The sequence below is a fragment of the Mesocricetus auratus genome, unplaced genomic scaffold (genome assembly GCF_017639785.1).
Source record: "Mesocricetus auratus isolate SY011 unplaced genomic scaffold, BCM_Maur_2.0 Super-Scaffold_4256, whole genome shotgun sequence".
NCBI lineage: Eukaryota > Metazoa > Chordata > Mammalia > Rodentia > Cricetidae > Mesocricetus > Mesocricetus auratus.
This window is the reverse complement of record NW_024429182.1, coordinates 76,405,838-76,960,192: the sequence shown is the minus strand read 5'-3', so window position 1 is coordinate 76,960,192 and position 554,355 is coordinate 76,405,838. Positions and strand designations below refer to the sequence as shown.

General features: G+C 44.4%; 3 protein-coding genes and 1 pseudogene across 6 annotated transcripts; all 4 read left to right on the top strand.

The window, feature by feature from the left end:
* The first annotated feature begins 8,873 nt into the window (after positions 1-8,873).
* Chp2 (calcineurin like EF-hand protein 2) lies at positions 8,874-12,482 on the top strand. 2 transcript variants are annotated; one of them, XM_021229194.2, is made up of 7 exons: positions 8,874-9,140; positions 9,819-9,891; positions 9,995-10,075; positions 10,179-10,309; positions 10,459-10,520; positions 11,282-11,404; positions 11,979-12,482. In XM_021229194.2, the coding sequence occupies exons 1-7, from the start codon at positions 9,074-9,076 to the stop codon at positions 12,063-12,065; spliced, it is 624 nt and encodes a 207-aa protein (XP_021084853.1). In that variant the 5' UTR covers positions 8,874-9,073; the 3' UTR covers positions 12,066-12,482. The 2 variants fall into 2 exon arrangements, with proteins under 2 accessions (XP_021084853.1, XP_005064513.1); XM_005064456.4 differs by having other exon boundaries at positions 8,878-9,140; positions 11,581-12,482.
* Positions 12,483-42,764: 30,282 nt separating this feature from the next.
* Positions 42,765-43,513, top strand: LOC101828680 (annotated as a pseudogene).
* Positions 43,514-93,466: 49,953 nt separating this feature from the next.
* On the top strand, positions 93,467-417,965 carry Prkcb (protein kinase C beta). 2 transcript variants are annotated; one of them, XM_040755106.1, is made up of 17 exons: positions 93,467-93,814; positions 94,808-94,839; positions 226,443-226,525; positions 257,140-257,251; positions 257,993-258,121; positions 312,892-313,048; positions 314,169-314,303; positions 324,569-324,665; positions 331,985-332,131; positions 354,796-354,969; positions 370,122-370,213; positions 372,068-372,130; positions 377,694-377,832; positions 382,310-382,390; positions 382,669-382,776; positions 388,312-388,452; positions 411,269-416,035. In XM_040755106.1, exons 1-17 carry the CDS (start codon positions 93,642-93,644, stop codon positions 411,425-411,427), a joined length of 2,022 nt encoding a protein of 673 aa, XP_040611040.1. In that variant the 5' UTR covers positions 93,467-93,641; the 3' UTR covers positions 411,428-416,035. The 2 variants fall into 2 exon arrangements, with proteins under 2 accessions (XP_040611040.1, XP_040611051.1); XM_040755117.1 differs by lacking the exon at positions 411,269-416,035 and adding an exon at positions 417,308-417,965 and having other exon boundaries at positions 93,468-93,814.
* Positions 417,966-450,544: 32,579 nt separating this feature from the next.
* On the top strand, positions 450,545-546,173 carry Cacng3 (calcium voltage-gated channel auxiliary subunit gamma 3). 2 transcript variants are annotated; one of them, XM_005064454.4, is made up of 4 exons: positions 450,547-451,246; positions 531,420-531,503; positions 539,071-539,211; positions 545,107-546,173. In XM_005064454.4, exons 1-4 carry the CDS (start codon positions 451,036-451,038, stop codon positions 545,616-545,618), a joined length of 948 nt encoding a protein of 315 aa, XP_005064511.1. In that variant the 5' UTR covers positions 450,547-451,035; the 3' UTR covers positions 545,619-546,173. The 2 variants fall into 2 exon arrangements, with proteins under 2 accessions (XP_012972872.1, XP_005064511.1); XM_013117418.3 differs by lacking the exon at positions 539,071-539,211 and having other exon boundaries at positions 450,545-451,246.
* The last annotated feature ends 8,182 nt before the right edge of the window (positions 546,174-554,355 follow it).

Below are 554,355 nucleotides of genomic sequence, written 5' to 3'. Positions count from 1 at the left end.
GGAAGAAGAGGTGACAGGCTATGGAATGTGGGCAACCTCTAGAAGGTGAGGGAAACATGGGAGCAGGTTCTCCTCTAGATCCAGAAGGTACCCAGGCTTGCCAGCTCCTTGACTCCAGCCCAGCGGCCCTAGTACAAGGTGATAAACTTGCATTGTGAAGAACAGTCATCAACGCTGTAGTGATTGCCTTTTTAAAAAGGATTTATTTTCATATATATGTATATATGCATGCATGCCTATGTGATTGCCTCATGTGTGCAGGTGCCTGTGGAGGTCAGATGAGGCATTGATCTCCTGTATGTAGCTGGAGTTCCAAGCGGAAGTGAGCCACCTGATATGGGTGGGTTCTGGGAACTAAATTCCAGGCCTCTGCAAGAGCAGCAGGTGCTTTTAACCTCTGAGCCATCTCCTAGGTGTCTTTCCAGCCCCCAAGTCTGTGAAGATTTGTAAAGGAGACCATAGGAGATGAACTCTGTTTGTAAAGTGATTACTTATATATTTCATTTCTGTTTTTCCTCAAACCATCCACGACTTCCCGTTTCACTCTGAGTAGAAACGAAAGTCTTCAGAGGGACCTACTAGCTCATTTTCTCTCGGGGTCTCTCTGATCTGATCCCAGACCCTTCTTCATCCATTCCTTCCAATGTCTCCTAAATTCCTAACATTCCATTTAGGCAGCACATGGAGGATTTTGTACATGCACCTCAGGGTCTTTGCACACAAAGTGTTTTCTTTTCTGCCTGAAATGATTCCTCACATCTGAGTCTTTGCTGAGTTGAAGCCTGTCCTAATTTCTCTGTTAAAACTGCACATCTTCCCCAACCTTTCTATTTGGTTTATTTTTTCTCTCCTTCATATCTGCTATCACAATCTAGCCTCCATTATAATTGTGTGTGTGTGTGTGTGTGTGTGTGTGTGTGTGTGTGGTCTGTATAACCCTTCAGACTATAAGCATCATAAAGAGGAGATTGCAGTGTGTTTGCTAATAGCTGTATTCCCAGTTTTTAACACAGTATCTGGAATATGGTAGATAGTCAATAAGTCTTTGTTGGATGAATGAATGAATGAAAGAATGAACAGATTTAGTGTCTGGCTTTTCCTCATAACTCTAGGCTCTGAGTCTGTGTCTACTTTGCTCTGTTCTCTAATCTCACTGTCCAGAGATGCGTGCACAATGCGTGGATCCAAGCAAATCATTGTGAGAACTGAGTTGGGGCATTGCCATTCGAATCCACCAGAGGACAGTATATAATTGCTGATCACTGCCTGCAACACCCCCCCGTCCTGTCTCTCCCTACCAATTTTGTTTTTCCTTCTCCTTCATTTTCTCTCCCTGTCTTTTCTTCTTTAAAGAAGGTGGCACTATGTTGGATTTTAGACTTTTTCAATTGTTACTGTCTCTGGACTCTTTTTAGTTGAGCCCCTAGCATCTAGTATCTTTAAGTATTTATTCTGTAGGGGTGCTAACACGTATGTATGCGTATTGCTGTGTTTGTATGCATGTGGGTACCAGGGTGCATGTGAGACGCCAGAGGCTGTCTTTCTCAATTGCTTTTTCACTTCACTTCACTTTATTATTTTTTTTTGAGGCAGGATTTCTCCCTAAGTCTGGAGCTTACCAATTCAGCTAGGCTGGCTGGCCTTCAAGCTCCAGAGATCTGCTCATCTCTACCTCCCTTGTGCTAGGATTACAGACGTGGGCTGCCACGTGTGACTTACACAGGTGCTGAGGATTTCAAGCTCAGGTCCTCGTGTTTGTATAGCAAGCACTTTACCGAGTCAGCTTTCTCCCCAGCATCTGGTGGTTGGTTGTAAGCACCAGGAGACGATAAAACTATGCATTTCCTCGCTCTTGATGGCTTTGTGTGTGTGAGGTAGCCTCTCCACTTGATCTTAGCCAAGAGTCATTGGCAGGCTCTGCAAATGTGCTGTCAAAGGAGGTCTACTGGGAGAAGCTTCTAGAAAAGACCCATTTTGCTACGAAGCTAGTCCTATTATTTCTTCTGTTTTCAAGAGCAATTCTGGGGGAGCCACAAGAAGGGGTGTAAAGTGGCTGATCTTGGGATGAGGATTTGAAAATAGGATTGAGGGGCACTTTTTACTGACCTTTTATTGTTCGCATTTAAATCAGGAACACCTGTCACTCCCCCACGACACACACATTGCAGACATTGTCTTGCTATGTAATCCAAACTGGCTTTGAACTTGTGGGGGGGTCTTCCTGCTTCAGTGTCTATGAGGCTGGCATTGTAGCTATGTGCCACTATGCCTGCCTGTACTATGCTCTTTAGTGTGTGTGTGTGTGTGTGTGTGTGTGTGTGTGTGTGTGTGTGTGTGGTGGTAGTGGTAAGTGCATATGTGTGTTTAGAGGCCAGAGGAAAGTATCAGCAATCTTCCTGTCTCACCCCACCCCCCCGGCCCCCAAACACTGCAAAGGTTACAGGTGCGTGGGAGACCATGCCTGACTAGTTACGTGAGTGCTGGCGTCTAAACAGGTCCTTTACTTGTTCAGCAAGCACCCTTCATCACTGAGCCATCTCCCTAGCCCCTGTTACATTCTTTTAACAATCTTCCACAGTTCCCCAATCCCTCTCTAACCCTCCCTGCAGTTTTCTGAGTCTCTAAACACAGTGAGTGACCTTGAGGATGCTAAAAGCAGGGCAAGAGGCATCGGAGACAAATTGGGCCTCTTGTTTCTTGCATAACCCAATTCACAGTTCCTGCCTGGTCTCGTGCTCCTCTGCTTGGAAACTAGGGAGCAGTGAGTGTAAACATTGTGTTATTACTAGGTCACTCTGTTGACATCTGTTGTTTAGTCTGCTCAGCATCCTTTCCTTTTAGGCTAGAAAATGTTGCTGTCAGGAACTGCCTCTCCCTGTCACGGTGGCTTGTGGGTCACAAGATCCATGTTACCACCAGTGCAGGGTGAGTGAGGTCACAGCTCAGCCTTAGTGATTCTTGCAGAAGTTGGTGCGGGCTCTTTTTCAGGGTGTGTTTGGATGTTAGGAACTGTGATTTGAATGTTCTCTCTGAGCTTGTGAGTTGGGCATTTAATCTCCAGGGCAACAGTGTTGGGGTGGAGCCTAAAGAGAGGTGATTTACCTTATAAGGGTTCTGTTCCCATGAATGGGCTAGCTCTTGTTGGGAGTCTGAGAGTGTGATTGTTATAAAAGCAAAGTGCTCTGTCTCTCTCTCCCTCTCCCCTCTCTCTCTTTCTCCTTCTCGCTCTCACTTACATATCGCTACCTGACCCCCCAACTTGTCACTTGTCCTTCTGCCATGGGATGACACTGCAAGAAAGCAGAGGGTGGGCCCTTACCACAGGCTGGTGCCCCACTCATGGGCATTCCCAACCCCTAGAGCTGCAAGTTTAATACATTTCTATTGTTTATAGATTACCCAGCCCATGCTACCTGTTACAGCAACACAAAGTGGGACTAGGACACTAGGAGATCAAGGGAATTCCTACTTGATGAGTTGAGGAGCAGTTTTGTGTAGGGAAACTGTAGCTATGTGTAGGCCACCTGACAGTGAGGATCATCAGGGAGAAAGTGGCAGCACCCAATGACAAGGCTGGAATGCCTGGATGGAGCTGTATCCAAAGCATGTTCCCTTAGACATCCCTTAGGCTTTCAGCAGGTCCACTCTTTTCTTCTTAATATAGGTTCAGGTTGGTTCCTGACACTGAAAGGCAGAAATTTCCTAACTGGGAGCCACTGGTGAGATTCACTGGTTTCCAAGAGCCCTTGGGCTGCGATAGAGAGGTGCACTGGGGAGGTGAGGGGGCAAGAGGAAGAGAGAGGGTTAGGAATGTTAGGTGGTCAGCCCGATGTGGATGGCTTATAGGATAGGCTTTCTGTGTGCGATGCATCCACCCTGCTCTGAATGTTTGTGTCCCCTCAAAAATCTAAAGCCTAATCTGTGGGATATTCCTTTACATTGTGTGGCTATATTGTCACTGTGATTGGTTTAATAAAAATGTAATTGGCCAAGAGTTAGGCAGGATTTTCAGAGCTGAGAGAATGCTGGGAAGAAGTAGGGAGGCAGAGAGGTCGCCAGACAGACGTGGAAGAAGCAGCATGGAAAGTACATAGATGAGGTGAACGAGCCTCGGGGTAGTACATGGGTGAATAGAAATGGGTTAATTTAAATTATAAAAGCTAGCTAAAAACAAGCCTAAGATATTGGCCAAGCTTTCATAATTAGCGAGCCTCCATGTGGTTATTTGAAAAACTCCCCTTACACTAATCCATGGTGTGAATGTTAGCAGGAGGTAGGGCCTTTGGGAAGTACTTACATGTTCAAACCACCTATGTCTATGGTTAATACCAGACTCCCATCACTGTGACAAAACAACAGAGATGGATCAAGTCAAAGCAGGAAGAGTCCATCTTGGCTCATGGTCTCTGAGGTTACAGTCCATGGTCTAGTGACAAGGCACTGCTTCAGGGTTGGGAGCATGTGGAAGATCAAAGACTTTGTCCTCAACCTGTGGTGCCAATGGGAGATGGCAGAATTGTTAAGGCTCTGTGAAAGCAGAGACCATGGAGAACACTGCTTACTGGTTTGATCCTCATGGCTTGCTTCAAGTCATCCTCCGACCTTCATATACATGCAATGGCATGTGCACACACACAATTCCCATACTAGATAAATAATACATGTAATAAGCATGCAGTATTTGTCTTTCTGAACTTGGTTTATCTTATTGAATGTAATAATTTTCAATTCTACCCACTTTTCCACAAATGCCATGATATCATTTGTCTTATGGCTGAATAAAATTCCATTGTACACAGATACACTACATTTTCCTCATCCTCATGTGTTGATGAACACCTAAGCTGGCTCCTGTATTGACTTTTGTGAACAGAGCACCAATAACTATGGATGTGTAAGCATCTCTGTGATTAGCTGATTCAAGAATCCTCCAGGCAAAACCGCCCAGGAGGTATAGGACTGGGTTACATTGTAGTTCTATTGGCTGCTGTGCCTGCTGGCTAGTGAACACCCACTTTTCAATTATTTTCAAGGGATTATTTATCACGTGGTAGTTTTTACTAACTGAGAAATCTCAAACTTGTCCATGATGACTGCACTATTTTTCCTTGAATGAGCAATGCATGGGGTCTGATTCTCCATTTCCTCACTAAGACTTGCAAGTTTCTTTTGTTTTTGTTGGTCTTAGTCCTAGTAATTCCAGTGAGTGTGAAGTACTATCTCACTGTGGTTTGATTCTTTATCCCTTGATGGCCAGTGATGTTGAAAATCTTTTTCTGCATCTACCTGGACATTTATACATCTTCTTTGACTGTTTTGAGGCAGGGTTTCTCTGTGTAATGTTGGCTGTCCAGGAACTAGCTCTTTTAGATGAGGCTGGCCTTGAACTCAGAGATCCACCTGCCTCTGCCTCCCGAGTGCTGGCATTAAAGTTGTGTACCACCACTGCCCAGCTTATATTTTGTGTTTTAGGAGCCTCAGCGTCAGGAACTCATAGGGAGGTACCCCTGACATTAAGATTTTTCCTTCCTTCCTTTCTCCCTCCCTCCCTCCCTCCCTCCCTCCCTCCCTCCCTCCCTCCCTCCCTCCCTTCTTTCCTTTGTGTAATTTTGGCTGTCCTGAAACTCACTTTGTAGACCAGGTTGACCTTGATCTGCCTCCCTTGCTACCCGAGTGCTGGGATTAAAGGCATGTACTGCCACTGCCCATCTGTTCATGTTTTAGTTGTCATGGTCATTGAATGGTAAGAGCTTTATGCTTTCCTGAGTATTCTTGAACATTTGTTTTTGTTTTGTTTTGTTTTCTTTTTGTGTTTTGTTTTTCAAGACAGGATTTCTCTGTGTAACAGTCCTGGCTGTCCTGGAACTAGATTTGTAGACCAGGCTGGTCTTGAACTCACTGATTTCCACCTGCCTCTGCCTCCCAAGTACTGGGATTAAAGGCATGTGCCACCACCGCCCTGTGAACATTTGTTTTTCTGACTGGAACATCATCAGGCATGGTAGGTAACTTAAAAAAATTAAAACTGTATGTATGTGTCAGGGCACTGCATACATGCAGTTGTCAGAGGGACACTTCCAGGAGCCGGTTTTCTCCTTCCACCACATGGCTCTTGGTGATCAAGTGAAGGTCTTTAGGTTTGTCAGCAAGTACCTTTACTGGTTGAGCCATCTCACCTGCTGAAGTTAACAACTTTTATGGAGCTTAAAGTAGAAAAAATAAATAAAATAAAAAAATTCAGCCAAGCATGTAGCTCAGTGGTATAGCTTTTGCACATGTACAGTGGTCTGGGTTGCATCTCAGTAACACAGACACATACAGACACAGACACAGACACACACACACACACACACCACACAGAGAGAAAGAGAGAGAGAGAGAGAGAGAGAGAGAGAGAGAGAGAGAGAGAGGCACATGTGCGTTGTGGAATTGGTGTAAATACCACTTGTTTGCATGGAACAGGAATGTCTCCTGCACAGGGTTCCCTAATGCTCAGCGAATAGCTGTGTGCATGGGCTGACCATTGCACTAGAATGACTCATGAGTCCAGCACTGACTCAGAGAGCAAGACTAGAAGACCCCGTTCTCACTCTGGCTGGATGTAACTTCTACCCAGGATCAGGGACTCATTGCTTCCTGGGTTCTGGCCTGGAGAGTTGTTGAGCTTTGTGGGGGAGGAGGGTGGCTTTCCACCCTCTTTAGTCCTTGAATCAAGCATCTATTCTGTCAGTTACTTAGTCTGAAAGAGAAGCAACCACTTTTTAGATCAATATTTTCAAGTCTCTTTGGAGTCTCTTTCAGGTCTCAGGATGGAAACTAATAGACTGCTTCTCTCTCCCAAATGGATATGAACTTGAACTCTTGTAATGAAATGCCTGCACCCTCTCCATGAAAATGTACATATATACAAACAGGGTGACAATAGGGTAGTTTCAAAACTAGATGCCTATTTTTGCAGTATTGAGTACTGAACTTAAGGCCACACACACTTGCTGGGAAGCACTCTTCAAGAGTGCCACCACCCTTCACTCTGCTTATTTTACAAAAGAAAATTAAATAAAATGTGTGTGTGTGTGTGTGTGTTTGAACTCACTCATGGGTATTACACGCACATGTGGTCATGCTCAGCAGTTTTTTTGTGAATGTTAGAGATTTGAACTCAGGTCTTCACTTTTTCACGGCAAGTACTCTTACCCACTGAATCACCTCTCCAGTCTGCTACGTTTAAATCTTGAAACAGTATTTAAGTTGCCCAGCTTGGCCTTGAACCCACTCTATAGCACAGGAAAGCCTTGAACTTGTGATCCTCTTGCCTCAGCCTCCTGAGTGGCTGGGATGACAGGCCTGCCGCATCAGTCGAGGTTGGGTCTGTGACTTTGTGAGAAGAACAAGGGAGCATGGAACTGGGATGGTCTGTTGGTGTTGTCATGTGATACCCCGAACTCTGTAGGACTCTGCAGAGACATCACCATCAAGGACACTCCAGACACAGCCACCCGATCTTGACTTTCCCAGTTCAGTGCTGAATGGCCGCTTTGACTTTGATTTTCTTCTTCTTTCATTATTTTTTGAGTCAGGAGCTCACTCTGTTTCCCAGGTTGGCTTAGAACTCACTATGTAGCTCAGGCTAGCCCATAACTCTGGATAGCTCTCTTGCCCCAGCCTCCCATTTGCTGGGACTACAGGTATGTACTACTTCACACTAATTAATTAATTAGTCTTTGTGACAGGTTCTACTGTGTATACATGGTTGGCTTCAAACTTGATGTATAGAACAAGCTGGCTTTGAACTCATAGAGATCTACCTGTGTCTGCCTTCCTCTGCTAGAATTAAAGGTGTGTGACACCATACTACAACACACCTAAATTTTTGTCTTATTTTTTCTTTTTTAACTTATTTTTATGTGCATGGGTGTTCAGCCTGCATGTTTGTATGTCTGTGTACCACAAACATGCCTGGGTCCCCTAAGGTCAGAAGGAGGCATTGGGTCCTTGGTGACTACAGACAGTTGTGAACTATCTTGTGGTGCTGGGGATCAAACATAGGTCCTCTGAAAGAGCAGGTATTATAAACTGTTGAGCCATCTCTTCTGTGGTGTTCCTTTATAGCTATAGGAAATAGGGCAGTGTATGTTCACAAAACACATGCAAGTGAGAAGTCCTGCATGGGCACACTAAGTGCACCCTGATAAACCAGAGGCTTTGTTACTGTCTTTAGTATCTTAAGCCAAGTCACAGCTTCAACTTGCTAGTCCTGGGCACTGGTCAGTAGCCCAAGTCATTACACACCTGTCATTCTATTGGGGCCCACAGGGCGCACTGGGAGAAAACATGGGCTGTATGGGCACTATAACAAAGCCTCCAGTTCGAGATAACAGAACTTCTAGGAATTTTCCCAGCCCACCACAGTAGGTCAGACCCAGGACCATGAGCTTGTATGGCAGGCAATTGCTGTCCCACTGAGCTACATGACGAGTCCCAGAACTCCTGATTTCTGAGAGAAATCAGGAATCTGGATTTGGGATAAATCTTGCACATTTGCTTGTTTTGAGGCAAGTCAAACAATGAAGCCAGGCTGACTTAGAACTCATGTAGTTCAGAGTAGCCACGAATTCATGCCTAGTTTCCTGCCTCAACTTCCTAAGTGTTGGTGTCACATGGCTTCGTGGATCTTAAGAATTGGCTCAGCCACACAATAACCCTATGTAAACAAAAGAAAACACCATAGACCCAAGCATGATATGTGGGCTGGGTTTGTGTCTAGGGAGGATTGGGAGAAAACTGACTTGCCCTGGAGTGAGGAAGGCGGGGCCCTAGCGTGGCCCAGCCTCTGGCGACCTCAATCTCCGGGCTGAAACGACTGGCTGTTTTCAGCCTTCCCCTCTGACCTGCTACCCCGGGCATTGTTTTCTGTTCTCCAGGGTCGTAGGTGGCAAGCAAGGAACGCCTGGGTTTTGGCTGCGTGCCAGTCCTGTGACCTTCGGCCCTGGGGCCACTGGACTGCCGCGCCTCCTGTACAGGAGGAGAGGACTGCTCATTCCCCTGGCTGCTAGCCTCTACCGGAGGCTCCACTATGGGCTCGCGTAGCTCCCACGCTGCGCTCATTCCCGACGTGGACCACATTCGCAGAGAGACCGGCTGTGAGTGTGGGGGTAGGGACGGTCCAGAAGTCCGTGGGCGGGCACAGGAGGTTTAGTGTAGTGTAGGGGGTTCCCGGAATGGAGCTTGAGTATCCCGGATCGCAGAGACTTAGCGAACTTGGAGTCAGAGTCAGAGCCCCGGAATTCGCGTTTCTGGAGCTGGGAAACCAAGATCCCGGCGACCAGGACGGCAGGAATTTAAAGTCTTTGAGAGCCAAGTTTGAGGCGGGTTGATGGATCAGATTCGCTCAGGCATCCTGAAGCTCCAATAGAGGATGCAGGCAGAGCATATGACAGATGCAGGGGGCTGACTTCGATGAACCTGGGAACTGGGGGAACCTCTTGAGTTTCCAACATAGTGTTTCCTTGTCAAGCTTCCTCCAGCCGGGTTGACTCCCGACCTGTGCCTGGGGTGAGGGCAACGACTCTCCCTCCCTGCATCCCACCCGTCAGTCTCTTCCTAATGGGTGAAGCCTCGCTGGGGGTGGGGAAGTGGAAGACCCTGTTATACAAAGTTGATGGGTAGAAAGGGAAGTTACAGGTGAGAATAAGCCCTCTTGGTTCCCCGCCCATGTCCCCTGAGCTGGTGTTTCTGCAGCGCACCCCAATGCACATAGGATCTGGCGATAAGGATTTCGAGTCCTCCGCTGGCTCTTCCTACCTCCTTCTCTCCCACAGTCTCGCAAGCCAGCCTGCTCCGCCTCTACCACCGGTTCCAAGCCCTGGACAGGGAGGAAAAGGGCTTCTTGAGGTGAACAGAGCAGATCTAAATCATTTGCCACTGGTTTTCTGGCCCCATCCCCCTCTCTGACACCTCCTTCTGCCTCCTTTGCCTTATTGCTTTGTCTTCACAGCCGCCTAGACCTCCAACAGATCGGGGCGCTGGCTGTGAACCCCCTGGGGGACCGCATTATAGACAGCTTCTTCCCCAACGGGTGAATCTTGGCAGGCTGAGGGGAGTGGAATGTGGGAGGGAGGGAGGCTACAGATGGTGGCAGTCTAGGTGACCATTATCCTTCTCCATCCCTGCACCTACAGGAGTCAGAGAGTGGATTTCGCAGGCTTTGCCAGGGTCCTGGCTCATTTTCGACCTGTAGATGAGGATGATGCAACAATCCGAGACCCCAAGCAACCTGAACCCCTAAACAGCAGAATGAACAAACTACGCTGTGAGTGTGTGAAACCTGCTCCAGTGAGACCCCAAGATTTACCCACACCAGGGAGAGGCCCAGTAACCTCTCACTGGCCATGTGAGCCCGATGAGGACTTAAAGTTAACTCAGGGAGCCTCACCTTCCTCTTCCCCCCTCCTTTTTCAGTTGCATTTCAGCTCTATGATCTGGATCGGGATGGGAAGATCTCCAGGAATGAAATGCTACAGGTTAGGAAACCAACTGGGCAGGGCAGGATGGCTAAATGGAGTGGTGGTGGTGGTGATGGTGTGTGTGTGTGTGTGTGTGTGTGTGTGTGTGTGTGTGTGTGAGAGAGAGAGAGAGAGAGAGAGAGAGAGAGATGAGTAGGGTTGCAGATGATTGTGTGTTAGGTAAGTCATGGGACTGGATGGGGTTGGGTGTGGCTGGTTAGATGAATGGGTAGAAAGTAAGTAGATATGAGGTTGGGAGTAGAGTTCATATTCTCAACATGGGGTTAATTTGGCCTTTTGAGTGAATATTTACCAATGCCTGGAGATACTTGGTTGTCACTACTGGGAAGAAATCACACAAATGATGCTTAGTCAGAATGGGCCAGGGATACTGCTATGCATATCAAAACAGCTAGGACGATCTTCCACAACAAGGAGTTATCTAGGTCTAAATGTCAATAGTGCCAAGACCCTGGGATGGATGAAGGAGTTAGGGTGGAGGGTGAAGTGGGGTGGAATGGAGGATGGATGTCAGTTGGGCTGTAAGGTTTAGGTTTAGGCGCATTAGTTGTTGAAATGTGAGATGGAATCATGTGGAAGACTAGACAGTGACGCAGTGTGGGGCAGTGTTTGCTAGAGGCTTCAGGGAAATTGAGTTTGATGATGAAAAGTGAGTGAGCAAAGTTTGGTCATAACTTGGGGTGATGTGGGCAAGGACTGGGCTGGAGGAGCAGTCTCTGCAGCTCGTCTTTATGACTGCCTCGTCTTCTGCCCCCCAGGTTCTCCGGCTGATGGTTGGAGTTCAGGTGACAGATGAGCAGTTGGAGAGCATCACAGACCGCACAGTGCAGGAAGCTGATGAAGACGGTGATGGGGCAGTGTCTTTCATGGAGTTCACCAAGGTTAGGAAAGTGGAGGTCAGGAGCCCCTAGGATAGAAGGACATGGGAGATAAAGCTCACTGGAGGATGGGAGAGACCTGGGGCATACTGGGAGATGCTAGGACTCCAGGGGAGGAGGTGAGATGCATAGGGTTGAGATTCAAGCCTCTTGACTTGACCAAACCCATCTCTCCCCAGTCCTTAGAGAAGATGAACATCGAACAAAAAATGAGCATCCGCATCTTGAAGTGACCCCTATGCCTTTGGCTCATGCAAACCCCTATAGACTTGGGATTTATCCTCGGGGCCCCTGGAGGCAGGATCCCCATAAGGGGATCTATTGAGGACTGGGAAAGGGAGTTGGAGGGGTGTGTGCTGAAGTCTCATTTGGTTGCAGATTTGTGAATCAGCCAGTGATCATTTGGTTGCAAGTGACTGAAAATCTTACCCAAAGTGGCATGAGTTAAAAAAGTGAAAAAAATTATTACATGGGCTCATGTGATTAGACAGCTCAGAAGTAGTTGCCTTTAAATAAGCAGGATCCAAGGACAAAAATGATGTCATCAGGATTGAGTTTCGTCACCTGTGTTTCTCAGCTCAGCTACCTGCTTGCATTGGCCTCATTCTTTCCTTTGGTGGAACGGGCCACCAGCACCCCAGATCACAGCATCCTAGCTCAGTAATCAAGGGAGAAGAGACTTCTTCCTTTAAGAACACCATCCAAGCATCATCATTGAGCCAGCTGAGTCTTTTCTCTTTCTCCAGGGGAATGGAACATTCTAATTGGTCATGCATGTGTCATGTAATAATTCTGAAGCCCCAGAAATAAGGTCTGAAGAGTTAGGATAAAGTGAGAGGTGATTGTTTTAGGGAAAATGAAGTAATGCTATCAGAAAGTGTGTGTGTGTGTGTGTGTGTGTGTGTTTATGTTGTTTTTGCTCAGGCAACAAAAAACGATGCATCTGCTTACTACTTGGTTGAGCAAATGGAGGGAACCTAGAAATCTGGCCTCTGGGATGGGGTTTTCTCTGATTTCCTGGATGAATAATAACATGGTGTGAGGGAGGATGATGTACAAATAATAAATCATACATACTTTCCTAGTGTGTGTGGTGTAATTACTCTAAGTCTTGTAGAATGATTCTATTGTGTTTCATGGTAAGATGTTCAAACATTGACACTGCAGAATACAGTATAAAAGCCACATCTAGGCAAAATAGACAGGAAAAAAATTAAAGGGACATGAGAAGGGAAAGCAGACCCTCACACAAGAGACTGGTTGAAGTCTCTCAAAACCAAGTCAAGAATTCTAACACACACACACACACACACACACGAGTATAGGGGGAATAAAATGCTATCTTCTGATCTTCCCAGGTACTGCATGTATGTTGTGATCTTGCAGACAAGAGGTCACAAGCAAGTACACATAAAAAAAAGTTAAAATAGTAGTGAAACATGCTTTAGGTCTGAGCCTGTGTGACCTTCCATTGCTGTCTTACTTACTTTTTCCCAGAGAGACTGTAAACCTTTGCTTATGGTAAACACATACCCACTTCCTCTGTAGCTCCTGGGACTTAAGGTTGTACCTGACCATTTGTATCCCATGTAACTTGGGAGCCACCCTATGATTTCATTTAAGTGCCTTGTAAATCTTTTAAGGTATAACTTTCAAGCCACCAAAATGGCTGTGATAAAGATATTTAAGCATGACTTTCTTGAGAAGCCCACACCCACATCTGGACGTCCCCTTTCTTTACTTTGAATGACTCCTCAGCGTTTGGATACACCCTCCTACCTATTACTTAAACCTATGTTTTTGTTTTTTAAAATCTCTCCCAAAGGAGACTGGAACAATGGCTCAGAGGTTAAGAGCACATGCTACTCTTGTGGAGATTCTGGGTTCAGTTCCAACACCCACCTAGCGGCTCACAACTGCCATATAACTCCAGTTCCAGGGCAGCCTCCACAGGTACAAGGCATGTATGTGATGTGTATATAAACAGGCAGACTCACACACACGGATGAAGTAGATGCATCTTTAAAATTGTCTCTTCCCAATAAACTCCAACCTGCTATAAACTGGCTGATTATTTTCTATGACAAAGCTGCTTAAAATGTATATATTTGAATTTTGAAGGAAATTTCTTGTCCTATAAATGAAAACCAGCATCACTTGAGAGGGTTTTAACCAAAGAAAATTGGAAGGGCCCTGTAACTACCTCAGTTATTTCCCTGGAGCTTTGGAGAGACGGTGTGTCTGTTCTCTGGAACTGTCTAGAAGAGACTATCTGCATATCCTGAGAGGAGGTGGGAGTTCCAGAGAAAGCCCTCTTCTTTGCTTAGAAGTTTGAACCCAAAATAGTGTGTGCAGTAATCCTGGAGAGCAAGACAGGAAGAGCTGGGCACTGGTGTTGTGTAGACACGCTATGACTCTTTTTGACCCCTGAGGAGAATAGCTTGAATTCTGAACTTGACTCTCAAATAGAAGGAAGCTCAGTGCTCTCCTAAGTTCTACTCAAAGAACACTAATAAAACATCCTTGATTCCGTTCTATTTACTTATTTATTTGGTGTGTGTGTGTGTTATACAAACACACGAGTACAGGCCAGAGGAAGACGTCATGAGGTTTTTCTGTTTATTCTCTTGAGACAGGTCTCTCACTGCATCTGTAGCTGGACTGGCAGTCAGCAAACCTCAGTGAGTCTCCTGTCTCTGGCCTCATAAAGGCTGGGCTTATGGGCACTCATGACCACACCTGACCTTTCCTTTTTCCCCTTACAGTGGTTGGGTCTCCTCCTTGCACATCCAGCACATTTACCCACCTACCGAGACCCTCTCACTTACCTACTTTTTAAAAAATTTTGAGACTAGGTTTCTCTTGGTAGCCCAAGTTGGCCTCAAACTCTCAATCCTCCTGCCTCAACGTCCTGTTGGATTACAGGCCTGTATCGATTCTTAAGAGGTTATTGTCGTGAGTACAGTAAAGAATGGGAAATTAGCATGATCTGGTTAAAGTACCTTGAATTTCAGACTCTGCATTAGTTCTCTTGTTGTTGGGAAAAACACTGGCAAAAGCTACTTAGGGAAAGAAGAGTTAATTTCAGGCTCACAGCACCTGAAATCCACCATGGTGGAGGGGGCCGTGGAAGCAGCTCATGCAGCACCTGCAGTCAGGGAGGAGGGAGAGATGAATTTTGTGCTCAGGTTGTTCTCTGTTGTTTTATTCAGTCCAGAAACCCTGCCCACGGAATGATGCCAACATTCAGGGTGGGTCTTCCCACCTCAGTTAACCTAAGATAACCACTGACAGACATGCCCAGAGATTTGTTTTCCATAGCCATCTAAGTCTATTAAGCCTGTGTTTGAACCTGAGCCCCTTTCCTCATCTGCTTGAGCACCTGTCCCTAAGCATGCCTTTGCTTCTGTCATGTGGGAGGGTGCCAGAGACCAGCAGCTGCCCTGCAGGAATGCTGTGTTGCCTTCTTCAACCCTGATGTATCTCAGCTGAGTCCCTTACTTCCATCTGTGTGGTTGAACTTTGATCTGGATCATTTAGAATAGGGTTGATAACTGGCCCATGAAAATAGAGATTTATTGGTTTGGATAACTGAAAGGGAAGTCCAAAGGTGGCCCAGGCAGAGGAGTGTCCCAAAGCCTTGAGGATATCTTCAGAAATAAACCTTCTTGCTTCTTGGCTATGAGATCTTGTATTGTCTTCACTTCTGAATCAACAATCTTGTGAATGGAACACCTCCTTTTACAACTTGTTCTGCCCAAAGTCATAGAACTAACCTCATTCATAGTATGATAAGTGGAATAACCTGATTGGCCAAACATGGTCACATGGTCTCTTCAGATTCGAAGATTGCAGTCAACCCTATTTGAACTTTCAAACGCAATGAGTGTGTTGACTCTTCAAGGCCATGTCACAATGCTATTACTAGAAGAGGAAGGTGGCACTTGGTGATCTCATAGAAGAACCATGCAAGTGTTATTTTTTGCCTCAAATACAAGACTTACCAACTAGCATTGGGTTAAAGAATTAGACACTTATTTCATACTGTAAGCTGTCTCTTACTGTAGGCAAATCTAAAGTTATTGACTGACTCAAAATATAATTTTAAGGGCCAGAGATACTCTGTCCTCCCTTCTCCCAATATGTCAGCCTTTGATTGGTCCCTGACAGCTTCCGTCACTGTTCACCATCCCATACTCAGCACAGGGGGAACATGTGTAGGCTAGCCAGTTTTTTGTTGCCATGATAAATTCCTTGAGAAAATCAGTTAAAAGGAGGGAAGGTGTACGTAGCTGACAGTAACAGAGGTTTCTATCCATAGCCACCTGGTCATGCTGCTTTGGGCTTTGGGCTATGGTAGGCAGAGCACCATGGCGGGAATGAGTGTTGGAACAAAGCTGCTTATTACACAGTGGCCGGGAAACAGACAGACAGCAAAACACTGGGGGTGAGAAACACCCTTCAAGGGCATTATTCCAGTGGCCTACTTTCCCCAACCAGGCACCTCCTAAAAGTCAGTTAACTTTTGAATTTATCAGTAGATTAATCCATTGACTAGGTCAGAGTTCTGATGGTCCAATGTCTTTTCAAATGCCTATCAACTGCAGCCACTCCTTCAACATGTGAGCGGTTGGGGGCATCTATGATCCAGGCCAAACAATGTACCTAAGTGCATGGCCAGGGCAACTAAGACCCTTTTCTGTCTCTCCCTCTATTTTGATCATTGAGGGGAATCCTTTTCCTTTAACTATCATTGACAGCACAGAACAAGAACACTGGAGCTACAAGGAAGCTTGGACATGAGAATCTCTGTTTTATTTTTGAGACTGTATCATGAGAACTTTACCAAAAATGACAAAAAAAGAGGGAAACAGTAGCTGTACTGCACGTTGCCTTAGTTTGCTTTTATGGATGCAATAGACACCATGACTAAAAGAGTTCATTCCATCTTAGGTCACACTCCATCACTGAGGGAAGTCAGGGCAGGAACTTGGAAGCAGGAACATTTTCTCCAGGTTCACGTTCATTTACTTTTCTTAGACCTCCCAGGACTGCCTGTCCAGGGTGCTACCACTCACAGTGAGATGGGCCCTCTACATCAACCATTGGCCAGTAAAGTATCCCAAAGACATGCCTGCAGGCCAGCATGATAGAGACTTTTTTCAGTTAAGGTTCTTTCTTCTCAGATGACCCTGGTTCATATCAAATGGACAAAAAAACTAAATCAGCAAATACATTATTTTATCCTCATAAAATATCTACTTTACTTTTACTAATGAGTGTCTGTGTGTGGGCATGCTCATGTGTGTGGAGGAGGAGGAGGCCAGAAGAAGGTGTCAGATCCTCTGGAGCAGGCAATTGATAGCCCCTGACATGGGTACTGGGAACTGAACTCAGCTTCTCTGCAAGAGCAGCAAGTGCTCTTTGCTGGTGAGCCATCTCTCCAGCCTCTAGGTTTTGCTGAGTGTGGCAACTGCAAAACCCCCAAACACTGCACATGTCAGTGACTTCTGTAAGTTTATTTGCTGCTGAAGTGCTGTACTGTGATTATCCGTGGGCAGCTGTAACTCTGCTCTATGATGTTCCTTTGTCTTTGGAGCAGACTCACCACACCACCTGTGGTGAAGGGAAAGAACAGAAGAGAGGCTCAGGAAACACTGACTCCTCAGGTTCTCTTTGGTTAGACAAGATCCTGCCTAGCTGGTGAAAACCTAGACAAGTAAAGGTGCTGCTATTTTGTTATATGTAAGGAATTGTGGATTGAGGATTTGACAAGTGTCTTGGTTACTGTTCTGTTGCTGTGATAAGACACCATGATCGCCGGGCGTTGGTGGCGCACGCCTTTAATCCCAGCACTCGGGAGGCAGAGGCAGGCGAATCTCTGTGAGTTCGAGACCAGCCTGGACTACCAAGCGAGTTCCAGGACAGCCTCCAAAGCCACAGAGAAACCCTGTCTCGAAAAACCAAAAAAAAAAAAAAAAAAAAAAAAAAAGACACCATGATCAAGGCAACTTACAACAGAAAGCAATTAATTGGGGGCTTACTTGTAGATTCAGTGCGTGAGTCCATGACCATCGAGGCAGGGATGTCGACAGGTGGGGAGGCATGGTTCTGGGGCAGTAGCTGAGAGCTTACATCTGATCCACAAGCAGGAGGCAGGGAGAGTAAGCCTGTGCCTGGTGTGGACTTTTGAAACCTCAAAGCCCACCTCAGTTGACATACCTGCTCCAACCAGGCCACACCCCCTCCACCAATACTACACCCCCTCCAATTGTTCTTTTGTTTGTTATGAGTAGAGTAGATGGAACAGGAAACCATTTACGAGTAGATGAAAACACAATCATGAGACTCAACAAACCCATGTGGAGTTTATTGGGGGGGGTACGAAAGGAAAGGGGGAAAGGAGGGGAGGAGGGGAAGGAGAGGGTGAAGGGAGTTAGAGAGTGAACATGTGGAGGTGCTCGCTTAAAGGGAAGGTTGCACATGCGCACTGAGTCCTTACGCAGCCCCGTAACGCATAAAGTAGCCATGATGTGGCCATGAAACACTTTGAGCTGCCTAAGTATCTGCCTGAATGCTGATATGCATGTCCCACCCATTGTCAGTAGGTGGGGTCAGCATAATAATGGGTTCCAACAAAAATAAGACCACACCACCTACTCCTTCCTAAACAGTCTACAAATTGGGAACCAAGCCTTCAAGTATATGAGCCTATGGGGGCCATCCTCATTCGAAGCATCACAGCAGGGCTCAGCTGAGCATTTACTCCATATGGCATTGACTATGGTCACTGTATTATTCAGCTCGCTACTACGGAGGGCCTGGACATACCCAGTCTTAGATATTTCAATATAGTAACAGAACATAAAACACTGCACATAGTTACATATAGGGATGCACAATATTTCAAGGAAAGGAGGTAGATATTTTAATTAATTGAGTGATTGATTTATTAATGTGTATATGTACATTCTGAGTGTGGTTTTGTGCAAGTGAGTGAAGTGCCCTTGCAGGCCAGAAAAAGGCATTGGATCCCCTAGACCTGGAGTTACAGATGTTTGCAGGCCTCCTTGTGGGTACTGGGGACCAAATCAAGGTCCTCTCTGAGAGCACCATTGTTATTAACTACTGAGTTATATTTCTAGCCTGGGAGGTAATATTTTAAAAACTGAATATTGCCACGTGGTGGTGGTGCATGCCTTTAATCCCAGCATTTCAGACACAGAGGCAGGTGGATCTCTGTGAGTTCGAGGTCAGCCTTGTTTACAGAGTGAGTTCTAGGACAGTCAGGGCCATACAGAGACACCCTGTCTCAACAAGCAAACAACTAAACAAACAAACAAAAAGCAAATAAACAGAAACACTTTGAATACCAGTGTGTACTTTATCAGTTACGTTTATCATGTGGAATCAAACTAATGAAAGCTACTTGGAGATCGCTACAAATTAATCAATGAGGAAAAAATAATATATACACCTTAGACCTGAAAATCACCTCTACAATGAAATAGCAAATGGCTTAGGAAAAACGCATATGTGTACATGTTGTGGTTAATTATGACTGTCAACTTGATGGATTTAGAATCACCATGGAAACGTGTCTCTGGGCATATCTTGAGGCATTAGCTAGATCAGATTGAGGTTGGAAAATCCACCCTAAATGTGGGCAACATCATCTATGGGGTGTGGTCCCAGAGTGAGTAAAAAGGAGAAAACAGGGCTGGAGAGATGGTTTAGTGATTAAAAACACATTAATGTCTGTCTTAGCTAGGGTTTCTATCACTGTGCACGGACACAGTGACCATAGAACTCCTGTAAAGGAAAGCATTTATTTGGGGTGGCTCACTTACAGTTTAAAGGTTCAGTCCATTATCATCATGGTAGGGAACATGGTGGCATGCAGGCAGACATGGTGCTGGAGAAATAGCTGAGAGTCCTATACCTTGCAGGAAACAGAAAGTGGTCTCAATGTCACACTGAGTGAAGCTTGAGCAAAAGAGACCTCAAAGCCCACCCAACATACTACCTCCAAAAAGGCCACACCTATTAATAATGCCACTCTCTATGAGATTATACATTCAAACTACCTCAATGCTCTTCCAGAGGACTGGGGTTCAGTTTCCAGAATCCATATCAGACAGCTCACAGCTGCCAGTAATTCCAGCTCCAAGGGTTCCAACAACTTCTCTTGGACTCTAGAGGCACCTGGTTATATGTGTATATACTCATACATGGGCACACATATATACACATACATTTCAAAACAATAAAAAAAGGAGAAGAAGAGAAAGTCACCTGGGCACAAGCATTCATCACTCCTGTTTCCTTACCATATGTACTGTGAGCTGCTACCTCGTGCCCCTCCCATCATGACTTCCCCACTATGCTGGACTGAACCATGAATCAAAATAAGTCCTTCTTCAGCCCTTCCTTGCCAGACAATGAGGAAGGAAACTAAGGGAGTATAAGACACAGTTTAGTGGGATAGAGGCTTTCCATCAGCCACCCAGGAGAACAACAGTGCTAACTTTACAAAATTAAAAGTTTAAGGCAAAGGGAAATCTGAGGGGTTATTTGTGTTTTGCATATTAAATGAGGGATTGCAGGGCCGGAGGTAAGTCTTAGCGCTGAAGAGCACTGACTGCTCTTGCAGTGGACCCAGGTCCAGTTCCAGACACACACAGTAGTTCACAACCATCTGTAACTCCAGTCCTAGGGCTTCTGATGCCCTTATAGCCCCCACGGATACTGTATGCCTGTGGTGCATAGACATATATGCAGGTGGATCACTCATACACACAAAATAAAAATAAATATAGAAAAGTAACCTTCAAATAAAAGATTGAAATCTTTTGCATGTAGGTATCTCTTTTTTTTTCAGTTAGAGAAAGGTGAGCATTGAATACACAGTGACAAGAACAAAAAGCTCTAAATGACCAAAAGCCCACACCACACTCCGCCTCATTGTGGACTACGTTGTAATTAAGTCTGTGGCTCCCCTGAGGATCAGCTTGGTTTCTTGTATCTAAGCCCCTAGAAATGGGCAGGCTTTGCGCAGACTCACTCCTACGAAAGGTCCCTGAGTAATTAGTTAAGGATGTGAACAAATGGCCTGCTGGGCAGTTCATTTAAGTGTTATTTGTGGCAAAGTGGAAAACTGGAGTCAGCTGGCTATGTGCCAGCATGGGTGGGGTACTCTGGGGTGTGCCATTTCAAACTCCCTACGAGAAGGAACTTGTCTATTAGTTTCTAGACATGGCAGAGATCCGAGCTGCTGCCCCTTCAGGATCTGCCTCATTTATCACACCTCCTCTTAGGCAGCTGTAGGCAAGAATTGAGCAAGATACTGGGGCTAGTGACTGCTTGTTGTGGGTTCTCTTTGGCAGGGAAGTTTTGCTCTAGAAATCTCTTTTGGGTTGCCTGGAACTCTGTTAGATTCACATTGCTCTCTGAGATCCTCCCGGGATAGTCCTGTTCACTCCATGTTTGACTTTCAGAGTTGTTGGTTTAATAAATATCTACTCTCCTAAATGTCTTTTATATATTATGCATTTTATTATTTTACTATACACTTGCATGTTAGACCCAGAGAAAAGTGTGCATGAATATTAATGCAGTCTTGAAGTGAAATCTTTCCGACAGAGCCTAATTAAACACAATGTGTCAGAATTCAGCTGGAGTTCATATTTGTCTGTTTTCTGTTGCTGTAACAAAACACACAAAGCTGAGTATTTTATAAAGAAAAGAGATTTATCTGACTCACAGTGGGGGCTGAAAAGTCCACTGACCATGGCTGTTGTAACATGGTGGATAAACAGGAAGGGAGCTGAGTGCATTTAAGGGGAGAGAGAACAGTTATACAGAGAGACAGGAAGCCATGGACCAGGCAACCACCTCCATCTTTTCATAACTTGTTCTTACAGGAACTAACCAAGGTTTTGGGAGAATGATATCAATCCCTTTCAAATCCAGTAGTCCAACCACTTTCAATTGGGTACCACCTCTTTTTTTTTTAAGTGTCTTTTATGTGTATGCATGTGTGCCCAAGTGGGAGTATGTGCACGTGAGTGCAGGTGCTCATGGAGGCCAGAAGAGGGTATCACATTCCCTGTATCAGGAGTTAGCCACAACCGTGGTTGTGAGCCACTTGATGTGGATGTTGGGAACAGAACTCAGGTCCTTTGAAGAATGGTAGCTGATTTGAAATAGTGACCCTCATGGGACTAGTTAAAGATGAAATGATGAATTAATCAAACTTGATGGTAGTTCCTCCAAATGGTACTATAAATGAGTATTTTTGCTAAGAAGCAGGATGGGAACTGGGAAGAAAGTCCAGTGGATAAATCTCTTGCTGTGCAAGCATGAGGACCTGAAGTTTGGATCCCCAGAATCTATGTCAAAAGTGTGCTACAGCAGCCCACACCTCCCTAGTGCTGGGGAGACAGAGGTGAGAGTATTCCTGGGTCTTGCTGGCCAACCAGTCAATCTAGTTGAACTGCTGAGCTTCAGATTCAGAGAGACCCTGTCTTAAAAAATAAGGTTATTGAGAAAGACACTCAATGCTACCACTCTGACTTCCCCATGTACACACATCAACGCACACTCACAAGCACATGCACATACAAAACACGCACAACCCACACACTATACACACACATACACGTGCATGTACAAAATGGGCCATTTTGTGAAGGGACAAAGAGGAAATGTCTTTTTGTATGTTGCCAGCCTCCTGCAGCATCCAGCTTCTTCATGTACTGTTACACAAATAATAAAAACCTAGAGACAGATATTGGGGTTCAAGCTGAAGTTCAGAGAAGCAAAGCAGCCGGCCACTAGCTCTTACTCTACCTCAGACTGAAAGGATCGTTCTGTCCTCAGCATGACTGGAGAATAAATCTCTGAGACTGACTACTGACTGTCCCGCTCCTATCTTATATACCTCTCTAGAACTGGCATTAAAGGCATGGTATCCCAAATGGTGAGATCTCCTTTGTGTAAGCTGTTTCTCCTATATCCTAATGTAACCCTGGGTGGCCTTGAACTCACAGAGATACATCTGCCTTTGTCTCCTGAGTCCAGGGATTAAAGGTGTGTGCCACCACTGCCCAGCTTCTATAACTAACTAGTGTGACTGGTAGAATTAAAGATATGTATCACAATTGCCTGGCTCTATGGCTATGGCTAGGTTTGCATTTTGATCTCCAGTGACTTTATTAATCATAAATAATGTATCATCATAATGTTCCTGGGTAGGGAATCTATAATTGAATCTGGATTCAGATCTGTCTCTATCTCTTGCTCTGTCTCCAGCTATATTTTATCTCTCTCCAGCTGTATTTTCTGGCTCTGTGAGGAAACTTATCATCCAAGACAATGACAAGCAACGTTACCAGCAAGTCAGCTTCGTTCTGTGAAGTTCAATGTATTCACTGGGAAAGCTCATAAGTCTGCTGCAGCAGTGATCTTCTTAAAGTCTGGCAGAGTTGTGGGTAGCTCTGTGCATAAGGGCTTTGCCAGAGCACCAGGAAACACCCTGTTGAGGGCTTCAATTTGAAGAGTGAACAGCAGGGATCTTCCCTAAGGCTAGAAAGTTGAGAAGAGATGATGATCTTCAGGTATTAAGGAGGTGGCCCATACAAAACAGAAAATGAATTCTTTACTGAAAAGCAAAGGAGCTGAGGAACGCTGAGGGGGAGAGGATGTAGAAGCTCTGTGGAGCTGTAGGCGGGTGCAGGCCGCCATCCTGAAGATGGGCATCTGCTGCATGATGATATTGAGGATGGGGGATTCCCTGCTGGAGCTGATGGGGAGTGGGGAAAAAGAGGCTGAGGGGCCAGCAAGATGACTCGGTGGGTGAAGTCAATTGCTGCCAAGGCTGATGACCTGAGTTCAATCCCTGAGGCCCACATGGTGGAAGGAAAGCGCTAACTCTTGGAAGCTGCCCCCTGCTCTTCACATATATGCTCTGGTATGTGTGTATATGCACTCAACTCTGTGTGTGTGTGTGTGTGTGTGCATGTGCCCTTCATGAACACACACACACAAATAAATACATGAAACAAAAAATTAAAAAAGAGGTTGAACTGGGCGTTGGTGTCTCACATCTTTAATCCCAGCACTCGGGAGGCAGAGGCCAGCCTGGTCTACAGAGCGAGTTCCAGGACAGCCTCCCAAACAATACAGAGAAACCCTTCCTCGAAAAACCAAAAAAAAAAAAAAAAAAAAAAAAAAGAGGTTGATGACAGAGCCAGCACTGATAGTGAAGATGACTTTTAAACACAAAGTGAAGGGTTAGAAATCTTCCTTTATGGGCTGGATAGATGGCTAAATGATTAAGAAAACCAGGGTTCAGTTTCTAATGCCCACATGGTAGGTCCCAAGTGTTTATAACTATGGTTCTAGAGGATCGGACCCCTTCTGTTCTCTGTGGGCATTACATGAATGTGACGCACACACATACATGCAGGCTCACACTAAAATGAATACATCTAAAAAAAATCTCTCATTTCTTTTCTACTGTGTGCGTATATGTGTGTGTGTACGCGCGTGCGTGCGTGTGTGTGTGTGTGTGTGTGTGTGTGTGTGTGTGTGTGCGTGTGCGTGTGTGTGTTGCATGGTAGGCAGCAAGCCCCAGCAACCCTCCAGTTTCCATCCTACACATTGTGGGATTACAGGGTGTGTGCAGGCACAGAGATTTTTACATGGGTACTGAGGATTTGAACTCAGGGCCTTTAGGCTTGCACAGCAAGAGCTCTTGCCCACTGAGCCATCTCTCCAGGCCTTTTTCCATTATTTCTTTACCTTGGCACTTGTCCAAGGTCAGGATTACTCAAGATCCTCTCCCTGGGATGTTTTCACATTTATCCTCTTATCCGTGCAGTGTTCACTAATTCATGTCAACCCTGACCAACTTCCAATCTCACTTCCTTTGATGCTTTTAGTGATTTGTTAAGTCGTACCTTGTACCTTTGGGTTTCACTTTGATACCACTTGATGATTTAATGGTAAGATATATAATTTTTTTAATCAAGAATGGAATAAGGAAGGAAGAAAAAAAGAAGAAAGATGTTAGTCAAGTGTGATGGCCCATGCCTGTGGAGGAAGCAGGAAGACCAGAAGTTCAGGTCATCCTACGTTACATAGCCAGTTCTAGGCCAGCCTGGGCTACATATATGACTTATCCTTCTGCTACCATTTGCAGAAGCAAGAAGCAAAGTATAATTGAATTTGAAGAAAAATTTAAAAACATACAAAGGAAAACATTTGGAGATGTTGTGTCCTAATATATAACATTTTGTACAAAAATAAAAATCTAAAGTCTAATTTTGGGCTACTTTTCTCATATCAACTCTCTTTTTAAAAAGTTTTTCTTGCATTTTATTTAAAAAGTTTTATGTATATGGATGTTTTGCCTGCTTCCATGCATGTGGATCATGCATATGCCTAGTGCCTACAAAGGCCGGAAGAGGGTGTCAGAAGATTTGAGCTACAGATGATTGTTAGCTGCCATGTGGGTGCTGGAATTTGAATCTGGGTCCTCTGGAAGAACAGCCAGTGATCTTAATCAATGAGCTATCTCTCCAGGCCCTATAAACTCGAATCTATGACAATTTCATGCGTGTTTACAATTATTTTGTCATATTAACCTTCTGGTCTCTTTTCTTACCTGTCCTTCATTTCCTCTAGACCTCTTCTTCTCTAAAACCTCTCTGACTTTCATGTCTTTTTAAAAAAATGTTCCACAGAATTTACTGAGATTTCTTGCACAAGCATGGGTGTATGGTTATTTACTGGAGCACTGCCAACTTATCAGTAGCTATATGCCCCCTCCCAGCAACAGTAACTACTCATAAACTCCTTGGTTTTACTTATTTATTTATTTTGCTTTTGAAACAGTGTCTTATGGTTTCTATTGCTGTGAAGAGACACCAGGATCGTGGTAACTTTTATAAAGGAAAACATTTAGCTGAGGCTGCTTACAGTTTCAGAGGTGTAGTCCTTTATCATGATAGGAAGTATGGTGGCTTGCAGGCAGACATGATGCTGGAGAAGGAGCTAAGAGTTCTACATCTTCATCCAAAGGATACAGGAACTGCACTAAGACACTGTGCATAGCTTGAACATACATGAGACCTCAAAACCCACCCCCACAGTGACATACTTGCTCCAACAAGGCCATATCTACTCATGCCTCCTAATAATGCCACTCCCTTTGGAGGACATTTTCTTTCAAACCACCAGAGTTGTCAATTTGACTACATTTGGAATAAAGTAAAACTCAAGCAGCTGGGAACACCTGTGAGGGATATTTCTTAATTAAAGCATTTAAAATGGTAAGAACAACTTGTAATCTGGATCTTTCGAGGTGGAAGGACCCTTTATCCTGGACCATACCTTCTGCTGGCAGTCTATACAAAGGGCACAGATGAAGGAGCTTGCTCTCTCTGCTTGCCTGCTTTCTCTCTCCCTGGCAAATGATATTAGACCAGCTGAGACGTCCAGCCTTGTGGACTGAGCAATTAACTACCATATTCTTGGACCTTCCATAGGTAGACAGCCAGTGTTGGACTTGCCGAACCACAGTCTGTAAGCCATTCCAATAATCCCCTTTATAGGTATGCATTTATTCTGTAAATTCTGTTCCTCTAGAGAACCCTGGCTAGTATAGCTTCCTAGAAATAAAACTGTAGTAAAGGTTTTACTTAAGAGAAAAGAAAGTCGGGGGAGGGATCTACAGTTGGGCAGAAGTCCTTCAAGGTCTTCCTGGGTTACATGAGACACTGTCTTAAAACAAAAAGAAACTTTAAATACTATAAAACCTAAATTACTTATCAAGAAATAAAACCTCATGCATAAGGATGGAAAAGAAAACTTAATACATTATATATACATATATAAATAATTTTAATAGACTATTTAAAATGCATAATAGATGGATTGCATATGCATTGGTAATTCAAAATATACATACTCATTTTTCTATGGCAATACAGACTTAAAAAGTCACTGATTAGCTTTTGTTCTTCTACTACACAGGTCGTAACTTCATTTGCATTAGCCAAAATGCACCCATGAACAAAATGTGACAGGCTTTGCACCAGTCAGCTTCCCTACCACTGTGACAAAATACCTGAGACAATCAACTTAGCAATAGAAGAAGTTTATTGCTATGGCTTACGGCTTCAGAGGTTGCAGTCCATGGAACTGTGCTGATTTATCTCATGACAGTCAGGAAACAAAGAAAGACTCAGGAATGAATTGTACCCCAATATCCTCTTCAAGGGCATGTCCCCAGTGGCCTAATCTCCTCTCACTAGGCCCTACCTTAATTAAAGGCTCCACTACCTCCCAACAGTGCTGCAGGCTGGTGACCAAGTCCTTAAGACACAGGCCTTTGGGAACATAACCTAACTAAATTCCATCTAACGAATATGGGATCTCCACTTGTAAAACTGTTTATACCTAAGGGGCACCTGTCTTGGTTGCCATTCTAGTGCTATGAGGAGATACCACGACTAAAGCAACCTATAAATTTTTTTTTGAGACAGGGTTTCTCTGTAGTTTTGGAGACTGTCTTGGAACTGGCTCTGTAGACCAGGCTGGCCTCGAACTCACAGAGATCTGCCTGTCTCTTCCTCTCAAGTGCTGGGACTAAAGGCAAGTGCCACCATAAAATTCTTTTTTAATTCAGAGCTTGCTCACAGTGTCAGAGGGTTAGTCCATGTATCATGGTGGGGAGCATGATGGCAGGTGTTTTGCTGTAGCCGTAGCTGTAGTTGTAGCTGAGATTCCTTCTTCCCCAATGACTCTAGCTTGTGTCTCCTTGACAGAAAAACTAGCCAGCTTGACAACTTTTTGAATGTTATTCTTTATGAGCTATTGTCTTCTTCTTCTTCTTCTTCTTCTTCTTCTTCTTCTTCTTCTTCTTCTTCTTCTTCTTCTTCTTCCTCTTGTTCTTTTTAATGAGACAGTCTTTTACTGTCCTGGAACTCACTAAGTAGCCTAAGTTTGCTGACCTGTGAGCCCCAGGGATCTGCCTGTCTCTGCTTCCCCAGCATTGAGATTCAAAGCATGTGCCACCATGCCTGACTCTTTAAAATGTAGATTCTAGGTTATAACTCAGGTCCTCATGCTTGTCAGGCAATCACTTTACTGACTAAGATATCTCACCAGCCCAACTCTATAATCAATAGGAGACGTGCTTCACTTTAACTGTAGCTTTGCCCAAAACTTCCATTCACGGCACTCATTACTGTCAAGCATTCTGAATTAGGCATAGATTCTCTGACATAATAAATTGTAAATTAAAGTGAATGTTAAAGTAGGTCTTTGACACTTACAAATTGGTTTGATAAAATGAGATCCTGTGGACTTCCCATAAAACAGCAATTGGCTCAATATAAATTGAATAGGGCATGAAATGTCATATGAAACCTAAGCAACAACATCTGATTACCCCCACTTCTCTAGATGATAGTTCTATTTCTTTTACTCTCAAGCCTGAGAAAAATTGCAAGTATCTTCTAACTTGTAGAGAGAGACCTAGGCACCTGTGCTACTGACCACACCATACCAGTTGATAAGAAATATAAGCATGCACTTGATGAGGGTATAGGTGACTATTTATTGTGGGAAAGTATTACAAGAGAAACTGACAACCCAGGCTAGTCTCAGCAGAACCCTGAAAAAAGAAAGTGTGTCTCTCTTCTCACCCCTTTATTTCACACGCCCGTGCACACCTGTAGCCACTCCCAAATGTGTGTGATCAGTGGCACAGGTGCCTAGGTCTCTCCCTACATTCATTGCTATAACCTTTGTGCTATGTTTCTGTCCATCAAGGTCCCTAAACCCAACATTAATAAACCAACTGATCCTATTCAGTGAACAACTGATATGCGTTTGTTTTAAAGATCTTCTAACATAGGTGGGCGGTGGTGGTGCACGCCTTTAATCCCAGCACATGGGAAACGGAGGCAGGAGGATCTCTGTGAGTTTGAGGCCAGCCTTGTCTACAGGGCTAGTTCCAGGAGAGCCAAGGTCTCACAAATAAACCTGTCTTTAAACTCCCAACCAACCAACCAACCAACCAACCAACCAACCAACCAACCAAACAAACAAACAAACAGATCTGACAGGGTCTATCTTGTTCTTGCTGCAGTAGCTTCTCAGCCTCTCAGCTTGGAAGGGACACAATATAGCTTTTTAGGCTAGCTGTGAGGAACTACCACAGCATCATCAGCACATCCAGGCTTTGAAGAATCCTCCAGCATGATGCACCTTCTTCACGAGCATAAGCCTGATGTTACATGGGTAACATCACCTGCAAGGAAAATCCTTTGACACACTCACTGAGGATGTGTGAGTGCAAATCCATTTTTTAGGATTTTGGGCTTGAGTGGCAATGTATTTCACAAAGTTTACTTACAAATTAAAACCACCAGGCATTTCCATTACCTTCAAAAAATTCCTCCTTAGAAAGTTTAGTCATTCGCTGGAGAGATGGTCAGAGATTAAAACCTCTGGTCTGCTCTTCCAGAGGTCCTGAGTTCAATTCCAGCAACCACATGGTGGCTCACAAACATCTATAATGAGACTTGATACCCTCTTCTGGTCTGCAAGCATATGTGTTGACAGAACGCTGTATACATAATATATAAATAAACAAATAAATACATCTTAAAGGAAGTTTGGCCATCTCTTCTCACACTTCTGGAGCCTCTGAACCACTTATGGTGGCCGTTAGTCAGGTCAATATTTGGGATGCAAAAATCTGCTCCCTCAACCTCATGCTGAACACCACAAGGAAAAGAAAAGAAAAGGATGTGATACCCACAGGCTGTCCAGGAAGGAGAGGCTATCACAGGCCTGAGTCCATGATCCTTCACTCCCAGCTGTCCCCTGTGAATTGGGTCATGGAGACAACATGCCAGTAACACAGCATGGCTACCATATTAGTCACTTTTTTAGGTCACTGTGACCATGGACCTGACTGAATTAATTTAGGGGAGGAAAGATTTGTTCTGGCCTCCAGAGGGTCTCAGTGTATCACAGTGGGGAAGACATAGTGGTGACTCCTTGTGGTGGTTTGAATGTAACTGGCCCCCATAATCTCACAGGGAGTGGTGTGATTAGGTGTGTGTGGCTTTGTTGGAGTGGGTATGACCTTGTTGGAGGAAGTGTGTCACTGTGGGGGAGAGTTTTAAGGTTTCCTATGCTCAGGATACCACCCAGCATCTCAATCAACTTCTTATCACCTGCAAGATGTAGGACTCTCAGTTACTACTCCAGAACTACATCTGCCTACATGCCATCAGGCTCCCTGCCATGATGATAACGGACTGAACCTCTGTATCTCACTGTAAGTGAGCCACCCCAATTAAATGTTTTCCTTTATAAGAGTTGCTGTGGTCATGGTGTCTCATCACAGCAATAAAAACCCTGCCTAAGACACTTCTATCATGGTGGACTGGGAAACAGAGGCTGTGTTAGAGCCTTCAAAGTCCCACTCCTAATGACCTGCTTCTATCAGCCAGGCCTAACCTCTTAAAGTCTTCACAGTCCTCTAAAATAGTGCCATCAGCTGGGGAGTGAGTATTCTAAACATTAATACGTGAGGGACATTTTAGATTCAAACTAACAGTTATCAAGGTCCCCAAGTTAGGATCGGAAGTGGGGCTCCTGGCGTTTTTCATCTTTAGGAGGAGTGGGAGGGCTCCCTTATTTTCAGTCTAACACACAGATGCCAGTGTGGTAGAGGAGGTCACTTCTCTGCCAGAGCTGTTGGCTGCCTGGAAAACCCCTTGGGGTGGACTGAGTGAACAATAAAGGAGTGTATGTAGACTGTGAAAGGCACCACTGAGCACCACACCCCAGGGAACTTAGCAGGGTACTGATGACTTCCACTCCTCGGTCAGGAGGTAACTGTGTTAGATACCTACTTTGCCCATTGCTAAGATAAAATACCTGCAAAAGCAACTTGGGGAGGAGAGGGGTTGTTTCATCTTACAGGTTACCGTGCATATTGAGGAAAGTTGGGGCAGGAGCTCAAGGCAGGAACCTGGAGTAGACCCATGTTCATTGCTTGCTGGCTTGATCCTTCTGGCTTGCTCAGCTTGCTTCCTTATACAACCCAGAATCACCTCCCTAGTGGTGGCATCACCCACAATAGACTGGACCTAATCAAGTAGCAATTTAGAAATGTCTTAGCGACGTGGCCATAGGCCAACTTGATTGAGGCAATCCTTAATTTTTGGGAGGCAGGTAAGTGTAGGTGTTTTGCAGGTATGTCTCTGCACCATAAGTATGCATGGTGCCCACGGAGGCCAGAAGAGGGCTTCAGATCGCTTGGTACTGGAGTTGTAGATGGCTGTGAGCCACTGTGTGAGTACTGGGAATTGGACTTGGGTCCTCTGGAAGAACGGTCAGTGCTCTTAACCACTGTGCCACCTCTCTGGCTCTTTAGTCTCTCTTCAGAAAAATCAAATTAAAAGAACTCAGACCAAGCTCAACCCAAATGGATGTTTACTTATCTTTCATATAAAAGTTGAAGATGGGGTGCTATCTCTGCTGTGGAAGTCTATGAGCCTGCCAGGCTCCTTGCTCATTGTTGCTTTGCCATTCTGAGGAAGCTTCCCCCTCCTCCTCCTCCTCCTCCTCCTCCCCTTCCTCCTCCTCCTCCTCCTCTTTTCCTTCCCCCCTGCTCCTCCCCACTCTTCTTCTAATGTGGCCCACGATCACATACCACTTCATCTATGTCCCAGCCAATGGGAAGGAAGGGAAGGCAAAGGGAAGGGCACACACCTTCCACTGAGGTGTGCACTGCTTAAATCACTTCTTCTCACAAGCTGACTTGGCGCGTGAGAGTATGGGAGACGAAGTCTTTTCTGAAAGTTCTATATTTTAGGAAGGAGAATGAATGTAGTGGACTATGAATAGTCCATGTGCTTAAAAACTCACTCATCTAGGGGATCACTTCTGAAGATCGTCAGCTATTGGGTCCACTAGAAACCTCTTGGAGTTTTCTCAAGCAATGTAATGATGACCTTTTCTTGATGACCTTTACCAAGAGCTTGGTTTTACTAAGAGCAGAGGCCATAAATACTTTACCGAGTCTGACAGTTCCTGGTATCTAACAGCCTTTGATCAAAAGGACATAACATACATTTAAAACTTGGTTGTAAGTGATTAACAAAGTTTTCTCATAATTTCATTTCTCTAAAATTGTCATTTAAAATGTTATGTGTGGGGCTGGAGAGATTGCTCAGAGGTTAAGAGCACTGACTGCTCTTCCAGAGGTCTTGCGTTCAATTCCCAGCAACAGCATGGTGGCTCACAACCACCTATAAATGAGATATAGTGTCCTCTTCTGGCGGGCAGACAGACATGGAGGCAGGATGTTGTATTCATAATAAATAAATAAATAAATAAATAAATAAAAAACATATTGAAACATCCACCTTATTAAAAAAATAAAATGTCATGTGTGTCTATTGTGCCAACTTTAAAGACAGCAAGATGGCTACTTCTTATGAGGATTAATCTTCGACAAGTATTGTGTGTGTGTGTGTGTGTGTGTGTGAGAGAGAGAGAGAGAGAGAGAGGGAGAGAGAGAGAGAGAGAGAGCATGTGCACATGCTTGCCTGTGTGCATTTGGAGCTGGAGGTTGATGAGGGCTGTCTTCTTCAATCATTCTCCACTTTATTATTTATTTTTAGAGATTTATCTTTGTGCATGTGTGGATGCCTAGTGTGTGTGTGTGTGTGTGTGTGTGTGTGTGTGTGTGTGTGTGTGTGTGAGTATAATGTTGATAGAGGCCAGAAGAGTACATCAGATCTCCTGGAGCTAGAGTTACATGAGTGCTGGAAACTGGTTCCTCCGGAAACAAGAGTTCTCATAGAATCTGAAACTCGCTAGTTGGCTAGACAGGTTAGCTAGCAAGCCCCAGGGACCCTCCTGTTTCCTCCTGGCACTGTGATTACAAGCTCAGGCTTCTGAACCTTTTACAAAGATTCTGGGAATTGAACTCTGGTATTCATGCTTGTATGAGAACCCCTTTCCTGACTGAGCCGTCTCCTAACTTTCCCCCTTTAGCTTTTCTACTAAATATGAGCTGGGTACTTTGTATTAGCTCCATGTTCTGAATTCGAAGTAACATTCTCAAGGTCATGGATCAAGGTCAGTCATGGTGTGGGGCTTGTGTGGGGCTTACTTTTAATTATTAAGTTCTTTTGTCTGTTTGTAGAATTGCTGGTTTCCAAGCAGTCACATAAGTATTTTTTTTTCAATATAATTTTTTTTAAAATTTTAAATAGCTTGTTTTACATGTCAATCCCAGTTCCCTCTCCCTCCCCTCCTCCCGCACTCCCCTTCCACCCTCCCTCCCACCCTATTGCCAAATCCTTCCACATAGGGGATGTCTAGAGTCTATCATTTTACTCTTGGTAGGTTCAAGGCACTCCCCTAAGAGTCCAGGCTGAGAGAGCATCTCTCTTTGTGCTATAGGCACATGAAGACAGATTGTATACCAGGAATAGACACTGATCCACAGCTCAGAGCCCCATAGGTTGTCCAGGCCTTCTCACTGACACTCACATTTGGGGGGTCCAGATCAGTCCCATTCTGGCCTCCCCACTGTCGGTCTGGGGTCCAAGAGCACTCCCCTGTCCAGATCAGCTGTCTCTGCTGGTTTTGCCAGCCCATTCTTTGCCAATTTGCTCATCATTCCTCTCTCTCTGTCACTGGGTTCCTTGGGTTCAGTTCAGTGCTTAGTTGTGTGTTTGCCTCTGCTTCCATCAGTCCCAGGATGAAGGCTCCCGGATAGTTATAGACATCAAGTTCATTATCAGGAATGGGCATTCGAGGTGGTCCTTCCACTATTGCTCAGCTTGCCAATTGATGTTATACCTTTAGATCACTCGAGGTCACTCTGGTGCCTGATCTGTCTTCGATCCTATGATTCCCTCTTCCCCCTATTCTACCCCCACCCCTCAACTTCCTGTTCCCCCATGACCAACTCCCTTCCTCTTTACCCCCTCTATTCTTCCCAGGTCCCACTACCCCCCCTCGCCCTGTTCCCCATCCATTCAGAGGATCTTGTCTCCATCCTCTTCTCTTGGGTACTATGCATATATGCATATCTTTTAGGTTCTTTCCTGTTTCCCAGACTCTCTATCTGTGGAAGTGCAGACTGGCACTATCCTGATCCATATCTAAAATCCATATATGAGTGAGTACATACCATGTTTGTCTTTTTGCGACTGGGTTACCTCACTCAGGATGGTTTCTTCCAGTGCTATCCATTTCCCTGCGAATTTCAAGATTCCATTGTTTTTTTCTGCTGAGTAATACTCCATTGTGTAAATGTACCACATTTTCTCTATCCACTCTTCAGTTGAGGGGCATCTAGGTTGCTTCCAGGTTCTGGCTATTACAAACAATGCTGCTATGAACATAGTGGAGCAGATGCCCTTTTGTATGAACCTGCCTCATTTGGATAAATGCCTAAGAGTGGAATTGCTGGGTCTAGTGGTAGATTAATTCCCATTTTCCTGAGGAATCTCCATACTGATTTCCAAAGAGGCTGTATGAGTTGACATTCCCACCAGCAGTGGAGGAGTGTTCCTCTCTCTCCACATCCCCTCCAGCATAAATTGTCTTCGGTGTTTTTGATTCTAGCCATTCTGACAGGAGTAAGATGGTATCTCAGAGTTGTTTTGATTTGCATTTCCCTGATGGCTAAGGATGTTGAGCACTTTCTTAAGTGTCTCTTGGCCATTTTAGCCTCCTCTACTGAGAATTCTCTATTTAGCTCTGTACCCCACCTTTCAAGTGGATCCTTTGGTGTTTTGGAGACTTGTTTCTTGAGTTCTTTGTAAATTTTGGAGATTAGCCCTCTGTCAGATGTAGGGTTAGTGAATATCTTTTCCCATTCTGTGGCCTGCCTTTTTGTCTTTTTGATTGTGTCCTTTGCCTTACAGAAGCTTTTTAGTTTCAGAAGGTCCCATTTGTTAATTGTTGATCTCAGTGCCTGTGCCACTGGTGTTATGTTTAGGAAGTGGTCTCCTGTACCAACTCGTTGAAGAGTATCTCCCACTTTCTCTTCTAAAAGTTTCAGTGTGGCTGGATGTATGTTGAGATCTTTGATCCATTTGGACTTAAGTTTTGTACAAGGCGATAAACATGGATCTATCTGCAGTCTTCTGCATACCACTACCCAGTTATGCCAGCACCATTTGTTGAAGATGCTTTCTTTTTCCACTGTACAGTTTTAGCTTCTTTGTCAAAAATCAGGTGTTCATAGGTGTGTGGGTTAAAATTAGGGCTTTCGATTCGGTTCCATTGGTCTACCTGCCTATTTTTGTGCCAATACCAAGCTGTTTTCAGGACTATAGCTCTATAATAGAGCTTGAAGTCAGGTATGGTGATGCCTCCTGAAGTTCCTTTATTGTATAGGGATGTTTTGGCTATCCTGGGCCTTTTATTTTTCCATATAAAGTTGATTAATGTTCTTTCCAGGTCCTTGAAGAATTGTGATGGAATTTTGATAGGGATTGCATTGAATCTATAGACTGCTTTTGGCAAGATTGCCATTTTTATTATGTTGATCCTACCAATCCAAGAGCATGGGAGATCTTTCCATTTTCTGGTCTTTGAAGAAAGAAATCAAAGAAGATACACATAAGTATTTTTTAATTAAACATTTCCCCAGTTTTATATTTGAATTTCTGTAACTGCACTTCAGTGCATTCTAATTTAATATTTAAGAGGTGAGTGTGTCACTTCCTAGCACAAAAGTAATTCACAAAAGATGTTTAATTTTATAGACAGACTATCAGCTTCTCATTGAAAATTTTACCAGTCTCCTGCCTGATACTGGTATTTTTAGACTCAGTTTTGAAGGAGTGATTAATTAATTATTAATATTCTTGAGTACTTTGGCATGCAAGGTACTGAGGAAAAAGCCAGCATTCTAGAAATAAGCAAGACAGGGGGCTGGAGAGATGGCTCAGAGGTTAAGAGCACTGACTGCTCCTCCAGAGGTCCTGAGTTCAATTCCCAGCCACCACATGGTGGCTCACAGTCATCTATGGTGGGATTCAATGCTATCTTCTGGCATAAAGTCAACAGAGCATTCATACACATAAAATAAATAAATATTAAAAATCTTAAAAAAAGAAATAAGTGAGACAAATGTTCCTACCCCTATTGGCTTGTATTCTAGAGATGTGGAGAACAAATAAAAGACCAAATCAAGACAAGGTGATTTGGAAATGTGTAAATGTGTGTTGTATTTGTATTTCTTAGAGAACTTTGGAGATGTGTGTAGTGTGTATTTTGATCATGTCTTCTCCAATTCCTTCCTTCAACTCTCCTGGACCCTAATATGTCACCCTCCCAAATTCACGCCTCTTTCTTCTAGCTCACTGAGTTCCATTAGTGTTGCCTGTGTGTGCATAGGTGTGGGGTCATTGGCTGGAGCATGGACAATCTACCAGGGACCACAGCCTTTGAGGAAAACAAACTCCCCTTCTCCCTGGAGCTATCATTTACCAGTACCTCCTCAGCTAGGACATCCTGAAACAGGGCACTTTTAAAGAGAAATTGAGATAGAGTGACTCAAACTTGATCCTTCTTGCCTGGAAATTTTACATGACCTTGGGTATATGGGCATATAAAATATGTATACAAACAAAACATTTGCTGGTAAACAATCATAAAGAACTGTATTTTAAAACAACCTTTTGATGTATATGTAATCTCACCATTTATTAAAGATGGAAGCCAATTTACACACTAATGCGATTGTCTAGTACAGTAAAATCCAAATATACTAATTTTATATTTATATGATGAGGGAAGATGATAGAAAAATGTTAAAAGTTTTTGTTCCTATAGTGAAACCAATGTGTTTCTACAAGAGTGGAAACTTTGTAGAGTAGGGGTACTAAAATTCATGGTACAGGACTGGGGAGACAGCTCTGCGGGTAAGAGTGCTTGCTGTTCGTGCTGGTTAGTTTACTTGTCAAATTGACATGAGCTTGGGACATTTGGGAAGGGGGAACTTCAGTTGATTAACTTATTTCTTTGGAGTCAGGATCTCACTATGTAGCTCTGGCTATGTGGAACTTACCACATAGAACAGGCTGGTCTCCAATACAGAATCCATGGGAGCTCCAGTTCCAGAGAAGATGCCCCTATTGGATTGACTTGTAGGCCAGTCTATAGGGCATTCTTGATTAGTGATTAATGTCAGAGGGTCCAGCCCATTGCAGGTGGTTCTACTGCTAAATATGTAGTCCTGGGTAATATAAAAAAGCAGACTGAGCAAGGCAAGAGGAACAAACCAGTAAGCAGCACTTCTCCATGGCCTCTGCTTCAGTTCCTGCCTCCAGGTTCCTGCCTTGAGTTCCTGTCCTGACTTCCTTCATGTGGATTGTGATTGGAACATGTAAGTCAAATAAGCCATTTTCTTCCCAGTAACTTTTGGTCATGGTGTTTGGTTTTTATTTGTTTATTTTCTTTCTTTTAATTTTATGTGTACATTTTGTCTGTGTGAGGGTATCAGACTCCTTGGAGCTGGAGTTACAGACAGTTGGGAGCTGCCATGTGTGTGCTGGGAATTAAACTCTGTTCCTCTGGAAGAGCAGCCAGTGCTCTTAACTGCTGAGCCATCTCTCCAGCCCCTGGTTATGGTATTTTATCACACCAATACAAAGCAAAACTAAGACTCCATTGTGAGTGTGTAGAAAGCTAGGCATGGCCATGGGTATATGCAACCATAGCATTGTGTTGGGCAGAGACATGGAGGTCACTGGTTCTCATTGGCTGCCAGCCTAGCCCCAGGGACAGAGAGGGACCCTGTCTCAAGGGAGTAGGGTGGGGAGTAGAATGGGCATCAACATCCTCCCTTGGCATCCTTGGGCATGTACAAACTTGTGCACCTGCACTCCCACCCACAGCTCCTCTCACCTCTCACACACATACACTCACTCTATCTATCTATCTATCTATCTATCTATCTATCTATCTATCTATCTATCTATCTCTCACACACAGAGTAAGATAAATGACAGTCAAAGGTCTCAAGCCTGAGTGGAGATTGGGGGGCGTTTGTTGATATTGAATGCTGCAGTTGCACACACAGTACAAAGCAAATGTGTGTGTGCTTAGAACCAAGGCTGTTACGAAATTTCAGACTAGTTATGGTGCATACTACCAGAAAATACCAGGAATCCATTACACTTTTGGTTGTGCCTTCAGAAATACTTCACTGTTGCCAATTTCTTTGCACATTTGGTTTTCAATCCCTTATATGGTTTACATAAGGTGGTCAGAGAAGGGCATCTAAACAGGTGAAGCCTGAAGGCTTAGAGTAAGCCTTTCATGGAAAGTCTGGAGGAAGAGCCTTCTAGCCAGATGGAACAGCATGCATAAAGGTCCTGAGGTGGTACCAAAAGTATTTGGTAAGTAAGGAAAGGCAGTTGAGTTACATGGAGAGACCGGTGGTGAAGCCATAGTACACGGGCCAGAGTAAGGGGTTTGGGTTTTATTCTAAAGGAATTGGAGGCTATGGGAGGGGCTCAGGTTTGAAAATTTGAAAGTAATTTTAGCTGCTATGGAGAACTGAGAACAGGCATTCAGCCAAAAGCTTGTGCATGAGCACTTGCTCCAGTGCTGTTTGTAGTAGTCAAAGTTAGATGTAACTAGCCAGGTGGTGATGGCGCACACCTTTAATACCAGCCCTTGGAAGGCAGAGGCAAATGGATCTCTGTGAGTTTGAGGCTATCGTGGTCTACAGCGTGAGTTCCAGGACAGCCAGGGTTATTGAGAGAAGCCCTTTCTAGAAAAACGAAATGTAAGTTTATCTACATAATGGAATATTATCTAGTTATACAAAAGAGTAAAAACATTATTCTACAACACATCTGAGCTTTTGCCACACATGCTAACTGGAAGAAAGCGGGTATGAAGGAAGACTCATACTTTCATTTATATGCAGTGTCTGAAACACCAATAAATCAATGGCAACCAAGAGCTGATTTGTGATTAGGGTTGGGAAGAAACAGTAAGAGCAGATAAAGGCCACGGCAGCAGTTTGTGTTGGGAGGACAATGAGATGGTGTTCAGAAAGGCATGGGGCACCCTGTGGAAGCAGGGTCAGAAAGAAGACTCATGTTGGAGCATGGTGTGAGAGCAAAGAAGAACCAGCGGTGAGCTTGCATTCATAGGGAACGACGCCTGCTGTAGGTGGTGATGTCTTCTGCGGATGAAGGAGGATTCCAGGCAGGCAAGCACTAGGTTTGGGAAACGAAGAGTTTTGTGAGTACTTATGTTGCTGCTCTTTCTTGTCTGGCCTGGTCCTGCTGCCCTTCTCAGGCCCAAATAAATACACAAAGACTTATATTAATTATTAAACTGTTGGCCAAAAGCTAGGGCTTCTTATTGGCTAGCTCTGCCTTAATTATTAACCCATTGCTCTTAATCTATGTATTTCCATGTGGTCTTATCTTACTGGAGAAGGGTCCAGACCTGTTACTCCTTTGGCTGGCTACATGACAACTGTTCTGGCAGGATCACTCTGACTATCTTTCCCAGAATTCTCCTCTTCTCTTAGTTCCACCTATCTTCCTGCCTTATTGGCCAACAGTGTTTTATTCATCAAACAATAAGAAGAACATATATATATATATATATTATCTCACCCATCATACTTAGGTGAGATCATCCTTTTTTTTTTGGAGGGTACTCAATGAGGAGTCTGAGAGAGGCAGCCACCTGTTGTCCTGTATTGATAATGGAAAGCTGGTACATTCTGAGTAGCAAGGTTTTTTTTCCCCTGGTGGCCGGGCAGCTCTCTTTTTGTCTGTGTAGAAAGGTCTCTGAAGACATATGGTAAATGTGAGTAAACTTGAGCTTTGAAATCATGCAAGAACAAAAGGGATCCTGAGCCCCAGATAAGACCATGGAGCTGTCAAGTTAGTTTTGTCTTATAGATGAGAGAATAAAGTGAAACAGCTTAACCCCTCAGCATGTGTCTCTGTCACAGTAACTGGATACAATTGTGTTTCTCTGTCACAGTAACTGGTTATAGTTGTGTGTCTCTGTCACAGTAACTAGCTATAGCTGTGTGTCTCTGTCATAGTAACTGGTTGTGGTTGTATGTCTCTGTCACAGTAAATCAGTATAGTTGTGGGTCTCTGTTGCAATTGCAATCTGGCACCATGCCAATTCCAGAAATAGAAATGATTTCTAGGTCTGGAGAGACTGCTCATCAGTTATGAGTCCTCATTATGCTTCCAGAAGACACTAATTCTGTTCCCAGCACCCATGTCAGGTGGTTCACTATCACCTTTAACTCCAACTCCAGGGGAACCCAACACCCTCTTTTGTTCTCTGTAGGCAGTTGCACTCACATACATGCACAACACACACACACACACACACACACACTTTTTTTTAAATCTTAAAAAATTATTTCTTGTAACTTCCAAGCTTTCTCCTCAATTAGAACACCCCTTTCCAACCAGAGTATTGAAATCGCTCAGGAAAAGGTAATATTTTTTTTCTGTGCTGGAGATGGAGTCCAGGGCTTCAGACATGCTAGGTAAGTGCTCTTGCCCTGGGCTGCATCCCTAGATCTTCAGAGATAGTTTAAGATTGATATGCAAATCCAACATGTTAAGTATGTTTTCCTGCTTTGAACCCCACTAACCCTAACCAATATAAGCCACCAGTACATGCCAGTGGTGTAAAACAAACATTCATATCTTTAATGTGTCAGTTTTGCTCAGGCTGTCAATGTTCACTTCCAAAGCCTCAGCCCTACAATGGCTGAAGCTGATAACATTGAGGAGTTGGACATTCTCTAGGTGCCAAGAAGTCTACTGGGTTCTGTCTCACAGCTGAGAGCATAAATCCCCCAGTGCAGATGGAAACATTGTTGGAGTCTCTAGATAGTCTAGTGGGGATTGGCCAGCCAGTTGTTTCTCAGGAACTTAAAAAAAGTCCCCTTACAAAATTACAAGCACTGTGAACTCTGAGCAGTGTGAATTGATGTCAGGGGATCAGTCTTCCCCCATCCGGCTTCTCACACTGCTGGGATGATTTTGTGGTGAACAGTTTCCCCCTGGCTCTCGACAGTCCTTTCTGGCACTCACGCCCTGCCCAGCTCTCTCCAGCCTTGTCTCTTGGGTTCTTCCTGCTGATTACTGCTTACTAAGAAAGGAGGCATGCTTGCTCTGATGTTAAAGACAGTGGCTCAGACGCGCCTTTCTTTTATCTTTTTGTGTTTGTATATGTGTGTGCATGACTGATTAGAGGTTGATATCAGAGGTCCTTCCTAACAACTCTTCACCTTATCTTTTTGAGTCAAGGCCTCTCCTTAAACCTAGGATTCACCAGTGGTTGGCCAGTGGATTCCAGGGAATCTGCCTGGTGGTTGCACACCACACCCAGCTTTTCTGTGGTGCCGTGGACTCAAGCTCAGATTTTGCTACTTACAGAGCAAGCACTTTATCAACTGATCTGTCTTCCCAGCCTCTAACCTCTCACTTTGACTGAGCTCTCTGCAGTAGCCCCTGGGAGAGAGGACATTGCTGAAACACATTTTCTTGCCCTGGTGGTTGGCATCACTCTAATTCCACTGCTCGGCTTGGCCGTGAACTGCCAGGGTCCTGACTTTGAAACTGCACATAATTCATCACTTGGAAATTCTACAGTGCAGCTCCATTACTTTCCAGCTTTCCACGCTATTACCAAAAGGTCTTGTGTGTAGCTACTTTGGGATTCTTTTGTCCTTTGTACAAATTTTTAGGAGGCATTGTCATTGGTTGCTTAGTGAGCATCCTCTAGAACCTAGGTTCAAATTCCAGCTCCACTAATTGTTGGTAATGTGACTCTGGAAAGTTCATCTAGCCTCTCTGTGCAGTGGGGACAGTTACAGTACCCATCTGAATGGAGCTATTTTAACTCATTAGGCTCATAGACCATTTTTGGGAGTGTATATATCTAGAACGGAGAGCAAGTGTTGTCTGCAAGGAATGTATAGTAAATGTTTCTGGCTTTGAGAGCTATGATATTTCTGTTGGAGCTGTTCAATTCTACCTTTGTAGTGTCAAGGCCACCCTGGATCAAAAGTACATGAACGTGCACAGTAATGTTCCAAGAAAACTTTATTTAGCTGGAATCTGGAGGCACCAGCATATAATCCCAGCCATATGGGAGGCTGAGGCAGGAGGATGGGAAGTTCAAGGCCTGCTTGGGCTACAGAGTGAGTTTAAGGCAACTTAGTAAAACCTTGTCACAGTATAAAAGTTTTTTTTTTAAAGAGATATAGCTCGATGGTTAGTGTTAAGCTAATACATGCTAAAGTCCTGGGTTCAACACCCCATAAATGAAAGCCCAGCAACAAAACAAGAACTTTGTTCATTCTGTGACAGGCAAAGCTGGCACACTGCTCGCTAGTCATTGACACTTGAAGGAAAAGATCCTTTCCTCATGTGCACTGTTTTATCAGCCGCACTTGGAGGTCTGCAGACGCCCTCTAGTGGAAGCATCTAAAGTAGTGACCACAGTGAGACTCAACCAACAGTAAGTGGCAGGCTTGTGCATTGCAGGACCAATCAACTACTCAGGTGGAGCCATCTTTAACAAGGAGAGGCAGTTACCAAGCGTGTTAAGCTAGGTCACACATTTCCCAGATCGCTCTGCTTAAATCTTTGTAATATAATAATCTTAAAGATTTAATTCATGTGTGTGTATGCCACCTGTGAGCAGGTGCCCACAGAGGCCTGGAGAGAGTGTTGGAGTCCCCAGAATGGAGTTAGAGGTGGTTGTGAGTTACCTGTGTGATACAGATGTTGGGAACTAAACTATTGTCTCTGGAATAGTGGTGTATGCTCATAACACCAAGCCATCTCTCTGTACTACCTTTAGTATTTTAGTACAAATAAAACCAACAATGTACTGGGCAGTGGTGGTGCATGCCTTTAATCTCAGCACTCAGGAGGCAGAGACAGGCAGATCTCTGTAAGTTTGAGGCCAGCCTGGTCTACAGAGCGAGTTCTAGGACAGCCAGGGCAGTTACACAGAGAAGCCCCATCTCAAAAACAAACAAACAAAAAACCAGCAATGTGTACTTTTATTTATTAATGCTGTCATGTGACATGCTTGAAAGACAAGGATTAAAAGCAGCATGTGGTCCTCAAAGATCTGAGTAAGCCATTTAGATAGAAAGTTACCTGTGTCCAAGTAAAGTCTGTATGTCAATCAAATTGGTAAAAACAAACAAACCAGATATAATTAATGCTTACGATGAAATGATAACCTCTTTTACATAGTGTCAGTGGTTGACTGTGTCAAGATGAAGCTGAACATCTCTTTCCCAGCACCCACTGTTGGAAACTCATTGGATTGGACGATGAATGCAAGCTTCGTTCTTTCTGTGAGAAGCCATGACCACAGAAGTACCTGCTGATGCTTTGAGTGAAGATGGAAGGGGTATGTGTCTAAGTCAGTGGTGGGAATGACAAACAAGGTTTTGACTCACCGCAGAGTGCTCCTGCTTTTGAGTCAGGGGCATTCCTGTTATAGACCAAAGAGAACTGGAAAGAGAAAGCTCAGGTCTGGCTGAGGATGCATTGTGGGTGCCAATCTAATCAGAGTGTTCTCAACTTGGCTATTGTGTAAAAAAAAAAAAAAAAAAAGGAGGGGGGACGGATATTCCTGGACTGACAGATACTACTGTGCCTTGGCAATTGGTGCCAAAAAGAGCTATCAGAATCTGAAAGCTTTTCAATTTCTCTAAAGAAGATGGCATCCACCAATATGTAGTCAGAAAGCCCTTAAACAAAGAAGGTAGGAAGTCCAGGACCAGAGCACCCAAGATCCAGCATCCTGTTACTCCATATGTCCTGCAACACAAATGTCATTGTATTGCCCTGAAGAAACAACGCACTAAGAAAAACAAGGAGGAGGCTGCAGAATATGCTAAACTTCTGGCCAAGAGAATGAAGGAAGCCAAAGAAAAATGCTAGGAACAGATTGCCAAGAGACGTAGGCTGTCCTCGCTGACAGCGTTCTACTTCTAAGTCTGAGTTCAATCAAAAATAAGTCTTTAAGTGTAACAAGGGTACTCTGGGATCAGCAAGAGGGCTCATGGGGTAAAGGCACCTGCTGCCAAGCCTGACAATCTGAGTTCAATCCCTGAGACCCACATGGTAGGAGAGAATTAACTCCTGCACATTGTCCTTTGACCTCCACACTTGATCTCCCCACCCCATTCATACATACGTCTTGAAGGCTATCAAGAATGTTCCCTCCATTTGCTTTTTTATTTTGATTTGTTTGAGACAGGGATTTATGTAGCCTGAACCGGTCTCACACTTGCTGCATAACTGAGACTGGCCTTGAACTCCTGATCATCCTGCTTCTATCTCCCAGATGCTGAATTTACAAGCCCCCATCTTGGCCAGTCCCTCACTTTGCTTTGTATTTTTAATACATTTCTACATGACTATTTGTAGCTGTAGGAGCTTCATATGCTCCCTGAGGCCCGGTCCTGCTGGTGTATTCACCTGGAGTGAAGACCAAAGACCTACCTACTCAGCTTCTGGACCAAACCATCTCACACTATGGTCCCTTATCCACACTACAGTTCATGTTCAGGCCTCACCTGTCTCCAGCTGTCTCGGCAACACCCAGACAGAGGCCACTCATGTCTCCACCTGATGACAGTTTACCAGCAGTCATTAACATTTATCAATCAGATTTTATTTTCTTCCCTTAACATCTTCAAATGCAGGAAATCTCCTTGTAAACCCCAGAGTGAGTCAGAAGTCTTCTCTGATCAGCAGGGACCATCCCATGTCCTCAAGAGAACCACTGTAGCTAGTTTTCTGCTCATCCTTCCAGAATCATTTTCAAGATGCACTTTAGACTAATGGAGTCTTGGTACACACATGCATAATTTATAGAGCTGCTAGATAAAGGGGACTAATCTCTGGGAATTGGCTGATCACATCTGCACCTTACAAGACTCTGCAATATTTTAGCACTGGCCACTCTCTGGTGGCCCTTCTCCTCTCCTCTGAGGTCAGCTGTCACTTACTTTTCTCCTCTCATCTCTCTGGGTTCATGGAATACAGATACCATGGACCAGTGACTTATCCCATTGGTGGTGACAAATGTTCCAACAGGAGCAACTTAAAGAGGGAAGGAAGGAAGGAAGGGGAGGAGGGAGGGAGGAAGGGAGGGAAGAAGGAAGGAAGGAAAGGTTAGCTTTGATCATGGTTTGAGGGGTTGTAATTCATGGCAGGGAAGGCATGTTGGTAAAGAGAGAGGGCACATGTGTCCACAGTAGAAAGCAGAGAGAGAGAGAGAGAGAGAGAGAGAGAGAGAGAGAGAGAGAGAGAGAGAGAGAGATGAATACTTTCAGCCTTCTTATTGAGCCTGTGGGATGGTGCTGCCCACTTAGGGTGGGTGTTGCCTGCTCATTAACTTCTCTGGAAACATCCTCATGGACACATCTCTATATTTTAAATGCAGTCAGGTTGACAATGAAGGTTAGCAATCATACCACGCTGTTCTTTTCTTGGATTTACAAAGCCACATCTGAGTTAAGCCTGAGAGAACATAAAAGGTTCCTGGAAGTCCAGCTTAGGATAAAGCAAATTCTAGCTTTGCTCCAAGTGGGGTCACTACCCAAGCAGATTGTGGGCACTATTCCTATTTCTATGACTTTAGAACTACATCTGGCCAAATAAACACCTTCCACTCATTCATCACTAATAGTAATATTCACTTACCTCCATTAGTAACAGTAGGGGCTGTTGCTGCATAGGTGTCAGAAGAAAGTTCTAGAAGGTCTATGTAAGGTATAGATGGAAGCTGTGAGGAAGATGGTGGAGCATCTGCTATCCAACAAACTCCTGGGGTTTGTCTGAGTGTTTGTGCTCAGAAGAACCAAAGGGAGACACTATGGATACCATTGCACTAAGGGAGGTACTATAGACACTATAGGCACTATAGACACCATAGACACTATTGTACTAAGGGAGGCACTATAGACCTATAGGCACTATTGCACTAAGAGAGGCACTATAGACACTATAAGCACTAAGTGCATTAAGGGAGGCACTATAGGCACTATGAGAGTGTTTTGGGGGTTCTAGGGTACATAGCACATTCTATTAGTCTGCTTTTAACTGCTGGAACAAAATACCTGATAAACAACTTAACCAGCCATCCTGGTGATGCAGCTCTGTAATTCCAGCCACCTAGGAGGCTGGGGCAGGGGGGTGACAAGTACAAGGATATCCTGGGATACATAAAAAGGCCTTATCTCAAAATAAAATGTAAAAGAAGGGATAGAGATATATCTCAGTGGTGCGTGCTTGACCATCATGTTTGAGGCCTTAGGTTCAGCCCTCTGTACTGGAAACAAAACAAAACAGACTGCAAAGGAGGCCAGGTTCTTACTTTGGTGGCTTGGCTTTATTGGCTTGAGAGAGAGAGAGAGAGAGAGAGAGAGAGAGAGAGAGAGAGAGAGAGAGAGAGTGAACATTCTGACAGAGAGCATGTGGTTGGGCAGAACTACTTATCTCTCAGTGGCTAGGAAGGAGAGAGGAAGAGGGGCAGAGGAGAGAAGGAGAGGGGAGGAAAGACAAGGAGAATGGTGGTTTGAATGAAAACAGCCTTCATAGGCTCATTTGTTAAATTAATTAATTAAAAAAATATATGCATTGGTGTTTTGCCTGCATATTTCTGTAACAGTGTTAGATCACCTGACACTGGAGTTACAGACAGTTGTGAGCTGTCATGTGGGTGCTGGGAATTGAACCCAGGCCCTCTGGAAGAATAGTCAGTGTTTTTAACTGCTTAGCCATCTCTCCAGTCCCTAGGCTCATTTATTTAAATGTTTGTCCCCACTCAGAGGAAAGGATTAGGGTGTGTGGCTTTGTTGGAGAAGGTGTGCCACTGAGGACAGACTTGGAAGTTTCAAAGGCCCAAGCCCAGCCATGTCTGCTCTGTCTGCTTCCAACTCACAATGTGAGCTCTCAGCTACTGATCTAGTGCCATGCCTGCTGCCATGCTCCCTGGCGTGATTATAATGGAATCACCCTCTGAATGTGTAAGCAAGCCCCCAATTTAATGTTTCCTTCTGTAAGTTGTCTTGGCTATTGATGGGAGACGTCATTCTGTAAATCTGTTTTTCTTCTTGGTTGATGAATAAAACACTGTTGGCCAATAGGGAAGCAAGATATGCAGGTCTAGGAGATGAGGAGGATTCTGGGAAGTGTAGGCATAGTCAGTCATCATGTAGGATGCCAGAGGAGTAACATGTCTCTGGACATTTCTCCGGTAAGATAAGACGACTTGGAAATACTTGGACATAGAAATGGGTTAGTAATTGCTGTCTTGCTCCTCCACCCTCCAGTAGAGAGGTGAGTTCCAGGGGCTCTTCTAGCCCACCTTTCTCCTTTCAAGTCCCCTGACCTGCGGCTGCCAGACCCTTCCTGCCACCGAATCCCCCAGAGGGACCTGGACATAGAACAAAGCAGCCAGCATCATTGGTCACCATTCCTGTCTTGCCCCTTCACGTTCCGTAGAGGGAGACCCCACCTATACCTACTGGAAGAAGAGATGGGAAGATGACAGTATAAGAACACATTCAACAACAGAAAGAATTATATGACACCACCAGAGTCTAGGGATTCTACACCAGCAAGACCTAAACATCCTAATGCAGATGAAGCAGAAGAGAATGGCCTTAAAAACAACTTCATTAAAATGATAGAGCCTCTCAAAGAGGATATGAGAAAATCCCTTAAGGAAGTGGAAGAAAAAACAAACCAAAAAATGCAAGAAATCAACAAATGTCTTAAAGAAAGCAAGGAAAGCCAAGAAAAAACAATCAAACAGATGAAGGAAACAATCCCAACAGTTCAAGACCTGAAAGCTGAAATAGAGACAATAAAGAAAACACAAACTGAGGGAGTGCTGGAAATAGAAAAGCTGGGTAAATGATCAGGAACTACAGATGCAAGCATAAACAACAGAATACAAGAGATGGAAGAGAGAATCTCAGGTGCTGAAGACACGCTAGAGGAAATAGATTCATCAGCCAAAGAAAATCAAATCTTAAATCTAACAAATCCTTAACACAACATATCCAGGAAATATGGGACACCATGAAAAGACCAAACCTAAGAATAATAGGTATAGAAGAAGGTGAAGAAGCCCAGATCAAAGGTGCAGAAAACATATTCAGCAAAATCATAGAAGAAAACTTTCCCAAACTGAAGATGGGAAACAAAAAAACAAAAACAAAAACAAAAAACAAAAAAAAGAGTCTCCTTGCCACATAATAATCAAAACACCAAACACACAGAATAAAGAAAGAATATTAAGAACAGCAAAGGAAAAAGGCCAAGTAACATATAAAGGCAAACCTATCAGAATTAAACCTGACTTCTCCATGGAAACTCTGAGAGCCAGAAGGTCCTAGACAGATGTTCTGCAAACACTAAGAGACCACGGATGCCAGCCTAGACTACTATATCCAGCAAAACTCTCAATCACTATAGATGGAGAAAACAAGATATTTACGATAAAATCAGATTTACACAGTATATATCCACAAATCTAGCTCTGCAGAAAGTTCTGGAAGGAAAACTCCAACCCAAGGAAATTAACTACACTCACAAAAACATGGACAATAGATAATCTTACTTTTCTAAAAGCCAGAAATAGGGGAAAAACTCACACACAATACCACCACCAAAGACAAATCCAAGACAAACAAGAATCAACAATCAATGGTCATAAATATCCTTCAATACCAATGGTATTAACTCACCTATAAAAAGACACAGGCTAACAGAATGGATATGAAGGTAGACAGAATCCATCCTTTTGCTGCATACAAGAAACACATCTCGCCTTCAAAGACAGACATTACCTCAGAGTCAAGGGTTAGGAAAGGATTTTCCAATCAAATGTTCCTAAGAAACAAGCTGGTGTAAGCTATCCTAATATCTAACAAATTAGACTTCAAACTGAAATTAATCAAAAGAGATGAAGAATGTCATTTCAGATTCATCACAGGAAAAATCCATCAAGATGAAATCTCAATTCTGAGCATCTATGCACCAAATGCAAAGGTGCCTACATTCGTAAAAGAAATATTACTAAAATTCAAATCACACATTAAACCCCACACACTTAGAATGGGAGACTTCAACACCCCACTCTCACCACTGCACATGACTACCAGACAGAAACTTAACAAAGAAACAAAGGAACTAACAGAAGTTATGACCCAATTAAATTTAACAGACATCTATAGAACATTCCATCAAAACACAAAAGAATATACCTTCTTCTCAGTGCCACATGGAACCTTCTCTAAAATCAACCACATACTCCGTAATAAAGCAAACCTCAACAGATACAAAAAAAATTGGAGGTCAGGCGGTGGTGGCACATACCTTTAATCCAAGCACTCAGGAGCCAGAGGCAGTTCGAGACCAGTGTGGTTTACAAGAGCTACTTCCATGACAGCCTCCAAAGCCACAGAGAAACCCTGTATCGAAACACCTTAACCCCCTGTATCTTATCGGATCGGCATGGCTTAAAATCAGAATTCAGCAACAACACAAATTGCAGAAATAGAAGCAGTCATCAAAAGTTTCCCAACCAAAAAAATCCGAGGGCCAGATGGTTTCAGTGTAGAATTCTACCAGAAATTCAAAGAAGAGCTAATATCAAATACTCCTCAAATTGTTCCACACGATAGAAGCAGAAGGATAATTGTCAAACTCTTTTTATGAGGCTACAATTACCTTGGTACTCAAACCATACAAAGACACAACTAAGACAGAGAACTACAGACCAGTCTCCCTCATGAACATTGATGCAAAAATACTCAATAAAATACTGGCAAATCAAATCCAAGAACACATCAGAAAAACCATACACCACAATCAAGTAGGCTTCATCCCAGGGACGCAGGGATGGTTCAGATATGAAAATCCATCAATGTAATCCACCATATAAACAATCTGAAAAAGAAAAACCACAAGATCATCTCACTAGATACTGAAAAAGCCTTCAACAAAATTCAATACCCCTTCATGATAAAGGTCTTGGAGAGATCAGGGATAACAGGGACATACCTAAACATACTAAAGGCAATATACAGCAAACTGACAGTCAACATCAAACTAAATGGAGAGAAACTCAACACGATTCCTCTAAAATCAGGAACAAGACAAGGCTGTCTACTCTCTCCATATCTCTTCAATATTGTACTTGAAGTTCTTGCTAGAGCAATAAGACAACAAAAGGAGATCAAGGGGATACAAACTGGAAAGGTAGAAGTAAAACTTTATTTGTAGACGATATGATAGTTTACATAAGTGACCCGAAGAATTCTACCAGGGAACTCCTACAGTTGATAAACACCTTCAGCAAAGTGGCAGGATACAAGATTAACTCAAAAAAAAAAAAACCAAACCAGTAGCCCTACTATATACTATATATAGACAATAAAGAGACTGAGAAAGAAATCAGAGAAACATCACCCTTTACAATAGCCACAAACAACATAAAATATCTTGAGGTAATTCTAACCAAACAGGTGAAAGACCTGTATGACAAGAACTTTGAGTTACTAAAGAAAGAAATTTGGAGGCTGGAGAGATGGCTCAGCGGTTAAGAGCACTGGCTGCTCTTCCAGAGGTCCTGAGTTCACAGCCATCTGTAATGAGGTCTGGTGCCCTCTTCTAGTGCTCAAGCATACATACAGGGAAAATACTATATACATAATAAATAAATAAATTTTAAAAAGAAAGAAATTAAAGAAGATACCAGAAAATTGAAAGATCCCCCATGCTCTTGTATAGGTAGGATCAACATAGTAAAAACGGCAATTTTACCAAAAGCAATCTACAGATTCAATGCAATCCCTATCAAAATCTCAGCACAATTCTTCACAGACCTTGAAAGGACACTGCTCAACTTTATATGGAAAAACAAAAGACCCAGGATAGCCAAAACAACCTTGTACAATAAAGGAACTTCAAGTGGCATCACCATCCCTGACTTTAAGCTCTGCTACAGAGCTATAGTAATGAAAACAGCTTGATACTGGTACAAAAACAGACAGGTAGACCAATAGAATTGAATTGAACACCCTGATATCAACCCACACACCTATGAACACCTGATCTTTGACAAAGAAGCTAAAACTATACAATGTAAAAAAGAAAGCATATTCAACAAATGGTGCTGGCATAGTTCTTCTTCTTCTTCTTCTTCTTCTTCTTCTTCTTCTTCTTCTTCTTCTTCTTCTTCTTCTTCTTCTTCTTCTTCTCCTCCTCCTCCTCCTCCTCCTCCTCCCCCCTTCCTCTTCTTCATAATCGTCTTTGTCCTCTTCCTTTCCTAATCACCAGTGCTTTCTGCAGAACTGTATGGACAGGAGATAGGTGAATGATGAGGAAACCACCCAGGTAGCAATGTTTAGGCCAGATCTGCTAACCAGTGAGTCCAGGAGATTCTCTGCCTCCCAGTGCTGGGATCACAAACCTACACCACCACTTGGTCATTTTTGTTTGTTTGTTTAAATATGGGTGATTGGGACTGAACTTTGATACTCAGGCTTGAATGCCAAGCAGTTTATAGACTGAGCCAGCCTTCCTACCCCTCTTAGGTGTTTCTCGGTCTAAATGAGTTGATAAGAGAGCATGAAACATTAAGACCCTGAGACTAGTAGAAGGTGGTGGGTGGAAGGTGGTGGAGGGTGGTAGTGGGTGGAGGGTAGAGGGTGGAGGGTGGTGGGTGGAGGGTGGTGGTGGTTGGTGAGTGGAGGGTGGTGGTTGGTGGGTGGTGGGTGGTGGAGGGTGGTGGTGGTTGGTGAGTGGAGGGTGGTGGGTGGTGGGTGGTGGAGGGTGGTGGTGGTTGGTGAGTGGAGGGTGGTGGGTGGTGGGTAGTGGGTGGAGGGTGGTGGTGGTTGGTGAGTGGAGGGTGGTGTGTGGAGGGTGGTGGGTGGTGGGTAGTGGGTGGAGGGTGGTGGTGGTTGGTGAGTGGAGGGTGGTGGGTGGTGGGTGGTGGGTGGTGGAGGGTGGTGGTGGTTGGTGAGTGGAGGGTGGTGGTTGGTGGGTGGTGGGTGGTGGAGGGTGGTGGTGGTTGGTGAGTGGAGGGTGGTGGGTGGTGGGTAGTGGGTGGAGGGTGGTGGTGGTTGGTGAGTGGAGGGTGGTGTGTGGAGGGTGGTGGGTGGTGGGTAGTGGGTGGAGGGTGGTGGTGGTTGGTGAGTGGAGGGTGGTGTGTGGAGGGTGGTGGGTGGTGGGTAGTGGGTGGAGGGTGGTGGTGGTTGGTGAGTGGAGGGTGGTGGGTGGTGGGTAGTGGGTGGAGGGTGGTGGTGGTTGGTGAGTGGAGGGTGGTGTGTGGAGGGTGGTGGGTGGTGGGTGGTGGAGGGTGGTGGTGGTTGGTGAGTGGAGGGTGGTGGGTGGTGGGTGGTGGGTGGAGGGTAGTGGTGGAATGGGTGGAGGGGGTGGGCAGAAGACCTAGCTCCTGCTCCTCTATCACTGTGGTGTAGCCCTGCTTCATCAGTCACATGGCCAGAACTTGCTTCTACTTCTATTCAATTCTGAACCCACCATCTCTTTTAAATTTAAGGGAAACTCAAAAAGAACGTAGTTTTCTTGATGACTCTGAGAAAATGGAGATTGGGGAGGGAATTGAAGCAATAAAACCTCAACCCCCATTTTAGATTTGCAATTGAGCTGAGACTCTAAGCACCCCCAGAGCATTGCTTTAAAAGGAAAAAAAAAGAGGTTATGTGTAAGAAACAAAGACTGAATTTGCATTTGAATGTGGTGCCAATCATCCTTCATTAGGGGGAACACATCGCTGCACCATTAGTGAAGGGAGCTTTGCTCATTAGTTTTGTAGATTCAAGGCATTATTCTAAGGGATGCTCAGACTGTGAGGATGCATCAGTGACCACCGTGTTTCTCCCCAGAGACAGGGGCTGCTCCAGGGAGTGACTGTGTTTTCTGTCCCCTCCCTTCCTTGTTCACTCACACATTCCTCCAGGATCCTCTGTTGAATCCCCCTGGGACTGCAGGATGTTAAAGGGATGAATGAATAATAGAAACTTCTAGATTAGGACACTACTTGGGAGAAAACTATGGCTCCAAGTAGACAGAAACACAAACCAAATCATCCTAGGAGGGGAGAGAAAGACTGCTTTCTGCACTCCAGTCACTGAAGTGGAAGACTCTGGATGGGTGGAAAGATGGAGACGCACAGCAAGGTCACCATGTTGGGCCAGCTCATCAGATTAGAAATTCAAAGAGGGAATCTCTGCCAGAAAGACTGGACAACCGGAGCAGCTATAACATTGGATTGGAAGGAAGGTTACAGAGAACCAGATGGGTGTGAAAGTTTCCAGGTTTGGGGCTCAAGAGGAACGTTGGTGTAGATTGTCAATGCCATAGATCCATAGACAGACACAGGCCCACGTGATGGGGTGAGCTGACTCTCTTCTTGTGGGTTTCAGAGGAAGCAGGGAGGTTCTATGCATGTGATAATGATATGCCTCCCCAGTGAGAAATCACTATCTGTACTCAGGAAGAACAAGGAGAAAGCTCTTTATGGAAAAGCTGCTCAGCTGATGTGGCACTCTATGGCCCTAGAGTGGGAGACTTTACTAACTTGCATTCCACATACCCTGACATTCTTAGCTCTCTTCTAGAGTCCGGCCTCAGGTTACTCCTTGAACAATTTAAACAGAGACAGGAGACTGCAAGTCTGTCCACTCGGGCACATGGGAGATTTACACAACAAAGATGCTACCAGGAACATTTCTTAGTATAGCAGTGTTGTTCTTTTTGAATAGTTGTTAACCAGGTCCGTCTTGTCAACCTGGTAGAATAGTGTTTTTCCTGACAAGAGCACAGGGAACTTAATGATGCTTGTGACCCTGCACTGCCCCCTTGAGCTGCCTGTTTTTAGGAGATGGGCCTAATGGCTGGTTTTAAGTCAGTGCTGCCTCCTTTGTTGTGGGAAAAGATCCTAATGACTGGTCAACCCTGGTGAACAAACATTTACACCCTAGCATCCTACATTTCCACTTATTTGTTACAAGCCTGGTTATCTTTGGGGGTAGTTTGGAGGCAGAGCTCCTTCAGCTAAATTCCATTTGTGTGATTTAATGTCAACTAAGCAAATCTACTAGCAAATCATTTGTGAAATCAATTCTATTGCTTTGCGTTTCTTTGGCATCAATTGAAGAGTGACATATAGCAGAGGAATGCAGTCAGGCTGTTTTTTTAATCAGCCAATGAAGGCAGGGAGGGAAGAGCATCTAGAAAAACAAGTTACTTTAGCTTTGGGACCCAAATTACTGTGGTTTCAGGAGTTGTCACTTTAACCAAAATGGCGGAGCGTTACAAGATGGTGTGATTATGGTTAATAAGGTGTTATTAGTGTCTAGCAAACAACTGTGCCCAAGCTACCTGATTTAGCTTAATGGAAGAAACATTTATTTTGACTTTATGATTTTAGAATTTCAGGCAATTAAAATAGTAAGCCATGGTGGCCATGGGGACGTGAAGCAGAAGCTGTTCGTATTTCCAAGAACCAGGAAGCAGAGAGAGCACTGAAATCAGGGTGCAGGCTGTGCCCTTGAAGGGCTAGCCCTGAGTGGCTTATCTCAAAGGTCACATCTCTCAAAGAGTCCACTGCCTCCCAAAGTGGCACCACTATCTGGGGAACAAATGTTCAAACAGGAACCCTTGGTGGGCATTTCAATTCGTAGTCACTGGGATTACTGCAAACCAAGTATGGACCCTTTTATTTTATTGCATGCTGACTTTCTAATCACAACCCTTAGATGACAGCTAATGAATAGGTGGTCCATCATCCCAAAGGAGCCTTGTCCTAGTTAGAAAACAGCAATTGTAGATACAGAGAGAGACACAGAGGGATGACAATGGACAGAGATACAGAGAGAAGGCAGGTCCCACGAAGGCCGAGGACTGGAGCAACACATTCATGACCAAGAGAAGATTTCTTGGAAATTCTGAAACTATAAAGAGGCAAGCAAAGATCCCTGTACAGACTCTGCGGGTGCTGGAAAGAGTTTGGCTGGGTCAATGCTTCAGACAGCTTGTACCAACCCTCCAACCCTTGCCTTTGTTTTTTAAAGCGATTCTGTTTATGGCACTCAGAGCAGCCCTCACATGCCTGTGCACGTAATAGAGCGACAAGGGCAGGTGGCAGGCTTGGAAATTGGTCTGAGGTGGGTGAGCCACTAAGGCAAAATGAAACTATCAAACACTCAAACAGGACCCAGAAGTCGGTTTCTCCTGGAGTTTCGGGTGGCTTCCACCAGGGGGCAGAGCGGGACCTCTGAGCACAAAAAGAAAGTATGACAAACTGCCAACAAGTTAATTCCCAAGCTAACCACCCCTCAAACACTACCCTACCTCACTCCAGCCCACCCTATCCCTCAAACACTACGACACTCCCACTCCACCCTACCCTACCCTCAAAAATCACTACACCCGACCCCATCCCCAACACATCCCTACCTCCAGTCTACCTTTAAAAAAGTTCCCATTCATACCCTGCGTCCCTAAACACCACCATTCCCCACTAGGGGGAGTAGAGGGCAAAGAGACTCCCCCAGCGCCTGAGGAAAGAAGAAACAGGCTCAAAGAGATAGGCATTTAATCTCCAGTTCTCTCCACTCTGTCATGCATACTATAGGGGACAGGCCATCTGCTTTTCCTTCAAACAGATCTTGAATTCACTCTCAATTCAGCAGTATTCTGGTGGGAAGCAATTAACTTTTGTTTTATAGGAATACATCTGAGATGACTGCCCAGAACTCATGCTTTCCTGCCATTGCTTCACGGCCTCACGCCCCCGACCATAGTGGACCTCAGCGTTTTGACAGGAAGGACTGGAAATACAGACAGGAGTGTGATCCCGTGAGTCCCTTCTGGGGCTGAACTTGTGCAGCTTCGCAGTTGTTCAGCTCCTTTGGATTCTTTGCTGTACCCCAGAACCCAGCCCACACTCATTCTAACACCCTGCTCTCTTCAGAGGGGTTAGAGATAGTTCCCAGGACTTGCAAAAAGTACAAAATTTTTAAAAATCGGAATTAATATGAATTAAAATTTCCGTGGGTAGAGAAGTGTTACATGCACCACTTCACGTTATCAGGGCAAACTTAACACATAAAAAAAAAGGTGGATGTGGTGAGGCATACCTGTCATCTCAGCAATCAGACAGCCCAATTAGGAGGACCAGGATTTTGAGTCTAGCCTGGGCTAAACACAAAGACCCTGTGTCAAAAATAAAACAAAACATAAAATAAAAGTGAAACAAACCCCAAATGCACAAAACAAAATCCTCCAAGGACTATTAGAGGCCAGAAAAAGGCTATGTGCAGATTCTCGGCAAAAAAAGCCCTGGCTGGCTACAGAAATGAACTAAAAATAACACCCAATAAGCTGGTGTAGGCATGAAGGAAAGATGGGTAGGGAGAGAGGCAAGCTGCATGGCAATGGAGAGAACACGCTTTCAAGTGGCTAGCGGCAGGCAGAGAGGGGCAGCCCTGCTACGCGTAGTTGCGCACTGATGGCCAGTTAAAGCCAAGAACGCTTTCTTCAGTGTAAGGGCGCTCACATCAGACGCAGCTTCCCAAAGAGCACACATTCCTAACCCTTCAGTATCTAGCACAGGGATGCCGCCCGGCTGTTTGCAAAGGTCCAGGCAGAAGTTTGGAATGGGCCAGTTGCCGAGCAGTAGGCACACCTTACTAGTGGGGGCAGGGGCAGCACCGTTTTTCTGATGTGCAAGTAAATGCTCACAGCCTACTGAGCAGTCACTTTGTGTTTGCTGGTCTGGCAGGAGAAAATAGTACCTCATTGTAGTTTTAACTTAATTGTACGTGGGATGGGGCCTTTTCTCCTGTCTATAAGTTGTCTGTATTTCCTTTCCTGACAGCCACCTTCCCAATATCTTTACATCACAGCTCCTTAAACTGCCCATCATATAACTGAATAATTTGGCAACAGTGAATGGTTTCTAAACGTGTGGTTATCAAAAGTCGGCCCAGAGTCCCACGTGCAGGGAACTGAGGTGTCTCTGGAAGTGACATCGCATGGCTTCACTGCAGCCTTGATTTCGAACACACCCCATGCCACTCCACACTGCCTGTGCCCTCAGGCCACACCGTGCAAATGAGTGATACTGGTGCATCTGAGGAACTGCAGAAAATTTTGCTATAAATCCCCAGTTTTCTGCTCTTACATACAGAAACACAGTGACTCAATTATAGTACTCAACAAGTGACAAATCAGCACACCTTTTGAATTACACTGTGCTAAAATACTTGATTTTATAAATTGTTTTGAGTTGCTGACCCATACAGGAGCCAGAGTGATGGCTCAGTGTTTAAGAGTGTTTGCTGTTCTTTCAGAAGTTCCAAATTTTGTTCCTAGCACCCACATTAGGTAGCTCACAACTGCCTGTAACACCAGATCTGCTGAGGCCTTCTGGCCTCTATGGGCACCTGTATATGTAACACACACACACACACACACACACACACACACACACACTAATAAAACACCATCCACCGATCAACTAAAATTTACTAAAGATACTCTACATCCTGAAGTATCAAATACTTAGCCAAGATTTAAATTTTTGAATGTTTTTTGCAGCACTGGGGATTGAACCTAGGGTCTCAACACACACTAGGTGAGTGCTCCGCCATTGAACTATATCCCCAGTCCAAGACTTAGCTCTTTAAGTAAAAACAGCAAGACCATCCATTTCACTGATATGCAAATTTACTTTAATTTTTAGTAAATGTTAGGATTATATGCACACCAAAGAAGTATTCCAAAATAAATTCCTCCATAATTTAGTATCGGTAAATGTCTCGCTTGGGTAATTATTTTACATATCTATATACGCAGAGTCATATAGTGAACACTCAGCCAAGCAAGTGATGGTTGAGGGCTCAGCCCGAAGCAAGACATTGGTGCCATTCCCTCTGAGGCTCAGGGAACACTGTAGAAGAGGGAGCAGAGGTATGGAAGAATGGAAAGATGGGGTGAGGGGCTGGGGAATGCCATCCTCTAGATCCGCAGGAGCTTGGTAACTACAAACTCATACTTCAGTTCCTTACACCCAGGCCACTCAAGGCTGGCTCTTTCAACAATCAATTGTGGCTGACAAGGGGCTCTACTCCTTAATGCTGAGCTATTGGCTCTTGGTAGATTCTGTGATACAGGGGGCCATTAGCTTTAGTTGTGTGACCACTACTGTGCCTGCTGGGCTCCAAGGGATATCTCCAAACCCATGGTCACACAGATGGCCCTAGCTGGAAATTCAGTGGGTCACAAAACAAAATGAACATACAGGAACATGAGAAAAAGACTTGTAGAGAACAGGGGAGGTAAGTGGGTATTGGGGAGATCACAGAGGGTGGCCTGAGAGTGGTCACTGTGCATTAGGTTCATGTGTGAGATCATCAAAGAAAAATTTAATTAATAAAAAAGTGCTCAGGGGTGAGGAGTGGAGAAGGATTAAGAAGCCCTGCTCAACACTGATCATGTCTCCTGTTATTTGACCCTTTCTTTTTCTTATCTGGCTGCATTATTACTCAGTTTCTCTGACAAGTTTATTTTTGACCTATTTCTTGGGTTCTTTTCTCCTCTCCCCATTTCACTTGGTAGATGCCCACTATTACCTTCACACTTGAATTTGTTCTCTGTCGCGGCGCTCTGAGGATCTCAGGACACACGCAGTGTCAGTTCAGAAATACAAATGAACTGTCCTTGTCTTATTTGGTGCCTTCCGGTTTGAACCTGAGCTGTCCTTGTCTTATCTGGTGCCTTCCGGTTTGAACCTGAGCTGTCCTTGTCTTATTCGGTGCCTTCCGGTTTGAACCCCCTCTTATTCGGTGCCTTCCGGTTTGAACCCGCTCTGTCTTCACACCTTTCTAGCTCTTCAGCTAGAACTCCTGTGGGCTTAGGGTTTTTGGGGCAACAAAGTCTAAGTAGTGTTGGACAGGTCTGTTTTTCAGGTTTGCCGCAGAAATGTATTTGAAAAGAGCTTGCTTTTGTATGTGGGAGGAAGATGAGGGGGAAAAGCACATAGAAACCCGTGGGTGAAGACAGTGTGGTGGTGAGCACCTGTAGCCCCATCGCTGGGAGAGCTGGAGGCAGGAGGATGAGGAATCTGAGCATAGCCTGGGTGACATAGAGAAACCCTATCTCAAAAATCACAATAACAATCCTCCCTCCGCAGCAAAGAATGAGAGCTGAACATTCATTCAGCATTTACAGGTACACAGAAACAATTTTGGAAGACCTCAGACTGCATGCCTATCAGTGGTTAATTGGTGTGTGTCTGTGTGTTATTTAAATTTTATTGAGCTATACATTTTCCCCCCTCCCCTTTCCACTCTCCACTCTCCTCTCCCATTCTGCCCTCTCCCTGACCCCCACACTCCCAATTTACTCAGAAGATCTTGTCTTTTCCCCCTTCCTAGGTGGATCCATGTATGTATCTCTTGGGGTCCTCTTTGTTACCTAAGTTCTCTGAGTTGTGGCCTGTAGACTGGTTGTCCTTTGCTGTATGTCTAATACCCACTTATGAGTGAGTACATATTATATTTGTTTTTCTGGGTCTGGGTTACCTCACTTAGGATGTTCTAAGTTCTAGTTCTGTTTATTTGCCTGCAAATTTCAAGATGTTGTTGTTCTTACCACTGAGTAGTACACCATTGTGTAAGTGTACCACATTTTCCTTATCCATTCTTTGGTTGAGGAACAACTAGGTTGTTTCCAGGTTCTGGCTATTATGAATAATGTTGCTATGAACACAGCTGAGCAAATGTCCTTGTGGTGTGAGTATACCTCCTTTGGGTATATGCCCAAAAGTGGTATTGCTGGGTCTTGAGGTAGATTGATTCCCAATTTTCTGAGAAACTGCCATATTGATTTCCAAAGTGACTGTACAAGTTTGCACTCCCACCATCAATGGAGGAGTATTCGCCTTACACCACATCTTCTCCAGCATAAGTTGTCATCAGAGTTTTTGATCTTATCCATTCTGACAAATGTAAGATGGTATCTCAGAGTTCCTTTGATTTGTACTTCTCTGATGACTAAGGATGTTTAGCATTTCCTTAAGTGTCTTTCAGCCATTTGAGATTCTTCTGTTGAGGGTTCTCTGTTTAGATCTGTAGTGTGTGATATTTTATTTCTTAATTTGTACAGCTCATTCATTTGCAGTGCCCAGATTGGCCCCCAGGGCCTGTGCACAATAGACAAGAGCTCTGACAAGCCCCAGCTGTAGTGCGTGGGAGGTTTGGGACAGATTTTCTGCAGGTCCCCTAGCTCTGTGTGTCCCCTCCATTCTCTCACTCCATACAGAGGTTTTGCCTTTAACAGTACATCTTGGAAGGCCAAGATTGTCAAAGTCATGAGAATCCACCTCTCTTTTTAAAAGACTAAGTGACTTTCTATGGGTAAGCTCAGGGATAAAGCTAACATTTCCTCTACTTGTGGGGAAGGAACACACTTCCCTCTTGATTCGGATTTGGATATATGTTGAGGACAGAGTCTCCAAACAGTTCCTGGATCCCAAGTGTTTTTCTTTTCTTCTTCCTCATTTCTAATATCTGAGACTGTTTTGTAATTTCCTTCGGAAGAAGTTGTGCCAGTGTATGCTGATCCCAAGAATGTGTGAGGTATTTGTTTTGATATTTCCTGTTTAACCTCTGTCAGGCTTTTGAACATGTCACAGTATTTCTTGAGTTCCCAGTGAAGTCAGAAATTATCTAAGCGTTCACGAATCATTTGGGTTTCTTTTCCTGTGACAGACAGTCTCTGATTTCCTGCCAGCTTTGTTTCATTCTTGGGTTGTTGGTTTTTTGTCTTCTTCTTCTTCTTCTTTTTTTTTCTGAGACAGGGTTTCTCTGTGAATTTGGAGGCTGTCCTGGAACTAATTCTTGTAGACCAGGCTGGTCTTGAACTTATAGATATCTGCCTGCCTCTGCCTCCAAGTTCTGGGACTAAAGGTGTGCGCCACCCATGCCCAGCTTGCAAAGATCTTTTTTTTTGTTATGTTTTTTGTTTTTTTTTATTTTCCAGTTTAAATTTAGATAAGAACCGAGGTTGCTTCACAAGTCAGTTCCAGGTCCCTCTCCCATTCCCTCCCCTCCTCCCGTGCCCTCCCCCCAATCCCCCCCCCATTATCCCCTCATTCCCCCAGGGAGGGTGAGGCCCTCCATGGGGGTGTCCATAGTCTGTCATTTCATATAGGGCAGGGCCTAGACCCTTCCCCAAGAGTTCAGGGTGAGAGTGCACCTCACATTGTTCTATGGGAGTCCAAAGTCCGTGTGTATACTTGGGATGGGTACTGATCTGCTGCCCAAGGCTCAATAGATTCCCTAGGCCTCCTCACTGACACACAAATTCAGGGGGTATTGATCAGTCCCATGCTGGATTCCCAGGCTGATGCCTGGGTTTCAAGAGTTAACCTTTGTCTAGTCAGCTGTTTCTGGGGGTTAAACCAGCCCAGTCTTAATCCCTTTGATCACCAGTCCTCCCTCTCTGTTACTGGCTTTCTTGAGTTCAGCTCAGTACTTAACCAAGGGAGTCTGCCTCTTCTTAGATCAGCCGCTAAATGAAGTTTCTGTTTCCCAGACTCTCTGGCCATAGGATTGTAAACTGGCACTCCCCAGATCTATGTCTAAAATCCATATATGAGAGAGTACATGCCATGTTTCTCTTTTTGTGACTGGGTTACCTCACTCAGGATGGTTTCTTCTAGTGTCATCCATTTGCCTGCGAATCTCATGATTCCATTATTTTTTTCTGCTGAATAGTACTCCATTGTGTAGATGTACCACATTTTCTCTATCCACTCTTCGGGTGAGGGACATCTAGGTTGCTTCCAAGTTCTGGCTATTACAAATAAAGCTGCTATGAACATAGTGGAACAGACATCTTTGTTGTATGAATGGGCATCTTTTGGATATATGCCTAAGAGTGGAGTTGCTGGGTCTTGTGGTAGGTTTATTCCCATTTTTCTGAGGAATCTCCATACTGATTTCCAAAGTGGCTGAACCAGTTGGCACTCCCACCAGCAATGGAGGAGTGTTCCCCTTTCACCACATCCTCTCCAGCATAAATTGTCATTGGTGTTTTTGATTTTAGCCGTTCTGACAGGAGTGAGATGGTATCTCAGAGTTGTTTTGATTTGCATTTCCCTGATGGCTAAGGATGTTGAGCACTTTCTCAAGTGCCTCTCAGCCATTTTAGACTCCTCTATTGAAAACTCTCTATTTAGTTCTGCAGCCCACTTTTTAATTGGGTCCTAAGAAAATAAGCTCATAGTTTGATATGGGTATAGTATTTTTTCTTCTTTTGATCTTATTTTGCCCTGTGGATACTTAAAGTTCTCACCTACTGAAATTTATTTGTGTGTGTGCGTGTGTGTTTGTGTATGTGTGGTGTGTATGTGTACATATATGTGAGTGCTTTTGAGGGAAGAGGTCAGAGATTGATGTCGGATGTCTTCCACAGTCACTCTGTACTTCGTTCTTGAAGACACGGTCTCTCATTGGCTAATATGGTCTTTCCAGTTAGACTGGATGGCAGAAAACTTCAGGGATTGTCCTGTCTCCACTTCCTCAGTGCTGGGGTTATATGTGCATGCCTCTATTAAAAATAAAAAGAGTCAGGGATTTAAAATTACATTTCGTATGTGCGCACACATGCATGCTCAAGTATGTGCAAGCATGCACTTTCTATGACATGTACGTGGAGGTTAGAGGATAAATTGCAGGAGCTGGTTGTCTTTTCCAGCATTTGGATTAAACTCACCTCATCAGGCTAGGCAGCAAAGCACCTTTACAAGAGCCATCTCATGAGCCCTGTGCTTGGCTTTTTATATGAGAGCTGTGGGATCTGAGCTCAGGTCCTCATGTTTGGGTGGCAAGAATTTTATTTACTAAAACATTTCTCCAATCTTATTGAAATTTGTTTATCACTTTTTCTCACTTCTCAGATTTGTATCTCTCTCTTTTTTTTAAAAAATACTTTATTTAACTTTATTTATGTGCATTGGTGTGAGGATGCCAGATCCCCTGGAACTGGAATTACAGACAGGTGTGAGCTGCCATGTGGGTGCTGGGAATAGAAACTGGGTCCTCTGGGAGAGCAGCCAGTTCCCTTAACCACTGAGCCATTCTCCAGTCCCTGTATCTTTCTTTAAAACATCTCATTTCCAAGATTTTAAACACTTAACCCTTTGTATGTAGGGACTTAGGTAGATTCTGTTTGACTTTTACCTAGGGCTCACTGTGTAGGTCTTTTTGGCCTTGAGTTTGCTGTGGCTTAAACTGTCTCAGGCTCTGTTATTCTGAGATTACAGGCATGAGACACCCTGCTCTGTGCTTTTTCTTTCTTTGTGAATGACTGCTTTGGTCACCTAAGAGCATCTACTGATAAGTAATTGTTTCCTTGCTGATTTGAATGCTTTCAGATTCTTATACCTATATGGGCAGAAAGTCTTGGCAAGTAAACTCTGAGATACTGACCAGTTCTTCTTCTTCTTCTTCTTCTTCTTCTTCTTCTTCTTCTTCTTCTTCTTCTTCTTCTTCTTCTTCTTCTTCTTCCTCTTCTTCCTGACATTTTTGTCTTTCAGAAGGTAGAGGAAGTGTCTAGAGGAACTATCGCCTTAAGCCAAATTCTGGTTAACCAGATGGAAAAAGATGGTGGGTGGAAGTGACAAGAACTCTGGTAGAAAGTGCTTGGTCATTTTAGGAATGCTGTCTGCCTCCTACCTCTTTGGTTAACCCCTGGTTCCATCCTGCCTGGCTGAGAACAGCACCTGTGGTTAGTATCCATGGCAGTCTAGTTCTACCCAACAGTGGAAAGTTAGACAAAAAAGTCCCTCAAACCTGTCTCTTCTCTCTCCCCTCCACTTCTTTGCATACACCCCCCCTTACCCTCAAGCCACTCTCTTTTGTTTTTGTCTGGGCAACTCCTAATCCTTCACATTTCTGTTCAAGTTTATCACCAATGTCAAACTTTCCTTAGCTGCCGTAAGCTGGGTGCTTCACAGAATCTTCTAGTACATTAATAATCAAGAGATCACATAAATTACAGAGGCCTGATGGTCTGTGAAATGCACTGGGCTGGATTTTAAGTAAAAACTTCCTATCATTTGTCTTCCTGAAGATCATGATTAGATGGGTCAGTGAGATGACTCAGTTGGTAAAGAACTTGCCACAAAGCCTGAGTTCATCTCAGGAACCCACAAAGTGGAAGGAGAAAACTAATGTCTGCAAACAGACATGTTATGGGACATTTACCACTCTCCCCACATTCACCCCCCCACACACAATGAATGAATGAATGGATGAATGTACAAAAGGCCAGAGTTGAATACATAATTTATGAAGCCCAATATGAAATTAAACTGTTGGGTTTCTTTTTTGCAACAACAATGAATTTGAAGAGGAGGACAGTAGATCTCTGAACTAAGCTCAGTGCCCTTCTGAGAGCACAGTCTCTTTAGATTGCACAGGTCACAAATCTGTTGTTGTGTGCTGGATGGTGGCCTCTGAAGAGAGATAGCCAAGGCCTTCTACTCAGCCCAGGTGAATATAATCTTATTTGGAGAAAGTTCTTTGCAGAAATAACTAAGTTAAGAACCTTGAGATCAAAAGGCCATTCTAGACTATTGGAGTGGACCTAGGACATAACACACATGATAAGAGATCCAAGGACCAAGAGGTGGGAGGAGAGAAACAGACTGTGTTGGCCTCTTCCTATCACTGTGGTTACAATGCTGGAGAAAGTCAACCTAAAGGAGGAAAGTTGTTTTGACTCATGGATTCAAAAGTGGGAGCATATGAAGAAGCATGTTAGCCAGGAGAGAGAGAGACAGAGACAGAGCGCCGGAGAAAAAGAGAGGCAAGAACACAGTATTTTATTTGAAGGCATGGCCCCAGCGATCTTCCTATAACTTAGGCTTTATCTAAAGTTCCCACCACTTCCCAATATTCCATTCCAACATCGTCCCATCATTGGATTAATCCAGTGATGAGGTCAGAGTTCTCACAATCCAAAGCTCCACCCACTTCTGAACACTGCCTCATTTAACTTTCAACACGACACAACAATGAGCTGTTGGGGACATACAAGATGTAAACCACCCACAGAGACCCAGAAGGCATGTGTCGATAGGGACAGATTGGAGTGATGTGGCCACAAGCTAAGGAGTGCTGGTGGTTGTCAGAAGCCGGAAGAGGAGGCAATGACGGCTTCTTCACAATTGCCTCTCAAGGTAGTGAAGTTCTCTGCCAAGAGCCCTAGTTCAGCATTCTGCCCTGCAGAAATGAAAGAGAACAAACTTCTGCCATTTTAAGCCTCCCAATATGTGGTAACTTGTTAGAAGCCACAGGAAACTAATATACATATGAAGTCACTTTACTTGGGGTGTTTGTGGTTATTAAGTCAGTAGCATTAAGTTTGTTGTTGACAGAATCACTGTGTGGTAGAGTCTGTCTAAGGATGCACCCAAGAGGAAAAAGTAATGCCAAGAGACAGAACAAAGGTGGAGTGAAAATCATTGTGGAGACAAACCTGGATTATGCCATACCTGAAGGTAGCTAATGTCATTCATGATACCTTAGCTATTTGTATCTAAAAACATATAGTGAAAACAAACAAACCTCAATTCAGTTTAAATTCAGTTTTTGTAGGGTTGGTGTAATAGCTCACTTGTGCATGCTTGTTGTACAGGCTTGAGAACCTGAGTTTGATTCTCACTACTTACACAGAAAGCTGGGTGTGACTTGCCCCCGACCCTTCCCAGTAAATGACCTCCCTCTGCTCCAACTCCATCTTGCTCTGCCTCTAGTCCGGTGTGCCAAGACTTTCTTTGAGATCTCTCTGGCCCCAGTAAGTGACTCTGCCCCCCACACAGACCCTGGCTACATCTTCCTCAAGTTCTAGGCATCTCAGTTGCTCCACACAGTCCCTCATCTTGGTCCGGTCATGGTAGACAATTCCACAATAGGTCTGTTCTACTTTTGACCTGTGTACCACAGCTGCCCCATGTAGTTCTTCCAGCCCTAGCCTTAGTAAGTTACCCTACCCCTGTCCTATCCTGACCCTCTCAGCCTTGCCTCTATCCCCTTTGGCTCCTCTAAGCCACCCAGCTCACCACTCCACTTTGGGATTCTGGTTTGTTAGGCTGAAAAATCAGACAGCCAACATCCCAAGTCCAGATGCCTAAGACTCCTTGCTAAACCACAAACAATACAATAAACCAAGATGACATGCCTCTCCTTCTAGAACCACCAATCCTATAGTAATGTTCCACAAGGAGAACAACTCAGACAAAATTGAGACAGAACTCAAAGAACGATCATAAACGCATTCAACCAACTCAATGCATTCAAAGAGAGCACAAATAAACACCTGAAAGAACTTAAAGAGGACAAGAATAAAATGACTGACGTTTAAAGACATACAAGCAGGCAGATGAATGGAATAATGAGGACAGTTCATGACACGAATGTCACATTCAATAAAGAGATAGACATATTGAAGAAAACGCAAATTGATTATTAAGCAGGAAATGAAAAACTCAGTATAATAAAAAGCTCAATTTAAAATCTTATGCACAAAACAAATCACATAGAAGACAGAATATCAGGCTTGATCACTCAATCAAAGAAAATGATAGATTAAAAAAAACCCTGAACAGAATATTGAAATACAATGAAACCAATCTATGAATTATAGACATAGAAGAAGAATTCCAGGTCAAAGACATTATTAATATTTGCAATAAAATTATAGAAAAATCCCAGATCTAGAGAAAGGGATACATATCTGTCTAATATAGTTAAAAGTTAAAAACATAGACTAAGGAAAGGATATAAAACAGCAAGAAAAAGGTTAAGTTCCATGCAATGGCAGTCCCATCAAATCATAGCTGAGTATTGGATGGAAACTTTTTTTTTGAGTTTTTCGAGGCAGGGTTTCTTTGTGGCTTTGGAGGCTAGCTCTTGTAGACCAGGCTGGTCTCAAACTCACAGAGATCACCTGCCTCTGCTTCCCGAGTGCTGGGACTACAGGCATGCGCCACCAATGCCTGGCTGGATGGAAACTTTTAAAGCTAGAAGGTCTTGAAAAGATGTATCCCATGTTCTGAGACACCCACATAGTTATATCCATCAAAACTATCTACTAAATTTGAAGGAGAAATAAAAAACTTTCCACAATAGAGACAGACTAAAGGAATATGTAACTATAAGTCAGCTCTAGAGAGGATACAGGAAGGCATACTTTAGAATGAAGAGGGAGAGAAACATACCCAAGATGACACAGGGAATAAATAAACAATACCAGGACAATTCGTCAAAGCAAATCTAAAATCAACCAAACCAAACCCTCCCACCCTCAAAAAAAAAAATAAAAGCAAAGAATGACAACAAAATGGCAGGAATTAATACACATCTTTCAATAATAATTCTGCATATTAACGTCTCAATTCACCAATAAGAAGACACAGACTAGCAGAATGAATTAGGAAACAGGATCCATTTTTTTGACATCAGCAGGAATTACACTTCATTATCAAAAACAAATGATACTTAGGGTAAAAGGATACAGAAAGGTATTTTACTAAAATGTAACTAAAAAGCAAGCAGGTGTAGCTATTCTAACACCAGATGAAACACCCTTCAAACTACAGCTAGTCAGAAAGATAAAGAAGGGCACTTCATGCCAGTAGGAGGATATTGCAGTTCTAAACACATATGTACCGAACATAGCTGCACGCAATTTCCCCAAACAAATACTCTTGTATGTAAAGCCACAGATTAGCCCCAATATAGTAGTAGCTTGAGATTTCAATACTCTGCTCTCACTGATAGACAAGCCATCTTGGCAAAAACTAAATAGAGAAATTCTGTGAACAATCTTTGTACACTGTAAATAAGCATTACTGTCATTGGTTAATTAAAGAGCTGACTGGCCAACAGCTGGACAGACAAAAAGACAGCATGGGGAAGAAGAAGGGAGAAGTCTCAGGAGTCACCAGGAGACGTGCAGAGAAGCAAGACGAATGCGATGTGTTGAAAAAGGTACCACCATGTGGCAGAGAGTGGATAACACATACGAGTTAATATTTGTTTGTTTGTTTGTCTTTCAAGACAGGGTTTCTCTGTGGAGTAGCTCTGACTGTTCTTGAATTCACGGAGATCTGCCTGCCTCTGCCTGCTGAATGCTGGCATTAAAGGCATGCACCACTACACCCAGGCGAAATATGGGTTAATTTAAGATGTAAGAACTAGTTAGTAACAAGCCTAAGCTATCGGCTGAGCACTTATAATTAAAGATGCATCTCTGTATGGTTATTTGGGAGTAGCTGGCAGGACAGAGCTAACCAGAAGTCCCAATAAAAACCTCTACCTACAGAGAAACAGTAGAACTAAATGACATCTCCAAAAACAAATGTACCCAATAAACACCTATAGAACATTCCACCCAAATACTAAATAATACAGCTTGTGGAACTTTCTCCAAAACCAATCACATGTTGAGACACAAAGCAAACCCCAACAAATATAGTACATTTGAAGTAACATCTGCATCTTATCTGACCACAGAAGAATAGAGCTGAATATCAACAATAAGAGAAACTCAGAAAGTAAGCAGACTCGTGGAGATTAAACAATATACTATTGAATGATACATGGGCCACTGAATAAACCAAGAAGGAACTAAAGATCCTAGAATTAAATGAAAATGAAAACGCAACATATTAAAACATGAGATACAGTGAATGAAGAAGACAGCTTACAGTCCTAAATGCCTATATAAAAAAATTAGAGATTTTAAGTGAACAGCTTGATGATGCACCTTAAGTCTTCAGGAAAACCAGGACAAATCAGACACAAAGATGGGGAAAAATTATTCAGAGAAGAAATTAACCAAATGGAAACAAAATACAAAGACTTAATGAAACAAATAGTTAATCCACACCAACATTCCTGGCTAAATTCAGGGGGTCCAAAAGAAAACACACAGACATGAAAATGAGAAAGAGATTTGTAGGGAAGGTGGAGGAGGTAAAAAGTGGGAGGGGGAGGGAGGAGGCTGGTCAGCGTGCACTTACGTACATATGTGAAATGGTCAAGGAAAGAACAAATTTAATTGATACACATTTTTGTTATAAAAACAAGCTGGGTGAGATGGTATGTGCTTGCAATCTCAGTGCTGGGGAGGTGCAGAGGTGGATCCCTGGGGTTCAGCTGTCAGCCAGCCTCAACTAGTCACCTAATCAGCGAGTCCAGGGTCTCCAGTGATTCTGCCTCAAAAACAAGGTGGACTTCACTGAGAGCAGGACTGTGGATGCTTTTGAATGACCCGAGCCATCCTGTTGCATCCACACACCTAGAAAGGAAAGAAAGGAAAGCAAGCTCACCAGCCATTCTACAAAGAAAGGCCAGGAGTCATGAATGTTTCTTCCTTCTGGAGCTCCTTGTTTGAAGAACGTTCTCCACGGTTCCTCAGAAAGGCCCTTGGTTGGACTGAGCCCCAGCTGCCCAGTATCACTTCCCTTTCTTGTCCTTCCTCAGAATCACCCTCCAAATCAAACTGGCTACATGCAAATCTCCAGTCTGAGCTCTACATTTTGGGAAAGTCAAGGCAGAGACCACAGGGCTGCTCCAGTTTTTTTTTTTTCCACAATGGTTTCAGCTTCCTTTAGTTACTGCTGCTGCTCTTCTCTGAGCTGGTTCAAGCAGGCAGGGAAGAAGAGAAGGTCAGCGAAGGGTTCTGAATGGGACTTGTAGGAAGCAGGATGAGACTGGAGCCATTAGAACATAGAAAGAAAAATGCAGGGGCCAGCAAGTGAGGGCACTTACCAACAGGCCTGATGATGGTGAGGGCGCTTGCCGACAGGTCTGATGACAGGAGTTGAGTTCCAGGAGCTCATATAGTAGAGGGTAACAACACACACACACACACACACACACACACACACACACACACGAGAGAGAGAGAGAGAGAGAGAGAGAGAGAGAGAGAGAGAGAGAGAGAGAGAGAGAGAGAGAGAGAGAAAATAGAGCTCTGGGAACAAAGGATATGATTTAGGCAAGTGTTTCTTCTAGACTCTGGGGTTGGGACCCAGGACTCTGAGCCTATCAGGTGATCATACCGCCTTTGGTCATGATACTTTCATAAAAGCAATGGGAGGTTGGGAAAAATTAAACCAAAAAGTCAGCTATGATGTTTAAGAGATAAAGAAAAAAGATTTGCTTGCAGAATTTCTAGGAGAAAGGAAGGGACAGAGCTGTTTTACAGAGTGGGAGGGTCCTTGTATGGTAGACAGACCAGATTAGTGATGAAGAGAGCTAGAGAAAGTTAGAATTATCTCAAGAAAAGGATAAGCCCCATTCTCAGAGGTGGCTGGTGGCTTCCTGAGGATGATGTGTTTGCAATTACCGTACATGGCACAGCTTCCAGAAAACCAAAATCAATGGCAGCAATTTAGCTTTCCCTTTATCTATTCCACAGGAAGGTCTTCCTCACAAAGAATTGCAAAGGTTCTTGGTTACTAGCCCCTGGTATAGTCATGTTTTCTCTTGAAAGGAGATAGAGATCTCTAGCATTGTTTTCTTTTGTCAGCGTCCTTCCTGAAGTGTGGCTTCTAGAACTGGACATATCCATAGCAGCCAAATCCATCTCACGGCAGCATGCATCTAAGACCCTTGTGAATATCTTTGGGATTTTCTGATTAAGAAATAGGTTCTGGATGATTCTAGAGCAAAAGAATATATCCAGCTATAAAGTAGGGGCCAGGAACATGGTTCAGGGGATAAAAACATGTTGTGCAATGTCTTACTCTTTTGGCTCTTTTTGGGGGGCTCACCACCCAGCTCCCAAATAAATCACACACAGAGGGTTATTCTTAGTTACGAATGCCAGGCCTTAACTTGACTTGTTTCTTTCTGGCTTTTCCTAATGTAAATTATCCCATCTATCTTTGGTCTCAGGGCTTTTACCTTTCTCTATTCTTGTACATCTTTTGTCTCCTTCTTACTGTGTAGCTGGGTGTCTGGCCCCTGAAGTCCTTCTCCTTCCTCTCTTGTCCCCTGATTCTCTTTTTCCCCAGACTTTCTCCTCATATTTACCCTCTCTGCTGTCGGCCCTGCCTATTCCCCTCTCCTGCCTCACTATTGACTGTTCAGCTATTTATTAGGCCATCAGGTGTTTTAAACAGACACAGTAACACAGCTTCACAGAGTTAAACAAATACAACATAAACAAAAGTAACACACCCTAAAATAATATCCTCCAACAAAAGCATTTGCCACGAAAGTTTGATGACCTGAGTTGTGTCCTGGAACCCAGGGACCAGGAAGGGTCTAAGGATCTGGCAAGCAGGGACAGATATGTTTGGATCACATGCATCTCTCCATGTACAGATGATGTATGGAAATGTGACGTCATGTTGCAGCAGGCAAGGCCAACTGGTGGCTTGAGCCTTGCTTGCAGTTAGTTGCATATGGCCAAGGACAGCTGTGCATGGGGCATGGTGAGTTTTTTTTAAAATTTATTTTCGTGAAGTGGACTTGGTAGATGACACGTGCTAGAGTCTTCTTTACAGAGACACCAAGCCCAGAACCTCACTGGAGTAATTCCATTTCTGTTGTTGTGGCTGTTAATACATGGCAGAAAGAGCTTAAAGGAGAAAACATGTTTTTGGCTCACATTTATCTGGAGATTTCAGCCATATTATAGCAGGAAAGATTTGATGGATAAGCTCTGCCTAAGGGGTCAGAAGACAAAGGTGGCGGCTATTCTCTACTAGGGGGCTATGGCTCCAGACCAAGAGGTAGAAAATAAGCAGATCCAGGGTCAGGCTGTAGCCCTCAAAGCCTGACCCTAGTGACCCGGACTCTACCTCCTGAAGAGTCCACAGCCTCCAAGACAACCCGGCCACCTGGGTGCCAGGCACCACACATATGAGCCTGCGTGGGGCATTCTAGATTCAAACTATAATTTCACCTAAGTTCAAACCTGGATCTGCAGAGAGGGAGTTTTCTCCTGCTGTTACTGTCCTAGAGGATTTTGCACCCTTCTAGATGACTTTCCATCATTCCCGATGACAGCCCAGGCATCTTCTTGACCAAAAGAATCTCCCCTCCTAGCTCCTGGCCACATCTTGGGCAGGCCACTATCCATAGTGGCTTTGTGTGAAAGGGTTCCAGCTGCGATCACTTCCATGTCTTCCTACCTCTTTCTTGTCATCCATGCACGTCTGTCATTCCCATCTTCCTAGCAGCCACCTCCTTTATTTATCTCATCTCCACTCTTCTCCCCTGCAACCTTGCTCCAGAAGTTGGGTTTCTATGTTTTTTTTTATACCTTCCTCCATATTTGTTTATTCATTTATATCTGTGAGGTGGGGTCCTGACCAGGAGGCTGAGACAGGAAGCGCTCAGATCCAGAGCCAGCCTGGGCTGCATAGTCACTCTGTGGTTACTACAAATAAAGCTGCCATGAAATTTAGTGTGTGGGAGCGTGTGTAAGCAGAAGCTTTCATTTATTGAGCATGTTTTCCAGGAGTACAAGTACAATTTCTGGGTTTACAAAAAGAACATTATATATATATATATATATATATATATATATATATATATATATATACACATCCCTTGCTATGTAGCCTGGAATGGCCTAAAACTCACTAAGTAACTTATCATGGTCTTGAACTCACAATCTTCCCACCTTGGGCTCCTGAGTGCTGGGATTAGGTACATACACCACTATGCCTGGCTCCTAATTAAATTAATTAATTAATTGATTGATTAACTAGATTTATTGACTGAGTTGCTTTTTTTCATTCTTATGACCAAATGCTTGACTAGTCAGATGAAAGGAGACAGGGATTTCTTGGGCTCAGTGTTTGAAGGGATGCCGGCCACTGTGGCAGGGAAGGCATGGAGGCAGGGGTGGCTAGTAGCTGTGTTGGGGCTCGTTCTTTTGGCAGGTCAGGGCTTGGAGATGGGCAGGAAGTCTTTCTCTTCCTCCTCCTTGCCTCCCCTCTTCCTCCTCTTCCTCCTTCGTTCTGCTTTTAAACTCATGTGTCACTGAAATTTCTCTTGCCCAGGTGACCAGTGGTGAAATGTTATTGTCTCCTTTAGCCCTTCCTGTTCTTATCCTCTTCATCACACCTGACATTCCATAAAACCCTTTCTCCCTTGTAGTCATAAGTTATCTGTCTCAGATGTCTTTCAGGATCGTGATCCAGGGTAACATCTACTACACACCAGAGACCTCGATTCTTACCAGCAGATAGGTCAGGGCACTACATGGAGCTTAAATCTCTATATTTTTCAGGCACTCTGTATTTTGTACATCATTTCTAACTATATATGTGTACACTCCAAAACTGAATTTAAAATAATTTGATTGATTTATTGATGCAAAAAATCTGAATATATTTATGGGGTGTAGTGTGATCTTTCAATACATGTATACATGGTATAGTGTTAGAATTAGAGTGAGCATATGCAGAGCCTCAAATACTTACACAGTCCTCATGGTGGGGCATACATACATCATATTTCCTATATCTGTGTTATGAGTCTCTTTTCTTGTTCTAACAGGGTGTGAAATAACAACTTAGGAGGAAAGACTCATCTTGGCTCATGGGGTCAGGAGGGTCAGTCTACTCTGCTGGGAGACTGTGGCAGAGCAGGGAAGTTCATAGCATGGTGGCCAGGAAGCGGAGAAAAGGAACACCAAAAGGAGTCAAAATCTCACTAGATGCTGAAAATGCTTTTGACAAAATCCAGCACCCCTTCATGAGAGATCAAGGATAACAGAAACATACCTAAACATAATAAAAGCAATGTACAGCAAACGAACAGCCAACACCAAACTAAATGGAGAGAAACTTAATGTGATTCCTCTAAAATCAGGAACAAGGCAAGGCTGTCCCTTTTCTCCTGATAAACACCTTCAGCAAACTGGCAGGATACAAGATCAACTCAAAAAAAATCAGTAGCACTATTATATAAAGATGATAAAACGGCTGAGAAAGAAATCAGAGAAACATCACAAGCAACATAAAATACTTTGGGGTAACCCTAACCAAACAAGTGAAAGACCTGTATCGCAAGAACTGTGAGTCTTTAAAGAAAGAAATTAAAGAAGATACAAGAAAATGAAAGATCTTCCCATGCTCTTGGATAGGTAGGATCAACATAGTAAAAATGGCAATCTTGTCGAAAGCAATCTACCAATTCAATACAATTCCTATCAAAATCCCAGCACAATTCTTCACAGACCTTGAAAGAACAGTTCTCAACTTTATATGGAAAAATGAAAGACCCAGAATATCCAAAACAACCCTGTACAAAAAGGAACTTCAGGAGGCATCACCATCCCTGACTTTAAGCTCTATTATAGAGCTATAGTCTTAAAAACAGCTTGGTATTAGCACAAAAGTAGACAGGTAGACCAATGGAATTGAACTGAACATCTTGATATTAACCCACACACCTACAAACACCTGATTTTTGACAAAGAAGCTAACATTATACAATGGAAAAAAGAAAGCATAACTGGATGATGGCATGTAGAAGACTGCAGATAGATCCATATATATCACCATGCACAAAACTTAAGTCCAAATGGATCAAAGACCTCAACATAAATCCAGCCACATTGAACCTCTTAGAAGAGAAGGTGGGTGGTACCCTTGAACGAATTGGTAGCACAGACACTGAGACTGACAATTAATAAATGGGACCTCATGAAACTGAGACGCTTTTGTAAGGAAAACGACACAGTCAACAAAACAAAACGGCAGCTCACAGAATGGGAAAAGATATTCAGCAGTTATTTCTATTTACTTAATTATAACTTGGCATCTATTGACCAACTCCACACCCCATTGCCTTTACTCTTCCAAAACTTTGCTTCTCATATTTTAGACTTCATGAAATATTAAGAATACTTAATATTTGCATTTAAATTTTGGGTCATTGCCCCTCTTGATTGGCTCATGTTAGGATACAATGATCCAGGCCTTCTTTACAGAAAATTTAAAAATATCCAGTCAGCTGAGGATATCTGGCAGTGAGTGAGCCTCAGATGCCTGGAACTGACTTCCCCTGCAGACAAGAGCAGGTGCATTCAGGGTTGGCTGGCTGTAGACCTGACTTTTCCTGCAATGCCTCTATTAACATTCAGGAAAAATCCAGACAAACCAACCAGCCTACAATACGATATCAACCCAAGCGTGTTAAGCAGAAATGAATTATCTCATCTATTAAGAACTTCTGTGATGGCACATCTCAAGGGTTAGTTTACTCAGTGGCTCAGTGTTATCACGAAGAGTCCTTCCCATCTTTTCATCCTGTCAATTTGACTGCATCCCTCAGTGTTGCAAGACCCTAGAGTTTTAGGTATCATTGCCATAAACTGCAAAGATCACTGCACTAATTTTAGTAATGTAACCTATTCCTCATAAAAGGCTAAGCCACTGATTTGTTTTGGTCCCTGGGACCAAATAGCAGTTGCCAGACATAAAGATGCTGCATCAGAAGTAGTATCTGGCCAACCTAAAGTCACATGAAATAATAAACGCTCCTATTGTCGTGAAATTTGGGGATGATTCCTTGGGTTACAAAAGCTAGGGAACTAGATCACAGGCAGATGCAATATTACAAAGAAACAAGAGAGCAGCCATCTTGACACTATGTTGGTTTTAGCTCCTAGAATGTTTCCCTGTGTATCCTCAGCTAGAACTGAATCCCAGGTAGGTCTGCTTCTAAACCCTAGCAAAGGGAATAAAAGGAATATAATTTCTTGGGAAGGCACTGGGGTCATGCAGAGAAATAGAAATAGTCACTCTGCTGACAAAAGCAAGTTTTTGTCTTTTGGGTGGGTATTGTTGCAGACTCCCACTTGGAGGAAGATCTATCAGGGAAATGGCAATGACGTGTATTTGTTTGTTTGTTTGTTTAATAGGTCTATAATTGGTATTTGCTCTAGGTGGCTCCTAGTAATTACATTTCCTGATTCTCTTTTTCTCCTCACCTGCAGCTGTATCTAACTGGGGAAGGAATGCTGCACTGTGTGAGAACAATGAATCAGCCAGAGCTTCTCCCTGGATGTCTGGAATTCTGAGTATGTGTAGCACACATGGTGAATGAGAACACACCAGGTAGACGTGCTGTGGGAATGTGGAGAGGCCTTGACTTCCAGGCTTGCTTATTCTCAAAGGAAGGATTTCATGAATGGAGCTGAGGGAGAGGAAGTGACAGAGACACACAAGGAGATAGGAGGAGGAGAGAAGGGAGGGAAAGAAGAAAGGAGGAAGGGAGAGACAAATCTAATTAACATTTTCTGTTTTCTAGATCTTGAGGCAGGCAGCTGGTTGGTTGTTCTTGGCTTCATGAGACACCTCTGTAATTCTTATAATAATTTCCTCTGTCATTTGCTTGAATTAGCCCTAATGAGGCTCTGTCACTCACACTAAGTATTTTAAACACTGTTTTTATGAAGGGATGATCAGCCTCATTCATAATAAGATAGATGAAAATGAAATTACACAGAAATGCCATTTATCACTTATCAGGTGGGACACTTACGTTGTTTGTACACTTACCATGATAGGTGAATATAAAAGGTTGTAGCCCCTGGGGATGGCAAGCTGGCAACATGGATCACCTTTGAACACATGCTTATCCTCTGACCTAGCATCCCTAGGCCTGGGGATTTATGCTGCAGAGGTGCTGCACAGGGAGAAGTGGTGTTTGTGCAAGGTCACTGCATGTAGCATCGTTTGTGGTATCAAGAGTAAGGAAGGGACTCATGTATTTACCTACTGAGACTGTTCAGGGCTAGAGAAATGGTTCAGTTGATAGTATTTACCATATAAGCACAAGGACTTGAATTCCCCAGCATCCATGCAAGAGGACAGGTGTGTTGGTGCACACTTGTACCCGCAGTGTTGGAGAGGTAGAGACAGGAGGACTGCCCTCCTGGTGGGGGGCTCGAGACCATCAGTCTAGCTGACTGATGAACGTCAGGTTCAATGGCTGCGATAGTTTGGTTTTAATTGTCACCTGGGCTGGAAGATATACTCGAATCACCCAGGAAGAGTCTCAATGAAGGACTAGACACGCGTGCCTGTGGAGTGTCTATGGGCTGTGCGTGTCTGGATTATATTAACAGGTAGGAAAGACCTATCCAGCCCACTGTGGGTGGTACCATTCCCTGGGTTTGGGTTCTGAATTGTATAAGGCTAGGGGAACTGAGCTGAATAGTAGGCAAGCATGCATTGTTCTTGACTTCCCTGCTGTGATGAACTATAAGCTGGTGCTGTGAGATAAATAGACCCTTTCTCCCCTAAGTTGCTTTTTGTCCACCCCCACCTCAATAAAATAAGGTAAAGTGCCTTCTTTATACGAGAGTGAAGCTGTTCCCATGAAATCTCTATGATATGGTTGCCTAAATAAAACCTGTAAAATGACACCAACTGAATCCCAATGTGGATTGGGGGGGATCTCACAAGACTCCTCCTCTAGATGAATAGGTACAGTCAGTTAATGGCTCCAGAGAGAGAGAGAGGAGAGAGAGAGAGAGAGAGAGAGAGAGAGAGAGAGAGAGAGAGAGAGAGAGAGAGAGAGAGCACCAGTTTGCTCAGACCAAGCATTTCTGTGGAACATAATATCGTTGCAGTGACTGATAGAAACCTGTTCTAACATGGAAGGAACTCCAGAAAGAGTTAAGTGAGAAAATGAAGTACAGGATAATGTTCATGTTGTGGTACCTTCTGCAGGAGACAGGGAGAGATGGCCATATATTCCTGTTTCTTTATGTTGAAATAAGTAAACTTGATCAAGGGAATATAGAAAGGTGAACAAGAAACCAATAGATGAGCAAACATGTTTACTTCTAAGGGGCAGTGAGAGGGGCTGGGCTGGAAGATACACTTCTTCTTCTTCTTCTTCTTTTTTTTTTTTTTGGTTTTACGAGACAGGGTTTCTCTGTTTTGGAGGCTGTCGGTCCAGCCTGGCCTCGAACTCACAGAGATCTGCCTGCCTCTGCCTCCCGAGTGCTGGGATTAAAGGCGTGCTCCACCAACGCCCGGCAAGATACACTTCTTAATGATGACCTTTTAATTTCGTTTTGACTTTTAAAATGTGAATGCATTAACTGTTCTAAAAATGAACTGGAGTGAAAAGCTGTTACTTCAACAAGAATATGTCGTTCTGTTCTGCCCCATTGTCTGAAGAATCCAGGGCAGTGGGAAGAATGTATGCTATGCTAATACTTTAACACTTGTTTCTTAAAAAATTTTTTTAAACCCACCTGAGTCTGGACTGTACTGATAAAAATCCAAAGGCACAGAAAGCCTGCAGCAAATATTCCTTTGAGTAGAGTCTTACAAGCCGCTACAGTTGGCAACATTGTTGCTTGTTAGCATCCTCTCTCCCTGCCAGCCATGTGTCACCTGTAAGCACAGTGTTATGGATGGACATTTGGCTGGTCCAGCTAAAGATTAAACTGACTAGCCAAGAATATAAAAGAATCCCAGGACAAAAAGAGATGCTGTGTTAAAGGTTTTTTTTTTGTTTTGTTTTGTTTGCAGGGATTGGGTGGCTTCTTAGAGAAATGAGCAAATTGGTTTTCTGTTCCTCGTATGTTTTCACAATTGGTACTCATTCATTAAAAGCAGGGGTAAGCAAAGATTGCTTGGTATGTGTGTGTTGGGGCTCAGGGGAGGAATGTTGATCTGGCACCTCTTGCAAATGTGAGTGACAGGGTATTGATAGCCTGGGAATTTTGATCTCATTCAGTGCTCAGAGGCATATTCTTTAGTAGTTGAGTGACCTTGTGAACACACTTAATTCCTTTGTGCCTTGCTTTTTTAATTCGTATAAAGACATAAAGGCATTACCCATTATAGGGCTAATGTGAATACCAAATGAAGTAATGCATGGAAAAGCTTATAATGATAGTAACTCTTACTTTATTTTTATTCATTTATTTTTATGTGTGCGGGTGTTTTGCCTGTATGTATATCTGTGTACCACATTCGTGCTTGGTACCCATGAAGGACAGATGAAGGTGTTGGATTTCTTAAGACCAGAGTTAAAGACAGTTGTGAGCCACCTTGTAGATTCTGGGAATCAACTTGGGTTCTTTGGAAGGGCAGCTGGTGCTCTTAACCTCCAATCCATCTCCCCAGCTCCATAATAGTAAATATTATATGATTTCACACTAAATAGAAGAGTTGCTTCCTCTCCCTTCCTCCAACCAACTTAGTGCTATTCTGTCAAAGGCACAAAGGGACAAGTACTGGATGCAGGTTTGCATAGATCTAAGACAGTGAATCTGTCTTACCAGAAGAGCAGGCAGAGCCACAGAGCAGGCAGAGCAGGAGATAAACTAGCAAGCAAGACAGAGCTATTTTCAACCTTAAAGAGATCCTAGGCTGCCTAGAGAGATGAAGGGTGTGGGCTGAATGTGTCTCCTTTAAGTTCAGTTGTACACCCTAACCTTCAATGTTATGATAGTCAGAGTTAAAGCACTTGAAAGGCAATCAGGTTGAGGTGAGGTAGACGGTGTGTCTCCTCCTCACCGCTGTACCACCGGTTAGGGTCCTCCTAAGAGGAGGAGCTCAGAGCACTTTCTTTTTCACCCAATGATGATTTAGCAGGAAGGCAGCAACATGCCAGGGTGGAAGAGGCTGTCACCAGACAGTGGACTGTGACACTCTGACCGTAGACTCCTAGCCTCCAAAACTCTGAGAAGTTAGTGCCTGTTATTTTAAGCCAGGAAGTCTACAGTATTTTGTTACAGCAGCTCAGTTAAGAGGATGAGTAAGTTCAGAAGACATGAAACAGTGTGGGTACATTGTGTCAGTTCAGGATGACTGAGAATGACATGTGAGGGACTCTAGGCTTGTACTCCAGGAACCAGTAAAGAGCCAGAGATGGAAACTTCAGATCCCAAGTCTGCCCAGTAATGGCAGATCTCTGTCTGTGTGCCTCTGTCTGTGTGTCTCTGTCTCTCTTCTGTCTCTCTCTGTGTGTCTCTGTCTCTCTCTGTGTTTCTGTGTGTCTCTGTATGTCTCTGTCTTTCTGTTTTTCTGTATTTCTCTCTGTCTTTGGGTCTGTCTGTCTATCTCTGAGCTGGCTCTCCTGTAGCTAGCTCACTATATAGACTATGCTGACCCTAAACTCATATATGCCATCATGCCCAACCTGCCTCTTTCTTACAACAAAAACAGCAGAAACAGTAATAAGAAGGCACTAGGGCTACTTCTAGGAATGGAACTAGAACAGTAATGGTGATGGTGAAGGTAGTGATGATGACAATGGTGTTAGACAGTGGTGGTGATGATGGTCACAGTGTTGATATTGGTGGTGGTGATGGTGGTAATGGTGATGTTAACAGTGATGATAGTGGTGATGGTGATAATGTAATAGTGATGGGGATAGTTGTGATGGTGGTGATGGTGTCAGTGTTAATGATGACAATGGCTGCTTATTCTAAGTGCATTTCACACATTTGTTCACTTAATCCTAACAGTATCTCCATGTACCCACTCCACACTTACAACACATGGCCTAATTCATTTCACTCTAACCCCGATCTAATGTAAGGCATCAGATCCTATCTTTACTTAAAAAGTTGATGTTTTCCTCTTCATGTATTTCTCTCTCTCTATTTGGCACTTGTTCTGCTTTTTAAAAATATTGCATTGAAATATTATTTTTCTTGCTTATTGATTTCTTGGCACCCTGTTAAATTTTCACTCAAGGCAAGTGCCTTATTCTCCCTGAGGAATGCCAACTGTGGAAGGTTTCAACAGTGTTGTCTAGCCCTCAAGTCTAGCTGTCTGTGCAGAACACATTTATTTCAAAGTCTTCCTTTTCGGTCAGCATCGTGAGGAGAAAAGGGCAGTGGAGGGCACTCCTCATTCAAGCCTCACCAGCCCTTAGGATCCTGCCTCCCAAATGAAGTCTCTGTGGTAACTTGGGTGTTGTTTCAACACCACTCCAAAGCCCACCTGGTCTCACGAGATCTTTTCCTGATTTAGCTTGGCTCAGGTGGTCTGACAACCTGAAAGGGAAAGTCTCAGGTGGGTACTAGTGTGTTTTCTGTGTTTTTAATCTTCTACTGAGCTACATCCACAGCTCAAGATAGTACATTTAACGTTATCCGTATTATACCACAACTTCTAAAAGTCACTAAAAAAATCTAATCTGCTGTGATGAGAGCCAGAGACAGACTCAGTGTGGAGGAGGGATTTTATGGGAAAGGTTATAAAGGGTGTCTTCTTGGCAGCTAGAATTTTTCTGTATCATGACATTGTAAAAGTTGCATGGTTATACACTTATGTTAAAAACATAGTCTGCTTTACATTTAAAATTAACCACACCATATTGCTTATATGCTACATGACAACAAGTTTTTAAAATTTTATTCCTTGTCAGTTTCATACGTGCATAAGCACACTGCACTAATGCCTCTGCCTTCTCGTATCCCCTCTACCTTCATCACCTCTTACCCCCATCTTCCTCCCATCAAGTTCCTATCACACTTCGACGTCTTTTTGTTTCGCGACCCTGTGAAACTATCTATGGGAGCACAAATAACTCACCAGTGGCTATCCCATGGAGGCCAATGGCTTCTTCTACCCCAGCAGCCCTGACCTATCATTAGCTCCCCTGGGTAGGTCAAAGCTCTGTGATTATCTCTCCAATCAATGAATGTTTTTTCCTTTTCTTTTTAATTTTAGAAACACTCTTATTTACATATCCTTCCCCCCATTCCCTTGTCCTCCCATTCTCCCATGCTTCCCACTGACCCCTCAACCCACTCCTTTCCGTATCTGGGTTGCAATAGTATCCCTCCATAGGGAATGGGCTCCCAAAGTTCATTTGTGACCTAGGAATAAACACTGGCTCCACTGTTAGAGATTCCATAGACTGCCTTGGCCTCCTAGCTGGCACCCACATTCAGAAGGCTTGGTTCGGTCCATTGCTGGTTCCCCTGCTTTATGACTAGGGTCTGCGTGCTCTTCATTAGGTCAGGTCAGCTGTTTCTGCAGGTATCTCCAGCACCGTCCTGGTTCATTTGCTCTTCTTTCCTCTCTCCACAACTGGATTCTGGGAGTATGGCTCAGTGTTTAGCTGTGGGTGCCTGTTTCTGCTTTGATCAACTACTGGGTCAAGGCTCTAGGAATGGTAACCAAGGTAGTCGTCAATCTCATTATAGGGGAAGGGCGTCAAAGGTAGCTTCTCCATCACTGCCTAGATTTTTAGTTGGGGTCATCCCTGTGGATCCCCTACCATTTCCTCTGTGCCAGACCTCCACCAGCTCCCTTTATCAAGGCATCTCCTTTCTTGCCCTCCTCTATTCCTCCCCTGCCTCAGTCCTCCTGTTCTCCTCCCCTCTTTCCCCCTCTTCCTTTTCTGTCTCCCTCCTCTCTCCCCTACGTTCTCAATTTGCTCAGGGTCTTGTCCCTCTCCCCTTCTTCGGGGGCCCATGCATTCTTCTCTTGGTGTCCTCCTTGGTTCCTAGCTCCTCTGGCGGTATGGATTGTAGGCTGATAATCCTTTGCTCTATGTCTAAAAACCATATATGAGTGAGTACATACCATGTTTGTCTTTTTGTGTCTGGGTTACCACGCTCAGGATGGTTTCCTCTAGTGCCATCCATTTGTCTGCGAATTTCAAGATTCCATTGTTTTTTCTCCATTGTGCAAATATACCACATTTTCTCTATCCATTCTTCAGTGGAGGGGCATCTAGATTGATTCCAGGTTCTGGCTATTACAAACAACGCTGCTATGAACATAGTTGAACATATGTCCTTTGGGTATATGTCCAGGAGAGAAATTGCTGGATCTTGAGGTAGACTCATTCCCATTTTCCTGAGGAAACCACCATACTGATTTCCAAAGTTGCTGTACAAGTTTGCACAATCAATGAATGTGTATTGGCTCAGTTTTTCATGTGCTATGCAGGCAAGCACAGCTGTGGTGAGTTCATGAGTGTCTCAACCATGCCATACCAACAAGATAGTATTTCACAGCCCTCTTCTCTTTCATTTGACTCTTACATTCTTCACTTCCCTTCTGCTGTTTCCTGAGTTTTGGAGGGGGTGACATAGGTGTCCCTTTTATGGCTGAGCACTCCATAGTCAGTTGTTCTCAGGACCTTGAATAGTTAGAATGGTTAAGAGCTCTGGCTACAGGGTCATGAGGCTTGAGTTTTCATCTCAACAGTTTCTGACATGGAGCCTGGAAAAGTTTCTAAATCTCTTCGTGCTTCAATTTATTCATCCATGTGTAATGCAGGAATCGTGTATAGCACAGAATCTGGCTTACTGTGAGTGGTCAGTTTATATTCATTTAAAAATCTTTTATATTATTAAATTATATATGTGTAAGTCTCCCTATAAGTTATTTTAAGTGTGCTGCTCAGTGGTGTTTGATACATCCATGTTGTGTGGCCATCATGTATCTTCAGGATTCTCCATCGTACAAATGGAAACTCTACACCCACTAAATACCTTCCAACACCCTCCGCCCCCACCTTCAGGACTCAGAAAGCACCACTCAGATGTCACTCTGTTCCTGTGACTGACTGCTCTAAGTACATCAAGTAACTGGGGTGTTTTTCTGTTGATGACTAGCTTAGTTCACTTTACATAACTTCCCAACAGTTCATCCTCAGGGTGTAGCATGTTAGAACTTTATTCCTTTTGAATGCTGAATAGTATTCTATTATCTGAATATACTGCACTTTGCTTATCCTCTCATCGGCCGATGGATGCTTGGGCTGCTTTCACACCTCAGCCTCTGTGAACTCTGCTGCTCTGGACATGGGTACAAACATCTCTCCTGGACTCTTCTAATTGGTTTGCATTTTGGATTTAATATGAGTAGAGTATACAGGATGTAGTTGGGTCATAGATATTTTTCAAACTCTATTCTGTCAGTGTTTTGATTGGAGGGATTAATTGATTACTTTTAAAGTAATCATTGACCTGGAGGGACTAGCTGCTTTCATTCTGTAGCTTGTTTTCTATTGCATTACAGTTTTTCTCTCTCCTTTTCTTCATTTCTGCCTTCTTTTGTAGTTAGCTGAGTTCTCCCTCTTGGTAGTGAAATATTTTAATTCCTTTTTCATTTTCTTTTGTGTATATTCTATAGTTATTTTCTTCGTGGTTACCATGGAGATTACATTCAGTGTTTTGGAGTTAGAATATTCTAATTTGAAGTTATACTAGTGAAACTTCAATAACACACAAAAAATCTGCTCCTACAACCCATTTTCACATCTTTTAGACATGGATGTCAGAAAATTATATCTTTATACATGGTGTGTCCCCAAACATAAATTAATAATTTAAAAATTATTAATTTACTTTTTACATTCGAATCCCAGTTTCCCCTCCCTCTTCTCCTCCCAATCCTTCCCCTTTCTCCCTTCCTCCCATCTGCTCCTTGAAGAGGGTAAAGCTTCCCCTAGGAAGTCTACTAAGTCTGTCCCATCATTTTGTTGACGCAGGTCCAAGGCACCTCTCCACCCCTGATGCTCCTGTATCTAGGCTGAGCAAGGTATCTCTCCATGTAGAATGGGTTCCACTAAGTCGGTTTGTGCATGAGTGTTAGATCTTGGACCCACTGCCAGTAGCCTCTTATACTGTTCCAGTCACACCATTGTCACCTATATTAAGGAAGTCTAGTTTGGTCTTATGCAGACTCCCCATTTATCAGACCTAAGTCGGTGATCTCTCACTAGCTTGGGTCAACTGATTCTATGAGTTTCCCCATATGGTCTTGACTCCTTTGTTCATATTATCACTCTCCCTCACTTCAGTTGTACTCCAGAAGCTTGTCCCATTGGTTAGTTGAGGATTTCTGCATCTATTTCCATCTGTTTCTGGAAGAGGGTTCTAGCTTCTCTAAGGTTGTGGATTGTAGGCTGGGTATCTTTTGCTTTATGTTTGGTATCCACTTATGAGTGAGTACATACTATATTTGTCTTTCTGGTTTTGGGCTACCTCACTCAGCATTGTTTTTTTCCCTAGTTCTGTCTATTCATCTGTGAATTTTAGGATATCATTGTTTCTTACTGCTGAGCAAATATATCACATTTTCTTTATCCATTCTTCATTTGAGGGGCTTCGAGGTTGTTTTCAAGGTCTGGCTATTATGAATAATGTTGCTATGAACATAGTTGAATAAATGTCCTTGTGGTGTGAATGTGCCTCCTTTGTGTATATGCCTAACAGTGATATTGCAGGGTCTTGGGGTAGGTTGATCCCTAATTTTCTGAGAAGTTGCCATACTGATTTCCACAGTGGCTGTATAAGTTTGTACTCCCACTAGCAATGGAGGAGTGTTCCTCTTTCTCCACATACTCTCCAGCATAAGCTGCCATTGGTGTTTTTGATCTTAGTCATTCTGATTGGTATAAGATGGAATGTCAGAGTGATTTTGATTTGCATTTCCCTGATGACTAAGGATGCTGAGCATTTCCTTAAGTGTCTGCCAGACATTTGAGATTGTTCTGTTGAGAATTCTCTGTTTAGATCTGTACCCCATTTTAAAATTGGATTATTTGGTATTTTGATGTCTAGTTTATTGAGTTCTTTGTATATTTTGGAGATCATCCCTCTGTGGGATATGGGGTTGGTGAAGATCTTTCCCCATTCTGTAGGGAGTCATGTCTTGTTGACTGTGTTCTTTGCTTTACAGGAACTTCTCAGTTTCCGGAGGTCCCATTTATTAATTGTTGCTCTCAGTGTCTGTGCTACTGGTGTTCTATTTAGGAAGCAATCTCCCGTGCCTATACATTTAGATGTATTTCCCACTTTCTCTTCTACGAGTTTCAGTGTGAATGGATTTATATTGAGGTCTTTGATCCATTTGGACTTGAGTTTTGTACATTGCAATAGATATGGATCTATTTACATTTTTTTACACACTGACATTCAGTTATACCAGCAACATTTGTTGAATATGCTTTCCTTTTTCCATTTTATATTTTTAGCTTCTTTGTCAAAAATTAGGTGTTCATTGGTGTGTGGGTTGATATCGGGGTTTTGATTCTATTACATGGTCCACTTGTTTATTTTTATGCCAATATCAAGCTGTTTTCATTACTATATCTCTATAGTGGAGGTTAAAGTCAGGGATAGTGATACATGATCCTTTATTTTACAGGGTTGTTTTGGCTATCCCTGTTTTTTTTCCATATGAAGTTGAGTATTGTTCTTTCAAGGTCTGTGAAGAATTGTGCTGGAATTTTGATGGGGATTGCAATGAATCTGTAGATTACTTTTGGTAGGATTGTCATTTTTTACTGTGTTGATCCTACCTATCCAGGAACATGGGAAATCTTTCCATTTTTCTGATAATCTTCTTCAATTTATTTCTCTAAAGACTTGAAGTTCTTGTCATAAAACTAGTAATTTTTATAGTGCATTTTGTGCACTATGTCTTTTACATAATGTGGACAAGAGAAAGTAGAGTTATAAACTGTAGCAGGTTTTCTTGCACTGCCAACCCTCAAATTACAACACAGAGACATTATGAATTATGAATGCTCGACCTTAGCTTAGGCTTGTTTCTAGCTAGCTTTTTTTTTAACTTAAATTATCCAATTTCTACTAATCTATGTGCTGCCCCAAGGCTCATTTGCTACATCTATGTACAGTCCATCCTGCTTTCCTGCTTCCTTGTGTCTGGCTGGTTGCTCCCCAGCCCTCCCCCCCAGGCCCTGCTGCTCCCCTGGTTGGCTGGCTGACCTCTGGCAGGCTGGCCTCCTGCTGGCTGCACCCCTCCCCCCCCCAAGCTGGCTGGCTGGCCCTGATTTTCTTTCTGCCTACCAGCCCCCATCTATCCCTCTTCTGTCCAGCTATTGGCCATTCAGCTTTTTACCAGACCAATTAGGTGACTTAGGCAGGCAAAATGAAACAACAACACATCTTTACATAACAAGTGCAGCATAAAAAACCCACACCTTTGTATAGTTAAACAAATGCAGAATAAACAAATGCAAAACTTATTTACATAGTTAAACAAATGCAGCACATCTTTGCATAGCTAAACAAATATTCTGCAGCAACAAACCATGTAGGCAACTCTAGATTTTATAATTGCCCACATGTTTACACTTACTGATACCTTTATTTCTTCCTGTTGCTCCTCTGTGGTGTCCTTTCCTTACAGCTTGCTGAGCTCTTCTTGGTGCTTCTTACAGGGCAGGGAGAAGACATCTTATCAAGCTTGGGAAGTTTCTGGTCATTAGGTTTAATCAGTTTCTTAAATAATTCTTTCTCTTTTTTCTCTGCTTCTTACAGGTGTTTCTTACACAGTGACAAACTCTGTTAGCTATTCCTCACTGGGGCAGTCCTAATTTCCCCTTCACTTTTGAGGGACTTTTTAAAAAAATAGTTATAGGATTTTTGGTTGCCATTATTTTTTTCTTGCAATGGTTTGACTATAGCAACCTGCTACTTGTTCCTATCCAAAGTTTTTAAGGAGAAATTCTCAGATCATTTCATAGAAGTTCCCTTGTATGTGATGAAGAGCTTCTGTCTGTTTTTTTGCTTTCAGGAGTCTCTCTTTATTTTTGTTTGTTTATGTATATATGCATGTATGCATGCATGCACATGTTTGCGTGTATTATTTTTTGCAGAACTAAGTACTGAGCCTAGGGTCTGACACATGCTGGGCAGGTGTTCTGTGACTGAGTTACATCCCCAGCCTCTTCGTCTTTGAATAGTTCCATTATAATGTATCTTAGTGTGAAAAGTTGTAAAGTTTGTTGAGCTTGTTGAATGTTTAAAATATTTTAAAAGATGCATTTATTTTTATTTCATGTGTATGAGTATTTTGCCTGCATTTATATCTGTTCAGTGTGTATGTAATACTCATAGATTCCAGAAGAAGGTGTTGAATATCATGGAACTGTAGTTACTGACAATTTGTTAGCTGCATGTCAGTGTTGCAAACTAAAGCAAAGTCCTCTGCAAGAGCAGCAAGTGCTCTTAACCTCTGAGCATCTCTGGAACCTCATTCTTGGATGTTTATACTCACATCTTTTAACAAGCTTGGGGAACTTCTGGCCAGTATGTTTAATCAATATATTAAATTCCCATTCTTTTTCTCCTTCTTCATAGATTCCCACATGTGTGCTGTTTGCTTGATGGTGTCACATAGACCCCATGGATTCTATTTAGTGTAATCATTTTCTCTTTGTCCCTTAGATGCAATAGTTTCAGACATCATACATAAAATTTGTAGATTTTTCGTTTTACTTTTCAAATATGTTTTTGAGTCTTTAAGTGAATTTTCTATGTTAGTTACTGTACCTTTCACCTCAAGAATTTCTTCTTGTTTTTGATTTTAGGTTTCCTGTATCTTTACTAACATTCCCATTTTATTCATGTGTGGTTTTCTAGGCTGTATTCACATTTTTTTTGGTTCTCTGGGCTTTTTAAAGCTATTGTTTTATAGTAACTGTTGCATATACCTACAACTAACTAGTTAGCTAGCTAGCTAATAACTAATAACTAATTAAGTGTACTACAGTTACTGTCACATAAGGCAACCATCTGGTTATTCTGCATGTTTCTCTTCTGTCTGTCTGTCTGTCTTCCTTCTTTCTTCCTTCTTTCTTCCTTCCTTCCTTCCTTCCCTCCCTCCCTCCCTTTGTCTCCCTCTCTCCTTTCTTTCTTTCCTTTTCTTTTTCTTCCTCCTCCTAAAGGAGAAACATTTTATTTTCAAAGATTTTTTTTCTTTTTGTTTCTGTACATGTGAGTGTATACCACATGAGTGCATTTTCCTCAGAGTGCAGAAGGGGGCATCAGATCCTCTGGTGCTAGAAATAAAATCAGATGTGTGTTCCTTAACCAGGGTTCTAGGAACCAAATTTTGGTTCTTTGGAAGAGCAGCAAGTGGTCTTAACCACTGAGCCATCATCTCTCCAACCCTGGCACAGTTTCTTTAGGTTTACTTCTTTTTGAATTGCTCTGTCTTAGTACTAGTTTCCAATGTAGTTGGTAGTTCTACAGTGACTTTGGAAAGACACCTAACATTAGCAAGTTTTCAAATGAGAATTTGAAATTTATTAATTGAGTAAAAATCTGAGTGCTTTCTATGTGGTTTCTGAATTCTTTGAATTTCTTCTATTGAGAAATAGAGTCTTTCCTCGACTATGGGTTCTGTGACTATTTGTCCACCAGCTTGTATCAAGAATGCTGCTGTTCTGGATTCTAGGTCAGACTTCAGGAAAATGTAACCCTCTGCTTCTGGTCCTTGGGAGACCTGACTCATGGAGTTGGCCACCATACTGCCAGGAAGCCCAAGCAGCCAGTGAAGAGGCACATGTGAAGGGGAGCCGACCTCCCTGTTAAAGCCCTGGGAGAGATTTGCTGTTGACAGCTGGCAGCAACTTACTGCCAAGTGAGTGGAAATTTGAAGTTGGATACCTCAGTTTCCTGTCAGGCAACCTCTGCCGGTGCCATATGGAATAGAGGTGCTTCCAGTTTATCCATCTTTAAATTAACTTGGTCCATTCTTTAGAATAGAGCTGGGCAAAGAAATATAGTGTGATTCACATATATCATTTTACATTTTGTAGTAACCACACTGCAAAAAAATAAAAGCAATCAGACCGAATTACTTTTAGAGAGAAATTTGATTATATAAAAGTATTGGAATTCATCAATATATAAAAATGTTATAATTTCATCATGCAATGAAAATGAAAGTTATGAGCTATTTTACATTCCTTTTTATTATACATGCTTGAAATTTAGTGTGATGACTTCCATAATCATAATGGTTACATGGATGACTGTACTTAACAATCAGTTCCAACCAGCTACATTTCAAATGCTCCACAGCCACATATGGCTAGTGTTGCCTGCACTGGAGGGCACAGCTCTAGAATGAAAGAAAGAGTTGGAACACAAAATTCTCTCACAACTTGATATAGAAAGAAAACGGGATACACAGAGGGGAACTGACCTGGCTGGGGTTAGGCAATCCAGTGGTTTAAATGGTGCCCGCCCCCATATGCCCATGTCACAATTCCTGTAACCCATGAGTGTTATCTTGTCTTTTTGGTTGTGAACCTAGCCTTTAATGCCAAAGGCACCTGTCTAGACTAATCCACAAATACTATCTTATTTCTTCCTAGATGTAATTAACTCAAGGATGTTGGGTTGAAGAGATCATCCAGGTTATTGAGGTGAGCCTGAAATCCAATGACCAGTGTCTTTGTAAGGCACACACATGGGAGGTTAGACAGGAGGGAAGACAGGCTTGCTAAGGAGTAGGAATATGAAGATGGAGTAAGATGTGACACTGGGCCACCAGAAGCAGGAGAGATTTCCATCTGAGTCCTCCAGAGGGAACGTGACTCTGAGGTACACTGATTTAGAAGTTTTAAAAATGGATTTTAAAAACACAGTTTATGTGTGTGGGTGTTGTGCCTGCCTGAGTGTTATGTGCCTGATGTATGAGGAGGTCAACGATGTTGTAGGATCTGCTGACACTGGAGTTATGGATGGTTGTGAGACATCACGTGGGTGCTGGGACCTGAACCTCTACAAGAGCAAGTATGTCTAACCATTGAACCATCTTTCCGGTTTCAGATTAAGAATTTTACTCTCTGGTAAATGTAACAAGCAATATATTTCTATTTGTAGCCACCTCATTTTTGTGACTCTCTTGGGCTGCTGTGGAATTCATGTACTCAGCAGTATGAATGAAGTCTGGTCTGAGGAGACCTTGGCTCCATCACAATACAAAGCCACCTGCTTCCTAGTCACAAATGCCCATCATTTACTCCTTAAGGAGTACAAGTGACCAGAATAGTGACTCTCATGACCTGGATACACACACTAATACACTGATGTTCAGGCTTATGGGACACCATGCCGTGTTTTCCTTTTCCCTTGACTTATTTCTTTTTTTTTAAAACGGGTTTCTTTGTATACCTTTGTAGACCAGGCTGGCCTCCAACTCACAGAGATTCATCTGCCTCTGCCTCCTGAGCTCCATGGGCCACCACTGCCCACCTTGCCTCATCTTTTCAAAGGACATCTTCATTGCTCTCCCTGTTTCCATCCTTCCTTGTTTAAAGTGCATTTCCCATGTGGTACCCAGCGTGATCTGTAACCTATACTGTACCAGGCCACATCTCATTTTTTAAAAACAGCTGTTGTCTCTTTTCCATTCCAGACACAGAGACTGCCTTGCTTTTTGTCCAGCATGATGAGCTGGCTCCTGACCCAGGTCCTTCGCACTTGTTTTTTCTCTATTTAGAACATCTAGACTCAGACAGCACCATGGCTCCCCTTGACTTTACTCAAGCTTTTGCTCAGATGTCCTTAATCATAAAGGTTTTTCTTGGGCACTGACATTCTTTGTTCTTTATAATGCTTTGATTTTTTTTCTGAGACAGGGTTTCTCTCTGTTGCTCTGACTGTGCTAGAACTCTCTCTGTAGACAGACTGTCCTTGAACCTATAAAGATATACTCAAATCTATTGGTCTATAAGCTCCATGAAGGCAGAGACTTTTATCTTGCTTATTTAGTGTCTGGAACAGCATGTGCAACTGTGCAGTTGATTGTTGTTGAATGAATGAAAAAAAAATGAATGGATGAACTCAGGAATGCAAGCTCTATTTAATAATGTCTCTCCACCAAGAGAACTTAGAATTTGGATATTTAGGTGAAATACTATAATGTGAACTAGGAAGAAAGAAAGGAAGGAAGGAAAGGAAGAAAGGAAGGGGGAAGGAAGGAAGACAGAAAGAAAGAAAAAAGAAAGACAGAAAGATCACTGGGCTGGCGTAAAAAAGGTATTCAAAGGCCAAGTTTGACCTCTGACCTGTAGATATCTGGGTCCAATGGGAACCCTATCCCCCAGCCTCCCTTCACACAGCTCTTTCAGGAATGGAATGGCTTTTAGGACAGCAGCCCTTGCAGCTCCAGGCCTAGACACCGTGAGGTAGTTTGTTGTTGTAGACCAAAGTCATTCAGGGCACTTGGTTCAAAAGACAGGATGTGGGCTGTGAGCCTCCAGTCCACCGTTCAAAGGAGATTTCCTTCAGCAGCAATGCCTCCTGGGATGTTTTCCCAAGCCTCCCTGGAAGGTACGGGGCCTCTCAAAAGACTAAGAATAGACAGGCACATCCAGTTTCCCAAACATGTCAACCTTAAAAGTGAGTGCTATTTTTTCCCCTTGTTACCTTTGAATTACTATGTAGGAGAAGGATACTGTATTATAGACGCAGCTCACCATGTGGTCGTTAGATACTTAATAATGACTCCCCACTTCCTAGCTTCCAGGCAGAATTGTCAGAGAGATATGTAAGCTCTACCACTATTGAGGTCCACCCCTTTGTCACCAGTGTGCTCTGTAGTTGGGACAGCCCAGCCACCATTCCACAACAGTGAGACTGTGTGTATACTTTAATCACTCCCATCTCACTATGCTTATCCACAGAAGAATTTACCTGATCGCTATGGGTTGTTATTGGGACCGAATAAGACACTGTAAATGCTGACACTCACCCAGCACTTAATGGTTTACATTTATTTTTTTATTTTTGAACACTTGGTAGTCATGGTACAGGTTACCTTCATTTATTCTGTTACTTACTCATTCAGGCTCATTGGGCTTGTAGGAGGTGTCAGATACTAAACTTGACACCGGGTGACATGAAGGTATCATTGACAGAGTTCACTGTGTGACGCCATCCTTCATTCCCAAGGTGTTGAGCTTGACAGGGGTCGGGGATCTAGGTGCAGTACCTTATATAACACCCAATGTCATCATTGGTTACCTTCTCACCCTTTAGTTTGCATCAGGGAGAGTGTGGCATTGGATATTAGTGTGTCCCAAACACTTTGGAATCTCCTCTCCTAACAAATAAACAAAGGCTTCAGTCTTACATGACCACAGCACCTGGAGAGATTTTAACAACACAAACCTAGGTACATCCAACCGTATAGACCTTGTGTTTTAAGACACTGCACAAATATGACCAGGCTTCGTGAAGCTGGGACCAAAGTGAACGACATTTAGGGAAATATTCATTTGTTAAATTTATCTCCCCTCCTCATTAGCCTCATTTTACAGTTGAGGGAACTGAGTCCTTTTGTGGAGAGAGTTTTCTTCTAAGGGTTCAATAAAACAGAGTCAAGTCTTCCTTGTGGTGGAGTTAGATATGTATAATATAAAGCATGCTCTTCCCCTACCTCTGCAGAACGTGTGTGTGTGTGTGTGTGTGTGTGTGTGTGTGTGTGTGTGTGTGTGTGGCCACAGTCCTTTCCGGATGAGTGACAGCGAAAGCCCATCCCTTCAGGAGACGCATGGAGAATGACCAATGGGATGGATGGAGGGTGTTGGGTATCAGTCTCTGCAGAGGCTGGGGAGAAACTGGCTATGTCCAGCCTATTCCACCCTCATCTCCCTGAGCCCCTCAGGCCCTTTGGCATTTGGTTCTCATTGGGGCATCGGAGGTGCTCATCTTAATGCACTTGGGGCTGAGGATTGGGTGCCAGGGGTGCGGCTCCGGTCTGTCCAGCGTAGTCTGCGGTCCCTGCGCTGCAGCGCTGCGGCTAAGAACACTAGGTTGGGAGGCCGGCTGGCTGCAACGTGTGTGTGTGTGTGTGTGTGTGTGTGTGTGTGTGTGTGTGTGTGTGTATGCGTCTGTGTGTGTGTGTGTGTGTGTATACGTGCGCGCGCGCCCGCCTATGTGTCTGGTGCCAATATGTAAAGCAATTGGCGGCTCTGGGCGGGGCCTGGGTTCGATGCAAATGAGGGAGGCGGGGTTGCCCGGTGGCTCCGCCTCCCTCCCCCGCAGCTGGGGCCAGCGGTGCCAAGCACAGCTGGACCAGCGGCAGCAGCTGGGCGAGTGACAGCCTAGCTCCGCGCGCGCGGCCGCCGCCAGAGCCGGCGCGAAGAGGCAGCGCGGCCCCGCGGTCCCCGGGCGGCAGCAGCGACTGCCTAGTCCCGCGCCTCTTTGGGCCCGCAGCCCCGCGGTCCCGCCGCCCCGGGGCCGCCACCTCTCGGGGCTCCCCCAGTCCCCGCGCGCGCAAGATGGCTGACCCGGCTGCGGGGCCGCCGCCGAGCGAGGGCGAAGAGAGCACCGTGCGCTTCGCCCGCAAAGGCGCCCTCCGGCAGAAGAACGTGCACGAGGTGAAGAACCACAAATTCACCGCCCGCTTCTTCAAGCAGCCCACCTTCTGCAGCCACTGCACCGACTTCATCTGGTGAGAGCGCGCGGCGCGGGCCACCTGCCCGGGGCCCCGGAGGGCAGAGACAAGCGTGGGGACCCTTCTAGCCGTCCCCGGCGGGGAGGGACCGTGTGCTCGTCCCCATCCCACTGGACCCTTCTGTCCCGCTCTCTGGGTTGGCTAATCCCGCAGGTGCTGGGTCCTCTGGTCCCACACGGTTGGTAGCCAGGCGCCTCCTGCCCTCTTGCACTCTGTGGCTTGAGCACCCAGGGACAGCGCCGCAGGCGCCTTTTTGACACCTGGTTCAGGGCGCAGGGTGACTGTCCCTCCTCGGCAGGGCAGCTCCGCGGGTGTCTTTCTCGCCTGGGGTTCCCGATCTTTCTGCCTTCTTCCGGGCTCGAGGCACTCTCACCCTCACCCCTCCTTTCCGGGCAGCTCCCTGGGGTGTCCTCTAGTTCCTCGGGGCGTGGAGCATCCTTCCCTCCTCCGTGTCCCCAGAGTAGCGCCCTGGGTAATCTCTTACTGCGCCCCCAGATTCCTGAGCCCCCTTATTCCTCAGTTCTCACCCTCACGTTGCTGCAGTGCCCCTTTATTCTCCCTGCCTCTCCAGGAGTGGGACTACCTTTTCTTTCTCCTAGTCTCTCAGGGGACATCACCGCGGAGGAGTCCCTCTCATCCTCCCTCTAGAAAGGTCCTTTTTTCTTTCCCTGAGGGTACTCCCGGCATTTCCTTGGGCAGATATCCAGCCCGCCTTCCGCCCCCACCCGGACGGAAATGCACCCTCGCACCCCGCCACCTGGTGGTCGTGGTCTTGTCTGAACTGCAGGGGAGATGTGAGGGGGGAGGTAAGTGCCAAGCCCCCACAATGTACCCCACAATCCTATCCAAGGTGGAAGACTCTTGAACACTGGCCTGTAGCTAGGAGGTTGTATCTGAGATAGAGGGACAGTGAGAAGGGAGGGGGCTACTGTGTGAAACTAGCTGGTAACTGGACCCCTCAAACTGATACTCCTCCTTGTGCTTTTACAGGGGCTTCGGGAAGCAGGGATTCCAGTGTCAAGGTAGGTTCTGTGACTCTGTGGATGCTGCTGGTGGAAAGTGAGGCTAAAACAGACTTCACAGATGTGGCTGAGTTAGGAAGAGTGATGTCAGGGTGACCTCCCAGGCTAGGAATCCTTCACCACCACAGGGTCCTTTTAAGGGGTGTGTGTTTGGGCCAGTGATGCACCATCCAGGAGAGGCCAGTGGAGCTGGAAGGCCCTAAATGTCAAAAGGTGCATCCATCCCTCTGCCTTCTGAGCGTTCTCTTGGAATTGCCAGCCGTGCTTAAGTAAGGAAATGTGTTGAAGGACTCCTGTGTGTGGAGGGAACCTCTTTCTTCCTGATCTCAGCCCTTTCCTGTTCATTGCTCTTCCCCACCTCCCAGAATGAGGTTCAGCCTCTTTCCCCTGCTTTGCAGAGGTCTCAGCAGGTGGCTGCCTCCTCTGCAGATGGCGCATCCCCTAGAAAAGCAACTGTGGTTTCCCCTGGGCCTCCTCCCTTTCTGAAAGGGGTGGTTGCACATAGGGTGCCTCTCGGATCCTGCCTGAGATTGCCCTTTTTAACTTCTGAGGAGGCACAGGAAGGACTCCAAGAGACTGGTTGCCTGGGTCCTTGCATCTGGCTTGAGAGCCATGATTCCATAGGGGTGCCCTATCAGATATCAGAGACCTGGTGACCTCTTCTGCCTCTAGGGCTCATGGCTACAAATGGACTGTGGACTGGGCAGTGCAGCTCAGGAGAGTGCTTGCTTTGTGCCAGAGAGGTTCTGGAGTGTGTCACCCGAAATGGGGGAGGGGAAAAGATGGGTTTTAAATTGGATTGCCAAAGATGACTTGAGACTTGTTTAACCCTTAGAATGCCATAGTTTGTGAATTTGGTGTTAGCATCCTAGAACTGCAAGATCTCTCTCTCTCTCTCTCTCTCTCTCTCTCTCTCTCTCTCTCTCTCTCTCTCTCTCTCTCTCACACACACACACACTCATGCAAACAGCTGCAACTTGTTGAACACTGACTCTACTTTCATGCTGAAGCAATCATTTGGAACTGAGGGCATCCATTTGCCAAGACAGGGAACACATTTACCACTGTGTTTGTCCATCTAATACTGGCCTACTTCTGATCTTCTTAGCCATTTGAATTTGCTTGTTTGCCCCCTTGCCCCTTTAGGCCAGGTGTAGTTGAGTTTAGTAAGAAATGGCTCTTTGTTCCACTCTTCCCCTACTTTCCTCTCCCTTGGCCTCCCCTTCCTTGGCCTCCTTGCTCCTCCTATCTTTTCCTCTCCCCTTCTCCATCCCCTTTCCCTCTTCTCTCTCTGTTTGACTTCTGGCCCAAACTGGCTTTGATCTGGATGTTCTTCTAGCCTCCCAAATTCTGGGATTGCAGGTGTGCTCAGGGTAAATTGACATCCACTACCTTGTAAACTGGGCTTAAATCTGGAGAAGAAAGCGTAAGGGTGTGAACCCTGCAGTGTGTCTTAGTGCCCATGAGTGAGTTTTGCCTTGCAAGGTTACTCTGCAGGTAAAAATAAAAAGACCCCAGCAAGTGAACTTGGCTCTGTGATTTGCATGGAATGCTGGCCTATAGTGTATGAGCCCTGATGCCTAACGCTGCAAGTTCTTATTTGATTCTGGAGTGAGATGGGCGAAACTTCTAGACCTTTCCAACTTCCTTTGCTAAGATTTGGAGCCTCAGTTTTATGCACCACATGGAAGGACTTCCCAAGTTCCTGCTGGTGGCAACAAGTTAGGCCAGTAGCACAGTTTGGATTGTTTCTTCTAGAACTTTGTCTCATGTTCTTGAACAAAATTCTGATGGTGACTTGGTGTTGGAACTGTGTAATCTCTATGAGGTTGCCTTTCACTTCCATGAATTGGTTTCTGTTTTTGTCTCTTGCCAAGGTCAGGGGTGATTTTTTCAAGCATTGCTTCTGTGGCTCTCCTGCGCCACCTGCTCTCCTGTTATTGATGGCTGGGAAAGTCAGCTTTGGAATGTGCGGGGGATGGAGCATATGGAGCAGGAGAGCCTTTCATCCAGAGCCTAGGGGAAAAAAATCAGAATTAAAGTTTTCAAGAAGTCTGATCCACTTTGGATAAGACTTTCCAGAGCCGGGCAGAGCACTTGCCAGTGGGTTGACTCCCTGGGCTCCAGGGGACAAAAGCAAGGGTAGGAGATAGGTATTTTAAAAATCATTTCTCTTTTCATTTTTCCACCCCTTAGATCTCTGAACATCTGGTCCTCTATGCTACTGCTTTGACAGTCTATTTCATCTGAGTTGCAGTGGGTAGGAGGAAGAAGAGGGGGTGGGGTAAATTGATGGGCCCTGAACTGAGCTGCTTAGAATGAGGTACATCCCAGAAGGAGGGGAGCGAGTTTATCCCTGGTACACAGTGCTGCTTGGGACTAATGCTGGAATCATAGGCGAGCTCCTTTATCTGATTATTTTCAGTGCCTTGTGTCTGATATTTTTCCTTACAGTAAATTTACTTAAAATAGGACCAACATTTTAACAGAAAACACACAGGGTTTATTCTTTTACAGAGTCCTGGTGGTCCTTCAATCTTCTGTGCTGTCATCCTAGAGAGCAATAGTTATCTCACAGTTCAAAAAGATCCTGGATTCTCCAGTCTTCAGGCCTCCTTTCAGCCAGCAGGAAGCAGCAAAGGGGTGAAATAAGTCAAAAGACACATGTTCAGTGGCCTTTAGGGAAGTGGCCTTGAGAGACTGTTATATATAGTCTATTGGCCAGAACTTAATGCCATATCCACACCTTGTTGCAAGTGAACAGTAGTGTTTAGCACAGGTAGCACATTCCCAGCTAAGAGCTGGGGGAGGGGTGTTTCTTTCTCAAAGTGGAAGCAGAGATTGGCTAGAGAGTAAGAGGGTGTGGGAGGATCCCAAGACCTAAAAGCCCCTGCCACTGTCTCCATGCTCCTCCGGTGTGGTATCATGGAAATTGGGGGTGCAGGTCAGAGCATCTAGAAACCATGGGGAATTATGGATTTTTATAGACTCAGGAAACTTTCTTAAGAATAGATTTCTTGCTTTTGTACAGCTAAAGGACAAAGCTTAAGTTAACTATCACATAACTTCTCCACTTCTCCTCCCTCCTCTTTCTTTGATAATGCCTCTGGTGACAGAGGACTGGGGCTGAGGATCCCTTCTGAAATTGCATACGCTTTGGGTTAGAAATGGAACCCATTTCTAATGTCACAGATCAGATCTTTCTTTCTCTAAGGCATTCTTAAGAGAAACCCAGCAACCTGCATGTTATGCTTAAACTTTAATTGACACAAACCCAAAGACACAAACGATAGGGTGGAATTCAACTTTTTTTTGAAGTTGCTTCAGTAAAAATAGAGAAGCGTTAAAATGTCCAGATCTAGATTTTAAAGCATGGTTTGGAATCAGCCAGCGCTGGACTCCAATCTCTGATCTGCTATCTGCTCACTGTGTGACCTTGGGAAACCCATCTCCACACTGTAGCCTTACTCTTTCTTGGTAAAACAGGACAGCAGTGTCTGCTTTGTAGGGTTGGGGAAAAAGGCAAGGAGGTGGTTAGAGAGACGTATCCACAGTGGATGTAAAAGTTAGAGAGACGTATCCACAGTGGATGTAGAAATTAGACAGACGTATCCACAGTGGGTGTAAACAGCTCTACGAAAGGTGATCACCGTTAGTGGATCTGGTGGGAAAGTGTGTCGAAGCCGGGCCAGAACTGACTCTGAACCACATGAAATGACTGAGTCTGCCCCACATGCTCAGTTAGCGCTGTTTCTCTGTAGGCTTTGGGTAACATCAGAGTATGTGCTTCAGTGTCGGGACGCAGAGGGCAAGGCTTCCCTCATGAGAGAGATCTGAACTTGCCTTGGGCTCTCTAGAAAAACCCCATGGCACTAATATTCTGATGATAAAGAACTAGAATTGATGATTACAATGAGTAAGTCTTTTCCCCTTCCCTGAGTGAATTCTAAAACACGTGTTTTTAGCCTCTTGGTTGAATTATTTTAAAAAAGGAAGAAAGAAAACCAACTGTGAGTGTCACATGAACCCTGTCACTGTTACTTTCCCTCAGTAGGAACTTTATAGACTGCGAGTGTACTGTTGTGTGTAGTTAGCACAGACAGATTAGGGCATACATGTGGAAGAGTGTCCGCTGCCACCGATATGGACTGAGGCTGAGGTGAGGCTCAGCAGAAGAACGCTTGCTTGGTATGTGAGAGTCTCAGGTTCCATCCCCAATCTCGAAAACCAGAAAACTAAAAGGAACTATCAATCAAAAGGTAATTTTATTTTGCACACAGCTTTCTCTCTGCACTTGTATTGTTACCCTGAGCAGTCTGGGTTGAACTTTCTCAGTAAACTCAGAATCAGCAAGGCAGACTGCAAGGTGGTAGACATGGCCTGAGTTGCTGTACCCACCCCCATCCTCAGATCCCATCCCAGAGCCAAACTCCACTGACTTGCTGGCTGAGCCCAGTGATGCTCTGGGAGGTTTTCATGCCCGAGCATGAGAGGCAGAGCAGCTTCACAGTTTTGTGTTTGATGGATCCTTTTGCACCTGAAGTAGAACTGCAAGCTCAATGTCCCTATCAAAATAGGAATCTGGTAAGTGGGCTAACCGTGGGTTGAGAATGGAGGGATGATCTGTCTGAGAGGCAATATAAAATTCATTTCTGAGCAGTGGAGCCCTCTGGGGGAGCCTGAGGCTTTGTTATTGAGCAGTGGAACACCTTCCCAAGTAAATACGGAAAATATGACCTTTGGAAATCTGGTTGGTATGATATACAGGTTCTTCTTAACTAATTCAAAGATGCATTATTTCCAGTGATAGTGATCCTCCAGGCCCTGCCTAGAGCTGGTGAAGCTCACAGACAGTGCAGCTGAGCCAGTGAGGGAGACTCTTAAGAGTTGGTGACTGGTCAGAAGAGGGCTGAACATTCGAGGATAATTTGTCTGGGGCTGGAGAGGTGGCTTAGGGATTCAGAAAGTGCACTGCTCCTGCAGAGGGCCTAAGTTCAGTTCCCATCACCCACAACAGGTGACTGACTCACAGTGCAGCTCCAGGGCATCCTATGCTTCCAGTTTCTGTGGGTAACTGCATTCACACACACACCCCTTCCCCATACGTGTAAATAAAGATAATAAAAAAGAATCTTATAAAGAAAATAATTTATATCCACCTTGATATTGGAGCCAATTTTCTTTCTTTGTCTCTCCCTATTTTTCTTTCTGTCTCCGTTTTCCTCCTCACCCCACATGTGCACACACAGAAAAATAGATTCCTGAACATAAAAGATATGCATGGTACCCAAGAGAAGAGGAATGAGGCAAGATCCTCTGAACAGATGGGGAACACGGCGAGGGGTGGGGGGGAGGGGGAGCTGGGAAATAGAGAGGGGAAAAAGAGGAAGAGATAGTAAGTCATGGGGGAACAGGAAGGTTGACTGGGGGGGTAGGATAGGGGGAAGAGGGAATCATAGGTTAGAAGACAGACCAGGCACCATTGTGACCTCTAGTGATCTAAAGGGATGACACCAATTGGCAAGCTAAGCAATAGTGTAGAGACCACCCCGAATGCCCATTCCTGGTAATGAACTTGATGTCTATAACCATCCTGGAGCCTTCATCTAGTGACTGATGGAAGCAGAGTTAAACACTGAACTGAACCCAAGGAACCCAGCGACAGAGAGAGGGGAGCGATGAGCAAATTGGCAAAGAATGGGCTGGCAAAACCATCAGAGACAGCTGATCTGAACAGGGGAGAGCTCTTGGACCCCAGACCGACAGCTGGGAGGCCAGCATGGGACTGATCCAGACCCCCTGAATGTGAGAGTCAGTGAGGAGGCCTGGGCAACCTATGGGGTCCTGAGCAGTGGATCAGTGTTTATCCCTCTAACAGACATCGTGTGTTCATAACACAAAGAGGGATGCTCTCTCAGCCTGGACTCTTAGGAGAGTGCCTGGACCCTACCCTGAGTGAAATGACAGACTCTAGATATCCACTATGTGGAAGGAATTGGCAATAGGGTGGGAGGATGGGGGGGATAGTGGGGGGGTGCAGGAGGAGGGGAGGGAGAGGGAACTGGGATTGACATGTAAAATAAGCTATTTAAAATTAAAATAATGAAAATATATATAAAAAAGAAAAATAGATTCCTATGCCAGGTGGTGGTGGCACATGCCTTTAATCCCAGCACTCAGGAGGCAGGGGCAGGTGGATCTTTGTGAATTCAAGGCCAGCCTGGTCTACAAAGTGAGTTCCAGGACAGTCTGGGATATACAGAGAAACCCTATCTCAAAAAACAAACAAACAAAAAAGAGATTCATATGACATAATTTTGAGATTATGCAACTTTTCAGCCACGGAGAGAGTCAACAATCATTGGGGACCATTTCAAATTCATATCTGGTCTTCAGATTCTGCAGGTCAGTTTGCTTTTGGTAGTCAGGAGGATCAGCTACAAAGTTCACGTTCCTGGGTTGATGCTGGGACCTTGTCATTTTCCAGATTCCTTGTCATATGAGATCACTGACTTCATTCATCCAACCTCTCCAGTTGAAGTCATGCAGTCCTCCATAGACAGAATATTGGATCTTTTTTATAGAGACTACACCATCCACAGTGTTTACATATGACATTTAGAAGTGTGATGTCTGCCTGAAAGTCCTGTAAGACATTTGTCTTCTAACCACCTATATCCATTCCCCACTTTTCCACATATCCATTCATATGTACATACATGTATGCATCCATAATATACTCATCGATTGTTCTATCTATCCATGCATCCTTTTAAAAAGTATTCAGTGATTCAGTTTTATGTGTATGAAATACTTTTAGGTGACAGAACTCAATAGTGAATGCTACTGAGAAAGTTCCTGATGTGGTAGTGTAGGAAGGGGAGATATGACTTACTACAAATGAGTTTTACTAATATTTAATTTCACTTTGGTGGAAACCTATCAGATGCTACAAGATTGTTTCATGAGAAGCTAATTTACATAATGTTCCTAGGTAGAGTTGGAGTTCTTTTGTTTAAGAATTAAGAAGCCCAAATTCTCACTCTCCATTCTGAGGTAACAAGGATCTACAGCTAAAAACCTGCATTGTGATTCCTGTAAAGATATGCAAGAGGCATTATCTCAGTGACATTCTTGAATGAACCCCTGTTTTCTATTTGTACTGTGGCTGTGAGAGAGTGCTTGCACAAGAGACCTCAAGATGGGGTCTCAGTGTGACAGCCAGCTAGCCCCAGATCCTCATAGGAACTTGGACAATGAGCTGACTTCCTTTTTGTCTAGAGGTTGTGATATGAGGTGGCTGTTCCAAAGCAGAAAAGTCAGACAATGTCAGGGGTGGTAGAGTACCTCAGACCTAGGAGATAGGAACATACATGAAAAGAAAGAAGGGGACATAGTGTATACATGTCAGCTAAAATCCAGTTTCAGGGACTTGAGATTGCTCATGTTGCTCCAAATGCTCTATGGTATCAGTCCTCTGCCTTACAGTGTCTTCCTCATTTGGAAGTTTTTTTTTTCTGTCGTTTCAGCCGAAGCACATAGCACATATGGAGGCAGATCCTTTGTCAGCTCTCTTTCCATCTTTCTGATTTCATTTGGGAGAAGGTTTCACTTTGGTGTTAACATGTCTTTCATGCCTAACACAGATCTGTGTACCCAGTAAGGAGCCATCGAGTCTCCTTGATGAGAGTCTAGGGTATTTTAGTTTGTACCTGCAGAGCACCTTGCTTATTTGATGATTCATTTGTTTTCAACTATTACCCAATGTTGAGTCAGTCCTCTTCTACCTCTGGGTTTGATTTAGTATTACCTGCACTTCCTTGTAACCAGGCAAGGGGCACTTCAGTGTTTTCCTGGAAGTGACTGTGCTGCAAGGAAGCTCAGTGTTCCAGATGTCTCAGCCTTCTGCCTCCTGAATGATGGGATTACAGGCACATGCCACCATGCCTGGTTCACTTAAAATCCTGATTCTGTCTCTCCACGACTCTGTTTCCTGGGGGGCAGGTGAAGCACAATCCTAAGAAGAAAAGACTTATCCAGTCATCTGCCCAGTCATTGTTCAATACATCTACTGTCCATCTACCCATTGATTTGATAAGTGAGTATTGAGTGCCTGCCATGTATCAGTTGCTGGTCTAGGCACTGGAAGTAGAGTAAGGAACAAAGAGGGATCCCTACCTTCATGGAATTTGCATTGTAGTAGAAGGGCAAGAATGGTAAACAGTGCAGAATGAACACATGGTACACTGTTAGGTCGCAGGAGGGACTTTGAAGAGAATGAAGACGGGATTCTTACCCTAGATGATTCTTGTGAAGGAAGTGTATCACATGACCAGTTAGTTCTCATATGTAATCAAAAGTGCCCTACAAAGGGTGTAAAAACACTTTGTGTAGCATTGCTATTCCTTTGGAAGAGGTAGAGAAGTTTCCATAGATGAGGTGACATTTGAGAACAGTCTTACCATAAGAGTAGGAGTTCCCAGAGTGACAAGGGGGTGGGGACAAAAGAGAGTGCATGCAGAGATGTGGAGGAGAGGTATCAGCACCAGTGGGGAGCAGGAAGAAGGGTGTGTGAGGGCAGAGCTGGTGGGAGGTGAAGGCCACATAGTCATGCCCTAGCGTTTGGATCTGATGTAGGCAACCTGGCAACTAGGAAGTGCTTGTTGTCCTTGTCTTAAACGTGGGGTGTGTGGGGGAGTGAAGTGACCAAATGCTTAGGACCAGTGTGAGACACATTTTGAAACAATCAGAGTCATGACTCAGATCCTGAAACTCAGGCTTGTGGACCAGGAGGTCTGGCTGGCATGGCTGACATGGCTACTGAGGGGCAGTAGGGGCGTGTCAGCTGAGTGGAAAGGGACCACTGCTATTTCTTTGAGTCCTAAGGAGACATTTGGAATTTCATGTCCACCATATTGTTGACTGTTCTATTTTGGGGGGTGGTTACTAGGTTATTTTTGTGGTTCTAACAATAGGGATGCCTCTCCTCATTGCGTCCTTAGGCGCAGAGGACCATGGAAATGATTCTTCCTCTGCAAGAAATCCTCCCACTCCCGCCCTCCCCACTCTCTGTGCTGCTGTCACTCATTCTACAGCACACGTTGGTTGAGCACATGTGGTGCAATGGTGATGAGTCCGTGCTTGAGGGGGATGTGAAAGGCTTTGGTTTAGGACTGGAGAGGTGGGGCTGAGGGTAAGGAGGCTTTCTGTGCAAGTATGAGAAGCAGAGGTTGAATGTTTGTAACCATGGAGTTGTACAGGGAAGACACAAGGGGGTCTCTGAGGCTTGCTGTCTGCCAGCCCAGCTCCAGGTTCAGTGAGAGACCCTGTTTCAAGGGAATAAGGTGGAGAGTGACAGAGCAGGGCACCGGGCAGCCTCCTTTGGCTTCCGTATGCACATGGCACACACAACTGCATGTACATGTGCATCTATCCACCCCCAGAGAGGTGAAGAGTTTTGGGTTAAATCTTGGTCTCTTACTATGAACCTTGACAGCTTCTTGGGGCTTCTGTTTCCTCATGGATAAAGGGAAGTAGTAACAGGATTTTGTTTTCAGTGATCAAGTCAAATATTCCATGGGTATCTTGGTTGGCATACAGAAAACAGTTCATACATGGCAGATATTTCTGTTCTTGCTTGGGTCCTATCCTTGTACTTTCTGGGTTATAGTCTTGTGGGGGAGGTGGGGTGAATCTGCTCTGTTAGGAAGGTAACAGGGGAGATGGATTTGCTGATCCTGTCCAGGTTTGTAGCAACAACCCCAACTGATGATGGAGCTGAAAGCACAGCGTAGCAGGGGTGGTGTGAGCAGGAGTGAGCACCAAGCTTCCTGAGAAACCCCTTGCTGCCTGTTGATGCTTGAGTTTGTGGGAAAATCTCAGAAAGTTAATTTGAGACTGGCGATTGACCATCTGCTCACTTTTGAAAATGTATTGTTGGCATTTCAATGTCAAACAGATTTCTGAATTTTCACTGTTTCTATCTCACTTTTCTCTTGGTCCTTGGTGCCAGGGTTTCATGTAGTCCAGATAGACTTCCAGCTCACTGTGTAGCCAAGGCTATGTCGGAACTCACCCTTTTGTCTCCTGAGTGCTGGTATTTCTCCTTTTCAGTGGAGGTTCTCTTACCTTTCAAATGAATTCTTTTGATCTCTTGTGAGCTGAAGATACTGGCAAAGAGCATGTGTGAGCTGCAAGTTGAAATCTGTAAGACTTTGGTTTATTGTGATATTTATGGCTAGTCCTATGTTGAAAAGCTCCTGTCCTTTGTATTGGCAATCCTCTTTCTCCCCCACCCTCTGGTGTGTGTGTGTGTGTGTGTGTGTGTGTTTCAGACAGTCTCACTAAATAGCCCAGGATGTCCTTGAACTCCCCATCATCATGCCCTTCATTGCCTAAACCTTCTTGCCAGTCTGGCTTTCTTCTCTACAGGATTGTCTGTCTCCCATGTTCAGACAGTGGCAGATTGAACCCAGGATCTCTGCCTTGTAATTGTTCCTTATTTTCAATCCCCTCTCTCCCCAATAGTTCAATTTTAAGCAAGAGTATCCCTTTTAATATGGCATCTGATACAGCCCTTTGAGGCACACCAAAGGAGTGGAAAAATGTGTCTCATCTCTACTGCTAACCACCACACCAGAAAAGCCGCTGTCACACTGAAACTGCTGGCTTGGGTTTGAGGCTTGTGAGAACTGGGGGTTTGTCCTTGGGTGAGACTGTTGGTCACTTTGGACCAGGACCATATGACTCACCTTTTGTACAAAGTCTTCGATTCTTCCCCACTGCTGGGGGGAGGCACCCAAGACCCTGCTTCTTTTTTTTCCCCTCAATATATGTTTTTATTTAAATTAGAAACATGAATGTTTCACATGTCAATATCTGCTCCCTCTCCCACCCCTCCTCCCTTGTCCCTCTACTGGTCCCCCTAACCTCCCACCCAATCCCCACATCATTCCCAGGGAGGGTGAGGCCCTCCTTGGGGGGATCTCCAGAGTCTGTCATTTCATCCAGGGCAGGACCTAGGCCCTTCCCCATGTGTCCAGGCTGAGAGAGCATCCCTCTATGTGGAATGGGCTCCCAAAGATCATTCATACATCATGGTAAACACTGATCTATTACCCAAGGCCCCAGTAATTTCTGTGGCCTCCTCACTGACACTACATTCATGGAGTCTGGATCAGTCCCATGCTGGCCTCTCAGCCATCTGGGATTCAAGAGCTCCCCCTTGTCTGGTCAGCTTTCTTTGTGGGCTTCACCATCATGAAGACCCTGCTTCTTACCCCTCTGCATGGCTCACCCTTTGTCTGGCTATGCTTGGCAGTGTCTTCTGTCTTCCTGTGTGTGTGACTGATTTCCAGGGCTCTTCCAACCTGTCTCTCTTCGGGACAGAGACTACCCTTTGTGATCCCAACTCTTTTCACTTAACACATCACATGCAGGGAGCTTCCAATCAGCCATTTTACCCTGGAAGTCCTTGTTTTATTTTTTGGAGACAGGGTCTTACTAGTCCAGACTAACTTCAAGTTTGCAATCCTTCTGCCTGAGGCACGCAACAATGACACTTGGGCAAAAGACACAGGCTTCTAAGCTTCCGAGGATAGTCCTGGGAAATGTTACCTGGGGCTTTTCAGCTTTGCATACAGAAGTGACATCTGTATGGGAGACAGGCACCTTCTGGCATCACCATTGAAGGATGGTGCTGTTTGTCTTCTTAGGGGTGACATCTGCTTCCTGTTTCAATGTTGCCTATCGGCTGCAAACTATAATAAGGAAGCTAGGGCATTCTGACAATCTTCCCACCCAATAATTTAGTTCTGTTAATGCTTGGGAAACTGGAGTTCACAAACTATATTTAGAACTTAAAAATTTAAAACTCTATTAGTTAAGGTAAGTGGAAATCTCTTAAAGCTCTGCAATAGAAAAGCCTCAGTGTTTCTGAGGTTTGACAGAACATTTGCATCTCATTTGCATCAGAGACTCCCCCACCCATGCAGGTGACCCTGACTGGGTAGTCTTCATGTGGAGCACCTGAGTCTGAGTCCTCCCTCCCTGGACCAGTGGGTTGGGGAGACAGTGTGTGAGAAAGCACATTCATTCCACAACCACTCTGGTCTGGAGGGACATCTGTCACATCTGCTCACTTTCTGTGGGTCAGAACTCAGGCACAGGGCTAACCTGGCTGAAGCAGGGAGTGAGGGCAAGGGGAAGGTATGAAGAGCCGAGTGATCAGCTCTGTCTCTGGGAGTAAAAGAAAGCAGGTTTTGGCGAACATGCCCAACCCTTCCTCAGCCTCCAAAGCTATGGTTTCCTTTGGGACTGTGAATTCAGCTTTCTCTCTCACCTGGCCAGTTAAACTGCGATGGAAGCTGTACACCTCTTCACCTTTTCTGGTGCACTTTGTGAGGAGAGCGAGTTCTGTCTGTTTATTAGGAGTGAGATAAAGTAGTGTTGTTGGTTTTAGCTATTAGAACAATCTGGTTCTTGTTTAGAATTTCTGCTTCTCTCAATAAAGTGGGTCTTAAAAGTAAGATTTGTTTTATTTTTTTTTATCGTGTGTATATGTGTATGTGCATGTTCATGCAGGTGTCCGTGGAGGCCAGAGAGGGCGTCAGAATACTTGGAGCTGGTGTTGCAGGTGGCTATAAGCTACCTGGTGTCAGTGCCCATCCTCTGTTAGAGTGCTACATGCTCTCAACTGCTGGGCCACCTGTCTAGGTCCTTATTAGCTGGCATTCTTGCTTGTGGGCATCCTAAACACTCTACTCTAGTTAAGGGCTGGGCAAGAGTACCTGTAGGTTCTCTCCTTTTGTTCATTGTTCTCTTGCCCATGAGCTTGGACCTCAGTTGGGATGCTTGGGATATGGGAGTCTCACCTTAGGCACACGGTAGTGGATGAATTCCCCACACATGAGCTAAGGCTATACTCAGAAGTGTCTGTGGGACTCCTTTTAGCAGAAGGGACATGTAAGCTCATTCTAGAAATAAAGGAAGAAATGGAAGAGAGAATAGAGTCTTCCTTTTGTTGGGGAAAGCTGTGAATAATTTGGGACGCCTTTGGAATCTAGTGCACCGATTTTTAATGTGTCTCTAAAACATGTTTCAGTTTAGTGTTTGGTTTCCTGAAATGATCTTGAGCCTAGAGCAGGCCAGTGTAGATGCTTACTTCTCGTACCTGGAAATAATGGCCCTTACAGGGGAAAAGTCAAGTGAGATGCTATATGTTAAGAGTACAGCCAAAGGTAATACATTGAATACTATCACCATTACCACTGGGTTCTAAGATCAATTACCCCCAAACACTTGGCACTGCATCAAGAGTGTGAGAGTCAGAGAAAGGAGCACAATGCCTTTGCCCTTGAGGAGGGAGATATCCAAGAAAGAGATAGACATACAAGGGAATTTTCGTAGCACCCAATGGTACTGTAGAACTCTGAGGGGATGTGGGCATGGTCTCATGACACAAAGCTTATGAGCCTGGGTTTAGACCTCAGCTTCTTCACTGATCACATGCAGGGCCTTGGGTACTTATTTTAATCTTTAGGTTTTTTTGTCTGTGAAATGAAGATAATGACAGTCTACTTTTCCAGGATGCCATTGGGTTAGACGAGACAGGGGTACACGGAGAACATATGACTGCTCGTTATATCTTAGCATTGAAAAGACAGAATTGGTCTCAAAATGACCTTGTGAAGATGTCCTAACGGGCGCCAGTCTCAGCTCTCTTCCCACACCCCCTGACTGGAATCACTGATGACCATTGAATGAACCTGGTTTACTGACTTGATAACTTTTTTATCTTATTTTTTAGTTTTTGGTTTTTCAAGACAAGGTTTTCCTGTGAAAAAGTCCTGGCTATTCTGGAACTCACTCTGTAGATCAGACTGACCTCAAACTCACAGAGATCTACCTGCCTCTGCCTCCCGAGTGTTGGGATTAAAGGTGTGTGCTACCACTACCCGACTAGATAGATAACTCTTGAGGTTGACACCCATAAGGCACTGGGGAAGTAGGACAGGGAGACGGTATAGTCACTGTAGGAGACAAAGCTGGTCTCATGACTGACGTTGGAATGTTTTGTGAGATCTGAGACAGAGTATGGTGTGTGTCTGGCAGTGGCGACTGAGAATGCAGCTGAATGGTAGATTACTTACTTAGAATATAGATGATCCTGTGTTTGATCTCCAGCATCATACATCACACATATGCCCAAATGATAAATTTACCAATTATGGGGGCACATGTATATAACCTCAGACCTTGAGAAGCTGAGAAAGTAGGATCGAAAGTTTGATACCAGTCATGACTGTATAGTGTGATTCTGTTTTAAAACAAACAAACACATCTCCAAAGACCAAAGATTGTGTATGTGGAGGACAGAGGACTACCTCTCCAGTCCCAGTCAACTTTGTTTTTTTTTTTTTGAACCTAGGGCTCATTGATTAGGATGGGTTGGCTGATCAGTGAACCTTAGGGATCCATTCTGGTGTCTCTGTTTCCCTAGTGCTGGGATTACAAGAACACATCACCACACCCAAATCTTTCACATGGCACAGAGGCTTGAACTCAGGCCCTCAGGCTTGCATAAGAAGCCCTTTCCCACTGAACTGCCTCCTCAGCCCCTCTTCTACATTTGATTTTTACAACTGTGGTTCATCACTCACTGGAGGGTCATGAGATCAATTTAGTAAGTCATGTACACTATGAAAAATTAGAATAGAAAATATCAGAATGCATCAGCCTCAGGAAGAGTAAGTATGGTTTCATGAATCTTTTATTCTGTGTTTTCATATGCAGGCGTGGGTGAACTGGGTCAAATGTAAATGGTGCTTTCTGACCATGGGGATAGATAACATGGTTTGAAAATTACTGTGAAAAGCATAGAGTAGAAGCCTTGGAGGCTCATGAAGTTGGCCCCTGGGCTGTGGAGGCTTAGTTTATTTTTTAGGGATGTAAATGCATTGCTTTGAATTCTTCATAATCAGAAGTTTCCTTTTCATTTTAACATAGTGTCCCAGGATTATTTTGGTTATCTTCCTTGAGCATTAACATATCACATACGAAGTTTTTTTTCCCAAATGGAATGTTAAGTATAGTATATTGCATCTTTACATATGGAATGAGTGGTTTTGGTAGAACTGCCTGGCCTGACCTGGGGTGAAGTGTCAGATTGCTGTGTCAAGAGGTGGCCAGAGACTGCAGAGGGATGGAACTGCTTATGCGGGATAATATGTGCTGAGAGCAAAGCCTTCACAGAGGGAGGGAAGGATGGAGGGAGGGAAGGAGGTAGGGAGGGAGGAAGAGAGGGAAGGAGGGAGGGAAGAGGTGTGCCATGAGAGCACAGAGCAGTGGGGGAGATGTGGTGCCACCCTCAAGGTGGGTCAGATCCCCGTGGTGGGACTCTGCAGAGGACTGCCTCCAGCTGGGACTTCCAAGAGCTGGAATTCAGTGTGTGTTTGTAGTCTCTGCTGTCCCTGGGTAGGTGGCAGCCCAAATGACAGCTGGCCTCATTCTCTTTCCCTTCTGGCTTTCTCTGATTTGAAGCCCAAGGGCCATAGGGGGCCAGAGTGCTGCAGATGGGACAAAAAGTCAAGTCCAAGAAAAAAAAAACTGAATCAGGGTTGGGACGGTTAATGAGAAGGGAAGGCAGGGGTGGAGAGGAGAGAGTGAGAGAGAAAGAGAGGGTGGAGAGAGAGAGAGGAAAGAGTGGGAGAGACAGAGAGATAGAGAGAGACACACAGACAGAGAGTTTTTGCAGTCCCTAGAAGGGCTTCAATTTGTTAGGCAGATAAGCCAAAGGAATTTTCCATTTCCTGGACATCTTCAAGTAAGATTCCTAATGCTGCTGACTCAAGCTGACATTTACTGAGTGCTCACTATGTGCCTGGCACGGTTCTAAGTACTTTACATATATTAACTCATTTAATCAGTTTAACAGCCCCATGCAGCAGCCGCTGCTACTGTTCCCAGTACATGCTGAGAAGATGGAAGCACAAAGACTTGAGAGATTTCCCAAGCTTGTCTACGGACATGGTCCAAACACAGACTCAGGCTCAGGATTGTTTAAGAGGAAGGTAGCACTCTGAAAGCAAGGATGACAACAATGATGGTGATAATGGTTATGGTAATGATGCTGATGCTGATGATGCTGGTGATGACAGTGTTGATGGTGGTGGTGATGATGATGGTGATGATCATAGTAATGACGGTGGTGGTGAAGGTCCTAATGTTTGAGTTCTTTCAATGAGTTGATCATTTCACAAATTTTGTCCCTTTGAGTGTTCACTTTCCACTAAGATCTGCCAGTAATACTATCCCCATTCACAGATGAGGACATTGGCTTAGGGAAGATAAGAATTTCTTAAATCACCACAGATCCCAGACTGAATTCAAGTTTCTTTGAATTAGAGTCTGAGTTGCCAGCCACCAAAGTAAAATGGTGTAGGACGGCCCTGGAAGAGTGAGAAAGAGTGACATAGGCAGGCTGCAGCAGCCATTCTGAAGGCAAGAGGCAACATTTGAGGGGAAGTGGAAATGTTCTGGCGGGAACAATGTTTCCATTACATTTTACCCCGCCTGAGACAGTTTGAACACCAGTAGTTTTCAGTCTTAGTGTATGTAAGTTGTTTTCAAGTTTCTCCATATCTCAGTGACTACAGTCTGCTGAGTTCTTCATGCCTCAGTTTTATGGCTAGGAGGGTAGATAGAGGGCTATGCAAGTCCCCTAGTCATTTGGGAGGAAAGGGATTACACACAGTAGGCACTTCAGTGGAGCATAATTCCTCCCTGAAGAGCTGAGATGAATTAAATAATTCATATATCTCATTGGAGGACCACAGCACTCCAGGAGACAAGTCATTATTAGTCCTACAAAACAGTTGGGTCAAGAGGTGTTGAGTGGCCTTCTTAAGACCTCAGAGGTAAGAAGGACAGATGTTTTTGACTTACAAAGGGGTTATATCTCAATAAAGCCATGGTGAATTGAAAATACTCTGCAATTGAAAGTCAATACTATTAATCTATGAAACAGCACAGCTTAGCTAACATCATAGTGGGTTGCATGTTTCCCCAGCATCATATCTACATATTCTGGACCAAAAAAAAATCAAAGTTCATAATATGTGTTTAATGAATACACTATTGTTTTTTGTATAGACATAAAATAGAACAACCACCCTCTGTAAATTGAACAATCAATTGAGGTTGTCTGTATATGAACAGAGTGATCAACACAGGCAGTCATATTTCTAGACTCACAGGTTTACCTATTCTGCTAGTAGCTTTGGCCAGGGCGTGGGAGGTGGCATGCTAGGGTGTGGGATCTGATGCGAGAAGTCTAAGATCTTTCTTGTAACCCTCTCATAACAGCACAGGACTGGTAGCACAGGGCGGTCTATCTGTCATGCTCACCCACCTGCTGATATGATATATAGGGAGAGTAATGCACACCTCAAGCAGGCTCATGGACAGGCCCATAAGCCAGGTGTCTACAGCATAGCATGGTAGCTAGGAGGGGAGGGGCAGAGGAAAGGGCACAGCTCACTTCTGGGGGTCCCAGGGAGGCTGACATAGAGCCTAAATTGGCCCCTGGGATTTGAGGAAGAGGAGCAGTGTGAGAGAGAGGAGAAATGGTGGGCATGGCAGGAGGAGAAGCAAGGCAGAGGAAATGCTGGATGAAAGGAAGTGTCTGATGATCCGGGGAAGGCCGACCTGCAGAGAGGATTTTGATGGGTAGAGAGAAAGCAAGTAGGTAACCCTGACAAAACTTTTAGTTTCGAAGGTGAGCTCAGCTCTCCTTAAGGTTAGAGACTGAGATCTTTTTACCACATTTTAGATTTATTTATTTATTTTTGTGAGTGCCCATGTATATGCCATGACAGGCATGTGGAAGTCAGAAGGGAACTTGTGGGAGTTGTTCTCTTCTTCTACCATGTGGGACCCAGGGATCAAACACAGGACATCAGGCTTGGCAGCAAGCAACTTTACCCGCTGAGCCATCTTGCTGGCCCAGACTGAGCTTCAAGTCCCGTGAGATTGAGAAAGTAAAGGAACACAATGGGGATAGGCTTGAGGAAGGCAGAGGACAGAGTGCGGGGACAGATGTGCTGGCAAGGAGAGAGGGTGAGAAATTCTTGCCTGGGGAATCTCCTACTCCCCTGAAGCAGGAAAAAAGAAAAATTAAGTCTGAGTTAAATCTGTGACCTGATGCAGATTTCTTACCCCTGGCTTCTCTCGTGTGAATGATATGGACAGGAACAACCACACAGAGTGATGGGGATCAAACATGGAGGTGCTGTCACTGAGGCAGAGTGGCAGCCGAAGGAGCTTGACTTGGGTACTGGCTGAAGCGTGTTCTCAGCAGCTATGAAAGGAGGGGAAAGTGTGAGGAAGGGCACTGATTTCTGCATTGAGGATGCTAAATCTGAGACACCTGTGGTGTGCCCAGCTCATGTGTATCCAGAGGCAATTGGGAATATAGATAAACCAGGAAGCAACCATCTGGGAGCTAAAATACGGTTTGCCTTCCCCACCATGATGGACCGAAGTGTTCGGGAACTGTGAGCACAGATAACTTGGCTGTCTTCTGCTGGTTCTGTATGCAGGGATGCAAGTATGAAAGTAACTAACATACAAAGACATATTTAAAAACATCTAAGCCATATTCCTGGAAGTATTCAAGGATTTGAATGGAATGTGACATTAAACAACATGAGATTACATAGGATTTAATTAAATATAATTCTAGGCAGTAAGGGGTTGCCAGAGTTTAGAGTTAACATATTTTAAAGACCTCTCCTTCTCATTCTCTTCTTTCCCCCTACCTCCCTCTTTCCCTCCCTCTCTGCTTTTGTCTTTTTGAGACAAGAACTCATTATGTAGCTCAGTGTTGCTTGGAATTTTCTATCCTCCTGACTATGAGTGTTGGAGTTAGAGTCAGGGGCCCCCACACTTCCAGTGGGAATTTAATTATCATTTTCATTATTTTTTGTGCTTGTGTTCTATTTATAGAAAATATTACCAGTTCTCCAATTCTAGTGTTTTATTTTTTTCCCGTTTATTTAAGAATTCCTTGGCTGTTACTAACGAACACACCTAAACAAGCACCAGGAGGTAGTTCCTACCAGAGTCTCTGTAATCAGGTCCTTAACGGGGTCATCAGAAATTCAGGATCTTCCCAACTCTTTTCCTGCTTCGCCAATGGATCTTTTCTTGGACCCTCAAAGGCTACAATAGATATAAGACCCATATTGTTAGTGGATGAAGTACAAAGGAGAAAAGAGGGGAACTCAGGATCAAGGATTTGTTTTGAGAACTTCCTTTCATACCTATGTTAGGCACAGAGCTGTGGCAGCTGTCTGTTGTCATGAGGGACAAGGTCATGCTGAGAGGAAGTGTGGAAAGGCGGAGAAAAGCCGTCTCAAAATTTTGTTTGTTAGATAATTAATTCTCTTACAGCTTGAGTCATTTCACATGAGCTTTCTGTTACTTGTAGCTGATTGCAATGTCTTTCCTGTAATTTCAGATGGTTGCAACAATGTAATAGGAGTGAGTGCCTTTCCCTCTCCCCACGCCTTGTTTGAGTAACTGCCCCTTGAAGTTGAATTATCTACTCTTAGATATTTTTCATATGTCAAGTAATTTTAGGTTGCACACTGGATGTTATGAACATTACATTTTGGGAACTGGGTTCTGTTGTATTTCTGTCAAGAGTGTTGGTTTATTTACTCATTTATTTATTTTGAATTTCTTAGCAGGCCATTGGCTTGACTAAACAGTAGTTTGTCTCTGGAACTTCAGCTCAGATGTCAACGCTGTTGTGAGTTAATCCTAGTCTTCAGGGCTGTCTCATGAATGCATGGTTCCAGAGTTTGCTGGACTCCTGGGTAGGGTCCATGCATGCACAGTTCAGGAGTTCGCCAGACTCTTGCTTGGGTAGGTTTTGCACACAGACTTTGATACATTTTTCTTTTGGTGTTACTTTTGGATTCTCTTCTCATTCCCTAGCGGCTATTGATGACTTGGAATCTGTCTTTTTGTTCAGCATTAAAAAATTAATTGTATGTGTTCATGTGTGTGTGTTCATGTGTGTGTGTGTGTGTGTGTGTGTGTGTGTGTGTGTGTATGTGGTGTGCACATGCATGTGGATGCTAGAGGATAACCTCAGGTTTTGTTTCTCAGGTAATGTCTTCCTTGTTTTTAGAGACAGACTCTTTCCCTGGCCTGGGACTTTCTATGTAGGCTAAGCTGGTTGATCAGTGAGGCCAGGATCTGCCTCCTCTGGGCTGAACTAACAAATAAGCATCTTCAAGCCCACTTTGGGCTTTTGTGAGTGTAGAGATCAAACTCGGCCCTCATGCCCGTGTGCCACACACTTTACTCACTGAGCAATCTCCTCTGCCTAGTTGTTTTAAGTTTTATTTTTATCTTTTAAATGTGGAGCTTTAACTGCTGACTGCAGTCTGTTTTCAGGGTAAAAACTGTAAAACTGTCACTCCCTTCTTTCAAGTTTCTACATCCCCTTCAGGATTTGCTTTCTCTTGCTTCCACTTAAAAAAGAAATTGCTCACAGTTTATGTTTGTTCTCTACAGAGATGCTGGATCTGGCTGAATCTTGCTTGACCATATAAGAAACAAACTCTTTCTTGGGGAAATTGATGCCCAGATAGTTGAGTTGCTCTCCTTGTCACAAAGATAGTAAATGCAGCCTCTGCCCAGGGTCCCTGACAGTAGACGCATGGTTAAGAATCAAGGGCGGTTTGGGCTCTGTCTCATTTGGGAAGTGTCTGCTCTACCCACCATGTCAGCCAAAGCCCAGCTGAGCTGTTTCACAATGGCCTTGAGTCAAATTTTACTCCTTTCCAATGAGAACTGCTGGACAGGTATTAAATAAAGATTTATTGAAATAAACAATATTTCAGAAAGAATTCTGGATAGAAACTTGCTGTCAGCTCCAACAAGAAGGCTGGTTATTGTTTGTTGACAGTGTTTTCACCAAAGTAAAAGTCAGTAGTAAGTTGTGGTTAATAGGAGGAAGTTCAGAGGTCAGCCCCACCCCACCCCCTGCCCTTTCTATGTAAAAGAGGAAGTTGCAGCACTTATTTCGGTACCAGCCAGTCACTAATAGAGAGTATCATCACAGCTAAGCTGAAGTGCATGATAAAAGTGTCCTTTCCCACCAAAGGGCTATTGCAATGCATGGGAGTTCTAACTTGTAAACAACCCACACAGTCACAGGGCAAAGAAACCCGGTAAAATCTTAAGACTGAATGCCCCTTGGGAGCAGGAGTGGCCCTTCCAATACAGCTGTTTCTTGTCCTCTTTCCTAGACACCATCTCTATCAGTAAGCTGTATCTTCTGCCAGCCAGGCACACTGTTGGACTTCTTGCTCAATTTCAGGAGGGATTCTCATTTTCCAGGTTACAAAACACCCAGAGAGCAGTACTAGAAAAAGCACCCACTGTGTGCCAGATACCAGAGCCACTGCAGTGAGCAACTGAGGAAAAGTCCTGGTTTCTCATAAAACTTATATTCTAGGTGAGACCAGACAACAAATGTACAAGCAAACAACAACATAACTCACAAATATTGCAATGATTGCAGATTGTGAAAAGTTCAGTGGGGGTGGGGTGGGGGATTGTGAAAAATTCAGTAGGGGTGGGGGGGTGGGGTGGGAGAGGGGTGTGTGTGTGACTTCTTCAAACAGAAGCTATAATACATGAAGGCTGAATCCTTATTATTCCTCCATTGTTTAGTGGGGATGGGGCATTTCTTATAACTTGTATCTCTGAGATTTAACTTAAGAAACAGCATATGGCTTAGAATATCCTTTTTATGGGGGGGCATTGCTATATAGCCCAGGGTAGCCTCGAACCCTCAGCCTTCCCTCCCACCTCCTGAAGGTGTGCACCACCATGCTCAGCCCAGCTCAGAAAGGACTCTTGATGGATTGTTTATTGCATCATCTGGTGCCTATCAGTGGTCAGTTGCTCCCCTCTATGGCCGTAGGTAGGTCTGATTGTGTCCACCTGGACACAGATTCTGTCCTTGACACTGGAAGGAGCTGAGTGAAGGTTCTGAAAAGGTGGCTTAAGCTCAGAGTAAAGAAGGAACTGGCTTGTGCTGGCGTCCGTTTTAAACCTTGTATTCCCTCCTGCCCCTTCTTTCTGAGTTCAGAACCTCTTCCTCGCCTAGCTGCCCTAGGTTCCCTGAGTTCATGTTAGAGCCTGGAGTCCCCTCTTCCTCCATCCCCAAGACCTTTTCCTCTATTTACACCCCAGGGAAAGCAGGTGAGAGCAGCAGTTAATGTCAGTGGCTGTAAATCACCTACATTAAACATGTTAATTATCACCACTGGGAAAGAGCTTAACCTCTCCAGGCCGTTAGAACAGCCCCAAGCCAGGTGTGTCACTGGAAGAGAGAGAAATGGCCCAGAGCCACCTTGGGCTTGTGGCTGTAATCACAACCACATTTATTCCTGACTCTAGAGTTAGTTGGGCTTTGTGACCAACCATGGATGAGTTGTCTTGCTGCGTTAAAAAAAAATAAGTTTGTGAAAAATGTGTAGTATAAGCTAATTAAACTACACACCATGGCTAAGAAGAAAGGCCCTTTTACTGGCTCTTCTGATGACCCCATCTAGGCCCTTCTGTGCCCAGAAGCCACGTGCCCTGGAGTTCCTCAGAGTAGCTGTCTCCTGGGGAGGGTCACTGTCAGTGCAGCCACATTCTCAGTCCTCTCTGGGATTACACATATGTCTCACACATATGTAAGTGTTTCTCTAGTTCCTGAAAATGATTTGGCCGTGGACTATTATGATTCAGCTTTTAATAGCATTTTGCCAAATGTTCTTCAAACATGGCGTTTAATGTCAGTGAGTGTTGCCTTATCTGGCAATGAGGCTGAGCCTTCCCCTCTACCTGTGTCTTCTTCTTGGTCCACCAGCAGGTTCACTCTCTGCTTTGCTGTTTTTGCTTTAGCTTTAGTGTTGGGAATGGGGGCCAGGGCCTTGTGCATGACATGAAGCAAGCTCTCTACCACTGAGCCACACCTCCAGCCCTCCTTGTCAGTTATTTGTCTTGATTTGTCCTCATTAGCCTTGTGACACTCCAGTGCCTGGGGTGATAAAGTCCCTTCCTGTTGGTTTCTCTTTGGAAGGTTCACCAAGTGTCAGCCTATTAGTCCCATTTTCAAGGGGAGAGAGCAGAGGCTTAGTGGAATGAAGCATTTCTTGTGAAGTCGAGGGCTGACTCTGAAAGCCGGAGGACGCATAGCCACATAGAAACTGCTTGGAGTAGGGCAATTGTCGCTGTTGTTAGCCTTTCACTGTGAGCCAGATACTCGGTTCTCTAGAGAGCAGTCTGTTTAATTATTCATCATGTTTCCAAGTAATTGATGACACACCCTCCATCAGGAGGGTGGACTGAACTTGACTGCTAAAAACACCCTCCACACATGGGGATGCATCTCCACACGGTGTTACCCCTCTGGGCCTGTGTTCTGTGGGTCTCCCTGTTCACAGACACAGCCTTTTGATAGAATATCCTGTGGTGTCTGAGGGCCAGGGACGCCAACGTTCCTGTGATCCACATACATTTATTGCTTTCATCAGTTGCTATGTGGCTATGTGTCATCCGGCCTTCAGAGTCAGCCCTTGACTGCACAGGGTGGAATGCTTCATCCCACTGAGCATCTGCGATGAGCATTCTCACCTTGAAAATGGGACTAACAAACTGACACTTGTGAACCTTCCAAAGAGAAATCAACAGGAAGGGACTCATCACTTCTGGCACCGGAGTGGCACAAGGTGGATGGAAATAAACCAAGACGAACACAAGCCAGCAGGTGGGGTGGGGGTGTAGCTCAGTGGTGGGGCTCTTGCCTCTTCACTCTGTGTTTCTATATGTCCTTAAAAGAGAATTGCAAATCCTTCACTCTGCAGCTTTCCCAGAGTAACGCACTGACCCACATTCCCAGATGGAGACCAAAACTTAAATGGCAGATTTCCACAGTTAGCATAAGTGTAACCTCTGGTATCGGGTGCAAATGGGGCTTTGAGGAAGGAACTTCTGTTCTCTGATGTGTGTTTTGGCATTAGTAAGAGTTTTTAATTGTTGAGCATTTATTTGGGCCAGGCCCAAAGTTAGACCATGCAAGTACAATCTTAAATTTACCTCTTAGTTACATAGTTTACTGCCACTGCTTTGTAGATGAATAATGCAAGGATCAGAGGTTTAACTTGCTTACACGTGGTGGAGCCTTGACTTAAATTCAAGAATGTGTGTCCTCAATGGCTATGTTTCTGTTGGATGACTCATAGAACCCTTTTCCCAGTCTTTTTAGTGTCAGAACTGAGAAGTCCTTGTCCAGTAAAAATTCGTAAAGTAGTGACGGGTGGCCTAGGTCCCGAAGATACTCACCTTATGTGGACTGGGGTTTGTGTTTTGGCTGGTTTCGAGGCAACCTTCCTAACCCAGGGTAACGGGGCTACAGAATGGTAGCAAAAGGCTATGCAACGGTGGAGCAAGGCAGCACACACCACCCAAACAGGGAAAACCAACCTTGCCACAATGGTCAGGGACCAGCATGGCTGACAGACAGAGCTGTGATTGTCTTCATTCGGAGGGTATCTTTGTATTATTAACCTTGTAGAACTGGCTGTTCCCATCATGCATCTGACATCATGACAGCCCAAATTCCCACATAAGGACAGAGAAGGGGAACTTTTCCCCATAATTACTCACCCCAACTCTTTTTGGAAATTCCCCAGCGTTTCCCCTGCCTGGCTTCTGAATGACCCTCCCCTTCATTAAGCTTGACCATGACATGTGCCGCACTGATCTGGCAGATACAAGGCACTCTGAAAACACCTGCCATCTCCTTCAGCATGGACTTTCTCCGTCACAGTCTCTCCTCACCACATCCCCCCTTTCTTTTGGTCTTGTGTAACAGCCCTAGCTGCCCTGAAACTCGCTCTGTAGAACAGGCTAGCCTTGACTCACAGAGATCCACCTGCCTCTGCCCCTCTCTGGGATTAAAGGCGTGCGCCCGTACTGCTATGCTGTCTTCTTACTCTTTATCGCTCCATCTCTGAACTCTTTCTCAGATGCCGAAGGGGACCTGGGGGCACTGTGTAGAGTGTTGGGTTCTATCTCTCCCCGAGTGTCACCTCCAAACTCCTTGGCACACTTGGCCTCCTGAGGTCTTTCAAGTCTGTTTTTTGGTAACAATGAGTCTCAGAAGATGATACAAGGCAGAGAACTCCTATTTCTTGAACTTGACTTGAAGTAGCTATACCCATTTCACAGGTAGGGAAACAGAGGAGAAGTGATTTGTCCAAAGTCACTCTCGTGAATTGTCTATTGTTTCAGTTGCTTGCTCTTTTTCACACCCAATGCTATATGACTTATTGTGTCCATTTACAAGAGGGATGTGGTTTCCTGTTCCACTGCTGTGGAGCTTGGCCATTGGCATGCTTTAGACAGTGGCCCAACATGGTACACTCTGTATCAACTTGAAAGTTTTAAGAGTCATTGCTTGTTGTGGGTATTGTTCTTTTTATTTTGCTATAAGACTAAGAAAAGGCCATTTTCTGGGATGGAAAATACACATGAGCAGAGCCACGGGAAATTGCAATGACATGTGGTGTTATCAAGAACTAAGCTTTGGATATCATATATCACCAGACACCTGGGGCTACTTGTCACTGCAGCTTAACATAGCAAAGGCTAACTAATACAATCACAGAACTAATAAGGAACTTGGCTAAGCTGGAATTTGCCGGGGTGAAAATCCAAGTCCATTTCTTCCATAGATTTAAGTCTACCCTAGTATTCTGCTATTCAATGATCCTGTTCATGGACTATCTGTCTGCAATAGTCACTTTTTTGTTGCTGTGGTAAAACATCATGACCAAGGCAACTTACAGAAGGAAGTGTTTGTGTGGGCTTACAGTTCCAGAAAGTTAGATCTGTGATGGTGGAGCAAAGACATGGCATTAAGAGCAGGAAGCTGAGGGCTTACATCTTGAACCACAAACAAGAAACAGAGAGGACAAACTAAAAATGGTTTCTAGTTTCAAACTCTAAAAGACTGCCCCTAAGTGACATACTTCCTCTATTATGCCATACCTCCTAAGCCCCCACAAAACAGCACCATCAATTGGGGACCAAGAATTCAGATGTTGAGACTATGGGGGACCATCCAAACCACCATGCTGTCCTCTCTCAAAAGAGAAATCTCTTTTAAGAATGATTTCAGGGTTTACTATTCCAAAACATTTCTGAAGAAAAATTTTATCACCCACAATATCATCTTGAGTATTTAGTCACTGTAGAAGTGAATGCCTACAACCATATTATGAATTTTGTTTTTTTTTTTAGGTAGGGTTTAGCTTTAGAGGCTGTCCTGGAACTCTCTCAGTAGATCAACCAGGTAGGCCTCAAACTCACAGAGATCTGCCTGTCTCTGCCTCTTGAGTGCTGGTATTAAAGGTGTGTGCCAACACCTACTGGCCCATATTACAAAATTATGGAATTTTAGTTAGATGTTTTTAACTACAATAATCTGAGTTCCCTCCCTCCTTTTTTTCTTCCCTCCTTTTGCATCTTTTTACTTTCTTTGAGACAGTCTTACTATGTACAGCCTTGGAAGACCTGTTCCTGTCTCCTCAGTGCTGGGACAGAGTTGGGGGAAAAAAAAAACCAAAAACCAAGAAATGTTTTGGTAATCTGACAGACTTTCCCCTTAATTAGTCTCTGAGTCACTTGAGGTAAAGGACTGAATTGTGGCTGTCTTTCTGTCCATATGCTTGCCACACAAAGGCATTCAAGTAGACATAGGGGACCTGTGTTGCAGCCACTCAGTGTTCTCAGTGTTGGAGTTCACCAAGCTTTTTTGTTCCATCTCACTGTGTGTCTCCCCTCCATGGTGACACCACCTGGTTCCTTCTTCTCACTTCTTTCAGTTGAAGGTGTCCCCTCCCCAAGCCTCCCCCAGCTAACCTTCTGGAGCTCCTCAGTAACCTCACCTTCTCTTTCAATACCTGCAACCTAGTGGTCAGCGTGCCTTCCTCTTCTAGAGCATGGCTTGGGAGAGCAGAGCCCCTCCTGTCATGTTCTTTACTTTTCACTCCTGAGATGACAGCTGCCACAGAGTGGGTGTTCAACACTTGCAATTATTCAAGGGATGGGGAACCAAGACCCAAGTGCTTCATTATGGTTCTTTTTGTTGCAGGCCCTGGTACCAGTAGCCAGCAGCCCTGGTTCCAGGAAATAGTTCCTTGATGGCTAAATTAGCAGGGACTGGCAATGTGCCCACGACAGCCTCTTCCAGACAGTTGCTTTTCCCCAAGTCCGTGAGGCTTTTCTGTGTCTCAGGTGAGACATTCACAGTCATAAGTGACAGAAATTCACTTTGGTCAGCTTAACTTTTGGGAAGTGACTACCTCTTTGTGCCTCGGTCTCTTCCTGCACAAAGAGGAGTGAGTGTAAGAATACTAGTTGCCTCCTAGGGTTTTCAGTGTCTTCCGTGTTTCATGAGCAACTGGATAGAACCAGCCAACCAGCAAGTGGGTTTTCCACTTTCAGCCATGACACTAAGCTTCTTTGGTTCCCACAGGCCTGTCTGATTCCCCTTCCTGGACTTGCCATTCTTGTCAACCCTGCTGTTTCTGACCACATCCTTCACAGGTATTTCCCAAGTGGCATAGACAGCTGCTCTTGGGTTTAATTCCAAAGTTCTGGGATAAACTGATGGTTCTTCCTTGGCTCAGAGGTCCACCCCTGGAACAGTCACTTATGGCTGGGACTTGTTGATGTGGAATGACGCTAGCTGTAGGTGACAGGGTAGGTTCAGGGAACCCTGCCAGGAGTGGACACAGACTGCAAAGCATGCCAGCTACAGGTGGCAATGACCAGTCTTTCTGTTCCTCCTTCCCATTCTCTCCCATCTCCTTCTTTCTTTCTATCTCTCCTTCCCTCCAGTTCCCTTCCCTTCCCTTGCTCCTCTCTCCACTCATGTTATTCTGTTCTTCCTCCTGTCTCCTTATATATCTTAGGCTGACCATGAACCCCTCTGTCTTAGCCTGATGTCTCATGCCACACAGCCTGGCTCCCTTTGTCTGCTTTTTAATGCTGCCCAACACACTCCCACACAGTCTCATCAATATTATTATTTTTTAAATATTCCCCACTGCGTTTACTCCTAATTGCTCTAAGCTTCTTGCTTTCTGCCTCTGTAAACCACTTGGCTGTTTCCTGATCTTATATTTGGCTATCATGAATGTGGAAACTTCACAGAACCCTAGACTACTTTCCAAGTTGGAAGAGAAAACTGCTCTTCTCTGCTTGCAACAAACAAACACCTACAGCCATCCCCTCACATAGTTACTGAAATTGTATTAGGCTCAACGTTCAGTCCCATGCTTTTCTGCTCTCATCAACAGTGTCTGACTGCCATGTTGGAACACATATGCATTTCAAGAAATGGCTACGTAGAAGCCTATCACTTGATGCACCAAGAGTTCTTCAAGTCACTTTCAATTTTCCACTCTGTCCTTTCTTACGATTTGAGTGTAAAATATCCCCTTAGACACACATGTTTGAATAATTAGTCTGGGACTGGTGGTGCTATTTTGGGAGGTTTTGGTACTTTTGGGAGGTGGAACCTCATTAGAGGAAGTGGGTCTCAGGGGGTGGGACTTGTGGTTGATAGCCACATCTTACTTCCTATCCTAGCTTTGCTGCCTAATCTACCCAGATGTGATGTGAGCAAGCTCCTGCTGCCACAGCCACCACCCACTCCCATTGCTGTGCCTTCTCTGCAAGGATGGGCTATCCCCCTTACACTGTGAACTAGAATGAACCCCTCCCATAGAGACTGCCCACTGCATCCCATTGTCTAGATTAGGTGTTCAGAGCTATGTTCCTCCAGAAGCCTTGCAGCTATCTTAAGTAGATACAGGAAATACCTGAGAATAAACCTTAAGAGTGTGTCTCACTTACATAAATACATAGAGAATTGTTGATACATGCCCGCGGATAGTACAACCTTTATCTTTTCTACAGAGCTATGGCTTGTTTTCTTTTCAGTGTACTATGGCAAAAACATCATTACAAGCATCATGTGGTTTGGCAGTAGTAATCAGCTTTGGTAAAATAGAGGCAACAGGGAGTGGTGGCGACTGTGGTGAAGCCCAGGGAGCGTACCTGACTTGATAGAATGACCATCACTCAGCTCAGGCCAGCGGTTGCCCTGTGGTAATACAGGCTCAGCCCTGTCTCCCCCCCTCCCTTCCTTTGTTTTCCAGGAGAGATATGGATTGAAATATTGATGGGAAATTTCCTAATTTTATAGTGTTGTGTTGATGATTTATTTAAAAATACAAAACTAAAAATAAAAAACCAACTTGTCAGCCAGGTACAGCGTGGGCCAGTAATTTGTAATCACTGATATAGGTGAAATTCTTCAGTTCATCTGAAATCCTTAACTGTCCTTTAGCTCCTTCCTCTGCTGCCCCCTGAGGGTTTGTTTGCCCAATGGAACTCTCCCGTGATCCATAGTAATCCAAAAGAATCTGAAAGCCCCTTAGTCGGTCCCCAGGCTGGGCATGCACTCCTAGACCTCAGGCTCGCTTTAATTAAGCCCATCCTGTTACTTGAAGGAACAAACAGTCTTGTTATGCAGCCCATGCTGGCCTGGCACCCACTGTCCTCCTGCCTCCACCTCTACAGGTTGGATTATAAACACGCTCCACCAGTCCCTTGGGCGCTGTTTTGAAACTTGATTTATTTGTTCTTTCCTCCAAGTGTTCTGACAGAAGTGTACCAGGTGAGACAGGCTGGGGAGCAGTGGCCAACGCCCACCTTAAGTGGAGTTCACTAGTTAAGTGGAGTTCACTAGTTAAGTGGAGTTCACTAGTGAGTGCTCAAGAATGGAATCTTTTCAAGACATACCTGCAGAGAGTTAACATAGATTTCAAAACTTGTATTTGATAATGGGAGCTTGTCACATAAAAACCTGTATTTAGGTACCTTTTATTCATTTATTTATGATTTATCTATGTCTATTTGTGGGTATTCTGGGTACATGTTTGTGTGTTCGCATGTGTGTGGGTGCACATGTGTGTGTGGGCACATGGGTGTGAGGATGTACACGCATGTGTTGTGTATGCGGAGGCTAGGACTGAGTGTCAGGCACCTCCTTTGGTCACTTTCCCCCTGGAATGTTTTGTCTGCTCCTGGCCCAAGTGCTCTGCCTCTGCTCACCGATGTAAAACCTTTGCGTTGCCGCTGCCAGGACTCTGCCGTGGCTTTTCTGACATGACAAACGAAGTCCGTCAAAATCATGAGCTGAAATGAATCTTACCTCCCTTATCCTACCACTATGAGGAAAGGAGGCAAGATGCTTGGGATGATTTTATACACGAACTAATTTAAGAACTGGGTCCTTCATGGCCATGTTTCCCCTTCTGCATTCCCGCAGAGACCACCCCTGAGAACAGGGTCTGTTGGGGAAAGTGGTTACTGTTGCAATTTCCCTTTTTTCTCTCTCTCTCATTCTGAGGCTTAAAGTGACTGCAAAGGGTGGTGAAAAAAGAGTTCCTTTAAAAATTCTTCCTGATTAAGATCCGTGATTCTCTTGAACAAGAGTGACTTTAGCAGTGGAGAGCTGTGGGAGAAACTGGAGATGTGAACAACACAAAAGCCCTGGAGCCAAAGAAGGTCTAGGGATTTAGGAAGCACGAACCAATGGTTCATTCCTTCAAGACGCCACTGGCAGCATGGCTAAGTGTTTAAGATATGAGCTCCAGGAAGGGAACTTGTTATTGGCCTATCTTGAGTTGTGTGACTACCACAGTATTGACCACCCCATCAAGAACCTATGCGATGCTTTCCAAGAAAAACTAAGAAAAAAAAAAGGCAAAAGGCAACAACCTGATATCCGAGAGGAGTTTTGATGAGGGCCCAGCCCAGTGATGACGGTGTACCAGAAACCAGAGGCCTTGAGCCAGACCAATGGCTCATTGCAATGAACATTTTGATTGGACAAAAGAGGGAAACTTCGTGACAGACTGTAGCTCCCAGTGTCACTAGAATGAATGAAAAGGGGTTGGAAAGATGGAGGAGCTTTTTTGTTTGTTTGCTTTGTTTTTAATTAATTTGGGGGAAATATTGCAGGGGTAAGTGGAGGGTATGGAGGGACAGGAACGTGAGCGGGTTGGGGTGCATGGTGGGAAATATCCAAGGAATCAATGAAGAATTATGTTTAAAAGAAAGAAAGGAAGGAAGGGAGGCAGGAAGAAAAAGGAATAAAGAAAGAAATAAAAAGGGAGGGAAAAAGAAAGGAAGGAAGAAAGGAGGGGAAGAAGGAAGAAGGGAAGGGAGGAAGGAAGGGAGGGAGGGAGGAAGGAAAAAAGAAAGGCAAAGGAGTGGGCACTGGGCAGGCCAAACCCATGGATGCTCCCTGAAGTCTTCCTCAGCCTAAGTCAGGTATGAACTCGAACTTGTCAGTGGTGTCATTCGTGTCACACCATCAAAGCTATTTCTACATGCATTTGGCAGGCTGGCTCAATTGCCCTGCTCCTCTCAAGAAAGTGGCTCTGTGTGGGGCGTCAGTTCTCTGTGACATTGTCTCAGCCCTCCAGCTAAGAATCTGTCTAAATGGTGATGAGAAATGCCCACACAGTGCATAGTGTGCATCAAAGTGCTATCTCGGGGTCTTGGTGGCATCAGTTACTGTAACACTGCTAGCTACTTGAGCTATGATCAGTTTTTACTATCAGCAGGAGTTACTGCTACAAAGTCATTGTGAACTCTGAATGGTTTTGAACACAGTGCCACTGTGCTGGGGCATACAAAGCAGGGTCCCAGGGACTCTCTGGTCACATTTTTTTCAATAGATAAATAAGCCCACAGCCTTGTTTTACATGTATTTCTTTAGACATACCTCATTTGATACTCGTTACTGACACCAAACTCACCCCACAGCAGCAAACTCATGCTTTAGCTAACACGTTTTTGACATGCCTCCCCCTTCTTGCTCTCAGAACACTAGACAATACTTTAATAACCCCCTGGGGGAATTTTGCAGAAAAAAATCATCAATAATGCACATGAAAGCGTGAAAAGCATGGTGATGACATAACACAAGAAGAATGTTTCTTTAAAGCACGGGAGAACCTCCACAAGAAGACAGAACGTTGCCCTGTTGAAGCTTAGCGGGGAACAGGTGGGGTGGGTGCTGCTAACTCTTCTCCCCTGTGCACAGGCCTGCAAATGATCAGGGAAGCAAGGTGAGTACTGATTGGGGGAGGTGAATTGGGAGGTGGGACCTGTGAGTAGTGGTTGCTCACTATAAATGCTGTTATCAGCTTTATTTTATAGATGGGCGTTGGGTGTGTGGAGAGATTGCTGGTGTTCCATGGGTCATGAAGCCAGCTAGTGCAGGGCAGCATGGCCCATCTTCTTGGCTTTAGAGTTTAACTTGTGAGGCAGAGGAGTAGATGTATTGCAGTGGTTGGACGCAGTGTGGTTCCTGCTGATTGATACAGCTGGTTTCCATATTTTTGGAGATTTACGAGATAGTACACTGGCGACCATGGGCTGCAGGGATACAGTATGGGGTTGTTTGATTTTCATGGCTTGTGATAAGGGTCAGCCCGAGCTTTCCCTGCAGTTTCTTGACATGATATGTAAAGATATGCCATAATAATCTGGGAAATACCCTTGTGGGTGAGCTGTTAGATTTCCAAGGGCGCATACTAGTGATCCAGAACATGGACCCTGGAGCCCCAGCTTCGGGTTCAAGTCTTGGCCTTGCTATTCATCATCTGTGACCTTACACAGCCCACTTAATCTCTCAGATTGAAAATAATTTAAAAATTATTTTTATATGTGTGGGTGTTTTGCCTGCATGTGTCTGTGTACTACATGCATGCAGCGGCCGAAGAGGCCAGAAGAGGGTCTTGGATCCCCTGGGACTGGAGTTATAGATGTTTATTAGTGACCTAGTGGGTACTGGGAATTGAATTTGGGTCCTCTGGAAGAGAAGCCAGTAAGTGCTCTTTAACAACTGAGCCGTGTCTCTAGTCCCTAACCTCTCTTTTAATATGTAAACAGGAGATAATACAAATACCTTCCTATTGAATGGCTGTAATGATGAGATTGAGATGTGTATATATGTGTGTATGCATGCCTATCACACACACACACACACACACACACACCTTTCAGTTATATGTGTATAGATGTTTTTACTGTGGTTTTAGCTAACTGTAGTGACTTATGAGATATGACCTGAAAATAGTAAATGGAAAACTGTATGCATAAACAACTCACAAGTTTTAAATAGTGTGCTGTTCTTAGTGGAATGATGGAAATCTTTTGCTATCCTGCTCCATCTTATAAAGGACATGATTTAATCTCTTTCTCTAGTGTATCCATGCTGTATATGCTACCTGCCTAGAGGAAGCTTAGCTATCCGTCTTGATTATCAGATTGATGGTCTCAGTATCTCATTGCTTGTATTGAGATTAGGTACATTCTTGGTCTCAGCATCCATTGGTGTGTGGGGGTGGTCTTAGAGCAGATCCCCTGATAAAGGGGACTTCTGTAAGGCATTTAACCAGTCCCTGGTATCCAATATATGCTCTGTCAGTGCTTATTATTACTGTCATTTCTCCCTTGTGATTACTGGGAGTCACATGATTATGTGTCTCCCACCCCAGTTCAGGCTTCACTATGAAAGCTAGGTCAGGCATCAGGCCCCTGGGTCTTTACATTAAACTCTCTGCCAAAGGAACCGCCTGACTCACCTCTTATGCTCATAGAGTTGACAGGCAAATACGAGAGCTCCTTCCTTTTGGTATTAGCTTAATTATAGGGGCTCCCTAACAGGAGGAGTGGGGAATGAGTCTTGAGAACTTCTTCCCTCCCCTGCCACAAGGCCTGTGCTAGTATTAGCGAGAGGCTGAAAGCTCTCTCCTGCCTGCTGTCTTGAATGCTTTTTGTCTCTGTGATTCTGCATACTTAATCTTTCATCTCCCAGTGGGTCCTATTCTCTCTCTCTCTCTCTCTCTCTCTCTCTCTCTCTCTCTCTCTCTCTCTCTCTCTCTCTCGTGTGTGTGTGTGTGTGTGTGTGTGTGTGTGTGTGTGTGTGTTTTCTCTGCCCTGGTTTGAGTTCCCAAGGCTCTGTTTGGGTCTCTGTGGGTGGCTGGCAGCCTCTGCAGGTCATTCCAAGTTACATAAGGGAGGTTCTGTCTTTTCTGTTCTTCACTGGGGGTTCTGCCCATTCTATAATTTTTACTTTTAGTCAAAGAAACGGTACTAGAATTTTCTCTGAAATCCCTTAGGGTTTCCTAATAAACATTTTCCCTGCTGTGTTTTCTTCTTTTTCAGTGTAGAAACAAAACATGATTATAGGATGTCATCAGATGTTTCCACGAGGACACAATGCCATGGTATACACCTTCATCTCTGTCCCTCTTCATCACACAAACAAGGGTTATGGTGACATTTGAGGCTACTAGTGTTTCAGTTCACCTTTCATTGTTTTCTGCCCACGTGATGGTATCTCTACCCCTTGTCTTATCAGCCTTTACCTAAGCATTTCTCTGTGTATGGCCATCGAGGGGGCTTTCCATGTCTCACTATAAGCAGCACTCAGATTGCTGTAATTTGTATCTTAGATGTCTTTGAATGGTTCATGAGTCAAAGACTTGGTTCCCAGCGTGGCACTATTAGAAAGCTGTGATGCCTTGAAAGGTAGGGTCTATTTGGATATCTTTATGTCATTGAGAATATGCTTGAGGGGGGTTGTGGGTCCTGCTATGTCCTCTCTTCTTGCTCTGCCATTGCTCCTGTGTAGTATGTTTTATTGCCATAGGGACACAGCCACAGAGCCAATCAGATTGGAAGTTCCAAAACCACAATCTGAGATAACCTTTTAATTCTTATCAATTAATTATCTCGAGTGTTTTCTTACAGTAACACAAAGCTGCCAGGCACACTGATAACATCTTTTGTTTAAATGCCAAATTATGTTCTCAGGACAGATTTAGAGGTTTTAGGAGGGATGTGGGTGGGATGTTTGTCTTTCTTCTTGACTGTTCTGTGATATTCATGGAGCTCAGGTCTATGTCCTCGTTCCCAAAGTGAAGCTCTTAGGAATGAATAATATCAACATGGCCCTGCATCAACTCCTTGGCTCTTTCAACAATTCCAAGTGTCCCTGTTTTCTTTTAACTGGTTTAGTTATTGCTATTCCACTGTGCTATGGGGGGTAGGTGGAAATTCTTTTTAAAAAATTATTGACATTAGAATGGATTGGGGAAGGGCTCACAAGGTCCCATCCCTAGTTAAGGGGCTACAGGCAGTCCATGGCTATGGGGAGAGACAGTTTCTTTTTTTTTTTCCTTTTTTTATTTAAAGTAGAAACATGGATGCTTCAAATGTCAATCCCAGCTCCCCCCTTCTCCCTCCCAGCCCCACCCCCACCTTCCCACCCCCAGCTCAATCCCCACATCTTTCCCCAGGGAGGGTGAGGCCCTCCTTGGGGGATCTCCAGAATCTGTCATTTCATCCATGGAAGGACCTAGGCCCTTCCCCATGTGTCCAGGCTGAGAGAGCATCCCTCCATGTGGAATGGGCTCCTAAAGTTCATTTGTATGCCATGGTGAACACTAATCTACTACCCAAGGCCCCAGAGATTTCTGAGGCCTCCTCACTGACACTACATTCATGGAGTTTGGATCAGTCCCCTGTGAGAGACAGTTTCTTTAGGATTGTTTATGCCCAAGTGGTCAGTACTACACCCATATGTATAAGGCAACTCTAAGTGGACTCAATAGGATATATATATATGTATATATATATATATATATAACAATAATAATTATAGAAGACATGAATTTGAGAGGGGGAGTTTGGGGAGGGAGAGAGGGGTATAGATGGTAAAAATGCTTGATATTCATGTACGAAATTCTCAAAAGTATAAAAATTTAAAAATTATTAAAAAAACATACAGTGTGAAGTTTACTGTCTAAGCCCATATAAGTGGACAGCACATGGTTGCTCAACAAATCGTGTAAAGTGGATGCACTATTCATTGGCAATAACTTCCCAGTCCCCTTCTTACAGTCTTCACCAACCATTGTTGACTTTCTGTTTCCAAGATTTTGACTACATTAGACATGTAGAAGGGAATCATAGGAGCTTGTCAATTTGCTGTTGGCTTCCTAGCACCATATCCTTGAAGTTCATCCCCACGTTTGTATATAGCACTTGTCAGAGCTGCCTACCTCTTAGGAATAAAATAGTATTCTGTTATATGTTCAAACCACATCTTCTTGCCTCTTCATCTGTTGGTAGACATCTGTGCTGTGCCCACTTCCCGGCTACTGTGATCATGTGCCTGTGAACACATACCTTTTTGTGATCCCAGTTTCAACTCTTTGTTTTTGTTGTTGATGCTTTATTGACTTTTTAACTTTTTGAGATTATAAACACTAATATAATTATAATTTAATTCCCCCTTTCTTTTCTTCTCTCCAAGTTCTCCCATATTTTCCTCCTTGCTCTCTTTCAGTTTCATGGCCTCTTTTTCATTAATTGTTGTTACAAATGTGTATGTATATGTGTATACATATATATTTTTAAATGCAACCTTCTCTGTTCATATAAAGTTGCTTGCATGCATGTTTTCAGGGCTGACATTTTGGAATTGGATAACCAGTTGGTGTGCTCTTCGTTGGGGACGACATTTCTCCCATTCTCAGCATTTCTTACTTGCCTGTAGTTTGTCCTGTAGGGTTGAGGCATCATGGTCTTCCCACTGTCTACTTCAGCATATCTGTTGTCCTTGTTCGGTTCAAGTTTGGGCAGTTACATTCTGAGACTTTATGGGTGTAGCTTCTGACTTTATAGAAACACAGTCTTATAGCAAACCCCCCTGGTTCTTTGACTCTTAGTCTTTCTGTCCCCTCTTTTGCAATGTCCCCTGAGCCTTAGTATGGCGGTTGTTTTGGGCTCCACAACTCTGCATTTTAATTGGTTGTGGTTTTCTGTAGTGGTCTCTGTCTGATGTGAAAAGAAGTTCCTTGAAGAGGGGTGAGGACTACACTTATATGTGAGTGTAAGGACAAATATTTATGTTTTTTTTTTTCCGAGACAGGGTTTCTCTGTATTGTTTTGGAGGCTGTCGGTCCAGCCTGGCCTCGAACTCACAGAGATCTGCCTGCCTCTGCCTCCCGAGTGCTGGGATTAAAGGCATGCACCACCACCACCCGGCTAAGGACAAATATTTAAACTCTAGCTAGAGATTATGCTGGTTTAGTAACATGGTGGCGGTAGGTTCTCCTTTGGGATCCATGACTTCACTAGTCCTGGGTAGTAGGCTGGGTTTCAGTTCTTTTGGCTATTTATCCAGTAGGATTTGGGGAGAGTATTCCTCCACAGTTGCATTGGCATTCACTGGGTACCAGCGTGTAATCAGCAAGCTAGGTTGTAGGGATAGATTGCTTAGAAAGCTCCCTTCCTCATGGAGCTGATCTTCTCCCAAGAAGACAAATAACACATCAGTTTTAAAACTACTGGAGCAAAAAGAGTTCGGGTTGCGATAAATGCCATGAAGAAATTGAATGAAAAATCAGCAACAGTGTAATGTTGATTACTTCAGGTGAGAAAGGTTTTTCTAACAGCATAATATGTAGCTTAAGAACACAAGATGAGAACAAGCCAGCTATGAAGAATTTAGGAAAATACCTTTCTGGGCTCTGGGATGAGTGACGTGAAGGGCCTAAGGAGAGCACTAGGGTGACATAATCATTGTAGTTGGGGTGGGGTGGGTGTGGAAGAGTAAAGCAGATGGGTGGTGGCAGGCGGGAGGTGGGCAGGTGGGCAGGCGGGAGATGGGCAGGTGCCACATTACCTACTCAGAGGCTCCTGGAAAGTTTAGGTAAAGAGGATGGGCAGCGGTTCTCTACTTATAATGTCTCCCATTGGCTTTGAACAAAGAATAGATTGTGGGGTGGCTAGAATGGAAGTAGAGAGATGGGTCAGGGACAACTGTATGTATCCAGACCAGAGATCAAGGTGCTTCATATGCAGTAGAGGAAGTGCAGATGGAGAGAAGGGGGAAGATTTGGGAGCTGAAAGGCCTTGCTGACAGATGGTATGTCAACCGGGACATGGAATTAACATGCAACTGGATGCTTTGTATGCCTTTCATATAACATCTTTGAATTTCCTACCAAGTCTATAGTGTTATTTGTAGATCAATGCTCAATTTTGTGTTTACAGAACATCTCAATTCCAACTAGTCAAACTTCCTATATTGAGTAGCCATATGTGGCAACTAGCCATCATACTGGCAGATGAGGAGACAGAGAGTCAGAGTAAGTTACTGAAGAAGGTTCCAGCAGGGATTTGATCTCTAGTTTGACTCAGGTATTATTACACCATTCTGAAGACACAGCATCAGTCATCTCTGTATAAACAAATCTCATGGGAAATCCCATCCATTCCCTACTTAATGGGCGTGTGACTGTTCAAAGCCTTTTTGTATACTTACATTTTTTCCAAAGCAGATCAACCCTGAACTCCTCCCTGCTGCACTTTTTTTTGCCTCATCTCTTCCTCTGCCCTCTCTCCCTTCCTCTACAGGGATTTCTATATAGCCACCTAGTCTCAGAATTTTCCAGTGTCCTGCTTCAGCCTCCCAAGTACTGCAGGACTGACTGTCATTTCTTTAGGAATGGAATTTGCTGCTTATCATGGTCATCACTAACTTAACCCATTTTGCATTTCATATGCAGTTGGGAGACTCTCTGTCTCCTCTGCAGCCCTTCTGGCTCACAGTTTCTGCTCTATGCAGTCTTGCTAGTTAATGGCGTCATTGGATATGCTCTCTCTCTTTTCTTGGATCAGGCATCTTTTTTTATTTCTTTCTGAGACAGGTCTCTCTGTGTAGTCCTGGCTGTCCTGGAACTCGCTCTGTAGATCAGACTGGCCTTAAACTCACGGAGATCTGCCTGCCTCTGGCTGGATATGATCTTAATGGTATGGTGAGAAATTTTGGACACCAGGGAGCTGGTGGGAGAAAGAGTTTTTGAATTTCTTTCTAGAATCTTCACCATTCTCTGTGCCAGTATCACACTGACCTCAGAGCAATGTGGCACAGTCTTGGTCTGTTTCTTTTTGGCTCTGTGTGGGGCATTAGCTGATCCAAGAAGGAGGAGGATGCTAACAGTATCAATGGTTGCTAACTTGATGGACTGCTGCGTACTGGGATTGTGTTAATCCTGTGTTAATCAAGTAGCTTCCATTTTCTTTTTCAAACCTCAAAGCAACCTTCGAAAAAAAGTGTATGGTCACTATGTTCACGTGACTGTGGAAACAGGTTCTAAGATGTTGATAGATCTGCATAAAATCTGCCTAAGAAGTGAGACTGGACTCTAAGCCTCCCGGAAGAAGTGTCCATCACCACTAGTTCTGCTGTTTTCGGCATTCGATTGGTTCTGTTAGGGGATTCCCCACTGGTTTGTGGATGGATTAAGGTATGTTCTCTCTCTCTCTCTCTCTCCCCCCCCGTGTGTGTGTGTGTGTGTGTGTGTGTGTGTGTGTGTGTGTGTGTGTGTGTATAGATCAGAGGACAACACATGAGAAGAGTTTATTTTTTTCATTACACTATGTAGGGCCTGGGGATTGAACTCAGATCATATGGCTTGACAGCAAGCACCATTATCTGTCGAGCCATCTTGCCTGCCCAAGACCTACTCTTGATTGGCAGGGACTTTTCTTTCCAGCTTCCGATAATTTAGGGGAGGTTGCCTGTGGTCTGAGACAAACTCCGATTCAAATTTTAACCTGTGTGACCTTGGGCAAGACCCTGTATCTCATCTTCACCTCTTAAAGAGGGCTGGGATAAGGTGTGCTCAGAATTAAGCAGTTCTTGGCCTCCGCAGATGCTTATAAAGGGTTTCATTACCAGTTTCCATCCATCTCCTTCGGGGCCATGTGCCATATCTGACGGTACCCGAGGCCTTCTCCTCCCCAGCTGACTGGCTTTGCTTCTACTGCACATCACGTCATCCACACGGCTTACCCTACTCAACAGTCGGAGCTTCACAAAAGGCGGTTTTTCCTTCACTCTTGGGTCTGTGGAGCCCAGGACCATCCTTCTAACCTATCCTCTCTCCAAAGCTGGCTCTGAACCTTACTTCACGGTGGCCTGTGCTGTTTCTATGCAGCTTCCGGGCAGAACCCCATGTGAGTCTCTGGTTGGAGGTGCCAGGCCTTACAGCTGTCCCCACCTCCTTCTTCCCCTTCTCGCGCTTATTCTGGCTTAACAATGGCTTATTCTGAAACGTCCATTTACTTTCTGTGCAGACTTGGTTCACGTCTCAGCAACCAGAGAGCACCCGGGGTTTCATTCTGAGGTTCCAATTGTCTTCCTAGGCCCATCTGTCGCTGGAGTGCCCCTGAGCCCTACCTACACTTGACTGCAGGCATTTGGCTGGCTTTGCTCTCCTTTCTTTGTCATTTAGGTAGTTTCTCTTCGCATCTCCGTCTCCCAGCCTACCATGGCGAAGCCTAGCTGGAGAAGGCTATGTGTCCTCATCACTCAGTCAGTTCTCTTCCTGGGTTGACCTGGCCTTCTGGGACAGGTCCTGAGTCTGAGTGGTTTTTCAGGTGTGGAGATTATGGGGTACAGTGGAGGGTACAGACTGACTCGGCTGAGGGCAGGTCTGTGAACTCTCCTCCAGTGTCTCCGTGAGTGGAGATGAGCAGGGCCAGTCTGTGCGAGCAGGCTGCGCTGGGGTAGAATTTGCAGGGTTGCTTTCCTTGCTTCTGTGTTCTCTTTATCCAGGAAGCTGAATGTCGCCGACAGTCAGATAATGGCCTAGTGACCATTTCCCATTTTAAGCATGAGCTGGTGCCAAGGAAACCCTCAAACCCAGCTGCTTCTGACTCAGACACCGTTGGTTTCTGCCATAACCGCCACTTTGCCTCCTTTCAGCCCTACGCATGTCTGCTTTTTCTCCACCACAACCTGTCTGGGCTATCCTGAGCTGGCTTGGGTTTGACTGTTTCTGTCACTATAGAGTTCTTCCCCACCTCAAGCAGGGTTTTCTGTGTGAGCCTGAGGAAGAGGCTTGAGGTTATTAGGTGGGTGGGGGTGGGGGGGCTCTTCCTGGAGCATACTTCATGTCTGATGAAGGGCCCTGCTTGTGCTCAGAAACTCATGACAGCTTTCCTATACCAGGGGCTGTGGAGACTATCAAAGGCTGGTGGGGTGAATGTGATCTCTGTAAGCATGTGAGCCCTTTCTATCAGCAGAGCATGAGGCTAACTCTGGTTTCCTAATCGGTGACTTCGTTGACACTCAGAATGGCTGGCCACCTATCCTTCCTTCCTTCCTTCCTTCCTTCCTTCCTTCCTTCCTTCCTTCCTTCCTTCCTTCCTTCCTTCCCACCCACCATATTCAAAGCACTATAATGATGAAGAGCACAGACTCAGGCAATATCCTGCCTTGGTGTGAATCGCAGCTCTACCACGCACTGGGGTCTTTACTAAGGTTATAAGCCTTTCCATACCTCAGCTATAAAATAAGGTGTTGGAAACAGTAACAGGGCATGCTTCATAGAATCATGTGTTCTGTGTCCTCCAGTTCTCTTCCTGTTGAGCACATGCTAACAAATGTTATTTGTAGAAATAATAAAATATATAAGCAAGAGACAGGGTGCTCTCCTGTGCATTTTCCAAGGGACTTTACTCAGTATCCTGCATTGAACAAATCTGAAAGTGGTGTTAGGATTTGGCAGAGGTTATTATGTTTATGACTGTTGAGTTGAATCAGAGTCATTCTATATAGCCCAGGGTGACTTTGAATTTGAGGTCTTCCTGTCATAGTTTTCTAAGTATCACAAGTGCAGGTGTGTATCACCACATCCAGTTGTGATAATTAAAACAATCTCTACAGACTGGAGAGGTGGCTCAGTGGTTAAGAGCACTGGCTACCCTTCCAGAGGAACTGGGTCCAATTCCCAGCACCTACATGTAGCTTACAACCACTTATAACTTTAGCTGTAGGGTATCCAACATACTCTTCTGGCTTCCATGGAAACCAGGCACACATGTGGTATGCATAGGTACACACAACCAAAATACTCATGTATATTGTTTTTTTTTTTAAAGAAAAACCTCCAGTTAGACAAAGGACAAAGCAAGAGTTTTTAATTAAGAGACTCAGTCAGGTACTGGAAAGATGGCTTAGTAGGTAAGATCACTGACTACTCTTCCCCAGGACCTTGGTTCAATTTTCTAGAACACATGTGGTGGCTTATAACCATCTGCAACTCCAGTTTCTGGAGACCTGATGTCCTCTTCCAGCTTCATGTGCATGAGGCACACAAGGGGTACTCAGACATATGTGCAGGTTAAATACCTATACACATAAAATAAAATGCGTGTGTGTGGCCGTGGTAGTCAGTTGTAGTGATTTCAGCTCTAAATCCTATGCCCAGTTTTCTAAGGGGCTGTGTTGCTAAGCATTTTATGAGACTTTTGGTAGAAGAAGATGTCCTGTGTCTAGCTGTCACAGTGACCCAGGGAAGAGGATTTCACGGAAGACAGCAGAAAGTTTTCAGGCTTGGGCCAGAAGGAAATGCGTTAGTGTTTAGCTTGGCTGGCAGCCCACAACCCACCTTCTCACATAGTCAGAAGCCTTTCCAGTATAATGTGTGAAAACCTATAGCCCCCTGCCCACGGCCTCCCAGCGCTGAATCCACCAACAGCTCAGAAGTGTGTACAAATTGGGAGATGGCTGCATCCCACATCTCCCCGTGACATTTGCTGAAACAAATGCCTGTTAATAAATGGCATGAATCCCTTGGTCTCAGTGATAAAGTTGTACCTGTTACTGGGAGCTCTTGAGAGGAGACCTTTGTCGAAGGCCTTAGCACTCATTTTAATTGGTGCTAGACAGATGTGTTGGGAAAGCTCACCCCCCCATTCATCTCAGTAAGTGTGTTGTGAAATAACACCCCTTGCCCTTCTGTGCCTGGACTTTACAGACTGATGACATGGTTGGTTTAAAGCTCTGTTGCTTCAGGATGCAATGTCAGCTGATGTGGATTAACTCGTTTTAAGGTCATGAGCTTTTACTCCTACTTCAGTGAGTCTTAAACCTCACTGTGCAAAAGCCCCAGAGCTTTTGTCTTGAGGGACTGAGCATGTTATTTCTAGGACAACATCATCTACTTCATATTCATCAGAAGTTAGAATGTATAGTGACTTTGTGATATGATTTTTTTAAAGTTAATGACTCGCCCTCTCATTTGTCTTGTCTTCATGTGAAAGTCCCAGTCTCTGCTACTGGTTGGTTCTGCATGTATTTACAGTTATGCTTAACACAGTCTTAAGGGAATGTGTGGGGCCCATTTTGTTGAGGAAGAAAGGGTGGTTCAGAGAGATGGAGGAAATTTTGTAGTCTGACATCATATTAGCGCCAGCACTCCTAACCATGTGCTCTGGTCTCAGCCCAATGTGTATCTCAGGTCTAAGAGATACATGTGTATCTATGCTGTGATTGACTGGAGTCAGCTTGATAACTCCACAATGATCAGTCAGGCTCTTTTAGCAGGGTTAGGAATGTGCATTCTTGACTCAGTCTAGGGGTGAACTGGAATGGTTCCTGGGCTCACTCTTGCAACACAGGGATGATCTGGTGGGGTGTGATGTGCTGGGACATTGGATGCTCTTCAGTCTTTGCACACCATATTCCTTCTACCCGAATCCTTCCTCTTCTTCTCTAAGGGATCCAGAGAATACCCAAATCATGAGAAAATAAAGGGAAAAGTCAGAAAAAAACACAAGAAGGAGAGGCCAGAGAAGCCAGGAAATCTCCATGAACTTATGATCCCATAATCTACTGCAGCATGGAGGGCTTTCCTGGATGTTGTGGCCTGTCCAGGCCTTCTTTCTCCCCCATCATGCTGACATGTACCAAGTGCATCTTGGTTCCACAGTGATGATGCTGGAAGCATTTTCTACATGTGTGCCTGGATTGTGTGTGTGTGTGTGTGTGTGTGTGTGTGTGTGTGTGTGTGTGTGTGTGTGATTTCTGAGCAGGGGTCTCCAGTGAGCCCAGAATGATTCAGGTTCCGCTTCCCAAGCAATTCAATGACTGTAAGCTCTGACTCAGGATCAATGCAGAAAATAGGAAGAGCATAGACATGAAACAAAAGGGAAATGTTACAGTGTAGTCTCATACTACTGCTTTATAGCCTTCTTTTTTATGTAAGTGATTCGTTCTAAACATTGTTTCCCATATGGAATCTTTTTCTGGATTGTATTGTGTATCTGTGTGTGGGTAGTGTATGTATGTGTGTGAACCTGTGTGTGCAGGTTCACTCAGGTCTGTGTATGCATGCATGGAGGACAGAGGCACTTTGGTTGTCTTTTTCTATTGCTTTCTTTCTTATCTTTTCAGTGAGAGTTTCTCATTGAACCTGGAGCTGGCTGGCCAGTTCCCATTTATCTGTGTCCACCCACAGCTCCGGGGTTATAGGCACATGCCAGCATACTCGACACATGCCAGCATGCTCGACTTTTATGTAGGTGCTGGGAATCTGAATTCATACCAGTGCTCTTGTGTAGCAAGCACCCCCACAAGCCATCTCCCCAGCCCTCTTAGAATTTTTAATAGCTGTATAGGCTTTCACCAGATGCATATACCAAAATGCACTCAAGCCACTCCCATTGTAACATGCTAGTTAGCCATCTGTATGTATCTTAGGGACACCTATTTTGAATATTTGTTAAGGATCACTCCCTGTATTAGTTAGTTTTGCTGTGTAGGAAACACCCACAACTCACTTGTCAGTTCTTTGTTTGCCTCTTCGGATCTGTTATGGGTGAGGCTGTTCTTCCAGACAGGCCTGCGTATGCATTTTCAGAAAGCTGGTGGATTGCTCATGGGGTGTCAGAGCACACAGAAGACAAGACCTGAGGCCTGACCTTTGCTTATTTTGACTCACATTAAATTTTTTGCTTGCCCATTATCCACAGCATGTGATTGTATTAGGCATAGAGACTGTTTGAGAAGGTATCACTAAAAAATCTGGCTATTGGGGACCATTATTGTAGTCAACACACTAAAGTTGCTTATATTAGAATTGGGCTGAAGAGTGTGCCCAATGTTAAGGTCTGTCCAATGTCTAGTTAAACTGCTCACCAGAGAAGTTGGGATTCAATTGTATACTCAGCTAGAGTATAACTCCCAAACCCCCTGCACACCCAAGTTCTTCTATGCAGCCCAGTCTGGGGCTCACTAAGTTGCTCAGGCTGGCCTCAAACTTACATTTTTTCCTGCCTCAGTCTCCAGAGTGCTGGAATTACAAGTGTGTTCCTCCATACCTGCTTCTAAGTTTCCCCCCGTCGCTGGGTAAAGCAATTGCAGTAATTCCTTCCCAGAAAATAACCCTATTGCTTTTGACAAACACATGCCTTTGGTGCAGGAAGCCATGTTGGATGCTCTGGTCTTGGGTGAAAGCACCTGCAGATGTGAGTCTGTTTACCAAGGAGAGCTGCAGAGCCATCTGGCTGAACCCAGCCAACTCACAGGACTGAAAAAAAAGTGATTGTTACAAAAACAAACAGAAAAACAAATGAGGGCCAGGGGAGATGGGCACCAACAACCTTCTTGCTGTACAACCATGAGGACCTGAGTTTAGATCCCAGCACTCACTCAGAAAATGCAGGTATGGCCATGCAGCCTGTGCTATTGGGGTGGTGGTGGAGATGTGCGGGCCCCAGATCCACTGGGTGGCTCTACCCAACCTATGAGGGCTGGGTTCAGTGAGAGATCCTATCTCAAAGGGTAAGGTGGAGAGTGATTCAATATGACACCTGAGGTTGACCTCTGGTTCTACCTGTGTGTACACATGCATGCAAAAACAACCCCCCTCAGAGATCAGACCAAATAAACAGTATGTTTGATATAAAAACCTCTATAGTTCATGAAAGCATTATTCTTGTAATCACTGGGCCCCACACACTTAAGCCCACGCTCTACCACTGAATGACACCATAGCCACCAGCAATATTACATGTTTTGGTGTTAAATTTACTTATCTCATATTTAGAAACTTTAAGTCTATATTCATTCCTGAAATTTGTCCCTAGTTTCCTTTTGTTGTTGTTGTTTGGTCTCACTGATACATTTTTGCTATTTTCATCAGCACATCTGGGGACACAGCTATCTTTTCTTGGTTTTTACTGCTTAGGAAGTCTAAATAGCAAAAGATGTGGAATACATTTTAAAAGTTTGAGTGAATTTCCTATAACACCCAAAGAAGCTAACTGTTGGAACACAGTGCCTTTCTCACCCAATGCCTTTTCACGGGCTAGTCATTTGACAAATTTCTCAATGCAGTCCACGACCATTATTGGGATGTCCCCTGAGACTACTCATTTAATTGAGTTTCTAGTTTATTAGCACAGGATTGTACACGATTCTGTGGAGATTGGAAAGCCGCTTTGCCATCTGTGGGTCTGTCTCTTTTCTCATTCTTTGTGAGAAGTTTCTATTTTTACTTTTGAATTTGTCCTTGATCAGCTTTGCCAGAGTATTACTGTTTAAACCACCCCAAATAGCCACAGTTTAAATGCACCTCCAGTTCTTTCCTTCCTTGTGGATGCTTCACCTGTGTCCAAGTACCTTGAGCCAAATGTCTCTATACTTTTTATTATCTCCACTGTCCAAGACTAGATGGGACACTAGTCTCCTACAAAGACTGCAAGTTTTACAATTATCTTTGTATTTTTTAAAAACAAAGCTTGTTCTATGTATTTTGAATGCATTTAAAACTTTCTCTGTTTGTTTAATTATTTGTGTGTGTGGTGTGATGTGTGTGTGTGCATGTGCATGTGCACATGCGTGTGCCAGAGTGCATGCCAGCGTGCATACCTGCGCTACGGTGCACATATGGAGGTCGGAGGACAACTTGTAGGAATCAGTTCTCTCCTTCCACTGTGTGAGTCTCAGGGATGGAACTCAGGTCATCAGGCTTGGAGGCAAGTGCCTTGTTTTCTGAGTCACCTCACCAGCCCTGGTTTTTTGTGTTTTTATGCCATAGGGGCTGAAGCATAATAGTTCTTAGGTCTTCATTGTGAATCCAGACAGACATGAGCTCCAGTCTCTGCTGCTTAGCAAGCTATGAACCCATTTTAGCTTCTCTTACATGCTTTCCTAAATGTTCTTTTTTGATATTTAAAGTAAATGATAGAATCAATTTAAAGTGCCTCACAAAATGCCAGGCGTGTGGATTGCAAGTCATAACTGGCTTTGTTATAACATTATTGGTGTGCCTTTTGCGAATACAAAATACCTATTTTTGTCCTATGTCGTATTTTTACACATTAAATATGTTATGATACTAATATTTCCACTCACAACAGTGTTTCTCATTTCTTTATTTTTATTTTGTGCCATTTTGTTCTCAGCAAGTCTCTGTGAACACTATATATTTGAATTCTGGTTTTCCCCTTCAATTTATGAATCATTGTCTTTTAATGGGGCAATTTGATCCATTCATATTATTTTATAAGGCATGACATTTGGCAAAGTTTTTCTTCTCTTCTCCCAACAATTCTTCTGATTTTTTAAACATAAATTTGAGGCCAAAATTTATGGGAAAAATTAATATATTTATTGCTCGTAGATTGTGATTGTGCATGCGTATTTTCCATATGATTCTAGACATTTTGGGATGTGACTCCTAAGGCTTACTTAACTGCATTATTCTCCTGTCTTCTGACCCATTTATTGGAAATGAATGCATATTGTGTATCATGCTGTACTGTGTGTTGAGGAAAGTGTGTGAGAGAGATTGCCTGAGCCATCCCTGAACCTACACTGATAGCATGAGAGAGAAACACAAGAAGTATAAAGAGTCTAAATTAAAACAAATACAAGGAAAATAAGAAGGGGCTTGGAGAAAGAATAGTGTCACGTATGGGAGTGTCTACTTAACTTTCATGGGGGCTTCCCATGGTGGTGACATTTCCGCTGCTACCTTTAAAAAGAGAAGGCATTAGCTGTATGAAGAGAAGAGGACCACTGCAGGCAGAAAGACCAACATATGCAAATGTCCTCAGAGAGGAAATAGTCCTATTCTAATGTTATTTGCATATAAATTGTTTTGCTGTATTCAGCAACTATTTTGAATTAAGAGAATGCATGGGAATACAGTGGGTTTCTTGTAGGAGGAATAAAATGAAGAGTTGAAAAATGCTAGTGAAGGCACCTGGACCGCTCTTCCAACCTCTGTTTACCCACTCACAGGCCTATCTATCCATTAATCTTCCCCTTCCATCTATTCATCCGTGTTTCTTTCCTCCCCTTCTTCCATCTAGCCACTCCCCACCTACCCATCCATCCATCTGCCTACCCACCTGCTAATTCATCTTTCCTTTGTCCATCCACGAACACCTTTGAATGCCTACTATGTGCACCAAGTGTTGACAACAAAACAGCACAGCACCTTCTGAGGTGTGGAGCCTAGTGTCTAGAGGCTGAAGGGCCCTTGAGGATAAAGCTTGTTGCTTCTGTTGGAGTGGATGAGGCACGTGTGATGTACTCTGCAGAGCCCTGAGCAGGGAGGGGGTGTCGGGAAAGAGCTGAGAGCAACTCTTGCCAGATGGCTTCATTCTCCCCCCTGAAGGAAGTGGGGACGTCGTGCTGTGATGCGATACACAAGGACAGTGTTTCCTGTGGGCTTGCAAGGGCAGTTTGAATCTAAAGACTACAGCTTGTTGATGTGTGAAAAAGAAAAAAAAAAGCCTCTTTTTTTCCCTTTTCAGACATTGTGAAGGGATAATCATGCCAGTTTCATAGGCTCAGAAAATACAACTGACAGTGGCCAGAGCTCTAACCAGGTGCTAAGCAGACACTGATGGCTTGTTTAGCTGTCACCTGGAAGCTGGTGTACTTCTGTTTCTGAATTAACCAAGTTTTTGAAGCTTAACCAGCTTCTGATAATGGATCTTGTCTGATTTGACACTGATCTTCAGGAACATTACTGTCTTTAACTGAGAAATGAGAAGAGGATTAGATATTATATGTCTTTAAAATATAATTGCTAGCAAACATGCCCTCACTTTGTCCTGCATGCATATATATATATATATATTTATATATATATATGTACCTTCTATTCAACCAAAATTTACTGTCTGCTGTGTGCTCACCCAGTGACCAGCAAATTAGAAATAATCTCTACTGCAGGGAGGAGGTGGTGGCACACGCCTTTAATCCCAGCACGTGGAAGACAGAGGCAGGCAGATCTCTGTGAGTTCAAGGCCAGCCTGGTCTACAGAGCAAGTTCCAGGACAGGCTCCAAAAGCTACACAGAGAAACCCTGTCTTGAAAAAACAAACAAACAAACAAACAAACAAACACAAAAAGAAAGGAAAGAGTCTTTACTGCATAGGGTTTTCTCAGTAGGAAATTAAAGACAGCAAATAATTATGTAAATGATTATATAATTACAATTGTGTTAAGGACTATACCTGAAAAGAGTATAGTAGGTAAGAATCTACATTAAAGGGTCAGAGAGATGGCTCAGCACTTGAGAACACCAGCTGCTCTTCCAGAGGACCTGGGTTCAACTCCCAATTCCCAGATGGTGACACACAACCAGCTGTGATGCCAATTCTAAGGGATATGAAGCCCTCTTCTGGCCTTTGCCTGGCACCAGGTGTACATGTACATAGACATCCATTCAAGCAAAACATCCATACACATAAGATAAAAATTAAAAAAGGAAGGCATATTAAGGCAATCTGTCTTAGTTGAACATGACAGAGGTCATTCCTATCAAAGTAAGATTTAAGCAAAAGTAGGAGAAGATGAACAAAAATGCATTTGTGATAGTATGGAACATGGTGACATCAAGATGGGAAAATGCATAATAAAACAATGATGCAAGTACTTAGTGAGGACCTACTGTGTGCGAGGCACTGTGCAGCCCTTACCTGTGCGGTTTTGACAGAGTCTTTTAACTACCATGCACTTTAATCTGTGCACCTGTCATGTTATTTTCTTGATTGGTTTCTTTAAGGATCCGTTTAGTCATGACATGATGCCCAGGCCCTAGTAAGTGTTCAGAAGGTGGAAACATTGCCATTGCTGCTATGAATGGCAGGAGGAGCTCTTTTGGAGGTTCAGTGCTTGTCTTTGATTGTGTTGCAGATTTCCTTATGGGGTCACTTAGAGCGTCTGCAATAGTGGAAGTCTGCCACTGAGTGTGGTCAACCATGTGAAACAACTGTTTCTCCATCTGCTTCCATGGGAAGAAGGAGTGGTGATGCCAGCCACAGTGTGGCCTTCAAGCAGCAGGAGCCCTGGGCTTGGCTGTTGGCCTTTGTAGCATTGGCTGACATTACAGAGGGCATGGAAGGGCAAGGGAAATAATTACCAAAGGACAGGTTAGGGGAAACAGTACATCCCATTTCTTAGGTTTTAATAAGATGAATACATTTTCTGCTCATTGACTATTAGGAAGGTATCTCCCGTGACTCTACTGAGAATGGGCCAACTTTCCTGTTAGAGATACCAAATGGCAACTTGCTAGAGTAACCAAAGTTATGATTATGAAAGTCATTTTTTTCAATGCTGTGACAAAATACTTGAGAGAAATCAACCCAAGGGAGGAAGATTTATTTCAGCTCAAGGTTTCAGCCCCTGGTCACTGGGCTTTATTTTTTCTGGGCTACTGTGAGATTGAACATCATGGCTGGCAGCATATGACAAAGAGGTTGGCTGCTCACCTCAAGGCAGCCAGGAAGCAGGATGAGACATGCAGAGCAAGATGCTGAAGATGAGATAGACCTTTCAGAGGTATGCTCTCCCATGACACACTTTGCCCAACCAGGTTCCACCTTCCACAGCTTCCACCATCTCCTAATATTCATTCAATTGTGAATTCACCAATGGATTCATGACCACTCACTTCTCGAGAGTCCATCAGTTACAGTCTTAAACATGTTAGCATTTTGGGAACAATCTACACCTAAATCATAACAATAGACGTGCCTTGTCAGTATCCAAAAAGCCATCATTCATAATATGAAAGTTATATATTATTAAATATAAAGAGAAAGGAAAATAAAGAATGCATAGTTATTGCTCTTTGGGGCTCATATTCTAGCTGAGATGGTTTGTGCCTATAACACATTGCAATACTAGAGACACTTTGTTTTGACAACTTGAGGGGGTGGACATTGCTACTGGCATCTAAAAGGTAGAGACACTACTCAACACACAGTGCATAGGGCATCTTTATAACAAAGACTTGTTCAGTCCTACTGTTATAGATGAGAAGTTCCTGACCTGTGTATAATTTCTACAGTAATTTAGTTATGGGAGAATGGGGTAGGAGTGTCCATTCTTAGGTAGTGTGTGTGTGTGTGTGTGTGTGTGTGTGTGTGTGTTTGCTTGCATGATGTTGAGTGTTCTGCTCTATCACTCTCTGCCTTACATTCTTGGGATATGGTCTCTCTCTAGGCTTTTAATCAGTAATCCCCAGTGATCTTCCTGTGCCCAGAATACAGGGGTTTACAAGTGTGCATGTGGTTATCTCCAGTTTTTTACAAGTATGCTGGGGACTTGATCTCAGGTCTTCATACTTGCATAGCAATCCCCTTTGCCTACCACACCACCTCCTCTGTCTGATTATAATTTTTAATAGGGCACTTTGATCTGCGTGTATACATGGATTGTTCTAAATTGACATAGCCTCTTTTATAATCTTTACCAAGACATTTAAATCATTTATTAATGATTCAAATAATAATCTATTAATTATCGATTCAAATAGTTGGCTTTTGAACATGTCACACAAACTTTCAAGTCCTACCGGGACAGGGGGTATATATTGTCCCAGGTCTTCCATCCTGTTTTCTCCTACCAATAGCCGCTTATGTATTCCTAGAGTCAGCAGTACCTCATCCATCTCTTCCCTTACTTGATGATGTGTCCTAAAGGTGTTTCCACATGCAGCTCCTATAGAGATGTCTTATTGGATTTAACAGTGGCCCCATGATCTTTCATGTGGATGTCCTGTTGATAAGCATTTGGTTATCTCTTACCTTGTGCTGCAACAATGATGCTATGACTCTCCTTGTACATAACCATGGACACTGTCTACAAACAGCCTGTAGTCCAAAGTCCTGTTGGTGGAATTATTGCGTTCAAAAGGCACAATCAGGCCTGGGTGATAGCTCAGCTAGTAAAGGGCTTGCCTTGCAAGTATGAGAACCTGAGTTTGGTTCCCAGAATCCACATAAAAAACCCAGAAAGCCTCCCAAAACAAAAACAAACAACCCCCCACCGTCACCACTACAATAAAAAACCTGAGCATGGTGGTGGTTGCATCTCAGGTAGTCCTTGGTGTTCTCAGCCTTGCCTTTTTGTTGATTTCCAGGCCAGTGAGAGACCTCATCTCAAAAGGCAGGTGAATGGTGCCAATGAACAAAACCCAAGGATGTTCTCTGTTCCCCACAAACACGCGCATGCGCGCGCGCGCGCACACACACACACACACACACACACACACGGCCCCCGTGTACCTGTACACACTCAGTCGCATACACATGAACTTGTAACATGTGCACAGGTACACCCACCTGCGCTGACTCTACTCTCTGAGCAGCCTTCATTGGCCCCATTTTCAGTCCCTTTTGACTGGCCTCCTTTCTCTGTGAGTCACCTGAACTCTCTTTCAAGAGTCACCTATTTCTTCCCCCTATTGCAACTGCTTTCTTTTATCTACAGGATTAATTTCTTTCCTATCAAAACATAGTTCCTAAGGGTAGTATGAGAATATTAATTGTGTCTATCATTCCAAGGCTCCGAGTGTTTGGGGTATCATCTTCTCAAATTCTCATGTTTCATAGAGCATAGCAAGAGCCCCTCCCTCTGTTGCCAGTTTTTCCTGATGGATTGCACCCACCATTTCCCCCCAGTGGGCTTTCTCCCGAGAGTAAGTAGAAGGCATGAGTTCTCTTGCTCAGAAAAATTCATTAACTCAACGGGGGTGCCTGCTGCTTGATTGGGAGAATGTCAGCTTTTGGAGCCTGCTGGCTTCAATCTCACTGTGCAGACTGGAAGTTGTGGGGTGTTTTTGTCTGCAGGAAGCAGCTCTGAGAGCGGAAGAGGGGTGAGAGTAGATGAAGAGAAGAAAGTGGGAATTAGAAGAGGAGGAAGCTGGGGGAGATCTCTGCTGCCCATGCCTTGGGGGTGCCAAGGGAAATTAGAGTTGCTTCCTGGAGTAGCAAACTGTAGCCTGAACTTGCGGGGATCCCTTCTCTCAAGCCTCTTGTGGGAATAGACTGGACCCAGCATATTTTCCAGGCCTATCAGAAGGCTTCACTCTTGGGAGAAGTTTGATTTGAATTTCAGCTATTTCATAAGCAGCTGTCCATACAGAGAAAGGTCTAGTGGGAGAAATCAGGGTGTGTGACACACACTGTGTACTGCCCTATGTAGTCTTTATTTTCTGAAATTTGGATTTCTCTGCTGAAGAGTGAAAGCCCAAAGGGGCAGTGAGAAAATGTTTGCTTTCTCCTTGAAAAGTTAATCTTTTAATTCTGGACCCACCCTCCTGCCACTAATGGCAGCATCTTAGGAAGCCAAACACACACTTACCCCTAATACTTTGTCACATTGTTATAAATACTTTAAAAGTTCACTAGTCACTTCAGTTTGCATCAGTCAGTGCCTTAATGACTTTTCTTGTCCCTGTGACAAAATACCTGACAGAGCAACCTAAGGGAGAGGAGGTTTATCTTGGTGTGCAGCGTTGTAGGGCTCAGTCCCTCCTGGTAGAGGTCACGGCAGAGCAGAGTATCCGCCAGAGTGATGGCGGGAAACAGAAAAGCCCTCACAGGAAAGGGTGAAGGCAAGAAGACATGGCCTCAGAGGATGCAGGCTTCCGACAACCTAGTTCCTTCCACTGGGCACCAGCTCCCAATACTGCCCTGAGGGACTGGCCCCTTGTCCTTTAGAGCCTTGCAAAGCACTCACGGATGCAACCAGATGTGTGCTTTCCAAGTCCCCTAGCCATTTCTTACTCTTTTCAAGTTGGCAAGAAGGATTAACCATCCCCACCCCATAACTACCCCCTACCACCCCATCACCATCTTTGCCTCCTGTCACCATCCCCCCCTCACCACCACCCCCATCAGCACAATAACAGAATGGTTAAAGTATCAGAGAGCGAGGCCAACAGTTAGGTTAGTACTTACTCCATGTCAAGCATCGTCTTAGGTTCTTTTCATGCAGTAACTTATTTGGCCCTTTTGGTACTCTGTGAAATGCAGATACTATTTTAACAATTTCCATTTTACAGATGAGCAAGGTGAGGCAGAGAGGCTGCACAGTTCACCACTAGCTAGCATTTAAAACCTGAATTATGTGGCTCCAGATTATCACCATTGTTTTCTGTAAAAAATGATCATACTGTCATCTCTTGCTGGCTGTGTGTACAAGAACTAGTTAGATGTATTATCTCCAAATCTCTGTTGACTCTGAGTTGTGGTAAAAAGCACAGTGGCTCAGCAGTTAAGAGAACCGGCTGCTTTTCTAGAGGACTGGAGTTTGATTCCCAGTACCACATTGTGGCTTACAACCATCTGGCCACCAAGGGCACCAGGCACGCAGATACTATGCATACTTAAAAAAAGATCACTGATTTTGTTGGTCTCCCCCTGTGTAGACTGTCCTATGTGTGTGTGTGTGTGTGGCTTTTTTTTTTTTTCAGCATGCATTTGGACAAGCCTGTTGTCTTCATCCAGGTGTTGGTATTGTCACCTCATTTCTCTCTCAACATCAAAAATTCTTAGGGTGAGTTCAGAAGATGAACGCTCAGGAGTACTTTATTATTGGGAGTCCTAAAAGATAATGCTTCGGCTGAGCAACAGGCATGTGCCTGGAGGATAGAAGAGATTAAGTGTTTTCTGTCCTGGATCCTGGGAGAAGTCAGATTAGAGGCACATTTTGAACAGCGAGTTTGGGATTTGGAAGAGGAGAATGCTTGGCCAATCCAGCAGTGGAAGGGATCTTGGGGACGGAGAAACTGGAGCTCCTCTCCCACACAGGGTCTCTGCAGTTCCCCTTTTCTCTTCATGCTGAGCCCTTTGCAGGGGCTTTGGCTACATCCTGCCTACACTTCTTTCTGGGTACTAATAGAACAGTAACTGCCACAAGATTGGGATTTCCTGTTTAGTTGCTGAATCCTCTGATGCCCGGATGGTATTGGCCCTTATTAAATATTCATTAAATGAGTGACTGATGTTCTGTCTCAGTCTTTATTTGTGCCCTGTCCTGGAACTCAGCACCTCTGCTATTATCGTGCCACTTACCTTGAGATTTCCTTAGAAACTATAATCTCCATGAGGGTGGAGAGTGTGTCTGATTCACCACCTGGTGCCCAGAGCAGACCTGCATGTGATGAGGGGGATAGGCCCGGGAGATCCCAGATCCTCTGACTTGCCAGCTGTGTGATGGTTGCTACTTGCTGAGCCACTCTGTGCCTTAGTTCCCACATGAACACAAGAAGGAGAATAGCATCTCTCTCACGAGGTCATTAAAATAACTGGAGCCAACCCTGGTTAAGATGTTTAGAAGAACGCCAAGTATATAATAAGCACCTCATAAATGTCAGTTATTGTTAGTGCTCAAAAATATTTGGGAGTTAAAGGCTGGAGGATCTTTGTAGAGAATGTGCCTCTCCTGTTTGTGTGGTAAAATCTCTGAGTAAGAGACAGGGACAGATAGAGACGATTTGAGGGACTGAGAGATCCTGAGATGGAGGGTGCTTTAATCCCAGCATCTTTCTCTCTTTTCTTTTGGAAAAGGCCAGTTCCTAGCATGCCCAGTGTTCCTTTTCTTCCCAGACTTTTACGGTTCTCTCCACTTGAGCCCTGATTAAAAAAATCACAGTTGGGAATCTTGCTTGCTAACTTGCTGATGTAGTGTGGGATCCACTGCTTCCATTTAGAGAAGTAGCCACCCCTGGTATGCAGCTGTAGGGCTGCCAGCTAATGCTGAAGCTGGGGTGGCCAAGAATGCACTGCGCAGCTTCCTCTGAGTTGGCTCTCAGGTTCATGGGATGCCTTCTCTCGCCTTCCTCATCTATGTGAGTTTAAAGCAGGGCACAAGTGACGCACACCCAATTCCAGCTCCAAACGGTACAGTGCCTTGCTGTACACAATCGCTGGCAGAAATCTCATTCCTATGGCATTCCAGAGCCCTTTTCCCCCAGACCAACTCTGTACCCACTGTAGCCGGTAAGTTAGCAGGAGGAGTTTTGCATAAACAAGGAAAAGTTCTCAAGTATATAAGTCTGTTTATATAATATATATTGTTCATATAATATATACAATATAATATAATATTGGCTAGGCAATGGTGGTGCAAACCTTTAATCCCAATACTCAGGAGGCAGGTGGATCTCTGTGAATTCAAGGACAGCCTGGTCTACAGAATGAGTTCTAGGACAGGCTCCAAAGCACCACAGAGAAACCTTGTCTGGGAAACAAAAGATTTAATTTGTTATTTCTGTGAAATTTAGATTACACTAAAGTGTATCATAGTTTCATTTGAAAATCTGACAACTCCAGAGGCCCTGACATGACCAATTTGCTTTATTTTCTTCTATTAATTTTCCAAACACGTGTAACCCGCAGCTACCTTGATAGAGCTACTCTTGGTGGACTCCCTGACATCAGGATCTGGGCTGGGCACACCATAGGTGCGTAATAAAAGTGAGTTGAGTGAGCGGTTGACTATGCGTGCATTTCGTTTTCCACAGACACTGGGAGATATATTCTATCATTTCATGCAGGGTCTTCCTTTTGACATCTTATGAAGATTGGCACACAGAGCCTCCGATTTATTTTTAAGGGCTTCACATTATTTCTTTTTATGAATACTTGGTAATATATTTATCCAGTCCCCTCATGACAGACATTAGGGATGTAAAGAGACTTTTGCTATTCAAAGAACACTGTAATAAACATTCCCATGTACATTTGTATACATGAGTTTGCATACATTAGAATCAGTGAGCAAGTGGGCATCTTGAAATATGGATCCACATTGCCAATATGGATCCACAGTCTGGCCACACTTCACAGGTAGCCTGTCCTTACCAATGTAGACTATCTTCTTTTTATTTGACCAGCCCTGTCAGCAAAAACATGCTATCTTACAGTCTCCTTAATTTGCCTTGCTTTTTTAGCTTTTTTTCCTTTGTGAGCTATATATTCATGTCTTTTGCTCAACTTTTTCATATTTCTTATAGATTTTATTTTAAATCTATTAAAAATGTTTCTTTGGGTATGGTAGAACATATCCAAATCTTAGCACTTGGGAGGCTGAGACAGGAGGATCACAGATCGGAGGTCAGTCAGAATTACATAACAAGTCTGTTTCAAAAGAGAACAAATAAAAACATTAGCTGAGCATATATTTATTTCAATTATTATTATTATTATTACATATAATAGGTTATAGTGTTGGTTTTGGGTTAGCAAAACATTGGTTATTAGGAAATTTTATTCTGTAGACATTTAACACTTTTTAAATCATCAAATTGTGAGTCTTTCACGTGTTTTTCATTTTTGTGTCTTGCTGGTGGCCTCTTCTCAGAGAGGCGATGGAGCAATCCTCCCATCTTCTGCTGCTTTAACTTTTTTTTTTCCGCATTTGAGTCTGTAATCCATCTGGAATTTATTTTGATTTTCAGAGGGAGGTGACTCTCAAGCTTTGCTTTTTACCAGATGGCCAGCCACTTGTCCCAATACCATTTATTGAATAATCCATCGCTTCCCACAGAATTGAAATGCTGCCTTCGTCATATATTAAAATGTGGAGGAGGGATTTTGTACTCATTTGCTTGGAGTTTCCAGAGCCTGATATGAGCAGAGGGTCTTAGCTGATTGGAGACAGAAGTTTAGGTCTGAAGGGAGCCACAGTCATCCAGCCAGAAATACCCCCTGTAGGACCAGTGTGCTTTCAGGGAACTGGACTGAGGGCTGGGATTTAGAGGAGGACTTCACAGCCTAGGCACTAGTGACATTTCAGGCTGGTTGAGTCTTCCTTAGACTATCCTGTATGCTGTAGGGTGGTTAGGAAACTCGACCTCTGCCTAGTAAATGCTAGCATCATCCATAATCCTTGTGATAGTAAAATACATTTCCAGATATTGCATGTCTCTGGAGGGACACAGTTACCCTCTGTCGACATTCACTGCTTTATCAGGCCTGGGCTGGACAGAACTTTGATTAGAAGCCTGCTAGGCCCTTTGTTATTCTGAGATTCTGCCACTGGCAGTATCAGGGCTCCAGCTGTCTGGGAGCCAGAAAGGGAGATACTTTTCTGTCTGAGACAAGACTTCCCAGGTTTCCAGTGAGTGTGGTATCTGTGGGAAGGAGGGTGGGAAACCATGTAAGCTAATTCCCAAGGGAAGGAGTTTCCTCAGATCCTGCAGGAAAAATCTCCTAAAACCCATTGGGGTCCCAGGGCGAACCCTCCTCCTGCCACCCACACACCCAGGGAAAGGAGGCTTCCTTGCTTATGGATTACAGGAACAATCAGAAGTTTTGCTGTTTAACAGTATGCCACTGTATTACTTTTGGCTAAAAGCACCTCCTGGCTTATCTTTATGAGCAGCAGGAAGTACATGTATTCTAGAGATTGGAGGTGGTGGGTGGGGAGAGAAATTCCGTATAGAATAGGCCGGTGTGGGAGTGAGACAGAAGAGGAAAGAAGTCAGAGAAGTCCCTGGGGTCCTTGGGAAGGAGAAAGCAGCAAGGATCTGGCTGAGGGCTGAGCAATGGCTCTGGAGGCTAACTACTGAGAGCTGGGGGATGGGATCCTTCATGACAACCAGAGGGAGAGAGACTGTTGCTGAGTGGGGTGGCAGGTGGGAGAGTGATTTGAGACAGCCCATTGGGAAGGTGCCTTGCTGAGCACATTAGGGTCTTACAGCGTAGGCAGCGTGTGTGTGTGTGTGTGTGTGTGTGTGTGTGTGTGTGCGCGCGTGTGCGTGCGTGCGTGTGTGTGTGTGTGTGTGTTTCTAGCACGTGAACAGCTTTTGCAAAGACACCTATATGGAGCATGTTGAACCAGCAGAATCCTCACCAGGTCTGGCTTGATCCAGGGTGTAGGTTATGGTGGCAGATAGAGCTAGACTGCAGAAGGACCTTGGATGCCTGGCTAAGGGAGTTGACTTTCACTCTTCACATACTCTATATAGAAAACCCCTAAACTAGATGTGATTGAAAACAGTACTGTCACTCATCCAGTGACCGCCTCCATAGTCACCTTCCCCTTCTTTAGTAGCCCCTCAGTGTGCTCTTCTGTCCTGCCCGTCAAGAGGTACAGCCCTGAAGGTGGGTTTGCCTTGCTTCGTTCACAGCACGCAGCTGTCACTTAATGACTAGTATGGAATGGCCAAAGCCATTCTGCAAGTGTGCCACCCACTCTTGGTCCACATTCCTGAAAGGGCTTTCGCAATATTATCCCACATTACTGATGGTCCTTTTGGTCTCTCTTTGTGTTGCACTGTCCGGGTGTGGAGGCTGGAGATCAGTTGGCAGGAGTTGGTTCTCTCCTTCCACCATGTGGGTTCTGGGGCTTGAACTCAGGCCATCGGTGTTAGTAGCAAGTGCTTTTATCTGCTGAGGCATCTCTTTTAACCTTTGCAGGTATTTCTTATGGGTGGAAACCATTAGACTAAAAGCAGGCCAGGGGTTGACATGTTGGTTTCTTAGAGCAAAGTTCTCCAGTGTGCCAGGTGAGGCTATGTCAATCTAGTGGCAGGATGTTCTGACACGGATTTGCTCCGTGCAGTGTGGGTAACATCTGATGGGTCCCAGGAGAAAACCTTGGCTTAGTGTCAGTATAATATAACTATAATAACTCTGGCATGCCCAAGTCCCATGTTATCAGACAGACCAGGTCTGGGGCTCAGGCACCAGCCAGGCTGAATCTCCTCATTTTCTTTCTGTTCTGTTTCCCTTTATGGTAAACGTCTAGTTATGCTCAGAGATACTGATCTTTTTTTCATTTCATATTTTTTAGTTTTTGTTGGGATGGGATCCACCATTTTAACCATTTAAAACAGGTAACATGGAGGTCTTTAATATATTTTACAATGTTGTGCAACTATGACCACTAATTCCAGAATGTTCTCATTACCCCCTCCCCCAAAGAAACAGAACTCATTAGCAGTCACTTCCCATTCCTCTCAGTCACTGGTAACTTCTAGTCATCTTTCTGTCTGTATCTTTATTAATTGTCTTGCTCTGGACACTTTGTGAAAATGGAATGGAACAGCATGTGGTCCGTTATGACTCGCTTCTTCTCCTTAACAGTGTTTTCAAAGGCTTGTATGTGTGGTGCATTGGTGTGGTACTGTTTTTTCCTTGGGGTTGAATAAAATTCCGAATATGGAGCTACCACACTCTTTGTTCACTCACCAACTGGTATTTTGTTCTTCCCTCCCCTTGGCTGTTATAAATGCACAGGTCATTGAAAACACTTATTATTATTAGTTCTTAAAATTCCACACATGTATGCCTTGAATTTTTATCACTCATCTTCCACTTCCCTACCATCCCCTTCCATAGACCTGCCTCTTATGCTTGTGTCTATTTGTTTTGTTTTTGTGACCCACTGAGAACTCTGGGCCACCTGCTTTACTGCGGGTTTGGAACTACCCATTGAAACTGGGTGGGCTTTGCAGTGGAATCACAAACCAAAGACAATGACTCTACCTCTCCCAGAATCTATCAATAGCTAGTGCTCAGAGGTATAGAGTAGGCCCTTTAATGTGAGCCTGTCTCCTTCCTTGACTGTTGATAGAGCCGGTCTTTTGTGGGCCCTAGTACAGGAAACCACAGCTGTTGTTAGTTCATTATTGCAATGGTTGTGTTGAAAGGACGGCATTTCATAGTCCCTTGCTGTCTCTTCTGGCTCTTATATGAAGAAGGCAATTCATTGCTATGTCAGTTTAGTTAACTATCAGGACTACATGAGCTTACTACATGAGATACTTTCTACATGAGCCTACCACTTCCCCAACCTGAGTTGTTAGCCAGGCTGATAGACCCAGGCATCGGTTTGCTTCCCCTCACAGAGTGGGTCTTGAATGCAGTCGGTGCAGTTGGTTATCTTGGCTCCCAACAGTCAAGCCTCTATTACATATGCGAATTTTGTTTGTACGAACATATATTTTCAGTGTTCTTGGGCATCTTCCTACGAGTAGGATTTCTGGGTCACATGGTAGCTCTATGTTTAACTTTTTAAAGGCCACTTCCTTTTTGAAAGCCACCTTAAATTAAAAGGAACTTCAATTTAAGGAAAACCATGAGTAGTGTTGGAGATGGTATGAGGACAGGGCAGACGGCGTGAAGGTCGTTTGTAGACAGATGAATGGAGAACTGCCTGAACATTTCCCTTCCCCACCCTGTCTGCTGCTTCCCACCTGTCTCTCCAGCCTTGTGTCCCTGTGATCCCTGCAGCCACAATGCAATCTAAGCTGGCTTCTTCAGTATATTCCATGGCCTGCCCTTTTTCAAAGATGCTGTCCTTTGCCATAGTCTAGAATCTTCTGTACTCCATGCATGCTCCACCCCCAGGAGCTCTTCACAGAATATATCTTTTGCACAGGATCACAGTTTAACACGAATTGCCTTCCTCTCATGTCATTTCCTATGGCCTGACTACTGAATCTTATCCTCACTGTTTGACGGGAGGGTCTGTATTTCAGGGGTTCATTGCTCCTTTCATAGCACAGGTTCACATGACAGATGGCTGAAGACACTTGCTGAATAAACCTTCCTTGAAAGCTGTCCTCCCTCGATTTGGAGCCAACCCAATGTCCTGCTTCTTGCCTAAAACTCCATTGCTTTTGGTCTGTAGTTTTCTTTTAGTTACTTCTAGTTGTTCGGATGTCTTAGTCAGAGGTCTTCATGTCCTGGAGGATGAGAGTGGGGTATGTGTTAGTTAAGCTTTTTTGGTTGCAAGTAACAGAAACTGATTTGAGTCATAAAGCTGGGATGGGGGAATAGTATTAGCATGCAGACATTTCTTGTTCTCAATCAGAAGAAGGCCAGACTGGCAGAACAGGGAAGAAGACTGGGAACTGGGAGGCTGTCAGTCTCTCCATCTCTCACCTCTGCTTCTCTTTGTCCGCATTTGTTATTGTCACTTCTGGACCGTTGGCCCTCTTTGTTTCTTGCTCTGCACACTGTATTTAAGAAGGCCTCCCTTAATTGCCTAGTGCTATGTCTTGAACCTCAGCCCTCCTTAGCCCCAGCTTAGGTCTAAGGACCAATGAGCTGGAGTGCGGAGCAGGATTAGGTAGTACAAATGCTGTGGGTTAAAGAGTGCAGCAGACAAGGCAAAATTTCATTGGCCTGGTTTAGTCGGATGGCCAATGAACTGAAGCACCGAGTGGGTTTCCTAAGAGCCACACCATGGATGAGGAACGCAGTCATCATAGAGATGGCTGGAAGCTGAGCTTTTCAGTGATGTCCAATATTGAAGAGGCAGACCTCGAGCTAAGAACTTCAATTTCCCCCCCTTTCTCAAGGCTGTAAAAGAGAAGACAAGGCAGTCAGCTGTGAGTTCGGGAAAGAGAGCCCTGTGGCAGAAGCAGTTCTCATCGGACTTGCAACCCTTAAAAGTGCTAAATAGTAAGTCTCCAGAAGGAGAAATAAGTACAGGCATGAAGCTGCTGATACGTTCCCGTTTCTGGGAAGGGAGTTCTTCCGAGGACTTTTCCTGTTTGGTCAGGGAAGCTTGGGGCACCTCTTCAACCTTCCTCTTTCTCTTTGTTCCTCTTCTCAGGATTCCTGCTCAGAAAATGCTTGGCTTCATGTCCTGCAAAAGGAAAATGGAAAATTTTGCTGTGAATCTTCTTTTATGTGTTTGTAGCTTAAGTTGTGACCACTGTGACACCCGTTTTGGGGAACAGGATAGCCTTTCAATTCCTTCAGTTACTTAATTGTGTGAATGTGTGCTTTGATGTAGTCTGTGTATGTATGCACGGTGTGTGTGGAGGTCAGAGGTCAGCTGTGGGTGTCAGTCATAGGGTGCCTTCCACCTTTTGTTCGTTAGCCTGAAACTTCACCATGGCCCATGAGCTTCTTGTCTCCTCCAACCTGCTGTCTCTGGGGTTACAGGTGCACAGCAGCATGCCTGGCTTTTCATGTGGGTTCTGGGGATCTGAACTCAGGGCTTCATGCTTGCCAGGCTAGCACCTTACCAACAGAGCCATCCTCTCAGCCCCCGGTTACTTAATGTACAGAATGGAACTCACATACTCACCACTGACATTTGTGAAGTCGACAATTGTGACTCCTGCTCTTGGAGTGACTCAGAAGATCCTTGGCACAGGATCATGTCACTGTCTTGAAACTCCTGTGTGAATGGGTTGCTTGGCAAGATTTGGAAGAGACACGTTGATGGTGTGACCGAGATTGTGGGTTCTGGTATTAAATTTGCTTCGGAACTGGGACCTCCTATCCGGCTGCATGACCTTGTATAGATTAAGGCTTCATTGCCTTGTTTGTCTTACTTTTAAATGGAGATGGCAATAGGATCCACTTCACAGGTGGTTAGGGATCTAAATGAGAATTATGCAGCTCTTTGAATACTAAATCCTCAAAATGTGTTGGACATGGCTTCTTGTTGTTTTTTCTCACTGAGGAGGTCCCAGGGTCGAGGGGAAGGTGACAGGGCTTGCCTCTCATATTCTTTGCCTTGGTGATCCAGCCAGACTCTGTAGTAGAACACATTGGAGATACCCATCCAGCCTCAATTTGTGAACATTTAGCAGGAGAGGGCGGGGCCAACCCATGTCAAGACATTTGTTTTGGGTCTTGGATGTGTGACTTTTCTCAGTTTTTGCTTATCTTTGGCAAGGCTGTGGGACCCCTCCCGTTGGCTCTTTTGTGGCTATGCCATCCACTAGAAACCCATTTGGGGACTTCTTGCATTATTTCAGCAACAGCAGGTGCAGCTGGCAGCCCCTACCCCACCCCCGTTAGACCAGTCTCTGGGGACTCCTTAGACTAATGCAGTTTTAATGAATACACATTACTGTTTACATGGCTGAAATGAGAGCCTGGTTGCTTATTTTACACTGAGGTTTTACAGCTCTGTCTTTTGAAATCCCGTCTCCCTTGCTGCACTCTGGCCACAGGGATGCTTTCTTGGCTGCCTTTCTGCTGTCTCCCCAAATAAGGCATTCACTGAGAAGTCCTGTGGCAGTTTCTGAGCCACTGCCTTGCCTAGGAAGGAGTGAACTGAACCGAGCCAAAGCATAAAGATGGGTTCTTCTTCCTTTTTAATTGATAAAATTTAGAACTTCTCAAATGCTTGTTTATTAAAGGGCACTTATAAAATGAAACCAGAGAAGAAAACAAATCACCTCCAGTTTCCTCAACATGAACATTTTGGGTTTATGTTCTTGTGGAAGTACATACATGTACTTCATTTTTAAATTATTTTGAGACAGGGTCTCTTTATGTAACACAGAATGGCCTCACACTCATGACTCCTCTACCTTTGCCCTCTCCAGTGGTGGGATTTCAGGTTTGTAGCACCATAGTGGATTCTGATATAAACAAGTTTATTCCTGACATCTGTTTTTGTACCCTACAATTAGCACAATAAACAGCTTTCCATGCCAAGAAATGTATATCTGTGTGTTTTTCCCCCAAGCATCACTGTATTCTGTCCTCATTTAATTGCTTTAATTGCTTTAGATTTGAAGAGTTACATATAGTGTCACTGACTCAGAATTTAAAGAGTTCAAAGGGCACTACTTCAGGGTCTCTGTGCTGTTTTGGCCTTAGTTATTCAGCTTAGCTACTTAAAGGCAATTAATACCACTAGTCTCGTGGATTTTTCTGGAAATTGTTACAATGGATAAGTAAATATATGAATAATATAATTCAGTTTTCTTTTTTATAATTTATTTTTTCTTTCCTCCAATCACACAACTCAAATATTAGCTTAACATCTTCCCTCTCAACAGCATGCTTTGGACACAGTGTAGTGACACATATCTGAAATTTCAGTACTCTGAAGGTTGGCACAAGGGGACTGATGGCAAGTTTGAGGCTAGCCTGGCAGCATAGTAAGTTCCAGGTCAGCCTGGGCAACATAGTAAGCTCCTGCCTAATGCAAAGAAACAAAAATACAACAATGTGTCTTGGTGTTTGTTCTACATTAGTCAATACAGGGCATCTTTGCTCTAGCTTTGTCTTTGCTGAGGTGGAAAGTATTTACTCTGAAGCCTGTCCTGTGATCTGCCCAAACTTCTGCCCAAACACTGTGACTAGAGATAGTTAGAGTAAGGATGCCGTTGGCACTCAGGGTGCACAAGTTCAGATTGGTTTTGGCTTCCAAAGGTCTGAATGATTAAAGCAAAGCTCGTGAGCCACATGCCAGGTGGCAGACACTGGCAAAAGGCCATTTATGGCTTCTGTGTAGTTCTTCAGATGGACCATGTCTAAGACACAGGCACTGCCCTTCATTTCAGTTGGCTGAGAAAAGGTTGCATCACAGGTGTGGCTATTTCTTGTTCTTTTGGCAAAATGGACAAAGAATAAATGATGCAAAAGTGACCCAACTCAGGAAACAAACCTGAGTCTAGGTGTGTGTGTACATTTGTCTCTACGCTGAAGGCAGGTGACAAGACTAGCAGTTCCACGGTTCATTTTTGGTTCTATCTTTATGGTTTTCACTAATTAGTCCAGTATGTTTGAAATGATACCTCAAGTTAGATGGGTGAGAGGAAAATATGGGGTGTCATGAAATGGAATTCTTCAGGGAGAAGAGCCGAGGGGCTTTTGGAGCTAAGTGTGGATCACCCTTTGTTAGCAAGTGAGAACCAAGAGGGGGCAGCTTGACTTGGGAATGGGTCATTATCTGAGACTTGGAGAGAGGGAAGGAAGCAAGCAACACAATAAAAAATGGGATGGTGGTCACACAGGTGCTAAGAAGGTGTCCATGGGAAGATGCAGGGATTAACCATCTGTCCTTGATGGACTGGGTGAGGGTCACTGAAACAAAGCTAACCTTTCCCATAGGCTCCAGTCAACATCTCATGACAGGTTCGCATTCTTGGCTAGAGAGAGGTCAAGAGGAAAGACACATCCATTCATCCATCATAATGTCGCCTATTTTATGATGGATAAAGTAAAATTACTATCCACCCAAACCTGTTCACCAGTTTTGAAATACTTTCTTAAATAATGATTGGATCAAAGGTGACTGAATACTACCCTTGCAGAGACTAACAATGAAGGCTGCATTATAAAAAGCCATACTTTAAGAATACAGTGCTTTATATAAAAACAGGAGCAGCTACGTCTTGCCTTGGAGATGAGTTTGCAGCTGTGGTACTTCCATAACGGAAGGTCTGGGATGCTTTGCTCTGAGCATGTCTGGGCGATTCATTTATTCTAACAAACTGAACCTGTCACAGCACAAAAATGTGTCTGGTATTCAATCTAGGAATTTTATCCTGAGCTAGGTTTCTTTATTAAAGCTTCTAAGATGACTGTGTAGAAGGTGAAGCTTTTGTTTTATTGCTTGAATTCACATGAGTGTTTTTTCAAAGAGACACATAACTTTATTATCTATCAGACAGGCCTTGGAGAGTTCATCACAGTGGAGGTAAGGGGCGAATATTGTTGAGAGAGAGACTTTTCTGAAGGTAACTGTGGCTTTCTTTCCTCTAGAATGTGTTTGATCAAATCAAATTGAGCTACATTGCAAAGCACACTTGAGGAGGTGTTGATGGGAGGTGCTTTGAAAATGGAGCTTCATGTGAAAACAGCATCATGGGAGGAGCTCATTGGGAGCAACTTTGCCCACCCCTCAATCCAGTCCTAAACTCCTCAGAGTATTGAAGTTCCCCTTAGGTTTTAGTCTGGGTTGTAACACTTTTATCACAGGGAAAAATGCAAGTGAACTCATGCACACGCGTGCTCACACACAGTATTAAAAAAAGAAAGGATATATTTTCATATTCATGTTTTTAAAAAATGGTGGTAAGATGCATATAACACGGTTTATCATCCTGGCCCCTCTTAAGTGCACAGTCCGTGAAAAGATCTACAGACTCGTTCATCTTGAAAGAGTTCAGCTCTACCCATCAACCGACCCTCCACTCCCCACTTCCTCCAGCACTACCAACCGCTGCCTCACTGTCTGCCGGTCTGAGCTTGACTGCTGCAGGCACTCCATACAGGTGGAACTACAGTATTTGTCTCCCTGTGACTGGATTATTTCACTTCCCATGATACTCTCAAGGTTCATCCATGTTGGGTGATGTACCAGAATTCGTTTCTTTTTACAGCTAACTGATATTCTGTTGCGTGCACAGATGGTCCATTGCTTATCTATTCTCCTGCCTGTGGACACTTGGGTCGCTTCCACCTCTGGGCTACAGTGATCCTTAAGCTGCAGTGAGAGTGGCCATGAAAAAACTGCTTTCATTTCTTTCTGGATGTCGAATTGCTGGGTCACACAGTAATTTAATTTTCAGTTTTCTGAGGAAGCAACCTACTATTTCCCACAGCAGCCATTTTAATTTTTACCTTTTACCTCACCAGCACACAACTTTTTAATTTCCCCACGTCTTCACCAGCACTTGCTATTTTCTTTTGTTTATTTATTTTTGTTTGTGTTTCTTGAATGAGCGATGGCAAGCATCTTTGCAGGTGCCTATGGACCACTTGTATATCTTCTTTCAAGAAGTTTCTATTCAAGTTAACTTTCTTGATTTCATATTAACACATCTGTATTGATTCGAGCTAGTCCAACTGGACTAAATGCTTGCATTTTAGACTGATTTTTGTGACTCATTACAAATAAATTCTGCCCCCAAATAACCTTCAGCTTGCCGGAAGCAGTCAGCATGAGTACAGTTCCCCGATAATTTTCTTTAAAAAGAGAAATTTGTGAAAGTATCATGCATCTTCCCTTTTTGACACTAATGGGACAATTTAATGTAATTTCAGGGGGATGTAGGAGCGGCTTCCAAGGCTCCTGTGATGAGGGAGGGTTACCCAGTACTTTGCCACATGGTGTGTGTGGGAAGCAGAGCAGTGTTCTGTGCAGGCTCTGCTACGGAAGAGGGTGAAGCAGCCCATTGCTTGCTGCTGAGGGCTCATGAAGAGCCAGGAGAGGAGGACTGGGAGAATGGAAGTCAGCCGGGGGAAGCAGTGTGCCCAGGGGCCATTATGCATAGGAAAAGCACTCTGGGGCCTTAAGTCTTTCTAGGCCTCAGTTTCCTCATCTTTCAAAGAGGGAATACAGTGAAGGTTAAAGAAGAAAGGGAAGATGGACCTCTATGCCTTAAAACATGTATTAAGGTGCTGAGGACCTTGTCTTGCTTTCTTGGGCGTTTGTGTGAGTGACTTGCATGTGTGTGGGCACATGTCTGCATATGGGCGTGTGTGTGTGTGTGTGTGTGTGTGTGTGTGTGTGTGTGTGTGTGTGTAGAACTAGCCTCAATTACTATTCTACCTAATTCACTGAGGCAGGATCTCTCAAGCAGGACTCTGATATGAGTAGCTGGCTTGCTCCGGTTTCTTAGGCTGGAATTACAGGCAGCTCCCACGTGTACCTAGTGATCTGCGATCTGAACTTTGCTTCTATCGCTTGCACAGCAGGCACTTTCACGGCTTACCCAGGTCTCACGATCCTTTAGTCTTTATTCTAGAAAAGCCACTGGTGTCATAAAGAGTTAGCCTTGTCCTTACACAATTAGGACACAAATGAGGCGAAATCAAGGCTCAGCCATGACATGCTCTTGTGCTATGAGAACGCCAGGAAATGTATTACCTCTGAAGTATAAGCCTTGATGGACATCAAGGTAGGTACACAAGAAGGCAACTGAGTTGAATCTTGTGGGCTCACTAGAGTTGTGAAGCAGCAAGACTGCAGGGAAGGCCAGGCTGGCAAGAGAACAGTATGAGCAAAGGCTTGAAGGCAAGCTGCTTTGTGGTGAGCTATTGATCTGAATGTTTGCTGTTATGGTACATGGGGCACTTAGGTAGGGTAAATGAAAACTAAATGTTCAAAAGACTTTGGGTAATTATGATGACATGTAAATATTTATCTGTGGATGACCATGACAGTATGAAAGGCTGAAAATTAAAACAGTAAAAGAGTCATGCAGGAGACCTAAGCAATGGAAGTGGGTAGACTTGGAAGCGTTGCTGTCAATGAACCACACTGAAGTACACAATGGTGTTCTACTTGGTAAGACACTCAGTAGTGGCTTCTTTTTGTTGGAGTATGATTGTAAGGCCTCCAGCCCTTCTAGTTTTTCAAAATAAGTGAGGAATCTGGATTTTATGCAAATTTTCATTTTGGTAAAGAAAGACGTGGTATAGCCAAACAAAAGGTATCATTAAACTAAGCCCCTGTAACCCTTCATCTTTTTGAATTTTTAAAAAGAACACATGCAATTTTTATTTGTCAGGCCTGTGTGTGTAGACTGCCATGTGAGAATGGCGTGTAAGGTCTGTGTGCACTGTGTGAGCTCATCTGGAGGACACACACTGACAATGGAGGTCACCACTGTGCCATCTCTGTAGACATTTCAGCCACATGCTCTCTTTGAGGCTCTTGCTTTTCAAGTTTGCTACTTTATTTTATTGCACTTTACTTCTAAGACAGGGTCTCTCTCTATAGTGCTGGCTGACCTCAAACTTACTGAAGGTTTGAGATGCCATTTATTTGACAGTGTTGTAACATGGGTGGGGTGGTAGCTAGTGTGTATATGACCTATGTTGGCTAAAGACCATGGCAATCCACACTTTGTGAATTGTCTCATGCTCATAGGTTTCTCCTATTCTTTGGGATGGTCATTTTCCCTTCTAGCAAACTATACTTTTTAATGCTAAAGGTAGCTGGCTAATGTTGACTGCTAAAGCTTAAAATCTTAGAGTTGGAAGGAGTCTTATAATTTATCTGTTCCAACAACCCTCTGTGTGGTGCAGGAATCTTGGTTACAGGTGATAGAGAACCAAACCAGCTTAATTTAGAAGGAAGTTCATTGCTTCATTAAACAAAAATCTCAGGGGGAACTGCTTTCAGGTGAAATCTGACCCAGGACTTGTCATGTTGCCAGGATTTGAATTCTCTCATTCTAGTCATGCTTTTTATGAATTGGTTCCATGTTCAGGTCAAAGGTCTCCAGCTCTGTATGGACTGTTGACAATTATACACACATCCTTTAGGTTCAAGTCCGTGTAGGAGAGGGTGCTTTCTTCCTTCTCTTTGTATTTCACTGTGAATGAGCTACAAGGACCAACTAGAAAGCAACGCTCTGAGTAGCCAGTATTTTCTCCTCTTGAAGTTAGGGGTACTGTTAGCATTACTGGAGATCTAGAGATCAAGGGCAAGAATGGACAGTTTCACACAAGGACGTTTGGTACTGCTTCTGTCACTTATCCTGGATACTTCATACACGCAGGGAGGATGGATTTGTTTTGGTTCATGGTTTCAGAGGGTTCATACCACCATGACAGGTGGTTCTAGCAGAGCAGAATAGTTTACACAGGGAGCAGGCAGAGAAAATGCCAGTGTTTACCAAGTTTTCTTTCCTTACTCTTACCTTTTTCAAGCCCCCAGCCTACAAAATAATGCTGTCTACATTGAATGCTTCCCCTTTACTAACCCCCCTGGAATTCCTTATAGAAACTGTAAGAGGTGTGCTCTTCTCAATTCTATCAGTTTCAATCAAGACTTAACTGTGTTAGTTATATTTTTCTGATATTGTGACAAAACACCATGACCAAGGCGGCTTATAGAAGGAAGAGCTTCCTAGGTCTTCTGGTTCCAGAGGGATAAAAGTCCCTCATGGCAGGGAGGCACAACAGCAAGTAGCAGGCCTGACAGCAGGAGCAGGAAGCTAAGAGCTCATATCCGGAAACACAGACATGAAGCAGAGAGAGAAAGCTGGAGGTGGTACCAGCTTTTCCTCTCAAAGTCCCCCACCTTTCTTCCTTCAGCAAAGCTGCACCGTCTCAACTTCTCCAGACAGAGCCACTGAGAGCCAAGTCTTTAAATATCGGGGACATTTCTCATTCTAATCACCACTCTAACGATGACAGAAGCCAAGGGACTCTCCCTGTCCTGTCTAATGTCTGGATTCTTTTCCAGCTTGCCCCTGCCGACAGTCTAGTCTCCAGTTACTGGCACACTGGCCTCATACTGTGCTGATGTTGATCATAGATCCAGATGTTACTTCTAGACCCAACTGTGATTAGCATGGTTTGGTGAGGGTAAGAACACAGTCAGGGAGTATTTATTGTGGTCATGAAAATGATTTGGTCAAGAGAAATATCAACTTAAAGCCTGCTTCCTCAGTCATTGAGAGAGGACAGGGCCATGGAGAGTCATAAAGTACCTCTTGAAGCTTCTTTACAAGTATCTGTCACCACCAAGCATGTGTCATTAGCTAAAGCAAGTCAATGGCAACATCTGATTTCAAAAAGGGTTGGGTAGAGACTATGCTGCTGTGTACTCAGGAAGAAGGCAGGATTTTGACCAAGAGATCACTTCATCTTTATTTCTGTGTGCCTTTTGTTAGCCCATGTCTTTCTCCTCTGGTGACACACACAAGTAATTTTTTGAGACTTAAACACAAGATGAAATAACTACCTTTTAAAACATTTTTCTTGCATCTATCTATCTATCTTTATTAGTATTAGTAGTAGTATGGGAATGAGTGTGGTGGGTGTGGGGAAAAGGATGCATGTGCCATGGCATACAAACAGAGCTGGAGGACAACCAGTGGGAGTCAGTTCTCTCCTTCTACCATGCATTTTTCAGAGATAACACTTAGTTTGCCAGGTTGCCTGCAAATGTTCACCTGCCGAACTATCTGGAAGACCCCAAGCTCATCTCTCTCTCTCTCTCTCTCTCTCTCTCTCTCTCTCTCTCTCTCTCTCTCTCTCTCTCTCTCTCTCTCTCTCCCTCTCTCCCTCCCTCCCTCCCTCTCTCTCTCTCTCTCTCTTCCTTCCTTTCTTTCTTTTGAAACAGGGTTTCTCTGTGTAGCTTTGGAGCCTGTCCTGGAACTCTCTCTTATACATCAGGCTGGTCTCGAACTCACAGTTCCCAAGTGTTGGGATTAGAAGCATGCACCAACCCTGCTTGGTTTAAGTGATTGCTTAATTGATCAAGATATTTCTAGATTCTAGCTGTAAAATTCAAGGCCTTTATGTATCACCGTGGTTATAGATAATAATAATATATCAGATACTTGAAAATTGCTTAATGAGACCTGATTTTAAAGTGTTCTTATCACCAAAACAGTACGTTTGGTGATGGATATGTTAAAGTTTTGATTTAGCTATTCCATGATGTACACAAATACCAATACTTTGTTGTATAATAAAAATATATATGCACTTAAAATGTGGCTTCCAGCAGTAACAATATCCCCTTACCCAAGTCTCTGTTATGATTTGAACCTGAAATGTCGTCCATGGGCTCCTATTTTTGAACACTTGGTCTCCAGTTCATGGTACTGTTTTGGGAGTCTGTGGGTTCTTTTGAGACATAGGGACTTGTTGGTAGAAATAGGTCACAAGAGATGGGCCTTGATGGTTTTATCTGCCCCTGGTTCCAAACTGTAGTCTTTTCTTCAATTGGCCATGATGAAGGGAGCCTCTGCCACATGTTCCCAACACCATGCCCTTCCCACCTTGGTAGACTGAGACCCCTGAAATCATGAGTCAAGATAAATCTTTTCTCCCTCAAGTTGTTTCTATCAGGCATTTTGTAACAGGCACAAGAAAAAGTAGCTAGTGATACCTCCTTAGGCTCGCCTAAAGCATCCTGTTCATCTGTGTAACAAGTAGACCCATGGAGATTCATTGTGGATGTGTGTAAAATTGTTTAATAGGCTAGGATCAAAGAGGAGGACCCTGGTGTAATCCATTAAGTAAGACTTCTACAGAGGCATGAGAGCATTGAAGAACCGAACTCTGTTTGTCATGGTTGCAACAGAATAGCTGTGCTTTTTATCCCCACAGGGTGGGAATATAGATAGAAGTGAGATCACAGAAAAAGAAGGCAAGATTCTGATCAGTAGGGCCTCAGATGTCCCGTTAGCATCAGACTGTATTCTGAGGGGCAGAGCTGTTTCCTTGTTGAAGCATTACATGGTTGCATTTCCCATTTGGAGATATTCTGAAGCTCAAGTGAGTTTCAAGGTGTTGAGGCTGGAGGAGGATCTTGGATTAGGGGTCAGTTGTGGTGATTCAGGTAGAAGCTGAGGATGCTGAGTGCCAGTGATGAAGGGGACAGAGTATGGAAAATTTGGAAGATCTGGGAGGAAATTGAGGATGGATTTGATGGAGGGAGGAAGTAAGGAAAGGAGAGAGGGCGTGGAAGAGAGAGGGAGAGCAGAGAGAGGAGGGAGAGACAGAGACAGAGAGAAAACAAAAGCTTTCAACATGAGTATCAGGTGGGTTAATTATTGTTGCCTCTGTCAGAACCAGGACAATAGAGGCAGATGTGTTCTCTCCTTTCTAGGTACCTGGTCAATGTGCAGGCTGCACAGGGCTCTCCAGACTTGGTGTTGTAAGGATGGATCTGGGCTCAGGACAGAGACATGGAATTGGTTGTCTATGGGGGGTAACTGCAACCAGAGAGTGTGATGTAGTTTCCCAAAATGCTTACAAAGTCTCAGGGGAGAGAAGCAAGCCCTGGGCTGGGAATACAGACTTGGAAATGCTGAAACCTGTAGAAATGAAAGAAGGTATCAAAGCTTTTCAAGAAACGTCTGTTGAAGGAGAGATTGTACAAGATGGTATGGTATCCATGTGGGGGATTCTCTGATGAATGGAATTTAGGCATCACTTAATGGAGCACCTGCAACTAAGGCATGGAGCAGCCATCTCTAAATCTCTGTAACATAAGAGACAGGACTAGGGCCTAGAAATGAGTCAGGGAAAGGAGGGAGTGATGGTATGGGCTGAAACTCGCACCTCTCTTAGAGGAAGGGCTTCTTGGAGAAGGTGACTTTTCTATACAGAGTTTAAAGGCGATAATCTGTTGAGTGGAGGTGGCATTTCAGAAAGTAGGAGAAAGGGGGATGGGCGATCTGGCTGGAGCAAGGGGGAAGGGCAGTATTCTACTTTCATTCTGTGGCTGGGATACAATGGTCTGTTCAAAAGAACTTGGTGGGAAGAAAGGGTTTATTTTACCTTACAGGTTGTAGTCCATCACTGAGTGAAATCGGAGCAAGAGCTCAAGCAGAAACTTGGAACAGGAACCATGGAGAACACTGCTTGCTGTCTTACTCACAGAGTCATACTTATTTGGCTTTCTTACACAGCTCAAAACCATCTGCCAAGGGAATGATGCCACCCATGGTGGGCTGGATCTTCTACATCAATTAATAATCAAGAAAATTCCCCAAAGTCATGCCCATAGTCCAATCTGATCTGGGCAGTTCCTTCTTGGGATTCCTCAGGTGACTCTAGGAGGTGTCAAGTAGGCTTTTACTGGCAATGTAGCTGCTAAGGAATGGACTGGAAAAAGAAAATTGTGAGGAAAAAGTTTATCACAGTGGCAGGATTGAGGGGAGGGGCTAGAGGCTGTAGAATGGAAATGTAATGGAAAATAGTAGCAGGGTGTTCAGCAATATGCTGCAGGGCTAAGGGTCACTTATGGAGACACCACTGGATTATTGGGGAATTATTGAGCAGTTCGGAAGCAGAGCTTCAGGCCAGAGAGATGGCTTGGTGGTCAAGAGCATTCACAGATATTGCAGAGGCCTGGGGTGCAGTTCCCAGTGCCCACATGGCAGCTCACACAGTCTGTAACTCTAGTTCCAGGAGATCTAACACCCTTTTTCAGCCATGGGGACCAGGTATGAATGAGTGTATATGTAGGCAAATACTGATATATATACAAAATAAAAATAAATAATTCTTGAAGAAAAAGAAAGCAGAGCTTGATGTGTCCCCCAACATGCTGACTTACTTATTGCCCCCCCCAGAGCATGATGACTTACTGATGTGCTCCCCACAGCATGCTGACTTACACGGAGTCTTTGATCAGAATGACCCAGTTCCCTTTTGAACTTGCTGTTGCCCAGCTATGTAGTCCTGGGCAGGTTATTAACCCATATGAGCCTCAGTTTTCCCATCTGTTGAGTAGAAATGCAATACTTGATAGAGGTTTGTGAAGGACGAAGTAAAATAAGATGCAGAAAAGCAGTGTGGTCTCTGAAATATGGCAGTGCCCTGGTGCATGCTAGAGTAATGACACTCAATATGATCATACCAGGAACAACCTGGCGGCCATTGGATCATCTCAGCAGTACATCCTGTATCCTTACAAGTTTGGATGGTGTGCTGTATAGACTCAATGTTCATTTGTTTCCTGGATTAAATAGTGAATTGTACTAGTTTCTCTTCTAGAAGGAATCTGTCTTCTAATTGAGATTATTGGGAGAAGTACTTCAGCAGTCCACAATCCTCCTTTTCTTTTGTGGTACCTGGCTTTAATTCACTGTTGTGTGAAATACAAGAAGCATTTGGGGGTTCCCGATGTCATCCTGGAGAGAGGCAGTGAGAAGTGATGGGAGTGAGCTGAGATGTGTCTCCCCTGAAGGACCCCCTAAAATCATCAGTAATGGTTTTGGTAGTATGTATCATCTGCTAGAGTTGAAATGGGATTTACAGATTTACAGCAGGTGTGTGTGTGTGTGTGTGTGTGTGTGTGTGTGTGTGTGTGTTATATTATCCCCCTAACAACTCTGCTGGCATGAAAGGCAGCTGTGTTCCTGCCAGCTGGGATTTGGATGTGGGCAGCTTTTCATTTGGGGGACATAGTGCCTTGAGAAAAGTTGCCAGGCAGGGTGGAGAGCATTGGCAGCCCCACCCCTCTGATGCTCCATGACAGCCAGACTTGCATGGGTCAGCCCACAGGAGGTAACTTTTCTTCTGTCTGCATTTATGGAGCTGATCTTTTGAATGTCATTTCAAGGATTTGTTAGATTCTAGGAAAAAGATTAAATTTAACTTTTGGCATATACATCTTTTTCTTCTAACTTATTGTTGTTGAAATCTTCAAATGAATGTTGAGTTTTCATTAGGGGTCTAATAGATTATTGTGAATAAGTGCATATAAAGCTCTCAGGATGGCACTTGGCAGATAGGGCACATTTCACATCACCACTACCACCGCCATGCCACCACACTACCACCATACCACAACTGTACCACCACACCATCATCACTACATGACCACCACACCACCACCACTGCCCGTGTCAGCTGACTTCCTGTGTAGTGCTGAGTAAATGCTTTTACTATCTCACTGTCACAGTGTGGAGTCTGCAGCAGACAGAGGTTGGTGACTTGCTTAGGATCACTCAGAAAGCAGGCAGAAGAACTAGTTGCCATGGTGACCACTTCACAAGCATTGCTTCCCAAAGATGGACCCAATCTGGCATTGGCTGGGCCCCAGAACACTGGGAATGTTTGGTCAGAGAAGCACAGGAAACCTTTTGTTCTTGAACAATGTCCAGTTATGGGTAGGGGGTCAACAACGATGCCCTTTTATTCCCTTGAACTTTTCATCTACTTTGATGTTTCCAAAAGCCGTGAACCTAATCAAGTTGGGGCATCTTCCCTGTGAACTTAAGGAAGGCAGCCATGTTTGTTCCAAGATTCTGGCTATCATGGCAGTACTGGTACCAGAGTTTGGTTTCTGTCTTTCCAAATTCAGTTCTATTCTATCAGGAGACTATGAGGCCTCCAGACAAGACAGATGGCAGACAGCTCCAGGAGTTTAAAATAGACTGAGCTCAGTTCAGGGGTAGACATGTGTGTGGAGTAAGCTGGAAGACGGGGACCCCTGTGTGGGAAAGCATTTTGGCAAAGTGGATCCCAGTGCAGAGCTTTGAATGCTGGGGTGAGTGTAGTCGGGTGGGTGTGAGGGTGTGAGAAGGGCCCTGGGCAGCAGCCAACCTAAGCCTTACAGGAGGGAGGGAGTAGCTGGCTGGTACCATGCAGGGGCCTGGGAAGAAGTAGGCTCCCTCATCTCTAGCTGTGATCTTCCAGGCACGCTATCTGCCAGGTTGTAGGGTCAAGGTGAAGTTCAGGGAGAAGAGTGAAGCTCCTGGAAAGAGTTTGGGTAGACCCTCTCAAGGCAGTTGTGAAACCTATGTGCTCTTTACCTTGATAACCAGTGGTAAGGGATGAGCAGGTTGGAACGTTGTGATTGGGCAGACTGCCTGATGCTGATTGGACCAGGTTTGACTGACTCCACTCGGCCCTTTCTCTGGGGATCTGGATTTTGTATCTAGAGATGCCAGCTAGTGTTTGTGAATGCCAAAGTGGAAGGCCAGGCTGTTTCAGGAGGTGTGACGTCAAGAAGCTGAGAACACTCATCTGCTGAAAGAAAGATGAGGGGCAGCCTCAGAGGACCTGAAGACCAGACAGACTGGGAGGGGCTGTTTCATGCTCATGGTCCTGAGTTTGAGGTCAAATTGCTGTTCATGCTCCTGGTTCCTGCGAGATAACCTCATTTCCTAGTCTTTTTTGGCTAGAGTCAGTTTTACATGGGATTATATTACTCACAAATTCTGTAATATGAGTAAATGGCCAAGGTTGTGAAAGTAGGAAATTTGGCCACAAAGGGAACAGTATAACTGGAGTCTTCATGGAAAAGCCATTGTGGGAGTTAGCAGGGTGTGGTTCTGTTTGTCCAGTAGGGTTACAGGGATTCTGAAGTGGGGACAGTACTGTTGTAGATCCTGTTACTTGCCCATCTCACATTCCTTTTGCATTTTTAGCATTACTTCATGGCGGTGCACTCAAGGACAGAAAATGGGTATCTGTTGCAATTCCACGGCCCCTTTCAATGACTTGTTTGGGCCCAGTTTTGGCTGTGTAAAAGCAGAGAACTCTTTGTATCACCCTAACCCTGTCTTCCTGCTTGGAAGTTATTAAACTAAGAGTGACAACTTACCTGGGGGGTGGCAGTCTTGAGTCACTCATACAGGCCCAGAAAACTCTTTCTTGAAGACTTAATCTTTTTGTTGGTTGATATTTATTGATAAATCCTCTTTAGTTTGTGGGTACTTGGTTGTTCTGTTAATCTGATGCCCAGAGTATTTTAATTGGTTCAACGAAGCTTCATGATTTAGAGATTTAGAAGGGAAATGAGGGAAATTTAACTTTTAAAGCAGAAAGTGAACATTTTGTCCAGGAAGACTTTAGGGCTGTGGTGTCATAGCTTCATTTGTAGAGCCTTTGAGAGTTGTGTGAATAGGTCCCTGTGAGTCTACCTGTTGGGACATTTATTTGTTGGTCTTTTTTTCTTATGGAATGGCCTTTGTGAGTCTTTGTGGTTCTGGCTACATTCTTCTAGATACAAGTGCTATTCTTTCTCCAGTTTGGTCATATGAAGAGATAAGGGGTTAGGTTATGAAGAGGAAAAGCTCATGTACTCAAAAGGGTTTGGCCCACTTAACTTTGACCACTCAGGGCTCTGCCTTTCACAGCCTCTGGCATTCTCAAGAGACAGGTTCTCATCTAAGCCCTGGGGGAGAAAAAAGAAAACCTGTGCTCCAGGTTCAGGAACACTGAAAGTTTTTGTTGCTCCTTATTTTACTCCCTAAACCTTCCTACGATGTACTCCAAGAAAGAATGGTTTCTGGTCTGGTTTTATTGGGTAGAAAGAACCAGGCTATGTTCTCAGAGACATCTGTGGCAATTAGAAATGCTGCCCCCACCCCCCAGGAATAATTATCGTTTTAAGTGATAGTCCTACTATATGGCCCAGGCTGATCTTTGAACTCTTGATTCTCCTGCCTCAGCCTTCAGAGTGCTGGGATAATAGGTATGTGCTACCATGTCTGGACAATAGTAATTTTAATGTGAAAATTTATGTTTGCGTGTCTTAGTTAGTGTTTCTATTGCTGTGATAAAACACCATGGCAAAAATCATGCTGAGGAGGAAAGGGTTTATTTCATCATACAGCTTATAGTCCATCATCCATGGAAGTCAGAGCAGGAGCTCAAGGCAGGGACCAGGAGGCAGGAGCTGATGCAGAGGCCATGGAGGATGCTGCTTACTGGCTTGCTCTTCATGGCTTGCTTAGCCTGCTTACTTATGCTGTTCAAGAATACCAACTCAGGGGTGGCACCACCTATAGTGGGCTGCACCCTCACCACTAATCAGTTAAGAAAATGCACCAGAGGCTTGCCCCCACGCCAGTCTGGTGGGAGCATTTTCTCAATTGAGGTTCTCTCTTCTGAATCATCTAGCCTGTGTCAAGTTGACAACAAAGCAGCCAGCACATTTGGTTTCTAAGAATTGTTTTCTCTTGAGTATATAGGCTTGTTCTCATTATACAACTGATTGCCCAGAACATTTCCAATGCATAAAATTTTATGCATCTGGACTGTTGCCATTTCAAGTAAGGAGTGATACTGTGTCCCCCTTGGTTTGTTCCTGGGGTGGTGTTGAGAGCTGTACTAGTGATCCCGTGGACTGGCGCTAGTGTTAATCAGTGTGATTTGTAATTGAGGCGTTAGGGGTGGTGGAAAAGCCAGCATGAGAACTGTGTGATCCACACTCAGAAATAACCACAGTTGTTTTCATGGAGGAGATGAAGGCCTTCTTTATGAGCAAAACTAGCTTTTCTGCTCTCAGGCTGACCTCTGCAAATGTTTGAGTGCCCGAGGGACTGCAGAAGAGGAATGTCTTGGGCAGCAGATGCAGCAGGAGCCACAGGCTGTACAGCTGGCTGGACATGGCCATTTGAGACAATGTGCAGACTCAGAACCTCACCTTACGCCTGCAGAGTTGGGATGTTCTCATGGATAGCTGAGCCTTAGAGTGACCTGTGGCCTACAGCAGACTGATTGAATTGGGATATCCAACAGCAGGTCTGGAGCAGCAGCACTTATTAAAGGCTCCCCGGGTGTCTGCAATCAGCCTCCAGGCTGGAGAGCCACTTGGGGAGATAATGTGCACTTTCTATCAAGTCTAATGTAGTCAACCTTTTGAGCACAATCATTTACCGATGCAGACAAAGCAAGCTCACCCTGCCTTCGTTGCTGCGGTAAACACCTTACTAGTAGACATGCTTTGAGAATGAACAAACCACAGGCATGCTTAAAGGAAAGCAGAATTAAAATTAATCACACTATCCTTAGGCATATATATCCCTTCTTCAAAATCTTTTAAATAAAAAATTAAAGTGTTTTAAAGTACAATGCTGATTTTCTTTTTTGTCTTTTTTTTTTTTGGTGATGTGTTTTCATGATTTGGAGAAAACAAAAAAGCATTGGATCTTAAAGTCCCCTGTTCACCATACTCTTCATCCACCCACTTCCTGCATTTCCTTGGCTCTTTCCAGAAGTTTTGGTTGTTGATTTTTTTCTACCACCTTTGTTTTTCATACAAAATTGGCACATCTTTACTTGCATTTTTTCCTGCTAATATTTGACCTGTAGGCACTGGCCAGTATAATGTAAAGTCTTGCTTTTGTACTGATCCACGGGACAGGCTTGCTGATTAGCAGGGCTCACCTGCTCCCTTCTCCTTACTTCTCATACCTTAGCAATCTTTTTGTATTGGTGCTCAAAGAGCTTCCTTAAAATAGATGTAGAGTATTTCATTATATGGATTTTTCACAGTCCACTGAGCCAGTCCTCTAGTGATAGTCTAATGCTATTTCCAAGTTGGGGTCATTGCAAGCAATGCCATCAAGATGAATGTGGTTAATGGGGCATTTTGTATGTTTGGAAACCCATCTGTAGAATCAGCACAAGAGCTGTTTCTGGGCCAAAGGGCATCGCTGCAGTCTCCTTGACTGGAAATGGGAAAGTCTAAAGATGGAGTGCTTTACTCAAGGCAATGACACCAGGCAACTCTGCTTCAGCAGCATAGTTGGCACAGAGTCACATTTATCGCTTTCCATTTGTGACTCTGAGGACTTACCAGGCAGGCAGCTGAAGAGTTTGTGTATGATGGTTTTAGAGGAGACACTTGAGGTGCCAGTGTGCTCTAAGGGGTCTTCTTGGGCCACCCAAACATACCATCTGGAGTTTGTTAAAACTCATCCTCAGATCTCATCTGAGTCATTGGATAGAGCTTGGTCAGTTTGTTTGTTTGTTTTGTTTTGTTGTTCTGTTTTTCTGAAACAGCATTTCTCATGTAACAGCCCTGGCTGTCCTGGAACTTGCTCTGAAGACAAGGTTGGGCCTTGAACTCACAGAGATCCACCTGTCTCTGCCCTCTGAGGGTTGAGATTTAAAGGTGTGTGCAACCACTGCCTGATAAGCTCACCAGTTTTTAATAAGCTCCCAAAGTGAAGCTTTAAGTTTGAGAACCTCTGTTCTGGGGAGTTTTTTGTAGGGCAGTGTTCTAGGTGGAGACCTTTCCATGTGGTCAGCACAGTAGGATCATACTGCTCCATTCAGGACTTGATCTGCCACTGCCAAGGATGTTGCAAATTCTGTAATTCCAAGAAAGATAGCTTTCACCTAAGGCTGAAATGACATTTGGCTGCCCTCAGATACCTATGAGAACCGAGACTAGGAGAACATTGTCAAGAGCATGGATGCAGACAAGTCAGAAAGATATCAATGGAATCCTAGTGAAACCCTAAAAGTCTGATTTCCAAGCGATGGGAAGATTCCTCTCACTCTTTCACATCCCTACAGTGAGTGTTCCATACTTACCCTGTAGAGAACTACACTCTTCTGCTCAGGAAGGACCTTTTGAAGTGATCAGAGACCACTAGCAACCATTGCTTTTCTAGATATATCCAGAGACTTCAGAAGGTGAGGGAGACTGTTTACCTATGCTCTAGTTTGTGTAGGAAACAGTGGTGTTGTTGAGTGTGGCCTCCATAGGGAGGGTGCGTAAAAGATATGGAAGGCAGCACGTGTGAGTGTGTCATGGAGCCAGAGAACCAGACTCTGGAGGGGAGTGGAGAGTCTGTACCGAGAAAAGGTTGCTGAAGGGACCTACAGGAAGCTGGCGCTCCAGGCACTATCCTGCCCTCCATTCTTGGCTTAAGGAAAATTGTCCGTGCTAAAATGCATAGAAAGCCAGACCAAGGAAATTTCCACAACCAACTTTGTTGGCAGCACAAGGTGTCGATTATGGATTTACAGTAAGTACTGTAACATTTAAGACAATGCAGGCGCTCTGAAGTGGTTTAAATGGATTGCCTATCTTTTACATAGTCAGTTCTCATTCAAGTTATAATTCATATGTGAAAACAACATAAAGATTGTTTTTAGAGAAATAAAGAAGGTTTGGAATGTGTAGCTTCTAAAAGCCTTTTAGAATGTACTTTGAGAGAAGACCCATAATTAGAAACCTGAGGATGGAGAAGAGTTAGCATAGAGCAACTGGGATAAACAGGGCTAGTTAAATGTATTAAGGGATAAAAAGAATTGCTATAAACCTCACATTGAATTGTGTCAGGTATCAAAGATAATTTGTGAATGAAAGGCTATATAGTATATGAGATGATTTTGTAGCTTATTTGGACTTGCAATTCCAGCATTAATGAAGGCTATGGAAGTCTGGGGAGTGCAGGTAAGGGAATGGTGTAACTAAGTCTGCATTTGGAAGACTCAGTCAGAACCTACAAAATGAGTTAATAGCAGACAACTTCAGAATGAGACACGTAAGGACCTAGGATGTTTTCAGAACAACACTAATGCGCTATCTGGTTCTCATCAATGCCAGGAGGTAAGAAAAGGAAACAAAAAAGATACAAATGAGAAAGAGAAAACTAAAACAATCCCCTGTAAAGCAATATGATGGTTTCCATAGGAAATTATAAGAAATCTATGAAACAGAAGCTCAGCCAAATTCTTCTCCAATGAAGGAAGGGGTTCAGTATCACTAGAGACCAGAGACAACAAACAAAGACGAGGCTCATCCCTGTAAACTAGCATCGAACATAGCAAGGCTGGAAGAGAAAATATGCCATTTACAATTAGTTGAAATAAAGGCTAGGGTACAATTCATAGGAGGGAACACTTACCTAGCATGTGTCAGGATCTTCCTAGGCACTGCAGAAATCAATTGAGTAATTCATACAATAAAAACAAGTGCTTGAAAAGAAAAAAATCCCAAACTTCTTAGGGGCAAGTGTAACAAAATCTGTACAGGGTTTATGTACTCAAAACCACAAAATTCTGATGAAAGAAATCCAATGTTTAAATGAATGGAGAGACATAGTGTGTTCATGAACTGAAAGACAGAATCATAAAGATGTCAGCATATCCCAAAATCTTCCCAATCAAAATGACAATGGGATTGTTTTTTAGATATAAAAAGGATGTTACATAATTTATATGAAAAGGCAAATGAACTAGAGTGACTGGTATAGTTTGGGAAAGAATGAAGTGAAATGATTTAGTCTTATTGCATTGTGACTCTAGCGTAAACTGTGTGATATTGGAAGATTTGTGGGTTCGTGGATGGTACATGCACCAATGGGCAGAGTAGAGAATCCAGAAACAGACTCACAAGGATGCTCAACTGATTTTGGCAAAGGCACAGAGGCAGTTCAGGGAGAAGGTGAGCTCCTAAGTGGGACTAGGGCAATTGGACACCTGTCAAAAATAACAAAGGAACCTCAGCAGAGGTTACACTTTGCAGAAAAATTAACTCAAAGGGAAGGCATCATGAACTTAAATGTAAAATATAAAAGCACAACCTTCAGAAAAATCAAAGGAGAAAATCTTTGGCTTTTTAGGCTTAGGAAGACTTCTCAGGCTTGACACCAAAGACTCAGTCCATAAAAGGAAAAACTGACAAATTGGGCCACAACAAAGCTTGACACTTTTGCTCTATGAAAGATTAAAGATTAATCTTAAAGATGTTAAGGGGATTTTACAAAGCAAGCTATAGACTAGGCAACACAGATTTCCATACCAAATGTCCAACAAAGGACCACTGTATAGAATATATTAGAATCCCACAACACAACTGCTGAAACCCACAATCCGATTAGAAAGTAGACAAATCAATCGATATTTCAACAGAGAGGGTCTACAGATGATTATAAACACATGGAAAGATGTTTTATACCAGCCACCATTGGGGAGGTACAGAATTAAGCCACAATGACTATTGATAATAGCGTGCTAGTGTGTGTGTGTGTGTGTGTGTGTGTGTGTGTGTGTGTGTGTGTGTGTGTGTTACTTGAACCTACTCTGTAACCTAGTCAGGCCTTGAACTTGTGATCATCCTGCCTCAGCCTTCCAGTAGCTGGGATTATAGGACTGTGCCATTAGGCATAGCCTCTACTGAATGCTTTTGAAAAGCTAAAAGAAGGATGTCATCACCACAAAGAAATTATACATGTTTTAGGAGGTAGATATGCTTACCCTATATGAGCACTGCAAATAGATTATATGTGTTCAAATATCCTGTAGGATTCCATAAATATGTACAGTTTTATGTCTATTAAAAAAACTAAATAAACTATGGAACAGACACTGGGTTAGAGAGATGGCCCAGTGGTTGAGAGCACTTCCTATTCTTCTAGAGGACCTGAGTTTGAAATACAGCATCTACTTTGAGTGGCTTCACCTCCAAAGATTTGACTCCATCTTGGACACCCACTTATATGGACAAGTTCTTGTGCTCCTCCCCTCAAAACCATAAAAAATGGTACAGCCACTCTGGAAGTTTCTTTAAAAATTAAATACTCAATTACCATGTTACCCTCATTTTCTGTCCTTTATACTTATGCCAAAAATTTAAGAGTTATGGTCACACAAAGCCTTCTACACAAATATGTGTAGAAACTTTATTCATCATATCCTTAAACTGGAAGCAACTCAAATTCCCTTTAAGCTGTGCTTTGTCTATACCATACACTCCTACTTGGTAATGAAAAGGATCAAACTATTGATGCAAATGAACACCAGAGTGAATCTCCAGAAAGTTATACACAAAGGAGGACCACCAAACCCTTAAATGCTATGTGTACACAGCATTCTTGAAACTTGTATAAATAGAGAACAGACTAGCTGATGTCTAGAGGGAAGACATGATGGGGGTCAAAGGAGAGGTTGGTGTGGTTCTTAAAGGAAATAAGGATCTTTGAAAACTATCTAGTATCTTGACTGTATCATTGATGATCTCCTGACCATAGTGATTCTGTGCTATAGTGTTGCAAGCGCGGGCTCTTTCTATTGGGCTTATTATAAGGGTTTGTAAATGTATGATTAATCTACAGTTATCTTTGGAGTTTCATTTGAATCTCAAATTCATTTTAGATTACCCAGCATAGTTAATGATAGTAAACTATAGTTTACAATTTATGAGATGGGGTCAAGTCAGGTCCTAAAACTCATAGTCTTAAATGCTTTAAAAATATCAACCAGCCAAAAATGATTTTATGTTCATTAAGAATTCCACTCAAGAGGTAAGGAGGCAAACAAAACTCCCCAGAGAAAACCAAGGCGAGCATAAATAATAATACATAACTGAAGGATAACACTAGAATAAATAATATTTTGTATTTTGATGAAACAAAGCATTATAATGTGAAACAGTCATAGTGTTGAGAACAAAAGTTAGTAATCATACACACACACACACACATGATGTGTAGGTTAGGGATGAGAAATATCATATAAATACAGTGATTAAACTTTTGGGCAGTAACCCATGTTGCTGCAGTGGCATTTGGGCAGGTACTCTTCGATTTATATTGTAAATTTCCACTGCTTTCTGCTGACCTTAAGTGAGTTATTTACTCTCGGCCTCAATTTTCTCTGCTATAAAATGGAATAACAATTCAGTAGTTGTAAGTGTTCAGTGAGATCTTGTATATAAAGAGCACAGGCCAGTGCTAGGTCCCTCACAGAACTCATACAGTAGCTGGGCCCTTCATGAAAATAAGACAGTGGCTGTTGGTATTCAACTATTTGTATTAAATCTGAAAATAATATAATTGAAATTCTAAAATTACCTTCATAAAAAGAGTTTGTTTAGATGAGAAGTGAGCAAATGTTTTCCTATACGGCAGGCTTATGGGCATTCTGGAGCAGACATTACAGAATGGAAGCAGCCAGTTACAGTTTGCAAAGTGGACCTGAGTGCATCAAAAACCTTTATTTCCAAAAAGAAGTGGTTGGGTTATAGGCTGTAGCTCACTGCTCCCTGGTCTAGATCAGTAACAAAGAAGAATGTATCAAAAGTTTCAACTCCCTCAGCAGTGCCTACAGGACCAGGAATTCCTTTGTTAATCATAAACATTTCTCTTGAGGCTAGAGATATGACTCAGATGCAAACATGAGGATCTGAGTTGGATTGGCAGCACCCTTGTGAAAATGTGGGCCTGGACAGCCTGCAGTTGTAATCCCAGCACTGGGGAGAAAAAGATGAACGGACCCCTGGGGTTTTCTGGCCTGCCATTGCAGACACTTGGCAAGTCCTAAACTCCTTGACAGACTCAATTCCAAAAAATAAGGTGGAGAGTGACCCAGAAAGGCAAATGTATGCCAGCCTCTGGCCTACGCATGTTCGAGCACACGTGTACACACACCTGTGCTCACACTGTTCATACTCACATAACTCCCCTCTGCCACACAGGTACACAGACAGACAGACAGACAGACAGACACACACACACACACACACACACACACACACACACAGAGTGAGAGAGTGCACAGAAAAAGGCAGCAACTTAGTTCCTCCTCTGATGAGACATTATACTGGCATAAAAAGCCAACAAAAATGAGGAAAATAACAACAATAACAAAACCCAAACAAAAACAAAGCCACAATCTAATCTCACTTACAAACCCACAGGAAAAAAATCTAAGTAAAATCTTTTAAATTGAATCTTCTAGGATATTAAAAGAACAATGTATCAGGATTGAGGGATATTCGTTGTAGAAATGCATTGTGGTCATTGTTAGGAAACTGTTCATAAATGCAATCAATATGACAAAGGGAAAAAAGTGATCATTTTCATGAATGTCCAAACTCCACTTGTTAAAATTTCAGTATTCATTATTGGTGAAAGCAGAGAAAAAGAACTGAGAATAAAAAGGTATTTCCCCAGCATGATGAAAATTGTCCACAGCCAACCCATAGTCAAAGCTATACTTAGTGTTGTAATATTGGAGGCACTCACATTGACATTAAGAATAAATGAAAGATGATTGCTGTAAGCACTGTTGTCATTGAGGATGTTCTAGTCAATGAGACAGGAAAAGAAACAGTCATAAGCGGTAATTACACATCTGGAAAAAGAAATTCAAATTAACATTATGCATGGATTATGTTATTATTTATTTTAGAAACATCACAGAAGTCAGTGGGGGAAACTAGGACTAGGGAATTAACGAGAGAATTAGGTAAGTGGGCTGGTAACAAAACATATCCACCCAACCAATAACTTTCTTAGAGATCAGCCTTAACTAATGGATAGCATAATGAAAAAATAATCCCTTTGGTCTCCAGCTGCCACCTCTCTGCCCACCAGCTCCGTTTCCCGCCTCTGCGTGCTTGGCGGGAAGCCAGAGAAGAGGGCTGGAGCCCTCTGCTCCAGCAGGGAGTGTGAAACTTGAATATTAACTGTGTGTCAAACAGGAAGTGATTTGGGTTTTTAAAAAGTCACACTTGGTGCCAGATTCCAAATGCCATCAGAGCATCATACCAGGATGACAGGCATGGGTGGGTATAATGAATCTGGGAAAATAGTTGGTGTTTGTGTGGAGTTGGGTTGTCACCAGCAGTGTGTTCCTTCTATGGGTGTGTAACTCTGGAATTTGAAGTGTTAAGATTTAGGGAATGGTGTCATGGACAATGAAGAGGCAGTAAAGGGCTGGGGAGATGGCTTTGTGGATAGTTGTTGAGAGTGAGGACTGGAGTCAAGCTGGATGTGGTAGCCCACATCTGTAATCTGAGCGTGCCGACAGTGAGATGGAGGGAGGGGAGACAGCAAAAGGAACATTCCCAGTAGAGTGTGAATGAACTAGCTTGGTGTATGCAGTGGTGAACAGCAAGAGAACATGCCTTAAACATGGTGGGAGGTGAAGACTAACATTTGAGACTGTCCTCTGACCTCCACGAGTATGCTCTAGCATGAGTCGTACATCTCAGTCACATATGGATTATAGATATAAATGTCATTCACAAACACGCACATAAAAATGTGTTAAAAGGAAGCACCGGAAAAAATATTGACCTCCATTAGACTCAAACTCTGCTTTTACCTTGTTCTGTGCAACCAGACAAATACCTCTTCGAGCCTTGTTGCATAGCCTACATGTTGAGGGTGATCAGACTTCCTGGAACTTGGAGTATTCATTATGATGTTTTTCTTTGTGAAAGGAAGAATGTCAACAACAGCTCATTAAAATATAATGAAGTTCAAGTCTCTGCTGCCTGCCTAGGTTGGCTAATCTGCCTTTCTCTTTAAAACATCAAGAAACCCAACCTTAAGTCCTTCTGTGGAAACCAGGCTTAGATCCAGAGTTTGAGGCATCTTTTTGTGCAGCCCTACCCTGGTTCAGCTGCTGTCACTCTCTGAGCCTTGCAAAAAGAAATGGCTCACAGTGATTATTTCTTGGAGCAGTGCTGGTCTCTTCCACCTTGTTCTCTTCTCCTTCTAAAGCATCCAGGGAAATTTAGGAAATCAGCAGGTAAGCAGAGATGATCAGGGAGAGAGGGACTGACTGCAGGAAGGTGAAGGGGTTACTAAGAGTGAGAAGAGCTGTGAATATAGGCATCATAAGTGTTCCCCTTCAAGTCCTTACCCTACCACCCATTAACCTTGCTGTGGGGGAAACTTAGACATTCTCTCTGACACTTTGGAATGCTCTTAGTTATTAAGTGAGGAAAAAATGATCTCCTCTGCCTTAGGGTATTGTTGAGATGATTATACATGTGTGAATGTGGTTTTGCTTAAACATGTAAAACACACACAGAAATCCCATTTTTATTGGTAGATCTTACATCGAGATGCATCTTTCATGTGAAGGATATCATGTCAGAAACAGGCATCACATGGGGGAAAGTATTGAATGAGTGAATGATTTGAAATTTTCCCACCTGCTGTTCACCTGCATGAAATAACAAGCGTGGGCATTGTCAGCAGCTGGGATGTGGTGCTTCCTCCTACAGTTCCCAGCTTTTGCATCCCCGTCCTCATCCATACCATGAATGCCATTGAACCTAACATTATTTGTAAATTTCCTGTGTGCCATTTCCTTTGTGATGATGTTCTAGGATCTTTTAATAGAATAAATCTATTCTTCCTGCGTTCTCCCTAACCTTGTAACAGCACAGACAGGAAAAGATCACACATAAAGACATTAGTTCTCAAATCTTCCCTAGGTCATTCCTGGAAACTTCTCTGCATAGACTTATAGACTTGTGGTGGACTTTGCATCAATGTTCTTGGAGACCATCTTAGGTGAAAATTTTTGAGTTAACACTAAAACTAAAGAATCTTAACATGACCTGAATTCTTACAGAAGTGACTTTGTTTTCAAATTGCCTGAGGGAATCTTTCAGGGTCTTCACAAAACAGGATACAGGTACGGTGTCCACATAATGTGAACCATGTCTACTGTACCCAGGAAGGTGGCCTGACTCTATTGCCTCAGAATCTATATAATTAGAATTCCATGATGTCATCTTCAAGCTTTAATATAGCTTAAAATTATCCTTATGTAGGTTGTGTTTCTTTCTGAAACATTTTAAATTTAGAAAATTAACTTGTTAAACTTTTTTTAAAGTTAAATCTTTAGATTTTTATTCATCCTGCTGAGGGGGAGTTGGAATGACAAATCCTTGAGTCATCAGAGTCAAGTGTTAGGGCATGTTGGCCGCTCTGGGAACGTCAAGGCTGGCGTGGCCCTGGTGTCTAAGTCCACCTATGGGCGTGATGACCTCTGACACTTCTGTTTTGCCAACAGTTTCCTTTGGCAGGGATTAACCATGCAGGTGGGTTCCAGGGAGCATGCTCTATCTGTCTTTGGGTGCAGAGTGTAGAGGCCTGAGATGGGCCTCACTAAGTCGAATTCTAGGAGTTGGGTAATGTTCCTTCAACACACACTCACATGTTCTCCATTTTGCACTGTGGCTCTAGGTTAATCCTCTGAAATCCAGTTCACAGAATTCATATGAACTGACTTATTTCTTATCAGCATTTTAAGGAACATCTGATTTGTCTTTCTCCTCACTTCCTGCTGTTTCAAGCTGAGAAGCAACGAGAGAAGAAAATGAAGGGCAGATGCAGAGGAGACTAAGAGAATAACTGATGAGCACCAGAAGGAGAAGGGACAGAGGGGCAGAAAGGAATCTATTGGGAAGAATAAACAGAAGAAAGGGAGACCAAGAAGCATAAAAGAATGAAGAGACAGAGGGCGGGCTCTGGACACCCAGACATTATAAACCAGACAGGCGGACTGAGGAGTATGGGGTATCCACACGCTTTTTTCAATGACCAAAGTTCTGAGCAGTTATTTTCCAGAACCCCAGGGAGCATTCCAGTGATGCTAGCAGTAAGAACATGCAAGGCTTGGTCTTTCATGATGAGTGATGAGTGTGGGTGAATCAAGGGGAAGGTTATCTTCCTGTCAGGAGGTAATTTGCTGTAGCTGGGGGATGACTCGGAAGTGAGGCACATGATCCTTCTCCCGTTACTTCTGGGACTTACTAATTTCCTTCGCTCATGTATCTCATCTGTGACATCCCTTCTTTTGATGTGAGGGATGGCAGGTGCCAGGCACCTGCAGTGCTCTGGGAAGGCTAGGAGGCTGTGTGTGCCCTGATGTTCAATATGTTCTCTTTGTGATTTTAACTTGTTTTGGGGTGGGTAGAGTGTTTTTCTGACTGTCTGGAGGTGACATGCCAGAAGCTATGGAGTCTTAGTGCGTGAAAGGTCAACAGATCCACAGATTAGGGTAGGGAAACATCACCAAAGAGATAGGAATCACTGGATGTAGCCTTCAAAGGCTCAATCCTAGCAACCTACTTCTGGGTACCGCCTCCTAAAGCATCTAGAGCATCCCCAAACAGTGTCGCTGGCTAGAGAAAAAGTTTTCATAGTGGATCTGTGAAGGTGAAGGACATTGCACATCCCAACAATAGCAGTTTGCTTAGCCAGATAGCTCTTCCAAGTACAGTGACTGGCCCCGTTTCACAGATAAGAAAATCGAGGCAAGTTGGGTGCTGTAATCTACCTTTCACAATTATGCCCACTGGGTGGACTGCCACTTTATGTTCTTTGAGTGACTCCTAATATTATTTCATAAGGAAAGAGTTGCCCTTGCATGCATCCCTTCTCTAATGTTGTCCACCCCTGCTAGTTTAGTAGTCAACGTGCCCTGTGAAACTCAACCCTCGGCGTTGGACAGCCCAACAAAGACACGATGAATGGAGAAGCCACAGACCTTCTAGGCTGTTCTGCCGCTGATTTTCTCTTCAGTAGAGAACGCTTTGTTGACTTCTCTGAGCCTGTTTCCTATATAGGAAAATAAATCCTAGGTCTTGGAGCTGCTGCAGAAGAACATGAAAGGATGGTGCTGTAGACCACTAACCAGCAATGCATAAAGGCATTGGTTTTGCTTTTCACCAGAGAGCCAAATACTATGCCAACATAAATGCCTTCTTCCCATCTTGATCTATAGGTCCATGCACCCTCCAAATCCGGGGATTCTGAAGCTCCTGGACTATCATTTTCAGAATGTCAGATGGTTGTTTAGCGCCTCTTTCGTATGCCCTTGGTGCTTGACCATGCCTTCCCCCCCATGGTGAACCTTCTGAATCCATGAATCAAAGTAAATCTCCTAGGATGTCAAAAGCCATGCCCATGGGAAGCCTTGCCCAGGAAGCATCGCCATTATGGCTGCCTAAACAAGAACTGGACAAAGATTTGAGCAGTAGGCACACTATCATAGAGGGTGGGGGAAAGCCCAGGAAGCCTTGACTGTATGCAAAGAACCATGGGCAAGTGAAGCGTGCTGAGAGTGGCAGAAAGCATCTTCCTGAAGGAAGAGCATACTGACTGGTTATCCGATAGTGAATGGTCGGCCCTCTCAAAGCACATATACAAGAAGCATTATAAACACTGAGAAGGTTGTATTTACATATTTAGGGGAACATACACACGTATGTATGTAACAATAATTAAGGGGGAAAGGTCATGAATTTGAAAGAGCAAGGAGGGGGAGATAAGTGGGTGGGTTTGGTGGGAGGACAAAGAAGGGAAGAATGATATAATGTCAATTAAAAATGTTATAAAATATTTTTCTGTCTTAAACTGTTTCTGCCAGATATTGTGGTCACAGCAATGCAAAATAACTAATATTAGAATAAAGGGAAATGAAGCCAGACCTGTGATACAGACCTGTCAGTCCAGTTACTTGGGAGGCTGAGGCAGGAGAATAGTGAGTTCAAGTCCTGCCTATACTATGCAGCGAATTTAAGGTTAGACAGGACAACTTAGTGTGATCCTGTTTTAAAATTAGAAATGAAAAGAAGGCTGGGGATACAGCTCAGTGGTAGAACACTGGGCTGCCTAACCATGCACTAAGTCCTGGACTTAGTCTGCAGGATCACAGGCACAAATTGAGGCCCATGAGGTATGGGTCATATAGCTTCTGACAGGGTAGATCTGAGTGCAGGTTCTCAACAGCCTGACCTTTTCTCTTGGAACTTTCCTTGATATCAGAAGTGATAATGGACTAGGACAGCATCCATCAAGAGCCTGGGAGTCTGGTTAAGATGCAGATTCTGATTCTGTAGGTTTGGGGAGGGGACAGGAATTCTGCATTTCTAACAAGCTCCCAGATCCATACTCCTGGATCACACTCCAATAGCAAAAGGATGGGATTAATGTCCTACTGCTAGAACTTCCTGCTGTCTATCTCCATGAGCTCCAAGGGTCCTCTTCTCTAGAGGCATTGTTTTTGTTCTAGCCTGGTTCCCTGGGCAGCTGTCTGCAGTGCCCTCTGAGGCATTTTGCTATGGTGCTATGCAAATTTATTGTGGAGACCTAGGAGTTAGCTTCTTCTTCTTCTTGTTCCTTTTAATTTTCAGTTTTGATCTCTCCATGTATTAGCTTCCACTTTTTGCTGCATGATTTCCTTTCTTTAGGTTCAAGTGTGTATGTATGTGTGTATATGTGTATGCACATAGAAGCCAAATGTCAACCTTTAGTGTCATTCCTCGAGATGCTGTTCACCTTGTTTTTGGTGACAGGTCTTTCACTGACCTTGGAATTCACCCATTAAGCTAGGCTGGCCGGCCAGCTAACTCCAGGGATCCACCTGTTCGCCTCCTCAGATCAGGTATTGCAAGTACATTCCTATATGTCTGGATTTTTAATGTGGGTTCTGAGAATCAAATGAGTCCTTATGCTTGCAATGCAAGCACTTCACCTCCTGTGCTGTTTCCCAAGCCCCGGGCAAAGGGTATCAGACAGAGTGGCTTCCCAGTTGGAAGAGTAGGAAGCTCTGTTGTAAATCTATGATTCCAGGTGTCTGGTGGAATCCCCCATACAGACCATAAGGCACTTGCCTTCATTTCTAGGCTCCAGATTTTTAGTGGGCTCTCCAAAGATGCTTAGAGGGATAAAGTTAGGACTAGGGCTGGGAGGAAGAGGAGTAAAGCATCAGTGCAAACTTCCATGAAAAGAAGAGGACACTTTAGAGAATGGAGAGATGGCCAGGGCACTGAAACCTTGAGCTGGCCCCAGCTCAGTTACTTTTCTTGTTGCTGTGGGGAAATACCTGACTGACATAAGTTAATGAAGTAAAGATTCATTTTGGTTCATCTGTAAAAATGAATGAAATTATATCACTTGCAAAGGAATGAATAGAAATGCAGATAAGCTAGATCCAGAAAGACAAATGTTACATTTGTAGACTTGAATATAAAGAATGACGTGAAAGTAGAAGGGGCTATTTTATTTTGGAAAGGAGGAAGCCATTAGGAGGTAGAGGAAGAACAAGAGGCGTGGTGGGGTGTGTGTGTGTGTGTGTGTGTGTGTGTGTATGCTTGTGAATATGAACAAAGTAAATACTGTTCGCGTATGAAAATGCTATTGTACACACCCACTGTGTGCACATACCACATGTTTATCCATTCATCCATGAATGGTTATCTCAACTGACCCGATAACTTGGCTGTTGTCATTCACAGCATAGAAGGAAGAACATGGTTGGAGGGCTGAAGAGATGGCTTAGTGGTTAAGAGCACTTGCTGCTCTTGCAGAGAATCTGGTTCAACTACAGGGTGGTTCACAATCATGTGTAGCTCCAGTTTCAGGAGATCCAGTGCCCTCTAATGGCTTCAGAGGGCACCAGCCATAACATGGTGCACAGACAGACAGGCAGAACAATATTCAATATGCACACATACAGTAAAATAATAATTAAAAACATTTAAAAAGTAACAAAAGCACACACTCTTACACAACACACAGTAGGAGACCTATGGGTGTGGAAAGGTCCTTAGAGATTACTTGTTAGTTACACAAGTTTCATTAAATCTAGTGCTGGGTTAGGCATGCAGGCTGATTTTTTTTTTACTGAAAACGCAGGGTTTTATTTTGAGACATTATGACTAGTGGCAACTGTTCTTCTGACAGTGATTCAGTGAACACTTGACTTTGGAGTAGAGGCTGCCCTGTGTGAGACTGAGTTGAGGATAGTGTTGGTGCTCTCAGAGTCTGCAGGTGGATGCCAGGGAAGGACAGTGAGGAACCCAGGAGAAAGAAAACTGTCTTCTGGGGCCTCCAAGGAGAGCTGAGCTCAAGCCTAGAGACTGGTCAGAAAATCAGGCAATCAGCTGATGGCCAGTGCTTGGTTCTGTTTACTGGGGCAAAGTGGCTCAAGCTTTGGGCAATGCACCAGGCAGTGTGGTTAACCACTCAACTTTAACAGCTTCTCATGGGCACGAAGCTTACAGAGGGCTGTCTAACCTCCTCCTTCATGCCTTCCTCTTTTCATCGCTCCTTAATCTCTGCTTTTCTTCTATGGTTTGAGCACCTGCTGATTCGGCTAACACTTCTTTTTTTATCATTTTTTTATTTTAATTTTAAATAGCTTGTTTTACATGTCAATCCCAGTTCCCTCTCCCTCCCCTCCTCCCACACTCCCCTTCCCCCCCACCCTCCCACCCTATTGCCAAATCCTTCCACATAGGGGATATCTAGAGTCTGTCATTTTACTCTGGGTAGGGTCCAGGCACACCCCTAAGAGTCCAGGCTGAGAGAGCATCCCTCTTTGTGCTATAGGCGCACGAAGACTGTTTGTATACCAGGGATAGACACTGATCCACAGCTCAGGGCCCCATAGGTTGCCCAGGCCTTCTCGCAGACACTCACATTTGGGGGGTCCAGATCAGTCCCATGCTGGCCTCCCCACTGTCGGTCTGGGGTCCAAGAGCTCTCCCCTGTTCAGATCAGCTGTCTCTGATGGTTTTGCCAGCCCATTCTTTGCCAATTTGCTCATCACTCCTCTCTCTCTGTCACTGGGTTCCTTGGGTTCAGTTCAGTGATTAATTGTGTGTTTGCCTCTGCTTCCATCAGTCACAGGATGAAGGCTCCCGGATGGTTATAGACATCAAGTTCATTATCAGGAATGGGCATTCGAAGTGGTCTCTCCACTATTGCTTAGCTTGCCAATTGGTGTCATCCCTTTAGATCACTCGAGGTCGCTCTGGTGCCTGATCTGTATTCGCACTTCTTGAGCATTGGCCGTGTGCTGCATGCAGCTCTAGAGTAGTGGCGGGGGAAGGGGGACGAGTAGAGGTGGGATAGGCAGGGATGAGAGGGTTAACAGGTGGCATTTGCATCCACACTCCCCAGTCCTAATGCGATTCTCTAAGAAGAATCTGTTCTCACCCCATTTCATAGTGGAGGAAACTGGAGCAGGAGCTTGAATGCTTTGCCTGAAGTCTCTCTCACACTAAGGTCTGGATCTGTGAGAGCCAGAGAGCTGGGCTCTGTGAATCCAGGTAAATTCAGTGCTGCACTGGGCTTAGATGGTCCCTAAAACCTCTCTTTCTTCCTTATCTGGGCCTACAGACAGACCAGCTTCCTGCACTGTCCCCTGCATTGCCACCACTCTCAATTTGCCCAGGAGCCTAGCTGAGGGACGGATGTGGCCTCCCCAGCTGCTTACTTCCTTCTGGTGTTTGCCAACAGGGGCATCAGTCCCTCTGATGGGAAGTCATTTCTCTTTCCTTTGATGCTCTCTCTAGGGGAAGCAGATGTGGGTGGAGAGTGTGACTGGCACACCCACATCCCCTAAGCCCGGAAGTAGCTTAGCAAGTAGCCTAGCATTCCTCAATGTGACAATGACTCTGTTCTGAGACGCCCAGCCCATTGAAGCCCTCCGCTATGCTCCTGCTTCCCCTCCTTCTGGTCTCAGTACCCTGTTATGTAGGATACTTCTGAGACCTAGCTTCCCAGGACCAGGCTAACTAGATGCCAAGCAGTGGGGTTAAGAGTAGGGAAACGAAGAAGCAAGACTGGAGTGAGACAGCCTCAAGTTCAAATCTCAGTGCTGCTATTCACTGGCTCACCAAGTACTTTGACTCCTGAAGTCTTCTTTTACAGAGGCTGAGGTCAGTGGAGAGAGATATCTGCAGGTTTCAGTTCAGTGTCCGGCACTCAATTAATAATGTGTGTTGTTCTTGTCCACTATTGAGCAGAGTAGAAGGGGCCTCCTCATGTCTGTGAACACTTAGGGCCCAGTGCTCCTGCCTGAGGGTGTGACTGCCTCTGAGGGGCCTGCCTCCTTGCGGGTTCATTTCAGCTAAAGCTCCTTCATGCTTTGCACTTCATATCACGTCTCTCCATCTGCTTCTGCTGCCTTCTCCATGGTGGATGATCCCACAGAGCCCTGCCTTTCTCCAGTCCCTGTTGCTTGAGCAAGTCTTGTTTGCCTCTGCTGAGGGAAGAGGGGATAACCAGATCCAGGGGTGCACTCTGGTTCCCCTTTCTTACCTTGCCTCTGGCTCCCACAACTATTAGCCTACTTGCAGTTATTCTCAATCCCCCTAAGAGTCATAGCGAAGAGAGTTGGAATAATAAAACATCCCCAGTAACTCAGACATGCAGCGATGCCTTCCCCATCTGACTCAGTTCTGCCGAGGTTTGCTAAGTGACTATGATGTACTGGGTACACGGGAGAAGGCAGATAAACAAGAGTAATGGAGTGTCCATTCGCTCAATCCATGGGGCTGCACTGGGCCTTCAGCCACACATTACTCATTCCACCCACATAGCTGCCAATACTAGGAATCCTGTCTTTTCAGTTTTTACCAATCTAATAGGTGAACAGTATCTTAATTTGCATTTCCCAGATATTCATGAGGTTGGGCATATCTCCATGGATTTTTGTTATTTGTATCTCTTTTCCTGTGAATTTTTTAAATAGTGCTTTGTCCATTTCTCTGTGGTCTATCTTTTTCTTACTGATTGGTCATTTACTATGTAGATTCTGGGCACAAGTCTTGTGACCTGTGCTGCTGTTGAATTTCTTTGGTCTGTCCTGACTTTCCATAGTCTTTCCCCTCTCTTTCCCTTTTTATTGATGACTGTTTCATCTTATAGAAATTTCACAGTTTTTATATTTAGAGGATGCAGTCTCCAGATAGCTTCTGGGTTCCTTCTGGTCCTGTCATGTCCTCTCAGTACCACCCTGATTTGTGCGATCTGTTTTTCTTCCCCTCTGTTGAACTGGGAGAAACGTTACTGTAGGGCCTGTCTTTTATTCTTCTCTAGCTCTTCTGGGATGAATGCAAGGTTGGGCAAAGGCTCCCTGCTGGAATGAGTTGGGTTTTTATTTTTTCCTGGTAAACACAGGCTTTGTGCCTGAATGAGGGAGTGAATGAAAAAGCCACGTCCTGCCTTCCCTGCAGAGATGGGGGTCTGTTGTGGAGATGTAAGTGAGTCAGGGAATGAATCAGAGTTCTTCTCTCACTGACATTTCAAAAGCCTGGGCAGAGAAGCCCCCCTCATCCCAGTGTAGCCTCTTCCTCTCCAAGCAGGCACAGTGGGGCTCTGCTGATGATCCAACTCGTTCCTCACGTGTGTGTGTGTGTGTGTGTGTGTGTGTGTGTGTGTGTAAAGAGAGAGAGAGGGAAAGAAGACAGATGAGGAAGTACTGAAAATCTCCTAAATGCATTGCACTCTCTGCTGGGAGAAGGGGGTGACTGGAAGAAGGGTTCAGTAGCAACTGGGGCACCCTTGTGAGCTGAGCTTCCTGAGAGCCCTTTATCTGTGGTCACATGATACTCTAGCCTGCCCAGGAGCTTGCTGGTGTCCCTGCTGCTGAAGACACATCTGTTTTGTTCCCAGAGGCTTGGCTTCTCCATTGTCATTTTCCAAAGCAGTGGAGTGTGCCAGTTTGATTGTTAGACCCAAATAATCTGCAATGTGTGAAGAAATAGTAAATATTTACTGTACCTTTTGTAGAACAGGTTATTGCCATGGAAATGCTCTATACACGGTTCTGGATGATGAAAGGAACTGGCTGGGGAGCGAGGGGGAGTGCTTGGATCTGATGCTGCCTGCATTGGCAGGTTGAGGAGTGTGCAGTAAAACAGGGTGGGGCTGAAACACTAGCTCTCTCTCTAACCAGCCTGGTTTTATGCGTTGCTTCCCATGTGCAGAATACAGAGCTGAGCATCCTGCAGACTTTATTGCATCTAATTGTGATATCAGGTCTACAAGGTACCGTTAATCTGTTTTACTAGAGCACAGAGAGACTGAACAACTTGTGGGAGGCAACAGTAATGGATGGCAGAACCCCATATGGGGCTGTGGCTCCCCTGAGGTTGAACCATATCACCCACCATGATTTTACTGAAGAGAAAACCAACCAACTACCCACTGGAGCTTTCTTTATTCTTCAGATTGACTTTAATGCTGGCCAACGCTTTAAAAACCATAGACAATGCCCAGCTTCCTCGGAATAGTACATGGTTGACATGGGTACACCACTCTTTTTCAATGGGGGAAAAGCAGCAGACATCATACCCAGGGGCTCACTGAATTAATTGGTAATTGTCTGTTGAGTGCTCCTCACTTGGTTAGAATCACATTTAATTTAGCTATTGTTTTCATTTGTTCATTAGAGCTCTAGAGATTTTTTAAAATCTTCTGTGGTGCCCAGGAACTTTTGGGTGGGTGAGTGAAGATGTTCATGAGAAGAAAGGAAGTTGAAGCGAGGGTTGTAATGTATCACTGCATTCATTCATATTTATTGAGCATTAGGTGCTAGAAATACGATGATGTAATGAATGAGTAAGACAGCTTGTGCTATTGGGGCCTACAGTTGAAAGAAAGTAAGGTAGTAACTTGGGTGAATGCTACAAATGGACTAAGAAAATGCATGTGTCTAAGTCTTGGTGGAATATAGTCAATGCCTGGGAAGTCCACTGGGGTTGAGTTTTGTGACTATGGGCTCTGTGGCAGTTATATATGAAAGGAGCCTTGGTAACTCTTACAGAAAGGCCCCCTTTTCAGAAAGGCTCTGTGCACTTCCTGGTCTATTCAGGACCCCAGGAGGCATATTATATCAAAGCTATGGTTAGTCTTTTATCCAAGGATGTACTCTTGCTACCTCCATTGAGAGTTGGTTCTACCTGGGAAGTGAAGGAACTTGGGATCATTTTTGAGTAATATTATGACATGAGCATTAAAGTCAGAACACTTCAGTATAACCTAGCTGCCTTGTTTATTATGTAGCATTAGGTTTCCTTCTTAATTGCTCCATATCTCAGCTTACTTATCTGTAGGTTGAAAACAAAACACCTCTAACACAAAGTTATTGTAAAGGTTAAATTAGTTGATGCCAGACACTTAGGAAAGTGCCAGGCATAGGAGAAGATAGGCAAGTAGAAACTGTCAGCTATTATCTGAGTGTAGTGATTGTTGTATGATGTCTGCCCATTCTGTTTAAGGCTGGATATTCTGATAGACTGCAACAATGCCTCCCCTTGTGGCATATTTGTGACTTCTAGTCTTTTTGTCTAATTACTTCTATCCATTACTATTGCCAAGTTATCCAATTCATTATTTAATGTCTATGGGCCCTCACTCTAACCCTGCCTCCAACAAGGCTTTCTGTGTTTGGGCATTGTCTTAGGGTTTCTATTTCTGTGGAGAGACACCATGACCATGGCCACTCTTATAAAGGAAAGCATTTAATTGGGGTGGCTCACTTACAGTTTCAGAGGTTCAGTTCATTATCATCATGGCAGGGAGCATGATGGCATGTAGGCAGACATGATGCTGGAGTAGTAACTGAGATTCCTACATCTTGTAGGCAATAGGAAATTGACTGAGACACTGGGTGATATTCTAAGCACTGGAAACTTCAAAGCTTGCCCCCACACTGACACACTTCCTCTAGCAAGGCCATACCCACTCCAACAAAGCCACACTTCCTAATAGTGCCTCTCCCTATGAGATTATAGGGGTCAGTTACATTCATACTACCACAGGCATCAAATTCACAGGAGACAAGAGATGTGGGATAAGTTCTTTGGAGAGCTTTACCTCTTATCATGGACTTGTGCCTGACTCTTATTAGTAGAAAAGCACAGAAGAGATATGGTGGAGTGACACGCTTCCTCCAATAAGGGCATAACTACTCCAACAAGGCCACACATCCTAATAGTGCCACTCACCATGAGCTTATGGGGGTCAATTACATTCAAACTACCACACACCAAAAAAGCTTGTATTGTTAGGGAATATGATGATGTTTCATTGTTTGATCCGGGATGGAGACCTCTGACTTACAGACTGTAGAGCAACATTTATATGTGTTTGTCTATGCATTTTTACAAATGTAAATATGAGAATGTATCACTAGTAAACAAAGTGAATCATATTCTCTGTGTGTACATTTTGCATCTTTTCTTTTGCCTATTATATCTTGGACCCACCTCACTTCTGAGGATGCATTATAATATATCATTTAGCATTTGACCAATACTTTATTTATAGGATTTGATTTTTTTTCTTATAATAGGTGATACATCTGTGCATGTTCTTAGGCAGTGGTGAGGAGCTCTGTTAAAAAACTCTTGGGAGCAGTGTTTTTAGGGCAAAGGATATGACCATTTTCAGCTATAGTGGATATTACTAAATTGTTTTCCAAAAGGTTGTGCCAATTTATGCACCCACCAACAGTGCATGAAAGTGCCTCTTAGAAATGTCTTTTACGAAGATAAAATACCTATTGTTAAGCCATGAAACACATTTCAAGTAATTGCTGAAATTCTTCCAGCTGTGGCATAAGAGGCTAGATTCCCAAAGAGGTCTCAAAGGCCTGGGGAAACACAGGATCTTAATGTATGAAAAGGTGACATTTTAGAGCAGTGGGAGAGGCATGGTTTATTTAGTAAATGGTGTCAGCACAATTAACTATCCACATGGAAGGACACAGGGTTTGATTCTTAACTCCTGTCTCATATAAAACTAAATTACAGATGGGGTAAATTATAGATGAAGTCAAGATTTAAAAGTGAAAGTAAGTAAAGACATTGGAGGGAGTTCTTAGGAGTATGTTCGTATAACCTTGGGGGAAGGAAGCCCAGAATCCATAAAGAAAGAGGTTAATCATTTTTGATAATGTTTTAAAAAGAGCTTTAATCTCTTAAAATGAAAATTATTCATGAACTGCTTATGGAATTAAGCAGTGTACAATGGTTCCGATAAGAATAAAGCTGAAATTAATAAAGAAAAGAGGCTTTTAGGATGTATAGAGCTTTTGGTCAAGGATTATAATTCATATTCTAAATGGTGTTGAGTGGACCCCACCTTTGTAACCTCTGGAAGAGTTAAGAAAAGGGAAGGAAATGTTTTCTGTTTCTTTACTTTTTTGTTTTGAGAAAGTGGAGTACCCACCCAAAGCCTCAGGTGTCCCAAGAGGGAGGGTTAAAAAAATACACGGAAGCTGGAACTTCAGGGCTCCCTGCTGCTCAGGTCTGGCCTCCTCCTACCCCACCTCAGGTAGAGCGCCTGCCCTCACAGCATCCCTTTGTGTTGCTGGCTCTTTCTGGAGATAATTTTAGCAAACTTCTCCCTACTCTTCACCTTACCACGAATCAGCCATGAAGACAGGCTCCTCTGGGTGCTTCTTCCTTCATCCAGCCATTACCAGGTGCTATAAAAACACAATAGGGCATGGTCTCAGTCTCCCTCAACTCAAGACTCCATCATCTGCCCCTTCAGGGATCTCCCTAAACTCAAAATCCCATCATTTGCTCCTTCAGGAATCTCTGGATTAAGTTTAGCTGTGAAGGTTCTGCTTCATACCTTCCCTCCCCGGCTCTCTAACTGAAGAACCCTCACAGGTGTCCTCTTAACTGTAAATGGTAAAAGCATGGTATCATTTCCTGCACTGCTCCAAGATTTATGTTTAGTAGTAGTAGTAGTAGCAGCAATGTTTATTGTTGTTGTTGTTGTTATAGCTTAGCCCAGAACTTGACAACTTTGGAAATGCTTTTCTATTAGCTGTTGACTAATAATTATGAACTACGATTAGCCTCCCTCCCTCCCTCTCTCCCTCCATCCCTTCCTTTCTTGTCCTCTTCCTCCCCTCTTCCACATCCTTCCTACTGTCATCAGAGCCTCCTTACCAATGTGTCCAAAAATACGTTTGATCTAGTGCAGGGGTCTGGGGAGGTTCAGTTCACTCACAACCTCCTAGGTTTCAGAAGGTATTCGGAGCCAGGTGGTTCGGACCCAGCCTGTCTTCTTTGGCCAGCTATATTGTCTGTACTTGGGCAAGTTACCTAGCATCTCTGTGCCCTGGCTTCCTTATTTGTAAAAAGGGGGTTATTAATAGTACCTCCCTCGTGCTCAAGACAAAATGAATTAATATTTGTAATATAGATACAGAATTCTTGACTCCTCATAGCTGCTTTCCTCAAAATAATTACAAAATAACCTCATTTGAATATGTACCCCCATGGATTGTGTCAAGGATAAAGGGACCAGCTCATTTGAAAACCCAGATGTGACATGTGCGAATCCTGTCATGGGTATGATGTGATCATGATCACTGGCCTCAGTTTTCTGTTTTGCTTTTAGAGTCAGTCCCTGACAGCTTTAGGAAGGACTGTGGCCATTCAGAAATCAGCCCTGTGGAGTAGGGACAATTTCTGACTCTCTCTTCTCGCTCTTGATCCTCCTGAGTTTTCCCTCATGCAATTTTGGGGCATGACCAAAGATACTGAGTGAACGCTTCTTGCTGTTTCATTTTCAGCTGTGGGAGAGACACAAATGTTTTACAAAGGGCTGGGTGGAAAGACAGTACCTCCCAGGAAAGCCTTCTTGCTAAATCGAGGGCTTTTGCACACAAATAGACACAAGCTGGCTTGCTGTTTAAATAGAATATTAGCGATTATCATTTATCCAGCCAGAGTCTCCTGGGTTTGGTGCTGCCTCAAATTAGCGGTCTGCTTTCTCAGCTGTCACTTACTCTCTAGTTCTGCTTTCTATAGCCATGAGTAGAAAGCAGTCCCCAGAAGGCCACAGAGGCAAGAATAGTGGCGTCCAGTGTTCATTAGTGACAGCTCCATATGCTGACTAAGAACCTAGGCAGACCTAGCCAACTACTCCCATTTTATGGATCACTGAGGTACAGAGAAAAGAAGCAACATACTGCCATCCTGGGAATACTCCCTCTGTCACTCACCCTACCGGTCCCCCCTCACCCTCCCAGTACCTTGATTCTGAGGCTTCCCTCCTGACTTTTGAATGACTCTACCTGCGATTGCCTAAGGACTTGATCTGATCATTTATCCGTTCTGTGCTTTTGCACACTGGGGTGTGGAAGTGAATGGAGGGCATAGTTAATGCTCCCCTAAGAGCATCCTTCAAATCGACAGAGGGAGATAGATGATAAATCCCTCTGAGGATTGGATACTCTCTGCTAGAGTTGGAGTAAAATCCACTTGCCCCAAGTGACAATATACTCAACAGTGTCCTCCCCAAGACCTCCTTTATGGACTCCTTTCCAGTCTATCTTTCTCACTCTGTACTGATGTTCCATAGAGCTATCACTCAGACAAGCTGCTCAACCTTCATTCATTTCTTAGGATCTACTTCTAAGATATCATTCTAAAGACAATTGCCCAGAGTCCCTGCTGAACTCAATGGCCATACTGATGGCTATTCCTTCTTACCCCCCACCCCCATCTTGGTTTCTGTGACATCTAATAGGATTCTCTTACTAAAGCTGATGGCTCATTTCCTTTTCATTCACCACCTCCATCTTTTCTTTGGCCATTCTAATTTAGGCACCTGCATTCCCTTAATATTTCAGGAGTAAACAACAGAGAACTCAGCTAAGTGGTTTAAGCTAAGTGTAACTGGAAATCTTGGGTAGGGAGGCTTCAGGTAGGATGAGGTTAAGGCCTTCAGCAGACTGACTTTCTATATCATGAATTCCATTTCCTCAGGGTTGTAGCTGGAGGCCTTTCTATGTCCCACCCAGTCCCGCAGTTGCCTATAAAATAATCACTCAGAGGTTTGATATTAATTAATTAATATGAATTATAATTGATAGCTCAGGCTTCTGACTTGCTAGCTCTTACATATGTTTTAACCCTTTTCTATAAATCTGTGTATCACTTTGTGACCCGTGGCTTACCGGTGATGCGTGGACATCTTTCTCCTCCATCCTACCTTCTTTCTCCCTGTATTCAGTTTGGATTTCCCACCTACCTATATGTTGCCCTGCTATAGGCCAAAGCAGCTTTATTCTTCAACCAGTAAAAGCAACGCATATTCGTAGCATACAGAAGGACATCCTACATCACAGTGTTGTTGCATTCTCAGGCAGGCACGTCCTTGAAGATGTGGTGGTGGCATCTGTCAGGTTGAAGCCAGCGGGATGAGGATGCTTTTTTCCGTTGGCTTCTTTAGGTGTGTGTGTATGTGTGTGGGTACGCACATGTGTGTATGTGTTAGTCAGTTTTCTGATACTATAACAGATGTTTCTCACAGTTCTTAGGGTTGGATGTTGGTATCTGGCAAAGGTCTTCTTGCTATGTTATGACATGGTAGAAAGCGGCACATGGTAAGGGCTGCTCTGGAGAGAGAGAAATTAAGAATAACCCACCCTTCTATTAGGAACCTACTCCTGCTGGAATTAATCCACTCCCATGAAAATAACTTTTCCATTCATGAGGTTGGTACCCTTGTAATCTAAGTACCTTCCAAAGGTCCCATTTCATTATATTGTTACAATGGCAGTTGAATGTCAACATGAGTCTTTGAAAGCACATTCATCCATAGCAGCACACACTCCTAAACTAATGACAGTGAACTGTAAACTCCTCATTGCCTAGGTGGCTCACATCATCACATTTGGGAACAGGTCAGAGTCAGCTCCACCAGAGCCACCAGATCGAGCTGGGAGCAACGATTTTTCAAAGGAAAAAATCAAAGAGCTTTTTCATGAGAGAAGACATAGGACATGGAAAGCATTGGATGGCTGCATACAATGGCTCTGGGCTGAGTTCTATGCCCTTCTCTGTCTGTGAGTCATACTGTTCCCACACCCACCTGCCTGGGCAGGGCTCTGAAAGTCCCATCTCAGATCTTCCTTCACTTCTGAGTTTCAGCCTCAATTGATGGGCATTTCTATTTGCTTGTTCTCTTCCATGCTGAAACTTGATGAGCCCCAAGCCCAGCCGTTTCCGGTCTTGTTCCTCTTCCTATCATCCCATCACATCTGTAGCAGTGTTTGGGTTTCCATCTCTTCTCCCAGGCTTGTTTGCTTTGTGTTCCTAGTAGGAACATTTGCATGTGCTTTTCCATCTCGGTATCTTCTTTGTCATACTCTTTGATTATACTCAGAGGAAGTGACTTCTGAGACTCCTATTCTGATTACTCCCCTCTGTCAAGCTCAGGCCAGAGACTCTCCACCTGTGTCCCTCTAGACCTCCACTGAGTTGTGAACCACACTTCTTGTTCCATGGTATTGCTGGGATGCAGGTTATCTGTTAGAGGGTCTCATGCTGGAAGTCTGGTCCCTGGGATGATATTGAGATGGTAGAGCCTTTAAGAACTAGGGCCTAATGTGAAGTGATAAGGTCACAACTCAGGAGCAAGGTATTATTTGTGAATGTGGTTTGTCCTCATGGGAAGCTACCCCACACAGCTTTTCATGTGACTGGTTGGTTCTCTTTCTATTTCTCTACAATGTTGTGATGAAGCCCAAAGACCCTTGCTAGCATGCCGCAACATGCTGTTTCAATATACCAGCTACCAGACTCATGAAACAAATTAATCTTCCTATTTTACAAAGCACTAGGCTTTAAATATTTTTGCTACGGCAACAGAGAACAGGCTAGTGTATCCAGATCCCCATGAGCTGTCCTGTTTCCTACCATCTCCGTAAGTACAGGACGTGGATGTCTTCTTCATTTTGTCCAGATTTATGATTGTGAGTCTGAGGTGATGCCTCACAAGCCATGGTTTGAACTCAGGCCCTGTCTTTTCTGAACTGTGAGAATGTAGACCAATTTACCTCTCCAACTCCCAGTTTTCTTGTTTCTATAATGTAGATAGTGTAGTTCCCCCTTCAGTGGGCCCTTGTGAGGAGTAGATTGCAATCAGTCGTGCCAAGTGCTCAGCATAATTCCTGGTAAGCATTTAACACTGATTGCTGTTAATCACTAGCAGCAGCAGGAGCAGCAGCAGCAGCAGCGGCAGCGGCAGCATTGACACTGGGTCTCTAGGCAAGGCTTATCTTGAACCTCCTGATTCTCCTACCTCCACCTCACAAGAGCTGGGATTACAGGCGTATACCGCTATGCTCAGTTTATATGGTCCTGGAGGTTCGATGCAAGGCCTCACAGATACTAAGCAAGCACTCCATCAACTAAGCCAATCCTCATGCCCCCCAAATTATTTTAAAACCTAATGGTATTTTTATTTCATCCAGTGTCTAGCAACATAAGAAACTCAAAGTAAATGATAGTTTCCGTTATTGACCTAGAACAGAAACTGAGACTCATAGTGTGCTCTTTAGAGAGTGGAAAATTCCTTCTTGAACAATTGAACAACATAAAAAAAGGACCCTGATCCTTTCCCCTGTATATCAGTTAGGAGATCATTATTGCACTAGAGGTAAGGTAGGCAAATTCATGGGGGGGTGGATATTTTCCCTCTTGTGGTTGGGGTAGTCTCTCTGATGTCCCAGGGGTGCCCAGGTTATGTGTTGTCTGCCCTTGTGTGTCTGTTTGATCTAACAAGGTAGCCTTGCCCTTCCTGGGGAGCCTCATTAAGGTTAGTGAGGGGCTTGTTTCTGAGAACTTTCAAGGGCTGCCTGGGGCTACCACATAAGGCAGCCCTCTTGTCTCACTTTGTCTCAATTAGTTATCATTGATCTCTACATGATGTTCCTCCCTCTTACTGGCCAAGGAACAGGTTACTACTGTTAGCATGAACAGTGCCATCATCACCATTGTCATCCCTACGAATGTCAGGAACAGGATTTACTCCAATTTCTTGGGTGTCTGCTAGTGACTCTTGGGTTCCTATAAGAATTAGATAAGCCATCTATGCTATACCATGGTGAACATGTGGCAATCTTGAACTGTTTCAACTTACATTTTAAGTAGAGTTAAATAGAAAGAAACACATACCATTCCTTAGTCACAGGTGCTGTATTACATGATAGAAGTCAGTATGGCGCATCTCCTGTATTGCAGGGACCACATTAAACCATGGTGATCTGGGACCAACATTGATAAATTATGGCTCATAGAGTTACCAACTGAATTTGGAAACAAAATTTCATTGTGCCAAATCATGATTTTTGTTTTCATCTTGCATGTGCCCTCTAACCCAATATACTAAAAATATGCACGACATCACCAGGTAGTTATAACAGATTGTGTGGCATATAAAAACTAGAAAGTCTCTAATCAAATAATTTTATAAAAAACACACACATTATATATGCATGTGTGTCTCTGTGTTGTATGTGAATGTGTGAGCACTTGCACACCCATGAGTGTATAGAGGCTAGAAGAAAATGTCAAATCTTCCGCTGTATCACCTCTGCCTTATTCCTTTGAGGCATGGTCTCTCACTGCACTGGAGTTAGGTTGGCAGCCAGCAAGTCCCAGTGATTCTCCTGTCTCCATGCTCCACATAGCTGGGATATTATGTGTGCACAGCCACATCTAGGTTCTTTTCTCTATTTCCATTTTTCATGTGGATGAGTGTTGCTGTGTATGCATGTTTCATGTATGTGGAGCACACATTTACGGTATGTACATGCATGTGGAGATTGAAAACTGATGCCAGAAGTCATCTTCAATCCCTCTCTCACCTTATTCATCTATCAAACCCAGGGCTTGCCAATATGACTAGTTTCTTCTAGCTTGCTCTGGGGGTCCCATCTCTGCTTTCTCAGGCTGGAATTATAGGTGGGGTCACTACACCTACTTTGCATATAAGTAGACTCTAGAATCAGAATTCAGGAGTTCATATTCGTATAGCAAATGCTCTTACCACTGAGACATCTCTTTAGTACCTCCCTTTACCTTACCTTATAATGGTGCAAAAGTGCTGCATATTCTATAAGTGGGTGTTGAGTGTTGATTTTTTCCCCTGGGCCAATAGCATGTAGTATGATATACTCTGAAGTAATGAATAATGCAGAGCATGGAATCAGAACCTCGAGGTGACACATCAGATACTCATCCAAATCCTGTGTTGCTCAGGTGTGGTAGGGTGATGCAGTCAATGCATTTTCAGCATACAGTCCATATATCAGTGTGTAAACCTATATATGGCACAAAGCACCCGAATTAACTCTCTGGTCCTTTATGAAAATGCTGCTGACTTCTGGCCACCGAGACTGAGTGGAATTTGGAAGTGTTAAGTAACCACTTATACTTTTTTGTACTTATTAAAAATAACATAAGAATCAAGGTGTGGTGTTGCATGCATTTAATCCTAGCACTCAAGAGGTAGAGACAGGTGGCTCTCTGTGAGTTTGAAGCCACTCTTGTCTACACACAGGGAGTCCTGGGCCATTCAGGGATACGTAGTGAGAACCCTGTCTCAATCAATCAATCAATCAGTCAGCCAGTCAGTAAATAAACATACTTTTAGTCAGGCATGATGGTGCAGGTCTACAACCCTAGAACTCAGGAGGACAAGGCAGGATAACCCAAAGTTCAAGTCCATGCTGAAACACACAGAGAGACTCTGTCTCAACAACCAGAACAAAGCAAGAAAATATCTATTTAATTCATCAAATAGCCCTTCCAAGTATCTTTAATATAGGTAAGGAAATTTGGATTAGGGTTTTAGACTAAAACTTCTGTGAAGGCAAGGACCTCATCAGTTTTCATATTGCCCATTTTGGCATACGACATAATGCCCGACACATAGTAAATATACAATACATAGTTTTTGGGTCTGATGGCTCTTCTATTGGTTGTCACTTTGATACACTTGGGAAGATAGAACCTCAGTCAAGGAACTATGTCCACCAGATTGGTCTGTGGGTATGTCTGTAGGGAATTTTCTTGATTGCTAATTAATGCAGGGGAATCCAGCACATTTGGGCAGTACTATCCACAGGCAGGGGAAACTGGGCTGTATAAGAAAAGTAGCTGAATGTGAACCTGGAAGCAGCATTTCTCTGTTTCCAGTTCAAGTTACTTCCCTAACCTCCCTCAGCAGTGGGTTATAACCTAAGCATGACATAAACCCTTTCTTCCCCGATTTGCTTTTGGTCATGGTTTTTATCACAACAAGAAAGCAAACTATAACATTGATTAGCCACTTGTGGATAGATGAGTAAGTGAATGACTAGCTTTATAGATGACCATATATAAACTTTATATGCATATATACATATAAACTTTATAAATGACTATATATAAACTTTATATACAAAGTGTGAAGATTTGATTTTAATTAAGTGACATATAAACACACACACATATATATTTATATATGAAAGTGTATGTATAAGATTTTTTTTCCAGAGAGGGTTTCTAGTAACCTAGGCTGGCTTTGAACTCATATGTAGTTGAGAAATGATCTTGAATTCCTGATCCTTCTGTTTTTGTCTCCCAAGTGCCAGGAGTACAGATATCCACCACCAGGGATGAAAAAAAGCACATTCAAGGGCACCCTATAATGTTTCAATTGTGTAAAATTTGAATCAGGTTAAACGTATAATTTCCTCTAATGTTTATTGATTTTAATATTGGAATATCAGAAATCCTTTTACCTTTTTGCAATGTACAGTGCACACTTGTCTGTGGGCACTATACTGTGCAGTCTGAGGCATTCATAGGGAAACTTATGGAATACTAAAGAAAGGGGTGTTCTGCCTAGGTGTGTCTGCAGCTAGTTGTCAAAAATGGGTTCACGTAAGGGTTTAAGGAATTTGGGCTCAGAGTCAGTTTCTCTCAGAGACTTAGGCAGCATCCTAACACTTAACCAGTGGCTCCTGGGGGGGGGCGACACCCTGCAGTTTGTAATCTCAGATGACCATGGCATGCTGTATGGTCAGACAGCGTTCTCTTGGAGCTGGGGACCTCACAGATGGAGAGCAGTTCATCATGTGGCAATGGTAGCTCTGGAGGTACCTGAGCCTGGACTTCAGTGTTTCCCCTGTGTCTCTCTGAAGCCTTCACCCCATCACCACTTGTCCTGGTGGATATGGAAATGCAGCATGGAGCTGGTGACTACCCTCTCCCTCCTCAGGCTTGCTTCTCTGCTGCTCAACAGCTTGCTCTTGGTCAAGATCCTTCAGCTGTGGTGACACGCATCTCTGCCACAGAGTCCAAGTCGGTCAGCCAAATGTGATCTCGCCCTTGCCTTCTTTCTGTTTCTGTCTCCACCCTCAACTTCAGCCTGAGCTTTGAGTGGAGACTGCCCAACTTAACCCATTGTTTTACAAGATGAAGAAGGCCACCAGGTATTTTCAGCCATTAATCTATTAACCTGGAGGCTGATCTCAGTTCTTTGGAAGACAGCGAACGTGGAATTCCATCTCTGATCCCGGACATGGCTTCTTGAGGTTCAGAGACCTTGCCTGGAAGAGCCTTCAAGGCTTTGCTGTTGCCTTCTTTGCCATCTCCATCTTTCCTGGGCCATGAACCTTGGCTGCCTGGATATGAACCCACCACTTGCTAGTATGAAATCTTAGACACACACACTCTTTCCCTCTGCCTCAGTTTTCTCTTCTGTGTAATAAGTGTAATGTAGAACCTGCTGCACAGACATGATGAGGATTAAGGGTGCCAATATACAGAAGATATTTAGAGCATTATGACACCTACCACCTGCTCCGTGATTATTATATTATTTCAATATTATTGTAATTGAAGATCTCTGTTTTTGAGGAACAGGGCTTGCCTTGCCTACCTTTAAATTCCCCACTGTCAAGTTGGGGGTTTCAAACTCAAATATTTGGGAGAACCTAGTAACCCAGTGAACACTGCTGGGGGCAATGACCACTCATTTGTTCATATATACATTAGTCACTTATCACTCAGCACCAGCCAAGTGCTGTTCTGCAGATGGGAAGGTGGGAGTGAAGGGACCCGTGAAAATCCCCTGCCCTCTTGGCACCACTTTCCGGTGGACTCAGCCCCAACTGCTCTGTTACCAGATGAGAATATGGCGCCATTGTTGATAAAACTTTCAGTTCTTTTAAAGGAAGCCAGAAACCTGGATTTTTACAAACTGCAGACACTCCCACCTTAACCTGGCAAAGCTTTTGTGTTGTTTTAAAGCACAGTGTGAGCTGAGCCCAAGATCCAATTGGCAGCCCTGGCTGTAAGGCCTCCTCCAACAGCTCCCGGAGGAGGGCCGCCCGCTCTGCCAGCAAGGGCAGGCGGTCTGCTTCAAGGTCGTTGGTGTGGAGTGAGCCTCCTCCCACTCCTGCTTGGAGGTTCTTGTGGCTTTTTCTGCCCACAGAGCAGATGCTGCTGCGCTGCCAGGACTATGGGCGTTTGAATTCGAACATTCGCTCTCATCCTTCCTTTCTTCCGCGGCAGCCCTGGCTGGATTCCCAGCCCCCAGATAGCAGATTCAGAGAGGAGAGGAGCAGCTTCCGCACAGACAGGGGAAGGGGGAGGGGCCTTAGGGTTAGCGTGGCCAAGTGGGGAAGGGGAAGAGGCCTTTGAAGCTAGCTGGAGAATTAATTATCCTCTTTGCTCGACTCCTCACGCGGTGGGGAAGAAAAGGAGTTTAGGACGCTATCAGGAATGCTCCTAACAGCGTGCCCCGCCTTTGGGTAGTGAGTGGGGATCAGAGCAGAGGGACTGGGTTCAGCTGCAGTCTTCAGGATGCTTGTTTTGGCACATGGTCACTTGTGTAAGGGAGGCATGTGTTGTCTGGATTACCCCGACACCCACCTGCCTTGTCGACGCGTAGGGCTCATTTCTACTTCAGGCCTTTGTGTTCAGGCAGTGTCCTGCTAAGACGGATGAAGTGTGACAGAGGCCCCAGGACTCTGGGCTCTAGTGTCTCACCCACCTTTCACTAACTGTGTGACAGTGGGTAGGTCTTTCTGCTTTGATGTTCATGATTGTCTGTATCCCATGGGAAAGAAAACCCTTCTGTGTGGTTGCAAGGAAGAAAGTTTCTTTAAGGGATAATAGTGGCCAGGGCAAGCCTCTGGGGATTATCAGCAGGCTGGCCTCCATGGAGGAAGAAACAGGAGTCCATGCGGCCATCAGGAGCCAGAACTGAGGAAAAAGAACCCCTAGCAGGACTGTGGTCTTGAGGGCTCTGCTGCTTCCTCCTGGCAGGTTAGTGAAGAAGGGGAGGAGGAAGAAATGTCTGGCTTTCTGCTTCTCCTCTGTTGTCTACTGGTGGCACCCACTGGTTTAAGACCAACTGGAAACCTGAAAGCCAGGGGGCTGCATGATGGAGGAGGTCAGTTTCCTGGAGCTTTGATTATAGCACTCAGGTAATGAATGGACCCGGATTAAAACTAGAGCAGGCAGCACACTGATCTTCAGTCTCTTGACCTTTAAAGGGGATGGTTACAAAGCAGGCCATCCTAAAACCCGACTAAAAGGCTAGTAAGGCACTCATTCAGGGAAAGCCTGACAGGTACAGTAACTCCTCAATAAATGTCATCTCAGGGTGGTGTCACACCATTCCTCCGAATGAAAGGACCATGAAAAGCATGCTGCACCTATTTCCCTCCCTGTAGTTAGAGCACCGGCAGACAGTCCCCTCTTTCCACGGAAGGGGAGGCATGGGGCCAGTGCTTCCTCCATGGAAAGTACACAGTGGGGAATGGTTAGGAGCAGCGATTCCAGAACCAGATAGCCTGGGTTCCAATTCTGCCACTAACGGTCCAGTTACTTAAATTCTCATGCTTTATCTTCCTATTCTTAACATCTAAGGTTGTGGGGATTGAACTGAGTTATCTAGGCAAAGAGCTTAAAATTGTGTGGCACATAGTGGCAATTAGTAGATGTCATGTGTTGTTGCTGTCTCATAATTACTGTCACCACCTTTACTACTGTCAGTACCATCATCATCATCATCATCACTATTCTCACCATCACCGCCACCACCACCACTACCACCACCTCCACTACCCAGCTCCAAGCATGACTGACCTATTATCAACAGCAAAATCTGTGGACAGAGTCCATCCCACCAATGCTCTCTGGAGCTCCATCGATCACACCATTATCTTCTCACCCTCCCACAGATATGGTATTTCAGGGAGTGATTGATGGGTGTGTGTGTGTGTGTGTGTGTGTGTGTATGTGGGGAAGGGTGGGCTTGTGCTTGACTCTGGGGACAGAGCGCTTTGTTATGCAGAATAGCTCGCCTGTCATCCCACTATGGGTCCCTTTCTTGAAAAGTTCCAGGCTATTTTTGAGCCCTCATTGCTCACATGTTCCTTTCTACATCATGTCAATGCCAGCACAGAAAAAAAATGGAACCTTTTGGCAGAGAATAAAGCAAAAGAGATTTCAAAGTGCATGGAGGATGAGTGTTGCTGGAATGACAGGGTATTAAGACGTGATGAGAATGCCGAGTGTAGAGACTGTAGGCAGTGTGTGTTTGCATTTATATCTCGTTGGTTTCTTGGGATGTCGGTGGAGGTGCCCGAGGTTAAGATTAGCACTGAGAAGGCACCAATGGGTAATGACCACCCCTGGTTTTATAAATCTATATTCTGGAAGAACAGAAAAGGACAAAGGATAGAAGTGGACAGTTCCCAGGGCAAATCCTGGACCCAGAAACAGGGGAGGATATGCACCTGAAGACAAGGACGTGCCATAATGCCCAGGAGCTTTGAGGTCTCACATTCCATGCAGTCAGACACTGAGCTGTGTGTGACGTGGACATCTAAGAGTGAAGTGCTAGGCCCTCAACTTCTGTGCACTTATATTCTATTCCTGCTCTTTCCTGAAGGGCAGGGTGTGCCTGAGAACTGAGTTCAAATCTGTCCTTTTCCTCCTCCTAGCTCTTTGATTTGGTTGAGTGGCTGACTTCTTCTCTTTATTTGAAAAGAACAATCCCCCCCCACACACACACACAGGGATGTTGAGACACTTAAACATCAGGGTATTATGGGGTCCAAGGACTTGCTGGTGTTTCATGACTGACTCTTCTGACTGACTCTCACAGTAGTCTGGAGGGTGGTGTAAACCGTAGTGTTTTCATGTCACACATAAAGAAGCTGAGACACAGGGTGGCATGCCCATGACTACTCAGGAGGTTGTCTTGGAGCTGGACTGGAGTTCAAGTTCTTTAACTAGCCTCTGACGGGAGCAATCTGCATAGTGCTGTCTCAGTCAACTTTCCACTACTGTGACAAACACCAGAGGGAAGAAGTTTATGAGGAGAAAGGTTGACCTGGCTCACATTTTAAGGATTTCAGTTCATAGCCAGTTTGTTTTGGGCCTCTGGCAGAAGAAGAAGAGAGGGCAGAGTCCTAGAGTCTCCTTCAAGGACGCAGTGACCGAAAGACCTTTCACAGGGCCCTTCCCTGCAAGGCTTTACAACAGTGGGTCTCAACCTGTGGGTCTCAACCCCTTTGGCAGTTGCATATCAGATAGCCTGCATATCAGATAATTACATGACAATTTATAACAGCAGCAAAATTACAGTTACAAAGTAGCAATGAAAATAATGGTATGGTTGGGGGTCACCACAACATGAGGAACTGTATTAAAGGGTCACAGTGTTAGGAAGACTGAGAACCACCGCTCTACAGCCTCTCAGAAGTGCCTGTGTGGGGACCAAGCCTGTAGCATAAGGCCCTTGGGGGATGTATTTTGGTAGATTTTCTGGATCTCCCGTTCAGCTTTTCTCAGATGTAAAACGGGAGAAAACAATAGACTCATTATGTGTGGTTGTCTTGAGGGTTCCATGAGATCACCTTGCAAGCACTTAGCATTTGCTTGGGATGTATAAGTCTTAGCTGCCGTCTTTGATTAACATGTATGACTTGTACAAATACATGATGTGCACTGATATATCCTTATCTATTTTACTGTCACTGTTATTATCAGCAATTGCAATTATTAATTACAGTTAGTTGAAGTTCTGACCACAATAGTCAAAATAGGATTGTATCACCCAAAATTCAGGTTGGGGTTTGGTTTCTAAGTACCACCTCCAGAACATTCTAGATCATCACTTTGGTCTTTCTCTGCTTTCCTCTGAGAACAGCTATTGTGCTAGTTACCATCCATTTCATGCCTCCTTCATCCTTTGTTGCGGAGGACTGTACCTCCAAGACTCTGCTGCTGCCGTTAGTCCTAGGAAAGCCCAGGGAGGTGATAGCAAGAGACTAGAGGGCAGGAGGAGAGAGTTTGGGGTATTTTCACTCTCACCTTCCTCTGTCCCTGGCCTCTCTTCTCAAAGACGAATGTTGCTGTGTGTCCTCCTTCTAGAGTTCCAGTTACCAGTGGACTCTTGCTACATCACATCACTCAATAAATCTTCAGCCCTTTGAATGTAACATCTAGTGTTTTTAATTGTATATCTAAAGTGTTTTCTGATGAAATTGCATTGAACATAATGGCTTATTAAAAGATAATGTGCTGGGGACTGGGGCGATGGCTCAGCCAGTCAGTCGGTAAAGTATTTTGTGTGTAAGCTTGAGGACCTGAGTTTGGATTCCCAGAATGCATATAAAATCTGAGTATGTTGGTATATGTCCATAATCCCAGGGCTGGGGTCAGGGGTGGAGACAAGCAGATACTCAGGATTCTCTAGCTAGTCAATCTAGCTAAAATGTTGACTTTTAGTTTCAGTGACAGAGCCCATCTTAAATAAGGTTGATCTGGGATGACACTTGACCATGCTTTTACACATTCATGCATGGGTGAGCATACACACACACACACACACACACACACACACACACACGTGAATGCAAAAATATGGAGTTGCTTTTCTTTAAAAAAGTACAACTTTGGAGAATAGTGGCGTTTTCTTATTAGGGTAAATATAGACATAGCCTTTGACACTGAGCTCCACTTCTAAGGCTTACCCTAAAGGAGTGAGTTACATAGCAACTTCATTCATTTATTATGTATAGAGTGTTCTGCCTGCATGTACCCTTGCATGACAGAAGAGGGCACCAGATCTCATTACAGATGGTTGTGAGCCACCATGTGATTGCTGGGAATTGAACTCAGGATCTCTGGAAGAGCAAGCAGTCAATGCTCTCAACCTCTGAGCCATCTCTCCAGCCCGCAATTTAATTCATAATGCAGAATTTGGAGGTGTGCAGAAATTGGAAAAAAACCAGCATGTCTGTTGAGTGATGAATGTGTATATATGGCCTTTAGAATAGCCATGTAACAGAATATTATGCAGCTATAAAAATTAGCTGTTGAGCCAGGCAGTGGTGGCTCATGCCTTTAATCCCAGTACTTGGGAGGCAGAGGCGGGTGAATCTATGTGAGTTTGAGACCAGCTTTGCCTATAGAACGAGTGCCAGGACAGGCTCCAAAGCTACACAGAGAAACCTTATCTCAAGAAACAACAACAACAACAAAAAAGATTAGCTGTTGATGCAGAGAATTGTCTGCTGCTCAGAAACATCAGTCCATTAGTCTGACTGAAAGATGGCAGATGAAAAATGAGGCACACCTTGTGTATCTATTGGTTGATGTAGCAGAAAGTAGACTGTGGTTGCCAACAGTTAGGCGTGGGAAGATGTGACTTTGAGGACATTGGGAGTTACACCAGTGTTCTGGGTCTGAGTGTGGTGGTACTTACATGAATTTAATGCGCCTGCCAAAAGTGCATGAATCTGTGTCTAAACATGTGGCGTCTTTTCACATATGAAGGTACACGTATTGAGGATTAAACTACTAGGGATATTTGGTATTATAAAAACAAAAAAAGTTACAGCCAGAGACAACAGGCACCATCAGCATCTCACACATTTTTTTCAGTGTTTTTTTCTTTACTGTCCTGGTCAGGTTTTTTTGTTTCATTGGGTTTTTTGTTTGTTTGTTTGTTTGTTTTGCTTGCTTGTTTTTGCCAAATTGACCCAGGCTGGCATCCTCTGGTAAGAGGGACCTCATCTGAGAAAATGCTTCCTTCAGATTGGCTGTAGACAAGCCTGTGGAGCATTCTCCTGATTAATGATTGATGTGGGAAGGGCCCTGGCCACTGTGGGCTCTTCCACCCCTGGGCCGCTGGTCCTGGGTTGTATGAGAAAGCAGGCTGAATAAGTCAGGAAGAGAAGCTAGTCTGTAGTAATTTTCTGTGATTCTGCTTCAGTGCCTGACTCCAAGTTCCTGCTCTGTTTGAGTTCCTGCCTTGCCTTCCCTCTGTGGCCATGTAAGCCAAATAAACCTTTCCCTCCCGGAGTTGCTTTCCGCATGGCCACAGCAATAGAAAACGAACTAGGACGTCTTATCCTCACCCCCACAAAAGCCTACTTTGTTTATTTAGTTTTTGTTTTTAGAGATGGGGCTCACTGTGAACCCATGCCTGGTTTGAAACTCACTCTGTAGTTTATGCTGCCAGTAAAACCGTGAGGCCCCTCCTGCCTCTGCCTCCCAAGCACTGGAAAAACCAGCTAATCTAAGCAAAAAGGGAAGGAATAAGTATAAAAGAAAGCCAAAGGACAGTCTCCCATGGCAGAAATCTTTTTGCTCTGACCTTATTTTGCTTTGGAGCAGAATATATTAAGAAGAAATGAAAATATGTAGCATAGCCAAAGGAAACATAGGCATAGAGGTGGAGGAGGATGGCTCATGGCTACTGGCTTCAAATCTCAACCAACTCACAGCCAATTAAACATTAATTGACTTTGTCAGGGCATCAACGGGGAACAAATACATGTGCTCTTCTGCTTTGATAGAGGCAATAGCCTGGAAGGGAAAAAGAGGATGATGGTGATGACGATGATGGCAATGACAACAAGAGCTAATATCCATGTCAGCTTGTGCCAGTTTGGTTGTCACATCTAATCCCAGTAACTCTCTGGGTAATCATTCTTCATTCCCACTTTATTTTGAAGACAGTGAAGTATCTTAGTGATGGTGGGTCACATGGAAGCATTACAAAAGAGGAAGCAGGTTCAATGTAGATTAGTGGGTCAGAGAGCACTGTCCAAGGACTTGAAATTTAGTCTAAGATTCAGAGGACCACAGAAGGACCTTCACCTGAGACAGAGCCTTGGGGGAATTCACTGAGGAAGGGGTAGGAGAGATGAAGAGGAGCCACAGAAGCAGGACCATGCCTCCCAGGGAGACTGACTTCTGTGCAGTCAGAATGTTGTAGTGGTAGAGGTGTCTGGAAGAGAGGAGAAGGCCCTGGCTGTGGCAGTTTGCAATGAGTTTGGAGACCATTGTTTGAAGATGGCCTTGAAGGGAGGCTTACATCAACATGCAGACAAAACAGGTATCTTCTAGTTGGTTCTTTGATCGTTTGTAGGCAACATAAGCAGACCATGGTTTCCTAAAAGAACATCCGAACATCTGGGAAGAGCTAGTGCTGCACCAACATGCAGAGCCAAGCGTCAGAAAGCAGCTCTGGGCATGTGGGTGACAGGAATGGACACGTGGCCTTTGCGCGGTGATATTAGTGGGATGAATCAGCTCCAGCTGTTTCCACCCCTGTGCCTCTCGACCCCAAGTGAAATTTCAGAGAAAAAGCATGATTCACTAAATGATGGGATGTTGCAGTGTGTGCAAGGGGAGAGCTGGGCATGTTGATTGACATCCTTACAAGAACTGCGTATAATGGGAGAAGAACTACATGTAATTGGGAAATCATCATTCAAATCAACAGAGGAAGGAGTGCATGCTGGGTAGACAAAGCCAGCAGAAGCCCTCCGTGGTCTCTGTGGCCTGGTCATGATTCAGGTGTTTTGTTTTTGTTTTTTGATATTTGCTTGAAGGTGTTTAGTTGGCAATAATGACTTCCTTGCACTCAGGGCTATTGTTTCACCTGCAGACCAATAAAGCTTTCTCCATCTCCTTTCAGAAAGGGGTTGGGATTTTGTGGATTTATCTTCAGGCTCTGAACATTCTAACTCTGGAGGCAAAACTTGATGGATGTGACTCATTTTCTTGTCAAGAAAGGCATGATCTTGGGGCTGTGTGTCTTTTTTTTTTCACCAGTGAGGAGAGGGTGTTGATGGTAGCAGGAGGTGGGTGTTCCAATCCAACAGGGACTTATTGAAAGTAAGCCCCAATAGCAGGCACCCCTGGATATGGGGCACCTGTCAAATGGCGAGTCTCATGACACTTCTCACCCAAGCGGATTCCTATGTGCAGTTGTCTTCCGCGAGGGGTGTGATATCCAAAAGAATTATAGAAAGAACATCATTTGGCTCCCCATCATTGGCTGAAACAAAGACTGGTAACAAACATTTCCTCAGTAGCCGTGTTGATTCATGGGAACACATAAAGTACTGAGAAAACACGAGCCTCTCTTGTTTGACCTCCAGTTTCTCACCTTTGGTGATAGAGTCCTGTGCGCGCGCACACACACACACAGAGTGAGAGAGAGAGAGAGAGAGAGAGAGAGAGAGAGAGAGAGAGAGAGAGAGAGAGAGAGAGAGAGAGAGAGAGAGAATGCAAAATGGGAAAAACCCACAGCTTGTTTTAGGACAGGAGGACCTTAATGGTCTATAATACAAGTCTGGTTAGTTCTTTATATCTGATTGGATCTAGGTGATCATATGTGGTTAGCAGACACTTCATGGCCCATAATAGTCTCTCTGTTGGCTTCATCAGAAAATACTTACATGTGTGTATGCATGTGTGTGTGCAAAGTATTTGTGTGCATGCATGTGATGTGTGCATAGAGCAGAGGTCAACAATGGGTGTTTTCCTCAGCCACTCTCCAGCTTTTTAAAAATAGATTTATTTTATCTGTGCGAGCATTTTGTCTTCATATATGTATGTGCTTTGTGTATGTGGCCACAAAGGTCACAAGAGGGCATTGGATCCCCTGGAACTTGCGTTACAGATGATTGCGGGCTGCTGTGTAATGTGCTAGGAACTGAACCCAGGTTCTCTGGAAGAGCAACAAGTGTCCTTAAACTCTGAGTCATCTCTCTAGGCCTTCTCCAATTTAGGTTTTGAGACAGGGTCTCTCAGTGATCCCAGAGTTCTCTGCTTTAGTTGGATTGGCTGACTGGTGCTGACATCCTGTCTCACTGTCAAGGCATGAACACGAAGGAGAGGACACAGGTCAAGAATAGCCTCTAAGTGTTTCCCTGCTGCTCTCAAGGGTCTGGCTCCTCCAGAGTTATTAAACGCAGAGAACAGAGTTGGGAGCAGCCTTCTTTTCCTGGATTATTTTATTCTGGGGTCCTAATGAGGCTCATTCTTTACCTCCCATTAGCCCAGCCACTCCATTTTATAGACTTGGTAGCACTGTAAAGAAAACCATTCCTTTCTTACAGTTACTGACAGCTTCACGGTGACTGCTCCTGCTTCTGCTTCCCTCCTTAGTGCTTGGTTTTTAATAAACAATTTGCTGTCTTTCCTCCCTTTCTTACCAAGGAAATAATCCTTGACATTTTAGGAAATCCTTATATGACCGGGTAACAAAAAGGTATGAAGGGGGAAGGTGCAGCTGTGGAACAGAATGAGGCTGTTGCCTGCATAGTGAAGGGGAACGGGCCCTCGGGTGTGCTCACTTGGGAAAAGGCAGGTCGTGGAGGCATGTGCTGAGCTGTGATGCTCCACTTTCCAAGTACTTCTGAATTGCTTAGGGAGTTTCCTCGGTGTACCAACACCTGCCCTCACCTCTACCCTTACCAATTCCACTAAATCTTTATCTTTTGGACCGAACATTTTTATAAACAATTCCCCACGTGATTAAAGTGTTTAGCTATGCTGAAAACCAGGTAAAACATTAGGAATACAGATTTTTAAAAAAGAAAAAAAAGGATAGAAATATATCTCAGACCACCACACACACTTAACCTGGATATAACTGAGGACTGGTTTCAGGAATGCCCTTGAAAACCCCAAATATGTGGGTAGTTAAGACTCATCTACAAAATGGCTTTGTGTTGGCTTGCAGCGTACCCTCATCCTCCCAAATACGTAGGGATCTCTAGATTACTTTTAATACCAAATGCAATGGAAAGCCTATACAGATAGTCTTTGTGGCGCATTACTTAAAGAATAGCAGCAGGAAACAAGTTTGTTCAAGTTCAGGATGAATGCAGGTTTTTTCCCACAAATATTTTTGATAGTTGGCTGATGAAATCGTCAGATATAGAACCCTCGCATATGGAGGGCTGATTGTACACATATAGACCTACATATGGACTCGCATATGCAGAGGATGTTTCTGCAAGCTCTAGGGTTTATCTGAGGATTGTATAAGGAGCTGGAAAGAACAGTTCCCTCCGGAAACCACACAAAGCAAGTGATTCTGAATTGGCAGTGTTCGAATTCTTAAGCTGCAAGCATGGTGCACTCCTTTCAAATAGATACTGCTAACTGCATGTGGAGAACTTGCCCTATGGGCTCCAAGAGACCTCTGAACTTACATGGCTTGTCAGTGTGAGGGCAGCCTCCTGCCCTCACAGTTGCACACACAGCATCCAATTGCCCACAGCCTCAGCTGCATCCTCTTGACTCAGCTAGGATGCTTGGTTTCTGAGTGTGAAGGTAACCAAATGACGCAGTCATCATCCATCCATTCATTCATACTTTTTAAACTTAAGAATTGATATGATCCAGATACTCCTCTCACAGCCAGGTGTGACATAGATGGTCTTCTTTCCGTCCTATGCTTGGGCTATGTTAGTTCCAGTGACATATATGCCTGAGGTGGAGATACTCGAGGTAAAATAAGCAGATAAGGCAGAGTCTTTAAGCTGGCAGCATGCAAGTACATTAGGATGACTCATATAGCTCAACAAAATCCTCTCTGATATCTGCGTTCACGAACCCAGAGCCACCCTCGTCTGCAGCCAAGTGTCCTTTGGAAAGACCTGTATCCTTCAGTTCATCCCAGTCTGGCAGTGCCCCAGGCTGACTTCATTTAGCAAGAAGGTCTGGCCTTTGCAAACATCTGAGCTTGCAAACACCTGCATCAAGTTAGGAAGATGAGCAAACCGTCCCCCGTCCCTGGGATAGCGAGTGAATTGTCTTTGGACAATGTGTTGTTTCTGTTCCAGTCTGGCCTGCAGCCTGCCGCTTAAAGGCTCTACTGCCTTCTCTTTCATCTGGGGACTGCATGTGGCAGGCTGTCAGTATTGATGGGTTGATAGAACAAATACACATAATAGGGAATATATACAAGCCGTAATAACATGTGGCAGTCAGTGGCCTGGCAGGAGGTGAGGCCACAGAGCAAGAGGACAAAAGAGTTCAGCTGGACAGTAGTTACACTATGGATGGGAACCTGGTTTTAAATACTTGTGCTTTATTCTTGACTGGTTCCATCCACTAAGACTGGTACAGTAGCAGCTGCCCCTTGCATTGGTAATAGCCCAAAACAAGAGCTTCTAGCCACACGAGCTGTTAGGCACGAGACATGTAGCTAGCAAGAATGATGGGCAGATTTTAAATTTTTATTTAAATCCTTTAGGTTTGTAGAGCCTCTCTGTGGTTAGTTGCTGCCATGTTGGATGGCACAGATTTAGACAGCAGGCAGCCAGTGGATGGTCAGAGCAGGAAAGTGATGCCAAAGCTGGGTCACCGTGGGGTGAGTTTTCTACAAGTGCGTAGGCTGCGTGGAGTGGGAAGTGTGTGGGAATGATGCCGACAGTACTTGACTTTTATTAGGTAGTGACTGTGTCCACACGCTGAGTCAAGATGGACTCAGTGAACCTCGTAACAATCCTGTTTTAAGATGTGTAATTGTTGTCCATGTTTTACACACCAGGCTATTGAGAAAGAGCAATGTCAATGAGCATCTTCAAGGTTACATAACCAATAACTCGTAGTGCCTGACCCAGGCAGTTTGGCCACAGAGCTTGCACTCTGAGCCCCCACCCCCATTCTGGAAGAAAGTAAATGAGTGTCTCTTAAGAGCATATTCTGTTCTGTCCCCTGCTTCTGCACATTCACAGATGACATCTCATTTAGATTTCTCGACAATTACGTGACATTGCAGTCCTATTTCTGCTACGGTTATGGGAACTGGCTCACAGAGATGAGATATCAAGGCAGGCCGATGAAGCTCTGGGGAGCCCAGCCATGGCTTTATGACAAAAGCTCCATCTCTGAGCTGCTGAGGGCAGCTAAGGTGGAGCCGGTGGGGAATGTGCAGGAGGGTCTGTTGTAAAAGATACTGCCAAGGAAGCATCAGTGGAACTCAACCAGTGACTGAATGGCGGTGGCGAGGGGGGGGGGGCAAGGGAAGGGGGGAGTTTCTTCTGGAACAGAGAGATGAATGACAAACACAAACACACCTGCACCATGCCAGTGGGGCGTGTGGGCTCCAGAGAGGGGCAGAACAAGTTTCCGATACAAGTGTCACCAACCACTAGCTGAATGATCTTGAGCAATGACCTACGAGTAGCAGCCTTCCTGGTGATAGAATGAAGATCCCACTCTTTCTTCTCAGGGCTCCATGGACCAAGGTTCAGATTATGACATAGATCTGAAAGTCCTTTGTAGACTCAGGTTTCACAGACAGCCATGTGAAAATCAACACTCCCCACCCTTCAGACAGACGGCCTCAAACTAGAAATCTTCCTGCTCCATGCACTGGGATTCTAGATATATACCCTCACATCTGGCTCTTGAGTCCTTCTTAATGACAGTGAATATGGACCAGACTGTTGTACTTCAGTCCTGGAGAGGGAGATCTTAGGCTCTAGGGTTCATCTCTAATCTAGGAGGAAAGGGCAATCCTTCCCAGACAAAAATCAAGATTCTCAAGTGGAGCAAAACCTATGTGCCGACAGCTGCAAGCTAGATGTCCTTTCTACTAAGTTCTTGGAACACGTGCTCTCATTTGAGCTTCTTAACGGCGTTATAAGAGCGGGTATTATTACTACTTCCATTTTGGAAAAGGAATTGAGGTTCAGAGAGGTTGAGCAAGCGTATGTGTAGCTTTCAGCTTGTGGGTAGACAACTGGAAGTTCAAGCTGAGATCCACCTGGTTCCTGAGGGGTGGGCCATGTCCCCTGCCAGTGGTAGCCTCCTTACCTGAGGGCTGGCAAACTTGGGATATCCTGAGAGAGATGAGAGCCTAGGAAAGTACCCAGGGTCTCCTTTTCTCTAACCACAGGTAACTGCAGCTAGTGTTGCAATGTCTACCTTACGCTGATAGGAATTTTAGGGCAAGGATGGACACCTAAGGATTGGATGGAATTGGATGAGAACTGCATGGAAGAAGAAGGCCAAAGCCAAACCAAAAAAATATAATCGGAACCCCCTGCACCCACCTGTTCGAAGTACAATGATTGCATTGTGGTTGGGACTGAGCATTGGGAGTGGAGTAGCTGTCTCACACCTTCTGAGACAGTTACCCCACAGAGGCCCCTTGGAAGTGTTTCTGCTTTAGCTTTCTGGTGCTTATAGCATGCATCAGCCACGTGTTTCTGATCCTTAACTAGTACATTAGTTTCCTAAAGCCACTGTAACAAATTCAAAGAAACACAGGTGCCTAAAATGGCACGAAGTTAGTGTCTTACAGCTCTGGAGACCAAAAGTCTAAAAATGGATTTGTTAAGACTAAAGTCAAGGTGTCAGCTGGCTGCTTTCCTCCTGGGAGACTGGAGGGGACGTTCTGTTCCTTGTCTTTTCCAGCTGCTGTGGGCCACCCACATTCCTGGGTCAGTTCCTTCTAGCAAGAACCCCACACCAGTCTCTGCTTCCACCACCGCAGCTCATCCTATGACTGGCCCTTTCGCCTCCCTCTTAGAAGGACTCTTTTCCACTCTGATAAGTCGGTGTCATTCCCCTTTGCAGGGTCTTTAGCTTAATGACGTTTACAGAGGCCATTTTTCCTGGTAAGGTGACAGTCACAGTTCTGAGGGTCTTTTGTGTACAAGGGAGGTGTGGAGACGGATGGGGCCTGAAACCCTTTCTCATGCCTCACTGAAGCTGAGTTGCAAGTCCCCCTTACACAGGCCACACGTATACATCCTACTTTGCCCCAGGCATCCTTAGCACTCACCTAGCCCAGAGGTATTTGTGTTTGGAACCTCAGTAATCTACCCAAGTCTCTAGACTGGGTTCAGAGGGTGTCAGGTTGCAGGCTTTCCCATCCCTGACAGCCAGGAGTAATTAAATACACCATGAATCATGTAGGGATTCTTGGCTTCCTCCAGCTACCTGTGTGAAGTGGGACCTGGCACATTCAGCAGCCCTGTAAATGCCTCCTCTTTAAGAAAAGCTAGTCTGTCCCTGAATTTGCCAAACAGAAATGAGGGGGTGTTTATTTGTATCACAAAGGGATTTAGTTTGTTTCTTAAAATAGGCAGCCCTAGTCCTCTTTAAAAACGTGTTTTAGTTAATGGGGAGTTTGGTTTGCACAACTTTGCAGAAACAAAACCACTTAAAGAGTTACCTGCACCACAGCTCTTCAGCTTCCAAAATCTGTCCCCAACTGCTAGGGCGAGTGACAGGCCATTCAGGTCATTAGACCTATTGGTTCCTCCTCATAGGGCTGGATTCTTTATTTTTGTGCTAACCGGAAGGCTGCCCTAAGAGACCTTCCCATGGTGGAATGTCCCTTAGGAGCCACCTTTATCGTGGTGCACCTACATGCGCTTCTCTTCCCGTGGCTCATTCTTTTGTTCCTGCAGGCAGCAGATATTTATTTCCTGTCAGTTATGCATTACTACTAGGAGTTGTGGCAGGCACTAGGAAAGTTCAGAGTGATTGCTGTTGATTCCTGGTACCCCAACAGAACATAAGTGTGGTGACAGTCCTGACTCATGCTTTGGAAGTTTTGAAGAAAGGTTCTAGAACAGTGTTTCTTGACCTGTGAGTTGTGACCCCCTTTGGCGTCAAACAACCCTTTTACAGGGGTCATCTAAAACTATTGGAAAACACAGAGATTACATTTCATAGTAGTAGTAAAATTAGAATTATAAAGTTGCAATGGAAATAATGTTATGGTTGGGGGTCACCACAACATGAGGAACTGTATTAAAGGCTCTCGGCATTAGGAAGGTTGAGAACCACTGCTCTAGAATAAAATGACTACTTGAAAATGGAGGAATAAACTTTCCTTATTCATTCTGTGTCAAGGAAGAAATTCAGACCATGATAGGCCACTTAGAGACTTAATAATGACACTAAATATAAAGCATAAATACAGCCAAAATTGTACTTAAAAGAAGAGTTTGAGCCTGAAAACTCTTTCAATTTTTAATGAAGAAGAATGGGAATAAATTAACTGGATCGTCCATTCAAGCAGCTTGGGAGTCGGGCATGACAGGAGCTGGTATTTGGTGGTTATTTGAGGTCTTGATGGAACAGTTCTGAGGGTGGACAACACCACCATGATGTAGGAACTGCTTCTCTCGCTGCCATCTTTCAGAGAGGAAACAGAAGCACAAGGAGATCAGATAATATACTGAGCACTCTAGTTTCAAATGGGGGGCACAGACCCAGAAAACAGCTTTGAGGGTCTCCATTCCCTGTGCCTAACTAGTAGGCAGCACAGGCACGCAGTCACTAGGGAAAGCAGAGGCAGTGATGGTGGAGAAAACCCTGGCAGAACGGATGATCGAACCTACAACCTTCTTTCTGATGGTAGAACACTAGCATCAAAAATGCTCAGCCTGGTAGCAGAGGTCTGTAGCCCCAGCCAATTGGGAAACTAAGGCAGGAAGGCCTGACCAGGTGATTTAGTGAAAACTTGTCTCAAAACAAAGAGAGGTTAGGGAGATGGTTCAGTTGGTAAACTGTTGCTGCATCAGCATGAGGATTTGAGTTTAGATCACTAGCATCATGTGAAAGCCAGGCGTGGTGGTTCACATCTGTAATCCCAGCATCTGGGGTGCAGAGACAGGTGGATCCCTGCAGCATGGTAGTCCCTAACCTAGCAGAATCAGCAAGCTATCAGGTTCATTGAGGGGCTCTGTCTTAAAACAAACAAACTAACTAACTAACCAACCAACTAAGAAGTAAGGTGGAGAGCTACTGAGGAAGATACTCAACATTGACTGCTGGTCTCTACAAGCCTGTGTATGCATATCACCACACACACACACACACACACACACACACACACACACACACACAGGTAAAAAGATAGTTACATAGCTCAGTGTACAGTAGTTATCTAGCATGCAAGTGACCCTGTGTTCCATCCCTAGTACCAAAAGGAGATACATTAAAAATAAAATAACAGACAACAAAGATGAGTCATTCTAAAAATCATTCTGAGGAGTCATGGAAAACAACTTTGGTGGTTGTGAGGAACTCTTGGAGTGGGGGTGGGAAGGAGGGAGAGGGAGAGGGAGAGAGGATGCTGGCTGGAAAGGATAGCTATCAGCACTTTATTTCCTGGTGTTCTGAAAGTTCTAGATGCAGAAATACGATAAGGAGGGGGAAGGGGCATGTGTGTGTGAAAGGAGAAAAGAAAAATACGATTACTCGGAATAATGCAATTTTCTAGGTAGGATTCTAAAGGCAACTAAAAACTCAAATCAATGATTATGAGTTTGAAAAAGGCTACAAAATCTTCACACTGGGATTGCATTACTCTCCTACATGTAAACAGCCAACAGTTGGAAAACACAACAAAAAATGCGCATTAAAACAGGGATCCCTCAGATGATCCATTTTAAGAACTGCATAGGGATAGTATGGAGAGAATTAAAGGCTCTCTGGTAGATGTGAAACAAGATTTTAAAAAAACAAGGAAGCAATCAATTCCTGGGGGAGTGATTTGTTGTAAAAGTGTCAGTTATCTTGAATTTTAATTTTGAAAAGTAAGGTAGTTTAATGAAAGTCCCAATTATGTTTTATTTTATTTTTGGAGGATGGACATTAACTTATTGTGGCTCCAATAAAATTCCCATTGGTATTTTTAAACCCTTGATAAACTGCTTCTGAAGTTCACTTGGAAGAATAAGCCCGCAACAATAGCTAAGAAAATGCGGACAATAAGGATAACAAGGGAGGACTCACGGAGCTGGGGTCCAGCATGTTATAAAGGTGCTGCAGTCACCCACCACCCCACCCTCGCCTTGACAGATCAGAGGACAAAGCTGAAGGCCTGGAGAGAAGCTCGGTGTCTATGATTATTGAACACTTAATAAACTTGGCAGTAGCAATCCATGCAGAAGGACAGAATTGAATCAATCAAGGCTGCTCTGACAACTGGGTACCTATGGCGAGGTTAGATTCCCAGTGCTCACTAGATTGCAAAAAAAATTACAGAGGGCTTAAAGAGCTTGAAGTAGAGACGGCATCAAACGCAAGTATTAAAACGTCCTCACATGTGTGGTTTGGGGAATGGAGAGAGTCCCCAGTTGGTTGTTTGTCCAATTCAGAATGCTTTCTTTACACTAGTTTTCCTTACACTGCTTTGAAAGCTGCACGTGGTATTTTTATCTTATTTTCTCCTTAATTTCTCATTTTGTTATTGTTAATATTTGTAGTTTGGATGTTACACACCCTCTGCCACAAATGTGTTGGTACAGTGTGTGTGTGTGTGTGTGTGTCAGGATTCAGTTCTCTCCTACTGTGGGTTGCTGGGAGTAAGCTGAAGTTGGCAGGCCTGTGCAGCAGGTGCTTGCACCGCTGAGCCATCTCACCAGCCACCCCCATCTTAATTGTCAACACACTTAGATTAGCCGTCCATGCAGTTCATCAACATCTTGCACACTCTCTTGGGGAACATAGGCAGCGGCACATTCCGTGCTGCAGTCCCTCCTATCCTGGTGTTTTGTAACTTAGCCTCTCTCTGTTGGTTTCTGTCTCTGTCTTAAAATTTTATTTTATGGAAGAATCAAGCATATATAAAAGAAGACAGATTTCCATTAAATCCTTGCATGTCTCCCAGGAAGGTTTAATGATGAGTCATAATGATCAAGTTTCTTTCTTTCTTCTTTTTCAATATATCACCCTCCTGAGCACACCGAATTACTTTGAGTTATTTTACCCATAAAGCTTTTAAAGATGTAGCCCTCCAAGAGAAAGATGCAGCTAAAATAACCACCACACCACTACCATAGCAAAGGTATTTGTTCCCTAATATTAATAAGAATAATTGCATAGTATCATAAAAACCAGGTGAATAGATCCGTTTTCCCGATTATCCCAGTGAATTTTTAATATTGCTGTTTTATTCAAATTAGGATTCTAATGACATAGGCATAATGCCTTTAGTGAAGATGTTTCTTATACTTCTTTGGATATAGGCTTCTCCTCTTATTTTCTCCCTGTCTTTTTCTTCCCTTGTTTCTTGTTGGAGACTCTATATTGGCTTTTTGTGCAGTTGCCTATGTTCTGAGAACTTGGAAGGGGTGGGTGGGTAGTGACTGCCTACCAGTAATACCATCAAACATGTTCCTGGCATTTGTATTTTCTGTGAATTTGTAATAGAAACCTTAAGCCTATCCCTAGATAAATGTTCACAGACACTGTGCATTGTCAGTAGCTACTGATGACGATGGGCCCACACAATCACACTTCTATGAGTAGCTTGAAATTGTCTGCTCTGTTTGTTGAATGTGTGCTTTGCAAAAGCTCTGGTTGAGCCCTAACTCAATCCATCCTTTAGGAGCCCAGGAATCTAGAGGATGCAGAAGATTTGAGAAACAAAACTGAAAAATGTCCATTTTATAATGTATCTACTCACTGACTATCCCTTCCTCAAACCACTGTAGCCCTGAGATAGTGCAGTCATGTCATAGATGCATTGAGCTCACATGATTTCAAATGTATGTTCATATGGTTTTGGTTGCAAATTACAAGCAGCGTTGAAGCCTCATTGTCCTCCCTCTTCCACCTTTACACCCCTTCCTCCTTTCCCCTCCTCTTTCTTCTACCTCCCCTCTGTTTTCCTTCACCTTCTGGCCCTTTCTCCTCCTCCTCATTGTCTCCTCCTCCTCTTATCTCCTCCCTCCCCTATTTCCCCTTTATTCTGCCCTCCCTTTCATCCTCCTCCTTCCTCCCCCTGCTCCCCCCTCCTCCTCTCCATCCCAGAGTTTCCAACATGCTAAGCAGGCACTCCGCTCTTAGCTCCACACCCAGCCTGTAACCTGTTTCTTCTACTCCTACACTGACCTGACATTGATCTGGTGAGATGAACACGCCTCTGCCAATCTTGCTCACTGTTCCTCCACACCCTTCCTGTTCTAATCATCCCTCCAGGTAGGAGCCTAATGCTTAAAGACACATGTTTCTTGTGCATTATGAACATAAATAGCAGCCAACTACTTCATCTGGTACTTGCTCTAAAAAACAGCATCCTATTTCCAAACCAATAAAAGGCCAGGCACTCTTAAGAGATCTTTAACTTAGGGTGTGTGTGATTCTTAGCACATTAGTTAAATTGATTTTTCATGTGCATACAAGTGTGTATATTGTGTATATGTGTGTATTGTATGAGTGCAGGTCCCCAGTAGAGGTTCATGCGTGTGCGTGTGTGTGCGTGTGCGCATGCGTGCTGAGGCCCAAAGTTGACATATGATGTGTCCCTCAGCCGCTCTCTACTTTCTTTATCGGGGCAGGCCTCTCTCAATTTGGAGCTAGCCAGTTCCAGCTAGTCAGCTGAATAGCTGACAATGGGGATCCCTATCTCTGCCTCCTGAGAGTGGCTAGGATTACAGGGAGCCACCTTGCATGCCCAGTAGGGTCTGGGGATCAGTCACCAATCTTCACAATTATGTGCCAAGTACTTTACCCACTGAACTGTCTCCCAAGCCCCTTACTTAACTTAGACATCCAATGCCTATGCAGATGTCACATTAGGGTACCAACAAAGTCCAGGAGGTAGAAGCTAATGTTATTTTGCATGCTGTCTTCACATGGAACAACTAATGGCTTCTTCCTCCCCTTTCTCCCATGTTCCCATCCCTTCCTTTTCCCACCCCTGTTCTCTCTTTTGCAGTCTGCTGCTTTGTTGTGCACAAGCGCTGCCATGAATTTGTCACATTCTCCTGCCCTGGTGCAGATAAGGGCCCAGCCTCTGACGTGAGTACCCAATAGTAGCCAACCCTTCTTGGTTTGCAGCTACTTCAATAGTTTGCTTTCAGTGGGGAAAGTGGAGATGGGGTGTGGCTGGGCAGGACAATGGGTAGGTCTCTATTATGATCTTGGTTAGTGGCTGCCTTGGCACTGGGGCCTAGAGCACAGTGGGCATGGCTTTATCATTAGTGATTCCACAATAAGGCAGCTTTTCAATACATTTTCTACCCTTTGTCTTAATATCAGGGTCCATGGATCAGAAGAATGACTTGAGCCTGCTACTATTCATTCAAAAGTATTATCTGGGTGCAGTAAAGCGCACTATAACCCCACGCCCAGAAAGCTGAGGGTTATGAGTTACAGGTCAGCCTGGGCTACATTGTGCAGTCCTGTTTCAAACAAGCAAAACAAACAACCAAAGTACAACTACTGTTAATGGGACAGGAGATGCTTTGTAGGTAAAACAGACAAGTACTTTTCATTTAATCACTATATATTTTAGTATGTACCAAGAAAATATATTTAGTAAAATGGTCACACTTCTGGTATGGATACAAAAATTCCCATCTAAGTAAAGTTATTTAGTTTAAATAAAGTTAAGTCGACTTACAGACAATATTAAGTCACTGACATGATGATTGATATCAGGATAGGCCTGAGTGTTTTGGTGTAGTTTGTCTGAAGTTTGGGGTATTTATTGGTTCTCTACATAACAGCCATTCTCAGCGCTGACTTCCTTCCTTTGGCCAGAGGCCACCACTAGTACTAGCATTTTCACTAGATGGTGAAAATTCCTGATACCTGGCTTTTTTTAGGCTGGTAAACAAACTTATGTAACCCAGGGGTATGGGAGAGGGCTTCTAGGGAAAGACTTTTCCATTAAAGAAATACATCCCTCACCTCTTCATTGCCCTCTTGGATGTACGTGTGTGTGTGTGTGTGTGTGTGTGTGTGTGTGTGTGTGTGTGTGTGTGTGTGATGCTTAGGGTTGTGGCAGACTTTTGTGGCTAATGAAAGAGACATCTTGAGCATGGTGTCTCAGAAGAGCTGCAGGAACTTGGTATCATCAATGATGCTAATAGATGGAGTCACTTCTGAGTCTCCTCATCCTGCAGCTGGACAGGTGAGGTAAGAAGTTTGTTATTTACAATATGCAGCCCAAAATGCCTGAATTAACAGGTCTTTCCTCTGTGTAGTCTCCCATTGCCCAGGAGTCAGCTAGCTCTTGTACTGTTTCTGCTTTGCTTATCTTGGAATTTTTCTAATTTGTCTTTGTCTCCCACACCAGTCTTGTTTCCTATTTAAAATTGATGGCTAACTGGGCTGATTGTGGTGGCACATATATTTAGTCCAGAACTCAGGAGGCAGAGGCAAGCAGATCTGCATTTGAGGCCAGCCTGGTGTGCAGAGCAAGTTGCAGACAGCTAGGGCCACACAGAGACGTCCTGTATCAAAACAAAACAGCCAAAACCAAAGCAAAAACAACAACAACAACAAAAAACCCTTAAATTTTGAACTGGACAGTGGTGGCACATGCCTTAATCTCAGCAGAGGCAAGTGGATCTCTGAGTTTGAGGTCAGCCTGGTCTACAGAGTGAGTAGGTCATTCAGGGCTACATAGAAAACCCTGTCTTGAAAAACAAAACAAAGCAAAACAAAACAAAAATAATTGGTGGCTGACCTCAGCTTGCCCCATAAGAAGAAGCAGCTGCCTTCTGGCAATGAATTTCTTTGACTTCTACTTCTCTTCTGCCTGTGGTCATCCATTTGCCATTTTGCTGCAGTTCAGGAGTAGGGTGTAGTAGAGATTCAGGTGATATCTGTTGCCATAACAACAATAACAGTCTAGTCTAGAGTTTGTGTTGCTGATACATGGCTTTGGAAATGTAACGCTTATGCTTGCAGTTGAGAATTACAAGGAACAGGAACCACACACAGTTCTTTCAGGTCTGAGACAGAACGTGGTTTATATAAGATTATATGAAAGGGAAATTTTTTGGCTTCTAATATCAAAACTTCCAAGGGTAGACCTGGCATGGTAAGTCAAACTGTTTCAGTGAAATTCTTGGGAGTCTCCTTCTTCACTTCTTGGATCAGCATTCTTCAATTTGACTCATTTTAGGAAGATTTTTCCTCCTGTGAGAATACAATGGTGATGACACCTTTCCCTTTCTCTTTTATCAGCACAGCCACTCTAGCAAACATAGTGGCCAGAAGGATGGGCTGTACTAATTTACAAGCCCTGATCATGTGTTGTGATGATCTGAATGCTTTGTCTCTCTTCAAAATCATGTTCAAATTCTAACCCCCAAGTGATGATATTAGAGGCAAGACTTTTAGGAAGTGATCAGGTCAAGAACGGGGAGCCTTCATGTATGGATGATATCCATGCCTTTAGAAAAAGGACCTGAGAGATATCTCATATCCTCCACCATATGAGGTACACCAAGTGTTTTAGTTAGGGTTTCTATTGCTGTGAAGAGACACCATGACCATGGCAACTCTTATAAAGGAAAACATTTAATTGGGGGGGGCTTTCATTTTCAGAGGTTCAGTCCATTATCATCATGGTGTGACATGGTAGCATGCAGGGAGATATGGTGCTGCAGAAGTAGCTGAGTGTCCCACATCTTGCCTTGCAGGCAACAGGAAGTGAACTGACCACTGGGCAGTATCTTGGACATATATGAGAACTCAAAGCTCATCTCCATAGTGACACACTTCTTCCAACAAGACCACACCTCTTTATAGTGTAACTTCCTTTGAGAGCCATTTTCTTTCAAACCACCATACCAAAACAATAGCAATGTAAACAGAAATGGGCTCTCACCAGATACTTGGTCTGCCATTCCCTTGATCGTGGCTTCTAAAACCACGATTTTTAAAAGGATTTTTAAAGAGTTTAGTAGCCCAAACAGACTCAAACAGGAAGTTTTGTGCAAGAATGGGTTTAGATGAATAGAAATTCAGGGGTAAGATTTCCAAAGTGACTCTGAAATTTCTGAAATCTAGGCAAGGCTCTCCAGATGGCTGTAAGGATTCTCAAAATCAGCATTAGTGTATGCTGTTTCTCTGATAGCCAAGATCCTGGCACCAAGTGGTGGAAATTAGAGTGGTATCATTCACATTTATTCCTAGTGACCCATCTGCAAGCGTGTGGGTTCCTCTCTCCAAGGCACTGTCCTCTGATAGCCTCGAAACTTTGTCTCTTCTGGAGAAGAGAAAAAAAGAGACCACTAATAGTTCTACTCTGGGCTTCTTATGCCTCTGACAGGAGTAATGAACCTTGCTGAATTAAGGATGAGGGTCTCTCCTAATAGGGGAGGAAGGAAAAGTGTGCCTGGAACACAGAGCTTCTCTTAGGACACCACCATGATTAGGGTCTACAGAAAACTCCAGTAACCCAACCCAGACAGGATTACATGACCCAGACCCTTTAGGAATGGAGGTTTAGATCACTCTATTAGGCAAAGAACCACCATCCACGGAGGTATTTGATTGACAGCAGAGGGGACATAGAATGAGTAGAAGAGAGTTACAAGCAAGCACCACCTATAACCTTGCAACCAGTTATAGAAATGAAGACTGTCATTACCATGTGTGTTCTGTTATGAATACATTTTGTGTATGTATGCACCTGTATTAAACAAGTACCTATTTTCTTTCTCCTCTTAGTCTTTTGTCATGGATGTATTGACTTCATGTCAGTGCTTTACATCTTAGTATTTAATTACAGAGTATCAAGAGAAGAGTAATAAGCACCCAGAGGCTTTACCTCATTCCCAGGGGAAGAGATTAGTGTATTTGTGGTTAATGCATTAAATCATTAACGATTTAATGATATCATCAAACAGAATTATGACTTCATAGTTCTTTATTCTAAAACTAAGTATAATCCAAAGAGGCAAATACCAAGTTCAAAAAGGATGGATTTACAATGGTTGATTTTGCAAGTATCAGCTTGCATGGGCTAAGGGATGTCCCAAGAGCTGGTAAACCAATTTCTAGGTTGGTCTTTGAGGGGTTTCCAGAAGAGTTTAGTGTTCAAGTCAGGAGACAGAGTAAGGAGCATTGCCCTCCTCTGTATAGGTGGGTAGCTGTCAGTCTGTTGAAGATACAGGTAGAAGAAAAAGGCACACAAAAGGTGAATTAACTCTGTGTTTGAACTAGGGCATCTATATTTCTTCTGCCCTTCAGTATCAATACACTGAGATCTGAGATCTTCAGTTTTGGTCCAGGATGAATACCATGGCTTTTCTTCTTCTCTGGCCTTTGGACTTGTCTTTGGTGGAAATGTACTATTGGGGCTCTTGATTCTCCAGTTTGAAGATGGAAGATCATGGGATTTCTCGGCCTCCATCATCATGGAAGCTGACTCACATAGCCAATCTATATATCTATAGCTACATCTCTCCTCTTGGCTCTGTCTCTCTAATATATGTATCTGTTCCCAGAGATGAGAGTTTGTATGTTCATTCCATGGGTAAAGAGTGGGGATAGACGACCTCTTAGAGAAATCCTAGAAAATCAATATTGTGCACTGGTTAAAACTATAGACTAAAGAATAAACTATACATTCAGCCTTCTTAGATATAAACCTGAGTAACCTTGGGGTAACTATTTTAAATCTCTTAAATTCTTCAGCTGAAAAATGGGTAAAATGATAGCCCCTACCTTACAGCATTGTTATGAAAGTCAAATGAATAATTATCTATGAAAACTCTTAGAACAGTGTTTGGTACAGGCTTTATATAGATGATGATGATGATAATGTTGTTGTTGTTGTTGATGATGATGATGATGATAACAATGACTACATACGTGCATGTGGGTGGGTAGCAGGAACAGACCAAGCAAATCTAGGAAATGAACAGACTTTCTGTTGACCATCTGGCAGTCTTTCCTAAGAGTGTGAAGGCTTCATAGGCAGCATAAGGACAAACCCTTCTCTGTATGAATGGGGCAATTCAGCCATTCCTTGTTATAGGCATGGAGAGAGCAGAGAGTGTTCCCACAGTCTCCATGCATAGAATTTGGCAGCCTACCTGCAATGCCTGTCTCTCTCTGGATGCTATTCCAAGAAGGTCTTTTGGCAGCAGGAATGATGAATTGGTCCAGACTCCTGAACTGGCATGACTCGGTTCATTGACCTTTTTTTCTGCCTATGGTTGGAGACATGATTAAAGACCTGGACACACCTGCTTGTCTACCTAGACAGGCTGTCTTTGGCTGCTTCTGGTGCTCATGCAGGTCTAGAAGGGTGCCCTCCCCTCCTGTGTGACCTTGAAGGACCAAGTATGCAGCAAGTTTATGAAGCAGAAATGCATGTTTTTGTCTAGGGAAAAAATGTTCAAGGCTCCATCCTATGCTGTCTGCTATTCCAAGCACCACATGAGGTGTGATATATTCTGATCATCATTACAGGTTTATACTTGTGTGACATTGTTCTACAGGTGGAGTCACACCGTGATGTACTGAGTCAACCACTGTCCCAATGAATCTAGTCACTGATACAACCATTCAGTGCTATGAGACTAGACAATATACACAGCACTCACCAGTTGAAGGCCCCAAATTATGGCAGAGTTCATAAATGGTGTCTACTTTTCATAGGCCTCTTATTCTTTTCCTAACATTACAGATTTTTAAAAATTAATTTTTATTTTTTTACACAAGATTTATTTTATTTAATCTATTTATTTATTTCTGGTTTTTCAAGACTGGGTTTCTCTGTGTAACCCTTGCTCTCTTAGAACTTGCTATGTAGATCAGGCTGACCTTGAACTCACAAAGAACTACCTTCCTGAGTGCTGGTATTGGCATGATCATAGTCTTTCCCCTTCCCACATTCCTTCCAGGTCCTCCCTACCTCCTCACCCACCCAACTTCATGTTCTTTCTCTCTCTCAAAAAGAAAAATAAAAAAACCAGACAAACTGAAAACAACAACAAACCAATACAACAAAAATAAAAAACAGAACAAAATTTTGTTTCCTTCTTGTTCTTAGTCTCATCAGATTGAAAACTGTCATTCTTCTCTCTAGGGCATCTTAGAGTCCGTTCTCTGGATCTGCCATAACATCACTTAGGGACAGTATTAGGTTACAAAGCACCCAGAACAAGAAAGGGAGGAAATATCTTCCACGGGAGGGACTAGGGCGAGTCAAGTGAGTCATTTGCTCACAGGTCCTTATCTGTGCTTGTGATGGGTTGGCTAGAGGCTAGATGCTTGAGGATGAGCCCCCTCATGTGCCTGGCAGTGACTAGGTTGCTGGTTCAGGCACCTGGGTTCTATGGTAGTTTCAGGTTTTCATGAACACTTAGAACATTTAAAGCCTGTTTGTTGGGTTTTCTAGTGTGCCACTAAATGAAGGTCATCTCGTGCCCAAGTTCAGACTCAACAAACAGATTTGACTGTGTCATTAATCTGCCACATGTCTTTTATATTCAGAGGCCTATTGTAGACTAGAAATCTGGAGGTCATCGCTCTGGAATTTTTAGAAGATCCGTAAGTTTTGTTGTGATATAAATAGGTGTTGCTAACTTCACTGAATGAATGCAACCCACTCCTTCCCTGTCCCAGGTCCCCAACTGATTTAGGCCTTGATAGCTACAAACAAGTCATGTGGCAGTCCATTGATTATGCAGGTGATAGCCAAGATTATATACTTGGGACCCAGGCATATCTGAATCCGGAGCCTGACTCTACCCAGATTCTCACTGTGGAAATTTGGACATGTCATTTTACTTTCCTGTGTCTTAGTTTCTTTATATAAAAGAGGACATTAGTACCAACCACATGGGCTACAGGGATACTTTCTAAATGTATTGAAAATGGAAAAGGGCTAGCAAAGACAAATGGATTAACAACAAAAGCATCACAAAGCTCTTGCTTAAAAGTGTTTCACACAGTGTGTGGTGAACCTTTGATATAGTAGCCAAGGGTCTTTCTTTTGGTCTACCTCCCTCCCTACTCTGAGTATACTGAGAATCCTCCACAGTCCCTGGTCCAGAGCATACCAGCATGATATAATTACCTTTCCATTTCCATCTTCATTATTTTATATAAAAGCTCAGATTCTGTGATGCAGTGCTGGGAACTCAGTCTTTGTAGCCAGGAAGCAGTGGTATCAGATTCCCACTCTGTCACTTATTGCTCCTGTGACCCTGTTAAAATAATTCAATTTCTATAACCTTTAGCTCATATCTTTAAAATAGGGAGGATGATACCTAAATCTTAGGGTGTAGGTATCATGAGTCTTCAATGAGATCACACCTGAGATAGTATCTGTCCCAGAGCAGCACTCAATAAATGGTTTTAAAATTATTATTAATATCTAGAGGTGTCTCTACTGCTCAAGAATGAATGCAGGCCACCCTGTGACCTGCCAAAGAATAATGGTTAATAAAAATAGCACTAAGTATTGAACAGGGGCCTGGGCCAGGCAGTTCAGAAGTGGAAAAGCACTCCCTAGGTGGTTTGTCAATATTTTATAGCCTTAGAAGTAGTTTGTGATTTGAAAATGATGAAACCTAACCCTTTTGCCCTAAGGATGACAATTCTAGGAATTCTTGCTAGGGGGTTACTTAAGGATAGGTGCATCTATTTAGTTAGAATGACATTCATTGCATCAGTATTTATAGCGATTGAAATTTGGAAGTGACTCAAGTAACTACTGATGAATGCTTATGTAAGAGAAATCTATCTCATCCTCATAATGGAATCCTGGGCAGCGATTATGTATCAGTGTCTGGGGCGACAAAGCTGGTGTAGATCTTGGCTGATTCATTTCTTATGCAAGTGCGTATGCCTTCCAGAATGAATCAAAATGCATGCTTGAGGTTTATACATTATTATATGTAAATTATATTTTAATAAAAGCCATGCTGATTAAATGTTGGTGTAAGAATGCTGTCATTATTTATTTCTTTTTAAAAAGCAGATAGTTAACTTTAGAAGTATGTGAGGAATCAAAAACATGAAATTATTATATTTTTGCAGTGTTTAAAATATCATTTACAAGCCGGGTGTGGTGGTGATACACGCCTTTAATTCCAGCATTCAGGAAGTAGAGGCAGGTGGATCTTTGTGAGTTTGAGGTCAACCTGCTCTACAAAACAGGTTCCAGGACAGCTAGGGCTATTACACAGAGAAACCCTGTCTAAAAAATGTTGTATATCTATATCTATATCTATAGCTATAGCTATGTCTATATCTATATCTGAAATAGCATTTTAGATATGCACTATTTAATATTAGACATGTAATGTTTAATATATACTATGCAGTATTCTATACCCATGAAAACCAAAAGCCACATTTCCTAAACATATTTTGGTGGTGGCTGTTAACTCTGCTCACTGAGGTGGGCATGGTGGCATGTACCTATGAGCTCATCACTCAGGAGACTGAGGCAGGAGGATAGCAAGCTCAAGGCCAACATGGGCTACATAGTGAGATCCCATCTCAAAAAGTATCGGCCTACTTTCTTATTCCAGTTTTTGTATGTAGAACTGTGAAGGTCACTTGGGGATGCTCTGAGGCTGGCTCCTCCCATTTTGGTGGGAATGGTGCCATTTTCACTTCGAGCATAAACTCAGGTTCCCAGTTCTATTCAGTCAAGACTGAGCACCAGTAGACACTTGGGTGTAGCAGAAGTACTAAAGAGCGGTTTCTAGATATTCCTGGGAGCCTCTGTCATCTGCAGATGGAGTCTGTTTAGTTCCCACAAACGAGCATCTTCTGGTGTTCCTGATAATATTCTGATCAACCATATGTCATGACCTCAATTCACACGTGGCCCAACAAAGGGAGAGGAAGTCTTGACTTTGCTATGTTTGATCCCATCCATTAAAGTGTGAGTGGCAGTAGGCAAAATGGAAAAGGCTTACCATGTCCTATCTGATAATGTCCAACTTCCTCAGCTCAAAAAGCAACCTAGAAACTGCTCTCCTCTGAAAGCCTGCATCGCTCTGCTTTATGTAACACAGAGTGGGGGCATGTGAAGCTCACTTCCACTAAGGAAGCGGCAGTGAGGGCTGAGACATCCCCTCTTGACACCACCCTCACCTGGACCAGAACAGCCATGTGAGTTTCTCCATAGTGGCCATACAGTGTCTTCTTCCCTTTCTCTCCCTCCTCTCATTTATCCATTATTTATCGACATCAGAAAGTACACCATCTTGCTAAAATCACATCCTATTTATATAACACTGCAGTCTATGGCGTCTGTATTCACAGTCAAAATACTTAGTAACCACGTTGTGCATTACCAAATGCCACAAAGATGCCTTAGAGGAGTAGTGGGGGAGGTGTCTGGAGGATTGTCCTATCTAGGTCAAATATCCAAATGCTGCCATATATACAAGCTTTTTAGTCACTCTCAAGGGCAGAACTTAGATCTGAGGACCAGCTGTGTAGGATAAAGAGGAAGCTCAGACTAGTGAATTGGTTTCTGTATAGTGATTATCAACCCCCATCCCGGTGGAATGACTGACTACTGGGCATGCTCTATGGACTGCATTTATGGTGGTTACACATTTCTACTTGTGGATCCCTAAGAAGACCCACTCTGACACAGAGGCAATAGAGGGAATCTGAGGCTAAGTCACCCTTCTTCCAGGAAAGAACCAATTAACTGGCCCGCAGCTTGATTTGTATGTCATCTAGCTGTTATCTTATGCTTTTCAGTAAATTATAAGAACATTACAGACGTGGTGGGGAGAAATTAGATTCTTCCTCCCCACAAGTTCTAAATGAATCCATTTTTCTTTGTAGATTTCTGTTTCCTAATTTCTTTTGGAATCTAGGTAAACTGAAGCGTGGTGGGCTGTGACCCTAACTTTCAGCGGCAGTTCTATTACTAGTTAGTGGTGTTGGGTTGCATCCAGTCGAAAGAAACTGCCTTTAGTTATCTGAAGCGAGAAGAGTTCATGAACCAGGAGCTAGGGTGTTTCTGAGTGTTGAAAGAAAACTTGAGTGGCTGTGTCAGCTCCATCTGAGTGTAGGTCTTGTATCATTTTGACCCTAAATTCAAACTCCACAGGGAGTGAGACATTTAGTCAAGATGGTGTTCTCTAACCAGTCAGGTTGGGCTTTGAAGTAGCTCCCTCCAAGATGAGGAGCTGAGAAGGCTCTCAAAGGGAATGGAGGGCCTGCTGTGGACAAACAGAAGCAAGGCGTTGAATGCAGCCAAATATCACGTGCCCACTCTGGTTTCTGAACACTGGGCTGGAGAGATGGCTTAGCACTGGATAGTACCTACTGCTCTGCCAGAGGACCCCAGTTTCCAGCACACACACCAGGGCAGTCACAGTCACCTGTAAGTTCAACTCCAGGGCATCTGATACCTTCCTCTGGCTTTTTTCCCTGGATGGACACACACGCGCACACACGCACATACCACACCTTTCTAAATACTACTTTTAGAAATTACATCCAGTGCCCAGGATTGCTTGGGTAGTCTGTTAAAAGCCCGAGAACTGTATTTTTAAAACATTCTCAAGGAATTCTGTTAGATAGGCATTATAGGCAATATATACAGTGTTTCTAAGACCACAGTATCGGGTTTGAATTCCAGGTTTGCCTCTGACATGAGCTGGCTGCATAAACTCTCACCTCCATTTCCTATTCTGGAAAAGGGGGCAAAGAGCTCTGGTCTAGGTGGGGGATTAACTGAGAATAACCAGGGTGAGAGTCTGCCCCCCTCCCGCCACCCTGTGTGTTGCACATACTGAGTACGGTTTCCACCAATGCGCTTTTGAAGACTTAGGTGGCGAGTGTGCAGTCTTGTCTTGGGCACGACACACATCTATTCTGCTTTCCACAAAAGAGAAACCCAGAGTTCTCTCCCATGGCGCGCTTGGGAACCAGACCTTATAAAATGAGGATTTGGGGTGAATGCAGATTCTTTTGACTGTCAAGTGAATCCCACAGGAGTAAGCTCTGTGGGCCGTGGGCCGGTGGCAGTCTTTGCTGTGTAGAGTGAGCTCGCCAAGGTCAGCGTGAACTCCATCTAGACAGCTGCCTGTCCTTCCCTGCCACAGAGACAGAGCTTCATGCTGTGGGGGCAGAAGCAGCTCCACAGTGCTGGATGGGGGAGATGGGAAGCCAGCTGTGCTTGCTGCTCTCGTAGAGGAAGCCCTAGCTTATGAATGAATGATTTCCATTTCTCCTGGTTAGGGTGTGGTTGAGGGCAGAGCAGGACTTGTCTCCTAGCCTGATGAAAGCAATTCCCAGGAGCCTCTTGCCTCTTAGGCCCAGGGAAGAGGGTTAGGAGAAGTGAAAGGGCAGATGGCAGATTTCTAATATTTCTGTCTTTGACCTTGTGTGTTGCCAAGGACTCCCTCTCTTTAAGTGCTCTAGGAGTCTATTATTTAAAAAAATTAGGGGCTGGGAGATGGCTCAGCTGGTAAGTGTGCTTGCTGAGTCTGGACCGTCAGCATCCACGTAAAAAGCGGGGCACACCTGTGCATACCCTGTAACCCCAGTGCTGTTGAGGATCACTGGGGAAGCCAGGTTTGCAGAGAAAAGATGGCAAGCTCCAGGTTCAGTGAGAGACCCGATCTCACAGGCATAAGGCAGAAAGTGATAAAGCATGGCACCTGGGGTCTTTCTCTGGCTTTTACTCACAGCACAGGCAAGGGCACACACACACACACACACACACACACACGCACGCACGCACGCACACACACACACACACACGCACGCGCACACACACAGTCAGAGCCAGGATTCATTCTCATTGTTATCATCCCACATTCCACACACGAGGACACTGAGGGACTCAGGCTTGCCAAGGGATTTATCCAGAGACATACCCGACAATGAGCAAGCCCACACTCAAGCCCTGTTACCTAGCATCTTAAACTGCCTTGTACCCTTGGGCAAACCTGACTGAAGCAGCAGCCTTTTTCTTTTCGCATGTCCTGCTGAGACTCGGTGACCCATAGTCTCAGGTCCATTGAGTTCAATACACGAGTCTCTCAGCACTGGACCAACAAGATTCCTTCTCAGAGGAATTTACAATCTGGACTCAAAGACTCTGGCTTTAGGCTGGGCTGGTCACACATTTTGGAAAACTGTTTATTATATGTGAAAAGCAGCAGGCTGGATGAATTTCCACATCGAGAATTTTTCTTTGTAATCATGAGCCTCTTATGCTTCTGGTCCCTATACCTGCAACCCCATCCATCAAGTTAACCACTACCCAGGCAACCAGCAGTTTGCCTGTTTTTCCCCCAGGCAGCTATTTTATTTTGCAAAGAACATTTCATAGATTGAGCCTCTTACTAAAGCTGAAGCGTACAAGGTATTACTATTGACTGTGGGTCCCCTGTTGTGTAACAGGCCTCTAGAGCTTGTTCAGTGGGCCTGGCTGCCACTTTATGCCTATTGATTAGTAGCTACTCATTTTTCCCTCGGCCTCTGGCAACCACGATTGTACTCTTGTACTCTTTGAAGCTGTGCATTTGACTGTCGCTGGTAGTTCATGCAGCACTTGCCCTTCAGCACTTGGCTTATTTCACTTAGCATCGTGTCTTCGAGGTTCGCCTACGTTATATCACATTGCAGAATTCCCTTCCTTTTTGTGGCTGAGAAGGATTTTATTGTATGGGCTTACCACAGTTTCTTTGTCCACTTGTTTACCAAGGGACATCGATGTTTTTTCTGTTCCTTGACTATTGTGGCTAGTGTGGTAGTGCACATGGAAGTGTTGACCCCTGCATGACCTTGGTTTCAGTTCTTTAAATTTTTTATTGGATTTATTCATTTTATGTGTAGGTATTTTATCTGCATGTTTAAGTGTGCACCGTGTATGTGGTTGGTGCCCACAGAAGTCAGAAGAGTGCATCAGATTCCCTGAAGGTGGAGTTACAGGTGGTTGTAAACCACCGAGTGGGTGCTGGGAGTCGAACCCAGGTCCTCTGTAAAAGTAGCAAGTACTCTTAACCACTGTACCACCTCTTCAGTACATTAATTTCAGATATTTTGCATAAATATCCGGAATGAGATGTTGTCCCATTTGTGTCTCTCTCTGTGTACATGTGTATGTAGATTTACATCTGGAAAGTAGAGGACGCCTTCAGGTCTCATTCCTCTTCAGGCACGATCTGTCATGCTCTTTTGAGACAAGGTCTCTCACTGGCCTGGGACTCACTGGTTGGGGCTAGGCTGGGTGCTCAGCAATCTGTCTTTTTTAATCTCTCAAGCACTGGGATCGCAAATGTGCGAGCGACACCTTGCCTGTTTCTCTGTGCAGGTTCTGGGCATCGAACTTGGACTGTGACACTTGTGTGGTCAGCACTTCATGGACTGAGCTACCTCCCCAGCCCCCCATGTCATGCCATTTTTAATTTTCTGTTGAATCTCCTGTGTTTTGTGGGCTACAGGCTTGATTATACATTTCTCCAAAGAAAGTACAGAAGTGACCAACAGGCCTGCAAAAGATGTCCAAGTACAATCAACAGGGCTATTAAAATGTCACAATGAGATCCACTAATGTGTGTGATAATTCAAACAAAACTTGCAAAAAAAATTCAGCATTGCTGATCATCAGAGAAATGCCAGTCAAAACTATACTATGATGTCACTCACCCATAAAGGATTAAAAAAGATAGGTAATACTTTAAAACCCCAAAGGCTCACAGGTGAGGATGTGGAGAAGTTAGCGTTCTTGAGAAGTGTTGAAGTGGATGGGAGTATGAAACGGTATAGCCGCTTTCAGACATGTATCCAGATTGCAGTCTACCTAGTAAAATTGTACAGTAGACCTGCTGTGTGTCTGGCGGCTTTGCTCAAAGCTTTGTGTGAGGACAGGTGACTTTGTAAGGATGTATGCTATTAGTCAGAAAGACCAACTTCAAAGCCAGCAGAGGCCAGTCAGGAAAGTAAACAAGCCAAATGTGATTGTAGGAGTGTCCTCCTGGCCCATCTCACCAGTCTGGAAGCCGTCACTTAGCTCTGTCCCTCATTCTGGTTCTTTGCAGGACCACGATCTAGATTTCCCAGGTTTTCCATTGAAACCTGAAATTTCTTAGGTTTAGGTGGAGTAAACAATTTGAGAATTACCACTGCATTGTTTTTGTTTGTTTGTTTGTTTTTGACAGGGTTTCTCTGTGTAGCCCTTGCTGTCCAGGAACTCGCTCTGTAGAACAGGCTGGCCTCAAACTCAGCCTCCTGAGTGCTGGGATTAAAGGGTATGCCACCACCCCTGGCTGTTTTCTGTTTTGTAAGTCAGGGTCTTGTGTAGCCCAGGATGCTCTTGAACTTGTTCTTTAGCTAAGGATGACTTTGAACTTCAGATCCTTCTTTCTCTACCACGCTCAGTCTATGCAGTGGTAGGGACTGAACCAGGCCTTCATGCTGGCTAGGCCAACACTCCACCACCTGAGCTGCACACCCGCACTCACCGGGTGTACTTCTGAAGCACAGCTCTGGCTGGAATCATCCCTGGACCTCCACTTTACAGCTTTGGCATGTGCGGGTAGAGACTGTTAGTGGAGGATAATACCTCATGAAAAGAAGAGGAAATGCAGATTTAGTCAAGCTGGCCGCTTTTGGGTGATTGAGGGAGGTCTGTCTTCTCCCATGCCTGGGAGAATGGCCTGGGAATGGCCTGGGAATGGCCTGGGCACATTCATTTTGCTGAGGGTGGCACACAGCCAGGTGACACCTACAATAGTGCCCAAGTTGGTGGGAGCACCCTCCTTGTGTCCAGTGGGATCTACAGGAACATCCCTGGCCACTTGTTTCTTCTAAAGGCTTTGGGGGAGTATATTCACCATCTGAATATTTACTAGGTGCTTGCTTGCCTTTACTAGGGACAGCATGGGAGCCTGCTAGAACTCACCTTCCCTTCCTGCTTTCAGTCAGTTGCCTACTTTCCCAATCAGACCTTTGCACACACATTTTAAAGTTTAGTCATTTCTGTCTGTCTATCTACCATGTATCTATTGATCAGTCTGTCTGTTTTTTTAGCAGTGCTGGGATTTGAACCCTGAGTGTCAGACATGCTAGGTAATCATTCTGCCAGTGAGCTCCACCTCCAGCCCCACTCTAATTGTGTGTGTGGCACTTGTGCATGTATACGCAGACGCATACTCCTATGTATGCATGCGGAGGCCAGAGGAGGTCAGGAGTTCTCTACAACCCTCTGCCTTGTTTCCTAAACAGGGTCTCTCATGAACCTGGAGTGAGGCTGGCAGTCCTGGTTGTGGGAATTTGACATGTTCTGGCCAACAGATAGCTGAGACCAACAGGCTGTTAATCATCTCCGATTGCCAGCCTTCTGGATAGAAGAACACATTTTACATCTTCCAAGACAATCCTGTGTACTTAACATTCCTAGTTTCTCTGGGGATATGTGGCACAAGGACGTTTGTGCTGTGCTCCCAACACATAATGTTGGGTTTTGCAGGTGCTTGTGGGGCCACATCCAGTTTTTCCCCGTGTGTGTGTGTGTGTGTGTGTGTGTGTGTGTGTGTGTGTGTGTGTGTGTGAGTGTGTGTGTGTGTGTGTGTTTGAATGTGTGAGGACATGTGTAGAAGCCTGAGGTTGGTGTTGGGAGTCTTCCTTGGTTCTCCCCACCTTACATGCTGAGGCAGGTTGCTCACCTACCGACCAACCCGATTGCTCTGAGTCCCCATCTTCTCTTCCAAGAGCTGGGAGTACAGCCAGCTGTCACGACCATCATGAGTTTTCATGTCCTCTGGGGATCTGAATTCAGGCCCTCATGCTGGTACAGCAGGTACTCTTATCAACCACTTTTACAAACTTGAATTCTCTCTCTTTTAATTTGGGGTGTGGAGAGGAGAACCAGGCCCAGCTGCCCTTCTCTCAATCCCAGATTTATTATTTCTACATATCAAAGAAAGAAAGGAAGGAAGGAAGGAAGGAAGGAAGAGAAAGAAAGAAAGGAAGAAAGAAAGAAAGAAAGAAAGGAAGAAAGAAAGAGGGAAAAAGTTCTAAAAAGCTTCATGAGCTTCTGGCATTTGTTTGGCGCCTTTCCCCAACTCCTGGGCTGAAATAGATTTTCTCCTATTTTTAAACAATACCTTCTGGTACTCTCCGTGGCAGTGTGAGAATGAGGGCAGAGTGAGGTGTATGGGCTCAAGGGTGTGGTCCTGCGTGGTGAAGAAAAGTGTGCAGTCCAGAACAAGCACTTCTGGATTCGGATCTCACCTATGCAACGCAGTTTTCTCTGGTAGAGTGTGGATATTGATAGTCAACTCTTCTCTTGAAGTGCTGAGCTAGAACAGTGCCTGACTTAGAACAGTGTGGCGGGAGCTCCCTGTGCAAGCTGTTCCTGCAACAGCGACAGTTATTACCTCCCCACCTCCACTGATTCTGTAGTTCTGTGTAGGAGAATGGTTCAGGTCTGTGCTTTGATCCCTCCTAGCCAGGATTGGGATGACCTGTGGCAGCTCCAGCAGATGAGCAGAGTTGCGCCCTCCTAATGGTGTCTGAAGGATGATGACTTTCAAAGGGAAGTCTGGACCTCAGGGCCGGTGTGCACAGAGCCAGTTCCCCTCACTTAGGCTCTTGTCTAGGTGGACCTGATGGCTTGGGATCCTGGTTGCTAAGGGTCAGGATTGTGAGGATTGCTGCCTGCAGGCGCTGGAGACCCAGGGATTCCGGGGGTGGATAATGCTTCATGGCATTTGCCTTAGCAGAGTCCTTGGCAGTGCCAGGGATTCCTGCATAATTCACAAACTCTCCGTATCTTGTCCTCTCGAAGGTCATTTCTACTCTTCTAATGCAGAGACCTGGATGTTCCCTGTGCTCTTGTGTCAGAGGTGCTCCTGGAAGCCAGACACCTCCCAGTGTGCCTAGAAATCACTCTCCAGCTTCTTTGTAAGTGGAGTCACCTCTTGTCTTACATCTGGATGGTTCCCACTCAGTTGGGGACAGGGTTCAAACCGCATACCTCAGCCAGAATGTGGCATCTGGGGGAAGCTGGGTCGGGAGCAGAGATGGGCATGCATGTTTTATGGCAATGGAAGACTTATTTATAAATAGTCACACTGCAGTGTGACAAATATCCTGAAACCAGTGTGTGCTTTGAACAGTAACTGCACAGGGAGGCCTCCCCAGGAAGAGGCAGGCTCTCTGGAACAGCCTTGACCTGAGGTCAACAGAACTTACAGGGGAAAACCCAGTAGCCCCTTTGGTCTTCTGAAGGGGGAACTGAGACTGGATCTTAGAAATGAAGATCGCAGATGTCATTTGCATTAAGATAACCTGGGTTGGGTGTATGCTCCCAACTGGCCACGACACTGGACACAATAAAATTGTCATTTCATGAGCCTTCGCAGAACTAGGAAGCAAGAGCTTCTGTTTATTGCACATGGCAAACACATTGTGCCCCGTGTGTTCCAGGCACTGTGCTACACCCAGTTAATTCATAGAGTTCTCAGAAACTCATGAGGATTCCATGCTGTTACTATTATTCAAATTTAGGGGAATGAGGCAATATTTCTCTACATAACCCCACTAGCCTGAACTTGGTATGTATGTAGTCTAGGCAGGCCTCAAAGTCATGATCTTCCGGCCTCAGAGTACTAGAATCATTGATGTGTGTCCCCATGCCTAGCTTTACTATTTCAGCTTTAGAGTTGAGAAAATGGAAGCACAGAGAAGTTGGGGGGCCTGTTGCAGATCACACAGCTGTTAAGCTGTGAGTTGGGAATAAATCACAGTCTGGGCTTACTGGTCATGTCACTAAGCTACGGTGCCTGTCTACATGGCTCATCACTATGTGGAGCAAAAGCCCAATGCCAGGTGGGAAGTCACTGGGCCAATTTCAGGCACCAACTTGACAGAAAGCAGGTGGCATCTCACCCTCTATAACTTGGATGCACACTGGAAGCTGGGACTTCTGGGAAGTCACTTGAAGGTGCGGCTGAATTCATTTGGTTAGGATGGAGCCTGCTCTGCCTGCCTAGACTTCCAGAAGAAATATAATCCGTGTGTGCTGAGGAGGACTCCCACTCTCTCTGTTGCATCCTGGGCTCCCTGAATGGCCTAGCTAGCCAAAAATACTCCCTGTAAATCCCCGAGTGGACACAACGATCTTGCCTAGCCTAGAAGGACAGGTGTCCACCAGGAAGAGCCACAGGAACAGCAGTAGCACACCTATGCCAAGCAAGACCTGCTGCCTGGTTAGGACACAAACCCGTATATAACTCTCCTGCATTTTATCAGCCACCGTTTACAATAACACGACAAAAATTGCACTTTAAATTCAACAAACTAAATTCAAAAGAGAAAATACATGGTGATAAAAGAGTTTAACCCTAACGACAAAGAGTTGGGGGGTTGCTTTTCTGGAGGAACATAAAGAAAAGCTTGAATTATTTCCCAATTCATTGTCATGCTCCCGCCCTCCCCCAGGTTCTACATCCCCGACCCTGCCACTTTGCTCAGCTGTAGCGCTCAGCTCGGCAAGCTCCTTGTCCTCAGTCCTGGCCAGCTCACTCCTCTGTAAGTTGTTCAGCACGGGTGGAGAGCCTGGTTTGGATGCTCATGGTGCCACTGAGCTGGCACTGTAGTTTCAGGCTTTCTAGGGCAGTCTGGAGGGCTGCTGCATATGTGTGCAGAGTATCATGCCACTCTACAGCTAACCAGAGCTTTACAATCTAAGGAAATAAAAAGATACCCCAGGAATGCTGGGGAGGGGTGGGTGGTTAAGTATTTTGAGATGCCGAGATGTCACAAACCTATCATGTATTAAAATAGCATGTTTGGAGGTAGGAATAGAGAGATCACTGGAGCATAAGAGAAATTTAAAAGTGAACAAAAGATCCATAAGAAATTAGTACGTGGTAAAAGAGACATTTCAAACCAGCAGGGAGAAAGATGCATTCCATGTGTGTGTTGTTACGACTAGATAAATACTAAGAAAGGAATGAATGTCTTTTCTCAGAGCTCATATTAAGATCATTTTCAAGGGAAATCATAATCTTAGAATAAAAGATGGAAAATGTGTAGGGACCAGAAGGAAATATTGGGGAGGAATTTCTAATTATGACAGTAGGACAGAATTAAAAGAGAAAGGAAAAACTATGCTGTATTACACATGTGCACATATGAATACATACACACATATGCCACACCTACAATATACATACATGCAAAGCACACGTGTACATTTACACATACACACATACACCACACATACACAAACACATATATATACAAATATATGTGTACACAATAGACATACACACATACTCCTCTCCACATGATCTACATACTGAATGAAGACCATCAACTTGATTAAAAGGCAAATGGAGAACTAGGAAAATTCAATATAGTGAGTGAATAATTAGTATCCTTAATTAATGTATGGGGAAATTTGTTACAAATAATTAGAAACAAATGAACTTGAATGTAACATGGGCAAATGAGGGCTGGGGATTTAGCTCAGTGGAGAGAGTGCTTGCCTAGTGAGGGCAAGGCCCTAGATTCCATCTCTGTACCATAGAAAGGGGAGGAGTGAAGAATAGTGAAAGAAAAATTAGCAGCAGCAGTGAATACTAATTAAATGCATATTTCCAACAGTTATTGTTAGGCAGCTCCCATGAAATGTCTCAGGACATTTCCTAGGAATGTTTCCCTAGGAATTAGGATTTATTATTTTGTAAACCATTTCCAAGTGAGAAAAGGATTGAACAGTTTGCCTGGAGTGAAAGAGCTAGCTGCCAGAGGCGGGACTGAAGCTTGGAAGTGGCTATCCATTAGTCCCTGACACTGACTTTGACCGTACAGGTGCTGGGACCCAGGAATTCATCTGTAGAGTTCTACCAGGTTTCCACAGTGGAAGCTCATCCTTGAAATCGAACAACTACTTACCAGGAAGAGGGCAGTGACTAGAGCCATTCAGCAAGCCACCAGTCACCTCACCACAGTCTTTCTCACCCTCTATTGGGTTTACTCATTGTCTTCTGCAAGAGCAAAATGCTAGCTCTTCTTCCAAACATAGCGCCCCTCTGTTCCTGTGGCGTATAAGTCGAATTACAGCCTCCATTTTCCTCACATCAGTAGCACAGCAGTCTCTGTAAGGTTTCCAGGCTCTTCTGTCTTCTGAAAGTTTGAAGTTGGAGGCATGCAGGTGTTGGTGTGTTTCAGAGTGAAGCAATTCGATGGGCCCTGAAATATTCTAATTTATTTTAAAAACATTGTAAGATGGATGTCGAGACATCCACTTCATTCTTTCCCCAAGAATGAGTACTTATTGGATTTTCTTGTGTGTGTGTGTGTGTGTGTGTGTGTGTGTGTGTGTGTGTGTGTGTGTGTGATTCCAGAGTTTTATACTGGCTTGAATAATTATGAATGCCACTCCTCTTTTCTTTGTCTGATGTCTAGGCTGGCTTTATATTCCCTACATAGCTCAGTGTGTTGGTTACTTATATGTCAACTTGACACAGCTAGGTCCTGCTGGGGTGTGTCTTTGTGGGGTGTGTCCTGCTGGGGTGTGTCTTTGTGGGGTGTGTCCTGGCGGGGTGTGTCTTTGTGGGGTGTGTCCTGGCGGGGTGTGTCTTTGTGGGGTGTGTCCTGGCGGGGTGTGTCTTTGTGGGGTGTGTCCTGCTGGGGTGTGTCTTTGTGGGGTGTGTCCTGGCGGGGTGTGTCTTTGTGGGGTGTGTCCTGGCGGGGTGTGTCTTTGTGGGATGTGTCCTGGCGGGGTGTGTCTTTGTGGGGTGTGTCCTGGCGGGGTGTGTCTTTGTGGGGTGTGTCCTGGCGGGGTGTGTCTTTGTGGGGTGTGTCCTGGCGGGGTGTGTCTTTGTGGGATGTGTCCTGGCGGGGTGTGTCTTTGTGGGGTGTGTCCTGGCGGGGTGTGTCTTTGTGGGGTGTGTCCTGCTGGGGTGTGTCTTTGTGGGGTGTGTCCTGCTGGGGTGTGTCTTTGTGGGGTGTGTCCTGGCGGGGTGTGTCTTTGTGGGGTGTGTCCTGCTGGGGTGTGTCTTTGTGGGGTGTGTCCTGGCGGGGTGTGTCTTTGTGGGGTGTGTCCTGGCGGGGTGTGTCTTTGTGGGGTGTGTCCTGCTGGGGTGTGTCTTTGTGGGGTGTGTCCTGCTGGGGTGTGTCTTTGTGGGGTGTGTCCTGGCGGGGTGTGTCTTTGTGGGGTGTGTCCTGCTGGGGTGTGTCTTTGTGGGGTGTGTCCTGCTGGGGTGTGTCTTTGTGGGGTGTGTCCTGGCGGGGTGTGTCTTTGTGGGGTGTGTCCTGGCGGGGTGTGTCTTTGTGGGGTGTGTCCTGGCGGGGTGTGTCTTTGTGGGGTGTGTCCTGCTGGGGTGTGTCTTTGTGGGGTGTGTCCTGGCGGGGTGTGTCTTTGTGGGGTGTGTCTTTGTGGGGTGTGTCTTTGTGGGGTGTGTCCTGCTGGGGTGTGTCTTTGTGGGGTGTGTCCTGGCGGGGTGTGTCTTTGTGGGGTGTGTCCTGGCGGGGTGTGTCTTTGTGGGGTGTGTCCTGGCGGGGTGTGCCTTGCTGCTTTTGTCACCTCCGTGCTCGGCTTTGGCTTCTTTGCAGCTGCACCTTGACCTGAAGCCAGCAGAACACAGCTCCTGAGCGCGAAGCTGCAGGGCTACCGTTTCAGACTGGGGAAGGCTTGTTGTTAGGTTTGCACTTAGGGGGTCAAAGTTTTATTTAGTTTACTTTTTAGAGTCTCTTATCTGTGTTTTCTCCTCTTGGGCTGCCTGGGTCTGGAGTGAAATGATGTCCAGCTGCTTGAGTCATGCCTGTCCTTTGTTCCTGGAGACTTCATGTCCTTTTTAAAAAATGACTCTGATGACTTTTACTAGGATTGTGTACAGGTGGGTTGAAGATTATTTAAGGGGTATGAGCACGTTAACACTGAGGAAAATGCCTCCTGTTCCCCATAAGTCATCCACTGTGTGTAAATCCCCAGGGAGGGACAGGGCAGTCTCACTTTGTGAGGACAGTCCCAGTCCTGTGCATGGGTGGTAATCTGTGAGCAATCTGGGATCAGAACTCAGGAACCTTGGCAGCGCAGGCTCACTATGCTTAGTCTGGGCACAGAGCTCCTAACACATGAATATTAGGGAGAGTAATCCTGCCAGGATCTGGGGAAAACGTGATTTTTTAGGGTGGAAGAGGTGACTCTTCAAACCCGTTTCTCCCATCCAAGTACTAGCCAGGCCCGACCCTGCTTAGCTTCTGAGATCAGATGCCATTGGGAGTGTTCAGGATGGTATGGCCATAGACTCAAACGTGTTTCTAAAAGCATTTGGTATCATGTCCAATAGGATTATTGGGGAACTCAGTGGCTGTGTTCATACCCAAGGGCCTATGGGGGTGAAGAAGGGAATCTCACAGAACTGAGGTCTTCAGGGCCACATGTTAAAGGGGAAGAGAAAAACAAGTACAGTGGACTACAGTGGGAAGTCACAGGGACTGTGGAGAATGGGAAAGCGCAGGCAGCCAGGCAGCCGACACTCGGTGTGTAGAAATGCATGTCCTTGGTTGTCACAACTTGTAATATTTTAGTGGGATCAGGAAGTGCACACTGTACCTGACATTTTATGATTTTAAGAGAAGCAAATTCTCTCAGCTTGCTAAGAAACACCAAATGGAGTAATTACAGGTGGTTTGCAAGTTGGAGATGGCCTGTGGGCTCCAGACTGTGACCTCTGAACATAGAGGACAAGGCAGGCCAAGGATCAGACAAGTTAAAGGCATTCAACAGGGCCTGGGAAATGTGGGGAGGAGAGCAGAGAGGGAAGCTGCATCTTTGAATTAGATCAGAGACAAACTGCAGGGAGAGTTTGACTTCCAGGCTGCATCTCAGATGTATTAGTCAGAGTTCTCTAAAGGAACAGAACTGAGAGAATGTATGCATGTGTGTATGTATGTATGTATGTATGTATGTATGTATGTATGTATGTATATATGTAGAGTGACTGACAGGCTGTGGTCCAGGTAGTCCAGCAATGGCTACTGCACACTGTAAAGGCCAATAATCCAATGATTGTTCAGTCCATGAAGCTGACTGTCTCAGCAGTCACAGTCTGGCACCAAAGTCCTGGAGGATTCCCAGAGAGCTGCTGCCCATCATCTACATAAGAATCTCAGGGAAGTGGATTCTAATGTCAGCGAAGGAATGCCACAGCAGCATGAGACATGAACTCCCTGATGAGAGCAGGGCAAACAGGCAAAAGGCCAAGTTTCTTTCTTATGTGTCCTTTGACCTGGGCTGCCACCACAAGGTGTGGTCCTGATTAAGTGTGGCTCTTTATTCTTCAAATAATCTGATTAACAAACCCCTTCTCAGATGTTCCCAGTGGCCTGGGTTCATGTTGATTCCAGGTGCAGTCAAGATGATGACCAAGATTAGCCAACACACCCGGATTGTCCAAAAGTAGGATCCTAGACTGGGAAGGGAGTGTAGGTGTGGTTTAAGGGACTTACTTGTGTTAGTCTGTTTGATCATCCCTCTGACTGAATATAGGGCAACTTGAAGGAGAACAGATAATCGGCTCACAGTTTCTGAGTGCTCAGCCTGTGCACCCTTTGCCTCAAGCAGGGATTTGTGGGAGGTGAGAGCTGTTCACTGCATGGTGGACAGGAAAGGACCAGAGAAAAGGTGCCTTGAAGGATGCACCCCGAGGTAGCTACATCTTATGGCTAGTCCCCATCTCTTAGAATTCCCACCACCAGCATCTGCGGTCATGCATTCAGGACCAAGCCCATGGGGGGCATTTTGGATTCACACTTTAACCCTGAGGGCTGACATTTACTCTGGATCCACTAGCGTACCCATGCCAGTTGTGAAAATACTGGCATATTTTTAAACCAGTTGGTAAACAGCCACTGGGTCCACTGAGACACCACTTTCTCCTCCCAGGAGCCATACTGCCCCTTCATGGCCAGAGCTGCAGAGTTAACACCCAATACCCTCAGGCCTGCTGATTGGCCCACATAGTCCATTCGGACTGGTCAGTGGGAAGAGCCTGCGCCAAAGCCCACTAATTATCTTGACTCTCACCTTTGGTGGCAGGAAGCATGCCTTCTTGGACTGGCTGAAGCACAAATGGAAACTTTTAGGGGACACGGGAAGGCAGTGCAGTATACCTCTGAGGTACTGGAATCAGGCCTTCTAACCCTAGAGTCATGTGATGCCCCCACTCCCCACCTCCACCTTTGGAGAACACTTGAAAACTCTGACGTATCAGCCTGGAGCTACAAGTGTCCTGGCCTCTACCGGCCTCCAAGCTGCTCGGGAAACGTGACACTCCAACCAAAGGCTCACTTTTCTCACCAGCTTTGTCTCAGGGTGTAGATGCCTCCAACTGCAACGTGGCTGTGGGCATTGGCCCATTTTGGGGAGATAGTACTGGGATTGCTTAGACCTGGAGAGACACCCTGGAAGGTACTCCTCAGTGATGATTCACTCAAGTACCTTGAGCCTATGAGTGTAGTTTTATGCCAAGCTGTGCCACATGACAGGAGGGAAGAGGATAGAAATGATCAGAAGATGTCACAGCGTGTCTGCACAGTCTGGGGTTGTGGGGTCGGGGTGATGGTGGGGGGATCTGGTACCTAAGACTGTGAATCCTTCTGGAAGCTAAGGTGAGAGATTGAGATCAGAGATGCCTCAAACCTTCAAAGAGTCTGGTGAGATGGATCAGATAGCAGCACTTGGTGACACACTCTGTAATTTGATTCGTCACTGGAACCCGCATGGTGAATGGAAGAAAAGACTGCCCCCAAAGCTGTCCTCTGAGCTACACACACACACACACACACACACACACACACACACACACACACACACACACACACACACACACACACACAATGCATAAATGATTCTTTAAAACCATGGAGAAGGCTAGGGATACAGCTCAGTTGGTAGAACACTTGCCTAACATGCATGATGCTCTGGGCTCCACCTTCAGCATCACATAAACCAGGCATGTTAGTACACACCTGTAATCCCAGCACATGGGAAATGAAGACAGGAGTGTCAGAAACTCATCCTTGACTAAATAGCAAGTTTGAGGCCAGCCTGGGCTCTATAAACCCTGTCTCAGAAAGAAAAGAAATCATAGCAAAGTGAATTATTCTCCACAATTGGCCTAACCGCTTTCTTGTGCCCTGTCTGACTCTAATTCATCTGGCACAACCCTCTACAGGTCATTTTCCTAAAGCACATGCCCATGGCCCCAGGGTGTGGTGGCTGACAGTGATGACTACAGCCTCACCACTGCCATGGGAACTCATTCCCCTCTTGCTCTGTGCCAACCATTAGACAAAACGCGTTGCTCATGGAGGCTGGGAAGTTCTGGGCAAACCACTTTACCAATTAGTTCCCCAGACTCCTCAACTCTAAAATGGGGGAAACAAATAGCACATATCTCTAGTGATGAGGGTCAAACAAATCGGTATGTGATGAATCCCCGAGAGTGTTTGGTGGCACCTGTCCTGCTCAATAAATGCTAACTCTCGATGACTAAACATCTGTTGAACACCTTGTACATGTCAAGTATAATGCATGCCTTGGGGATATGGTAGAGGTGGTGAGAAATTCCCCTATGTTGCTTGCAGTTAAGCGTGGGTGAAATGCAATTTAAACATGCAATTACAATTCAGAGATTGAAATATTGGGTTGGGGAGATTTGGGAGGGCAGAGCAGTTTTTTATACCTCTCTGCAGTTAGGATGTGACTTCTGTGACAGTGGGCATTCTGTCTTTGCTCACAGCTGATTCCCAAAGGCTTAAGGACAATCTGATCTGGTATCTGAATGAATAAAATGCTATTTTCGCTTTTTCTGAAAGATGAAGTATTAAGGGATTGAAATTGGGGACCTAGGAGAGAAAACAAAGCACTGTCATGTGAACCCTGTCTTTGCAAGAGGCCACCTAGCTGACTTAGAAGTCACTGTGGGGCAAAGTGCTTCCTGCTCATATGTGAGGACCCGAGTTTGGTCCTCAGTGGAAGCTGAGCACAGCTGAACACAGCAGTGTATGCCTGCAATCTCATTGCTGGGGAGGTGGGGATGGGGCGGTCCTTGGACTTGCTGGCCAACCAGTCTAGCTGATCAGGGAGCACCAGGTTCAATGAGGAACTGTCTGAGTTTGGTTTTTGTTGCTGTGATAAAGATCATGACCAAAAGTAACTTGAGGGGGAAGAGTTTATTTCACTTTGGAGATTGCAGTCCGTCGTCAAGGGAAGTCAGCACAAGACCTCATGACAGGAACCTGGAGGCAAGAACTGACGCAAAGGCCACGACGGAACGATGCTTGCTGTCTTGATCCCCATGGCTAGCTCTGCCTACTTTCTTATGGATCTCAGGACCACTTGCTTAGGGGGGTGGCACTGCCCACAGTGAACTGGACCCTCCCACGTCAATCATGAATCGAGAAAATGTCCCACAGACTTGCCTACAGACGATCTGACGGAGGCATTTTCTCAATCGAGGTTCCTCTTTCTAGATCACTCTAGTTTGTATCATTGACAAAAAGCTAACCAGGACAGATAGGCTGCCTCAGAGTACAATGTGAAAAGTGATTGAGAAAGTTACCTCATTGACTACTGGCCTGCACAAGCACACCCATGCATAGGCGTGCGCACGCGAGCACACACACACACACACACACACACACACATACACACACACATTCGTGCGTGTGCTCCCTCACATGAAATTACTCTTCAATCTGGGTCCGTTTTGTTATTGCTAAAATGGGAGCAAAGAACACCTTGCATGTGGCATGTCCTGAGGACAGGAGACAGTGACAGAGGCACCCCACACGTGCACACTTTCAGTAGCCAAGTCGTCCTTTTCTGTTCCATGGGCCAGCTGCTCCTTCCTATGGTTGAAAATGTACACCCCGTCTTGATCTCACTTGTTCAGAAGTGTTTGGCTTCTCCCGGAGGTCTCATGGGAGGACATTGACGTGGAGAAAAGTGCAAAGCCAGCAGGAGCAGTTTGCAAATAATTGAGATTTACCCTCAGTCTTAAAACAGAGCCAAGGAAGCGCCTGGGGACTCCTGTTATATACACAAGGTCTAAGGAAAGTCAAACTCTAACTGGAACCTCAGTCCTGACCTTTATGAGGTCAAAATATCAAAAATCCAAGAAGGGGCCTCAAGAGCCAAGAGAAAAGAGATAGCTTGACCTTCACTTTGGGGTTCAGCTTACCTCAGTCACTCACAACGACCTTTTAAGGGCCAGATGTGGGGTCTGGACCCAGCAGCTTCCTGAGAGAGGGCTGAATTAGCTTGCAGGTTAGTCCCATGCACATGCTCCACCCACTGAGACAGGACCAATCACTGATCAGCTCAGCTCATTCCCCCACCCCCAGAGGTTAGGTAGTGAATGTTATTGCTCATGCCTAGGGGCTGCTTTTGGATGTGTTTGAAGCACTGCTTTTCCATTTTTAAGGGAGATGCTCAAGAGGGCACAGTGGGAACTATTCTAGAGAAGAGCTGGGGGATCTTCCTTAGGAATCAGTGTGGGAATAGAGACAATCTCCCAAACGTTAACCTTAGTTTTCATATGGTGATTTCCCAACCATGCATTTATTACCAGAGTACTGGCTGCTGGGATCCTTGGGCATGGTCTGGGCTCTGCTGGTCCTGCTGCTTAGAGCAAAGTGGACACAGCCTTTCAGACTTGGCTAGAGGACACTGCGAGGGTCAATGATGACAAAGGGTTGTAATGCCACAAAAAAACCCTGCAGCTCATTACAAAGATACAGGGCATAGAAACCTACATGGCTGAGGAATTTTGAATGAACCTTATTAAAATACATTTTTATATGTGAACAGATGTTTGCATGTGTGTGTGTGCTTATGGAGGCCAGAAGCTGATATCCAGTGTCTTTTTCCATCACGCTCTACTGAGGCATGGCCAGTCCTCTCCATGAACCTAGTGTTCCCCAGTTCTGCCTAATTTAGCTGGCCAGCTTGTTGCCGTGGTCCCCTGTTGCTGATCCAGGAGGTCTGATATTATAGGTGGACTGCCAATCATTTTGCTGACTTCCTGCATGCGTACTGGGGTCTGACTGCCAATCCTCAGGCTTGTGTGGCAAGTGCTTTCCCCACCTCCAAGGCATATTTTTTATGCTGCAGAATCATGTTATTATACATAATAAAATCTACCCAGTTGGTATAGCGACGGTTTCACTCACTAAAATATGTTCCCAAATGCTGCCCAGCCCTCTCCCCACACTAGGCTCTTAATAAACACTCATCTGTTTTTTGTCTCCCTAGTTTTGCTTTTCCTAGAACATCATATAAACAGGATTATATGACGTGGAGTCCTGTGTGCTTGCTCTTTCTTCACATAGCCTCTGAGACTCACGAATGATGTTGGTGGTCGGTAGTTCATTCCTTAATGCTGAGAATACTATGGGAGCCTAGCTCATTGAGATTTGCTTTAAAGCCTAACCTAGAACGCATGAAGCCCCTGGGGAGCCTTGCTTTATACACTTGACTTAGGAAAGTCAAGCCCCAACTGAAACTCACGTCTTAGTTTTTCAAGGTCAGTATATCAAAAAGCCCAGAAAGGACCGGAAGTAAAGATGCGTCATCCCTCGCCCATTCACACGCTGGAGGACGTTTGCTTATTTCTGGGGTTTGAACCATTATGAATAGAGTGATGGTGGAACTTCACTTGTGGGTTTTCTTTTCGTTTTCCTTTCTTGTTTTGGTTTTGTTTTTTGAGACAGAATTTCTCTGTGTATCCCTGGCTGTCCTAGAAATGACTCTAGACCAGGCTGGCCTTGAACTCACAGAGATCCGCCTGCCTCTGCCTCCAGATTGCTGAGATTAAGGGCATGTGCCATCCCTACCCAGCTACATATTGGTTTTTTTATTTTTTTGGTTTTATGAGACAGGGTTTCTCGGCATTGTTTTGGAGGTTGTCGGTCCAGCCTGACCTCGAACTCAAGAGATCCGCCTGCCTCTGCCTCCTGAGTGCTGGGATTAAAGGTGTGCGCCACCACCGCCCGGCTACATATGGGTTTTTAATAGACATGTTTTCATTTCAGCTGGAGCTCAGAGGTAGGTCATGTATGATGATGGTATGTTCAGCTTTGAAAGTAACTGTCAAACCCATCCCATATCGCACCCATATCGAATTTCCTTGGACAAGCCATTCACCACTTGAAAAACAACGCATACTTCTTGTATCTATTTGCTAACTTGTTCACAGTCTGTCTGTGAGTAGCATATAAAACTTAAGGAGGCACCTGCCCCTGCACCAGTAAATCATGTGATTAGATAAATGGCTGGAGGTAGAGAGGGTCATCGGGCTGCAACCACTAGGCTTTCCCATCAGTTCTGGAGTGCAATTAACTTAGTGATTCTAAGTTGAAACAGTTTTGCCCTGGATTTGGAAAGAGGGCCTTTGAGGAAGGAAGGTCATGCAGAGAGCAGAGAGTGAGGGAGGGTGTCAGGGGTGTGTGTGAATGCATTCTGAGTACTGAGAGCACACCATGCACCTCGCACTATGTGTGTGTATGAATGGGCACTACGGCCGTAACGATAGTGTGACACTAATCCTCGCTGCTTACAGTGTGTGCCAGCCGCTCTGCTCCCCACACAGGTTAATCCATTTATTCTTCCCAACAGTCTTATGCTGTAATGATAGTCTTAACACTACCATTATATACATTTTATGGACAAGGAGACTGAAGCAGAAAAAGGTGAAAACGCAGAACAGCTCTGGGTTATGCTCCGAAGTCTGGCCCTGTCTCCTCTGCATCACACTGCCAAATCGTCATGGCCATGGTTGTTAGTTAAGGGACCGTGTTAGCTGCTGTGATCAATAACTATTAATTAGTCTGTAGACCTCCACATATGGTGATCTGAGCAAGACAGAAATGAGGTTTTTCTCCCAGGTATCAACCCCAAAGGACAAAACCCAAGGCTGTTAGGCTGGCTTTGTTCTTCTCAGTATGACTCCAAGTTTGAGTTCAAGGTCATCACTTACATCTTCTCATCTTCCAGCCAGAGCGGAGGGGGAAAAGAGTCAGGAGGCATATCCATGCCCCTTCTAATGGAATGATCCGGAAGTTTAACTTCCCATTGGTCAGAGTCTAGTCCGATGGCCACACCGCGCTACGTGGGAAGGTGGCAGGCAGTCTGTTCTCTATGGCGCAGCATGTCCTCTGCTACAATTCAAGGGCTCTACTGCGAGCGAGCGAGCGGGACGGATGGAAGCCCAGCTCTCTCTGCCACAGACTGCAGACTATCCTCTGGACTTTGAAGTTTGTTCCCTAGGGGATGAGGAACTGTCAAATGACCTGTAAGTGGGAATGCTTTGCAGTTAGATCACTCTGGAAGACTGTGTGGAGAATAAAGAGATGGGAGGAGATAGGAGCAAGGGGCCTGTGGACGGCTGGGGTTTGCAGGTTGGGACTGCGAATGCCTTTTGGAGATGGAGTTTGACCAAGCGTCTGTCTTATGATATACTCAACCTTCTGACACCACCTGACACCACTAGTACTGAGTCTGCACACATTGCTCCAGCGACAGTCCCCACGGACACAGCAGGACCCTGCTCAGTCCTGATGAGGTCTCCAGTGATATTCAATGCAGGGATAGTCCTTGGCTCTCCTCACTAACAGTGCCCTCTTTTGTCTGTCTCTCTTGGTCTTAGGACCCCCGGAGCAAACACAAGTTTAAGATCCACACCTACTCCAGCCCCACCTTTTGTGACCACTGTGGGTCACTGCTGTACGGACTCATCCACCAGGGGATGAAGTGTGACAGTAAGTACTTGATCTCCTGGGGAGTGTCTGCCCACGGGGAAAGCCACAGGAAAGGCTTCTATCCTAAAGGCTTAGGGTCCGAGTCTTCACTGTGTCCTCCTGGCCCCTGGGTAGGGCTGGTACTGTTACCCACTGCCCTGTACTGAGCTCTCCTCTTCCATAACAAGGTGGACTGGACCAGCTCATCCTCCTGCAGAACACTTCCTATAAGTCACCTCCATGCTGCACCCACTTTCTAGGGAATTCAAACTACTACATGTCAATACTTTAAAATTAGGAGATGTCATGCTTACGTCTGGGTTCCTGCTTATATTAAACACGGGGCACTTGGACAACATTGTATATGCATTCCCGTAGGGTCTACTGGGGTGGGTGTGGCTGTGTCCTCCACGTGACCACATCCACATCTTCCCTCACTTATGAGTGGTGCACTGAGCATTTGAATGGGGCTTTAGAACCACCGGGGTATAGAAGTATAGAGGCACCTGCTTGGTCTTCAGGGAGGATGGCCAAGTTCAGTTTCTTTTATCCATCGGGGTTGTGAAGAAGCCATGGAGAAGTCCTTTTGATTTGATGCTGGCAAGGTGGCTTGTTCTCTGCTAGGAGCATTGGCTCTAAGGTGGAGGAACAGGAAGGTACCAGCTAGCCTAGGTACAGCTGATGCCTGAAGCTCCTAGCCTGGGCTACCCTGGGCCACCCTGGACCAGCCTGAGTCATGCCTCCTTCTCTCTGCCCTCACAGCCTGCATGATGAACGTCCATAAGCGCTGTGTGATGAACGTCCCCAGCCTCTGTGGCACTGACCACACAGAACGCCGTGGCCGCATCTACATCCAGGCTCACATCGACAGGGAGGTCCTCATCGTGGTCGGTAGGTGGCTCCCAGGCTGCTGCGCTGGTGCTGGAGTCCCTGAGTTCCTTGCGGGGAGGGGAGGGTAGTGTGCGGCAGGTTACAGGTGCCTGCATGCAGGGGCTCGGCATTGCTGCTTTGGCCCCGCCCCCAGTGCGGTCCTTTTCCACAGAGAAATCTTCGGACTGTGGACCCTCACATTCTGCACTTCCTGTGCTGGTCTCAGCTGCTGAAGGGCCCCCTGAGCTCTCCAGGCTTCTTTGTTTAAAAAATATGTGTAATTGAAATATAATAATTTAAATTTGTGTTCATAGTGTATTTTGACACATGTACAATATGTAATGACCAAAATCAAGGTAATTTTCACATATCTCTGCACCGTCTGAAGCATCTATGATTTCCTTGTATTGAGGACACTCAAAGGACTTGTAATTTCACAGATTCCGCTTTCTGTCTCCCATTTGTCTTCCCTTGTCCCCAGAACATGCAGTCCCTGTGCCCTGATTCACATAGCCAAGAAGGCACACTTGCTCCCTCCCCAGGCTTTTCTGGTGGGAACATAGAGCCTTGCTGACCAGCACCAAATTTGGGAGAATTCATGTCTTAAAGAGGAAGGGAAGGGCTGCACACTTTAGGGAACTCCGTGGAGCCTTCGATGTAGTTGAAAAACGTTTTTAACCTGGTGGGAGCTATGTTAATCACTCTAACATTCTGCATGCTTATTGTGTTTCTGAAGCATTGCATAAGAAGGAGAAACTACAATTTGCCGAGGGGCGGGTGGCATGAGGAGCAGACAGTTCTGACTTTCCGTAGTGATCATTCATGAAGCATAAACAACAAAGGAATTTGTCAGGGCTGGAGTGGCAGGTACTTACCTACTAGTCATGGTAAAACCGCATGGAGAGAGACACAATAGCATGAAAATTAGGAGAAATTGTGTCTCCCAGGCTCGTGACACAAACCTCTACCGACTTATGTAACTAATTTGTATGAACAAGGCATCTCCATTTCATCATGGAATGGGTTGATTTTGTAACTTGGCCTGTTTCTGAGGCCCTGGGATGGCTTAGCACTGATGTGCTGAAACTTGGCTTGGCTAGGGGTTTGCCTAACCATATAAAGGCTGAAACATATTCCTGCAAAATATAACTCCTTTTTGAAGGGGTCATTTAGGAAGCCCAGAGAGTTCTTAGAGAAGGCAGGTTTCATCAAGAGGCTTTTTCTTTCTAGGAGAGGAGGCAGCTGTTTCCCAGTGGGGTGCTTGTAGAGTAGGGATTGAGTGCAGAGACAGTCTTAGGGTAGATAACAAGCTCCTGGGGAGCCTGCCCCACCCCTCACCATAGATTAGCTAGCCTCCAATGCCTGAGGGACAAAACTGAGGCTCTGCTGCCACCTAGTGGTTCGAAACAGTGAGTGCGTTTAGATCCACAGCCCTTTCAATCCTGAGGACCGTCTTGCCAAGTATGTGTTATGTTCATTTTATGAATGTGACAACTGAGATAGAGAAATGATACTTCTCAGACTTCTCACCACCAGTGACACCAAAACGGTAGCTCACATGCACAGGGCTTTTGAATACTATGTAACATATTCATCATGCTGTGAGAGTGCTTACAGGCAACATCTTGTTTAAATACCACAGTACCCCAAGGAGGTGGACATTATCCTCCTACCCATCAGGAAACAGGTCCACCAGGTGCCCACTCACTTCCCAAGCTAGGTCTGTTGACTTGAAAGTATCCTTCTCTACATACCAAGTTACTGTTTTAGCTCACTTTTGCCCCCCCAACACACACACACACACACACACACACACACACACACATTTATTTCCTTTCTGGTTTAGCAATGGGATGCATCTGTGACATTTGTTTTCTCAGACCACAGCCACGGAGTGCCACAGACTTATTCTTGTGGAGTCCTGGAGGTGGGAGGTGTAGGTCCAGGATCAGTAGTGTCACTCCTTAGGCAGGGTTCCTAGGACTCTGGCCCACGCTTCTGCTGGTCACTAACGGTCTTTGGGGTTCCTTGACTCTATTGCTGTATGCGCTCTCTGTTCTGCATCTGCTGATTTAGGATGCCAGTCATTGGATTGACGCCCACCCGGCCTAGTATGACCTCATCCTCTCTTGAGCACATCCGTAAAGATCCTATACCCATATAAGGTCATGGTCACAGATGGCCAGGATGAAAGCTTCAACTTATGATTTGGAGACCACAATCCAACTCAATAATGGAAGGTAGAAAAGATGGGACTACCTTAAACTTCAGGTTGGAATTTTCCATAATTAGGGACGTGATAACATTCATTAAATAGTTGCAAGCATTTCGGTAGTGTCTTTCTTCTAATTGTGGGGCTGTGAGATTGCTCAGTAGACTAGAGTTGTTGCCTCACAGGCAAGGAGAGACTCAGACTTGGCAAAGCTGCACAGCTTGATCAATGTCACAGGCAGAGCAGGAATTCACATCTGGGCCACTGTGTCACTGTGCCCTGCTAATGTCTCTTCACAGGCCAGCTGCAGGCTGTGCTCAGCATGGCCTTGTTTGTTGATTCTAATACTAGAATTAAAGGTTTCCTTGGCCTTTCTCATCAGTCCCGCACCAGAGGTGGCCTCATGTCTCATCTCATGCAAACTCTGAAAGCATTTGTAGGGTTAGAGCTTTCCATTGGCTGCCAGCCTGGGGCACTGATGTCAGACCTGGGTGTCACATGCTATTCAGAAATCCAGCCTGGGTACACGGTTTTCTGTTTCCCTTGGCTACTGAAACTCGGAGCTGTCTACCCACTTTTGTAGGCCATGATCAGAATGGAAATCTGGCCAGTTTTTCTCTTGAATCCCACCAGTGGGTTTCCTAACATCTTCAGAACATTCAAATGTGACACAGTGGTGTCACTGCCCATCTGAGTCTCTCCAGATCTGACACAGTGGTGTCACTGTCCATCCCCAGTCTCTCCAGGAATCCTCTAGATGGTGCCTATGTATGTTTACCTCTCCCAGCATGCAACTCTTCTGCAGAGCTCACCTGATTTTAAGCCTGACCTTCCCATGCCTTAGTCACTCATGGTGCAGTGAACTGAGCGGGGACAGTCAAGGTTGTGTTGGCTTTGGTTACTCTCTGCCTTTAGCCCCACATGGGAAGAGTCTGTTTCTGGTTTGTGACACATCCCCGGCCTCTGGCAAGGTTGAGGTCACTACACACTTGTGGAATCAGAGTGCCATCAAGGATCCTGTTAGATGCGAGACCTCCACAGAAGATGCTTGCATCGGTGTCTCCTGAAGTTGAATCAGCAGATATTCTATTCTACCCCACACTATTTATTATTCCTCTAAGGAAGCTGAGCACACATAAGTCCTCGGTGTCTCAGCCAATGACAATAGCAAGTGATCATGGGATCAGGGTTCACCCCTTGGACGCATGACCACCTTGTTCTCTGGACAATGTAAAGGCGCAGAGCAGTGGGACTTGTAGAAGCATAGGAAACCTTGTTGACACTGTTGTGCCCAGTGACCTATGATAGAAGCAGCACCGCATCAGAAGATCAGAGTCATGCGATGGGCCCGAAGTTAAAAGTCCAGGTCCCGTGCACATAATGATATATTATTCAAACTCTCTGATTCATTATCTTCCTATAAACGGAAAAACTGACATCCCCATCTCGTACATTATGGCTGTATTCTTTTTTAAATTAAATTTCAGATTAGTATACAAAGCAATGAGTTGCCTTAAGTACAGCCATATTGTCTTTTAATTTGAGAATTTCATACAGGTATTTAATGTCTTTTGATTAAATTCACTCCACTCCTACCCATCCAGTTCTTCTCCTCCCTGCCACAGCTCTTAAAAAACAAAGGCAAGCCGGGTGGTGGTGGCGCACGCCTTTAATCCCAGCACTCGGGAGGCAGAGGCAGGCGGATCTCTGTGAGTTCGAGGCCGGGCTGGACCGACAGCCTCCAAAACAATACAGAGAAACCCTATGTCGTAAAAACCAAACCAAAAAAAAACCCAAAAACAAAAACAAAAAACAAAGACAACCCACCGAGTCACTTTGTGCTGCCTGCTGAAGCATTGGCAGCCTCTCCAAGGTCATATCCCTGGAGGAGCTGATCACTTGCTTGAAGCAGAGGAGAGGGAATGGGAAGTGCTGTGAAGTAAAAATCCATCTGGGTTAATATTCAATAAATGCTACCCAGCCAGGCATTAGCTTCGGGATTTTATTTTTAAAAATGACCACGAACTAGCCACTCAGGACCACAAGGGGGCAGTCTCTGATTCCAAAACCATTCCTCCATGGAGTGTTTCTTAAAAAGAGATGTTCCAGTTTGAGCCTGGCATGGTGCCTTACTCCTGTAACTCCAGCCACTTACCACATACCCTAGGGGCTATTTTATACAATGTCTTCAGTGTTTAAGCCGTGGCACCTTCCAATTGCAGCATCATGTCAGTTTTGGGCTTGGGGACACTTGGGGATGTGAGGAATAGGGGTGCTCAGCTTTTCCTAGTTTTTTGTTTCCCCCAGCATTTTATTACGAAGCATTTCTGTCAGCCAGCAGAGTCAGGAGAATTCTACAGCAGCCATCCAAGCATTCATCTCCCGTTGCCGGTGACCACACTAGCCTGATCATGTGTTCATCGGTCTTGCTTTCCATCCACCCATCCATCTTATTTTGACACATTTCAAGTAGGTTACAGACATCCATTTATTTCTTGCTGAACAATTCACCGTATTAATTACAAACTCAAAATCAGAATTTACTTTTTAACCTGTGACGTAGAATTTACATATTACCCTATACACATGTCTGAAGTGTCCATTAGCTGAGCTTTGGCAGTTGTGTATGACTCCGTCATAGCCCCTATCCATTTCATCCTTGATTGAATGACTGCTTGATTGATTGATTGATTGATTGATTGACTGATTGGCGTCACAGAGTTCACTGAGGATCTAATAAACACTGAATGTTGACCTTGGGAAAATGCTCTTGTGTGTGTTCATGCCTGTGGGGTGGGGTGTGTGTGTGTGTGTGCATGTGTATGTGTGTTGGGGGGAGGTTCTGGCCTCACCCACCCATGCACCCCCAGTGAGTCTGGGAGCTAAGGAGTCCTTGATACCTAAGACCCCTCAGACTGTCTCATACATAGCTGCTGCTATGTGAAGAGCTCACAGTGTAGCACAGTGGGCTTGTGGGAAACTTCCTGTACAGATGCCCTTGAAATAAGCCCAGCCAGGTATCATTGTCACCGGCTGGAATGCAGAAGCTGGGTCAAGTGGTATCCCCATGTCTACAGTGCTGTGTGTGCATCCTATTCAATGTGTCATAGAGAGTCGTCTGCACACCGCACGAGCCAGGGCCAGAGTCCCTCACCAGGCTTCTTTGTGGTGGAAGTTGTAGGATGTGTTGGATGTTGAAATCTCGAGGAGTTGGAGGAAGCTGGAGTTGCCCAATCTCCTCTTAGTCCCCTCTGAGTGTTCTGAGAACAACCATGGCCCCCAGCCCTAAGAGAAGACAGCACAGGCACTGCCTCTAAATGCCTGAGGAACTTCATTGAGGATGGCGCTTCCAGGACTGCCAAGCTGTGGCTTTGGGGGATTACCCAGCAATATTCATTCAAAAGCACATATGTATGGTGACTCTCAGAATCTCTGTTTGGGAATCTGTTCCACCGAAATAAACATTGGCATGCAGAAGAAACAGGTACCAAACAAGTATGTTTATTGACTGGTGAAAACTAGAATCACCGAGAGTAGAACATATCCATCTTATGGGATGTCAGGGGGTCACTAAAATGGTGGCTTGAAATAGGTTTCTATGGAGCTGGTCATATTCTGAATGGGAATTGGTTATCCAGTTGTGTTCAGTTTACAAAAATTCATCAGGTTGTGCACTTATAATCTACATACTTTCATTCAAATTTACATTGTATTTTCGTCTTTTACTTACACAACTTCAGAAGTACAAAACCTGAATAATCAAAGTCCCAGCTACAGCTATTGGCCTGTTGCAGAAGTTGGCATTATGGCCTGTGGGTCAACTATGGACCACTTCCTGCTTTTATAATGAGGCTTTATTAGCCTAAAACCATGTTCAGTTACAAGGCATTTCTCACCGCCTTTTTCAGTCAAATGGCAGAATTTATTGGATAGCTATGTGATTTGAGAAGCCTAGAATATTTGTTTCTCTTTGGCTGTTTCTGAAAAGAGCCTCATGACCTAGAGGAACATCTGTAGCCATTATTAAGAAGGCTAGATTTCATAAAATATCTGCTATGAATTCATGTTAAATAAATATGGAACCGCAGCAGGTACTGCCTGTGTGCAAAAGCATGTTTGTGTATTTTATAAGGATGGGAAGAAAGGTGGGGGAAGATGTGGACTTTGGGATCACAAAGACTTGGGAGTGGAGACCTCAGGGTAGGGCAGTATAATCTCTTCTTGTGTCTTTGTGTTTCTCTGGCTGCAACAGATAAAGTTCACTTTTTTGTGCTACTGGAGATTAAATCTTGTATATGCCAGACCAATGCTGGATTTCTGAGCCCCCTTTTGAAAACTTTATTTTGAGATAGAGGCTTGCTAAGTTATCCATGCTGGACTGGGATTGTATTGTGTGTGTGTGTGTGTGTGTGTGTGTGTGTGATATGTGTATATGGGTGGTCTATATATGTGTGTGATGTATGTGCATGTGTGTGATATGTGTATGTGTGTGGTCTATGTATGTGTGTGATGTATGTGTGTGTGTGTGTTTGTGTGTCTGTGTCCATGAGCAAGCACAGAGACCAGAAGAGGACAGATCATTCTTGGTCTAATTTCTCTCACTGAATTTGGGGCTGGGCTGGCAGCCAGCAAGCCCCAGAAATCCTCCTGCCTGTGTCACCCTATATCAATTGGTTGCAGGTGTGCACTCCTGGCTTTTAACATGGGTGCTGGGGGCCCAAACCAGGTCCTCATGCCTGTAGAGAAGGCATTCTCACCCACTGAACTATCTCCCTGGCCCTTACTTTTATACTTTTTGAGAAAAAACAGTAAGATGGAAAATTTTTTAAATAGTAGTCAAACTTGAGTGGATATTCCCATGGCAGAGCATTGGTTGTGGGCGTATGCATGGCAGAGCATTGATTGTGGGCGTATGCATGGCAGAGCATTGATTGTGGACATTCCCATGGCAGAGCATTGGTTCCTTTGAGCAGGATGTGGTCATAGGCATGGAAGAATCGGGCTTGGGTCCTGTCTGAGTATTTGAGTTTCTATTGTCATAAGCATGTATCTCCCGTGTATCCATTTCATGAGCTGGGCCTGTTCCTTGAAGTTCAGGCCCACTAGTTGTCTTCTGGCAAACTCATCACTAGCACACCCCACGCAGACTCACCTCTAGTTCAAATTCTTTTACTTAAAGAAGCCTCTGACAGTCCACTACCTCCCATCCTCATTGCTGTCTTCTGACTTGCTAATGCCACGTAGTTCCTGCTGGTGGTGCTTCTGTTTCAGAAACCACTGGCCACCCTGGTCACTCTGTAGACCAGTTGCGCCGGCAATACCTGGGAATTTGTTAGTCAGGCAGAAATCTCAGTTTCAACTCCAGGCCTGCAAATGGACATCTACATTTTAACAAAATTCTTCTGCACACAAGATTTCTGCACACAAGAATCCCAGTCACCCTGCTGCTTCATAAGAACCTCGAGGAAGCAGGAAGAGTTTGCCTTTTTGACCACTAGATGGCAGACGCTACCCACACTCTGCTTCCATGTGGGCTGGCCACAGGTGCCCATGCCTCCACTGTCTAAGCATCTTAGGCCTGGTGAAGCTTTTCAGTCCGTGCCCCTGGCCTAGAATCGCCCTTTCTGTGTTATAAATCTTATGCTTCTTGGCAAGGACCTAGTGTAGCATGAGTTCCTAGCTTGAGTTGGTGCTAGATCACCAGAGCCTTCTAGCCCACTTAGCCCTTATCTCCACCTCCAGCAAGGACTGCTCACGTGTCCAGGAGAACTCTGCAGGCTCCAGCTTCTGACTGTCCTTTCTCATGGACTCATTTTTCCTGTGAATGGGCTGCTGCAGCATTTGGTCTGAAGTCTGGGCTTGAGCGGCAGGCTTTGGTTTGAATGCTATATCGTTCACCTCAACAAGTATTTGCCAGGTGCCTCCAATGTGCATTTCCTGCTCTCCTGAGGCGGGGCCGTAGGCACATTCATGACTCTTGCCTTCTTCTTAATGATGGAGATGAACCAGGAAGGAAACAAAACGTGTCCCTAAGGCAGGCTGTAAGGAAATAAAGGAGTGTAATATGTGCCCTGCATGTCACTAGCAGAGATGGTGGCATTTATCTGAGACTACAATGGAAAGCTTGGAGAACTGGTTGCAGTTTCCAGGGAAGAGCATGACAAACAGAAGAAACGGCAGAGGCAAAAGCCGGGAGACAAGACAGTTGCAGAAACGGATTTGAGTGGGTGTGGCTGAGCCCAGAGATGCAATGACCTTGAGAAGACCCGCCCAGCTTTTGCCTGATGCTGCCATGTGGCTGGGGCTGAGTCCCAGACTGGCAAGGAGAAAAGGGAGGCAGCATTGTACTGGAGACTGGCAGGAGGCAGGAGGGGAACAGGGTAGAGAGTGAGGGAAGCCAGGGCTAATGCTTGCTGCATGCTTACCTACCATGACAAATCTGACCACTGCCAGGCTGCCTTAAGAACGGCAGGAAGAAGGTGTGGTTCCAACTTCAAAATAACCTCAGGTCCAGAGGGGTCCACTCTATCCTGTCACCTCCAACCCTTGCTGCTGACAATGCCAGGTCACTCATTGGGGGTGGGCTAGAGGCGCACTTTCCCCATGTCATCCTATGGTAACCCTATGAAGTAGTTACTAATGTTCACTCCCTTGTATAGGTGAAGAAACCGAGGGAGAGGGAGAAGAAAGACATGGAAGAAAGAGAGGGGGAGGAGAAGGAATAAGGGAGAGATTAAATAACTTGTTCAAACCATGCAGCTAAGAATGTGTGGTGCTGGGAGTGGAACCTAAGTGTTCAGCTCCAGGCAGCTGCTCATAAACTCCATCTGTGCGCTGTGCATGAGGGGGATGCTGGTGGTGCCTAGTTGTCTGCAGTCCCTTTTCTGATTCCTGCCCGTGTGCTCAGCTCATGCTCACGACTTGACCAGCAGGCTCTCCCTTCTGCTGCTGCTTCCACTCTTCTCCGACTGTGTAGGGGGCGGGGCTGAGGATCCCCTGCCTGCTGCAGATGGAGACAGGGCTCCCCCTGCCCTGTGCTTGTCTTAAGTCAGTCCTGCTGCTTTGAGAGAGTGAGAGCCCACTGTTTGCAGGACTGTGAGGAAAAGGTGGTCCCTCTTCATCAGGTCAGCCTGTCCTTCTGCAAAATGGCGGCTTCTATTGGTTGAGTCCCAACCAGAAGGCTGGGTATGAGAAATGGTTGATGAGTGGTCAGGTGGAGGAAGCCTTCTTTCACTGAACCTGGAACATTCCAGCTGGTTTGGCTGGCCAGCAAGTTTTCAGGCTCTGTGCCCCACCTACCCACCACGCACCAGGAGCTGGTTTCTAGACTCATGCTAGGCATCTGGACTTGGGTTCTCCTGTTTGTCTGGCAAGCATCTCACCAGCTGAGCTACCTCCTCTGTCCCTTCCTGACTGCCTGCCTACCAAACAAATCTTCTGTACGGTGACCTTTTAATTTCATCTCCAGGCTGGTCTATCTCAATGTGCTTTTCTGAGCCAGAAATCCAGGTCCCTGGGGCCCCATAGAGAGAGGCTAAGTTGGAACCACACCCTGAGGAAATGTTAGTGCTTGTTCATTTCCATACAGTTCTCTTCAATATAGCTGGAAATTTTATGTATTTGAAGCCAAATTTTTGAGAAAGTGAGACATCTGGAGACTGTTCTTGGCTGCAGTGCTCACTTTATGTGACCTGAGAGGTGGGATCTATATAACAGGGCACTCAAAGACCTGGCGTCTGAGCCTGTCAGTTCAAGACACTAACATTTGCCAGCACTTACAATATATCAGGTGCCTCAAGGAGATCATCTCATTGAATCCTTACCTCGACTCACATCTTTGAGGATGTACACTCAGTTTTCAGGCAAAGTGGTTGCAGTGCAGAGAGTTTATTTATAGTCATATGGTTATTAGGTTATTATATGCCCATGGAACATATAAATCCCAGGCTTTCTGACTCCAGAACGTGGGTCCTTAGACACTGCTGCCCACTTCTCCAGGTGGTCTGGGACATCTTAGGCTTAGAAAATTGAGGACATCAAGAAAGGAAGAAAGGAGGGAAGGGAAGAAGAGGAAAGGAGAGAGAGAGAGAGAGAGAGAGAGAGAGAGAGAGAGAGAGAGAGAGCACGAAAGTAGCAAGAGCATGCATGCATCAGGTTCACAGTAGTATTCAGAGAGTGTGTTCTTATGTTAAAATAAGATGATGCTCACAGAGGTCAGGTTACCCTGGGAAATACCTTACCACTGTGAATGGTGAACTTGGAGAATCCTGGGACCATTGAGAGCCATGAGCCACTCTGAGTACAATTGAATGGGCTTTACAGTAGAAGATGAATACACTAGGGGTGGGATAGTCTGGAAGAGGGTATCAGAGGAAAAGCTAGAGCCAAAGCCAACCAAGTTGCAGTCAGCAGGGAACCTAGGAAAGTGAGTTGCAAAGTAGATATTCAGAATGACTTTCCTGGAGCATTCAATAGCCCACTCCTTAGCCCATCCCGTGTAGGAGCTCTGACAGTCTCCCACTTACATTCAGAAAATCCTTTAGTGTCTTGGGATCTTTTAATTCCCACATGAGGCATCTTAGCTCCTTCAGCCTAGCTCATGCCTAACCTACAACCTCATATGCTCCTGAGAAGCCAATGTCCTCGCCAGCATACTGTCCCAGCTCTCTTCTGGAGGACACTTCATTTTGGAACATGAAGCCCAGACCAAGGGCAGAGAGATTACTGCTTTCCTTATTCGAGGTCAGTGGCTTTTAGCCTTTCCAGACCAAAGCCCACTGTGTAAGACTAGGTCTTCTAAATCACACACACACACACACACACACACACACACACACACACAGCCAAACCTGGACTATCAAGAGATAATACCCACTGCGTGCTCTCTTGTGTTTCCTCCTTAGAGCCTCCTGAGCTGACGGTTTTAAGAAGCCTTTAATGGAAATGATCTTGACTCACTGAATTGTCAGTGGTTATCTGACAAAAGTCAGGACCCACTATTGGGAAAGCAGTGCTCAGAAAACCTCTCTTTGTGCATCTAGGGTGACATTTCTCTTGGGTGGGGGCTGTTCAGGGTGGGGCCAGCACATCACACTATTTGTCTAGCTTGGGTCATAGTTGGTTAAACTTCTCAGTTTCCCACAAAATACACCAGGGTCTCTACCTTCTCCCTTTGTGCAGGTTTCTTTCTTTGTGTCCAATTTTGGGTACTAGTATTGTTGGGTTCATTCCAGGGACGGAGTACTACAGCCATTTTGTGTCGGATGTCTCTTGCTCATGAGTTTCTTGACATCATTCTCTGATCTTCCCTCATCCGTTTCCCCGTTTTGTTTATTAATGTTTTAAGTGTAGGAAAAGAGGGGACATGGCAATCTACATAGAGCCACACAAGGAAGTACCAGGGTCCCCCAGAATGCAGGGGAATCAGAAGGAGCAGGTGGGTACCAGTCTGTACCGTGGTTTCTGTGGAAGGGAATAGGTGAAGTCAGAGAAGTAGGCTAGCACGAATCATTCCAGTGGGCTCTGGAGTGTTTTCTGCTAGAGATGTCATGAACCTGGGAGAGCAGGGCCTAAAAATGAGGTGGACTGTGGTGGTTTGAATGAAAATGCCCCCCCCATGGGCTCACAGGGAGTGGCACTATTGGGAGGTGTGGCTTTGTTGGAGTAGGTGTGGCCTTGTTGGAGGAAGTGTGTCACTGGGGGTGATCTTTGAGGTTTCAAGTGCTCATCCAGGCCTAGTGTCACTCTCTCTTCCTGCTGCCTGTGGATCCAGATGTAGAACTCCATCTGCTTCTCCAGCGCCATGTCTGCCTGCACAATGCACAATGCCATGCTTCCTGCCATGACGTTAATGGACTACACTTCGGAACTGTAAGCTAGCCCCAATTAAACGGTTTCCTTTATTAGAGTTGCCTCAACTAAGACACAGACTAAAGTCTCATTCAACACCCAACTTCATTCACAGCATCAGGCAATTTATCCTCTGAGGGTTAAGAAGAGTCACCTGAGTAAAGAGTACAGTCACACGGACAAGCCACACCTGGCAAAGGCGTGCTGTCCTATAGAGCTATATGAATGACAACAGCTGAAGTAAACTCACTCCTAGCTGCTACACCTGGAAGGAGCACAAAAACACATTCTAAGAATAATTCAGTGTTTTGAAGTAACCGAGGACACAAGACTCATGTTTTGTTTTCCTAGAGTTTTTTTTTCACAAGCACGTAGAACTCATACAACTCCACTCTTGAACTGTATTCCTATGCTGGAGTGTAGGGAATGTCTCTCAACTGGTTCATGCCTAGGCCTAGAGGTTAGGATCCCATCAAGGACATGGCTGTGTGTCGTGGTGGTGGTGAGGTTTTAGGTGGCTTGATTGTCATAGGAAAGCTGCATTTACAGGTCAGTCTTTTACTATAGAAATGATGAGCCCTGGGAGGGACAGGCTCTCCAGTGCCAACAAGATCTCAAGATATCAGAGGATCTGAAAAACAGACACCTAAAGGTATTGTTAATTACACAGATGTGAGGAGAAAGATCACTGGCCCAAATTATGGCCAAATTAAAGCAAGCTTAATTTGTGTACACATCAGAGCCAAATTGGCAGAGGTCTCCCCCTAAGGTAGGATTCATGAGACCAGTCCTGAGGCAATTGCAAAAGTCCTTTTTATAGGGCAAAACGATGGGGTGAGGGATTTTGCATGTAAGTATGGTTACAGAAGGGAGACCAGCCAGTTAAGGAAAGTGGGTCACAGAACAATGGGTGTAGAACATTTCCAAGAACAGATAGCTCCAGGAGGTTGGTTTTTCAGTATATTCTATGGTTAGTGGGGTATCATGCAGCCCAGCTCCAAGAAACAGAAATTTAAGTTTTATAGTAAACAGAAAATTAACTTGGCTACAGACTCAAAATGGCTTCTAGGAAAAAAATGGAGATGGACTGGTGTCTCGGTATGATTTGTAGAAGTAATTTTTATTGGTCCATGAAATAGCTGTAGATTTAAAAACAGACCACCCAAAACCAAAGACCTGGTGGTGAAGGCAATGTCTCCCACCCCAAACCTAGTTCTACTCCTTAGAGTAGAATTTTTTCTCAAGATTTGTTTTCATTATTTATTCTATTTTTATACTTTAATTTCATGCACAGCATTCACCAGCTTATGTGTGTATGAGCCATGTGCATGTAATGCCTGGGGAGGCCAGAAGAGGGCATTTGATCCTCCATAACTGGAGTCACAGATTGTTCTGAGTCAGCATCATGTGGGTTCTGGGAACCAAACACTGTCCTCTGGAAAAGCAGCTGGTGTTTTAACTTCTGAGCTACTGTCTCCCCAGACCCTAGAGTAGTCTTCTTGAACTTGGGCTTGCATCAGAATCACCCCCAGAGTTTCCGATCACCAGGCGTGAGCTGCAGCTAGCTGAGGTTGAGCACATCAGTTTCCATTCGAGGCTGGTGTGTCACTCTCCTTTGGGAACACACTCAGAGGACCCAGCTCTTTGTGTGGTTTTTTTGTTTGTTTGTTTGTTTTGTTTTGTTTTTTTACGAGACAGGGTTTCTCTGTATTGTTTTGGAGGCTATCGGTCCATCCCAGTCTCGAACTCACAGAGATCCGCCTGCCTCTGCCTCCCGAGTGCTGGGATTAAAGGCATACGCCACCACTGCCCGGCAGGACCCAGCTCTTTGGACAACTCCTCTGTAAGCCTCTGGAACTCGTGAAAGTTCTGTTTCTGGTTTGCGCTTCCTTCCTTTGCCTCATCAACACATCTGCAGCACAGGTTTGCTAACATTTTTAGCCCCTCAATGAATAAAGTTCTCATGAGCATCTTCTAGGTCTTAGGCACTGACATAGCCACTGAGAATTTGTCCTGTCCACATGGAAGATGCAGTCCTGTACATTATTTGAGAGTCATTTGGTGTTGACAAACATTTGTGTTGTTGCCGTACCACAGTAGCTATGGGCACTGTGCAAAGGAATGGGTGGGTGTTGCTCTGTGTGACTGATAAAGCTTTGCTTTCCAACATGGGTGGTGGGTCAGGTGAGGTCATAGATTGAGGGTCTCTGCTGTAGACAATAAAGCAGAACCAATAAGGAGAGCACAGTCGGCCTCCTGGCGTCCTTGGGTCTCCCATCCAGACGCATGAAATAAAGCAGAGCCAATAAGGAGAGCACAGTCAGCCTCCTGGCGTCCTTGGGTCTCCCATCCAGACGCATGAAACCTTTCTTGAAAACATTTGTGAGAAATTGTACCTGTACAAAACATTCTTTTCTAGCTCTTATTCCCTGAAATATAGCACAACAACGAACATAGCATGTATGTTGCATTAAATATTACAAGTAATGTAGAGGTGATCTAAAGTATAGAGGAGGATTTGAGCTGGGCATGATGGTGCACACCTGTAATTCCAGACTTCAGAAAGCTGAGGCAGGGGGATTGTAAGCTTGGAAACACCCTGGGCTATGTGGAGCAACGCAGTCTCAAAAAAAAAGTATAATAAATGGGAGAAAATGCATTGATTATATACAGACACTGCAGCATTTTATATAAAGAATGTGAGTGTCCATGGAATGAGTGTCTGTGGGGCTCCTGGAACCAAATTGCCCCACAGATACTGAGGGAAAATCAGATGGTAAGTACTAAGGAGAAAACAGAAGCAGGAAAGGAGAGGGAGAAGACTCCTCAAATTTAGCTGAGGTATGAGGAATGAGCTATAAGATGGGGACATTCAGCTGAAGACTTTTGCAGGAAGTGAATGGGAAGCTGGGTGTCTCCCTGGAGTAAGACCATTCCAGGCAGAGGAACAGACCTACAAAACCCCATGGCATGGATGTGCCTGGCATGCCTGAGGCACAGCAAGGGGCTGTATTATCTGGCACAGCCAAGGAGAGCAGAGCAGCCTGCCTTGTCATCTGCCATCGGAACTGCTCTTTTTCTCTGAGTACAGTAAGAACTTGCTATCCTACGGAGACTCCAGCAGATCCCACAACTCCTTGAAGGTGTATAATTTTCATTCTAGTTCTTTTTTTCTTAACCACAGCCAGTGTCTCTTGATTTTCCATTTTGTAAGAAGCACCAGGCATTGAATGTTCCTGGTGCTTCTTACATATATATCCCCCCCCCTCCCGTTCCACAGAGGAAGAAATGGAAAGCTTTAGTAAGGGCTAACAAGATGGCTCAACCAACCAGTAAAGTATCTGTGCTCAGGTGTGAGAACCGTGGCTCAGGCCTGCAATCTCAGTGCTGGGGAGGCAGAGACAGGAGGATCCCTGGGGCTTGTTGGCAGCCAGTCCTGTCTGACTGGTGAAAGCTAGGTTTAGTGAAAGACCCTATCTCAAACTTCTCTCTCTCTCTCTCTCTCTCTCTCTCTCTCTCTCTCTCTCTCTCTCTCTCTCTCTCTCTCTCTCTCTCTCTCTCTCTCTCTCTCATGCACACACGCACACATCAAAGTTACACAGCCAGTAAATGTTAGTTGGGATTTGAACTCCTGTCTGTCTTAATACAGATCCTTAACACTTAATTATACCGTTGGACAGTGCTGTAATTCTTTAGCGATAGTGGGGACCCTGTGCCTTTTGGACCATAAAATTAAAAAACTGTTTGCCAAGCTAGGGTGTGTGCATATCAATCAAGCCAAAATGAGGCCTGCTCTGAGAACTGGGGAGGAAGGCTCTTTTCTGAGGAGTTTTGACCAAGCCACTGACAGCTCATTTATGTGATTCAGCTGCAGTTTGACATTCATAGTACAAGACTCGCATACGATTAGCCTGATCATTCTCACACAATCGCTTGGGGGGAAAAAAAAAGAAAAAGCCTTTGGAATTTTCCCTCTGTCTGGCCTTCTGCATGATGTAACCACAGCTTTATTTAGTTGGTTGTCTATCCCGGAATAGTGTGGTCTGCCGCCGTCTGCATCGCTGTGGGCTGATTGAGGTCTTGTTTTCCTGGAGGGCAAACGCTGTTGCGCAGACCTGCTCGGTGGCTCTCCTCCCGCAGGATCATTCGAGCAAACACGTTGGCAGAATTTCTTCTGTGCATGACAATGATCTCTCCAAGTGTAAGCTGGAGTCCTGTTAAATATGCAATGCAAATGAGTTGTAAATGAGGAGCCTCCTTGGCATGGGTCAGGAGATCTGAACTCTGGGGGCCTCTCCATCCCTTCTTATCACCTGGCTGATGAATCCGACACCCATTTTACAATCATCTTTTCTGCCCACCCAGGAGCTCCTAATGAGGGCAGAAGCTGCCTGCCCGTGTAACCCCTTCAGACACCTGGTGATTGGAAGCCGGAGAGGCAGTGAGCTTTAGATGCACTGTCAGATGCCCCGAGTTATCATCAGCTGCCTGTTGGGCTTTGAGAAGTGCTGGGAAGCAGTGCGAAGGTTAGGTAACTGACTGCCATTGTCTCTGCCTCCTCCTCCCATTAGGAGCTGCGTGAGGCAGCCACGGCTGACTGGATTTGGGCTCGCATGCAGCTGCCTTCTCTGACCCTCGCTGGGTGCCTGCCTCAGCTTAGAGAATGGGACTCTGCAGGGACTGGGATGAGAGCTGAGAGCCTGCTCCCTGGGTGGAGGATCAATGAGCCTTTGATTTTGTTTCTTCTTCCAGGCTAACCCACTGTCTTTGCCTAGAGCTTGAGAAACCCCAATCTAAGAGGCCTTTCACATTGGGGCAAGAAAAGTGAACTGGTCTGCAGGAAATTGTGGTTAGTAGAGAAAGACTACAAGCAGACAGAGTCTAAGAGCCAGCTGTCCCCAGGGACACCCCAGTAGCATCTTTCTGGTTCTTCCTTGTAATTATTCTTTCTTCTCCTTTTCTCCCCCTGCCTGGTGCCGAAGATGGAGCTCAGGCCTTTATGTGTGCTGGGCAGGCCCTTTAGCATTGGAGCTACCCTTGGCCTCTGCTAATTTCTTTCTTTTAGAGGCAGACACAGCACAGTTTCCTTGCTAGGAGAACCCGCTTTCTCATTCTGTAGGTAGCAGAGTGAGCAAAGTGAGTGATGTCCTGAGTAAGCATGTATTGTTGACACAGGCACAGCCTTGTCAAGGACTGCAAGGCGTTGGACCTATAAAGCCATTTTCCCATATAGACCAGGCTCCAGGGGTGACCAAGCTCTCTTGGGATGGAGTATGAGTGTTTATGGGTGATTGTTCAATGTGTGCAACTGTAATTTCTTCCTCCTTTCTGATGTATTCAGTCTGAGGCTGCCTGCATACAGAAGTTTATTACTGAGACTAGCCAACCCCAACAGCTCTGGCTGTCCTGAAATTAACTTTTTAGACCAGGCTGGCCTCGAACTCACAGAGATCTGCCTGCCTCTGCCTCCTGAGTGCTGGGATTAAAGGTGTGCTCCACCACCTTCCAACCCACTCCAGGGTTCTTGGTTGCCAGAGGTAGTAGATGTCTTAGAGAAAACATAACCCTACCCAATTCCAACTTGTGTGTGTGTGTGTACACATCTGCCCTTTCTTCATTCTCTCACTGTCTCTAGTTAGGGCTCTAGGATCCCAGCCACGTAGTACCCAGTATCTTTCTCTACCAAAAAATAAAAAGTATGTATAGCATTAGTACCAGGCGTAGTGCCTAGCTCTCTACTGTACTGGCATGTTTTTCTCTCCATTTACATATGGGGAAAGTGATGCTAAGAGGACTTTGCTGACTTACCCATAGGCATAACGGAAGTCTGATTCATGGTCTGTTGACTCTAAAGCCTGTGCCCTAGCCATTGTGCCCACATTAAGACTGTAGCAGTTGGTATGGGTATGCTTTCCCCTCAGCCTTGTAGCAAACACACAACTTCCGATTCTTTTATGCCCTGGAGTTGTCAGCTTCCCCATGGGGTTCTCCTTGGCTCTGATATGGTCTACTCACAACCTTCTTAACCATTACTCATGATGTTAGACTGACAGTCTCTTCTCATCATATCCCAAGAGACAGGTCAGGGAGCTTTCAGTTACTCTGGTTTTTCTAGAGAGACGATGAACGTGCAAATACTAGGATGTGGGTGCTTTTATGTCTAGGCTTATTCAGCAAGGGTATTGCTCTATAGGTTTCCATAGAGGGGCTCTGGCCTGAGACATGAGCCTGAAAGGTGAGGCAAAGGCTTATCTCTGTAGCCTTGTCATTGGCTAGTCTTGAACACATGATGCACTAGCTAGGACCAGGACCATCTATGTCCTACCAGGAGAGTGTGCCTCTAGAATGCTTGCTTACCATGGAAAGAGATGGAGGTGTTGGCTGCCTTGTGCCTCTGGTCTGAGCTCAACAAATACTTGCTGAACATAAGAGTTTAAACAAGAATGAGGCCAGAAAGATAGCTCAACAGTTAAGGACATTTGCTGCTGTTGCAGAGGACCTGGGTTCAGTTCCCAGCACCTACATGGCAGCTTACAACTCTCTGTCAACTCCAGTTCTTAGGAATTCGTCACCTTCTGGACTTCACAGGCAGCAGGTATGAAGGTGGTGCATACATATACATGTAGGCACACTGATGCATACAAAATAATAATAAAAATTTAATTTAAAAAAGGACAGGTCCTCATTCATAATTACTCAGTAGTCCCAGGACCATGTATTCATTGGCTTGGGCCAACCCTGCCTTTCTCCAACCAGCACACTTTTGATAACAGGCAGAAATGCGGACTCACTTCTCATCCATTGAAGAGCAGAAGGGCTTGAGTTAAATATGGGTGTGACGGACTTTCATCCTTGCTTGACAATGTCTAGCTTTCCTGAGGATTCAGACTTTTTCTCTGGCTTTATTCGCTTCATTGTTCTTCAAGTCTTTCGAGTGAGGGCGGCTATTCCCTGGACACCACGAGGGTTCACACTATTTCACACACCTACTAAGAGAGCGAGAACCGTGAATGCTCACTGTGAGAGGGGGTGCTAGTGAAGTGATGATGCCAGCTACATGCCGAGAGGTCAGTTTCCACCTTAGGGTTAGGCGTGGCCTCATAAAATCAAAGATACTGCTGGAGTATGGATGGGAGGGACTTACACTGATGGGAAGCCTGCTGGCCCCTTGCTGGGACTCCATGAGCTGCTTTGTCTATTTTATACTTTGAAAGACGAATGAAAACTTTCATGGGCTTCTGCCTTCTGAAATCCACTCTTCTACCCAGCCAGAGGGCTCTTTCTAAAATGTAAATCAGACCCCACTATTGCTCTACTGCTTCACCTAAGCCAAGACTTCTCCAGCTTTCAACTGGAGTTCACGTCCTCAAACCCACTCTCAGTGTCTGCTACAGCTGCTCTTCCCTTAGCTTGAGTTTTAAAAATCTCTCTATCTCTCCCCTCCCCATTCTCTCTCTGCACGTGCGTGCGTGCGTGCGTGCGTGCGTGCGTGCGTGTGTGTGTGTGTGTGTGTGTGTGTGTGTGTGTGTGTGTGTGTACCACAACATGCATCTAGAAGTCAGAGGACAGCCTCGGGTGTCAGTTATTGCCTTCTATCCTTGTTTGCCACTGGGAGTACCAGACTGGCTGTCCCACAAGTATCTGGGGATTTGTCTGTCTCCCATCTACAGTTGCACATGGGCTCTGCTCTAGGGATCTGAACTCAGGCTCTCATGCCTCTGTAGAAAGAGCTTTAACCGTTGAGCCATCTGTCCAGACCCCATCTCCGATGCTTCATTACCTACTTCTTACTGCTCTTGAGATGAGAATAAATGTCACCTTCTCAGAGAAACCCCAGGACGATCTAAAGAAACTCACCCTGATCAGTCTCTGCTTGATGCCTTCTTTGTATGTGTCACAGTCTTTCATTGTGTTATTTGCTTCTTGTTTGCTGTTCTCCAGTATATTTTTATTTATTTTCTTTAAATCACCATGTACGAGTGCGGTTTATAATTGACATGGGCAGTTATACAATAAGTGTTTGCTCAATACATGATTCAATAGATAAACCAGGTTGGGTGTTGGTCTGAATGAAAGCCCATGGGCATGCAAGTACATTGGGTTTGGGGTGTTGTTTGGACTGTAGAGTAGCAATGAAAGCTGATGGGTGGTAGATCACAGACAGACCTTCTCAGATGTCCTAGGGATTCTGGACATTATGCAGGCATTGGTGAGCCCCCAGAGCTGGTAATGGCCTGATCTAGATACCACGGGTGACAATTAAAAAGAAGGATTGGACATTCAAGGGACAGGAGATTTAGAGACCCATCAAGGAGCTATTGATCTCAGTAGGATGGATGAGATGAAGCACACTTGAATTAAGGCAATGACAACAGAAATGGAAGGATGGGAATAAATCGATCTATAGGACCAGGAGCGAGATAGAGAGGTGAAGGAATACCTGAGATTTCTAGCTGAGGAAGATGTGTGGGTGGTGAGCACAATGCCAGGTCTGGACAAGACTGGGGGGGCCTTGAGGGGAAAGAAGAAATTTTTGCTTGTGCACAGGTTGAGATTGAGATGTGTGGGCTCACATATGTGATGATGTATGTGAGGCAGGATGGATCTGTGGGTCCAGAGATGGAGCTGTGGGAAGAATTGAGAGGATGTAGGCAGAAGTCACGGGCACAGCAGGGGAGGAGGAAGCTATTGCATGAGGCAGGTATAAGAGAGCTGGGAGAGCAGTGTGGTTGGGACCATGGGGCATGGGTCTGCTTCAGGGGCTAAAGGGTGCCAAGGTAGGAAAGGGCAGGCTACGAACGAAGATGAAGTCACCAGTTTGGTCATTTAACTTAGAGATTTGAGCAATGATGGTTCAGTAGTGGAGAGTGTTAAGGGTCAGGATGCTGGGCATTTGAGAGAACAGGGAAGCAGAGGACTGGAAAGGGAACTATGGACAAGAGATTGTGTCCTTCAACATGTCATCATGGATGAAGGAGGTGCCACTGAAGTCCCGTTTCTTCCTGCGGAGTTTCTGTTACTGCTCATGGAATGAGGCGTTGTTTCCTTTGATAGTGTAGCCACTGGAGGATGAGCTACAAAGAAGGGATTCTGAGATGAAAGGAGATGACAGAGGATTGGTGGGTGAATATAATCACGGTGCATGGGTATACATCTACAAAATTGTCCAAAATAGAGGAAAATAAGATTGAATTGAGGTTATGAAAGAAGGGGGCCAGAGGAGACATCAGAGAAGGTTGTGCACAGAGGAACTTGAGCAGGTCTGAGGTGAGGGTGAAGGAAGAATGGCATCATGGAAGAGCTTGAGGCGAGAAGGAGAAAGGAGGGGACCAGATTTTGCTGTCAAATTGAGTGGTGTTCAAATCCAGGCTTTGTCATGCTCTAGTTGTAGGAGTTTAGGCATGTTAGTTAGTCCACCAGAGTTCCTACTTCCTCACATTACTCATAGAAGCATGTTAAGGAAGAAGCAATCTGCTGATTGGAGTTTTCCCAGCACCTAGGACACAGTGAGGTTTTAATGAGGAACCTCTTACCAAATGCTTTTTATGCTTAATTCATTATTATTATTATTATTATTATTATTATTATTATTATTATGTTTGTGTATGAGAACGTTTATGTGCATGAGCCAGGAAGCCAGAAGAGGGAATTGGATTCCATACAACTGGAGTTACAGGTGGTTGTGAGCAGCCATGTAGGTGCTGGGAATTGAATCCAGATCATTTGCAAGAACAGTGTTTGCTTTAAATTATGGAGCTGTTTATCTATCCCTTCAAAACTTTTTTTAATTAAATTTATTACATTCTGTCTTATCAAACTTTTATGTACAACATTTAGAAAACACCCCAGTGACCACACTAATCATCATTCTAAAGACGAAATGCTGCACTTGGAGGGTGAACCTGCTGTTGTGGGGCACCTGTAATGGATGCTGTCTGCAAAAGTGAACCACATGCCACAACAGCCAGCCTTCCCTAGGAACCACTCTGGAGACAGCTACAGTTTGAAGGTTATGCCACCTCTCAGGGGAAGCCCACATGCCTTGAGCTGTCAAGGGGGCTCCAGGTGGGCACAACAGCTCATTCTCTGCCTCAGTTGTAGAAGACTCAGAAAAGCTTTCTCTGGGCTGTCCCGCTGTGTCAGATCAAGTACGACATTGCTGCAATAGAGCACATTTGAACTCCTCTGGCTTTTTTGCCCTGTTCCTTGCAGGACTATTCTCAAGAGTGCTCCATGATACTCTTCAGATGCACAAATCACCTTGCTGGAGTATATTGTCATGGAGCTTAGCTTAAGAGATCTTGTGTGGTGTTTACAGCATTTTCCTGAACTGTGAGCTTCAAGAAGGCACCAGCTGTCTGTCTTCTATCAGTCAGTCTAGACACATAATATGTGCTCATTCATTATTTCATATGAGTGAACAGGTGTCCTAACCACATACAGGAGAGCACTGATGCATGTAGATTTTTCCAGAGTTGTGAATTACAGAAAAGGTGATATGAAAATGCCTTTATGGGGGTGTAGAGCCCACCCAGGCCCACCCAGCATGAAGCTATTCTTAGAAATGGCTCCACCTTTCAACAGCAATTTCCAGGTTTCTATCTGCAAACACTGACTGCAATTTATAAAATGCTCGCATGGGAACATTGGGGCTGCAGTCTACATCATTGTAGTACAGAGAGGTTGTTCCTTGGGGCCTTTAATTTTCTAGCTTTCATTATGGGAGAGTAAAATGTATCACTTGCATTCCAAAATTGATTTTTATTTCCCAAAAGAAGCCCATAAAAAATAAATAACTTCCCAGGAGGGAGAATAGAAAAGAACTCTACACAGGGCAATTTGTTAAAAGAGAAAAGAAAGCTGGAAGGACCAAAGCAATCTAAACATTTAGATTCATATTCTCTCTCTCTCTCTCTTCCTCTCTCTCTCTGTCTCTCTCTCTCTCTCCTCCCCCACTCAAAGGAGAGGGAACCCTTAACACTCACCTAGAGCAGCTTCACAGGAAGGTAACTGGATCCTTGCCTCACAGTCCTCCCTCTGGCATCAACACCCACAAACACCCATGCACACACGCTCCAATGCAGTGTTGTTAGGACAAGATGCATTGCCAGTGTCTTACTGGTTGCATCAGTAAGCATTTGCTGCATAACAAATCACCCCAAGTAAAGTGGACTTAAAATGACAAGCATTCTTTCTTTCAGTTTTGTGGGTCTGTTGCTGGAATGTTCTTTAGAGCTAGACTGTGTTGTTTGGGACTGAATGGTGAAGAATATCTCCACTGTCAGTTGATAGTTCAGTGGAATTTGGAGTGACAGGTATTGCCATTGCCTCCCACGAGCTAGCAGGCTATCTTTAGCTTGCTGATGTGGTTCTGGTCATGAGCATCCTCAGAGCAACAACATAGAATGTGTTGATGCAAGTCTTGGTTCTCTGGTTGGCAGGCACGTGTGTGTGTGTGTGTGTGTGTGTGTGTGTGTGTAGTAGTGCATGTGAATATATATGGGGACATGTGCCCATGTGTGTGTTTTTAGAGGCCAGGATGTTGGGATGTCTTTCTTCATTACTTTCCACCTATATTCTTAGCACAGATGTCTCACTGAACCAGAGTTCACCATTTGGCTAGGCTGGCTGGTCAGTGAGCTCTTGGGAACAGCTGATTTCTGGCCCCCAGTGCTACAGTTATAGGTGCACAACCACAAGCCTGGCTTCTTACGTGGGTGCTGGGGATTCAAACTTGGACCGTCATGTTCTCAAAGAAAGTGGTGAGTCATTTCCAGCCCCCTCAAGAAGCCTTAAGTCTGTACCACACTGGCTGATGTTGCTAAGGCAAATCACATGGCAGCTTAAATCAGTGGTACTCAACTTTCCTAATGCTGTGACCCTTCAATAAAATCTTCATGTCATGGTAACCCCAATCATAAGATTATTTTTGCTGCTACTTTATAAGTGTAATTTTGGTGCTGTTATGAATATTAAAGTAAATATCTGGTATTTGGGATATCTGATATGTGTCCCCTGGGAAAGGGTCTTTTGATCCCCAAAGGAGTCACAACTCACAGATTGAGAACCACTGGCCTAGATGGAGAGAAGAAGAAAAGTTCTCCTCTTTATATTGGCATGTCACATTCTCAACCACAGAGGGAGCAAGTAGGCAGGGGAGACACCAAATAATCTTATTTCACAGTGACTAGACTGGAGGTATCGACCAACTGGCCTGAACTCATCCACCAAGCCCAGAACACACTGTGTAACTAACCTGCCAAGGGTAAGTTTCTAAGTTCAATGTGTGTGGTCATGGTCTCTCCCTTCCCTCCACTCCTTCTATTGCTCTGGAAGCCAAGGACACAGGGAGACAGGTCCACGTTAGGACTGCATTGCTGGCTTTCACTTTACTCTGAATGATTTTTTTTAGATAGAATTTGACCTGGAATTCACGATCCTCCTGCCTTAGCTTCCTGAGTGCTGCAATTGCAATTATAGTTCATACCCCTCATCAGCTGATATTCTTACCAGTTAGCATCCATGCATACCTTTGCTGGGCTTTCCGATAGTCACATCCCTCACCCGCATCCACCATCTGCTCTGCTCTGTCTCAGGAAGCTGAGCCCACAGAGGACATCTCACAGATTCCCTTGCTCTTTAGCTTTCTGGTTGAGTTCATGCATTAAGGCTTGGGCAAGAGGTTAGAGGACTGTAGAAGACAGAGGATGAGGCCTTCTGTCCCGAAGCCTCTGCTCTTGGCTGTGCCAGAAGCCCCTTCTCCATAGCACCAGATCTCCCTTGACTTGTGTGGCACTGTCTCTTCAGGCTCCTCAGACCAGGAGAGACAGTGGCATCTGAGTTTCATGAGGTTTGGAGTATCATCCATTGCTTATGCCTCTAACTTGGTATCCCTGGAAGAGTTGGACCTTATGGATCAGTTTCTGTTTCCTGCTGGGCTTTGTCCTGCTACTTGTGTTACTTCTAATTTCTTCCAAAGAGGAAAGAATGACATTTGCAGCAGGAACTGGAATATCCTGCAAGGCACACCCATTCAAAGGAGGGTGTAGCCCAGTGGGGTTCCAGTATGGCTCAAGAATGTTGGAGAGCTTTAGTCTAGGGTGTGGGATTTCCCACTGTCTTGGCTCCTCCATCTGGGGAAATCTGAGGTCTCCAGGACATGCAAGGACATCCATGGTATCATTTCTGTGGTGGGCAGATGCTAATAACCTCCTGAATGCTGTTATTAGAGGGATAAATGCCTGCATGCATTGTGGTTTGTACATGCTGGGGTCTAATTGCAGTTTGAAAAGGATGAGTTCCCAACTGACTGACACATAGAGATCTACAAGATGAATTGCAGGGGTGTGGGGGGGGTGAGGAGATATGTTTGTAGTGCAGTTCGAGACATGGTTCCAGTTTTATAGAATGACCCTCCCAAACCCCTTGTTTGGTTGATTGGGCAAAGACAAAGGTGGAGGGCTAAACAGCAGATCACCAACCTTCTCAGCTCAGGGAGAGCAGGAGAGGAGGGAGAAATGACGGAGAAAGAGAGACATACAGGGGAATCTGGTAGCAAAATGGAAAACTGTACCTGTATTCAATATATTATGTTTTCCTCTAACTCTTGGCGATAAAAACATGGAAATAAATTGTATAGAAATAAATTAAGGCCACACATTTCCCTTCAAACACAACACTGCTTGACTTTTACAAAACTGAAGTGTTTTTGAGTATCTACTAGATAATATCTTCTCCTGGTGGCTTTCTTTAAAATATTATGTTTAATTTTCAAACATTTGCAGATACTCTATTTTGTTGTTGTTGTTGTTATTGATTTCTAGTTTCTTTACACCATGGTCAGAGAATATATGGAATTTCATTCCTTTGAGGTACTGGTAAATACTTCTTACACATTTGTATAGAATGCATTTTTGTAGTTACTGTAGCAATAGTTCCCATGCATTTCCTTTGTTAATTGAGTCGGTCATGTTTCCTTCACTTGTTATTTTGTTTGCTTGTTCTGTTATTAAAATTGGTGCTCAAGTCTGGTTTTTGTGGTTAAGAGCTTGTACTCCTCTTACTGAGGACTCCAACATGCACCCCCACCTCCCCCCACCCTGGCAATTCATCTTAGGGTCAGTCAGTTGGAAACTAATTCTTTCCCAACTGCACATCAGGCCTCAGCATGCGCAGACCACAATGTGTGCAATCATTCATCCCTCTAATAACAGTTATTTTGTTTGCTTGTTCTGTTATCAGAAGAGGTGCCCAAGTCCAGAGAGACAGTTTAGTGTTTAAGATCATGTACTGCTCTTACTGAGGGCCAGAGTTAGATTCTTAGCACCATGCCTGGCCATTCACAACCACCTACTAAGCGCAGCTCCAGGGGATCCAACACCTCTGATGTTCACAGGGACTTGCACTCAAATGCTCATACCCACACACAAACACACAAAATGCATAATTAAAAGTAAATCTTTTAAAAGAGAGTGTGTTCAAGTTTCTAGTTATGATCTTGGATATTTTTCTTTTGATTGTTTCAAGTTTCACTTCATGTATTTTGAAGCAATGCTGTTGTTCTAAATTATAATTGCTGTATCTCTTTGGTGGACTGGTCTTTTCATGATCCCCCCTTTTCCCATTTTCGTGTGGGTGGGCTCATGTGTGAGTAGGTGTGTTTGCAGGGGGAAGATGTATGTAGGTGACATCAGAACTCGTCCTCTGTCTCTCTTCCATCTCATTCATAGAAGTAGGCTCTCTCAGTCAAACCCAGAGAGACTAAAACAGCTACACTTGTTTGTTAGCTTGATCTGGGGTTTCTTGTCTGCCTCCCAAGGTTGGGATTACAGGTGTCATCCAGCTGACACTTACATAGATTCTGGATAATTAAATATTGTGAGCAACAAGGACTTTACAGTCTCCCCAGATCTTAAAACATGTATCTATCTTGTTAGGTTCCTTGTCTTATATTCTGTGTGATATAAAGATGCTGTTCTCCTTTTAACATTTATGATATATAGTCTTTTCATTCCCAGATCTTCTGTATCCTTCTATTTAGGGTGGATCTTCCATAATCACGATACCATTTTAAGGCACTCTGAGTATGTGATTTTTAATTTCAGCACTTAGGCTAGTCATATTTAATGCAAATGCTGATATATTTTTAAATCTATGATTTCTGTTTTTATTTTATACGTATCCAACATGATTTGTTCACCTTTTCTCTTTATTTCTGTTTGCAATCCCTAAAGTATGTATATTTCTATTAACTAGTCAGATAATTTAAAACATTGTGTGTGTGTGTGTGTGTGTGTGTGTGTGTGTCTGAGTGTGTGTGTTTTTGTTTATTTGTTTTTTGAGACAGGGTTTCTCTGTATAACAGCCCCAACTGTCCTGAAGCTCGCTTTGTAAACCAGGCTGGCCCTAAACTCACAGAGACCTACCTGCCTCTGGCTCCCAAGTGCTGGGATTAGAGGCATTCCTGCCCTGTTTGAGTTCCTGTCCTGACCTCCTTCAGTGATGAACAGCAATATGGAAGTATTTACTTTGGAAAAAATGTTTTTGCCTGATGTAGAATTCAAATTGGCAGTGATTTCTTACAATTTTTTACAGATGTGACCCTGTTGCTTTCCCATGGTTGCTGTGGCTAAGTCAGCCTCATTACTGATTCCTAGAAGACAATGTGTCCTTAATGTGGCTTTGGGGCTTCCTTTTAATCTTTGGTCTTCAATGGCTTGACTGTCTGTGTGTGTGTGTGTGTGTGTGTGTGTGTGTGTGTGTGTGTGTGTGTGTGTGTGTGTTTGTACATTCCTTGATCCTTAGGTTGATATCTGTATTGGCTGGTTTTGTGTGTCAATTTGATACAAGTTAGAGTCATCAGAGAAGAAGGAGCCTCAGTTGAGGACATGCGTCCATGAGATCTACCTGTAATGCGTTTTTTTCTCAGTTAGTGATCAATGCAGGAGGGCCCAGCCCATGGTGGGTGATGCCATTCCTGGGCTGGAGGTCCTGGGTTCTATAAGAAAGTAGGTTGAGCAAAGTCATGGAAAACAAGCCAATAAGCTGTATTTCTCCTTGACTGCTTCATCATCTCCTGCCAGGTTTCTGCCCCATTAGAGTTCCTGTCATGGTTTCCTTTGATGATGGTCTACAATGTGGAAGTGTAAGCCAAATAAGCCCTTTCCTTCCCAACTTGCTTTTGTCCAGGGTGTTTCATTGCAGCAATAGAAGCCCTGAGTAGGAGAGTGTCTTCCATCGTGTTGAACAGCTCTTGTCTGTTCACTGCTTTGATCTCCCTCTCCTTACTTTGCTGGGCTTTGACAGCCCCATGTTAGACTTCCTTCCTGCCACCCCATTTGTCCCTGACACCTTCCAACCTTTTTGTTTTCTGTGCTTTCGACTGACTGCTTTTCTCGTCTGTTTTCCAGCTCACTCATTTGTTTCCACTGCCTCCGATCTGCTGCTAAACCTATACATTGCAATTCTACTTTTATTATATTTTAATACATATTTACGTTGAGAGTAGTCATAGGCTGTAGAAAAACCCCCGTACCAATAGTATGAGGTTCTTTGAATCCTCCCTCTTTTCCCATGTTGTTAATGCCTCCCATTACAGTACATCCCTCAAAACCAATATACTTCTTTTTATAAGTATTGGGGATTGAGCTGGGTCTGAACACATGCCAATCAAGTACTTCAGAATTCAGGCATGTCTCCAATCCCTCTATTTTGCTTTGTTTTGAGAAAGAGTTCTGTTAAGTTGTTCAAGGCCAGCCTTGAACAACCTCTATAGCCCCAGTTGGAATTATGATCTTCCTGCTTCAGTCTTCAGGTGCTGTTACAGGCCTAAGATACTTGGCTCAGCTTCTATTGTTAAGTAAGCCCCAGATTCTTCTTGTATCTGACTGGTTTTGTTGAGTCGAGTTCTTGATGTGCTTTGGGGTCTAGCCCGGGAGACAAATCTCAGTTCTCCTTGCCTCCTCAGTCTCCCAGAACCTGAGAGTTACTTATGACAGTTTTGCAGTGTCCTTTGTTTTTCGTGATCTCATACAAGTTTTTGGAAATAGTCGTTGGGTCCATTGTACAATGTCCTTCAATTTGGGAACTATTGTAAGTTTTTAATTCTAAAGTTCCCATTTCTTTGTGCAGCCTGTTATTATCTGATGAAATTCTTCCTGTTTTGGTGATCTGAATCACAGCTAAGACTCTGTTCTGACGTCATGTCTCTTCCTCTGGTCTTCTGAGTGTGTTGTGTTTGGACCTTTTGTTTTCACCCCCCCACCCCACCCCATTCCTTCTTGCTAAGTTAGAGAGAGATGAATGACTCCACCCCCACTCCCACCTCCCATATTTCTCTGCTGTCAGGGATTGAAATGTCCTTAGGTCCTGAGCTCCAATTTCTGTTCATCCAGGATCTGGAAACTTCCAAGAACCCTCAGCTGGTTTCACTTTGGTGTCTCAGACTTTAAAAGTTAATTGGCAAAGCCCATCCCTGGGCTCACTCTTTGTTCTTCCAGTCTCTAGAATTTTGGCCTGTCAAGCTCCACTTTCCTGGAAGCTCTTATCCGCAGCACCAAGAGTGTGTCTGAAGTTCGTGGTTTTTCTGCTTCTCAGGGGCTACTTGGCCTCTTGCCCTGTGCCCAGAATCAGCTTATATCTCAGAGCAAAGCTCAGTACAGACAATGCTGAGCTCCACCCCACCCTCATTCCTTCACCATTCCAGCTCATGAACTGTGTTTTTTTGGTTGTCTGGTTTTTAGTATTGTTTTTAGTAGGAGTGTTTTATCATAGCTCCAAGAGGTACAATGCTAAATAATGAAAATATAGGCTTATAGTTTGATAACTATGTAAAATTGAATGCTGATTGGGATAAAGACTGGAAGGTCAATTACAAATCAAAGCAATCATTCAACTTGGAGATTGGTTGTTGCTAGGTTGACAGTAGGTTAAAAACAAACACTTGGCTTTTTAAAAGAAGGGTGGCATGAAGAATGCTTATTTCCTTGAGGCGCAGTTGTGTTCCACAGCACTCTGTGTGTGTGGAGGGAGGGGAGGCTAAGGTCACAGAGCATTCTGTGGAAGCATTATAGGATGCTGGTGCAGAATAATAGCCACTAATAACAAGATAGAACACACTGTGTTTACTATATGCCAAAGACTGTCTGAATTCACTTAATTACCACACTGTCCCAGTGAGATAACATTCTTATTATAAAGCCCCTTCTTTGGGAGGAGGGTTCTGAGTCACTGAGACTGTACGTGACTTGGGACAGAACCACTGAGTGACAGTGCATCAATTGAAGCCCAGGCTCTCCGGCTGCCTCTGTACCTCACCACATTTTATGAATTTGGTAAAGAAAGTGGCTGGAGATCAGACAAGGCTGCTTGAAATGCAGGAGACACTGCACAAGAGGACAGTTTACTCCAGCTCCCATGTCCTAGGGCAAAGGAAGCAGATGGCCTCAGAGCAGCCTGTTTTTAAATCAGCCAGGACACTGACTATTCTAAAGTGGCTGGACCTCCCAGAGAGAGGTGGAAAAAGCCTATCTGTGAAGAGCAAGGACAGTGGGGGTGGTAAACACCACACTGCTACATATGGAACACACTTAAACAGGTGTATGTAGACATTGTCATCACAGTCCTGAGCATGAGAGGCCAGAATGGATCGTGGCACCTGCAAATTCTCTTTGCATGTCGGGATCCTTTCCTTCCCCTAGGGATGCCCCTGAGGAGGTGTGATTCATGGTCATTTGCTTGGTCCTTCAGCATGTTCCTCGATGTGCTGGTCTATCAAGTCACCATGGTTCACAAAGCAAGTAAATGGATAATTTCAGTGAAGTGTGCTCTGTGTCAGACACAAATCAAGGTGTCCAAGGGGATGAGAGAAGAGAGCCATGCCACAGACATTGGGACACTACAGTGGAGAGGGGGGATCATGTTATTCACCCATGTATCAATTTCACGCTCATTCATTGGCCTCATGCTGTAGGATAGATGCTGGTACTAGGGCTGGGCACCCAAATGTGGTCACCATAGAAACAGATCCTGCTCATGTGAGGTTTTAATCTTGCAGGGAATTAGGGAATTTAATGACCTTTAACCATTTATTGAACATCTACAAAATACATACAAACGATTGTCCTAAGCATATAGAAATAAAAGGCTGTAGTCAGTATAATTCATACAATAATTTAGTGTTCGTCATAGTTCTAAGCACTCCCCCAGAATCCTATGAGTTAACTGCTGCTATTCTCATGCTACAGACGAAGAAACTGAGTCCCAGACAGCCTAAGTAACTTTCCACAGCCCCACAGCTAGAAAGCAGTATCACTGTTTGACCCATCTCGAGGCCATCTGCCTACTCAGAGCACAGTCTTCTTTCAAAACATTAGAATGTCACCGTCCCTTCTGGCGATAGCAATTAAATGTCCCCTCGGGTATGCTGAGACTGAAAGGAGCAGAGCTGGTGTGGGGTGAGGTGAGGCCTCCTTAGGGAGGAGATGGGGCAGAGACATGACGGGAAGGATAGATGGACTTCCAGCAAAGGACCACAGGAGGGAGTCCTCTGGATGAAGGACAGGCTCACTCTGAGTTCCAGGGGGAGCTCAAAGCCTCTGCTCTGCAGGCTTGGTGGGTAGATGCTGGTCAGTGCTGAGGCCTGTCTAATGCTACCAGTTCAAGAGCCTCAGCTAGAGACATCATCAGGTGGGCCTTACAGGTGGGGAGGAGGAACTCAAAGACTTTGTTGTCATGGTGCTTCCTTGCCAATTTTCTCTAGGGTTTCTGCTTAAGGCTTACTCTGCCTCAGATCTCCAAGGATGCCCAGTGGCCAGTGTAGTAGAGGGAACCTGAGCTTATTTCCTACATGTGACAGAGCATTCTCTCTGAACTGCCTTGAAAACAAGAGGACACAGGAAAGGGAATAAAAGGAGCTCAGCTGATCCCAGTGTATATGCAGAGGCAAGAATTCTTACCTAGCTGGATTCTACAGAACTGGCAAGGATTTGGTGGGCAGGCCTGAATCATTAAGGAGAATATCTGTCGTGCATATGCTTCTTTAGTTAAGATTACTATTGCTGTGAAGAGACATCATGACCAAGGCAACTCTTATAAGGGAAAACATTTAATTGGGGCCGGCTTACAGTTCAAAGATTTAGTCCATTATCATCATGGGTGGCATGCAGGCAGACAGGGTGCTAGATAAGGAGCTGAGAGTTCTACATCTTGATCCATAGGCAACCGATGTGGTACTGGAGGTAGCTTGAACACATATTTCCTCAAAGCCCACCCCCTCAACAGTGACACACTTCCTCCAACAAGGACACATATACTCCAGCAAGGCCACACATCCTAACAGTGCCTCTGGCTATGGCCAAGTGTTCAAGCACATGAGTCTAGGGGGCCATACCTATTCAAACCACGACACCCACCCTGCGCACAGCTGTCAGACAGTACCTGTGAGACATAGTCCTGCACACCAGGTTCTGTCTGTTCCTCTCTCAGAGGCAGGAGCTTGCTGAGCTCAGAGATAATGGCAAGAGGGATGAGAATTCAGGCAGGAGAGAAGAGTGAGTCAGATGGTAGTAGCTATAGCCAAGGCTTCGTGAAGCCAACATTCACAGTGGGCACATCTGGAACAGTCACAGGTATTCTCAAGCCCTGCTGCAGAATCCCCTGCCAAGGTGGTGTTATCAACCATCATGAAGATGCCCAGTTGAGCTTACTGCCATCTGTAGACCTTCTCCCTCTAGCTACACCCATCTCCTCAAATTTCCACAAAACAGTGCCACTAGCTAGGACTCTAAGCCACGGTGAGGACATCTCATGGTCAAACCATAATACCCAACAGGCAGTTAATTACTCCTCATTCCTTTCTTCCCCAGGACCTGGGAACTCTCTCTTTGCATATTTTAACACTCTCTTTTGGAGACTACTTTAAAGTGAATCTAAGGCTAGGGATGTAGCTCAGTTGGAGACTGCTTAACATAGCATGCACAAGGCTCCTGGGTTTAATCCCCAGAAGTACAAACTATAAAAATAAATAAAGAAGGAAATGAAATAATCTGTTTACTGCAAATGAGTATCTATGCAGTATTCAACTGCCTTAATAGGGCTGATGGTTAAAATATTTCTATACCATTTCTCAATTAACCAATGGCACAAATGCCTCCTGTCTCCCTGGCTTGTTATTCCCTTCTCCAATACCTTGGACATGGTCCAACCATGACAAAGTTAATGTCTAGTCTACTGGGAGACTTCCAGTATCCTTCAGGGCTTCAGCATGTACATTCTGATGGGCAAACAGCTTAATGAATATTCAGACTGTCCACTCTGTGCTGGAGGTTGAGATTAGAATTCGCCTCATTCTCGGCATCTTTTCTAAGCTAACATCTACCTCTCCCTGATCACCTGTTTGGCTCTCACCTGCCTGAACTGTCTGTATCATTTTAAAAAGGTCTCCATCCAAAGTTTAATACTTCTCCATTATGGTTTTATTTTTTTTTACACCTTGATGAACGATGTGCTGACTTCCCCTAAGATATGCCAAATATACCATCTGAGATGGAAAGATATGCTATTTTGAGGATAAATATGTTGATCTTTCCCTGGAGGAGTCTAAGACATCTGATGACAGCTTTGCTTGTTCACTGAAGAAGAGCAAGAGTATATGTGTTTAAGGGAGGCCTAGAAGCTGCTTAATAAAGGGCACAGTAAGCATCAAAACTGACCCAGGAAAGCTTACTAGGTTAGTAGGACGTCTTAGAAATAGTTGTGTAGTCACTTTTAAATTGTTACAGTTTTTGAGACTGGATCTTGCTAAGCAGACCATACTATCCTTGAACTTGAAGCCCTTTTGCTTTAATCTATGGAGTGGTGGGGCTTACAGGTGCTCACTGTCATCCTCAGGGTCTTCATGGGTTCAAATCCTGCTTTTCTGTTGTCAGCTATGGGGCATCAGAAGCATCACTGAACCTCTGCAGCTCAGTTTTCACATAGGTAAAGTGGGGAGAGAGCCATATGTACATGGTATGGTTTTGGTGGGGATTAAATGAGATTTGAATATAGCATTTAGCACAATTCTTGGCTCATAAGAGCTCACTCATTATGTATTACAATCATTTAGTCCTTTTTCTCTTATATTCTGAGATAAATCATTTTTAGTTTTATAAAAAAGAACAAAAGGAAATGGACTTCAGCTCTGTAAGGGATGGTGAGTCACCGAAGATGTTTCAGGCGCAGGAATGACATGATAAGATCTATGCTCAGAGAAGATTAATTTGTCTGCACTTCATAGGCTAACCTGCAAGAAGAGGGCACAGGTTGGGACTGTCACGCAAGAGGCTGACGCAAGACTCTCAGCTGCTCAGTACAACATGGCAGCCATAGGCCACATGGGAGCACTTAAATGGGAATCAATGAGAATTAAATGAAAATTAAAATTCAGTTCTTCCTACACAATAGCTGTCTTTCACAGCCTCAGCAGCCAGGGGCTGCTATAGGGGACAGCATATGTTCCCATTCTTCCAGTAAGTTCTGACAGACAGCACCTGTCAAAAGTGGTGGTTCTCATATATCAGGACGTCAAATAAGGTGAATGCTGTGTTACAATAAAGATCACTTAGTCTGGTCTTTGATTCAGGTCTGGGTATGGGTCTGAAGATTTGTTGCCTTGTAGCCTGCTGCTGCTCTGGGGACAACAGATGGAGGAACCACTTCTCAGCCTGTGGGGTGGGGGAAGAGGGGCTCTTTCTTCACATAGTGAAAAGTCTCATCTGTATGCTCTAGCTTAACTCCTGTCAGATTTGGATGCAGCCTCTTTCTGGGACTGAGAGCCTGGGACAAGTCCTGGGGTTTTATTCTGGGGCAAGGTGTGCGTAGGAGTTTGCTGTGGACTTTTGTTTTTGTTTTGAAACCCATGTGTTCTCCAACTTGCTCGGTAGTAAGGATAACCCTGATCTCTTGATCCTGCTGCCTCTCCCTCCCAAGTGATGGGAACATAGGCATGCACCACCACACCTGGTTCATGCTAGAGTTCAAGCCTGTACACATGCTAGTCAGACACCTTCCCAACTGGGAACGACAACTTCCCTCTGACTATGCTCTTCACCTCAGAGTCTGGGCAGCAGAGGGGCAAATCACACAACAGAAATGGATGATTGGCTTCTTGGTCTACACTCCCCTGTCATCCTGGAGTTCACTTTCCCAGTTGTGATGAAGAAGAAAGAGGAGACAGGAGCTTTAAGGACTGGGAAGTCAAGAATTTGCTGCCTTTGTTCCTCAGTCACACCTGACAGCTTTCTCCCTGAGGCAAGAGGAGATGACTCATGTCTAGCTACAGGGCCTGGGTGGCAGGAAGGGCCTCAGGGAACAAGTGACAGAATCCAGCAAAGTGGGAAGTGGGGAAACAAATCATTTCAAACTGTAAACGTATTATGGAGTCACAGTGTGCTGAAGAAAGAAACATCCCTGAGCTTACTCATGGGAGCCAGAGATGGCATCTTGGGTGGGCAGGCTCTGCAGGGCATCCCTTTCCTTCTGAGCACAGCAATCATGCAGCGGTACAGGGTGGCGTCTGTGCTAGCATTCACCTCATTTCTGCTGTGCAAGCCTTTTGACAATGGCATCAGACCAACATCAGAGTCTGGATAAAGTCAGGCATTCTTCTTGAAAATACCACCATTATTTCTCCAGATGGTAGCAAGTAGCTGTGACCTTCTTGGGGTGGCTTTTTAAAAATCCCATCCATTCTCCTGGGATGCTCCCACATCACAGACCTCCCCATAGACCAGTGTCTAAATGCCTAGATATGGCAGAGGTCCCCCAGGATCCTGTTGCAGTGTTGAGGATGACATCATGTGGCCAGCTGGTATCTTAGCTCTTAGTTTGTGCCATTTGGAAGTAGTTTGAATGGAACATGGGTATTTTTGCACATGTGTGGTTTATCTGGTGGCAAAGAATGGGGGTGGTGTGGGGAGAATTCAAAAGGTGTTATAATGAATGACTTTGAGATATGAATGGCTCAGTAAAAAGACAGTGGGAATGGCAACTTCTCTCAGACTAGGCTCTTCACCTTAATTATCCACACAGATCCTTCAACTCATCTCTCTACTCATCTCACCATCTGTCTATTGATCCACCCATCCAGTCAGCCACCTGTCCATCTCACCACCCACCCATATCCATATACTCATCCACTGACCTTTCCATCTATCCAATCACCCACCCATATCCATATACTCATCCACTTACCTTTCCATCTATCCAATCACCCACCCATATCCATATACTCATCCATTTACCTTTCCACCTATCCAATCACCCACCCATATCCATATACTCATCCACTTACCTTTCCATCTATCCAATCACCCTCCCACCCATTAATCTACCCATCCGACTATCAATTTACCTGTCGTCCAACCATTGGTTCATTCATCTGCCTACCTACCTATCCACCCAGACATCCAGCTACCCAGCTACTGGTCCACCCACCCATCCATCTATCCATCTACTCATTTACCCATCGATCCATGTACACACACACACACACACACACACACACACACACACACACACACCATCATCCATCATGAATGTATTTATGATAAATGGGTCCAGAGGGAATACTCTCCTGTTTTTCATGGATTCTGTGCTACTGAGCATGTTTGGCAGTTTATAACAGGGAGACATTTCTCTGTGGGGACTCCTTCTAACAGATCATTTCTTACCCCATCGCCTCTGTACAACAGTAGAAGAAACAGAAAACTTGTCTTCCAGTGACAGCTCTTTCCTCTCACTGCCTGGGGAACATGATTCGAGCATGTGGCTGTCAGGTTCTTAAAAATCCTTTGAATTCTGTGACTCATTGATGTGGTTAATGTGGATGGGGCTCTTCTAACAAAACAGAGAGCCCACTGAAGAAATGAGAAAATATGTACTGTTTCTTCAGAGAATGGAGGTAAGACCGCCTTCCTTGGAATTAGGGAGGGTTTTGTCCCAAGCCTCTGGAAATTAAACCCATCACTTAGTGATCACAGTGAGCAGATTGTGTGGCTTCTGGCTTTTGCTGCTTGGGCTGTGCAAAGCTACTGTGAACAGTTTTGATTGAATGTCCAAATTAAGCTGCCAAGTAGCAACTCTGCAGCTCTAGGGACCCCATGTTAGTATTTATGTCACATCTTTAGAAATAATCACATTCGAAGCAGCGCCCAAAGCCATGTCATCTGCTGCTGCAGCAGAGGGGCTGGGAGCTGCTTGCTACATCTACTTGGTACCCAGACAAAGACAGGGTCTCATGGGTGCCTCATCTTGATTTCTGCCTTGAGGATGCGAGCAAGGAAGCATTAAGCTTTGTTTGTCTCTGTTTTCCCTCAACAGGGAGCAGAAAGGAGGTGGTCTCTTAACAAGAAGAAAAGCTGAATTTTTGCCTTCCTAGAACAGATGTCCTCAGCATACAGAAAGACCCTTAGGGTTAGCCTGGGGAACAGATGTTCATGGGGAGGGGATGCTCTGATTTGCCCAAATGGGCTGACAAGTTTCTCCTCTGTCTCCATTAAGCCTTACATGCTTTGCCTTAGACACAGTGTTAAATTTTGCATCCCTAGAAGGACTGGGTCGTGGAATTACGCTCACTGCTGGGGATTTCTAGACATAAGTAGACTGAGCTTATGAGACCTTAGTTCAAGTGTTCCCTGTGGAGGGGTCAAAGTAGGTATAGAGTAACCCTGAGAACTGCAGGACCCTGAGTTATCAGGGGCACCTGTATAGAAAACAGTTAACACTAAAATGGGTGTATTGGATTATAAAACCACCCAGATTTTTCAATTGTCTGACTGTAAGGAAAAGTCAGTTATGGAACCCACAAGCTATGGGATGTTCACAGTGATGTGACTCAGAACCAGGGAGAATGAGAGTGGCTGAATCTTGGGCCTTCCAAGTTGCAATCTGACTAGTTTATTTATTATTTTTAGAAGGATTTTTATTATTGTAAAAGTATGTGTACGTGTCTGTGTGTGAGTACAGGTACAGGTGCCCGTGGAGGCCATAAGACAGATTTGGGAATCCTGGAGCTGAAGTTTGAGCAGTGGTGAGCTGCTCATCGTGGGTGCTGGGAACTGAATCCAGGTCTTCTGCAAGAATAGCAAGCACTCGACCACTGACCCATTCCTTCAGCTCCTGAATTTACTTTGTTAAAAGTAATGGACTCAGCCTGGCCTCATGTTACACAATGATTCCTTTCAGATCTGCAGTAACTTTTCTTTCCTAATTAAAAAATAATTTATACTTAACAAAGACAGTACATTTAAGGGCTCCTGCTTGTAACCCCCCCACTGAAACGGCTGTGATTAAAAATGGGAAAATTTGGTCAGAGTTACAAAGTAGAAAAATGGTGTCAATTCACTTTCTAGAACCTTGGGGGTTTCCTCGAAGACTCAATCAGACCATGCTAGCTGATCTTACATTCTCTTTCCAACATCCAAACCTCTTGTGCTTTTTTTTCACGTGGTTGTACTAGTTGTTACTTCTAGAAGGTTGTTAAGTTATAGTTGTGATGCTGGGCATTCTTAATTTGATTGTGGTCTTAATAGATATGCTTCTTGAGTTTGGCCAGGAAGCATGATGAAAACCATTGATACATTTATTATATTGAGAACAGCGCTCATCTATTCCTTTATTTCCTGAGTGTGAAAAGAGGAATTGTTACCAGATTTTTTTAAGTTGTCTTTTAAATCATTTTCAAAGATAATTGCATAGCTTTTCTCCTTTGACCTAGTTTTATACTGTAAAATATAAATAGACTTCCTAAAAACTATGAAATGTTTCTGTTTAGAGAACATATGGTCAGAGTTGAATGTTGGAAAGATCACTTTGGGGGATGGAGGATGGGGTGGATAAAGTAAGATTAGAGGTCAGAAACCAACTAGGAGGATCTTCATTTTACTAGGAGAGGAAAAACCAAGTATCAAAGCAATCAGCCTAGAAGGAACTGCTGTCTGCCAACCACTCATTCAAGCCAAGCTCAATGCCAGCCTTCAGACATGGGTTAGTGTAATGTGCATTCTTCCCGCCAGCCTGGTCCCAGAGCTGCATCAGCCCCGAATGAACACGCAGAATGCTATATTAATTATGAAGCTGTTGGCTGTTTTCTATGGTTTCTTGTTGGCTAGCTCTGACTTAATTATTAACCCATAACTGCTAATCTGAGTATTTCCACGTGGTCTTCTCTTACTGGAGAAAGGGTCGGGACCTCTTACTCCTCTGGCATCCTGCATGGTGACTGACTGTGCCTCTGTTTCCCAGAATCCTCCTCGACTCCTAGTCCTACATATCTTGCTTCTCTATTGGCCAACAGTGCTTTATTTATCAACCAGTAAGACAAACATATACACAGAAGGACTTCCTCCATCAGGTTAGGAATCACAGTTTCCCGTGATGGTTATCAACCCCGTGACACAGAAAGTCATTTGGGAAAGGAGCTTCTGGGTATGGTTGTTGGTGATTGCTTTGGTTTTGTTAATTGAGGTGACAAGACCTGCCCACTGTGGGTTGTGGGTAGTACCATTCCTTGGCTGGGATCCTGAACGCCATAGAGAAAGGGGGCTGAGCGACAGCATGCATCCCTCTCTGCTTCCTGGTTGTGAATGTGATGTCACCAGCTGGTTTCAGGTCCTGCTGCCCCAGTGGACTGTGGCTTCGACTGTGAGCTAAAGTAAACCTCTTCATTCTTAAACTGTTTTTGTCAGGGTGTTTTGTTACAGAAATAGGAAAGGAACTAAGAAGTGCCTTGTGGCATTATCACTGTTAAGTTGGAGGAGGCATTGCTCAAGCACATAAAGAGATAAAGAGATGGAACGAATGAAAAGGTTGTAATTACAGATGAAACCCACAGAAAGGGACCAGGTGGTTTCCAGATTCGCTTGCACAGTCGGGTGGATGGTTGGGCACTGCCTAAAAGTGTCATTTGAAATGAGAGAGCAGGTGCAATGGGTGTGGTGGTTTGAGTGAGAATGGCCCCCATAGACTCATATACTTGGTCTGTAGTTAGTGGAACTGTTTGGAAGGATTAGGAGGTTTGGCCTTACTGGAGAAGGGGTATCATTGTGAGTGGTCTTTGATATTTCAGAAGCCTGCACCATTCCTGTCCCCCCCCTTTTCTTTCCGCTGCTTTAGAGTCAGATGTGAGCTCTCAGCTACTGCTCCAGAGCCATGCCTTCCCTGCCATGATAGTCATGGACTCTAGGCCCCTGGAATTGTGAACCCCAAATTAAAAGCTTTCTTTTATAAGTTGCCTTGGTCATGCAGTTTTATCACAGTAATGTAAAAGTAATTATGACAGTGGGAGAGGGCAGGGAGAAGACAAATATGTTGGCCATGTTGGCTTTGATGTTTATATCCAATGTAAGCTTACCAGTGATGGCTCCATAGAAACTGGAAGATCAGCGAAGAGATGTAGCAAGGCATTGTCAGTGTTTAGATAGGAACCAAGATCACTGGAGAAAACCCTTTGAAAAATACAGAAACTTTAAGACTAACTTCTAACTAATTTTTGGTTTAACTCAAAGAGAAAACTCTCAAGGGAAATTAAAAAATATCTTGAACTGGAAGAAAATGAAAACACAATGCACTAAACTGTAGCATCCAGATAAAGAGATACTTAAGATGAAAAAAAATTGTGTTTGTGTCACAGGTAATTGTTAGTGTTTGTATGTGCATGTGTGTGTATGGTAGTATGTACTTGTTAGTGTGTGTGTGTGCCTGTGTGTGCATGCATGTGGTATGTCTGTGTTATATGTACTTGTTAGTGTGTGTTATATGTATTTGTTAGTGCATGTGTGTGTGTTATATACTTGTTAATGTGTGTACTGTGTGTGTGTTATGCATGTGTTATATGTACTTTTAGTGTGTGTATGAGTATGTGTGTGTTATGTGTACTTGTTAGTGTGTGGTATATGTATTTGTGTGTGTGTGTGTGTGTGTGCCTGTGCTATATTACTCGATAGTATATGTGTGTATGTGTGTATGCAGGTGTACATGTGTATGTGCCTTTGTGTGTGGAGCCCAGAGGTAGGTGTTGGCATCTTTCCTTGACCTTGTTCCACTTTTATGATTTTGAGACAAGGTCTCTTACTGGCTAGTCTGGCTTTAGGTATCTGCTTGTCTCACTCTGCCCCTCAGTACTGATCTGAGATGCTGTGCCCAGATTTTGAGATGTGTTCTGGGAATCCAGACTTAGGGCCTCATGCTCGCAGGCACTTTACTGACTGAGCAATCTCTTCAGACCCTGAAAATGAAATTTTTATTGGTGAATTCTACCACTTCAAGAAGTGACAACAATTCTCTGTAAGAAATAGAAGAGGACCATCTCCACTTGTTTCGTGAAGCAAGCATACTCTGATACCAATACCAGCTGAAACATTATAAGAAGCTATAAGCATGTAGCCCTTAAGAAAATAAACATAAGAGTTCAGCTAAACATTCACAAATCGAACCCAACAATCTATGTAGAATATAATGTACCCTAAGCAAGTAAGCTTTACCTTGGCACTAAACACTGGGTCAATAACGAAAAGTTATCTACTGTGATCCTCTATATCTATAATCTAAGAAAGAAAACCCAATGAATATAGCATCTGCTACAGAAAAAGCATTTGACATCATCCAATACCTATTCTCAAGGAGTGTTCTCAGCATGTTAGAAATAGAAGGGAACATCTTTGATGTTATAAAGGGATCCACCAAACACCTACCACTTTCTTAGGGATGACAGGCTTCAGGCTTTCCTGGGGGAACACAGAACGTCTGCCTTCACCCTGCTTCCGAATATGTTTGGAGATTCAGCCAGTGTGATAGGACAAGAAAAGAAGGTACACAAATTGGAAGCATAATTCCTCTGTACATGGGAAACGTGGTCATCTAAGTGCAGCCTCCCAGGAATATACAGAAACATCCCTAGAACCAAGGACTGAATGCAGCTACAGTTTCAGACTCTACTCTCACCACATGCAAAGTATGTTGTACATACTAATAATGAACAATTAGGAGCAAAACTTAAAAAAATACATCTAAAATAGCTCCAACATCAAGTGAACTATTCAAGTATAAATCAAATAACAGATGTCTGAATTGATATGCTTAAAATTATAAAAAATGGAAAGAACATTATGCAAATAAATGTTGGGTTGTACCATGTTTATGGATTGGTAGGCTCCGCAGAGTAAAGGTGCAGTCCCCAACCCCCTTTTTTTAGTTCTGGGGATCAAACCTGGGATCCTAACATAATAGGGAAGTACTCTACACCCACCGAGTGACCCCAACCCAAGACATAAACTTGTAAAGATTGATTTATAAATTTCAATCAAAATGCCATCTGGATTTTAAAATTATGACTAAGGCAGTTTTGGAATTTGTATGCTACATTTTAAAGATGAGGAATGAAGTTATAAGAGTCAAACCTTCAGCCTTGAGACTTGCTTTATGGAGCTGCACTAAGAATACTGCAGTGTTGGTGATAGGAGAGGTACAGGCACAGGAGGGCAATCTGCTGGCGCACAGAGCCAGAAACAGCCACACGAAAGTGACCTAGTGGTAGCTTACCAAAGTGCAAAGGCAGTGAAGTCAGGAAAAGCCAGGCTTTCAACAAATAATTCTGGGACGACTGGCTATCTATACATAAGATAAATAAGTAAATGAGTAAATCATAACCTCCACCTCAGGGAATGTGGGAAAATTAAGTCAAAGTGAGGGGCAGAGTTGGATGAAAAAGGTTATCATGTGAGATTTTAGAAAACACCGGGGAGGGGATTTATAACGTGGGATTAGACACAGAGGTCTCAGACACGACACCACAAATATGACTCATACAGAGAAGTAAGATGAATTAAACTTCATTAAACTGTGAAAGTGTTTGCTTTGTGAAAGACACTGATGCAGAATGAAAACAGAATTATAACCTGGAAGAAGATACTGAAAATCACGGGTGGGTGCCCAGTTGCACCCTGTTGGACTAAGGTGAGTGATATCCTAGGGTACAGTCCTCAGGAGAGAGAGGAAGGAACAGAGACAATGGTGATGATGATGAGTAAGATAAGAAGGAGGAGGAGGAGGAGGAGAAGGAGGAGGAGGAGGAGGAGGAGGGTGATTTGGTTTTAATTTTGTTGTTTGAGTTTTGGTTTGTGGCACAGGGAATAAAACTCAAGGAATGGAAACTAGGGAAACACAAACTAAAACAGAGATGAGATGCCTTTATTCACCAATTACAATATCTTAATAATAATCAATGACAGTAATACATACTATCAGTGCTGAGGGGTGGCAAAGACACAGAACAAAGAACTGCCATTCATTGTTGAACAAGAATGCAGAAGACACAGTCACTCTGGAAAGCTATTGCTGTCATACAAGGTTAAACATATGTGTAACCATACAACTCACTGATCTGTCTCCTGGGTGTTTCTCCATTGGAAACTGTTCAATTGTGTTCAACAGTCAATAGAAGAACACACCAAAGTACATCCACACAATAGAACACTACTCAGCTATGAAAAGGATTTATTCATATGCATAACAATTTGGATGACTCTCAAAGGCATCATGCTGAGTGAGAGGAGCTACTCTTGAAAGGATTCATACTGTGTGATTCTATTTATACATTTAGTTATTGAAAAGAGAATGCTGTAACGACTAAAAACAGATGAGTGGCAGCCGGAGCCTTGTGGGTGGAGAAGATGGTGACTACAGAGGGGAGGCTTGAAGGATTTCCCTGAGATGATGGAACTGATGTGGTAGCTTATTTCAATCTACCCATATGTTAAGATTCACCATACTACATAAAACAAATAAACAAAACCCCCAAAAGACCCATAGAATGCTCTGGATGGAAAGGAAAGTGGTGGGCAATGGTCTGAAATGTAAAAGAGTCTCGCTAAGAGAAAGGCAACATCAAATAAGCATGAAGGAGAGCATGATGCTAAAACTCAATCTTTTGTTGATGAGGTTGGGTACAGCGAGTGCCTGTGTGTGTTTCATCTTTCTCAGCTTGTTATGCAGTTAAGGGTGACCTTCGGCTTCTGAAAGACCTCTTTCCACTGAGTGCTGGGACCACAGGTGTGCAGCATTGGGAATTGAATCCAGGCTTCATACATGCTAGGCAAGCACTCTATCCATTGAGCTACATTTCCAGCCCTTAGAAAGTAATTTGCAACAATAAAGTAAATAGAAATGCATAGGAATGGCAAGCTGTAAGGGTGATAAATGATATGGGAACAAGGGTGCTCCTAGATAGCAAGAGATGAGGAAATAACTGTAGTCAGGAACAAAATGACAGACATGGAGAGCAAAAGGCATTTATGCATAGGGAAATGGGCACCAAATGTTCTCAGAGCAAAGGCCAGAGCAAATGGAAGATCACCTAAATTTGAAGTGGATCAAGATAATCAAGCGATGAATTGCATACAAAGAATGTTTTAGTTATGAAAGCAAATCTAAGAGTGGACCTAGGGAGAAAACATACCAGACAAAAGTTCCAGTTTTAAAGCCACTTTGCCAGTCTTTGATGGGAGGAAGAGCTTTAAAACTCTGAAAGCTAACAATATAATTAAAATGACTCTTAGTTTCCTCTGCCTTGGGCCCCAAGACCTTTAATAAAGGAATTCTCATCTTGTCTAATATCTACAGACTTGGTGATATAGTTCCCTGCTGGAGAGACCTTGTTGTATTCCACCTCCAAAGGCCCTGGAGGTCTGTTACACATTATCTGATGAAAATACAATAGAGTTAGAGCTTCATTTTCCTGTACAGTTCTGTTAGACACCCAACACAGACTATCATCAGACATACAAGATGGAGGTGGGAAACCAGTCTAGTCCTAATAATAGGAATCATGAAATGGTTCCTGGCAGAAGTGATAGAGGAAGCGAACGAGGAATCTGCAGTGTGACTGGGTGACTGGCTGTGAGAAGGCTCAGACTGTGGCTGAAGACCATAACTGCGTGATGCCTCCCCACGGAATGCTCTCTCAGGCAAAGTTCACGAGGGTCCTGCTGATCTATTCAAAGAGGATGCCGCTGCACTGCAGAGACAAGTAGGTAGAGATGCTTGTGTTCCCACCCAGAAGTGATGGGAAAGTGTCACCCTCCACAGGATTTGGAGAGAAAGAGAACCACACTAATCCCCTAGTGGGCCAGAGGAAAGGGAGCCACCAAGGAACTGGGGGCTTGGATGAGGGTTAAAATGTAAAGGGCTCAGAGAAATAAAAAATATAAACAAATCTAAAATAGCTGGAAGACAGGCTTTTGAATGTTCTTGTCACATAGGAATGAGAAATGTCTGAGATGATGAAGAACCTACCTATGTGCTTCGAGTTGATCAATACACAATATAGAAACATACTAAAGCATCACAATGTATCCTATAAAGATGTGCAATTATTCTATCAATAACATTTTTGAAGGCTATCAGGGGTTCACAGGAGATGCCATCCTAGGCAAAAGTCCAAGTCACAAAACTGGAATGGAAAGAAGCTTCTGGTAATAAGGGATGGATTTATCACATCTGACTTCAGACCGTCCATCATCATCAAGCTACCTCCTCTGCGGTTCATTTATATGAAGATCACATCGAAGGGAAGCTGTTTCAGTCCTGAAATTTATCTTGGTCACTGTACATTTCCATCATATGATTTGGTCTAAATTCTCTCTACTGGGAAAGGAAACCAGCATTTGTTAGGCTCCTGTCATGGGCTTCACCTCCTCCCTAAATACCATTATCCTAGTAACCAGGGTGATGGTGTGGTGCATACACAAAGTGTCTCTCTCCCCAAAGGGCTAATGTGTTAAAGACTGGATCCCTTGGCAGTTGGGTCTATGCTACCTTCATCAATGTGCTAACCCACCAATGAGTTCACAGCTGAATGGACTCTTAAGAAATGGGGACTAGATGGAGGGAGGTTCCTGGGGACATGACTATGAAAGGTAAACCTTATTCCTGGCATCCTCCATTAACTCATTTTGCCTACTGGATACCATGAAGTGAGCAGCATTTCCCACAGCACTCTTCTTGCTATGGACCTAAAAGCAATGGAGCTAGACAATCAGAGTCTGAAACTAATGATACCATCAGCCAAAATAAATTCCCTTTCCTTTTAGTTCATCTCTCCTAAGCATGAGTGTGTGTGTGTGTGTGTGTGTGTGTATCTATGTGTGTGTATCTGTGAGTGTGTATATGTATTTACGAGTGTGTGTGTGGTGTATGTATTTGTAAGTGTGTGAGTGTGTGTATGTGCTGTATGTATTTGTGAATGTGTGTGCATGTATATCTGTGAGTTTGAATATGTGGTATATGTATTTGTGAGTGTGTGAGCATACGTGCACACATGTGTGTGCGCTTGCCTGTGGAGGCCAGATGTTGACACTGGGTGTCTTTCTTGATCACTTGAGAGGGTGACAACTCAACCACCTATTGTTTGAGATGGGTCTCTCACTGAACCTGGAGCTCATGAATTTGGTCAATACCTTCAAAGATCAAGCATCTCCATGTTCCACTGCCATCATTGGTTTTTTTATTTGTTTGTTTGTTTTATTTTACAACAGGAAAACTGAAGTTCCAAGAAATCTCTTGATTTAAAACACCCAGTTACACGGGGGAGGGTCCAGGCCCTGCTCCAAATGATATGACAGACTTTGAAGATCCCCCATGGAATGCCTCACCCTCTCTGGGGAGCAGAAAAGGAATGGGATGGGGGACAGTGGGGAGCAGGGGAGGATGGGAGGGAGAGGGAATTTGGATTGACATGTAAAACAAGCTTGCTTTTAATTTAAATTTTAAAAAATGAAAAAAACAAAACAAAAAAAATCCCACCCAGTTATGCACATCATAGTGGAAGGGGAGATTAAGCCGGGTATGACATTCTCCAGCTCTCTACATCACCTTCCACCGTTTTTCTCACTGGCAATGGCTTGACAGGATCTTTTCTCAACAGACACTATGACAGTCCCAGCTGGAAGTTTGACTCAACACGGATAATTAGATGTGTGACAACTGTACCTCTGCCAGCAGCCCTCGGAAGCCAGCTGTGCCAGAAGCCTGTGGGGCCTTGACGTGCTCCAGATGACTCGGGTCTGCATGTAGGCTCCCTAAAACCCCACGTTTGCTTGATTTGCAATCAGGGGCACTACATGGAATGACCAGTGAAGGAGACTCAGGAATGGTCAGGGCTCACAGAGCCACAGCAACAGAGAAAGATGGGGTTAGAAATGCCCTGGGTAATAAAGAAGCAGAAATCAATGTGACATAAACATAGACTGTAGACAAAGGGAACTAAAGAAACTTCCTGTGAGGGGTCTGACAGAGTGTGGGGGGTTTTAGCTCGCTCTGCTGAACACTTTATACAAGCATTTTTCATGAATCATTTGAGAATACGTTAGGGTCACAGTTCTCACTAATCCTTAAATGTCCCATCGTACACTTCTTAAGAGCAAATACATTCTTCAGTATGTGTGCTATATGATTATCTGGATGAGGAAATACGACACACAGCTCCACAGGATTAACCAAAGGTCTAGAGAAAAGTCAGCCACCAGAAGGAACAAGAATGTATTTTCTTTGCAAGAAATTCAGACAAGGACTGCTAAGGCCAATGTTCTTCTGCTTCCCACCTCTGAACAGCATCCTTTATCCCCTCAGATGTAACCATTAGTTAAAAACAACTGTGTGCATATCCTCCTGGATATTTATGTATGCCTTCATGCAGGCCTTGTAGGGAATGTGCTTTATTGTGCCTCCCTTTGGAAGATCTGGAGGGCCCTTTAAGGAGACTTGGTTTTGATATAGTCTCAAAATGACAGAAAAGAGGCAAGGATAGCCTTGAAAACTCTTGTATTTTTTTCACCTGATTGACTAGTAGTTTATATTGTGCCTAATGTAGTCTACCATCCTCAATATTACATATTTTTAGATAAGTGCTTTTTTTTATCTAAACCATTTAAGAGTTCAGTAAGGGATTATGATCTCCATTGACCTCAGAATACTTCAGCATGTATTTCCCAAGGTCAAAGACATTCTCTCAAGTGTACAGTCTAATTATCCAAATGGGAAAATGTACCACTGACCCATTGCTATTATCTATTAACGTTGATCTCAGTTTCATTTCAGAATCACATAGACCTTTGTCTTAAACATGGGCTTTATATTGTAACAATTTCTGTTTCTTGCATCTTCAAAACCCCTGTGCAGATAGTCAGCCCAGTGTTTTCATCAGGTATGAAGTCATTCTCAGTTCAGATACGCCATAGCATGTGTAGACCTTCCCCTGTATTTACTTTCCTTATTGCAAGCATTCTCAACCTGAATGTCCATGACTGTGGCTTTAATTCACTGTTTCAACACACATCGTGAAGACTTGTGAGGACTCAGAATGCCAAGGAAATTTCCTTTAAAAAGAGTTTTAATTAAAAACAAAACAAAAAACCCATAAAACCTCTCATCATTTACATAATTCAGTATTGGGACCATAAAACACCATAACATTTAGACTTTTTCTTTTTTACAGGGGAGGAGAGTTAAACAGTTTAGGAAAGTTCTGGAAGAACAGTTCCCAGGAAAGTCGATGTCAATGCTGCCTTTTCCCTTGTGGTGTCGGGGAACTTTCACCAGACTAGAGGGGTTTCACCTGCTGGAGTTGATTTGATCCCCACCTGGCTCCATGAGCACAACAAGCCATGTTTTCTGGCCCAGCATGCTCTCCTGTGCATTTAGCAAACTTCTACCAGGGGGATGGGCACTATTTCTGCTTTGTTTGAGGCATATCCTCCCATCTGCCCTGGCTGGATTTCAGCAAAAATAGTAAAGAAACATTTATCAAAGTTGGTCTAGGCAAGAGTGGTCTAGAGAGATTTGCTTCCTCGACACATATGCAGCTTTCTCGCTGATGGGAAGCATGACTTGACTCTGAAAAGCTTCAGAGAGGACAGGCCTTTGGACATGAGCCTGCAAGGCCTGCCAGCTGCTCATGAAACAGTGGTTTCAAAGCAGCCATACTCCTGGAGACGTGAGAGTCAACAGCTCTGAATCAATTCTACTTTACTCATTCCCAGAGCCTTTTAGCCCCTTTGATGGGCAGGATAGATAACAGAGGACCAAAGTGCGAGAAAATCTAAGAGGATGTTGGGAGACATGGAACAGTGCTTCAATGAGGAATGTTTGCTGCAAGGCACAGGGAGCAGAAGGTGAAGGAAGGCTCTGGTACACAGTGCATAGCAGTCCAGCATTTGGCGGGAATCCTAAACTTAAACAGAAGGCTGCTTCCCAGTAATTGTCAATACAGTGTCGGTTCATATGACAAGGAGCCTAGGGAAATTGCCTTCCCAAAGAGAAGAGAGATGAGCTATTTCTACATGCATGTGTCTTGCCAATCATCCAGACAGACAGACTTATGGCCCTTCAGAACAAGTCAGTTCATGTTTTTATGCAGATCACTGTGTGATCCACGTGTCACTCCCCGGCGAGAAACTGGCACATGCTATTTTCCTTGGAAGACTTGAGAAATGAGAGAAAATAACAGTTGGGGATTGTGTTCTGTGGGGAAGGTGCCACTCTTCAGAGCTGTGCTACTCCATGTGTGCTCTGTGGGCCAGCAGCCTCCACCTCACCCCGAGATTCGATAGAAAAGCAAAGGCACACATCTCTCTCTAGGCCTACTGAGCCAGCATCAGTCATGGGGGTGGGTAGCAGGAATCGTGTTTTTGGCAGCTTTAGAGTTCTGCTGGGCTAAGGTTTGCAGAGTCTTCTTGGTTGGGTTTCAAATGGGAAGGTCCATTACACTGTTCCCACAAAGAAACAGTGAGCCTGGTGGCACAGGGTGTCATCCCAGCTATTCAGAAGCCAGAAGCAAGAGGGTCACAAGTTCAAGGCCAGCCTGGGAAACACAGTGAACCCCTGCCTCAAAATAAAAAAGTCAACAGAAACCTAGCACGTGTGAGGCCTTGCCTTCAACCCTCAGTACTGCAAAAATAAATAAATAAATACTGGACAAGTGAGGTCAGAGGCCCCTGACTAAAAACAATGGGGCAGCAGTGACACAGCTAACTTTTATTGAGTACTTTCTAGGTTCTTCACCAAATAGTCTTTGCCCGATTTTACAGTTACAGCAACATGTTTTATTGATCAAGAAAGCAAGGTTGAAAGTTTAGAGAAAGCTAGGTGAGATGCCGGCTCTAACCACAACGCTATGTGGCCTGTCTCCTGTCTCATCAGAGGTCAATTACACTGTTAACAGATTTGGTTTCATGTGTTCCTTGTGGACAGGATCAGCATCTTATGCTTTCTTCAGACTCCTTGGAACATAACAGAACACTTAGGGCAGGGTGGGAACCTGCTCATTGAGCTTAATGGAATCAAGGCCAGAGAAGGACATTTATTGCTTTTGGTACAAAATAAGATCTAACTTGTGGCTGAGATGGAGGATGAATTCAATCAGTCTTTTTTAAATTAAATTTATTTACTTACTTTATATCCAGACTGCAGTTTCTCCTCCCAGCTCTCTTCCCATTCCCTCACCCCACCCTCTGCCACCCCCATTCATTCCTCCTCTACTTCTCTTTAGAAGGAGGCAGGCCTCTATGGGTGTCAACAGAACATGGCATGTCAACTTGCAGTAGGACTAAGCAATGCTCCTTGTATTAAGGCTGGACAAGGCAACCCAGTATGAGGAATAGCTTCCCCAAAGCCAGCCAAAGCATTAGGGACAGTCCCTGTTCCCACTGTTAGGAGTCCCACAAGTAGACCAAGCTACACAACAGTAACATATATGTTGAGGGCCTAGGTTGACCCATGCAGGCTCCCTGGTTGTCTGTTCAGTCTCTGTGATCCCCTGTGAGCCAGGTTAGTTGATTCTGTGGGGTTTCTTGTGATGTCTTTGACATCTCTGGCTCCTATAATCCTTCCTCCCTCTCTTCAGCAGGATTCCCTGAACTTGGCCTAATGTTTGGCTGTGGGTCTCTGCATTTGTTCCCATCAGTTGCTGCATGAAAGTTCTCTGATAGCAATTGGGGTAGTCACCAGTCTGGTCACAGGGGATGGCCAGTTCAGGCTATGTATCCACTGTCGCTTGGAGTCTTAGCTGGGGTCATCCTTGTAGATTCCTGGGAGATTTCCTTGCACCAGGTTTCTACCTGACCCTGAAATGCTGGCTCCTTTCCACTCATCTCTTTCAGTAGAGATCTATCTAACCCCCACACCCAGTCCCTCAGTTCCCATCCCTACCCCTTACCCCCAGTCCACCCACAAGATCTCTTCTATTTTCCCTTCCCAGGAAGATCCATGCATTCCTCCCATAAACCCTCCTTGCTTATCATCTCTGGGTCTGTGGATTGTAGCATGGTTATCCTTTACTTCACAGCAAATATCCACTTATAAGTGAGCACATACCATGTTTGTCTTTCTGGATTTGGGTTACCTCACTCAGGATGATTTTTTTTCTAGTTCCATCCATTTGCCTTCAAATGTCATGATGCCATTGTTTTTAACAGCTGAGTAAATGCACCACATTTTCCTTATCAGTTCTTCTGTTGAGAAACATCTAGATTTTTTTCCATGTTCTGGATATTACAAATAAAGATGCTATGAACATAGTTGAACAAGTGTCCATGTGGTATGATTGGTCATCCTTTGGGTATATGTCCAAGAGTGTCAACCCATATCTTAGCAGAAGAAAACCCATCCACATCTCCTGTAATCTTGTTCATTAAGTCCTGGACCCTACTGACTGTATGACCTTAGGCAAATTCCCCTCCTTCCTGTCCTGCTTCCCTCCCACTCTCCTTCCCTTGCTCCCTCTTCTCTTCTCCTTCTGCTTGAATGTCCATACATCCTCACTCCATCTCCCCCTTTCCTCCCTCCCTCTGTCCCTTCCCTTTCTTCTCTCTTCTCAGCAGTGGTCAGCTGATTGGATGTAAGAAAATAAAGATATTTGAATTTAACTTGTGTTTTGTTAGATAAGTGAACTAGAAAGAAATTGATGGGGAAATTGAGAATGTTTTCAAGAGAACCATTATACTTCACCCTGAGGTCTATGCCACATAAATGGAGCAAAAGCAGGAGGGGATAGGGGTACAGAGAGTGTGTCTAAGCTGATGGATTGATTGGTGAGAGAACACTGGTTTCCAGGGGTAACAGAATTCATGGTATGGAAATAACGTAAGTGGTGTAAGAGTGGGACCTGCGAAGAGGGTCTGTGAACCACTATGGGAGAAGAACTGTGATTGGCTGGAAGTGAACGCTGTAGGAAATGAAGGGGTGGGAGATGTTCCAATCGTTCATTCTCTGATCTGCCATTTTTGTCATCTTGAGCTTGGAGATTCCTCTTTTTGTTGTGTTGTTGCATCTGTGCTGCATTCAAGAAAAGTGTGGAGTCATAGCTGTGGAAATTGGCATTGTTGACTCATTCCTGACTTTGGTGAGATTGCCTTTATCACAACTGTGATGCTATTATTTCAGCTAGCTGTGACCCTATTGAGAGATTTTCATTCTATTTCTAGATAACTACAGTGACCTTGTGGTTTTCTTCTCTCACTTATAAACTGATGAATATATTAATAATAAATTTGTTTAAAGGTTGAATCATCTTTGCATTTCCAGTAGGACTCATACACTCAAGCAGCTGGTTTCATTTGGTTTTGGATCGAATATATTACCTTGGATTTTTATCTCCTATAATGGTCAACACCTCCTTAAGTTGTTTAACACTATACCCTTATATTCCACACAAGCTCCTTTTCTTGGCTACATATGTGTCTACCTTTTGAACTGATGTTTGATCAGCGTTTCCTGTTCTCCAGGCAGATGCTTCCTTCTCCCTCATCTCTGTGACACATTGCATCTTTGGCGTGGATCCTTCACTTCCTTTCCTTCCATAAGCTGAGTCTATACCTCCATCTAGGAGCCTTAACCTTAGGTGGAGCCTACCTATCCTGCTGCTGATATTTCCCCAGGCTTCTCTCTGTGAACTCTCTGGGTGCTGCTGCTGAATGACCCGTGGATAGTAGATGTACCCCCATTTAGGGGGTAACTCTTCTTCCTTTTTTAGCTTTTTCTTTTTTGATGAAGGTAACATTGGCAGCATATAAAGTAACCATTCACTCGTTTAAAATATACGGTTCTCTGTACTTTACATTTACAACACTGCGGTCATTTATCTGTTCTAGTGAGTAGATCGTCTCTAAAGAAAACCCTGTGCCCATGAAGTGCCACCTCTTTGGTCTCCTTCCCTCGAATGTGGCAACAGCAAGCCCTCTGTATGTCTGTGTTGGCTGATTGCTCAGGATTAGGTTAGTCCTGCCTCATTGATGTGGCCAATAACTGAGAGAACAGCTTGAGGGAGAAAGGGTTTGTTTTGCTCATGATCTCAGTCCATCATGGTGGGAGAGTGTGACAGAGGAACTGGAATCATGAGAGACAAGAAGCAGAGCAGAGCAGTTACAGGAAATGGTCGGGACAAGATCTAGTTCTCAAGGATGTGCCCTCAGTGATGTATTTCTCCAACCAGGCTCTACCTTCCGCCATCCCACCACCTCCCGATAGTTAATTTCTATTTGGTGTTCATCAGTGGATTAGACCATTCATTCAGTCAGAGCCCTGGTGGTCCAATTATCTTTGTAAGTGCCCTAATAGACACACCCAGAAATGTACTTTCCCAATGTCCCCAGTCAGTTCCAGCCAGTTAACCGAGTCTCAGTGGAGACTGACCATCACACAGCATGTGACCGTTGTATCTGGATATATACATGTTCATAGCAGTACCATTCCTACTGCCCAGAAAGTAGATGCAACCCAGATGTGGACAAATGATGAATGTATAAACGAATATGGCAGAGCTATGGAATGGAATATTACTGAGCTTTAAAAAGGAACACTGATATTTGTCCTACCATGACACCTTGAAACTGTCATGCTAAAACTAAAGGAGACAGATTCTTGTGGGTCTTAGAGAAGGCAATTTTAGAAAAATTACAGTGTGTATTAGGAGTAAAGAGGGAGAAAGCAATAGAAGTCAGAAATCAATATTTAGGAAGGCTGAACATAAATTATGTTGTCTTAGGGTTTCTTTCTATTATTATAATAAATTACTATGACCATAAGCAAGTTGGGATGGAAAGGGTTTATTTTACCTTACAATTCCACATCATGGTCTGTTATCTAATAAAGTCAGGGCAGGGACTTAAACAGGCAGGAACCTGGAGGCAGGAACTGATGCAGAGGCCATGGACGGGTGCTACTGGCTTGCTCCTCATGGCTTGTGCAGCATGATTTCTTACAGAATCCAGACCACCAGCTCAGGGGTAGCACTGTCCACAAGTGAGCTGGGCCCTCCCCCATCAATCATCAATCAAGAAAATGCCCTACAGTATTGCCCATGGGTTAATCTGGTGAGGACATTTTCTCTAGAGGTTCCTTATTCCAAAATGACTTTAGCTTGTGTCAAGTTGACATAAAACTATATAACATGTGTTATATACAAGCATAAAAATATTGCAAGGAAACATTATTTTTGCATAATTAATATATGCTAATAAGGAAGATTTTTAAGAATAATTTTTATACAATATGGAGCCGAATCTATATCCAGTCAGGTTGCCTGGTTTACATGCCTCTCTAGCTGTTGATACTAATAAAATTCCCATCAAGCAGGTGTGATGCCCAGGACGCTGCTTAAACATTTTGGACATTACTAATATTGAAATCACATTTTGTTTTTCAGTAAGAGATGCTAAAAATCTTGTACCTATGGACCCCAATGGCTTGTCAGATCCCTACGTCAAACTGAAACTGATTCCGGATCCCAAAAGTGAGAGCAAGCAGAAGACCAGAACCATCAAGTGCTCTCTCAACCCTGAGTGGAACGAGACCTTCAGATTGTAAGTGCAAACCATGACAGCTCAGCATGGGTGACAGAGGATAGAGGTCATCAGGGACTGGGCAATCCCTCCCTTAGCCTCTATTTTCTTCCTTTTCCCTTTGCTCCCCCCCACCCTCGCCCCGCTTTCTCTTCTATCTGGATTTCAGTACTGTGAGTCAAGGGGAAATCAGATTTTTTTAATACAGTTGAGACTGTTGTTTGTGGTGTGTGGAGGCAGGCTGGATGAGATTGAGTATGTGTGCTGCTTGATGAAGGTAAATGAGCAGGGCATAGTCTCCAGATTATACTGACAAAATCTCTAGGGTTGAGTTCTCATGGCTCTGGGTTTGTAGCCTACTGGGAGAAGTATATCAACTTTGCTTTAGGGGCTTCATTGGCCAAGAAGAATATGCAGGTCCCCTTTCAATATGTCTAGGCCAATGGTCATTCATAATAACAGCTGGTATTTGCTTCTCAGGTATAATGTGTAGTCAAGCACTAATTAAATGATCTCACTAATAATTACTGGTTAATTCATTAACTATTTTAGGCATGGGGCTTTCTAAAGAAGCTCCTTGGTGCACAGAAGGTTGAGTTGGATGCTGCTTTGTATAATTTGTCACCAGAGGTCATGCTGAAGCTTCAGGCTGGCATCATGATTCTTGGGGCAGCCTCATATCCTTGCCTCTTTCTCAGGATAAAGCAAGGACTATGCGAGCCTCTCAGGGTCATGTTGCAGAACAGTTTCCACTGAGACTCCAGCAAGAGGTTTCTTCATGCAGTTTCTCTACTTCATATCCAACTCACATGTGTGAAAATGCACACACATGCATGCCCAGTGATGTCATGGGTATTGGAAATTTTCCCAGTGACTGTCCATGGGAATAAAGACAGAGACAATAGCCACAGGTAGACCCGCTTTTGTTGGAGTTAGCTGTGGTCCCCCCACATATTTGAGCAACAGGCTGTCAAAAAGAATGAGCCTCTATTCCCAGGGGAGTACAAACCAAGTGTGTCTCCTGCAGAAGGTTGTGACAGTTATGGATTTCTGTCTCAGGTTCTTATCCTCTTGTACATTTCATCTGCTTGAGGAATCACTATGGCCTCGGTTGACTGACTGACTCTCTCTCTCCCTCCAGTCAGCTGAAGGAATCAGACAAAGACAGAAGACTGTCCGTAGAGATCTGGGATTGGGACCTGACGAGCAGGAATGATTTCATGGGGTCTCTGTCATTTGGGATTTCTGAACTGCAGAAGGCTGGTGTGGACGGCTGGTAAGATGGACTCTGCATTAGAAACCGTAATACAAGTCAATCCATCATACATGGGATAAAATATATTTTCCCTTTTCTCTTAAAACTGCAATATGAAAACAAAAGCCCAAAGTGATGATGGCTAGCTTGGCTTGGCCTCATCAATGGCCTTGTTTGGCTCAGTTTACAAAACGGGAGTTAGTTGGGCTTGGTGGCCTGGGCCTTTCGTCCTAGCTACTTGATAGACTGAGGCTGGGAGGACTGCATGATGAAGGCCTGCCTGGGGAACTTTGAGCACTTGCTTCAAAATAAAGTAAAAGGATGATTGGGATGCAGCTGGGTGGTGATGCATATACCCAGAATCTGTGAATAAGACCCTACATTTAATCCCCATTGCTTAAAAAATAATTAGTTGCTAGTACTAAAAGAGATGAGGAGACAGCTTGCTGAGTCAGCAAAGTGCTTGCTATATCAGCATAAGGACTTGAATTCAGATCCCCACCTGCCATGTAAAAGTGGATGCAATAGCAGTGGCATGTATCTGTAACCCCAGCACTGGTGTGACAAGGGAAGCAGAAATTGGAGGAAGCCAAAGACAAGAAACCCTTAGAACTCACTGGCTGATGAGTCTAAACAATTGGTGAGCTTCAGGTTCAATGAAAGAACTTTCATAATGTAAAATGGAGAGTGTTTGAAAAAGGCATTCAACATCAGTGTTTCTCTTTGAGGAACACACACACACACACACACACACACACACAATCTGACATGATAAAACTATAGTTATAAAAAGCTGAGTGCCAAGACATGGTTCTCTCTTGGTCACAGTCCTTACCCGTCCCTAGTTTGTCACCAGTGCCCTAATGTACACAGCCTCATGGACATCAAAGCTGTCTTAGAAGTTTACCTGACAGATAGGAGCAATCTGTTGGCCTATCTTGACTCTTTAAGAAGGTGTGTTGTTATTGACAGTGCCTCCTGAGTCTGTCCATAGTCACCCACGTGGCTTGTTTCTGCTGGAGTTTTAGTTTTGCTCCCTTCTAATGCCAGAACAAAGCACCCTCATCTAATATCTCCAACAGGAAAGCAGGTCAGCCCCATGGGCAACCACTTCCTAGTCATCTGAATAAGAGTCAGGATCAATGGCCCAACCTGGCTTCCCAACTGTCGCATTGTGGCAAGTGGGGATTGGACCTGTTCTTAGTTCTTTAAGATTAATTGTCTTGCTTGGGACTTTTTCAGTTCCAAGTGGAAGAGAATAAAAACCAAACTGATTTCACAAGAAAGAGAATGCTCCAGCCCATACATTCCCCCATCGTCCACCTTAAGTTTCCTAGTCCCTGCTCCATCACAGCTCTTCTTCAAATGGATAGAGCTTCCTAGTCCCTCTGGGAGCATCAGAGTAGAAGACAGATGTCCACTTGTGAACTCATGGAGGTCTATGAAGAGATTAAACCCTGAATAAAAAATTACAAGAAATAACAAATCAAGGACCATCTAATGAGAGAGGTGACATGGACAGGAAGTTCAGGGGAGGTGGTATTAAAAATGCACAATTCAAGAAGTGGTTAAAACACCATCCTTGTACTGAAGAGCATGGCTGACTCTGTGGGAAGATTTGGTGGACTGATAGTTAGAAAACTGGTGTTTCCAGAGAGGTTTGCTGAAATAGCTTGGTTACATTAAATGTATGTATGCAGAAAACAATAGCGTGATGGAAGCTCAGTCTTGGGCTCTATCATCTACCAGCCTGAATCAAAAGATGGTCTTAATTCACTTTTCCAAATGTTCACATCTTTCTTTGCAGATCAGGGAACCACCTGCACACTGTGACTAAGCTTAGTGACATTACAGGAGGAAGGAGATGCTTAAGGAGGAAACACTAGTGTGCCATGAAAAGTTCAGTCATCCTTTCTTCCCCTTCGTAGTTTTGGATATTTCCCCTTGCCCTGTTCCTGTCCTCACGGACTCAGACAGGGCTTTCCTACCTCTGTAAGTCAAGTTAACAGTGGTCAAAGCAAAAATCCGTGATCCCTGGTAGGCAGAAGTGAGGCAGGAGAGAAGATAATGATAATTGTAATAAAGATAGTTACCACCAACTGGCTCTGACTGGATGCCAGGCACCGGGCTCAACACGCAGGTGCAAGAATCATAGGTACAGGAAAAACATGGCGGCTTCTTTTGTGAAAATGTCCTCAGGCTTTCTCAGACTTTTTGTGACCTTGTGGTGGCCACAGAGTAGGGTTTTGCTGGTGGTGCCTCCCAGTCTTCTCCCCTGCAGAGTAACCATTCTGAACAGCACCCCCCATACCCCAGCAGCAGGGCTGGCCCTACCTTGCTTTGAGGCTTCTCACTGACTTCCTGCTTGTGCCTCAGGTCCTGGCCTGCTGTCATCCTCTGTGTGTCTCTTACTCATAAGGCCCAAGGCATTCCAGCCCACAGCCACATCAGGCCCTCCCCCCCACCGGCCCTCCCCCCACCCCCACCCCCACCCCTCAGCATTTCTGGGACTCCTCATTTCTGAGACTCCTTCATGAAGAGATGTTAGCTCTACCCCAGGGTATCACCCCTCTTCCCTCCCAGCTGCTGTGATGGCACAGTCCTCTATAAAGGTAGGACCCTGCCAGGGCACCACCCTCCTTGTAATTCCCCAACTCCTTTCTTTCCTATGCCAATTAAACTGCACAAGGAGCTTAAGTCCATTTTCCAGAAACAAAGCTGTTTTTTTCCTGCACCTCTAGTTTTGCTATGTGCGTATCCAGCCCAGTCTGAACTACAAGCTTGAGCCTAGGTTGCACCTGCTTGTTCTACTCAATCAAACAATTTTAAATGACAACAACAAAAAACCAAGTGTTTGCTTAAAGCAGTTGTTGACTGAAACAGTTTTCTGGGGGAGAAACTTAACAAGTGCTATGCGTTTAACTCATGCAAGCAGAAAGACAATGAAAAGACGTGTGGCCTAGATATGATAATAAGATGAATTGGTTCCCTCCCCAATGCCACACAAGCTCAATATGTTGGTGACTCTCTGTAATCCCAGCTCTGGGGATGTGGAAGCAGGGGGGGATCAGAAGTTCAAGGTCATCCTTAGCTATAAAATGAGTTGAAGGCCTGCCTGGACTACATGAGACCCTTCCTCCCCGTCTGAAAATAGTAGAATTAATAATAATTAATACTTTTTGGAGGCACACTGAACTTGGAGATTCACCTAGAATATCCAGGGAAGTCCCCAGGTTCCTTCTGTCCCTGCTTTCTGGCACTGAGATTATAGGCCTGTGGTGCCACACTCTGGGTACTCTATGTAGATGCTATAGTTCCAAACTCAGGGGCCTCAGAGAGTCTCCTAACATGCTCTGATGTTGAATAAGTCACATCCCTTCTTTCAGACTCAGTTTCTCCCTCTTGTAGGAGATGGGCTCCTCCAACCATCCTGCTGTGTTATACAGTTATGTGTTGTATGATGTTGACAGTGGTCCTCTAAGTCAGTAAACATCTGGAAAAATCCTCTTGCCAAATGCTATAGTGCAGCAGGAGCCTCTGGGGTGTTCAGTGACAGGAACAAGCTGTACAAAGTTTCCTCAAAGTATATAATAGGCTAGACCCCAGAGCTCAGGTTTGCAGGGGACTCTGCCAACCTAGATTTCGGTTAACACACTCTATGATGTTCACACCCTGAGGAAGTTCACAGAGTGTGTCCTGGTGGTCCAGTGATGCCCAGCTGTGATTTAAAACCATGTGGCAGAACCCACAGAGGCAGCTGTTGAAGCCTCCAGATGTGCAGCACCTGCCCCTGGCCACTCATCTGCTTCGTATCTCCCAGCTCTGTACCTGCTGCCAAACCCTCCCCTTTGTTCCTAATTGTATCTATTTATACTTTCTCCCCGCTTCCTCCTGCTTTTGCTGGAGACTCATCTGTATTACTTGTTTGGTTTGTTTTTCTCCAAAGAATCTGCTCTGGGACTATGTCTCAGTTCTGTGTCTGTTTTCATGCCTTTGTCTGTTTATTTTGCATTTGTTTTTGAACTCGGGTTGAGTATTTTGCTATTTGTTTTTTTATTGTTACCTTGCCCAGCTCTTTAAGAGTAACAAACCCTATTGGGGGAATAGATAATTCCTTTAAGTTTTGACATGTCACCTCCTGACTTCTGTTGCTGTTTCTGGGTTCGCAGTTATGTTTTTCATTTCCATTCTTACACACTTACATGTAGGTATATGCTTTAACCTTGAGAAATAGCTTTGCATTTAAATATTTGCTCCTGGGATGAGGAGGATGGATCAGTTTTTAGGGGCACTTACTGTTCTTACGAGTTTGGCTCCCAGCCCCGACATCAGATACCTTACAATCACCTGTAACTCAGATTCCCAGGGGATCCAATACCTTCTGGCCCTCTCACCCCCCCACACACAAAGTAAGTCTTCAAGTATTTGTTTCTATGTCAAGTTGCAGTTATATGCTTTAGACAGGGAATGAGACTTCCTTGCTTTTCTTTCTTCAAAAAAGCTCCATGTATCCATTTTATTATTTTATGTGTATGAAGGTTTGCCTAGTTTCCCTGAAGATCAGAAGAGGGCTTCTGACCCTTTGGATTTGGACTTGCAGGTGGTTGTGGGAGGCCATCTGGGTGCTACGAGTCCTCTGTAAGGGCTCAGCTACTGAGCCATCTCTCTATCCCCTTGCTTTTTTCTCCCCCTTCTTCCCTTTCTTTCAACTAAACTCAGTATACATTCAGTGTCCCTAAATAATCTATAATCATTTGAATGAAAGTTGTGTTTATTGTCAGTAGGGTATGAATCTCAGCATTGATGAACTCCACGTCTTCACGGTTTGTGGACCTTGTATAACTTTATATTTTCATTTTAATTGCTTAAGCTAATTGCATAGCATTTGTCTTGGCTCTCTCAGTAAAATTGCTAGAAACCTTTTCTTTTCATTTATAGTGATTTTCCCCCATCTATGAGTGTAGCAATATCACCCCCGGTGTAACCCTTCCTGGCTTATTATCAACATGGAGTTATCATTGTTGCAGTTAATGCTTTCCCTGTGATCTCACTTCACTGGTGGCATCCATGTGGTCACCTTTGGAAATTCACAGCCCGGAACCCTCTGTGCTTAGGAGACACAAGAGAACTAAACAGATACAGATCTTCAGCCCCAGGGAGCTGTCTCTCCAGGTGGAGAAAAAGAAAAACATTTTTACATTAGGAAAAAAAGAGTATGGTGTGTTCCAGGTTGATCAACAAATGTTATCTGGAGACATACAGGAAACAGGGATGGGGAATGCTGGGAGCCGGCCTGGTATGTAGATTTCATTCGGTTTTTTCTCAGGAAAGAACTTACTTCAAGGTGACATTTACCAGGGTGTCTAAAAGCAATGGGACTGGGCCCTGTCCAGGGAGGAAGCAGCTTATGCAAAGGCCCTGAGACAAGCCTATGCCTGGTGAACTGCAGGCATCTGGAAGCATCTTGGGAAACATGGGTCAGCCAGGAGGGAGAACTGGTGGTGTGTGTTCTGAGTGAGGAAGCTAAGGAGACCTAATTTCCTCTTGTCCCTTCTTAATCCCTCCACCTCTGTGTATGCCTGCAAAATAAAAATAAAATCTCACGGTGTATTACGAACCTGTTTCCATCACTCAGTAACCTTGGAAACACCATTTTTTAAATGTCTGTGTATGGGTGTTGTACACACATGTTCATTTGTGTGAGTACTCGTGTGGGATCGGTGTTTGTGTACCATAGCATGCACCTGGAGGGGAGAGGTCAGTCTCTGATGCTGGACCTTATCTTCCAGTTTGTGTGAGGTCGAGTCTGGTTCATCGTCGGGTACACCAAGTTAGGTGACCTGTGTGTGAGCTTCAAGGAAGGTAGGGTGACAGGTGCATGTGGTGGGACCTGCCTGTGCTCGGGTCCTAGGGCTCCCAACTCCATCCTCTTGGTTGACCGGCAAGCTCTTTGTCCTCTGAGCTTTCTGAGCTGCTGTTAGACATCATTTCTTATATGTGACCCGTGCTGGATCTGCTTCTGTCAGACAGTCATTGTTATTTGTTTGGTTGATTGGTTTGGTTTGGTTTATGTTGCTGCTGTTGCTTTTTGTTTGTTTGTTTGGTTTTCAATACAGGGTTTCTCTGGGACCTGTCATCGAATTCGCTCTATAGACCAGGATAGAAAAACAATTCGTTTTAAAAAGATTTATTTATTTATTATTTATATAGTGTTCTGCCTGCATGTATGTCTTCACACCAGAAGAGGGCACTAGACCTCATTATAAATGGTTGTGAGCCACCATGTGTTTCTGGGAACTGAACTCAGGACCTCTGGAAGAGCAGTCAGTATTCTTAACCTTTCTGCCATCTCTTCAGCCCTCAACAGTTGTTTATTCTAAGGTGGGAAATGCATATCTATAAAAAATAACTCCATGACAACAAGCTGGCAGCTCAACGCTTTTGTGTACAGCTTTAATTACTTCCTAATAAATCCACAATACTGAAATGTATGGCTCTGAGAACGTGTGTGTGTGTCAATAAAATGTTTGCCAACACATCCTGTATTAAAAAAATCTTCATCTGATGAATGTGTGAGAGTATTATTTCACCCTCAGTTGTCAATTCTTAGTATTGTATATGTCAAATACTCAATGCAAGGATCATACACATTCTTTATTTCTAATTATGCCAAGCATCATCATTTGCAGATTGCCATTTGTTTACACTTATGAATGACAGCCCTGGTTTGGCAGTTTTCTCATTGATTCCTAAGAGCTTTTTATAGGGTGGTCGCTCAGTGTAGACCACTTGCTCAGCAAGCATAAAGGCCTGGGTTGGTCTCCAGCACCTTGGAGAAAAAGCTCTCCCTACTGAGGATATTGGTGTTTTCCCACATGTATGTTATGCAGTTCTTCCCACTCATGTCAGATGCTGCTTTCCTTCATATGTGTTTTTCTTAGTGTGCAGAGGGCATTTGTGTAACTCTAACTTAATGTGATAAATATCAAGGCGATTGCCAGAGACATTTCCCTGCTCTGTTTTGTGATTCCCCAATTGTCTGAATTACCCATCTTGTGTTCACTGTCTCCAGTGGATTTTGAAATTTGGTGATTGGATTTTTCTTGTGAAACAATCTTTCCTAATTTCAAATTGTTCCCTTTGCTTTACTGTCTTTGAAAATAGGAATTAGACATTCTCTAGGACTTTCCTTCAGCTGCTGTGTTCCTGGGTTGGCCTGATCCACTGCTTCTATGTGTCTTTCCTTCTGATGGCTGTGTGTCTGTGTGTCCTGCTGCCCCGTCTCTGTTGGAAGGAGGATGGGCACAGCAGTGATGGTTGTCCTGCCCTAGTCCTCAGATCCAAGAGCCAGGAGCCTTTTGTAAGCTCTGGGAATTCTATTTTGTGCAGACCAGGTATCCCGTTCCCTGGAAGGGGACCACAACTAGAGGCAGCAGACAAGCATCCGCCCTGATAGAGAAGTGTCCTTTTTACACTGGCTCTGGAGTCCCCTGTTCTTTTCTTCTAGGCATGCATAGCCCGGGTCCAGAAAGTCATCGCACACTCTTCTCACACTGCTTGTGGCAGGCCTGCTCCAGGAGCTGGTCCTTCCCCCAGCTTCCCAGATGTGGGGACATGGGACCCTCACTTATACCTTGCTCATCTGATCCAGGCTTGGCTGGGGTTCCTAGTACCTATGAAAGCCGGTGAACTGTATTTTCTGAATTATGAGACCCAGTATGACTTTGGATACTAGTAGTCAGAGTGTGACTTATACTGACTTGTTTACTCTGTTCTTAGTACTGCAAAGAAGAGGTTCTAGGGGGCTACGGGCAGATGCCCCATCTGCAAAGTGGGGAGGGCTTAGGCTAGACTATGGGAGCAGCTAAACTCTTTGAACTAAACAGAATGTCAAGGATGAAGATTAATTTTGGCTCACCATTTCAGAAATTCCAGTCTGCAGTTGATTGGTCTTATGTGCTTAAGCTGAGCATCATGGTGGCTGAGCATGAGGAGGAGGCCAGCTGTCCATACCCTAGTGGGATAGGGATGCGAAGAATGTGGCAGGAACTAAGGGCTGGGTAGACCCTCCAGAGATGATGCTTCTGGGGACCTACTTCCCCCAGCTGGGTTTCATGTACGAAATGTTCCACAGCTTCTGAACAGAGTACTGCCATGTGGGACCGAGCCTTCAAATTCAAAACACGAGTCTGTGAAGGGCATTTCATATTCAAACCACAACACTGCCCCCACCCCCAGAGTGTGTGTGTGTGTGTGTGTGTGTGTGTGTGTGTGTGTGTGCTGTTTGCCCATGAGTGCACATGTGGAAGCCCAGAGGCTGATCTTGTATCTTTCTCAATCACTGCTCTCCACCTTACGGTTTGAGACGGACTCTCATTGAGCCTGGAACTCACCAGTTGGCTAAGAGTCCCTGAGATCCTCCCGTTTCTACCTCCCAGTGCTAGAATTAAATGGACCCATCTCTGTTCTTTTGTACTTGGGATCTGAACTCATGTTTTCCACAGGAACATCACCCGCTGGGCTGTCTGCCTAGCTCCGCCTTTCTTTTTAACAGTCGCCTTTTACTTTAAAAAAGTGACAGTGGATGTATTTTAAAGGACGGGATAGAATCAATCTCTCTCTGTTTACCTACCTGTTTTTATTCCTGTACCAGCAGCTGAATCTAGTGCTTTGTAGGGTTAACTTTCACCCTCAACCCAGACAATGGGCTTTAAATGGGAACTTATTATTTTTTAAAAATCCATTTTTTTGTGTGTGTGATGGATTTTTTGTGTAGCCCTGGCTGAATTAGAACTAACACTGTAGATCAGGCTGGCTTTGGACTCACAGAGAGCCTTTTGCCTCTGCCTCCCACGGGCTGGGATTATAGTCATGTGCCACCAATGCCCAGTTAAAATCCAATTATTTTAATGAAAAACATTGAGTTAAAATAGTATGCAGATTTAGCAGAACCCATAAAGAGGCTCATGAAAGGCAAAGTCAGTTGCACATGGTCCTATAGTCTCTCATGACCTCATCACCTTGTAGAAACTCTGGGGCTCCCGTATAGCAAACCTCCTTAAGTTCCAGCAGATGCTTACACAAGTTCTTAGTTTTGTGTCTTTTAGAGATTGCAGGGAGAGACCTGAGGAACCGTTGTGAGGCTTAGAGGCTCCAATTACTCCCTCTGATTCATCCACCCTCCAAATGGACACTGCTCAAGAGGACGTGTGAATCGAGAAAAACTTGGAGATTAAAATCCATATTTGTACAAACATCATATATGCTCACTTTTGGGAAGAGCTGTTGGGGAGGAGTGTAGGGGCCACCCCTTCATTTTTGAGTGTCCTCTTTCTTTTCTTTTCTTTTTTCCTTTATTGCCTGGGGTCATAAGTATCCTAGTGGTTAAAAAAGTAAACGAAAGCTCCCACGTGTATTGTCAGACCGCTGAAACCATTAGTGATGACAAAGGTGACACTGTTTATGGAGGACTAGTGCTGTGCTTATTTCACACACCGCCACCGCCTTTCAGTTGTGTGCAGGAGGGACGTCTATTCCGGTATGCAGATGGAAAATGCAAGGCTCGGATGGACTTTGGAGCTAAGGTCGTGCAAAGGAGGACTGAAGCAAGGGCACCCTTGCATCCACACCCTCAGGGACACTGTTCCCTCAGAGTCCTCGCCCTCCCCCCACTCCCGCCCCCCCTCCCCCTGCTTCTTCCCCCAGTCCCTGCAGTGGCAAACAGCACTGTGAGGTCTGTGGTCCTGTTGGAAGGTAGCAGACAGGGGAGGGGTGTGAAAGGAGAGCACACCCCCGGGAGGCCTGCGAGCATGACTCAGCAGAGAGCAGCACTCTGTGAGTGACTAGCTGGCAGAGCTGTGTGTGCACCTGTGCGGGTGCGTGTGCCACAGCCGGCACGTGGAGGTCCTCGCCTCGCCCGCCAGCTCGGGCACATGGAGGTCCTCGCCTCGCCCGCCAGCTTGTTTGAGGCAGGGTTGCTGCTCAGTGCTGCAGACACAGGCTAGCTGACTGCTGAGATGTTTCTGAGGGATTCTCCTGCTTCAGCCTCCTTCTCCCTCTAGCAGTGTTAAGCTTACAGACACATCACCTTGTCAAGCTTTATGTGCATTTTGGGGATTTGAACTCAGGTCCTCACACTTGCCTGGCAAGTGCTTTACCCTACCGAGCTGTCTCCCAAGCCCCACCACAGTTTTTCGTTTGTTTGTTTGTCTTAGGCAGGCCTTCTGTTCAGCTTCATGCTCTTACACCCAGTCACAGATTTGTCACAACCGCTTGTCTCCCATTAGGTTCAAGTTGCTGAGCCAGGAAGAGGGCGAGTACTTCAATGTGCCCGTGCCACCGGAAGGAAGCGAGGGCAATGAAGAGCTGCGGCAGAAGTTTGAGGTGAGGTTTTGTTCTTTCACCATTTCTGTGGGAACCTGATACATCGCACCACTGCGATCGTTTTGTCCTGTCTGTGGTGTGGTGTATATAGAGACCTTTCATGACTCAGAGCCTTGGCAATGCTGTTCCAGCTGTTAGAAAACTCCTACTTATACCTCAAGACCCTTCCCTTGTGAAATCTTCCCTGGACTGGTTCAGACTTAGACATTTCTTCCAAATTGCCCATTCCGTGCCCACGTCTGTGTGATGCCGATCTGGACTGGAATGGAAATAATGGAGTAGACAAGTGGACAGAGTAGAAATGAATTGTTGGAACTCTGAATCTGGGTCTGTCAGCAGGTGGGTCTGTACTGTTTCCAAGCAGACTGTGCTGGCGACTCTAGCAAAGCTCTGGGGGCAATCCTCACGCACAATGTTTTGTCCAGCCCGTGGCGACTGAGTCTGACCTTGGACTCTGCTGCTGTTTGTTCCCACTGCAGATAGACTCCTTTCCTGTCTTTAGGACCAGGGATTCTTCCTGTCAGTTACTGTGAGGTGAGGCGTACAGGCGCCTGCCAGTTTTGCACAGGCAGATGTTTGGGGGAAGGGGGGGTGCAACTGTGTGTGGTATATGTGTATCACACGCTCTGAAAGTGTTTTCATGTGGAAACCCGGAACTTTGTTCACACAGTTTAATGCGTCGAGTCTGGTAGCCAGTCATCAGGTCTCGGTAAGCAATCATCTGCTAACTCTGGAAGAAGGTCAGCGAGAGCAGAGTAGGGGGAGGGGTGGGCGCCAGGGGAGGCTGGGAAGTGGTTGAGGTCAGAGATCCGGCTACAATGGCTTTAAGAAAGGTTTTGGCATGTACCCCAAGAAGCATGTGAGCTTCCCACTCATTGGCACTCGAGTAGCCTTGAGTCCTTGTCTAGAGCCTGGGTCCTCCACAGTCTGCACAAGAGCAACGCTTTAGATGCATGGGGTCTCTCTGGAAGTGAGTGGATTGGCCTTGGGCTTGCTAATCATTCTCCCTCCACTGCCATAGCTAGAATCTGAAGTGCTCCCACAGGCTTATATGGTTTGAATGCTTAGTCCCAGGTAGTAGCTCTATTGTGGAAAGTTCTAGAAACTTCAGCTGAAGGAACTAGACACTGTAGTGGGTCCTTGTAGGGTGTCTTGTCCCTTGCTAGGTCCTTCCTGTCTTGCTTTCTGCTTCCTGTCCACCATGATGTAAGTAGATCATGCAATCCCACCACCATGATGTCCTGCCCAAGTGCACAGGGCCAAGAGGCAGTGGGCAGATCCCTCTGAATCTAGGAACCAAATACACTTTTCTTCCTTTAAGTCAGTGTCTATCAGGTGTTTGTCTCAGTGACAAAGTGACTAACATATACAGTAACCTTGATCACTGAAGGTCATTTTCTAGATGGCTGTGCAAGCCTGAATAACTTGATAAAAGAACCTTCCCACCCCACTAAGTTATGAATTGGGTGTTTTCAGAAAAGACCTGGAAGGCAAGACTTCCAGAGAAATCTTTCTGGGCTGGCAGTATCTGTTGGCTGAGGCTGTTATGATTATGAGCGAAAAAACAAAAAACAAAAAAGCGAGGCCGGTATTCTCTTGTAGAAAATGAAGTCTCAGCTTTGCAAAATAATTCCTTCTGTCCTGGGGCGGCAGGGGTGACATTTCCAAACACCAAAGAAAACATTTTCTATGCGGATAGAGCATTTGTCTGAGACAGTAATTGGCTTGAAGTACAGGGTTGTTTTATCTGCATGCGACAAAATATGTCCCTTTATCCCTAGCAGGAGCCTGCAAATACTTGTTTATGCCTGAGTTATAATCGCGCCATACCATAGTTGTTGATTAAAAAAAAGCGCTTCCAACAGACTGAAATCGCTCTCAGACACACGGAGGGATTTTACTTGACCTTGAACGTGAGAGATGTAATCCCTGCACAATAAGCAATTAGCACCCAGAATGAGTCAGGAATTACCTTAAAGCTTCTTATCTGGGATGATTGGAGCTGCCAGAATTGAGGTGATAGTGTTCTGGGGTGGGGTGTGCTGGATGCAGATGTTCCAGAATGTCCTCAGGAGGGCGTCCTTTGCCCCTGGCCTCGCCTGTGCACGGGGAAGAGACTCAGAATGAATCTCCTGGCAGGCTTAGGATCCACTTCTTTATCAAAGTACTTAAGATACACTGTGTGTCACTCTGAGTGCCTTCCTTGTCACACCGCTGAAAGCTTCTCTTTCCGCAGAAAAAACTGAGGCCTGAGGGATGAAGTAACTTCCTGAAGCCCCAGAGCTGGTCATGGCCATGGGTTTGAGTTTCTCTAGAAATAAATTATAAGGGGCCCAAGCCTGGTCTGGAGGTGCATTCCTGTTCCCAGCGTGTGGGAGGCAGAGGCAGGAGGATAGAGCATTTGCAACCAGTCTAGGCTATACTGTGAGACCCTAGCTCAAAATCATCAATCAGGTGATAATAGTTGACTTGGGAACTGGCCCCACATGCCTTGTGAGGAGCAGGGTAATGAGGAGGTAAGGCAAGAAAAGGAGGAGGGAGGGTAAGGACAGACACCCTTCAGGTCAGTGAGGTATTAGTTCCAAAGTCCTGCCCCCCTTCTCCACATAGAAATATATATACACACACACACACACACACACACACACACACACACACACACACACACACACATACATATATATATATATATATATATATATATATAACCATTCTAAGATCACTTAGAATGCCCATTACAGTGCAGTGGTCTCTAAATGGTCAATGCTATATTGTTTAGGGATCAAAGGCAATGCTGTATTGTTTAGGGATCAAAGGCAAGGGGTCTGCACATGGTCAATATGGTGGGAACTTCTTAGGATGACCCTCAGATCAATCTGTTACCACCCCCCCCCAAGCAGCTAGACTTTAATAACCCATGCCTTCCAAAAAAGAAAACTCTGGGAGTTTCCTTGCTGAGTGTTCCTGTCCAAGAACAGGGTCTTACCCACAGCCCTCTTTCCTCACTGGTGGAGATGCCTATCCCCCATGTGATGAACAGGAAGGGGGCAAAGTGGCAGGTGTTTGTAGATAGCAGCCCAGAGGTGGGGGTGCATACCTGAGAGTCTGCCCAAGCTGCCTGGTTTGAATCCTGCTTACAGCAGGGAGGTTACTCTGTCTGAGCGTCCGCATTGTCATCTGTAACACGGGGATTCTGACACTCTTAACTGCCTAAGATTAGATGAGGATTGGATGACATCATGCCTCTAGAAGCATCCAGTACAGCATAAGCATTCGTGTGTTGAATGCTGGTAATGTCATTGCCAGATCCTCCCTGGAAATCAACCAAGCTCAGTAATGCTCCTGGGGTGGGTGGGAACCTCTCCAGACACCCCTTGCCTTCTGGCCTTCTGGGGTAGCTGGGAGTGCATGTGGAGGCTCCTCAGAGGAGTAGGGTATGGAGGGGCCTGAAGTCAGAGCAGATGTTGATCACCTGAGGTGGAGCCTAGAGTCTTCGCTGTTCCCTAGGACATACTGCACAGTGACACAGCTCCACTCAGCAGGGCTGCCTTCTGCATTGTCTCTGTGCAGACTTCTCAGGCTCAGAATTACAGACATGAAAGGCAACCGCCGGTGGACGGTTGTTTCTGCTGTGACTTTCATTTTCCTGTGTCACTCCCTTTGATGCAGGACCTGTGAGAAACCTGCAACTCTGGGATCTGGAGAACATTGTGTGACAGGTTCTTGTCCTCAGAAGGCTCATGGGACCAGGGGGACAACCCCAAATGCTTTCAGGAACCAGGCACATAGTAGGGAGGAAGTCGGGTCTACCCAGAGTATCCAGGCCTACTTCTTCAGAGGAGGCCTGGAGTCTGGTTTTGTAGTTTTGTTTTGTTTTTGGTGCGAGGGAGAGGACACAAGACCTCATGCATGCCAGGAAAGTGCTCTACTGCTGAGCCACGCCTCTAACCCGATTCTAGATTTTTTATAAGACCTCTCCTGATTATTAACAGTTGGCAACTGATTTCCAGGTTATTTAGATCTAGATGTTGAACTAACATACTGCTGATGTAACAAAGTTCTGAAGTTAGGTAATTTAAAAGAAAAGGTTTTCCTACACAAACACACAAGTGCTTACAAACACACACACACACACACACACACACACACACACACACACACCATTTTGGGGGCTGAAGACCTGTGTGGCCTCTGGTGAGAAGCACCTTGGCTGAGCCCCAACATGGGGGAGACACAGAAAGGGAAGTGGATGCATGTGAGGGACTCGGCACATGGGAGGAACCAGCATCTTTCCTTCCTGAGGGCAGCATCCCGGTCACTTTCCACAAGGTCCCACCTCTTAGGTTGCATCATGCCACATAGTAGACCAAGTCTCCAGCATGTGAGTCTCATCTAAACCCAGGCCCTTAAGGGTTTTTAAAAAGTGGTTATTTGGGGGGCTAGAGAGATGGCTTAGTGGTTAAGAGCATTGATTGCTCTTCTAGAGGACAGGATTTTAAATTCCAGCACCCACATGTCACTCACAACTGTCTGTAACTCCTGTTCCAAGGGATGCCCTCTTCTGGTCTCACTGGCACTGCAGGCACACAGTGCACTGACACACATGCAGACAAAACACCCAGGCACATATAAGTAAAATGGAAAAAAAAGAGCTTAATTCCAGTCCATTGGAATTGTGCCCTAGGACCTCCATGTGGATGGACATGCACAGCCAATGGCTGGGAGTGGACTGAGACCCAAGTGTGGGAGTGTAGTGCATCCCAGGCTAGCTACAAAGGAAACAGGATGCACAGTGATAAGGCAGGGAGACAGGGAGGGAGGCTTGGATCAGTCAGGAAAAAGCCAGGAGGCTGGAGGGAGGATCCAGGCAGGCATGAGGATGTGGTCCAAGAAAGACAGGCAGCTGTTGTCTGGGGCACCTCTCTTATGTGAAGTCTCCACCCAGATGACATGTTCTCGTGCTTCGAATACATCCTCCTCCCTGGGACCCCATGCCTCTGTCTCTCAAATGTTCCTACTTTGCCCTTAACCCATAGACGCCACTTAAACATCAACATGTCTTACTACAAAACTAGTTCAAGCACTGGGACAACCAACAGTCATCAATAGAAGAATGATCAATACCAACAACAAATTCTCAGCAACTCAGAGAGGACTTTCTGGTTCACACAACTGAGTGGAGGGGTTTCCAGAATGTTCTGATGAGAGGAAGCATGAAAGGGTCTATGTGCTTTGATTCTATTTGGATAGAATTCAAGAATAGACAAAGCTGACCTAGGAGAATAGAAACCTGATTAGAGATGGTCTTTGTTGTTTGTGAGGAGAGATCAGCTGCAAACCTCCCTGGGGAGTTGGATTTGTTCTGTATCTTGATTAGGGTACAGTTATGTATATAATTGTCAAAATTCATGAATTATATACTGGATATCTGTGCATTTTACTGCTTACATCGCAATTATTTATATATTTTATTTGTGTAGGCATGTTCATGTGTGTTCTGGTGCATATGTGTCTATGGTGCACATGGAAGCCAGAGGACAACCGTGGGTGTCTTTCCTCAAACGCCATCCACCTTTATTTTGAGACAGAGTCTCTCACTGGCCTGGAACTCACTGAGTAGACTAAGTTGCTGACCAGTGAGTCCCAGGGACCCATCCTCCTGTCTCCACCTCCCTAGCATCGGGATTACCAGCATGTACCACCATGCCCTCTTTAATGTGGATTCTGAGGTGGGAGCTCAGGTCTGTGGGTTTACAAGGTAAACATTTTTCAGCCGAGCTATCTCCCTTGGTCCCAACTTCAATTATTTTAAAACACTAATTAAGAAGATGAAAAGCGATGGGAGCTTTGCAGTCTCACTCACTGAATGTCGGCCTAGGTTAAAGCTGACATATTTCTTGAAATGTAGCATGAAGGACGCAGTCTCTGCGTGATGTGCACTATTTGAGCATGGGTGTCTCTTTTGCTCCCTGATTGCCCTGATCATCTACAGCAGAGCCTGGTGTATAGCAGACACTCAGTGAGAGTTCCTTGATTGGATGAGTCATCTTCATTGGCATACAAAGCCCCAGGAAGGGGCTGGGGAGATGGCTCAGTTTGTAAAGCACTTGTGCAATCCTAAGGACCTGAGTTTGAATCTCCACAAACTCATGTAAAACCAGGTATTTGTAATCCCAGTGCTCCCATGGAGAGATGGGAGGCAGTGATGGGAGAATCGTTGGAAACTAACTTGAGAGCCAGCCAACCTCATGCACACAGTGGCAAATAATAAGACAGACCCTGCCTCAAACAAAGTAGGTGAGGGCTGATGCCTGAGATTGTCCTCTGACCTCCACTTGTGTACTGAGCCATGCACATACCCACACACTCACTTACATTTACAAAAATTTATACCCTCTCTCTCTCTCTCACACACACACACACAGACACACACACAGGGAGAGAGACAGTGAGAAATGGAGAGAGAGAGAGAGAGAGAGAGAGAGAGAGAGAGAGAGAGAGAGAGAGAGAGAGAGAGAGAGAGAGAGAAAACTTCAGGAATCATTTTATTACCTATTTGTCATCAAAAGACATGGCATAAGGAAACAATAATATTGGCACAGTTCACTGGGGTCTGCTGTGTACCAGGACTCTGCAAATGATGCATACTTGGCATTGTCAATGTCAGCTTTTGTGGGGACTGAGGTATAGAAAGTTCATTTGCCAAGTGCACTCAGTTGCCTGTTCTCTCCACATACTCAAGACACCCGGGAATCAGTGACAACCAAACTGGCAAAGTCTGTGTCCTCTGGAGCTTACACTCTGGTATAAAGGGAAACAAGAAACACCACTTTCTTCACTTGTGTGTCGATGAGGACAGAAATTACCAGAAGCTGTGTATATACAGCAACTGGGAAGGGCTCTCTTACATACTGTCTCCACAATGCAAGCTGAAGCACTTTAAGTAGTAGTTGACATGCTGGTATGAGAAGCTTTGCGTTTGCTACTGTGAAGCCTGGGAGGGAGGGAACCAATGTGGGTCCTCTGGGTGACCGGCAGATACTAACAGGCAATGCTGATCAATTAGGAAAGAAGTCTATGAGTTCCAGGGCCAGCAAGGAGACATGGCAACTCCCAGAGAAGGATGCGGTTGGAGGGATAAAGAGAGATAAAGGGGCCCAGGCTGGCCTCAAGGTTGCGTATTTGCAGAGCAATGTGGTCGTGCATTGCATAGGATAGGTGTCTGGATGTTGGAATCACATCCATCTGCTGAGCCTGTGTATCTTCCTACCAGAGTGTTCCCAGCCCTCATCCTGTATTCTGTCTATTTCTTCCTCCAGAGAGCCAAGATCGGCCAGGGTACCAAAACTCCAGAAGAAAAGACAGCCAACACCATCTCCAAATTTGACAACAATGGCAACAGGGACCGGATGAAACTGACAGATTTCAACTTCCTGATGGTGCTGGGGAAAGGCAGCTTTGGCAAGGTACAGAATGACTTCGTGGCTACATCCACTTTGGATGGAGCAGCTAGCTGTCTCTATGATGGGAAAAGAGGTGAACATAAATAAGCCCAGATCCCAGTCTGTACTGAACATCATGAAGAAAACAATAGGGGCTTATGTCACCTACAAATTGAGAGGGGACCCACTCACGTGATCTGAGGAGGAGACCTGAAGAATGGGAATAAACCAGGCATGTATTCAGAACAAGGGAAGAGGGGCTGAGGACATAACTCAGTTATCAGAGTGCTTGCCTAGCAGGCGTGAAGTCCTGATTTTGGTCCCTAGCTTTGCATACACCAGACATAATGACACATACCTTTAACTTCAGAATTTGGGGCTCAGGAGGTGGCAGTAGAAGAATCCTCCTCAGTTGCATAGTGAGTTCAACAACAGCCTGTGGTACATGAGACCCAGTCTCTCAAAGTAAGCCACATCAAGGAAGGACTGTTCTCACAGAGGGAACAGCAGTGCCAGCATCCTGAGGTGGGGAAGGCAGGGGCAGGAGGACATTCTAAGTGCCAGCCGGGGGCACTGGGTCCACAGTGACATGAGCAGGGGAGGTGAGGTTGCAGAGGGAAGCAGTGGTCTGATTATGCTGGTGCAAATGAGCTGGAAAGATATGTCTGGATTTTATTCACAGTGCAGTGGGGAGCCATTGAAAGTTTTTAAGCAGGGAAGTGACACGATCAGGTTTGCTTTTGGAAAAGATCCTGGTGGCAGCTGAGAATGGGAACAGTTCCTTTTGAGCAGCAGCACGGTTGAAGGATGACCCTGGGACTCATAGAGCAATCCTGGATGTTTTTATAGATACCACGAGACACTGTTTTACCAGAGTTGAGATTGTGTTATAAGTATTCCTGACTTGTTTAGTGTTGTTTGGAGTCTTTGAATCCCTTAGTGTGCCACAAAGATGTCTGGTATAAATCTCATCCCGTGAACTCAGGTGTGCAAAAAACTATAAATTCCTTTTTCTTCTCTGAAAGTGAAGCCTGAAAACTGAGTAATCCTTGAGTCCCCCTTTGTTCTCCATCTTTGTCCTTATACTACCCATGCCCTTCCATGCTACATACAATCGACTAGTCAATCCTGTTGGGCCAGTCATAGCTTACTTAGCATCATCTACTAACTCCACTCCACCTTCCAACATGGCCCTCAGCTAAACCATGGCAGAAGCTCCTAACTGGTGTCCCTCATCACCTCGGCACCTGTAATCAGTATACTCCTCACTTAGCAACTATAGTGATTTTTTACAAGCTTACCCTAGCTTAGTCTTCTCTTCCTGCCACAATTCAGATGCATTCTCTGTCCCACTCTCATTCTTGGCTTACACCACCCTTATGATCTGGTCCTTACGTCTTTGCTTTTCCTTCTCCTGTCACCCAGCATGTTCTAGATACAATGGTGGCTGTGGGGTGCCTGGATTAAGCCAATTCCTTCTTCCTGTGGAGCTTTGTTGGTTCAAGACCCTTGTGTCTTTGCATGACTGGCTCTTCTAATTCACATCTCTACCTGGACACCACTTTTGTAAGGTCTTCCCTGTCTGCCAACTTAAAGTAGCTACTCATTCACTCTCTTGTTTGACAGAGGGTCTTGCTACTGTCCAGGCTGGCCTCTAACTCATAATCTCCCTGCCTCTGCCCTCCCTCCTAGTGCTGGGTTTATAAACATATGCCACCTTGCCTAGTCATTCTCCATTTTATTTTCTCCTCTCATAGAAACCATTAATGGATGATGCTCCTATTTACATATTGGTCTGTCCCTCTTTCTGCTCTCAGATCTAAGTGACCCATGAGAAAGTCTCTTCCCTGTCAACATTGGATTTCAGAATTGTGGACCCAATTCATTCAACACCTAGGTTTAATGCTTGTATTTTCTCTTGCTTATGGCCAGGTTTTTTTTTTGAGATCTGATAGAGTATGAAATACTGTCTTAGTGTTTGAAGAGCCTCAGAATGGAATGAGAATGGCAAGAAAGGATAAACACCCAAAGGGATGGTCAAGCAGCACTGAGATCCACAAGGTTACACAGTAGGCAGTTGGTTATGGTCCACACCCCCACTTCCAAGCAGTGATGAGCAGTTTGGGTGTGGGATGGAGAAGCAGACTGAGGATAAGACTAGGGCTGGATTAGTGAAACCAGTGAACTAGACTACAGTAACATAGGCCACTGCAATCCACAGAGGCTGGCATGTAGCAGGTGGCTGGTGAAAATGTATTAAGTGAATGAGTGAAAATGGTGCCTAGACAGAGTTAGGAAAGAAAGCTAACAGGAAGAGAGGCGCCTCTTGGTGGGAAAGAAGGACTCTATAGAAGTATAGGGTTGTGATATTAAGGTGGGGGTCAGGGTGTTTAAAATGATTGGATTTCAAAGTGAAGCAGTTTCCCCAGTGATGAAAAAGAAAGTGGTCCAAAGGAAGAGGAAATTCTGATAAGCTGGGTCCAATAGGGACTCTTGCTTTGTGTCATCTCTGAGGTTTGACCTATGTAACCTGGGCTGGCCTTGAATTTTCAGCCCTTCTGCCTTGTCCACTCAGGTGCTGAGATCATAGGGGAGCAACACTGTGCTAGGTCTTATGTGGGAGTTTTAAAAATTAAGTTTTAAGTTGGATGCAATACTATACATATACAGCTACAAAAGAAGCAGAGGCAGGAGGATTACATGAGCTCAGGAGTCAGGCCAGATGGGCAGCATAGTCAGACCTCCAACTCGTAGAAAATAAAATTAAATCTCACACACACACACACACACACACACACGAGAGAGAGAGAGAGAGAGAGAGAGAGAGAGAGAGAGAGAGAGAGAGAGAGAGAGAGAGAGAGAGAGAGCAACACTTAGGGGGATGTAATTTTCATACCATTATACTCTCCCAACATAAACAGTCCAATCCAGTGGTTTCTAATTTGTCACAACAATCAGCACAGTTTCAACATTGTCACCAACCAAGAAACTCCATAATTACTCACAGTCCTTCCTCATTTCTTTCCCCTCCAATTTTATTTTAAGCCAGCCTGGTATTTACATAGCTCACAATTAAAATTATATTAAAGTATAAACATTGGAAAGTCTTGCTTCCACTCAAGTTTGTCCACTTCTGTGGCCCCTTGCTGACTCGGCCTCCATATGTGAACTTTCCTTAATTGAGTTTGCTTCTTTCTGGTCTCCCTAGGCTAATTTACTATTCTTATTTTTGTCCTTGTTAACTCAAAAGTCAGTGTACCATGCACATGCTTTTGATCACTTAACAGTAGAGGCAGGAGAATTGCTCATAGAAAATGGAAATTCCATGGGGGCTTCTGGAAAGAATTGAGGTTGGGGAGGGAGATGGAGGGGGATAGTGGGAGAATGGATCATTAGGGAACAGTGAGCCAATAAGAGAGAATAGATCATATGTTTCCATGGAAACTGTTATAATAATTGAGAGTTCTCTTGCAGACTGGAGATGTAGTATTAAATAAATCACAGACAGAATAACAGCCTATCATGAAAGCAAAACAGAATCACAAATACCTCTGTGATCATTTAAAGCAGAGTAATCCTTTGCCACTCTCATGGTGCCAACTGTGGTTTTGAATTAATGCACTTTTGTATTCGAATGCCGACTTTGAACATTTTGCACAATCTGGCTGGGTGCATAGATCAGTTCCCTTAAACAGAAGAACATGGCCAGGAGTCTGCTCTCCCCCTTTGGAAGATGAAAAGAACCAGCCTTGGAGTCTTGGGGCTTTGCACCTCCCTCCCCCAGGTCCACAGTATCAGGTCTGGCCCAGAAAAACACACTCTCGACAAGCGCTGTGATCATTTGCAGAGCAATGGATGGTGACACAAGCACTGTGTTAAGAACTGTGAAAATGACACAAGGGCGAAAGCAAGTGTGAGGCCATTGCGGTCCAAATGTGTTGCCCAGTCCCGGAAACTTGCAAGGGAAGAGCCATTTGTAGAGTTAACTCGTGGTTCCCAGGAAGGTTGTCTTACCTGAGCAGGATTGTTGGCCTATTGGATTTTCTTAGAGATGGGGATATCTAGAAGTTCCATGTATGTGCTGTGCGTATATGAAGAGGGAAGAAATGTACAGCTGACCTATTGTGTTAGCCTGGCAAATAACTCATACGATACCTGCACAGCAAGACACAAGTCTTTTTAAAATAATATTTTCTATTTAGTCTTTGAAAGTTTCATACATTTGTTTATATTTCATACAGTATATATTGATCATATTCATCCACCACTACCTTCCTCCAAATAATTCCAGTGCCTGCCACCAAGCCCCATCTCTTTCTCAACTTCGTGTCCTTTTATTGTTATAATAACCTCCTTAATCCAATTAATGTTGCTCACATGTATAGAGGGACATCCCCAGGGGCAGGGGCAACGCACCAGGGACCGCATCCCTAAAGAAGAGTAAATCTTGCCCCCTGAGCAGCCACTGACTACCGGTTGCTCCTCCTCTAGAAATGAGACTTTGACCCCTCCCCCATCCTTGCTGATATTGTGATTATTTAATCTTGTGCAGCTAATGACGGTTGCTGTGAGTTGATGTGTGCCACAGCAATGCCATGTCCAGAAGTGAACATTTCACAGTTCTCTTCCATATTGACTGGCTCTTACATTATTTCTGTTTCCGTTTCTGCCCCCTTTCTGTTCCCTGTCCCTGAGCCTTGGATGGGGAGATGTGATATAGATGACCCATGCATACCTGAGAACTCAGTATTTCTACTCAGTACTTAGACCAGTTATAAGTCTTTGCATTAACCAGTACATAGAGGATAAAAAAGCTTCTCTGACAAAATCTGAGAGCAACATATGTCTATGGGTATAAATATAAATATTTAGACGGCAGCTTGACAGTGTGAGCATTTAGAAAAGCAGCAACAGTATATTCCCCATGTGGACCTTTGATCTTCCCAGTGATGGGATTTTTTTTTGGTTTTTACGAGACAGGGTTTCTCTGTATTGTTTTTGGAGGCTGTTGGTCCAGCCCAGCCTCGAACTCACAGAGATCCGCCTGCCTCTGTCTCCTGAGTGCTGGAATTAAAGGCATGCGCCACCACCACCCGGCCCAGTGATGGGATTTTGATCGGGTGGAACTAGCCTCAGATCCAACCAGAAAGTGGTGGTTACCTCCATAACTGTCATGCCACTATTGCACTAAAGGGTACCTCTCTCCAGGAAGGTTGGTTTTGTAGGATGCCTGGTCTAGTACTGGGTAAGAACTGCACAACATCTTCTGGCATCATAAAAGTTAGACAGAGGGAGGAAGTGTCCTGGTCCGTTTGAGCCAGATATAACTCTACATCACAGACTTGATGTCTCTCATCCAAAAGTACCAAGTTACAAACACCTGTTAGTGATAAGGGCGAATATTGTTGTCTTCTGAGACTCATGTGTACTTAGGGTAATGTTACATATTTTTCAGATCTTTTAAAAAAGGTTACACAGGGACTGAGAAAATAGATCAGTTGATAGTATTTGTGATATAAGCATGAGGACCTGAGTTCATAGTGGTGGCATGAACCTATAATCCCAGCCTCGGGGAGGCAGGGACATAAAGATCCATGGACATTTCTGGACAGCTAGTCTTATCAAATTGGCAAGCTCCAGATTCAGTGATTAAAAAAAAATGTGGAGAGCAATAGAAGAAAACACCTAACATCAAACTTTGGCCTATGCTTGCATACACACACACACACACACACACACACACACACACACACAGAGAGAGAGAGAGAGAGAGAGAGAGAGAGAGAGAGAGAGAGAGAGAGAGAGAGAGAGAGAGAGAGGCATACATGTCCACATATGAGCGCACGAAGAAAAATAGAACCAAAAAATTAGATGGGAAAGTTTTCTCCATCCTCTTATATATCTGATTATTCTTGGCTGTAGGAGTGTGTGTGTGTGTTGTGTGTGTGTGTGTGTGTGTGTTTTGCAGGATAGAAGAGAACTATATCATAGTCATAGATTCACAAATATAAAGAAGTTCGAACCCAGGCTGGGGAGATGGCTCATTGGCTAAAAGCTTGCTCTGTAAACATGAGTTTGAATGTCAGAACCTATGTAAAGTCAGGTCAGCAGTGTGCATCTGTAATCCCAGATTCCTGTGGTGAGGTGAGAGGTGGAAGCAGGAGACTCTGGAAGCTGACAAGTCAGCAAGTTTGACACACAGAGTGGCAAACAAGGAGACTCTGAAGGCAAAAGGAGGTGACTGACACCTGAAGTTGCCCTTGGTCTCCACACATACACCATCACATGTGCATACCCTCAGTCACACATATGAATGCATAAATAAATACAGACACACACACCACAAACATTTAAAAAGAAGCTCAAGCTTAATACCACAAAGATCCCTGTAAAATGATATTTATTGCAACATAATTGTTAATAGAAAAAATGGAAATAGCTTAAAGACCCATTCATTTGAATAAAGTTTAAGTAATAGTGGTTTATCCAAGAAACATTTAAATGAAGTATGTTTCTCTGGCTCACTTTCTTTCACATTTATTCATTTTTTAAATAGAAAAATGGAAAGAATTATGTAATGAGCATCACAATACCGATAACCTAGATTCTGCAATGACTTCCTTTGCCTTATCACCTATCTGTGTATCCATCTGACCAAACTTCTTCGTCAACACACTCTCAGGGCTTTTCAGAGTCAGTGGGAGACCTCAGTGCGTGCTAATTTAAACTCTTCAGCATGCCAGGACACAATCATCTAAGGTCAAATTTGCATTCAATAAAATTCCTGAGTGTATGGTTCTGTGTGTTTTGAAAAACTGTGTGCATTGAAACACCATGGGGCTATAAACACTAATCAAGAAAAATCAAAGGGGCAGATCAAGTGCCGCCGTGGAATACTGTAGGAGCCTACAGGAGAGTGACTCTACATTAAGTCACTGAAGGCCTTCCTGAGAAAGTGACTAGAGATAGCCCACAGGGATGAGTTAACAAAGCAAAGAAGGAAAGTAATAAAGGAGAACCTTGGGTGCCTCCATTTTGACTTAGGCTAGTTTGTGTAGCAGTCAGAACATGAACTCAACTGCTGTAACAAATAGACCCCTAGAGGTGTACTGACTCAGATAAAATGGAGGTGTAATTTAAGTCATAAATAGTCCAAGATGGGTGTCCCTGGCTCCTCCCACTCTCTCCATATGACAATTAGGGGACAGAATTCTTTCTGCCTTACATGGACTGCATTAGTCTCTAGCCTGTTCTCTACATTCAGAGCATGGAGGGGGAAGACCAGGAGGAGGAGGAGGAGGAGCAGGAGGAGGAGGAGGAGGAGGAGGAGGAGGAGGAGGAGGAGGAGGAAGAGGAGGCTCAAGCTGCTTCTTAGCAGGCTTTGTTCTGGAAGTGACACACATCACTTCTGCCCACACCATATCAGAGAGATTTCAGTCCTGGCCACACCTCACTGCGAGGGAGTCTGGGAGAATAATTTGGTGGCTAGCAAATGGTCTCACTGATCTTGCCTGCTTGTCAGCTTTGGCTGGAATTTTTCACAGTGTCCCAAAAGACCCTGTGATCTTTTCCTGTAGAACACCTAGTTTCTTACACCCCACAAACAAAAAGCTTGAAGTGCCTCTTCCCGGTGACATTTCCTTGTGTTCAAATCATGGGACATGCCAGGTGCCGGAGCTGCCTTTCCTGAGCCCAGCATAAGCCAGGAATAAATCAAGTTGGAAGAAGTCAGCAGCTTATGAAATTGAAGGAATAAATGGCAAATGTTTAGACACTGGCACCCAGGTACTACATCCATGGGTGCTAAAAGCAACCCCATATTGTTCTGTGGTTGGGTGTTCATCTAAGGCAGAAAACCCGAACCTCCTCTTCTATGACCTTCCTGGAACAGTAGCCAGGATGTCCAGGGCCTAGATGTCCCCAGAGGTCTAAGAAGTGAACCCAAAGTGCCTGAAATCCCCAGAGTCCAGGAAGGTACACTTCCATACTCAGAATTTATCTGCTGTTGTCCAAGATGCTGGTGCTGACTTCTCCAGCTCAACATTTACACCACAGCAACACACACATAGGTGCAATCACAGATTTTATATGCCAGTCGTATATTTATATTAATGTGTTCTAGAAGAGCCTATTAGTGAAAGGTAATTTTACTCTTGTACTGCAGCTAGTGTGAGAGCTAAAGTTATGTTTTAAGTTTTAATTATAATGCCTAAGATCCATAAAATAAAAATGGCTCTAATCTGTAAGCCCCTTCCTTGTCCAAGGACAGATACTTTCTGAAATGCTGGAGGCTAATGTTTATGTAAGATAACAACCTACATGTTTTTATTCCCCTAAAAAAGTTTCACCCTAGTGCATTGACATGCTTGATCCCATAGGTGAGAGGTAGGTCAGGCATGAAATATGTCAGGATACATATTTGCGCCTAGTTGGACCTGGTGAGAAATATGCAGCCTTATGGGTTTGCCTTTGGAAGCTTATTCAAAATGTATCTTGTTGCCATTATCTGGGAACCCTGAATGGAACCTTCAGCTTCAATCCTTTACAAAGTGGCTGTTCCAGTTGCTAGCCTTTGGAAACACCTGTCTCAGGTTGCCCCATCCTCTGCAGATCTACCATCCAGATGTAGAGGTCATGCTTTTTGTTTGTTTGTTTGAGACAGGGTCTCTCTACATAGCCCTGGCTGTCCTGGAACTCACGATGTAGAGCAGGCTGGTCTTGAAGTTACAGAGATCTGTCTACTTCTGCTTCCGAGTGCTGGGATTGAAGGTGTGCACCACCACACCCAGCCCAGAGGTCATGCTCTTGAGTGGAGAGGGCTGGCACCAGGGAGATAACTCTTTGTTTCTATAATTAATCCATAATTAATGATTCAGTCACCCAGGGGCACTTATTGAGTATTTACTGTATACCAGACTCCTTTTCGGTATAGCAGCAATGTCTGTGGACAAGACAGGCAGAAGCATCTGTCCTTATGGACTTATACTCTACTATGGTGACAATAATGATGATGACAGTGGTGGTGTTCTCATCACTCTGAGGTCTTACAATATGTCTAGGCCTTTTGTTTATTTTTATTTTTGTCGGTCTTTTTATTTATTTTTTACATTCTAATACCAGTTCCTCCTCCCTTCTCTCCTTCCGCTCCCCCCACTTCCCCTCCTGCCTTGCATCTGCTCCTCGGAGAGGGTAAGATCTCCCCTAGGAAGTCTACTAAGTCTGTCCTATCATTTCGTTGAGGCAGGACCAAGGAACCTCCCCACCCCCACACTCCTGTGTCTAGGCTGAGCAAGGTATCTCTCCATGTAGAATGGGCTCCACTAAGTCTGTTTGTGCATTAGTGTTAGATCTTGGACCCACTGCCAGTGGCTTCATGTATTGTCCCAGTCACACCATTGTTACCTATATTCAGGGAGTCTAGTTTGGTCTTATGCAGGTTCCCCATTTGTCAGACCTGAGTCAGTGATCTCTCACTAGCTTGGGTCAGCTGATTCTGTGGGTTTCCCCATCATGGTCTTGACTCCTTTGTTCATATTATCATTCCCCCTTACTTCGATTGTATTCCAGGAGGTTGGCCCATTGGTTGGTTGTGGATTTCTGCTTCCATCTATTTTTTAAAGAGGGTTCTAGCTTCTCTAAAGTTGTGGATTTTAGGCTGGGTATCTTTTGCTTTATATCTGGTATCCACTTATGAGTGAGTACATACTATATTTGTCTTTCTAGTTTTGGGTTACTTCACTCAGAGTTTGTTTTCTAGTTCTGTTCATTTGCATGTGAATTTCAGGATGTCACTGTTCCTTACCACTGAGTACTGCTCCATTGTGTAAGTATACCACATTTTCCTTATCCATTCTTCAGGGGCATCTAGGTTGTTTTCAAGATCTGACTATTATGAATTATGTTGCTATGAACATAGTTGAGCAAATGTCCTTGTGGTGTGACTGTGCCTCCTTTGGGTATGTACCCAACAGTGGTATTGCAGGGTCTTGAGATAGGTTGATTCCTAATTTTCTGAGAAACTGCCATACTAATTTCCACAGTGGCTGTACAAGTTTGCACTTCCACCAGCAATGGAGGAGTGTTCCCCTTTCTCCACATCCTCTCCAACATAAGCTGTCATTGGTGTTTTTTATCTTAGTCACTCTGTCAGTGTAAAGTGGAATCTCGGAGTGGTTTTGATTTGCATTTCCCTGATGACTAAGGATATTAAACATTTCCTTAAGTGTCTTTCTGCCATTTGAGATTGTTCCATTTGAGATTGTTCTGTTGAGAATTCTTTGTTTAGATCTATATCCCTTTTTAATTGGATTATTTGGTATTTTGATATCTAGTTTCTTGAGTTCTTTGTATATTTTGGAAATTAGCCCTCTGTCAGATGTGGGGTTGGTGAAGATCTTTTCCCTTTCTGTAGGCAGCCATTTTGTCTTGTTGACCGTGTTCTTTGCTTTACAGAACCTTCTCAGTTTCAGGAGGTCCCATTTATTTTATTTTTTATTTATTTATTTTTTTTTTTTGGTTTTACGAGACAGGGTTTCTCTGTTTTGGAGGCTGTCAGTCCAGCCTGGCCTCGAACTCGCAGAGATCCGCCTGCCTCTGCCTCCCGAGTGCTGGGATTAAAGGCGTGCGCCACCAACGCCCGGCAAGAGGTCCCATTTATTGTTACTCTCAGTGTCTGTGCTACCAGTGTTTTATTGAGGAAGTGGTCTCCTGTGCCTATGCATTCAAATATATTTCCCACTTTCTCTTCTATAAGGTTCAGTGTGGATGGATTTATATTGAGTTCTCCAATCCATTTGTGCATGGTGATAGATATGGATCTATTTGCATTCTTCTACATATTGACAGTCAGTTATACTAGCGCCATTAGTTGAATATGCTTTCTTTTTTCCATTTTATATTTTTAGCTTCTTTATCAAAAATGGGGTGTTCATAGGTGTGTGGGTTGATTTCAGGGTCTTTGATTAGATTCCATTGATCTACCTATCTGTTTTTATGCCAATACCAAGCTGTTTTCATTACTATAATTCTATAGTAGAGCTTGAAGTCAGGGATAGGGATGCTCCCACTTTTAAATATCTGTATGGATTAGCAGCCAGTTTTTCTATGATGTAGCTATGATCATTCCCCCATTTAAAGGCAACATGACCAAGATAACAGAAGGCCGGAGAAACTTGGTGAAGTCACATGTTTGTAATGTCTTTAACTGGTCAGATTTTATTTGGAAGTGCATAATTTGTGACTTTTGTGGTGCTTAGGATGTGTGGTGGTTTGAATAAAAATGGCCCCCAAAGGCTCATAGGGAGTGTCACTGCTGGGAGGTGTGGCCTTTCTGGAAGAAGTGGGGGTGACTTTGGGGGTTTCAGAAACCCAAGCCAGGCCCAGTGTCACTCTCTCTTCCTGCTGCCTGTGGATCCAGAAGCAGAACTCTCAGCTTCCTCTCTAGCACCATGTCTGCCTGTGAGCCACCATGCTTCCTGCCGTGATGACAGTGGACTAAACCTCTGAACTGTAAGCCAGCCCCAGTTAAATGGTTTCCTTTATAAGAGTTGCCACGGTTATGGTGTCTCTTTATAGCAATGGAACACTGGCCAGCACAGGTTCGAAGCCAGGGCCTTGAACATGACAGGCAAGTGTCCCACTACTGTGCTGCACCTCCAGCCTTGATTTTGGGCTCATAATGGCTTGAGACTGAACCCACACATCCCAACTTATCATAGTTCTCATGGTGCCCATGTGTTTGAATGGGCTAAACAATTTGCCCACTTATTTTCTCATTTTCCCCCTAAGCGCCAGGTGTCCTTCCCTCTATGCACTGCAAGCTGCTGACCTGAGTCCTGGGAAGCCCCCCTCACCCACCTGTCTACAGACAGTGTGCATCAGTGGGATTCCTGAGAATGCCGTCCCTCCTGCACCCTCTGCCCTCCTGCACAGGCTTCAGCATATGAAAGCCTCCAGATCTCAGAGGCATCCCCAGCAGGAGCAGCCATGCTCAGTTGTTTCCTTTGGGGTCTTGACCCCCATTTGTTCAGTTCTCACTAACTGTACTACCCTGCCCTACCCACCCCTATTCCATTCACGCTCCCTCGTCATCTCTCACATTCACTGAACAAATGTTGTCAGGGAGGTGCTGTGCTATGGACTTACACGCATTATGTGGTATTAATTGGTCACACAATTCTGCAAGACAGTTACTGATAGTAGCTCTGTTTTATCTGTGTAGAAATTGTAAGTGAAAAAGGCTGAATGATTTCTGCAAGATGTGATCTTGGAGAGCTGTTTGTGGCTTGGAGGAGGCAGATCAGGATTTGTGATCTGGTTTTGTGATTTCAGTTGCTTCTTACCATCTTGTAATAGTACTCTTCTCCAGTTTGGGGTCCACACGTCTTCCCAAACTTTCCCTCTTCTTTCCTCTTTTCCCTCCTTCTTTCCCTCCTTCCTCCTCCTCCTCCTCCTCCTCCTCCTCCACCTCCGCTTCAGGACAGGGTCCCTCCAGGTAGTCCAGGCTACCCTGGTACTCTCTGTATACTCCAGGTTGCCTTCAGACTTAGAATCCTCCTGTCTCAGCCTTCTGGGTACCAGAACTGCAGCTGTAGCACTCCTTATTTTAAAATAGCATTTTCAAAATGGCTACCAGAGCTACTCAGTGGCATAAGTGTATTATTATTCCTCCTTCCATGGAAAAACAGTTAAAAATTATATCTTGTGGTTGTACTAATGTGTGTGTAAATACCTTAACATCGCATATTACAATATTGGCCACGACTCCACACACCAGAGTTTCTCCCCCTGTGGTTTTAAAAGACCATAAAATGCTTTTATGAGCCCCCATGATGGGGGCCCTCAGTACTGTGCCAGGTATGATCAAGGGAGAAGGCGGTGTCAGTTTCCACACTAGCATCCCAGTGGCTGGGTGCTCCACTAGAGTGTTCTGTGGACACTGCAGAACAGTACAGATGAAGCACCTTGTAGCCAGACGGTGCAGCACTGAGTTCTGACAGGAGGAGACATCCTGAGGAGATTAAAGGGGCGTTACTTCTTAACAATACCGGAGACCTTCTTTCCTAAAGTCCTTGAGCCCCAGCTGTGTGAGTCGATCCTAATTTTAATCTCATTAGTGGCAGGTATCCACACACACATGTGTACACACATCAGCGTGGTTACGTAACCCCGAAGACAAAAGCACTCCCCTTTCTTCATCCTCTTTGCTATCTTCCTGTACCATATGTTAAATTGCTTTATCATATGGCTCACAGAGAGCTGAGAGTCTCTGCTACCTGTCCCCTTAATCCTCTTCCAGGGAACCTTTCGACATCACTGTCTGATCTTGGCTTCCAGCGTCTCTATAGTTCTGTCCCAGTTATGGTGCCTCTCCCCTCACTCCCCAAGCTTTCATATGCAATTCTGATTGCACTATGATTTTGCAGGCTCATCTCCTTAAGTCGCTTTCCCCCGTTTCCCAGGTCTCCACTCAACAAAAGTGACTTGCTGCTTCAGTCCTGGCAAGATAGTGAGTTTAAAAACAAGATAAAAAATCCTTTCCCCCCCTCAATAAAATTAATTACATTGAGGAAAATTAAATATCAAGAATTTCAGCTTTATAATGCGTCATCTGCTGCAAATAGTCAGGAGAGTAAAGGGAGTTGAGGACCGGAAAGATGTGGTACACAGCTGTGTATCTTAAAATGCCCAAAGGCGGGGAAGGCCGGGTTCTTGACGAGAGCCCAGCAAGTATGTCTCTGCTCAGGGGCTCTCAGCCACCGCCCCCCTTCCCACTACTGGCCCTCTCTCTGGCCATGCATCAATACCACTTCTTCCAGCTTTTGAAGTGAAATCCCAAATCTAGACTGTTCCAGACGTCTACAATACAGAAAGGAGAATCTAATGGTCTCATGTGGTTCAGGGATCCATATGACCCAATTATCTGTGTCCAAGAAGGAAGGGACAGCCACACCTGCAGAAGAATGGCAAGGACATGCTATCTGAAAGTGTGTTTGGTATGAGCAATGTCTCTACGAGGAGAATTTAACTAAATAGCCACTCTGGTCCATAAGCCAAAGGAAGAATTTCCTTTACGTCTATATAGTCTTTTAAACGTTGCCTGATTCTTTAAGAGAAAATACTACCGAATTAAATCAAGTCATCTTACCGAGGGACCGTGGAGTCTACGAACACAGAAATTCACAAATTTTCATTTTCTAGGCATGGTGGCACATATCTGTAAACCCATATCTCAAGAGATGACAAGTTCAAAGCCAACTTGAACTACATAGTAGGATTCTGTCTCACAGAAGCCAAGAGCTAGGCATGGGGCTTATTGAGCGATTGCCCAGCATGCCCAGTGTGATGGATTTGATCCTTAACACCACAAAGCGGGGGGGGAGTGGGTTGGGGGAGAGAAATGAGAAAATCGGACTCGGGTCCAACTTGGGAGCTTCCACAGTTCCTGTCTCCCTGCATGTCACATGCGTCTCTTTATCACGTCAGAGATTCACAGCGTGTCCTAATAGCACAGCAGTAATCTCTTCTACACAAACACGATAGCAGAAACCAGAGGACTGCAGTCTTCTAATAGCCGGAGCAGCTATTTGGGATATGCCAATGAGGATGGCATGGCTTGCTTCAGCCCATCTGTCTCCCCAAGTGTTGTATTGTGTGTTGTGTACTGACAACATGAAATACCACTATAGAAATCTATCCTTTACTTCTGGGAACTGGGAGCTCATGTGAGTATTTCCGGTGTTGTTCATGTAATTGTGACATGGTCAGAAGGTAGGGCTAGCATTATCTCCATTTGGGGGATGCAGAAATAGAGGCTTAGGCAGTGAGAGAGAGTTGCAGTCACGCATCAGAGGGAGTAGAGTCAAACCCAGTGAGCATCCACCGTACTCTGTGTGATCCACTCCTGCCCCAGAAAAGCTGCAGGCTGCAGCAGCAGTGGTCTGTGGTGTCAACAACAAAGTCAGCCTTGTGCTCATAAGGCATATCAGATTATAAAGAAACAGGCTCTCTTTGTGCCACCTAATTGTTTAAATGAATGACAGACCCTTAAGGGTTTCGTTTCATTGTCTTTTGGTAAAAGGCATCAATTACTGGCTTGTTTTCCTAGGAACAATCTACAAAATAGTCAAATTAAATCTGCTTTTATTTTAGCCCTCTAGCTTTGTCAAGCTTAACATATAACTCAAAGATGTGACTAAACCAGACATGTCACAAAGTTTATTTATTTATTTATTAGGCATCTCTGTTCTTTCTCCTTCCCTCCCTCTCTCCATCCATCCATCTATCTCTATCCTCTCTCTCTCTCTCTCTCTCTCTCTCTCTCTCTCTCTCTCTCCCTCCCTCCCTCTCTCTCTCTCAAGAACACTTGCAGCTTCTCAGCAAATTCCAAATATACAAATCAGTGCTTTGTGTGTGACATGTATTAAATCTCTAGTACTTATCTTACAATTGAAACTTTAAACACCTCCCTATTCTCATACTGCCCCTACCCCAGTTCTTGTCAGCAAACATCTCTCAGCTCCTGTGACATCTGATGATTTTCAGAGTCTCTGTATATGAGCTTACATATTTATCCTTCCGTGTCTGGCTTGTCTCCCTTAATGTAAGGTCTTCCAAGTTGACTAATGTTTATTTTTAGCTCAAAAGAAACCTTCAGTAACCATTACTGATCCATGCATTTCTAATAATGCCAGTAATTAGAGATGGTACAGGCTTGAGGGCAGAGATAACACTTCTTCATATTTCTTACTGTAACTCACTTAAGCATTCACATTAGCCCCAACCAAGCATCTTCATTAGGAACACAGGCAACACTCTCAGGTTTAAGTCTCCTTGTTTCTTCTCCACCTCTTTCCTGTAGCTTGTGGGAGTCATCTCTCCCATCCTGTAGTGGCCTCTGTTTAAAGGGTTTGCAGGAGTCAGAGAACCAGGCAGCAAAGACGTCTGTCCTAAACTTCCCTTCATACTTTTCCAGCTTTGTCTGTGCTAGAGGGTGAAAATTCAACTAAACTAAACCTAAAGCATGACATCATGTAAAGAGCTTTAGGGGCTGAAGAGATGGCAGTCATTAAAAGTGCACGCCATGTAAACACAAATATGTGAGTTCCATCCCCAACAACCAAGCAAACTCTGGGCATGGGGAAGCACACTTGTAATCTAAGAGAGCAGGGTGGTGACAGATGGATCTCTGGTGAGCTAGACCAGTAAGAGACCCTGTGTCAAAAATAAAAGGGGGTCAGTATGCCACACACCTTTAAAACCAGAACTCAGGAGGCAGGGACAAGCAAGTCGCTATGATTTTAAGGCCAGGCTGGTCTACACATTGAGTTTAAGGTCAGCTAGGCCTAGATAATGAGAATTTGTCTATAATTCCAGCATTCTGGAGGCTGAAGCAGGAGAATCACAAGTTTGAGGTCAGCCAGGACTATAGAGAGAGGCCCTGTCTTAAAAGTAAAATGCAATCAAATAAAGTAGCAAACTTGAAAAGCAAGAGCCTCAAAGAGAGCATGTGGCTGGAATGTCTGCAGAGATGGCACAGTGGTGACCTCCATTGTCAGTGTGTGTCCTCCAGATGAGCTCACACAGTGCACACAGACCTTACACGCCATCCTCACATGGCAGTCTACACACGCAGGCCTGACAAATAAAAATTGCATGTGTCCTTTCAAAACAATCAATCTAACAAAAAAGGACAATTACTGAGAACTACATCTCGGGCCGCTTTCTGGACTCCACATACATGTCCATGTGTATCTGCACATGCAGGAACATGCACACACAATAAAAACAATAAAGAAATGGAAAGTTTTAATTATGGGTGCTCCTGCCGCCATGACCTCTGGCATGAAAATCAGCTCATTTCTGTTACAGACTCAGGCTGTATTAAAGAGACTTATACTCATTTTTATTTTATAAAGGAATCTCATTTGTTTCAGGACTGCATCTTCCCCTTTATAGTCCAGGCTGACCTTTAGTTCACCGCAGTCTTCCTGCTTCAGCCTCACTAGCACCACCATGCCTGGCTGAGAGATTTTTCTCACCTGTGGAAGTCTTTGCATAAGAGTCATGGGACAGCTGATTTCTGTGGGGCACAGGTCTCAGCTCCCCCTTGGTGTCTACTCTATAGGCACAGGAGCCTTGACTTAATTACTTCCTTACTTGTCGTCCCCTTCTCATCCAACTTCTGCTCAGGCACCTTACCAACACCCTTTGTGCTCAACATAGAGTATGGGGATCCTGAGTCCCAACATTCTTTTCTCTATTTTAGATGCATATGTACCGACTGAAGTCATCAGTTTGAAATCTTTCTCCATCTCTACTTGTTAGGCTAGTGTTTTAGTTACAGTTTTTAAAACACCATGAATGAAAGCAACCTGGGGAGGAAGGGGTTTATTTTAACTTACAATTCTCAGGTCACATTCCATCACTGAGGGACTTCAGGAGGGGGAAATCAAAGCAGAAACCTGGGGGCAGGAACTGATGCCAAGAAGGAGTGCTGCTTACTGGCTTGCTCTCCACAGCTTGCTCTCTTATAGCACCCCAGACCACCAGTCAGGGGTAGCATCACTCACCATGGGAGTGACCACACGCCCACATCAATCGCTAATGATGACAATGCCCTATAGGGTGACTGCAGACCGCTCTTAGGGAGAAATTTTTTCCCGCTGGGGTTCTCTCCTCTCAGACAGCTCTAGCTTGTGTTAAACTGACACGAAGCAGCCAGCACAGATAGCTCTCAGACTCTGATGCTGCTGCACGCATTGCTCTCTCCTCCTCCTTTTCTTCTGACCTGGTACAGGGGTGATAACGGCATCTACTACAGCTCTCCCGGTGCAAAGGTCTGTGCAAAGGAGGCATTGTCTTCAGACCTAAGTCCCAGGAAGAGCATGCTTTTCTGCTTGAAATCAAAATCACTTTCCCTATAGAAAAAAATGTCAGTGTTACTTCATTTTACGTATTGCTGGCTGTATTGGCCTCTAGGAAAGAGGGAGGAGGAATAGAGAGAAAACAGAAAGATGAGAAGAAGATAAAGGGAAGAGGGAAGTGGGAAGAGAAAAGGATGGCAAAATAATGCATTAAAATATCTCTACTATACACACACATACACAAATACACAGACATAGGTATTGGCTGTATAGTGTATCATCATTTTTAGCCATCTGTGTTGAGATATAGTTTCTGGGTCATACGATTTACTTGTTTATGTTATATAATCTTGAATACTCTTTCAGGTTCTTTGGGAAATATGGGTTGAATGAAGTCATATACACACATTAAATAATACCAACTTCTAAGCACTTGAAGCTCCGAGCAACCAGATATGGTGACCTAGATCTAGGGAGTTGTGGCTGCTTTTCCTCACTCAGATCTGCTAACTCACTTGGTGAACAAATAATGGTTTATTGTTCACTGTGTGCTAGATGTTAGAAATACAAGCAATGGCAAAATATCTGGCCTCACAGAAGAAAAGCTAAGGCAAATGATCAGTGCAGTACCCGCTGTGGAAGGTGCCACAGGGAGATGGGGAGACAGCTCTGTGTCTTCTGCACAAGCATGAGGACCCGAGTTCGGATCCCAGGGACCTCCGTAAAAGCCAGGCACAGCAGCATTCATCTGTGACCTCAGCAGCTGGGGTGAAGATGGGTGGACACAGGTAGATCCCCAGAGCTTGCATCTCTAGAGCTCAGCCGCCAGTAAAGCTAGCCAAAATTGTGAGCTCTGCGTTCAGTGAAAGGCCCTGCCTCAGAAAACTAAGGAAGGGAGCAAATGGTGGAAGACACCTGAGCAGCCTCTGGCCTCCACAAGTACACTCATGCGTGAACACACCTACACATGCATATGTGCTCACACCATGCATGTGCACACACATATACACGCAAAAGAAAAGCTCCGTGCAGCGAGATGACGTGGTTGGTGTCCATGACATGAGCACTGCATGCTTAGACAAGGTAGGCAGTCAGGACCCTGCTGGGGTTACCATGGAGTGTGACCAGACAATAGGAGGTCAGAGAGCAGATGCTTGGATGCCTACGAGAGGGGTATTTTGTTCTATGTGCTACTGGAAGACGGGAAGGTTTCGAGAAAGCGGAGTGATAGTAACTGGCGGGTGTTTTTCAAGCATCATTTGTTGCATGGAGCGCCGTGCATGTGGAGCTTGGGAGTAGAAGGAGTGGAAGCAGAGCTGGTCAGAAGCAGCCATGGGAGCTTGGTGCGAGGATGAATCATCCCCCGGCTTTCCTCGGGAAAGATGATAGACTTAAAATTCTACCCACTGTCCTCCCTTTCATTCTCCTAAAAGATGCAACCTCAAATTCTGACACTGGTATATGTGAAGGCCACCTTTCTCAGACATAAGGGCTTTGTGAGTGCCATTGAGTTTAAGATGAGGTCGCTCTGGATTAAAGTGGGTCCTAATGAAACGTGACCTTGGACACAGACACAGGACAACAGGAAGGAACACTGTGTGAAGAAAGGGTGGAAATTGGAGTGACCCATGCATCTATAAGCCAAGGAGTGCTGAGGCTTGCTGGCAGCTGCCAGAAGCTGGGGGAAGAACACAGGATGAATTCTTCCTTAGCCCTTAACAGCAGCCGACCCTGCCAACATCTTGACTTTGGACTGCTGGCCTCCAGAGCTCTGAAAGGATATGTTTCTGTTCGTTGAAGCCACCTCGTGTTTTGTTCTTTGCTGTGCCCACCCTGGGAGACAGTCCAGTGCTGGTGTTAAATGTTCATCATTTGTCAAACAGTGCTGAGTCAAGTAGCATTTTATACACATCCTGCCCCATATGGTTCCCGAGACCACCAACTGAAGATTTTTGGCATGCCCATTTGACAGATTAGAAAACTGAGGCTCAGAAACCTGAGTGGATTTCCCAATGTCACACAGCTACTTTATGGCTGATCTTGGATATATACCAGGCATTCTAACTCAAATCCACACATTCACCATTGCAGAGCACTATCTGCTCTGTGGACAGAGGCCAAGATGCTGGGCACACCTCACCATTGGGATCCACAGCAAAGTTCATCACCACAAACTTCCCACCAGGGAGCCCTTGGGCTGCTTTTCTCTGTTTTATTTGCTGTCACTGGAGTTCTGCTATTTATCACATCTCTCCCTGAAGATTCTTGGGTAACAGATGTGGCTTAGAATTTGATAAGAACGTTACTTCAACACATCCTTCCACTCTGTGTGGAATCCTCACCCTGGAGATGCAGGGACAGCTGGGCAAACAACCCACACCCTCTGTGCTGGCATTAAAGTTTCTGGAAGCTCCAGGAACTGCTGGATGCAATTAATAGGAGATTTATTTTCACTTCAGGAACACGGGGGAATGTGGCCATGGCCATTGCTAGTTCTGGCTAATTATTTGCATTTTTACTTTTGCTGTCTTTGTTTCCCATGTAAGCATAACCTAAATGCCTGGAATATGCCAGGCAGTGACTAGAGTCTTAAAAACAGTTAGCAAACGTCAGCTTAGGTGTAAAGAATAATGTGGAAGAGGCACGCGAGGGCAGTGAGGGGGCTTAGTTGTGTCATCCTGCCATGGTCCTGGATATTGTCACTGCCTGCTGCTCCATGAAGGACAGACAGGAGGGTCCTGGAGACTGTGATCAATGTCTGGGTGCTGCAATCTCTCCTCCCATCGCTGGTCCTTTTCATCACTCCCATCCAATCCAGATCACCTCGCTGTTCCCTGTGCTCTTCCATCCCAGCTTTCTCTGCAACCAGAGAGCAGAAAATCCCACCTGCTTCCCATTCTCTGCCTTGGGACATTGGTTTCCTTTGGTCATCATCCCTGCCTTGGCAAGGCCTGGAACCCTGTAGCTGGATTGCCACCTAAGCCAATACCTATTTTGAGGACTGAGACAGTGCCACATAGGTAACAGCCACCAAGACGGGAAGCTCTGAAGAAGAGAGCAGGCCCACTGTAGTGGAACTGTGTGCCAGAAGTCTTCTTTCTAAAGCATCCTACATGGCCCCACGTCTGTAGTGCCCGTGGGCGCCACTGACCGCAAGGTGAGAGGAGACAATAGAATCAAGAGGCTGGGTGAGCTCAAGAAAGCTGTTGAGAGTTTGTGTGTGGATGCAGGACCCTGGGAGCTTCCGTGCTGGGTCTGGTTGGACTTTTGCCTGTTAGGACAGGAGCTGAGCGGGTATGCTGACCTACCTGTAAGCTCCTAGATGGCCATCCCTAATCCATCTGGCCTCAAGTCTCTGTTGCATTCTTTTGTTCACCTGTGCCAGGAGACTTAGTCTTAATCTCGTAACTTCTTTGAGGCTTCTTCTGAGGTTCAAGTGAAACGTTTAAAGCAGAAACTTTGGGTCAGTGAGATGCCTGCATGGGTAAAGAGTTTGCTGTGCAAACCTGACATTGTGAGCTTGATGCCCAGACCCCGTGGAGAAGGAAAACCAACTCCAGAGAGTTGTTGTCTGACTTCCACATGTGTTCCATGGAACATGAGCACCTGCACACAACACACGTAATAATAAAAGAATAAAGACAGGAACTTTGAACTGTAAACCTGAGTTCAAATCCTGCCCTTGCTCTGAGTGGCACTCTGGCAGGCTCCTTAGCCTTCTATGCCCCAGTTTCTTATAAGGTTCAAAGCAGCATCGGCTTCCTAAATAACAAATGAAAATCAACAATTGCTTGATACACTGATAAGTACTCAACAATATGGTGCTGACGAATGTTGCTTACAAGACAGATAACACAGTACCTTTAGCAAATATTCCAGTCAGATCACTTCTTCCTCAGGGAGGCCTTCCCAGACAGGGCACGTCTCCTTGGAATGTTGTTCAAGCCTTTGCTTCTCAAGAGCCTCCTTGAGAATATCATGCACTGGGCATAGTTCCTCTGACATGGTCAAGACCAAGGATAATAATGACACAATGAAAATAACATTGTGTCCATAAGCCACCTGGTTTGCTGGCCCTGCTTATGACCACAGCTGGTAGGAAGAGGCCCTAGGACAGCAGGTAAGGCTGATACAATGGGTCATTGACTATTCCTATAATTAGCTGTCTGATCCCTTTTCCTCCCTGAGTTCAGGGTCAAGGAATGTACCTGCTTGATTCTTGCTACATTTCCAGCAGGCTCTTACAGAATAGGACACACTAAGGGAATACAGGAGTAGGTGTCTCAATTCCAGGTTTTTTTGTTTATTTTACATCCCAACCACAGTTTCCCCTCCCTCATCTATTCCCATTCCATCCAGCCCCCCCATCCACTCCTCCTCTGTTTCTTTTTAGAAAGAGCCAGACCTCGACTCGAACCCAGTTTTACCAAGCTGGTACATCATTCATTGATTCTTTTGTCCTTAGTATTTACTGATCAGCTAGCACATGTCTGATGCTTTTGAAGATTTGAAATTATGCCAGTGATTAAAATAAGACACTGATACTTGATTCCAAGGGGTGATTATCATTCTAACAAGTTGACTGGTATTGTTACTGATGAATGTCCCAAAGGGTTCAATACATTCTCATCTTTCCTAGAACCATCTTCCATTGATAGGACTTGGACATTAAAAGTGTTAGGTGGCTGCAAAGTATTATCCATTGTCCCTAGTTAACACAACATTGTCTGTCCAAAGCTGGAGAAAGTTTGCATGATTCTGGATACCCATGTTTGTCCCACAGGCCTCTTCTAATGATGCTTATGTACTTGGTGTCTTTCCCAGGTTATGCTCTCAGAGCGGAAGGGCACAGATGAGCTCTATGCTGTGAAGATCCTGAAAAAGGATGTGGTGATCCAAGATGACGATGTGGAGTGCACAATGGTGGAGAAGCGGGTGCTGGCCCTGCCTGGGAAGCCACCATTCCTGACTCAGCTCCATTCCTGCTTCCAGACCATGGTAACTGGTCCAGTGCTCTGGGAAACTACTTCAGGGTTTCCATAGGGTTTGATCAGTAACGCTGTCTTAACAGTAATCATCCCAAAGAGATACTGGGCACTTTGCCTTGTAGAAGGTGAAGGATGCTGGCCCCACAGAAATCAGCTAACAATTCCCAAGGTTGCCACTGAACGCTGTCCCCCAGAGTACATGCTGTCCCAACTCAAGCAAATCAAGCCAAGCCTTTTCTAACATTAAGGGGTGACTTGGGGACAGGGAATCAGCAAAATTTATAATTTGTACTTCTAGATAGTTACAGTCATCTCTCTCAATTCTTTGGAGGAGCGTGTGTACATCTCTGCAGGTTGCCTAAGGTCTTTGCTGGGGGCCTTTACCGAGAAGGATTTCCTGAGAGCACAAGCCTAAGAGGGCATCCGAGGCTGGGCACAGGGTTGCAGGCAAGGACTGGTGAGCTCAGAACATGGCTTCCAGGATGAGTTGGGGACATTCATGCGCTCTCCGCTGCTTCCCCTGCAAGAGCAAGATGTTGTTTCAGTGGGTCCTGACCTTCTCTGGTCCTGTTAGATGTTGGCCTCTAATGCCCAGGAGAAGAGGCCAGAGCACAAGTGCAAATTAAGAGTTCATTCCTGCAGATGTGATTCTGTGAAAGGCCAACAGCCTTGAGACTTAAAGATGCTTTCAGGGATTTGGTAGGATCCTTTTGGACCCTCCAGCTTTCAACCGGCACACTGATTTTAAATCTCACCCTCTGGGTGAGATAGGGCGGAGGTTGTTGTATTCTGCATCTAATTTAGTATACCTTTTGTTGCTGATCTAGTTGAGCACCCAAAGCCCTCCTGTCACCTTCTTTGATCTGCTGAAATTCTGGGCTACTTGATCTGTAGTGTTTTCAGTCTGGGGTTTGCTTATCACAGTCTCACAGCATCTTTGCATGCCTCCCTGCACTTTCTGCAAATTGGCAGTGGGTCTAGAGACTTGGTCAGACTCGGCTTCTATCCCTTAGTAATACTGTAGATTTCCTATGCAATCTGTCACCAATGACAGGTAATGCTCAAGGATCTTGGTGATGCTGGCCTGACTGATGCTCAGCACTAAGTCCATTCACTCATTGGAGATTATTAGATGGGAATGTCTGCTTTGCATTTACTAGCTGCAATGCTTTTATGAAGAGTAGCTTCCTCTCATTTGCTCCCTGGTGATATGGTTCATACAGAAAAGGCAGAATTGATGCTTTATTTCTTCCCCCTTTTAAGCTTCAGGATAATTAGTTGGTTTACAACTGTGCTTGAAGGGGGACTTAATCTTGCTTTTTGAAGTTAACTTTTAAGGAAAATTGAGAGTCACTGTAGATAAAACTGTAAGTGAATGGTAATTTCTGTTGTATGGGTGCTTGGTAAAGATCAGTTACAAAAGAAGTCAAATGTTGCTAATGTTACTGTGCAGAATTCAGGTCAGAAGGGGTTTACATGTTAACAGAGTCAGCACGTAAACCATGAGATTCTCCTCCCCCTTTTCCATGACTGGTTTCTAAAATGACTCATGGACATCAGTGTGTGAATGAATGACAGACTGCCTGGTAACCAGGTCAGTAGCAAACTTGGAGCTACAGTTGCAGTTTCAGTTGGGTGTGTCAAGAAGGGGAGGAATGAGTCATTTGTGACTAATATTCATTAAAGGATAGCATCTTCATCAGTAATGAACTGTTTTGAAAATGGCAATGTGGAGTGGATTTAAGGTTATTTTTTATAGTAAGTGCCCCCCCCATCTGTGTTTCAGTTTTCTGACATTATCAGGAGCTGCATCCATGTGGCAACAGTACCAAGCACTAGGTTTTCCTCCAAGAGTTATCACATGCCAGGAAAAAAGGAGTGAGAACTGAGAGTCAATGGAATATTGTCCTGCTTAGGGAGAGGTTCTATGACTCCTTCCAGGCAGTCTCCCACTTCAGAAAGCCAAGGGATGCAACAGGCAACTTTCTCACCAGGTGACTATAAGATGAAATAGTTAGTTAATCTCTAGGGGCTATGTTTCGTGTTGTGGTGGGGTGGGGGATGCTTGGAGAAATCCATTTGCTCTGAGCAAAAGGCCTGGTGAGACCTGTTGAGAGAGTAGCAGACATTCAGCCTTCTCAGCCGTGTTCAGACAGACACCCAGCCATCTTAGCTGTGTCCTGTGCATCATTGCATAAAATGTCCCCAACTTATGTTATTTTCTTTATTTAAAATACTATTGTTTATTTTTCATGTTTTGTTTTTTGAGAGAGGGTTTCCTATGTATTTTTGTCTGTTCTGGAACTCTTTATGTAGACCAGTCTGGACTCCAATTCAAAGATATCCATCTGTGTCTACCTTCTGAGTTCTGATATTAAAGGCACGTGTCATCATATCCAGTCTAATTTTTAAAAACTGTGTGTGTGTGTGTGTGTGTGTGTGTGTGTGTGTGTGTGTGTGTGTGTGAATTGTGGAGACCAGAAGAGGGTATCAAAGACCCTGGAGCTAGAGGTACAGACAGTTGTAATTGCCCTAGTATGGGTTCTGGGAATTGCACCTGGGTTCTCTGGAAGAGCAGAAAGTCCTTTTAACTGCTGAGCCATTTATTCAGTCCCATTTTCTTACTTTAAGCCAAGTACATGTATTTTAATTTTGCATAAACTAAATATAATAATGCCCACTCTATGTATGGCATGGGAGTTGCAAATTTAAGCTCCTTGACGACTCTTAGATGGACCCTAATATCATAAGCATTTACAGAATAGGGAAACTGAGGTCACACAGTAGGATATGCCAGGGCCAATATTTAAAACAAGGCAGAGTAGCTGTAGTACCAACACACTAAACTAAACATATACACCAATACACAAGGAGGTCTTTTGAGTGTAGATGACCTGGCTATCATTCTACCTGACAGCTCTCAGTTGGAATTCCCAACACACAAATGTCCCCATCTGGGCCTGAGCTCCACACAGCCTGACCCTCCCACCTGCTCTGTAAAAGCTCAAGTTTCCAACCCGTTGGTTTTCTCATCCCTGGGGTGAAACTGACTTTCTACTGGAACATTTAACATGTATGACTCTTTAGAGATGTTTTCTTCCAGCCACAAACAGATGCTACAACAGGGGTTGTCCATAGTTAGAAGAATAGGGACCAGGGACACAGAGTACTTCTCTGTGCATGCAACACTAGGTCCTTAATTTTCCCTACTTGAACCGAGCCGCATCATTTTGAGATGCCACCAAATGACCTTACCAGTGACTATGTTGGCTTATGCTACTGCTGATGTGGTAGAACACACTGACCAAGACAGCCTATAGAAGGAAGGGGTTACTCTGGCTTATGGGTCCAGAGGGGTGAGAGTCCATCAGGGTGCAGGCAGAGCATGGCAGCAAGTGGCAGGCATGGTGGCTGGGACAAGAAGCTCATGTCCAAGCCATAGCATAAAGTGGGAGAGCAAACTGAGAGTTGATGAGACTGAAATCTTAAGTCTCGCTCCCAGTGACATACTTCTTCCAGCAAGGCTGTGCCGCTTAAGCCTCCCCAGACAGTTCCATCAACTGGGAACCAATCCTACGGGGGATGTTTTTCATCCAAATCTCCATAGTAACCGTGTTACAGACAAGACCCAACACGTCAGTGAGCCCTGACAAGTGCCCTAGCCCTGTGTCTTGTGGTGTCTCACCACACCTTCTAGCCCCTCTTATGGCAGGTTCCATTACAAATAAGAATGATGGCAGTCAAGGAAGTTAAGTAACCTGTGTAATTTCACACAGCTAGTTAGTCATAGAGCCTGGATTTGTTCTAGAAGACTCCAGAACCCCGAGTCTGGAAGTCGTTGCTGCCCGTTTCCCCGTCGTGCCTGTATTCCACTTGGCTGCCTCTGACTCACAAGGCATGTCCCCTTTTATTGTTGTATCCACTCTTCACAACACTTGTCTGTTTTTCTGCCCAAAGGAAATTTACCCCAAGAAAAATAAAGTGACTCAGGTTATGTAACTGGCAGGTGGGAACCCCAGAACTAGAGGTGGTGTTTCCTAATGGCCTGTTCAGTATTCCTTCTACTGCGAAGTGCCACCCCCACTCACATGGGTTCTGTAACGGTTAGCTAGGATTTCCTCCATGGGAGGGACTAAGTGTGGGGAGCATCATGCCTGTTGTTATTGTGGCTTAGATGAGCAGAAAAGTTTCTGGAGGGGCCCTCTAGGGGTGGTCATCTAGTACAATTTGCATGCTAGCACTGTTGCGCCCTTGGCCTTGGAGGGATGCTGGGGGTGGGCAGCAGGGCTGGAGCAGGCAGCATCCCTGCAAGTCAGAACATGTGGCTGGTATATGGAGGGTTCCCGTGCTCAATCATTTCAATGCATACGTATTTGTTTGTTGAACCCATTGTGTCAAGTGCCTGCAGTGTCACACATAGTGAACAAAAGAGCAAGTCCCCATTCCTGTGGGATTCCCTTTCTACCAGGGAGATAAGACAATGAAAACAGCGACAAAAATGGAGGGGCTAGAGTCAGGTGGACTGGTGCTGGGAGATGACAGTTTTTATGGGGTCAGCAAGGAAGCCTTGGTGGTAAGACTGACATTTGAGCAGAGACCAGAGCAGGCAGGCTATCTGGGGGCAGAGCAGTGGCAGGAAGAGAGTGTGTGAAAGCCCCGGGCAGAAGTATACTCCCTGTGTCTGAGGAGCAGCCGGGGGCCAGCTGAGCCTGAGTGGATTGTCATGTTGTATTTTGTGACCCAGAATTCCTTTATGAGTCAGCTATCTTTAAAAGAACGACAGATCTATTGTAACACACTGCAAACTTGATAGTTTTTTTTTTTGCTAGAGATGGAGAATTTTGAAAATTAAAGCTACCATGATAGAAGTTTTTTTTAATCTGTAAAGTGTTCAAAACAGATGAACGTGAAATGCATCCAGTAATACCCAGAACAGGTATTGCCATTCTTGAAATGACACACAACTCACTATTTTGAAAGTTTAGAAAATTTAAACTCTATCAGAAGTACACTTATGCTGTATTTTCAAACCTTTCAAAAATATGCATGGCATTTTCCACAAGTGGAAAATATAGAATATTAAATTTCATTTGATGTGTTTGGCCTAAATATACACATGGAAAAGAATCAGATGTGGGCATAGTCAAATGAGGGTTCATAGGTAAATAACTGTCTTCTTGAGTTCCCAATATTTCAGAAATATCTATAAAAATCGAATTAAATTTTGATGTGGATGTGTGTTGTATTTACACACATGTATACAGGCATGCATACCCGTGCACACAGTCCAGAGGAGGATGACATGTGTGATCTGCTCTGTCCCTTATTACCCTGAGACAAGGTCATCATGCTACAGTGATTGCAATATATCTACCCCTCACAGAGTTGGGGTAGCAAGTACATGCCGTCCCACCCAGGTTTTTACATGGGTGCAGGAGATTAGAACTCGGATCCTCATGTTTACTTAGCAAATGCAAGGGCACTCATAGGTAAGAGCCTATGATCCATCTCCTCAGCCTCTTACTTTTTTTTAAATTGCCACAAGATGGCAAAATAGGCACAAAAGCTTTTGGAAGAGAATCGCTCTTCAGATGAGCCAGTATCAGGCAGAGTGAGTTCCAGTGGGTTGTCCTGGAAACACACAGGGCAAAGCATGCATTCCCCATGGACGTGAATATAGACCTGTGCTTACCGGATACGGACTCCTAGAAAGTCACTAACAGCTCTGAATGTGGGTTTTAACATCTCATAAGGGGAGCCCATTACATGGGGATTAAAAGAGACAGTAGACCGAATCGAACAAACGCTAAGTGGAAGTTGGTTCTGTGATTAGAGCTGGGCTGGGGCCCCTTGCTGCACAGGCACAAAATAATTTCATTTCCTCCAATATTTTTGCAGTTTTTCTCAGGGACAATTGTCAGCCAGGCACATTCATGTAATTTCCCAACTGCCAGTGGGCACAGGCAGTTAAGTTTCTTCAGCAAAACATCTATTTTAACTGTTTTCTTTTCAATTGAACATATGCACCTCTTTTTTTTTTTAAATAGAATTAGATTTCATGAGTCATTGAAGGACAGAAGTTACTTCCTCCCCAAATTTGCTGCCATGGCCCAGCAATAACTCAGCTGCAAGGAATGATGGGAGAAGCATCAACCTGGAATACAAAGGAGGGCAGAAATGGAGATGGGGATGGTCTTCACTTATAGAATTTGTCCTGGTGACATGTCCATTGAGGCCCCCTGAGCATCCAAGGGGCAGTGGTGATTCAGGCCATATCTAGTTTAGCAGTGACATCCAAGGGTGCGGTGGGATCTTAGGTCAATGCTGATAAAGGTTCTGGCAAAGGTTTTATTCAGAGGTGACTGGGTTTTATGAAATAGAACATGTCTATCCCACCCTCAACTGCCTCATGCATAAACAAAAACAAATCACTAACACTAAGAAAGACTTTATGGGAAAGAAACAAAGGCACAGGTGTGCTTGACCTTGGAAGGACCTAGAATTTGTAAGTTGAAGGCAGATTTGTCTGTTTCCTTATTATTTCTGTGTTTGTCATTGCTTGTGGCAAGTGTGGCTTCTTTAGTCCATATTCAGCAAATTTCCTGAGTTTTAATCGATAGTCATGGGAAGGAGATCTGATTGGTTCAACCTATGTCAGGTGTTCTTTCGTGGCCCAACCAAATGCTCAGTAGGTACTGCTCACTTAGTAGGAGCCTTCTAAGAAGTGTGTATCTGCTTGGAAGAATAAGTGGTGCTCCTGTTAGGTGGATATGCCAATGGAATCCAAGAAGATTCAGGCACAGACAGTCTTCAGTGTCCCGTAGGAGAGGAAGCTAGTACCCAAGAGGCTCCTGGGAACTTAGCAGGTACCAGGGATTCAAGGCTCTAATGATGAGAGGATCTTTGGGCAGGCAAGGAACCAGAAATGCAAACTGAGTATAAGTGCTAGGGCAAGTGGAGATAAAGGTAGTTAAGTTCTCTCTACTTTCTCAATGGTGGCATTGGCATAGTCATTCAGTAATCCAAGGTCTGTGAAGTACACAGAAGAAGGAGGCTCTAGCGCTGAGAACCTTTGTGTCTGTGAAGGGGCAATAGGAAGCTACAACCAAAAGAGCGGCAAGTTCTCATTTGGCATTGGGATTCTCAAGCTGTGAAATGGGAGAAAGAAGAGTTGAGTGTGGACACATCTCATTGACCACACATCCCCCTCAATGAAGCTCTATGAATTCACACAGACTTGGCATGCATCATCTGACACAGAGGCACCCTGTATGGAGGAGAACCTGCTGTATCTCTACTGCGTTTAGGAAGACAGAGCATTCGAATAACCAACCCAAGGTCTCAGAGCAAGTGTCCCGTATAACTAGGGTGTGAACCAGGACTGGCTGATGCCAAAGCCAGAGCTCATAATCACAGCATTTCACGGCTTCTCTGGAGAGAAGCAGATGGCTGTGTGCGATAAAGGGAGCAGCTTACAGCACATTGAATTCATGGACCAGCCTTGAAAAATCATTAAAAGCCATTTCATAGACAACTTACCACAGCTCATCTTAGAGCATGGCAAAAGAGCTGCCCACATGGCTGGTGTTCTGGCAAGGGACCTGGGGAGATGGCCTAGTGGGTAACAGTGCTTGTCTCACAAGCACAGGGAACTGAATTTGGATCCTGACTCCCATATAAACACCTGAGCAAGGCCTCATGCACCTGTAACCCTAGCACTGGGCATGTGTGTGGGGAGGATCACTGGAGCTTGCTGGCTGCCAGCTTCAGTGCAGCGAGACCCTATCTCAAAGAAATAAGGCAGACTGATAAAGCAGGCCATCCAATGCCATCTTCTAGACCGTGCATACGAAAACATGGGCACATGATAACATACACCACACACATATATACCATAATCACAGAAAATGTCAGAAGTCCCCACCACCACACAGGCATCATGCCACACTCTATCTCAGTGATATTGAGGAAGGATTGTATCTGCATTCCCTGGCCCTATGTGCAGGCCCTCAGATGAATTGTGTATATGCCATGCAGTCATCGTTTTAAATGACCATTCCCTGGACTCAACATTCCAGATTTAGAAAATCATGTGCAACCACTGTACACAACATGGTGACAGACAGACGTTTTATTTTATTTTATTTTTTTTTGATCTGCCGATGGAGTCTAAGAAATAAAGAAAAGAGAACTGAGAATGCGCAAACACTACTTTCAGCTTGCAGGCCAAAGGACAGAGTCAGAGCAGTGTCGCTTTGGTAGGGTTGCTTTAAGGCCAGGCAGACTGGCTAGTCTGAAGAGAAAGATGGCGAGTTCGCCTTTCTGAGCTCTTAATTGGAGATGACAGTGGAACACCCACTTAGAAACGTCCTGGAGCCAGCTGGAGCCGACTGGAGCTCAGGAGAGAGGGAAAGGCTAGAAATACAAGTCAACACTCATCAGTCCAAAGAAAGGCTCTGAGCCGTGACAGGAGGGGGAGAGCCGTGCTGGGCTTTACACTGATAAATCCTTTGTGATTCCTATACAGGGACGGGGGCTCCCATCAAGTAAACCCTTATCAAAAACAACAGTGTGAGGACAAGGAATTTTTGAGGCAATGGTTTTGTAAGATGTGTGGAGAGCAAAGTCAAGTTCCAGGGAGCTGGGGGGGGGGATTGGGTGAGAGTTGGGGGCTGCAGGAGAGGCCCTATAGTTAGCTGAGGTCCCAAGGTTCACTCTGTGCCTCTTAATGCCATTTCTTCCATTGCACTTATTTTGATTATGGTTTGAGTTAGTTATGTGTACATTTTAGCCTTTGGATGCTCTAAAGACAAGGTATGTATCTTTCTCTTTACCTGGGCCCCAGTGATGACTAATACCTTGACTCATACACACACAAAATCAATGCTCAGAGAAAGTTATCAAACTTACTTCTATTCAAGGTTTGCTCTAGAGAACCACCAGCTGGACATTCCAGACTTCGCTATTCCTGACAACTGTAGGGTAGGAACTTTGTAGTATGGACAAACAGTGCAGCTCTTTAAAGTCCTGGTGCAGCAAAGTCAAATTGGATACAGAATGTAAATAGTGGAGTTCAGACATGAGTTTATGGTTTTTACATGGACAATGACTTTCCATTTATGAAGTTTTAACATATTTAAATAATTACATTTCCATTTTTAAAGTGAATTTCAACTTTCATACTTATTTTAGTCTTGCTATGTAGCCTAAGAAGGTCTTTCTTAACAATCTTCCTGTCTTAGCTACCCAAGTACTTCAATATAGGTTTGCACCACCATGCCCAGAAAAAAATCCATAAACTGAATTTCTAAGACTAATTTTTAAATAACTTTACATATTGAATTAACATTTAAATATATTTTAATAGAGGAGTAGAGCTTGGTGAAGAACTTGAATCATCCAGGTGGATAGCTGAAATTCCCTTCTCTCCGTTGTCATCTTCAGACACAATCTGGTCCCACCCATGACTTCCTGTCATATGTGACCCTATGTGCCTTATTCTCCCTCTTCAACAATAATACTCATGAAATAAGAAGCTTCCTATTTTAAATTGTATTTTCAAACTCCAAAAACACAAATTATATAAAAAGTATGGACCTATGCATCTATGGTTACCTAAAATCCTCTACTACCCGGTTTTGAGAAATGTTGCATTTGGAAAGGTGTCTGGCAAGTCCTCCACACTGGGCACTGTGGGTTCTTCATAGCAACAAGGCTGGGCAGTGGAGTGGCCCCTGACACGGAGTGGGTATCATGTTCAGAGGCAAAGGGACAGCAAGATGCCAGCCATAACCTTTAATAACTGAGGCACTGGTGGGCCAAAGCTAGCCTGGTACAATTCAAAGATGGTAGACATCAGGGTTCTCCCACATACAGTCAGCCATGGAAACAGACCATAAAGCATTACCCTCAGTGGAACCATCACGGTGCTGGGCTCCAACTATTGAGTGTGGGGGGCAAGTTGAATTAATCTAGCCAGAAATCAAGCAAGTAAAATCTCTCCCTCACTTCTCCTTCTGTGGCCGATGCCATCTGCTAGTTTTAAAAATAATTTTTAAAAGCAAGTGTTTTGGTTCTCTTCAGTGTGTGGCAAAGACAGATGCTATTTTTAGGCTTGTTTTCTATCACCCCCCCCCAAGAACCAGGGGCTGAGTGTCTTTGGTTCTGGTGTACTGTCTGCTGTATGCCACCATCTTCAGTGTGACCTTTGTGCAAACTGCATATTCAACCTTCCCATTTCCCTCTCTGCCTCTCATTAGGTTGTTAGAAGGAGAAACAGTATTGATCTGAGAAAGAAAAAAGCCATTTCAAAATATATGTAATTGGTTGACTTGCTCTGCTTGCTGTAAACCTGCCAGCTCCAGCTGGATGCCTGGGTAGAGCGCTGTGAACCTTCTCCCCTGCTGGGGGGTGGCTTCGAAGGAAGGATGCATCCAGACAGATCTCTACAATATCTAGTTCAGAACCTTCCATGCTGCTTGTATTCACTGGGGCTAGCATAGTGAGGAGCTTCGAGTGTTGACCCTAGAACTGGTCCATTTTGGTTCAAATCCTGGCTCTGCCACTTACCAGCTAAGTAACTGTTGACCAGTCACCGTCCTCCACATCAGCATCCATTAATTAAGACAGAGGATGATCTAATATCATGTTGAGTTGTTTAGATACATAAAAGAGGTAAAACACATAAAGCCTTTAACTAGGGAACACATCAACTGCTTGATGAAGTGGTTTTGTGTCATTATTATCTGTATAATAACTCAAAATACATACATGGCAAACATATAGTACCAGTTATATAGAGTAACACAAAAGCCTATGCATTTGGAAGGAATGTTTTTTGTTTCTTTAAATGCTGGATTAAATATTTATTCTATGGCAGCATCTTAGGCAGTCTGTATATGCCGTCTTGTTTAGTATCCTGTGGGCAGATGCAAGTATCCCCTGTATAAGTGAAGAGAAATGTGGAGATCAGAGAGGTTGAATAATTGCATGGCATTGCACAACTAGTAAGTAACAGAATGACATCCCAACCCCGTGTTCATTTTGGAGCTGGGACCTTTGCCCTGCAGCTTTCCTCTTGCAATGTTCCCTCAGCTTTCTAGTCCTCCCGGTAGCTCTGCAAATTTTCATGTAGGACCTACTTTTACGTCGGACGCCAGCTTTACCAACACATTAAACAACCCAACCACGTTTCATAAAAGCATACTCAGTGCTCTGTACATGGGGCTCCAACCCTTTCTGTTCCATTCTTAGGTTCCATTCCATTCTAATTCTTGCTAAATTTCTCTCTTAAGAAATTACTGTGCCCCACCAAAATGACTGGTGAACAGTTAAAGTAAGCACTTCTCTGGCTTGAGAAACCAGCTGGCCCCGCCTCCATCCTTGTCAGAGTCACAGTGCACAGCTCTGAGTGTCTGACTGGAGCTCTATTGGAGATGGCTGGTTATATTGTCTTCATCAGACACAAGGGATGCAGGCCCAGGGACACTGAGTGATCTTCTAAGGCCTATCCCCAAAGAAGATGCTGAGCCAACACATCTTTTCCAACCTTCCAGTTCATGAAGGTGTTCAGGTGCCCACGAATTCCTGTGTCCCTCATCCATTCACTCACTAATTTATGTTGATGGATTGATTGCTTTGGCCAGAGAGAGCAGGCATAAGGTACTATCCATCATAGTCACTCACAAACTAAAGCACCAAATCTTTGCATTTTTCCTACCTGCAGATCCCCTTACACAACCCCAGCCGGCCCATCTCTGGTCCCCTCTTCCACCCTGTCTCCCTTCTTCTCCATTCACTCTCACTGCTTCCTGATGGACCTTAAGGTACAGTGGGTGGATACTCTGCCGTGGCCTTTGCATAGGTGGCTTTGCTCCAACATCTTCTCAGTGAGGTTTATCCTGAGCACTGGACTGCAGTTGGAAGTCTTTGCCCCTGTCTCATTTGCCGACAGCCCAGTCTTTGTAACCTTCGCTGTTTTTTATGTAGCACTCACAACCTTAGGCTCTCTGTTTATTACCTTTATTATTATTTTTAGCACTATTACTCTGCTAAGTTGAAACACAGAGGCTAGGGGATTTTGTTGGTTTTATTCATTGCTTTTCTCTCTGGCATCTGTAATCTGCTTCTTAGTAGGGCTCTGTAAATAGTTTTTTTTTTTTTACTTAATGGATAAATGGATAAACAGATGGGATAGACTATCATCCAGTTAAATATATAATCACAAACTCTGATGTGATCAGAGGGGACAGTCACAGAGGTTCACAGAAGAATATAACAAGAAGACCTGACTTAGATTGGGTGGGCTAATTTAGAGGAAACAGTTTTTTTAGCCTGAGAACATGAGGGGGATTTTAGTTTCCTGCAAATAGTTCAGGCCCTGCAAGCCAAAAGAAAGCAGAATAAAGAAACGATCTAACCCAAGCAGAGCTAAGAAGAGGGGGTGTCGTTCATTCACCTCACAAACACCCTTTGACAGAAGGAGAAATGTCAAATCTCAGGTGGGCATTTCTCAAGGACCACGATACCTTATGCATCATTAGCCTCACCATAGGTCTGACTCCTGCCAGTGTTCAAATGAGGGAACCGAAATGTTAATACTCGAGACTCCCTGCATTCAAGAGTCAGAGCTGGGTTTCTAGATAGTCTCTTTGGCTTCTAAGTATGTGCTTTTTCACTCTCTGGGCACCTACTGTGTGTTGTTCATGGTACCAGGAACAGGCTTACACAGCCCCTGACCTGAAAGAGTTCACAGCATGCCTTGAGAGACATGTCAGAAATCCCCCAAGCTGAGATATAGATTTTCCCCCCTGGTCCCAGTTATTTCATTTCTGCAAATGTCCTTGTTTTAGGTTCTTGTTGCTTATAAAAAGCAGAGAAGGGAGATTAGACTATCCAATATGGCCACATTGGGGAGACGAAGTCTGTCGTGGGGGTTATTGTCCTAGCTTAGTTTTAGATAGGGGAAAGCCATTTGAACAACTAAGCTGTGCTGCTCAAGGTGTGGTCCTACCCCGCATTGGCCCATCACTGTCTCGGCTCTGGTCTGTCCTGACGGGTGGTCTGACAGGTTGACAGACTGCACGTAGTCTCTTCCCGAAAGGCAAGTTCCTCCTCTGACCAGGCACCAGCTCCTCAGCCTCTCCTTCTCCCAGGGTGGGATTTCTGGGGAAATTTTAATTCTTTGGGGCCTATTGTTTCCACAGTCTGACAGCTGAGGGAAAGGCACAGGTGTCTCTTTAGAATGTCATTTCTCCTGACAGGAAGGTCACGATTGCATGCCCCTTGTTTTTAAATTTCAGTTTTGAGGGACTTAGGGGAAATCTGCTGGATTTGCCATGAAAATGCTGGAAACATGCCTGTGTACACATCAATATTTGCCGTAACAAAATGTCTGAGGAAAGCAATTTAGAGGGAAAAAAAGGTCAATTTTGGCTCATAGTTTTACAGGTGTCAGTCCATGGTGACTTGGACCCACCCACCATTACTCCCACTGATGAGGCAAAACACGATGGTGGAGTGCTGTGGTGGTGCAGGAAAGGCAGGAGGGCTAGGGAAGCAGCCAGAGACAAAATATCCCTTCAAGGTCATGCCCCAGCGATCCACTTCCTCTGGCTAGGTACCATCTCCTAAAGTTTCCACTGCCTCCCAATAGCTTACCAAGTTAGGACTCATAAGCAAATGAGCCCATTCATGAAACCAGAAGCCTCATGATCCAACCAACTCCCCAAGGTCCCGCCTCTGGACTCTGCTGCACTGATGCTTTGGATTGAATATGATGGGTCCTCCTAAACTCATAGATCGAGGAATTGGCTACCAGCAGATGGAACTGGGGGGAGTACTTGGGTCCTAAGAGTTCTTGCCTAGGTGGTGGATGAATCCCCTCACAGTATGATTTTGTGTAACTGGGAGGTGGGTGAAGTAGGAGATGGAACCAATGGGGTAAGTAGGTGACCCAAGGATGTCTCTGGGGACTCTTGTTCGTCCTGGCTCCTTCCTGTATTTCCTCAGCTGAATGGGTCCTGCCATATGTTGCTGCCATCCTGATGTTCTGCTTCGTCCAGGTCTAATCTAAAAATGTGGAGACAGGTGACCACGGGCAGCAACCGTGAGCCAAAATAGACCTGTCTTCCCTTAAGTTGCAGTCTTGGGTTTTTAGTCACAGTGTCAAGAAAAGTGACTACCACAATTAGGGAACAAGCCTTTTACTCGTGAACATCTGGGGAGACATTCCAGGCCCTACCACAGCAATGTCTTCTTAGGCTGTTATTTTTCTAACTTTGCTAATTGGTGGATTTTGCTAGTCACCAAGTCAGATGCCTGTCACCTAGTACCTCAGAACTCTGTGACTTAAAGTAACAGTAAACCCTTATTACTTCACAGTTGCTGTCAGGGATTTAGGCTAGCACACGTCCTTAAAAGTCTAATATCTGGTCTCAAGTGAAGCTACAATCAAGTGCCTAGGGGGGACTGCAGTCTCCTGAGGGCTTCACTGAGGAGAAATAGTCTTTTCCAAGGTGATTCAATTCACATGCCTAGGGAGTCATTCTGTGGATAAGCAGTTTTGGGTCTTCGCCAATAGGCCTCTCTGCAGTGCTGGTTGAGTGTCTATGCATCATGGCTTCAGTAGAAGACATAATCCAAGAAAGGGCAGAATGAAAACTGAAGGGTCTTCTGTAACCGCATCCCAAAGTCATGCATCCTGTTTGTTATACAAATTAGCCCAGTCATGGAGAGGTAGTGGTACAGGAGGGCATGCATATTAGGAGGTGAAATCACTGGAGAGTTGACATGAAGACCCGCTCCCACAGATACCTATTACTGTAAAGTTATTCACCTAGTATTTTCTACTTTTTGTTCCATCAAACCTTGTTCTAAACAATAATATCAATTATGTAGTAAGATCTATGTGTTAATTATATTTTCCAGCACAAATGAATTTCAATTTGTGGTTATTAATTAAAAATGATTTCATTCCACCTAGGCTAGCGTGCATACTTACAGTGGCACAGAGGTAACCCTTAAGGGAACGTTGGGTACTGCATGAAAGAACACGTCAGAATCCTGTAGTTTTAATCATAAATCCCAGCTACTCCCTGCTCCATATTTGGAGCCTGAAAAACTATGGGGTGCTGATAATTGCTGTCTGCTCTTTCTCCTCAGGACCGCCTGTACTTTGTGATGGAGTATGTGAATGGAGGTGACCTCATGTACCACATCCAACAAGTTGGCCGTTTCAAGGAACCCCACGCTGTGTAAGACAGGCGTCCTGCTGTGCCCTTTCCTTGGATAAATGGGTGTCAGTTCCTTTGAAGTTTTAGCCAATGAGGGATTTTCAATGGCTAAAGCTGCCTCTTTGTGAGGAATATTTGGCCAAGGAGGATCTATTCTGCTTGTTTGGGAATGTTTCTTTATGTTCCTGAAGGCCAGCTAAGAACTCAATAGCTCTAAACCAATGGCTGTTTCATAATCTCTGAATTTTTGCCCCTCAATCCAGAGAAAGGTCCTCTATCCTCCTCAGAGAATGTCTTTGCGGGGATTTGTTTGTCCCTTTGCTAATATTTATTGAGAACGTTCTTTTTGCCAGACCCTAAGTACTGAACAAACATGGTCTCATTTCACCCTGAGTAGCACAGGGATAGTTTCACGAAAACTTGACGAACGAGTGAGCTGAGACCTGGAGGGTGGGCAACGTCAAGATTCTGGCCCCAGTGGAGGATGGGTGCAGGTGAGGCCCACCTGTTTGTTCATCTGTTCCCATCTTTTCCCCTCAGACTCTGGGGGACGTAAAGGATCAAGCTGATTAGCAGCAGTGGCCTGTGGGTTCTCCATTTTGTTCCTCCCAATGCATAAGCCAGTAAGAGATAATGTATAAAATAAAAATCTCACCAAGCTTTTTCTTTGCTTAGAACCCCGTGGGTGAGCAGGAACAGAAAAAGCCACAGGAATGAACGTCAATTCCCCTTCCTGGGTATTTGCTTAGATCTTGTCGCTTCTCCAGCGTGTCCCAAGAGCCCCTCAAGGACCTTACCCCACCCCTCTGGGAGGGCTGTGGGCTGTGTTCCTTTCAACCTTCTTCTCTTCTTCCCACCTGCTGAAGTCAGGAACATTATTCTGTTTAGCCCCGTGCTTCCAACTAAAGCATCATGGTGGTGTCATAGACTTCTTTTCTCTCTGGCATCTGGTTGACCCAGGTTTAGTTCATCACTGCATGACATGTACTATTAGGACTCAACACAGCTCCCTGAGGTCCAGCCAACCCCTGTGGTATAACTGACTTTATCTTTTTTTTTATGTTCTTAAGATCTCTTTCATGAGACAGGCATAGCAGCCAGCCCTTGGGAGGGTAAGGCAGGAAGATTTCAAGTTTGAAGCAAGTCTGGGCTACATGACAAGCTACAGATTTGCAGGCCCATTGAGCTGCAGAGGGAGATTAGATCTCAAGAAATAACAAAACAAGGCCTGAGGATGTACCTAGCTGCACAATACTCTGAGTTCTATGCCCCTGTATAGAACCTGTACCCTTATAACCACAAGAAAAAACAACAAATAGACTCCTCTTTCCTTCTTGGTGGACCTTCACTAAGAAGTTACCCTTGAGACAACAGCTGTTCCCAGTCCTAACTGGCCCACTCATCTGCTGTATGTCTTCTCCAGGCTCTTCACAGACATCATTTATAAGCCTCAATTTCCCCATTTGAATAACAAAGGAGTGCTAGCAGAACATATGTCATCGGATTCTAGGTTGAATTAAAACAGATAACCTGGATAATGATGCCAAGTGCATGCTGAGCTTCTAACAGCTGCCAGGTGCTGTCACTAACGTCCTTTCACTAGTAGGATTGAAACAATCCTTCTCTACCAGCCCACCCATCCCATAGGCCCCTCTCCCCTATGCAATTGCTCACCTTTTACCCACTGCAGTGTGTCACTCTGAACTATATCCTGTTCACCCACCCATGAGCTCAGCATTTTATGAGACCTAGAGCTGACCATCCATAGTAAGCTTTTCATGCCCTGTGCCTTGTTCAGTATTATATCAACTGCTGAGAGTTGCCAAGCATACGGTGTCCTTGACTTTCTCCATCACCATTCTTTTTTAATTTCAGATTCTATGCTGCAGAGATTGCCATCGGTCTGTTCTTCTTGCAGAGCAAGGGCATCATTTACCGGTAAGTGAGCATGGCTGTTCTTTCTATCTCCTCGGCTCCCTCAGCTCCTCCCTTCCTGCCTCTTTCTTCAACTGCTTTTAAAATTAGAATCTGTGGTGGGGGAGGAATTCTCCAGTACTAACTTGGGCATGTGTTCTGCCAGGCAGCATCGCCCACTGCCCTGGCAAAGTTTGGGCAGCTGTATGTGGTGATAGAAAAATCTTGATGGACTGTGTCACCCATGATTCTTTGGGACCTCAAACATGAGGACTCTGAGTCTCTTTGAAGAGGCGCCTCTGACAAGAGGCTGCCAGCACTTTTCTCCTGGACCCCACATCCAGGAAGCATGCAAAGAATTAACTGAAGGATGTGGCAGAATTGTATTATTATGCAACAATTTTTCTTGCATGTAGCTGCAATTTGGAAATAGATCCCTGAGTTGCTTTCCCTGAAAGACAGGATTAACTTCAGAAGTTGGCATTTGCCGGTTTGGGAAGAAACAAGTGTGTGATCATAGCTATGTGAGTCACACCATTTTATATTTCATGCAAGGCAGGGTAGGAGCCTGAGGCGGCTATTTGTCAAGTGAGTCCAGGGCGTACAGTTCCTCCTGTGCTACGTAGATGAGAATGGCACAGGCTACTGGGGATTGACTGTTATGTAATAGGAACTGGTGGGGCATGTGCTTTTATCAGCTCCTGGCATGGGCAAGGGTCTATTTCAAGGCCTCTGCAGAGTCATATAGCCCATTTCATTCATTTGTTTGACAAATACTCATCAAAACCCTACTGTGTGTTGAGTGCTGTTCCAAGTGGAGGAAATAGAGAAGGGATGAAATCTGTGGAGCAAGAGACAGAAGTGAACCATAGAGAATAGAGTTTATGGACTGTGGTAAACATGGTGAAATTAAAGGGGGCCCTGGTGCTGGGCATGGATAGTCACCTCTCTAACCCTGAAAGAATGGAAAATCTTGCCTGCAGTTAGAGATAGCTGGGGGCCCTGAACCCCTTATGCTACCGCTGAAGGATATGGGACAAACTGCAGGAAGATACCAACTCTGGTTACTTCCAGGCAGGTGGAGGTAAAGCTAGAGTTGTTAGGGGAAAGAGCAATGGGAGATGGAGCCTTGCACGAGTCCCACAGAGGCCCGAAGTTTTATTTACTCAGCAGCAGTGGTGTGGAAGTGTGATGTGAGATAATACTATTCCAAGCATGGCACATCCCCATTTTTCCTGATAAGGAAGGAATTGATGCAATGGGGAAAAGTGATTTTGTCTGCTTCATAGATTGTCCAGTGGATGTACAGAAACAGAAAGACAAATAAATTCATTTTAAATTGTTTGCTCATCTTACCAATGATTGCCCTCAATGAACATGTACCACCATGTCAGTATAACATGGAACTTCTTCAATCTCTCAAGTTTCCCTCTCGCTATGGGGGCATCTTGTACTGAATGTAACTCTGGCCTTAGAAGGTATGCACTATCTGTGTATAGAAGGTACATTGTCTGTGTGGTGTGACCCTACATTCAAGTCAATGACTTCAGTTGCTTCTTGGTCTCCCAAACCAAGGACTATGGTTTTCATTTAATAAGAATTTCACCTGGTATCCCGACAGTGGGTTCTAACTCCTGCATAGAACAACCTCTCAAAGAATAAAACCAACCAGGCTCCTGAGATTAGGTGTGAACTACATATTTGTTAGAAGACTACTCAGTCCTGGGGATGAAACTGAGTTCTTGTTAGCTGATCTGGGGATTCAGTGTTCATTTTCAGCCTAGTAGGATCTGGATTGAAATTTGGAATTAATGAGCAGTTCAGGTTCTTAAGAAAATCCCTTCTCTAAAATGTTCTATCTCTGTCCGTCCCTCCCTCCCTCTCTCTCCCCCTCACTCCCTCCCTCTCTCCCCCTCTCTCCCTCCCTCCCTCTCTCTCCCTCCCTCCCTCACTCTTCCTCCCTCCTTCCCTCTCTCTCCTATCTATAGATTCTCCTTTTCATTCTCCACTGTTTTTTGAGACAGGGTTCCTCTGGGTAACAGTCCCAGCTATCCTGGAATTCTCTCTGTAGAGGCTGGCCTCAAACTCAGAAATCCACCTGCCTCTGCCTCTCTGACTTCTGGGATTGAAATTACAACATAATTGTATAGTTTCTCCATTCCCTTTCTTCCCTCCAAACAATCCCATATATCCCTCCTTTCTCTCTTTCAAATTCATGGCCTCAAGCCGGGGGCACTAGTGGAGCACGCCTTTAATCCCAGCACTTGGGAGGCAGAGGCAGGCGAATCTCTGTGAGTTCGAGACCAGCCTGTCTACTAACCGAGTTCCAGGACAGGCTCCAAGACAATACAGAGAAACGCTGTCTTGAAAAAACAAAAACAAAACAAATTCATGGCCTCAAATTTTAAATTGTTGTTGCATTCTAAATACAGAAGTACAACCTGCTTAGTCTGTACAGTGTTACTTGTATGCATGTTTTCAGACTGACTATTTGGTATCGGATAATCAACAAATTAGTGTGCTCTTCCTTGGAGAAGATTGTTTCTCCCACACTCAGCATTCCTTAGCTGCCTATAGTTCTTTGCGTATGGTTGAAGTCTCATGGTCTTTCTCCCATCCAGATTCCTATGTCTTTTGTTATTGTCCTTGTTGAGCTCACATTTGGGCAAGTCATATTGGTGAAACTTTATGGGTGTAGCTTCTGATGTTATTAGGAGCCTCAGTTTCAAAGCAAGGTTCCTGGTCCTCTGGCTCTTACAATCTTTCCACCCCCTATCTTCAATGTTCCCTGAACCTTTGATATGGGAATTATATTGTAGATATATCCATTGTGATTGGGCCCCACAACTATGTCTCTTTATTGGTTATGGTTTTCTATAATGGTTTCCATCTGTTGCAAAAAGAAGTTTTCTTGATGCAGGGTGAGGACTACACTTATCTGTGGGCATAAGGATGGATATCTAAAATGTGGTTAGGGCTATGCTGATTTAGTAGAGTATGATTGATTTAGAAATTCCTGAGTTCACTAGCTCTGGGTAGTTCAGTGCTTAACATAGGAAGATGACAAAGATTTCAATTTTCCTCTTCTGAGGAACATGCTATACATGGAAAGGGGTCAGGGGAGGCTAAAAGATCTTTTTGTCAGACTTAGCATCTGGTGTATTGATCACCGACTCTGCGATCTGTGCTGGTTTTCCTTAATGAAGTTCTTCAAGATAAATATCCCAGACCACCAGAATAAGAGTGTCTTACAGGGAGAAACTGCAAGTAAAACAAAGCTCAGAGGGTCAAGTGCAGGCATGAAGACCTGAGTTTGGATTCCCAACACCTACATACAAAAGCTGGTTGTGGTAGCTGAGGGGTGCCATGTATAGTAAAGGCACACATATCTGGTGTGTTTAGTTGCGGCATAGTGCAGCACTCCTGGTTTCTAGTCTGGTGTTCGGAGACAGTGCCTTGAAGACAAACATGAGAACTGTCTAAGATCGGCCTTATGGGTGGTGCCAAAGATACTTGGGATAGAAGGTTGTTGTCTACAGTGGGTACAATCTGCTCTTGAATGAAGAGACCTCAAGACAGCTATTCAGAGAAAAGTGACCACAGCAACTCCGCTCAGACTCACTTAACTTAGAAGAGGGATTTATTGGCTGCCAAGGAGAAGTCTGTGAACACATCTGAAAGGTTCCTTTATCATTCCTTACAGTCTCTGATTTATCTTTATTATCTTTCTTTATCAAAGGACCTCTGGAGCTTCTAGACTTATTTTGTAGCACCTGAGTCAGCCAAGGGTAAAAGATCTTACCTTTTTACTGAGGATAGCCAAGATGGTTTCAAGATTTTGATGGTTCTCCATTGGCTCACATGGCTGTTTTTGAACCAATCACTGTAAGCAGCTATTTTCAATGGCAAGCACAGGTCCATAAGACCACTCCTGGGACCAGAAGTCAAGTTCATCACCATTCCCATTACATGACTTTGAAAGACCCCTAGAGTGGGAGACCCTCACTCAAGTCTCGGGATAAGTCGATGCCCCAATAATTCAAGAGAGACCGTTCTTGCTGCAAGCACACGAGGTTTATTCGGGGAACCAGTACACTGGGGCCGAGCTCATGACCCTCGCAGGGGCAGAGGAGATGGACCCCTAGTAGCTGCAGTTGGGGATTTTTAAAAGGGAAAAACTGAATCGGGAAGTTAGGCAAACATCATAAAGGATGAAAAGTTAAATGACAGCTTATGTCTTAACAGGAAGGTTATCTCAAGCAAGCATTCTTTAGGCATTGTACAGTTAAACAATGAGCAGGAATGTGGTGAGCTAGTTCCTGGATAAGGGAGGGTTATCTTTTAGGTTTATCTTGAGGTCTCCGGTTTTTCAGGAGAGGGCAGAAGGGCAAGTCACTCTGTGATGGGCTAATCACTAGGGGTCTAAAAATGTTGAGTTGGGATCTCTCAACTTGAGGATCAGGAAAGAAAGAGATGTATGTATGTGCCACTGGCATTCGGAACCCAATCAAGATGCTCTGAGAGGGAGAGCTCTGAGAGGCTCTAGAGACCTGGACTTCCACATCTTCTATTAGAACCAGAACAGTTTGGCCCATCAAGCATCCCTAAACATTGGTGCACAAAATGCTGACATTGGAATAAATATTTAAGAGGAAGAAAGTATGAAAGATAGCCCATGGGATATGGGAGCAATCTTACAGACTGAAGACAGGCAGGAATTTTCCAGAATGCGAAGCCTTCCTCATTCACACAGATAACAATACTAGGATGAGAGCAAAACACAAATTCTTGATTAAAGCCTGATGCCTCTATCTTAGAGATCTGTCCTATGATGACATCTCCTCTCACCATTACTATCTGTTTGTCATCTTCCTATTCACCACATTGCCTATCAGAATCCAAATAACCATGACCATAGTATGAAATATTAGTTATCTTTGCTTGACATTGGTGTTTAATTGGAATATGAAAAATATGCTTATTTATGTTGTTCATGGTTAATGTATCTAGCCCCAGGAATAGTGCCTGACACATAGTAGTTAGGCAACAGATACCTATTGACTGAGGGAGCAGCTGAAGCTCCTGAATACTGTTCTGTAAACTAGAAGAGCCAGAAATACTTGGAGTTAAATAAGTTCCCTGAATATGTGAGTGAGAGAGAGAGAGAGAGAACTCCACTACCTTCAGAGACTCTTCAAAGTAATATTTTCATGAAAACTGTATCTTCTTATAAAACAGAAGAGATCTGAGGTGTAAGGGTTAACTCATGGGCCTCTTTTGGATCCTGGAGTCATCTGTGTTCTTTGCTTATCTAAGGGTTTCTCTCTTCCCTGAGAGACTGTCTCATTGTGTCTTTGTGAGACACTTGGCAAGTTCACTCTGTAGAGAGAGAAAGCATAGAGTTCTGTGGCCCCTTTGTTATACTCCCCCTGCCAGGTTGTAAGCTGCCAAAAGGAAGACGTCTGTTTCATGTTACATTTGTGTTCTCGAAGCTCTTAGCACTGGCATGTGATGTATTAAAGGACCGTTGGTTAACTTAAAATAAGCAGCATGTGACTATGTGCCCAAATCCTTGTCTCTGCTACAGTGACCTAAAACTTGACAACGTGATGCTGGATTCTGAGGGTCACATCAAAATTGCTGACTTTGGCATGTGCAAGGAGAACATCTGGGATGGGGTGACAACCAAGACATTCTGTGGGACTCCAGACTACATTGCCCCAGAGGTGAGAGCACACACTCCCCCTCAATGATGTCTCTCCTGCTCCTAGATGACTGTGAGAGGACTGGAAAGGGTTGGGGGCAGCATCTGGGAACCCTAGACTAGCCCAGATCCTGCTCCCTAAGTCAGCTCTCTGAGCTCTCACTTGCAGATCAGCAGAAGCTCAGGCTCCCAATATGTCAAGATTTAGGAGAATGTTTAAATAAAGCTCAAAAGAATGATCCAGCACACATCAGTAAAAACACATCCATCATCAGACTGCCATGGATTGTAGCCATATGATGTCTCCTAATTGTAACATTGAAGTGTTTGTTGAGAGAGTGAGAGACAGAAAGGGAGCAGATCCTGTGGGCTGACATGACAGTGGTGCGACCCTGTGCCATGCAGATGCATTCTAGGAGACCCTGAGTTTGTCTTCCTGTCATAAAGGTAGAGGTGAAAGGGTAAAGTTTTATCTAACTAGTCCCCTTCCACTCAAAGGAAATGGTCAAACCTAGGTTTTCCCAACATGACATGGCCCAATAATTGGTGAGTACATGACAGAAGAGTCTAGGAGAGAGACATGCCAGGATTGCTCTTTTCCTTGACTAGCTGTTAACCACTTGATATACAAGAATGGTCTTAAAGGTTCCCCATGGAGCTAAAGAACTAGCCATAATGTTTAAAACATGTTTTGTGCCCAAGCAACTCCTTTCTGGAAACCTCAGTTGCACACACAGTTAAATCCACACACATACAGGGAGTGCCTCCAAAGTCCTTCCTTCATCCCAGTCTTTCTTAATAATGGAAAAGAAGGAAGAACCTCATTGTTTATGACTATCAATAAAGGAACGATTCATTAATACATACTACTTTTTGGTCAGGAGGTCACATGTAACCTTGGAAAGATTGGAGCCTGTCTGTGTGAACTCATCTGAAATAATGTCTTTCAATAGGGTGAGGGCAGGAGACTGTGGTTCACATGTAGTAGAAAATGTCACTATTCACCAATTCAAGAGAGTAAGTTAAATGTGTGTGAAAATATGGACATGTTCTCAAGACATATTGCTAAAAGAAAAAAATAAAATAAAATCAAGCTAGGCATTAAGATATTGACTGAATTATTGGCTGTATAAGCTCAATCTACTTGACTTTTTAATGCAGTTGACAGAGTCGCCAGTAAAGCATGTTGTTCTGCTCTTGCCTTCTTTTTATATTCCAATGAACAATGTATTAAAGTAGGAGTGTCTTCTTACTGCAGATATCTAAAGAATATATACTGCCCTTACTTAAAAAAAAATCAAGCTAGGCATGGTTATACCCACTTGCCATCTAAGCATGTAGGAGGCTGACACAGGAGGAACTTGAGTTGGAGGCCAGGTTGAACTACATGTCAAAGCTGTTCCACACATGAATGAATAAAAATAAGTCAAAACATGCAAATAAGGAATAACAAATATGACAGTACTGTTTATAGACAGTGACAGTAGCACAGAGTGCTGCTGTGTGTTTTCTCCGAGTATACGAGTGCTCATGGAAAGGTGCAGAAAATCTGCCTGGGAGATGACACGTTAATTTCAAACACTGCAGAGGGTAAGGATGCTTCAGTCAGTGTATGTCACTGATGCACACCTCAAGGTAAGTGCATTTGTGTATCCCTGTGTGGTTATCATTAACTAGTTCTTTGTAGTATCCATCATACTCTGACACAGTTCCTGGGTGTGTCCTTTGTTCAGTGAGTCCTAGTTCCCAACCCTGACTACACTGAGAGTCATGGGGGAGCTTTACAATTTTTAGGATGCCCAAATGTCCCTTTAGCCATTGAATCAGAAATCCTGCAGGGCCGTGGTCTTCAACGGTCCCAGCTGGTCACAGGGCCCGCTGAGGACACTGTGCCCTGAGCTGTGCTGCTGACTTCCTCTTCCTCCAGCTCACCGTCCATCCGGTGACTCTGTCCTTGCCAGGTTTTGTTATTAACTACCCACATCACCTCTGGCAGCTTCTCTCACCTTCCCGGATCCATTTTCCTTGGTAAAAGGATTAACTTCTTGGGCTGTCAGGAGGAGCAAATAAAACACCAAGTGCCTTAAAGGTGTGAAAACACGTTCACCCACCTAGAAGCTTCTCACAGAGGCTGTGTCTTACAGTCACTTCTGTTCAGAGCACATTTCTTATTTACTTCTTCTTTTGTTTCATTATTCGTCTATTTTAAATTTGCAAATAAAATATGCATAGCTATAGTGCACAGCGTGTTTTGTACACGTGGAAAGTCTGAATTGTGTTAATTTGCATATGCATAAACTTATGTACTTAAACTTTTTGCTTAAAATCTACACTCAGCAGTTTAAAAAATATTACTATTGCATATGTATGTGTACATGTTTATGCCGCAACACATTCATTCACATGTAGAGGTCAGGGGACAAGTCTGTGGAGCTGAATCTCTCTCCAGCTACCTTTCCCTGGCTTCCAGGATTGCATTTGACTCACCAGGCTCATACAGCAGCACTTTACCCAGTTAAGACATATCTCACTGGCCTTCAGCTCTTCCCACCCCCCCCCCCCAGCATGGTTTTGCTGTGTGACTCAGGCTGGCTGTGAACGTAAGGCAATCTTGCTGTCTTAGTAGGTCAGGTGCTAGGATTACAGGTGCATGCTTCAGCCCCTGGCAGTCACAGTAACTTTCAAGAAGGCAATTCATTGTTATTAATTGTCATAGCCATGGTGTACGTAGAGCTCTGGAACACATGACTCCTAGCTGATGAAGTCTTGATCCTTGACCATCATCTGTGCATTTCTGACTTGGAGACAGAATCTATGGTGGGAGGCAGGCACCAGGAAACAGACATTTCCTTTGTAACCAGATTTGCTCCGATGCCTTTAGTGAGTAAAACAAGCAATAACTGAATTACAGAGCATTCTAGTAAAAGGCAACATGAAGGATGAAGCAGAAGAGGTGTTCAGTAGCTCATTCACTCATCCCCACAGAACTCCAATGTGTCCATAGTGTATCTGGCCTATAGAAGAAGTTAAGTAACTTTTCCTAAGGCCACACTGGCAAATAGCAATCGGGACAAAGCATTAGACCATCTGGCCCACAAACCTCAGCCCTCAACCTCTGCTTTGCCAGCAGTCTTGCCTTTAACACAGCTACTTCTTCACTCTTCAGCCTGAATGGTAGACAGTCGTCACACCTATCACAGCTACTTCTTCAGCCTGAATGGTAGACAGTCACACACCTATCAAAACCTGGTAGCCACGGGTGCCATTTGATCCATAAATCCTACTTCCATGTATTTAATTTACGGAACAATGGGACAATTAGAGATTTGTAATATAGATTTTAGAGTGTGTATCCATTCAGTGGAATGCTATGCAGAGGTAAAAACCAATGGTGAGGATTGGTGACCTGACTCAGTGGTTAAGAGTGCCCATTGCTTTTCCAGAGGTCCTGAATTTGGTTCCCAGTACCCTTGTAGGGTGGCTTATGACTGCCTATAACTTGAGCTCCAAGGGAATTTGAGCTAGCCTCCAGGGTCACTGCACCCACACGCACATACCCACACATAGATACATACACATTCACACATAATTCAAAGTAAAATCTTAAAAAGCAATCAAGCAGCATGTCAGCACACAAATCAGATGGAAATGCAGAGTGAAGAGCACTCCAGTGAGTGTTCACTTCTGAAGCGCCTGAGCTTAAATAAAACGCATAGCCTGTTAAATATACAGTCATGGACACACACCCATTTAATACACAGTCATGGAAGTGTCTAGCAGGGGACAGACCAGTGTTTGTCATGATTTTTCTCTTGACAAAGAATTATGGATGGTTTCTCACAAAATTCTTTTTACCGTATCTATACTTTCTGACTAAAAGAAGATGCAAAATAATCACAAAGTATATTTACATTTTAAACTTATATTTTTAATCATGGTTCAAAAGAAACATACTGAGCTGTGGGTGTGGGTCAGCAATAAGCCTCAACTAAGCCAAACAGATGAAAAACAAAAAACCCACATGTTGTAAAAGTTACTGTCTTGACCGTTTTTAAGCATGTGGCTCAGTAGTGTTAAAGCATGTCCACGTTATTGTGTAAATGTTTTTACTCTATAGTGAGAAACAAAAAGAACTGCTCCTCGCTAAAATGCCATACACTGAAATTCAAAACATTACACCATACCTGGTGCTTAAAAAGGTAAGGTGGCACACACAGATGTTTGCCAAGCTGCAGGTGCCTCTGCAAAGTGTGCCCTTTATCCCCAAGCATCAAACATGAGGGAACAGCTCAGGTGTAACCTACCCTTTCTGTCTACTCTCTGGGATCCTGCTTAAGTGTGGGACTGTGGCAGCTGCTGTAACCTCTCACAGAAGGTCAGGACCATGCCTGAGACTCCCCAGCCCAGTGCTAGTCTGCTCTTCTTTCAAATAAGTGTGAATTCAGTCTCCAGCCACAGGGGCTGCCTGCCACTCTGATAGGATGCCTCCTGTTTTCCAGATCATCGCTTATCAGCCCTATGGAAAGTCTGTGGACTGGTGGGCATTTGGAGTCCTGCTGTATGAAATGTTGGCTGGCCAGGTAATTGAATTTTAAGTGATCTGTAAGAAAATTGTCCTCTGCCTCCAGCCACATGATCTCTGAAGAAAGTGACAACTCAGTCGTAGCTCATGAATCTGAGTGCCTCTGACTTCCCTTGCCTTGGGGTTATTAACATTTGCTGATTATCTTTTCCCATGGAAGCCCTGGAGTGTAGCCTCACCTTGAGATGCGGGTGGGAAGGAAGCCCTGCTGGTTAGAGAAAGCTGGGGGGAGGGCCAGGCAGGGGTTCCTCTCCCACCCTGCCCTCTTCTCCACAGGCACCTTTTGAAGGGGAGGATGAGGATGAACTGTTCCAGTCCATCATGGAGCACAATGTGGCATATCCCAAGTCCATGTCCAAGGAAGCTGTGGCCATCTGCAAAGGGGTAAGTTGTTTGGCCCTCAAGGCCAGGACTACCATGCAAGGTAGTGCCCCAGATAGTAGGCAACAGAGGTTTCACATCACCTCTCGCTGTGCTGAAACACCAGAGCCCTGCTGTGAAGCTGCTCCCCCCAAAGAAGAGTTTCCTCCTAAGGTCTGTAGAGGCAACTGTGTACTGGAGTCTCACTTTTGGCTGGGCGCCAGCCTCAAGCCTCACACAAGGAACTACTTATGGAATGAAGGAGGTAGGAAACACAGAGACTCTGCCCAAGAGCTAGAACCATGGGAAGGGCACAGTGTGATCTACGTGTCCTGCTTTGCTGCGTGTGTGTTTGGTCAACATTAAAATTCTGTGACTTTTGTTGTAAGAAAATTTCAGGCAGTGTTGATTTTAAGCGATGACCCAGATAAAATGACTTAAATTTAGTGTTCCCAAACCTGCATGGTCTCCTTTTCCTTGTAGTACACACCTGTAGTTTATGGAAATAATACCTTCTAAGGAAGCTAGACAGGAGTTTATAGGTAAGAACTGTTTGTGCTACCTACATCTTGTGTCGGATCCAATCTGTGCCTAATAGACTGTGCAGACTGAGACCCCATCCCAGAAATTAGTTCTGTGTGCTAGTGCTCTGGAAATCACTCCCCCAATGTGGCTTAGCATGCACTGCTTTTAAATGTATTGTCCAAAGGCTGCACTTTCTCAACCACGACAGAAGTGTGAAGGCTGCACTCTGAGACTAAGGAAATAGCATGCAAAGATGGAGTTTTTATAAAGGTTTTCCCACCAGCCAACAATGAGGGCAGATTCTAAAGGTTAGACTCTGGCCTTGCCTGAGCACAGGATTCTCCTTGTGTATCTACATATGCCAGGGTTGTAGTCAAAGATCTCTGGGATATTTGCATCCTCCCCATACCCTACCAGGCCTGGCTCTTCTTGATCCCAGTCAGATGCCATCTCTGGTGGCTTTGACTAGGGTAATTGGCAACAATCAGGCAGCTCAGCCTGAGTCTTGACCCGGATGACATGAGCTGAGCCAACCTCACTGCTTGAAAATACCTTGTAACACTACCTGAACTCCCACCTAGGCGTTGTGTCTGAGCTATTCAAGGGGGGGATACAGACATCTCTAGAGGAGCCACGTGTGAATTGGCCTTGGTCTCTAACAACTTCAAGTTAAATTGGTTCCAAATTTTTTTCTTGGAGGGTGTGAGTCAGGGAGAGAATAAAAACAAGGAGCAGAGAGGAGACTCAAGGGTTTATCCGGAGCATTGGCAATGCCATAGATAAAACAGGCTGCAGACAGAGAGAGGCTCCTCCAATGGTGCTCCTGGAGACATCTTATCAAGAGAGGTGTGGGAAGAAGTCAATCACAATGACTTTAATTAGTTTAATGATTCCTAGAATCTGAAGATCTAGATATTCCCCATAACCCTTAGCTTTCCATCTGCCGTGTTGGCCTGTAATTCCTACAAAGCATCAGTTAGTAAGACTGGAAATCACAGTCTCCTTTAGATGGGATGTACCCTCTCCAGTTTGTAAAAACAAACAAACACAAAAACAAAATGGCCAGATTCCACCTGGGTTCAAATTCAAGTCCAAAGATATGAGCCACTATGATCATGGGGAAGTTGTTTGACCTGATTTATGGATTGAGGCCAATAACAGTGCTGCATGTAGGGTCCTTTGATGATTAAAGTACTTAATACCTATAAATCACTTAGACCAGAGCCTGGGTTCTGCTCCAGAACCCTAAGGCCATCCCCAATATGACTAATGCTGTCACTGCTGTTTAGTGCCAGACTTCTCTTGGCATTTGAGTTTGTGTCTCCCCTGCCTCCCATGACAGGAGAATTTGAAAAATGAAGGATTTAGGAGATCAAATGGCCCCTGTAAATCCTCACCCTCTCATTTCTTAGGTGTGTGGTCTTGAGCAATTCCCTTGTATCGTTAGGCTTCTATTTCTTCATCTCTAAAACAGAATAGAAGCACGTACTGAACCGTTTCCCAGAATGTTAAGCAGAGCAGTGGAAGGGGACTCTCGTTGCATGGCTAGTATGTAGTAGGTGTCCAGTGCGTGTTCATGGATTTCCACTTCCTAGATACATCCCTGCCTGGACAGCTGGGGGGTTCTAAGTGGGTCGTGGAGGGGAGAAATTTTTCCAGGTCAGCTGCCTTCAGCTTCAGCTCCAATTAGCACTTTGCCTGGTGGAGCGGTTTCCTATCAATCCAGGATCCATAACCTTCACGATGAACTGGAGTGACTCTCTTCACTTGGTGTTGGGGCACTGTTCTGAGTTGAGTGGGCTGAGTGCAGTGTGGGCTCTCTCTTCAAGGCTGATACTCCTTGGAAGAGGGGTGACACTTAAGCCAAGAGCCAAATGCAAGAGCCAAAAGCCTCCTCCTGAGCAGAGGGCCCCAGGAGATGATCTGGGAGGTGATTGGAGATGGGAATGGTGATTACATCCAGCTGTCTACAAGGCTTCAGGCACAAGAGAGTGGGGGGTAGAGGGCTGGCCGAGTCTCCTACTGCTCTGTGTGCCTACAACAGTACTTCTTGCTTGCAGTCTCCTTGCCTACAAGGAATCTGAAAACAGACCTCTTTCCCAAAGATATCATCTTCTTTTTTATATGTCTAGCTCATTAAAAAAACCTATTTTCCATCATGAAAACAGCAAAAGCTTGCTCAGATTTCCATGGCCAGTTTGCTGGAAGCAGACAGAAGCCTAGACTGGCAAGTTGAAGTAAATATAAGCAGAGACTGAATTACAGTGGGCTGCAAGAGCTGAGCTATTCAAAACCTGACCCTGGGGCTGGGGAGGAGACTCCATGGGTAAAGTAGTTACCAAGCATGAAGCCCTGGGTTCAGTCCTCAGAACTCATGTAAGGAAGCCAGGTCTAGTGGTGCACATCCAGTATCTCCATAGAGGGGAGGCAGAGACTGGGGGATTCCTGGGGCTCACTTACTTGTAGCTTGACTTTAGGGGAGGAGTGTTGGGCAAATATGACAGAGTCTGTTTCAGTCTGACAAGTTGCAGGTGCAGAGTGACTAAGGAAGACACAGGAAGATGATCTCTGGTCCCCACATACACATACACACAAATGTACATACACACAAATATACACATACACATATACATACACACAGAGAGAGCTCTCTTTGGCTGTGTGACTTTAGGCAAAAGGCTTTACTTCTCTGGACCAGTTCCTTCTCGAGAAAGTAGGGTTATAGTTAGTTGTTGAAGCCTCAGAGTGTTAATATAAGATTCAATAGTCTCAAACAATGACTGAGTTGCCTTTAGGACAGAAACCAGACGCATAATGTGCTCAGTCCACAGAACATTAGTGATCTGGGTGTTATTGTTATCAGGGCTGAGACTGCCTAGATCAGTGGTTCTCAACATCTGGATGGAGATCCCTTGGACTCACCTAAGACCATAGAAAAACGCAGATATTTATATTATGATTCGTAACAGTAGCGAAATTACAGTTACAAAGTAGCAATGAAAATAATTTTATAGTTGGGGTCACCACAACAAGAGGAACTGCATTAAAGGGTCACAGCATTGGGAAGGCTGAGAACCACAGTCCTAGACTTTCTTTCTACCCATCCAAACCCTACATAAATGCCAAGGCTTGACTCAATTCGCTTGCCCTCCATCGACTTTTCCTGACCAAGTCAGACCACAAATATCTCTAGGAAAACCACATGCAGAGTGTATAAAGTGAGGACATGACCACTCCAGGGTCTGGTTGAAGAGAAGGTTTTTATTGTAGATATGTAGAGCCAGGGGCATTTGGAAGAGTCCAGAGAACAGAGAGAAAATAGTGCATTGATCATGACCAGTAGACTAAACCATGGGAGAGAGCGAGAGAGGAAGAGAACCAAATGTGGCATAGAGAGGGGGCAAAACAGGGGGCAAGAGAAAGGGCCAAAAGACTACATGGCTAAAATGGCAGGGTTACATAGGAATCAGAACCTGGGGGAGGGAACCCATTAGCTGGAGAAGTTTAGGGTAGGGGGCAGGGCCAAAAGACGACATGATAAAATGGCAGGGTTACATAGGAATCAGAACCTGGGGGAGGGAACCCATTAGCTGGAGAAGTTTAGGGTAGGGGCAGGGTGAGAAGAACCAAGGGTACTGAGTAAGCCTGGAGGCCAGCATGTGTTTTGTTATGCTAGAGCTCCCCACCCCCATCTCTCTCAGCTACTTTGATACAGGATCTCCTTATGAAGCCCAAGAAGGCCTTGTGCTCCTCCAATCCTCCATCCTCCAGTCTCAGCCTACAAAGTGCTGGGATCACAAGCATGCACCATCATGCTTGGCTCCTATTTTTCTTAAAAGCCCAAATTTTGGAGCTAGGCTGAATTGGGAGTGGATCCCACCTGTGACTCTGCAAGTCCTTGCTGTAGCCTTGCCATTTCAAGCGGGAAAAGGCACAGACTCACCTCACTGGGTGACTGTGACAATCAGTGGTGTCGTGCCTATCAGTAAAGAAGGAGCTGAGGATGTTGAGCTTGGAGGATAGAACATGAATGGCAAGTGTATGCCTGTGGCTGTGTGCCTTCTTGTGAGCAGCAGTCAAGTCAGATGTACAGCAGTTCAGAATGAATTCCTGGGTTCCCTCTTTACCCACAGCCATCCAGTCATGGACAAAATGGTGAGGGGGGGGTGAGGGGAGCTGGGTGTGAACTCAGCTTCACAGTTCATTTTATGCCCCCCTGCTGAGGAATATCCCTTTTCTTTTTAAATCACTAACTCCTCCATCTTTCCTCTCTGTTCACTTGCTGGTGTCTTGAGATCAGAGACCCTCCAATGCGGCCTCAGGTTCATTTCCAAGAGGAAGCCTGACTGGTTTCATCTCAGGGCATCTATTCATCTTGTTGTTTAGCACTGGCTCACAGACACAAAGATGGAGAGTTTTGATAATTAAGTAATTTAAACAGAACACCAAAGAAGCCTCAGCGGAGCGGATGATAATGTGTGACATGGGGAAAACGAGCTGGGCTAGGTTTTGACTATTTAATGAGCTTTCTGAAAGTAATTACTTGAAACTTGGGTCCATGTGACTAATATTTTTCTTTTGTTTTTTTTCTTTTTTTCATTTCACAAGTGCTTTGCTGAGAAATGCAAACTGTATCTGAATGAATGCATCCTTCGAGCTGGTCAAATGTCAGTGTTTCTTACCACAGGAGGAAGGGGGTTTGAAGATGTAGAAACTGTCCTCACTAGGTGCACTAAATAAACACACAAAACTCACTCTTGAACCCAGACCGAGTTTAATGTGAAGTTCAAGGTCACATTGGAGCTTGGATTTGATTTGCCCCATGGGATTTTGCTCTGGAATAGGCATCATTTTAGGCTTTTCTCTCACAGAGACCTGGCTAAGAAACTGTCACTGGGATGGATGAAACTCCAACAGTAAAACCAGTTAATAGTCTACATTGTGCTCCCTTTCCTAAGTCATTGCAATGATCATTTTTCAGCAGCTCCCACTTACTGGTCAGAAATCTGCTCAGTGTTTTCCTTTCTCTTTTAGCTAATGACTAAACACCCAGGCAAACGTCTGGGTTGTGGACCTGAAGGGGAACGAGACATTAAAGAACATGCATTTTTCCGGTATATTGACTGGGAGAAACTTGAACGCAAGGAGATTCAGCCACCATATAAACCAAAAGCTGTAAGTAAACTCTCCTCTCTGGCTGCCTGGCCCTCAGCCACAATGTGCTCTTTCTTTTGCGGGCACGCCCTGACGGCTTCCTGAGGTGTGGACATCAGTACATCCACTTGAATGTGCCTGTAGTTGCTCCCTCCCCTTGTGCTCCAAGTCACTGGATACCAACATGGAGATTCCTAGCGCAAAGCTAGGTCTCTATAAATAATGGGAAAGACAACTGATACGGAGGCTTTTGTTGTTGCTGTTGTTGCTTTGATTCAATTACTGGAACTGTTTGAGCTGACACCTTGGTGGGGGGATGGTTTTTGGGTGAGCAGAGTCCAGACTTCTTTCGGAACTGTGATGAAGAATCTAATTTTGCCCTCCCTCCTTCCTCAGTTCAACTGTGTCATTTTCTCTTCAGACTGACATTGAAAAGGTCACGTTGTTTATCTCAATGGTATTTAAATTGAATTCTGAAACATACAGTACCTCTGATTCGGTAACTGAGAATGGTTCACCAGCCAGCCCTTTCCCCAGGTGAAGGAGAAGGAAGCAGAAGTTGGCTGGGTGTAGACTAGACACTTGTAATGTCAGAATAAATGCTTCCCATTCCCTTATAGTCCATGGGAAAATTTTGCTGCCCCTAAGATCCGGTAGGGTTCTTGCTAGCTTCTGGAGGAGGAGGGCAGGCATTTGTACCTGTATGAATCAGAGCTGTGATTCTCTGGGGTGGATGTTTCTTTGTTAATGCTAGCTACAGCACAGACCTGGTGACTTTATTATGTGTTGTGAAACTACTGAACATAAGCATTGCCACTGAAACATGAAGTTGCAAAGGTCTGTGTTCAGATGAAGAAGGTGACATTGATAGTTATTTCAATGTGATAATCGTTAATTTCTTGAGCATTTATTATGCGCTAGGTGCCATGTTAAGCACTTCACATAGCCCAGAAGGCTGGGGTGAGGGGAGGCCGTTGTTCTGGGATGTGGGAGAAGAAAGTGGAGACTTATAGAGGTTAAGTGCTCTGACCACAGTCACCCAACTACTGTGGTATGGTCTGAAGGGAGAACCTGTGTCCTGGACAGTCTAACTCCTTTGGGAGCTTTCTAGAATGTCTCAGGTGGTCCTCATCACAGCTGCCCTGTCTCTTCGCTCCAGATGTCTGGAGCCAGAGTTCTGCAGCAGCCCTGCTGAGTGCTGCTGAGTAGACAGTTCCAGTACAGGCAGCCAGTTCCATGATGGGACTTTTCTCCCTTGATGAATACTCTAGATTATTACCTAATCAATCTTCCCAAAGTGGCCAGCAGAGACCTACCCTCTCTAGACCCTCTGGAGACTTGTGGATTTATATTTGAAATCCCACATCCTGACTAAACTCCTCCAGAAAGCACAGTCATATGACATCATTTTCAAATGTCATATCATTCATCTTTAAACAATGACACAGGCCAGAGCATGGCATTCCTAACAGTATCTGGCCAGCAGTGAGTAGACGCTGCCTCTTGACTATTTTAGTGACTGTAGAACCAGTCAAGTGCTCTCTGACCTATTTATTTTTCATCCTCTGTGGTGTAAAAGATAATGGCTTCTGCATCAGAGAGCCATTGTGATACACAAAAGCGCTTGCCGTAAGCCTTGGTGTACCACAAGTTCTCAAGGAGAATTGATTATAGTGGTCAGTGAAGTCAGAGAGCAGTTAGTATCTTGGGTTTAGGATCTTTGAGAGGCAAGTTACTATTACTATTTCTTAAGTCCTGGGGAGAAGATGGGGTCACATGTCCTTGGCAGTACAGCTGCCTTTGCTGAACCTGTTGGGAATAAACCAAAAGGTGACTTAAAAGGGATGAGCAGAATTTTTCAGGAAATTGGTGATTCTGAGGTAAGGCAATGACATGTGTGTGTATGTGTGTGTGTGTGTGTGTGTGTGTGTGTGTGTGTGTTGTATGTGTACAAGTGTATGTGCATATTTGTTTATAGCTGCATATAGATGACTTAAGCTGGCTACTGGACTCTTCTTTGGTTGCTTTCTCCCTTATTCACTGTAACAGGGTCTCCCAGTTAAACCCAAATCACTAATAGGACTGGTCTGACCGACCAGGTTGACATGAGGATCCTGTCTCAGCCTCCTAATGGCTTCAGGAGATCCAGGCTCTTCTGGCTGTTACACTTGCATGACAAGCTTTTAATCCCCCAAGTCATCCCAGCAACACCCACCTCCACTTAGTTTTTGCAAGGCTATTTAATAAGGTTTCGAAATGTGAGCCTCTCCTTTTCTTTCTTTGCCTGTGTCCATTGGAAGCTCGTGTTAGAGTTTCAGACCAGTAGTTTGCAAATGGTGGTCCCTGGGCCATCCATGACAGCATCAATCTGAACCATGTTCAAATTAAATAGCTAGGACCCAAGCCTAGACACTCTGAATCAGGAAGTCTGGTAGCAGAATTTGGTGCTGTGGGTCCAGGAAACCCTGCAGGGAATCTGAAGCATGCTTTAGGCTAAGTGTATAACTCAGGCAGGGGGGAGAGGCAGAAGACAGAGGAAGGTGAACAGGAACAGTTAGTTACAAGAGAGACTGGCTCTCTGCTGTTTGGGGGTAGGGCAGTAACTTCTGGCATAATCACAGACTGAGTTTCAGGCACTTCAAAGGAAGAAGGAAGGCTGTGAGGTCCAGGAGAAGGATGGAGGGCCAAGGTGAAGAGCTGAGACTCAGCAAGGCCTAGGCTTCATGCTCCCATTAGAAGCTGGGGACCAGGACTTCTTAGCTAGAATCTCACTATTTCTTCATAATTGGCAGCAAATGTTTAAAAATTAAACAGAGCTCAGGGCAAATAAAAACACATCCACAGCCCACATGTGGCCTGTGGACTGCCAGTTTGTAGCCTCCGGGGGTGTTGATGGATCAAGTCAGGGTGACATTTAGCCAGTTCCTGCTAGTACTGTTTGTGAGCAGTTAAGAGTTCATCCTGACTGGGAGGTGTTTGTGACTATTCCCACTAAGGGTCATGAATATAAAAGCTTCTCAGGCTGGAGAGATAGTGCATGTGGTAAAATGTTTGCCACATAAACATGAGGGCCTGAGTTCAATCCTCAGATCCCAAACACAAAAAGGCAGTGCAGTGAAAGTGGTTTGTACCGTTTATCTCAGTCCTGGGGAGGTGGAGACAAGGGGTCTCTAAGGTTTGCAGACAAACCAGACTGGCTGAATCGAAGAGTTCCAGGCCAAAGATTTAAGCTATCTCAGAAAACAAACCGGATGGCTGCTGAGGAACAACACCAGAGATTATCCTCTGACTTCCACACACATACTTGTGCATATTGGTACCTGTGCACACACACACACACACACACACACACACACACACACACACGCACGCACACACATGCACGCACGCACACATGGCGTGCATGGGTACATACATACACATCTAGTCTGTGTCTGGCTCACAGGTGACAGGAAAAAGTAGTTGTCTTTATCTTTGGTACTACCAGTACCATCAATTATTAAACTATTAATTAACATCAATAATTCTTCTTATATTAATAATGTAATTGAATAATTGCTAGTAACCATCAACAAGAGCCTTCGACTGTTCCACCTTGGCATTATTTCCAACCACAACACCCTCTTGTGGGTTTAATAATGTCTTTCAAAATACATCAACCATACTAGGAAACATATTTCTAGATATTTTACCACCAGTCCTAAGAGGAAAGGAACCCACCTCGATCTCCCTAGACAGATTTAGAAACACATCTGTTTTAGATTATCTGTGGGAGATGGGTTTGAGGATACCAAAATCCATGGAGGCTCTTATATGAAATAGGTAATATTTGAATGTGACCTATGCATATCCTACTTTAAATCATTTCTAGATTAGTTATACATAATGGAAGTAAATGATACATAGTTGTTATTCCATATCACTTAGAGTGTATTAGTTTACTTTCTATTACTGTGATAGGACACCATGACCAAGGCAATTTATAAAAACAAAAGAGTTTATTTGGGCTTAATGGTTCCTGAAGGATTAGAGTCCATCATGGTAACAAGAAGCAAGAATGGCAATTGGAGCAAACTCTGAGGGCTCACATCTTGAACAGCAAACATGAAACAGAGAGTGGACTGAGAATGTCACATGACTTTGTAACCTCAAAGAAGACCTACCCCTAGCAACATGCCTCCTTCAGCAAGGCCACACCTCCTAAACCTACCCAAACAGTTCCACCCACTGGAGGCCAGGCATTCAAATCTCATTCAAACCATTACAGAGAATAATGGCAAGGAAATCAGCTCTCTGGGTGTTCATGCACTTGGCGAATGTGCAACATTTTAGCCTTGTATTTCTAAATTATTTTGGTTTGGGGGCTGTGGAGAACAGGCTGGCCTTGAACTCATGATCATTCAGCCTCAGTTTCCCAAGTGCTGGGATTACAGGCATGTGAGGTTGCATCTAGCTCTAAAAATTATTTCTGAGTCACAATTATCTGAATTGTGTGTGTGTGTGTGTGTGTGTATGAGAGAGAGAGAGAGAGAGAGAGAGAGAGAGAGAGAGAGAGAGAGAGAGAGAGCACATGCATACATACATGCACAAATAGGGCTGACAACAATAACAAATGCATGGTCTACCCATTTTGATTCTTCCTGTTCATGTTCCTCTTATATTGCAGATCCAGGTTTTATTGTCCTGTCCTCACCCCAGGATCTGTATTTCTTCCTCCTTCTTATCTACCTGTCATCTCTGAGATGCCTATGGCAAGTGTGCAGAGTTCCATGTGCCTTATGGGATATTAAAAGCTATGTGTGTACCTGTCAACGTGCCTGATTTATGCATGCTATTAAGTGAGTTCAGGGAGAGAAAACACAAGGGGCAGAAGCAGAGGACTGTATTCAAACATCAGTGAAGGGTGCTATTATGGGTGGTTCATTAAAATCACTTTAATTGGTTTTGTTGTTCTCAGTGCTATCTTTTGTTGTGGCAAGGAGCAGTTTGGCAGTGCATTGTTTGGAACTATACTAAAAGATACTAGATTTGTTGTATTTTCATAGGTTACAAAGTAATGGCGTGTGTGTGTGTGTGTGTGTGTGTGTGTGTGTGTGTGTGTGTGTGTCCCTATGGGAGGAGGCACACATGGAATAGAGACTGGTGGTCAACATTGCATGTCTCCCTCTGGCCCACTCCACCTTATTCTTTTGAGACAGGGTCTCTCACTCAATCTGTAGTTCAATGTTTTATGTAGGTTGACTGGCCCAGCAAGCCCCCTGGAAGCCTCCTGTCTTCCAATTACAGATTAAAAACACCAAGCCTGGCTGTTTTTACATGGGTACTAGGGATTTGAACTCAGGTCCTCCTGATTGTGTGGCAACTGTTTACTGAATGAACCATCTCCACATTTTCATACATTAGTGTCTTTAATGTGTGTCTGGTCACATTAATCTCTTGCTTGCAACCCCCTACCAACTTTCTGGTATTTCATAATAAATACTTAGTGGTCTTTGGCACATGTGGCTTCTGAGTCTTTCCAAGCCGAACTGTGCCTTCCGCAGACTGGGCTCCCGGCTCCAATGGTCAGCACTCCGGGGCTTCTTTATTTCCTTAACATTCAAGCTTTTCTCTCTTTGCTAGCTTTACTTATGCAAAACTATTGCTTTGGATACCCAGAGCCCTTCCTGTTGTCCCCTCCCTCCCTCCTGGAGGCTGGGTGTTGCCTCATTAAATCCAAAGAACATCACCTCCTTAGGGAGGCTCCTCTTGATTCCTGAGGTGAGACCTGCTTCCATCCTGTTCACAAACTCATCCATGCTCTTGCAATTGTTTGCTCAATTTAACATCTGTCGTTTTGACTAGACCGTGGTTGTGGCTTTTCAATGTCAGAGGCAATGCCTAGCTTAAGTTTTAGCACATAATAGGTGCTGGAAAACTTTTATTGAATAAATGAATAAATGAATGAATGAATGGCCATAAAATTGGATGTTGTAGCACACCATGCTATGTGGCATAAAGAAATTTAGCGCTATATATTCGAGTGAAAGGTGTTTTTCTTATGTACAGCAGGGTGTCTCCGATAAATTGGTTGTTGTGTAAGTTACTATCGTATTTATAAAGGACTATAATTTGCCTGCTGCACTGCAAGCTGTCATGGCTCCTTTTGGCTGCACAGTGTGCACAGGGAGAGGATGCTACAGAAGGATCTGAAAGTGTGGTGCATTATACTGTTGGTTCTCCATGGGGAGGGCTGCAGATTGCTGCTATCAGTCCTTGCACAGGTGGTCCAATGCAGTAGCCTATCGGGGCTCCTTTTCCATGCATACACCAGGCACCTGCAAGTCTGGTGCAAACATAGAGTCTGATCCAAGCTGCTGAGGGTGAAGTCTGAGGTTTTGCATTCCACACAAACTCCCTGTTGCTAGACCAGAAGGCAAAGGAGGGAACCATGTATGCATCGAGGACTGGGGCATGAATAAGGTTGTTCGAAATACATGTAAAGGCTGTAAGACAGCTTGCTGGGGATGTTTGATGGGTATCAGAGTATAGACATCTGAGCTCAGTGGGTAAGGAGAGAAAACAGAGAGGCTATGGGAGGGAGAGATGGTGTTGAGCACTATAAGATCTTTGGCTTTTAATCCAAACTGTGAGCAGATAAATAATGGCCTAACATCAGGTTTTAAAAGAATGATGCTGGCTAATGAGGGGACAAAGTGTGAAATTGAGGAGAGCAGCTGTGGAGGCTCTGTCAATAATCCAGGCAGGAGGCTGTGAGAACATGGACAGGATGGAGCCAATTGGGAATCTCTAGAGGAATGCTCACTTCAGCATCCTCAGCCCCTCCCCAGTTCCTGATATCTTATAGGCAGCTCAGTACCTGTTTTTCAGCATGGAAGGCAGGTGGACAGGAATTCCTTCAGATCACAGAGTTGTTCTTTAAGTATGAAGCCCAGTAGCCCAGAGTTTGGTCCTGGTGGTAGTGTAAACCAAGGGAGTAGTTATCAGAAAAGTGCCTGCTGCTCAGAGCACTGTTTGCATGGCACAGAGCAGACCATCCTGTAAGTTCTATTTCTTCTGTCAGTAAGAGGATACAGCTGTCTAGGCAACTGTTGGTGCCAAGAGCTGTGACCAGAGCATCCTTGTACCTGGAAGATGCATATCAGAATTTTGCTGAGCAGTAATAGAGGGTGCTTTAGGGCTGTGCCCTCCTGAATGTTTGCGTTTTACTGTTAAATGGTACACTAATGTCATGACATGAGAAATGCTAGGGTGGAAGTGAAATGTCTGTTGGAGATTTTCATGGGGTTCCCATATTGTGACGAAGTTCTGGCACTGCACCTATGAGGGCCCCTAGGGATGTCCTAATGCAGGCCATGCAGAGGCCCACTGCTCCAGCTGCCTCACTGAGATGACCTTGGGATCAGTTTATCCTGGCAGCAGCGTAGAAGCAGCTGTCTGAAGGACACAGAGAAGGGTCGCAGGTGCAGGGCATCCATTTCATGGACGTCCACGGAGTCTTAAGTGCTATCATGCGTATGCATTGGCCCTCCTGATGGTAAGCATGGCTCAATTAGTCCCTGGAAATATGAGCAGTTTATTCATGACTTCTCTCTGAGAAGCAAATATCAAGATCAGCTGGTCCTTTGGCGCAGGCCTATAATTCCAGCTACTCAGAAAGCTTAGACTAGAAGATCAAAGTTCAAAACCTGCCTGGTTGGAGTGAATGCAGGCTAGCCTGTGTGATGCAGTGAGACCCTGTCTCAAAAGAAAAAAATTAAAAGACCACCAACGATTAAGTTCGGTGATAGTGTTTGTCTAGCATGCAAGAGACTCTGAATTCAGTCTCCAGTGCCAAAGTAGATGGATCATCTTCCCCTGCCTCCTTGCAGCGACATGTGAACAGCCATCCAGCCCAAGGAGACATAGTCAGCATGCTCCGTCCCTCCTTCTGCCCTTTCCAGCCTGCATGTCAGGCCTTTCACCTCTCTGACAGGTTGACTTCCATCATTCCTGCTCTTGCTGCTTATTCTTCTCTTTACTGTTTACATAAGGCTCATCATTTCAAGACATTTCCACATCAGGAGAACCTAGAACTCTTTCACGATATAAGGCTCCTTGCAGAATCCCTTCTCACCTTGAGTTCCATGCCATTTCCAAAATTTGATCATAAATGGCTGGGTCTGGGGAGATGGCTTAGTGGGTAGAGAACTTGCTGAACAAGCATGAGGACCTACATCCAAATCTCTAGAATCCACTTATGAGTTGAGTGCAGGAGTCACAATGGCACATGTTAGAAACAACAGTTAAACGGGGGACAAGAAGTCCCCAAAAGCCTGAGGGTCAGCTATCCTGGTTTATGAAGCAGTGAACAAGGAGACTCTGCCCAAAATCCAAAATAAGGTGTTCATTAAGGACCAATACTTGAGATAGTCTTCTGATGTCCATATATCGATCACAGCCCACACTCAAACACACACACACACATACACAGTCTATGTCCTTTGGGAGTCCAAAGGTTTCAGGAAGAGCTCATACCCATATGACTTGGTTTCTGGGTGGCTCTGTCACTTGAAAGTGCTGTTTATTAAGTCAAAAGCTTCAATGCCCCTTAATGAGCTGTAGCTCTGTTCTTGTGACATTCTCCTCCAAACCCAATTGCCCTTTATACTGTATGAGCAAGTGTCTCTGGGTGCATGTGGCGGAAGGTGTGTTTGATGTCCTGACATTTCTGAATCTAAGCCAGAAAGTGTAACCTTTGTGTGTTTGCTATTCAAGCTCCAAATTCAAGGCTTAAGTAAGGGATCTAACTTCTACTCGGTATGATTTATTTAAGCATTGAACTTAACTCCAACTTAACCCCTCCAAAGTACCAAATACTCAAGAGAACAATAGCTGTTTGAACATTGTGACTTAAACTAATTCTTAAAAAACCCATGTTATTCAAACATATTAGAAAATTTATTGAGTTCTTGCCTGTGCTGGACACTGTCCTGAGTGTCTTTCAGGTTTCACCTCATATCATTCTCAAAACAGCTCTTTGACATAGGTGTTGTTATCACCATGTTACAGATGAGTCGGGGAGCTTGGAGAAGTTGAAAATATACTCACAATCTAGCAGTAGAGGGTGGCAGAGCCAGGCTTGAACTCTGAACTCTGCACTGCCTAACATCTTTAGAAAGACTACTGGATGAATTTGGACCACCTGGTAAAGTATGGGATTGCGATAATGGATGAGGGCCATGTTTATTACATAATAGGAAAAGACTGAGAATTTTTACTGTTCAGATGACTTAACATTTATTTTAAAACACTGTAACAAATAAGTAGTGTATTTACACCTTTTTTAGAGTTCATTGGGAGAACTGGAAAATATACAAATTTCCTTCTTCTGAAAGCTTGGTTTCAAATCTAACAGAGACAGCAGACATGGACTTAGAGCAAGGTAGGGCAGCATCCAAAAGGAAGATGTAGGGTTAGGCTCTGGAAAGAGGAGATGATTCTATAGTCTACTCTGGAGACTCTATGTACACATCTGTGGGGCACAGTTTGCAGAGATCATAACAAAAATACTAGAGTGTGTTCATATACTAGCCAATAGGTAGCCCAGAGTCATTTAGAAATGCAGCCTGAGATCTGCATTTCTATCTCTCTTTCCACCTTCTCTCCACCCCCATGGAGAGTCCATTTAAATTAAAGATCAAATCAGGCTCTCTTCAGACATTTGGAATTTAGTAGGTGCCTGGGTGTGTGACTTTGAGTTGACCCCTGGAAGGGAAGTCAGCAATGGAACTGAAATAATGGAGGGGACACTCCCTTGCTCTGAGAGATCATGAAACTGTTCTGATGTGTCTAGAACTACTTAGTGAATATGATAGAAGTCAAGGACTCAAAGACTGACTTGGAAGTGGAAATTCAACTACTTTATCCAAAAGATGAACAGAGGGCCAGAGATTTATCTAAGTGACTCACTCAGGGAATATAACAGAGCTAAGATGCAGAGCATTATTCCATTTATATCTATACCATTAAAAACAAGTCAGCCATGGTAGTCAAATTATTTACTTTTTCTAGAGAATGTAGACCTGTATTATATTGACTGAGTGCATTGTGCCCCTACAAGAACCCCTTGAGAAGGGAAGTTAATGTTTATTTTCCAATACTTCTAAGGAAACACACTCAGACTCCCAAGCCAAGTAAGATACCCATGGTCACCCAGCAACTAAGTCCTACCCCTTCATCTCAGAGCTCACCAAAGAGCTCTTTACTATTGTAATGTTTCTTCTCTCATCAACCAAACCTAGCCACACAGGTGTGAGGCTTAAGTTTCTCTTGACCTAATCTCGACTTCACATACATTCCTGAAGGATAGTCCTTCCTGGTTGGGTAGAGATATTTTGTAGAACCACTTCTTGAATCTTTGGTCAACTCCCACCTACGCTGTAATGATAATCATAGTATCCTAGAAAGCTCATGACTAAAGGGTGAGAGAACTCAAGAAGAGAAGTGAGAGGATGCAGGGAGACTATCCATCAAAAAGGAAAGAGGACCATGGGTCAAATGGAGCCGTAACTCAACATCCTCAGCATCAGCTTTGCAGTTTAGCAGATGAGTGAAGATGGGCAGTAAGGAGCCCCCATGGATTCATTCTTTGTGACCTCATCTGGGTCCTTTGCCTTCCAGGGCATCTTTTCCTAAGTCCCCTGGGTAAACCCTGAAGCTTCTTTTCTCAAGTTCATGTCACTCAAGCTCAAGGCCATTGCTTTCCACTGATAACCTCATCTCCTGAGTCACTGGAAAATTGAGATGTGTGGGTGGGCTTAAATGAGTGACCCTCCAATTCCTGGCCTAGCAGGGTATAACCCTTTGAACATCATTATCTCCTCAATGTGTGGCTTCTCTCCATTCCTGCTATGAACCCCATCCTCCCATCTCTCTGTAGATACCTGTTTACAGTGACCTTCCACATGAACCAGCGCTCCTGTAGTTACAGATAGGCTCCTGATTCACCATGGCTTTCAAGGGAAACCCTTGAATATTAAGGTGTGGCTGGACCTGTGGCCTCAAAGAGTGGGAAGGAGACTCCATTTTCCTGTGTCCTTTGGTTGCTTCTGCTAACTCTAATCAATTGTTCTTCTCCGAAGACTTTATGGTTCTTGGGTTGGTAAGACCTTGACCTTTGTGACAAATGCCTAACTTCTCCTAGGAGGAGATTTTATTTGGGCTCAGGGATTGAGTCCATGGTTGGCCATTTCCTAATTTATGAGGCTGTCTGAGGCAGATCATTGCAGCAGAAGGGCACGGTGGAGCAGAGCTGCCCATCACATGGCAGCTAGAAAGTAGAGACAGACTGGAAAGGCAGCAGCCTATTTCCTCCAGGTAGGTTCCACCTTCCACTTCCATCACTTTTAAATGCCCATTCAAAATAGTGGACTAAGCGTTGAACAGGTCAGAGCCTTATGGTCTAATTGTCTCTGGAAAGAATCCCAGAAAAGTGCTTGACTGTTCTCCTGGCATCTCTTAATGAGATCAAGTTCACATTCAAGCTTAACTGTGCCACAGGTACCTGGCAGCAAAACAACTTAGCTCCTGGAATTCCTGGAAACTTCCATTGAAAGAGCTGCTTTCCCCTAAAATTCCTGGTAGCTTTAGACTTAATCTTATGAGATGGTAGTAGGCCGTATGCTTCTCTTCAATTCCATGTCACCAGGGGGATAGACTATACTAATTAACCTAGCCTGGGTCATCTGTCCCCCTGAGCTAAGAGATTAGTTCTATTCCCAGTTAAACAAAGCATAAAGAGAAAGAAAGGATATGTTTCTCTATTGCTAAGAGAGAGGATGTGTGCTGTACAGACAAGAATGAGCTATTCATCCCAACTCCTTTCTGGCCATCTTCTGCCAGCTTGTTCTCTTATTGAAATCTCTTCTCTGGAACATGGCATCCCTTCTTACTGTAAAGTCAGCTTCCCAACCTAGCTTTGCTGGTTCTAGCTGGTTCTGGTTAGTGACAATTTGTTCTTTCTTCCTTTCTGGTGTAATCTGCTCCTGACACTCTATTGACATTTCTCCCTTTGAGTCATCAATGACCTGGAAATTGCCTGCTCTCATGAGCCTGAGGTCTTTGTTGATCTCATTACTTCATACTTTAAATTTCCTTTAAAGAAAAATCTGAAAAATCAAACTTCCAATCACATCCAAAGCTATGCAGTGAGCAACTGAGCTTGAACCCCTCTACATTTCATAATGTAAGTGGTGGGGTTGTTTATGAACCTCCACCTCTTCTTGATTATTATTTATGAGTACTGGAAGGAGGGGGCCATTCTTTTCAGTGGTGTAACCGTCGGGAAGTTGCTTATAATCCAATAAATTATAACCTGCTCATGCTCATGCCAACAGTTCCAGTTAACTCAGTAAGTCACACACCCAGAAAAGACATGGGAACAGGAGGACCTGCAAGGCAGAAGAAGAGGTTCACTGTAGGTGGCGTGACAGAAGGCAATGGAATGCCTAAGAGTCATTGTATGCATATGTAAAACTACCAAGGTGAATTTTTTAATGGCTACACAGTGAAATTAAGTCTCCCACTACCACTTGCACTGTCTTCAAGTGACCTTCTACTGCCTACTTCCTTCGGGACACTGTAGAGAAGTGTACGAGCCCAGAAATACTCCATGTGCCATACAAGTACTGCATATAACTACATACGGATTCATCTGTATGAACATATATACTCAAACATATACATAAAATTGTTGAATCTTGGTTGAGTTTTTAAAAACGTTAACCAATTAGGATGCCAACCTAGATGAAAGTTCAGAATTCCACTTCTAATCCAATCTGAATGTGGGCCACTTCTGTTCCTTGCCTTAGTCTCTTCACCTTGGAGGTGACACTGATCAACACATTAAACTCTGTGTTATTCTTTTAATAAGTTATTAAATATATGAATACGGTTGACCTTTTGTGCCCCCATGTTTTATATCTATGGATTCAACCAATCATGGATGGACTTTTTTAAAAAAGAAATTAAATTCTGTCTGTCTGTAGAGCATGTTGGAACACTATCTTGACATCATTTCCAGAATGGGGCAGGATAATAACTGTTTGCACAGCATTTGCCTCATGTTAGGTACCCTAAGTCATCTGATTCATGATCTACATACATAGGTTGTGCCCACATTCTATATAAGAAACTGCAGCATCCAAGAACTGAGGTACTTAAGGGGACAAAAAGATGCTTGGAACCAATCCACAATGGATTTTGAAGGGCAACTATATATCTGTAAGCTAAATTCAGAATCTCTCCATTCTGTGTGTGTGTGTGTGTGTGCGTGCGTGCACATGTGTGTTGTGTGTGTGTGTGTACATGTATACCCATGCATATATGTGTATGGGTGCATAAGTGCACAGAGGCTGGAGAACTTAGGTGTCATTCCTCAGGCTCTGTCCATCGATTTATTATTTATTTATTTATTTGAGTCTCTTATTGGCCTGGCACTTATCTTATTAGCTTAGGCTGGTCGACCTGGGAACCCCAGCAATCTGCCTGTTTTCACCCACTCAGGACTGGATTACACATGTTTTATCATTGTGCCAGGCCTTTTACATAGGTTCTGGGGATTGAATTCAGGTGCTAATGCTTATACAGCAAACCCCTTAGTAACTTATATACCCCCTAGGCCTCCTCCTTTCAAAGTCCCTCTTCCTATTTTATGACACGGTGTTTGCTGGTTTTCCTGTCTCCCCAGCTACTCCTGGTAAAAGCTCCAACTCTAGAAAAAGCCATATCCAATGACAGCAGAATTTGGCAAATTAAGACATGCCTATAACCCAGAAAGGGGAATAACAAAGCCTATTTGTTGTTAACAGAAGTGCATAGTCTTAAAAACAAGCACAAAATAGCCCCGTCCCTAAATCTATTTTCCAAACAACTCAGAAATAGTGCGTGTACTTGCTTGGAATATCTTTCCAATGGACTGAGTCTCACTAGAACTAGAAATGGACTCTCCTTGACTGAGCATGCAGCTGTCCTCTAATCTCCAACTGAAGCCCTGGTCCTGCTTGCGCCTAGCAGCTCTTCCTACAGTCACAGTTCCTCTCATACCTCACATCCCTCATATCTTACATCCTCCATATCTTATATCCCCCACACCTCACAGTACTCTCATACATCACAGCCCCCCACACCTCACAGCACCCCACACCTCACAGCACCCCACACCTCACAGCACCCCACACCTCATTGTCTTCATACCTCACAACTCCCCCTCCTCGCAGCCCCCATACCTCACCAGGCTTGGATCTTAGACTTTAAGTGGAAGATTCTTGCTGTGCTTCTGACTAACTGGAGTGCCATTTTCTGTATTGGGTTGGTGAAGGCAGAGCCTCTGAGAACCCACACTAGCCAGACAGAGCACACCATGACCACCCCATATGTTCACTGGCAGAACAGAGTCAGCCCTTGGCATCAGACGTAGCTGTGCTCAATATTGGATGTGCATGAAACAACAGCAAGCGCTTTTATTTTAAAATTTTGATTACACTTCCACGTTTTTCTTAACAAGTTTTCTGTTTCGTCTTCTTAGGATTTGGGAAAACAATTATTAAGGTTCTAAAGAATTAATCAACAGAAGAATGTCAAGGGCAGGATCCAACTGCCCCATTCTGAGAAGTGCAATAACTACTTCAGTTTGCTACCTAGCTTCAAAACAAAATGAGTCTTTGTATTTTATGCATGAAATCACAGGCAACCTTCATTTGAACTTATATACAACTTTCAAATACAAAGCTTCCTTTTAAGCTTGGTAATAACCTTCTCAAGATTGATGGTTGACCTTAATGAGTAGAATGACCCTACCAGTAAATCTTATTAATGATCATAACACAGTAATAGCATTGTTAATAATGACGCCTTCCATCTAAACTCTGGAACACCCTCCCATCACTGAACACAGGAGGTAAAGTCATCTGAACTTAACAGAACATGTGACTGTTGAGAATTTAGCTCATTTGCTTACAGGTTATACAGGGAATGACAAAGCTAGGACTGTATTAGCTCATCTTAGCGTACAAGGCCATGCTATGTGGTGGAGTACATGCTCTGGGATAGCGGGTACTGCAGAAAGCCTGTGACAGAATCAAAGAATCTCTTGTTCTTGCCTCTTCTGAGTTACTCCAGGGGACCCCAACCATAGTATCTGTTTTTCAGTTTTCCTGTTGAGATGAGATAATCTTTCCCTACATCTCACAGATTGGTGGGAACTGACTGTTTAAAAGCAGATAGAGAGGATAGTAACTATGGGAGTTTATTCCAAGCAGCAATGTGAATTTAAGATGAATGGAAAATAATAAATAAGAAAAGAAGACACTTGGTTGATGTGTGAAATGTTAACTGTGCATTTCATCCAGTCTTTTTTAAATTTTTAAAAATAAATATTTAAAAAAATAATGATTCCAAGCCTGCTTAAAGGAGAAAAAGCATCCATACGCTTCTTCACCCAGTCTCCAGAACTCAGACCAAAGCAGTCACTTAACAAAGCAACTAGGATCTGGAGCTTGGGAAACAGCTCAGTGGGTTAGACTGAGGACTTGAGCTAGATTTCTCGGCATCCACATAAAAGCCAGGTTAATAAGACTCACTGTTAGGACCATATTAAGGTCACTCAAGCCATAAGGTCACTCCAATGTTGGGTGAGGTGGCAGGCAGATCCTGACAGCTAGCTGATGGCCAGGCTAGCCAAAATGACAGAAACAAACTTTGTCTCAAGGGACTAGGAGGACACCTAAGATCCTCTTCTGGCCTCTCTCTGTGCTCACACAGTACATGCACCCTCACAAGCGTGTGCAGCCCCCTCACAAGTGTGTGCAGCCCCCTCACAAATGTACACACGTGTACAGAATACACATGGTGAAGTAGAATTGCAGAAAGGCTTTGTTTCTTTTGGTGGGTTTTAAACATTTTGTTTTTACAAAGGAGATGAATGATAGAAGGGGCTAAGTCTGTCACCTGTGGCATCAAATCGCAGCCCTGTAAACCCATTCCCTCACTGTACAATGAGCACTTCACAGAGCTAGGGGTGGGTTAAAGAGATGAGTCACTTGGAGATACCCTGAACAGTACCTGTTTCATCAGCAGCACAGAAGAGATCCCATTGCTGACCCATTCCGTAGCATTGAGGGCCTGTACCGGGTCTTAGAACAACAGCAACAAAAGACTGCTGTGCCTCTGTGGATCTTATATTCTAGAGGAAATAGGAAGTAGTGGAGTAAACAAAAGAGTGTATGGGACAGACTGAGACACATAGATGGTGTGTTTCACTGGTAATGTGGGAAGGGATGTCCTCCTGGTGAGGAATATCAAGCAATGAGAGTGTGGGAGCTACCTGATGTGGAGGGGACAGGCAACAGCTCCTCTGAGGAGGTGGCGTTTGAACATATTTGGAGGAAAACAGACAGGGCATGCTGTTTTTAATTTACAGTTATGAAAACAAGCACAAAACAAGCCAACTGTCAAACATAAAAGGCCCTTCTTGGGTTGGAGGGATGGATCAGTGGTTAGTGAACTTCCATAATAACTTGAAAGCTTGAGTTTGAAGCCCCAGAATCCCCACAAAACTAGAGAAGGTGGCTAGAGACAGGGAAACCACAGAAATTCTCAGGGCAGCCAGTCTGGAGTCTGGGATACACAGAAGGCAGCAGCAAAGAGACCCTGCCTCCAACAAGGTTGTCATTGTCATACACATTGTAATTTATAGACTGAAAACACATTAAATACTTTTAGAAATTACACATAAAATGATATTTGATATTCCTCTATAAACATGGTGATACATCAAATAGATGTGTCATTATTTACTTAACTGTTTTCCCTATTGGTTAATAGAGGATTCTAATTTTTTTCTTACTATAGCGATTCCTTGGTTAACATCCTCTGTCCACATGGGCTAAAGGAACATAGAGGAGGGCCAGGAAAAGCCTGTTGGGAAGTGACTCCCCTCTAGAGGCAGGGTGTGTAGAAACTAATGGGGTGAAGTGAAACAGGTTGGAGGTACAAGGTCTTAGAAGAGGAAACATCCTGGACAAGGGTGGAGATGAGAAGTGCATGTGAGCATCCCAGGAACCAAAGTAGCTCATTGGCTCTAGTTGACGCAGGCTAGTGGATAAAGGGGAGGGGCAATGGACCAGAAGACCATGGAAAGTATCTGGAGAAAGCCATTCTAAAGAATGTAGACTTTGAGGCACACACCTTTAATCCCAGCAATCAGGAGGCAGAGGTAGGCAGATCTCTGTGAGTTGAAGGTCAGCCTGGTCTACAGAGTGGTTCTGGGCCAGCCAGGGCTACACAATGAGCCTGTCTCAAAATAAAACAAACAAACAAAGAGTGTGGACTTTGGACAATGGGAGGCATTTGAAACAAAGCAAGCAAAAGGCCTAGAATGCTCCCCACTATTCATGGTTTCTTTTTGTTACCTGTCAATAACTGTGTTCAAAACAATTAGGATGTCAGAAGAAGAAAAAGAAGAAAACACTTTTAATGCACATATTATTATAATCGATCTGCTTTATTGTTAGCCTTTGATCTTTTACTATGTGTAATTTATAAGTTAAATGAGAAAACTGTCTATAGAGGATTTGGTTTTACCTACATTTCAGGCAACCCTGCCCTAGGGGTCTTGGAAAGTGGCTCCTGGGATAAGGATGTGGGTTCTACTGTCTCTTGGCATCTTGGCATCTTGAATGATCCTTATGATGGGAATAGCTGAGCAAGCATCAATCCAGTTTGTTTTCATGGTGGCCAGGATGGAATCCAGGGTTCTCTGCATGGGCTGTGCGTGTTTAACTGCTGAGCAACACTCCAGCCCCACGCTTAGTAGCCACACTCCAAGTAAGCTGTTGGCAACCTACTGAAACAGAAACGAGGAGGGGTGGGCATGGCTCCTTTGTAACCACTCACAGGTCAGTTTTTCTGTCTAGGCTTGTAGACCCACAAGTGAGCATGATTCCATCAGGCAAAACTGCTCACTCCACTCCTGGAATGGGTGCCTGTGGTTTAAGTACCCTAGTTGGCTTCATCCCCTGTCCCTATGCCAGCGGCCTCTCTGGTGTACCCGTGACAGGAAGGGGGTTGGATTTGCTGCCAACAGCCAAATGACGCTAGAGTAATCTACCCAGGACAGTCAGGGAGGCAGGTGTGGTCCAGATTAAGCTGATAATTAGATCCCAGCTACGAAACTGCCTATTCTCTCCAAGGACACAGCAGGCATAGAACAGATCCCAGGCTCTGCCTCCCAAGGGCTGACGTCTCCATTTAGGGAGTGCCCCTGAAACTAATGGGCAGTGACAGCTCCTTTTGAAAAACACAGAAACACTTAACAGGGAGGCTGTGATCTGCCAGCCCCGTAAGCTGCTTATTAGCAGGGAAATCACGCTCCACAGCAGCATTGCCCCCTTGCTTAACCCCTACTTCCTGCATCGCCTCTGTGCTATCTCACTTAAATATTTCATTGTTCTAGGAAGGGGTGGGGGTGGGGGCACAGAACTGCTGGAAGCTGTTTCTCAGCTCCTTTCACAGCCTCTGGGGAGCCTTGCAAATCAGCAGCTTTCCTCCTAGTGGGGATGGGAAGTGGATGGGTTTTTTTGTTGTTGTTTTTTCTTTTTAAGAAAAACAGCCCCTGAAGATTCCAGTGTTGGCTCCTTTGGGTCTTGACATCCAGGCCCCAGAAAAGCAGCAGCAGAAATCCCTATGGCATGCCGTCTTCCACCAGTGAGCCCTCTCAAACCTGGCCGTTTGCACACAACCTTGCCCACCCTTTCCCTTCTTCGATGTCCCTGATGCCAAGCTATCCCCCAACACTCTCCATTCCATACTGCATCCCCACCAGCCACCTTGCCTTCCACACTTTAATTTCAAACTAATCGTGAAGGAGAATAAGGATCCAATCCCCTGCCCTATAAATATGTTCAACCATTAGTGATAGTCACTCTCCAAGCAACCAAAAGCCAAAGGCTCAAGGACATCAACTCCTCTCTCTCTCTCCTCCTTCAGTTCCCAGACACCTGAACATCATGTCAACACTAGATGCAAATATGTTATAGCCCAATTCCAAATGCATCCTCCCTACCACCCCTTCCTCCTAGCCCTCATCCTCTCTTGGTCAAATGTTGCAGCAGTCTCCTACCTGAACTCATTGTTTCCGGTGTCACCCTGTCACACACAGCCTGCATTGTGGACAACACTGGTGCCCTCATTTAAACACAACAGATCATGTCTCTTAGAGCTTATCAAGCTGAGATGAAACTTCACTGTCCTTACATGGCCATGGGGATCATGCTCTGGCTCCTGTCCCTCTCTGAGACCACGCCTGTCCCTCCTGCCCCTTGGTCACTCTACTGTGGCTTCACTGGGGATGGCATCGAGCACATTCCTGCCTCAGGGCATTTGCACATGAGGTGCCTTTGCAAGCAGTGTTCACTCTCTGAGACATCCAACTGACACTGCCTCTCATTTGCCTCACCAAGCACACGCTCAAAGGCCATTTCCTTGACTGTGACTCAGGTGTGAGCACATTTGTGTATCTTTAAAATCGTTTTCTCAGAGTGATTAGAGATCTGGTTTAACAGTGAAGAGCACAACGTTGTTCTTGCAGAAGACCCAATTCCAGACCCCAGTGTGCCCATCAGGCAGCTTGTGACTCCCAGAGTGCTTGTCAGGCAGCCTGTGACTCCAGCCCCCATCCGACTCCCTCTTCTGGCCTCTATAGACATCTGTACTTAGATGTACATTCCTACCACACATACACATGATTTAAAATAAGTATAAATCTTTTAAAGATAGATTTCTCAGGCTAGAAATATAGCTCAGTGGGAGAATACTCCTCCAGTGTATTTGAAACCCCAAGTTCAATTCCCTGTACCTCCTCCCCCCAAAAAAAGAAAATTAATTTTTCCCCTTTTATAATTTTTATTTGGGCTATCTTTTTCTTCTTAGCACATAACCACACATAATTGATTAAGTTTTAATTCGTATTTGTAAGTTAATGGTCCCTTCTATAGTAGGTGTTACAAATATATTTCATCTAGTTTGCTATCAGCCTTTAGTCCTATTTGTTGGTTTTTGGATTTTTTTGTTTGTTTCTTTTTTTTAACTACACATACATTTTTAGTTTTTAACATCATTAGGCAGAATTTTCTTTGTTGCTTCTTGGTTTTAACCCTTTTGAAATGTCTTTTTCACTCTCAAATTACAAATACATTTATTTAAACTTTTTTTCTAAAACTTTCTTACACTCATGTCTTTACAGAATCTGAAATTTGCCTTTTCATGTCCTTTTATTTTTATCATTTGTGCCCTTAAATTTCCCACAGCAGAGTGAATATGAGATACATTTTCACAATGCGGATATTATTCTTCTATTAAAGTCTATGTTTGTACTCGTGTGTGGTGTGTATACATGTTCATGTGTGTGTGTGCGTGTACATGTGCTTGCATGTGCATATTTATGTATGTAGAGGTCAAAGGTTGGTGTAGTATGTAGTAGTAGAAACACTTCCCATTCTATTTTTTGAGGCAAGGTCTCTCACTGAACCAGGCTGTCCAGCAAGTCCAGGGAATCCTTCTGTCAGTGTTCTTTCATTCTCCTAATGACAGGAGCACAGGCCACCCCCAGTGTCCCTTCTGTGTGTTCAATCTATGGCTTCTTTCAGCAACTTTCCTGCCCCACTTTCTAGAAGTGTTTCCATCGGGACAGTGGGTTGTTTCTGTTGGGACAGTGGCTTCCTTCAGTTCTTAGTGTGACTGAGTTGCTCTTCCCTGGCTCCCCTGAGGAGGCTCTGGGACAGTGTTGAGGGAAATTTCTTCATTGGCAGATGGCGGAGTGAAATCTGTGTCTTGAAGGGTTAGCATATGAATTTATAAGGTTCTGTGAGCAAAGCCACTCGGGGCATAGCAGCTGCATGGAGAGTGCCTGGTGGTCATTCCTGTTATTAACCACCCCCACCCCTCATTGTGCCATTTGGAAGATTCTTTCAAGGTCTTTTCCAAGCCCCGTAACACCCAGTCTCCCTTGGTTCTCAGCTAGACACGCACTGGCCTCTTAAAACCATCATATCCCAAAACAGAAATCGCCAATCATTGTCTTTCTGAATTTCCGGTGTTCTGTCTCTGCTGCTGAGGTAACCATGTTCTCAGTGGATCAAAACAGTGACTGCAACACCTGAGCCATGATTTCGCTCCCACTTCCGCCCCATTCCACTGTTAGGTCTGTCACTTCCTATTGGCTGTATTTGTAAACATGGAGTCAGAGATCCTAGCTCTGATATTAGGGGGCTCCAGCTCCACCTACAGCATTGGAGATTGCTAGCTGTGCATTAGCAGGCGGCTTGATCTTCCTGGTTAAGTACCTGACAGAAGCAAGTTAATGGAGAAAGGGTCTGTTTGGATCCACAACTTCAGAGGAAATTGGTCCACCTTGGTGTGGAAGGCATGGTGGCAGCAATATAAGGTATCTGGTCACATGGTGGGCAGGAAGCAGAGCATGGAGACCTAATCAGAAGCAGATATCATTTTCAAGGCCTGCCCTCAGTGACCCACTTCCGCTAGCTAAGCAAAGTCCCAAAGATTCTATAAGGACATTGAGAGGGTTGAATAAGATAATTTGGGTGAAGTTCTTTGCCAGGTGCCCAGGCGGGGCAAACACACAGTATAGATTACCGGCCATTATTATGACTAATATTGTAATAGGATTCGGTTGATGTTGCCTCCTGCATTACATACTTTCCTCATCGTTGTGATCAAATACTTGATGAGCAGCAAGAGTGTAAGGTGGCTGGTCATGTTGCATCAGCAACCAGGAAGCAGTGAACATACAGGAAGTATGGCCAAGGTATAAAAACGGCAAGGCTGGCACCTACTAACTCACTTCCTCCAGCAAGACCCCATCTCCTAAGGGTTCCACAACCTTCCAAAACAGTGCCACCAGCCGAGGACCAGGTATCTGAACCCTTGGTTGTGTGGGAGACACTGCGCATTCCAATCACAGCACCTCCTGTAGGCACCAGGATGCTGAGGGCCTCTGTGTCCATGGTCATGCTGGAAAGGAGCAAGAGCAAGAACTTCAAAGTGGCACCTCATCTCCTTTCCTTAGGCAGGAATTCCCAGTGTGCATGTGAATTTCCTCCCACACTAGGTCTTCCCATATGGAGAAAGAGAGATTGACTTCACCTCCTGGAATCGTGTAATTAAGGGTCAATGATTAACCCAGCAGGATTTTGTGGTGCCTCTGAGATCTTATGGTTGGGGGTCTTCTTCCACTGGCTGGTGTTTGAAAACTATATTCTGTTGAGCTGGAAACACCTAGGGTCCCTGATCAAGAGCAGCAGGATGGCACTTTAAGGGATCTGCTGCTATAAATATTGAGCTCACCGGGTGACGTGTGAATGGGTCATTATTTGACATCTGACACCCATTAAAGATGGGAAACATCTTAATCCATCTTTTCCAACAGATGGCCTTGTCTGACTCATTGAGGGTGGGTGATGCGTTGGGGACATGCCACATGCTACTAGCCCCACCATCTCATGCCTTTGTCATACATTTCCTGACTTCCCAAAAGGAAACCAGGACTGACCTGAGAGCTATGGCACTCAAAGGGTGGGAGCCCAAGGTCACATTCCAAAGGTCATGAGAATTTTGCATTTTACATTGCTCTCATTCCTGATCATTGAGACAGCCTCTCTGCGTTTCTGAAAGGGAAGGGATTGGAGGAAAACCACACCCGGTTCTGTTCAGTTCTGTTTTATTTTGGCTTTTGTTTTGTTTTTTCCCACCCACCACAAGTTCTTTTCTCCCCCTCTCATAGTGTGGGCGAAATGCTGAAAACTTCGACCGGTTTTTCACCCGCCATCCACCAGTCCTAACACCTCCTGACCAGGAAGTCATCAGGAATATTGACCAATCAGAATTCGAAGGATTTTCCTTTGTTAACTCTGAATTTTTAAAACCTGAAGTCAAGAGCTAAGTAGATCTGTAGATCTCCGTCCTTCATTTCTGTCATTCAAGCTCAACAGCTATCATGGTGACATTTTTTTTTTTATCATTGCCAAGTTACATCCGTGTTTTCTTTTCTGATGAGGCTAGAGTGGCCATGTTTCAGAACCCAAATGTCCTCCAGTAGTTTGGAGCATCTTGAGGAGACGGAATTATGCAGGTGGCTTGTAGAAAGTTCTGCATAATTGAGACACGCTCAAAGCCCTCCTACTGTGTGCACCCCCAGCAGCTCAAAGCCCTCCTACTGTGTACACCCCCAGCATGTCAGCTAACGCCCACTGGGGAGAGAAAATGCTTGGTTTCTCTCCCTGCTTCTCTGCACTGCCATTTTACCCTGGTCATCCAACCTACATCGTCCCCACAAAATGGACAGATGAGCTGAATGCTAACAATATTCTTCCACTTTCCAGGCTGGGAGCTTGGCTCGAATCCAAGTATATGGCTGCTTTGCCCTAGAGGGAATCCCTCCACACTGCCTGTTCTGGAGGCAGTAGAGCTTTGAAAAGAACATGCTAAAAATAAATTTTTATTTTTATTTTTTTAATTCAATGTTAAGAAGATTATCTAAGTCCGAAAGAAAAAAAGAAAAGCAGGAATGCGCTTTTAGACAAGTATCGGCCTAAAAGCATTTCCAGGGGTCAAAAGGTGACCAGTTTGGGTGCTACCACCACGCTGTAGTTTCTGATACTGTATGTCTGACACTGGTACCCTCATCCCCCAAACTACTCAAGAATGGCATTTGGCACTGTTCTTGGAACCACATGGTCACTCTAGCAAGGTCCCAAAGGACCATGATTTTACATTACATTTCAAACGTTATTTGCTTTTTTATTTCTGTCATTGTTGAAATGCAAAAAGAAAAAAATACTCACTTGTTACACATGCTTTAAAAACTATGTCCAGATGTTATTAGCCACAATGGCCTGCTTTGTTCAACCAAGAAGATGGCTATGGAGCCCAGCAGACTTGTGCCTGTGGGGAGGGGGTTTGTCTAGGTGTAGGACTGGTATTGGAGAGCTCTCAGAGAGCTCTGAGAGAGACACCATCTCTCCAAACCATGATGGTTGCATTCTTCAGTTTGATGTCATTTTGCAAGATGTTTGTGGAAATGTTCATTTGCACTTCAGCATCTGTTCTGATATTTTTCTCCTAGCATCAAGATACAATAAAAAAAAAGACAAAAGAGAAGAAATCCTATTTCAAAGAAAACTGTTCTCTTTGAACAACAAGGACCCCCCACACTACAAAGTAGGGCCCAAGGAAGAAACTCAGTGTTATACAGCCTCAGTGTTCAACCAGCCAGAAAGCAGGGCCTGGAAACCATTTATGGAATACCTGGTGACCTAAAATGGGGTGGGGTAGACAGGCTGGAGCCTCCCACAGGCTCAGAGTTCAGATCGCACATTCCCACCAGAGTCAAGCTTAGAGGCTAGCTAAGTTTGAGCTTCCTTGAGGAAGCAACTCAAAGAGCTCCCAGAAGTCCAAGTGGTGAGAGAGGCTTCATTTCCCTCTGAACAGATGAGGACAGCAGGTGGCCCTTCACCTTTGCCTACAGTTCAGATCCTGCTCCTCTCAGACAGCCCTAAAGAGAATTCTTATCACATGTCAAAAGATATCTAGGACTTCCAGGCCTTCTGAGAAGTCACACAGAAACTATCTAAGGATCAGCGTCCTTGAAGTATACCTCCTCCTCTTAAAGAAGATAATGCCTTGCGGTTCTGCTGAGGCAAAGACCCTCATAGTTATTCTTCCCTAGTCTCTTATGCCAATCTGCTTCAAGTTTGTGGCCTGTACCTTTTAGATCACATCAAGCAAACTTGAAGTCCTAGCTGACGATCTTAGGATGCTAGCAACAGAGGGAGATCAGGGCAACCCCACTCCTCACTTTATTATTGGGACACCTGGCATCTGGAAAGTAGAAGTAATTTTCTGAAGGTTGGTCAGTGACAATACAAATGTGGGTATTCTGACCTCTTAACATAGGACTCTGCCTGTTCTGTAACAAAACAAGTATCTCTGAGCCATATGTCCATTCCCAAGCAAGTTATATAGGGTCTTTCATCTGGTTACTGAGTCACCAGGCCTTAGACACATGCTTAGAATAAAAACTGTAGAGAAACCTTGGGCCATTCGCAAGTGATCTGACACAACCTTAGAGAACAATGTAGGAAGGATGGATAGACGGGTGGATGGATAGATGGTAGATAGATAGATAAAAAGATAGATAGATAATAGTATATATGTAAATATATACACTACACTCTACATTTTCAGATTCTTGCCATTATTTTTCAAGCTCCACAGTTTTCAAGCCAAAGTCTCCATTCCCTTAGTGTACCTTGCTGAAGATAGGTCCCAGAAGCTTCTGTGGAAGTAAGGGATCATTAATCAGACTTCCTACTGTTTCCTCTTTAACCAACTTTCTAGATCAGAGGAAACCAAGAAACAGCTTTCAGCACGTAAGAACTCTAGGGAAATTTTGAAATTTTATCCAAAAAGATATATTTTCATTTATTTTTGCAATCATACATTTATGCCCCTTCCATCCATCCAAGTAGCATTTATTGAACACTAACTGTATGCCAGGCTGGGTGCCAGGATAATGGTGAGAAAAAAAAAAAGATGCAACCATCCCCTCTCCCTCTTCCTCCAGCATACCATCTGTGGGAAAGACAGTCATAAAACAAGTGATTAAAATCATGAAGCTGTCTAGATAGAGTCTCTGGGCTTGTTGAGAAAATCCACTATGGACGTCTTTGCAGGTTTTTAGTGTCTCAACAGCCGCAGTTTGAAGTTGAGGGTGTCCTCTAACCTAGTTTCTGAAGCAGTCAAGTAGTGCAGAGGGTACAGAAGCAGAGAGGTGGGAGGGGCTCTTCCGGAAGCCAAAGACACACTCTCCACATTTGATCAGACTACAGAAGCTCCCCCAATGTGAGCAGGCGGGCACCATGTTAGCTCTTCTTCTGAAGACAGGGAGCTTCCTGACTTCATGACTTATTTCTGAATCTTGAGTGCCATCTGTCATGGTCCATTACTCAGATATCCACAGGTCCTCAGGAGAACACCATTCCCCCTTTAGAATTCTGCTGATCACAGTATGTCACCCTTGCTGATCACATCTTGATCCCTCTAGCACACCTAAAACAGGCTTAAATTTTCTACCAAAAAAAAAAAAAAGGTATTTAACTTCTGAGAGAACTGAAAAAAGAAAAACTAAATTAAAGAAATCTAATTAAAGTTGTAAAGTGTGACCAATCATATGTCTAGATCCATGAATCCACCCTTTTAATTTCTGAGGTTTCTCGCTGATCTCTTCTGAGAAAGGGTAGGGTCATGATGATGATCAGTGACAGGATACCAGTAGAATCAATACCCTTCTTAGACAAGTGTTCCTGCTCTCATGTGGCTTCAAATGCTACAGCCCAAAAAGTATTGTCACAACAAAGGGGGCCCATTCCCTCCCAACATTCTAATGTAAAATTCTGGAGGATTTTCTGGGACCAGTCATGCAATGAAGCCCATTAAAAGGAAGTCTTATTTGGAGTACATGGCTTACTGAAGCACAGTGAATAAGAAATGGCTTCCAAAGTTGGAGGTGTAGGAAGGGAAGTTCTGTCACATACTCTAAGGTAAGGGTGGCTAGATAGGGAGAGACCCCAAAAGAGGAGCTGCCTTTTGGCCCAGGTCTTCCCTTGTCCTGCCCACACAGAGCTTTATAGCTTGCAGACTTTGCCCACACACAGTTCACTTCGCACTGGCTCCAAGTGCAGTGTCCTTTATGCAAGCCTTAGGGCTGGTGGTATTATTTCGCTTATGTATGAAGAGGGATCTGCCTCAGGAATTAGGAAAAGCAAAGAAGTGCCCCTTTAATCAAGTCTTCTTTCATTGATTCAGTGACTACTTCTGAGCAGCCTCCTGTGTGGTCTGTACTATTCTTGGCATTGGAAACACAGGAACAGACAAGGACTTTGCCCTCCTGGAAAGAAACAGTGCAAATTCCTACAGCAGTAAATGCACAGAAGACAACAAGAAGGTTGCTGACATCTGGCTTGTAGGATCAGGACAGAGAAAACAGAGTATTAAAGAAACAGAAAGTATCCACGTTTCCATCTGGATCAGACATCAAGTGTCCAAGCCTAGAACTCTCCACAAAAGGCCAGGATAAATAGGAAATGGCAAAAGATGGCCCACCATGTAGAAAACAGCTTTATGAGTAGCCTTAGCCTATCAATCTCTGCCCACACTCTTCCAGATGACTTCCTGATGCCAGGTTGTCCCCCTCAATCCCATAACCCTACTCAGACACCCTAGTAGGAAGTAGGGAATATCTTACTTGTCTCAGGAGCATCCAAGAAGTAGTTTGGAGCCTGGCAATGGGAAATCCTTATCAACCAGTCTGTTAGGGGCTAAGCCTACTAAGATTGACCGAAGTGAGTCAGCCAACAAACTCTAGCATGACACAACCTTGGCTTCAGCCAGGCACCTGCCGCTAGCTGCTCAAAAATTCTAGGCATTGTGCAAACAGTCCTCAGGCTGTCTCTCCTGCCAGAGCTGCTGTAATGAGGCAAAATTAGCTGCTATGTGGTCTGATACAAGTCACCAATCCCACCAATCCACTGTGCAGTCTTGGGCAAGCCCTACCAGTGACCTGTGCCTCCGTTTTCTCATATATCAAACAATAGGAGGCAAGGACATCAGCTTTGCCTTCTCTAGACAGGTGAGGTGAGAATGGGAAAGAGTAAAAGGCTTACAAGGACCCTGGAAAGACCAGCATATCATAAAGACCCATTAGCCAGCCCACATTCACAACTCCTGGTAGAATCCGCCTCAAACTGTAGCTAGTAATGTCTGTACATATGCAGGCAGGCAGGCAGGTAAGAAAGAAGGCAAAAGGAGGAAGAAGACGGGCAGGCAGGCAGGCAGGCAGGCAGGCAGGCAGGCAGGCAGGCAGGCCAGGTTACCTACTCTGAAAATTGAGTAGTCTCATTTTTCAAGCTTGCCTTCATAGATTTTACTTTAAGCTTCAGTTATGTTTGTTATAAAGTGCACTGCCGATACCTTTGAAGAGACTCTCTGGCTAGTGAAGGCCCAGATTCTACTCTTGTTATTGGCTTTTGAGTAGCCTCCCAAAGCCTAACTCCCATCAATCTCATTTGGGTACTGAATCTAAAATATGACTTAAGTAGACCCTAGGGGATTGGCCTAACTTTGAGCCACATCTTCTGACACAATTCTGGTTCCATCTAGGCTGTTGAGATAGTCACCAGTGAGTCTCAGACATTATGAGGATGAGGTGAACGATGCTTAGCTTCTTGCAACGAACACTGATCTGCTTCCTGTACCTGGCCATTCATCTTCTGAGAGCAGTGTGTTCAAACACTTCTCTTTTTTTTCCAACAAAGTCAGCTCCTGGCCACAGGGGTCACTATTGAGTTGTTTTCCTCCAGGATACTCTATCTAAGAGCTAACCAATGTAATTCTCCTCAAAGGCAAAGCATAGTACACCTGTACACACACACACACACACACACACACACACACACACACACACACGCACGCACGCACGCACGCACGCACGCACACACACACATCTACCTACCTCTTTAGGATAATTGTTAAAGAAATCAATGAATCTTTTCTTCTCATAGAATATTTGCACCAAGTTTTCTACCCCAAAACCCAGCATATACTATGAAGTGAAAGCCGGTACATGGATGCATCTGCTAAAAGCTGTCAGCACAGGGCTTTCTGATGGCCCAGGAGCTTTTCTCAGCCTTCTGGTAGCTGGCATGTCCTGGTCATGTTTGCTGCTGCTGCTTCTGTGTTAATGTGTTTGCTTTCCATTTGGCAGAGAGACAAGCGAGACACCTCCAACTTCGACAAAGAGTTCACCAGGCAGCCTGTGGAACTGACTCCCACTGACAAACTCTTCATCATGAACTTGGACCAAAATGAATTCGCTGGCTTCTCATATACTAACCCAGAGTTTGTCATTAATGTGTAGGTGAATGCAGATTCCATTGCTGAGCCTGTGTATAAGACTTCAGGCTGAGTGTCTGTTACCAATTCCAGTCTTCCAGGATTCATGGTGCCTCTGCTGGCATCCATCATGTGGAGAGCTTGTCTTAGAGGGCTTTTCTTTGTATGTATAGCTTGCTAGTTTGTTTTCTACATTTGAAAATGTTTAGTTTAGAATAAGCGCATTACCCACTGATAGAGGTACAATTTTCCAGACTTCCAGAAACTCATCCAATGAACCAACAGTGTCAAAACTTAACTGTGTCCTATACCAAAATGCTTCAGTATTTGTAATTTTTAAAGTCAGACGCTGATGTTCCTGGTCAAAGTTTTTACAGTTACTCTCTATTACCCCTTTGAATGCTACCTAAGCATGACTGGTATTTTTAAAACGTTGTGAGTAAGCTTTGCAGTTACTGTGAACTCTTGTCTCTTGGAGGAAACTTTTTGTTTAAGAATTGGTATGATTAAACTGAATTCATACATGCAAACCCTCTTGTGTATGTGTCTCTTTCTGAACACACTACATCACAGATGGGAGGAACACAAGCTGACATTACCAGTTGACAGGTGTCTTTCACTAGCATTGGTTTTATTTGCATTGAAATTGCGATACACATTTAAAATGGAACATTTCATATGAACTTTGTAGACTTTCAGATGGGGGAACCTAAAAATCAGGAGATTGGCCACAATTGGGCTTATCTTTCCATGTGGAAATAATTAAGCAGAACTAAGAAGTGTCTGCATTCTTGGGCTGGGGTGTGACTTAATGGGTAGAATGCTTACTAAGCATGCCTGAGACCCTGCATTTGATCCCCAGAACTGCTTAAACTAGGCAATCCCAGCACTTTTAAGGTGGAGGCAAGAATGATCAGGAACTCAAGGGCTGGTAACTACTAAGCCATCTCTCTAGACCAATAATTGCATATTTAATAATAAGCATGAAACACGCTGAATGGAACAAAGTTAGACACCCAGACTATGGGTACAGGAAAACAGTAAGATCCTCAAGTCTGGGGCTCACAAATGGAAAAGTCCTAAATGGTTAAAGTAATTAGGGAGGTAGAGGGAAAAAATAAGACAATAGTGGCTGGTAGATGCTATAATAAAATGAGAACACATGACTTTCAAAGGATGCACACACTGAAAATTTATTACATCTTATTTGCTTAGCAAGTTTGAGGCCAACTTGGACTACTTGGAGCCTTATCTTTAAGTGTGGGAGGGGATGGTGAGATAGGACAACAGATAAAACTACCTGCTGCCAAGCCTATGGACTCAAGCTCCAGTCCCATGACCTACATGGAAGAAGAATAAAACAAACTTTCACAATGTGTCCCCTGACCTCCACAAGCATGCCACGTCATGCAAGCACACACACACACACACACACACACACACACACACACAACATTAAAATAATTTTTAAGAATAAAAGCTGAATATTTAATAAAAACTTTATGATAAAAGTCAGCAAGGAGGCTGGTGTTGGTACAGACTGAACACTTGTGGTCCTCGAGGATGTTGCTATTAGAATTCCTGTATTTTGGTTTTTGTTTGTTTGTTTTGTTTTTGTCTGTTTAACCCTAATTTAACTCAGCACTTGCAAAGGGAAAAAAAAATGTACACCCTTTCCCCAATTGCCATACTTGCTCAGAAAGACATAAGGAAACATGGTAAAACAGGAGGATTTCCTCTGAATGCTGTGGGTGAGATGAGTGGCACTGCACCGAATCAACAGTGTCAGCCTGCAGCATTCGTCTCTGAATGGAGCCGTGCTTCTCTTCTCTTTTAGTAATATGCAGCAATGCCTGTGTAGCTGCTAAGGTGGGTAGGTAGCATAAAAGAGCAAACTCGTCATACGCCACATACACCCCTACTCTCTACGGTTCATTCATCCCTCTCTTGGAGGAGCCCCAGCAAAAAGAGCAAATGGGCAGTTACAGTGAATCCATTGATCTACTAGTGAGCTCATCTTTGGAGAAGTTTAGAAACCCTGCCAGTGAAAACTGGCTGAAACCAACTTCAAACTTGAGAACTGTGGTTCTATGCAGCATATATGAAAACAAAAACATGTGGATTTCTATAGACATTTGGCAGTGTGTCCCATTTAAGATTTCATTAGAGAGGCATTTACCAATCCCTGTCAGCTGCTCCTGTTTCCTCTAAATGCTACATATTGACCTGTCTTTTCATTTAGTGAGCACTAGGCACCAGTGCTGGGCCAGGCAGGCACAGTACCGGGTGTGGGGACCACAGAGCCCAACACTATAATGTAGGACTCTCCACGCACAGGGACATGATGGCTACAGAAGTCTCAGTTTCTCACTTCACTAGGATCGTGTCTCATGGAAAAGAGAGAATGCACCTATGAAAATCTGCTGGAGGATCTTCTCGGTAGGTAAAGGTGCTCACTCTCAATCCCACAAATCTACATGGTGGAAGAAGAGAACTGACTCCATAAAGTCGGCCTCTGACCTCCACACACATGCTGTGACACACATGTGTACACACACACACACACACACACACACACACACACACAATACAGAGGTGTGTTATTTTTCGATAACCAGAACGTCTGGTGGCTTGGCCTGGTTCCGTGTACATTTCTGAGCCAAGCACTATGTGTGAGGAGACAGGAGGGGCAGGTGCTTCAATTGGCTGGACCTAAATTGTTAGCTATTGGTTAACTATTGCCATGTTACAAGTGAACTCAAAACTTTAACACAATGAATATTCCCTCTCAATATGACAGTCTTAGTAGGTTTTAGGCAAGCTGTTGACCAAAGCTATAATATCTTGTGATGTTCAACAGAGGGACCAAAGTTTACTTCCTGGCTTCATATACTTGTCTGTGGTGATATATTATTTATGGTTTATTAAAGCTTGCCTGAGGATTCAGAAAGTAAAGTCAGCCTCAAGCTATAGTGTTGCAGGATTCCTGCCCAAGTCCCATCACCACTTTAGCCCCCAAAATAATACACAGAGACTCTATTAGTTATGATGCTGTCGGCCAATGTCCAGGGCCTCTCATTGGCTAGTCCTGTCTTAAGTATTAACCAATGACTACTAATATATATTTCTATAAGGACTTATCTTTCCAAGGATAGCATCCTGACTCATCCTCTCTTCCCCTGGGATCACATGGCAACCCCTACGCTTGGCTAGATTTCTAGAATCCTCCTTCTTTCCTAGTCCTGCCGATCTTGCTTCCCTATTGACCAACAGTATTTTATTCGTCAACATATACACAGAAGGACTTCCCCCATCACTCTAGAGATCAGGCAATGGTGGTATACACCTTTAATCCCATGACTCAGGAGACAAAGGCAGATGGATCTGTCTGAGCTCAATGCCGCCAAGGGTTACACAAGATTAAATCAATCTAAAAGAGTAACAGAGTTCATGCCTTTAATCCCAGCACTGGGGAGATATAAAAGATAGGAGCAGGGTCTTCAGTTTCAGGAGTCTCTAGTCATATTGAGGAGAGCATAGCAGTCTGAGTGAATCTGAGGAGCAGTGAAGTTGGGAGCAGTCTGAGAATTGCCCTCCTGGTCTGAGCTGAGGTAGAGGTAAGAGCTAGTGGCAGGCTACTTTGCATCACTAATCTTCAGCTTGTAGCTTGGACCCCAAAATCTAGCTCCGAGTCTTTTATTTATCGTGCTACACTACAACTGCATCGGTTCCTCATGAGCTTCTCATAGGGCCACCTCTGGGCACAGAAGGTGGCTTCTGGGGTCAGTGATCATATGGAAGGGCCCGACTTGGAGGTCACAGTCTTTGCATCCATGTACGTAAAGTGACATCTCACATTGCTGTTTTCTAGTCTTTAGAAGTGCCATTCACTAAGCTCGGCTTAGGCTCAAGGGAGAGAGATGAAGCAAGGTGAGACCCCCAGGAGGTGGAACGTTGGGGGAACGTCTTAGAGGCTGCCTGCAGCACAGACTGTGAACAGTGTTGCAGCTAGAAGAAAGAGCCACCAAAGCTCATGAACTCAGAGTGGACTCTCAGAATAAAACCACTTGCTTCTGGAACAAGTGGGGATGTATACAAACCACAAGGGTAGAGTATTTACCTGTGGGAATTTGGGGTTTCCCTCAAGATGTTTTGGACCAGAGATACATGAGAGGCAAGCCAACGCTGGGAAGCAATTTCAGGAGCAGCCCACCTGCCATTGCTTCGGTCCACGGAGTTGTCAATTGTTTCACAGGAAGCTCATTGGTTAAGGCAGGGGTCTGAATTGCACCCTCTAGGAATTATATCCCTTCATCTTCAGGAACACAAACCCCACTAAGACAGAAAATCACACACAATATAACGTCACACCAGTTATCTAGTACCTCGAAACTCAGTGGATTTTTGGACGATTTATTTTACATGTGTGTTTTGTCTGCATGTATATATGTACACCACATGCATGCCTGGTGCCCTTGGAGGTCAAAAGAAGGCACTGGGCTCCCTGAAAATGGAGTTACAGATGGTTGTGAGCCACCACGTGGGTACTGGGTAAGCCAGATCCTTTACAAAAACAATAACTGCTCTTAACTACGGAGCCATATCCCCAACCCAAAATTCAGTTGATTTTTTTTAAACCAACTGTTAGTTTGGTTCACAATGGAGATTATCCTGGTCTGGCCACTTTAGCTTGTCTCAGAAGGACTTGTCTGTTTATCTCAGGCACTTGGGAAGTCAGCTGGTAACTGACTTAAGATGGTCTACTCCACATCACATTGGATTGACAGACTGGGGGAAGCTCCATGGGCTGTCTGTTTTTGTTTCATGTCCCTGATACTCCAGAAGTATAATAGTACTCAATATAGTAGACTCAATGACTCTAAAGAGTAGACAAGAGACAGAGGTCCAGTTCACAAGTGTTCTTCAAGTCTCTGCTTGCTTTCCATATGCCAGTTCAAAGAGAGGAGAAACAGATGTCACCTTAGGGCAGGAGACTTTGTAGAAACAATGAACACAAGGATGGGGAATATTTATGGCCCAATTTTGACTCTACCACACAGTCCCTCAGTGGAATAATTCATAAACATGGAGAACATCCAAGAAACAGAACAAACAAGAAAGAAGTTTCCAGGGATATCCTGAACTTCCCACAGTCAGACTCTTTGAATAACTGTGGAAAACTCTCAGATCCTATGGTTTACATCTGCCATCATTTTCTTTCTCTAACATCATATTTAGGAGGAGATGCTGCCAAAACGAGGAAGAAAAGCAAAGCAAGAGAGATGAGAGTGAAATCAAGAAAGTTAATCTGGTACCACCTACCAGTATCTGTCTCTAAACCTCCCAAAGCTAGGTATCTCAGATTTTATGTCCTTGTGATGTTTGATGGGAGAATATCACAGCCCGTGTGAGATTCTGCTGAGGATCACCTCCTGAGAATTAATGCTGGCTTGAAAAGTTAAATTCTCACTTACAAAGACCATAGGTTTGAGTTGTAGAAATCTTGTCCAGGCAGTGAAACTCACTCCGCAGACTTCAGAGTTTCTTTCCATGAATGTTGTCCTTCCGGACATTTGGCCTGGTCTTAGTTGTTCTATTGCTGTGAAAAGGCACCATGAGCAAGGCAACCCCTGTAGAAAAAATCATTCCATTGAGAGCTCGCTTACAGTTTCAGAGAGTCAGTTCATGATCATCATGGCAGAAAGCAATAGGCATGGTGCTAGAGTAGTAGCTGAGAGCTTTGCATCCTGATCCACAGGCAGAAAGCAAGAGGCACTGGGCTTGGTGTGGACTTTTGTAACTTCAAAGCCCACCCCAAGTGACACGCCTCATCCATCAAGGCCACAACTCCTAATCTTTCCCAAACAGTTCTGATAACTGGGGACCAAGTATCTAAACATGTGAGCCTATGGGTATCATTCTTACAACACCACAGCCTACCCAAATGACACCATGTCTCAGGGAAAAAGTCAAATGACACTTGAACAAGAAATGCAAAGACAATCCTCTTCCAACAAGTGACTTCTACTTACACAGACCAGGAGGGGAATAAAATGAATGTGTTCAGAATGAAGATCTTGGCTTTTCATTTCTATATGGGTTCACAACCATAAGGCCAGGTGGAATGTATGGCGAACTTAGATACTATGTAGATTGTAGTAATCTATGGCTGTTAACAAACACCTGACCACTTGCAAACACACACACTTGCTCTCAATTCAGTGAGGACTTATCCAAGGTGTAAATAGGTTGAAGGGAGATGTTGAGTCATGCCAGAAGATTTCCACCAGACAACCTGGCCTGATGCATGGGAGAATGGTGTCTTAGCTGTGTCCAGTGAATGTATGTAGCCCAGTCCTGATCAATCTGATCAGCCCTCCCCTTAGAGGGGAAGTGGAGGTTGAGAGCGGATTAAGGAAGTCCATGAAGGCCCAGATAAAAGAATAACAGATATTTATTTGGGGGACACTCACACAATGAAGGTAAATAGTCAATGTGGTCTTCTGCCCCTGGAGGCGCAGGATGCTGCAACTCAGGAAGCTTAACCACCCAAGACAGAGCACATGACCTTTCCTCTTCCTTATAAGGGATCACATCTGCCTACTAAAGCCACACCCTAAGACTTTGAAACTATTGATGCAAACCAATCCCACTGTAGGAGGTGAGGAGGAGGGACCTTGATTACCTTCCTCTAGGTGTAGAAGAGTTAGTATAGATGGGTGACTGGATATAATTAGCTCAAATTGAAAATATTTTGGGGCCAAAATATTTGGATCCCTCATATATCAGTGTTGCCTTAAGCTTGGAAGATCAGGAGCCTTTGTTCTCAAAACAGAGGTATACTTTGACCCATTCCTCTGCTCCCGTAGTGATTAGAATAAAAAATGCCCCTTTAGTCTCTGGCATTTGAATGTTCAGTCCTGGGATGGTTGGGAGGCTTAGGAGGAAGGAAGCACAGAAGGCGGGCTTTGAGACCTTAAGATTTGTACCTGCCCTGGTTTACTCTCTCCGCTTTGTGTTTGCTGCTCAAGACATGAGCCGCTCTAGCCACCATGTTGCTGATTCCACTCTGCTATTATGGACTCTAATCTTCTGAAACCACAAGCACAAACAAACACTTACTTCTACAAGTTGCTTTAGTGTTTTATCACAGCAACAGACAAGTAACTAGTACAATCCCTGCCCCCACACAAACAAACAAACAAAAAAAAAACCACACACAATATCAACTTCCTTAGCTAAACAGCAGAAAGCCAAAGGAGCTTTAGTTAAGGATGTCTTGATGGTTTTGACTCAACTTTAACCTCAGAATATTCTACTAGCAAGTAGCCCGGCCCAGTGAAGGAGGGAGCAAGTGAACAAAGACACGCTTGAAAAGTGTGTTGAGGGGTAATAGATTTCTATTTAAGTGAAGAGCAAGAGGAAAGCACCCCTAGATATCACACGTATTCTCACAGCTTGGACCTGGGCTTGAGGGTACTATCTCTTGCTGCCATTTGACTCCAAGGGCAACCCCAGCAAGAATTCATTTGACATGGAAAGTGTGTCCATTTCAGCCAGACACAATTCTCTCTTCTAGACCAGCAGCTGTGAAGGTGAGCTGTGAAGATGGGACCTCTCCTTGTGCAAGCTGATATGTCAACTCCCAGGAACTTAGACAGGATGGAACTAGCAAGGATACTCAGACCCCTTCCCCAGTGTCTGTCCCCACTAGCTGGAATGGGAGCAAGGATCCCATGCTTGTGGGTGCCACCCTCCTAGGGATATCCAGAGACAGCCGTTGCTTTGTACAGTTCAATCCTGGGGACAGCTTGCCTCCTCCTCTTATACACCCACCTGGGGTTGGCGCAAACTTTCTGTCTGATGCTGCAGAGTGGTGGAAAGCTACAGAGGATGGACAAAACTCGCAGGCCATCTGCTCCTCTTCTGTGTTTTGTGAATTTATTTTCAAATGTTAAGCATTTGATAGCAGTCGTCAGGCAGCATCTCAAAACCTATCCATTTGGCTAAAGACGCTTGCTTCAAAATCACTCGGTGATCAGCAGCTCCCCAGGGTTTGGAATAGGGGCTGAGTTGTATTTTGAAACAACATCTTCAAATATTATCATATAATTTGATAACCAGGAAAGGAAAATATGATGTCTTGTTTCTATGATACAGACTTCGGAAAGGGAAGCTTGACAAAAATCTTGCCAGACAAGCTATTTGGAAAATGGAGGAACTCCTGAGTCGAGAAAAGTATGAAGGCTCTGTGGAGGGGGCTGGCTTCCAGGAGTCTCCTGGGTATATGGAGACTTTTATGTTTATTAGGAAGGGACACATACATGCAGCTGCTAAGTGGCAGAGCTGGTATAAGCATACACATATATACACACAGACATATACACACATGTGTGCTATGTATCACAGTAAGGACTTGTCCACTTTGATTTGACTCTCAGCATGACTAGAAAGCACATACAATCAACATCTCATCATCAGATAGGAAGGGACCTGCTGCAGTTTCTCAAGGACATGCAGCACTGACTCTAGGCTTGAACTCTGCACCTCAGTCAAGGATGGAGTTTCAGAAGCTCTGGTGTAGAAAGAGAGACTCACTCCCAGGAAAGGCTTCTTCTCCAGGTAGGACTATCTTGACACATTCGAGAGAGGTCTGGGAATGCTGAATGAAGGCAGTAGGGAATTTATCAGGCTGTTACCTAAAATAATCTTAGGTATCCATGACTAATGGCCTCCCCCCCTTTTGGCCAATGTAGGAGTAAGAACTGAAGGCTGATTGCTGGAATATATTTCCATTTTATCCATACAACTGTAGAGCACTTGACCTTGGTGGGAACAAAGGAGTTACTAGAGTGCACTCCACAGTGTTTGAGTGCCAGCTCTGCGACACACCAGATCCACAACCTTGGGGAAGCCCACGAATGCCCCCCACCCCCCACCCCACCCCCACCCCCCACCCCCGTTTGCTCACCCTTGTAGTAGGTCAGCAGTTGCTTCTTTAGGGCTGTTATGGAAGTTGAGGGAAGCTGGACGTTTTGTGTGCTGGAGAGCTATTATTTTAGCTGTTCAGCCTAGCGGGTAAGACAAATGCACAAAGCGCTCCCTGAGAAAGAGGGGGTAACCCAAGCTCTTAACCTGGGAAGTGCTTGTCTGTTTAAAGCATGCTCCCTTCACATAGTGACTGCAGAGAGTCGAGCCCAGAGGTGTCACCTTCCCCTTCCTCAAGAGAAGCTGGGAAGCCAGATTTTTTTTTTACATGGGATGGTCTGATTTTGAAATCTAGACCATAAATTCCTATTTCTGAGTCTCTAGGCTACACAAGTGAAATTCGTCTTTTGGGTGTATCTGTCAGGTGGGTCACAAGCTTGGGTGACAAGATCAATGATCATCCATATTTTCAGTTCTTTCAAGAAATTCCAAGAGTGCATTGGGGCATTCCATTTGTATAATGTATTCATTGGACATTATCATCTATAACCAAGTGATTTAGGGTTTAGAGCATACCCGGCTCTATTTATTTTTAGGGCTTTGCCATAGTGGCTTAGTTCATCCTCACTCCAGCCCACAAGACAGGCATCATTCCTTTTGCCGTTTTGCAGTAGAGGGAGCTGAAGCTCAAAGAGGTTAAGTGACTTCTTCGAGATACAACAACAGATGGAGGAGTCAGACTTTGAGTGCAAGCTGCCTGTAAAAGGTATTAATAAATTTTCAACACACAGAGTGTTGGCAGAGCCAGAGCTGTCACCAGGATGTATGTGCAAAAAGTTGTGTGTTACCGATGGACGCTGAGGTTAGCAGGACTGTTTTATAAAAACTTAGCAAACACTGCCCTGCACACACCTGTCAGTGCTACTACCAAATGGGAATGACTCCACATTCTAGGAAACTTAGAAACAGTGGCTAACACCTTGTACCATTTGCTATTTTAAAATTTTAATCTTTATTTATTTATTTATTGTGTGTATGTGTGAGCATGCATGTGCCAGGGCACAGGCATGGAGGTCAGAAGACAACCTTTAGGAGTCCATTTTCTCCTTCCACCATGTGGATCCCATGGATAAAACTTGGGTCTTAGCCGGGCGTTGGTGGCACACGCCTTTAATCCCAGCACTCGGGAGGCAGAGGCAGGTGGATCTCTGTGAGTTCGAGGCCAGGCTGGACCGACAGCCTCCAAAACAGAGAAACCCTGTCTCGTAAAACCAAAAACAAACAAACAAACAAAAAAAAAAACTCGGGTCTTTAGGGTAGATGGCAAGCACATTACCTACTGATCCATCTTGCTGGCCCCAACTATTCACTGTTTTAAACATATTAGAGATGCTAATTTAATGTCTTAATACAGATACTGTTTCCATCACTCTCATTTTACATGGAAATGGAGTTCCAGAGGAGAAGAGCCATTTGCCCAAGTTTGCGCAGCTATTAAGAGGTCAGGGTCTGATTCTAAACTGATTTCCTAAGTCTGCACTTTGTTCATAAATCAACTGAGAATATTGGTTACCTGGGTCATGCACACTGCAACAATGCCCGTAAGCAGGAAATAAGATTGCAAAGGGAAAGGCTAGAGGTGGACGTTATTACAACATCCACTTTACAGATCTGAGAAATGAGTCTATAAAGTGTTGTCACTTGACTGTAAAGCCATCCAGCTGCAGTAGCTATGCCAAGGTGTGAATGCAGCTCTATTAGACCCTAAAGCTTATGTGTTTACAGCTCCTGTGACCATGTTCTAGGGTAGTGGACCTGAGAGCACAGGACCGTCATTCCTGGTACTGAGACTGAAGTAGGAGGATCCTGCATACTCAAGACCAGTCTTGAGTTCAAGGTCAGCCTAGGCAACTTTGTGAGTCCTGCATCAAAATAAAAAGTCAAGCAGAAGCTGGGGATGTAGCCCCATGATAAACACTTTCTGACCATGTGTGAGGACCTACAGTTGATCCCCAGTATTGGGGGGGGGAATTGAGTTCTGGGGCTTATGCCTACCAGACTTTCAGAATAACTTCTGCTAAGGGAGGGTAAAAAAAATGTGATCAAAGACTAACAGTTACTGAGACACTGAGCCAACTTTCAGAAAGTACAAATTACATGACGAGGAAGTGTCTAAGGGGTCATCTCTCTGGGAGTGTCTCTCTGACACCCACAGCCTCCAGCCCCCAAACACCTTGAGATGGGAGCACGGCATACCTCTCCCATCGCTGGCTAAAGGTTTGCTGCTTGATTTTTGTCCTTCTTGGAGCTCAGCCCTTGCCTTGATATTAAACTCTGATGATTTTCTGTGTGGTGGGCATTTCCCTTCTGGGAGGAGCACATCAACATTTGTCTGTGAGTCCACCCATTGCTCCATTCTAGTCACTATGGCTGGGAAAGGACTAATCTACTGAAGGCTCCAATAGTGAAGTTGTTAACCTAAGCTACCATAGTGACTGTTGTGAGATAATCATGTGACTCAATCCTCACTCTAGTCTTCAGGTCCAGAGCACTAAAGAATACACTTTAAAATATATTGGAGGGGCCATGGAGACAGCTCAGTGGGTAAAGTGTTTGCCAAACACGCACAAGGACCTGAGTTCAGATCACCAGCACTCGAGGAAAAAGATGGACTGTGCGGATCTGTAACCCCAGCACTCCCGGAGGTGGGAACCACAAAGACAGCTAGCTGGTCAGTCATTCTAACTGAAATGGAATAGCAAGAACCCTGTCTCAAAATACAATACGGAAAAGTGGTTAGAGGAAGATACCCGGTGTCAACAGCTCTCTTCTGCATGTGTCTGCATGAACACACTCATATGCGCATAGAGGTACACAATGCACACACCATATACGCAATGCACATTGTGTGTGTGTGTGTGTGTGTGTGTGTTTTAAAATAAAAAAAAAAAGCATTTAAGGTATTGGAAAAGAAAACGTTCTCCTTTCTTTCTACCTGGGAGATACTGAAGTCATCCCGCCAGCACCAGGGTAGAATGGGCCCGAAAGCAGTGCAGAACTAGTCAAACAGTGTTGAGAGAGGGAGTTGGAGTCCTGGATCCAAACACGTCTGCATTCTCAGCTATTTGAACCAATTAATCGGCGCCCCACCCCTTGAATTAAACCCATTTGAAGAGCAGTTTCTGTCATTTTGCAGCTGAACAGATACCTCTCTGCCCCTGCACATCCACAAAACAACTCCATGTTTGCAGGCTGTGGCATTTTGGGTAAAGCCAGTCAGCTCCTGCCTAGTTGCCTCCCCCCCCCCGCCCCCCCTTCTCTATAGAGTGGAGAAATCTCCCTCGGAGGGTTTCCTAGAGGACAATGAGAGAATAGCTGGTGAGTCTTGCACCATAAGTTTTATCTGCATCGTGAGAACAAGGGAGGCACAGAGCAAGGAGGATGCAGATCCAACCTGCGTGTCTGCTGAAGCCAAGAAAATCTTTCATGTGGACGCCGAAAGCAGCCCAGACATAGATAACAGGCAGTGCTCGGGGCTGCTAGAGAGCCAGTGTCCAAGGCAAACGTTCAAGATCAGGCTCCCTGTGAGTGCAAACAAAACAAGCACGAGATGTTCACGGGAATTAGAGTTGCAGGGAAAAGAAGCCACCGGGTACCCTCCGTCCGTCCATCCCGTCCAGGCACACTCCCCCCTCCAGAGTAGGGGAATCCGAGGGCCTCTGAGTCCATGACTCTCCTTTAATCTCAAACTGAACATGACCACTCTTTATTTTTAATCTTCCCTTCCCCTCGTCTATGCCTTCAGGCAGCTTTTCTGGGGAGAGAGTGTTTGCGCCTACACTGGCAGATCTGAGTCTCTGGCCGCGCGCCGGCTGCAACTGGGCTGTTGCCATGCCCACCCACCCCAGCAGCCTGGAAGCCAGCCTTTAGAGGGGCTTGGTGTGGAAAGTTATCTGCACTCTGGGGAACTTGGAAGGCAAGTGCCACAGGTGACTCAGGCGGGAACAAGGTGCTCTCAGTGGGCATTTGTCATGGTTGTGAGACTGTATCCGTAAAGAGCCTGAGGGAGGAGTTAGGCTTCCAGCACTCATCTGGCCATTGCCTACGCCCCCCCATGCTGGCACTCCTTCTGCAATACCCACTTCACAAAGAAGAAAAGGCTGTGAGACCAAAACTCATGTAGAGTCACAATGACTGCTAAATGCTTTATAACTGTGACTAAAATAATCTCGCGTGAGCAGTTAAAGGGAACAAAGACATCTTGGCTCCCAGTTTCAAGTAGTTCAGTCCAGGGTGGCTTGGCTCCAGGCATTTAGGAAGAACATCATGGTGTTGAACACTAGTAGCAGAGGATGGCCCTCACGTCACTGTGAGAGAGACAGAATGTTTTCTACCTCTTGCTGGGGGGGAGAGACAGAGGGGGAGGGAGGGACGGACGGACGGGCGGGCGGACGGACAGACAGACAGACTCAAGACAAGATCATGGTCTCAAGAACAAGTTCCCAGTGGCCAACTTCCCCCCAGATAGGCATTATTTCCCTAAGTTTCCAGAACCTTCCAAACCAGCATTATCAAATGGGTACCCACCTTTCAATACATGACTCTTTTAGGGGGCATTTATTACTGAAATTATAACAAGACTAATAGACGGCAGAGCCAGTAGTGAACCTAGCTCATTCTGAGTTCGTTTAATCATACACAGCAATGCTTATCAGAGACAGAACCTATGAGCTAGCATGCATGTTCTGAGCCACTCTTACTAAGAAGTAGAGACTTGGACTGGGGCTATGAGTTAATTAATAGAATGTTTTCCTACATACATGAAAGCCCTTGGTCCAGTTCCCAGCATTGCATAAAACCAGGCATGGTGCTACACACCTGTAATCTCAGGACTAGGGAGGTGGAAGCAGAAGAATCAATAGTTCAAGGTCATCCTTGACTATTACAGAGTGAATTCAAGGCTAGACTGGACGACACAAGATCCTGTCCAAAAAAAAAAATACCTTGTGAGTTCAAGGTTAGATGAAGACAATCTATGGACCTTACACCTAACTCCATGCATTGGAGTAGAGTCTTGGTTCCACAGGTAGCAGGCTGTGTGGTGGGCCTGGGCTGGGCTTCCTGCCATAATCACCATGAAGATGGAAACCCACAGCCAGCATCAGCCACAAGACAGATGAGTGGAGAACACTTTGAGATGATTTGCTCCTAATACCATCTAAAACTAAGGTAGAACTCAGAGCAAGAACCATAGTTCATCTCAGTCAGTTCCTAGAACCATGAGAAGTAATAATCCATGACTGAGTTTAGGAACAGTTAGTGTAAACAAATGGTCAGTCGATGTACTCTGGCACACACACACCTTAATTCAATTAAAAATGAGCTGCTTGACTTGTATGAGTTGACTCTAAACTGAATAGGCTTCTTGCTGTGAAGCCTTGCCCTTCATCTCCCTGATTTTCTGACAGGACTTTTGTATAATGATCACAATGGCACTGACTCACCATGACTAGCAAGGGCAGAGTTTTCACTGATTTCCTAACGGGTTTATGGGGTGCCTCTAATGTGCCACTCATTGTGTCAGGCTGTGGAAAGAGACATTAGGGTTTTGCATCTATATTTAAGTGTGTTCAGACAAAGAAGTATAGAAATGCTTTTGTGGGGACTGACAGATGACTCAGCAGTTAAGAGCACACATTGCTCTTGCAGAGGACCCTAGTTCAGTTCTCAACACCCACATTAAGCAGTTCACAATTGCCTGTAACTTCAGCTTGAGGCTATCTGACCCCTCTGGCCTCCATAGGCACTTACACTCATGTGTGCATATATACATACACACATGAATGCCTCCATGTACTCTAGATTCTATAATTAAATACGTTAAGATTAGTGACTTAAACAAAAGAAATTTATTTCCTCTCAATTCTGGAGGCTGAAGATCAATGTATCAACCAATCTGATTCCTCAGGGAGAGCTTTCTACCTAGCTTGTAGACACCCACCTTCCCACCACACCCTTACATGACCAAAAATGAGAGAGAAAATGCTTATCTCTCTTCATTTTCATCTTCTTCCAAAGTCATTGGCCCAAGTGCTAGGGCCCCCTCTAAACATAATTACCTCTTCCAAAAGGCCTCACCTCCAGCCACCTGGTCACACTGGGGATCAGATCTCGTAAGTATAAACTTTAGGAACACAAATGCACAGCCTATATCAGTAAACATTACTGATTATGGTCATCATTGGGCTTAAACTAGTGACAATATCCATGGTAATTAAGGATCTTTTCAGTCTGGTGGCTGACTAGGACTCCCTAAAGAAACAAACTTTGAAGGACATAGTTTGAGCTGTGTGCCACATTATCCCCAGGAAGAAAGCTTCATGGAGCAAAAGTCTTGAGAAGAAACTGAGACTTGTAGAAAGGGTTTGGTACTTACAACAAAGCAAGAAAACGAGGGACACAGTACAGAAATGGTCTGGGATCGGGTAAGAAAGATGAGCTGTGGGCAGACTGTGCAGAGTTGGTGGATGGATCTATCTGTTTTCTGATGTAACAACAAATGCAAGAGCTAAACAGGTCAAAATGAGGAAAGGTTTGCTTGGCTCGTGGCTTTACGCTTTCAGTCAGTAGTTCCATCACTTTGGGGTCTGTGACAAATCAAAAACAGTGGAAAATGGCAGCGGGTGATGCAGGTAAGTTGGTAGAGTGCTTGCCTGGCATCCATTAAGTCCTGGCCCCATCCTCAACACTGCATAAATCAGGCATTATAGTTCATACGCGTAATCCCTGCTCTTGGGAGGTAGAGGAGAAAAGATTGTGAGTTAAGGTCATTTCTATAACAAGTCTAAGGTCAGCCTGGACTACATGAGATCCTATCTCAAAAAGAAAAAGTAAGAGGGCTTGGGAGATGGCTCCAGGGAAAAGGAGCTTGCTGTGCAAACCTGGTGAACTGAGTTTGATCTCCAGATGCCATGTAAAGATGGAAGGACAGGACAAACTCCACAAAGTTGTCCTCTGACTCTCTACATGTGTGGCACGGTACGTGCATGCACACACACACACACACACACACACGCACGCACGCACGCACGCTGGGGGGCTGGCACCAGGTTATAAAAATGAGAACTTCGAGTGATTGTTTTTAAATCAAGTAATCCCATGGTCTGGTCATTTCTGTGCGTGGGATCCCCACAGCACTGTGAGAAGGGCTACAGAGTTGACTTGGATAACTCCTCAATTCAACTGAGAATGTGACCCTCCAAATGTGTAATTGGAGCTGCTGCACCTGATCAGAGCAGCTTCTGCCCAGAAGCGATCATCTTCCTATTCCACCAGCACACAATCAATGGTAGTGTGTGAACAAGAGCCAGAATGACAATGTTCTGGATGGGGGAGAGTGGGCAGGGTTGTGGGAAGGAGAGGGCATCCATCATGTTCTCCATTCACAAGAGAAAGGAGGAAATTAAATGTCTTGAGCACACAACCCAAGCAAAGTGCTCAGCTGGCGAGCCAGAAAATCTTAATGAAGTTGATTTTTTTCTAGAAAATAATGACTTGCATTTATTCAAGGTATGATCTAATCTTAAATAAAGTAACATCACGATTCAGAGGGCAGGCTGTGCTACTTGATGGCTTGTGGATTCAATTCCAGGCCCTGTCCCTTACACTTCAACCATTGTGACGTTCAGTGACACTCATGCTTCTATACTTCCAAAATGATCAAGACACCCCTTCTAGCTACAAATGCGAAGAGAAGTGTGCAGAATGGATGTGGAAGGATGAGAAAAGGCCAGTGAGTGAGCTTGAAATAAAATCAGATCACAAGTGGCGAGCGAGCACCTAATAGTGTCATTTCTTTCTAGATAAATACATGGGTTTGACACAATTCTAGTAAACATTTCCATGCAAGTACTTTTATTTTGTTGTGCTTGTCTTTGCTTTAGTGAGAAGGGAAGAGATTGACAAAGTGACTTTCAAATTCAACTAGAAGAATGAATGGGTAACAGAGTCAAGAGCAATTGAAATTGAAAAAAAATAATTAGGAGTGCATTGAATAGAGACGTTAAAATGAGATATAATGTTTCAAAGTTTAAAATATCACAGAACATAAATGTTACAATATAGGTTAATATGATTTATGTCACAATAATCGAAACATAGTAGATGTAATAGGCAGAAAGCTTCAAGACAATCTTTCAGGTATGGGGCTTTATTTGATAATAAAAATGAAAATACAAGTCTATGAAGAAAGAGGAAATACTCAATAAGTGACCCTGAAATGACTGATTAATATTTGCGGGAATAAATGAAGCAAAATTAAATCCTCATCTCATGTTGTACATCAATGTCGATTCCAGATTGATTAAAGAGTATAAAGTAATTTCAAAGTTAATTAAGAGTAATAAACAATCTTGACAAAGCTTTGGCAACTGATCACTTGATTACTGAAATCTAACATCCAACTCCTTAGTCCCATGTTTTAAATATACATTCAAGAACAAGGGAGATGGCTCAGTGGTTAAGGCACTTGCAGCACAAACATGAGGACCCTAGTTCAAACCCCTACAACCCACGAAAATTCAGATGGATGTGGTGGCCCACCTGTGATTCCAACCTGGAAAGGCAGAAATGGGATCTTCAGAACAAGCTGGCTGGTGAGCTCTGGGTTTGATTGAGGGGGCTTGCCTTAATGAACAGGGTGAAAAATTGGGATGATTCTCAATATCAACATGAGGCCTCAACCACACACACACACACACACACAAATTTATATTGGATATAAACAAACCATATATGAGAGAGTGAACATGTATGTGATATAAATATGATAAAATACATTTCCTGGACAATAGTCACTAAAATTTAATCAAAGTACACATGTGATATACATTTATACATTTAAGGTATAAATGTATGTCTATATACAGTTTTTAAATGGGGCACACCCACGAGGATAGTCTTTCTGTACCCATGGTTTTGTTTCCATAGTTTCAGTTACTTGCAACATTATCATCTCACATTAGTGCTAGAAGAATGGCCCCATCACAGTAAAAATCTTTTATTGTGGGTCTAGAGCATCAATAGGTGCAGCTCAGCGACAGAGCTTACATAAGACCCTAGGCTCCATCCCCTAAAGTACAAAGACAAAATTACATTTAAAAGAGAGACCACATTCACACAATTTTTATTACATTTTTACATTACTATGAATTGTTACATTTCATAGTAATTGTTACCCATCTATTACAATGCTTAATTTTTTCATTTCTTTGTCTTTACAAGACAGGCTTTCTCTGTGTAGCCCTTTTTCTCCTGGAACTTAGAGATCTGCCTGCCCCTGCACGGTGTGCTGGGATTAAAGATGTGCACCACCATGCCTGTAGTTGATTATCTTAATAGGAAGAAACTATACCAGTGTAGGTGGTATCATCTACAGACATAACCACAGACCAACCAATTAGGACAAACCCTTATTGAGACTCTCTTCCTGGATGATTGTAGGTTGAGTTACATTGGCAATTAAAACTGATCATCATAGTACCTATAGGAAAACTCATACTTCGTGTACAGTCTGGAACTACATGGCTTCAGGCATCTTCTAGGGGCCTTGGAATTTGTCTTGCACAGATCAGGGGAAGCTACTGAATATATGGAGAGAAGAGAGAGAGAGAGAGAGAGAGAGAGAGAGAGAGAGAGAGAGAGAGAGAGAGAGAGAGACAGAAAAAGAACTCAAGAATAAAGCTATATTCATTGTGGAATCATGAAAGGTTGTAGCCATATAATAGCCATATAGTTAAAACCTTTTAAATATGTTCAACATGATATGGCTGTTTGATAGGTATTGGAGTATAATAATAAAAGAAACAATTCTTTAGTGTTATCAAGTGGGAAAACCACCAGCAAAAATAAGAATCAGAATTATAGATAGGAATTAAAACTAGAAGAAAATCCTGTAAAAGAAGGTGAAATGGATTCTAAGAAAACATTTATGGCAGAAAACTGATTCCAAAAAGAATTTAAAAATCTAAGAGAAAAATGTGAAAAGTGAGTCAAAGAATAGTAATGGGCCCAGGTGACTTGATGTGTGATATCACTCAGCATGGAAACTGATGGGATCTCTGGTTGCATGGCTCATCTGAGGTGGCAAGCTTGCCTGGATGGTAAATTAAAGGACAATGTTGGATGCAACATACAGATATTGTATACTGGAACTTGGAGCAAATCGTAACAGGAAAGCCTTATAGAAGGTGCAGGCACTGCTCTCCTCTTACTAATTGGCTGAAGAACATGACCCCATGCTGAATTCAATTTGTTGTAATTTGTGTAAGACAGGTGGCCAAACACTGGCAAACCAAAAAGCAGCCATGACTAACAGTTTGCAAGCAAAAAAATACAGGAGGAAACAGTCTATGTGAACGCATTAATAATGAGCGCACCAATCATGTGTCAGTGTCACATTAAGGAAATAAATCAAAGAACGTCCCCGTGATATCATTTAACCAAGAGTAAGCCCAGATTGAATTCTTCAGTTTGCTCTCCCTGTGTCTCCCTGTGTGCTGTATGATTCTGAATCTGCGCCTGCCTAAAGGCTGTCCCTGTGTCTTTGTCTGTGTGTCGTCCTTAACAAAGGATTTTGCTCTGGATTTATTGAATGGCGCAGAAATCATCACATGTTGAAGAAATAAAGGTTATTTTACAGAAATCTTTGACAGATTTTACAGGGGATGAAGTCACTGACTCCAACTGTCCCAGATAACAGCATTCCAAGCATCATTGTTTATCAAGCGGTATCTGTATGTTGCATTCAACATTTATAGAGGATATTCATTTTATAAGACCTATACTTGCCTTCTGCAGCATATGATTATCATAGCATATGCAGTGCTCTCTGGGGCAGGCCCATGGAAGAGTGTATAATTTAAGATTGCAGCTATGCATTAACTTAGATTGTATATGTCGATTCCATGGAAATCCAAGGCAAGAAATTTTGACTGTTACCTTGTTCTCATTGTTTGTTTGTTTGTTTTATTCTTGAGACAGAGCTCTCTCTGTAGACCTGGCTATCCTGGAACTTACTCTATGGACTTGACTGTCCTGGAACTCACAGAGATCCACCTGCCTCTCCCTGCCCCTTTCTCTCCCCGACCCCAGTACTGGGATTAATGCTTTGTGCCTCTGCACCTGGCCTTACATGTTCTCTTAAAGGCAGATTAAACCAACAGGCTGAGTACACAGTAGGATAGCAGTGTTAAGTCTTAAGTGACCTCAAGGTATATGACTAACTTGGCTGTGAGGTCTAGCGAAAGTTCCAGTCTCGCTGGGCTGTGGTGGCGCACGCCTTTAATCCCAGCACTCGGGAGGCAGAGGCAGGCAGATCTCTGTGAGTTCAAGGCCGGGCTGGACCGATAGCCTCCAAAACAATACAGAGAAACCTTGTCTCATTAAAAAAAAAAAAAGAGTTCCAGTCTCCTAGAAAACAAGATAGTTTTACCGTAATGCATTGTTGCCACAGAAGGAGCAAGGAGCACAAAACTCACCATGATCCAGAATCACTCCCAAAGATCTTTATTAGAAGACACTCTCAGTCAGCCTGTCCAGGTGGGTCATTTAGCCCAGTAACTGTAAGTTCACACCATGTCAAGCTGAGCCTCATAAAATACTTTGTCTTTGTGTCAGGCTGAACATTTTTAGGTAATGACAAAGAAACACTGGAGTGTTTCGAGCAATTGTTCATTCCCTCAGCTTTCCAGTCAATAAATGCTTACCCATTACCCATCTTAGGGGTGGTAATATAAAGTAGGAAGCAAGAGCAGTTGATCAAACAGAAAAAAATCATGCAGGCCTTATCACTCAGGCCTGCAAGCCCGGCTACATGAGATGTTGAGGTAGATGGCTCATGAGTTCCAGGCTTGCCCAGATTGCAAATTGAGTGCAAGTCTAGCCTGGGAACTTAGTAAGATGGCATGGGCTAGATGACTCAGACGGTGAAGGAGCTTACTGCCAAGGCTGATAGCCTGACTCAGTCTTGGGGAACTGTGTGGTGAAAGGAGAGAGCCAACTCGCAAAAGTTGTTCCCTGATCTCCACACATGAGCTGTGCTATGCATGCTTCCCCCAACCCATCCCATGCACATACAAAATAAATAAATAAATATGAGAAAAACATTAAGTAAAAAGAGAACTTGGGGTAAAACAGTAGAAAAATGCTTGCCTAGCATGCACAAGGCTCTAGGTTCAATGCACAGTACCACATAACAAAACAAAGCTCACAAATTCTCTGCCCTCCTGCAACTGGAGGCCATCACAACAAGCAATGGGAAGAGCACTGGGTCTTCTACCTATTTCAATGGTAAGAACCTTGCCTGCTTTACAGTTAGGGCTCATTTCTATGCACTTGAGCCCAATCTGGACTTGCTACAGGATAATCCAGCAGAGAGAACAAGGGTTGCAAAGAGGGACTAAATAAGACAATGGATGAGTCTGTAATTACTGCAGCTGTGATGGGTACCAGGACTTTTTTGTTAGGACTAAAGATACTGTATGTTCAATTCAGGCATCAAAACTCTAACCTCACATTTAACTCAGAACTGTTCCCTCTGTTATGGTTTGAATATGAGGTCTCCTCCCACATCCTCTGCCCCCACTGCCCTCTCTAGTATCCCCAACTTCTCTGCTGGTTTCCTTACTTTTTAAAAATAGCCTCTCTTTGTTTTCATAGCACGTACATCTATTACCCTCTCCCCCACTTAAGATCTCTTCCTTCCTCTTCAGGGTCCCTTTCTAGACTCATGTTTGACACACTGTTTCTTTTAAATATTTGAGACAGGGTCTTGGGATGCAGCCACAAAGGCCCTAAGCTCCTCCTGCCTCGAGTGCTGGAATTGCAAAGAAACGCGACCACGTCAGGTTCCCCTGAGTCTCAGGACTGAGACGTTGGCTAACACTCTAGGCCATCCAGCCCCAAACACACCCTATTTCATCCATGTGCGGGGATTTATGAGATGGTTTCTGGCCTTGCAGTTATTTCTTGAGGTCTTCATCTCTTCTCTAAATACCCCTTGAATCTCTAGCGGCCTCCTAGATCTCTGTGTTTTCTTGGTGTATTGGTCTCAAGGAAACTAAGCCCGTAATGTCAGCCATTTGTTATTCCAAAGGTGGCAGATTAGAACAGATCTCATTAAGAGAGCCAGCTTCTTTGGCATCATAATTTTATTTATAGTGTAGCTGACATCTATTGAGCACTTGCTACATGCCGGGCACTGTGCTAAGTGTCTCGTGTATTATCATATGCAGTCTGCATTCTGCAGTAAGGAAGGTCTTATTGGCTAAAGGGACAGGTCCTAATAAGATCCTGGTTTTATTTTGGAATGAAGAGGGACATGGAAGGTTAATTTACTTTTTTTTCAAGGTTACTCAGGAGATGTAATCACCCTCTCCAAACCCCATCACCTACCTTTACTGGTTATTATCTGAGGTGCAAAAGTACAGCATTTGGTACTTCCCCATATCCAAGCATTTATCCCCAAACCTGCTCTGGACTACAGCTGAACAAAGGTTCTCACTCGCAGTTCTCCCGCTGACATTATTTGAGGTTCTTTATTCTAAGTCCAATTCCCTGGAATCAGGTTTTGGATGAAGGCAAATTCCATTCTCCTGTCCCCCACCTCATATTTCAACCCAGAAGTCAGGATGGACAGCAGTTCCCCTGTGGGACCTTAGGGTTGAAGGACTGCCATTCGTTTGCCCTCTGCTCCAATTTCTGTCCTATGCACCACAAACAAAGCACCAATGCATAACTAGAAAACCGCAAGGTTGACCAGATCATTCCCCACTTAAGCCAGTTGAGTGCTGCCTTCAGCCCTCAGGAAATGAACACGCTTTAATGTCCTAAACACCAATAGCTGAATTAATGACACAGCTCCCTAAAGTGGCTCCTGGCCTTCACCCCTGTACTTCATTACCCACTCCATGGGCAAAGTGAAATCTCCAAATGGCATCATTCGAGCCACCTCCAATGTGGCCATGCCTCTTTCCATTATGGAGGGTTAACACCCACTCTTGTTTGCCTTGACTTGTGAGGTCTGCATACACTGGTTCTAGTTTGCTTTCCTGATGTCATCTTTCATTTATCCCCTTGTCTTTGAAAACCCCACAATACTACCCTCTCTGACTGCCAATAAGCCATGTTCACAGCCTTTGCTCTGGGGACAGTCCCCCAGTTCCAGCACAGGCTTTTCTTATGCAAAGGTCACCTTCTCAGAATGCCCTCCCCAACTGTCTGTGTTGCCTAAAGTGATGGTTCTACTGCCAACGCTGGTCATGTTACACAATTTCATTTTCTTCAAGGTGTGCATAGCTGTCTGCATGCTACAGTTTGGATCCTAAATGGCCCCAAGGTCCATATGATAAAGACATCATTCTAAGAGTGCTATTGAGAGACCATGAAACTCTTGGTAGATGGGTCCTTGTGTGACTAAAGCCTCCATCTACCCTTCTATCTCCCCAACTCCCGCTTTGCAATAGGATCAACTGACTCTGGATTGTAACCTCCAGAAATATGAACCAAAAGAAGTTGTTTTTTTCTTCACAAATTTATTAGCTACAGTATTTTGTGATAGTGACGGAGAGCTAGCATACTGTATCTCTTTGGTTGGTTAGTTACATAGTTCTTGGCCATTTCTCTCAACATGCAAGTCCACTGAAGGATGGGGAATTGTCTTGCTCACTGCTACAGCCTCAATACCTATAGTGGTGAATAAGTACACTTTATTTTTTTAAAGATTTATTTTGAATTATGTGCCTGTGTGTGAGTCTGTGTAGGCTTGTGTGCACGTGAGTACAGTTGCTCATTGAAGTGAGAAGAGGGCAAGGAATTACCTGGAGTTGGAGTTCAGCTTGTGAGCCTTCCAACTGGTGTGTGCTGGGAACAAAATTTGCCTCATTGGTAAGAGCAGTGTGTGCTCTAACCACTGAACTATCTCTCCAGCCCCAACACACTTTATTTATTTATTTATTTATTTATTTATTTATTTATTTATTTTTGGTTTTTCAAGACAGGGTTTCTCTGTATTGCTTTGGAGGTTGTCCTGGAACTTGCTCTGTAGACCAGCTGGCCTTGAACTCACAGAGATCTTCCTGCCTCTGCCTCCCGAGCGTTGGGATTAAAGGAGTGAGCCACTAACGCCCGGGTCCGGCAGTATTTTTAATTTGAAGCATCCAGCACAGGTAAAAGGCCCTCCATGACTGCAGTGCCTGGTGTCTGTCATGTTTTGCTTCCTGCCCTTTATCCATCCTTCTTCTGGCATTCGCATCAGAAGTTTCCTCTAAGACTCATCCTTCAGGCTATTTTCGATCCACACGGATTAAGATGAAGCTGATCTTCCCCATATGTCCAGGGATGGAATGGGAGCCAGGACCTCAAAGCTGCTTCCTGTTTATCATGATTGTGTTCAGATGGAAATGGACCAGTGAGAAACCAGCTCTAAGAAATGTGCTGCAGCTGTTGGTAGAGTTCTGCTCCCTCTAAGGTTGTGGGTAGGATATCAGACAGGAGCTCTGGCTTCTTGTGAAGAACCAGACTGAGCATGGAGCCAGCAGATGACACAAACCATCGCTGGGAGTGTTGGGTGCAGCTACTCCAAGCGTCATTACCTCTCTCTCACACACACCGACTACTGAATTTATTTATTTATCTCCTTTCAGTTGGCTGGGACTAAGAATTTCTTGACCACCAAATTACCCCCTTTAATTATACTCCTTCCTGTCTGTATAAATTAGTGATTATCTTCATTATAAACTTGAAAACTTAGTTAAATCAGCTAATGGTTTGGGTTTTGCCATATAGTAGGAATTTTGAAGACAAATAGCCCTGGCCTATGATGATGGCTAATAGTATAGGGAGGGGATTCAGCATCTTCTATTTTATTTTAAAATATTCTAAACATGAGCTTGTGACGACACACTGACAAGAGTGTTGAGAATTCACTGAGTCCTGGCTTCAGGCAGGAAGACATGACAAAGCAAAGCCATGTCACATGGCCAGAAGTCGAATGCTTCCGAGGATACTTTATTTTCAGAAAACTCACAATACAACTTTCCCCTACCTTTTTACTGTGATAAAAATATATAACACAAAATTTGACATTAAAAAGGTTTTATTTGTTTTTTATTTTATGTATATGTGTGATTGCCTGAATGCACCACAAGCATGTAGTGCCCATGAAGCTCAGAAGAGGGCACTGGACCCCCTAGAGCTCGAATTACAAAAGGTTATGAGCCACTACTATGTAGGTGATGGGAACCCAACCAAGGTCCTTTGTAAGAGCAGCCAGCGCTCTTAACCTCTGAGCCAATCTCCATCTCCAAATTTGACATTTCAATCATTTAACATACATGATTCAAGGACATTAATCATATTCACAGTTCTGTACCATCTTTACTGCTTTTACTGAACCATTTTTCTATAATTGTAGCAAACGTTTTGCAATGGTGGCAAAAATCTCCCTGTTACCCTTTCTTTTCAGCCCCTCATGACCTCACTACCTACCTCTATATGTTCACCTGCTTTAGGAGGTTCAAATAAGTAGCATCTTTTGTTCAACATAATGATGTCATCAAGGTTTGTTCGTATTATAGCACTACTGAATTTCATACCTTTTCATGGTCGGATAACATTCTTAGGTATGTGTGTACCACAATGTGGTTATTCAGCCATTAGCAGATAAGTACATGTATTGTTCCCACCCTCTGGCTATTTCCATACAGCAACTTTTAATTACACTTTATTGATCAGAGTTGTGTTATTGGCCCACTTTTCTCCTTAAGGAAGGCTGAAAAAAATGAAATTTGCTTTCAACTATAGAAAAAGCACCAAAATCACGATTGGCATTTTGTTCTTTTTTCCCTGAAGCCCATCTCAGACCAGGGCTTTCAATATGTTAGCCTAACTACCTACAACATGTTGACCCTAATCTTCACTTATTTGCCCATCCTCAAGAGGTCTGTTTCAGTAGAATGTCTCCTATAAAGTTTTCTTCAGTGACCTCAATTGCCCTTGAGGGCATTCTTCTATCAGCTCTCTTTGATTGCATGGGTCAAATTCTCTAGAAGCTGAACAGGAGGCAGAGGTTCTGATGTACTTGATTTATTGAAGGAATAAGGGACATGGGACACAGAAAAATAAAGGCTAATTCTGCAGTTGTGGTTTTCTAGAGAGCAGCAGTAGCACCCATGAGAACTTGCCAGAAATTAACATTGTTAAGCATTACCCCCTCTATCGGGAATCTATTGTGTAATAAGCCTTTTAGATAATCCTACTCATTGATTTGGCTTGTGTCTTAGGTTCCTATTGCTGTGCTAAGTACCTTGACAAAAAGCTACTTGGGGAGTGTCTTAGTTAAGGTTTCTACTGCTGAGAAGAGACACCATGACCAAGGCAACTTATAACAGAAAGCGTTTAATTGGGGCCTTAGCATTTCAGAGGGAGAGTCCATCATCATAATGGTGGGGAGCAGTGGCGGACAAGCACATCACTGGTGCAGCAGCTGAGCCCCCACATCTGATCTGTAAGTTGTAGACAGAGAAAGGGCAAGACACGGACGGGTGTGGGCTTTTGAAAACTCAAAGCATACCCACAGTGATACACCTCTCCTAACAAGGTCACATCTCCTAATCCTTCCTAAACAGCCCACCAAATGGGAACCAGACATTCAAATATATGAGCTGATAGGAACTATCCTCATTCAAAGCACCACAGGGAGGAAAGGGTTTATTTCGTGTTATACTTTCAGGTAACAGGCCTACATTGAGGGAAGTCAGGACAGGAATTCAAGGCATGAAATCTGGGAGGCAGGAACTAAAGTAGTGAGCATAGAGGTGGGCTACTTACTTGCTTGCTACCACGACTTGCTAGCCTGCTTCTTATATAACTCAGGACCACTTGCCCAAGGGTGGTACCAACTACCTTGGGCTGGGCCCTCTCACAGCAATCATTAATCAAGAAAATATCCCACATACTTGCCTCCAGGGCAGTCTGATGGTGGGATCTTTTCAGATGAAGTTCCTCTTCCCAGATAATTCTAGATTTGTGTCAAGTTGAAAATACACACACGCGTGCAATCATGCCCGCGTGCGTGCGCGCGCACACACACACACACACACACACACACACACACACACACACACACACACACATGGGCGCACGCTGCACGTGGATTTGCTTTTGAGACAGAGTCCTGGGTTGGCCTCTAACTCACTATGTTGCTAAGGATGACCTTGAACTTCTAATCTTCCTTCAGAGTATCAGGTTTATGGGATATTGGATATTGAGCCTAGGACTTCCTAAAAGCTAGGCAAGCACAATACCAACTAAGCTTACATCCCCAGCTCCATTGTAGGTGACTCTGATGCACTCCATAGTTTAAGAACCACAAGAAAAGAGGATAGAGTCAAGTCTTAGCCTGATCCACGAATGGCTATGGAACATACATAGTTTCTCCTTCTGGCAAGATGGCTGCTTTTTGCATCTCTGTATCTGCTGCCCTCTAGCTGCAGGCTGTCCCTGAGGGACATGTCATTTCTTGGGGAAGGCAGCTTCCATAAACTGAAAAAGTTGTCCCAAGAAATGTGGCTGTGGTTTGTAGCAGTCAGGATTAGGACTGGGTTAATCTACCAGTTTGGTAAAGGACATTCGTCCAACAGCATCTGCTACAAGTATTCTTATTTTTCTAATCATCATCTACTCCTTCAGACTGAAGTTCCAGGTGATCAAGAACAATGTGTTCTTGCTTGAATCCACAGTGGCTGTTGCAGGAGTGAAGCTTATTCATTACCTACACAATTGATGGATTAAGCAAATGCTATTTGAGTAGCTACTACATTCTGGACCCTAGTCTCAGGTCAGGAAATGTAGGTACAAAGAAAACAAAGCAACTTCCTCATCAGGAAGATAAGAAAAACATAAACACACACACACACATCTGAGTGTTCATGTATTCAGCATGATAAATGCCATGACAGAACATAACCAGAGTGAGAGGTGAGAGAGAAATATGGGGTGATATTTTAGACAGCACAGTTAGTGAAGGATGCTCTACAATGGTAGCATTTGCACTCAGAAATAAATGAGTTAATGGAGTAAACCACAAGATGTCTACTTTAATTTGTATAAATTAAAACTACTTTATTATTGCATTTATTTACTTGTATGTGTATATGTACATATGTGTACAGGCACATGCCTACCAAAACATGAAATGTGGAAATCAGAAGATAATTTGCAAGAGGATCTTTCCCTCTACCACATGAGTCCCAGAGACTGAACTCAGGTTATCAGGCTTGGCAACAAGTATCTTTACCTACTGGACCAGCAAGCAATCACCCGCACACACACCCTGCAATTTTTCAGTGATATCTCAGGCAAGAGAACCCCAGACATTAGGAATAAAGAGATAGCACAGGAAAACAGTTGGCATTTCTATGCCGATAAAGCAAGAGGTGGCTGAGAACCGTAGACAGGTGACTTGCTGCTTTTTGTTTTTTATTCAGTTTTTAATTAACTTGAAACATTTACCAAAGTATGCATGCATAAGATTTAAAACCAGAAAGTGCTGAAATGAAAAGGCAGCTACCCTAGAGTCCCCGATCTTTCTGCCCAAGGGTAATTGCATGCCTATGTGTGTCTTCTTTTAACTTACTCCACCCCCTCTTGTACTTCAGTCTGGTAATAGGGAGTCAGTTCTTCTATTGACCGTCTATTTATTTATTTTATGTGTGTCAATGTCTTGTTTACATGTATGTCTGTGTACCATGTGTGTGCCTGGTGGCCTTAGAGGCTAAAAGAGAGTACCAGATCCCCTGAAACTGGAGTTACAAATGTTTGTGAACTACCCTGTGGGTGATGGGAATTGAACCTGGGACCTCTGGAAGAGCAGCCAGTGCTCTTAACTGCTGAGCCATCTCTCCAGCCCCTATCGTTGCCATTTTTACAAGCTGTCCGGATTCTATATCTACTTTATTCAGTCAAAGATATATGTCTTGGTTTCTATCTGTAGTGTCACCATACTGCCTTCTTCCTTTCTTCTCCAGATCACAGGATGTTGTCCTCTAAGCCTCTTAGCCAGATTGTTCCATAGGATCCTCTTCCTGAAGCCCATGTGATTGGCAGTAGTCTAATAGCATAACACAAGCTGGACCAGTTAGGTTGTCAATTCTGGATATTCTAAATTAGAGCTAAAGCAATTCGCATTAGTCTAGGTCGATTTCTTGATAGGAATAACACAAAAAGTTTAACTCTAGCTTCCATCTTGAAGAATAGAGAAGGTGTGAGAGTTGACCTTGGCTTGAGAAGTAAATCCGACCCCTAGGTATGTCTGTGAGGCCATTTCCAGAGACATCAACCAAAGAGGAAGATCTGGTCTCAAGCAGTTGATAGGCTGAGGGCCTGGAGAGATAGTCATGAGATCCCACTTTAGAAGTCTTATCTTCCCTCTCCCTCCTTTCTTTTCCTCCCTCCTCCCTCCCCCGCACCTCCCCCTCCCTGTCTGCAACCTGGATATCAAGATGTGAGCTGCCCTGATCTGGCACACTCTCTTTGCATGATTAATTGAAACCTCTGGAACCCAGGGTCGATAGTCCCCCCTCACAACATCGGGTTGGGTGCTATCCTTCCACAGCAGTGAGAGTGCAACAGAGAAGGCAAAGCTTTTCTTCTAAGAATGTGGAAAGGGGCGGAGGTGGAAAACACAGAAGCTGTCAAGGACCCCAGTGACTTTTACAGAGTAATTTCAATTCCTTGCTGAGGCCTAATTGCATTTTTGGCTTCTAGTTGCTCAAAACACCCCCCATATTCTTATACCACCTTCTCTCCATTTTCTCAAGCTAGCTCCAGTGAGTTTCTGGTGCTTACAGGCAAATACAGCATCTCCTGCTCCTTGGAGAATGAGACTTACGTCATTGCCCAAGTGGTGGAGCTGACTGTCTTATGCATGGTGGGCACTCATGAACAATTATTGAATTGAATTAGCTGTTAACAATATTTTCCTAAGTAGAACCCTAATAGATGAGAAAAATCACAAAGACATATATTATGACTGTTAACGGCAAGCTAAGAATTCAGTGGAAGAAAAAAAATCTTAATAAAAGAAACACACACAAGTTTAAAGCTGCCGGAATGCCTGCTGAGTTTCCTGCCAGATAAGCAGGATCAGAAAGGATCCTTGGCACTGAGGAAGCCTCTGGCTTTGACTGTGTGTTTGAACTGGTGAAAGAGCCCTCTAGTGGTGAGAATGAGTAATTCTCTCTAGACCCCGCCGCAGATTCCACACACCCATGTGTACACCTACACATCTCACTGAATGAAAGGCTGAGATCACCCCCTAGTAAGTGAGGTGAAATTATTAGGATCTAAATAACTGGCTCTCTGCCTCTGGCTCCCACTTCAGTCAGGTTCTCTGATTCGTTCCATGTGCTCCTACATTCAAATTAACCTTGGCTCTCGTCAGAGGTTACCAAAGATGGTTCTGCATCACCAAGCTTCAGCGCAAAGCTCTATTCTTGGGCATTGCAGCCATTCCTCTTCTGCCTTCTCACTGTGACTGTCCTCTTCATCCACCCAAGTACCTGGCCTCTTTTTCTCCGTAGTCTACCTGGATACTTGGTTCCACCAGCTGGACACGTATGTCTGGCCTTCTGTCACATATCTGAGGGTGTGGGTCTGGGGCTACTGTTGTTTTGCTGAGCCATCTGGTGAATAGAGTAATGGAGCATACAATTCCCAAAGCCCAAGCTCTTCCACCATCATTGTCTTGCTTCGGAGAGTGTCTTTCCTACCTCTGCTGGAATAAGAGAAGAATAAAACAGACCAGGAATGACCATTTTGATCATTATTAATTATATCATATTATTTAAACTTCTGAGAGGGAGAAGAAAATATCCATTTATCTTATAAACCCTTCCAGAAAATACCACCTTCCCCTTCATGTAACTATGTGGCCTTTTAAATTAATAATTATCGAGTTGTCTATGTAGAGAAAAAAGACAGGAAGTCACTTAAAGGAGGGCTCATGCATCTTCCCGCCTTGTCTCTAAGATCTAGTTAGTTATGGCCCTGGCCCTACGTTTATGTGTCATTTGTAATATGGCAAATATTCAGTATAAAATGTGACACATACATATATGTAACTAAACACATATAAACAGACAAACCCACATTGTACCTGCATGTTCACATTCATACACACACACATATCCATGCATGCACACAGCTGTGTTTATATAGAACATGATCACATTACTCCAGAAACTGCACCATACAGATGTATACATATATTGACATATCTACTTTATGTCTACAACAACCTCACAGGCATTAGGAAATCATGACAAAATTGATCATAGCACTCACTCACACATAAACACACTGTTACTACACATGAAAACCTATATGTGCACACGTGTGTATATAACACCAAGAAACAAGTCTTCAAGAGAGATTAACATGAAAATAAAAACCTCAAGTCACAAAATGGTTGTGAGCCAAATTAGAGACTTTTTCAGTATAATATCCCTACTCAGTTACCTGAATAGAAGCTCTCAGACAGCCAGAGATGGCACCACAGGGAGTGAATGTGTGCCTACGATTCCCTTCCACTATACGTTTGTCCAGTTAAATAACACTCAAATATGACAGCTGGTTGTGGGCACATCTCAGGGATTTGCAGAAACAGCCCATGCAGTCTTAATTCCAAACACCCAACTGAGTATCAGTACTTGTCATGCCACAAGAAAATAAATGGTCAGAGCAATTTGGTGGAGTGCCTGAAGTCAACTTAGCATGCCCTTATCTATATGCTAGAACATATGGAACTGGGAAGCTGGTCTGTGCTGGTTCTTTTCAGCATTCACTGTTTCTGGGGGAAAGAACTCACTGGTGTGTAATGGCATTTGTGCTTTTGGCTAGCAAGGAACCCAGACCTAATTACACCTATGTCCAGGTCTGACTTAGAAGAAGATGTTAACAAGTGAACAGCACTATGGCCTTTGGAAAGAAGCTGACATTTTCAATGCTCTCCCATCCTGAATGTAAAAGTGTTAAAATATTTAACAAGTGTATTCACAGACCAAACCCTTGTATCCCTTCATCCAAGGTCCCTGATGTATGAACAACAGTCTAGGTACATTTAGTCTCTTCGGCCCTTTAGAGGCTTGTGTTCATATGTATGTGAATGGTTTCTGGCTCTGATGTGAGCACGCTGTCTCCTGTGTAAACCAGAGCTCCGGAGAGAGGAGGGTAGACATATTGGTTTGTTTTCTGAGGGACAAAACTGAGACAGATGCACACAGACGTTTTGCCCACCCTAATGAACCGTCAGTCAGAGCTTCCCATCCTTTTAAAATTAGATCTTTCCCAGCTTCTGTCTCCCCAGTGGACTTCTGCAGCAAAGAGCAAAGTTGCCTGGTTCATTGGGCTCAGGGATGAGGAGGAGGGTTGATTAGAGAATGTTGTTCTGGGTGGGCGCTGAGAGAACCCGCGCACTGAAGTGCGCTGTGGGTTTTCTTCCCTGGCCCTTGTCTTTAACCCTTCCCTCTGAGGAGCGGGATCCTCAGTGCTGCAGTAGCTTGGAGCCCTGGTGCGGACTGCCTTGGGCTCCCGAAACTTTGCTCAGGGTGTGGGCTCAAGTATGCGGAGCTGAGCTGGCTGGCTGGTTCCGGGAAAGCACGAAGGGAGTGTTAGGGGAGCAACCCTTGGCACCCCAGGTCTCCAGCCTAGAAGCTAGAAGAGCAACGGTACAGTCACAGAAGGGAGCTGTCCCTTCAGCACCACGGACCTCCAGCGAGCCTGCATCGGGAAGAGGGAGGCTGGGCAACAGGCGAGGAGCTCTCCGTTCAGCACCACGGACCTCAGCCTTCCCAAGCAAGTGGCCAGCCCCCGCCCCAGGACTCTCCCTTTTCTCCAGTTTGCACGGGGGTGTAGAGAGCAGGCGGAGAGCTTTCCTGGGAGGCTGGGGAAGCAGTGAACACTCTTCTCAGCGACTCGCCTCCCAGCAGAGCTATTTTTTGCCATCCGCCCTCACCCCCGGCACACGCGCTCGCTCGCATACACGCACGCACGCGCGCACACAGACACACACACACACACACATACACATATACACACACACACAGACACACACAGAGACACAGACAGACACAGACACATACACACACACACACACACACACACACACACACACACACACACACACACACACACACGCTCACACACCAGACCTCTCTGGGTTTCTTTTGCCTTGAGTCTCCTGGAGCTGTAAGGAACTAGGCGCATCTTAAACAGAGCCGGCAGCTCCAAGCTCTGAAGCCATGCCCAGCACAAACCCTCGTCCCCTCCAAGCTCCTAAGGAATGAAAGCAACCCAGGAATCCTCTGACCGCAGCAGTGATGTGGACCAACCCCCTGGAGCCTGCACCCTCCCGAGGGCCATAGAGGACTCAGGGAATTGGAGAGAGCTCAAGACAGGAAATCCCAGCTTTCCCAAAGTCCCTGTGGATGCTGACAAAAGAAGATCCAGGTTTTTGGAAGAGGCCGTCCTAGGTTACCCAGCTGCAGAGTGATTCTCTCCTCTGGCACTGAATCTTCCCCCTCCAGCCCCCAGCCGTTCAGAGTACCATGAAGAATTATGAGGATGTGTGACAGAGGTATCCAGATGTTGATCACCACTGTAGGAGCCTTCGCAGCTTTTAGTTTAATGACCATTGCAGTGGGCACGGACTACTGGCTATATTCCAGAGGTGTGTGCAGGACTAAATCTACAAGTGACAATGAAACCAGCAGAAAGAATGAAGAAGTAATGACCCACTCTGGGTTGTGGAGGACCTGCTGCTTGGAAGGTACTTACAAATTCCTATCACTGGCTGGCTCTAAATGTTCTGCTTCTAATGTCCTGATGTGTGTTTGAGGGAAATAGGGGCAGTGGAGGGGGGAAAAAGCAGTTGAGGTTGTTTTTGAAAATGTATGAGTCCAGACTGTTTCCACTGAGGCTGGTGCTGTGTGGATGGAAGGGCTGGGTCTTGTTGGTTGTTTTTGGTTTAAAGTAAATGTGATGCAAATTTGTAACTATTTAAGCAGCTTCTGCAGTTGGGAAATATTCTAATCCAAATCTCTAGGCATGCTGTGCACTGTTTGGATCTCTGTCTAGCGAAGGAGACTTTGGATTTCTTTCATTGCATTTCAGTGAACTGGGATCATTAAAGAATGGAGGGAGGGAAGATAGGAAGGTGATGAAGGAGGTGAAGGGGGGTGAGCTGACCCGGGACACACTCTGATCTGCCTTCTTCTTCTTCTTCTTCTTCTTCTTCTTCTTCTTCTTCTTCTTCTTCTTCTTCTTCTTCTTCTTCTTCTTCTTCTTCTTCTCCTCCTCCTCCTCCTCCTCCTCCTCCTCCTCCTTCTCCTTCTTCCTCTTCCTCTTCTTCTTCCTCAATAAAATATTAGCTTCTCCTGAGTTTGGTCTAATTAGACATTGTCATGAACTTCCTTTGCCAACTGGTACTAGGAAACAATATATAAACCCCAACTCTCACACCCCCATATCTAAGAAAAATTTCATTATGAATAAGTGTTTCATTATTTGGGATCAAAATGAAACTGAAGTCTTGGTGTTTTCTATCCACCTGACTTCATTCATAAATCACTCCCATAACCAGCAAATGTATCTCCTTGACATTTAGAAGAGACTAACTCTAAGAATTGCAGCTCCTTGCTTCTAATTTTAAAAATTAGGGATTTTTTTTCCGAAATAGTAATGAGGAGGGCAGGCCGATTTTAGAATGGAGAGCTCTTGTGTAGCCTATGTCACAATTAAACATGCTTCACCATATGAAGAGTGGCTGTCAGCTTCACTAGACAGTGCCTGGGTATCACAAGGAGTGAGGAAAAGAAAGAGGAAAATTAAAGTCTGTGAACCTGTTACTTGAGGGAGACACTAGATTAAAGGGGCAGTAAGGAAGGGTTTTGTTTGTTTGTTTGGTTGGATTTTTTATTTCTCTGGCTCCCAGGGAATCACTGAAGTTTATCACAGTGATAGTCAAGAAAATAGGGGCTTCTTCCCCCTCCCTCCCATTTGCTGTTAGTTCTCTCCACCTGTATTCCCTGTGGCATTTCTCACCATTTCTTGGGAACTCGAATTTATGTAAATGACTTAGGAAATCATGCTATGACATCACTTGCTAGTGTAATATTGCATCATCCTCTGGCCTCCTTCCCACGTCCTGATGCTCTGAACTCCCCTGACTATAGCGCCACTACAGTTGATTCTGTTTCCAACACAAATTTGCAACTGGTGGGAAATTCAGGAGGGAAAGGGCTTCCTTTGTGAAGTGAGAATCAATGTGAAGTTAGAAAACCCAAACAATGCTGCAAATGATCTCTATACACTTAGCTAAGACATTTGTCCTTTTAAACTCTCAATTAACCTAAGAAGTGATCGATTTAGAACTGATAGTTTTGAGCAAGCACTACTCAAGCTTACACTGTTTCTGTCAGTGTACTAACATAAATTCTGAAATGATTCTTTCCTAAACATTGTGAAGAATCTAGCATTTGTGGTTGTTTCTGAGCATTTGCAATTGGGTAGCAAGAGGTCATTCACCTTGGGGAAATTCCATCATTTACTCTGATGTATTTGACAACAGTGAATTAAATCAGTTTTTGCAATGCTGTGATTTGGTAAATGTGATGATGCCTACATACGTGGCATAAAAAAAATGATGGCCCTCTCCAGTCAAAACTGTATATCAGCTTTAGTCATTTACAATAATTTTACCTCATGGAAGTATTTTGGAAATGACAACCCTTACTTTGCCCTATTTAGTTAACAATCTGCCAGATAGAATCAAGGCCTGAATTTTCAGAATTTTTTCTCAAAGCCTCCTAAAGAGTTTTCTCTTCTCTGCAACACACTACTCTGGGCCTAAAGTTCATGCATGGGATTGGAGTCCCAAGTGTCTCATGGGTTCAGTGGGATAAGTAAGAAAGGAAATTTGGAAGGAATTACATGGGTTGAAGATGTGTTCTTGGGCAAGTCAATTCTTTTGAGAAAACTTGTTAGAGTCTTCTTATAGTTTTTCTCAGATACATTTTACATTTTTGCAGCATTCCATCCAGTAAGATACACAAACCAATATGGATCTGGAAAGTTTTTACCATCTAGATGGGCCTGGATAAAATTTGAAGCCAAGATTCTTCTTAATGGACTGAATACACCAAGTGTTCAAGGAATTTGCAAGAGTCTGTTTTCCGCATGATAAGGTGCATGCCGCAGTCAGCATACATCCTAAGATTCCCATCCTCTGTGAGGACGAAGATAAATACATCTCTATCCACTAGCTCCTGTCTATCTCAGAACTGCAGCATCCACATCTTCTGGTCCTTTGAACATCAAAAGGCCTGTGTAGAGAATGTTAGAGCTCAGTTTTTCTTACATGTAGTTTAAGAGAATCCTGTTTTCATATGTTAAGAGCCATAAGACAATGTGGCTATTTTGCCTCAAATAAGGGAATACTCTGGCTGGGGGGCAGGGGGCGGGGGGCATGCCAGCTGTTTGCAAACATATGAAGGGCTGTCATTTGGAAGAGATATTTGAAATCTTCTATGTGGTCTCAAGGAAGTCATGAGGGAGCTAAAGTAAAGCAGGTTTTACCTAATTATAAATAATTACCTGGTATGGGATAGGGAGGTTCTAGAGGTGGTGAGTCCCCTAACAGCAAAAGTATTCAAAGCTAAAAAAAAAATACAATTGTCCCCAAACTTGGTTAGTCACTGGAGTCCCATGAATAGTTTTTTTTAATGGATTATCAAGCTCCATAACTACATTTCATGCCTCCATAGATCTGCAGTGGATCCCTGGGATCGAAATTTCCTAAAAGCCCTCCAAGCAATTACGCCGTCAGAGCTAGAATGTTATGAATGTTTATCGTCCCCATGAACCAGCAGCAGCAGAGTGTTTATCCTCAGCCTTTTCTATATACTAGTACTGGCTTCAAAATTTTGAAAACTTGGGTCTTTCACCTTCGGGTGAGCTCAGGGGTGCAGGTATTGTCATTGCTCTCACTGTACAGATGAGGACACTGAGGCTGGGAGAAGTTCCGTAATTTGCCCAAGGTCATACACCTTAAGTTGGCAGACGGTACTTAGCCTGAGACTTGCAGCTTCTCATGGTGTTGCTAGAGAGCCTCAGTTCATGTTCCAGCAGCTGATTTGCTACTGGTAGAAATACTGACTTTTGAGAATGCCCAGATACATGGGTTTTTCCATTCAGAAGTCTCAGATCTGAAAACATTCAGCTGGTCTGTGCATCGATGGAAGGGACAGAGGAGCCACCAGACAAGAACAAACTGAGAGCAACAAAAGATGCCCTTTGAATGAGAAAGCAATCAACCTGTGCAGAGACAGTGAGAAACCCTAGCGATTGCCTGACTCATCATGTGGAAAAAGCAGGCAAGGCGTTCACTGAGTCCCCACCTGCTGCACGTTTTCAAAGGCAGCATTGGAATTGGAATGCGAATGTGTTCAGTAGGCATCTCTCTCATTAAACAAAAACAAAAAATGCTGAAGCCCTAGATCCAACCAAAGCAATGCATTTGACCACTACCCTGGCAATGAAAAAACCCAAGTGCTAATCACATATCTGTCCCTAGTAGTCTTTTAAATTGTACGTGCTGCTTTCCTCCCTTGGACCTCAGTTTACTCAGTTCTAAGATGAGAACTTTACATGAGATTAAGAAGTCATGAATCCAACTATCCATGTGGCCTAGCTAGGTCAGGTGAAGTGTGAAGAAAGCATCTCACACTCTTTCACCACAGCTGTATGGCTGACAACAACAGTACGTTCAGGGAGATACATGATGACCAGAATTTGGTCTCAATGTGGGGCAAGAGAGGATAGTGAGGGACTGTACCATGCTGGAGGGACCATTTAAAAATCAACTTAGTTGACCTGAATTGCGTTTGACTCTGAGGACACGTGTGTCAAGTGTGTGCCAATATATCAGGTAGAGAAGAGCCAGGCGTGGGGCAGGGAAATGGCTCAACAGATAAAGCGCTCATCACACAAATGTAAGGGCTGGAGTTCGGATCTCCCCCACTCCACACACCATGTTGAGTGGTTAAGGCAGGCTACCAGTAATCCTGGCAAGCACAGGGGGTTTCCAGACTGGCTGAATTAGAAAACTCCAGGTTCAGGTGTGAGATCCTGACTCAACATATAAGGTGGGGAGCAACTGATTAAAAAAAAACAAAAAACAAAAAAAAAACCTGACTTCAGACTCCACATACCTGTGTACACACAAGCACACACACAGGTACACATACCTGTATATATACATGCATACATATATACAGAAAGAAGGAAAAAAGATCAAAGAAAAATCAGACATAAAAAACATTTGAATTTTAAAATGCAAGCAAAATTCACCTTTCTAAAAACATGAGCTCATCCAAGCTGTGGTTACATTGCAGCTCAATTTTGTCCATAGGTTGCCAGTTTTGAGCCCTAAAAATGACCTAAATGACCTTTTAAAGCAAATTTCTGATATTTTCATACTCAGTGCGTGAATTACTCTTTAAAACTCATTTAAGAAAAGAAAGCTCACTCTGAATTACAGCTCAGGGGACTTAAAATCGTGGAAAGGAAGTTCAGTAAACTGCTGTTTCTGCTGCAGATGGGCCTGAATGACACCAAACATCTGGCTGAAAAACTGAAAAAAAAATTAGCCAGCCATTAGAAGTTCCCCCATATTTCAAAATCTGCAGATGGCTGGCTTGTTCAGCCAGATGGGGTTCCAGCTTTATTTATGTGTTCAGAATCCTTTAGGGAAGCTGCAAAGATGCAGTTGAGGAAGAAGGCAGGGGGGGTGTTATTGAGTATGCCCTGTGTGCCAAGCCCTGTGCTAGGAACCTTCAGACACGTCAATGTCCACCTTTCACGTCACAGATCTCCCAGCAGAAGGCAAATGCTGTAAGTACAGGGGTCATGCCATTGAGACACACTGCTATATGTCCCTAGAGATTGCAAGCAGCCACCTCTGCTTCTTCATTCCTAGGTCTCACATGGCATCCTATCATCTCATCTAAGCCATGGCCCAGAAGAAGCCAGAGCACTTCCTGACTTTCTACTCCTGGACTTTGTGATCCTTACCATGCATTCTTCCTCCTCACCCATAACACCCAGGAGCCAAAAGCAAGAAGAAAATGGGCCACAGTCACAAGGCAGGATGCCAGCAAGTGAGCTCAGCTGTGCCTGTGGGTTGTTAGGATTGGGTAGATGGTAGAGGTCATAACAGGAGCACAAATTACGCACAGCTGTGCTGTGTCCATATAGTCATAATGTAGATAGAGATGCTTCCTTTAGTGCTGGCAGACAGCACATGTTCAAACTCCCTCACCAGCCATCCTACCCATTCCTGAGACCTCCAGGTACTGCCTAAGACCCATCAAGTAAAGAGTAAAGCCTGTCAGGTATTTTGGTTGCCACAGTGCAAATGTGACTGATTTGGCTGGTAGAGAAACTGATGCTTGGATTCCCAGTCACTTCCACAGTAAATGGCATTCAGGTAGGAACTAGGACCCACCTGTCCCCTACACTCTCACTATTACCTGTTGGATCATGACCCTGTTTCAGCCGTGGAAACCATTTATTTTGTGGGCTGATCTTGTCCTCTTCTAACAGCTCAACATTTCTTCCTAGATGTGCCCTGATTGCTACAAACCCTCAGGCACTTCTCTCTACCTGATGCACAGCATACTGTCTTTTTGTTCTGTGCTTCCATCACAGGCAGTAAAGGCCTGGGAAATCCCTCCGTTGGTTTCATCACTTGAAATCGTGTGGTGGAGTACAATACAGACCACTCACTCATGTGATATTGACCAGTGTGGCCTATTGGTATTAGGTGTTGAGAAAAAAAACCAGGCAAAACGATGCCATGTTCTTCTCATGTTCTCACAGAGCAGTGTACAATTTCACCTAAGAGACTGATCCTCTGAGAGACTGGATTTTTGTTTAGTTTTGTTTCTTAAAGAAGTAGATTCAAATCTGGTAACTGTATGTTTATTTAGTTCAAAAATTGGTGAAGTGAGCATAAAATTTTGTTCAGTAACAGTACAAATGGTTTCTGGTCAGAAGAAAAGGTAACCCCAAATAAGTGGCTTTCACTTCCCAGCATGCCAATCTGCTTTTACATATAACTTTAGAGTCTTCAGAATTTTGTTACCTCCTCTATTGAACCAGTTTTATGATTCTGTTGGCTCCCTTACTATTGAGTTGGATAAAACTTGACATCAGCTGACTATGTAAGTTAGGAGAAATGTGTTCTTTTATAGTCAGAGAATTATACTTTGTAATCCTGAAGGCATTCCCTCCAAATGAAAACAGGGTTCGTGTGGTTAAAGAGAAGCCTTGAACCAAAAAAAAATCACAAGATTGTCTTCTTTCCCTGTGTCTTGGAGGCCCTAAGAGACACTGTTCTACTGAAGAAACAAGCTTGGCTTTAGTAAGAGCTCAGGGAGTCTACTGTAACAGCGAAGGTCTGGGACCCAGTAGGCCTGGGGTCTCGCCTGGGTCCTGTCTTTCAGAGACTGTGAGATCTCAGAGATAATGTCACCTCTGGTTGTCTCCTTACCAATTGTGTTACTTTGCAAATGCTTTCACCAAAATGATGCTACTGACAGAAGCAACTTAGGGTAGAAAAGGCCTATTTTGAAACATGGTTTCTGTTGATGGAGGTTTCTGTCTCGCCCAGTCCCACAGCTATTTAGTCCCAAATAAACACACTGAGGCTTATATTAATTATAAACTGTTTGGCCGATGGCTTAGGGTTCTTAGTGGTTAGCTCTGTCTTAATTATTAACCCATAACTATTAATCTATGTATGTCCACATGGCCTTATCTTACAAGAGAATGCATCCTATCTTTATGGTAGCTACATGACATCTCACTGGCAACTTACTCTCTGTGTTCCTCTGCCTAGCTTTCTCCTAGTCCAGTAGACCTGCCTATATTTCCTGCCTGGCCACATCCTACCTGTTCATTGGTCAAAGCAGCCTTATTCATCAGCCAATTAGAAAAACATATATTCACAGCATACAGAAGGACATCTCCCATCAAGTTTCAGAGCATTCCCTGTCTGTCATTTGCTTGACCCCATGCATTTGGGCAGGATGTCAGGACAGTCAAAACACGCAGCAGAAAACAGCTGTTTGTATAACAACAGACAGGAAATACAGAGCAGCAGGAGCCAGGAACTAGAGATCGCCTTAAGAGGCCTACTCTTGGTGACCTACTTCTGCCAGTCAGAGGTCCCAAGCTTCCAAGGACTCCCCAAATGGTTCCCCCTGCTGGGGAGCAGATATTCAGAATATATGCCTAGGAGCATTTAAGCATGACACCTGCCTGTAAAAGGCAACAAGCTGCTTTTCAACCACTTCCTTCACATTTTTTGTTGTTCTGTCACTAATATGTTGACCACTAGTTCTTGATTCATTCATGTCAGAGTATTTACTTGCTTTAAGATGGTAGACTGGCTTTCTTAGGCCAGTGTCCTTTTATCCCAATACTTGTGGTCTTTTAGGAAGGTACCTTGGGCTCCAAGAAGAATTGTTTCTAATACACAAGGACATGTAAGGAAAAGAGAGGCTAGTATTTCACCTCTAGGTTGGATATCTGTTTAGGCTGCATAGCTAAACATTTGCACGCGTGTCAACCTGAGCAAGGAGACTGAGGCAAAACAACCATGTTGAAAGAGTGCATGACAATGAGGATGGGCTGGTTTGGGGTGACGAGTTTCTGTGAGTTGAATGAAGCTTGGGGACCTTACTGAAGAAAGATGCCCATTGGCTGAAAAGCCCTTGACCCATTGCACAATACTTGTAAAGAAGTCACACTACCTGAGTTCTCTTGACCTTGGGGTCTAGCAGGGGCTGAATACCAGCCCCCACTCCACTCATCAGTCATGCACCTAGTAGGAGGAGAGGCTTTAAACATAGTTACATGGCACCAGGTTGGCAATTGCAGTCTTGGTAGTATGGGGCTCAGCCAGCAATAGGAACCAACATGAGATGGGAAAGCACAGGTCAAAGTTAGATATTTTACAGCAAAGAAGCATGTTCTTGGGAAGGGACCCTAGGACCTTCCAACAACCAATGTCTGTGTCTTCATAAGAGAGCCAACCCGTGAGGCCTTATCACTCAGACATTAGCCAGACAAACAGTAATTGTAATGATCTAAGTAAGAGACGTGTAGGCCTCTTCTCTTAATGCTCTGGACAAGGTTCCTTAAGGGAAATGGAATTACTGTCATTGGGAAACATAGACTATCTCCTCAAAAATTTGGAACCATTGAAAATCTATCTATCTATCTATCTATCTATCTATCTATCTATCTATCTATCTATCTATTATCTATCTATCATCTGTGTGTGTGTCTTTATGAAGGAAAATTCAGGGTTTGACTAGCTTTTGCCCCCAAATCATGCAATGATCAATCATGTCTAGAAGCTCTCCAACCTTAGACAGCTCTGCAAGGCAGATTTACTTGTGGTCCTATATCCTCAATCACACGAGGTGGCCTACCTCCAGGGAACATGCCCCTTCTTCCTGATATTGGTAAGCTGCTGTTAGCGAGCCTGTGGGATTCACATGCTTCCAAGAATGGAGAAGAAGAATGGGCTATGACAATCGCTGAAGGGAGTCATAAGAAAGCGGTACAAATAACAGTTGACACTTAGCACTCACCTTCCCTATGCAAAGTTACTAGTGCTGTGTCAGGCTGTGTGCTCATTTTCCTGGCCATCCCCTGAACATTTGTTTATTTATTTAACAGCAGACATACACGATTTAAACAGTGTTCTAAGTAAGCACTTAACAAACACCACTTTTTCAGAAAATAGATATTTGTTATCTGCATTTTATAGACTTCCACACAGAGCTGAGATGCGAGTCCTCCCATCTGCCGCCTCTCATTAATTATGCGTTAGGCACTTGGATATGCAGTATAAACAGGATCAGCTGATTATCCTAGAAGCCAGTCTACTGTTAGCCTTTCTGTGCCACCAGCAGGGAGACAGGGGCTCAGAGAGACACGGTAGTTTCCACAGAACCACAGCACTGGGAGCTGGTAGGACTGGGACACAAGGCACAGCCCTGCCCTAACCGCAGCACTGCCTGTCCCTAATTAAAAGCCCAGACCTGGCAGGATGGGTTTCATCCCACCTGTTCTGTCAGGGAAAGCCTGATACCAGTCACTAGCACACAGCTATCCAATAGCTGCAAATACCATGAGAAGTCCTTACGCTGGGGGCTGATAATATGGTCCAGTCAGCAAAGTGCTTGATTCTCAAGCATGAGTACCTGAGTTCAAACCAACAGCACCCATGGGGGTGGGGGAAAGCCAGGAGTGGTGGGACAGGTAGGAACAGGTGGAGCTCACTAGCCAAGTAGTCTCCCTGAGCTGGTACAATCCAGGTTCCATGAGAGACCCTATTTCTAAAAAAATGAGTGATAAAGGACAGAGAGAGATAAAGAAGGATACCTTGATATCATGCTCTGGCCACCACACCCACACATATGTGTGTGAGCATGCAAACACTTGAACATACACACACGTCACACAGACAAGCATAATGTTAAGAGTTGCCAGTTTTTGATTGTAAACCCAGAAGGAAACACCGAGGAAAAGAAATGGTATAAACCACCAGGGTTTCAACACCATAGGACTGGGCTATGAAGAAATGCCTCCTCCCTAGACCCAGTGCCATTTTCCCTTGAAAAGGCAGCAGGCGTGGATTGGAAGTAAGAAACACAAGAAGACTGGCCAGATTCAGGGCACGTACAGTGATCCACCTCCTACTGCTTCCACATTGGATCTGGAGACTTATTAAGTTGGAGATACTATTAGGCTCATGACTGTCCTCTTTTCTGAGGATTAAACTTTGGGCACATCACTGACTTGACAACTTTGGGCTTTAAATGCTGTCAGGCATGGATCAGTGATTCAGCCTTTGGCCAGTTTCTCATGCAGTACGTAAAGGGGTTCAGCCATCTTTGAGGTGTAGCAGATGGATAGCAGACCAATACATACCACCAAGCTTGATTCTTACTGAGCAAGAGTGAGCCCAAAATGGGCAGGTAGGATGAGACTGAGAGTAGGCAAGTAGTCCTAACACTGTTATTTTAGCTTTTAATTTGAATGTTGGAAGAAATATTAGCCAAAAACTCTAGCTACCACATTCCATGAGCTTAGTCCTGAGCCCAAAATGTAGTGTATGCTCACTATATATGTGTTAACTTCATTGCAGGCTGGAGGATAATTTGATTACCATAAGCTTCTAGTGAGCCTATGCTAATCCCCAACAGTGGCTGAACATTTTTTGTTAGACTGGCTGCCCACAAGCCCCAGGATCCTCCTGTCTCCTCCACCCCCCATCACCAGCACTGGGATTACAGGTACATACCACTGTGTCCTGATTTCACATGGCTGCTGGGGGTGGGAACACAAATCCTCACACTCACACAGCAAAAGTTCTGTTCAATGAGCCTTCTCCCAGCCCTAGATGTTTGATTTATAAGTCCCTACGAACCATCTTCTTAATAATACATCTAGAACCCCAGCCACGAGGTCTCATAACCCAGCATACCACAGTCTGAGAGGCAAGGCTTTCCTGACTCCACCGTCTCCATGTCATTACCTGATACCTTCTGTCTTGTCCTGGGATGTTACACTGTGCTCCAGCAGTCTTGTCTTCAATTTCCCCCAATACTCTCGGTGCAAACTTGGGGAAGGAATAAAGAAAAGTCATGCTGTATGGATATATTGCATACAAACCCACATAATGCATACGAACCCAGCAGCCACTTTTCTGTTCCCTGTGCCTAAGAGTCTCCTATATATTTGTTGCCTGCACATACAGGGGCTAGAGTCACCTCCACTCTGCATCCCACAGCACGTGCTGTTTGGAATCACGCATTTCCGTCCTGAAAATACGATGACACTTGTCCATTAAATTAAAGTTATTCTGGACATCACAGATAACCATGATGAGACCTCCCATCATCTCATTCACAACAAATTCTCCCATCCCCAGCAGATTAGTTTTGGATTGGAGCAGTCAATATAGACGTATTTACTATGGATCCCCTCAACTCCTTGAAAAAAAGTGAGACAATTAGCTGTTTATCAGTGGAACATATGTGTTATAAAGTAGTTCTGACTTTTTTCTTTCCAAACCATTGCTTTTTTACCAAAGAGGAATCTGCTGTGTGATCAAAATGCTCTAAGAATTTAGAGAAAAAGAAAAAACTCAATCAAGAGGTAATGGTGCTAGCCTGAGTTAAAGGTCTGTTCTTCATGGCTACAGTGGCCTCCTTCTGCTTTCTCACTCTAGTGAGTGACGGCCGCACTTCTGAGTAGTGGGTTGTGGCCAGGACTAGAACAGTAAAGGCTGAACTATGGAAATCAGGTCGGATGCCCTTGTCGTGAACACCAAAGATGATTGTCCAGTTAGAGTCCCTGGGGCTCAGCCATAAGGACACCTTACTGGCTTGAGAAAGAAAGAGCCCAAGCTTAGCATAGGAAAAGTATGCTAGGGGAAGGTATGTTGGGATTGTATGGGGAAACTCTTACATGCAGTGGTCAAGGTAGGCTTCACTGAGACGGTGACATTGAATTCAAAATGGAAATGAGGTGAGGACACAAGCCAAGTGACTGTGTGGGGAACAGCATTCCAGGTGGAAGGGACAGCACCTGCAAGTGCTCAGAGTTGCAACTATGCCTGGTGCTCAAGGAATCCAGTGTGGCTGAGAGAAGGAGAGAAGCAGATTAACTCAGGACACTGGAGCCCAGCTCACACGGGCCCTGGATTCAGAGCCAGGAAGGAGCAGAATATGCTCACCCCATCGCTGTCCTCCCTCTTCCTCCCATTCTCTCCTCTTTCTTCTCTTCTTCCCTCTCCTTCCTCCCTCTTCCTCTCTCCTCCTATTCCCCATTCCTCTTTATTCCTCCTCCCCTTCTTTCACTTCTTTTTGCTTCCTTTTCCTCTCCCCTTTTCCTCCTCTCCTTTCCTTTTGCTCCTCCTTCCTCCCCCTTCATCACACATCTTCCTCCCTCCCTCTCATCTTACACCACCTCCCTTCTCCTACTCAAGGCACTGGGGTTTGAACCCAGGTCCTCATACATGCTCTGAGTCTTCTCAGCTGTATCATTTGCTGCACATTGCCCCAGAGATCTCTCTTGCTTGCATTAGACAAGAATTCTAAGTCTAGTCTTCAACACTGTTGCCCATCCTGCTCCTCCCCCACCCTTCTTTGTCATGGGCACAACGGAATAACATCTCAGAGGTGTTTTCCTTCTTCAGTTCTTCTGACAACAAGACCATGGTCCCTTATTTTCAGCACTTCGTTTCTTATTTGGGGGAAATCAGATAAAAAGTGACATCGATGACAAACTTTGTGTGCTCATTGAATCTTCCAAAACTCTTGGAATCATCCTTCCTGTCGAGCAACCTTTTCCTAACATACAGGTTCTCTCCCTCTCTGTTTTCCCGGGAACTGAGGATGAAGTCAGGGTTTAACACATGCTGGGCAAGCTCTCTACCACTGAGCCCCTCCTGCTTTTCCAGCCAGTCAGCCTCTCCTCCCATGCAGGTACTTGCTCAGCCCAAAGATCCAACAAGAGATGCAAGCTAAGTGGCTTCCAGCAGAGGGACCTTCAGCCTGGGTTCCATACTCTGCAAGTGCTTATCAAACTGTCACGGTGTACTAGACACCATGCTATGTCCGGAGGATGCTGCAGAGAATAAGAAAGACCAGGTTCCTGCCTTTGTGTACAGCCCTGTGGGGAAGATGCTGCTAGAGAAACAAGCAGTGGGTGGAGCTCCTCCTACTGAGAGGAGGAGTTCCTGTATTAGTCAATGTCGGGTTGTCATGGAAATGTTCTTAAGGATGTGAGTCTTCCAAGTGACTGGCCTCACTAGATGCTCAAAATACATATGCCACGTACACAAAAGGAATATAGAGTACACAGAGGGTGGCCTGTCCAGTGCTGGGAGGGTATGTAAATGAACTCAGAGCTCCCAGGTTCTTTTGGTTCAACAGAGGGCAATGAGAACAGGAAAGCAGCATCCTCCTAGAAACCTACAAAGACATGCCAAGGTGTGTGTGTGTGTTTGTGAGAGACAGAGAGAGAAAGACAGAGAGAGAGAGAGAGAGAGAGAGAGAGAGAGAGAGAGAGAGAGAGAGAGAGAGAGAGAGAGAGCTCTATCATTGATTGAGGCAGAGTATTCTAGCTGGCCTTGACCTCACTCTATAGCACAGGCTGGCCCCAGACTTGATATCTTCCTGCCTCTGTTTCCCAAGTACTGGGATTACAGTTGTATGTCACCATATCCATCTTCTCTTTTTCATGTTAGAACTTTAAAAAATTCCTAGGTAGCTGACTTTTCTTTTATCCCTTTGAGTAGAATTTTCCAAATTGCATGCTTTGATCTTGCTCTGCAGTGCTGGGAATCAAACTCAAGAACTTCTGTGAGTGCTCTACCAGCCACTATTTCCATAGCCTTTATATTTTCTTAAAAGACTTGGAAGGATATAGATGTAACACAAAAACAGAACCCCCAGCATAAAACAAAGTCAATGTGATAATATCTCCCTTGTCCCCACACTACAGCCTCATCCTCCCCTCACTCAAATGATTGCTGCTCATATTTTGTTAAATGTCTAGTAGACAGCATTTCTCTGATTTACTGAGTCATCTGTTAACATTGAATAGAGAGAATACTTATTTTGTCAAGTTCACATTGTTTTTAATTTACTCAAAAGTCTTCCAAGGTTGATCTTACGTGGCAGTTTGAATGAGAATGTCCCCCCCATAGTCTCATATGTTTGAGGGCTTGGTCCCCAATTCTTGAACTGCTTGGGCAGAATTAGGAGGTGTGGCCTTGTTGGAGGTTGTGTGTCAATGGAAGTGGGCTTTGAGGACTCAAATGCCCGTACCATTCCCAGTTCACTCTCTCTGCCTCATACTTGTGGATCAAGATGTGAGCTCTCAGCTACTGCTCTAACACCGTACCTGACTTTGTCTGCTGCCATGCTGCCAGCCATGATGGCTATAGACTCTAACCCCCTGAAACTGTAAGCCCCAACAAATTCTTTCTTCTTTAAGTTGCCTTGGTCATGGAGTCTTATCACAGCAATAGAAAAGTAACTAAGCTACCTTTCAACTTAAGACATTTAGTCATTTATAGAATTTTAAAATCCAATATAAATGACAAGCCTTTGTCATTACAATTTGACAACCTCTGGGAGACTCACCCCTCATAGGGACTTCTCCACAGAAAGCTTAAAAAATTCTGATTTGATACTCTCAGTGTTTATTCCCATATCCCTAAATCATATCTTGATCCCTCTATTTCTTGATTTATAATCTATTGACTTCCTGCCATGATAGGTAAGGATGTATCCAACTGACTCCAGTCTCTGTATTGATTAACTCTCTAATTTTTAAAAATATAACATGAGTCTTCATTTCTTTTCCATTCATATTGGGCAGAATGTCTCAGATTCCTACTTTATAGAATGAACACATCAAGTTCCTCATCTCTACCCACCACATGTCAGTTGTATTTTTACTTTTTCATCATTGAGATTCCTTTTGCCTTGATTTTGTGTGGGTCTTCTGCAGGTGACCATAGCTGCTGTGCATTCATGAGTACAGTGGCCATGTCCTATCCTCATCCTCTGGCTCTTACATCCTTCTGCTCCTTCTTCTGTAGTGTCTTAGCTTGGGTGTGGTGCTGACAAAAAGGTCTGAGCACTCAGGCCTAAGTCACTTAGTCCCAGCATTCCAACTAGTCATGAGTCTCTTTAATCAGGTAGGAGGGGGAGAATGGATAGATATGTGATCAAGACATGTCATAAACACATATAAAATTGTTAAAGGAAAAGTTTAAAATATCACTAAGAAAAAGAATCAGGAAAAAAGAATAGCTCAAAGACAAAATGCTTGCCCGCCATGTACAGAACCCAGGCTCCAGCTTCAGATCTATAAACAAAACAATCCAATATGTGCTCCATTAGCAAAAGGAGCTGTAAAGACACTGGCATCATCCATGTTTCAACAATAGAGTCAGAATGTGAAGCCACTGTGGTGACTGCTGCACAATGGTGTGCACGCTACAGCAGCAACCCTGCTGAAGTCCAAGCAGCAGTCAGGACAGTGACTCCATAGTCAATGTAGCCATGCATGTCTCCACCCCATACACAGTGCTAGAAAATAGTAGATGCAATTTAAAATACCCCAAATGAAGCCGTTTTAAAAAGAAAAGACAGATTTTGTCAGATCTTATGTTGTGGAATTATTTTGCTATTCTAAAAATATAGGAAGTACATACAGAATACTTCCACTGCAAGCATACGTCCGCTGGAGGTCTCCAGAGAAAGCCATGTGCTACTGAGTTGCGAGCTGAACTAGCTGCTTTTCCCTCCGTGAGATGCCATTTTTTTCTGGAAAGAAAGACTGACTGACAGCAAAATTATGGTTATTTAGGCTTGGGTCTTTGGCAGACATTTTCTCAAAAAAAAAAAAAAAAAGAACTAACTGAGCCTGTCACTTCAAAAAAAAGCAACTAACAGTATTTGTTGCCAAGGATAAAATTCAAGGTTTCAAGTGAAAACTACAATTTTGGAAAACTTGTATCTGGCTCTGTGAGCCAATTTGATGTTCTTTTTTTTTAATATTGTGTGATGAAATGTGCCCAATTTAAAAGTCCTGCATAATTCAATGAATCAATATTTTCCAAATGACCAAACATAATGCTATTAACAAAAGTATGCTCGAATAGCAAGGCTCGGTAGTACACACCTTTAACATTAGCACTCAGGAGGCAAAGGCAGATGATCACTGTGCAATCCAGAACAGCCTGGTCTGCATAAGGGGCCAACCAAGGCTACATAGTGAGACCCTGTCTCAAAAACAGCAACAAAATATTATCCTAAGTAAACTACGCATCAGGAGCATAGGATGAGAACCATGGATTCTCACTTGTTAAGACACGAAAAGTTAGCATGGGTTTATGGTCTATGCTACCAAGAAACCTTTATGAGTCTATTGCTTATTGAGCTTCGGTGTAAGATAAATCATAAATAGCCACAATTATTTCCAAAGGACATTCAAACGGCGATGTCTTTCTAATCACAAAGTTACGTAAAGTTGTAGTTTCTTCATAAACTCTCACCCAAACATCTGGCAGGGGATCAAATGCAGAAGCAAAGGGAAAATACGCCATAAAGAAGTATTCCAAGGAGATGGCTCAGTGGATAGATACCTGTGCCCAGTCTGATAACCCAAATTCAGTCCCCAGGACCCACATGGTGGAAGAAGAGAATCAAGTCCTGCAAGGTGTCCTCTGCCCTTTGTATGTGTCTGTGCCACTGGCATGTACACACAGAGAGACATACACGCTAAATAAATATTTTGAAAAGTAAAAGATTGGCCAAGCAAGTTAAAAGAAACACCAGTCTTCTCATTCCTCCTCACTTTGTTCTGCAAAACAGACTATCAGATAAATGTATTAAGTTAACACACAATTGGAGCTCGTCATTTGCACATGGGTTTTAAGATAAGCATTTACACCTCTTTTGGGTTTATGTATGATTCAAGAATTATCGAATTGATACCATCCACACAAACAAAAGCATGATAATGTGTTGCTGGGTGGTAGATTCTTAAGACTAGATTTGTGAGACTCTCCCCTGGTTCTGTTTGCATTCTGTTGACAAACTTGAAAGCTTTAGGGAGAAAAATGAAGATGAAAATGAAATACACGGTTGTCAGCTTTTTTTTCTCTAGCTCTGCCTTCGCTCTAGTGGGAGATGAAATGCTCCCTTGGCAGCTCTGGCCTCTGTCTCTGAGTCCTCTTTAGTTGCAGCTAAGCTAAGCCGCTGTTCTGCCATCTCTGGGATGTAAGAGGCAATGTTAGGTTTCAATAAGTCCTGAAAGAGGTGGCTTTGATTAAAATGCAACCCTGCAGAGGTAATGTTTGATAGGACCTGGAGGATTCATAGCATCTTGTGGCTTTGTTGGGGAATGCCAGCAAAGCAAAGCTGTGACTCTACAAAGAGTGGAGATCTATGAAGAGGTAACTCCCCTGTGGTTTGAAGCAAGGCACAGGGAGAATGGACTGTGGGTCCTGAGACATTTGGGGGATGGGGGTTAAACTTATAAACTGACCATCTTGTAACCTATAATTAAAGAGACTGTGTTGGGAGGTGATATTTACAGAATGGATGGGCCCGTTGGCCAGCCATTGGACAAGCATTCCTTTGGGCCAGTCTTTCTACCTCTGAGCACCAGCATCAGCCTCACTGCTTCTTCCCCGCAGGTGCACCAGCTGCCTCATGCTGCCATGGAGGACAGTACCCTCAAACAGTAAACCAAAATAAACCTGTCTTGTCTCAAGTTGTCAGGTTTCTGTCATAGCAGCAGGACAAGCAGCTGACACCCCTGTAATACACAGAAGCATCAGAGATCAATTTCTCTCTCTCTCTCTCTCTCTCTCTCTCTCTCTTTCTCTCTTTCTCTCTTTCTATATCTATCTATCTATCTATCTATCTATCTATCTATCTATCTATCTATCCATCTATCCATCTATCTATCTAGACCTATGATCTTGCTTTTCACAGTCTTTTGAGTGATTCTCATCCGGTAGAAAGGATGGCTGGGATCTGAGGCTGCAAATTTCTATTTCTCCTAGTCTGTTGTTTGGATGACCTCACATCTAGCCATCCTCGTTCTTCTGGTATTGGCACTCTGATTTTTCACTATGTTACCAAGCTAGGTTTGAACTCACCATGCTCCTGCCTCAGCCTCCTGGGTTCTGGCATGACAGATATACGCCACTGAGCCTCGCTTTCAACTGATGCTTTTAAAATAAGTTGGGAACCATGGAGAATGAGCTTAGTGCTATGCAGGGAGATGAGCCAAGTCATTATTACAAAAACCCTAGTAAAAGAAAACTCTCGAACAGTTGATGGTGACATGATCTTGAAATATACATTAGGAAATTAACAGTGGCACAGGGCAGAGGTGTGGGCATGGATAAGAATCACTCTGCTTAACCTCCCTGGCAACTCCCTGGCAGATGCTTTCAGGGGTGTGTTTGCTTGGTGATTCCAGATTTAGTCAAGTTGACAATGAAGATCAGCCATTCTGACAGGTAAAAACTAATAAACACATATAAAGCTGTTGCTGGTTTATCTGCCAGCAGTCATGCTAAGCAATCTGTACCCTCATATCTGAGCCTTTTAACAACTCTCATTACCTCTATGTGACAGAAGGGAAACCTGTGCTCAGAAGGGTCATCTCTCTCACACACAGCTTTTCTCCGGGACAGAATCTACACTCAGATGGTATGACTCTGTGGCATCCCCCTGTAACTATTACTTCCCTGGACTAAAAACCATCACCCAAAAGAAAATTCACCATCCTCTCAAAAGCTGGAGGGTGCACAAGTGTTAAGGTATGAGGCATGGAAAGTACTCTGAGATAGGAAATAGGGCTGAAGAGGTGGCTCATCTGTCAAGAGCACCTGTTGCTCTTGCAGAGGACCAGAATTCAGTTCCCAGTACCCACATCCTTAACTCCTTATCACCTCCTGTAACTCCAGCCTCCTTTTCTGGCTTTCATGGCTTCCCATGCCTACACACACACACACACACACACACACACACACACACACACACCTCTCAAATAAATAAAATGAAGGTATTTAAAATCTGACATGGATATTTATTTTGAAATTCTGTCTGGAGTGTAAACAGAATGGGGAAGGCAAAGTAACATTTGGATACTGATTAAGAGACCTTAGTGGGAGCTTGGATCCCAAGTATCCATGTAAACTCCTGGAGGAGTGTAGTGTCTTGCTTGTAATGCCAGGGGAGATAGGTGATTCCCCTGGGTGAGCTGGCCGGCAAGACTAGCCATATCTGCGCACTCTGGGATTGATTGAGAGAGTCTCAATTGAATAAGGTGGAAGAGCAAATGAAGATGATTCCAGACATGGGTCTTTGGCATCCACAGTCAAAACTACTCATGTGAACATGCACCCCACACACACATATATAAACACACACACACACACACACACACACACACACATGTGCAAAGCATACACACAAACAGGAAAAGGGGAAAACAGACCTTGACACAATAGGCCAGGAACAATGCTAGGACCCTGTCCTAGAAAGAGAGCAGTGCTGATAGGGACGTTGCGATAGACTGTATCAGGAACTCCTGGTTGTCATAGCCAGAGGGTGAGGAGGGCTGAGGTCCACATCTTCTCCCTTTAGTTTTTGGATATCCAATGTGACCTTTAGTGATAGGAAGTTTAGTGAGGATAAGAGACCATGAGTTGGGTTTTGAACATACTTAGTTTGTCACTTCCCATCTAACAGTCAAGTGGGTGTTTTGTGAGAGCCACCGGGTGTGCTGCAGGGAACACAGAGGTGACTTGTCTAATTACTTGCACAAATACAGTCTTGCTGATCAGAAATCAGCCAAGCCAGTTTATCCTAACGTCTCCTAATTTTAATAGAGAGAACCAGATGAGAAGCCATTAGAAGAGAATCTGTGTGACAACTTAACTGATGCTAAAAGTCTGAATACCACCTCAGATCACCGCAGTCTACCTGGACACAAATAGGGTTTCCTGGACCCCTCAGAAACAAGTTATGTGTAACCACCATTTCAGGCCCCTTTCCTTCTGTCTGACTTACCAGCTGGTTCTGAGTGAACATCAAGGAACCCTTTCATAAATGGTGACCTTTTGAAATTTGAAATGATGGTTTCTAGCTAATTTCCATTCCAGCCTGGAGGCTACTACTTGAAGGTCATGGGCTTGAAACTCGTGACTCCTCTCTCATCCCATGCTCTCAAGTGTAATTTGGAAAAGGGCAGTGTTGTTTGCACTCGTAATGTGCCCATCATTCAGGTGAAGGTTCATCATTCATAATTGTGTGACTACTCTGTTAGAGAATGGAAATGTAATGTTAATAACAGTACCAAAGCCAGTTCTAGAAAACTGGGGAGTCTTATGTTGGAGGCCATAATAATATAATCATACTTTTCTATTACCTAGAATTCACCACTGCAAGTAAATAAATTCTAATCGCATTATGAAGAGGTTCAGGGAAATGGATCATTTAGTACAGTCCTTACCCCACAAGCATAAGGACCTGAGTTTGAATCCCAGCACTCACATGAAAAACTAGACATGGCAGCATATGCCCATAATCCCAGTGCTGGGGAGGTAGAGACAGGAAGATCCCCTGCCGGGCAGCAAGCTTTGGATTCCGTGAGAGATCTTGTCTCAAAAAATAATGTAGAGGCCGGGCGTTGGTGGCACACACCTTTAATCCCAGCACTCGGGAGGCAGAGGCAGGTGGATCTCTGTGAGTTCGAGGCCAGCCTGGTCTACAGAGCGAGTTCCAGGACAGCCTCCAAAGCCACAGAGAAACCCTGTCTCGAAAAACCAAAAAAAAAAAATGTAGAGAGTGGCAGAGGATGATAACTGACATCTCTGACATCCACACACAGGCACACAAGTGTGCATGCACAGCTGTAACACACATACATACACAAAAGAGTGATAAGGTACCACACTGGATTAATGGCACAAGTATGGTTGATGTAGAGATCAAATTGCCAAATGTAACGTTTCTCTCCCCATCATCCACTGAATCAATTCTGGAGCAATGGACACCAGACTTGGGATTACATGATGGCTAGCAGTAGTTGTCAGGACTGTGATAGTCCATCCTTAAATGAGGGTTTTTTTCCCCAACAAGCCATCATTGACTTTGATTAGTTCCCATGCCCATTACTGAACAAATCACCTCAGACAAGGAATCTCAAAGAGCTGATGGGCCAAGGCCTGAGTCACATGTTCCAGTCTTGAAGAAAGAAAACACTAGCTCCCTGAGCTAATGGTAATGACAGGCAGTGAGTATTATTGGAGTGTTCTATGCAAGCATCATCCTTTTCCTCATTTGTTCATTATAGCAATCATCCTAAGTAGGCACCACCATTACCACCTTTTTCATAATAAGGGGGAGCACATAGTGAGATGACGTCAATTGCCAGGGAGTCATCCACAGCTAGAAAATCCCAAAACCAAGAGAGAGAGAGTAACCTTCCCAAAGGTCCACAAGTAGTAAATAATGTAGCCTACAGACTGAGACAGCCTCACCTTAGAGTTTGGGTTTTTAACTCTGTATTGTAGTGTCACCCTGCCTTGGGATGGGCTATCAGACGTCACTCTGACATAACTCTATAGTTAGTGTTGTGCTTGCATCTGGAATGTTCCTCATGGGCTCATCTTGCTGGCACTTGATCCCCAGCTTGTGTCACTATTTGAAGACTATGAAGTCCTTAGGAGGTAGAGACTACATGATGGAAGGTGGCTGCTAAGGAGAAGCCTTTGATGGCTATAGTTGCTAATGGTTCTGGCCTGAGTGAACTACTTCCTGTTCCCTCTATAAGGAACTACCAACTCTTACTCCCGACACCAGGAATGCTGTCATGCTTTTCTAGCCATAATGGATTGAAACCATGACACAATGTAAACCTTTTCTCCCTTCACTTATTTCTTTAGGGCACTTTGGGCGCAGTGCAAAGGTAACAAACACAAAGCTATGCTAGACATGACTGCATTTCTCTTTACTACAACTTTATGAATGAGATGGGATCCAAGCACATTTTCCTCACTGTACAGGGGATAAATTAAAATATACTTCCATTGAGGTCAAAGATGAAAGAAAGAGTTGAACAAAAGAATCTCCTCTGACCCTACAATGGTACTGTGTAAGAATTTGTAAATGTTTGGCAAGCTGCACTGGCTTGGGAATCCTCCTGGCTCATCACAACATCAGCTAAAGACTCACCCCTCATGCTGCCTCCTTATGTGCTTAAGAGGAACAGAGCTGTGAACCCAAAGAACTTTGGCCCCAAACTTGCCCTCAGAGACTTACAGCTCCACATTGACCTACTTACAAATCAGTGTATGCCTACTAAAATGATCTCACTGAAGTTACAAACATGTACACATACTAAAATGATCTCACTAAGGTTACAAACATGTATACATGTACTAAAATGATCTCACTAAAGTTACAAGCATGCACACATGTGTACTCATACATGGACAGTTTAATTTCTTAATAGCCATTGTGATTTTATTTATATTTATAGATAAGATGTAGATAATATTGTGGTTTTACAGGATGATTCTTTGTCAAACATTGGCTCATATAATTGGATTTTTCTGACTATTCTCTGAAGGTGCCAGAAACATTTGGATAGTGACAAAATTTAATTAATATACTTACTTGAACACAATCAACATCTTTAAAAAGTTCACATTTTATGTTTAAGATATGTCTTTCATAAATCAAAGTTTTATGTCTGCTTTATAGACTTCTATTGTTGGTGTTCCAAGTACCTGCCAAAAGCAAGACAGAGGAGGAACTGATGTGGGTGCATAATTTGAGGAGTCCAGTTTGTCATGACATGGAGGGCATGCATGGCAAGGGGGCATGAGGTCTAGACACTTTATACTTTGGGTAACTCTTGAAGATGAATGGTGCCTTGTAGAGTATCTTCTAAAATAGTATTTGGTTATCAATTAAGAGGAAGCTATTACTGATTTATGATTGTCTATTCGTTGCCTGTACGCTGTGTGAACTTTCTGACTAGTACTGATTGCATTGCAATTAATGTCATTTTGTCTTGACTTCCCCCATCATGCCATTTGCTAATAATAACAATCACCCAAGTCTTTTTTTCCTTTGAGGCTTAGAGAAGTATTAAGTAATGGTTGTGTTCAAAGACCACCATGCCTTTCCTCTAACTGTAGCAGCATGCCTGATGAGCACTTCCTGTCAGGGCATGGTCACAGGTATCGATGCGCATCTCTGATAGATCCAGTGGTCTGCTTCCTCCCTACTCCTAAGGTGATTCCTGCCCCTCCAAAGTGAGCAATCCTTCCAGAGTTTTGTCAAAAAACAGGATATTTGTTAGTGCTTTAGACAGGTCTTCTTCACCATAATATTGAGGTTTCTATTAGCATTTGTCTGGGTAACAACTTTAATTCAGTAGGGAGGTCAATTTTATTTTACTTCTATTGAAATCATATTCCCCCCTCTCACATTTTTTAGTTATTGAGGAAGATTTACCCACATAGGATAGGGACATCATATGGTATTTTATTAGGGAGAAGTCACTTACATGAGAAGCTGAAAACCCAAGGTCAGCACTCTGCTGCTCTCCAAGATCCAACCCAGAACACCATGAAAAAGCATTTGCCTCTCTCCTCATTCTTTTATCCACCACCCCAGTCCGCACCTGTAGCCACGCCCAAAATGGGTGTGGTCAGCGGTGTGGGTACCTGGATCTCTCCCTGCAATTACTGGATTAATTTGTAGTAATTCCTTTCTGATGAGCAGAGTGTACTCTCCACTCTTTTAAGTCCTGTAGGGATACATTTCATTCTTTTACTATATAATGCTGAAATATATGCTCTGATATGTAATTTAAGATTTCCTTGTGTATTTGCCAACAAAATTTTCATACAGCTTGTCTTCCATGGATGGTCATTTTTTAGTTTTAAAACCAGAATTGTAAGATCTTGGTCACATAATTCTCTGGACTCTAAGTAGAATGTTTTTCACACAAGACCCTCTGAGCCCAGGGCCTTTTGAAAAGGAGTATTTTTTTAGACAGTTTCTTTCATGTCTTATTTGTCTATATCTGGCCTTTTTTTCTGGAGTCACTTGTGTTTCTGAGAACATCATTTGCTTCATAGAAATGTATAAATGTTTTTGTGTGGAGCTGAACTGTACAATTGTTTGTCATTTATTTTCTTCCAAGTCTGTCTTTTTTCCCTCTCTATTTTCTCATTTTGTCTCCAAGTGCATTTATAATTGGTGTCATTTCTTCCAAGATTGTGCCATTAAGTTGTCTTTCAGTCTTCAATTTCCAAGCTTTGAGGTTTCTGTCTCTGAGTTTTTAATGTATTTTTTAAGAAGCCGAGAAGAACTGTTTGAAGGCAGCTAGCCAAATGCCATTTCCAGCAATAAATTTTTTGCTCCTGGGATTTTTTAACCCAGATTTAAACTTTCATCTTTTTTAAGTTGCCGTGTTTTAACATGAATAGGTCCATTTGAGGATCATAACCCAAATCCAGCAAAGTTGTACCCCCTCAAGTATGTGTCATCTGCCTAAATGGCTGCCTATCTGGCTGTGCCTCTGCTTACCAAGTCATTGATGAAACCATGGAGCAGGGAAAGTTCAAGGACATAGTTCCACACAGAGAATTAACTAAGCACCATCACCACTGGAATACACTTGTGGGTGTGAACTCACTCCCAGCTCACTGGCCAATGGAAGACCCACAACCCTAGCACTGACTGAGTCAGTGAGGCACATCCTTGTTTGTTATACTATGGGGTTTACTCTGGTTTAGACACTGTGCTGGTCTTAGAGATGCTGAGAATATGCAGCCCCTGCCCTCACAGATTCAGAGTAGGAAGAAAATCCTTTCCTAGTTGTCTTAGTCAGTGTTCTATTGCCATAAAGAGACACCATGACCACAGCAGCTCTTATAAAAGAAAACATTTTAACTGGGGCTGGCTTACATATTTGGAAGTTTAGTCCATTATCCTCATAGTGGGACATGGAGATATGCAGGCAGACATGATGCTGGAGAGGTAGCTGAGAGTTTTACATCCAGATCTGTAGGCAGCAGGAAGAGAGAGAGAGACACTGGGCTGGGCTTGAGCATCTGAAACCGCAAAGCCCACCCACATTGACACACTTCTCCAACAAGGCCACACTTCCTTCAATAAGGCCACATCTCCCAATAGTCCCACTCCCTATGAGCCTATGGGGGCCATTTTCATTCAAGTATCAAGTTATATGTGCAATTTAAAACTCTGTAAACACCAATTGTTCAAAGTCCCTTTTAAGATACTGTAAGAGCAATATGCCTACTATAAGCATCAAAACTATCCAAAGATAGAAAATAAGTATTAACAAACCTTGTTCTAGACCCATCCTATCTCACCCTCACCCTACTCCAAAGTAACAAATTTGAACAATTACAAACAATGATGTATATTCCCACCACAACCTTCTGCACCTTTGTGTGATAGTCAACTCCATTAAATTGATGAATGCCTAGAAGATTAGCAGAACACATGTCTGGGTGTGATCATGAGGGCATTTCCAGAGATGATTGGCATGGACCCTAGTCCAAGTTCCAGCACTAATAACAGGCAGCAAATTCAGGGGGTAAGCCTACCCTGAATATGGATGGCACTGTCCAGTAAGTTGAGGGGCTCAATGGAACAAAGTAGGAGGAAGAAGCCCTCCTCTGACTGTTTTCTGGCCACTATGAGGTCAGAAGCCGTCTTTGACATACAAGCCAACCATCATGATATTCTGCTTCATCTCAGGCCCAAATGAATAGAACAGCTGCCAACAGGCTGAGACCTCTGAAACATGAGTGTGAATAAACCTCTACATGGTTTATGGGTTTCTCTGAGGTGTTTGCCATAATGACATGGCATAAGGAATACATCTTGACACACACACACACACACACACACACACACAAATAAATAAATAAAAATAAAATGAAACTTATAAAAACTACATCACTCTGTAGATACTGGTTTGCCACTTGCTTCTCTCCCTGAATACATCATAGATATACTTCTATATCAATTTTTACTTCAGATTTGATACAGTCTTTTTTAACTGCTACATAATGCTTTATTGTAACCTGTATTCTTTCCTGCCAGCTGCCTGAGACCCATTACTGTCTCTGCCACCAAATAACACATGAGACACTATATTAATTATGAAGCTATTGGCCATTTGCTATGGTTTCTTAATGGCTAGCTCTGACTTAATTATTAACCCACAATTACTAATATATAGTTTTGTAAGGTCTTATCTTACTGAGAACACCAGACTTTCACCCTCTCTTCCCGGGATCACATGGAGACTCCCTGCTCTTGACTACATTTTTCAGAATCCTCCTTGACTCCTAGTCCCACCTATCTTGCTTCCCTGTTGGCCAACAGTGCTTTATTTATCAACCAGTAAGACAACATATATACGGAAGGACTTCCCCCATCATCTCCTCTTTTCTGTCTAAATAAAAAGAAAGGTTTTAACTTTAATATAGTAAAATATATAACAAGGCAGCTATTAAGCAAGAACTATAAATACAATATTTAGTCCATTAACATTTAGCAAGATTTAAAGAAAATGTCATCTATCCTATCTTTGTGAGTCTAAAGTCTTATATGTAACTTATCTTTTATCATAACTAAGGGAAACTATAATTATAACTATCTGTCTCCAACTCCATCAAAGACCACAGAAGGATAATATATAAACACTAGAATTGACAGAGACATCTCGCTACCTGGACAGTCACCCGAAGTTCCTCTGTAACGTTGGGGCATCTATCTTCAGCCCATAGGCCACAGTGTGTCTGGCAGACTTCTCAGCAAAGCGGGAAATTTTAAACTGTCCATCTGCATTGGCAATTTGTCAATTATTTTTCTGTGTCCTGCAGAATGTCTAGCAGACTCTTCCATGAAGCATGAACCCTATATGACTGTCCATCTTGTTTTGTAAGTTTAGTAGTCACTTTCCTGTAGGTCCTGCATGTCCAGTTTATACACAAACAGTCAAACAGTCCAGGCAAGAGCAGGCTTTTTGCCCAAATGGCTAATCTTGCCATGTTGAAAGCAAATTCTATAACAAGTTTCTTCGATAACCATCTTTCTCTCAGATGTAATTGGTTTGCCAGGAGCAGTTGTGTCTCACTATCAGGAAAAACCCTAAACCATTTAAATGCCATTTTCTGAAGGTCTTTGAAAGGTTTGAAGACTATCTATCCATCTCAAACATATCTCTGTATATCTAGAAAACCTAACTAACCTGTAAGTTCTGACTATTATAGGTAACTCTATAATCTGTATTTAATTATACATCACATTTTTAAATGAGTTATACAACACAATACCTAAACAAGAGGAGAAATGTACATATCACAAAATTGATCTTAAATTTATATCAATAAATGAAAATTCATTTCATGATAAAGTATTCATTTCTATACAATAATCTCCCTTTTACATTTAAGAAGAGATTGGTTGTGATCATTTACTTATAACCAACCCCATTGAAATGAAAACAAAATTTTATAAACAATATTTCAAAATTTGCGTGTTGTTCATTCCAAACTGCTTCCTGCTGGTTGGAGGTGCCGTCCATATCACGACAAACCACAGAAACTTGGACAGGTCCTTGTTTTTGTAGTCTGCACGGCTGTAACATCTCAGTTATCTTAGATGTTGGATCACCAGGGACACTGTTCAGGGGGTCTTGCTTCATCAAACCACACTAGTATGAAAGGAATTCATAGCTTTACATTTTCTGTAGAAACACAAGTAGAAATTCTTTTCCCAAGTAACCTGTCCTTATATTTAAATTTAGAAGTCAAAGCACTTTCAAAATATATAAGTTGGATTAATTCAGTGGCATTTCTTTTAGCAGTTGTTGCTATTTCCTTAGCAGTCAAACAATTCAAAGACAACACAATAGCATACAGTATCCAGACTCTGTTTGTACTTTACATCTTTACGTGGCTTTTTTATTACTCTATTTCTTTTACTTTTATTTTTTTTTCTCTGAGACAGGGTTTCTCTGTGGAAATCTGCCTGCTTCTGCCTCTGGAGTGCTGGGATTAAAGGCTTGTGCCACCACACCCAACTATTATCCTGTTTCTTTTTGTCTTCCAAGCCTATGTATATTTTTTAAGATACTGTAAACCTTTTAGATATTTTACTTTATCTGAATCTGACTTTACTATAAATCTTTAAGTTTTTCTGGCCACGTGTCTTTTATCTGCTAAACAACATTGTTAAAATTAAAGTGGTGGCTGTTTTAGCCGCTAGCTTTCCAATATGGCAGGCTATAAGTCTACTGCCAGCACTGTGAGCTGTGCTCAACCCCTTGGTCTATGCTCCCATCAAGTAGCATGCTGTTGACTTGGAGATGAGATCACTGCCACTGCCAGCTGCTTATACACCATTCAATTGTTAGCAAGGCCTCTTAAAAGAGCCATGTGGTTTTTGTTCTTTGTTTTTTTCACTTATGCTGAGTCAGGAAAGGCTCCTTCCTTAAAGGAGCTGCACAAATCTGTGCTCGTCTCTAGCAAAACAGAGCCCACCCGAGAAAAATGTCTCTCTGTTCTTCTCTTTTTTAAAAATCCCTTTCTTAATGTTTTGTTAAGTGAAAATTTGTGTCCCAAGTCCAGGCACCATTATGTAATGTGCATTCTTCCTGCCAGCCTGGTTCCAGAGCTGTGTCAGTCCCAAATGAACACACAGGAGGCTATATTAATTATGAAGCTGTTGGCTGTTTGCTGTGGTTTCTTAATGGCTAGCTCTGACTTAATTATTAACCCAAAATTACTAATCTATAGTTTTATAAGGTCTTATATTACCGAGAATGCCAGACTTACACCCTCTCCTCCCGGGATCACATGGCGACTTCCTACTCTTGACTATATTTCCCAGAATCCTCCTCAACTCCTAGTCCCACCTATCTTGCTTCCCTATTGGTCAACAGTGCTTTATTTATCAACCAATAAGACAACATATACACAGAAGGATTTCCCCCATCACTTTATTGAATGGAATAAAGTTTATACGGCTGTTCCTTGTCAGTGGAGTCAGAATGCCCTGGATTAGGTACCAACTTGTTCACCTTAAGCAATGATTCTGGGAGTCTCATAGCCTCATGGTGTCCTTAGCACCATAACAGTCCAGCATAGTGTCTTTCCTACCATGTTCTCATCTCCTTCAGACAAGCCACTGTCTCTGGTTCCTCTGGTTTCCAGGTCCTCGGGTACCCATGTAATATGAGCAAATTTTGATTATTAATAATTAAATCCAACCACATTTTAAAAGAAGGTTGAGAGACTTCTAATGGAAATTTAAGGGAACTCAAAGAGGAGAGGAAATGGACTTGTATGTTTTGAGGGCTGCATGTGAGGTCCTGTTCTAGAACATAATAGACATTAATTCTGTAAAGTAGTCATCATTGCTCCAGTCCCACTGTAGAAAGGAAAAGCTGAATTTTAGCAAAGTCAGGTTTTCTTTACTAGGACTTCAGGACTAGAAATGACAGTGTGGGTGATGCGAAAGAGGATGCCAGAGATGCCAGTGAGTGGCCATTGTTAAGGGCTTTGTTTGTACTGTCCCTTTTAATACATGCAGCAACCTAGTGAGTCCCTTTATTTTCCTATTTTATAGTTAACAAAGCATATGGTTAAGTGATTTGCCAAGAGCATCCCAGTAGCAGGTGTTGGAACTTGGATTTGAACCCAGGCCTTTCTGATTCCTTATAAACATCTCTTCTCCTTGCTTTGGAGGTGAAAGCTTTCATGGCAGTTATTCAAAGCTAAACATTTCCTGGACCACTTCCAAACAGAGTGTCATGCAACTGTACAGAAGGCTGGGTCTTGGGGGAAAAGAAGCCAGACTCCATCCCCAGCTGTCTGTATCCCCTTATCTCCTGGGCTCTTGGGCAACACTTCCTGTCTCTCGGTCACACATGCTGTCTGTACTTGGCACAGCCTCCTGTCACCATGGAACATCTGTGGCTCACTACTTCTGTGAGTGACTCTATTTTCCACATGTCCCCAACTCGTTAGAAAGCAAGGCTCCTATTTGTTGGTGGGTGTTTGCAGTCCCAAAGGGAAACACCACAAAATGATGAATCGTCACAGATGGGAGCTATGACACACGCGCCACCAAGTGTGGTGACACACACACGCCACCAAGTGTGGTGACACACACGCGCCACCAAGTGTGGTGACGACTGTCCATCAAACAGCCAATTGATAATTATAGCGGCGCTAGGGCAGGCGTGCAGAGATGTTCATATAGCCCTCAAATCCTCTGGGCCACCTCTCAGCTGAATGCTAATGTTTTAAGGAAGTAACTTTGTCAACAAATGTGGTAAAGGAAGTAGACACCAACTTAATTAAGCCCCACTGCACCCCAGTCAGCCCAGAACTCTGTAGAAAGAGCTGTCATCGCCCTCCTCCTCCTGCTCCTGGTCCTTGTGGATGTACCTCAGAAACCCCTACAGTCCTCTCAGATGTTCCACTTCTGGTCTTTGGCCAAATGCAATCTTTAAAAATACACATTTGGCGAAGAATCTAAAATTTTCCTTTGGATTGTTATGTGATGGTGGAAAAGACACATTTTTTTAAAACCCTAAAAAAAGCACCTTAGCATTTTGTGGGCTTTGGTAATTCTGAAACAGCTGAAATGCTAAAACTTTCAAGTTGGCAGGTGGAGGCTGAGAGCTGCAGAGCTAGTTCCACCGGACAGGAGGACAGGAGGTGGAACCTCACAGCTCAGAGGTTCCCAGCCTCCAACATGTGCAGGTCCACCCTGTTGCAGGAAGCACTTCACACACACCCCCAGGGGACCCTGGCCTCCCTTCCTGATATTAACAGAGCTTACTCTGGGAGACATCTGAGGCTACTTCAGGAAGGCTACCCCACTGAACTCCTAGCTGCTGGCTGCATGGACAAGTGGTTTAGAATTCAGGCTGTGTAACTGGACTGCCTGGATTTACAGACAACTGGTTCTTCTCTCTATAAACTACCAGATCATATTTAAGCTATTTAATTTTTCCTTGCCTCCATTTCCTTATCTGCGACATGGGGGATAATGCAGGGGGCATTAGATAGTTCTTAGAAAACCTTTGCAAACAGTACTTAAAGTGTGGAGAGCATACTGTAACATTGGCTATAATTTACAGACAATTAAAACTCGACTTGGAGAAAATATATAGGTAGTGACTAAGAACAGTGGGGTGCCCAGTCTTGGATAAAAAGAGAGGCTTGTAGCCTGAGAGTGAGCAGGGCTGAGACTGGAAGAAACATTTACTATGTGTAGTAAGCTTGACACAAATCAAAGTGACCATTTTATATATTTGTTGAGCTAAACTCGTCTTGTTTCAGAAAAGATGAACCGGATGTTTAGCTATACAATTGAAAACAAAGAGCAATTTTAAAATTGGATTGAAGGAAAAATGAGCATAGAACAAAGGCAAGAATGAGTGTAAAGTGTAGAAATGAATGATCTGTGTTCCTGGTAAGGCCAGCTGACAAGATAAGGTATGAAGGGAGTGTCATGGCAGTCCCTTTACTAAAGAAGCTGGTCAGTTGCACACATAGAGTACTGGTCACTTTGTAAGAATTAACTCAGTTCCCATCATGCCCATTTCATAGATAAGGAAACTAAGGTATGGAAAAATTAAGTATCTTAAATTGGTCTTCTAGTTTATACATAGTAGAATTGGGTATCTTTTCAGACCTGTGCCCAACCCAGCTTAAACTGCCAAGCAAACCTCCTCCACCACTCACCCCTTTGCAAATTACTTAGATCATGGGATCATGAGAGTCTTTACCTCTAATAGGGATAATAATTGCAACCATGGAGTTATTTTGAAGACAAAATGAAACAATTATTATGGAGGGTATTGATCACAACCCAGCCACTTAGCAACTTTTCAATAAATAGCACCTAAAATAAATGAAATTTAGAGCAGCACCAAGTCCCTGGGTGCCAAGAGAGAACAGGAACATCTCACTTCCTTAGAGGACGCCATGTCACCTAACAAAGCATTGTGTCTCCCAATGGCGGCTGGTGGAAAATCCTACAAGCAATGACAGATGGTGCTCAGTAATGTCCAATGCGTGGGTGGAGTCCTAGGTCTGCCCTTCAGCAGCCAAGTGACTTGTTATCTTCATTTTCCTAGAGCTCTTTCTTCATCACTAACAGGAAAAAAATAGTAGCTCTCACAGGGTTATCATGGGAATTATATGAAGTTATAACTGGTGATGAATTTCACAGGGCACGTCCATAGCTGTGTGCAGTTGTTGTCTTGAGAAGCATTGCCACTGCTCTGACTGAATGCAGATGGTGATGGGACCAGTAGCAGTTCCAACATACGGCAGCACTTGCCTGCATCTTAGCTATACTTCTGATGACTGTGACTATACACCTAAAAGACCATGCACCCCACAAACATTGCAGTCCGGCTCCCTTATGTGAGATGTAGTGTCTGTATGTAGCCTATGGTACAGGCACATCCAACTATGTATATAAACCATCCCTAGGCAATTAACAACCACCTGTAGCTCCATCTCCAGAGATTCCAATGCGGTCTTCTGACCTCTGCAGACAACATGCACATACATACACACATACAATTAAAAATAAAATATTGAATATAAACCAGCCCTAGGCAATTAACAACCACCTGTAGCTCCATCTCCAGAGATTCCAATGCGGTCTTCTGACCTCTGCAGACAACATGCACATACATACACACATACAATTAAAAATAAAATCTTGAAAAGAGAGAGACATACAACAGAATACCATACTTTAGCATTATGAAGTGAATTGCTACCCGGGAGATGCATTTACCAGGGCACACACTAAAGCTGACCTGCTAGCTGTTTATCTCACTGAGCTAATGCAAGGAAAGAAACTGACAGCAGAGTGGGGGTTGAGGGAACCGACGGCTAAGGAGGATGTAGTTTTGTAAGGAGGTAGAATGAGGCGAGTTTGGTTTAGGAGGAGTGCCCAGAGAGACTGAGGCACGTGAGGGATGGATATTGAGCAAGTAAGGACTCAGCAGCAGACAGGATGCACTCCTGGGTACAGGTAGATCAAGGTGATGGAGGCAGAGGAAGATGCTGGGGTTGAGCGAAGTGGCAACTAAGTTTATGCAGGCAGGGAGGACTTATACTCACTACTCCAAGAAGTCCAGTCTCCAGCAGTTCCTCCATGGGCAGCAGTGGCTTCCTGATGGTGCTGATCCCTCAGGAACAGGCTATGAGCTTTTGTGGGCTCTTTATGAGTCATAGGGGCCTTCCTTCCCCTTGTTAAATGAAACTATAACTGGAAAAAATAGGATCTTGCAAGGAACTGGCATTGATTCCTTTTTGATACCACCATTATATTAAGTAAAATAAGCCAAACTCAGAAGGGTAAATACCACTTTCTTTTCTTATATGTGGATTCTAAGTGTGTGTGTGTGTGTGTGTGTGTGTGTGTGTGTGTGATCATGTGTATATGTGGCACAAGAGTAGAAAGAAGTGAACTAATAGGAAGGGGAGGAGCAGGAAGGAGATAATGGGAGTTAAAATGTATGATACACTTGACAGGAATATCTTTATGAAATCTTTCATTATGTACAATCAATGCATGCCTTAAAAGCCACTAACAATGTAATATGCATGCCTTAAAAGCCACTAACAATATAATAAACCAAAATGTCCACACACACAACAGATAGTCTGAGTCTCTGCAACATGTAACAGGAACAAAAGCAGAGCAGGGTCAGGTGGTCTATCCCTATGAGGCCTTGGAGCTCAGATCCCACAGGTCAGAGGCTGCACCCCTGCCTCTTCCTCGCCTTCCCCATCTCCATTCCCCAGCACTTTCCCCCTCTCCCCTCCACTCCTCTTCTATGGTTCCCTCTTTATCTCTCTCCCACAAATCTATATTCGGTTTCTGTCTTCCAAAAAGAAAAACTGAGTAGGAGGACAAATTGTTTAAAAGCAACACAGCTATTTTAACAAAATGCTTTTTTCCTTTGAGTCAGTCCTAAGAAATTTGAGTAAAATCTAAGCTGGAATGAACCAAAAAAAATAATAATCCTGAAAGAATTAAAAAAAAAAAAGAAAGTAGGAGGAAGAACCTAAATCTCCCTCAGGTAGAATGGAAACCAGCAGGAAGAGAGAGGAGGGGAAGAGCTGCGTGCCCAGGGGCTTGACAGGAACACCTGTCAACAAGGGAGATGTAGACTCAGTTGCTGAATGTGCTGAATGTGCAGCCCATCTCAGAGAAATCTGGCTCTTAGGAACATCTGGGTAATTGCTTGTGTAGACTTGTCACCCAGATCTTGGCTGCTTGGACATGGGTCACCTGCTGTGATAGTCGGTCTTCCTTTTCAGCATGACAGAATTTAGAACCACCCAGGAGACGGTGAGCCCTACCTCTGAGTGTGCTTGTAACTAAAGAAGAAGACCCACCTTGAATGTGGGTGGCATTTCATGGGATGGGGCGTCCATGAAATAAAAAGAAAAGGGAGATAGAGAGTGAAAAGCCAGCCCTCTTTCCGTGGTGGTGTGGACTGAGTATCAGGACAGACACAGCCCTCCAAGGCTGTACAATAAGCCCTCTCCTTTAAGCTGTCTACACCAGATCATCTGATCACATACCTAGAAGGGAAACTAACACAGGAATCTGCTAAGTCCAAAGGGGTTTCTGTCCTTTGGATTTAAGTGTCCTGTGCTCTAACCTCAGCTCCAGTGTCAGTTCTGCCTCTGCCTCCGATGCACCCTGAAATAACCATGTCCTGTGTGGGTGTATTTCTCTACCCCTTTATTTTATTTTTATTTTATCATCATCGCCGTAATTGTTCTTAGTATAAATGTGTGTATATGATGTGCCAGGGTGAAGCCTGCATGTTCCATGACACAAGTGTAGAGATCAGAATCCATTCTCTCCCTCAACCTCAATGTGGGTTCTGGGGATCAAATTCATGTTCTTATGTCTGCACGGCAAATACCTTCAATCCAGTGAGCCATCCAATCCACAACATCCCTACGTGTGTGTCCCCAACATCGAACTTGGGAACTGAACACAGGGCCTTGTACAGTAGACAGATGCTGTACCATTGCACGGTAACCTCAGCTTCTTTCTTTCCTGAATGAGAGGAATTACCCAGGTCCCTTTAGCCTTGTCACTCTGTCTGATAACCAAGCCAGTACAAACATTGGAACCACTCTGCCTGGTTTAAATTATCTGTATTGCCCCAGTGTGAATTTTTTTAACACATTGAATTGTTCTGAATTCTCTGAACCATTAGCTTTGTTATCTGTGAAATGGGTGACAGCAGAAATGTTTACAAAACAACCTCTGTCATTCAAGACACAGAATTCAACCAAGCAATAATAGAACCTTCATTCATTAGTAAAGGTAAGAAATCATCACCTGTGACCAGGTATGGTTGGTGCAGGCCTGCAACACAGCATTAGAGAGGTAGAAGCAAGAGGGTCTCAAGTTCAAGGCTGGCCTGAGCTACACTGTGAGACTCTGTCCATCACCCCTTAAAGAGGCCTCTCTTGTACACTTCAAAACCTATACCATTGGTGGCACTAAGGAGCTTGTGACCCCTACAACCAATAATGCTGTGGCCTGGGATAGATTTGGTTGTTGCTATGATAAAATTCATGTCAGCTTCAACTTCAGAGAGCTGGGAACCAGAGAGGCAAAGCCATCTCTCAACATTTGTCAGCAGGTTCTTTTGGAGCAGTGAGGCATGCCATAGAAAGATGGAGGGAGTGTGTTATTTCTTTCTCAGTGCCCTACACAAGCTGTCCCACTGGAGACATTATGAAGGAGGGAGGGAACACACCTTTGTATTCCAGACAAACACATCACCAAATCCCTTTGCCTCATGTCTCCATCCATCCTCTTCCTCCAGTCTCCTGTTAGCTTCAGGAATGGGTTTTCAAAGAAAACTGCTGGTCCCTCATCTGCTTTCTGAGACCATTTTGTTGCCTAGAGGAAGATGGATTCTGTTTCCTTTTCCTTATCTGAAAACTCTTATCTTGACGAAGACATTGGGCAAAGGTACCGGGAAGGCTTCCTCCGGCTGAGGGGCCACCATTGCCTCAGCTTGGCAATGAGAAATCCCCTGCATCAGCGCCAAGAGACACAGAGCTGCTTGTGCCAAAGCCCTGGGGTTCCCATCCACTGTTCATTAATGCTGCCCACAGGCAGAGAGAGGAAAAGCTGTCTGTTTTGCTGGGCAGAATGTTCAGGTTCCAGGGCACTGAAGGAGATAATTGTCTTTATAGCCAGGGGACTCTTGGCAAGGGTTGGGGTCAAGTGACTAACATACTCCAAAAAGTGTTAGCAGATGATGGCAATGAGACTATATTGTCCTCAACTCCTAGCAACACAAACAAAAAGGATATTTTGGAAGCACTGTGGTATCATAGATGAAACAACAAGAACTGAAAGGAATGAGACTGAGAATCTTGCCAGTTCTAAGAGTCCTATGATAATTCATCTGGCAACATCAGAAAAATGTTTCACAAGACTGTAGGAGAATGAAATGAGAAACTAATCGTGAAAGGATTTGAAGACCGACACTTCATTCATTCTGCTGGTACATACCCAGTTCTCGCTGGGTACTGGTGCAGAGGATAAGGTAGAGCTAGGCAGACATAGTAACTGCTCCCATGCACATGACCATTCATGCATTCATTCATTATACTGATACATACCAGTGCTCAGTGGTACCTGGTGCAGGGGGTAAGGTAGAACTAGGCAGGCATAGTTACTGCCCCTATGCACATGACCATTCAGACACTCATTCCTTCTACTGATAGATACCCAGGGCTCACTGGGTTCTGGGTGTAGGGGATTAGGTCAATCTAGATAGGCAGGTGGGAAGCACAGGTCTCATGCAGCATGTGCTGAGCAGTGTGTTCTCCAGAGGCTACATCCTGTACCTACACTTGTCAGTTTAACATGAAATCCTGGCTCACTTTGCTCTCTTCTCTTGCTAAGGCTTGGGATAACTGTGACAACTCCAAATGGATCAATTCAGTTTTCTCTAGACCTGCAGTCCAAACTAGAGCCCAGGTGTGTTCTCTAGAAGCTGTCTGTATGTGCTCCCTAGAAGCTACAATATGTCACACATGCCACAAACACTAACCTTAGAATGAGCCTCCACTCTACCAAGTGCTCCTTGTGAGGCTGCTAGAATGAGTTTGGAACCCTAAATAGACCCTCAGCTTGCTACTCCTGTTGCTGGTTGCAGCTAGCACTGAGCCTTCAGAGTTGTGTGATTTCCAACCAGGCCTCTGTGATTCTGTGAAGTATGAGCAATAAAAACAGCTGATATTTATTGAGTGAGAACATGATTTATGGACTAGGGAATGTTGAGAAGCCATACCTCAGACCAGCCTGCAGAGCATATCTACCCATATGAATGTGAAGGCAGAATATTCTAGGTTTATTCTGATACAAGTGTCACATGTTAACTCATTTGAACCTTAAACTGTTGGAGGTATTAGGACCATCTCCATTTTACAGAGGAAACCAAGGTCTAGGGAGATTAAAAAAGAGTTTGATTTGACTTACAGCTAGGAAGTGTAAGTGCTGGGATTTGAGCTAAGTCATCAATGTTAATGACTGTGCCCTACTGTCCTCTAAAGAGGACAATTTTATGCCAGATGCTGAACCACATCGTAAGACATGGAAATCTGTAGACTCAAGATTGCATCTTCCCTGACATGGCAAGGTCAAGATCTCCCAGCATCCCCCAGGCCACTATTGCAGTCCTCTCTCCATGATTTGGCTCCTGGTCCTATCTCCTTCCACCCTCGGCATGGCCTTCGTCCAAGGCTCTATCTATCTCCCTCACACTGTTAGAGTCAGTTTCCCTGACAGGGTTCCAAAACTGCACATCTTAGTTTTTCTGTGAATGTGGTTGTTTTCTTTTTGCACTTGAAGCTCTCTGACCCGCATATCAATGGTCTTTCTTGCAGAAACAAAATCAAACCATTTCCTCACCAGACTCCCAACTGTGCACAAGAAATTAATCAATTACAGTTGTGATAAGAGCTGCAGAAAAAGCAGCTCAGGGGACTGAAGCGATGCTGCTGTTATCTCAAAAGACACTCCTGAAGCATCCTTCAGAAAGGAAGGGGTGGGTTCAGCAGGGTAGGTATGCAGCCTGTGCAGATTTCAAGGTCTCCAGGTTTCCTGCATTGCCCCTTTATTCTTTTAAGGAAAGATATTCAATAATTAACCCTCCACCACCTTCAGTATACATTGCAATCAGTAACTTCTCTGAATAATTGCATCAGTTGTCTGTTAGAAACTTGAGACTCCCAAAATGCCAACAAAGGGAGTAGGAACTTCTTGGCACCTTTCTGAGTCACAGTGGTTCTGAGAAGGTGAAGGTCTTTGTTGTCCATTCAGATTGCGCCAGGCATGCCAGGGTCTGCAAATGATACTGAACTGTCATTGCCTCTTAAACAGGCATGGGAGCTGAGAGAGGACCTGGGGGCAGTGGGTCTTGGAAATACTTAATAATGCTGAATGAAGCCAGTCATAGTCTCTACTCCAAATCCACCTCAACCAGACTCTGGGAGGATGACTGGTTTTGAACTAGTTCAGCAAATTCAAATGGGCAAATGGGATGATAAATGCTATAATACAGAGTGTGGAACCTCTAAAAACTAAAACCAAGTGCCTTCAACTTATAGCTGCAAACAAGAAAGGACAACATGCGAATGAGCAGAGGACATGTCCAACCATCTAGCCATCCATCTATTTACCCACTCATTCACTTCTGTCTATCCAACCATCTGTCTGTCCAGCCAAACAACATCTGCCTATTCACTCTTTGTCTTCCATCTGCCCATCCAACCCTCCACTCATGTATGCACCAATCCATCCATCTATTCACTCAGTTCCTTCCTTCTATCAATTCAACCATCTGTCCATCCAGATATTTTCATTTGCCTCTCCATGCATCCAACTATTTCCTTCCATTTGTCTGTTCTTCTATCCTTCCATGCATCCATCCACTTACTCACTTCTATTCACCTATTCTCTCATTTCTTTACATCTATCCACCCATCCAATCATCTGTCTATCCATACACTTAGGTCCATCCAGCCATCCACTCAGCAGGTATTTGTTTAACCTACTAAGTGCCAGAGAAGCTATCCTCTGGTAGATTCAACAGCCTAAGCCAGTTCTTTAAAGTTGGAATTTAACTATGTCTGACCTGCAATAGCCTCTGAAACTAAGATCTCTGAGAGTCATCTGAGGGAAGAAGCACCAAGTGATGGATGGGGTCAAGGGTGGGTCCTGGGAGCTCTCTATAAAGTTTCAGAGTCCTCCTACCACATGTGATCCAATTTTTTCTATGTTTCACTGATGTCAGCGGGATACCATGGAACAGAAAGGGATGCCCCTGTGTTTCTCTAGTGGCCCACTGGATTTTATATATATGGAGCCATGGCAGTTTTAGAGCTCACTCTGTAGACCAGGATGGTCTCAAACTCAGAAATCCACCTGCCTTTGCCTCCCAAGTGCTGGGATTAAAGGCGTGTGTCACCACCCAGTATAACTGTTGTATTTTTTTGAGGCACAGTCTCACTGTTTAACCCAGGCTCGAGCTAGCCTGGAAATCACAGTCCTCTGAGGGTTGATACTACAGATGTGTACCACCATATATTTATGTTATCACCTATTTTTAACCAAAATGAGACTATATTTTTGTAGTGTACATTTTCATTCATTAAGCTAAAGTGATCAGACTTTCTTCATCAACAGGTATGTCACTGCACCATTAAGCAACAGTATGTCACTATATGATATACTATAATTTACTTAGTTGATCCCCAAATTATTGGGAATTTGTTGACTTCTAATTACAAACCACACATTTACATGCACATACTGTAAATTAATCCTTAACATACCTTAGTAGGAATTTCCTTATGATAATATTTCTAGAACTGCAATTATTGAGTCAAAAATTAACATATCTTCAAATAAGTATGATTTTAGAATAGTTGAAGGTTTACATAGAACTGCAATGACAGCATAGCAAGCTACTGCCCAAGTTGTTTCTTCCTGTTAAGACACACTAACACAATACATATTTGTTCTGAGCAGTGGAACAACATTGAAAGGTTTCCATCAACTGAGATCTGCACTTTGCAATGGCATCCTTATTCTTTACCCAGCATCCTCTCTCTGATATCCAGGATGCCATTATGCTTAGTCATTGTATCTCCTTAGGCTGCTCTAGGCTACGACAGGCAAACTTTCCTTACCTTTGATGATGAACTTGATGATACTGAGAAGTATTGGCCAGCATTCTGTCAAATGTGTCTCAGCCTGTCTTTTCTCATGACCACTTGAGGGGTTATGAGGCTGGGGAAGAAAATCACAATGGTAAAATAACTTTTCTCTTATATCTTTGGTTGTGAACCTAGCCTTTAACGGCTGAGCCATCTCTCCACCACGATAAAATGACTTTCTCATCACATCATTCAAGAACACATCCTACCAATGTGACTTAGCTCTGATGATTTTAACCTTGACCACGGCTGAATCAGTGTTTGTCAGTTTCTCACCACAGTGACTCTTTCTTCTCCCTTCCCCTAATGTACAGTTTGTGATTCTGCCATTATTCAAAGCCCACACTTCAGTGGCAAGATCGGATTCTGCTTCTTTGAGGGGGCTCTAGCTACATAAATTATTGGGAATTCTTCTACAGGAGAGTTAGCTACTCTCCCACACTTACCTGCTTGCTCCCTGATTTGCTTATACGGGCACAGGTACACACATGTTTACTTTATACTCTGGGTCATGATCTACTGCTGCACTAGCTATTTTGTTTCTCCTTGGCATTAGCAGCTGAATCAGTGCCCTTTTCTCATGACTGTGACAAAATACCGGACAGACTGAAGGATTTGTTCTGGAAGTGGTTTGCGGGGTTCAGTGTTTGCTTAGCCCCCACACTTGAGTGGAATGCCTTGGCTGTGGGAATGCAAGGTGAGGAACTGTTCATCTCATGGTGGAGAGGAAACACTAGGGCAGGTGGAGACAGGAAGAGGCCAGAGATGAGATGCCACCAAGGAACTGCCTCCAGCTAGAGCCCATCTCCTAAAGTTGCTAGAGCCTCCTGAAGTGGCACCATCAGCTAGGACCCAAGTGTTTAATCCAGATTAAAGGTGTAGCAGCAGATGCTGCTGTTGGTTCTGTGTCATGTATACACACCTTTTTAGTTTGCATTTTGAACACTTCCTTCTTTTGTGATTTAAGATGTCCATTCTCTGATCGGGCCCTGGAAATTGTTATTTTCCTAAGGACCCTGGCTGAAGGATGGTTAGAAGCCAAGACCTTGGTGCTAGACATGCTCATAGCTGCTGGACTGCAGCTGCTTCCAGGTCCTTTCAGGTGACAGCACTTGGAGCATATGTGTGCACAGTCTGCCATGTACAGAGACACCTTTTTAGTTGGTTCTGGCTATGTTTTCCATTGTATTTATCTTAAGCCACACAAGGCTTCAGACTGATGTCTTCACTTTGAATCCAGATTCTTATAACTAACTCCTGACTTTTCCTTCATTGAAGACAGTTTTAAACTTAAAGCCTTTTGATTTATATTACCATATTGAAGTTCAAGTTTTGGGTTGATTTGGTTTGATTTTAGTGAATGAGGAAGGAGAGGTTTCCTGTAGGTTAAGAATTAATCAATTTGGGGATAAGAAAGGGAAGGGAAGGGGAAGGGGGAGGGGAAAAGAAAAGAGAGGAGAAAGGAAGAGAGGGGAAGGGAGAAGAGGAGAGGAGAGGAGAGGAGAGGAGAGGAGAGGAGAGGAGAGGAGAGGAGAGGAGAGGAGAGGAGAGGAGAGGAGAGGAGAGGAGAGGGTATATACCAGGTTCACATTGCTCATGGAGCTTGGAGTCCTTTTAGCTTCAAGAGATCAAAGCCCACAAGTCCTGACCACAAGGCTCACCCACTATGAAGACCAGAGACCATGAATATCAAAGAGCTCCAGATGGGAAGCCGCAGCTATTTCTATGTTTATTTCTCCCTTTGTAGAATCTCCTTTGGAGCTATGACTAAGGCCTTTTGATCTGAACTGCTTCCAAACTGCCTTTCCATCCCAGATAAGGAGCTGATCTTTTGTTCCCAACAGTGGCTCATAGACTCATGAGGCAAGCAATAGGCTCTTGAATCTGTATTCATGGCCAAAGCCTCAGGTATCTTGAGAGATCAGGAGCATTGCATAGGAGAAAGGCGAAACAGAGGCAGAACTCAGGGTTTGCCCAGCAAGCCCAGAGGCCTGGGTTCAATCCTTGGCACCATCAGAAAACAGAAGACAGGGGCCTGGGTATGGGCCACAGCAAACAGGGAATTCCAAGCCTGTTAAAAGAGCATGTCTTCTGAATTAGGAGGAGTCAGGAATCCGCATTCTTCTGTGAACTCCTACAGTGTGTAGATAGTCATCCATCCTTGGGAGAGATAACCAAAGTATGTCCTCTGGAAGGACCAAGAAGTTTAGATCTTAGTACATTCAATATCATATTGATTGACACAGGAGAACAACTCCTCATTTAGGTAGAAATTCATGAATGTCTTATAACACTCAAGAACCGTTCAGTGTATGAGAAGTAACTTGGGCCATTTTGTCTGCAAAAGCATTCGCCACTCTCCGCCCACCTCATTTTCTCCAGTCCCTCTTTCCCTTCTTCCCTCCTGCCTTCCCTCCCTCCTTTTCCTCCTTCCTTCCTTCCTTCCTCCCTTCCCATCCCTTCCTTATACATCCCTCCCCTCCTTCCTCTCCCATACCAACACCCTTCCTCCACATCCCTTCCTTGCTCTCCCTCCCTCCCCCTATTTCTCAAACTAATGGATTTCTGAACAAGTTGAAATTTATTTACAGTATTTGAGGAATTAACATGAAAGCTTAGCAACCCAGCAGAGGCAGAAAAACACAAGCCAACCCACCCTCCATGCAGCGCTAAGAAGAAAGCATGTGTGTCCCTCCAAAGAATGTGCAGGCAGGAAAGGCACCAACCTGCCACCTGCAGTACATCCCTCGTCCCCTGAAGACCTCACTGTCTCCTTTGACTTTCTGAGATATGAGTCTTTTTTTCTTGGAACCATGGGGATTGGTTTGAAGACACCATCCAAAGCAGGGAATAGGACTGGGGGAACCATTATCCATCTGGTACTACCAGGCTTCCAAATGAAAACCATACTTCATTCATTCATCTTGGCAAACAACCCAGATCCCCTTACCCAAGAGGGTACTTTGCACCAAAGGCAAAGACATTTCAAGTCTTTGAGATATTAAAGATCATGTTCTCTAGTTAATAGCTGTAGATTCTGGGCATCTGTACTTCCCTATCTGAACCTGCTATCCGAGAGCTATATGGCTGGGAGATAGATCTGAGCATGGGAATCATCCTGTGAAGGAGTCATCCTGTGGAAATGGCTCTGAGTATTTAGTAGGGAGTCAGGAGTAGGGTTCTAGATGGAAACCTTAAACATCATACACTTCTAATCTCTCTCCCCAAGCTCAATGTCCCTAGAGCAGCATAAAAAACTGAAGTGATGCAGCCCTCCTCTTCATCCCTCATCACTTAGCTTACAACTTCCATTCTTTTCCCTATGCAATCCATTTTCCACACTGTAGCTTCTGTAATCTTGTGAAAACATCCGTAAGGTCGTGCTAGCCTTCCTGCTTAATATTCTCCAGTGGCTTCCTACCAGTCTGTAAAAATAAGCCTCCTTATCACCAACAAAAACCTTGTTTCTCCAAATGTGGTCCTTGGACTAGGAGAGTCAGCCTCCCATGGGAGCTCAAAGAGATGAAGCAACCGACTCCACCTGGCAGAATCAGAATCTGCAGTTTTCACAAAATCCCCTGGGGATTTGGAGACACTGAAAGTATTTAGGAAACGGTAGGCTTTCAGACCCACATCAGTGGCCCTCGGTGGTAGCACACTTAATCTCCTATTTTGTTTTAGCTTTTTTTTTTTTAAGGCATAGGTGCCTAGGCTCCATCTCATCATGTGGGTTCTTGGCCCTGGTATGGTTCTTTTCTGTTTTTGTTTTTGTTGTTGTTGTTTTGTTATTTTAATGTTCCCCAGATGATTGTAAATTGCAATGGGTTACAATAACTGCAATATCCAGGGCGGTCCTCGTTTACTTCTCCAGCTTCAGTTCCGACACCCTCCTCCTCTTTTGGGCTCCATTTCCAACAGCCTTTTGATTGATTGATTGATTGATTGATGATTGATTGATTGATTGATTGATTGATTGAGACAGGATCTTGTGTCTCGCAGGCTGGCCCGGAGCTTGAACTTCTGATCCTACTGTCTCTGATTCACGAGAGCTGGGGTCACAGGCATGCCCCACCTTACCTGGTTTGTGTAGCAGTGTTTGTGCTTGTTCAGCTAGCACTACCAACGGAGTTAAACCCCCAGCTTTCACATCGGCCTTCTCTTCATAGTCCAGGAAGCTTTTAGTTCAAACTCTTGAGTGTCTGCCACCTGGAGCTTCATGGCTGGCTTTTTGCAATTATTTTAAATGTCACCTTCTCAGAGAGCCATCTCTTACTATCTGCCCCCAACAGCTCTGTGTCCCACTTCCCCATTCAGTCCTCTCCCCAGGATACGACGCTTTCTGTGCTAAACGTGTGTCTGGATGTCTGTTTGTGGAATAGCTATTTTCCTTCATTGGTTTTGTTTCCAGAAAGACAGGGACCTCCTGAGGGTTATTTACCAGTGAGATGGATTAATAGCACAAACTGAGTCACAGGCATTAGGCAAGAACATGTGGCAGGCAGTGTACAGAGAAAAAAAAAAGATTTTTCAAAATGCGATTTGACTTAGAGTAGTCATCCTAGCAAAAAATTTTTTTGACTTTGTTGAACTATTTTTTAAAATATATTAAGGGTAGTGGATTTTAAAATTAAGCACAGGAAAGGGCACTGTTATGCCTTAGTTATGTTTCTTTTGCTGTGATAAAATACTCTGACAAACTCAACTTATGGGAGAAAGGACTTGTTCAAGGGTAGAAAAGGGACCGCTCACAGTTCAAGGGTACAGCACGCCACGCAGAGATGAAGGGACAGGAGCTTGAGCTGGTCACATGGCACACAGTCAGAGAGCAGAGAGGGGTGAGTGGTAGTCAGCTTCCTGTCTCCATCTGTATGGTTCAAACTCCCAGTCAAGGAATGATGCCACCCACAACAGGCAGAACTCTTCGTCTCAATTAACACAATCACGATAATACCCCATAGGCATGCCTGGAAGTCAGTCCCCAAGGGGGTTCTAGGTCCTATTGGGCTGACAGCATTAACTGTCACAACATCTTCCCAGTAATTAGGGCATGTAAGTCTTGTTTCCTAGCCTTGCTCTTTTGATTTAATTTTCTGAAACAGATCCAGGATAGCCTCAAACTTGCTATGTAGCAAAGGTGACTTTAAACTCCTGATCCTCTGGCATTCTGCCCTGCCCTCGGATTACAGGTTCATACTGCCTTGAGCCGGTTTTTATAGAAGGCATTGGGAAGAGTACCCAGGGCTTCCTACATGCTGGGCAAATACCTTACCAGCTGAGCCCTCTAGCCTTAAGGTATAGCATGTGTGCCGAGAGTTGTACGTTTTGCAGACTCAGGGGAGTCTGGCAAAGGGAACAGGCCTGTGTAGTCAATGCCCAGAGGAAGCAGAGCTGGTTGTGCTCCTGGAAGGTCGGTTCATTCTGGCAGAAGTCAGATTCGTGCACTCCCAGAACAGACAGAGACAGAACGAGCTGGGGGCTTTGCAAGTGTTAGTCCAACACAGTCACCTCTGTAAAGCAGCAACTAGCCCAATACCTCACAAACACAAGACGGTGAGCCCTGTTTGTTGCTGAAGTCAAGTGATCAGTGAGTGAATTCCCTTCCTGCCATCAGTCCCATACACATCATTTCTGGGGAATCCAAGGAACATAGCTCCCAAAGGATCAACTGCTGCGAGCCACTAACAAGTGATGAAACCCCAGCACAACCCTGCACTCAGGGGGATGATGGCACATTAATGTAGGCTCTGCGGTTAGGACAAATGTGCCGCTGTGGTGAAGATGTTGATCATGAGTGACGCAGACATCTGGGAAATCTCTAACCCACTTCATTTTGCTGTGACCTAAAATTGTTCTATAATACAAAGTCTAAGTGAAACATTAATTATTGGCCAAGGACAGCTAGTCTCAGCTGCCCCTGGGCCCATGAATGAGAATGGTCTTGTGCCTTACAAGGTCTGGTAGTAGGAGGCTCTGGGTGGGAGCTCCTCGTGCCTACCCTATGCTCATTCACAGGCACTGCGGTTCTTGATGTGTGGGTGGGGATCATTCCACCCGTGGGCTTCCCCTGGTAGCTGCTCTTTGGGGGACTTTTGGTTTAGTGAAGCTTACATTTCACCCTCTGGCAGCAGGTTCCTCTTCTTCCTTTTGAGCTTTTGTTCTCTCCCTTCCTGCAGATGAAGCACAGGTGCTGGGCAAGGAGATAGCGGAATGGCAGTTACAGGTGCAGAACTCTCCTGAGCTATGTGAGGACGGAGCAGAGGAAGGACAGGGTTCTAAACTGAACAGTGTAGGTGGCACTGCACGGACCACCTAATAGCCTTTCGAAAATACAAGGCTGCCAATGATTCCTTCTGTTCATTTTGCACCTTCCGCGCCCCATTTGTGTGGTGCTACAGCCAGGGAATGGCTGCTTCAAAGAGCTCCATTTCCAATTTCCTAGCCATGCCGTCCTCACCCTCAGCTTCTATCTATCCCAATCCCCAACACACACACACACACATGAATGCATGTCCACATACATGCACACACACAGATGAACACACATATACATTCATGCACTCACACGTGCACACACTCATGCACACACATACATGCACATACTCACACATTCAAAAATACTCACATTTATCCACACATGCATGTACACATGAACACTCATGCTCACATATGTATACACTCACACATGTACACTCTTATGCACTTACACATGCACACACACTCATGCATGCACTCATAGATGTGCACACTCATAATCACATTCACATATGTACACACATATACACACAGCTTATGCTACCACCTGCACAGTCATTAATAACACTTCCATGTGATTACATACTTACATATACACTCATGCACTCACATGCATGCACATACTCACAAATTCACACATATGTATACACGCTCATACACATGCACCTACTCATGTACTTACTTGTGTTCACATGTGTATCTCTAGCACATATACATACAATCACATATGCATATAGTACATATAACTATCTGCACTATCACAGACAGTGATAATAACCTGTCATAGCACTAAATATTCATAGCAAATCTCATTGTAGTAACCCACTCAGCCCTCAGTCTACCCCATGACACCCTTCTCTTCCTTGCTGCCATGTTACAGACGGGAAAATGAGGCTGCAGGAGATTGACCTACCAAAAGATTCTCAACCTGTCAGTCTTCTTGGCACAGGTGGCCAGCATGGGAGCATCAGCATCCTCATCCTGCTGGGTGGTCCTGCCAGTGCAGCCTGCCTATGGCTAAGCCCACCTCTGGGAATGTCTCCTAGCATGGGAGAGCTGGTACAGCTCAGGTCCCAGCTCCTTCCCAGAAGTCTCAAGATGCAATAGGAGCAGGCTCAACACATTTCTAAAGGCCTCTGTTGTTGATTGTTTTTCACTCTTAGCTCTTCTGGGGGTCCTGCCACCCAGCTCCCAAATAAATTACACATGGAGGCTTATTATTACTTATGAACGTCCAGCCTTAGCGTGGCTTATTTCAAGCCAGTTTTCCTTGACTTAAATGATCCCATGTTTTGCTTCTGGGCTTTTTCCTTTTCTTGCTCCCTTGCTCAGTGGCTTGCTGTGTAGCTGGGTGGTTGGCCCCTGGTGTCCTCCTTTCCTTCTCTTGCTCCTAGATCCTCATTTGCTCTCTTTTTCTCCTTCTAATTGTTCTCTCTTCCTGCCAGCCCTGCCTATTCTTTCTCCTGCCTTGTTATTATTGACTGTTCAGCTCTTTATTAGACCAATCAGTGTTTTAGACAGGCAAAGTAACACAGCTTCACAGAGTTAAACAAATGCAGCAGAAAAGAATGCAACACATCTTTGCATCATTAAACAATGTTCCACAGCATAAACAAAGGTAACGCATCTTAAAATATATTCTACAGCAGGCCTCTTCAGCTCCATTTCTACATGAGGCTGAGTCTCCATCACAATGTTGACGTAGTCCTGTTTCCCCCAGTGATCAGCCTTGGTTTCCTTACTACTCCTCCCCTTGGGGCTCCTCCCAAAGACTCAGCCCCAGGAAAAACTCCATCAAGTATGTCCACAGGAACACAACCTAAGACAGCACCCAAACACTAAACACCGTGCTGTGCAAACTAATATACCATGGTGCCCAGCAAGGATGGGGATAGTGAGCCCAGCCTTCCTGTTTCTCTGGGCTCTCGTTTGGGGGATTATATGTGACCACAAATGAGAAAATGATGGGCAGGAATGTGTAGTCAAAGAAGAGGTCTTCCCTGTTGGTCCTTTACCATAACCTTGTTATTTCAGACACATGACTGCACACCTTGGGTTGGTAGCTTCCCCCAGCTGGGGATCTGAAGGAGCCTGTCACTGAAGCAACCTAGGCCTGCAACAGAAAACTCTCCCTGAATGAGTCTAGTGGTGCAAGAACTCTGCTCTCTCATCTGCATCCAAGGGAACAATGGGTTTGCTGACACATCTGACTCCGTTCATCTCCATTGTTATAGTGAAATACTTGAGGCTAGGTAAAGAGGAAAGGTCCCACGTGGCTAAAACTCCAAACATGACAAGGGCTCTGTAAAGGTTCTCTGTAGTTGTCATGCATCCTTAGAGACACCAGCATAGTAAAGGACCTGTAAGAGAGAGGTGATCCAACAGACAGGAAGACTGGGGAGGGGCCAGTCTTGTCTTTTCATAATAAACATCTCTTAAGAACTAAGCAGGTAGGCTGGGGATATGGCTCCATGGCAGAGAACTGACCTAGTATATCCCCATAAGCACAGAAGACAAGAACTACCTAGGATCTCACAAGAACTACAAGGCAGGGTCCCAGCATGAGCAACCAAGAGGCCTGCCTCTTACAGGCCACACCTCTTCTTGTGTTCTTTTTTATTTACAATTTTACATATATGCACCTTACAGACTGACCACTCTCACCTCCCTGCCACCCTTATACTTCTGACCCACTCTCTACAACTCTGTCATGTTTATTTAGTGGACCACTGAAATTGCCCAGGGCCTTTAAACCATGAATTTGGAGCCCGGTTGACTCAGCAATGGGTCTACAGCTAAAGACAGTGGTTCTCCCTACTCCCAGAATCTATCAATAGCCAATAATTCAGAGGTAAAGGTAGGACCCCCTGGGCTCCTCTCCCTTCCTTGACTGACTGTTAAGGGCTGTTCTTGTCTGGACCCAGTGAAAGTAATCACAATTGTGAATTAATAATTGTAATGGCTGAATCAATTCTAGAGAATGGTGTTCTGTAGCCTTTCGCTCTATCTTTTATCTCATACATACTTCCTGCCATTTCTTCTTCAATGGTCCTGCGCCTAGAGGAACTGGTATAAGTGACTTCTTTAGAACAGGACCCTATCTCTTAAAGGCCCACCACCCGGTAGCACAGCCTTGATACTTAGTAGAGAAACTTCAGTTATGGCCCAGGAATTTCTTTCAGGGTGAGAAAATCAACAGATAAGCTCCCCTACTTAGGCTGTGACCTCCTGGTACATTGTGCCAGTGCTTATCTGCAGTGAGTTTACACATAGTTCCCAGACAATGTCTGCTGAGTGAGCAGATGAATTACAGCTCACGTAGGCTCCTGCAGAGGTGCCTGGCGCCTGGTGGGACTTGGTAGAAACAGTATAAGAACATGCTGTGTGGAAAATGATTTATCCATAGGGTGTAAGAATTGTCTTCTTAAAGGGTAAATCAGATCATATCCTGCCATGGGACAGCATGGAAGGGCCTCTCTGTGGAGGTGGCATTTGAGTTGAGACCTGAGTGGAAAGGCAAAGTCATATTCTGGGCAAATAGGATGGCATGTGCCATGGGCCTGGGGCAACAAAGATCTAGTCATGGTTGTGCTGATGTGGCTGGGAAAGCAGGCACAACCACCAAGGGGGTAAATGACAGGTAGAGTTGAAAATAGATGGGTCAAATCGGAAAGGACATTGTGACTTCCGCTAAGGACATCTGATGTGATTTTAAATATGACAGGCAGCCACCAGAGAGCTTAATTGGTAGAGTCAGGGAAAGGAAGACTCTTAGTAAAATATTATCAGGGAAAACAGTCAGCATGGTGGGTGCAGGGTAAGGAGAAGGCAGGGACCAATGTGCAGGAGGCTAAGTCAGGTAGAATATGAGGTCAAGGTCAGTTGCTTACATAGTAGGACCCTGTCTCAAAAATGGAAGTTTCAACTGGGCAGTGGTGGTGCATGCCTTTAATCCCAGCACTTTGGAGGCAGAGGCAGGCAGATCTCTGTGAGTTCGAGACCAGCCTGGTCTACAAGAGCTAGTTCCAGGACAGGATCCAAAGCTACACAGAGCAAAACTAGGAACCCAAAGGGTCTTGCCTCCTGGGCAAAAGGTATTCTCAAGGAGTTCCCTTCCCCTGTGGGGAAGCAGGAAACCACCTTAAAGACAGGACCTACCCACTCTGGCCACAGGTTCATGTCTAACAAAAGTTAGGAGCAAAGACAGGAGCCTAGTCCTCCATCCCCATCTGAAGATCAGGTTAGTACCCCAAGGGTCTACTATGACTCAGTACATGTACATTGCTATAAACTGTGCCAAGGCCGACTGAAGTGCTCTCCAAACATTTGTTGAGTTTATAATAACTAATACTATGCAAACACAATATTGAAGAAATGGTAAGAAGAAAATGTGCACATTCAGTGCAGATGCCCCTGTTCCCCCAGGTCCTCCCTCCTCCAGATAATGTTTAAATTCTCAAGAAGGAAATGCGATGGGGAGGGGGGAGCACACAGGGAGACACTGCTGGGCCAAGCCAGGACTGCACTGCACACACTAGCCTGTCTATGACCTTGATTGTGCCATGCCTGCCCCTGTATTTGGCTGTTCAGGATGGATGAAAATGTGCTAAAATGTAAACCAGCATTGCCAGGAAGGAAGGATGGAGCCGAACCTCCACTTCTGGATTCAGTCAAACCAGGCAATGTGGAAATGAAACTCCTACCAAGTCTTACAGGTCTGTCACGTACCCAGATGTGAGAGCAGCTCACTGGCCATCTCCACTCCAGTGTGCCACACGTTTTCCAGCTCCACCTGACCTGCCTTGAGCTAGGCGCCAATCTGCTAATCAAGAATGAGAACCGGTGTGCTTTTCCTGGGTCCAAAAGTCTGGGGTTCTAAGGCCAGCTCTGCCACTTATTAGCTGTGTGTCCTTTGGGTAACTGTCTTGCCCTCTCTGTTGCTGTTTCTCATCTGTAAAAAGAAAATAGTGGGCGGCGATTGACATCTTATGATGCTGCTGTGAGAGTTAATTGAAGTCATGCCTCTGCCATCCAGCAAGCACTGAGCAAGGCTCAGACTGTGAGAGCTGTTTGTTTTTCACGAGGAACAGAAGTGAAACGGGAAGGATGGCTCAGCGGGTGAATGGCACCTGCCAGGCAGCCTGATGACCTGAATCTAATCCCCAGGACCCAGTAAAGGCAGGAGAGCTGCCTTCCAAAGTTGACCTCTGACATCCACACACACTGTGGCACAGGCGTCTGTCTCCTACCCCCACTAGCAAATAAATAAATGTAAGGGGGAAAAAACGATGTTTCCTAAAACATATTCATTAAACTATTCACTGTTCTAAATTTTTCCCCTTTGAGTTTCATGATGATCCCTCTGAAATTATCCTACTATCTCCCAAGTTCAGAAGAGGAGGAGACTCAGAGGGGAAGGCACCCTACCCAATGTCACACAGCTTAAAATGGCAAGAGTGGGACTTGAACTCAAGTTCTCTGGCCCCAGGCTGCAGACTCACAATCCCTACACTAAACTGATCCCTGTTACATCCACACGTCAGTATTTTCCTACATTATTGGGCATCAATATACAGAAGAACCTGGACAGAGACATTTCCCTGGTACTGCTTTAGGTGCCCCGAAGAAGGATTCCCTGGTCTAGGCCTAATGCCGGTGTACTGAGTGAACATCTACATCAGGGCTGTTGTATTTGCTCTTCTCTGCCTGGAGCACTTGTCCCTGTTGGGAGGACTTCTGAAGGGCTTGGCTCCAATGTCACTCTCAGCTTCTTACACTTTCCTTTCTTCCTCCAGCTCACTATTCTCCAGAACGCTGCTTCCCCCACAGGCCTGGGTTCTGGATCTGCAAGCGCAGCCTGTGGACTGAAGCCATCTGGGGAACACTGCTCGGCACTGTGTGCAGACTTTCATCTTTCCCTGAGCAGTGCAGTAGAGCAGTCATTTGCTACAGTGTGTTTGGAGTTACACAGTATCTAGAGAGCTTTAGCACATTCAAGGGGCCGGGGAAATGGCCCAGCTGTTAAAGCACTTGCTATACAAGCTTGAGGACTAGCGTTAGTATTCCCAGAACTCACCAGAGTTCCTATTCCCAGAACCCACATTGGGTGGGCATGGTGGCCTGACTACAATTCCAGCCCTACAGAAGTAGACACAGGGAATCCTGGGAGTAAATTGGCTAGTGACACTAGTCTTATCAATGAGCTCTGAGTTTGATTAAGAGACACTGCCTAAAAAGAATAAGGTGGACAATAATCCCTGTCCTACTTCACTTTCTGTTGCTATGATAAACACCATAACCAAAGCAACCTGGGGAGGAACGTATCAATTACATCTTACAGGTTAGAGTCCATCATGGAGAGATGCCAGGGAAGGAGCTTAAGGCAGAAATATGGAGACAGGAACTTCAGACAGAAGTCATAGGGGAGTGCTGCTTACTGGCTTGCTCGGTCTGCTTCTTATACCATCCATGACCACCTGCCCAGGATTAGAACTGTCCATAGCAGAATGGGCCCTCACATATCAGTCATTAATCAAGAAAATGACCCCACAGGCTTTCCCACAGTTCAGGTTAATGGGGGAAATTTCTCAAATGAAGTTCCTTCTTCACAAATGACTCCAGTTTGTGTCGTTGACAAACAAAAAAACAGCACATCATACATGTGCACACACTCACAAATGCATGTGCTAATGTACGTGCAAGTACACATATAAAGACGTGCAGCACACGTATCTAAAATGGAAAATTTCGAAAATAAAATATACAGGAGGATGGTATAGGTTAAATGCAAATTCTAGACATACCTTTTACATAAGGGACTTAAAATGTACAAATTTGGGTGTCTGATGGGGCATTGGAGCCAATTATTGTATTGGATGAGGTCCAGTACAACATGAAAATAATAAATGCCTTGTTCAAAAGAATACAAAGAATTTCAAGCTTGAAAAGAGCATTAAGAAAAGTTCCCTTGTGAACCACTCTCGTTCTAGTTCCATGGAACCTATCCTGATGCAGAAATAAGGAAGTTTCTGTGTCTACAGGCCACCCACTGGCTTTGTGTGAGTGGAACTTCAGGCTCCGAGCTTGCAGCCTGAGGGCCATCACCAACCTTGACCTTGTGAACCAGGGCACCAGGATAGAGAAGCAGAAGGAAGCCATGGCTCTAGACCAGAGCCCCTTCTTCAGTCGCCAGCATATCTGAGTAAAAGACCAACTCTTGTCCTATTGAATTTATTAGCCATCAAAATGCTTTGAGGAAGAATGCCACAGCCCTCGCAGTATAAATATATTTGTCCCCATGTTCCCTCCGACTCCCCTGCAGACATGTGGCAGCTTCATTCTGAAACCTGGCAAAATTCTCAAAGGGCTCTCGCCTCCTCCTCCCCCACCTCCTCTCCCTCCTCCTCCTTTCTTTTCTCCCTTCCTCCTCCCTTCCTCACCCACTCTCCCTCATTTTCATAAACCTGGGTAGGCATACGCTGAAAGGATGGAACATAAGAGCTGGGTATTCTGAGCACCATTCTCCTGCCTCCAACCCTAGAGTCTGGGCTCTTGGGGAAGCTCTTGAAACTGAGGAATATGGCAATGGCCTTGCCCACCCAGGAGCCTAAAGAGTGAGCCATTGGGCCACTGACTCACATACTGCTTCCCTCACAGCAGTGTCTAGCTTCCCACAATGCTTCTCAGAAGCAGTATTGAAAATCTGTAATTGAAAATGTATTCCCTGAACACATACTGTGTATGGGGGTGGGGGTTAACGGGCCTTGCTGTATTAGCTAGGGTTCTCTAGGAGAACAGAACTTATACAAGATATAAGTGTGTGTGTGTGTGTGTGTGTGTGTGTGTGTGTGTGTGTAGAGAGAGAGAGAGAGAGAGAGAGAGAGAGAGAGACAGAGACAGAGACAGAGACAGAGACAGAAAGACAGATTTATTAGAATGGCTTACAGGCTGTGGTCCAGCTAGCCCAACAATGGCTTTCTATCAACAGAAGGCCCAAGAATCCAGTAGGTTGTAGTTCATTCCATGAAGCCAGATATCTCAACTGGTCTTCAGTATATGCCAGACTTCCAAAGAAGTAGGCTGTAATGCAGTGAAGGAACGGGCTTCCCAGCAAGAGTGAGAGCAAGTAGGTAAAGAAAGTGCGGGCTTCCTTCTTCCATGTCCTTTAGAGAGGCTGCCAGCAGAAGCTGTGGCCTAGATTGAAGGTGGATCCTCCCACCTTAAAGATCTGGATTAGAAATGGGTCTTCCTGCAGCAAATGATTAAATTAAGGGAAAAAATCTCTCACAGGTATACCTAGCCACTTGGGTTTTAGTTAATTCCAAATGTAGTCAAGTTGACAACTAAGAATAGCCATCACACTTGTCAAACTTCCTTTTACACTCCCCATCTACACATCTGTGTTAGCTACAGAAACAATGTAAGAGAGAAAAGATCTGCTTTGGCTCAGGGTTTCACAGGATTTGAATCCATTACAGCTGCTGAACAGTAAGAGTCTGAGGCAACAGGTCACAGGTCCCATAATGGCAATGGTCAAGAAGCAGAGAAAGGGACCAGAAGCTAATGCACTAAAGCCCCCCTCACCCAGCAATCCACTTCTGCCAGCCACACTTCCTGTGCCAAAGGGTCCACCATCTCTGCCATCTTTCTAAACTGCACTACCAGCTGGGGAACAAGAGGTCAAACACATAAACTTTACCTCACACACCACAGCAATGTCTCAGATGTTTTTGTTTGGAGAGGAAAGAGTCACTCCAAATCCAAGCATGGGATGCTGGACTTTCTGGGCTCCTTCTCAGCCACCAGAAGAGTGTATCACCTCACTCCTTCCATTCGTATCACTACGCCCACCATTCCCATCACCATCTTAATGAACTGTACCTCGCACAGACTATATGCGAGGTAATTTGGTCACGGAGATCCTTTGAGGTCACAGATCCTGTTTCTCACCTTCCCTTTGCCTCACTGCGTGGGTATCCAGGAAGACATGAAGTTGAGGGAGAGTGGGCAAGGCTCAGGCGCAGGGGGAGGAGAGGAGGCGAGAGCCCTTGCAGAATTTTGCCAGTTTTCAGAATGATACAGCCGTATGTCTACTGGGGAGTCTGTGGGAATCAGGGACATATTTATTTATACCACGAGGGCTGTGGCAGCCACACGTGAGCTACACCATGCTTTGTTGAATCATCTTACAGCAAGTCTGGGCAACTATACTATTATCTCTGTCTTGCTGTAGAAATTGGGGGTCAGAGGGTGGGCACAGCTTGCCTTGGGAGCCATGTCGTAGCAATAGCATCAGTGTCACCCCAGCTTGGAGGCTCTCAGAGCCTCTGAGCCTTATCCATGCATAGCATACCAGGAGCAGAAGCAGTCTTGGTGTCTCATCTCCTCTACAAGACCCCAGTAAGAGCCTTCCCTGTCAGCCTGAGGCTGTGTTAGTGCTTGACTCTGTCTGGTTCAGCCTTTCCTTCCAGCCCCCGCTCCAAACCCCAGCTCTCAGCATGCTCCCCACCTGCTCAAAAGTGGGTTTCCTCTCTGGAATCTGTGATCGCTGTCCCTGACGAGATGCAGTTCTCGGGGGAAGGTCATGGCCTGCTTCTCTGTCCCCCACAGACTGACACGGCACGGGACCCATGCTGTTCACCGAGGCATCTCCTGATCAATCTGTCTGTGGCTTCCCTGTGCTCTGGCCACTGTGCCAACCTTCTCACTGAGACAAGTGCGACTCCGCTCCACCTCCAGAAGCCCCATGTCCTCTCCCCAGCCATGTGCACTCCTGACTGACGCTGTCCTTATCAGTCCTCAACTCCTAGGAGTGAATGGCATAGTTCCATCAGGGAATTAGAGCCAGGCACCCACCAAGGTTCTGACACGGTGGACCCATGTGGAGGAGAAGGAGACAGACAGCTCAGATTCCATACAAAGAACACATTCCAAACTTGGTCCAAATCCCAGCATAGCTGCCTAGCTGGGCCACCTTAGGTGGTTTCATTTCTGTGAGTTCTTTTGCCCTTGCCAGTGAAATATAAAGAAAGAATACTCACAGGGGATTAGGTAGCAATGGAACTATCTATAATGGTACCTAGAATGATGGTATGATGATGCCAGCCTCCGCCTGGAGCTAGGGAAGTCCTACCTTGGAGGAGTTCCACATGTGAACCACCGGCTGCAAACAGGCCTCACCCCATTGATGCCCATGTGCCCTGTCTCAAATGTTTCGCTAAACTCAGCCCGCTCTGCTGTGCCATCTAGTTTTTCTGATGAGGAAAGTTAGGCTTCAGGGTGCTGAGAAATTAAGGCCAGGTTACTTAAATAAGAAGGATGAGTTTGAATGCTGGTGATTCCTGAGCCACCAAGTGTCCCTACCGGGTCACTGTCTCCTGGGCTATGGGACATTCATGTCCTGTAGAGGAATTGAATGATGGGAGGGAACTAAGATGGACAGAGAGGAAGCCAGGGAGGGATCCTCTGCCTGCTCCAGGAACCAAAGGGAGAATATGGGGGAGCTCACGCTCACAAAGGACAGGTAGGACATGGGCCTGCACAACTGCTATCTGCAGCCCAAATCCATGGCTCTGGCAAAATTGAGTCTCCCCTTGCTGCTCAGGTCATAGGATTTTCTCTGCCATATTCACACCAGAGATGGCACCACCTTGTTGGCAGTTTTGGAAGTCTAAGAGACAGAATATCCTCTGCCTAAATACTATCTGCTGTGTTTGTAGATGGCTTTTGTACTTGTCCATTTTCTGTGGCTATAACGAAATATCTGAGGTTGATTTCTTTACGAATTAAGAAAGGTTTGATTTAGCTCACAGTATACAAGGCTGAAAGGTCAGATGGACCTATTTGATTTGCCTCTGGCTGTCTGGGCCCTTTGTTGGCTTCCTCATAGGACCTGTTCCATGCAGGGACAATGCTGTTCATTTTCTAATGTCTTCTGTATTCCTAGAGCCTGTGTGGCACTTAGTATGCAGCAAGCATTCATTATTAATACTTGGTTGTATTTTTTAATGAACAAATGAAACAATACCAGCTTCCTGCTAAATATGTGGCCTCAGTTGTTCCCCTTCCCGCCCAGTACCTGGCCTCTGAGATCCTCTTTCCTGGCCAGTACCTGGCCTCTGAGGTCCTCCTTCCTACCCAGCATCTGGCCTCTGTGGTTCTCCTTCCTGTGAGAACGCAGACAGCACTACTTTGTGGTCCTTCTGCCTGCTAACACCAACTGCCAGGCTCATAGCTCCTGGTTACACTATGGCATCTGCAAGGCCAAGGCTTCCAGAAACACTGGCTCAAGGATCTTATAGCTCAGGAGAAGATTCCCTGTGGGGAGGTGGAGATGGGGTAGAAAGGATGGAGGGGGCCAAAGATCAAGGGAGTGAGGATGAATTTGAACATAGGCCAACTGTCCTAACCACATAGGGAAAGTGATTAATCCTGCCAGTTGATGCATGGAAAGTCACTGCCCTGAACCCTAGACTGATGAGATTTGAAAATTAACCAGTACCCTCCTTCTAACAGGCAAGCTACCCAACAGGCTAGATGCAGTAGCACCCACCATAGCTGATGCACAGCTGCCCAGCCTGCCATTAAATAACATCTCAACACAAAGTAAGCAAGATATTTCCTTTTCAATTCACAGCACTGAGTCGGAATTTCATAATATGGTTTTGGTTTTATTGTGTTTATTTTTACAGTAGCCTTCTATTTATGGCCAGAGGTACTAGCTTTCTATTTACAGTTTGAGTTACAAAGTTTCCATGGGAAATAAATTTAAGTTAGAGTTGACTTAAAGAGAAATGGAAAATAAACACTAAAATTATACACCATAAGTACACAGAGAAGGGAATGGAGACACGAAAGGACAGCTGCTGCAAACATCGGGGTCTTGCTCCTCAGTCCCCAACTTGGGTACTCTTCAGGAAGGGAAATGTTCCTGAAGGTTTCAGAAAGATTGGGGGACTGCCTACCACGAGGGACTGGATACCTGTGGAGCAAGACTCTACACTTGATAGATACAGATAGATACATGTGTTGCTGATCCATAAAACGTATAAATAGTCAAAAGAGATGAATCAGGACAAGGAAAAGTTGGTCACGTCAGCTCAGGTCTAATTTTTCAGACAAAATACACTCCAAGGATCTTTCATGTCTCGGAATTGTGGGTAAAGATTCTGGATCTTAAGAGTAACTACTGGTGATCTTAGCTGAACATTAATATCACTGAACAATATATGTATGTCACCAAGTTGATCTTGTGTCAGTCATACTCATGCTGACCAAAAAGTTAAGTCCTAGGGAGATACCCATTTTCCAAATGTAGAAAATGACATCTCCAGTGGTTAAGTCAACTTGTACTATTAGTTCTTTCTCCTGTTGTCGTGACAAAAGCAACAAGAGGGAGAAAGGGCTTGCACTGATTCACAGTATTTAAAATAATATAGCCCATTATGCTGGGAGGTCATGACCCAGGAGTCTGAGAGAGCTGGTCATGCTGCACCCCCAGTCAGGATAATGAAGACTACTGTTTGGTTTTTTCTCCTTTTCACCCCACCTGAGATCCCAGTCCTTGGGATGATGCCAACCAAACTTAGGTGAGTCTTCCACATCTTTAAACTAATCTAAGCCCTCACAGACATGCCTAGGAGTTTGTTTTTGTGATTCTAAATTCCATCAAGTTCACAATTAGCCATCACACATGTCAAGGTTCCACAGCTGGGACCATGCTGATGCTTGCAGAAGGGAGGTAGATGGAAGGGGAACATGGTGGTAGCCAGGAGCTCACGTCTAGTACCCCATTCTCTGCTGAAGAGCCACCCTCTACTTGAATATTCTCACATTAGGAGCACAAGGCTGAGTAGAAATAACACTGAACAATCAGATCCCAAGAAAAGCAGTGTGAGGCCATTTGTACCTCAGTGAATCCTGGAGCTTCTTCACAGTGCGTTATCTTTGACCGCCTCACCTGCTCCTTCATCCCCCAGCAGTAGGCCCTCTGTGGCATCTTTCTTCCTTGTAGTTGGATTTCATTGCATATGTAAGCCCTGTAACAGACAGTTCTCAGCAAGACTTTTGTCTCACTATGTAGACCAGGCTATTCTAGAACTCACAGAGATTCACCTGCCTCTGCCTCCCAAGTCCTAGGATTATAGGTGTGCTCCACTATGGTAAACTATTTTCTCATACATTATCTCTGGCTTCCAAATATTTTTAGATTTGAAAAACACAATGAAGTGGATCTTCAAAAGTAAATTCATCCATAACATCTATAGTCCATTTAAAAAATATTATGTAACAAAAAGGCAAAATTCTCACCATTCTGCCATCTGCACACCCCCCACAAACCACGAGATAACTACCACTGGGAAGGATGCACACAGCCCCTTACTATGAATACTGGGTCATAGCTACATCTACATCAATATATTCCCCAATGAGTATCTGTCATAGTATAGCCTATATAGGATTGCCCAGGTAGGGTAGCACACCACTCAATTCCTGAGGCTATCATTCCCATAAACTGCATTATTCACAAATATTTCCTGACTGGCAAATGAGACTTCTATATGGGACTTCCATAACTATGTTTTCCTTTTGTTTAACCTGTAGCAGTATTTTACCTGTATGTGTGTCTGTGCACCACACGCATACCTAGTGCCTGTGGAGACCAGAAGAAGGCATGGGATCCCCTGGAAGTAGAATCACAGTGGGGTGTTAGCCACTATGTTGATTCTGGGAATCCACCCTGAAACCTCTAGGAGAGCAAACAATGTTCTCAATCTCTGAGTCATTTTGCCAGCCCCCCTAGAGCTGTAACTTTTAGGAAACAAAGCCATGTGGGAATTTTTCCTTCTCATTTGTGTATCAGCACTTCCTTGGTCTCTGTGATAGGTGCCTGGTGGTTCCTAGAACTGGTGTGTCTCAGTGAATTTGCCTCTTCTCTACTGAGGGTGGTGGGAGACGTCTCAGTCTTCATTCTTACAGGGCTCCTTTAATAGTAGCAATGCGTTCATCTTAAGCAGAGTATGTATGTGCTGTGTGAGGTGTAAGAAGCCTCAAAAGCATGCGCAGCCAGTGACTGACAGGTTCTGGATGCAGTCCCGGGTCACTCTGACCTTATGTTTATGTAAAGCGTTGGATAATAAGGGGATCTCAGAAACTCAGTGTCAAGTTCCTCAATTTTATAGGTTGCTGTTGATAAACAAAAGCTGATACATGAATAGAAGTATCTCCTTTCTCTGGAAAAGTACAGAGAAAAAGAAGCGTGGCTAGCACATACCCAACCCACGTTTTCTATCTGTCTCTAATTCACTCCTCAAAAAGTCAAATGAAAATAAGGAAATCTGTCAGAAATACACCAATACCTTTGTCCCCATAAGCTCATGATCACCTTATACTACCTGGAAGTGATAAAGGGGTCATACACACACACACACACACACGCGCGCGCGCGCGCGCGAAAAGGGAGAAAGGCTGGAGAGGAAGATTCCATTCCATACTGTGGGGTAAGAGGTAGGGTTTCTCACAGTGAAGGAGTGTGGGAAATCCTCAGACAGGTAAAGCAGATTTCATTGAAAAGAGCCTCAGGCCACTGACCATCACAGAGAGATATATCCTTATCTCTCCATTGCCTCTGACCCACAGTCAACCCAGCTAATGACCCTTAACTGCAAACTCCAGGCTACAGTCTATCCAGGGACAGAGTTGGTTACTTGTATCCCAAAGACTCAAGGCAAACAATAGCAACTGAGTGGGACAATGGTGGACATGCTGTGAATTGAAGCATCCATTCTCTTTGCTGGAACATACTAAGGATAAGGAGTGGGCAGGGCTTGAAGAACAGCAAACAAAAATCCATAGACCTGTGAGAGGCAAGAGGCAAGAAGGCAAGCTGAAAATCCAGGCTCAGAAAGACATATTGATGAAACAAGAGTCTTGCACAGTGAAGAAAATCTTAAAGGAGCATCTAGACTTGTAAGAAACACTAAGTAATGATACATCCACTAGGGTTCACTTGTTATTTAACAACCTACTACATACCAGGCACTGGGAAGATAGCAGTGAACAAGATAGAGATGTTCTTTTCAAATTTACACTAAGTGGAATCAACAGACATAATGAAACCATAATTAATTATTTATAATATGCCCCTGAAAGAGAAACATAGGGGTGCCATGGGAACAAACAATCAAACACCATCAGCCCAAGGATATTATAGCAAGATCTTAGTATAAGTAGGAATGAAAGGAATGGAGGATGATGTGTAGGGAGGAACACTGTAGGAAGACTGTGCATGGAAGGGCTCTGAGCACACGAAAGAAGAGCAAAAGTTATGGCATTAGTAAGAAGGATCTGGAAACCATAGGGGCCAGAACACAGAGGACCTTAGAGGCCAAGTTAGAGATTTCTATTATTACCCAACAAAGAGTCGTCTTGTCTAAAATTCCCTGTGGCACACACATATGATAGACAGACATTCGGTAGATACTTGTGAAGTAGCCACTCTGTGTTGAGGTGTTTAGACCTAGAAGAGCTCGAGCTAGTGAAGAAGTTATAGCATAAGAGGCAGAAAATAGAATGTTTAGCACCGTGATGGTAAGCTCTAGAGAGGAAGTGACTGGACACACTTAAGGGAGACGGGTACTTCAATGATTCATGAAGAGTCTGTAAACAGTGGCAGAGGCAGAGATATGCAAAGGCCCAGAAGCCTTTGTGTTCATTAGCACAGTCACATGCACGTATAGGGTCATCATCGTGCCTGAATCCCCAAAACATGTTTCCATCTACCTCTGATAACTCTGGAGGCCCCCTCTACCTTTGTCCATAGCTTGTCAGGAACATGTTCCCCTCCCTGAATACAGCCTGCCAGTGCTCTGGACTTCTCCTTAACACTAATAATAATTCAGGGGAGGGAGAAGTAGTTTGAGAGATGGTTTAGTTGGCAAAGTGTTTGTCACTTAAGTATGAGGACCTGAGTTCATTTCCTCAGCAGCAATGTAAAAACCCAGACAGGGTGGTGCATGCTTGCTGTCCCAGCTTTGAGGAGACAGAAACAGGAGGATTCTTGAACCTTGCTGGTCAGCCAGCCTAGCTGAATCAGTGTGTTCCAAGTTCAAGACTCTGTCTCAAAAAATAAGGCAAAGAATTATTGAGGAAGATACCTGATGTTGACCTCTGGCCTCTATATTCACACACACACACACACACACACACACACACACACACAGAGGCACACATATGCATGTGAGTGTATGCTCAATACCACTCATAGTGGTGCACATCTATAATCCCAGCACTCAGGAGTCTGAGGCATGAAGATTATGACTTTTGAAGCCAGTCTGGGATATATTGCAAGACCCTGTCTAAATGTAGAGAACAAAGAGGAAGTCTGGGGTCAATCAACAAGGAGACAGATATTTTGGAGGAGAAAACCATCTTCTTTCTCCTGTCCCAGCCTCTGACTCATGAGGGTGACTTTAGGGAAGTCCAGACCTCAGGGAGAGAGCCCCCGGGGTGTCCGTGCAGGTCAAAGGGAAGACAATCAAGTCTTTACATCACTGAACGAAACCCCGGTGTGATCTTTGCTCAAAACGCAAGAACTATTCCTGGATGTCAGGTGCAGTTAATGGTTGCTGTGGCAACCACCCATGCTTAATGAATAGATGAGAGTAAAAGATGCAGGGTAAATGTCAGGGCCCCAATGGATGTGCTGGCGAGCCAGTCTGTTAGCGCTGGATAGAGCTGACCAGCGAAGGTTGAAATGAGCAGCCCAGGGTAGCTGGAGATTAATCCAGGAGCTTCAGTTCCTTTTCTCAGTGTAGCATGGCCAGAATGTCAAAAAAGAAAAAAGAAAACAGTGTGACTCTGACTCTTTATACACAGCTAAACACAGGCCCCGTTTTGAAGGTTTGATTCTGAACGTGTTTATAGAACTTGCAGGGGTGGCAATCTAAGCACACATCACTCAGAAATTTTAAAAACTGCACTTTAAAAGGTTCCTCTAGATTTTTTTCTTAATGAAGAAAGTGTCAAATTGGGGTTTAAAAATACTATTTTGAACTCCAAGCCTCCACATGCCATATTGTCATTGGGCCATATGTGTGCTACTTATAAAAGGTGGAAGGCGGGGGAGCTGGAGGGAGAGCTGAATCGGTAAAGGGCTTGCTAGGCAAGAATGAGGCAGGAGTTCAAATCCCAAGCACTCATATAAAAGCAGGGCACAGCAGCAAATCTAACCCCAGCACTGGAGAGAGAGAGGCAGGAGGAGCTTGCTGACCAGACAGTGAACACGAAGATTGGGTCCCACAGGATAGGCCAACTAGCATCGAGGATCCAGGACTCAGGACTCTCCCTGACTGTGATGTTTCCTTGTTAGAAGATTTGAGTCATCTTAACTTGATTTGTGCTGTGGAATGGAATACCTGAAGCCTGAGAATTTATAAAGAATGGAGATTTAGTTCTTACAGCTAAAGGCTAGATCTCCAAGGTCAAGGAGCCACCTCTGTTGAGGTGTTTATGCCATGACAGAACTCTGGTGGTGGTGGTGGTGGTGGTGGTGGTGGTGGTGGCGGTGGTGGTGGTGGTGGTGTGTGTGTGTGTGTGTGTGTGTGTGTGTGTGTGTGTGTGTGTGTGTGTCCTTTATTAGGAACCCACTTCTGTGATGACTTGCCCAGGCCCACGACAGTAACATTAATCTACTCTTTTGGACACTTGAGGCACACTCCTTTGCGTGTGTGATGATGTTCCAGGGAGGACATTTGACTACCAAAGCAGAAACACCTTCCTGAGGTCAGAGCCTGGTTCTTAGACTCTGATATGCAACAGAACCCAGCAGGGGGCTGTTGCATAGCACAGGTTCTCAGAGACCTTAAGCAAAGGAGGCTCAAGAACATAATTTGTGTTTTAAGCACAATCTGGGTGAATCTCACACAAATGGCTCCAGCTTCACTCCTCTGGGTGAGAGCTGGTCCTCTATGCAAGAAGCCAAGAAGGAGCTGCCATACCCATGGCTCTTAGTCACTCTCAACCCTTCGCTCCAGAACCCTCACTCTGTGATCTACAGAGGGAACGAGTTCTTGACTCTTCCAGTGCCTACGGAGACAGGGTTATAAATATTGGGACTCCAAGCAGTGAGTGATGGTGTAAACATCCCACCGTCACCCAGACCAAACCTCAGATAACAATTCCAAGCCATTAAATGAGTAAGGTCAACACCCCAGATTTTTCCTGTGCTTTTTTTTTTTTTGTAAATTACAACAATCAAATTTTAACTTCTAATTTTCATGCTTTCTCCACACACCTCCCTGGCTGGTGCCCCAGACCAATGATTCTGCTGCCTCATTGATTAGTCAAACATCGGAACCCATGGAATCATGGGTACTGTGTTGGGTAGCAGGATACATAGGTAAACAGAACCTGTATCCTGACATGGGAGGACTGGCCTCTTGACTTTGTGCCCTGGGAATGTTTGGATCCTGGGCTCTGAGATAAGCTAGTTATTTATTTGAACCTTGAATTATCCACCTAATTAAGGGCAAGGGAAAACATTTTACATTCTAAACCCACCCAATGGACTGACTGAACCAAGAACTTAATACCAGGATTGTCAAACACAAAGCAAAGTTCATTATGTGCAGAGGATGAGTGGCAGCAACAGCCCATCCTTTCTCACCAAATTCCCCATCTAAGATAAACAACGGGGTGCTCTGAAGGCCCTTCTCTCCTGTGCACGCAAGACTCCTCCCTCATGTCTTCCCAGGCATGGCTTTCTTTTGTCATTAAAAGTTACCTTCTTGTAGGATCCTCCCTTGTCCACCCAACCTCATGAGCATCCTCCACAACCTATCCCAGCCACGCCCTCTGCAGTGTTTATTGCAGAAGCTAACTGTGTTCAGTCACTGATAAACTCCAAGTGTCGGGACCATTCTTCATGGAATGTGGGTGCCTCCAAAGACATCTGTGAAGAAAAAAAAAAAAGGATGGCTCAGGGTGTGCACCAAGGGCAGCTCTGTTAAACCAGAGGTATTTATTTCTCACTAACTTTCTGTCTTCTGGTTCTCTTACTAGAGGTGGTCATTCATAATTGCTATACCCCAAGTGGTTCATCTTGCTCAAAGAGACCAAGTTTAATTCAGGGTCCTCATTATCTGTGAATTTATTATCTAAATCTGTGCATATGGACAAGCAAGTGTCTATCTTAATATGAATACATGCATTAATGACCCAACGACTTACAAAAGCAGTTGCTACTCATAGGTTGCCCCTACCCCACCTCTCACTCCCCACCCCTTTAACACTCTGTGACTCCCAGTCTCTGTCTGGCAGCTTTCTCTCTGATTGCCAGCTCTTGTCAACATGTAGCAGTAAGAAGCAAATAGAAGGTCGAAATGCAATGTGCCAACTGAGGGGAAGGAGAGTCTGCCTCAGGACACAGTTAACAAGGGCTGAGGGGAGGCTGACAAGGGTGATGACGTGATAGACATCCCATGATTTGAATATCAAAAGATTAACAGAAGCCTTTGGGAAAACTGATGATGAGGTAACATAATTTTTTCACAAAATTGACCCACTTTATGATTCTGCTGTTTAAATCAAACTTTACAACACTGTCATAAGGGATTTCGTATTAGACCATCATGCAACTTTATCAGAAAAATGAGGTCTCTCCATCCACCCACCCACCCACCCCCAAATCAACACGATGCTTTTTTGTTCATCCTAGCACATACTTAGGAAAGATCAGATGAAACAAACATTTTCATAAATCGTTTCAAGTCCGAGATGCTATTGGCAGCAAGCACATCTTTGTTTTTCACTGATTTCTGTGAAGAAATTGTCTTCTCGTGGATCATTCAGGGGACCATGCTTCTCAACCTGGTCACAATGAGAGCCAGCAGGGACCCTCAGAAACTACATGTGCCCCAGTGTCATTAAGTATAAGCCTCTGTGGGTCACTTTCATCCTTGTCTTTAGGAAATACAGTTTTGTTATAATACAAACATCCTTACAGGCAAGAGCTTGCTTTTCTTTTGCCTTCTTAGCCCAAGTACCCCTGAGGCATCAAAGAACTTGACTTTTGCTCTTCCTCATATCTCAAGACAAAGCTATCACAATAGAGATCTAGCTGAAGACTTACATTGCTGGACCCAGAATCCGGTTTCTCCATAGCCTTCGTTTCATGTATGTTCTAAACTGGGCATTGAGAGTCTGGAATTTGAGCACACCAGCTAGATTTGTGCCTGAGATAGTAACTAAGCACCAGTCACTATGTCGGTCCTGTTTGTGGACTGGACCAGGTTTTAAGTATGAAACTTGGCTATGTGGACTGGTGAGGGCACCTATCTTCATTCTAAACATGAGGTGTCTACCTAGAGTTTTCATAACACAATTGCCCTTTATTAGGTTGCATGAGCCAACAGCCATGTAAAGCCTGCCTTAGGACCATCAATGTAGGTGCTGACTGTCCAATAGAGACAGCTGTGAATGATCCTGTCTACAAGACTAATCAGAGGCTTTGATGCCATCTTCTCCTTCTGCTGGAGGGGAACCTGCCCTTGTGCCATGGATTGATTATGAAGTATTACCCAAGGACACCTGCACTTAAGGCTTTGTGGTTGTCTCATGCAGCAATGTTCAGTGGTCCAGAGTTCAATAATCACGAGTGCTCCAATATTATCAGCAATTAATCAACTGGTGGGTTCATAATTGAATGGACTTTTAGGTGGTCAAGTGACAACTTTGCTTCTCAACTCCTCTATCCCCATTCTCTGCTTCCTGGCTACCTTTGCACTGTCACATGTTCCTTGTCTCCTCACTGCATCCCACAGACAAGAGAGCAGTCTGACACAGACTGTAACCTCGGAGCTCATGAGCCAAAACAAACCTTTCTTCCTGTAAAGTTGATTTTCTCAGGCAGTTTGTCATAGCTGCAGTCTGCCCAGTCTCCTTCAGGATTGCAAGCCTGGAAAAGTTAAGACTTGGGTGACAGTCTTGTTTTCCCAGTTCTATCTGTTTTAGGTCCAATAATTTCTTGACTTGAGGCTAAAAGCTAGGGAGATGACTCAGTGAATAAAGTATTTGCGTAAGGACCTGAGTTCAAATACTGGACACCCACAGAAAAAGTCAGGCAAGGAAGCCTGTAATCCCAGTGCTGGCAGAAGAGAAGGGGGCAGAGGCAGGAGGACTCCTGGGCTGACAAGCCAGCATGTACACACACACACACACACACACACACACACACACACACACACACACACACACACTGAAGAACTATTTTCAAAGACTACTTCTCCCCCTTCCAAAAAACAGAAACAAAATTCTATCTAGTCTTCAGCCAAACTGGACAGAGTAGATGGCTTAGGCCAGTCCCCCTGGAGGATGACAGGTTCCTTGGTCTCCCTGAGTAAGTTAACCCTACATGGTAGGGTACATACATATGCATGCATGCACCCACATGCACAGATCTGCATAACTACACATGCATCTCTATGAGGATGGAAAAGACTCCTGGTTTCCTTTCTAGGCCCCAAATAAAGATGATGGTATTAGAAGCTGTCCCCTCCAATACATATCAAGTGCACAGTTCTGTGGATTAACAGGATTTTACTAAGAACTGGATTCTGGGGTTAATCAGATCTTAATTTCATGTCTTTTCTCTGTTTTGAAATGCGTTTGTTGAATTAACACATCCTTGCATAATTCAGTGTACTAAGCAGTGCTGTAAAGTGCTTGACAAGGACAGGGAATGCAGCTCAGTTAGTGGAGTGCTCACTAGAGTGACAATGCCGTGGGATCTGACTCCACAATCACATAAACCAGGTATGGTGGTGCACACTTGTAATCCCAGCCCCCAAGAGAGGAAAGCAGAAATATTGGAAGTTCATCAGCTGGCAAGGTTGCCCTTGGCTGCAGAAAATGTTTGAGGACAGCTTGGGATATATGAGATCAATATCAAAAATAAATGAATAAAGTGTTTTACTTCATATCAAAGTAGAGTGTTACTAATACTCTTTGTTTATATAGGGAGAAACTGAGGCATAGATAAGCTAAGTAACTTACAGGTGAGACATAGTAGAAGCAGGACCTAAACTCAGTCATCCTGGCCTCATACGCCATACTTCTTCATGTCACCTCAGGTAACACTTGCTGTGCAAAATATGAGGTAGATCTAGAGAGAGCATTCATCAGGTACCTGGCAGATCATACTCAATAAAAGGGGAGACTACTGTGAATTCTTTGGGGTACGTGGGAAACTTTCGATGTCTTCCTCGGTCACTTTTCACCTTATTTTTTGGAACAGGGTCTATTACTTTGACTTACTGAGTCGGCAAAGCTGGCTGGCCAGTGAGCCCAGGGACTGAATGTCTCTGTCTTCTCAGCACTGGGATTAAGGTCTTTTTATGAGGACTCTGGTGGTCAAACTCAGGCCCTCATGCTTGCACGACAAGCATTTTACTGATTGAAGGTATCCATCCAGCACCAACTTTTTTTTAAAACTCCTACCAATCAAGAGCCAGTGAAGAGGTCCAGTTGCAGGGGGATGACTCACCTAAGGTGTTGGCACATGTTACTTGGTACTAAGACAAAATACCTGACAAAAAGCAACTTACAGAATGACAGGTTTATTTCAGCACACAGTTTTAAGGATTCACTCCATCCTGGTAGGGATGGCATGGCAGTCGAAATGAAAGGTAGCTTGTCACATTACACCCACAGTCAAGAACGCTTCTCTCTATTCAGTCTGTGACCCCAGTCTGAGAATGGTGCTTCCCGAGTTTAGGGTGGTGGGTCTTCCAGCCTCAATTAACCCAGTCTAGAAACTTCCTCACAGACAAGCCTAGTGGTGTGCGTGGTAGGTGATTCTGTCAGGTTGACAAACAGTCTGAAAAATTACAATGCCCTCTCTTGGCCTGTGTTACTGTAATACAATGCCATATATGCAGCAGTCCCCAACCTTCCTAATGCTGCAACCCGTTAATACAGTTCTTCTTGTTGTGTTGATCCCAAACCATAAAATTATTTTCGTTGCTACTTCACAACTGTAATTTTGTTATCAATTATCTATGTTTTTTGATGGTCTTAGGTGACTCCTGTGAAGAGTCATTAAACCCCCAAAGAGTCAAGACCTACTAGTTGAGAACTGTTGATATACTGGATGGTTTATATAATAGAATTTTTTTATAGATTTGGGTGATGGTAGATCACAGAACCTACCACATGCTAAGGTTCTGATAGGCCCATTCCTGGTTGCCCAGGACTGCTTTCTTATTGGTCTTGGAATGGGGCCCCCTTTATAAGGATGCTAATCCCATTCATGAATATTCTACCCTCCTGTTGTCATTAATTCCCAAAGACTGTTCCTCATCATAACATCATACTGGAGATTAAGATTTCAACATAGATGTCTGGGGAAATGCAAGCATTCAGTCCACTGTGTAAGAGCATCTAACTGGTGAGCTTGTAAGGGGAGCATTTGAGAATACCAGAATTTGTGTTCTTTCTGCCCTGTAACCACCGCCACCCAGAGGTCAAAATATACATGTTGAAAATGAGACATTGTTTTCCCCAGACTGCAAGAATCTCACCTATTTCTACAGATTCCAGCTAAGAGACGTATGCCTCTTTGTGACTACTGATGGCCATTTCCCAGGTTCAAGCTGGGGCCACATTGCTGGAACCTGAAAGAAAACTCTCAGAATGGGGACTCTCATCCTTTTGTTAAGCTTTGGAGAGAGCTGACAAGATTTTTAGGACTCAAAAACACAAATACCCCATCTTCCAGACTACTTCCTGTCTTGGCATGTTTGGTAGTCACTCAGGATCATGCACATCCTTTAGGATGCCTGTACTGGGTGCTCCTAAGCCTAGGTAAGAGCTAGAGTTGATCATAGTCCACATGCAACCCAGCCTCCTGGGTATTCCAGAGATCAGTGATAGAGAAACAGCTGGAAGGGTAGCTGGTAGACCCAGTGAAATTGACAAAACAGCCCTCTGTCCACAGTGGCCTCCCTTCTCAAACTGAGGAGTCCATTCTACTTCTCAGCCTCTGCCTATGCAGTCTCTTCACTGAAAAGACCTTATCTGAATCTTCAGATAGCTGGTTTCTTCTCCATCTATGTCTGAAGGTCCAGTCCTCCTCTACAACCCTATTCAGGGTTGCCACCAGCTGCCTATCCTGTGACCTTACCCACTATTGTCAGCAACTGCCCCACCACCTTACCCATGGTTGCCACCATTTGCCCCCACCAAATATAGAACTACCATCATACCAAGGATGTAATGTAGTGGTAGAACACTTGCCTCATGGGCACAAGTCCCTGGGTTTGATTCCCAGCAAAACACACACACACACACACACACACACACACACACACACACATATATATATATATATATACACATATATATACATCAGTTCAGGCCCAGCATGGTGGTGCCATCCTTGGACTAGTGGACCTGGGTTCTATAAGAAAGCAGGCTGAGCAAGTCAGTAAGCAGCACTCCTCTATGGCCTTTGTATCAACTTCTGTCTCTAGGTTCCTGCTCTTTTTGAGTTCCTTCCCTGACTTCCTTCAGTAATGAACAGTAATATGGAAGTGTAAGTCAAGTAAACCTTTTCTTTCCCAAGTTTCTTTGGTCATGGTATTTCATCACAACAGTAGTAACCCTAACGCATGGATAGAACTGGAAACCATGACATTAATCAAAATAAGCCTAACTCAGAAAGACAATTGTCACATTTTCTCTCATGTGCAGAATCTATACTTATTTGGAAAAAGGAAAAGGACCACCAGAAGGAAAGGGGAGAGATAAGGAAGGGCAATAATGCATTTTGACTAGTTGTGTGTCTCAGCATTAGCCACTATCCACTGCAATGAGAAGCTTCTCTGATGAGGGATGAACACTGCATGGAACTATGTGTAAAAGGGTAGGTACTAGAAGGCAACTTAATGCTATGCTCATTTATCAAAATACCATTATCTTGTTCACTGACTGGTTAAGATTCTCAATGGGGATCTCAGGTCTGAGGACCAGCATCCTCTTTGTCTTGGCCACCAAGGAATTCCCAGAAGCTGAAACCAACCTTTGTAGCCCAGATCTCATACACAGCCCGTCCCCAGAGCCCTCATCCTCTCATTCATGCACTCTGGGTCTATTCTGCAGACCAAACCTCGGCTGACTCTGAACGCCCAAACAGTCCTCCCTCCTGAATTCTGTCTCATCACACCAGATCCCCCCCTGCTTCAAGAAACCACCTCCTCTGATTAGCTTCTAATTAACCTTCAAATCTCAAACTAGACATGATTTCACTAGGCATTCAGTTAACAAAAATCATTATACTGAGTTACCAAGGAGATAATTGTGTGTGTGTGGGGGTGCTTACTCTGAATCCTTTCTATACCATTTGAACCATATGTCACATATGTTCTTTTCATTTAAACAGAGGTTATCTAAATATGAGATAATAGGCTGCTTATTTTAGGGTGCTTATACATTTAAGAATTATTCTAATAAATGTGCAACGTGAGTACCACAAGGACTTAATTATTATAGCTCTGTTGTATGTCTTAGTACCTTGAAAAAAAACAAACAAAAAAATGAATGCCCTTTCATTCATTCTAATTTTTTTCTGAGAAAATTGCTTTCAGTTTCCTGAATAGACTAATTCTGTCACCTGGGGAAAATGGTGCCTTTATCTATTTTCTCGCTTTTGCTCACAGTTCAGTCCTTGTGGAGAGTAGAGTCCACCACGGAGCTTCAGTAACTAACAGAGACAATGACAAGCATCCCTCTCCTATTTTTGATCTTAGTGGGACTGCTTCAAGGACCTGCCCTTAGAAGGTGTGATGGTCTAAGAACACATTATTCCTCCTGTGAAGAAAAGATCCCATTGTCTAGCCAAAGCTACTGGAATAATCTTCTCCTCCCAGAATGCAACTTTAACCACCATCAAAACTAGTATTCACAATGACACCTCACCTGCTCAAGAAATCTCTCCTTCCACTCTAAGGTTCTTCCCAGGATCTTGAGATCCACTGACTCTCACACCCCAGCTCTTCCAGCTGCCTGGGTACTGGAGTCCCCTCATCATCCCCTAGCCACCGATCAGTCCCCAGACCAACACTCATGGTCCTCTTCTTTGTTCGCTTCACCCTCTTTGCAGTGTCTCTGCCTCAGAGCTTCAGCTTGATGATGAGCCAGGATGGTGTTAAGTTTGTATCCTGACTTGATCCTTACAACCTGAATGTTTTCAGTATTTCTAGGTTCCAGTGTGTAGGCAAATCATGCTCATCCTTTTTCTTCCTTTTTTTAAAAGATGTATTAACATCGTGCTATGCATGGTGATGTTACTAGGGTTGTTAAGAGCAGATCCTGGGCACCAGCAGTTGTAACAAGCTAGGCTCAGCCAGCTGTTCTTGGTAGGTCGTTAAAGAGACAAGTAATAGTGTAGAGCCCAGAAAGATCTATTTGGTGTGTACATTGAGGAGAAGAACAAACAAAGAGATGCAATGAGCCTCCCTAGTCTGTACCTGGGGTCCTGACAAGAGGTTTAGGCTTAAATGGAGGGTAAGAGATTCACATATCTAAGCAGTCCTGGTCAGAACATGGTCCCACACATCACTGACCTATTCTTGTGTCAGCTCCAGTTTCTCTTGTCAGGTAGGCTGACAAACTGCCAGAACTGGATAAAGTCTCTTTAAGGAGACAAGCTCCTCCTCCGGCTGGCACCAGGACCCAGCCTTTTCCTTCTCCCAACCGGAGACTCCTGAGGAAATTCCATTTCCTTGGGACCCATTGTTTCAATAGTCTCACAACTAAAGGGAGAGAAGCAAGTGTCTTTCTTAAAATGTCTTTATTCTTGACAAGAGAAAGCACATACCTGTAATTCTAGCACACAGAAGGCTGAGGCAGGAGGATCACAAGTTCAAGGCTAGTCTGACCACATAGCAAAAGAAAGTCTCAAAAATTTTTATTAATATGGGGAAATATTCATGGAAAATGAAGTAAAGAAGAGTATATGGTCCCAACCCCGTTAAATCTTCTTGTGTGAAAGCATAGGAGGGAAAAATGCATGGAAGAGATATAAAAATGTCAACTGGAAGTTATTTCTGGGAGCTAGCAATATGCTACTGATACGAATGGCCAAGTTCACTTTACAACAAGTGTTTGACTTGGGGTGCCAACAGCTTTATGATCAGTGTGGAGTCTTCCTTGGGGAAATCCTTGACACCCTCCCCTTTTATAATGCTTTGCTTTTTAAAATCACACCATGTCACCCATCTGTCTCATCTCATCCTAAAATATTTACCAAAATCAATGGTAGTAATGGGTCTGATTTATTGAGTTCCTGCTAAGTGCCAGGAGCTGTACTAAACACTTTCTGCATTTGCCTGATTGAAAGATGTGCAAGAGTGCTGAATGCAGCCCTGGTGCTGAAGGTACTGTGACAGCATCAGGACAGCCTCGGGGCAACTCCATGACACCACTTTTACTATCTCCCCAGAGGTGGCAGAGGTAATTCACTGAGCACTACAACTAGTGAATGATTGATATGAAGTTGATGCCAAGATGTGATTCAAAGACAGGCCTCTTACTCAGTATGTTTTCATTCAGAGATAGCAGGATTACATGTCTGTAGGAACATGGGTGTACCACAGGGCCAAATGGTGATTCTGGCCAACTGGTGAACTCATGCCCAGGCTAAGGATTGGTTGTCACATGGAAGTGACAATGAACTCATTCTAAAAGAAAACCCAAAGATCTGATTTTCATGTGGAATATCCTGAGCTTTAAATTATGGCAAGCATGTTAAGTTTTTAATAGAGCACAGCATGCAATTAAACAATGAAGGTTAAAGGAAAACAAAAAAATAAACATCACAAAACAAAACATTTTTTTACCCAAATTTCTGAAAGGTCTGCTGGACAAGGGCTAAGTCAGTGGGTGAGAGTGCCTGCTGCATGGGCCTGGGGACCCCCATTTGAATACCCAGTATACACAAAGGGCCCAGTGTGGCCATATGTACCCATTACCCGGTGATGAGGGGCCGCAAATACAGGAAAACCACTGAGGCTTGCTCCCTTCCAGCCTGGCTTCAGGTTCAGTGACAGACCCTGGTGGAGATCAGCTCACCCAACATCCTCTGGCTTCCACATAAGCATACACAAGCACATACACCACACACACATGTACACATGCATACACACACACCCTACATCCTAAGAAAGCCCAAACTCATTTTAATTTCTACCTTTCCCCTTAGAGAGCAGACGTTACTGGACCAGAGAGAGTTCAGCAGAATCTTTCTTAGACAGAAAGTAAATATTTCCTGCTGTACAGTCTGTCACAAGTACTCATGTCTGCCTTAGCAGCATGAAAGTCAGCATTAGAGCTGTGCATCAGTAAAATTTTATTCACTGCATGTTATAAAATAATATCCTTTTGATTTTTCCCTCAATCATCTAAATATTCAAATGCCATTCCCAGCTGATAAACCATAGGAAGTCAGGTAGTGGACCACTTTTGGCCTTTAAAAGCTTGCTGCCAGGGCTAGAGAGATGGTTCTGCAGTGAAAAGAACTGGCTGCTTTTCAGAGGACCCAGGTTCAATACCCAAGATCCAGAACACACAAGGCAACTCACAGCCATCAGTAACTCCTGGTTCCAGGGGATCTGATGCTCTCTTTTGGTCTCTTCAGGCACCAGACACGTAAGTGGTGCACAGACACACATGCAGACAAACGCCCATACACATAAAATTTAAATTAAAAAGCCTTGTATGCTGGAGCAAGAGAGATAGCTTAGTTGATACCGTACTTGGTGGTCAAACGTGAAGATCTGAATTCGATCCCCAGAACACATGTGAAAAAGACAAGTGAGGTGATGCCACATGCTGGTAATGCAGGCACTGGGACATAGAGACAAGAGGGTCCCTGGTGTTTGCTGGCCTGTCAGCCTATCTCAAAAAAAAAGCGGGGGCCGGGGAGATGACTCAGGACTTAAGAGCACAAACTGCTCCCATGTCAGGCAGCTCATAACCTGTGACTCCAGCTCCTAGGGAACCCAAGACCTCTGGCTTCTGGGGGCACCGGCACTCACATGCATATACTCACATGTAGACACATGATTTTAAATGAAATGAAATCTTTTTTAGGCAGATAGCAACTGAGGATACACATACACACATGTGCAGGCTCACTTGCACTCCTCATGTGTAGGTGTACACACACACACGCAGACACACACTTAAAGCTGGCTAGTATGTTTCCAAGAGCCACTGGAGCTTCCTGATTGTAAGTACCCATCTCCATGCTGCCTGAATCACTTGGAGTGACCGTTTCATGAGAAATACAGACATCCCTACACCTACTAATCGCCATAGTGGTCCTGAGTAGCCAGTTTCAGGAGAGCCCACATTCCGTCTTTCCCTGAACCTTTTCTCCCTGTGCAGTCTTCTATAGAATACATAAAACAGCTCACAGTGAGGTGAGGCTACTCTCAATGCCCCTTGCTCTGCCCAGGGGTCCCTGGCCTACTTCAGGAAAGAAACATAGCTGGTGAATAACCACTGATGTACCCCATTAGCACTATTGATTGCAAGGGATGACCATAAAACTGTCACTAAGTCACCTGGCGAAGTACTATGCTCTCACTTCTAAAATCACTGAAGAAAGCTAGAGTCACAGCAGTTCTGAGGACTTTGATCTTTGGAATCCATAAGACAGTACACTGGTGTGATAGTGTACTCACCCTCTTCAGTTTTTTCCTGAATAATTGATCACAGAATGGTGTATTTTGAGAACTATAGAGTATAAAGCATGTAAGATACTTCAAGTGGTTCGTGGGATATAGTAAATATGCAATAGGTATTACTTATTATTGATGTTATCCAGTCAATTTGTGTTGATTCACTTTGTGTATGTGCATGAGGTGTGCATACGTGTGTGTGTGTGTGTGTGTGTGTGTGTGTGTGTGTGTGTGTGTACTTGTATTGGCATGCATCTGTAGAGGCCAGTAGTCAACTTTAGATGTCTTCTTCTATTGCATTCTACCTCATTTTTGAGGCAGAGTCTCTCACTGAATCAAAGCTTACTAACCTGGCTGCTCAGGAAGGCCCCAGGACCCGCCCTCAGCCTAGTACAGAGGTGACAAATACATGATGTGACATTTGTTTTTCCATGAGTGCTAGAGATCTAAACTCAGGTCTCCTTACTTGTGCAGTAAGCACTTTTCCCACTGAGCCATCTTGCTAGCTCCAGTGTCAGTACACTTCATTGATGGGACAAAATGCCTGATATGTGTTCCTTTTAGCTCGCAGTTTGAAAGACTCCAGTCTGTGGTCAGTTGGACCCACTGCTTTTAGGCTTGTGATGAGGAATCATGAGGGCAGAGAGGCTACTCATTGTACAATATAGTGGTTGCTACAAACAAGAAGAAATGAGAGAGGGATTGGGCTGAGGACAAGATACAGCCTTCAGTCATGCATATATCCAAAGACTCACTTTGTTTACCATTTCCAGAGCCTCTAAGTCTATTTAGCTATAAACCCATCAGAGGATTAATCCTCTGATAAACTTAGAGCTGCCATGATTCAATCATCCTGAAGACTGCTTCATGGGTCTTCGGAACCCAGGTCAAGACATAACATGCTCAGCAAATGGGAACATAAGAACAAAACTGTGAAATACAATAGTAAAATTAATGTCTTTTCTTCAGGGTTAGGAGAAAGGTTATTATTTGTTTTTCCCTCCAAGAATTTCCTGAGTCCTCTTTCCTAGATCTTTACAGGATTCTGAAACTATTCTTTGAATCATAACCAAAGATATGGTCTACATATCTCATCACAATTACTGTGAAATGCTGCTGGCTTGAAGCCTACTTACAGTAGTGAGTAGTAAGAAGTTAATAGTGCTCTTAGTTTTGTAAAATAGTCATAGGACCAAGAATAGACACAGCAATGGAGGTATTCATGGTCTGATGGTGAAGCCTCAGGCTTTAAAATCTCACCAGTTAGGATGCCTTTGTTATCCTCAGTGCCCCATCGGAACTATCAGTATTAACAGACTCGCCTCAAAGGGTGTTGGGCTTCATCAAGGTGCCCGGCCTACTGGAAAGACTTATTTTGTGTTTGGGCACAAGGGTATGAGTTGAGGCATGTGTACATGTGTATACATGTTTATTTGTATAGAGGCCAGAGGTCAATGTTGAGTGTCTTCTTTAGTTGCTTTTTTTTCTTTTTTTTTTTTAAAGACAGGATATTATTATGTACCTTTGACTGGCATGGCTAGAACTTACTATGTAGACAAAACTGGCCTTGAATTCACAGAGATCTGCCTATCTCTGCCTTCAGAGTGCTGTGATTAAAGGTGTGTAACATCATGTCCAGCCATTTATTTTTTTAGTGTGTGTGTGTGTGTGTGTGTGTGTATACCACAGAGCATGTGTGAAGGTCAGAGGACAACTTTTTAGAGTCTGTTCTTTCCTTCTATCTTTATGTGGGTTCCAGGAATTAAATACATACCATTAAAATCATGCAGCAAACACATTTCTCTACTGTGCCAATCTTGGAGACAGGGTCTCTCATTAAACCAAGAATTCACTAATTCAGCTAGACTGTCTGGTCATTATGCCTTGGGAATCTCCTGTCTCCACCTTCCAGCACTTTCATTACAGGTAGACATCACCATTGCCACAATCAGCTTTTTATGTGGGTTCTGGGGGAGCTGAGTGAAAATCCTAATGGTTAACATCAAGTCCTACAGCCACTAAGCCATCTTTTCACCACAGAAGCACTTAATAAGTGGCAGCTATTATGGTTATGCACCCAAGCTTCACAAGAATTATATACACATATATATTTCATAGATGGCCTTTTCTCATTTTCAGTGACCTCGCTGAAAAGCATGGCTGGCTCTGTCTGATTCTCCACCTTCCTGCTTGGCTCTGCCCTACACTGCCCCTCACCTCCCTTTCTCCGTCTTTGCAGACAGGGAAGAGGAAACACAAGCATAATTTCATGCTGTGCTGTGAGACATTCTGAATAGTGTTTGTCATTTATAAGAACTGACAGAGTCATTAACTGCCCTAGAAATTGGTTAATTGGCTAGTTAATAAACACCCACAATGATTATCAAACACACACAATGAGTTGAGTCAAGTTTATGCTGAAGAAAGGAAGAAAGCAGAATGCTGACAACTTCTCTGTGGGTCTGAGTGAGCTCCACAGAGGTGGGGGGAGGGTGACTGTCATCTCCCGAAGGAAGAGATGACTGGAAGGACCTGTGGTAAGAACTGGCAGGTTGGAGACAGGGGACTATTCCCAAATGTTGGCTCTTTGCTTGCCTAAGTGACTGGAAGTGAAATTTTCCTTTGCTCACTTGTCAAATGGGAAGATGAATCAAATGCTTCAGTTCTTCCTCCCTTTTCCCTCACCAAGGCAGGATAGGGGCGACCCTACACAAGCCCTCATGCTTCCTAGTTCTCTGTCCTTCTAAGATGGCAACGGCATGCGATATCTAAAACACAGAGTATTTTAGACTCTTGGTTTTTATTGAATGCATTTATTTTCTGTTGTCTCTGCTGATATGTTAGCTGTGGCTCACTGTGACAAATATCCAAGACAAACACTGTGTGTGTGGTGTGTGTGTGTGTGTATGATCTAGGCCTTGAGCATGCTAGGTAAGTGCTCTACTACTGAGCTACTTCCCTCACCTCATTTCCTATTTTAATTTTGAGAGGAGGTCTTGTCCAGTCTCTCAAGTTGGCCTTGACCTTATCACATATCCTAGACGGGTCTCGAACCTGCAACCCTACTGTTTCCACCTCCATGCCATTGGAATCACAGGTGTGTGCTACAATGCCTGGAAGAAATCAACTCTTAAGGAAAAGAAGTTTACTGGAGTACGTTGATTCTGAAGTTTTAGGGCATGGCTAATTGGCTCTGCTGTTTGAGGTTTTGGTGAGACAGAACATAGTGGTTCCTGTTGGGTAAGACATGGGGGAGGTAGCAATGCTGCTTTCTTCATAGTAAATAGGAAGTAAAGCTCCTAAAATCTCTTTCTAAGGCATGCATCCAACAACCTAGCTTCCTCTTTCTGAGCTCAAATGTTCTAGCATCTCCTGCCAATGACAAAAGTGTGTGTGTGTGTGTCTGTGTCTGTATCTGTGTGTCTGTTTCTGTGTGTGTCTGTGTGTTTGTGTGTATGTCTGTGTCTGTGTGTATGTCTGTGTCTGTGTGTATGTCTGTATCTGTGTGTATGTCTGTGTCTGTGTGTGTGTCTGTATCTGAGCGTTTGTCTGTGTCTGTGCCTGTGTGTATCTGTCTGTGTGTATCTAGGTATATGTCTATGTGTGTGTCTGTCTATGTCTGTGTCTGTGCCTGTGATGTGTCTATCTGTATGTGTATCTGTAAGTGTGTTTGTATGTGTGTCTGTTCATTTGCTGGAAATTGGACAAGCTAGGAAAGTGCATCACCACTGAACTCTATTCATAACCTCAGGTCTATCTTTTAATGCATGGGCCTCCCAAGGACATTCAAGAACCAAACCATAGCAGCTAGTTTCTTTTTTGCACCCTGCTTAAACCAGTTGTTGGGCCTCTATGCACAGCTTCTGATGACCAGGGGAGTATATGCAACATGGAATTGACCATCCAACCTGGGTCCCAGTAACACTCTTCCCTTGGCTCAGGGCCCTGTGTTGTTTTCACAGGTGCTTTCCGAGGAGTGTGCAAGAAAATTGATCACTTCCCAGAAGATGCAGACTATGAACAGGACACAGCCGAATATCTTCTACGTAAGTTCCCCTGACTCTCTAGTTTCCCTGGGGGGAGGAAGAGGGTCTCCTGCCATCACCCAGTTACCTGTGAGAGTGAGTCTCCTCATTATCCGACTCAAAGTGCAGACATACATTCCCAAGGCTCTGATGTCGAAGTTTCTTTCATTTCGATGAGCTAGAAATAGAAAGGAGAAAGAGCGGGTGTATCAGAATTGAAAGGTTCATTTTAGTCTCCTTAGAAGAAAATCTAAGGAATTTTCTTCAGCTCAATACAGTTTTCACCTCTCCAATGAGTGATTTGAGGTGCTAATGGGCAAGGTGCTAATGGGTGAGGTGCTAATGGGTGAGGTCCCCAAGGGCAAGGCCTAGCATGATAAATACAAACTAAAGTTCACCTCTCCTTTGACTTCTCTGCAGTTCCAATCCTGCTGGGACAGGGACAATATCTCTGTAGGAATTTTCCAAGGTCAGTAACCTGAACTTGGCATGGGCTGTTACAGGCACAGCACAGGACAGCCAGTGCCATGTAGGGTTGGGATGTGATAGGCTAAGCTTTGACCCTATTTGACTTCCTTCCAGTAAGGTTGGTCCTGGGGCAAGCTATTTCAATATGTTAACTTTCTTCATCTGTTTTGAAATGGAAATTATGCCATCAATCTGACAAGGTCACAAAAATTAAATGAGAGAATGTGTAGTATATTCAGCCCTGAGCCCAACAGGTAATCATGACGTAGTATATGTCACCTCTGGTCTGTCTCATGGAATTAGAAAAAGCAGAGTCAGATGCAGATGGGGCCTTACACTGGTCCAGGCACAAGGGAGCTTAGCGTGAGATGTCATTGTCATTTCATTAACAACAGATATCAAGTTCAAGCAGAAGGAAAATTCCAAAGAATTATCTAATTTGCTATTTAGGAATGTTAGGTTTAAGATAATTTTTTAAAATTGAGATTATAAATGAAACCTCCAAAAAATTGTCTTATTCGGGTTTTGTTTGCGACTTGGAGACCATGTATCTTGGTCCAAAGTGGATAGCATTGTGTGGGGAGAGCGGTGTGGGGAGAGGGGAAGATAGGAAGAAAGAGTGGGAGGGGCAAAGGAGAGGGCAGGCTGGAGAGAGGGAGAGACTCTAAGCTGTGGTGGATGAGATGTCAACTGGACTCCCTCAAAAAACAACTTTGAAGTAAATACCAATGGGATTTTCCCAGAATGCCCGTTGTTTATCTGTGCTTTTCTTTTCCACTTGGAAGAAACAGTTTATACCTGCCTTGTTGGAGACTAAACAGAACTGTGGCTTTCACTCTACAAATCACAAACTGATTTTCATTTCTCTGGAGAGCTTGGTTGTTTCTCTGATCATTTCCCCCTCCTTCAGGGAGAGAGTCCTCTGCTTCATTCTCCAACAGCCGCTGAATCAGGAGAAGTTCAAGCATCAGCCTTTGCAAGCTCCCAGGTTCCTTGCCAGGAATTTTAGAATCTTTGACTGCCTTGCTCTCCTTTCCTGTTGCTGTGGTGAAATATCCTGATTCAAATGCTTATTTTGAATCCTTATTTCAACTCACAGTTCAAGTTATGGTGTGTCATTGCAGGGAAGTGAAGGCAGCTGGCCATGTCACATCCGTAATGGTGAAGAAGGGGGTGGGAGCATGCCGCTGCTCACCCCCCTCTCACCACTTATGCTCTCACACCTTGAGGGTAGCCTGCTGCTAAACCCCTGCATCTCAGTGCCATCCATATCTGCGACTGTGGTGGAATATCAGAGCCTGTGTGATTCATAGAGAAGAGAAGCTTTCAGCCAGGCAGTGGTAGCTCACACCTTTAATCCCAGCAGAGGAAGGTGGATCTCTTGTGAGTTCAAGGTCAGCCTGTTCTACAGAGAAAGTTCCAGGACAGCCAGGGCATCATAGAGAATCCCTATCTCAAAAAAGCAAAATCCCAAAGCAAAACAAATCAAAATTGTGTATTATGGGAGAAAAGCTTCTTTGGTTGACAGTTTTGGAAATCAGGAAACCCACAAGCACGGGGCTGGTGTCTGCTCAGTGACACGGGCTTTCTTGCTGGATCATGTGGCAGAAGTCTGTCAGCCCCAGTTTCCCTCTCCTTCTTAAAGCCTCCAAGGGCTACATCAGAGCCCAGCCCTCTGAAGTGGTATAATTCCAGTTACCTCCCAAATGCCCCACCTACAAATACATGAGCAGATTTTTAGATTAAGTCTCCAGCACAGGAATTTTGAGGGACACAGTTAACCCATAGCATCATACAAGGCTAGCTAATAAGACCCAGGTTATGTCAACTGTAGACTTCCCACAACATGACATGAAGTGCAGCAAAGCTCAGCTCTATTGCCAATGATGAAATTACACTCAAATGAGCTTACCTCTGACTCTCAAGTGAGAGGGTTGGCCACCAACAGGGTTGCCAAGTTGCTATTGTGCCATTTTAGAAACAGCCTCACAATTAGGAGCAGGACGGACACACACAGACACACACACACACACAACACTCTTTAGACCAGAGCAGAAAAATGACAAGTTTATTTAATATGCTGCAGATACGATGACAGTAAGAGAACAATTGTTGGCATAATGTGCTGGGCTGCTTTGGTGGGGCGGGGTCTTCATTTTGCAGCTACCATCATTCATTTGCATAGGGATAGGATAAGCCACTATCACCTGATGTCCTGCCCTGCATTCCCCACCATGCAAATGAGGGCAAATCTGGTTGGTCCATGTTCAATCCTAGACTGAGATGGCTTTATAGGAGGCAGAGGCATCTCTGAGATGAGGATTGCAGTTTATCTCCATTCTGCCAGAGGAAGCTCAGTTTCCTGTCTAGAGATGCTTCCTGGACAAGGTGGCTTTGAAGACCTGCTCCCGTCCTGACTTCAGTCACAGCCCTTCTTCCACACATAGCACATACATGTTTCAGACACACCTTGGGGTGTGTGTGTATGTGGTGGGGCCCTCCTTTGTTCGTTTGTTTTCAAGACAGAATTTCTCTGTATTGCCCTGGCTGTTCTAGAATTCACTCTGTAGGTCAGGCTGGTATCGAACTCACAGAGATAGAGATCCTCCTGCCTCTGCCTCCCACATGCTGAGATTAAAGGTGTGAACCACTACCAGCAGCCCGGTGGGGGCCTCGTTTGTGACAGGCAAGAGACAAGTTTTCTGCCACGGAGCTGTCTCCAGCCCTTAGCTTTTCTCTTTCCCTTTCTCTGTCTCTCTATCTCTGTCTCTGTCTCTGTCTGTCTCTGTCTGTCTCTGTCTGTCTCTGTCTGTCTCTGTCTCTCTGTCTCTGTCTCTGTCTGTCTCTGTCTGTCTCTGTCTGTCTCTGTCTGTCTCTGTCTGTCTCTGTCTCTCTGTCTCTCTGTCTGTCTCTCTGTCTCTGTCTCTGTCTCTGTCTCTCTCTCTCTCTCTCTCTCTCTCTCTCTCTCTCTCTCTTTTCTGGCAGGATTATATTACCCTGGCTGGCCTTGAAGTATAACCTTGTAGCCCAGTTAGGCCTTAAACTTGTGTTCCTCCAGACTCAGCCTCCTTAACAGAGTGTTTAACAGGCCTATGCCACCAGGCCAGTCCAAATATACACTTTTATAATCAACCTTATCACTTCCAATGTTGGGAGCATGTCCTTGGGGCACATTTCAAAGGTTAATCATTTTTTTAATTAAAAAATCTTTTAATCAAATAAACTCATTACACTGAATATTCAAGCAAACCCTGCCAATTCACAAAGCAAATGGTCTCTTTAAAGGTTGATTCTCAGACTGGCAAGACGGCTCAGAAATTAAAGACGCCTGGCTCTCAGCTTGACAACCCTGAGCTCCAGCTCAGAACCCACAGAGGAAGGAGAAAACTGACTCCTACAAATTACCTTCTGAGCACCAAACACAAACACACACAACCTTCAGTGGTATCCAGGCCGAGAGTCCATTTGCAAACCCACACATCAAATGTGGAAATTTTTAGGAGTTATTTGATGAGTTACTCCCAAGGCTGGGCCCATTAAGCTATACCCACACTCGGGATCCTAGCTTCCCTGGGATCATATGCTACCAGAGGACCAAAATTACCATGAGGACCCTGTCTACCTCTTCTGAGTATTAAGGGGACAAGGAACCCCACCTCCACTGAACCTTCTGAGGTTTTACTGGAATGAACTAGTAATAAACACACTCAGCTGGAGAGAGGCTTACAAATGTGTGGGTGTGAAGAAAGGGAGGAAATTACATCTTGTTGGGCAGTCACCAGAGCACGAGTGCCGATCTAAAACAACTTAGAAACCTATAGACTCCTTTATTCCATTGGGGAAGAAGGAATGGGGAAAGCAGACAGCTTTCCTTCAAACCCAGTAGACCTATTAAATATGCAATGGCCCGGAACAAACTCTGACACCAGAACACACAATGAGTTGTAAATGATTCTCTGTGGAGTGGCAGTGGAGGCAGCCATGGGTGACGAACAGAAGTCTGTCCAGGTGTGTCAGCAGACTGCGAGTTGAGGTAATAGAAACGCAGGGAAGGGACTAGAGTAATTGCTTCCTCTTTGGTGGGTCCAGGCTTCAGGCAGATAAGAGTGTTCCCCAGAAAACCTCTGCTAGCATTTGGAGCAGGGGCATGAAGCTAGGATGGGGAGAATGTCACAAGGTCAGAGGAACCTTGACACGGGACCTGCTTTTTAAAAGGTGTTTCATTTACTTTAAATCAAATTACTCAGCATAACAAAAAAACAAAACAAAACAAAGCCTATTATATTTTCAAGTTATCATTCTCTTAGCCCCCAACATAATCCAGGGTAGTAGCAAAGACAGCCAGGGCAGGCCACAGGCTCAGGAGAGACTGATCTAATCTGGTCCTTCCAGGGCCCAGAACCCCCCCCAACACACACACACACACACACACACACACACACACACACACACACACACACACACCTTGCTTCTCTTCTTTCAACCAGTTTTTCTGGCCGTTTGAAAGCCCTCCTAAAATGTCACCAGGGGGTTGGGAAGAACACAACTATCCAGCACCCCTGATTGCCCATGCCTCCAGCCTGAGACATCTTGAGGCAAGTACAAAAACCTCCATCTCTTCTACCTTAAGAGAACCTACTCCTCTGTGCCCTGCACCTTAACCCAGTTACCACTAAACACACAACCAACCCAAACCTGTCACAGTGTCTAGAAAGAGTTTTGACTTTCATATCTGAACAATGGAAGTGTCCAGTGAGCTAAGTCATGTGACTGTGAGGGACACGAACTCAGAGCTTTGAACCTCTTAGAGCCAAAATAAGCTACACCCCTATCTGCCTCACCCCTATTATGCGACTCTGGCTGGCAGGTGACAGTAAGGTGCCACCATTCACTTCACTCCTAGAGCAAGCATAGCAAGTGCTCATGAATCTTTCTCACAGCTCGTATCGGAGCCATCAGCTAATATGTCCACATAGAAAATATTGCCCGAATTCAATCACTCACCTTCCATGGTTCACTGCCACTAGTCTAAGCCATGCCAGCTCTTACCTGGACCTCTGCAGTTCTGTCAATCACTCAGGACCCGAGCCCTGGAAAAGTCCTTCTCATTGCACCTATGTAACCATCTTGAATTTTTAAACAATTTTGCAACAAGACACCTCATATTTTTGCTTTGCACAAGGTTCTGCAAACTATGTATGTGGCCCTGCCTGTGGTCTCTACTAGTCTACTAGAGCACAAGCCTCGTGAGGATAGGGCCTGTAGCTTTCTTATGTATGTGTGAGCACAGAATCCATTCAGTCTCTTTATCCAGGCCTGAGCATACTGCAACCAGAACAAAGTTTATGCTGCCTGTTACTGAATATTTGGGGTGAGTTTTATTCAGGGGGCCCCAGAACACACTCTTAGCCCCACCTTTACAACTCTTCTCAAGCCAGTGTTATTATTGAGAATGAGACAGTCCATCATGAGTGCCCAAGCTTGTCCCTCCAGTCAGGTAGTCTCCACATTCCTGGGATGTCCACGCCTCCATCAGTTATCATCTTTCTGGACATCTGGACCAGTCAGCTCTTTGTACTCATCCAAGAGCTGCATGGTCAGGAGAGTTCGAACAAACAAGCCATTAATAATACATGCATGCCGATTAACTTAGAACAAGCCAGCATTAGCCATACAGAGGTGCTTGCTCCTTCCTGTAGTATGAAATACAGAGTGAGCTAACTGCTCTCCCATCCCCCACCAATTCAAGAAAATACAGCCAGTCCCTGACTTAGGGCATTTCATCTTGGGATTTGCAAACCCTTCAGTGGTTTGAAAGCAATGCATGCTCAGCATAGCCTGGTTTCACATTTCAAACTTGGGTCTATTCCTAAACCTTCAACATGTGAACTGATTCTCTTATGGGGTGCAGCAGCAGCCGTCATGGCTCCCAGTCAGCTTGCCAGCTGAGGGGAGAAGGCCAACACTCTGGTGTGCTGTGTGGCTATGAGGTTGGCCCATCAGTGTAGGAAATGCTTGCTGCACCTACAGTATTTTTTGGCATTCTAGGGTTCATCAGGGTGTAACCCGTTATAAGTTGAGGATTATTAGATAGTGTATGCTCTTATTCTAGGTAGGATCATATTGACTCCTGCCATGGACTCTCAGGCCTCTCCAGGATCCAGGAAGTCATCAAGGTCACAGCAGGGACCAGGAGTCCCCAGACCAGCATCTCTTCCAAAGACATGGTCCTTAAGAGTTTCTGCTGCTGCTTCCCAGCACCTGGCAGGGTGCCTGGCATCTAGTAGGCGCTTAATAAATATTTCTTGAGTGAATACATAAATTCATTTAATCATTCTGTGACTAAATGGGTTTTGAATGGGTATTGCCAGGCTCTTTACTATGCAAATACAGGTGTTTAAGATTCTGCATTTTGATGAGCTGCAAATGGGCTGACAGGAATCCCTGCATTCAAGACCGCCTGCATAATTTGCAGGTCTCAGTGTAAACCTAAGATACTGGGTTCCAGGCTCAAAAGACAGATCCAAAAGATTTTCAGTTAACCGCTGTCCCTCCCCCCCTCCTACCCCCTCCACTCCCCCACCCCCCCTCCCCGCACAGCCCCATCATGGACAGGTTTTGATTGCCATTGTTTGTTTTTAATTATTGTTTAATGTTGCCCTCTGTTGGGCACAGGGATAGCCTCAAAGTCAGCGAAACCTCACCAAGGATCTGGGGCTTGCACCATGTTCACCCTCAGGGCCCCATCAGGGACAAAGTATGATCTGGTTACTAGGCTGAGGCAGGAGAGGACAACACTCCACTCCAGGAGATCTGGGAAGTTAAGAAGATGATGGTTGAAAGTGGAGTCCTGTGTGACTCTAGGTTCCAAGCACCTTTGTGTAATTTACAATGCACACTACTGGTAAAATTGCTTAGACTTTCAAGATGTTGACGGCCACCAAGTGCTGGGTCTCCAAAACACAGGCCCCTAAGTGGCTGGCCATGTCTCACACCCCTATGGAATATGGACTTTTCTCTAGTCGTGCACTGCTTGGTTCTCAGACACCCCACAACCACAGATGGTGAGTCCCAGGGTTGGTTAGAACACAGATGGACACTTCTCTCCTTCTCTCCACAGGGGCTGTGAGGGCCTCCAGCGTCTTCCCCATCCTCAGCGTCACGCTGCTGTTCTTTGGGGGGCTCTGCGTGGCTGCCAGCGAGTTCCACCGTAGCAGGCACAGTGTTATCCTCAGTGCAGGCATCTTCTTCGTCTCTGCAGGTGAGCATCTTGCCCAGGCTTTGAGATCTCCCCAGACAACAAATGAAAGCCAGAGCCACACCAACAGTGAATGGTCAACTTGTGCACAGCTGAGGATTCCTTTAGATAATAAGAGGCCCAGACTCTAGCCAAGGCCAGCACAAAGAGAAAACATGGAGGAAACAGATGTAAGGGTCTATTGAGACAAAGGGGCAAAGAGACAGACTAACTAAACAGCAGCCAAGCTACGAATGCTGAGTCAATAATTAGAGGCCAACCTGGGTTACATAGTGAAACTCCAAAGAGAGAGGAGGAGGAGGAGGAAAGAGAGGAGAGGGAAGAAGAAGAGGGAAGAGAGAAGACAAGAGAGAGAGAAGAGGGAGAGAGGAGATAGAGGGAAGGAAAGGGTTGAGAAGAGCTTTGAGATACCTACTTGCTAGTAAACTGCAAGCATTCAAATCCCATGTCCTCCCAAACATCCCTGAAGGGAACAAAAGCAATAGCCCCAGATGTCCTCAGGGAAGACCTGCCATCCAGCCAGAGCAGCTCTGAGCAGCAGGACTTGCCGGGTGACCTGGAGACAAGGGACTACCTTCTGGAATGTGTCCCAGTTCTCTCACCCACCACCTCCTCTCCTCATCTTCCTCTCCTTCTGGGTTTCCACACTTCCTTTCAGGTCTTTGCCCTCTCTTCCCATCACTCCTCGCTCCAGGCAGGTCAATGCTAACTGGATGAAAGGCTTTAGGAAAACAGAAAACATGGCAAGCATATTCATCATTTTTCTCATCGCTTTGACAACATACCGGACAAAGACTGTTTGGAGAAGAAAGGGTTTCTTTCAGATCACAGCGTGAGGGGACAGTTCATCATAGTAAAGAAAGCATGGCAGCAGGAACATGAGACCGCTGATCACATTGTGCCCACAGTCAGGAAGCAGGGAGAGATGAGCTTGTTTGCAGATTGTTGTCTTCATTTTATTCAATCTAGGACCCCAGACCATGGGATGGTGCCATTCACATTTAGGGTGGGTCTTCCTACCTTGATTAATACAGCCTAGAAAGTCCCTTCCAGATACGCCTATAAGTGCTTCTTAGATGATTCTAGATACTGTCAAGTTGACAGATATTATTAACCACTTGGCAGGGGTAGAGAAATATGGCTTTGGTGGTGACCTTCAACTTTGCTGTACAGTGGTCTTTTACACACAACGAATACTTTCCAAGAACCCTAGTAGATGCTGAAACCAAAGAGTAGTATCACATATGAAAGTGTATCTTATATGTTGAAGTATAGTAAGCACTAATAATAAAATAGAAGACTCATAATAAACTGTAACATGCCTATTCATTATTAATATGAATTGCTTCTTTCTGGAATTTACTTGCACTGTTTCCAGACCAAAAATGACTGTAGATAAGTGACACTTTGAGCTTGTTGTGGCCTTGGGAACTATCACCAACATCCTGGTAACTTGGCTTCCTCACCTCCAACATGGCAAACAACAGTGGTTCCCATTTCACGGAGCTGGTGGAAGGGCACTGGGCGTGCAAGTTTCTGATGCTATTGTCCCCAGCAACAACATATTGTCAAGCATGGAGCTCAGCATCCTGGTCCCCTGTCATACCTTGCAAGGGTTCTTTTTCCCCACTGTTCCTGCTTCTACAGAATGAGTAAGAGAGATAGCACTTCACTCTAACCCCAGGAGAACCCGTCAGACCAGGGAGAAATTAGTATCCTTACCCTGGGGAGATGAGGCCAGCTAGAGGTAGCTATGGCTTCTGACCATGTTCGATGGTGACAGGTGTTAACTGGAAAACCCAGAGACTTGGCTGACTTTGAGGAATGTTCCTCCAACTAGTGGCTCTGTCCTGGCTCTGATTGACCAACCAGGAGAAAATGCACTAATGTTGTGTTGATGTGACAGTTTCCAACGAATGAGATAAGATCATTATTTTGTTCCTCCAGGGGATTGTTAGGGAAGAGTGTCATCAGCCACTTGCTTTTCAGTATCGTGAGGGATGACAGGTAGGTTAGATACTGGGGACCATGAGAGCCCTGAGGGGATGCTTGTCAGGATTTGACCTCTCTACTAGTCTGCCCCTGGAGCCCCAGGAGCCTCAAATTTTCCACCTATAAAATAACAGAAGACACCCCACTCCTCAAGGTGTTTTATGGTGCTAAGGTTTGTGGCTTCATTACAACTTTTTATTGAGCACTTACTGTGTCCTGGGCCTGATAACAAGGTCCAAATGCGTGAGCTCTGAAGCCTGGCTGTACAGTACTAATCTTCCGTCTTGGATATTCTTCTAGTCGGATAGCATCAGACAAGTTACTAAACTGCTCTGTGTCTCAGTTTCCCCACCTAAAAGTTGGGGTAATAATGGCTCTGCCTCTGCAGGCTGTTTAAAGGGTTAGACGAGTTGGTACAAATAGCCTAGGCTAGAACCGTGCCTGGCACCCAGTGTGGCTCAACACAAAGTAACTGTAATATTCTTTGTGCGTTTAATGTGTGCGTCAACTCCGTTCATTCATTGACTCAACAAACATGCCCTGTGTTCTGGCTTTGGGCCACATCCTGGGCTAGAAATTGGAGCAAGAGTGACAAGCAAGTGTCTTGTCCCTGTTCTCAAGGAGCTCACAGTTTGATTGGAAAGGCTATTGTCTATACCTCATTACAGAAATCTCTACCCACCGTGGCTAAGAGTCTTGGATTCAAATTCTGATTTTATCATTTCCTAGTTCATATTGACATAGAAATTTACTAATCTGTGTTGTTCCCCTGACTATACAAGGGAATCCTTTATTTCAAAGCAGAAATATTGCAATGCTTCATTGAACCAATGAAGAAAAGAGTCTGCGTAACGAGGGGCATGTAGCTAAGTAGTACTGCACTTGCCTAGCAGGCTTGAAGCCCTGGGTACCATCTCCAGCACCATAAAATAAATAAATCAAGTCACCAAAGACTTTGTCCAATGTCCCACTCATAAATGCCCTGTGAATGACTAACAAGTCACTCAGCATCCCGTCTCTTTAAACTAGTTTGACATTAGAACATCTCTGTGAGCTTCCCTACCCTGCCCCCCCCCCAGCAGAGCCCTCTTTCCTAGGACTTTCTAAACTTTGTCAGCCATATTTCCCTGCTGGCATAGAGGAGAAAGGGACCATCGCCCTGGGCACTCAGGGTATCAGTAGAAGCATTAGTGAGCTGAAGTGTCTTTGAAGTCATGTGAATTCTGCTTTCTCCTTCTTATATCCCTGTTCATTTTAACATGAAAGAATGTCTTCCACTACTCATCCAGGCAAATTGACACTGGGGGAAGAGAAGCCGTTTTTCATCCTGGGGTGGTCCTTGCAGCCTGACAGAGCCGCATCTGTCATCTTCCGTACCTGAGAGAGCCTGTGACAGGAAAAGACCAGGAGAAAACACAGTGCAGAGTCAAAACTTGACCCTTGCCTGCTAAGGGCAAGTCCTAGATGGACTATGGCCAGAGTCATATGCAAAATATTTGTAAGCTCTCACACACACATGTGTACCAGCCAGTCAGCATGGTGGCCCTAAAGCAACTCTGCTAGACAAATCTTTATTCTATATTTTAAGGTTTATTTTTATTTGTGTATATGTGTTGGGGTGGGGAGTGCCTGCAGAGGGCAGAAGAGGAGATGAAATTCCCTAGAGCTGGATTTACAAGCAGTTATAAGCCTCCAGACATGGGTGCTAGGAACTGAACTCAGGTCCTCTGGAAGAACAGCAAGCCTCTAGACAGAGCTTTCGATAACCCTGTAGTTGTCTGACATTGGGGATATCTAGAGAAGTACAGGGCATTCAAAGAGGGGAGGGAGGGCTCAAAAGAGGCTCCTGGGATGGTTACTTACCAACTAGTGCTGGAGCCTGCAAAGAGGGACGGACTCCATATAGTGCTGCCCAACAGACAGTGAAGATTTAGAGGCAAGGAGATGCCAGTTGGTACATCAGCTCCCTCAGTCATTATTGGCAGCAAGCCTGAGCCCCTGATATAGAAGAACAAAAGGCGACATTTCCCCTTTGGAGCAAGATTGTGAGTCGGGCAACTGGAGGTGAGCAGGGTTCTGAGCATCACTCTTTTCCACCATTGCCTAGGGAATCAGTTCCTCTCCTAAGGGGTAGGCAGCTGGCTATTATCAGTGTAGTCTATTGGCACTTGAGGGAAATAAGTGTATTAATAAGTCAAGACTCTCTAGAGAAACATAACTGGCATGGGGCAGTACTGGGTTAGCTTACACATCAGAGAGGTAAGTAATCAGTACTGGCTGTCAGTACTTGCACACTGGAGAAGCAGACAACCCCTGAGTTACTCAGTCCAGGAGCTGGAAGCCTCTACTATCCCAATCTGTATTGAATGCCCAGAAGCTCCCTGGAAAGATCTGGTGTTAGTCCTCGTTGAAAAGCCAAAGAATATGAAGTTCACTGTCCATGGACTGTGGCAAAGGCAACAGATGCACACACTCAGAGTGGTGTTTGTATGTCTGCTCTAACTGGGTCCTCCACCCCCAGCTTATTAGATGGCATCACTAAAATTCAAGGAGATCATTCCCTTAGTTACAGACCACATAAGTCCAATAGAGTCTTTCAGTAGTCCTACACATATTTTGTTTGTTTGTTTTTCCATACTGGGGATTGAAATAAGGCTTCACGTGCTAGGTAAGTAAATTCTCTAGTTTAGCATTGTGCTATCTCCGCTAGCTCTGGACTTTTTTGTTACTATTTTGTTTTAAGGTAGGGTCTCTCTATACGGCCCTGGCTATCCTGAAACTTACTATACAGACCAGGCTGGTCTCAAAATCACAGAGATCATCCTGTCTCTGTCACCCTAGTGCTGGAATTTAAGGTATGCACCACTATGCCAAGCTTCTAGACATTTTTTAACCAGTCAAGTTGATAATCAAGACATTGGAGAGAGTTTTTGTGTTCCCTGAGTTCTATTATGTCAACAATGGTTGAGCTAAAGTGTGTCTTATTCTGTGCAGAAAAAAAAAGAAAGACTTGGAGGTCATGGGTGTAGCTCAGTGGTAGAACAACACTCCCCAAGTATATAACAAGCTCTGTGTTCCATTTCCAGTATCAGCCGCCCACCACACACACACACACACACACACACACACACACACACACACACACACAAAGACTTGCTAAGTAACCATCCTTCTTCCTCCAGAGGATAATTAACCTCCAAACTACAGTTCCACACTGTGTGTGTTCACTGGTCTCCAATCAACATTTCCATCTCCACAGATCTGACATGCCCTACTCCCTAGCTGGTCCTCCCTGCTACTCAAGGTGCTACTAGCCTCATCAGCATCCAAGCTACATCCTTGCAAGTCATTCTCTGTCCCTTCTCTCACACTTCATAGTCCACAGCCTTGCCTCTCCTGTCAATTGTCAGGATCCAGCTCAAATGCCACCTGGCCTTCAAAGAAAGGCACTTGTCTCTCTCTCCATTCCATATTCATCTCTGATAGGGTCCTTACTGTATTATTCTCTAATTGCATTTACATGTCAGTCTCTCCAGCTACTGGTGAGAAATTCAAGGTCAGGGACCTGTAGCTTGTTCACTTTGCCATCCTTTTGAGTTAGTGTCAAGATTAAGTGGTGATGAAATGGGTTGTTTCACGGGCGAATGAATGCATTCTGGGTTCTACAGTACTTGCTATGAGTAGACAATGTCTTCGTTAACTGACAGTGTTAACTGAGCATCAGAACTTGTCATTTCCCAACAGACAGCCCTTGCAGGAATTGCTCAGCTGTGGGATTTCCTGGCTGTGCTCCACTGTCTCCTCTCCCTGTTACTTCCATGTGTCCTATCAGTACTTCAAAACTAAAAATGGCCATTGCCTCTGGGGCTTTACAGAATGCATATTTTTCTTTTCCCTTTCTCTCAGGGCTAAGCAACATCATCGGCATCATAGTTTATATATCAGCCAATGCTGGAGACCCTGGGCAGAGGGACTCTAAAAAGAGCTACTCCTACGGCTGGTCCTTTTATTTTGGAGCCTTCTCTTTCATCATCGCGGAGATTGTGGGTGTGGTCGCTGTGCACATCTATATTGAGAAGCATCAGCAGTTGCGTGCCAGATCCCATTCGGAGCTCCTGAAGAAGTCGACATTTGCCCGCCTACCACCCTATAGGTATAGATTCCGAAGACGGTCAAGTTCTCGCTCCACTGAGCCTAGATCCCGAGACCTGTCTCCCATCAGCAAAGGCTTCCACACCATCCCTTCCACTGACATCTCCATGTTCACCCTCTCCCGGGACCCCTCTAAGCTTACCATGGGGACCATCCTCAACTCTGACCGGGACCATGCTTTTCTACAGTTCCACAATTCCACACCCAAAGAGTTCAAAGAGTCGCTGCATAACAATCCAGCCAACAGACGTACTACGCCTGTCTGAGCTGACCTCTGACCTCTGCCCCGCCGCCCAGCACAGCCTTGGGGGAAGTGTACACAGATGTCTCTAAGGTTGCATGGCATGGTCCTCGTGATGGTATCACTTCTTACAAAGAACGAAACCAAATGGACTCAACTCCCTCCCACACTGGTCCCTCATCCCCAGACCTTAACCCATCTCCTTCCTCTAACCTTTCTCACTCATCCCTTAATGTTACCCCTCTCTGTGTATCTGTGCCAGGTGTTTTCTTTCTTTCATTTTTTTCCTTCTTTGCTGGAAGGACCACAGCATTCTTCCCTTCTTGGGAAAGGACTTTACTAAAAGTCAAAGGTGTGGTCACAGCAGTGGGGCGATGGACTTCCAAAGCCCCATCAGTTGTATGCATAGCTGTCCCCATTGTCCACCCACACAAACTCTCAGGAAACCCACCACACAGGTGGCCCTGAGAGAGGCATTCACCCTTAAGTGTTAGAAAAACATGACCAGATATCAAAGATGTCAGTGCCCGAAGCAGTTAATGTAATAAGCACTCGTGTTATTAAAGGTTTTTGCCTTGTACCAATGGACTGGGGGTATTTTGTATTGTTTCGTTTTCTGAGTATTTCCTTCACAAATTTGCTCTCCTGCCACAAGCCCAGTTCGTATCCCTCCTAGAAAACCACACTTTTCTTGTCCTCTCTCTAGTGATCAGGAATGAGTCCCCCTTTCCCTCAAGACCAGTGAGATCTTCTTTGTAGTCTTTTCTGGCCACCTGATCCACTGGAGGCTGCTAGGAAGAGTGGGAATGCTGGCCATTCAAGATCTAGCAGTGACCTTCAAACCTTGTCTCCCCGTCTGAGAGCCTGTGGTGCCCAACCCCAAGACATCTGGCCACAGCCCCCATCTCTTGTCTGTACATGTAATCACTAGTGACTTAGAAAGAATGCATGTATGCATTTATGTGTCATTTTGAGACAGGGTCTCATGTACCCAGGCAGGCCTCAAATCTGGTGTGTAATGGAGGATGACTTTGAACCTCCTAATCCTCTTGTTTCCACCTCCTAAACTCTGGGATTACAAGCACGCACTTCCACACCTAGTTTATGTGGTGCTAAGAGCTGTGCATTCTAGCAGAGGGTGCTATCAAAATCCCCGGTCTAGGAATCAGATAGATAGATAGATAGATAGATAGATAGATAGATAGATAGATAGATAGATTCCTAATTTTATTTTATACATGGATTCCAGGTAGAGTGAGAATTGGATTCGTGGTCAACTCATACTGTTATAACAAAACACCTTGGACTAGGTAGCTTAAACAACAGGCATTTATTTCTCATAGCTCTAGATCAGTGGTTCTCAACCTGTGGTTCTTGACCCCTGTGGGGGTTGAAAGACTTTTTCACAGGGCTTAAGACCATCCTGAAGACCATATCATATATTTGCATTATGATTTATAACAGTGACAAAATTACAATGATGAGGAAGCAACAAAAGTAGTTTTATGTTTGGGGGTCACCACAACATGAGGAACTGCATTAAAGGGCCACAGCATTAGGAAGGCTGAGAACCACTACTCTAGATACTGAGACATCCAAGGTCAAGGTGCCTGTATATTTGGTTCTAGGCAAGAGCCCTCATCCTAGCTATCTTCTTGTGTCCTCATGCAGCAGGGGAAAACATCTCTTTCATTCTCATAAACTATTCATGTCATCATGGGGTGTGTGGGGCATACTCACAACCTCGTTAACCCTAAGGATCAGCCCAAGGTTTCATTTTCATATACCATCACACTGGGATTTAAGGCTTCAGCATATGAATTTTAAGGAACCATGGCATACCACACTGTCTATAGAAAACATTATAAAAGTCAATGGAAGTGATTCTATATGAAGGGAGGGGAGAGTGTCCTTATGGTGACTCTGGGAACTTTAAGAGAATACAGTGAGGACACCACTAAATGACTACTTAATTCTTTAAAGCATGAATGGCATGTCCCCTCTCCCAGTAGTGCTGTCATGTTTGGCACATATGCAGGGCTTCACAGTTCTATAGAACTTACTCACCTTGAATCCAGTCCCAGTGGGAGGCAAGGTCACTGTACTAAGCGCTCACCCTTGCCACCCCAGTCACTCAGGGTCATATACACGTTTAAAGAGGACAAGGTTGATCCTCCCAGGAGCCTCACAAAGATGATATTGCTAATACTATCGTGGACCAGTGAGGCAACTAAGGCAAGAAACGGTACTCAGTTGCCAAGATTCAATCCTACAGTGTGGTGCAAGTTCCAACCATTTAGGAACTTTCTCTGTGCATTTTATTATAAAGTGCAGACTGTGAGTGAGATGGGATGGAGAAATGGCTTAGTAGGTAAAAGTTTGCCACCAAGCCTGACAACCAGAGTTCAATCCCAGGACCCACTTGGTAAGATGAGAGAGAGTACAGCTGCTGCAAGCTACCCACTGACCTCCACATACACGAGTGCCCCACTCCCGGTAAATAAATGTTTAAAATAGTGCTCACTGGCAACAATTCGTTTTGTTTAATGCTTAGCAGCTGTTGTATGCAGCTCACATGTGCCTCCAATTGTCTTCTTAATCATCAAAATAACCACATTTTAGAAATCACTTTCTCCATTTCAGTATATGAGGAAATACAGACTCAGGAGTGTAAGGTATCGTAGGCACTAATAAGCAGAGTCACATCCAGCCTCTGCTTCCTACATGCAGCAGGATTCTCTACTCTGCCAGCATTTTCTAAACCTCAGCCATCTGAGCAGTTTTATGAGACAGTTCCTGTCCCTACAGCACATCAACAATTACATATCTATTTTTTTTCTCTAAACAGACTCGGCTTTTCTTTTCATAAACAGATTTTGGGAGGTAATTCTATATAGTTTATCTACTAGAAAGAGGAAAATGGAATTAATTCAAATAAACAAATGCTAAGAGGAAAAATACAATAAAAATAAAATAGTCATGCTGCCTTCTAGCTGCTGCTGGCCCTGCAGCTATCTTTTATCAAAAGTATATCACCCAAGTACAGGGAGTGGTAAGGAGAGTCTAGCTCAGGAAGCTGACTCTTCCCTTGGTTGAATCAGCAGGAACAGGAAAGAGAAAGAGGAACGGGTCTCACTTGGCGATGCAATGCTGTGACCTCCTTCCACGTGTGGGCTGTGGACAGATCCTTGGGAGGAAAGGATTTAATGACTGGAGCCGTTAGGTGACATATACTGTGAGGAGGGAACGGCAGCTTCAGGCTGATGTAGGAACCAGGACTTAGTCAAGATCAGGGAATCTGGGTCAGTGGTTCACAAGCAGGGGGCCAGCCCAGAACATCAATATGAAGTTATTTTGCAAAGGCCAGATAGCTGGAGGAAAGGCACAAGCATCTTACTCCTGGAAAGACCCTTTGAATCATCCAGGCTGCCCGCTGCAAAGATCTGGCACCAGGAGCCCCAGGAGACCTTTACTGGTCTGTTCAGCTGACTAGCATCAAGTGCACACTAATTGCATCCCCAGGATTCTGGTTAACCTTCATCTTCAAAATCCCCATAAGAGGGGCTGAGGAGATGGCTCCATCAGAAAAGTGCTTGCTGTCCACCGGAGTTCAAGCTCCAGAACTCAAGCAAAAACTCCATGTGCAGTGACCCTCGCCAACAACCCAGAAGACAGGAGAATTCCTGAAGTTCACCAGCTAGTCCCTAGCCCAACTGGCAATCCTCGGGCCAACCGGAAACCCTGGAGTTCACTAGCCAGTCAGCTTAGCCAAACTGGCAATCCCCAGGCCAACGAGAAACCCTGTCTCACAAAGACAATGTGGATGACCCCTAAGAAACAACATCAGAGGTCTTTCTCTGGCTTCCACTTGCATGTACACACATGTGCGTGAACACTCCCACACACCTGCAAGCACACACACACCCCACCCCACACAATTCCCTTCACCGATCCTCTACCTTCCATGTTAAGCACCATGTTACAAACGTCACTTATTTTGTCCTGTTGAGTCTTAATCTTTGAGGCAGTTATTATTAAACCACTGGATAGGGTTAGACTTAAAAATGCATAGCAATGTAGAAGCCCGACCTCACAGCCTATGCAACAGCCATCACCGAGGTTTCCTGGTTGCTCCATCATGGCACACTCCATCTCCTCTACGAAGCCTGGCTCCTTCCCCTGACTCACCATTTCTAGACCAGCAACATTCCCCCACCCTCAAAACCAGAACCTGGGCTTCTTGTCCACTTTTTAGTGTGCAGTCTTCTCACCCTTCCTTGAGAACAGATACTTTACCCTTTCTACAGGGGAAGCTTGTATGTCCTGGTATTTAAGCACCACACTAAGAAGCTATAGCTGACAAGTCTGAACCCACAAGGTCGTGAGTTGAATCCCCATCACTACAACTAATTAACCAAGTGACCAATCAATAAAGTAAAAACAAGAATCAATGGGCTTGTTAGGAGGGTTGAATGTATAGTCATAAGTCATTTGGAAAAGAAATTGACATATCGCACCATCCAAATAAACACAGCCACTCTTCAAGTGTGAGCAGCATCCACATAGACACACACCATTCATTCTTCAAGTGTGAGCAGCATCCATATAAACATAAGCTATTCTTCAAGTGTGAGCAGCATCCACATAGACACACACCATTCATTCTTCAAGTGTGAGCAGCCTCCACATAGACACACACCACTCTTCAAGTGTGAGCAGCATCCACATGGACACACACCATTCATTCTTCAAGTGTGAGCAGCATCCACATAGACACACATCACTCTTCAAGTGTGAGCAGCATCCACATAGACACACACCACTCTTCAAGTGTGAGCAGCATCCATATAAACATAAGCTATTCTTCAAGTGTGAGCAGCATCCATATAAACATAAGCTATTCTTCAAGTGTGAGCAGCATCCATATAAACATAAGCTATTCTTCAAGTGTGAGCAGCATCCATATAAACATAAGCTATTCTTCAAGTGTGAGCAGCATCCACATAGACACACATCACTCTTCAAGTGTGAGCAGCATCCACATAGACACACACCACTCTTCAAGTGTGAGCAGCATCCATATAAAGCATAAGCCACTCTTCAAGTGTGATGGCACACACCTCCACTTAGAAGCAGGAGGATTGTGAGCATGAGACAATCTTGGGCTACATAGCAAGACCCTGTTTTTAAAAATGACAAAAAGTAAAGTATTATTACCTCATATTGTTCTCAAGTTTACATTTTCCTTCTAGGGTCCTCCTCTTCACACCCACTCACCCCAGCTCTGGCCAGGCACTGCGTCATGGCACCCTGGATACAGCACACTGATTCCTAGTTCTCTGCCTTATTAATAAATCTTAGCCCTACTTGCTATGTTTTCACTACTCCTTCTCCAAACCTCTATCTCCAAGCCAAGATCAAGGCCCATGCTTTCCATGAAGTCTGTACTGCAGTGAGTCCCTGGAACACATAGTCTTTGCTCTTTGGCGTGCATCCCTTCATGCAGCCATTACTTGTTATTTGAGTTATTTTCTTTAATTTAGTTTACTTAAATGGTTCCCAGTTCCATAAAAGGAATGTGGGGCTGTGCCATGGCATGTGTGTGGAAAGCAGGGGACAATTTGCCAGGGTCAATTTGCTCCTTCCACCATATGGGTTCCAGGGACAGAATTCAGGTCATCTTAACAGCTGATGGTGTTTTTACCTGCTGAGCCATTTCATCTGTCAGCACGTATTAGGCACCTACCACCTACCACACACACACTTGAATCCAAGATACATCAGAAACTCCAACACATATTTTCTATTTCCAGAACTTTGGTAAGAGATGTTCCCCCCAAAAAATAATGCTTTTCTCAATCGTCTCTGGACCCAACTCCTTCAGGGCTTCGATCATAGAAGCAGCTACTATCTCAACAGATATGACCTCCACCTTTACACCACTCTCCATCTGATGAAGGACATGGTGTTCAGGGAACATAGCAGTCCACACTGTTTAAAACGGTTCCCTGCTCCTAAAAGGAACACATGCCAAACAAAATGCAGAGGGATACAAATAGGATCTCCCAAGTGAGGGGGCCTGGTCAAGGAAAAAAAAAAGCAATACTAGGATCAGACCTAAAAGTTAGTTATTGAAATAAAAGGCAAGAAGTGTGTAAGGGGTGGGAATGTGGAACGTAGAAACACCCTGAGACCAGGGGCTTAGAGGGGATAAAAAATAAAATAAAATCCAGGAAGCCTGGTGACAGACTAGGAAGAAAAGCAGCATCAGGTAAGACCAGCAAGGGAAGCTGGGTCAGAGGATGAGTTCATATGCATTCCAGAGGATGCGAGCTCATGGGCAGTCTGGAAGATTCGAGTTTGTAGGCATGTTAAGAACTTTGGCTTTAGATGTTGAGAGCATTCATTTAATCAGAGTTCATTTGAAAATTTTAGTCAGGTACAATGGACAAAGTACTTGCCACCTAAGTACGAAGACCTGGATTAAGATTCATAGCACCAATACAAAGTCAGGCATAGTGATGTACACCTTTAACCCCAGTACCATGGGGACAGAGGCAGACAAACCCTGCAGGCTTAGTGACGAACCAGTCTTACTGAAACAGCAAGCTCCAGGTCCAGTTTGAGATCTTATTTCAAAAACTCAAGTAGAGAGGGCCGGCCAGTTGACTCAGTGGGTAAAAGTTCATGACCCGAGTTTGTTCCCCAGAACCCACGTGATAAAAGGAGAAAACCAACTCCAAAAGGATGTCCCCTGACCTCCACACATGTGCCATGGCACACATCACCCATGCAAAACCTCCCACCCTGCTTCCCCTCTCATCACGAACATACGAATGCATGTGCATGTGCACACACTCGTGCACACACACACTTTTTGTTACTTTTTAAAAATATCAGGTAGTAAGGTAGAACGTGATAGAGGAAGATACTCAATGTTGAATTCACATATGCAAACACATGGATGAGCATGCACACACACACACACACAATTTTAATCCAAGGTATCAGAAACTCCAAAACACATTTTCAATTTTCAGAAGGTTGACAAAAGATGTTCTCAGGAAAACACTACTTTCCTCAATCATCTCTGGGTCCAGCTCCTTCATGTTTAGCTCAGACTGTTTTGTCATAGCAAGTAGACATTACTATTTTCTGAACATTACTCTGCTCCCAGCCACAGCTGATAGATCAGAGGACTGTGCCTGACCAAAAGCCTGATAAGCCATTCACTGGATAGCCAGTGGCCTGGAATTTGTGGCTGCGCTACAAAAGATAAGCTAGACTAATCAAATGATCTATACTAAACACCCATCGGGCAACTGCTAATTGGCTACAGGGAACAAACCAGAAAGTATTTGAGAGGGTCTGATGGGAGAACATCAACCATGGGCCAAGGGCAAGTTAAAGTGATCAAGAACCACGTGGTAAGGAGAACAACTGTGTTGATAAACCTTTCATCCCTGTGACAAAATACCTGGGACAGCAACCTAAGGAAGGAAAGATTCCTCTGGGCTTGTATTTCATAGGCTTCTGTCCAAGGTTGTCTGGCTGGTTCCTCCGTTGCTTCAGGTCTAAGGTGGGGGCAGAATGTCATGGTGATGGGAGCACAGCCCATGGCATCCAGGAAGCAAGGAGAAGACACGGGAAAGGGCTGGGGACAGCACACACCTTTACAAGACATGACCCCGGTGATCTGCTTCCTCCGGCTAGGCTTTACCTCCTACACTCTCCTAATACACTATTGCATTGTGAGTCCATAGAGGAGCTGATTAGGAGACTAGACTCCTTAGGATCCAATTCCCTCTCAATTATTAGACCACCAGTTGGGAAACAAGTCTTAAGCACATGCGACTGTGCAGGAGACAGTTCATATGAACAGCATACAACAACCTACAAAGTTTCAATTGTGCTTAAGTAAAATTCACATTTTTCTATGTGCAGAAGTATCTTGTGTTCCAAGAGCCTACTGGCTTACTCACCTATATTCCATGCAATGTGCTTATTGCAACCTACACCCCATTCTTGCCATATTCCTATTGCAGTCCTTGATAACACTAAATGCATTCTTTGCCTCAATTTGAAATCTCCCCTTCTCTAAATGCCTGACCCCTTGTCATAGTTCAGATCTGAGCTCACTGTTCACTTTTGTAAAAGGAGCTCTTAATTGGTCTAATTAATAAAAACCCAGAGTCAGGAAAATGCTGAGAGATTCGAGAGAAGAAGGAGCAAGCCACAGCCACACATTACCTCCTGAGCGTCTCAGCAAACCAGAGAGCAAGTTTCTGTTTCTCCAGGCTTATATCCTGTTTCTGCCCAGCTATCTCACTTCCTGTCTGTCTGTACAGACCTCCAGAACTCTATGGTTAGCTAGTGGTAAGCTCCATTCTCTGACCTTCAGATAGGCTTTATTTGTACAATCAAGATATCCCCACACAATTCCTCAGAAAGGAATTCTTCGCCAAGATCCCTAAGTTAGATGGTCAATGATTCTTTAATCTACACTTGATCTCTTGATGGCTCAAATTTTTGTATATTTTTAGTGTGAATTTCATTACTTAATTTTTGACAAGTTTCCCATATAATCAGAGTTCTTAACTATCTTATTTTCTACTGTATCCTCCATGCCTAATGCCTAATAAGACTCAAACACTGAAAGAAAGAGACCAGGGATGGAGAAAGGGAGGGAGGGAAGCAGAGCACTGTGACCTCTGTAGGGAAAATCAGAGCCAGCACCACAGGCCTGGTTTCTAACACTTTGC

Excerpts from the sequence above, each read along its gene's own strand:
- Cacng3 (XM_005064454.4), top strand. The coding sequence starts at position 451,036 with ATGAGGATGTGTGACAGAGGTATCCAGATGTTGATCACCACTGTAGGA. Across the intron at positions 451,247-531,419 it reads GAGGACCTGCTGCTTGGAAG|GTGCTTTCCGAGGAGTGTGC; the intron begins GTACTTACAAAT and ends TTGTTTTCACAG. Across the intron at positions 539,212-545,106 it reads CATCTTCTTCGTCTCTGCAG|GGCTAAGCAACATCATCGGC; the intron begins GTGAGCATCTTG and ends CCTTTCTCTCAG.
- Chp2 (XM_021229194.2), top strand. The coding sequence starts at position 9,074 with ATGGGCTCGCGTAGCTCCCACGCTGCGCTCATTCCCGACGTGGACCAC. Across the intron at positions 10,076-10,178 it reads GACAGCTTCTTCCCCAACGG|GAGTCAGAGAGTGGATTTCG; the intron begins GTGAATCTTGGC and ends CTGCACCTACAG. Across the intron at positions 10,310-10,458 it reads CAGAATGAACAAACTACGCT|TTGCATTTCAGCTCTATGAT; the intron begins GTGAGTGTGTGA and ends CTCCTTTTTCAG.
- Prkcb (XM_040755106.1), top strand. The coding sequence starts at position 93,642 with ATGGCTGACCCGGCTGCGGGGCCGCCGCCGAGCGAGGGCGAAGAGAGC. Across the intron at positions 94,840-226,442 it reads GCAGGGATTCCAGTGTCAAG|TCTGCTGCTTTGTTGTGCAC; the intron begins GTAGGTTCTGTG and ends TCTCTTTTGCAG. Across the intron at positions 377,833-382,309 it reads CAGACTACATTGCCCCAGAG|ATCATCGCTTATCAGCCCTA; the intron begins GTGAGAGCACAC and ends CCTGTTTTCCAG.